Below are 548,051 nucleotides of genomic sequence, written 5' to 3'. Positions count from 1 at the left end.
GTCAAGAGAAGTGGCCATCATTAAGTGTTAATCTTGAGTTCGGTCCAAATCATCTCTACAGAAGTACGGTGGGAAATCAGGTAAGTACTCTTTTGTTAATCTGCTCAAATATGTGATTTTTGGACATATTTGAATCATAAATAAGGCCTAGCTGTTACTTGTGCAGCTGATAGAATTATAGTGAGGATATTGTATGTGCAACAGAGGGCAAATACATGTATCATACTGCTAGAAACCTGTCCCAGATCCCTAGTTTTGGCATAATCTGTAACCTTTATTTCTGTAAGATACTCTTAGATTCATGCCCATTTAGTAATCTTGAGAGTCCTTTGGGGTTTCAGAGCGTGCCTAAACAGCCACGGTTCCACCCTTTGGCAGCAGGAGTTTTACTGTGTATCTGGTTAATTACTTCTGCATCATGGTGCAAGTGTTCACTCTTCTTGTCTAGGAAGCCTGGAGTACTCCTCTACTGCAGTGTTAAATAATCAGATATAATGATTTAACTTGGCAGATGTAATTTAACTCTTAAGGCTTCTGTCTTGAAGTGGTGGAAATAAGCCTGTTACTTGATGATTTATTTGAAATAGTGGAAATAAGCTTGTACTTCCTGCAAAAACTTCTGTGAGCTTGCCTTCTTCCTGCTATTACAAACACTTGGAGTCCCAGTTTTCAGATAAAAAAAATATGAAATCTGATTGGTACTAAGAAGCTTGAAAATAAGAATCTGACAGTTTCCAAACAGATGAAAAACTATAACTGTAAAACAATCTTGTAGTCTGCCTTATTATGAAAGGGTGAGCATTGGAGGGTATTTAAATGTTTGACATGACTAATATTGGTTTTAAAAATGTGGGTTATCTTAGCGTACATACTAGGGGACTCAAGTGGGGAGTCATGATGTATTTCGTCCCAGAGATGCACAAGGAGGACATTTGCTTTCCCCACTGTTGTGTATAGTGAGGCATTCTTTCCCATAGCACAGTCGATCATGTCTGTTAGCTCGGTAGCTGCTGTGAGGGTTTTAATTTTTTTTTTTCTACCCCCAGCCCTCCCTCCCGCTTTCCAACTTGGCCATGTCTGTCCCAGACTGAGGAATTGGACAAGCCACCTTTCTTTTTTTCCCATGTACAGTAAGTGCAATTCTTCCTGGAAGTGTGAGCCATAGGAAGCCTAAGGAACAGCCTGTTCTCCTCCACTGTAGTGTTCTATAAATAATGGGCTGACAAGACTTCTGCCATCTCTGCAGTGAGAGGACCAGCTGACTGACATGCAGCCAAAGCAATAACTGGGAGGTACAGAAGAGGACCCTGCCGTTTTGAAGAGGATGGCAAATGCCGTTGTTTTCCTGATGCTGTCAGACAAGATCTCTGTTTTTGTTAGGGCCTCATCAAATAATAGGTGTGTGGTAATTTATTTGGCAGTCACCAAAGTAAATTCTCTCAGTCTTTCACTTTTTCTTCTGGACATGAGGACATTAAAATCAGAAGAACAAAGGAAAACAGCCAGATCTCAGTAGTTGTCCACTGTCAATCCTTGCTGCTTTTCCACATCATCATGTGGCAAGGGTAGAAAACAAAACTCAGATCTGCACTGAGCTTTGAGGTGGTGGTTTTTTTCTTTTGAGGGAGAAGTTGCTAGTTGTTGAAGGCATAAATGGTTCATGTAGCTGCTGCATCTTAAAAATAAAATTGTTGGCAGGCTTCCCTGCCTGCAACATAGTGTGCTGAATTTCATTGAAAATCACCTAAATGTACAGAGCTCATAGGCAGCTCAAAATGCTGCAATATAAAATGCTGCAGCATACATTTCTAGGCAACTTCCGTGCCATTTGATTTGTTTGTTCATAAATCTTTTCCCAATCAAAATACTATTATTTTTTTTCAGATGAATATCTAGATTCTGAACTGAGCAGCATTAATAATACACTCTTTTTTCTTTGAAAATGTAAAATACATTCTTCTGAAAACAGTCAATTTAAAAGGCAAAAATCAAATCCAAAATATATGGGTTTGAAGGAGTGGAAAAATAGTTTGTCACAATTTATTTTAACAGACAGATATGAAGATTTTGTCTTGCTCAAACTGTTGAGCATTCTCTTTCCCTTTTATCTTTTTTTTTTTGTTGCTTTGCATGTGCTAAAATTATCACAGGTGTGAGATAACAACATTGGATTACTGCTGTTTAACCAGCCTTCTGGCTGGTTAACAACTGCTGTGTGGATGGTGGCATTGTTCCCCATGCTAGTTAGCCATTAATTTGTTTCTGCCATGTTATGCTTCTTCCCTAGTCCTGTGCCAAGTAATGTGTATAAACCTACTTCAGAGTGTGTGTGATCGAGTCTAAATCATCAGCTGGGCAAGGATATGTAGAGTCTCTGTTGGACTCTGCACTGAATGTCCCATTTGCATGAAGCGCAGACTGAACTAAGCAAGCACCAAGTCTTTTTATTTCTGTATTCTTCCCACCAGCCTCATCAGATTTTTTGGCTGTTCTTCATCCATAGACCGATCTTATCTAGATGACCGGCATTACTAATAAATTGTATAACTTGAAGGAATAGAAGAATGATGTGTGGATATGGATGGCAGTGGAGTTTCAGTCTGTGTATCTCATCTGATGGCTAAATGTAAGTGCTGAAAGAGCAGGAAGAGGTTTGATTCTGGTGTGATCAGTAAGTGAATTTCCCAGTGGAGGGTGTGCATCCTTTTCACAGGGAGGAATCTCTCTCTAGAAGGGCTAGAACCATTTTGGTACATTCCCCTAAAGCCCTGCCACTTTTATGTCGGGCAAATACACAGCAAGTTCTCACTTTTCCTGCTGCTGGATAGTGCAGCAGCAGCACAGAAGATGAAGATGAGTGCCTGTCTTCCCTCTTCTGACAACACATACTGCCGGAGTGATATTAGTGTATTTTCAATTCTATGTCTCAGCCTAATTCCAGACAGTGGCAGACCTAAAGTATAAGCTTTAGAGGAACTTGTGGCTGTGTTTGGCAAGATCATTTATGAGGTTTCTCAAGAAGGGAAATCTTGGTAGCGGTGAGCAACTGGGGAGGTCTCTGTGAGTGGTCCATCTACCAAAACTGTCAGTAGAAGGGAAGGAAGGGCTTTTCTCTGAATGCTTAAATCACATGATTTAACTTCACTGATGGTATGGAGTATCTAGCTGCCTTTGCCATTTTATCTAGTCACCACAGACAAATTATTCATCATATATTTTTACATCAGTAAGTGTTTGCTTGTGTGAGGTTTGCCTGTGGTAAACTGGTATTGCTGGACCGTGAGGTCATATTCTCCAAATATATGTGTTTTCATGTGTATTATCTAAAGGGTATGCTGACCACATTTCAATCTAAATTAATCTCATTTATGTTTGTTTTGAAAACATTAGCTATCCTGCCTTTCCTTCTTCCCAGTGGTTGATTTCCTATATTTATTCCTGTCGGCTGATGAATGTCTCTGTGCTGGTTGTTTTAATTGGCAGTTGGGTTCATTTAAGTTGATAGAAGACCTAACTCGGAAGGGGAGCATGTTATCAAAATGCACAGAGTAATCTTATTAGGTGAAAGCATTTTTGTTTAAATAGAAAATTATTAGACTGTATCTTCAGTATCTCTTCAAGAGTGGCTATAGCTGATTGCTGTTCCTGGAGGCTCATATGGTATTTCCTGAGTCATGTAACTGTAAACAGAGAGGCAAAGGAAATTGGTTTCCCCTAATTTTAAGTGGTGAACTGGTTCTTGCTTCCCATGATGAAATCGTTGTATTGTGGTGTTGTCAAATATCACTGGAATAAACAATATGATCTGGTGCACGTTGAGAAGTATATTAAATACCCCCCCTCCTTGTTTTGTTTTTTTTTTAATCCTCCCCCTAACTGAATCCACTCTGTTTTATTCCTGGCTGTGCCTGCAGCTGAAGTCATGTGGTAGGACATCTGCTTTACACCAACAGGACCATTTTACATAATTCATTATGTGCAACCACAATATCAGCTGCTAATCCAGGCTAATCCAGCACTTTCCTGAAGAGCTGCATTAACAAATCTTGCTTCAGTATTTTCAGCTCGGCCCTTAACGGCCAGCAGTCCACTGGATGGCATGTGGTGCACAGAGCTTGGAGGAGGTCAAGCCAGGCTGTGCAGAGCCACCAGTCTCCCCGTTCATCCCTGATGCTGGCAGCCCTCCAGGGCAAGGCTGCAGCAGAAAGCCGTGAGGTGCACTGCTGAACTTGCTCCTCAGCCCTCTGTCTGCAGAGGCTACAGCGACACAAATAGATGTAGTGCCTGGGAGAGCCAGCACTGAAAGCAAAGAGCTGATGTGCCAAGACAGGCAGGATTCCTAGTTTGCATCAGTGACCCTAAAACAAGTCCTGACGAGTGCATCTCTGGGGGAGCGCAGATGGTGCTGTGCAGTATATCCTTGCATCCCTGCCTGGCCAAATCCAATGCTGTTCCAGAGTTTCTATGTTTCCCCTAGCTGAGCAGGGTGTCACAGTAATTTCTGCAAATTGGAAAGCCTTAGTTTGGGGGGGGGGGTGTGAAGGTTGAGAGTGTTTTTGTTTGCTTTTTGGGTTTTTTTTTATACCTGTGCTGTTAGGAGATTCCTCCTGGTATTTGGGGAAAGGGAGCTCTCTTAAATGGCAGTGAACACCTGAACATATGCTCCTCAAGTGGAGCTAGCAAGAGCTAAGAGCTCCAGCTGTATTCCCACAGAAATTGTTGAATTTCAGGCTGCTGCTTCAGAGCCGCTTCTTTCACAATTACAGGTCTTAGGACCTCTTGAAAATGACAGATTTGAAGCTGTTTCTTCTTAATTTACCTTTAAGTCCTTATTTCTGACTGAATTTTTCTTTTCATATTCTTTTCACCACCCTACTTTCCTGGCAGAGGCTTTGTATATTTTGGCCTTGTCTGAAAAGAAAAATGGAGCTTATTACTTTTAATTTTTCTTTTGTTTTTGGCAAATACAGACATTTAGGTCTAATTTTCTCCTGACGCTGCTCTGATGGAGATGATGGCATAATCTTATGTCTCCAGAGTCAAGAGCACACAGCTCAGCATAAAGCTGTGCCACGGGTATGGACGTGCAGAAGCAATCACAACCCTATACTGTCTGCTGTCAGGAGCAACTCCAGGTCAATTTGGTGCATTTGTGAATAGGATTTGGCCCAGAGTTGCAGGGGATGTCCTGAAGGTGTCCCCTGTCCAGGCACCCAATTCCCTTGGAGCAAAACTGGATGGAATATCCCTACATGTTTTCTCAGTGTTGCTCTTAGCTATACTTACATCCATATGGTTGTGATGTGCTGTAGCATGTCAGGGTCAACATCAGAAACCCATTGACAGCCAAAGAGTGTGTGTTCTGTTTAGCACTTAATACGGCTTGTACAGCCATGCCGATTTTAGTGTGGCTGCTTGAGGCTGGGAGAAATGTTCTCTCCTCTTCTGAAGTGTTTGTTCAAAAAACAGCAACAACGAACAACCCCAACCACAAGCTGTGGAAGCATGACTTCATCATCTCAGTTTTCTCCATGCTGTGCTGGGCAGAAGAGCAGCTAAGGCATTTGCAGATGCAAAAATACATTTCTGGGACTTCTCCCTGTGGGAAACCATTGCTTCACAGAGGAATGATTTAAACAGCTGTAGTTTGTCTTGATGGCGTATTTTCTTTACTCTGAGCTGCAAAATAACCTTTTTGCCAAAGTTACTCTCAGCTGTCAAAATCAGATGCTGCAGTATATGCCTTTGCAGGTGTTGCATGTTCCTTGAAAAGAGACAAAGATGGTTGAAAAATGGAGAGATGCTTTGAAAAAAAAGTATTCTTTTCCAGCCCAAAAAAAATAATATTGAATTTAAAAGGAAAAAAAAAAAAAAGTGTAGTTCATCTAGAAACCAAGATACAATTTGAAGGGGAGAAAAAAACCCCAGCAACAGTATAGGAAATTCTGCTGCTTTGTTTCATGGAAGTTGCTGTCCGGGTCTTCTGTGTACTTTTTGGTTTTGGGGTTTTGTTGGGTTTTGTTTTGGAGATTAGTTTGGTGAGTTTGGAGGGATTTGGGTTAGATTTGTTGGTTTTGGGGTTTTTTTTATTCCTCACATCACCACCACTTTCCCACCCACCCACACCCTTTCTCCCCCCTCCCTGGGGATAATCTTACTTGTCCCACAGTACTTCATATTACTTATGATTGCACCAACACTGTGTTATATCCCCTGTCAGCACTGAAATTTAGCCCAGACAAGAACAAGAACCAGTGGTGTTACTTTGAAGTTTTGAAATCACTAGACTTTGGTTTAGGCTTGCCTTTGTTTTTTTAATAGAACAATGATGATTTTTTGTGGGGAAACACTTCTTATAAGAAAAAAAAAAGGGCTAAAAAAACTTTATTTCTTTACTGTAAAAATAAATTTAATGTGGCTGGTCATTTAAGTAAGTAGAAAGAGATGCTATAAAAGGTATCACTCATAGGGGGGGTGGGGAAATATCTGCAAGGATATTCTGTAAGAGATGGGTCAAAACCAAAGGTTATACCAGACCTAAGAGGTGTGGGGTTTTTGTGTTGTCTCTTAAGTGTTCAATTCAGACTGAAGTTCTGCCACCCATTCGTTAGTGAAAGGATAGACAGAGCTTGTTTAGAGCTGTCTGTTCCTCACCTTGCTTTCTGCCTTTTTTTCTTTTTTTTTTTTTTTTTTTTTGCCTTGCCTCAGTTGTTAACATTTTCTGTGTTTGTGTGACTCACTGGCAGAAGTCAGTGTCCTTGTGTATCATGGAACCATTTATTTGCATGCTTCCATCATATTTAATTCATGTAACTTCCATATGTTGATTTTTGGGTGCTCTGTGAATCACTAACTTCATAAAAAGCTGATCATATTGCAGTGTTGTACAATACACAAAGTGGATTCTTAATCCTAGAGAGTTTTTACAGGACAGTGACAGTTCAGAGTATTTTTATTTGAGAGATGCATGTGTTGTTTAGAGCATGCATCTATTTAGTTGGACCTGTGCCTTTTTTGTTTTTCAGATTAATTTTACTATTACCTGTGTCTCTTCATTGACTGAAGTCACATGTCCTAGTTAGTTTCTCTTTAAGTAAAATAGCATTGAGAAATCCAGTTTCAGACTTAATATTGAAACTAGCTAGTTTGCTGTGCTGCCTCAGGATTGAATACTTAACTAGCAGTCACTGTCTGAAGACTTGGGAAATAAAGGAGAACAAATGTTCTGCTTGGCATTTTGTCACTATTTCATAAAAACCATAAAATCTTTAGTCCTGTCACCTTCATCTTACACTTTATCTATATTCAAAAGATTTTCTGTATTTCAAAGGATTTGTGGAAATAACTTCGAATTTATGTTAAAATGTTTCCTATGCCTCACTGTATTCAGAGCTTCAGGAGTTTGTCTTAGGCAAGACCTATTGAACTAAGTATTTCCAGGAAGTACTGTACTGGAGCCAGCAAGAGGTAAAGTACACCTTAGAGATTTCCATGGTGGCTGCAACCCCACTCACCATTTCTTAGGGTTTCCTTAGTATTTTTTGGGGCTGGAGCTCTAAATGACTAATAACGTGATTAGTTGTTCTGGACAGTTAAATGAGGGATGAAAATCAAAGCTGGTACACAGTGATGTATATTTTTTATATGTGTTACTCCTTTAATAATGAGCTCAATTCTTAGCAGCCATTCTCACTTTTAAAACTGCAGAAACATGCTCTATGTGTTGGACCATAAATAGGAGGTGGATTTTGATTAGCGTGGGATGACTTGCATCATTGCAGAGTCTGTAGATAGCCATGAAAAAAAGGAACTGTGTTCACTCAGACTTCTGCACTGTCAACACATTTGCCAGCCAGACTCAACTAAGATGAACCTTTATTGGTAGAGATGACAAAGAAGATAGCACTGTGCCAGTTCAGTTTCTCCCTCAGACGTATGGATGCTGGCTTTGGAGCAAACTGCCTACATACAGTTCCTTTTCTATAACTATACTTTTGCCTGTCTTGTCTGCTTAGGCTGTAAGCTTGTTAGGGCAGTGATGGGCTCTGTGTGCCTGTACCAAAGGGATGCTGACACCTCAGTAAGAGCCTGGAGGTGCTGCTGTGACACAAGTGCTGTTGGTGCAGAGAATTTGATGAGCAGCGAGAACATCCAGCTGGCACCTAACACCTAACAAGTCAGACCCTTTCCTGCAATAAACTGCTGCTGACTAAAGTTGAATTAAGGCTTTTTAGTTCTTCTGAATGCCTCTAAACAGAAATATTTTAAAGGGAATTATCAGTAAATATTTTGAGTAGTTACCAATAGGGTTTGGTCAAGTTTTCTCCCTCCCCCAGATTGCTTTTCTTGGTTTAACCTTCACTATTGAGCATAATCGGAACTATTCTGGATTAATTTCATAATAGAGTAATATGCAATCTGTAGGTTTCCAACTTAGTATCAGCTGAGCCCCTGATCTTACTCAAGTCTTTGCTCATTCATGTAAATGTCTGTTTCCAATGGCCTGTACGTTTCCAGTGGCCTGTACTATCAAGTCCTTACTGTCTGTACTCTTCTTGTGTCTTTAAATGAGGTCGCTGCGGACCAGAACACAATTGCAGGGCTGTGGCTTGAGTTCCAATTCCCACTGTGTCCTCACATCCACTGCAGCAGCTCTGCTTTGCAGCATGTGTTTTATTGTGTCTGTTTTCAGCTTTGATTTCTTGTCTTCCGCACCCTTCTCTGGCCTCAGCCCTTTCCCCTTCTCCAGCTGCCTGACTTACCAGTGCTTCTGGTGTACGTTTAGGGGTTTAAAACCTAATTATACTTTTGTTTAAAGGCACATAGGCTTGCTTTCTTTCTTTTTTTTTTAATTTTTTTTCCACCTCATGGCCCAGCAAGAGTCAGTGAATATGGGTTGACTTCTGGGGGTAAAGCTGTAAGGATCGCCCAAAAGAAGCAGCAGCTCATTAAATTTTATGTTTCTGGTTAGTTTCCCTTCGTATTCTAATTTAATCCAAGAAACAGAAATGTGAAGTGGACACTGAAAATATGTTTTAAGATAAGGGCTTGGGGCTGAATGTCAGAATTATAGCTGTTCTTTCTTTAAAATTAACTTTTCAGCATGTGTTTTCATGGAGTTCATAAATTAACTCTAGAGCCACATAGGCTTTTAGGGGTCCTGCAGAGCATCAAAAGTAGTTAATAAAATACAATCATCAGCTGGGTATATTATTGTTGATACAGTAAAGTCTGGGAGTAATGTACAGTAAAGTCAAGATAGGTAAGGTTTCTGAAATATATTTTGCTCACATTTGCATACTGTTGCATTTGATACCCAAGAATACCCTTAGTGCAGTGGGATTTATGCATATTCATGCTTTGGAGGTCTAATCAACCCCCCATGAATGTGGAATAGAGTCATTTTGTTTCTTTTCATGAACTTTTGATCAGAATTTAGATGGAAAACGTACTGTGCTGTAAGTGGAACTTACAGCTGCTTGTATTTAAGTTAACACTTAGCAAATTAACTTAGGACTGCCTATAGCAAAGTTTACTAAACCATTCCTGATATAATATTTAATTTTGACTTTCTTATGCCAACTTGAGCTGTTACGGATTTTGGATTAAATATCCCAGCACTGGATAGTTATCCTGAGTGGGGTGAGGGAAATCTGCTTCCTCTATCTGCTTTTTAAAAGCTTCAGTAAAAAATAAAAATAAAATAATAATAATAAAAAACCCACCAAAACTCCAAACCCAAAATCTTGGTAGTTTTAATGAATGAAATTTGTGGAAGAAGGGAAGGAGAGTTGTTGTGCCTGTATTAGAAAAGAATCTCCAGCTGTCTCATGGAGAAAGCACTACGAGACACTAGTACTGCAGACCAGAGATGCAACATTTTGCAGGCTGGAGGGTCTTTCAGTTATCACCTTCCTGTGAAATAGCTATCCAGTGCTTGTCTGTCTGTCCTCAGCTGTCCAAACATCTTTGTTTGCATCAACCTACAGAGACATTTTAGATCTGTTTGGCTAGCCTATCCAAAAAATTCCCCTGGCAACATGCATACTGCTTTCTGGGGCTTCAGGGCTGAGCAAGACTTTCTTGCAGGTGTCCTTCCAGGTGACACTGACGTGGTGCTCAGCTGTGGAGTGGAAAGCAGAAGGCTGGCTGTTTCTTAAATGCTTCTCCTGCTGAGGATGAGGAGAGAGCCTGACTGAAAGCCCAGGGGTGAAAAACGTGCAGGTGGAGGGTTGTGAAGCAAGTGAAATGAGGGACAGGACTGAAGGCATGCTAACTCAGCCCAAGAAAAATGGGAAGGGAACAAACAAATTGGGTAGGTGGTGGGGAATGTAGGAGGGAATGTGGAGAGCTGAGAGAAGCTGGGAAGAAGGGGATAGGGGTGCAGGGTGGACTGGAGTAGGAGCTGTGTGGAGGGAGCTGTACTTTTCTAGATGGTGGGGAAGACTGCTCAAGGCTGGGACTCATCCATGAAAGACCGTCCACAGCATTGTGTTTAACCGAGGCAGTAACTGAGCCCTGATACCCTAGTTGTTAGTTTTCACTTTCAGCAAGCAGCTGTGAAGCCTACCAGGCAAATGAGCCCCCTGCCACCTCTTACCCACTGCCTGACCACATTGTTTTCCCCATTACATGTAGTTTTTGCATGGGTAGCGGTGATCTCAGAATAAATGCCAAATGTGGGACCATGCTGATTCCCACACGTGATTTATTTTCATTTCCTTCACCGCCATCTTCTGTGGGTTTTGGGGTGATTTTTTTTGTCACTTGATTGTTCAGTTTTTGCATTTGGTCATGGTTTGGGGTTTTTTTCGGGGCAGGGGTGGTGGTGTTTGTTAATTGCAAAACAACATTCAAAACCGCTTGGTATTTTACAACACATAATCCCTCTGAATGCTATTACAGAGAGGATCCAACATTATGTGGCAAGTGCTTTGCAAAATAAATCAGCTAGAACATGCCCCCCTCACCCCCACCAAACCAGTCCAATGCCCTAACTTCTCAGTAGGGTTTATCTCCCATGTCTGCATTTCTTGTAGTTATTTGCAGGTTTAAAAATACTTTATGTTCTGCTCACTTGCAAACAGTCCTCATCTCTCTCTAGAAAGGCAACAAAATGGCTCAGAAGACAGCAGTCAAATCCTGCACACCTACGCCCACAGGCACACACAGCAGCAGTGCATATACTTAAGCTGTCTCTAACACACATAATTTTCCTTATTACTAAGTACTCTTCCCTTTTCAATGCCTCTAAAATAAAAGATTTATATGTGCATATATACACACAGGAGAAGAAATAGGAAAAAAGTGCAGGAATTGATTTGTCTGCCTCTGGGTCCCTCAAATAAGTCTTCAGTGATCTCTCCAGATTCAGGTCCATATCCAAATTTTGTGGAGGTTATCAGTCACTAGTGTGGTACACAGAATATTTTAGAGAATAATTATCTTATTTCTAGACTTGAAAGTATCTGTAAAAAGTGTGTCATGTGGCACAGACATCTCTCTAAGGGAGTGCTTTGCAGTTTGCCATGTAAACTGGCATACTTAATTTGCTTCAGAAATTTGCTTTGTTATTTAACCCATGTAAGCTAACAAAATTCACATTTCTTAAAAAAAAAATAAACCAGCCAACAGCTCATCAGAGGTTTTTTGAGTTATTTTCTGTTATATACAGTAATACCACCAAGTCTTCAAGGAATATTAATCAATTATTGTTGACTCTGTACCTTTACATCAGGTCGATCTGCTTTTCCTAAGATGTGCTCTATCATACTACAAGATGCTGTTTATTTCCATAGTTTCTTTTCTTGTATTTGTGTCAATCTGGAAAGCTGTGACATTTCTTTTGAGTTTAGAAGCTGTGTGTTTATGCTAAGGTTGGGAATCATTAACATCCTAAAAGTGTAAAGGTTTCTTTGAGGTAAGCCACCCTGATTTTTACTTAGCTTTTCCAGTTTTCTTAGTTTCTTACTGGTGAAATCAGGCCAGGTATTTAATGAAGGTGAATTTTTTTATATTTATTATTTTGTGCAAGAGATATTACACTACTTCTAAATTTTGTTCTGTTGAGAAATAACATTCGAATATCCTTCCTTGGGATTATTTTGATATTTCCATTTCGAGCACAGACTAGGAAAGGAGAATGCATGACATGAAAGAAATCATTAGTTGTGGATTTGTAGAACTCAACAGAAGTTTGTCTTTTAGTTGGACTTCGTTTTTTAAGCAAAATTCAGAATAATCTAGCTAGGTAGTTCATTCAGCTATGGCACTTGAGAATATGAAAAAAACATTTCCCTATGACCACCTCAAAACAACACCAATGTGAGGATCTTGCTATGTTACAAACTTGGTGAAATTGCATTGAAAGTCAAGAAATAAGTGCTATTTCATGAAGCTTTGAGCACTGTCTTTTTTTTTTTATCTCAAACTTGGATTTCCAGATGGCACTGGTACAGAGACAAAAGAAATTACTGATTGGAAAATATGATGTGGTCAAAAGGAAATTTCTTATCAGGAGAAGAAGGCTTTGCCTTCAGAAAAACCTAGATATTTTTTTGTTTCCACAGTCAATGTGACCATTTTATCTTGTAGGAGTTGTAATTCCAGCTCCTTACTGTGTCCCCTTCCTTCTAGTGAGCCTTGCCTCTCAAGCAGGTAACTGTGCTTGTTCAGCCTCAGGGAAAGCCTGCAGCATATCATGGGATAAAACAGTAGACCAGAGGGGGAAAGGGGAAAAAAAAGGAAATCATAGAATCATTTGGGTTGGGAAAGACCTTCAAGATCATCCAGTCCAACCATTAAGCCAGCACTGCCATGTCCACCACTAAACCATGTCCCTAAGCACCACATCTGCACATCTTTAAGATACCTCCAGAGATAACTCTTTCAGTGAAGAATTTTTTCCTAATATCCAATCTAAACCTCCCCTGGTGCAACTTGAGGCCGTTTCCTCTTGTCCTATCACCTGTTACTTGGGAGAAGAGACCAACCCCCACCTTATTAAAACCTCATTTTGGGTAGTTGTAGAAAGCAATAAGGTCTCTCTTGAGCCTTCTTTTCTCCAAGCTAAAATGCCACTTTTAAGGCAATGTTCTGTTCAAAATGTGCCTTTCCTCTCCCCCCCCGCCCGACTCTGTTGTATCAGAGGCTGCATCAGGGATTTGGTTTGCACGAAACTTGAACAGAAATGGATTGTTTTAAAAAGAAAATGCATGAGATCAAGCCTTTCTTTGAATTATTTCAAGAATAATTAATCCTTCAAAAGTCAATTTCCAAAAACATCAGAGAAATGCAATATATTAAACTTATTTACTTGAGTAATTTTCAGCCAGCTCCTAAGAGACCCTGCATACAGTGGAGGAGGATGCAAAGACAAATGCAATGAAACATTTCAATATTTCTATCCTTTAAACTTTCCATTTGGCAAAAAGTTCCAATAATTTGGGTTTTGATCTTTGTTCAAGACAAAAACAGATGTCAAAACATATTGACTTCCTTCACAGCAAGAGCTTATATTTTTTCATCATCTTTAATGGTTTTTGGAAGTATGATCTTCTTCAGATAGGGTGCATTCTTGTCAAACAGATGAATGCTTCCATTAATATCTTCATTATTTGTTTATGTATTTCTTGCCCTTCTCAAATATCCTTGTATATGTTTGGTCCCATACTGATGCATTTTCCAGTACAATTATTGCACTCCTTCAGTAGGCTTTGACACTGCAGAATGATAGTGCTGTCACAAATACTACAATCCCTGAATGAACAGGTTTGGAAATGGTCAGCAGATTAGAAATGTTTGCTTCAAGTTTACTCTTTGGTTTGAAGTAGAGGGGCAAAATATTTGCATAAATGAATTTTTAATAGATACTAAAAATAAAAAGCTGCTAAGGAAAACGTAACTTGTCTACATTATCATGCGATTTTAATTATGCAAGCATTTATGTTCTTTGTGTATTTTGACTTAGAGCCATGTGAGACACATGAGTGAACTGTCACTCATGCAGAGTTAATTATAATTTGTCCATACAGTGGAAAAAACCCCTGGGAAAATATGATAACACTTTTCATTGGCAGTAAAGACTAGTTGTTGTTAGTCACTTGAGAAAATTATTCTTAGCAGATCATACAAACTCTGTAGCTCAAAGTGTGCCCTGAAAAGAGGTGTACTAGCACGTGGCTAGATCCCCTACAGCAATAGATTTTATTGACTAAGGAACTGTATCCTTTTGTACTGTAAGATTTATTTTATTTTTTCTTTCCCTTGAATAAGAGAATATAATTTGATTCAGCGTTTGGCAATCTAAACCAGGTTATTGAAAATAATATTCACTTGGAATGTACTGAGCATAAAATGCTATTTTTAGAGTAGTTACTTTTATACAGTACTGCAAACAGAAATGTTTTAGTTTCTTATGTGTGATACAGAACTAGTGTGTAAGGAGTCTTCAGGCTTTGCACTTCTCCTTTTCCCAGGTTAGAGGCAAATAACTAGTTGTCACTGACACATAGGGCACAAATGGATAAAGCAAGCATGGATTCTGAGATCTAGAATTTTTAATAATTTTTAAACTAGCTACAAAATGTCAATCACTTCACAAACTGACAGGAGACATAAGGAATTTCATATTACATGCTGTAAATGATATTTATCTCACAGTTTATCTAGAGTTCATTCATTTAGGTTTTTTTATTATTTTTTAATTAAGTCAGCTACTAAACATCTCAGCGATTTGGTGTGCATAGCTCTAGGTAAGCAACAGAGAACTGTACTGATAACAAACCACATGGGGATAGCGACTAGTAAGAGAGAGCCTTATAAAAATTACATTTCTTTGCACCATTTCATATGGTAGTCGTTTCCTCCAAAAGATAGTCTTCAAAAGCAGCAGACAAACCCAATATATTACACTTATTTCTTTTTGTCTTTGACATATTTTCAGCCAAGCTTTTATTTTGCTGGCAATGGCTAAATGGTGAGTGCCAAATCCCTCTTTTTTTCATAATTAAAAAAAATTATCATGATTAATAACTATATATATATATATCAACAAGAAAAAAGTGGCACAACTGCGAACTTGCTGGTATAACATATTCCCAAAAGAGTCCGAATACTGAGCATGCTTTTGTTGTCATTGTTGGTGTGCTACTGCCATGGGAAAATTCTTGTTTAAGTAGGAGTCTAAAAGTCTATTTATTCCTCATGCATAAATGCATAAATCACATCACTTTTTAGTGCAATGCTTGTTATAGTAATATAATTCCACATTGTCTAATTATGAAATCATAACAACAGATAATGGCTATGAAGAACTGAAGACAGCAGGTTCAAGTGCTTAAACATCATGATACCCAAAGACAGGAGCATGGCAGTAGCTCTGTGGAATGTCACAGTTTTACAAGAACAATACTGTATATTTAAAGGTTAACAGCACGTTTAGCATTCCAACAGTGTTGTCATTCAGCAAACATGATTAAAAAAAAAAAAGAGAGGAGAGGGAAAAAAGGAAAGGAACCCAAAACAGAAACAAGGAAAGAAAAAATCCCAAAAATCATCATAGTGAGCTATAGCCATCAAATCAGCACTATGTACAACCTTTGGAAAGAAAGATATCTAGAAAAAAATAATTACAAGTATCATTTTTGGAGAGCTGACGAACTACACAGGACAACATTTACAATGGGGCTGATATGTGCATGTGTGCAAACCTAGTAGATAAATACCATGATAAAAGCATGAAGGTACTGCCCTGTCGGACAGTGATAAAAGGAAATGCACTTTGCTGCATTTAACCACTGCCCAGCATCTTTGTTGCACGCTGGTTGGCTTCATCAATCCTGGTTTTGTTGGAATCAGCCTAGGGAAACACAAAGGAAAAAAACAGATGAATACAGGGCAGAAAGAGAACACCTACAGTGCTTTATGGACAATTCTCTAGTTTTGGCTAGGTCAGGGAAAAGAAGCAGCTTGAAAGTTCCGGAGAGCTGTTTTTTGTACTGGCATTAGGGACCCAAAAGGAAATTGCACCTCTGCTGGTTTTGTGACACTTCAGGTAGCCTTTGAGCAGAGCTTTTATGTTTGTATTCAGCTTCACTGAACTCTCGTAAATGCTGTGCCAGATCTGTAGCTGGTGCTATTGATAGTGCTAGCAGTATTGGTGGTAGTGGATGGCAGGATAAGAACGGATGAGGTACGTGTGGATTTCACTGGTGAAAAGCTTCAGTGCTCTGTCAGATTCAGTGGATCTGGGCGTGTTCTAATTTAGATCATGAGGCATGCAGTCAAAATTAAATAGACTTTTGAGAATTGCTGAAGCAGCAAAGCTAGATGATCTGATGTAGGGAATGCTGGCAAAGATAAATTTATTGCAAAATACATCAGTCTGGATTTCTTTGCTCTGCACATGAAAGGAAGGGAATAAGGTAGGAGTGATGCCATTATTCCTTTCTCTCAACAAAGTTCAACAGTGTAGTTAGAAGGGAAGAGTAACCTCTCTTATTGGGCAGCAGCATAAACAGGAATTAAGAAAAAGCAGGGTTTCTACTGTTATTTGAATCAACCAAAATGGAATGTAGTCCAGCATAGGCTCAACTGTTAACTTCACTGTCTTCCATGGGGTAACACTTGCTGTGAATATAAAATTCCATTAATAAAACACCACCACTTGGGAGGTTTAGGAGCTCTCTTTGGGTGGGAAAAAACTTTGACCATGGGTTTCTGTAGCTCTGCAGAAGTTAGTTTTGGAGACTAAAGATGCTGACAAAGAACTGACAAAGCTCCATTCAAGCCTGTGTTGCTATGCCAACTTATGCTAGCAGAGGGACTAGATAGAAAATGGTTTCAATTTTTAAAGTCAGACCTGTGGGAAAGGTGAGAGATGTGTTACTGCTTTAAAAGCATGAACTCAAATAGTAAACTCTTTTCAGTGGTTGATGTCTCTGTTTTGTTATTTTGTTAGCTTCGATGATTGTTCCCACATCTCTGGGGTGTATCCAAATTGTACAGATTTATTTTAAATCTCCAATTTGCAAAGACAGAATGGTGAAGTGACTTTCCCACATACATTTAAAAATCTTTTAAAATTTGTTTTACTGATGTGCAATAAATCATTCTTAAATATCTTGGGCTTTTCTCCATAATTGTTTTGGCAAATGCTATGTAGACATGTATTTTTAGTACAGTAGCATGTGCCAGATCCTCAACAAGCGTGGATCAGTATAACCACTCATTATAAGCCATACGTCTTTGTTTTAGCTATAAGTTTGACTTTGTCTACCACATTATGGTTTCATATGCTTTTACCTAATGAAGACTACCTAAAAGATAAGATCATGGTTTTGGAAGAAGTTACATTTGCCATGAAATACACGAATATTCATTGAATATTGATGAAACATTATGTTCCTAAATAGAAATACTAAGGTCTAATGATGGTGGATGACATTGCATCAAAGTCAAGGGGAGTCTTTGTGCAGATCTTCCCACTTAGATCAAGACAGAACACTTTGAACTACTTTCTTCCCAGCCTCCTATTTATGGCTCATTTTGGGGCCAGGGTCTTCTGGTGGTGATGTCCGGACCATGTAACCCACTCATCCCATCATTATTTTACTTTTTGTTCCTTTCTCTCTGATCTGAGGGAAGGATACAGGCTTTTATTCATTGCTGTCCTGATTACTATGCCTAGATCAGGTTACATCTCTGCACTGTAGAATTGCTCCAGTTTAACATATATGCTTTAGAAGCATTTTGGTTACCTTTGTGATGCACCCCCTCTTTCGCAAAGTGTGCCAGCCAAGGGTCATTCTAATGACCATAATGGAGCAAAAGTACAGTGCTCCAGCTGGTCAGGAAAAGTAAGCAACTCCAGCAATGCTGTGTGCCCACTGCCAGCTAGGGACAATGGTCTGTTGGCATATTTCATTGTAAAATGGATGTGTATGCATTTGTGGTTTCAGTACTATCTGGCTAACCATCATTTCTGTCTTTTATAGACGGTTTTTCTAATATATTGAGTTTTTTTCTAGTATCTCATTACTATGTGCCCTTACTCTGAGAAATTTGGCAGATTTTCACCAAGACTGAAGACTGTCTTTTATGCTGCTTTCATGATGATTCCTCTGACTACACTGCAAGTCCATCTTTCAGGAATGTGTCACTGTTCCTTAGCCAGGAGCTTTGCCTGACAAGGCCTTCCTGTGAGGCTGGATTTAATGAATCACATTAGCTTGCGATGTTGTTTTTCCATTGCTGTATGAAATGCCTAACTCCATAAGAGGACTGCATAGATGTGGAAGGCCAGTCCCTCAGTTAGCCAGCTACTCTCCACATGCACTGCCTAGAGATTTGGCCCACGTGCCTCAAAACCCAGAAGTTTGCAAGCCTGAACAGATAGGAGGACAGTGACTTGTTAGGCTTGCTGTAGTCTGTGATAGTATCCTGCAGGCACAGGTAGGACACAGCTCATTTCCATCCACATCCACAGTGTCTCCTGCCACTGTGTTATGTCATCTGTAGGGTGACTGGTAACATGTAATAGTGCATGTCCTCATACTTTCTCTGAGAAAATAGTGCATGTCCTAGACTTCTTATTTACAAGTAGTTATGATGTAGGCTGTATAATCTCCCAGTCCCTTCTCACGATGTAGATAGATATGCTGCTTTCTAGTGCCTTTCATATAAATAACAGCAGTAACCCCCACCCACCCCACTCCTATTTTTCCCAGAAATATGAAATGCTGCAGAATGGCATCACAGTAATATTGTGCATTTTTCAATACAGTCAAACTAACAGATGCAGCTTTATAAACCAAAACTTTTGACAGATGCAGAGCCATGTGCTCTGCTGTGTTATGTAACTGTCTGTCTGTCAGAGATGAACTTCCCACCTTGAAGACAATGTATACTCTGCTCAGTTCTCTCTGTAATCAAACTCCAATAAGGAAAGCTATCTGAGTGAGTCCCTCAGTGCAGTATTTTCTTTATTTTTTTCACTAGGCTCTGATGTAGTTAATTGACGTGAAAAATAGGCGTGGGCATCGTGCTTGTGTGAGAAGGCTTGCACGTGTAAGAAGGCTCAAGAGTACAAGCTCTACCACTTAAGGTCAGAATTAACTCTAAGTAGCACATGTAAGTCCTTGGGTTAGATCCTCAGGTTGTGTAAATCTCAGCGGAAGTCGAGTGTTGTATTGATTTTACACCAGATGAAGATCTAGCCTCTTATGTCACTTCAGCCTGGCTGTGCCTGTGCCTGGAGCTCTGCCAGTACAAATGCAGATGGCTTGCAGATCTTGGGATCTGAGGATGGCAGTGAGTTCCCAGCCAGGTTTGAAGGATGCTGCTGTCTGCTTGAGAAATCTGCAATGCAGGTCTGGCACTGGAATGGTGCTCTCTTGCCTTTTTAAATGGTGGTTTTGTAGTACTGCTGAGTTTTTGTATTTCACAGGGGCCATGTAGAGCCCAGGATTTTATATAGATATATATGCACATATCTCTCCTTCTCTCTCTCTCCCCCACCTCCCATTCTCCGCACACACACACACACACACACACCCCAAGATTGCTGGCAGATCTCTGTCCTAATGTGATTATAAGCAGGCAGTATGACAAGACTGGCTGAACTGTTACCATATGGCAAAGTCTTGCTTAATAAATCCCCATCCTCTTTTGGGGACTGGTCCTCCAAACAGGTGATCCAATTCTGAATTGCTTATGGAGTTTCCAAGGGAAGGGAAAGTCCAGGAAAGTTTAAAACTTGCCAGGAAGTGTGGGGGTGTTCAGACCCAGGCCCCACAGTTCTGCCTAGCTCAGGGCACTTCTCCTTTCACAAAGCTGTTGCAGAAGGAGCCTCAATTCATGCTAAGAGGTCCCTTTGCCAGCTGTTATCTGGCAAGCACAACATTGTGGTTTCACTGGAGGTTACTGAAGATCCACAGCAGAGAGCTCTGCTTTGGCCCAAGGATTTAGAGGGAGAAGAGAGAAGAGCTCTAGCAGCTATTTCTGTCCCTTGTCCTTCTCCAAACTGAAGACAAACAGCAGCGTGCACAGCCTGTGCCTGCAGAAGAGGAAAAACAGCCCCTTTTTGGTCCTCTTAGAAATGTCAGTTCTTACCTTCTCCATGATCCTGTCAATCTGGCGGTTCTGTGTGTCGATCTCGTTGCCCATGTCCAGGGCCATGTGACGTAAGTTGCCAATGATGCCACTGACCTGCTCGAGGTTCTCATCCATTTCATTTTCCCGGGCATCATTTGTTACCCTGGGAGCAAAAAACCAGTTCTTTGAAGCAGACACAAAGGAGGTTCCCCCTGAAAATCTGATTCACCCAAAACCTCCTCTGCATCCTCCTTCACTTGTCATCTGAGGAGCATGCTGCTGTGCTCGGCTTAGAAGAAAAGGGATTAATAAGTAGCTAGCCTGAAAAACATAGACTTAATTTTTTGATTTGGGGCTTAATTGTCTAGGTTCATCACCACTTCATTTGTACTGCTCATGTCTGCTTCTCCTAGAAGTGTTGCTGTCTGAGCTTGTCTGTACCACATAGTACACCTCTCTGCTAGTGATGGTCCTTCTCAAACAAAGACTGAAAGGGTGCTCCTTTGGGACCTGTGTGTGGTTAGAGTGTGTGGGAAGTGCTGGACGATGGTGGAATTGAAGCTATACCAGCTCCCCTCCTTGAACTGCACATAGCTATGGGTACTGTCCAGTCCTTGTACATTTGGGGCTCACTGAAATATTGGGGAAGAGCTGCTTCAGCTGTAAAAATCCTGACTTAACATCCTACTTAATTAAATGTATTTCTGGTAAATGACAGAAGCAGCTTCTCTCAGATTTACTGGCTTTAGTAAAGAACCTTTGTCTCTCATTCTTAGCACTGTCTTTTTCAGTTGTTTGGTTTTTAGTAGAAAAAAATTGTGCTTAGGCCAAGGCCTAGTTCAACTCTTCAGTGACTAGAGAGGCATGTGATGACTGACACTGGGAAAGGCAAGGTCCATGGGTTCCACTCGGAAGATCGCTACTTGAGCTTTATGCGATTTGTGTTTCTGTAGGTGCCAAAAGAGTGCTACAGGCTATTTGCAGAATGATTATGGTGTAGCATAACTTCCTTTGCTGCTATTCTGTTATCGTGCCCCAGCCTTCATGTTGGTGGGGCTGCCATCCAGAAAGAAAGGAAAAAAGTGAATGGCAGACCCAGCAAACTTAAATGGCAACTCCATCCCACGCTCCAGATTGCATGACAGCATTGTTTCTATCACACTGATTTCCCTTTATCACAGCAGCCAAAAAAATAAGTGGATAATAGTTTTGGGAAAGATAATTACTTATTAATCTGGTGTCCTTAATCTTCAGAGATCAAAGCTTTGCCTACTGGTATGCCTTTATCCATTCAGCTGATAGCATTGTCATCTAAATACATGCTCTATAAGCACTGTAATCAGTATGTACTTATTGCAGGATCCCTATGTATTGCTGAAAGTTTGCAGTTTGGTTGTCATTAATATAGCTGTGTGATTCAAACTGGCTTTCATTTGAGTGCGCAGGGGTTGCCACTAAAGCATCAGTGTTTCTCCGTAATTGTGGCTTTACAGCAGCTAGGGAATGGGGCGTCATTTCTCACTTAGTGAGTTTTTTTTGATAGTCACAAGCAGGGAAGTGGTGCACCCCTAGTTAAAAGTGTGCTTCAAGTTCTGCAGTTGGCTCAGTGCTTTAGCAAGGAGCCTGAGGCTTTTTTTCTTTTTGAAAAGAAAGGAAGGGGTGCTGGATGCTTTGGTACATCTTCTAGCAAGGATGGATAATGAGCACTACATATCTTGAGACATAATAACAATAAACTAGTATTTATCTGACAATTAATTTCTGAAGTATTTGACAACTGTCATTAATAAGGCCCATAATAATGCCCCCAGGAAAAGTGCAGGCAGCTGGAGTGCAGAAGACAGTGCTTACTGGCAGTGACAGTCTGCAACCTCACATTGCTGCTGTGAAGTAAATAAACGGATACTATTTCTATTTTATTATTGCCCAAATCTGGTCAGTCTCAAGGAGGAAGGTTTAGGGCAAGGTTTTCAAGCATCTTCTCGTTCTCAGAGCTAAGACCCTTTCTTCCAGGATTTCCAGCCACGTAACCATCCTTTGCAGTAGCTCAGGGAAGCACCCACAGGGCCCGGGAAGTCAGTGGATGCGGTAAGCCTTTAGTGCCTGTCTTAATCACTGACAACCTGAATCTGAGCACAAACCACTTGGTGAAAAACACTGGCTCCACTGCATTACTCAGCACCACCGAAGGAGTTAATGAGCGTCACAGAACTCATGACCATATGGAAGAAATCTAAATATATCAGTGACCAGGAGAAAGAGAGAAAACAGTAGATAAAAGGCTCACCTGCGGATAAAGCCACCACTGATGGCCATCTGCTCCCGTTCATCTACAACACGTGCAGGCTGGCTGGCTACAACACCGTCCTGATTATTGCCCCAGGCTTTTTTGTAAGCATCACTTGATTTAAGCCTATGCAAAAAAGATGATGAGTAACAGAGCATCAAGTGGACAAGGACAAACACGAAACTTTACTTCTCCAAGCTAAAAGCTGAATCAAGCAAATGAGTTTTCAGATAAGAGGGTCATTGATTGTATACCGATATATCATAACCCTGGATAAAAGGAGGGGTTTGGTTTTTTGTTTTTTTACTTTACTGCCACAACAACTGTGATGGTCAGAGGGTTTGTCTCCAATAGGATGAATTGCAGTTGTCAAGTCTACAACACCGCACACAGGTTTTTGGATGTTGACTTAGTTTCCAGAAAGAAGATTAAAAAAAAATATAATAAAATAAAAAGGAAAAAGAAAAAAGAAGAGAAGAAATACAGATAAGTAGAAAACATTGTTTCATTTCAGTGACACATACATTTTGACATCAAACACAGAGAACGTACTGGCAGACAAACATAAAAACAGAACTGCCAAGTATAGTGTGTACATCACATCACAGCAACACACCCTCCTAGAGAAAAATGGATTTGGCTAGATTTTAACATTTTACCATGCAGAAGATTGGGCTCCTGTTGATATTATTTTAACATGTATGTGGCATAACAGGCATTTAAAGCCACTACCCTTTCCCAAGGTGATTTGGGATGATTTTATCATAAAATTCATAGGGTTCATTAGATTTTTCAAATAATATATCGGTACTTGAAAATAGTAATCATACATCGACAGTTGATGTACAAACCTTTGTCCACAGAGACAAAAAGTAAAATAGGCAGAAGTGAAATGAGTGCAGGAGAAAAGAAAAGATACGAGCAATCTAGCATCAGAAAGGGAAATTTTTCTACATTTTTCTTCATGCACCAGCTACAGGCATGAATAAGAAGTGAAGCATTCTCACTAAGCACAGTTGCCCCAATAGTTCATCATACTCTTAATGCATCAGCGGTAACAGCCTTCACAATAAGCAAGACACAGGCAAAAATGGATCATCACTTCCTTCAGGAGTTTTAAACCACACGACTTTAAAATAGCCTAGCAACTTGTTATAGTTGTTGGTTATGACAGTTACATTAGCTTTCAGAGAGCCATTTTTGACTGAGCTGCCATGGATAGAAAATTAAAATCCAGGCATACCTTCAGTGGCAGATTAGCATGTGCAACATATTTAGGGTTGCTGTCATTTGGGTTGTCAGATGAAATGGAACACTTCAATAGGAGAGTGTGAATGTTTGGGGTCTGTAGGTGTAAGTTCTTGATTTTATTCTGGAAATGGAGCAGTTTCCAACAAACCTGTTGGGAACTGCAAATCTCCATGGTTTCCCTGTTCTTTGGTCAGCTCCAGTCAGTCGTATAAACAGCCCTGTGGCTTGGATTTATGGGGATAAACTGAATGTGCTTCTGGAGGATTTGGGAATGGACACAACAAACCCATAATCCTCTGGTGTTATGTTCTCTCCATGCCCTTTGAAGCAGCTCAGCTTCTGTTGAGCCTGAAGATGTGTTGTATGCTCCAATATACAATTAAAATGTAGGTGAAAAGAGGATCTTTCTTACGTATCTATTTTGTTGCTTATTTCTTTTAAACTTTTTGAAGACTTAAAAAGATGATGGTTGGCTTGTTTGTTCTTAGTTCTCTGAAACTATACATCAGCTTTGGCATTTCTAAAAATGAGTGGAAGTAATTCTCATTGCACATACATTTACAGGTTTCTGTCTGTTCTTTAGGCCTGTGCAACTCTGAGAGAGTCAGTCTCTGTTTTTGAGGTGAATGACTTTACACACCCAGAACTTGATCTCCATTTTTTTGTGGACTTCCCATTAAAGTCAACAGATGGAGTCTGGGTCTCCTCATGGTCAATAGCAATTGTCCTTATGAATGCAGTCTGGTCAAAGTCTCATCCCATGGGCATTTTCAATCTCCTAAGAATGTAGGATCAAGCCTTACATTTTGGTAAGGCTTACAGAGTTCTATTTGCTCTGTAAATCGAAGTATAGTTATGTGTGAAATGGTCAATCTTTTTTTCAATATATGCCATTAATCTACCACCAGCCAGAAGAGCATTAGGGGATCACGGTGATACTGATGCCCAGAACTGTATGGATTTCTCTCCTTTCTTGAGTCCTGGCATAGTGATTCAAGGAACAGTCTCAAAAAGCATTGCTCATTCATTCTCTGTTACTGAACACACTGACTGATTAGCAGTGCTGGTTTATGAAATCTGGCTGCAGACTGCAAAGGTCAAAATACTGCTTCAAAGCAGGAAAGAGACACCTCTAAAAATTAATGTCCCCCACATCAAATGCATGCAGTATCTTTCTGTTCTTGCATCTATTGATTTCATGATACTGCAATCACAGTGAAGTGGTAAATGTTTTAAGGCTACATGTCAGGTGCTAGCCCCATACATGCCACAGGTCTGGCTGTCAGTTCTGAGCAGCCTTTCCTACAGTACGGAATATTAAAGCTGCTCTAAAAAATGACAATTCCTGCAAAATACATTGGAATCTTTTGTATTTTGAGGGTGAACTTTTGATGTAGGCATTATGCCAGATTTCTCCAGGAAGAGCAAGCCAGAACAGTGTTCCTTTTTACCCTGCAACAGCTTCTGGAGTGTGAGAGATGTGAAGTTTCTGCTGCATGCTCTTGTGCCTGCAGCTTTTCTGCACTGGGTTCTCTGGTGCAGGACAGCAGGGCTAAAGCCTGTAGCACAGCTGATATCAGTTGCAGGTAGTCCCACTGACTAAGGCTCTGTGTGTGTGTGTAGCTCTTTCTGTTCCTCCTTGCCTCTCTCCCATTGTGCATACCAAGGCAATAGTACTCATATTCTAGGCAAAATGTTTACCCCAGCAAAGTATTTGTGGCTTGGTACAGGAGCAAAATTAATTTTATTTTTTTTTTAATCTAAGGTTGTATCTGTATTGTGTCCCAAGGGAATTAACTTCAAAATAAATGGTGACTGATAAGGCAGAAACCCAGTCCTACTGTGTTGATTTTTGACAAAAGATCCACTGAGCTCCATGACAGCTGTCTTCCCTTTGGTCTTGATAATCATGGTAGGGTCAGGCCCTGGCAGTGAACTAAATATCTGTGCCACTCACTAAGGGAGCACAATACTACCGAACAACTGCACTCTGCTTTGTTTCCTGCCCAATCTCTGGCCAACCATTTATGAATGTTTTCACTGTAGCCTGGTTGCATGCCTACTCACTGTGTGCTGGATTTGCTATTCCTCAAGGACTTCTGGTTGGTCCACTTTGTCCCCAATTTCCTACACCCACATAACCGCACATCACATTTTCATTTGGCATTTAAAACAAGCTTTGCATTACTGGGAGGACAATTTCGCTCAAGTCTGATGGCATGCAAGCAAATTCGATGCATTTCAACATTTCTGTTTAGTGTACGTGCTACCCAAATGAGAGAAATTTGGCATGTTCAGGATTTCTCAAATTTGTTGCCTATGGCAGGATGAAAACCATTTCAAGTTGTGTTCCAATTGTGAAACATCATGTCTCTTCCAAGAGCTCATCAAGGGCTATTTCAGTTGAACAATGAAAAAACATGCGATTTTCATCCAAAATTTTGAGTAATGTTTATTACGTCCTCTTCTGAATTTTTTCAGCTGGTTTTTTGGTTTTGTTTTGTTTTTTTTTTTCTCATTAAACTTGTATGTAAATATATGTTTCAAAATTTAGGCTCTCCAGGAATAAGGTAGCCCCAGTGTTTTTGTTTGCTGGAAAATGGAACCACTCAGTACACTTTGTGTAAAATGTTGAAACTTTTACCATTAAAAGGTGTCAACAGTGAAGCTTTCACTGCAGTATGCCTGATTTTAATGCAACTACAGTAATTCCCAGTCAGTTGTCTATGCTATGAGATGAATGCATTTGAACCAGAATCGTTCTTTCTGCATGCCACATGCTCATCCTGTCCATGTGCCTAGCAAGGATGAGCTTCACAAGGCCTTTGGGATCAGCCTTAAGTGCTCAAAGAGATGAGGCAGGCAGCACCTACTTGTTACATGGACAGACACAAAGACCACAGAATTTTCCTAGGTCCGTCAAATTCTTTTCTGCTTCTTTCATGTCCTTATTGATTTGGTCCATTCCCTCTTCGATGCGTTCCAGTTGTTCTGATTAAACACAAGTATTTTATCCCCACAGAATGAAGCAGATGGAAAAGGACAAAGAAAAAAAAGACAAAAACTTCAGACATTCACTGTGACAAAAAAAACTGGACACCACATAGCAGAGCCGGTACCCAGTACCTACTTGTTACAAGGACATATGAAAAGGCCACAGCATTTCCCTAAATCTTTTAAATTTTTCTCGGCCTCCTTCATGTCTTGGTTGATATGGTTCATGCCTTCTTCAACACGATCGAGTTGTTCTGGTCAGGACAAAGGGATGACAGTGTGGAATGAATTGTATTTTTGTTTGTTTGCTTTTGTCTTCAACAGAACATGAAAAATGACCATGTAGAACTGAATTAATAATGACATTACAATGCATTAATCTGAGGTGATGCATTGCTGAAAGGATGTATGCTGCAATGGATGCCAAAGATGTTTTTTTACTAATATGGGAAGAGCAAAACAAAGGAGGAGTTTGTTTGAAATATATTAATTAAAACAAGATGTAATGATGTAGAAAGGAAGGGTTATAAAGTTCAAGGTCCAGAAACATAATACAATACATCCACTTACTAAGACACCAATGACATCCAAGAGAAAGAAAGATAGTGTTATTATTTTGCATTTATGTATGTTAATACAAGAGAAAAGGTGTCCTTCCATGGAAAATACTTCAGTTACTTATGCTTACAAATGCCTTGGAATTAGGTGGTTTGGGGCAGCATGATTGCTTTGATTAGTGAGTGAGAGAGCTGGTAGTAACAGTACCAGAGATGGAGCAAGCTGTTAAGATCCGTGTCCAAGTACTTGTTTTTCCAGAGGCTGAGGAAACTGAGACCTGCCACTTTGATTTGCATTGGATATTAATCTCTAATCCGAGTATGGCTTCAGGGCTGCTTTTTTTTCTGGTATGGATGCTGAAGATCAGGAGTAACCCCAGTGAACACAGAGCAATTGCAACCACTCCAGGAGCCTGATGCTCAGTGAAAGAGGACCACTGGCTGTGACGGTTTTTGCCTCTGTCCCCAAGGGATCTTACAAAAACAAGCATTGGGTGAAGACTCAAGTCTTCAGTGGGGTCACTTCTGCTTTGCTCCAGGGCAAGTTATGAAGCACCAAGCCCAGTAACCAGCCATATAGAGACACTGTCTCTCCACTGGCATCAAATAGAATTTGGCTTATTTCCACCTAAGGCTGACAATGATGTAGGGTTTTCTACTGACTTGGTAGTTCAGAATAATTTGATGTGTTAATTTCTTCACTATTAAAGCTGGGGAAAATGGCCTAGAAGAACAAAATGCCACAATGTAAAATTGTAGGAATGGATCCTCCTCTGATGTAAGTTAATATAGATCCAGTGGGGTCAGGAGTCTTATGTGGAGTCAGCGGTAGCAACAGCATTTTACGGGGGTGGAAAGCCTCACCATTTGTTTCAGGAAGGATATACCCAAATAAGTATTACACAGGATGAGAAAATTGCTCCGAGTGTATTTCAGTTCATTAAAATTCATTTAATTTCAATTCAATTCATTCATTTCAATCCATTAAAATTTGCAACTGTTCCTAAAGAGGCAAAGTAAAGCAATCCCAGTAAAAACCAAATACACCCCTATTCCCTGTATTGAATAGAAAATATACAATCACAGAATTAGACCTGACGAAAGGACCTAAGAGAGCACTGGTTATAGGAGGCATTTAATGTCATCTCTGATGTTGACTGAGTCTTATCCAGAAGAAGAAAAAAAAAAAGTGTTTTAGAAAAAAAAATCATGTGCATATTGACGTCAGTATAAAACTCCTCTTGACTAATTTGGAAACATGAATAGGCCTACTTTCTTACTTGGGTTTCTAATAACAATTGAAATTTAGATTTTCAAAGCTTTCTGGGGAATTTGGATACCAAATTCCTATTAAAATTAATTAAACAAAATAATTTTAATGGGAAATGGGCATCTCACCCCTAGAGGGCCGTGAAAATCCTGGCCTAAATTATTCAAGCTGAAATAATTCAAATATTGAACTTGTGCTCTTTGATTAATTCTTGCATGAGGCTGGGCTTTGAGGAGAGCTGCCATGTCAGTATTGCGAGATTCATCTGCTTTTCAGCTGTCAGTTCTCATTCTCCTCAGCTGGATGTGCCTGCCTCCTGATACCACAGGAGTTTTTGATACATTTAGAGGATCAGAGTTACTTGGTACTGTCCTTTACAAGGGGCACATATGATGTGAGCAAAGGATTGAGAAACTAATAAGGAAACCTGAGAGACGCTGCACGAGTTCTGCCAGTTACACTGCTGAGCCAAGAAACTGAAATACAATGTTGGATTGGTTTAATGCACGTTGTGATTTTACATTTCAGTTGGGAGGCTTTAGTAGAAGCTTTGGTTCATGTTTGTAGCCTCAGTTGCCAATATCATCAGAAATGTGAGCATGTGGTAGAAGGTGATACTTCTCTAAATGCTCCTGCTCCTCACTAACTCAGGAGTGCCTGCTCCTGTGTAATTGGGCGCGTGCTCTTGCTCTGGGAAGCAGCTGTGGGAGTGTGAGTTGGTTTTTATGCTGGTTCATGCAGCATGATGGCAACTGCTAAATTTCTGTCATAGATTCCCACCATCTTCTTGTGAGAGCCATGTTGGCAGAGCAGAGCCCAGCTGGTTTTCAGGGCTGTCAGTTAAGGCTATTTCCACATGTATTTTGGCACTGGGAGGGACAAGAGGTACTGACTTTTCTTCCACTGATTTTGCAGCTAGTATTTCTCTATCTTGGCTGGCCAGTAGAAAAAGCCAGGTAAGACTGCAGGGATCAGTCCTAGATCTGATAGCATTGATGGCTTTCAGTCTAAGCATGTTTCCTTGCTTAGATGCACATTCTCTGGAGCCAAGCATGTAGTAGGGCCTTTTGAACTTTCCTTGCCTGTTTCCTATTCTGTCTGAATAGATGAATGCTAATTGAAGAGTATATTTGACATGACTCAAAGAGTTTCATTTAAATTATAGCTCTCTCCAGGAACCTGACTTAATTTATCTGCTTCAGGATTTGTGTGTGATGCCTATGCTATTTCTGAATAGAAAAGCAACCCACAACTAATTTATCTTCCATTAAAGGAAACCTCATCAGTGTAAAAAACCTATGTCATATTTGTAGTCCAGAAGTCTGGACAGCTGGCTGCTGGTCCTGAAACCATTTACTAGTAGTTAATGTCATGGGCTGGATTGTTGACTGGTTTAAATTGGTGTAGTTATGCTGGCTTCATCGGCAACACCAATTTATACCTGTCAAAGATCTGGTCCCACCGGCACGGAAATAGATTTATAAGTCTAACCACAATTATTGAGGCATAAATATTATAGAGGAATTGACTTAATGGGGTCATTCTGGATTTGTTTTGGTATAACTGATATTAAAATCTGGCCCAGAATTAATCACTGCCCGTAAGAAATCAGATGGCTATCAGAAGGTTAATTTAATGTCTGTTTTCATCGATCTTTCCTGTTCCAAATTTTGTATTTTATTAAAAGTTTTAGGGAAGACAGTCTGCGAGCATATACTGCCATGAACCTGTGAAAATTCACACCTAGAAAAGATCATGTTTTTTATGCCCCATTTAGAGAAGCACTTCAAGGTCAGAGTTTAAACATCTTTTGATAGTTTGTTGCAGTATGGTTTGAATATACTACATCTATATATATGTTTATATCTTATATACGATACATAAGAGAATTAGTGTTGTCTGGAAGCAGACAACCACCAGTGGTATGTTTTATTGAGATTTCCTTCTTTTTTTTTTTTTTTTTTTTCCTGGAAGCTCTGCTAATTATTAGGCCTTTTGGCATATTGATACCCTTTTTTGTCTGAGAATGTCACTTTGATTCAAATGTAGTGGCCATATATCTTCTTCCAGATCTTACAGCAAACTAATGGCATGTCTTAGGATACAAACAAGAATTATTTTTTTACCTGTATAGTTATACTTATGAATTACTTCTGTGCTAAAACTGTAGGCAACTGAGGGACCATAAGCTAGTCCTGTTAGTTATACTGTAGCATTGTAGCCCCTTGCCAGTGGGTCTTTGCCAGGATCTTCCGTAACATCCAGCCTGGCAAATCCCCACTCTGTGACTGATCTGAGGAAGTGGCTGGGAGAGGAAAGCTGTAGCAAAGACATCCCTCAGCTGCTCCTGTGGTGTCTCAAGCAAACACAGCTGCAAAAGCATCTTGCACAGCATTGAATGCAGGACCAGGACAGGGCAAGTGTGGTGTTGCTCCACCTTTGCAGCTCCATCTGTAATTTATAACAAAAGTTTCTTGACTAGTGTCTGGGATCTGAGTCCTGTGCTTGAATGTCAGTTAAATGCCTGTGGAGAAGGGAACTGGCTCCTTGGCCTGGAGTATTGTGCAATGAAGCAATTTCCACGAAGGACAATTTTAATTAGAGAAGAAAAAAAAAAAAAAAAGGACACCTAAGAACACATTGTAATCGTAATTGCATACAAGAGGGCTGAATCTGAAAGAGAGTCAAAAGATTAACTATTTGCGATGGTACTCCATGATCACATTTTCCATAAAGGAGAATCATATTGGAGCACAGTACATTTCTAGCACAGCCTTTTCAGAAATCCTGAGTCTTGACCTCGCTTTGCTGTGAAAGGGATTGCTGAGCCCAGGTACAAATGGAAGAAAGCTGGCGGGGAGTGCTTGTGAGCCCACATGTAGCTGGGCTAAAAATAACAGTAGACAAGGCACAACCTCCTTTTGTGGGGGGTTCATTTGTCTTTTGTTCTGCACTACATTTTGAACATAATTAATACTATTTTCCCTGTAGAACCTGGAATAGTTGATAGATACCTTTTTTTCCCCACTAATTAGCAAACCATTTCTGACTGTGATCAGCTCAGCTTATAGGTGTTTTTGGAGCACCTCTAGCAACTCTGCTTTTAGCATCTGGCTGGCTGTCTATCAATTTTCATGGTAGCTGTTGAATAGGAGATAAGCTGGAGAAGGGGCCTGTGCAAGGGGCCATGATTTTGCTCTCTGAGGGAAAGGAATGGTAATTATCTTTGTATTTACTGCAGTTGTTTCTCCAGTGCCATAGAAGCAGATCAGCCATAACTCATACAAAACCGTAAAACTCACAACTCCTGCAAAACAGCAGAAGTCAGCTAGCTTGGGTACCATCACATGGTGACAACACTTTTGCTTGTGGAGTTGCCCAGTTATTCCAAGTTTTATCTCCATACTTCAATTTGATCTAGAGTGCAGATCAACTGGGTAGATTAAACTGCTCCCTATGTTTGCTGGTATTGCGGGTTGTGCATTTGCTGTTGCCATGGTGCAGGGAGAAAAATTCAGTTGCATTGACATTTTCTTTGTGGCTTATCAAAGTTGTGGCTATTCCTGTATCTTGTTTTAGATGAAAAATGGCTGTGCTGCTACTGTTATTATTGGAAAAGTTTCTCTCCTCCACCCTGTTTGGAATACAAACACAACATTCTTTTGTAATAAGCTGCATGAGGACATCATCAGACAAAAAAATGTCCTTCAAGGCCCAAATTTCTCTGCCTGCTAACACTCCCATGTGATGGGAGTTTCCTTTGGAGGAAGAGAACTACCACTCTGAGACCCCTCCTATATCAGCAGTTCAGGTTTATCTTCATGTTCCTACTTGGTACTATCAGTTTAATTTCTGCAGTCTGCTTTTAACCAACATACATCCAAGTATTGGTATTTTTCTAAGTTAGCATGTTTCAAATACCTATTTAATGAAGCAGAGTTATTGCCACTGCTCAATAATCTTTTGTAGCATGACATTTTTAGTGTGAAAAGCAAATATTTTAATTTAAAGTGTTATGTACATATTTATATTTAAATAATTAAGGGAGCTGGACTCAAGGCCAGATTTAAAGAAATGTAAACATTATGGATGCACATAGGGTCTGGCAAAGACTTTTTCACTAATGGAAAAAAATCTCAACAAGGAGAATCTAACCTCTTAGCTCTTTCCTGTGGGCTCCCCAGGGGAAGAACTGTGTTGAACTGGTTTGGGTGACAATATCTGGCTCAAAAATTAGTAACTCTTGGTATTGCAAAGGGCCTACTCCAAAAGCCAATTCAAATTCCCAGTGACTTAAAAGGGCGCTAGAGGAGGTCTCTAGTTTTTATGGCAGTCCTATTCTCTGTGGAACAGGAGTAATGAAAGCTCTTGTGAAGGGTTATAACAGACTCTGTGGTCTGCTATGTGGCCAGCTGCGCTAAACAGTTCAGGCAACAGGAGCTAGCCACATTGGCTTTATCGTATAAATACCTAGTACTGTAAAATTATATTGACTTATTTCCTTTTATGATCCCAAAGACTTCTGCTTATTGATGTCAGAAAATGAGTTCTGCTTTGCATTATTTAGATTGAGATCGGATCAAAGAAGTTTTCCTTGTAAAGTCTATTCGACTTCAAAGCAAGCAATTTTGTAAGGAAACTTAGAAATAGAGCTTCAAGCAACTGCGGAGATTAGATATTCTGCTTGCCTCCCACTGGAAGGATCAATGTCATGTTTTTTGTATATTTTAACACCTAATAATCTTAAGTGACTTGTGCAGTCAGCTGAAAAGAGATCACATGGCAGTGTTAACAAATTATTTGCTTAATCTGATTATCTGCTGAGACACCCATCAGCTGCACACATTGCACTAATTACAGAGGGTTCAAAGTCTTCATTAGCGTATTTTGCCCAATACTATAATTCCTTTATTGCTAAAATTAAAAAAATAATATCAGGAATTATTACAGCTACATATGGCTAAAATGGACAAAACTTAATTAAACATTTAGCGTAGTACAATGGTTACAATATACCCACGGGTTGTAGCATTGTTGTTTCCTTGAGAAACCCATACTGTATAGTCACAGGCTAAATTTGCTGAATCACTTAAAGCATGACCATAACCAATTTAAAGAGGCTCTCTCTGTAATTATTGACTAACTCCATCTCTGGCCATACAATATACATCTCAGGTTTCACTGTCAATAAGAGTTTAATACTGAGTTCCCTGGACTTCAGCAAGGTCAGTGGGTCCAGTCTCAGCTCCTTGGCTCACACAGACGACTGTCCCTCCTAGCACGACTAGAGAGCTGGTTGGACAATTTTTGCATACAGAGGTTTAGCAATAGTAGAACTCCAAAATAAAAAATGAAATTCAGGGCTAAAAACAATATAAAACCCACTAGCAATCTGTGGAAAAAGAGCAGTTAAAGAACAGAAACATATTTTCCCAAGACTAAACACAAGGGAAGTTATCGGAACCACTAAAGTTTCTGCTTATCTACTTGTGAATTACATTGCAAGACGCAACTGGGTATTTATGGACTTTCTTTGACAATATTTGTGATTTATGTTAACAGTATAATTCACTTCTGAAACAAAAAACATTATTTAGACAGGTGCCATATTTGTTTCAACATAAGTAACTTCTGGTTTTCTGTATTCAGTGATAGTTCTTTTACGGTTCAGAAAAAAAATATATTTGAAGACAACCAAATATTCTCTGTAATATTTTTCTTGTCAAGATAAATTGATGTGACAAGATTTGGTTAGATTAAATTCTTTTCCCTAAAGGGGGAGGTGGGGGGGAAGGAATGAGACATACATAGAAAAAGCAAATAGGAGAAAATACTTTCTGTTTAGGTCTTGTTACTACTTTCCATTCATTTCAGCACCAGTGAGGTAGAGACATTACAGATGAAAAGGGCCTGTCAGGTTCTTCAGTCCATTTCCCAACAATGTCATACCATTGCTTATAATAATTGCCTGGGCTTGATGAGTAATACAGCATTACCTCTGTAGAAAACATTTCCTAATGCAGATTTGTATCATGCCACATAGTAGATAATAACAAGGACTTTATGAGGAGTGGTTTGATATAGAGTAGCAAAAATTAAGACTCTGTTGATTTAACTCCTCTTTGGAGACACCATTTTGCTGATGCTGTGGATCTGCAGCAAACAAAGACTTATTAGCTTAGGGGGGGCAGGGAAGAGGGGGAGCTCCATACTTCTTTGTAATATTATGAAGGGCAAAAATGTAATTTCCTGGAACGTATTGGATATATCTAGCTCTGCCTTTGTCACTGTCATCCACAGACAGGAACTTGTCTAGGCTTGAAAGATCCTATATGGTCAATTCTAATGAGCTGATCATGTCATAGCTTTTAATCTTAAATTCCCGTTATCCTTACTGACATTTCTATTCAAAAAGCAACTGAATTTTGCACAGACTAAGCCTGTTTTGCCTTCTCTTGGGATGTATTTCTTGCATGCCTTTCATTTGTGGCTAAAACAAGTGAGAAAATTACATAGCACCTGCGTAAATAATGTTGGATTTTACACTTATGTAGGCAAATCTTCTCATCATGCAGCTGGATCTTGACCCCAAGCTTGCTGAAAAAAATGATGATTTGGATGAGTTCAGCCTGCGGCTCTTTTTGACATTAACGGGAAACAGATCAAAAGTAGTACAGACTCTTACACAGCTATTGTACATTCCTCTGTCAGACAATGAAGCTAAAGGCAAAGAGGTTTTGGGGTTCTCATGCACAACCACACCTCTTTTGTGGCCCTCATTTTCAGGATTGCACACAGTCAGTACAGTACTTTGAGAATGGTTATACTTCCTTACTGAAGCAATCTGAACTTACCTCCTTGCTCATCCAACATAACCAAAGTCCTGATACCAGCATCTTTACTCTACATCCCAATAGTGGTAGCAAGGTAAGGAGGGGGGCGGGGAGAAGAAAGAGAGAGAGAGAGAAAGAGAGATCAGTGAGGGAACACTCAGCCCTAGGTACGGGACATAGGAAGACAAAAGAAAAACAGTGAAAGGAATGGCAAGGTCATAAGGGGCTGGTGGCACAGTCCAAAGACCTTATGTGCCTGGATAATGTATAAGGAGCCAAGTACTCTCAATTGTACCATCAATCCTTCAGGATTCACTGGGATACTGAACTGCCACAGAAAACACGAAGTCCTGGACCTTGAGATTAAAATAATCATTTTACATGAGTAGTTTCTAAAAAGAGTGGGTTCATCTCCAAGTTCTCTGAAGCAGAAGAAGGGAAGAAGGGGGTGTTGACATTGCATGTGTATGTTCATCCCACAGGAGAAGCTCCCAAGGAAAACAGATATGACACAAACATGTTTGGGAAGGAGATATAGTGGTTTGTACATAGCCCTTGCAACACAGAAGTCAGAAAGCTTACCTACTTAGGAAATCCATTTTAAATCGGGCTAAAATTTAATAAGATTAAGCCACACTTTTTGGCTCAGAGATCTAATAGATATGGGTTTGAGCCAAGTTTTACTTCAGCCAACAGACACCTTTAGCAACACTGAACTTTGGATTAAGCTTGAAGGTCAGGTTTTTAAAACACCTACATGCTGAATCTGCCCCTGCTCCCACAGGTTAGTGGGAGTCTTACGATCAGCATTGCTAGATACAGGGTTTGAGCAAAGCCTAGCAATTCTGAGCTCCCACCTGCCTGAACTAGCAGCAGGGCACCTTTCACAAGAACAGTTTTTGCATGCATTATCATCACTCTAGGGTGTGATCAGGTGTCTCAGGTTTCTGGGATGCTGTGATACTAAGCTACATCACAGATCAGATTAGCTCCTTTTTAATTACAAAGGGGAAACTAGTTGCATTCTGCTTGGAGTAGTGATAACATCTGTGAATAATTAATGGCATGAACAATCTCCTGGCTGTTGCATGTCAATAACAGGTGAAGTAAGCACTCTGTAACCTGACAGTTTGCAAACATGGAGTTACCTGGACATGTGCAGCAGTAATTTAGCTTTATTGAACTGTAATGAACACAGAGCCATCCACACCCCTGTGAAGCAGATAAAGTTGGTGGTGTTGATTTTGCAGAGGGCAGGGGAGATGCCCACAGTTGCAAAGGAATGTGAGGAACAGAAACCTGGGGTCCTGACCGTCCCTCTTGCTTTTCAGGCCATCCTCCCTCTCCTTGAGGCAAATTAAGGACTTAATATTATCCTTCCTTCCAACTGCCCTGCAGACTGCCATCACTTGTCTCTTTTTCTGGGAGCAGTGGAGCCTCTGGCCATCAGCTGCCCAGTCCATGCTGGCAGGGTGCTCCCAGGCAGGCTGGCAGCAGGCTGCCCACATTGGCTCAGCTGCAAGCCTGACTCTGCCACACTTGAGGGCTGTCTGGCCAGTGCAGCTGGTGCTTCTCTGCTTTGCTTCAAGAGGATTGTGCTCAATTCAAGACACATATGAGATGCCTCTTGTTGCGCTCTCCTCATCTGCCTCTCTTTGCCTGCACTGCCATTCTTGTCTTTACTGTCTACATCGCTGTAGAAACTGGGAAAAATGTCAGATGTGTGCAGCCAGGTTTTCTCCCTCGTTTTAAAAAAACCCTGTGTGAGTTGCCAGGTGGAGACAAAAAGCCTCCTGCCTCTCCCCATGGTCTGTTGCACCCTACTGCCCTTGGGTCAGCTATCTGCCAGGTACCCAACTGCTGCTCTCTCTCCCTTCAAGCTCATACTGCATTTACTCGAATCCCAGCCAGCTTTGCAACCTTTAGAAACTCAAGGTCTAAGATCTTAGATTTGCCTATTTAAAGTAAGGAAACTGCCTTTAATTATCTTACATTTTCTGTGGGGCAGGTGTCAGATCTGCTAAGCACTGGATGTGCAATAGCTTTTTATTGTGCTCTTTCTATGCTCTTGGTACCCAGGGATGTCTTACCCCCAAAGGTGTGCATGGATTTTAAAAACACATACCTCATGCAAACATAAGAAGGCTTCTTGGGTCCTGAGTCATCTTGTGTTTGACTAAATACAGTGCAGTCTGACACGGGACCCTTCTAAATACTGGAATCAGAAACCTGCAATTGGTGGTGTGATAGTTGTTGGCTCTCAGTGAATCAAACATAGTAGGGTGAAAAATGTTTACTGCTCCTTAACCCTCTGACCTTGTTTTCCTGCAGTTTTTAACATCTGAGCAAACTGCTTTTATGCAGCTAAGATGTCCAGTGACCTGAGTAAGACCTATGCTGAGAGATGAACTCAGCAATCAGACCTTATGGGTTGTATCTTATATTAAATCTTTGCACAGAGGGAAAGAGGTACAGTTTTCTTTTACTTACCTGATTATCGGTGCCATTTACTTTTATCAGCCAATACTCTATCTCTTAAGAGCAGCCTGCCACAGTGTTAATACTAATGTGAAAATACTAAAGGGTGTGCATTGAATATACTTGTGTGCATCTGAGGTCTAATCATATTGAAGCTAATAAAAAGATGCTGACTGACAGAGATGAGAGGTGATTCAGACATCAAGTGACAATCTCCTCCTATTCCAAGCTTCTTTCAAGCATTGATTTTCAGCTTTTTCACAAAAAATTAACCATGTAAAGCCAATTTTAAAAAAATAATCACATTTGTGCATTTGAAACAGGTCTAGACTTTCCTAGAAGTTCAGTATTTCCATTGTGACTGATGTTTTAGATAGCTCAAAACCAAACATGTCTATAAGAACTGTTCTAAAAATGTGCTCACCATCCAGATGTCTGAGTAGGAGAGAAACACTCAGTAACTGACCCTCAGTGACAACAGACTGAGCCATCTCCGGGAGCTACAAACCCTCTTCATTTAAAGGAATAGAGAGGAAGATATGTGCCACACAAGCGGGGCCTGAACACAGACAATGTTGGCATTTTCTGCACTGAAAGTATCACAGGACACTTAATCTCAGTGGGAGCAGACACACTCAAACTGGTTGCTTAGTAAGTGTGTAACAGAAGGTGACGAAGACTGTGTTTGCAAAATGCCAGCCCAGAAGAATATGTTTTACAACTACCAGTCATAAAACCTTGATAACAGGCTCCCAGAAAAGCCATGGTCAGGGCAGGGACCTGATGACCATGCTTTGATTTGCCTTGTCCTGAGGGCCCAGGAAGGCTTCCCACCCACATCCAGTGCTCACCTACATCAGTGAGATCCTACCTGGGAAACCACAAACAGGTAGAACTAAGAAGGTCTGTCTTGTTATGGAAATGTGTGCTGATGGTACACTGTCACCAGGATTAGTCTGTCTTTCCTTCTTTCTTTCTTTCTTTCTTTCTTCCTTTCTTTCTTTCTTTCTTTCTTCCTTTCTTTCTTTCTTTCTTTCTTTCTTTCTTTCTTTCTTTCTTTCTTTCTCTTTCTTTCTTTTTCTTTCTTTCTTCTTGTGCAAGGGAGGAATTTCTTAAGACCTACCAGCCCTTGCACAGGTGATCATCTGTTTAATTTGCAGCAAAATAAGGATTCTTTAAAAATGGGCTGCTTAGGGTAGTTCAGGCCAGAAAGAAGAAAAATGCCTCTTTCATAGGACTCTACAGAGTTCATGCAGTACATGCCATTCTAATCCAGGTCTTAAAACTATAACAGCCTTCTCTCTACAGAATTACTTCTTATTCCCCTTGTCTTCTTGTTGCACTTGAGAGAATTTGGACCACCGGATTTTTCTGTGGTACAGCAAACATCTCACACTCTTGTCCTTTAGAAGAAAATAGCACAGCATGAATTGCTTTTGTTGAGGCATTAAATTGACAGCTCTGGAGTTCCTCTGTTTATCCAGGAAGCAGATACACTGTAGATGGTAAAATATATAATCTTTCCCATGCAGCCCTTGAACATACTCAGCCCTGACTCTAGGAATAAGCAGGTCAGCCAATGTGTCCTCCTAGACTTTGATTTCCATGGAGACTGCTGGGGGTCGCCAACCATTTTTCTGCAAAGATCTGCCCAACTTTGCACACAAGATAACCACTCAGAGCAGGAGACCATCACTTTCAACTTAAAAATGAATCACATTAGATGAAACAGCACCATGAATATAGACCCCCTAAAGTTTATGGAAGCTGATGCCCTTCAACTTTTCAGTAGCATTAAGCTCTAGTGTTTAGGTAAACCAACAAGGCGTACTGGTTTGGGTTCAATGTACTTTCTATGAACCACGTGCCCAGGTTCCCCACTGGATCACTAGCTAAGCTACTGATCAGAAAGACGGAATACATGATTTTAAAACTCTGGGCTTAATTCAGCTCTTGTATAACCTAAGTCTGTCAGTGCTTCAGTGAAACCAGTTTAAGAGCATAACTGGGAACCCGTTTGGAGGCTTTAATTTACCTTATCCTCAATCTTCTGTAACAGCTTTTTAAACCCTTTTTTTTGTGAGGGTTTCACTCAGAGCAAGTCAGCAACGAAACATTCCCAGCGCTTTGGAGGGGAAATGCATTGCTATATCATTTCTTCTTATTGTTGTTATGTCACTTAATTTCCCAAGGTGGGAATAAATCTAGGAAGAAAATTGGAATGACTTCTCAAAGGGCCCATCAGTCCCTCCAGGAACACAGTGTGTTGCATCCTATCCATGCCTGCTACAAAAGCCAGCTACTCCAACTTTAGGTTAGCCCAAGGGGTGATTTTCCTAACAGTATAAGGGAATAATGTATCTGATAGAGAATCCAAATTCTAGAAATTGCTTTTTCTGCATTTCAGAAGATACCCTGAAAAACAGATCTACACTCTCAGTTATGTGAAGAACACATAAACTTCCACTTTGCTAAAAAGTTTTGCTTTAATCGATATGGATTATAGAGTTTGTTCTGAATAAATTAATATGGACAATTATGTACCAGGACAGGCTGACATTGCTAACAGTTCCCAGAGACATTAAAGAGAAGTGTCAACACCCTAAAGACAAACGTGATCAAAGAAACATTTTTTAGTCATCCATAGTAATGCATTTCCTCAGCTCCCACTCCAAATTCACTGTCAACTTGTTAATGCTTCAGTGTCTCTCCGTAGCTGATTTAAAAGCCATGTTACTTCTCAGCCTCTTAATTCACCCTGTGGTTCAGATCCTCAGCTGATACAAATCTGTGACCCTGCCATTGAATCCTGTTTGCCTGGTGGTCATCTACTGCAATGACCCTCCAGTGCTACTCCACTGGTTTACATAGACAAAGGGGTCTAATCCTTGAGACCAAAATTATGAATTGCATCCTCCTGTGCCAGATGTGTATTTCTTTCTGAGCAGAACTGTTCCGATGGCTAATGGTGTCAAAGAGATTTTTCAAATTAGCTTTGACAAGCTTTGGACCAAACTCTAAAGTAATAGAATATTTTTTCTTTTATTCTTCAGACTAAAGGACATTTGACTATGATAATAATGTTGGGATAAACTCACTTCCCAATCACAAATGAAGGAAGTTAGTAAAATGGCATACTGTGTGTTCAGTGTCCTGCGTAGAGCAGCATCATGAGGTTATAAAACATTTTATAGCTTACTATTTCAGCTTTGATATGTTAGTAAATTTGACTGTCACCCCCAGCACATGAGAGGACAAAACAGTCCTGTCTGGATTTAAATGTACAAACCAGACCATTTGTCTGTATGTGTCGCTGAGTGCTTTCTTGCTGGGCTTTCTGCAGTACTGATCTAGTTGTCATTTTTTCCCTTGCTGCCTCATATCTATAAATCATCTATTTTTCCATCCTACAGTGACTGATTTTACTTAAAGACCATGGTGGTTCCACTGGAAGATGGTAGTAGACTCATGTCTTTTCCTTTTCATGTGTTACTCTGCATTTCATGAAGTCAGCTCAGAGGTAAAAAGCTTGAACAAGAAGGTCAGCTGCAAACTGTGTATTTAGTTTCACTTCTCCTGCCTCAGTTCATTTCTATTTTATGTTTTGGCCCAAACATTGCACAGCATCACCATAAAATATAGGTATTTACAGCACTGAGTAACCTGAGTAGCTCAAGTAAGCATTGGTCAGTGTAGATGTAACTGTGTTGCATGGGTATGTTGCACACCACAGAGCAAACTGAGTTTTGTAGTCTACCATCCCAGTATACAGCTGCCTTGGCACAAAGCAGTGGCTACTTTACAACAGCCACTCACTGCTTCTTCTTGCTTCCGCTATTGGTCTAGGACTAACAAAATCAACTTCTTGCAAAGCTGGTTTATAAAAACAAGAAACAGTAACAGATTCGGTTTTCCTTGCCAACGTTCCCTGGGAATAACACCAGGGCTTAGTCTCCAAGCTCAACCTAGTCCTCTCGAGCAAGGAAGCCACAGTCCTTTGGGGACATTGATTTTGTCTCCCAGGCTATGACCTACATTTCAGCATTAAGGATGACTTGTACAGCTATAGGGTTTCCCTGCAGCACTCTTCTGTCTCTAGAGTTGAGCCAAGTCAGTCTGTTTACTCTGTATTTTCCTAATATCTAACAGAGTGGAGCCAACCATGACAGGAATCCATAAATATGTATGTAGTAATAATGCTTAAACATGGAGGCATTCTTTTCCTAAGTAAGGAATAACAGATTTGTGGTATCAAGAGAACAGAATAAAAAACACTCTTTCACTGAGGAAGAATATTTTCTATCTCTACAGACTAGACAGGTTCTGCTAAGCAAGAGAGTCTAATTGGATTTTTGGGGTCTATTAAATCAGAGCAGTGTGAGTTCGATTTCAAAGACACCATTTGTCCTTTCAGTATAACATCTCTCACTCCCTAAATGCTGCATTCTTTTAAAACTAGCTAGGAAATGGGATCGGAGCAATCAACCAGCTGTTTAGACCACAGAAGAATTTTAAAGGTCTTTTGTAGTCACGTTAGGAAAAATAATATTCAGCTCATTTTAGAATTCCCATGACTACTCAGTGCCAGTTTTAGAAACTTCTCTATTTAGACAGGAAGCTATTGTAGCATCTGAATAAAAGCCAGGTCCAGAGAGATGCCGAGCCCTTCCAAGAAGTGCCACAGTCCTACATAAATTAATTGGTAAATTCAGCAGTCCCAGTTCTCTTCCCACTTTGCCATTTGCTGTGATTTAATACTGAAATTCCAGTGGCATTCACAATATGCTGGTTCAATATGTTAGGAGGACTCAAGCAGTACATAGGTCACACAAATACGGCTCAGGAGAGACAGGGCTGATATTTACTGATGGCTTGGCCCTGAGCAAACCACTTCCCTTTCCTGCACCTCTCTTTCTTCCCACTCATCATCTGCCTTGTCTATTTAGATCACAGGCATTTTGGGGCAGCAGGCTTGTGTTTGTGAAGGCACCCGTATGAGACTCTCTTCCATGTCGTTGAATTGATTTCAGCAGGAGCTGCATCACATAAAGTGATGGTCAGAAATGGCATGTCCAGGGAATTGAGCATCAAAAAGGAAACAGATTGTACTCATGAGACAAGAGCAGGTTTCCGTTGCAGGGGGCTCAGATCTGAAGTGTTTGTGGAGGAGAAGTGATGCTGACTATGCTCAATGACCCATCTCTCTGTCTCTCTGTACACAGAAATTTAATTTTGTTTCCACTGGATTCCATTGATCCTCACCATTGTGATTGATTTCAGGACCATGGAGCCTACGGCTCAGCTTGTGCTTGTTCCTGAATGTGGGACCTGATATAATTTTCTTCCCGTTGTCTCTGCTGGAGACTCCTCTGGTTGTCAGGAGTACTGGGACTGTCAGTGCTGATGACCCTGATTAAAAATGTCACCAGCTCCAGAGCCAAGGCTCACATGGTGTTTGAAAATAATGTGTCCTGTCAGGCAGGAGCAAAGTTTTCCACCACCTGATGGCTGAACACTCTGAACTAAACCGAGTTTGGGAATCTCCAACTTTTAAAACCCTTTATTATGAAGAGGGTGAAATGCCACCTGACTGAATTGTTTTTTCCCTTCTGGGAGTGACCCCTCCAGGCAGGTATAAGCTGTATTAATTGTGAGGACCAAGTCCAGGTCCCCTTCCTTGGCACTGTGGAAAATCAGCTAACTTCCTCTTCCAAAGCTGTCAATCTAGGATATCTCATGAGCCTTGAAATACTAATGTTTCAGAGATACATAAAGAAGTGGCATTTAAATGCTATGGTGACCAATAGCTGCAAGTGTTTATAGAGAAGAAAGTATTTAGGGATAACAGGGCAAACAGATCAAGGGCCCTTCTCAGCTTCCCCACTCACAGTGTTATGGGAAGGATGTCAGAGCAGTGCCAGCATGAGGTTTCAGGAGCTCTGCAGCAAACTCAGCTACTTGTCCCTGACTACATGTCACCTTCAGAGGCTGTTCCCTTGGTTTATCTCGAGTAGCCTGTCTCAATGGGTGCTCAGACAGGGGCAAAACAGTGCCTCAGCAGCCCGTCTGCAGTGTGACATTTGCAACTAGGGCACAGTGTCTTGAATGATCCTTGTGAGGGGTGAGGATAAGGGGGGATGGAGCGTCACATAAAGCCATGACCATGCTCTAGCAATGTGAGTTAAAAAAATGCCACTTCCAGTGTCAGTCTCCATCACTTTTGCTCACAACAGATGTGCAAACGAAATGCAAGTCCTTACCTCTTCAACAAGCTGCAGCATTCGACGGGTGCTCTCCAGGGACTGAAAAAAAACAGAGGAAAAAACACTTAGATTTGGCAAGATACACCTTCCAACACTAATGTTCAGGCTCATGCTGGCAGTATTTTTTTCCTGCACTCTTTGCCTTCCCTCAGAATCAGGCCATCAGCAGGGTACTGGTGATCTCTTCATCTTCAGCTCTGCATTACAGCTTGCTAATGCAGCAGTTCCCACCACATCTCGAGGCAGCTGCAGTCTCTAAGGTTTGCACTCCCCTTGCTCACGCGCTGCGGCAGTACTGCTTGGAACAGCTGGTGTTCCACTTTAAAAATAAAGTCTGTGGTTTTCAGCTAAGACGGACTTTTAACATTTAATAGGTTTGGCAAATTGAAGGAATCCTCAGAAAATATTAAATTGATGCTTTTTTTGCTCTGAGGCCAGTCAAATTGATGCAGACTCTAATACCTAAACCAAACTCAAGATCAATAAATGCCTTAATCTAGACTAAACATGACATTAAATTTTACCCTGGCTCATTTAATTTCCAATTCTGCATTCAGTGTAAAGCTGATGGAAAACAGAATCAGCTCTAGAAATCCTTTGCCGGATCAGCTCCTATTTCTGGATGTGCCTCTCACGCCAAACCCAACCCCAAGTTTCCTGTTTAGCTATCGGTCTCACTTCATCAGCAAGCTGGTCGGCACGCCGCTGCATTTCTTCCAACTCATTGCGCATATCAGCGTCTTCCGCCATTTTAGCTGTGGGTGTGTTTGTGGAAGCTGCAGATCAAGGATTTGCGCTCAGCTGCTTGTGAGCCTGGAAGACAGCAAAAAGGAAAAGAAACAGTGTGGTTAGGCTCCCTGACTAAGTGAATTGTGCTTAAATGTCAGTCCCACAAAAGTGCTTTTATTACACTAGTATGCTCACCCAAGTTCTTTTATTCTAGATAGCAATTCCTACATAGTAGAGACCACACAGGATTGTTCAAGGTGGTGCTTTATTCCTGTATTATTAATCACCCTCAAAAAACGTGATGTATCCTTGTCAGGCTCTTTGGGAAAATCCTTCCTTTTTTCTTAATCTTTCAAATGCTATTCATAGCAAAACTGGAGACACAGGAGGTGTTACTTGCTACCAGAAACAGTCTTGAGACCCATTCATTCTTCTCTAGAACTAAAAGCCTTAATGTGAAGGAGGTCAAGGTCAAGGCTACATGTCAACCCCTCGCGTCCTGTTTCAGCTGCATTGCTTGGAGGGCTGGATGCCTAGCTAATACATGTGCAATGAAATTAAAGACAATGAAACTCTGTGGATTTTTGTTGGCTAATGATTTTTCCACCATGCTATAGTTCAAACTCTGTAATAATATTTACAACTAGACTGCAAGAAGTCGTCTACTGGGAGAATCCTTCATTTCAGGGGAAGTGATGGCAGGACCTAACTGGTATTTTCAACTTCTCTCCAAAGCAGGTCAGATTCTGGTCTTTGTTATCCCTCTCAATACAGAACAACGCCACTGAGCTCATCCTAACCAGAGATCAGGATGTAGCCCATTAATCCTCATTTGGGTAGGTTTCTTTTTGTTATAAATTTGAGCTAGCTCTGATTACTAAGCATGACTTGATTAAGAAAGGCGGGTCCTCCTACCATCTGTCAGGTCTTTATAACAACAACACTGGTTTATTTCTTTACTTGATTCAAGCATGGCACATTGCAAATTACTGCACACTGAATGTTAGATCTGTTCATTGCAGGAAAACCTAATCCCAGGTGCAGAGGAGGTGGGGAAGCTGTGGGGGACTGCAAATAAACAGCCATAAAGCACATGCCATCATGCTCAATTACAGAAAGAGGACAAAAGCAGCCCCTTTCACCAAAGCTGCTCTAAGAAGGCAAAATCCCAGGGGCTATTTTCTGTCCTGTCTTTGCGATACATGTAGACTTTATGAAAAAAGATAAGTCAGGGCAGAGCTTGGCTCTAAAATTTTAGCAATAATAGCTCTGTTTAAATGGAAGTTATAATCCTTCAGAGATTAATCTGTTCCTCACTTTGACAATGCTCTCCATCAGAAGTATGGGCTGGACAGGTACAGCTGTGTGGCAGGGATATTTCCTGGATCATGCCCTGTTTGCTTAGAAATGTATAAGGAAAGCAGACAGCTCCTTGCTTTTTCTCTGCAGCTTCAGCAATGGATTTGCTTTTTTTTCTTATCTAAGAGGGAATATGTGACCTTCATGCTTTCACATTAGCTGTGCCCTCACTCATGGTTGCTTTTCCTCTTTGAAGCTACAGCAGAAAGAAATCCATCTCGAAGAGTCAGCCCTGCAGCTACTGGCACAGCATCCTACTTTCATCACTGAGCACATTGCCACATCCTTGTCAAAGGGAAACTGACATTTTGTGATGGGTCATACAATGTTTAGGAACCCAAATGTACACTGGAGAAGCCCACCCAGTTCTGCCAGCTGCATGGTCACAGCGGTGCAAAGGACCAAGCTTAAGAAACTCATCTGCAGCCCCAGCTGGTGCAAACAGAGCTTAATTTCATGGCTAATATTCAGACTGATATCAGACACTTCAAGGATGCTCACAAACAGCAGTAAATAAGCTTTACAAAAAATGGCACACTATGAGGTTTAGAATGAAAAGATGACCCAGGAATTGGTCTCCTCCTGAAGGGCATGTAGAAATGTGGGGATACTCTCAAGGCCACCCCAACCTTCCCACCATGCTGCTGCACTTGTGTTGCCCTTTCACAGCTCCAGGAAGACACTGCTCCTGATCAGTAATGGAGCATGCTCAGCTGGAATAAAAAGAAGTTATTTTGGTAAAGAACTGCTCTCCGAACTCCTGTCCCACTTGGCAGGCTGACAGTAGCACTGGTCACTGCTTCACAAACTGTGGTTTTTAGCAGATCAAGGCAAAACTCAGCATTTAAATATTCCTGGAAGAGCCTCTGTGACAGAATACCAGGATTAAGTCTGTGGACCTAAGAATATCTGGCTAAAATATTCTCCACTGCCTGGATCCCTTGCTACACTTGTGCTGGCAGAAAAGCAGCACTGAGCTTTAGCAAAAATCAGGAAAATTTAGACATGACTTTGGGACTGATCTAATTGGTAAATACATATAGCTGTGAGGGGCAGGAAACCGGTTCGATGTTGTGTCTATCTAGTAGCATTTTACTAGCTGTGAAGTGGGAGGTGATGCATCAGTGAGAGGATGGGATGCTAACAGGGGATTTGGTTCAGTCTCTAGGCATATCCAATGTGAGCTGAAGGATTACAGACCTGAAAGCGAATGAAGGTGAGGTGAGTGCTTCTACTGACAATAATGAATAATAACAGTCTGTTTGTCAGTCACTGCAGATAATAAAAATTGCACAGATCATTCAGTTCTCAAGTAGATTCCAGCCTGACCTTTGATCTTTTACTTATGAATTTACGATCATGAACCAGTGGTGGATTGTGTCATTCGAAAAAGAAACAAAGTGGAGAAACTTCGTTATTTTTCTTTAGCGCTATCCTTCTTGGTTAGTTAGAACCATCAGTTGGCATCCTAGTGACAGATGCATCCTATTTTGCATCAAGCTAAAAAAATGTCAGAGGTTGTAACCAGAAAGATGTTTTGTAGCAAGTGACCAAACTTGACAGGTTTATTGAGATTGTTTGGTATTTGTAAAGTACTTAGAATGAATTGAGAAACAGCAAAAAGCATTCTTCCGTACAAGTCATTTTACATCAAGTTTTAGTCATAAACGAAAGTGCCCTGCAGCAGTGCTGATTCAACCTTATTTAATAGAAAACTGTGCACAAGAATCAATAAAGGTTACTGATTTGCACACAGTATGATAAACATTTTGCAGATGGCTGGGAATGGGTTTATTTTTTTTGCAGATTTTTCAGTTTAAAATGTGGAATAGGGCAGATTAGAGATAGGATTTTCCTTGCAAAGTCCCATTTAGGCTGAAATTCCATTCCAGTGTCATGAATTTTCAACAACAAGCCCTCTTGTCAATAAAATCCTGTAGGAAGCAGATTTGTTTTAAAGGGAATGATTTCTCTGCAGTACCAATTAACAGCTTTCCCCCTATGGTGTTTCTTAGGAACACCTATATATAGTCCTCTTGATGTACTAAAACATTGAAACTGAATGATTACAGGAATGGCCAAGACAAGGTAAACCATAACAGATTTCATCTCACTGATTACTGGACAGACTTTCACAAGCAGAAGGTATTGGTTTGTCATGGACCCACTGAAACCTGTTCTTGTTTTATTAGAATGAGTACAGGCCAAAGATACTATATAAGAACTCTGGATAATAAATTCCTTGTGGAATTTCTATTTTTGATAGTAGCTAATAGTTTTCATTCTGCTCTCATTCAAGCTAATTTGAACCAAGGATCAAAATTCTGTAATTGCCTTAGGAACCTCTAACCTAACTGGAAATAAACTCTCCAAAATGTGCTCTGTACTTTCAACATAAACTACATTTTGTTTTGTCTATAGTCACTGCAGAGATGACAGATCAGAAAACTAAAATTGTGATGTAATATGTTAAGCTCTTTAGAACTAAAACTTTGATTAAAAAAAAAAAGTTGCTACAGAAGCTATAGCCACTAGCACACACTCAGTCAATTTGTGTTTACACTTGCAGTAATTGTATATACAAATGCAGGCTCAAATTTTCACAAGGACCTTGGGTTTTCCATTTCAGAAAAGGGAAAGGAAATCCTCTGCGTTCACACATAAACATACACGGTGCTCTCTTAAAAGGAGACAGAAGCCCAAATGTTGCTACCAAAAACTGTGTACGTCATGTACCAAGATGTGCTCTGCGTCTTCTAGTTTTGCAAGGAACTTCAGGGACTTGGGCAACTTACATCAAATTCCTTTTAAGCCAGTCTTATATGTTATGCCAGCGCTTGTACAAAAGTACAACAGACTAGGAGTTAAAGAAAAATACAAAGAAAGACTGGCTAATGGAAATGCGTAGCCTATTATACTTTGAATTCTACATCTGCTGTTTTAGTAGTGCTCAGATGCAATAAAGAATCTCATAGCAAGAACATTATATATCCTTATGGGGTTATACTGAAGTCTAAGAGAGACTTGCATATCTCCCCAGAGGAAGAGAGATACAATGAGTGACCTTTGAAAGCAAATATTTGCTTCACAGTGATATAAACACTTCAATGAAATAAATACAGGAAAATAAAAATGCTGCAATTTACTGTGGTGAAGGCAACAGTGCAATAAAATGTTCTTTTTTAAGCACTCTCTCTGTTATTAAAGGACACATCTATTCTTCCCATGGATATTTGTAGCCAGAGGATGACTGCATTGGCGTATTCTACTTAAAAAGTCAGAGCTGGTCAATACCACACAATGCTTCTTTCTTGTAGGATAGGAAGAGCACTACCGCAGTGGTGTGGCATTAGTAGAAGTGCAGAAAACCTAGAGAGAAACTTGGATCAAGCATCTCAGGATGGATGTTGAGCCATTTAAAGCTGGAAGTTGCATTGCAGCTCTTTTCCTTTCATTTTTTAGTCTGGTTGTAGGTAGAAAGAAAACATATGCTGTTAAAGGGGGAGGTGAAGTTCAGCTACAGATGAAGGGGTCATCTTTGCTCCCCAGTTTGCCTTGCGGCCATTCAGTTGGCTCCCTGAGTGCTGTGCAAGGCATGTTCAGCCACAATGGGGCCAGGCATGAGGCAGTTCTGGAGCTTCCAACAAGGATCTTTCCGTCAATAAATCCCTTTTTCCTGATGCACAGCCTTTTCCCTGCTGCACCTTTCTGACAGCTATCACTACCCCCTGGAGGTGTTATCAAGAGCTCAGCTGCCCAGCACACTGGCCATGTCTTTCACCACCTTCACCAGCCTTCTCTAAACAAGGTTTTTGCAGCTAGGTTATAAGAACTGCACTGGCATTAACTGCAAAGCTCAGTCTAGACCAGAAACTGCCTACTAACATCAGTAGGGAATGGAATGACATCAGCAGTGAGAACCTGCTGCAAACGGGTGCTTAGATACCAATACCTCTGTGTGTGCTGCTGACACCAGCCGGGTCCCCCTGAAACTGTGTTGAGCATGTAAGTTCAAAGGCAGATCCAAACAGAAAGCCAAGAAAGGCATGTGTGTGCTGCCCACAGTCAGTGTGACAAACAACAGCAGGTGAGAAATTAAAAGGAGTTGGGAGCATAGTTTTTATAGATTGTGGGCTCTCAGCAATGTCCCTCACAAGCTCTTAACTCTTCTGAGTTTCGACTTCTGTCATCTCCATTTCACCCAGAGCTCACCACAATTAATACTGTCTATAACAGAAACAATTCCTGCTTTTGCTCTTATTGTATTTTAATTGATCTGAAAGCACTTGGAGAACAAAACAGCTAATTTTGTAATGAAGAATCCTATTTAAAGATTTTTTGCTATTGCATAAAATGTAACAATGAAAAATTACTCAAAGTTGTTATTTAGATTTAAATTTTAAATAGCTCTGAAATAAAATCTTGAGGAAAGTCTTCTTTTTATATCATTCTGCAGCACAGCCTATTGCTTGGATGTAATTTATTCAGAAGATTTATTTTCAGCAAAGTTCTCATTTCTAATGAAACACCTTTGTTATGTTTGTGTTACTGATTAAGCCAAACAGCTGCCTCTTTGTTTCCGTAGGGTATGTTAGCATTAACCTGTGGCACAGACACCTCAGCTTTCTTCTGTTGCTGTCCTACAGAGTGCTGCTTGCAAGCCTTTGGGCCCAGCTCCAGAGCACAGGCTAGCAGAGTACAGTGATAACTGATTTCACTCTCGTTTTCGCTTGCTATTCAGTAAAGAAAAATGCCTACTGATGAGGGCTTGTCTGGGAGTGGCTTCAGAAAAGACAAGCACTGAGGTCTTGCAAATCTGAATTCAGGAGAAGCAGGTAATTCCTAGTTTGTCACTGTCTTCTTGCATTGCCTTAGACAACTTATTTTACTCTCAGGGGTTGCTTGCGTTGCCTGAAGATAGGTCTCTAGAGCTATGTGAGATGCTGTAGGTATTTGGTATCCTGCTGCTGGCTGTATCTGTCAGCGTCGTGCAGATGTCTTGGATACCCTCTGATGGGACTGCTTGTCCATGTTTAACAACTGAATCTGTCTCCCACCTATGCAATACAGATAAAAATTTTCTTTTCCTTCCTATTTTCTTTTTTTGGGGGTTGGGTTTTTTTTCCCTGCTTAAATTGCAGGTGTTGCAGGGCATGGACTAGCACTTGGTTTGGAGATGTTTGTGGTGCAAGACAACAGGGACTTTTGGATAAACGCTAGTGAGCATGGTGTCATATTCTCACTCTGCATCTCTGTGTCAGAACCCATACCTACCTGGAATGAGAACTCCAGTCAGAGGCCAAAAGGAAGATGTTAGAGTATAATTAAACAAAATTATGACTCCTGACTATTTGCTGAATGTGTCGGAAAAATAATTGGAAAGCAGTTTTCATATGGCTTGTGTTGCTATAATAACAAAAAGTGCAGTAAAATGAATCTTAGTGTGAATGCAATCAGGCAACGTAAATGTGCTGCCAGGGGGAATTACTTCTTTTTGTAGATGTGGGCATCTCTACCCCTGGCGAACCCCTGATCATTAGCGAGTAAACGAGTGTGATCATGCATATACACAGTTGCAGTGCAGCAGACAAGTTGTGTTGATGCAACCGCTCCACGCCTCTGGTTTCTGCAAGTAGTGAGGTTATGAGCAATACATCCCACACATCCCCCCAGGCGCTGCAGCCAGGGGCGATGGCAGGTGGAAAGAGTTGCCGTTGAGATCTCAGAGAATAACAGGCAGTCATAAAAGAAATGCCTGGAGCCACCCCGTCCCAACACAAAGCAAGTCATTGTTGTCCTGTCAGTTGTCAGACAACACTGCTGTTTTATGAGGCTCCAACATGTGCATGTCACTTTATCAGGCTCCTGCACTGGAAAAAATAAAAGCACAGAGGAGCCATTTTGTAACAATTTCACTTCAGAGTAATAACAACTTGGCTTTCTATCCATTTTACTGCTAACAAAACTGCTTTCAAAAATAAACCTTTCAATGTGTTATCTCTTTGCAGTCACTTCTACAGCTATGTACCCACACATTTTTCCTTTTTTTTATTTTATTCCCCAAACAGCAACTGAAAAACATTTCAGGCAAAAATGTTTGTTTTGTCTGTCTGGGAGAGCAACTAGCCAGTGTGGTGGAGGGTGAAGAAAGAAACCCTCTTACCAGGAGCGGGCACCTCATCTGGAGGGACCTGCTGGCAGTGCAGAGAGCACCGAACAGAAACCTGGACCAGTCTAATTCCCTGTTATTACAGGTAGCTGCCTCATACAGCTTCATTTATAATCCAGCAGGCTATGTCCTATGATTCCCCAAGTTCATTGCATTCCCACTAGGTCTGAGTCCAGACCCTTACTTTTTCAGTATGCAGAAAATATTTCACTTCTAGCACAAATTAATTCACAGCTGGAAGATAGCAGCTTGTTCCTGTGCCACTCTTGTCCTGTGACAAAAAATTTCTCTCCTTCCTTACTCTCTCCTTCTCTCTCTCTGAGGTACGTAAACAGCAGTCATAACTTTTCTTAGCACTTCTTATGACATGAAAGATCAGACTCTGTTAGTCCTTTCTTGGTAGATTGACTCTTTACTACCCTCATCATCCTAGCAGCAGTTGGTTATGCCAGTTCCAGTTTGAATTAGTCTTCTCTGGAAAAGAGTGGCTGGCACATCACAAGGTATTTTAAATGAGGATACAGGCTTTGCTCGAAGGGCTTAGTGCTTCCCCATCCCTTCAGGAGATACCTGCTCAAAAATATCCCACAACCTCACTTGCCATTTGCATAGCTGGATCTTGGTGGGTCAGGACAAGAAATCCAGGTATTAGTAGAGAGGATTAAAGAAAATGTCTTGACTCATGACAAAGCTATTTACATTCTATGGCCAGAATCTTGAAGAAAAACAAAAGGTATCTGCTTAGCTGGAGGATGAGATTTCTGACTATGTCATGATTTCCAGTGAAACTCACACCCTGAATTCAATCAGATCTTCCTCAAAATATTCACTCACCGTCACTGCAGCACTGACAAGCAGTCAGCCTCTCTTCTCTTTGATTATATTCCAACCTGAGTTTCTTTATGTTGCTCCTAAGCCACTAAATCTGATTAATGGTCAGTTTTAGAAGCTAGGGGTGAATGTCATGCCCCATTTCCAGTTGGAGGAAGTTTCCCTGCTGCCATTATCAGAGTGAGGCTTGCAGGTGGGGCTACCAGCCAGCAACATCCTAGTAGGTACCAGCAGTGTGCGAAGGGTGAACAGCAGAGCATGTGTGTGTGAATCTGTGAAAAAACATAAACCAGGAGTGCTTGGCATCTTAAATGATTTCATGCCAGATTTTCCTGAGGCTACCTGCCCCCTTCTGTTTCTCTTAGATGAATAGATGGATGGATGGATGGATGCATAGATAGATAGATGGAATATAAATATAAAATGGAATTACTGAAACATTTACGAAAGGATTCAGGAGACAGCAAAGTATAAGAAAACTGTGTGTAAGATTTTCCTGGGGAGCATACAGGGCATTTCCACCAGGCTGCATGAAGCCTGTTGTATTTGTTATTCCTAGGTTAGTAGAAGGAAACTGTTTACTCTGCACAGTCTTCTCAAGACTGCACAGAGCTCCTGGTCCAGCTCCCTGCCTCCATATACATATCCAAGCCTCTTCCACATCTGGTTTAAATTAATTGTCACCTCTTCTGAGTGTCCCAAGCCAAAATGATCTTATGGGGTTAGGGCAGAAGTCAAACCTGGGCAATGTTTGGGAAACCGGTGTGGGGCAAAGGCAAGCACAGATTTCCTGGGAAGCAGAATGGGACCTGCATCCCCTCTTGGCTCATAGAACCAAAGATGTTCAGCACCCATCTGCAGCAAAGAGATATTGCTCCTTTTCCTTACTGTTTAGAGTTGCTCATGGACCACAGCTATGAGGTGCTGAAGTTTTGCAGGTAGTATGAGACATCTACTTTCAGTGGGCTGCAGGAAAGGGGTTGGTTATAGCCTGGGAAGTCAGTGGGCAGTTAGCAACAGCCTGTTTGCTCACGTCTGTCACACAGAGACTGAATCAATCTGATTCAGCTTTATAAAGTCACTGTAATACAGAAGATGAACTGTGTCTGCGCCTATTAACTACCCCCTAGTGCTGCAATTAGTGTCTGTGAGTCAGGAGCGCTTCAGCTACGTAACAGGTAATGCAGCATGAGAAAATTACAGTAAATCAGCACTGTCTGCTCATTCTTTTGCTCTTAGTCCTGCCAGTGCGGATGCCTTATACATCGGTGTGGTGGCAACCAACTGGCTGCTGTTGGTTTGTGTTTGTGGGTGAAGGGTCTCCCCTCTGTACCTGCATAAATCAAGAGGAGCCAACCCGATAGCAACAGAGAAAGCAAACTGAGCTTCTGCAAGAGAGAATTAAACATGAGTAGTTGTTCACTCCACAGTGCCTCAACCCTTTCTAAGTCTTCTCTGCCTTTGCAAAGTCAGTGCAAAATGGCATTGTGTCAGAAGTTACACACACGTGACATGCAGATCAAATCATGGCAGAAAATGCAAGCCAGTAGAGATCACCCTCAAATTTCTTGTAATGATCCAACAAGGCAGACAAGTGAAGACAGATTTTTGTAGGCTAAATGGATGATGAAAAGGAAACCCACAAACTGGAGAAAGACTTTTTTTAGGCTAAATGGATGATAAAAAAGAAACCCACAAGAATTAGAGGAAGAAAAGAGAGCACATTTGCATTGGCATCTGTCACAAAGTGGAGCTAATTTCTGCTGCATTCTGTGGAAGTCTGCAAGTCAGGGGGAAATTTTGTGGTAACTTTTTTTCAATTTGAAAGTTGTTTTTTTTAATTATTATTATTATTAATGGAATGGAACAATGAATAACTCAGTCATTAAAACAGCAGTGAAATTTTTCATTTCTATGTTAAAAATTGGTGCTATTCCTTCTTTACTATTCCTGATGCTCTTAGGACTGGGTGAGACAAGCTGTGAATATAACAAGCACTTTTACAAGTTGAGTATGGAATGGCTGATGATTTTGGCACACAGGAAAATATGGAAGAAGATTTTTGTGGTGAAAGAACAGTAACTCAGTATTTTATTTTAAAAGATTGGCAGTGGCGTAATTAACACCATCAGCATCAATATTGTCATAGCTGTCATTTCAAAGCAATAGGCAGGAATAAGGTGTTCCCCTGATGGTGTTTGTTATGGGCTGCCAGCAGACTCAGGCAGACAATTCACTTCTTTCTGCATGGTTTGTATTTGCAAGATTCCTTTGCAGTCCACTTACACCTACTCCTTCCCTTGAGCTCTATTACTCCAGTAAGGACTTACTTTTCCTATGCTGAACAGGACTTGATAACTGTATTTGTTGAGCTGAGTGCTGCACAAGCCCCACTCCTTCACTTCTTCTCAGCATTCAGTCTTAGTTTTATGCTCTTTTTACCCTCATGGTACCGCTGACACCTTGTAAGTGCTTTGCCAGTGAAGCATGCACATGCTTGGCTGCTGGGCCAAAGGGCTGTGACTTCACTGTGGCTTTTGCGGGCAGGTTTCACTGGCTTTCAGTGCATCTCTGCGGGCACCGAGGCAAATGCATGATGCCAAAGAACAGCTTCTTCTAGCAAGAGTTGGTTAGTGTAGATTCTGGCCTATGCAGCTATGACCTTAATAGAAATGAATGAAAAACAATTAATGTAGGTATTGCTACATGTAAACATATTAATAGGAGAGTAAAATTCTATATGCTGCAATCATGAGGGTATTAGGAATGTAAATAGTAAACTTTGCCCTATTAACACGTATTTGTGGTAAACAAAGCAGTTCATTATGTTTATAATTTTCATCTTTTCCTTTCATTTCTACCTGATGGTAAAAGTGTGGCTATGTTTCAACCAATAGACTGATAGATTTTTAGCAGAAATCTTCTTTAACTTAGTCACCAGAGTCAAATCAGCAGCTGACAAAATATAAGCATTATGAAACTGGGCTGATGGTGTTATTCGTAGAATGGAATTTTAGCTGAAGAAGGGCAATTTTTTCAGCTATGAGGGACAGCAAAAAATTTGTTAAAGGGAAGATGTCATTGTCTTTGAGAGTCCTGGTTATCACTCATTATTTATGTTCTTTTCTTTTTCAAGTAAAGAGCCTTATCTTTAAAGAAACCATTTCGTTATCCATAAATCCATGTATCAGCCTGTCTGTCTGTCCATCCTTCTGTTCATTATATCACACAGCAGGAAGCAAGAAGGAAGGGAGCTTGCCAACTTGAGGTTTTTCCTTTGTGTGTGCAGCCATTTCTGGTGAGGGCACTATCATGTGGAAATGCAACACCATAAGTAAAATAGAAAGGGCACGAGAGATCATAGGCCTGAGTCAAAGCCCCATCAGCTCAAAGAACTGCTATCCAAAATGTGTCTGAAGAGTTCAGGAGACCATCTGCACCTCCCCACTACTACAAATGGATTTTCTCTAGGGCAGAAGAGCTTTAATAATGAGTAAGCAAAGAACAAAAAATAAGGTTGACATTTCTGAGGGTGCTGCGTTACCCCCAAGGACATCTTGTGTTTTGCAGATCAACAGCAACCCTTGTAGCTCGGGGTTTATTTTCTGCTACATCCAGGACAGCCCGGCCCTACCCCTGGCTCCACTCTCCTTTGTGCTGTAGTCTCCACTGGGAACTTAAATTCTGGAAGCAGAAGTTAAAGCTGAAGAAAGTCCATGAGCTTTGAAAATTTTAATTCCCTTCAAGAAAGAAAAAGAAATAGCTACAGCCACATTATAAAAAGAAAGGACCCTACTTAGTTTTTAAGTACCCTCATTCCCTGTTTGTATGTAGGTGATACACAGATAGACACGAGTACGTAAAATGCAGCTGGCACAATATAAAGACACAGCAGAATATATTTTTTAAATGCAGTTTGTATGCTAAAAGGCCTGGGAACCCAATTTTAAATCAATAAACCTTTTACAGATCTAAATTTTATTATTTCAAGGCTCTTCTATAGAGTCAATGACAAAAAATTCTGCTGCTGTTAAACAGCTCATCCCCTTGAAGTGAAGCTGGACCCTTGAGCAGCCCAGACCCACTCCCAAAAAGCTGCAGTATTGCAGATGCCATTCAGATGAGGGAGGGGGTCTGGCTGCTCCCTTCACTGGGCACAACTGGGAGATTAAATGGGAAGATCCTAGTGTCATATCTACTATTTATTACTGGTGAATATTTATACCAAAACCAATAAACTGGGAATGACTGTTTAAGATGTATGCATACAAGTCAAAAACTGAAAACATCTGATGTTTCTAGGCTAAGTAAATTATATTAGCCACAGGAATGCATAATAGCACCCCACAGATATGCAAAACTTATTCACTCATTTTCAAAGGCCACTGCTGCTTTCTGACTCACACCTACAACTAATTCCTGGCTGCTACTCATTTCCCAGGAATCAGTAATATGAATTCGAAGAGGCCAAGGGCACACATGCACACTGGCTTTCCCTGGTGCAGGGTATGAGAACTCCTCATTATTTATTACAGGCTCATGAGGCTGATTTAGAAACCTTTCTTCCTTCTGAAGTCCGTTTCAGCCTTCATAGGCTGATGAAAAAAAAACCCAGCATGCTCCTCCAGTAAAGATTACCCAGACTTGCAGGCGAGGATTTAGCTGTACTAATATAAGAGCACAACTTCTATTTTTTTTCCTCCTTTCTTTTTTTGTTGACCAATCAATTCAACAACAGGCTAGATAGTGCCCCAAGGGCATCACTTTCAACCATGTGATCAGCAGATTAACAGAGAGGCTGCAAAATCCTTTCCGCTCAAACTGTTTTAACAGAGGATCAAAATCTTTCTCTCTGTGTGGGGACTTTTATTTAGCTAGTTCTTTTTATTCAGTTTGCACATGCTTTTGAAGGAATTAAGGCCTGCAAGGGCTCACAAGATGGTCTGGTTTGGCTTCTAACCTTTTCCTTTCAATTTGTGCTTGAGAGTAGCAAGTTTTCCAGTTCCTTGTGGGAATGTTGCCCCTTCCCTGGGTCTTACAGTTGCATCATTACTGGCTGAATCTCATCAACCCACAGGTGATGGCTCTGAAAGGTCAGAACTTAAAACATTTTGCAAAAGCTCTCCCTTTTCCCTGCTGCAGTTCATGTTCTCATTAAGGGAGATGGACATATCGAAATAGGCTGTGATACAATCTGTAGGCGAAAGGTTTGGGAAAGACGAGCTGGGTAAGTCCAGTGGGGTTACATGCAGTTTACAGAGCTCTGCTGTACAATAAAACATGAGATTAAATTTGATCATGTACATAAAATAAATGACAATTGACTATTCTTGGCCTCAGCTACCAGGAAGCTGATGTGCTTTTTGCAACACAGAGGTGCATGGGGGATTCCTGTTGAAACCCTTTATATGTAATGCACAGATCTCTAAGGTATGCAGGTACAACTACTGCTGATGGGAAGAGGGTACATTTACTGTTGTAGCACAGGAGATTTTTTACTGGAGAAAACAGGACTCAAAAAACCAAAAACAAAAGTAGAAAACTAGACTGCCTTATATTCATCTAAAGCACAAAAGCACACCGGGAGCTAAGTAGACTGAGGATCACATGTGAAGGTCTACGTACAGCACGGCCAAGAGGTTTCTTTGGCTACGGAATGTGTTGAAAGAAAACTAACCCACTTGCTCAGCTGCTGGATGATGAGTGAGCTGCAACAAGAGCATTTCATGTACTACCAACAGAAATGGCAAGAATAAACTCAGGAAAAAAAATTAATAGCTGACATTTAAAAGCAATCACAGTTTGGTCATCAGCAAGTCAAAGAATTCAGCAAACAGAGGATTTCCCTGGAATTGTGCTTGGATGTTCCCACAGTCTCCCTGTCAATATCCTACAGCTCCAGATTTCAAGCAGGGAGCAAACCATTACATGGCTGAGGGCAGAAGGATTTTGCCTCACTGCCTAACAATGAAAGCTCCAGTTCTTTTTTTCATTTAAATCCCTAAACCTATTTCTGCCATTGCTGGGACCTACATGGGCTGGCTTTGAGCCTTTCAGACTAGAGGCTTTATAAAGAACCATACCAAAGTGAAGGAATAAAATATTCGTTGCAGTGGATGAATAGTGACAGCCAACCTGATTCTTCTAAACATTAAAATATACATATTTTACATAATAAAAAAACAGCATTTGCCTTCCAACTACCATCATAAGACTCTCATTTCTTTAGGCAGATCTGCATTTATTCACCTGAGCATAAATCCAGAGAAATTCTGGGTTTCAGATGAGACAATCTGCTTTTCCAGTCCTCTATATGAGAGCACAGCTTGTCCCAAGGACAAGCAACTATCAGCAGTGCTGCCTCCAGAGCATCACAGAGATGACTCACTCAGACTCAGCTCTCAGCAGACCAGGAGCAAGAGGCACTGTTGCTTACGAAGCTGCAGCATGACAAGGACCACAGGGCAAAGCCCATGATAAAACTGAGCTGGGGCTGTACAAGTCAAAACGCTGAGCACATCTGGCCCAGCAGGGTTTATAACACAGTGGCAATGCCAGATTAAGAGGGACAGTCCTCCCAAAAGGCATGTTCAGCAGTGGTAGGTGGCTTCTGGTGATGCCTCTGGTGGGGAGTTAGGAGTTGGTGCATTGTGAAGCCTCTGAGATTAGGCATTGTAAAATAAGGAAACTCTACCCACAAGGAACTTTTACACTTTTGTGTAAATGGTATGTCCAAGTGGTCAGTGTTCAAAGCTAGATGTCTCAGGCAGATGGTGTACGCAAGCATTTTGTAGAGCTGTTCAGGAAACAGGCATTGTGTCTGTCCTCTGAGACCCACTAGTAGAGAGCCACCTTTTCAGGTTTTGGTAGACATGCTCTGGTCTTTCAATATCAGCCAAAACCCCTTTATTTTTTCAGCTGGTTTTAGTTCGGAGAGCTCTCCCTCCACTTCTATCCCTCCTGCAAATGTATGCTTGAGGATTTTTAGCAATGGGAATATTTTGAAGACACGAACAATACTTGCTAATGAAGTCATTTGTTAGTAAAATAAGTTCCAATCAAGAATATTGACATGCTTTACTATATATTTATAAATACTATTCCTGTAAGTAAAGACAGCAGGATGGGGCATGAACTTCTCTTGAATGTAATCCAATTTAAATCTAAAGCAATCATTTTTTTCTTGTGTGTTTTACGTAATCTAAATTCCTGTATGAAGAACCAGAGAGTCTTCATTCTTGACCTAAGAATAATGTGGGAACAATTCTATGCTACAAAATTTGTTTTCTGTAAGCAACATTGCCCAGGTCGGTTATTTCAGACTGAACTGCTTTCACAGTGCTGACACTTATTTCTCAGTAAATGAATAAAAAGAGAGAGTTGAATCCTTCCTTCATGAAATCCCAATGACACTTACAGCAGAAAATCCATGTAATGTAAGAGATCTTGTAGTGCAGCTGCTGCCTTCATGCTTAACCCAAGGATAAATTGAAGACCAGAGATTTAAATAAAGTTACCGTCTTAAGCTTTGAAAGTGCATCTAAAGAACATCTCAAGGACATATAGCCTGGACCCATCTGGTAGACTAAAAGCCCCTTGTTCAAGCAAAAAATAATTTAAAAAAAGCCATTGTTGAGAAAAAAAAAAGGGATATTTATGTCACTTAAATCAGTTAATGGCTTAAGAGAGCTTTGGAACTGTATTTCATCCCCTGTAAGCACAGAGCCCTGTGGCTGACAGCCAAACTGTGGTCTGAAATGCCCCAGGCTTAGCCCAGATACAAGATGCGATGGCCAAAGACAGCAAGACAGCAAGCATGTCTGTAGTCACAGCCCTCAGGCTCCCTGGTCTCCTCCCTCATGTGGTGAAATACCGTAGCGCTAGTGAAAAAGCTGCACTTCCAGGTGACCTTGAGCTAAAAAGAATAGGGGCAAGAGATTTATTTAAGGAGCTTGTGGGAGGGGCATGCTCTATTTTTAAAGAAAAATAATCCATTTTGGAGGTTTATTGCACTTTGGATCTGGGTGGCTGCCAGAGGAAAAGGAATGCCCTCCTCAGATGGATGTATTGCAAACCCACCATTAGCCTTCATGTCTTCTGCAGCACCTGCCTGTCCTCACTGGGCTCTTCTGCTCCAGAACAGCCCCATCAGCAGTGGGATGCCTTTTGCCCTCTCCCACCACTCACAGCCAGACCCACAAATCCTTCTTTCCCAGTATGTCACCTCCTTGCCCTCAGCAACATCCCCTGGTTCCCGCAAACCAGAGGGCACTGCAGTCTCTGCAGTGAGTGACTGCTGCAAGTGTTGCTTCCAAGGTTGCAGTGGAGAGGCTGAGAAGGAGGATTCCTAGGTGTTAAGTTCAGGCAGGAATAAAACAGGGAGGGCATGCTGCAATATCCATTTTAATATTTGATGCAATGAAGCTCTTTGCCTCAGGGATTTGCTGTCAGCTGCTGCAGCATGTGTAGTCTGCTTCAGGATCCAGCGCTGGTGCCCTGCAGGAACCAGAGCTGAGCGCATGTGCCCAGGGTGTAGCAAGCGGTGGGTAAACAGAGGAGTCAGGTGGGTAAACAGAGGAGTCAGGTTCGGCAATCTCCTTCCCCTCAGGTGGAGGGAGCTGTGCAGCTGTTAGGAGGCTTTGTGATCTGTCCTGCTTATTTTTTCACGACCCAGGTGAAGGAGGCACGATGACAAGCTGACAAATTATTTATTTTCTTCCCTTTTCCCTACATTCTCTGGTCTTCACCTTGAAACCAGGTTAAGTACTACAGGATAGCACAGTCACAAAAAAGACGAATTACTTCATCAGGTTTCATTAGACTTTAAGGTTAATCACTGTCTGAAACTTCAGACAGGCGCTGGATGAACATGAACCATCATCAATGCTCAGCATACAGATGGCAGCAGTCTCTGAAGCAAACTTAACTACAATCTGAATTTCAGGCAACCCAAAAATACAGGCCATGATTTAAAACTTTGTCCTGGCATATGGAAATAACTGTAGCTGTGGCTGAAACTGGCAAAGGTGGAAAATTAATTTTAGATTAATTCTGTATTTAAGAAAAAAGCACCAGCTTGTGAGGAAGGGCTCTGCACGCCTCTTTTTCTTCACTGCTGGAAAGCAGTGAAGTGCCTTGGGCTGAGTGAACTGAAGTATCGCTGGGTTCATTGGGGGAAGAATTTAAAATCTGTCTCTTCTGAGGACTTGGCCTAAGAGCTTGGAACAGGTCAGTCTCTTTAATGAAACACAATAAAGATCCCTCTCCCTGTCAGACTAAGGCGAGAAAGAAAGGCCTGCATAATTTTTCTCAGTGGAGTTCACCTCACTTCTACTGAAGCAATGAAGTCTTCCTTATGAGCCCAGTGGTAGAAAATTTTAGCTCATAAGGCTAATGTCATAGTAGCTCATATTGACTACCTTGTCTAACTATAGATATTTCTTATTAATGAAAAATCAAAGTTTATTCATATTTAATAACCATTTGTTGAAAGCAGAGATTTCCCCTGCTTATGAATATCAAGTAATGTCCCCCTTTGGTCAAAGAAAGTTCTCTGCTTCTGAAATGTGGCACTTGCTATGCTGCATCGCAGTATGAGTTCACTCAGTCCAGTCACCTGTCTCCATAATAACCTGTGCCATCTTCTTCTGAGAAGCCTATAAAATTCCTTGAGATGGTAAGTACTAGACTAATCCATTATTCCTCAGTTAGAAGTTGATTAATTTCAGGAATGATCATCCACTAGGAAATTTCTCCCAGTTATTTTATGTGTCTGAGCCAGGTTAGTGACACAGTTGACATAGGAATCCTAGTTCTTTGGCAAGACTTGCTGCTTCAAACCTCCTCTGACTTAAAACAGGAACAAGAATTAAAAAATCTACCCCAAAGCTTAATGAGGCTGTTGTATTTCCAGGATATTTCAATAGGTCTTAAACTAAGCACTAATACAAGCTCACAAATAATACAGGCACAGCAGATGCTGTGTTTTATGGCACAGATACGGAGAACAGAATAGAAGCCACATATCTTCACCTCGTTGTGTCTCATTGCAACCATAAAATTCATATGAAAGCTCATTCCCAGAATTAATAAACATATTGAACTGCAGCGCTGGGAGCATTAGGTCAGGAGCAAATTAATGTCATTGAGCCAGTGAAGCTTGACTAGGTAAGGCATGTGCCACATTTGGGTTGCTGGGAAGGCTCCTTTGTTCCACTGCTGGTTAACACTTACCCTTGGTTAGCAGGTGTAGTAATGGTAAAATGTGAAGATGGCCTGTCAAACAGTCTTCCTCCTGAGTTGGCACATGAAATTGTTAAGAGACACTTTAGGGGTCCCTGCCCAAGAAGTTACCAAATCCAAAACAAAATCCAAAATTAGTGTTGTCACATACTCATTTAAGAGGAAAAGCAATGAGTCCTAATGTATACTTACTCCTTCCCCCTACCTTGCAGTAGAGGTTTGACCACTAGGATTTACTGCCTTAGCTCTTCTGGATGTAAAGACCATAACGATGGTATCAGTCACACACTAAAGGCCTGTGGACAAATTACCAGAAGTTCACGGCATGAGCAACTACTCACAGTCACCCAGGAATGAAAGTGGATACCTGTCCTCTGACCCTCAGTAGTTTTCCACTCCCAGGGTAAGGGCAACCTCTAAACACAAACAATTCAAAAGCTAGACAGAAGGAGATCACAAACTATGAGCCTTTCAGCTACCCCCAAAATCACCTCCCAGAAAGTGCCTTGGCAACCTTCCCTGACTGATACATAGCCCCAGACAGTTGCTGGCCCCATCCAGGGCCACTAAAGAATAGCAGTGCCTATCAGCTTGTTTTCTTTTAAGACAGCCCAAGGCCCACAGGCAGAAAAGGAACGGAGTGTGTAGCAAGCCCTGGGAAGGAGAACTGTGTTAAGCTTTTCCAGCTGTTGTGGTGGGTGATTTTGTCCCATGAGAACCTCAGACTTGAGCAGGTGCCCAGAAGGCACCATAAGGGATCAATTTCAAGTGTATGCTGTGATGCAAGTGAAGTACAGAACTCAGTAGGACACCACTATTAAAATATGATTTCTCCAGCTATTTGTTTTTTTAAAAAGATGCTTCTTTCTGAAGCATGGCATAGCATTTACTATTCCAGACAATAAAAGTTTCAATGCCATACATTTGTGCTTAATGCTAGTTCCAGAAGAGACAAGAACCTGCATTAGAGGCTGCCAACCACAGCTTCCATATTATCCCAGACATCTGATGTATCATCTCCAGAAATGGCTCAGCCACGGGAACCCCAGTCAGTCTTTATCTGCTTCATCTCATACAAAAAAGAGATACAAACATTTCCCACTTCCACTACATTTCTGTCGCCAAAGTTATGAGGCTAGAAAAGCTTTTTTGACATCTCCAAAGCACAAACAAAAAAACTTTGTCCCCTTCCCTTTCCAGTTCTGATTGTGTATCAGTATTTCTTGGCTCTGAAGTATATAATCAGTCTAAATGCGTTAGGGGATTTTGGACTAAACAACAGTACAAATGTCATTCATCAGTATAGACTCTGGCAGGAGTTGAACTAGACTCATGCCAGACACAGATAGACACAAGTAAGCAAAGAAACAGAAAAAAGTTTGCCATTTCATTAGAAATGGGCAATATACTGATTTTATAAGCTAATCACACAATGATCAAAAAGCTTACTAAGAAGATTAAAACTCTTCTTACATAAATGGAAGCTTTGCAGCAAATGAAAAATGTGCAAGTATTTCTTTCTAAAAAATACTTTTATGCTTTTCAAAGCTTTGACAAAAATGATTTATTTTCTTTCCACTAGCAAATCAAAATCCATTTTCACTGCCTAGGGATCTGACTACCTTATCACGTGTTCTGTACCCGTACTTAGTTAACCAGCTACTAAAATAAATGCAATAGGTTATGTTATTTCTGGAGGGAAGTACTGTTCTCTTTGGTATTGAAACAGGTAGAAAATGGGTAACCTCTTATTTAAAATACTGAATTTCCCCCAATATTTCACATTCTGAGCTTTCAGATTTTACAACTAAATAGTTTAAGCAGTACTGGAGACATTTATACAGAGCAAGGTGGTTGAATTCTGAAATAAATTAATTCCAACAGCATTGATTAAACAATATTTCTATATTCTTTGATGATCTGATTTATTAAGCAAACAATTTATCTCTCAGTAACCTATAGTTAACACCCACACCAGGATATCATCACGACACAACAACAGCATAGATGAATAAACTTTACTGGCAGTTTACTCAAAAATCTAATTAATCACAAACAATAATAATTGTATCTACTAGAACAAATATTTACACTTTTACATACCCAAAACTGGTAATATTGGTTTTCATAGTGACAGCAAATAGTTGCAATTCTTTTCTTCAGTTTCTCTTTTTAATTGAGTACTAGAGAACCTCATCCTTTAACAACTTCCTTAGTTCGTTAACTTCTATAAAGTTAATTCTTCACGTGGTTTTACAATGTGCTTCCCATAAAAATGGTACTTGTCCTTTGCTTTTTTATGAGTTCTAGACAGAAAACTTCAAGAAAAGTCAGAGATATTTGCAGTAATGGCCAACTAAGCTGTCATCTGACCTAGAAATGGAACTTCGTGAATCGCAAGCACAAGTGAATGGCTTAATTTCCTATGACATCTGCAGTTACATCTGGACATTTCCCTTCGGTCCACCTGTATCTGGCCGTCCTGCAGTGTGTATAATTTGCTCAGAGAATGCCAGATTGCTTCTGACCCTTACAAGTCCACATGCATACGTCTTCTCTGCCTTTGAAGAGAGGTCCTGGCAGTTCTGTTAGAAATTTTAAATAGTGGATCACATGTCTCTGTCTCAGCTCAAAGTAATACACTCCAGGTTTGAGATGGACACGTTTTTGATCTCATGTGTCTTGTTTGCTACATGCCATCTCAGAGCGACCATTCGGCCATGAGTTTGGGAAAATGAGACTGTCACCCAGGCAATAAAAACATTTTACACCTCACTGGTTCAAAGCCAGTTTTGTGGCTCTTCCCCATGTTACAACATATGGCAGCACAGAAAAGGATTTTCTAAAATTCAGATTGAATGTTCTTGTTCCAGCATTCCCAGCAACTTGCCTAGAATTTTTCATGTAACTGTATCATACTGTATTAGCCTTCCTGCAATTGCTATTTATTCCTCTATTTTACTCATGGCAGACCTGAACAAGCTGTTTCCTTCCTTTAGGAGGCAATTGCAAAGCATCTATGAGAAACATTATAATCCAGACAAGCTAAATCGCTGTCCTAGATATTTTTCTTTGCTCAGGGTGATTCTCTGCAGGCTGCATCTCTTGCGACTGTTGCTAGTGACAGTTGCTATTTCTTCAGAGGTGAACATGATAGCCTAGCTGAAGAAATGTGACCAACATATATCCAGCTGCAATTCAGCATTTTTAATAGCATCCTCCTGGTGCCTCAAAACAGTATTATTTCACATGACTCTGTTAAGACTCCTATCAAAAATCTAGTGAACAAAATTACTGGAATAATGCTTGCCAAACCATCCATTTTTGAAATGTTTATTTAAGAATAATCATGGACAGCGAATTCTGGATTTGAAACACAAGCCTTTCACTCTTCCCACATCTGTAGCCCTTGCACACTCAGTAAGGGAGCAGAAAGCCCTCAGTACAAAATGGAAGGAATGCAGCACAGGTGGAGCTTTGAATGTGTGCAATGAGCAGTCTGAAGATCATTATTTTCTGAGAAAAGATTCGACAAATCATTTCAGATGAAGAGGAAGTTAAGAAAAATCAAACTTTGTGGTGAGCATTCTGAAAACAGAAAAAATATGGGGATTTCACTATATGATTGATTTGCTGTGAACTGTTCTTCTTCTACTCAATCACCTGGAGGGTATCTCAGCCAAGTGATTGCTGAGGTGCCGATGAGCCATTTTTCTCAGTCTTGCCCCTGCTTTGGACTTGAGCTGATTCAGATGAGTCAGTGCTGCTCTGCCATGCTGGACACAGGATCTGACCAAGTTCTCCTTTAGATATATGATGATTCATAGCAAAATTCCTATTATGCTCAACTGATTAAGGGTTTTATAGAATAGGCTATGTTCCTGCCTTGTATAAACCACTATATGCTTGTATTTATGTAACTTTCTACCTAGTTTCTCAGTCAATGAATTAAATTGTTAACTCTGAGACTTAGGCAGGGGCTATGTTGTTAGTTCTTTGTAGCGTGCAGAAGACCACAAGTGCAGCCCCTGTTTCCTTAGGGCACATGAGGAATGGTGTTCAATGCTTCCTGAGCCTCCATCCTATACTGTGCACTCCAGTTGCAAGCTGCACTTCCCTTGGAAAGGAGAGGCAGCTCCACAGCTTGTCTTTTGTGTAATGCAGCTATGCATTATTAAGTGTTTGCACTTAAGGCATTTGCTTTTTGAATAGGTTCCTTTGTTACTGTGTCCAGAGAGTTAAAAAGTGCTTAATTACTGCCAAAAAGACCTGTCTCTTCCTCTTAAAGTGTATTTTTAAGTCACTTGTTGTTAGGATCTCCACAAGCTGCCACTCGGGCTTGCTCTTCTGATTGCAGTGGTGCCGTACTGACTTACCCCAGCTAAGCATCTGGGACTAAATACTTAGTTGAACTGGGAAGCATTCTGCCACTGAAACAACTTCCTTTTCTTGTAGCTATTGGTCTGATTATTTCAACACTGTAGGTTGTCTTGTTACTGGCATGATATGTCAGCTGAAGAAGGGCTGTCTCTGGCTGGTAGGACCTACCCATGGCATGTTCTTAGCCATCCTGTTGCTACAAGTCTACACAAGTGTTTTTGGCACATACCTATAGCTCTTTATGCATCAGGACACCCCTAGTCCAAGTGCTGGTCTAAAAGACTTTTCAAAACTGTTCTTACTCAGTTTTTTGAAATGTCCCATTTTTGCTGAAGACTTGACATTTGAACATTTTTCTATAATTCTTCCTCATTTTTTCCTTGCCCTATTCATAATTAGCAAAAAAAGAGTTTTTACTTTCTCTTTACCCACTGGAAGTGGAGATGAGATAGGAAGAAACATTCTTCCTACCCAAGTGAAACATAACTGAAATGTTTTGAGAAATATCTGTATTAAAGAATTGCTTTCTTAATGTAATAACTGTCATTTTTCAGCAACAACACCCTTAAACCTGGAATTTTTCTGACAAAGCTCCCTGTTGCTCCAGAAGCTGACCCAGTTAGCGCTGTCTCAGCTCAACAGCCTGCGGTGGGTTGACCCTGGCTGAATGCCAGGTGCCCACCAAAGCTGCTCTGTCACTTTCCTTCTTAAATGGACAGGAGAGAGAAAATACAACAAAAGCCTTGTGGGTCGAGGTAAGGACAGGGAGAGATCACTCACCAATTGCTGTCGTGGGCAAAACAGACTCGACTTGGGGAAATTAGTTTAATTTATTACCAATAAAATCAGAGTAGAGTAATGAGAAATAAACCCCTAAATCTTACATCATCTTCCCCCAACCCCCCTCCCTTCTTTCCAGGCTCGACTTTACTTCTGATTTTCTCTGCCTCCTCCCCCTGAGATGCACAGGGAGACAGGGAATGGGGCTGAGGTCAGCTGTGCTGTCACACATGTTGCCTCTGCCGCTCCTTCCTCCTCAGGGGGAGGGGTCCTCACACTGTCCCCCTGCTCCAGCATGGGGTCCCTCCCACGGGGCAGAGTCCTCCACAACTTCTCCAACATGAGTCCTTCCCATGGGCTGCAGCTCTTCACAAACTGCTCCCCGTGGGTCCCTCCCACGGAGTGCAGATCCACAGGCACAACCGGCTCCAGCCTGGGTCCCCTGCAGGGTCCCCGCAGGCGGGGTCCCCAGCCCTGTCCCAGCTCGGGCCCCTCTCTCCATGGGGCCACAGGCCCTGCCCGGAGCTGCTCCAGCACAGGCTGACCATGGGTCACAGCCTCCTTTGGGCACCCCCTGCCCTGGTGTGGAGCCCTCCCTGGGCTGCAGGTAGGGTTCTGCTCCTCTGTGGGCTCCATGGGCTGGGGGCACAGCCTGCCTTGCCATGGGCTTCACCATGGGCTGCTGGGGAACCTCTGCTCTGGCACCTGGAGCTCCTCTTCCCACTCATTTTTGAAGGCCCTTGGCATCTGCAGAGTTGTTCCTCTCACATAGTCTCACTTCTCTCTCTGGCTGCAGTTACACAGGGTTTTTTTCCCCCCTTCTTAAGTACATTATCCCAGAGGTGCTGCCACCATCACTGATGGGCTTGGCCTTGACCAGCAGCAGGTCTGTCTTCGAGTCAGTGGGCATTGGCTCCATTAGACACAGGGGAAGCTTCTAGCATCTTCTCACAGAAGTCACCCCTGTAGGCCCCCTGCCACCGAAACCTTGCCACACAAACCCAATACACAGCCACATTTATTTGACTGCTCTGGCAAGCTCCCCTGCTCTGGCAGCTGTGAGCCAGCCCAGGAGGCAAAGCTCTATGGTATTTAATTGTAGCCTGTGCTGCTGGACATCTTGTCCTGAGCAAAGCAGTAAACTATGAGACATGATCTTAAAAATGACTGTGGTTTTTTTCCCTCTCTCTCCCTCGCTCTGGCCCATAAAACCATTCATCTGAGCAACTGCTTATAAGCACAAGCGCAGTGTTCACAAATCCCACCTCGCAGTGGGATCTCATCACTTCTGGTGATACCCTTTTTATAGTCTACCACTTTCATTCTCTCTCATGTCTTCAGCTGTAAGGCAATAATTTAACCCCCTATCTGGCACTATTAATTTGCACTGATAACTTCATGTCTCTTCTAAAATAGGCTTCTATTTCTGACACGCTTGAAAAAAGTGAGTGCCTTTTTTCAGTTTTCCAGCTAAAAGAAAAAAGTCTGAGCTCTACCTTGTGGTATCACAAACACTAGTTTGCTTTTATTTTCAACATAAGTGCTGCAGAGCAAGTGTGTGTCTCAAATACCACAGTGAGCAGATAGCAGCCATTAACATTTTGCTCAGCTTAAACACTAACTACAAGGAAAAAGTTCTCACAAATACTGCCAGCCTGGTGTCTTGGTGTCTGTATATGCATCTATAAGACTTCACTGTGACAAAACTCAGGCTAGTTCTTAATTCTCCCCTTTTCTAGCATGGGCTACTTCATAATTTCCCTCTTTTCTCTTAACTTGCTGCAATCCTTAAGGGTAGCATAGCTTGAATACATGAAGAACATGTATTGCCTGCATAAACAATGTTGTGATATGTCTGTGCTGCTCCTAGATGTCATGCCAAGTTGTAGGCCTGCATGTGAATGTCACCCCTCTGCTTCACTCCCTAGGGTCTGCTCTTCCTCTGTCTGGCAGCAGGGCAGAGGAGACACAGGAGGAAGGGGAGAACATCCCCTCTCCATTTTTGCCCGCAGCTGGCAGTGCAGAGATCTTGAGTCAAGTATCAGACTTGGGGTAATAAGCAGCTAAGGTGGCTTTGATTTGTCATTGGCCTGGCTTTTTTGCTAAGAGATCTGCTGCCAGAAAGATTGGCACTTGAGGAGAGTAGCCAGCAGAAAAGTTTAAGGTGAAGTCAAACACTGGAGTGTGAGCTTGGGTCATGCTGCCTGCTGGTCAGGACTTTTCTTTCTCAGTCTGAAGCAGTGGATTACAAAGCTGTCCTTTAGGGTTTGTGCCCATCAACTGCTATAGGTTTTCTTCTCTTAGTGAAAGAGGTAGAAGTTTCTGCCCTCATGAGATTAGGAGTAAGGGTGCGCCTCTGCACACCCTCTGCATTTTAAACTGCAAAGATTGAACAGAGGGTCGTGTTTGCTAAAGGGATGCAGACTGGACACCAGGACTGAGAAAATTTTATAACCTAACACTTCAGGGCACCTTTTAAGATGCTTTTACCAAACACTCGAGTATTGAAGTTTACTTTTAAAGTCTAGGTAATTGTCACTGGTGTACTGATAGGGAAAGACCAGCAACAAGGAGAATTAATCAAAAAGTCCATCCCGTCCTTTCTGCTATTTCAATTCACCTGGTTTTTGTCTTTTTTTGTGTTTGGGATTTGTTTGTTTTGGCTTTGTTTTTTCATTCTCCTAGTTATTGTCTCCTCTTTTTTATTCTCTGGTCCATTTCTTCAGACTTACTGGTACAGTGGATCACTGTTTGGTTAAGATACAAGTAACTCTTCTAAGCCCAGGATGTGGCCTACCGTGTTCGACAATAGTAGAAAGCCCGGTTAAATTTTGAAGGCTCTCTGACTTCTCTACTATGGAAAGTAGATTGTTTTGAGAAACAGATTCTGGATGCAGGCATGAAAGGAAGAGCTCTTTGTCTGGAGACCAGCTCAGTGTACAACACATTTCTTGGAAATGTCACCACAAAAACAGGCTAGACCGCAAAAAGAAAGTAAAGAAATTGAAATCCGTAAACAGCTCTGGAGTCTCACATTCTGTGTTTAAAAGTCTAATCTCCAGCACCAAAGAGTATGTCCTGGTCATTGGATCAATGTCTTATCTCTTCACCTGCCAGGCTGCAGAATGTTTTAAAAGCTTTGTGACTAACCTCCTAAGTGCAAGGAAATTCTTTCTGGGGACAAGGAAAGAACAGAAATATAAGGGGGTCCTGACTGGGAAAGAATAGAGCTTTCAAGAATATGAATGTTGAAGAGGAAAGCAAGTGTTACTCCATGAAGAAATAGGAGTAACAATGGGAAAATCCACAGTAGGGCAGCAGCAGAGCTGTTCATCAATCTAAATAGCAGTTTAATAGCTTTGCAGATAAATGGTTGCATCCTCAATAAAAAAATTTATTGGATTTCACTGTTCAATTAAAAAACATATATTGTCACATTCTCCACCATGGGCGATATTTGAAATCAAGATTGGATAATTGTACTGCTGGAGAAGCAGTTAATACAGAGAAGCCCTGTAGCCTGTGGGATGTTCTGTTTTATAGGGGGTTCAGCTCACTCATGGGTAACCTCTTCTGGCCTTATACTTAATGAACCAGTCAAAGAAGATGGAAATACTGGGGTCCTTGTAGCTGAGGGTGCTTATGTAGCCAGGACCTAAGAGTAAACACTTCATCACCACCTGCACTGTGTTCCCGTGTTCCTACTCTCTTGTAGGAGTTTGTCCCTTTGTGTTCTGGGTGGCTCATTGCATCTGTCCATACCAGCATACTGAGACTCCTGCCTTTGAAAGGAGTCTTTCCTTGCACCTCCCTCGCTTGGCAGGGTGCTTTCCCTCAGAGCATTTGTGGAATATTAGGAGAACGGAAAGCTGAGGCTGGGTAAGGTGAGGTGGGCCTAGGAAGAGACCCTAGACTCCAAGAAACAAAAAGACAGCATAGTTACTGAGGCCTCCAGAGGACAAGAGGTGCTGCTAGGCTCTTCTGTCACATGGTAACATCTATCATCCTGTTCAATACTGCAACATTAAGTGCCCCGGGCACTAATCCGGGAGTTGGGGTACTACAGCAGCCTAACACCTTTTTTGTGATGTCTGCAGCTCTCTTGCATTCTTATTTGTCAACCTGTTGGAAATGCACAACAGCTCTTGTTTACCAGGGTTAGAAAATAATCTTCAGAACCTAAGAGTTGCTTCAGGAGCAGCTATTTTGTACTATTTAGAACAATTAATTAAGAAAAAGGGAACTAGGCAATGCACAGATTTTAAAATGCCCTGCTAATATTAAAAATTTGAGGCCTGCAGATGGTCCTACTCTTGTGTAACACAAGTGGTCTAGGACATTTTCAATTATACTTAGTGCATTCCTGGCGCCTTGAGGGTTTTTTCTGCTGTCTCTTTCTTGATGTGCTCATCTCTAAAATGAACTGAACTGACAAGCCTTCACCACACCAGAGCCATCCAGGCCTTTTTTCTCTCCTCTCTTTTTTTTTAAATAAGAAAAACCTCTTAGGAAAATCAGACTTTAAGAGACTTGCCATCTTATCTAGTCTCTTGTGACCACCAACAGCTATGTCATATAATGCCCTTCATGAATTCAGGCAGCACCATTTTGAAACCTTTTGCTGCTGTTGGCCTTCCTGTCTCTTGCTCCTCTCTATGAAAAAGACATATATTTTCAGGAATTGCAAAAACAGGTACCATATCCTAAGAACATGTTTTTAATGGCAAAATCCCATAGGAAATCCTTCAAAAGGCTAGGCAACAAATACACATTTCCATACAGCTGAGCAAATAAAAGAAATGCTCCTCTGGGGAGAACAGCTGTTAGAAGTCAGTGGTGAATTTCAATTTAATTGGGTTCACATACCTTAGATTGTTTCTTCAGGGCTTTTCACATACTTAAGTGTCACTTAGGTGAATACTCTCTGGAAAAGCAAATGTTTGGCTGAAATACTCAAATAGTCACAAAACATATCCTGGCTGTATATTCAGCTGTCATGTTACCAGTTTGGAACCAGTGCTGTCGAAGAGAGAGGGCTCAGTCCCACTCTCCCGTTGCAGCTTAATGCAGCCTTGGCAAAATGCATGGCTCTGGCAAACTCATTGTCTTGTGTTATACCAGGCCATGAGAGCACGATCAAATGCATGAATGTTTCATCTGCCTTCTGGTCTGAAATCTCTTTCTTCTTTTGCTATCATGAATGTAATACTAATAATCTGGGTTTATATGGCACCTTCCAGCCAAGCCTTTTACAAACCTGAAGGGGTTTGTAAACATGTGTAACAGCCCCTTGAATGCTAAGCAAATGATAATCACCTATGTTGGGAGGATGTTGCATTTTACAGGTACCAGTTTTTAGGTCAGCATCCCCAGGCAGTGGAGACTGCTATGCCCTAATAAACATACAAATACCTTTCCAAAGATACACGTACTGGTCCTAAGATGAAGCTGAGGAATGCAAGCCAAAAGTTGTTTTAATCTCAAGTCTTTCTTCTGTGGATGGAGGTAATTGAGACACTTGACAGAGGTTACATTAATTTAGTATCTGATACTTGCACCTGACTCCAGATATTCTGGATGCAGCCCCTGTGATTTAATCACTAAACCACAGTATCTGAAGCTAAAGTGACTGTTACTGAATGTCTCTAGTCCAATAAATTGCAATAGCTTTCTTACTGTTTTCTGCGAGAACAAATTATTCCTAAGAGATGTCTGTGCCTAATAAATAGAGAACAGAAATTTCTCTCCTAACAATGTCAGTCACCTACGGGGTCAGTGCTGTTCAGCACAGGCAGCCCTGAGCTCAGAGAGGTGTGTGTCCGTGTCCATACCACGTGGTGCAGAGGCGTACCAGGCAGGAGCAGTGCTGCACTGAATCAAACAGCAGTTCCCTGATGGCTGCAGAAAGGTAAGCTTGTCTAAATCCTTTTGAGGTGTCTAAGGATGTGAATGAGGACCAGACTGAACCAAAAAATACTAACGTAGAAGGGAAAAAGAAAACTTTAATTTGCATCTAAAGCATTGGTGAAGCTAATTTTAGTACCTTTTCTTTTAAAAGATGCTTAAATATGCATGGAAGACTTCTGTTCCTGTTTAAGAAAAAAATCAGTGAATGGTAACAGTATTTTGACAGATCAGCTTTTCTGAAGAAGTATACTTTTGTTTCATGACATTTTTTAGAGTAGCTGGAGGAAATATATTTACCTCTGTAGGGCGGATCAATGAACTGGCATCTGCACAGTTCCACTGTGAGCTATAATTTCCAGGAGAGGGGAAGGAACCAAAGGAGCAGTTGGCACATCTTCCAAATAACTGGTTTATACAAAAGGAAAAATATATTACTTCTTCTGGTACAACTGTATTGCAACCCAGAAACAGAATTCTTCTCCTTCAGGTGGAGAGTAATTACAGCAAATAAATACATCATGACAAACACGATAGCTGTGATGTGATTGGAGCCTTTAGTTTTCAACCCACGCCACACTAGCCTTCCAGTCTCTTTGACAGGCTAGTGACTGTGAAAGCCTTTGGAGATTTGCTGCCTGGGATTTTTAGTAAGGGTATGCTACTGAGAAAATGTGAGAGATGGAAGTGATCTATGTTAAATCACAAACGTGCCCTACCAAGCACTCTGCAATGCCTTTGTATGTGCAGCTCCCTGTTAATTGCTAGGTTTTGAGTAAGAAATAACAAATCTTGCATTCATTTCAAAAATCACCTACATGAAGCATCCTTTTGTAATGTCTAGGATGTACATTTTAGTTGTTAACACTGACACAAGCTATGATAACTATCATTTTGCTCATGGATTCTACCAGTAAACCCTGGCATAATAACTGTGTCATATTAAAAGCACAAGGAAAACCACAATTATAATAAAAATGTATACGAACTGTTCCCCTCTTTTTGTTTTAGAAATGTGTACAGTGACACTTGACTTCATTCTTTCCTACTTCTAATCTACCGATAATATGTCTTAGTAGTCAAACATTAAAAATACTGCCTTAAAGAACATGATGGAAGAAGCATAATTTTCCTGTGCATTTATTGGAATGCAGGAAAACTTCCCAAGACTTTCCAATTTGGAAGAAAAATTAATGGCTACTGCCAGGAAGCGCAGTCTTTTAAATCGAACTGCACCTGGAACTGCAGGCTTCGTTTTGTTCCACATCCAGTGATACAGTTCTGACTTTTTCTGCACACTAATGGCCTCTAGGAAAAATTCAGCTGTGTCCTGGGTTTTACACCATGTAAAAAGTTCTGCTGGTGTTATGTACCAGCAGAGTGCAGCAAAACCCAACCTGAAATACAGCCATAACATGCAGTATTCCTCCTCTGCTGCTTCATCATTGCTTACTGTCACCATTTCTGAGGCAGACTAACTACGTGAACCTTGTCTATGGGAATCTGTGACAATGAAACCGGGCTGGTAGAAAGTAGGGTTTGGGGGGATGGCATTTCCAGTTACTTCTGTTTACAGAAAAACCTGCTCCTTCAGCAAGTATACCCATTTCTGTTTTAAAACTTGAACGATGAGCCCCAGCTTTGGAGCTTATCAGCCTGTAGTATAGCACAGCGCTCAGCTACGCTAATTCACACCAATCGACAATGTGGGCCAATAATAAGTTAAATCCCATTTTAAAAGTGAAATAGAACATTGTTAGCTATAAAAAAAAATAATAATAAAAAAACATTTTCCCTTTTAAATAGCCAGACAGAACACAGGTTGGCCAGTATTAACTTCCAGCTTTCAAAGGCCAGGAATGGCCATGATTAATTACTTAATATTACCTTCTACTTCTCCCTGTGCTTGTATTAGAACTCAGCTTTCTCCAGCAGGTAAGATAAGATACCATATCTCATCTTATTAAAAAGAGAAGAAAAGAAAAAGGTTATAATGCAATGATTGAATTCTCTTTAGAATTACAGCATGTCAGTATATTTCAAGAGGATATGTACATAGCACTTATTTCCCTTTGAAAAACCTAAACTGCCAAAAGTTCTCTTTGTTACAAGCCCCATAAAATCATGTGCAGGGTTTTCTCTTGGACTGCAGGGCTGATCAATATGCACCCATTGCTGGGAATAAAAAGCTTTCCATACCCTGCATTCACCTGTAGCAGCACACGGCCTGACTGGTGAGCTTATTCAGAGCCTCATGCAAAGCCTGCCTCACCAGTGGAAGTATTTTCCCTGATTTCAACTGACTTTGGATTAGACTTCTTGGAATAATCAAAATCAGGAATCTGCTCATCATCCTTTACAGCAGGGTCCTAATGCTTTGCCCAAGTTTGTGTTTCTTTCACCACAGTGCTCTTTAGCAGTAGTCAAAAAAAGGATTGTAGGTGATGGTAGATGAGGTAAGTGATGAGGAAATAACAAATGAACACAATGAAAGATGTAAAGGCAAAGCTAAATTTCCTTTGGAAAAAACAGGCCAAGTGGTTCAAACACTCCCTCCAGGCCATTCAGATCCACTTTTGAGTGTCACAACATCAGCCACAGGGCCATCATAAAGCAGGAAAAATAAATGGAGCCTATGAAGTTGACTTTCTTTATGCTTGGTGGAAAGTCCTAGAAAATTTAGTGGGATATGGGGCAGCATATTGAAAACTAGGATCTGATGAGAGGAAGATTTTGCTGGTGGATATGTGTATCTAAGTATTTCTGGAGGGAGTAACAATAGGGTGATAGACAAGAACTAGGAGTATAACTTGTGCATTTTGGAGAAATGCTTGTTGCAATATAATGCAGCAAGCTAAATCTGCAAGGTCAATAGGGAAGAAAGCCAGAGTTTATTGAAGCTAAGGGCAAAGATATCATTTAAGGTTCAAAAATAATAAGGTAAAAAGAAACTATTTTTGATAACTGCTGGCCTTGGCAAACTATATCGAGCACTCCCAGAAGTAGATATGTAAGCCCTGGTGCCCGCTCCAAAGTCCAGCTTCCTAGAGGTAATTGTGATCTGCCTGAGATCTGCATTCTGCTGCAGCTTTCAAGCAACGCATTATTCTTCTCTCTGTTAGATGCTCTAAAATGCTTGAACAAGTCTATTGTTACAGCTTGCCTGGCACTCACCCAGCCCAAAGGTGACTGCATCGGTAATGGTGGATGAAACTTCATAGATAGAAAAATGCACTCTTTCCAATGAAGGCTGCAAAGTCAGTCTATATTTTTTGTGGTTTTACCTAGCTTATAACCCTAGAAATCTCTGAAATTTGTGTGTGTGTGTGTGTATAAATATGTACAGATGAAAGTACTGTGCTTATATTATAAAGAGTTGTGACACAGATTTAGGAAAAAATACAAGAAAAGGAGTAGTTGTGTGACAGCAAGCCGAGGCAAAGGTAAATCAGTTTCTTTTCCTAGGCTTCCCTACATTCCTGAAAGAAACCATTAACAAAGTGAGCGCTACACTGTGCCACATAGTTTCAATTTTTCCCCAAGGGTTGCTACATATGCAGAAGCTATAGCCTTGTGACACAGAGACATAAAAGTTTCTGAAATTGTTCATACTGACAAGAAAGTATGTTGTTTCATTACCTTGCTCAGTTAAAACAGTGCAAGCATTAGGTAGAGACCGTGCTTTATTTACCTTAGCACTTCAGTCTTGCTGTTTGTTGCCATACCTAAAGCATACAGAGACAAATGAAAAGCTTTCCGTTGACCTGAAAAGCAGCTCCCACCTCCAGTGCAATAAATCTGCAGATTGGAGCTGCGTCTCATTAGATGTATTTTGATGGTTCGGTACTGGCTGGATTCTGCAGTTCTTTCTTTCACTGCCCCCGTGAGTTCAGTGGTCACAGAGCCTGGTCCTGAATGCTCCTGGAAATGCCACGCTAATTTTGTAGTCCGTGGTAGAAAGAAAGTTAAACTATTTATTTGGGGGTTGCTATTTAGCTGCATGTTGTTTCATAACATGCTGAGTTTCTGCAACTCCTCCTGACTTCAGAGGCAGCCTCAAGCTCTTGCTTTTGCAAATCAGGCCTATTTGCACCTTTGGTTTTGTCACCTCTGTTGTCTTTCTGGCGCTGCTCCTAGGTATCAAACTCTTCAGTGGTCACCTCCTGGCTGACCCCTTCTGCACTATGCAGTAGCAATGGAAAACCACTGCTGCTTTTTCCTAGATTCCTGGCATCTTCGCTCATGATGCAGGGACATGCAGGGAGATGGGGACCTAGGGAAGAGTCGCTTCCCCAGCTATACCCACCCCGGGCACTCATCTCCCAGATGGCCCCATCCCTTCCCTTGCCACCCTCAGGGATGGCTGCGCCATGCCGTCCTCATGTTGCCACGGTTGATGGGAGAGCTGCTCCATGACCAGAGCTAGGACAGGGTGGGGGGTATGGGACAAGCATGTCCTTGCGGATGCTGCAGCCAGGACTGGCAGCAGCCAGGTATGGGTTGTGGGGCTGCTCTGCCACCCCCGGGCTGCACTGCAGACCAGCCCCTCTTCCCCCCCCCCCCTTCCCCCCCCTTTCAGCTGGGAATGAAACCAGCAGCAATTATTCAAACACGTAAATCTGGCAGATCCCGAGGCCCTGGTTTGACGCAGCTACGCAGCACAGTGTCTGGACGCACAGCCTGACCCCCCCTTCTCCCCTTGTTTATTTGCCCCGCAGAAAGCAGCGAAGTTCCTAACTTCTCCAGCAATGAGCCGCAGTGAGGGGGCTGGGGACACTGGGGTGCTGGGGAGCAGAAAGGACGGCTGGGGGGAGGACTGCCAGACCAGAGGAGCCGGGGCCCGCAGCGCGGTGCGGCTGGTGCCTGGCCGTGATGGGGCAGCACGTTACATAAGGCGGCGGGCTCTGCACCGCTCTGCAGCGCGGCCGCGGAGGGCGGGGGGGACGGACGGGACAGGGCCCAGCCCCCCCACCCCCCCGCGGCTTGGCAAGCCCCCAGCCCCCGGGCTCGCAGAGGCACCAGAGCCCGCGGCAAGTGCCGTGCGGAGGGGTGGGCGCCGAGGGCCCGGAGCGCGGAGATTCCACAGGCGGGGGAAGCCCCGGGGGGCTGCTGCTGACCCCCGCGGGCAGTGCCCGGCCCCGGAGGGACCCTGCCGGCTGGCTGTTATGTAACCCCCCGTTTCCCATGCAGAAATACCTCTCCACCTGCGAAAGGGCAGGGAGAGAGGCCGATGTGCTGAACGCCGATGAATTTCAGGAACTCAAGCTATTTGCCTTTCTTTCTTTTTTCTCTCCTTTTTTTTTTTTTTTTTTCCTTTTTTTTAAATTTCTCCCTCTTCGCACTCTGAGCTGCCGGGGGACCGCGTACAACCACAACTGTTTCTGCCTGAGGTCCTATCCCGGAACGAGTGAGCACCGCCGCTTTCCCATCGGGGACGGCGCTCCCCGTGTGCCATGGCCGGGTCTCGCCGGGGAGGGCAGCCCGGGGGGAGGCGCGGAGCCGCAGGGCGCTGCAGCACGCCCGCCTCCGCGGCGCGGCCAGCCTTGCGCGCTGCCGGCGGGGGGGCGCCGCGCCAGCCTCCGCGGCCGGTCAGGGGCCACTGCGGCCGGCGCTCTCCGCGGTGCCGACCCGCGGGGCGGAGGGGCCCGGTCGCTGTCCGCGGTGCTGACCCCCGCCTCCTTCCCGCCTCTGTCCGCGGTGCTGAAGCGCCGCCGCAGCCCGGCGCGGTGCGACGCGGGAAGGGCGCTGCAGTGCCCCGGGCGGCAGCAGCCCAGTCCGGCCGAGCCGGGCAGCGCGGTCGCGGGCCCTCCTTCCCGCTCCGGGGGGAATGGCGCTGGTTCCCCTTCTCCTCCGACCTCCCGCGGGCTTCCCTTCTCCTCCGGCCTCCTGCCACCCGCAAGCTAGCCTGGCACGGCGGAGAGGCAGAGCCCGACTCCCTCCCCTGACTCCAGCCGGCGACGAGGCTGGCGGAGAAATTACACCCCTTTTCCCTGTCTTCCTCCATCCCCGTAGCAGCCCAGAGGCTGGAGACAAAAAGCCGAACAGGTCCCTCTTTAAATATATATCCTTTTTTTGATTTCATTTTCGTAAATACCGTCCCCTCCCCCCTGCGCAGCCGGTGCCCTCGGTGGTGTCCCACCCTTACCTCTGCTTATGGAGCGCTACGCCGGGCCGCGGCTGCGGGGTCGGTGGGTCGGTGCCGCAGATGGGAGGCAAGGACAGCCGCTGCTGACCTCCCCGGGTCTCCTTCTTCAATGGATCGGGAGCCGTGCCCTCATCAAAGATGGCCGTCCGCTCCTACGTCAGCAGCTTTTAATAGCCCTCCCCGGCGGGAGGAGGGGGGGGGGGGGGGAGGCGGGAGCGGGAGGGGGGCAGAGCGGGCCGGGCGGGCTTGAGTCATCACCGCCGCCGCTGCACCGCTCCGCGCATCGCGCACCGCCGGCGAGGCGGCCCCACCGCCTCTCCGCAACCGCCCCTCTGCGGCCTCCCTGGGCGCGGAGCGGAGCGGTGCGGTGCGGAGCGCAGCACCCGCGGGCCGGGGCCGGGGCCGGGGGCTGAGCACGGCTGCTGGCGAACAGCCTGGGGAGGGGGGAAGGGGGCCTCCTGCAGCAGTGATTTCCTCCGCCAAAGGGGTGGTCCGAAGAGGGTATCCCTCTGAAGTCCCCGGTACTCCATATATGGCCAACCTACGTGGGCTTCTATTTTTATGTGTGAATTCTTCCTTCTCTCCTTCTTTTTATTTCTCAAAACATGCTGCCAGGGGTCTGGGTGTGTTGATCTGATTATTCCCCCTCTCCTCCCTCCCCTAAGTAAGAGCAGCCAAACACGAGCAAATCCACGGTTAAGGACATGTGTTGTAACTGATCATTTGAGGGACGGGTTCAAAAATGAGAGAGAGAAATTAAAAACAAACAAAAGCCTGGGCACGTACATGCATACACACAGCAGAGTGAGCACATCCCACTGCTGCCGAGGAAGAAAACGGTAACTCTGTTCCAGGAAAGAGCCTGGCTTATTTATAACGGATTAATTAAAATATTCATTCAGAGCGTACCTAATTTAGAGCAAATGGAGCTGTCTCCACTGTGATTTCTAATGGGGAGGAAATCCTTTCATTTCATACAAAATGTTGTATTTTTGTAAAATTTATCTCTTAATGGGAATTTTAATGAAGGATGGGGATTGCATCTGAAGTGCGACGCTCTTTCATAACCTCAGTCATCCCTTCCTTTTCATTCCACAAGCCTTCATGTGTTCATTTATGGAACCATCCAGACCTACAGACAAGTAGCAATGCCTCCCTCTTCGCTGTCTGAGCCTCTCCTGTGAGCAATAACTGAGCACTGGCTATGTTTAACTCTGACACCATGCATACAGGCTTTTCTAAATAGTCTGCGGACTGATGGAGTCAAAACACCAGTCCCATATTAGCAATAATTCTACCCTTATCCTATTTTTCCCCCCTTTTGACATGACAAGGAAAACCGGAAGAGAGGGAAGGCTATGCAGCTGAATTTTGGAGTGCGTTCATCTCGTGTTATGGTTGTATGGGGGTGGGGGAGGGAAGGGGAGGGGAGGGGAGGGAAGGGGGGGGGGGGGAAGGATAGAGAACTGCGGGTGATTCCTCCTCCCCTGCTCTGTAGTTCCCCACAGAAAAACGTGACTGTAGATCGTGCTTTGCAATTCTCACCCTCTCCTACGAAAATATGTCCTTCAGTCTCATTTGGAAGGAAGCAGTCAAAAGTTTGCTAAATATACAACAAAGGAATTCTCAGGCAAGAGGGGCTCCCTGCTGCATTAGAGTATCTAATGAGCTGTGCACATGAAAACCGCAGGGAAAGGGAGAACCTGTCAGGTTTAAGGGCTGTAAATACAGACTAACGGTGTAAGATTAACACTGTGCAGACACACACACACACACACACACACACACACACACAGGTGAGGGGTCTGGAACAGCAGTCTGATAATGAAACAGTTTTAGTGTCATAAATGGCAGTTTGGGAAAGCAAACCTTTTCTGGCCAGCTCATGCATGGGTTAATAGTACCCAGCACTTCAGTTAGGTATGCACTGCAGATGGCGAGAGGAATCCCAGAGTGAGTCTTGGTCTGAAATCCAGGCTGTCCGTGCACACGCATTGTGCTTTGCGAGTTCCTAGTGCACACAGAAAGTTAAAAAGAAATTTTCAGTCAGACAGCTTGTCTGATAGGTGGTTTTGAAATTAAGTATGGTTTTCAAAAGAGCAATACTAGTACTTGTTAATAATTCATATTAACAGTAGATAAGGAAAGGAAAAGAAGAATTATAAACTGTTGTTTTGACTAAGCCACTAGCACTGCAAAATGCTGGCTGGGTTTGGATTCAGCCCAGTAATGCCTTTGAGAAGAATTTCAGTCCATTGGATACCAGCAGGGATGAATTTGGCTCCTCGTATCAAAAGCTAGGGAGGAAAATGCAGTGGAGGCAAAGTAAAATGCAGCATAACTTAGGGAAAGAGGGATAAGGGATGGTAAAAGGGAGGGGGTGGGAGCAGGATAAAAGGTAGATTTCCAGTGAGAAAACTGGGTTCAATTTAAGATTCATTTTCAAGCTCTGCTGCAGCAGAAATCACATATTTTAATAAAACAACATAGGGCAGAATCATTAAATAAATCATGAACATTGCCTGTAAGGTTAGGAGGACCAACTACCTTTCCTACAGTTATTCTTAAAATGAACAACGGAAGGGATATATTCTGCGCTGTTCAGGAACGCGGATGCCTCTATCCCAGGAGTTGCAGAGGGGGGGCAGCCTTTTGCACCGCAGCACTAGGATTTCTGTCGCAATAAGTGCTAAGCAATTGTAGCTGATTCTCTAGCATCCTTTGAGGTGTTTTTTTGTGGGGGATTATTTTTTTTTTTAAAAAAAAAAAAAGCACATGGGGAATTTATTGACTCTATCTGATAGTATTTAAACACTCATTTCACACTGTGTACAGGAGAGCTGTGAGAAGTGAAGCCTAAAAATTAAGCAGGAGGAAAGAGAAAACCAGAATTTGGTCTAAGAATGATTCAGCTCCCTCCTAATCATTCCAGCAAATATTCAGTAAGATGAACAACCAGTACTTATGGACACAGCTCGTGAATTATGAGACAGGGAACATGCTTTCCTGTATGTGAGTGGCATGAGGTGGGTTCCCATGTTACTGGCCAGGAGCCGATGAAGGGCAGAGACTGCAGTATGTTAGTAGGGAGAAAACGACAGCCCTTGTTTTGTCCACAATTTGAGGTCTGATCGCGGGCAGTGGAAGCTTTCTGGCTGCTCACAGAATCACCTTCAGCCTCCAACACGCAAGCCTGTATGCTGCAAAGCTGGGCTGTGAGGCAGCTAAGCAAGCAAAACACCAAAGTGCTGAGCAGTGCCACTGGGTCCTGGATGTAATTCATGGGCTCTCCTGGAGTCAGTGATAACACAAAGACCACCTCAATACCTTCCACCTTCCTCAGACATTTTCTTTTTTCTTTTTCTCAGCAGAGAGGGAAATACCTCATTTATCCAAGTGCTGCTCATCTATGCCTGAAGTATGTGGCTGGGAGATAAATTGAACTAGGGCAGAAAGCAAAAAAGAGAGGAAAAATATACCTGCTTTGGCACTGAACATTTCACAGCCTCTCTGATTTCTGCATTTTCCCAGGCTTAGATGCCAAGGCTTGTCCCAGTCTGTTAAGGGCTCTGCAATCAGAACAATTTGAGGATCAAACCCTCTGTGCCAAACTCCTAATTATTTTGTGTCACTCACTGTTGTTTATGCAACTACTGAATTTTGACCATCAGTGGCACTTGCGTCTATGTGCTCTAGGCTGCTTCTAAGTAAATTTGGGGGAATATCTAGGCCTAAGTTTCATTTTCCCCCTGCATTTTCAGTATCTCTAGATACACAGTTAAGCTGTGGGCTTTTTTAAGGACCTGTCTGTGTTAGGGTGCTCCAATTCAAGCCAAGCCAAGATTCCCCTGAGGCTTACATTTAAAAATAGGGAGATTTAAAATACAATTTTAACATAAACCCTCAGAGATGAGTCGCCACCAATTTCCTGATTTCTCTCTTAGATGTGCAGAGCCAGATCCCCAAAGGTGTTTTGGTACCTGATTCCCAACTAGCTGCTTAAAGAGCAACTAGGACTTAAATACTCAGTGAATCTGGGTCTCCACTGCTGACCCCACCTCCCCCTGCCTTGGCTGGGTGCCCTCCCACAGCTCCACTGTCTGGTTTGACTGAATCATTTCCAGCAATGCCAGACTGTGAATATCTATTAACCGATGTGTAAAGGACAAGTAGTCACAACATAATCAAATCTCAAGGGTCTATTATCTGGCACAGAGGTGTGACTAGTCTGAGGTCTCCAGGAGCCTTGACAATGGGGGTTTTAGGCCAAGCTCAACTGCCATGAGAAGGTGGCTCTGCACAAATCCCACTAGCACAGAGAGAGTCACAAAGGTATTGGACATGGAGGAAGGAGGAAGAGGATCACTTGCTCTATGTTTTATGGAGGAAAGGAGATACAGACACGGGTGTGTCCATGTGCTTGTGTCAGAGACAGCAAGTAAGGGTTAAACTCCATTTTTCATGGAATAAACCATCATCAGATTTGAATTCTCCTCTTGCGCATGTAACCTTAACTAGGGAACCATTCAAACACTTGTCTAAAAGCTGAACGGAAGGACGGAAGACCCACAAAGCAGGATGCAGGCTGAACTGAGAGGTGTGAAAATCAAGCCATGGATAAAACTCCTTCTGGCTGCTGTGTAAACCTAAAGGTATCTAAAGGCATGAGGCATCTCTGATCTGAAAATACCCAGTGCTCCTCCAGCAGCATTTCTGGGCATTGCTGGCACTGGCTGAGTAAGGCCAGTTTCAGTAAAGCTGTTGTCAACTAGGCGTTATGTTCAAGCCTAGGAAAAGGAGGCAGATGCCAAGCCCTCGGAGCCCAGCTCAGACTGCCTCAGGCCATGGGTGCAGAAACAGACTCAAAATTCAGCTAGCTCCACTGCAACCAAGCAAGCAGCTGGAGCAGGGACCCCCAAACTCCTGCCAACCACAGCGAGTCAGTGCCTCGTTCACACACAGTGCTCCGCAAAGGAGCATCACAGGCATTTTTTGCCTGTAGAAACAGCAACAACAAAGATGTGGGATAACAGTTTGAAAAATCCATCTTCACATTTGTCATTTTAAGGCTTTTTTAGTGCCTCATCACTGTTTAATTTTACAGCGTACAGAGTAAAATTGCCCTTTGTTTGGTGCTGCAGTCTCCACTTGTTTCTTTTGCCTAACTTTTCTGTGAGCATGAAAACACAGTAGTGCACACCAATGTATTAGCACACAATGTAATATAATATATTTGTAGTTCCCCACAGAATTTTGGCCATATGCTCTGTTCAATCCCTAAGCTTTAAGTGAGTGCAAACAAACAAGCCAGTTTAATCCATGCTTAGAATGAGGTTATGCTTTTGGGGGATATTGCTAGTTTGCAGGAAACAAAGCTATTTACAACTGTGAGCAGACTTTTGGAACTGAGAAGTGCAATTCTCTCCGTTTGCAGGCTTTGAAACCAATGGAGCTGTGATGAGTTCAACAAGCTGGCTTATGATTTTTAATAACTCACCTGGAGATGAGGGTATGGCTAGTCCTTCCCTTATGGTTATAATTGCCACCCACATAATGCATGTATTTATTACACTGTTTCACCATTTTTAAATGGTGTGAAGTGGTACAGAAGTACTAACTTCATTCAAGTTGTGACTGATTATACCAAGTGAAGTAAATAGGATTTAAGGAAGAAAATAAAACCCTCGTGAATCCTGAAGCAAAAGACAAAAATGTAAAGCAAACTAGAACACCCCTTCTCCTCCCAGATGTTGGTTTCTGTCTAGAAGGTAGATACCTCTTAGGCTTCCCTGCAGAGTTATCAGTTCAGGGCCACCAGTTGTCACAGCAAATGGTGAAAGCCACAGCAGCTGACGATCTCCTGAAGATGCTGGCCCAAACCAGTATGAAGGCTAGAGCTGTCATGTCAGATCATGCCATCAGGTTGAGTGATTTCCTCTGACATTAACGTGTGTTGCCACGTGTGGTGTTGGTTCTTTTACAAGGAGAACGATGTACCATTTTCAGTGGTTCCCGCCCCCACCCGTGAGGGAGCCTCAACTAGCGCACACTGACTGAGCTCGTTTGGCATTGGTTTTTACCACCTGGCCCTGATTTGCTCCATCCCAACCAGGATGCCTTCTGCTGCTCTGTCCCTCCCTCATGCAGGTAAAAGGGCTGATGGGAGAGGTGTCCTCTTTTGCTGTGGAGCTTCCTCTGAACAAATTTTGTCCTGGAGGAATGAGTTTGTAGCACAAAGAAGTGCTGTAAGCACTGAGTTTGTTCTTCTCCCTTGCTGCTTCCTTTCCTAAGAGTGTGTGGGAAGGTGTTGACTGTTAGTAGGTCTAGTTCCTGCTCTTCCTTTAAACTGGGTCATCACAATTTACCCTCCTACCTTCTGTAAGGTTTTTTTTTTTTCCTTCTCTCTCCCCTTTGATATTATCCTTCTACAACTTTCCCTCTCCTCCTCTTCTTTCCCTTCCCCTTGTTTCCTCCTTACGCTAAACAGGGGGAAAGTGGGTCACTTCATAATTGCTCTTCTTTGTTTCAGAGAAACCCAGAGGCATAAAACAGAACAAACAGGTAAGTGTCACCAGTTCAGGGGAGCTTTAAAGATGTTTTCCTCTTGGCTGTCTCCTGGGCTTGCTTCACCTCCTCCTTTTCCTTTGCTTCCAAACCCCTGATGTAACAGCTAGTGCTGCTGTCTGATTGTGTAGTTAAAATTCAAGTTGAGACTAAGTGACTCGAGATGCTGTGAGTAACATTGTTGGATTTTTTTATCTCCTCTTAATATTTTTTAGTTCAATGGAATGCCAAAATTTTGCAAAGGGGATGGGTTGTATTTAGACATGCAAAGGAGGGAGTGAGTCAGTGTTGATGCAATAGTTTGCAATAATCTCAGGCACCCATAGAAATGATCCAAGAAAAGAAGGAAAAACTTCCTCGCTTATTAAGTCTTTATCTGAGCGCTGCTTGCTGCACAACAGGACTTTAGATCATCCTCTGTTAGACTAAACAACAACAAGAGATGTGCAGTCCAGCCAGGCACACAAGTGTGTGTTTTAAAATGGAGCACAGTCCCAGGGATTCTTTTGCCCCTGAGGCCTTGCTGTGTGAGGGCTATCTCAGCCATCATCTCTGCTTTCACTGAAAAACCTGATGTTAAACTGAGTCCCTCTCTGAGGAGAGAGTTGGAGCCTGACTCCAGGTGTAGTGTTAGAGGACCTCCAGGGTTATGCGATTCAAAAGCTGAGGGTGATGGCTTTGACAGATGGGCGTAACCTTGGGAGATGTCCTCGAGATCCAAGGTTTATGGATCTAGGGACTGTACTGCTCATCATAAGCTATTACTCCAGAACAATTAACTCTGTTATATATGTCAGACAGGTTGGTTTACTGTTCCTTATAGAGTCCACAAGTGTTTACTGCCCATCAGAACAAGCTGCTTATTGTACTTGCTCCATTGTGACTTTTGGTTAACTCCTCTTGCTCTAATTTTTACTGTTGTGCAAGAAATGGTTCTTTCGCCTTGGCAAATTCTCTTGCTATTTGCTGTGCAGAATGGTGGAAGAGACCAGGCTCTAGAAGAAGGGCAGGAACCTGGGTTTTGCTCCTAGCCTGGCTATTGAACAGCTGTACTCTTCTGGAAAAAGCTGTTTCCACCTTGAAAATTAGTGCTTTGGGCTGAGGTACACAAGTGAAAACCTCCCTCTGGGCACTGGCTGGCACAGTCCTCAACGGTGTCTTACAGAATATGCTGCATTGAGGTTGCTGCATGTTTCTCTTTCCCTATTTAAACTGCGGCTGAATCTGTCTCTGTCCCTGTTCCTGTTGCTTTCCCCCTGCCATTAAGGTGGTAAACATTTTGATTCTCACTTATTGTTTACTATATATCTGCCCAGTGGGACTTGATGCTGCCTCTGTAATTTACCTCTCCAAGGAGAGCCCGGAAAGCCAACAGGGCAACTGCGTGGAGAGGAGGATTCTGTTTGTTAGGTGAAGATGTAAGCTTGCTAATCCTTTTGGAGAGTCATTTCTGTCACTAAGGGCTCTTGGGCAAGCCTCATGTGTCTGTTTAATCTCTGCCCAAAAGGGGAGTACGTCAGACAGGGAACTCACTCAAGGGGAAATGGCAAGTGCTCTTCTGGGCCATGATGTCAACTTTTTGTCATGTGGATGTGCACCTGGACAGGGTGTCACCTTTCAGATGACTCAAAGGGGACCAGGTTTACTCTATAAAATAGAAGGACTGAGTTTTGAGGCAGACCAGCCAGATACTTAGCCAAAGGTGTTAACCCTTGTGTTCCTCAGCTTCCATATACATAGCAGTATGTTTAAATTACTTCTGGCAGTATTTCTCAGCCTGGTTTGAGGCAAAAAGGACTCTTATGCATCATCAGTCTAACAGGAAGACTATCTCTGTGAATTTATGGGTCAATGTCTTAATATATCTCTTAAATGGGAGTGAAAACTGCCCTGGAAACTTCCTGAGAGTTATTTCAATTTCCCTTCCTCCCTCCTAGTGTTCTGCAAATAATTGATTTTTTTTTTTTTTTTTTAATGGTGAAACTTGTTGAAAATTGCAAGTGAGGGAAGCTAATCTGTCAAGAACTCCCCAGCTTCTGAATATGGAATATTTTTCCTCTCCTCTCCTGAGAAACTAATAAACATTCAAAATATTTTAAGGAACCAGAGCTCAGCTCAGGAAAACCTCTACTTCTGTCAACCTAATTCTTGCCTCTAGTGTTTTAAGGAGTGTTCTTTGACCTGCTTGTTTCTAAAATATGCACAATACGGACTCCTCTTGAGTGATTAGTAAGCTTTGCTCTCACATGAGCTATATGAATAATACAAAGCTGAGTTTGAGGATGTCAGCTTACTCCCTCGCCTACGTTTTTCATGCAAGTACCAAACACTTGAATGTGATAGCACTTGACACCCTGCACTACTGCGAAGCCCAGTCCTGGCTTGGCAGGGGGTGTTAAAGGTCAGGCTTGGGTGTGTTAGCATACTGAGGAGAAAGCTTTCATGTTGCCTGATCGAGGTGTGTTCTTGCAGCGCAAGAAAACAAGAAGAAAGGACTGGAGAAAGAGAAGGCCTGATCCAAAATCCAATGGAGTTTTCCTGTGGACTTCAATGCAGGTCTGTAGACTGCTTTGGAGTGAGGGGTGATATGGGTTGCTATTGGATCACTTAAAAATAGTTCCTTAGAGATTGCTTCCTAAGCAGGAAAAATCCTCATTACTTGAAGACTGTCTGAGCAACCACCCACAAGTCAGACTGCAGTGCTTTCACTTGCCAAAAAAAAGACCCTTTATTAAGAGGAGCCTGCACAGACCACAAATGAACATGCCCAGGTGAACATGGTGCCTATCATGTGACCCCCTATTAAGCCCATTACAGCCCTTACCAGGCTCAGCTGCCTTCCCCAGCTCTTATCAGTGCCCACAGCAGTGCCACCTCTCTTGCTGTTGTCCTTGGAGCAGGCACGTGGCATTTCTGTCTCTGACTTGTGTCAAAAATGCTTGTGAAAGTGTCCAGAGACTTGAGCTTTCTCAGTCATCTCCCAACACCTTTCAAAAACAATGAGGTGGAGATAAAAGCTGACTAGAGAAATGATGTATTTTAATTATGTATTTGCCTTGTACTTTAGGGTTGCTACTACAGCTGAAGCAATGGCTCCTAAGCTATGGCTCATGAGTAATATTTTCCTCATGACCATGATGATCCAGGTAACAGGGAGATCAAAATAGGCCATTGCCCCTGGCACTTTTCTTATGGGCTTGAAAGATGCTGCAGGCTGGGGAATGCTCTGCTAGGAGCTAAGCTGTTACTTTGACTCTGCAGCTGAGTAGAGGAGATGAGGACTTCTCGTGTCCCTTAGGCAATGTGAGTCTTGGTGGAAGAAAAGGCCCAAGGTAAATGGACCTGATATCACCTCTATGGTAGCATGCTTAGCAAAGGGACAGTGGTCTTTTGCTGGTCAGCTAGGAAGTGAGAGGTGTAGTGTGGGCCTTTGGAGCACCTCCAAGGCACAGTGAACTGCAGAGCAGCTTCTTCCCCACACCTGACCTTATCATGATCTAGACTTATGGTTTTCTCTTTGACTTTTCCTGTATCTGAAGGATGTGGTTTAAGTCTTTGTGGTATGTCTGTCAACCAGTTATTTTTCTCCACTCTTAAAGGAAAGCCAGAAATGAAGGGTTTAATGTATAGGCTGACCCTTAGCTGCTGGGTGATAGACTGCCTCTCTGCTGCTGTCTGTGACTTGGCTGCTCAGCATAACAGGCTAAGGGTGCAATTTGGTGTGCAGGGCAGCGTTTCAAAAAGGCAGGAAGAGGCAAAGAATAGAGGATGGAAGAGAGCCCTAAAAAAGCAACTGTGAGCTGAAGCTGTGAGGCCTGTCTGACTCTAAAGAACAGCTAATGAGAGAAAAATTATTTTGGTCTTTGCAATGGCACAGTGGTTGGGGGTGAGGGATGTTGTCTGCTCAGGGGCTTAACCCTGGAGTACTAATGCTGCCTCCACTTCTCAGAACTGACTACATCAAGCCATCATGGGACTGTCACTCAGTACCTGACATGCTTCAGTCTTGTCCTTACTCCAAACTTTGTGAGTGCTTACTCATCAGGGGATCCAAAGTAGACACCAGATTCATTCCTGGGAGTGACTTATTCCTGTGGTATCAGCAGCCATGCAAAAAAGATAAAGATATGGTGAGGTTTATATTTGAATCTTGTTTGTAATAGTTCAAGGAGAACAGGAGACACTTCTGCCTGTCCCCATAGCAGATGAGACATTCAGCTGCGTAATGCCCAAAGTAATTTCTCTGCTTTTCTGCAAGAAGAGTCTGGATATGAAAATAGCATCGTTGCAGCTTGTCTTTCTCCCTTCTTACGCGGGGATGCTCCTCCTGCCTCTCCAGCCATGCCCCAACATGGTGCAGATCTCCTTGGGGCCAGCAGGACTGTGGCTGTTGTGCTGCAGCGGGGAGCTGAGCTGCTCTTGTTCCCAGTGGGCAGGAGCCTTCAAAGGCAGTGAGCCTTTGAGTATGAGAAGTCTGCAGGGAAGGCCCAGACGGAGTAGTTAAGCTCTTTCATTTGGTTTCTGAGTGTCTCCTTGTTCCTGTGAGTCACCTGGCACGTGGCCCTAGTGCCTTGCTATGTACATTGCTTTCTGTCTCAGCACCGGAGTCTCTCTGCAGAATGTACCCTTCAGTTGATCCAAGATCTGCACAAAAAAGGAGCAGGTTTGCAGAATCGATCATGCTAAGGCAGAAATAGCTTTGTGCTACAGCCAAGGTCCTTTCAAGGCAGGAATCATTCATTTGGGAGGTTTTAGCAGCACTGTGCTTGTTAGTAAACTCATCTGTTTGAATTCATTGGGAGTCCAGCCCCAAATACACAGTACTCAAAGAAATTAAAACTGATCCCTTTGGAGCACACTCTATTTGCTTTCTAGCTTTCAGCTATTTAAAAGCTCTGCTTCTAGCACTTACGCCTCCAGCCACAGGGGGTAGAAAATGGACTGAAGATTGCAACGGTACAGAGCTTGCCAGAGTAGGAGCTGCCCTACCAGTGTCAGGGGAGCTGGATCATATGCTAGGCTTTCTGCTTGATTAGCTTTGTGGGCTCCTCCCAGGAATTTTTTGGGCTTCTCAATTTCTTTCCCTATTCCCCACATAATTCTCTTTCCGGTAGGAGCCCGGACAGGACCCTGCATGGACAGGGCATCACTGCGGTGCCCTCTTGTGTTGGCACAGGGGTTACCCAAAAAGTCCCACTCTTAACTACTTTATTGCACAGGTCATCGCACAGCCTTGTTTATATTAAAAGCTGGAGAAACATCTTGGGTGTGAGCAAGGATATTGGAATTTGACTTTTTAAAGTGAGCTGCTTGGTGATATTGGCTGGTATTGTTGCGGGGTGTGGTGTGTGTCAAGGCTCTGTACAATTTGCTGGTTTTTATCTTCCTCAATAACAAACAGAAAACAGCATAGCATAGGCTGAAGGGAGAAGCAGCCTGTGTGTATTAATATCTGGCATGACATTTCCTTATAGAAAAGGAGATGCCTCTAGTTTACCTGTATGAAGAATTAGCACTGGCACTGTTTTCTTCCTGCATAGAGATTGGGACTGCTGCCATCCTATGCACCAGTCCCACTGCTTATTTGGCAGTAAGCTAGTGAAGCCTTGCCTGATACTGGGTATGAATCCACAGTAGGGAGGAATTCTCCCACACGCTGCCAGAGAACAGATTTATTGCCATATATCCACACAAGGTGCTGAATTCACCTAAGTATCTTCTAATGTTCTATTTTAATTGCTTATCTCAGCCAGCTAATAATAAATCACTGCTAAATTTGCAGTGGGGATTTAGGGGGTAGAGATTGAATGAGATTTTATTGATATTATTGCAAAAGGTCTTTTCTATCTTCTGGGTAAATGAATCCTATTCTTTTGGTTGTATTAAAAGATCTTTCAAAATCAATCTGCTATCAACTCTCTCTGCATACCCTGAGCAATCACTGTGCAGACTGCTGCATCCCTAGCCAGCAAAATGCTGCGTGCTGGCTGGAGCCCTCAGCTCCACCTGCCTGCACTAAAAATCAGAATACAGGGAAGAGCGAGAAGCTTCTAGCAGAGTATTCTTTTTGTTGCAAACCATCCCATAGAGCTAAACTGTAGTTTTGCAACAGCGAGTGCTTATGGGACAGCTTCTGAAGAGTAACAGAAAAACTGTATGTGAAGCAGTTATCCCTCTCTTTCAGTGCAGGTGCACTCAGCAGGCCATAATCTGAATCTTAAGAGTTACAGTTCAGCTAATGAGTTTTATAAGTTGATTATTTTTTTTTTTAACACTATAGAAATCCTATATTTTTCTTTTCTGGTATAGAGCACTTTCCAAGGGGGGTAGCACTGGGGCTTTTGGGAGGGTGGGTTGTATCAATTTTAATATAATGCTGCCATTCTAAATAATTAACAGGACGGTAGTGCCTAAAGCAAGATTAACATAGCTTCTCTTGTGCCGTATGCAAATATAATGACTGAGATACCATGTCCCCGTGAGTTTGTAGTCTACAATAGAAGAGACTGGCAAAAGGCAGTAGAATACAGCCATTTCTGATCTATGCTTTTCTGCTTTCAGTAGACATTCCCTGTATGCTGAGAACTCCAAGGCTGTACAAGGTAATGGCTATGATTTTTAACCCAAGAGACCTGGGAGGTACTTAAACTGATGTGCTTCAGGTCATAACCTCTCTCTGAGGAAAAAAATGTTTTCTGATCTTGATTTTTCTTTTTCTAGAGATAGTCTTGTAACTGACTAATTGGGGACATTATGGCAAGATACACCAGTTTACCTTGTCTGCTCATTACAGTTCCTACTTGGCTTATTTGGCTAGACTGCCGTCAGTGTGGTACACTTTCCTGTGCACGTATGCTGCTATATACAGACAGTATTGAGAGCATTCTGTGGTAGGAATGCTGGGTAGAGCAGTGTACTCATTGCATTGCTAAATGGCCATGCAAACATGAACCAGAAACTGGGCAGTCCACTGGGTAAAGATGCTTACCCAGTATTTTGTACGCTCCTAGCATCTCATTGCAAGCTGTATGTTCTATGCAAAATGCAACTGCACATAAGAATAAGATTTCAAATAGAAAAACCTCCTCATGTTAGAAATTAGTTCTAACCACTAGTTCGGACCACATGGTAAACACCCAAGGACTCCTTTGGAAAGTGGTCAGAAACACTGAGGATACTCCCAATGGCCATCGAACCTAAACCATCAGATTGAAGGAAGACTGAGCCAATGGCTGCAGTCCCCAAACCGTAGGAATGCCACTACTTTGCTGTAACAACTCTAAGGCGATCTGCAGGGTTGGTGACTTGGTCCAAGAGTCATTATCAATTTTTCTATTAACTTTGCTGTTACAGAAGACTGCTTACATGGATCATTGGGTTTTGGTACTCTGTAGATATGTATGTCCAAGTGAAGTATCAATATTTTATAATATTTATTTTAGATGAGGGAAAGGTAAGAAAGAATATCCAAACTCAGTGTGGTTTTTTTTATGTGGGAAAAGCCCATAGTCATAAAAGCATGAGCTTCACTCACAGTTCTTAAACTATTTGCAGGAACCTGCTTTGGCAGGACAAAGCATGTGATTCATTAATTAAACATTCTTTTCTAATCTTAAAACATTTTTTATTGTTAGGTCTGGAACTTTTCAAGAAAGACTACTTAGGTATCAGTAGTCAAACAATGTCAATGAAACCCTGAATTCTTAATGCTTATCAAGGCCAACAAAGTGAAAATTCTCTTTCTGATGTCTCCCTTCCTGGAGCAGTACATCGGGTCAAGATTGGGTTCAAAACTACTTTCATTCTCTGTGGAAGCTGTGAGGAGATGGAAGGAAGGAGATCATGATATTCCTGTCTGCTACATTAAGCTTTGCAGGTAAACCTGTCTACCTGTGAATTACCTTTTGTCATCTGAGAAATGGGGATTAGATTTTTCTTAATGGAAAGTCTTTGCTTTTGCCTTGCTGCACATCTTGGCTGGAAGATGAAATACCTGACCATTGTGTGGAAGTGAAATTCAGTGCTGTTTTAGGGAATCCATCTGTGTATGGCAAAGTTCCAAATTTTATTCTTCCAGAACTACTGGTTATGATACAGTAGTCACAACAATTATTTTGCCTATAATTTTTAAAAGGGCTGAGCTAGTTTCTCTGCTGTTCCGTTTCTGTTTTGTGCAGTGAAAAATGAGGGCTCTTCAGGATACCTGAAAATATTAGGCAAGGTAAAGCAAGGTGGAGAACAGAAGTGTGTCATACAAGGTGAAGTGTTAGGTCAAGTTTTGGGTGGGGAGAGCTAGTCATGTTTGTGACAAATATCTTGTTTGTCTGAGTATGAAGTGGCCTACTCAACTCAATAGTTAATTTTGTACAAGAAAATTCTGGGGTGAGGGGGAGAGGGAATAAGTGAAGTGGGAACACAAATTCATGTGCCCAGTCTTCATCAGAAGTCAAGCAAAAAAATGTCATTATATTGTGGAATCATATTCTGATCTAAAGAAAAAACACTGAGGATCCATGCATGGAGGGAAAGATTCTGGGGGATTGGGGAGTCCTCAGATATTACACCTCAAAGGTAGAGGCAGAGATCAGCTAGGGCAAATGGTTGTTAGCTTTGATCGGTGAAACAGTGGTACATTAAAATAAGTAAAACCATTGCTTTGTCCTCTAGGGGAAGGCAGTAACCCATGAAGGGGTGGGGGGTGTGTGTTCGCCATCACTAGCTGCTTATTTCGAGTGCAACCTGGGATTAACTTAAGCCTTCATCTTCCACCAGTTCAATGAACTTTTGAGACAGAGAGGCCAGTAAGAGTGGAGTTGACTGAGCTGTCCTACCACGCCACACAGTGATGGGAACTGTCCTTCTTGAGCAGAGGTTACAATGTACCCCTTGAAAAGGAGAAGTTGTAGGATAATGGTCTTGGATCACCTTGGTGGGAGGGCTGGAAGAATCAGGAGGATGTATTTGTGGTGATTTTACAGCTGCTTCTCTACTGTGAGACACAGTATGGTTAAAGAGCAAAATATTGCATAGCCTGGTACTTGTGGGTACTGCTGCTGTCTTTCCATGCAGAAGGCTTTGATGCATGGTGTTTGATAAGGACTATAGAATATTTCCCACAGTGCTTTAGTCAAGTGTGAGAGACAACAGTGATGGTTAAAGACCAGAGGTTGCTTGGTGGTTGGTTACTTGTTTTCAGGCTTAGTTTGCTCTTCCATGAGTCAAAACCAACTAGGAATATTAGATTGGAAATACCTTGATGAACACGCTGACTTCTTCATAAAATACCAGGGTGGTCTAATGAGAAATTATATCAACAGTAGGTAATAGGATTAAGATCCTAAGTGGAAATGAACCAAACAAAATCTTAACTTGCCCAACTATCCTTTCTTCACTTCCATGGCATAATTTATCTTATGGACAAAGTCCTGATGCATTATGTTTGCCATTTCTGGAGCACATGGTCCAAGAGTGGTTTGTTTGACTTGTGCTGAGGGAAGGGATCGACTTAAGTGCAACTTGTGCTGTAGCAGAATAGACTAACCAGCATCAAAACTCTGGTCAGAAGAAATAGGACTGTGTGTACAATGTGGCCCTGCTGTCGTTGTGACTTTGTTCAGAAGAAAGCACTTTTCAGAAGCCTGGTGAAAATAAATAATAAAAAGGACAATGAGGTCAAGAAAAACAAAATAATCTGTCCTGACATTTTCATCCAAGGATTGAAATATCACAAGAATCTGAAATCCACTGGGGGAAATGGGTCTGAAATGACAGGGGTGTGCAGGAGTTGTTCTGAAAACTGGAGGAAGACATAAAACCAAAAATAAAACAAAGCAAGGGAAGATGCTGCAGTAACTTAGCCCACTCTCTGTATTGCTTTTGTATAGGTGTGGGGGAGATGGCAGGCAGCAGCTGGCTGCTTCAGAAAGCCTATTTTTATTAAGTCTTGCAAGTATTCGGAGGAAAAGACAATAATTTCAAAAAGCTAAACCAGTCAATATTAGGTGAAAAACCTTTAAGATATCTTCTCCTGTTGGTGGAGGATGTATTTTTCCTCTTCCCTTGCACTTCCTACCCCAACAGGAAAGGACCCAAGTGCCTCTTCCTACAGCATCATTTTTCTGGAGTCCCCTTTAGTTCTCAGAGTACACAACAGGTTGCTGAGTCTCTCCCTTTCCCCTGGGAGAAGCCAATTAGAGATCTGACCCCTAATGAATTCTTAATTGCAGATTTCACTCAAGTATGAAGGGGACTGCTGTTGTTTAACCAGGAAAGGAAAAGCGCCAGTACTGGCACCAGCCTGCAATGTCAGTTCTTTGCGATGGTGACAGCTAGCTTTCCCAGGAAGAGTGGGCGACAGCAAGGCTTTTAATGAAGGGCAGGTGGCTGCTTGCTGTGTGCAAACCCAAATGCATTTGTTGGGCTGGCTACAGCAGACTACATGGGATGCTGCATGTCCATTTGTCTTCTGTCCTTTTCTTAAGGGCTCTGCAGCTCTTAGCTGTAATCCCACACCAGCTGTAGGACAGTGATGCAAAAGGAAAAAATGCTTCACGCTCTCCTTGTACTGGCAACAGGTTTGTAATAAAGATCTGCTGAAAATAGACTTTAAATGAGCTTTCAGGAAAACCTATTGACAGTTACTAACTGGTGTTGGGGCAGGATTACTGTTTAGCTTACTTTCTGGGGAAAATCCATCATGATAGCACCTCTTTCTGTGACCCCTATTTTTGGCAGTTTTCTGTTTGCTTATGTTTATCTCTGAACTGCTCTCAGTAGCAACAGAGGTGTCTTTGTGTTCCCTGTGGTTCAGTAGAGCAGATTGCACAGATTACTTCACTTGTAGAGTCTTCAAAAGCAGTATGGATCGAACAAGCCCATTGCTTTGTTCCCTCTTAGAGCAAGAGAAGTCCTTCTTTAATACTTCAGAAGATGTTCCAAAGCACACAGAGTATTGATGAAGGTTGGTATATAGACTGGGGAAAAGTTGCCTAGGAAGGGAGTAATCTGTCTCTTGAGGGAGGGATATGATGTTGGTTCCTTTGTCATTATGCTCTGCCGAGGTATCTTATCCTTGTTCTCAATCCATAAAGTGAGGAGAGTTCACTTCTTGCATCCATTTAGTATTTGGCCTCTCCCATATAGAGACAGGGAGGTGGCTAAGGCTTGTAATGAATGTTAGTGGTGTGAATGTCTTTCCTTTTGAGTATCTCCAGCTAATTTCATCAATTGCTGAATGGATATCAATTATATTAGACAGATTGAAGTGTTGTCACAGCTGAAAGACCCCAGCCCCGTTGCCTACTTCCTTTAACAGTTGTTGCCTTTACAGAACACCTCCCTATTACAACAATATGCAAAGTTAGTGTCCTACTGAACAAGAAGAATGAAGAAGAAGATGGGATAGATTCTCTGCTGGCTTAAAAGGAGCTGCACAGATGGCATTGGAGGTGGGATGTATTGTGCCCTCAGGGGGAAGGGACTTAGTAGATTGGCTCCTCATCTATGTCAGAAGCAATGGCTGAAAGCCCCTGTGCCGTGTAGGGTACTGGGGTTCTGTATTTGCTTACATACAGGTTAGCTGAACTGGCCCAGTTTCCTTTTGCTTAGTCAGATCTTAACTTATAGGACAGATCGTCTGGGAGAACAAAACCAGTCTTGGCTACCAGCAAAGTGATAGTATCAAGGTCTGACATGTCTCCCTCTCAGAGGGCAAGTTTAAAGCTGGAGCTAGCCTGGACCTGATGCAACCCAAATCCCTGGGCACGGCAAACCAGCAAGGCTGAGCTTGCCAAATAGCTTGGAAGTTTAAACTTTCAAGTTGGCTGAAACTGTTCTTGGGTCTAGTTTGGTAGAGGATCTCAAAATGTTGGTATATGTATGTGAAGGTAACTGCTGTCTCCTCTTCTGAAGTTATCCAGCTTCTGAGGGTCTGTGACTCCTATAGAACGCAGAGTACCAAAGGCTACTCTGATAAATTCTTAAGTGGGCTACAAAATGCCTTACTAAAAGCAACCTCATCCTGCTCCAAGTGATGGTTTGAAGGTGACACGTGGTAGTACCCCTCAGTGCTCACCTGGGCACAGGTAAATCATGAGTGTGGCAGGTGAAAACACCAGGCTAAAGTGCGGTTATGTAACAGTCTTTCTAATAGTTGTATTTGCCTTGTAAAAGGGGGTGGGAGCTGCTGATATAGTCTTTCTTCCTTTTGCACCCTTACTCATCTCTTCCCATGTGTTGGAGGAGCTGTCCTGTAGGGTGGTGAGAAAGTATGCAGGTAAATATTGATCATGTATGTCTTTGTAGTAATTCAGCAAAGAGACATTTCTTCACTTCTCACCTGAATTGCATCCCTTCTCTCAAATGAATTAGTTACCGAGGAGTATCCTTAGGAGAGAAATCCTTACATTTGTGAATGAAATGGGCCTTGAAAATAGAATTTCTGATAAGTGATCCCCAGAGTCTTATAACCATTTTGCTGTCTTCATTAGTGCCTAAACAACAGGGGCTGTTGTGTGGGGGAAGGAAAAGGAGGTGGGAGGCAGCTGATGAGAGGAATGATGTACCCTGTTAACAAAATAACTTGTCTGAATCTATACATCCAGGATCTCTGTGTTTCTTTTCAACTGCCTCATTCTGTGCAACCATGTTAAGGAGGAAGAAAAACATTTGAAGCTGTACGAACCAGAGCCCCATAGGAAAACAAGATACATATAGGCAGAGTTGGTGCTGCTATGGATTGGAAACCTGCACGGCACTGGGATCAGCACATTGCTGCCACGTGGCAGCACTGATTTGCTGCAGTCCTGGTTCAGCACATGTGCCAGTGCTCCTTTGCACAGTTTTTCCTTTGCTCCAGCATAGTATTCAGCAGCAGGTGCTTGATTCGTTTTTTTCCTCTAGTGCTGAAGAAAATAAGCACAGCTGGAGGAGGACAGCTGGAGGGGAAGGAAGAGCTTGCCTGAGAGACTAGATATGGGGAGAGGTGTGGCCTTTCTGGGAAAGGCCCCAGAGGATTGCTACCTCTTTTTAGGGCTGCTCTTATTCTCTCCAAAGTGCAGCACTTTGACAGGATTAGTTCCTTCCTGAGAGACATGAAGGGCTACTGAGGCACTAACATGTGTGAGTGTGTTCTGAGGCCAGCACTGAAGCACAGTTCACCAGAGCCTCAGCCCTTTCTCCCTCCTGTTCCACTCTGCCAAAGTCAAGGCTGTTTCTCATGCAGTACTGCCCTGCTGGCAACTGTAAATCTCTACGGCTTGACATAACCCAAGTCTATCATCTGAGGATGTAGTAGTTTAATAACAGTCTGAGTTTCTGCAAAACAACTGTGGTAGTCCCTCAGGTCACCAATGCTGCTTATTCCTCCCCCAGGGTCCAAGGAAGCAGATGCGATGGCTATATAAAGGACTCTGAGGACAGCAGTGTAAAAGCAGCTCATGCAGTGGTTGACAGGCTTCAGTTTTGTTGGAAACTGCCTGGTCCTGCATCAAATGCTAGTGTAGGGGAGATGAACTGTGCAGACCACGGAAGGGCAGGAAGGATAGTAGATGTGAGAAAAAGACCAGGGATCTCCTCCTGACTGCAAATCAGCCAAACTAGGGACACAGTTTTAACCTAGGTGTCTGGCTGTTCCCCATGGCAGTAGTTCTTTCTCACCAGGATTTTTCAATCAATCAGTTCTCTGCTCCAACTTTGTCTTCAGTAAGAAGACGTAATCTTCCTCATGCTTCTGATGGAAGTTTTACTCTTTGCTCTCTGAGGATGGTTTCCCCCCGGGCAGAGTATTGACTTCCCTGCTTCCCCAAGGATGGCCTTTCCCTGCTGCTTGTTCTCTTCCCTGAACGCCTGTTTCCAAGGGCGAAAGCTGTGTTATACTCCACTCTTGCCAAAGCCCTGGTGAGGGCTGTCACAGAGTCCTTCCCAAACTGTCTGCTGATGTGGACCGCAGGCAGTGATTACTACTTACACTGGTGTTTTGTGGGGCTTTCAGGAGCAGAAATACTGTTGTGTAAACTTCAGCAGAACATTGGCTGTATGTTGAAATAATCAGCATCCTTGATCTTCTCCACTGAGACCCAGCAGTTAGCTTATTTAAAACGAGTTGTGGCAAAAACACAAAGCTATGAAGAAAACAAATATGAAATGCTCTTATTTAATGAACTCTGGAAATGAATAATGAATACATCATTTCAAGTGGTTCTTCAGTCTGCCACAGTGTGTGCTATCCTGAGATGTGAGAAAGCACGAATCCTGGGTAATATGAAGGAGGACAGTGATTTGGTCGCTGAATGAACAGATAACAGGATGAATGGAAGAGCTAATTGTTTCTTGAAGTAAACTTTTCAGACCTTTGTGTATGTAAGAAGAAAACTTGGTGGTGTGCTGAACCTTAATTTTTAAACACGGTGTGAAAGATGGGCTTGCATTACAGTTGATTTGAGTTGGTGTGATGCCATTGACTTCAACAGAGAATTTACAACAGTCACACATCACCTCTGTGGCAATTTGTTGGAACTGCAATAAGAAATGAAATACTAAGCAAGGTTTTGCAGCAAGATTCCAATTTTCTGGAAGATCCCTTAAGTGACAGAAAAGTAGAATGTATGACTGACTTAAAATGATTTGTTACATGTCTTGTGTTAAACACATTAAGTATCTTTGCCATGATGTCTGAGTTTAGGCTTTATTTAGAAACAGAGAAAGCTGTTTGGGACCTTCACCTACTGGGAGACTGGCTCACATTTCAAATAGGTCATACAGCATTTCTTCCTAGCCCTGAAAGATTCTTATGGCTTGGTCTTCAATTATTGCTTCTATCTCAAAAGGTTTTTAGGACAGCTATTCATTTGGGTTTGGTCTCCCTTGGAGTTCTCAGTGGATAGACTTATGATAGTGAAAGCACTTTATGGATAGATGACTCAAGTAGTGTTTCCTTTTTAGTATGCCTTTAAAATAACTTTCTCCAAATTATAGAATCCTTCAGACTCTATAAAAATGCGAATTGTATATAAGAATAGTGTGAGTGTGAAAATGTATGACTAAAAAAAGGCTAATTTAAAAATTAACAATCCAGGAAAATTAAACTCAGAGTTCCTATAGTGAAGGTGCAATATTTTCAAGTTATCAGAAAAGAGCAATTGTGCAACCAGCAGCTCAGCCTTATCACGGGGACTGTTTATTGTAAAGGCATCTTTCTCACCTGCAACTTGCAGATTTGCCAGGGTACTGAAGTGAAGGTGATGATGAATGGTGCAGGTCTAGGAGCCTCTGTGGGGATAAGGAAGTACTGCCCATGTTAGTTTGTATAGCCCTTTCTGCCCTATCATCATGGTGCTATGCCTGATCCCTGTGATGTGATGGCTGTTTCTCTGGAGCTCTGACAGTTTCCTACAGGAAAAAAATTCCTTACTGAGGCTGTTTTCCATTCCCACTTAATACAGCAGGCATTGGTTAGATCGTGTGGAATTAGGTACCTCTTGTGGGGCTCCCTGCCAAGCTTCCTGGGAGCCAGATGTTAGTGGCAAGTGAGTTTAGATAAAGCCCTTTACTGAAACACATGTGATGTAAAGAAAGTTTTTTCCCACACTTTACAGCCTATTAAAAATGAGTAAACTCTTTGCAACACGTGGTTTTTATTGTGACACAGATATGATCAATAACCTGCCTTTCACATTAAAGCTTGCATCTTGTTTCAAGGTCAAGTCTGGTTTTCTAAAATTACTCTGATTAATCTTATAATGCTTTCCCCCCAGCCTCCCAGCCTAAAAATCAAGGGTGAAATTTGTGTATTGTTGCATGTAAAGACAGAGGAGTCTAATTTTTAAAACATGTCAGACATCTTGTTGAAATTGGGAGCTAGGTCCCTAAATATCTTTCAAAATCTGGAGCTGTGCACCAGATGGAGAATCAGCATTTAAAGAGTAATTTCACAAAGGAAGCGGAGCATCTTGGTGAAATTATTTCCTTTAGCAAATAGTTGCACAGCATGAAGAAAGCAAGCAGAGCCAGCATCTTGTGCAGGGAAGTCGTGCCTATTCTTTTTCTACTCATGCCTCTTTTCTAGTCCTTTTTTTGCTATAGATGCATCCAGTCCACACCCTGTTGCCTTGCACAAAGCATACCAAACTAGGTATCAGTTGGTCTCTTGTTGGTACCGTGCAGCAGGTCAGAGTGCACACTTTGTCCTATGAAAGGCTGAACACTTCTTACATCCTTAAGTGATTTTAATGTAGATACAAATTATATAAATATACTGAACAAGAATTACTGACTTGCAGAATTAGTCCAAGATAATGTCACTCTTAAAAGCAGACTGTTAACATACTCTGTCAGGCTCACTAACTGGATGCTGAGCCGTGTTATCTACATATGCACCTGAGGTTATGTGCAAACATAGGGGCTGCACCTGGCGTCAATACCCCAGGAAAAGGACAGGAAAATCCCATCAGCTACTGATGTCCATGTATCAAAGATTGGTAATGTGCACAGTAGGGAAAATTCAGTCCCTGATCATCTTTCAATAGTGACACTGCAGATTCTGGGTAATGTGTCAGGAATTATCATAGAATAATTTAGGTTAGAAAAGACCTTTATGATCATCAAGTCCAACTGTTAACCTAGGACCACCAAGTCAATCACTAGAACAGTCTAGAACAAATCTCCAAAGCTTCCTTATCCTGGGTACTGGGAACATGTGTGATGTGCAAACAAGCTTGCAGTGTCTGGGAGGGAAAAGAAACTTTCTAGGCAGGTGGAGCTCATTGGTTTTCAAAAAACTGTAGCTTCTGCTTAGAGATCAAACAACTGCCATATGGTGCTGTTTTTCCTATAGCACCCAACATATTTAGCTCTGCCAGGAGAAGTCTGGGGAACTGATTCTTAGTGGCCGTGTAGGATATGGCTAAAATTGGAGTAAAACACTACCAAAGCACAGGACAGCATTGGAGAAAAGAGGCTGGGCAGCACATGTGGGAGGGAGCAATGCAGTGGGTCACTTAAGGAAGGAGGTACTGCTGAATTTGACCTCTGAGTTCTGTGAAAGCTGCAAAGATATAGGTGTAATATATATATATATTTGTAGAACCCTTTATATAACTAAACTCCTCCACAAAGCTCTGAATCAACATTATTTAAGTTTTAAAAAAATAATTGCATGCTACTGCTCTGATTCTCAGTTATAAGATCAAATCTCATTAGGAGCTGTAGTGACAGCACATCTAACTAAGCAAAATTTGGCTCAGAACCCTTTCACTTCCACAACACCCCCTTTTCATTTGAGTGTTCAAAGTTGCTGCAAAACATGCTTTTGAAAATTAGCTATTAACTACACATATAGTAATTTTTTCTAGTGGCAACTCTTCTATTATACATCTGCACTGTAATAAACTTTTTGTGGTACCTTACGTTTGTCTTGTTATTGTCTATCAAGTCTTGTTAATGCTAATCTTGTTCTAGTGCTGACTCAGTTGATGAGCATAATTTTGTGGTGTAGGCAGCCCTAATTCGTGATCTTCTGGGGTTTCACAGAGTATCTAGAACCTTCCTCAAAAGCCATTTTGCAAATGATTAAAAGGTCATGAAAGGTTTTGGGCTTAAGATTGTTCTATAAATATAAAACAGTATTTATTATTTGGGCATTACAAAGGGAGTTTTAAATTTGACTTTATCAATACTTCATTAACGAAGTGATCCACGCAGGAACTATTTGTTACTTTGAGCTTCTAAGCAGCTTACTGTGTCACATCAGGAAACCAAAAAAGCAAAGCTTATAGCATTAAAGAAAGCCTGAAAAATATTTTTTCCTTTGTCTCCCTTCCCCCTTTCGGGCTTTCTGCTCCAGTAGATTGTATTGTAGTTGTAGTATACTCTGAGTGACTTGAAAGCATCTGTAATGCTGCATCCCTGGCACTGTAGGCAAATAAACTATTTTTGTGCAGCAATCTCTAAGCTGCACTTCAAGAAACATTTCCTCATCTGCTGACAGAGACTCAGGAAGGTTCAGTGAGGACTGAGCAAGAGTGCACTGGTGGAATGAGGAAACTTGCCTCATCTTCCTTGCTGCATTAAATTCAAAGCAACTGGAGGAGGGGGCTACGCTTTCCCCATCTGGCCATTACTGCTTTAAGGGAATGATTCTGCTGTTGTATTGAGCCACTTTTGTCCATGGTTTGTATGCAGTGCGTGAGCCGTAAAGGAGTGCAAGATGAGTGGGGAAAGGCAGTGGCCTCGCAGGATGGCTGGTGCTGATGACAGACATGCCAATGTAACCTGCTGAAGTGTATGAAATGGAGTGTCAGAGGATGACACCAGTGATAAAATGCCCAAACTTCCCTTGGTTTTCAGTGAGTCCTGTTTCAAATTTGCTCATTTTACAAGTTAGGAGATAATTTTCCCTTAACACACCCAAGTTTTGACCTGAAGAATAGGTTGCTTTCTGTCTCTGCCTCTTGTGTCATCTGTGGTGATGAAGGTGGTGAGTGGACATCTTCACATCTGCTGATGAGAATGCAGTCAGCTGAGGGCTGGCAGCAACAGGCTTATCCACCTGGAGTGACTTGGCACCAAAGTTAACTCCACAGAGGATGTTAGGCACCTGCAAGGCGTAACCAACAGCAGAGTGAGCTTCTACATTAAGCTGGTTTGGTTTACCCTTAGATCTGTCACTCCTGGGTAAAATCCTCTCCTTCCTGGAAAATCATGGATTGTCCTGCCCTGAAGTCACAGCTGGCAACTGGGAAAGTTCCTTTTTCTTTGCTTTCATTTCAAAGTGGTTTCCTGTAACTCGCTTGGGATTAAAGCTGGGTTTGTTCAAGACTTATGTTCTTTCCCTTCCTCCCACCCCCCACCCCCCCAGTATTTCATAGAAACCTTCTCTTTTTGTCTTCTGCTAAAGAACAAATCACTTTCCCCTGCACCATTGGAGCTGCAGTTTGCTATGTTCTCTTTGTATAAAACACTTCCAGAGACTGGAGGATTGGATCAGACATTTTGAAGACTGTCCCACACACACCACTTTCAAGGTTTCAAAGTGCACCTGCTTTTCAGCAAGCCAGAGTTGACACCAGCTTACTTCAACACTGATGGAAGCTTTCCCCTTATTTCTTGGTCTTCGTGAATGAGCTGCTGGCAAGGGTTCCTGACTGCAGCTGCTAAAGCCTTAATCACTCTATATGGAGATACAGAAGTTGCCTTTAGCAAGTCCCTGAAGTCTATTGCTGCAGCGTCGAAAGCTGGGTTCATTGTAGGAGCGGAGCAAAGTCTGCAGAAGGCAAGTTCACTGAACTGATGTTAGACCTGGCTTTGCTGGGACCCATGGGGAATCAATACCCAGCAGCATCTTGCAGTGTAATGTGTGGGCTGCAGTCGGAGATCTGGCGTCCCAGTTAGCTCCAGTTAACGTATGAGAATGGTAGTACTATTATCTAGGATAAACCTAGCCTGCAGCCTATAAAAAAAAACCCAGCAACACTCCCTCAGATGAGGAAAAGCCAAACTGTTTAAGCTGAGATCTTTTAAATACTGATGTTACACTGCTGACTGCAGGTTCTTGGAACTGGTTTGAGCTGCAGCCTAGGAAAGAGCCTGGAGGTGGAGGAGAGCTGCTCTCCCTCCCAGAGTCGTCTGACCTGGGGTGAAATTAACCTCTTTGTTCAGTGCGGAGGAAAAAAAATATTCAAAGGAGGCTGGGCTTGACCTACATTTGATCCTTGCAACCTGCAAGTTCTGCTTCCTGCGCTTTTTCTTGTGGTGACCTTTTGTTCCTAGGATGTAGGCAAGAACTACTTTGAGGCATTGCTGTATGCTTTCTACAGCAAAACTTTCCTTCCAACAGAAAAGGATAATTTTAAGATCGTTATTTCAGTTACAGGAAATCCCAAAGTCAAATTTTAAAAAAAGGAAACTTGTTCTTGTGAAGTCTTCAAATACCACAGGATTAAATCTCTCTTTAGGTTCTGACATTATGGATGGGATGATTGCCATTGATATCTCATATGTGCCGTGTGCTTTGGAATAGGATGTTTTGCCAAAGTCTCTCTTACCACCAATCAAATCTTGGTGAGTGGGGAAAGAAATGTGGTCTGCTTTGAAACTGGCAGGGTGAGGGAAGGCCAGGGTGCTGGCGTTTGAAATGTCAGATGTTATGGCTGAGAAAAGTATGGATATTTTCCTCTGGTATTTTGATGGCTGCATGTGAGAGAGCAGAGAACAGAAATTGGTTATTCCGAGGACGAGAGGAGATTCAGAGTAGCATATGGTAGTCCGAGGCAGAGCTGTGCCAATGCGTTTTTCCCCCTCCCTCCCTTCTGTTTTCTGGAGGAATGAAGGCAGGGGTGAGGGAGGACTTGAGGAAAGCTGTTTGGGGTTAACAACACATCTGACCTGAAACAAAATATCTGCTTTTATCAAATGAGGAACTGAGGGTCGAAGAAATTGGGAGAATCATTCAGAAGCCCTAAGTGATGACTGGCTCCCCTGTACCTTCCCCTCCCCCACCCTTAGCTGCGCTTACCCCCAAGCTGCTTTGAGTCTTCAGTTGATGGAAATAAGGGTCTGAAAAAGACCCTTGTTTAGGGGGAGTACAGACAGCTGCCTGAGGCCATGTGTTTCTTCCAGCACCACTGCCGCATGGGTGGTGCTGTTAGATGTACTCCAACAGATGCACAGTACGTCTTGCACAGCTCATACAAGAGGAGTCAGTGGTGTGGCTTACAGGCAGTATTAGAGCTTTCCAGGGATGAGATCCACCAAGCAGTGGCTGGGCCTCTAGGTACTTATCTTCTGAGTCAACATGAGAAGAGCATGTTGTGTTGCTGTGTAATTACATGTCAAAGGATGTGTTTGGTTTTACTTTCCCAGTGAAGAAGTGGGGATGGAGAAGGTGCAAGCGAAGATGGGCAGAAGTGGCTATTCCTGGTAGCTGCAAAATCTCCATGGTGGCACAGTGTATGTGCGCTAGCTGGCGCATCATGGTGAGTGCAAATATTATTCATCACAGCTGAAGCACTGTGGAGGGAAGCAAAAATATTATGTGCAAACCCCAAGATGTCTGCAGGCAGCAACATTTTCCAGAAGGTTCTACCTGTAGCAGGACTCAGCCATAAAGCTGAGCTGACCTATTTTACATTGCTTGCTCTTGACACAGGCAAAATGCTATCCAGTCACAAATTATTTTCATGAGGGCACTCGATGTCTTTTGACTGTGTTTTTTCAGCCAGGCCCTTCTTCCTTCTGCTATGCATTCTACCCAGGTGAACTCATCTGAGCAGCAGTAAATACCTTTGGGGCAGAGAACAGCTTGACCTTATCAGTGGATCTGCCCCTTTTATTTGAAGGATTCGGAGGTTACTAAGTCAAAGGTAGGAGATAGCAAACCGTTTGCTGGAGCAAAACCAGCTCCCACCACGGTGCTCCTCCTGCCCAGTGAAGTGAAGCAGGGAGCTGCAACTAAGACAAGGGTGCAACTGTGGGCAAACTCAAGGTTTATTTATAATATTAAGAGGACTGAGTTAAGGTTACTTGTGCAGCCTTACTTCTGATGCATCCCAGCTTCTGAGAGCTTAACTGCTAGGCTGCCATGCCTTCTCTGTGTGCTGCTTAAAAAAAAAAAGGATGGGAGGGAACTAGAAATCTGTAGGTCGCATTGTGTGGCATTGCATTTAACACTCACGGGGTGGCTGAGACCTTTTGATTAATTTTACTTGCTTTTATGGACTAGCAGAGGAGTAAACTATTCAATACTGGTCTAGGCATGCAAAGGCAGAGACTCTTTGCCAATGTGTTTTGTGGCTACAGGGTAATAAAGGGTCTTTCATAGCTGATCCCTCTAGGACCACTTGTGTCCCTGTCTTTCCAGGACTGCTTCTTTTTCCTTTTTCTTTCCCCTCTTGCTTGTCCCATTCTAGGCTTTCAGTCCTGCTGGTCCCATGAAGGTGGCCCTGAAAAGATTCCCTTCCTTTAGGTGCTGGCTGTGTTTAGGGTGTTTTTTCTCTCCATAATACCTCATGCTTCTGAGCATCTTTGCTGGGATCTTAAACAGTGTCCTTCCCGTGTCCAGCTCCTGCTGGATCATGAGCAGTCAGCACAATTTATTTGCTGTGGAATACAACTTGTCAGCACGTTTTTCTCCTTTGACATGAAAAGGCTGAATCTAGCACAGACAGTACTGCCACTAAACTCATGCGATAAACTCTCCCAAGCAGGGATTTGCACTTGCAAAGTATCTTCCTTTGTCCCTCTCTAGTGGTCGGTACATGAGCATAGACGTATGAACTATTGCCAAAACACCTTGCAGAGTAGCTGGGCTTGCTATCAAACGTTGTGATTGCCCCTTGATGGTAATCATCCAGCGCAGAATATCAAGTTATGGCCGCAAAGGAATAGCGAGTCAGAGTCTCCATTGATATTGGTGTCTGCAATCCCACTGAAGGCAACACAGCTACACCATTTCACACCACACATGGTGTGTGCCAGTCTTTATCCGGCATCTATAGCTCTAATAGGAACATACGCTTTGCTAAATTAAGGAATATTTTTGTGCTTTAGTACAAGCATACTAACAATTCTGGCTTATATTAAGGATGTGTCTTAAAAGCATTAAAAGGGGCATAAAATAATAATATATGTAATTTACCACTGTGGAGACTGTCAAGTGTTGTCATGCTACTGGCATTGTATTTAATACACGAGCTGCCAAGAGGCATCACTAATAGAATTTGCATTAATACACAGAGCTTCTTTAAAAATTAATTAGCCAAAGTAGAGCATCATGTGCCGAGACTCTCAAACAGGAGAGAAACATTGAAGCAATAGTGAAATAAGCAGTCTTGAAGCTGCTTAGGAAGCTGAGGGTGGCCAGCAATATTGCCCCAGCTGTTCTCTCCTGCCCATTGCATCATGATGGGGATGTAAACATGAACCGACAGCATGAAGCATTGCCATGGAAAATTTTGAAGGAAATTGTAGATTTGGACTGGGCCCAGAGGCTGTTGTGTTGCAGCTGTAAGATGGGAAAGCTGCAAAGAAATACAAGGAACCTATTAAGTCACTAAAAGAAAATGTGATCTTTTATAATGTTTTCCTAGAAGCTGGGTGGTGCCAACACTTTGCAACTTACATGACATGTGTCAGTGTGGGTCACACATTTGTGTGCGAGCATGCACCGGAGATAAATATGTTGCAGAAGATTTGCGTAGGTTGAAATGACCACAGCAGCAGTGAGGCACTGTGGAGCTTATCAAGGGAAATGTGTGATAACCCTTATCCCAAAGTCAGTCCCCTTATGTTTGTATTCTTTCATCGGCCTGCAAATGCAATGGCAGATTGACTTGGGATGCTGCTTATTTGACTGATTGAATAAATTAGCAGCAGAAATGCACCTTTGGTCTCCAGCAACTTCAGTTTCTTTGTGTGTTGGAAATGGCTGGAGATGCATTTCGCTACTCTGTATGGAGGAGGAAAAGCAAACCTTTACTGGCTGCATCTCTTGGGTACCTTTTGTCAGAAGCTGAGCGAAGTTAATGATATTTGTGCCAACACCTCGGCAGCTTGTGGCCTGCTCTTCTTTTGTACTTTAGCCCTGTTGGTTGTAAGTCTGAGCTGTGGTGTGGGCATGAGGGATCCAACCTCATTGCCCATAGGCATCCTGATGTAACAGTTGATTAAGGGGAATCAGGCCCAGCAGTCGGGTGCCGTACCTGGGCTAGGCAGAGCACTGCTGGCAATGAATTTCATCGCTGAGACCTTCCCAGCTTTACAACTTCCCTACCAAGAACTTCCCCCCGCTATAGATATTTTCCTCCCTTACTACCTGTAAGCGAATGGCTCTCCAACTGTTGAAATTATAATTCCCAGCCCTCTCATGTACTGTCACCTTGAAGATATTTATAAGCTGTGATCCTGTCCCTTTGGAGCCAAGGCAGTGCCATTGTTTCTATTGCAGTCACATATGTCTCATTGTCCAATTTCAGGGTTCATTACTCAGTAGTGGAAGTTCTGTCTGGGCTGGAATTTAGAAAGTGGAGTTTCAGATTGGAAGTAATTAAAAAAAAATCAAATACAGCCTTTAAGTGTTATACTTATGGAAGAGCAAGGGAGATTAACTTTTTTAGCTGCAGTCTGGCTGATTTTGGTAAGTTGGTTTTTGTAAGTGAAATGAGTTTCAAGCAGTGCAACCTTTCTGCTTTTGCTGCAGCTGTTAGCCCCTCTGCATCTCCAGCTGCATGATGCACACATGTAGCATGGGAAAGGGAGCTCGTGTTCAGGCACTGCTGCAGTCTTGGTGGGCAGTCAGCTCTGGGCCAAAATACTGTATGACTGAAGACCTTAAAAGCTGCCCCCTTTTAGGACAAGTCCTACAGTTTACCTGAATCCAGCCCCAAACAGTACTTGAAGGCTCTTCTCTCCGGGGATGCAGAGGAATGCCAGGCATAGACTCCAAGAGGGGATTTTTTTTTTTTTAATGGAAGTTGTTACCATGAGATTTGATGTATTTAATGAACACATGTTTTTCTGATGTATCATTTTGGATCTCTGTTTATTCATACAGAGGTCTGAGTTACCTACCCGCTCCACTCTCCAGGAAATCATGTTATTAATGATAAATGCTCAGACTGCCAGTAGCATCTGAGGATTCACTGCACAGAGCAAGCTCAGGGGACATAAGTGTCCCCTTGGGAGGGCTGAGGGGGTGTTTGGCAATGAGAAAAACACGTACACTCAGTTCTGCAGCAAAAAGAGACACACATCAAATGCATTCTCGCCAAGTGGGGAAAATCGAAGGGCTCCTTTGATGACCAGATGTGCTGAGTAGCAGAAGGGAAAGGCAGAGTGAGAGAGAGTATGTCAAGGGATCCATTGATTTTCATCCAATGTGGAATGAACTGGTAGCCAGGATATGATCAGAAGCCATTAAAAATGAGGGATATTAGAGACTGGTTGAGGTGGACTCCAGCTCTCAAAGAGACTGAAAGCACTGAAGTGGGTCTGAGTGAAATAAGTAAAAAAGCTCTAAATCTAGGAAGGTTTTGCTTTTACATCAGAATGAAAATAGATACTTTTCCTTTCTTTCTCCACCTACGCTTGTGGGAATACCGCTCTGGTGACTGCTCTGAGGACCTCCTGTAGCTATGCTACTTCATCACCACCCTGCAGCCCTGCTCCCCTAGCCAGCATCATCCAGAGCAAATGGGATGGAGGAAGGCTAGTGCTCTGCTCCAGGCATGGAAACAGGTACTACAACTGGAGTTTGGGGTTTGTTGCTGCTCCCAGTTTTTGGTGGGGGTAATCCACTGTGTTACCACGCAGACTGCCCTGTGTGTCTTCCAAAGCCAAGGTCCAAAACCTGCAGGTATAGTGCTGGCAAGCAGTTGCTGCCTAGAGGATGATGGTCTTGTTGAGATCTGAGGAAGGAGGATTTTGGTGGAATGCAGTGAAACAGGCAATTGAAAATATCCAGGTACATTGTAAGAGGGTGAAAGAGAGGGCTGAGACTGAGATGTTGGGGAGGAGGGCAGGATGCTTTCTCTGTGTGTGAGAGAGATCATACTCTTGGGACAGGGATGCACATCCTCAGTTGCTCAGTGCATTTCATTGAGCATAAGCAGTGTTATGGAAAGGGTGTTGCGTGCAAAGTATCTGCTTTCTGCTAACATTAAGGATATTTATCTTGGTGCCTCGCCATCTTTGATTTCCTCAAGAAACAAAGTGAATCCTGTAAGGTGTTTCTTTTTCTCGCCTTCCTCCTGAAATGTGATTATCTGAAGGGATTCAGGAATTACATAGTATAGGAGAAGATTCCTAGGGAAAGCAGCTTGGGGAGCTGGGCATGCCACCTTCTGTCTGCTATGTGCTGCACCCCAAGAGCGAGTCAGGAGCCCACTGGGAAATACTGGTCTGATGCTGTAGCAAGTGTCTGCAGCTCCATGGTAGTCCACAGGGATTTAAACCATCAGAGGGTCAGAAGCAGTGGCAAACCGTTGTAGCAGGGGGCTGAGGGTGTAGCTTAGTGAGAGGTAAATCCTTGTCTTCCCCTCTGTTTCCAGTAGCGTCAGTTGTTCAGCCACAGATTTTTCTTGCTGCCAGGTCCTACGTTCAGCCAAGCTGTGGGACAGACCTGGCCTCCTGGCAGCAAGGGAAAGTGTGAATCCAAAGAAGACCCTGCCCTACATCTACAGCAAAGCAGCTGGTGTTCCCACGGAAATCCCTGTGTTGGGGCAGCAAAGCCTGGGGCTATCATGGCGTGAGGGATTCAGCAGCGTGTTGAGTGGGAGAGAGATGGGGTCAACGGAGCAGGTGTGTACCCCTGAATAGCCTGGTCCTTAGTTATATGAAAGGCAAAATGGGGGTTGAGTATTTTTATTTTTATCTTTATCTTTTATTCTTTTCCCCAGGTCTTAGTAATGCTCTGCTGCTGTCACACAGGTGGCTGGGGGCTGCGTGACCCTGGCTGTCCCAAGCCCTCCTGTCCTTAGCAGATGGCAGCAGGCTTTGCAGCTGGGACTTAAACTCATGTGCTAGCCGAAACCTCAATAATACTTTTCTGAGTCAGTGTCTCTGTGGGAGCATTCTCCAATATAATTTCAGTACTGTAAATACTAGAGATATTTACCTTCTGTTTCAGGGGAGTGAGGGCTTTGGTATTCCAGCACGGTTTTTATTTCCTTAGCTTGGCTTAGCCTTTATTGGCTCTGGGTTGTTGGACATGGTAAGGGGAGTGGTAGCAGATTTCTGCTCATTTTCTCTGAGGTATGTGAGGTATCACCCACACAAGCAGATGGCTTTGGAGGAGACTGTCTCCAAGGGGCACTGCTGACATTGGATGTGGCAGAAGCCACAATGCAGAAATATTAGCAGCCAAATCACATTGCAGATGTTATCCTCCACTATGTGGGGCTCATAAGCAGAGAATTTATCAAATACAAACACTGCCATTGAGGCATACATTGACCCAGAGGCTTTTGCGGAGTGATGGTCTACAACTCTCATAGGCCAGCATAGGGTTGGAGATGGTTAAAGATGGCCAGGAGGTTGTTCTGGCTGAGGACAGGGCCAGAGGAAGGGCCTGTCTCTAGACTTCTCATGGAATCTTACTTTTTGTTTATTTATTTATTCATTCATTCATTCATTTACTTATTTACAAAATATGGTCATCAAAATGTTTCTGTTTTCTGTAGCAACACATTTTTAGAGTTCACCAAACAATGTATGGATCTCTGAAAACGAAATTCAATTTTTTATCACTCCCCCACCTTCCTAGTTTCCCATTAGAAATGCAGAATACTTGTAACAGAAAGTAAAAATACTACTAGATTTTTAATTTTGGTTGAAAAGGCATTTGCTTGTTTTGAAGGGTTAGTTTTCATTATTAATCAGAAACAGTGGCCCAGAGCCAAGCACAAAGTTTAGGCTTGGCCTGCTCACACAACATATTACCATGCCGATCTATTAGCCCTGACCATCCGTAACCTCTCACATGGCCATCGAAGGTGAGTGCAGACTCAGTGCCACACTGCAGTGTGTGATGGAGATGTGCCTGGATGCCACCAGCTTTCTCATCCTGGCCTGCACCCTGAAAAATTCTGAAACACATGGCTGAAGGGAGAAGGGCTCCTGGGCGAGGCTGAGATGCTGCACAGACACCGGGTGATTTACCCACTCACGCAGTGGCAGTGCCAGAAAGTGAGTCAGGTCTCCTCAGCTCCTTAAATTTAGACTTGTCAGCCTTCATCTCTCTCCACAGCTTTGTGAAGCGTAACAGGATCCAAGGTAGTTACAAAACAATGTCAAAGGTGTTAAAATGATTACCATAAAAATACATCTGTTTTCTGCAGTAATGCCTTGAAATGCTACAGAGCTCTTGGAAACCAGAAGGGTGGCACCCGTCTGCCAGAGCCTGTCTTGTGTGGACTTGGAGAAGTCTGCTGAAATGGTAGAATTTTCTTTCCTTTTAAAATCATTATTGTAGGCAGTTATGAAAAAGCAGTTCTATTTCCCATGTGATGCAGATCTCAATCTAGCTTCTAAATCCCTCTAACATGATTAAGGCCTTAAGAATTTTGACTATTGAAAAATATGAGTTTTTTCATATAAATATCTCAGATTAATGTCCCCAGTGCAGGAAATAAAATTAGGTGCCTAAGTCTTATCTTGAGAAATTTAAATACCTCAGCTTGTAGGGATCATTCAATCCTACCAAAGGCTTTAGCATGTATATGTACATAAATATACTTTCATATATATATATATACATATATATATATAAAGCTTACATACATATATGTAAATGTAGTTTATGTATATAGCAGTTTACATCCAATCTTGAGAAGGGATTTTTCTACCTTTTCATGATGTGTGGTTGGGCAAACAGACTGATCTAACCAGGCCGTTTTGAGATGTCTGTTATCTTTGACATCTTTTGGATCACACCTTCATTAAAGGAAGGTGAAGCTCAGGCAAACAGATGGTGATTACAGAGACGAATCTTCACCTGTGATAACATTTACATTATAATGCGTATTGGAAAGGGTGTTAGTATAGAAGAATACAGAAATGCAGGACCCTGATAAATGCCTGTGTTATATATTGTCCATTGGAAGGGAGTGTTGCAATTTCCAGCTAAAGTTACTCTGCTTTTGTGGCTTTCCAAGTCCTTGTGTGCAGTTTGCCACACTCTGCTTTCTCAGTGCCACATGGCAAAGGAATGTGACCACCCCAGCTTCTCACTTGCACTGTGCCAGCCACAGGGGTGGGGCCGTCACTTGAGCTCCTAGAGTTGTGTGACCTCTCATGGTGGGGACAGAGTGGAGACAGATCTTGGCAGTGCCACCCAGTGAGAGCAGGAGGGGCCAAATCTGGCCAGCTTTGAGTCCTGTGATGGAGGTGGGCTGGCCCTGGGGACCATGGACCTTGGGGAGCCACCGCTCCCACCAAGGAGGGAGTATTGACCTTCCTTGGGAGTAGGAGACCATGATTGTCTCACTCCTGTACTAATTTCTTCACTACCCCTGGGGGTACAGCCCTGGATGTTTGGCCTTGGAGTGTGATGCATCCAGCATGCCTGCAGAGCAGGAGAGAGGAGCTGCCCAGAGCAAAATGGATGTAGCACCAGCACAAGCAGTGACGAGTGGCTTTGTCGCTCTCCATGTTTCCCCTTCCCTGCCTCCCAACACTTTGTGGAGTTGTAAAGGTCAGAGCACTTAAACACACCAAAGGAAATGCAGTATATACTATTTGACTTTTCAGAAATACAGCGTGATGGTGATTGTTAAACCTGCTTCCTTTCATGCACCAGCAGCCCTGCAAAATAAAATGTTAACAGAATATATTTAGGAGCAGATGGTGGAGCAGAAAGCGAGCACCGGAGAGCAGCTGAATGCTGCAATCATAGCGCTGTGGAGGCCTCTGCAAAGCAGGAGGTGATGGCCGGGGCTGTCCTGCAACCTTGGGGCAGGCCTTGTGGACGAGGTACCAGGGTGTCTGCACACAAGGAGGAGAAGGGGGGTGACAACTCTGGTTAGAGATGTGTCCACAGGGTCTCTTGGGCTGTCTGTCCTTCCGCATGCCTGCCCTCACCTCCCTGGCAGAGTGTCGACCAATCCCAGCAGCTCTCCCTGAAACCAGCCCCAGGGGAATTTGGTTGCTTTGGGTTGATTGGTTTTGACACAACCTCCAGGTACATCCTGCTGGTCTGATCTGAAGATGTGAACCCAACAGGCTCCTGTCACAACGTACAAAGTGGGCAACACATCAATCACACATCTGGATTATTTAAAAAGTTGGTTTTACCAGTATGTTTTCAGCTGGCCCATGGTGGCACCTGCATTTTGGCAGCACAAAAGCAAGTTGTAACTTTGCCAATGAGGCACATCTTTGTGTGTGCCCTGGTGCATTCAAAAGTATAAGTTTCCTCGAGATGTTCCTGGTTGCAACTGCGAGGTAATCAATGATCACTTTTTGAAAGTCACAAGATTCTGGCTATTTTGTCTTTTCTCATGGAAAAATACTAGGTTATATGATCTTGGTATGTGGTGGTAGCAATGGAGGAGCTATCGACAGAAATAGAGAATACTCCTGAGGATGCTTGCTAGCTGGCAGCTGAAAACTTGTCTGCTGAGCTCCCTTTTGGGTAACCGAAGGAGACTGGCTGTTAGCAATAGGAATTCAAAACCGTACCTAAGAACTGTGCTGAGCACTCTTCCTCCAGGGTGGGAATACCAACTGGCTGTCTGTTTTAGTGAAATGAGGGCCAAAAAAAGAAGACAACTGTGGGGAGGAAGAGGCAGATGCAAGAGGGAGAAGCATACGGCGCTGGAAGTGATGTAGCAGAAACACTGCTGAGAGTGCAGAAGAAAACCAGAAGAGTGCCTGTCCCGGGAAGGGAATGGGAAGCCAGTGGGAAACCAGCATGTCGGGCAGCCCAGGAGGTAGAGAGAGATGGATGCAGCACAGAGGTGGAACAAGGCAGGCCCAAAGGGTTTCAGCTGTTGTGATGAGGCAGGAGGGCACGAAGAATAAAGCAATGCCAAAGGAAGGATAACTGCAGGTAGAAGAAACTGTGAGTCTGTTCTGCAGCAAAAATTACAGCAGGAGCAGGCCACTGTGCTATTGCCATCCAGCTAAGCTAGGAAATTCAGGAGGAGATCCTTGTGGATGTAATTTAATAGCCTTTTGGTTGACCCAAAATCTCCAGCTTATTCAGAAGCATCTTGAAACACCAGGAATGAGCATGGGATGATGGTTTTGTTAAGACATTCTCACTTCTTGTACTGTCTTCACATCTGTGACATTTATGGGTAAAAATAATTCAGTACAAATATAATTGTGTCTGTCTTTAAGAAATAAAAAAAAAAGTTGTTGTGATGCCTGGGGCTGTGACAGAGAGAGCATTAGAGAAGTGCAGGCAGAAAGCTGCTGCTGTAGGGAGGCAAAGAAATCTGGAGTTAAATAAAGAAACCAGCTCCAGCATCACACTTCCACCCAGCCCGTCTCTGCTGGGCTCACAGTAAATCAGCATGTGCTCCCAACAGCCCCTTCTGATATATTAATTAGCACAGCACCCTAACAAGGAATGCAGAGAATCGTGTTTCAGCAGCGATAAGCCAAGCCATTCTGTTTGTTTCAAGGCAGGCTGCCTTGTACTGAGCTTTCAGCCACTGTCGCAATAAGGGGTGGAAGCAGAGAAGCTCTGATCTTTTGGTGGAGAGACAGGAGGCTGCAAAAGCGCTCTCTGCATGCTGGCAAAGCAGAGCGAGCCAAAACGTGGAGACATCCCCCAGCAGAGCAGCAGCCGCGAGCTCTCCAGAGAATTCCTGCAATAGCCTATACTGCTTTTAAATCTGGTCAATAAGCATTAGATGAAATGGATGTTTCTTTGTCAATGTGTTTATCTGAACTTTAGTTACACTGGGCGCTAGCCGGGAGCCATACAATATTTTGTGCTGGTTTATTAAAGAGGAACTTTAATTACTTTATTAAGAATTGACCATTCTCTCCCAGTACATGAAAATCAAAATCTGTCAGTGCGGTTCAATGAAGATTTCTTGCATCCTGAAGAGCAAAGGGCCCAGCACTGCTGCGGAGCTGTTCCAGCATACACAGGCTCCCATCATGGTGAGGGCTTTTTCACGCCTCCTGCTGTGATGTCTCCTGTCTGCAGACACTGTCTGTCCAGTGTTGCTTTGTGAATGGGATTCAAACAAACGTGTTTGAATGCAAACCCAGCTTTTGGGCCTGGGTTTGCATTCAGCAAAAGCAGAGGGCTGAGTGCTTTTTGGGGTTTGATTTGGGTGTAAAAGCAACTGTAAGGTAGGATGATGTGTTTGGGGGCGGCTTGCTGGCTCTGCTGGGATTAGGAAATGGAGAATCCTGCAGCATTGCCTCCCAGCCTAACCAGCTTAATTCAGACATGGGGGACTAGGGACAGCACAGGCTCTGCTGACCCTGAACTTGCGTTTTTTCATACCAGACTTGGAACTGGCAGCTCGGCTACTTGAAGGGAGACTTGGTTTTGTGACACTGGCCAAATGACAACTGCATAAACAAAGCAGAAGTGCTGCCAAGTGGCTTGATGTTTTTATCTGAGCTTCCTGAGACCTTTCTCTTCAGTGACTCAGGCTCTTGTCCTTCACATGCTCAGAAACACATGTGCACAAGGGATGTTCAGGCAATCTGCTTGTGGTGAATTTGCTTTCTTTTTTTTATTATTTCTTATTAATCCCGCTAAGCCAAATGGTATAGATATTACTGAAGGGGAACAATTGCTTGTTGCTATGCAAGTAATGCAACTTACTAAAGTCTCAGAGGCAGGTGTATTTACCAGTTATTAACCCACCTCCTCACCCAAACCCAAACCCCATACCCTGAACAAGACACCTGTCTTTGCCCCACAGCCCAGATGATTAAAACAACTCCTCCTTAAGGATCAAAAGGTGCATCAGCTTAAAGAAACCCTCCGCTGCACAACCCATAAGCCCTTCCCTGGGGACCGCAAGGCAAAGCACAGGGCAGCAGATCTCAGCAAGGGGTGTTGAACTGGCCACAAGTCATAAAAGCAACAGGACTGATGAGGAATGACCTACTTCAGGGGCCACCACCACCTGTTACTTTTCACAGAGATGATCAGAGAAGGAAATTTCATGCTCTTAAATATTGCATGTGTTAAATACGCCATTGGTGGTTGTGTTTTTCACTTGTTGCAAGCACTGGTCCAACAGTATAGTAAAAAAAAAAACCAACAACAAAAAAAAAAAAGAAACAAGCTTATATTTAAGATCTAATTTAGACTGTAAATCCACAGGTGATCATGGCTGATGCTCCTCTCTCTCTGTAGCTCTGAGTGACAGGGTCCTCCTCCAGAAACACAACGTCCAGAAGCCACTGAAGGGTCAGTGTAATCGGTAATAGCGGCAGGAGCCACAAAGTCTGCGAAGCAAAATCAATGGAGAAGGATCTAAAAGCTGTACTAAATAACTCCTCAATAATCATAAATCTTGTTACCAACAGCTCTCAAGCTGCTTTACAGTGGAAATTATGCCCTCACTTTGCAGAGGCGGAAATTCAAGCATCGAGGAATGAAGCGATCGTTCCTAGAGATGCAGGAGAGAAAAAGGGTCTGGATTCCTGGGTCAGTGTGTTATCTACAGGGCTACGTTGCCTCCCTTCCGTGACCAAGTGAATTGGTGTGGGAATAGCCTGCTGGCAATTTTCAGCACTCTGGCAAGTGCTTTAGGAAGACATTTCCCTCTGGGCCCTGCTGAGCAGCCCTGGGCCACGGAGGCCAGCCAGGATGATGCTGAGCGGCTGTGGAGGAGCAGGTTTGACAGAAGGCTCACGGTCTGCCTTTTCAGCCAGGAGCCTTCATAATGGATTTTGTCTCCTCTAAACTGGTCTCTGCACATGCAGGAGAAGCAGAGCAGTCTATGCATGGTTTAAAGATGTGTTTTGCAGGAGGTGATGGGAATAGCTGAGCCTGGGAACAAACGATGCCCATAATATGCATGCAGCACTCTGACTCCATCCCTGCTCACTTGTCATGGCATTTGTCTCAGTAAAAAAGGTAGCTTTTGTCTTAATTTATTTAAAAAGCACATCAGGCAGGGATTAGAGAATATCCCCACCCCACCCCCCGCCCCCGCCTCAGTTCTTCCCCCAGAGCCCTGCAGAAGGTCTGGCTGAGGCCCTGCAAGAGGCAGTTTCTTCCCTGGGTTACTGACGGGAAACAGATGCCTGATCTAAACGTGGATCTGTAAGCAGCAGTGGATGGGTCAGGGCTAAGTTCCCCAGAATGATTTCTGGTGCAGGGTGAAATTCAAGTGAAAAATCCTTAAGTGCAGGGACCCCGTTTCAAGCCAGAACCTTTAACCCTCATCTTACTGTGTTTTTTTTCTTTTTTTTCTTTTTTTAATATTGAAGTCTGTAAATTCTTTAAAGCAGTACTTACCTGATGTGAGTTAATGAGGACAAATTAACCCCTCCTAAATCATTGTGGTGTGGTTAAACAAGAAATCCTTACCCGAGTGACATGCCTTAAGGCTTCAGAGTTTGTGCTGGCGACAAAGCAGAGGAAAACACAGGCTGTGCCTATGCTGGTGTTTTGATGAAGGTGAGCTTTTCCAGCAAAAACCTGAGGTTTTGGCTCATCGCGAGGGCTCTCCTCTCTGCCGTGGCTTTCCATCAGCAGAGGGCAGCAGAGATTGGAAGAAAACATTGCTATAACGATCCTGCAGCAGTGGCCAGAAAGGGGGAGAAAAATATTCCTCCTGTATACTCACATGAGCAACCTGTGTGTGCTAGGTGGGCACAGAGGTGGGTGTGCATCCCCCTGCTCCCTCACCAACCAAGAAGCACCGGCGAGGCTTCGCTGAGGGCTCGTGCCTGCACTACTGATGCACCTTGAAAGTATGCAAATGTATTTTTGTCCTTTTGGCCTGTGCTCTGCACCAGGATCTCACTCCTGTCAGCTGGCTGGCAGAAGGAAAATATAGTGGTTAAATATTTGCAAGGAAGGCAAAAAACAGTTCAGAAAGACATCTGAGCCCCAGGTCTTGCTCTGGGCTGCAAAGAAAATAGAGCATGCAAAATGCTTGGTCCCTCTTGCCCAGTTGAGGCAAAAGCCTCGTGGAGGGACCTTTCCCCTGACAGTGACTTTTATTCACGGCCTGTCGGCAGGCTGCCGCTTTGCCTCCTTCTGCCACAGCCACCACGGTGCCCCCAGCCCCCAGGAGCAGACCTTCGCTTCCCTTACGCCAGCAGACTTGTCTTTCTGCTTCTCATTACCAGTGGCTTTCTCTCTGCATCCCTTTGCTCTCTTCATGCCTTCCCCTCCATGGCTAAAGCCTGTGGGTTATAAAACCAGCAAAGAGACAGCGTGAGCCCACTCACATGACAGGTTCCTGCCAAACTCCGGCTCTGTGCTCTCCTGCCCACCCAGGGATCAACATCAGCAGCAAACACCTGACTGAGATGGTGCCAAGAAGTTTTATGTTGCCTCCTTAGATTGATCTTGGACAAATTTGCAATTGAAGGCCAAATTTTCACAGCACGATTAACCACATAGCAACAATGAGTGCCAAAGGACATCACCACCATCCCATTTCTCAGGCTGCTCTGGAGAAGCGGATGGAGCATTGCTTTCTGGGGGCCTTGCCCACCAAAACAGTTCAATTTCACCAGAAACCAAAATGAAGGGGCTAGGTAGTGATCGCCCCCAACTCCACTCCACTAGCTGCCTGCTACCACGAACACGGGGGATTTCCTCATAAAATAATTCAGCTTTACGGATGGGGAAAGCTGCTTGCTGGACCATGGCTCCCCAAAACAGGATTATTAGGGATCCAATTATTTGTGTTGCATTGCAATTGCTACTGCTACCTTAAATAATTATAACTTGTTATTATGAGATGCTCCAGTGGAAGGAACGCACCAACATTTGCTTTTCTTTCGAATGAACCTCTCACTGAAGCAAAGCTGAGGACTTGCAGGTATATATTTGGCATATATTGGAAGGATTACACACTCAAATATCCACCGCTCTGCTGACTGCTTTGGCACGATGTCTTGTCTGTTCAGATGTGACTTTCAGTTGTGCCTTTCACTTGTGCTTTATTTTTTTGGCTCAGTTTATTGCTTCCAGGCAAATTTCTGACTGTTGTCAGTACCCTAGGCAGAAAATCCAGTGAAAAAGTATTCATATCTCAGCTGTCGTAGCGTAGGCCTTTTTATATTATAAGGTGGATTTTACTACAAAAAGAAGGAGCAGGGTGTTTCTTGCCTTGCTGCGCTGTGATGGTGTATACCAGGGTAGCATCATAGAATCATTTTGGTCTGAAAAGACCGTTGAGATCAAGTCCAACCATCAACCCAGGACTGCCAAGCCCATCACTAAACCAAGTCCCTAAGCACCACTTCTATGTGTTTTTTAAACACCTCCAGGGATGCTGATTCTACCACCTCCCTGGGCAGTCTGTGTCAATGCTCGACCATCCTTACAGTGAAAATTTTTCTCCTATTATCCAACCTAAATTTCCCCCAGTGCAACTTGAGGCTGTTTCCTCTTGTCCTGTTGCTTGTTATCTGGGAGAATAGGCCAACCCCACCTGCCTACAACCTCCTTTCAGGTGGCTGTAGACAGCAATAAGGTCCTCGCTGAGTCTCCTCCTGACTAGACACCCCCAGTTCCCTCAGCCACTCCTCATAAGCCTTGTGCTCTAGATCCTCCACCAGCTTTGTTGCCCATCTCTGGACACGTTCCAGCATCTCTATGTCCCTCTTGCAGTGAGGGGCTGTCATGGTTTAACCCCAGCCAGCAACCAAGCACCACGAAGCTGCTTGCTCACTCCCCCCCACCCAGAGGGATGAGAAGGAGGATCGGAAAGGACTGGATCCAGCCTCTCCCAAGCACCTGAGACTGCTGCAAACTCTCCCTGTGAGCAGTCAGTAGTTAACATTCAGCCTTGCAACTGAGACGTTAGATCTTGATGGGTCAGACAAGTCATGAGCAATTGTTTTTCTTCCCTGATGGGATAAGCATGCAAATAAAGTCAAGTAAACAGAACTGTCCAAAGCCCACTGGTATTTTGTTATTTATTTTAGTGAAAACTATTAATGGCAATTCTGAAAAGTCTGTTAGAACAGAGACATTAAGGATGGAGTTTTGGTTCTTTTCTTTTTGTTTACAACCCTATCTGGAGTTTGAAGGAAAACGGTCAGTTTTGAAATTTTGATTGTGAGCTTCATCAAAATTTTATTTAAAAGGAAAATATTTCACCATTTTTCAGCGTTCCCCGAGCAGATCTTGCTGTGAAACCTCAAGGTTAATTTTAAAATTGATTTCTGTAAGCAAAGCAACATGAGATTTTCATTTTCACTGAATATGTTTTTATATTCAGGAAAAATTTCCTCCCACAGCTGTTCACTGAAAGCACACAGCACAAGGTTAGAAGCCTGGCCTCAGTAAATCAATTTTTAAAAATATGCAAATCAGCGTTTCTGACGTGGGTGGTGCTTTTCAGTACACAGAGGCTGGACTGTCAGAAGGCAGATAATACTTTTTACTGAGAAATTAAAAGTTGTTCACCCAGGTAGGCTTTAAGAGTCACAGGGCGACTACAAGAAACCATTCAACTGTCCGGCTGGTGAGGGAAAACACAGCTGTTGGAAAATAACAGCCAACTCAAATTAGCTGGGAGAGGGAGGGCACCTTTATAAATGTGATCCCCTCAGCTGGGGCAGGAGAAAATGGTGGGGAAAGTGAAGGGATGGGTGGCTTTAGCAAGCTGAGAGTGGTGTGCTACCAGGAGGAGTAAAGTATGGTGAAACAGGGCTAAAAGGTACAAGGGGATAAAAGTCATGATTAAGTGATTCTTTAGCTATTTAAGTAATGGTTATATTTGATTTCTTCTTTTCCTCTTTAGTAGGAGCTGGGTCACTCTGGCCCATCAGATAATAACTGCTGACAGACAGTCAGAATTAATAGGCAATTTGAAGCTACTTTTGGCTTATGTGGATGTTTCTGGCTGTTCCTCTGTAATGGCTGTATGGCTTAACAGCAATTCCCTGTGATGTGCTAGTCTTCTTTTGTCTTCTTTAGTAACTGGGTAGGAGCTGGATCACACAAAATTAGCAGATACCCATTTGTACAGTCTGCTCTTTGACTTTCTACAGCTCTCCCATCTTCTCCTTTTGGGGTACCGGGGCTCCGTTTCTCCTGTAAGCAGCATGTTATAGGCAGTAGTAATTGGACCGATACAGCAGCTCCATAGTGTCTGACTTCCCTGCAAGCCCTGTGCTACAGGAGAAGAGCTGTTGGGTCGTATAAGCACTGCTGGTAGCAGAAGAGGACTTACTCACCCCACCCTTTCAGTAAGATCACACTCAGCAAGACTCTGTTGTTTTATTTTACCGTTTTGGTTTTGGGGTTTTTTTCCCTTCCTTCCAGGGGTTTTCCAAGGCTTATAATGACAGCAGGCCATGACTGAGCCTTGTCGCAGTAATGCCCATTGCAGAGAGAGAAAGCCCTTTCCTGGGCATAGGGAACCCTCTTTACTCCAGCCCTTTACAGCTAATTCAATTCCTCTCGCTGGAACTCTTCCCTGATTTGTTATTACAAATGAGATGTTTCTTGGAGCTGTGGTAAGGGATTTGTAGTAGTAGTAAGGCTAAATTAAATTTCCTGGTGTTCAATCTCAAACAATTGATAAACTCGGCTGTTCAGGAGCTGTTCAAAGGTTCTAAGCTGTAACCATATTTATTACCCCCACTGCACTTAAAGCAGCTCAAGAATTCCACTTTGTAGTGTCCGTTTTGCATTAGTGTAAAAGCGTAGATTGCTGTGACTAGAGCAATATTTGTGTTGCAGTTTGCCTTGGGGGAAAAAAAAAAAAGTAACTGGGAAGTGCATTAAAAATGGGGAGAAAAAGCATGTTCTACTTCATTAATAAATATGTATTTCATGAAACATAGGGTAAATCGGGGAAAGAATACATGTGCTGGATGTAGGAAGCCTGTAAAATAATCTGAGGACAGAAGTGAGAGGACTTCTTGTCAAATGCGTCTTATTTTGTGGCCTTTCCTGAAGCTGTCATCATATCGAAGTGATGATTTGTTGTACTGTCTGCTGGACTGGATTATGTCTTCCTCCTGGATTGACAGTGATAGCAGAGGCAAGCTGGTGAAACTATGTAGTGGCTTAGGGAACCCTCGGGGACAGAGGGACTGTGCAGAGAGACATATCATGCATGTTTGCATTTTGGGTAGAAATGTGTGAATTGCTGGGGTGGGGGGCATGGATGAAATGGGGAATTAGGTGTGTGTGAATCCAACTGTCCCCATACGTGAGAAGAAAGGAGCACAATGGTGAGGGGTGTGTGGTTGTTTTTTTTTAAAATAGGCTGGAAGCAGTTGATGATTCATTGAGGTCTGGTCCATCCAATCTCTCTCAGTGCACGGTTACTATCATGTCCTGTAGCATCTGATGAATTTGAAATCTGTTATTCAGCACTGGGGCTTCCTACATAACGAGAAGCCTTTGAAAAAAACACTCTGGAGTTAAAAGAACTGAGTTTTGAGCACATAAATGTGTGCTAATGGTATCTACAACGGCAATACCCAGCTCTAACTAATGTGTTTTGCAAGCTAACTTAAAATAGCACATGCTGGAAATCGGGGATGAGAAATTTAATTGCCTGTTTTCCACAATGGAGTGGTAAATGAAGCACTTCTGGGTGCCAACAGCAGCTAGCCTGAGGTACCTCACACTGGTTCGAAACAATACTTGAAGACTATAGAAGTGTCTTGAACTTTAAAGGCAAGTGACAAAGGGTGACTAAGGTTAGAACACAGCTGGACTGTGAACCAAAGCTAGTATACAACTCGTCTAGTCTCAGGTTGTGCAGAGTTCATCTTTCCTTTTCCTCTCAGTGTTGCTGCGTTGGTTTCTCCCTTCAATTTGTTTTTTTTCATTTGTGCTACCTGTCTCAAGAGACTGAGTCACAGTTCGTAATCTGTTTGAACTCCCACCTGCAAATTTCCTTGTTCTCGGTACACTTTCTGACGTACAACTGATTCAGCTTTCCAGAAGGCACTCTTACTTGAGAGAGGGGTGCTTTGCTCTCTGTTACTGAGGTGTCTTTGGCACTTGGTGCCCTTTAATACCGTCCACCAAATCGTCACTCAGCTTTTCCATGACCAGTCCATTAGCACGGCCTCTCCCCCTCCCTCACAGCTTGCTCCTGGCTCTGTACTCGATACCTTTCCTTCCGCTGGTGTCAATTTTAGGGTCTGGAGCTTTATCCCTTAACTCCCCTTGTGACATCCATTTTCACATCCCTAAAAGCCTCCTACACAGCTATTACTGCTCCATGCAACAGTTTCTCCTACTCCACTTCTGGTGTACAAGGGGGGAGTCTCTAGACACCTACTTACCACTACGCTCGAGGAGGACCATCTTGAAAGGTACTTCTTGACCCCAGCCAAGCCCCTCAGTTTGCTCCCATGTCTGCCTGGATGCCCCTGGACCTGAATGAGTTGACTATTCACGCAAAAACTTTTTCAGAGCACTGTTCGTTTTGATTAGGAGTTGGATATCAAAATACCATTTAAGCCAATGTTAGGTGCTTATTATATGCAATTCTCTGAAAATGCCACCAGGTAGTTAATTTTTCAGTATGTAAATGAACACACAAATATCACTGCCTTTCCTCTGTAAAAGCAACTGTAGGGAAGGCTCGGACATACAATAGTGACACTATTGATACCTTCAATGGACAGCACTGAGCCCCCTCAGCTGGTAAGATCCTAATGTTTAGACAGATTTTGACAGCCCTAACCAATACCATAGTCCTGTAGTAGCAGCAAGAAGCACTAACCAAGCTAGCCTAAGAAAATGGTTGGGGTGGGGACAGAAATCCCTGGAACGTGTAGTCATGTATAACATCACTGGTGCATGTTTGGTAACTGTTTCTTCTTTTGCACAAAATGAGCTGTCTTCGCAACTGAGTGGCTAACCTTGTGTTGTGTGTGGTGATGCTTTGCCTTGCTTCTGTCGCTTTGCACTCCCATAGAAAGCCAACCCCGAGCTGATGACTGGGTGAGAGACAGGACCGTAGCCTGCAAGACGAGTCTGCCAACTGTTTGGGCAGCCTGTTACGGAGAAGACCAGGGAGCCAGAGAGAAGCCAGCAGGCCAAAGCAGCACAAATACTTCTTTCTATTCTGCCATCATGTTGTGTACAGCTGATGTGCAACTCTTCCCCCTTACTTTTTGTGGGACTTGTAAAGACTGTGAAGGCCTGTAGCCCATTCGGGCTGAGAAAAGAAAGCATGAGGATGGTGTGCATATGGATTTCCTATGGGAACAGAAAATAGCCCCCTCTCAGTGCTTTCTCTTCCAAACAGCCTTTTCAGAGGCTACTTGCCAACAAGCCTGATTCTACACTGTGTCCCAAACTGATGCAGGAGACAGGCCCTTCTGCTGGCCAGCTTAGCTCATTCCTGTTGCATTCAAGTTCTCTTCCACTTGCTTACAGTAAGCCTAATGAACGCAGCCAGCTGAAAACATCCTGTACCTTAGTGGGGCGGTGGTTACCTAAGTGAGGAGTACTTCTGCAGTACATGCAGAGAGGAGAGCTGAGCAACTGGCTCTAACAGCAGAGAACTCTCCTAGCTAATCTCCATGACATAATCCTGCCAGAAACACAGTTTTACCTTACAGGATGAGTTAGGAGTTTCTGATTGTGCTGCCTGATTTTATTTCAATGGTTACTATTCAGCAAATTGACCCCCCCACCTCTCCTCCTTTTAGAGCCGCAGTTTTCTTTACAATTGTTCATAGGCATTCTCCTCCTTGCCTGCGTACCTTCTACAACTAACTTTAATACTATTATTTTTGTTATTTATAATCATCTGCAACCAGCAGAAGTTTTATGCTGACAGGCAAAGATGATATGCTGATATTAAGTATTCCAAGACAGCTGAAACTTTAAATGGTATCTCACTTGCCTGTAAAGACTTATATACATATAGTTATACTGAACTATAAAAATGCTAGACATATCAGGATATTTTCTTAATGTCAGCAACTTGCCATAAAATACTCATGTACAGCCCTATTCATTCAAACAATATGTTCAGTAGTGGTATTTGAAGATAGTGGCTCACTAGATTAATCTACTTGCTTTGGATTTGTCTTGGTTATCACTAAATATCACATTTACATTTGGATGCGCAGCCAGAGTTAAAAAGGGTTCACTGCACGCTGTGTCATGCAGGCAGTGGTGGTGTCTTTAAGAACATGACTGTGCAGGCTTTGCCCAACAATCTTCCACTCTGCTCTCTTCATACCTAGGCAAATCCAGGCATGGAAATGCTCTATCGCATGCATCAACAAGGGCAAAACTTAATTCTTATTACAAGAAATGATGAACCAGAGGGAAAGAACCCAGACTTGCAGGTAAAAAAAGAAGAAAAGTACGTTTAAAAATGAGCTTTCCAAGTAGCTGTACTCTTGTGCCAGAGAGCTCTTGGAGTCTCACAATATTAAAATAAATTTGAAGAATGCGTACTATCAAGCTGATTTAATTTACCATGTCTGTCTAGTCCAGTGTCATCTTCTCTTCTAAAGGACACATGCATCACCACACTGGGCAATCGGGAAGTGAACTGCAATGCTAGAAAACCTTCTCTATCATATCCCTATAGTAATTTGCTGAGGTCCTGAAACACAAGGGATTTTCATCCCTTATGTATTAACTACCTAGACTCTTCTCACAATCTATGTAAATATTTTCTCAAGTTTCCAAGGATAATTGGGCTAGAGCATTCCACAGGCTATTTATGCATTGTACAGTATTTAATGTGTGCTGCTTTCCTTTCTTTTTTTTTTTTTTTTTTTCTCTGTAGTCTGAATGTTCTTGTATCCCATGAAAGAATAGATAGGAGGCTTCAGTTTACTTCTCCACACTTTATGCTTCTTTAGGTATTTTTTTTTTCATGGCATCCCCTCCCACTTACTTCCTCCCTAAGCTAAACATTCCCAGTACATCCAGCCTCTGCTTACCCCAAATTTATCACCTGTTGCTGCCTTTTCAAAGCTCCAAACTGGGCTTACTTTTGTGCTGCCAACTATTTTGCAGACATACCCATCAGCATTCAACTCATGCTGTTTTGGCCTGGTCCTATCACATGAATCTTAACATCACACAGTTCCTAAAATGAACTTTGAGTACCTATTCTTCATAGTAAATTACCGCAGCCTGGTCAGTTCACATCTAAGACACCAATTCCTTCCCAACCAAAGAACTCATTAAAATGCAGGGACAATAACTGTTGGCTTCACTGTTGGGGGGGGCAAGCACTGACTTGGACTAGCTGTGGATGGAGATGTTAATACAAGAACCCACATTCACAAAAATCTCTAAATGTTTTTCAAGTTTTCCAAAAATATCTAAAGGGCTAGATAACAGCTTTGCAACGCTGCAGCTGGGGAATATGTTCTCACTGAGTGAGAAGAAAGGTTTGTTCGCTCTTGCAAGTGTATGGGAGAATATGATAGTTGTCCTGGTTGTAAATTCTGTCCTTTCTGTTGCCTCTATAGACAACCAAGAACATTGCTGTCTTAATTACTGCATGCCATCTTCGTATTTAATACCCTTTTAGTAGAAAGAGTAGCTTATCTTCCGGGAAGAAGTTTTATGTTGCAATGGAAAATAGCTCACAAAGCCATACCTTTACAAAAGGCATGCATGTGTGATGACAGTGGCCATTCCATGAAGTATGCTGAGCCAGCTCCAAGACAGAATCACATGAGGATAAACCTTTTTCCAGACTAAGCCCTTAGTAAAAGATTGTGTGTAATCAACATAATTTACAGAGGAAAAACTTGTTACAATTTTTTTATTCATAACTGAGATACATTTACTGAGCACTGCATGATTCCTTCCTTACAAAGGGTGCAGCCTTTTAGAACTTTGTCACTGCAGAGTATGTGTTGAAGTAGTTCTTCCAACTGGCATGCTTATTCCATAACTTTCCTATTAAAGGGGGTCATGAGGCTTTCTGAGTGGCCACTGAGAGCAAAGCGTTCATGGAGCAATTCTTGCTTTCTTGCTAGCTCTTCTGTTGCGGCATCAGGGGCCCAAATCTACAAAACAAAGCTATTTGTAGTTAATTTGGACGTGACTTCTGTAACCGAAGCATTAAGAAGATACTGTCAGCAAAACGGAGCCATTTTAGAGCACTCCTTTCCATCCTGAGATGTAGAAGAAAACTAGCGTGGCCTCCCAGCAGAAGATACACAACAATCTGTGTATGTGTAAGCAGGGCACTCTCTTGTTGTCACTTCCAGTCTGTAACGCTGTGGGCTCAGATTAGGGATAATGTGACAAAGATGATCCAAAGCTAATTGTTTAGAAGGACTGACTCAGGCCCAAGATCCTCAGAGTTGAAAATAGTAATTAGCTGTTAGAGTCGCTGACAATGACGCCTTATTCCCCTGAGACCACAAGTCAGGGTTAGGGAAATGGTAAACAAACGCCAAACAAAACTCCTCAGTCAACAATGGTATTCTTTTCCTTTTTAAGGAGAAAAAAATACTCTAAAAATTACTTCTCTGTGATTATCTCTTTCTGTTTCTTGGTTATTTGTGAATGAGTATTAACAAGTCCCTGATGCAGAAATTATATTTCTAGTACTCTAACTTTAGGAAGCAAATATTTAGTGTACTGTGATTCATTTCATTCAGTAACTGTCACCGACATAAGTAATCATGTGATAAATAATTGAGAAGGCAAGTTAGAAGTTGGTGTTGGTCCCATGCACAAGGACTCCTATCATTTAAGTGCAGGAAAATCTGTACCATGAAAGTAGTTGCACTTGTATTTTACTGCAGGTCCACTTTAATACTATTTTAAAACCTGGTAAGACCTTGATTTCCACAATGACTTGTTTTATATAAATATATATGTGTATATATAATACATATACACATATATATGAACTTTTTTAGTGTACTGGTCTTTTGTGGCAATCTCTCTAGCCTGTGCCATATCATCTATAAGCTAGCTGAATTGTGAAGTCATCTCATCGAACTGTTCTGGGTTTTGATTTACAGCAAGGTCTGCCTTTAACGTGCAACTGTGCTCATGTTTTGCTATTGTACGTACTTTTCTGGGTTTGAATGCGATGTAATCTTCCTTGGTAGCACTACTGGTTATCAAAGACTTCGGATACATAACACTGTCCTTAAGGGAATGTGTTGACTTTTCAGGAATGGACTTTTCTACAACTGGCAGAGATACCTGTGAAGGCTGAAAGAGAAGTTATCAGTTACACAAATACAGCATGTTTGGAAGCAGGGCACATATCCTGCATCTTCTGATACTCCTTTTGCTGTCTATCTGCTGTGGGTGTATTTTTCTTAATCCATTCAGAATCTTTTTCTCTTAAAGCTGATTTTTTTTTTTTTTTTAATAACCAAAAATTGTGAGGGGAAGTCTTTTAAAAAGTAGAGGATGACTCTCCTTCTTGGACACTAAAACATTAACTGCTCATTAAGTCTCACAGGACTATCACTAAGTACTGCTGGTGAGCCCATCCTGTGCCGGGTGATGAATAAATAAGCACCTAAGGTTGTCACCCTCCTGCCTATGAAAGTCCTATACTATCCCTGACATTCAAAACATTTTTGAAAGGGGAAAAACCAACACTTGGCTACTGGGATATATTTACTATACCATCCAGGGCAGGACTGCTGAAGGACACTTCTAGCAATGGAGATACAATTGCATTTTCTCTCTAAACAGCATTTTGTGTGTGGCTAAAAAGTACCACTGGTAAATCAGGAGTATCTCACCCATGTTAAGACAACCAGGATGCAGTCACAGAGGCTGATGTCAGCTTGGGAACTGGGGCAATGGTAAGGTATTCAAGGCTCCAGGGGGTGCAGGAAAAGCATTCAGAAGTACAACAGCCAAAGATTAGTGTGGGATTTTAGAAGCAGGACTCGGGTCAACAGTAGGAAAGGAAGGATATGAGACAAGATGGGAAATGAGAAGTCAGCAAGCCTGATAGCACCATCACCTTGGTGAGTCTGATTAGCAGAATAGAAAGATGTTTCTACTAATTTGAAAGGCCTTGGGCTTATCCTGTGAAGAAACAGGTGTTCCCCTTAAGAAATTAGTTACCAGTTGTTCAGTATTTACCACAACAGAGCTGGATAATCATAAACTTTGGGAGGAATAGGAAAAGAAAAGGAAATATTTTTCTCTGTCCTGTCAGTGATATAGGACATAATTCTTAAGTGGGACTGGGGAATCCATGAAATTCATATAATTAACAAGTCAAAATTTCAACCAATGAACAAGTACTAGTACTGGGAAGAACAAGTACTGGCTTCTGAAAATACTCTAACAAAACTGCCTGATTTAGAGCTTTAGAGAGACAGGGATAGCGAATAAATGAAAGGAAGCAGCACTCCACTAACTACTAGCAAGTCACTCCTTCATTATCGTGTCTCATACCTCTTTTTTCACAGCTTGTACCTCTACAGGCATCAGTGCAAAAGGTGACTTTGGCTTCACACTTTTTTCTTTCTCTGCTGCTTTTTTTTCTGGTACTTGCGGCAAATTTTCCAGTTTATTTTGGAGCAGGTCAATTATACTAGAATCTGCAAATACTTTAGCAATATCAAGAGCATTTTTTCCTGTATTTAAAAAAAAATGAATACCTGTATAAGCCATGAAAATGACACGACATTTGACACTTGTTATTGCAACTGGATAATGACATGAATTGAATTAGGCCTCTATTTATTAACCACTCATGTGCCAGCAACATGTTTGACATAGGCGTAGGACTGGTAGTCACCAGCACTGCTTGCAGAACAAGGCCATGCAGAAATGAGCCTTGAAACCAAATATTGCAGGAATTCTTGGAGTGGTTGCTTTGCTCTTAATGCTCTGACATTTGAAGCTTAATATGCTGGTCCTGCAGGTTGTAATTTTGATCTTTGAGGTCTGAGAGAACTTAGCACTAGGAGATGGCTAGCACAGCACAAGGTTAGGAATATAGGCCAAGTTACTGTAGGCATCTACCTCTCCCAATATTTGGTCTGTGGCTGGCAAGGAGTCAAGGGAAAGCCGTTTAAATGGGGCTGAACACCTTCAGTGCTTAATAAAGGAAAAACTCTCCTGGATCTTATGAGATGAGACCCTGTGGCTGTAAAGTAGTTGCAAAACTAAACTGCAGTGTGAACTAGAATTTCACATGCTAACAGAAATAAGGACTACACATCCCTCCTACACACAGGGTTTCACCTACTAGGCATTTGGGTAAGGAAAGTCTCATTGTGTAGCAATGTTGCTTGCTATGTCAGAGCAAGAGCTTAACATGTGATAGATGTTAACTGTTTAAATTACTCTGAAAACAGAGGATATAATACTGAATGAGGGATCTGCTGTGGGGAGGTAACACTTCAGTAACAGTTCAGATTTCATTTTCTGTTCAGTGTTTTTTTTCTTAGGGAGTAATGTTTACACGTGAAGCAGCAAGAATTTTTTCTAACCAGAGCTGCCTATGTATAAAAATAAGTGATGTAAATGGGTGACAGAGTATACACTGGCCACAACAAAAATCTAATTTTTCATCAAATAATATTAATAACTAGATAGTTTTTTCCATTAAAGCCACTTATAACTGTCTATATCTTGTGAGGAGCAACAGTCATCCTACCCACGTAATTAAGCATGTTACTTTATTTTCTAGATGCATAAACCCCAAGAAAGTTGAATACTTACAATAGTGATTCCACATGTAGAAAACTGAATGAACATAACTCTTACCTTCATCCTGATCCTGATAGCAATCACAAATTCAGAACACTTCTCAAAGTGTTCCAAGGTGTTTGTGGGTTTTTAAAAATAAAATATGTATACACATAAGGAAACAGGCCTTTTTGGAGATGCTGATATTTACCATTGCTGTTTGTAGTCTGGATGTTAGCACCTGCACTGATTAAAAAATAGACTATATCCAATCTGCAGATCTCAATGGCTCTCATTAGCGGGGTCGCATTGCCTATTGCAGGCGCATCCACTGCTGCTCCAGCCTTTACTAGCAGTTCAGCAGTATCTAGGTGTCCGTTATAGCAGGCGTGATGGAGGGGAGTCCACATGAAATTGTCTGTTGCATTTATATCAGCCCTACAAGAGTAACAGAAGTTGTGGCAGATGAAGCTAGCTACTAGATACAATAACGTCTGCAGCTCCAAGTACAATCAGTGTTCGCTGCCCACTGCAATGGCATATTCGATATAGATATTTTCATATTGCTACTGCTACTCTGAACCCATTTTAGTGAATGACACATAGCTTATCATGAAATATTGATTGTAAGTGTGCCTGGGTGGTGATCATATCCCTCTTAAGCTAACACAGTGTCCTCTACATGGAGGTTTTCAAAGGTACGTAATAAAACAGGCATTCAAACAGCTTAGTCCTATAAAACACTGCTAACGTTTGTGCTCCAGCTTCACTGAGAATGGCAAAAAGCAGATTAAGGAATTCAAAAAAAGAATGCTTCTGGGCCAAGAACAGGTGCTTAAAAACATGTGGCAGAATTGACTACTGGCCAATTGACAAATGAGTCAGAGCAGCTCTGTCTCAAAAAGCTGAGGATTTAAAACTTTCAGCCACTGTGTCGCTAAACTAGATCTGTTTCTGCTCCCAGGTTAAAAAGTGGCATGCTATGGAGGATGCAAGGGCTAGTTTGGAAGAGATGCTTGCAATATGCTGCCTTTGGACAAAGCTGAGGGGAAAAGCATTATCAGCCCTTTAGCAACTGGTTGCCTTGGGAGCATTTTGGCTGGGGTCATGCAAAAGCAAGGCTTGGGGAACAAGAGCCACTAGAGCCCCTTCACAGTGTTAAAAGGGAAGAAATATGGTTCCCTCGTATCTTTGAAGAAAGCACAGTCCATGCCCAGATCTGTGATCTCCCACCTGTGCCATGCACGGGTTCGGGAGGGGTCAAACCCTCATGAGGGGGTTCCCCAGTACTCAGAGTGAATTATGTCGCATTGTATTAAAGACAGCCTAGAGGTCCTGAACTGAGTTAGGGTCACTGTCTCACATACTTTAGGGACAAAGAGCTCATCTTCCAAAAAGTCAGGGAAGGAAAGAGAGAAGGAAGAAAAATTATGAAGGAAGCTGTTTCCAGGGATAGCTTTTTGCTTTTCAGGTCAGATTGTTAATAATTTAACTCTAGATCAAAAGAACAGATTTATTTGCTCTTTTCCTCTTTTAAATTTTTAATCTTTTTTTTTTCAGAATTCTACCTTTGGTGAGATGTTACTACAGTAAATTCCCCTGACCTACTGGTATTACCTTTGTTATCTTTCAGTTGCTCAGCCATTATGGTTTATTTGTATGCAGTTTTCATTTCCTTTATATTTCTCATTAAAATAAGCAGTTCCAGTTATTCCACTTTCACAACCCAACCTCTGTGCCTGTACTGATACTCTGTCTGTCCCTGAACCCTTTTTGCTAACTTTGTTCTATCAGAAACAAACCAGTTGAAGGGAACAGGGACAACGTAGCACAGACTTAAAAAGTTTTTCAGCATTTTCTCCTGATAAAGCATTGAATTTGCATTTAGCCCAAATTTAATTTACTTCTGAGTCTTTTGGGGACAAGACAGAAAGTAGATACCATCAGTTTATGTTTAAACCTCAGCATTTTCTATAGCTCAGGGTAAATCCAATGTTTTGTTTTCTACTCAATATAGGTTTGTGATACTGTATTGAAAAGGTTGTACTATAAAAAGTATTTGAACTCTCATGCCAAACTGAAAGCATCTGAAAGTCCATGCTGCCAAAAGATGCAAAGCTAAACGCTGTACTGATAACTTTCTATTTTCTGATCTCTGTCAATTTAAAATCTCAATAGGTACTATTTTTTTAAACTAAGTTATTACTTTTCTAGGTCTAAGTGTTAAATATGATGACGTCACTCCAGTGCTGTCTAATGAAGCTTGACAAAAGCAGTGGAGACTAATCTGCTAGATAAATTTGCTAACTCTTGCATATTTATCTCTGGAAGACCTGAATATACACATTTACACAACTTTGTATATGGTCCAGGAACGTCAGCGCAATTAACAGGGTGTGCAAAGATCCATGTACCATTAAGTCTTCGCAGGAACCCGAGCAACAACTACAGCCACTTACCCTGAGTAATGACTTAAAATGAATTCTAGGTATAGGTAGAGAACAAAGCTAATGCAAACATCTTTGAACAATGTTCATTTAAGAGTTGATGTGAATGACTGTACAGGACTGCAGCAGTCTGACAGTAAAAAAGGCAAGATTATGGTATTCCACAAGTATGACTGAATCTTTCTTAAACTGCTTTCATTTTTAAGCTGTCATTGAAATTTTTCACAGGTGTGTCTGTAGGCTACAAAATTGCTGAAACACTTCTAAAGTGAGGAGCAAACTAAATAGCAGCACATGATTCTGGTGTAAGTGCTGCTGCCTCAGCCTGCTGAGGCTGCAGAGGAAAGTGATTATAAGGCTTAACCCCTTAAGATATTTGTGTGCAAAGGCCCTGGTATGTGGAACAGGGAAGTCCAGGATTGCCTTGATGATTTCAGAAAAAGTCACTTAAGCCAGATTTCCCCAAAATCATTCATCAGATTTTGAGGGTTCTGTTTTGAGGATGCACTACGTGAGACATGGGTATGAACTAACTGCATTTCCAACAGGCTGGATTTGTAGACACACTGACTAAAGTGTCAACAGCCCAGACACCACAAATTTCAGACAGGGGAACTTACCTCTTGCATGTTTCTATTTCATTGTTCCTAAAATGTGAAAAATCATAAACTAACCCTCTGCAACTCAGGAAGTAATATTAAAATCTTACGGGGTCTTATTAACTCTTATGGAACTAACCTTAATATTACATGTTATGTAAATAAAAAACCAAACCATAGTCTGTTGCATCCAGCTTTTAACTGGAAATTTATGCTTTTGAAAGCTTTTTCAAAGTAGCAAACTGAAAAAAATCTCTGAAATGATCTTACCCCTTTTCCAGAAGATACTGCACAACATCCATGTTCCCACTTGCACATGCAGTCATCAAAGGTGTTTTGTAATATTTATCTTTTACGTCTACTTCCACACCCTCCTCAAATGCTTTCTGTAGAGACAGAACATCTCCTGCTCTGACAAGGTAGTTAATATTCATGTACATTTTCCTTGGCTCATCCATATACCAGGCACGGTCATCATGCACAGGATGGGCAGATGGGTGGTCTCGGTTAAAATGGTAGCTATCAGCAGTGTACTGAGTAGCCTCAATCATGTACGCAGGGAAGCCATCGTCCCTACGCTGACATGCACTCTTTGGAATAACACAAATTGGCACGGGGATGGAGATTCCTCTTTTTTGTCTTCGTTTTTTCCTTTTCTTCCCCTTCTTCCCTTTGGGTCCAAAGGCTGTTATAAGACAACTTTTCTGCAAGTATTTAGAACCTTTAAAAAATTCTTCGGTGTTAATTCCCTCGGGGTAAGATCCTTCATGCATTTCAGCAATAGTTTGTATTTGTTCAACGTCCACAAAGGCACACTGCTTCTGAATAACTGATACAAAATCATCTTTAGCTACTGTCCCATCTCCTTGGTCAACAGCCTCAAATGCCTTGCGGAGGGCAGCCTGGTGCTCTAAGGACCAGTCATACAGCCTCAGTGCCCAGCGGGGGTTGTCCCCCTCAGCCCCAGGCTTGGACTGTTTTATAAAGGATTTTTCAATTTTACGCAATGCTGCTGCTGCTGCTTTAAAACCACCTTCCTTGGCAATGGCTCTTGGAGTCTTTTTTAACAAGTTTGTCCATGTAGGATCACAGCCTAAAAAGATGGACACAGTTTCTCTGATACTGCAGTGGCATTCCTAATTATGTAATATTAGAGACTTGTAACATACGTGCAACTAACTGCCACAGGTCTACAATTTTACTCTGCCTTAACTATAAACTGTGATAGTAAATGGAATCACATCATCGATCCCCAACTGGAAGGTCAGCCACGCATTCATGTTTGCTCCCCAAAGGGAGATTCATTGGGCAACCCATGCTCTGTTTATCTATCCACTCATGAATATGTATAGAAAGGCAGAAGTTCAGTGGAAACTTAACCTTTCCCACCATTAAGTAAAAATGTAAAGAAGAAACAAGCTAAGATTAAAATACAGCTCAATGTTCTATATCCCAACCTTGCCATTTGGCAATGGATCACTAGTTAAATGTTTCAGTCACAAGAACAAAAGGCTAGATTTTGCATGGTCCCCTTGAATCCAAGCTTGAAGGGCTATGATCATTTGATTAAGTCAGAAAATGATCGCAGCAGCTTTGGAGTATGTTTCAATACCCACGGGCATGAAGTTTTCCCCATGACGACACAGAGATCCTTTTTTTAAGGGATCAGCAAACCAAAAATTAATTTTTTGTTGGAAGCTTCAACGCAATATGTCTAAAACCAATTCAAACCAGAACCACTTAATACAGTCCAATTCCAAATTATACAAACCCATGATGTTTCTGCTGCTTTCTTTGAGAAATATTTTATCTCAGCCACATGAATAGAAATAACTCATAATAGCCTATGTTAGGCACTTCCTAATGAGATTTACGTTTGCCACACGATACCCGTGAGTCAAATCCTTCATAGATACCCAAATAAGATCTTTCCTTTAGCACAGAAATAGAATAGATATGATAGTTGCAAAGTAACTTATTTTTAATGTACCTCTTTGTCCTATAAACTTGCAGCAATTTGCAAATCCTCCCTCTGCAGCATAATGAAGCGGCGTGTTACCATTCATAGCAATCAGGCCCAAGTCTCCGTTATAAGCTGAAATAATTCTAAGAATCTAGAAAAACAAAGACAGTTTGACAGAAAAACAAAAATCTTCTCTGTTTCTTAAGAGGGGCAAGTGTGAGAATGATTTACAAATAAATGTGATATCATATACTCCCAGCTTGTCTTGTGAAGTTCTCTCCCATGCCCAGCTGATGGATGCACACATACCGTTCATGTTTTCTATAGTACTATGCTTACTTAACATAGGACACAGAAACTTTGTTCAGTTGTAGACACCAAGGACAATCTTCATTCCTGCCAGTATGCTGCAGGCCACTGTCGTAAAGAAATTCTGACATTGCATGCACAATCAAAACTGCATAATTTTATGTACTTTAAAGATGATACAGGGGAGCAGGAAGAAAGTGCCTACCTGTAACTGCTTGCATCTGCCCTTGTTATAACGGTAATGTTTCACCCAAGTTACACAGCTGTGACATGCTACACATTGAGAGAAACAAGCTCTCCAATGGAGAGCTCTTCGCACCAGTCACACTAGCACACACACTCAGAGGTACCTTGGCAAAAAAGGCTCTGCAATTATGAGAGAAATTCTATCACTGCTGGATTCCCTTTGATACTTAAAAAGAAGCGGCTCTTAATTGCTGATTATTATGCTGATCAGCTGAGGTACTGCTCTCAAAAAACCACCCAAAACCCACCATCCAACCCCAAAAAAGCAAACAAAAAGCCACCCCAGGTTTAGCTTTGCAGCAATGCTTTAACATCACAAATGAAGATACCTCAAAAAAGCCTCCTTTGGCTGCGAAATGTGCAGCACTGTGTCTTTCGAGGTCAAATAGATTAACATCGACGCCTCTCTCAAGTAGACCACGCACCAGCTCAAGAACACCCTCTCTTGCGGCTTCCATTAAGGCTGTACGACCCGTAGCCTGCAAGGCAGCAAGGAAACAACTCAGAATTCGTTTTGTATGCTAATTCAGGTTGGAACAATATGTTCTGATTGTTGCAAGGTGGCATAAAACTGAAGGTCTTCTTTCAGGTACTACCAAAAAAAAAGGAGGCAAGTCTTAATATTTTCAAAGATACCTGTAGGTAAACTTTAAGAATCTAGTCATAATGCTCCTAAATTATGGGTAGCCAAATCCTAGTGACTCAAGTACATTAGCAGCTTGAGTCCCTTGAACAGTCCCCATGAAAACCAATTCCTTAGTGAAGGAATCCTTTATTCTGTGTGCATGCTCTCATGCATGTTTACAAAATTTAACAAAAAAAACACCTCTATCATGAAACAGCATAAGGAGCTATGGCTGGAGGAGTGCTATGGGGAAAGCAGAGCAGCTGGGGAATTTCACTATTGTTCTGTGAGGAAAAGGTCACATTCTAATACATTAATGCTATGTCTTTTTCTAGATACTACTGATTAGCAGTGCCTATTTTCTTTGTAATGGCTGACTGGTAGATCTGGTGACCTTCCCAAGAACAGAGTGCATCTTGGATCAGGGATTGCCTGCTATTAACAGGTTGGCCCACAGCAACACTTAGAATACCTGTCTTGCCACTCTACAGAGAGGTAAAGACCAATGAGCTATGGATATTGTTCCACCGAACCATACATCCTTCCCCAATATCTTTCTCTGGGCCTAGCAAAACCATTCCTGTTACGTGACCAGAAAAATGCAGTTTTCTCATACTGCAGGTAGACTGAGTGCCTGAAGTGGAGATGTGCATAAGAGGATGGGATAGGGATGTTCAAACACTGGGTTTGCTGTAGCTACAAGCTAGGGAGGATACTGCAAAACTAAGACCAAAGCAAAAGCCAGAGGCAGCTTTAAGGGAAAGCCTGAGCTCCTTGACTTGATCAACAGCATGGAGCTTCAGTCCTCTAAGTCTTTGTTAAATTAAGGAAGTAAAGAAATAAATGGCTAAGACATAGAAAAGAGTTTCTTATGCCTCATCCCTGCCTTGATTCCCCATCAGGTTTTGCATGGTGGACTCACCTTGTAGTGAGTATTATTTCAACTCTGAAAACCTTAGGGCATATGAGGCAAAGTACAAATCAGCACTGCTCCACTGATGTACAGTGCACTGAAACTTCTAAGAGCTGGCCCAGTTAAATTTTGTTTTTGTAAAATATTTGCACTCTAATCTACAAAAATCTAAATCAGGATATGTGATTTAAGCAAAAGACTTAAATTCTTGCCCCTGCAAAAAAGGATGGTACAAAAGAAGGGGATAGGTGTGGCCACAGAGTTAAGCACTTGCAGTGCTTTATTATTTTAACGTGAGGATTTAAGGTCATATACTCTAGCCAGCTGGTAACTCTCCTATACTCCAGTATATACGTTCTTAGTTACAGAAATATCCATACTGGGTTTCTTGCATTGGGATTTGCTCCTCTTTCCAAGAAATTCAGACATATTTCTTTAATATCATCAGCTTGCTCACAGGCTTGTAGAAATACAGGCTTCCCATCAGTAGTACAGTTGTTAACATCTGCGCCATAATCCAGGGCAAGCTGCATGCAGCGGTAGTGCTGTCTTGTAGGTAAAATGCAGTAAAACAAAACACCTGCAAAGAAAACCAGCAGGGATTATGGTGCAATACTAAAATGTTGGAAAGGTTACTTAGCATGTAAGCTTCACAGCTGAACGGACCAACTCCTTCAACAGAGACCCATTCACTTCTCTTAGGGTATAGGGATGCAAAAAACCCCTTCTAGTTTAGTGCCTTTGAACTTGGGGAGTTAACCTGAATTTATAATGTGACAGGTCATGGGAGGAACCTGATTCTCAATCGCAAGTTATCTTTCAACAATGTACTGGATAGACCTTTTATTTAAATGTCTAGACTGTTTAGGGACAATTATTTTCCTTTTCACCCAAGCTCTTGTGGCCAATAGCTTCCATTGAGCTGTAAGGATTGCCCTCCACGACAGTTCCTCTCTACAGCTGGGACGCAACATATGTAGCAAGTGTGTAACACATTAAGGGGTCATTTTATGGTATTTCTGGTCTGATAAAGTTCCTTTTTATTTACCTTTCCCTTCGTTATCCACAGCAGCCATGTCCGCTTTAGCTTTTCCCAATAAATCCAAAACCAATTCATGGCCTAGCTCAGCTGCCTTCATTGCTGGAGTATGTCCCATTTTGTCCTGGACATCTGGATGAGCTCCCTGTTCCAGCAAGAAGCCACACATGTCAGTGTCATTTTTAATGCAGGCCAGATGAAGGGCGCTATATCCTTCCACAGGCTCTGTGAAATTAATGAGATTTGGGAATCCGTTCTGGACCAGCTTTTTTATTTGCTTCTTGTCTTTCTGGTGGATGCACTGAAGAAGTTTGTAGATCTGTAAGTTTAGAAGTCTGTTATCTACCGGCAACATCTTGGAATAAGAAAAAATGGCTTCTTTTGAGGAAGTGATTTCTGCATGGGGAGACAAGAAAACATGTAAACTCAGAGATGAGATTATAATTACATGCCAGTAAGAACAGGAATCAAACTATGTTCAAGGCATGAAAATATCCACTTTAACTTGACAGAGCACTAAGCTTTGAATGAATTTATCTCATTTAGTATATACAGCATACATATAGACTACATAAACACATGCAGCACCTTGAAAAAGTGTTCTAGTCTTCAAACTGTTCTGAAGAAGTTTCATTCTGAGTGAAAATTAACTGAAGAAACTGTACAGTAACTGCTTTCCATTCAAGGAACCTTTATAATCTACAATTACTTGGAAGCCTAGGGGGAGGTTATCATCCGTCACTTTAGTACTTCAAAAGGAAAAGAAGTCACAGTGCCCTCTGCACCTGCTGAAATATAAAACTGATACTAGCATCACCTTATCAGTACCCAAGCACCTTCTTTTCTCTGGTAGCTGTTGCATGAACTTCCTGCTGTGCCATTGTACATAAGAGTCGATTGCATTTCCCTGCAGTAAAACCCTTGGGGAAAAAAAGATGTGGACAGTGGGGCACTGGCCTGGAAAAAGGTTCCCCCAGATGATGCAACACGCGCTTCTTGAGAAAAATGTGGTACAGTAAACCAGCTTTGCATATGCCTCAATTCTGATTTTTTTTTTTAGGCTTTTTTTTAGTTTGGTGGTTATTGCAATTTAACCACCAGCGAGATCCTACCCAGTCTAAAGTCTTTGCTTCAAAGCATTAAAAACCAACAATTTACACGAAAATAACCATAACATTTTAACCGTGACAGTCAATATTTCTTTGCTGTATTTCTTTAAAGTGACTGGATTAAGTTTTAATAGAAGCTTCCACAGAAACAGAATCAAAGACAGGTGGGATAGAAAACCCTACCCCAGAGTCAGGTAAAATTACAAGCAAGCAAAACATGCTTCTGTAGAAAACCTTGCAAATTTTCATTAAGTAAATACTACCAACAGTACATACTTCATGGAGTTTTTATCACTTAACCTCTAACAGTTGAATGGAAAATGAAGGATTGTTAACATGGCTTTGAGACAGTTGTGCTCGGGTGAGGGCTTCATGAAGCTATTCATAAATCCAAAGCTTGTAACATCTGCTGAGCTACAATTTTATCTGTTGACAAACATCAACAGAATCGCTACCTTGACTCTGCCAGCTTGTATCATTGTTTTCATGGAGAGCATGAACTCATTTCAAATTCAGATTAATCCTTTCCCCAGTACACCCAGTATTAAGAAAATAATGTTGATCAGATTCTTCTCTCACAAAGCATTCCAAGCTGTGGTCGAGGTACACTGACAGAGGGGGCAGGTCTGGCGGCCAGTGCTCTCACTTGCTGACTCCGTCGATGCCCTGACTGCTGCTGGAAGCACTTATGACTCCTTTTTTAAAGTTTTCAGCATTTTTCAGTTTCAACATTTCAAGTTGAAAATGCCTCTTTAATTATCACTATTCACAAACCAGTAAACAAATTTTTTATGTGTTTTATCTTTAGCGAAAGAAAATAGCTTAGCACTTTCTAAATTTAATCCATTTGCATGCTGGCCATAGAGATAAGCATGAGCCTATACGCTGGTATAAAAGAAACGAATATGGTAACAGTGCCACGCTATATTTACAGCTTTATACAAATAATTGCACTGGATTTTTGGCTGTGACTGATGTTTAGTAGGAGTGATGCAGCAAAATCCTCCTAAAACTGAAAGGCAGTATAATGAATAGCCTATAATGCTGGGTTTTCTCTTGGAGCCCTCCTTGCTGTCAGCTCTCAATAGATGCTTTGCCTTGGGCTGAGGCATAGCTTATTGCCGAGTGACGGGCGCTCCCCTGGCGCTCCCCGTCTGAAACGAACAGGTTTGGATCCCACGTTGTGATCTCGGCCCAGGTTCAGCCCTCTGGGAACCTGTGCCCGGTCCCGAGGGCTGTAGGCAGTCCTGACGTTACGGCGGGGTTACACGTGCCTTCTTCTGCCTTTGGTTTGCCTGGTGACTTCCAGCGCGTGAGCCCTCACCCAGACCGCTGCGCTCCGTGGCCCGCAGCCTGCAGCCCCGGGGCCAGCCAGCACCGGCACCGGCTGCGGGAGCCACGGTGGGCACGGGCCGAGGGGAGGCTGGGCCGGGGCGTGGAGGGGAGCCCCTGGGCAGCCGGCGGTGGGGTGCTGTGGCACCCAGGGGCATGGCACAGGGCGAGCGGTGGCTCCCGCGAAGCCTGGAGCGCTGCGGGCCCTGGGAAGCCAGGTGAGGGGTAAATCCGGTGCTGGCCGATGTTTGTTGGGTTGCCGCTCGGAGGAGGGGGGCCTGGAGAGCAGGCCGGCTTTAACGGCCGGGAAGCTGCTGCAGCGGGAGCATGGTGCAGCGCTGGCGTCGGCCCCCGGGGCGCTCGGGCCGCCGGGCCTCCCCCGTCTGACCGCGCAGAGCGGCAACCTGAGGTGAATTCCAGCCCGCGCCCCGCCGAGCGGGGAGCCAGGCGGGAGGGGCGCCGATGGCTGCCGTGAAGGAGCTCCGTTCGCGCGGTGAAGCGGGGAGCCCGGCGGCGCCGTGCCCCGCCGTGCCCCGCCGTGCCCCGCCGTGCCCCGCCGTGCCCCGCCGTGCCCCGCCGTGCCCCGCCGTGCCCCGCCGTGCCCCGCCGTGCCCCGCGCCCCTGCCAACCCGGCCGCTCGCCGCCGGCCCGCCCCGCGGCAGCCCCCTCCCGCCGGCCCGCCGCGCCCAGCGCCGGCCGCTCACCTGCCGGGCGGCGGGACCGGGGGAACCCGCCGGCGGCGGCAGGAGCCCCCCGCCCCGGCGCCGCGCCCGCCATTGCCGCCCGCCGCCGCCTTGGCCACGGGGCGCCGCCGGGCGCTGCCCCGGTAACGGCGCGGCGGGCGGGAGCGGGGCGCGCCTGAGGCGGCGGCTCCCCCAGCGCGGCGGGGAGCGGGGCAGGCCGGGCTGGCTGTGGCGGCTGCCCGCCGTGCCTCCGGCCCCGGGAGGGGAGGGTGCTGCGCCGCGGGCAGGCCGCTGCCAGTCGTGGCCTTGTGTATTTCTTGCTGGCCGCTCAGCTTCCCGCCCAAACCTTCTTTTCCTCCCGGGAACGCCATACCACGTCGTTGTTTCACCTCTAAACTTTATTAGAATCGCTGGCCGCAAAAACGGAAGGACAAGGTCTGGGCCTAACCCAACCGCCGAGCCGTCCCCGCAGGGTCTGCGTGGCACAGTGCTATAAATGAGGTGTGTTGGGCTTGGATCGAATCGTAATTGCTCATAGACCTGACTGGAAGGAGAAACCTATTTATTAACAGTGGGAAAATGTCAGTGCCAACACAGGAGGAAAAACACTCCAAACTGTTTCTGTGAGTCGTAGCACGAGTCTTTCTAGAAGGCCAGCACCATGGACACTGGGACTTCCCAAGCTCCCCGTTATTTCTTTTCTGTCCGTTTCCTTTAGTGTCTGCTTTCAGCCCCCGAGCGGCACAGGCCGGCTGGCCCTTCATCCTCCTGCTGGGCTCCCCGGTCCCGTGCAGGGTAATGGCAGAGGGGCCGGCCACTGTGGGGAGGCTGTTTGTCTGGTACCCAGCCAAGGGTGGCTGCTGAGTTATTCACAGAACACCTCTAGCACTAGGAAGTTCAACAACAGAGTTGGTTTTTGATGTGAAACCTCTTCTGCCAGGGAAGCGGCGATGCGTGGCTGGATGCACGTCCAACAGCACAGAAAGGCGAGTGATGCAAGGCTTGGGACTGTGGTGAGTCACAACAATAGATATCATCATTTTAGCAAAAAGTATTTCATTATTTCCTCTGCAAGGAGTGCCATTTGTACAGCAGCTGTTTCATGCTAGCACTTTGTAGTGCGAATTGGCTGGATTATTCATCTTGCACTGTTCTGCCTTCATGGGTTGCTTTCCTCTTTGGAAAATATATCATCCAAGCCCTTCACTTTCCCCTTAGTCACACTAAATAGATGGTGCAGACATGGCACAGCAGAAGATGTTTCCCTGCCCGTTCTGTGTAAGATATTTTGCTTTTGCTGTTGCCACAAACAAGGAGACACATCTCACCTTGGCCTAAGGCCTAGGTGAATTTCCCTTTTCACTTTATAGAGTAGCACCCGCTGAATGCACATTAGAAAAGCTAGCACATGTATTCTGAAATTTATTTCAACATGAAAATAACTGAAGGTCCTGTCTGAAACACTTGCATGAAACACTCTGGAAATTTTGGAAACTCTGGAACTAGATCATAACAAGTGTGAGTACTTGGTATTCCACCCCAAGTGCAGATGTGTATATAAGTGCATGTGTGGGTGGGGTGGGGGGATATTCAGGTATTTATGCTTCATTTATTTTCTCATGGTGATCATCTTTCCATGAGCTTTTTGAGAGTATAATGAGGACTTGTGATTCAAGAAGCAAAACATCCTTTTTTTGACAGCTGAGCATCATACTGGATATTTCAGAGCAATGTGGCTTCAAGAGCAGAGCATCTCTGCCTTGCTGGCTGCTGCTCTGGTATTAGGGTACTGCAGGATCTCCAAAATAAGTAGATCAAAATCCTGTTAGAGAAATTCACAGTATTCCCTGCCTTTAGAGAGAAATAAAGCTCACCAGAGAAAATTATTCCAAGGTCTGAAGCCTCAAGCTGTTGGGCTTTTTTTGGCTGACAGCTCATTTTGGAGGAGTGCCGAGCTAACGCAGGAATACAAGTGGGATGGGTGGTGGTAAAAATGTAACTGACTGCACTAAGGAAAGAAAGGTGTAAACTGCCCAGAGGTTTGAACATAGCCTAGAGAGCTGGAGGTTACAGCTCCCAGAGCCACACCTGGGAAACTGTCACAGCACAAATCCGGACACAGTTCTGGCATGGTTTGGTACAGCGCAAGGTGTCTGCACACACCACCCGAGTCTCCATCTGGGAGCAGTGCTGACCAGAGGCTTGACATGCTATAAACTAAGGGTGGCCTTGAGGTTGCTCTGCCCTGCATGCTCCAAGCATGTGCCCTCCCCTCCCACAAAGGGAGCTCACATCTTTCGCAGCTCACAGTCAGGAAAGCCATGTCTGCTCCTGGGACAATCCCAGAGGTGCTCCACTGGCTTCATGGTTACCTGGATTAATGGAGCCCATAGCAAATAGGTTTTGCCCACCGTGTCAGCATCCAATAATGAGATAGTCAGTAGTAAATAATTTCCTAACCAGGACTGTTCCAAAGAACATTTATTACTGAGAGGCATGTATGTTTTCCCCTTGTTTTGCACACTCTTAAACATTAACCTCAATTGCTCCTACAACATACATGCTTCATCATGATAGGTAAAGCTCCCATTACCGATATGCTCACTTTACAGTTCCAGAATAGTCTAATTACACATGAAAAGACTTCACTGCTGAACAGCTCCTTCAAAGCACTTGAAATACAAAGGCTGTGAAGTTTTGTTTGGTGCTGTCAGAAGGTGCCAGACTGACAGTACTACATAGTCCCTGCATGAAACAAGTGGAATAATATAGCTGTCATCCTCAGTATCGCTTGCGATCTTTGTATTGTGCTGGGTTTTATCTGTAAAAGCACAAGGGTGCTACATATGTCCCACAGCTGACCTCTGGAAGGAGGCTGTGCACTGTAAAGACACTCATGTTGGTTGACACAGTCCTGCTAACATCAGTGGGAACTGGGCTAGATCATAGCTTGACTTCAGCTGCAAGGCGTGCTTGGGGATTGCATGGTTTTTACTTAAGCCTTTCACTTTGCAAGTTATTAATACTGTTGCTCGTCTCTCTGGATTCTGATGCTACTGCAAAAAAATCTGCTGCATGGCGCAATACACCCAAAACCTCCTTGTTCAGATTTGCAAGCTTGGGAGAATGACACAAACTTAAACATTTGGCTAATTCTGAAGGTCATCTGGACTGTTTCAGCTAGCTGTGAGTTACACTAAGCATGAGATCCAACCACGGTGTTAATATTGCTAAGCATCAATAAAACTCTGCCTAGCCCATCCATTGCCCTGCAGTGGGAGCAAAGTGCTGCTGCTGCTGCTGCTGCTGCTGCTGCTGCTGCTCAGGGTGGGTGGGTGTGATGCCCACAGCAATGCTGCCACTGAGTGCAGAGGTGCACCTCTTCTACCCGCTGAAACAGCCTGTGGCCCAGGCTGGGGAGTCACCATGGGGATATTTCTCAAACTGAACCCTCTCAAGTTAGGGGAATAGTCTCCCTCTGGAAGGAACAATAACTTCTGGAGACAATCTTTGTTTTAAACCACAGCACAACCACCTCAAAATTGAGCTGGTAGGTAAATAACCTGCGACTCCTTGTGTTAGATCTGTATTTCCTTGGGTCTGCTTTATTTCTTTTTTGATGACACCGTATGAAGCTGTTAGCATCACTCAGATCAGTGCACAACTTACTAAACTGATTTAGCTTAATTTTTTTTGCTTTTCTTTATACTTTTTGTGTAATTGCTTACTGTCAAAACCAGTGCTCATTCTTTCTGCCAATTAATATGCACTTTTAGGAATGAGCCCTCGCATAGAAGAGAAAATCCATGAAATAACTGATGTAAGTGCATAGTAAGAAAGCCCCGCGATGCCTGGAATTTACCTCCTGACCAAACCATTGTAAATTAAAAAAATATTAAAAATCCACACGCATGCTCAAATATCTAGTAGGGTGCTCCATAACCTATGGCAGTATCATGTCTGCTTACATGCTTTGTTAGGTCCCTGATATTGTGTCCTTGGAGAAGAGACCTGGGAGGAAAGCTGCGTCTCTTTTGTGATGGTTGTTTTCAAGGGAAAAATTAAATTTTTCCCAAACTGTCAGCAGGGCCTATAAAAGATGAGTAGTGATAAAAGCTAATGTCTTCTGCCAAGAAGTTCTTCGTTGAATGCAAGCTGACATGAATGCTATATAGAAAAACAATCCCAGGAAAGCATCTGCAGCAGGTTAGCTGCATATTAGGAGAGAAGCATTTCAGATTTAAGAGTAATGTCAATTATTTTTTTCTCTTTTAGTGTTGTCGCCTGGGTTTTTCCTAGAACACTGTAACTGTTGTTTATTTTGGATGTTGTAAATACAGGCTTCTTGTACGCCTCTGCACTTTAATCTGACTTGAGGTAAAGGTGATTTCATCATTACAGGGTAAGAGGGAGGCACGCCTTGCCCAGCAAGGTGGCAAAGTAACAAAAGGGAAGGTGGGGCAGTCCAGGAATTGTGCACTTCCCAGCATGTTCTCCCAGGTGTCGTGTGGCCCAGGAAGAGGGGTAGGATCGCTAGAGTTGGGTGAACTTTCCAGCAACACGTAGGTGAGCAGGAGTTTGGCTGAGGAGATGACAGCTCTGGGGATCCTCAGGATTTGTCACTGGCTTGGTTACCAGTGTTCACTAAAAGCTTCTGTTACTAATCTCACAATTTCTGTACCCTACGAGACCTGCAGAGGAGGGAGTGCTATACCTCTTTCATCACCGTCTCTTATGAGGGTCTCTTTCCTATGAAGACCAAGGACTCTGAAGTCATTCCCGTTGCATTTTTTTACGTGTACTTGTCTAACGCAGTGCCTTGGAATGCATATAACTCAGTGGGAGGATTCCAGATGACTTTCAGTGGGAGGCATCAGGCCTGTTAATAACTGAAGCTCTGACTCTCTCTTGATTAGTTCTTTATATGCAGATCATAATACTAAAAAGCTGAGGGGGAAGATGAAAGATAATGATTTTGTAGCTGTTTTTCGGTTAGCTTCCACACTGACAGGTTAGGCAGCAATGAAAATACAAACTGCCTTCAATTGTCCCATCTGTTCTCATCCAGCCTGTCACTGTACCCTGTGTGAGATACTATGCATTGCAAGTTCTTAGTTTTCAAGACAAAGGAATAAATGTTCTGTTGTTCATCTGTCACATGAGGCTACTGAAATATTGATCACATGCTTCACCACACACAGAGCAAATAAAGGAGGAATTTTCAGTTGGAAGTTATTTCATGTCATCGGTGCCTGGGAAGCAGGTCTTCCAATGGTACTGGCTCTCAGCAACGACATTGCAGTAGCTTTACAAACACAAATAGAAGGGAGACCATGTAATGGAAAGTGACGTTGTCTTTGAGGCAGAGAGAAGCACATGTAGCCTGGGCCTAGTAGAGAAACATCTGGGTGTCAAAGCTGCTTGTTGAGTTCAGAGCTACTTACTGTAAGGAAGGGTAATCTGCACAAAGAACGGCTAAGAGCATGAAAGCAACTCTTCCAAAGCAATGGAAGGCTGCTGAAATCCCTGAGGTCAAGCAGGGGGAATTCCTATACAAGAAATCAATTGGTTCAGTTGGAATAAGCCTTGTTCCCGTTCCCTTGCTTGGCCTTGCTCTGTTGTGGTTAAATGAGGAGAGTAGATGATAATCATCTGATTATCTTGCTATTGATGGGCTGTGCAGCAGGTGGGAGCCCTGGCTTGTCCTCTTGCCAATGCCAGTTCCAGGGATGGGTCCAGCATTTGGGAAGAGAACTAAGATGTTCCGCAATCTGAAACAGGTGCAGTAAGATGGCTGTTCCACTGCTGAAGTGTATCAGGAGAGGACCTGGAATAGTCTGTGTGCTCATCTTGCCCATGTTCCTGACTCAGACTGCCTAATTAACCACCAAGAGAGAAGGTAACTTTTCTCAGTAATGAATGAAACATATTAGGAAAGGCTTCCCATGAATAGGATGCAATTTCTGGTACAGACCAAAAAGTTAACTAGGTCAACTTACAGCAGTGTCTTTGGTTTGATATGGGAGACCTGGCATGTGCAAGGCTGATGCCCCATGTTGCTGCCCTCTATCTACCAGTGTCACCACAGTTAATCCCAGCTATTCCAGGATCTTTGGGTCCCAGATGTCTTGGATTTTGTGCCATGCCACAACCAAGCCAAATTTAAAGCCGTGTTATGTGTAAACCAGCAACCTTTTCCAAGCAGTTGGTAGGAGGCTCCCAATGAAGCCACTGTGCTCAATTACTCTCATAGATACATGTTACCAAAGTTTTCCTGTTCATGATAATAGGCATGTTTTCGTCAGACCTTACTCCTTGTAATAGTAGCAAAACCAGAGCTCCAGGTGGAATATGTTCTTTCTAAGCTACAGGTTGCTACTGCATAGTAGTATCAGTCACCCTGGTGTTTAGCTCTCTGACTGTGCTTTAGGTTAACACATTGATTAATCCAGACATTAGTTAAAAGATAGATTTTATTTAGGATTGAATATTCATTCATAAATGGAATATGCTACTTCTTTTTCGAAGTCCATGAAATATTGTCTTTGTCACAGATTTATATAGAATACCTGACAAAGTACTGAACTGTAGTTAGTGAAGACACTATTTCCATATTACAACTTTATTATTCGGCACTTCCTACCTTTCCACAGTCACTTAACTTCATTCAAAGTATTTCAAGGTCTGTTGCTCATTCCTAACTTTTCCATTAACCTTTTCCCATCACCCCTAATACATTACTATTCAGGTTCCTACAAATAAGGTATCTTCCTCTGTGCTGTAATGATTTCAGGTGGGCTGTTGCCCTCGAGGATATGCTCCATTTTGTCTCCATCATGCCTGTAACACAGTAACCCAATATCAGGAAAAGCTGCATTAAATTTTCTAGGTGATACCTAAAGCAGCCCAAGTGGCCATATTTTTTTTCCACATGGGAGAAATAAAGTTACCTAGACAAACGTATTCATTTTACATGGAGTCCTGTATGTTTTTCCCTATGAATAACTGACAGTTCTGACAAGGGAGACCCTCCAAAGTTTGTATCAGATAATTGCTGTCATTATACTGATTTCTGGGGGCATTAGATTCAGCCCTGGCTTTCACATTTAAAAAAACCTGCCCCGCCTGAGTCACAGTAGTACCAACATAGGCTATGCGAGTTTTACTTTACTCAGAGCATAAGACAAAACGGAATCCATCACAACGGTCGGGAATAAAGCACACACAAACACCAGTGCTTTTTCCTTCAGCTTCGCTACCATGTAACGTGCCTTGGGTGCAGGAGACATTAAAGCATCTACCATAGCATCTACAACTTCGTTGCCGTTAGTGCTTCCTTCTCGGAGAATGCTGTTGAAAAAGTTTGCTCGTTCTTGAACGTACTCCTTGTTGTAAACTGCCTTTTCCTCTTCGCTGAGTTCATTCCAAATCTCTTCAGCACTGACTGGTGGCTGAATTTTTGTAGAGCGTGCATAATTTCCTGGCTGAATAATACAGACCTAAAAGCAAGATGTAAAACTTATCAAGATACAATCAGTCTTTCTGAATTCAATTAAATACTATAGTCAGTAAAGCAGATCAAAAGATTTCTGCAGACAGATTTCTTCCAGAAAATGCTGCTTTGTGGAAATTTTAACCTTGAAAACCTGACTGAAATAAAATATACTCCCATGAAACCTTTAAGATTGCAGAGGTGCTTTATTCTGACTTCCTCATTTCTCTCTGATGTTAATGTTCTTGTTTTGACTATTCAGCATACCTTCACAGAATGCAATAGTGCATCTTTGATTTTTATAGAATGCTTAATGGTATAAATGTTTTGACAATACTGAGACAAAACATTTCAGTATGACTTTGATGTCTCCAAAGTGGAATACTTTGGATTCTTCAGTCAGTGCCAAATCTTGCAATTGGTAGTTTTTTGCCCCAGTTTGAGACAAAAGGAGATGTCAACGAAAATTAGAAGGTCCTGGGGAAAGAAGTGCTGTTTTCCCCAAGCAGGTGTAACTAAAAGTAGAACAGGTTTTGTCAGCCAAGTTCAGAGTGGACCAAAGGTCCTGGACTAGCTCTCACTGAAGTCATTAGCAAATTTCTGTACATTTCTCTGTATGTAGGCTTATACTGAAAGCACGCAAATCCTTTGCTGCTCTGCCTGTTTTCTTTGCATGTGTTATTGCTGCTGTTCTGCTAGCTTCTGAGCTTCTGGGGGATTTCCAAGCAGGCTGAGCACTCACAGTATGCATGCTTTTCCTCAGTTAGCAGCGGGCTTGTTCAAACGATTTGTAGATACGCAACATTAAAAGCTCCGTGGCATTTAACTGACCAGGTATCTAAAGACTACAACATAAGGTGAGGAAAAAAGGTGCTGAGCTGCGTAAGACACTTGGGGATCTGCCAGATGTTCTCTGGAAAGTCTGTGGTAGTATAAAACCTTCATCTGCCACCCAGCCCACCTACCAGATGCTACCACGTGTATGTCAGTACCTGCACATGCCTGCCTTTTGGCCTGCACAGCAGTCATTACACTGCACACCGGAGGGGTCAAGAGATGTGGGGAGAAGGACGGGATGCAGGCAAGCTCCTGCAGAGAGACGGTGTGCATAGCTGGGGCATCTTATGCTGCCTTCGGTACGTTTGTCACAGGGCATCTTTGGGAGCCCTCCCTTTGGGTGCTATTTTCAAAAGTGTTTAGTATTAGCCAAACCAATGCCCATAGTAAACTTCCCACATTTATTTTAAACAAAAGGGTTTTGAAGACTTTGTGTTTTGGAGATTTTTGGAGCTGGCTAGGAGGGAAGGAGAGATAATACCTTCCACCCCCGCCCCCTTCTTGATTTTCTGTAACCTTTCCAATGGAAGATACATACTTTGTCTCCTGCAGGCAGCCAGCTTGTACAGTGGGAGTACAGAGCCATAGCTCCATCTGTTCCTTGCCACCTCTGGGTTACTTTCTCCTGAAAGGACAAAGGTAACAACAGAGGAGGGGAGGGAAGAACAGGGAAGAGGGACCATCTATTCTGCAAGCTCTTTGCAGGGTAGGTTCTCAGGTAAATGCCAGCCAGTGTCTTGCGTACAGTGAGAAACAGAAAAATAATTCTCGTAGACATTCCAAAAACGTTTGTCAGCCTGGCTTACTGTACTGTGTGCTGGGGCTGCTCCGGGGGTGGGGGAACAGTAAAAAAACCAAAACGACCAGAGTAGCTAACCTGTTAAACTAAGCTCTTCCATGCATTTGAGATTATCCTCAGCTAATCGGTTGAAATCCTCATCATGCTGTGTGGTATTAGGATGTGTAAAATCACTTGCATTTTATAGCATTTTATATTTATCTGGGAGGGGTAGTTAATAGATGCATAGCTGTAACTTCTTCCAACACAAAGCTTATGAACAGTGCTGTAAATCTGTGTAGAGAAAGAGTACACCAATGTAAATCCTCTAGGGAAGACTTCTAGTGTTTGAGAACAGTGTTTCACCAGTGAAGTGACTCCAAGGAAAAAGCCTAGTGAAGCTACTTAGTGATCTAAGCTCCACGTTTGACTATCAGTGTTGCTTAGACAGGACACTAAGAGCACTCTTAGAGCCTCTTAGGTTAAGAGAATGAAAACATAATTACTCTGCACAATACTGTCGCTTGCGGCGTAGCTATTCCCACAAAAAGCAAGCGTTTAAGTACTGATCTTGGGAGAAAAGAGGGAGAAAGAACCCCCCAGGTAGGTGACTAGCCTTCCTTCTCGCTACACAGCACTCAACATCTGGACTCTGCTCCCACAGCCACCTCGGAGAAAGTTTTGGATTCTTGGTACTGTTACAAGCATTTCACAGAGCATGGCACTGCTCAGGCAGGTCTCTCTCAGAAACTCTCTCCACTGTAGAGGATATGGAGAAAGGGTGGAAATGTCAGTGTTGGTACAAAGAGAAGGCATGCTGTCCCACAGCTGCTCAGAACGGCAGGCATCACCCAGGTCCACTGTTCTCAGCAATTCGCAGCTGGCTGATTAGCCACAGAGAAACCACCTCTTTCCAAGGGGAAGCTGCATGCATGGATTCAGCTCTGATCTTGATCTTTGTCATTTGGATCATGGAGCTTACTTTCAGCAAGATTAGATACTATTTTGAATATGCTTGTACTTACTCTCTTGGCCAAAATTTCAATGTTGCGTTGGTTTTGGATGGGGTAGAGTTAATTTTCTTCATAGGAGCTAGCATGGGGACATGTTTTGGATTTGGCTGAAAACCTTGTTGATAGTACATGTTCCCGTCATCGCTGAGCAGGGCTTACATGGAGCCAAAGGCCTTTTCTGCTTCTCACCCCACCGGGGAGCGAGCTGGGGGTGCACAAGAAGTTGGGAGGGGACACAGCTGGGACAGGTGACCCCAGCTGACCAAAGGGATATCCCAGGCCATATGACATCATGCTTAGCTTATAAAGCTGGGGGAAGGAGGAAGAGGCAATGTTGGGAGTGATGGCATTTGTCTTCCCAAGTAACGGTTACACGTGATGGAGCCCTGATTTCTTGGGGATAGCTGAACACCTGCCTGCCGATGGGCAGTACTGAATGAATTCCTTGTTTTGCTTTGCCTGCACATGCAGCTTTTGCTTTACTTATTAAACTGTCTTTATCTCAACCCATCAGTTTTCTCACTTTTACTCTTCCAATTCTCTCCCCCATCCCACTGTGGGGGGAGTGAGCAAGCAGCTGTATGGGGTTTAGTTGCTGGATGGGGTTAAACCATGACACCTCACATTGTTGTCAGGTATTCTTTGTGCAAGTCACTTGCTTCTTCCCCGACAAAAACATGCATTTCAGCTCTGTAGGAAGTTTCAGGAGTGAAACTTCTCTTTTTCTCATAGGAAAATCAATGTTAGAAATAGCAGGGAGTTTCACACAACAGCTACTTGTTACATCACTTACCTGGACGCCGAACTTCTTCATTTCCAGTCTTAGAGCATCACAAAACTTTTCAATAGCTGCCTTAGTCATAGAATAAATGCCATTTCCCAAAGAAAAATAGGCGATAATGCTGGACATGAAAACAATACGGCCTGGAAAGAAAATAGCACAAATAACATAACTTCACTCTCAATCTTCAACATAGAATCGATTTACCTGAGTCTTCTGAACTGCTGCTAACGTGGTATTTAGCATGATGCTGGTTTACTACATAGTATGCCAAAGCTGGGCTGCGTAAGCGTACAGTCGCAGCACAGAAGTGTACTCAGCCCTGTTAAGCAGAGAACTTCACGCAAAAAAATCTTTCTTCCATCTAGTGACAGATGCTGGACTAGACAAAGTATAACACATTCCTAGCATGCTTCTTATTCCTTCTGAGTCTGAGACAGCATGAAAGAGACAGCAATCAAAGCAGTCCCCTAAAAACTTTAAACTGGAAAATAGTAATAAGAGACTATGCTAGTAATAGGAGAAGGACTGCAGACGAGTGGAGCAGGTGATTTTCCCTGTGGTGGATATATGACCACTAACACAGTTTTTTCTGTGCTAATGATGTCTCTGCACCGAGACCTGCCTTGCACCTGTGCATATAAAGTCGAACCCAGACTGTACAGTGATAAGCTTCACCAGAGAACGATGACTTGGCAAAATGTGTGCAGCCTTATGCTGCCTTGCTGTAATCTTCCTGATCTGTGCTGCTTTTTTCCCTTTTATAAGGGAATATATTTTCCTAGTGCAGGCATGCCTTAAATAGCAAGAAATTTCTGATTTGAGGCGCTGGGCTGTGGTTCATTTCCATTGTTTACTTGTAAACTTCCATCACAAAGTCATACCATAGGGTAAGAAATGTTTGAACATGGATACATAAATACGAGAAGTGAGAGAGAAGATGGCCTCGTTGCTAACAATGCAGAGAACACAGAGAACACATGCCTGTTGCTGCCACAGATGCAGATAATGTCTGGGCCCCGGATCTGACCAAATTGTATAGGCTTGTGGCATATCAAAAGGATATCATGGGAATGCGGTGAAATCTGTCATTTGGAATTAGGTTCCCTGTCTTCCTACACAGCGTCTGGAGTAAGTCTTTTATACAATAACAGGGAACAACTACCAGCTTGCTGACCAAGATGCTACATTGGCTAGCCTGGCCAGCTGGAAAAGTTATGAGGAAATGTTGCTCTACTCAGAGTAGGATGTCTAAATTCTAGGCAGGAGGGCAGTACCTCCCTTCACAAGTATTAATAATCTCGAAGTTTTTCTTGGAACAGGTGCTCATCCTAAAATGGCAGTAAGCCCTTTCCTTCAGAACACAGCTACTGGGTAAGTGATGGTAGGATGACCTCTGCTGCCTTTATCCAGTAGCTAAGGGATTTGGGGTGCACACCCAGGATGTGGGATGTCATTTGACTTCTCTCTTTGCCTAAGGTAATTGAAACTCAGCTTTCCTAGGAGAATGCTCTAACATTCACAATTCGAGCTTTTCCTTTGGAGAGGCCACTTGCTGACCCCAAAAACATGAGCTTTAGCTGTCCTGGCTGTTCCTGCAAGGAAGGACAGAAAACCTAGAATTCTTCCTCAAAGTGCCCTGGCCTCCTCTCCTACACAGGCAGGACTTGAAAATATGAGTGCAGGCAGTTAATAAAGACACCACTGACAACCAGGTGTGAGATGAAGCATGCTCTTTTGAGCTAAGGTACTATGTAAGTGCAGCTATCCAGGCCCAAATCTTCTAAAAGTTTATGCATGTGCTTAATATCATACACACAATTAGACCCTTTCACTTCAAAGTAACCCCCTGCAGTTCATGAAGTCAGACAAATGCCTCTGGTGGATAAGCATTACAGAGTTTTAGCAGTAAGTAGGACATCACAGAAACGAAGTGATGTCTCCCCATCGAAGGGCCACATAACACACTCACTGGATATATGCAATAGCACATTCTTTTACAAAAACACATCTGGCTTGCAGTATTTAAAAGTTTTCTTTTTTCTTGCATCAGAATATCATCAACCAAAGGCAACCAAGCAGCAAGAAGCAGAGCAGTCAAAAAGGGGATGCTTGTATCTGGCCAACATGCTACAGTGACTTTGGGGGCTTCCAGATGAAACACAGCCCTTACTGTGCTTGGTGCTGTATGCACACAGAAGAAATCCTCACCTTAATGAACTTAAGTAGACAAGCTAAGCAAAAGGGGGAGAAAGGAAAAGGGGATCTCCCTTTCCAAAATACAGACGGGGACAGGTAGGGAACAAACTACAAAGCAACTGAGGCATGCTGCGATGCCGCAGAGGGCTATTTGAACCATTTCTTCTCAGAAGAAAGGATAAAGCCCACGCGTACGGCTGTCCATGCAAATGTGTTTATCCCATTGGATATTCATGCATCTCTGTACGGCACTGTTTCACATACTTGAAGTTTCCTGCCCAACGTCATAGAGAGGATCTTGCTAGGCCTGGAACTGGAAGCTGGATGTCTCTAGTTCACCTCTGTAGGGTCATCCCTCCTTTCCTAATTGCCAAACAGTAAAATAGTAGAGTCTAAGTAATAAAGGTAAGCAGGAGTTCATTGGATCTTCATGTTTTCTGATTGGCAGTGCTTATAAAGTGCTGCCTGGGCTTAATGATCTGCTGTAAGCATTTTTTTCCTCTTTTTTGAGTCAAACAGTGAGTTAATTCATTATTTGGGAATACTTTTTTCTATGTATTTCTCTGTAAAGACAGAATCTTTAAGGTTATTTTTTCCCATCACGACTTTACCCTCTGTTCAGGATCAAGTTGCTCTTTCAGGCCACACAGAAGGAGGCTGTCATTTCAGTTCAATGAGAGACAATTAAGGCTTCTTTTATAGATGCTACGTTACCCTGATTATAGTAAGCTAATTATTCTACAACTCTAAGTAACAGTGGATTAGCATTACCCTTGTATTTCCTTAGAAGGGGAAGAAATGCCAGGGTTGTCCTGATGCTCCCAAGGAGATTCACATCTGCAAATTTTTCATATTTCTCCATAGACAGCCACCCTGTCTCACCAAATGTTGATATTCCTGCATTGTTGACAAGCCCCCAGAAACCTATGGAAGAGAAATGTCTTAGTAAGCATATTTCACTGCAAAACAACTACCATTAGGCGACACAAAAACCTCTAGGGATTTGGACCCTTGGAAACAATTTTTTAGTTGTGTTACCTTTTTGTCTTTTCTACTTACAAGTGCAGGCATGTTTTGTTTAATGAAGGTATGTAACTGGGGCCATTATCTGGACTATGTAAGTCTCAGTGCTATTTGATAATCACTCACTTTATAGTCGTCTTAAGTTATTTATGAATAATATGATCTGGGAGACTACATCTTACTTGCAATGTCGTGTACCATGATATTTTAATTACTTTAATCCCACTGTGTGCTATGAGCAGCTTTCTGACAATTATATTAAGCAGTCTAAAGGCTAAGGGGGTAATATTTCCAAAGTGCCCAACTAATTTAGGAGCCTAAGTCTTGGATCCTTTTCCAGGATTTGAGCTTTGATTCCTTCTGACATCTGCCAAAATCGGGTACACGGGTGTAGCACTGGGTAAAGTAACCAAGTAAGGTCAGTGGCTACAGTATTTTCTTTGATTTTGTACTCCTGTACAAGTCTATTCCTCACATAACAACAGGTTTTGGGGTTAAGGAGCCCAGCCCCCTGAAATGCAGTAAGATTCCAGTGTTTACAAGCAGAAATTTATCAGCAGCAAAGCTTGTTCTGACACAACTCTCTGCCAGAAAGTGCAAGCCCTTTAGCCCAAAGCCACAGAACGCTTCGTTTGAGCACTGCACAGTGCTAAAAACCTCAGCCGAGGGAAATGCTTTTTTTGTTGAAGTGTAGAGTGCGCGCAGTTTGGAGCTGACATGCTGACTAAATGCTGATTAAGCCATGCTGACTTGTTCTTGCCTTCGTGGCACATATCTGTAGATGTACAGTGAAGCAGTGAGTGACACAGTGCTTTTGAAAACATTTCTGTTTCTGTCCTCAAATCCTGACTGAGATTTATTTCTAGGGTGACCAGCAGTGTAGCGAAGCACATAGGGTAGCCTGCCTTGCATTGAAATAGCTAAGTTTGCAGCCTGGTTCTGCCAGCTTTGACAGTTTTGTTTATGCATTTTTTTAAAAGAATTCTTGTACACGTCTGAAGCAAATGATTGTTTTGTCATGCCTTCTACAGGATCTCCAGGCCTAGGTTTCTGATGAAACACAGCAGGTAACAATGCCTCTCTTCCTTCCTTTGGACACAGAGTCTGGGGCATGGGTGTGATGCTGCCCCAGCTGTAGCCTCCTGTACCCATGGTGGCAAAGACCTACTCAGAGGCCCTGCGGTCACCCTGGTGAAGGCCCTGCAGAAACCCTTGGGCTGAACACTTTTCTTTCTGATCTTCTCTGACAAAGCCACTGTGATGATTTCATGGTATCTTGGTCCTTCCAGAGCCGTACCAAGAACTGCTAATACCAGATTTCATTCATAACAATAGTTAAAGCTGAAACAGACGACTTTTTAAATTATTTTGTAAAACAGATCTCTATATGCTTTCCTAACATATATACACACTACTTGTATTACATAATGAAACTGGTGTTTAAACAGAGAAAGAAATAAAAGTTCTTTCAGTGAATGTCTCATTTGCAGAGCAAAACACTTAAAATCAGGAATTTACTACACTGAACTTGGATAACTCTGTCCTCCAAAGAGGATAAATCATTATTGAGCAGTCTGTCACACAACAATCCTTGACACTGGATGTCTTGTAACTTTGGATGCAGACTGACTGCTGTCCTAGTAATGGAGTAATTCCTGTCTACTTGCCTCTTTTCCACTGCCCTAAATATTAGCAGACAGAGGAGAGGAAACAGCCCAAAAAACTGCCTGCTGGAATTGGCCATCCTAGACTCTCTTTTTCCCCCTGCCACTGCCCTGTTGTTCCAGGGCCTTCTATCATTCTGTGGCTTTATTTCTCCTTCTTAAAATGGAACTGGCCCCATAGGACTGACCTCCCAATAAAATGCTTCAAGATCAATGGATTAGAGAGTCCTTTGTAAAAGCTAATTATCAATACTTTTGTACTTGCACATGATCTGATCTGCAGGTGGGCTGAGTCGCTGCACATCCCATCTGTTTCTGCTTAAGGCTGGAGGTCTCTGAATTCAGGTTTACTTTTACGTAACCCAACTCTTAACACACCACCAACTAAAGACTGGCACCACTGTAAAAAATTTGTTCCCTGATCTTCTCAGTTTCACCTTTTCTAATTAAAAATAATATGTCATTTTGCTTCTGCCACTGCATCCTGCACAGCAAGAACGTTTGCTCCACATATCCCTGAATTCATTAGGGCTTCAAAAATACAGTCATTAGACTTCAGACAATTGATTTTCTTCCTCTTTCTCTAAAATGTGAAACAGAATTTAGCTTGCAAGGCTTAAATTTTGTCTCTAGTCATTTGTCTCATGCACTTCAAAGACTCCAGGTTGTTAGCGGTGAGGCCAGCCTGTGTGTGTAAACAGCCAGAGCTCCCAGAATAATGGCTCCTTCTTTCTGTGCAGTGGCCAAATCAAAGGTCAAGAAAGGGAAAACTGGCTTGAGTTAAACTGAAACAGACTTCTCTGAAGAGAAGATTAAGTAAAACATAGAAAGAGATTTTGCTCAGTGTCAGCTCAAAGTATTTTGTTTGCCCTCAAGCAAAACATAACTGTTTCTTAGAACATTTTAGCATTCTCAAATGGGAAACATTCTGATATTTTCCAAAAATTTTCCTGCCGCTTTGGCTGAATCAATTCACAAAGTTCTCCCAAATAACAAACAGTTCATTATTCCCTTATGTCACTTTTTCAGAAAACTTCTTACCCCCTGAGAAACAACCTGCCCAGCTATGTACTCGGGGACCTCAAATCTGCTTTGATCTTGCTTTCCTGAAATTTTTGTGGCAAAAACTAATGTCATAAATGTGCATACAAAATCTATTGTATATTTGCTTAGAGAAATGCAGCTCAGGTAACGTGAGAAATACAGTCCTTACATGGAAATCTAGAAGGACAAGGCACCCGTAAGAATCGAAGAGCTGAAGTGGAGAGACACTGCATTTCCTTGGACTGTCTGTGCACAGACACATTAAGAAAAAGCAGCTGATGTTGGATCTGGAAGGGAAAAATTACTCAGACTGCCCAAACAGAACCGAGCCCAAGCACGTTTTAGGAAAAAGGGTGTTAGAACTATGCTACAGTGGGCAAGAATAAATAAACTGGAAAGCAGAACTGGGAATCAGAGAGATTTTCACTGATCTCTGTGTTGGGAAAACGGATCCTGAGGACAAAGATTAAAAACCATAAATAAATATAAATAAATTATAAAATATATAAAATATAAATATATAAATAAAAGATACAGCCAGGGATCTACAAAGTCACTTTAGGAAGCCTAACAAGATTAGTGAGGCTTTCAGGAGAACACTAGCTCTCACATAACTTCCCAGATAATTTCTGCTTCAAGACATGTTGACTGAAAGGCACATATCCACAGTCCCTATTAGCCCCAAAAGATGCCTGGTGTTTTTCCAGAAACTCTTAAGAAGTCCTCTTCCTATTCAAGTCAATCAAGATGTGTGCTTGCAAAACCTTTTGAAAATCAGGCCGTTTCTGTGTAGGTACCTAGACACAGATAATATCTGAATTCCGCCAGATTTTCTGAACTCAAACGTGTACTCTTGGTATCAGTGATCTGTGGAGTTTCTCATATAAACCTGAGCCCATGCAAAAATGTCAGGCTCTTTCCTGAAAGATTCCAATTCAATACCAAAGGAAACTAGCCAAAGGAAGGAGTGTGATTCGCCATATTTCTATTGAAAAATGAAGAAGGGAACAAACCAATCTGTCTGTGGCAATGCAGGGTGTCCGTGGTAGCAGGCCAGATGGGACTCCTGAGTTTTAGGTACGCACATTCATGAGTCACCATCCTTTGCTTGGAATATTATGCTGTGGCTGTCTTCATTGCAAGGATGACTCCATTTGTATAGGAAGTCTGGGCTAAAATATGGTACCATGGGCCTATGGGTGGATTACGTGAATAGGAAATCTTAAGTGGAGGAGAGTACTCAATGGCGTAGGAGGCAGGACTAAAACTAATATCCCTCCCTTCCAGCTAGTTCCATGTCACCCACTCACAAGAGGCAAGAAAAAGAAGAGAAATTCCTGTTTTAAGCAGAAGAAAATCAGAAAAATACTGAGGTTTGCTGTAGAGCCTAAAAAGAGTTGCAAATTTACATGCTACAAAGTCCCAGTCTACTTCATATTGGCTTTAATGCGCAAGTGCAAGACATTTCTTCTTTCTAAGCAAGAAAGGACTCTAAATAAAGTCACCTTAATGGGTGTACAAGCCACAAAACAAAGAAAAAGAAAGGCATCAGAGCCATCAGATTTTCATGGAGGGAAGTTAGTTAGCTCTAGAGAATGAGCCAGGTACCATGGGAAATTGATTTGCCATCCTTTTCAGATTGGTGTAATTTCACAGTCTAGCACTGAGCAAGTATTTACATGGGAATAAACGATGAAGTGGCAGAATATCCAGGCAGGTGTGTTACCAGTACTTTGGATTTTCTACTCTTGCGTTAACAGAGAGAGACAAGACAAGGCGGAGCTGTGGCTAGTTATCTCATGGTTACGGCATAACTAGAAGGTGTAGGAAGAGCTGTGTTTTATTCCTGAGATTTTACGCATTTTTTCTACATTTTATACTGAATAGTCTACTTAAAGCAGAAGGTCTTTTATCTTTCAGTCTTCTGTAAGTCTGCTTATCCCGGAAATGCCAGAGCACCATATTCCTCCATGATTCCCCTTGCCACCAGCAATCACTGAGTGAGACTCCTTGGACTCATTCTCCCCAGAACCAGGAATTTCTTACGCCTTTCCATGCAGTGAACTGGGTCAGTGGGAGAGTGTGACTCCTGCCACCAGTGGAGTCTGCAATTAGGTGGTTAAGTTTTCATTGGGACTCTAGGCAAAAAATACAGGCTTTGCAGTGTAGAACTGCAGCCTCTTTCCTAATAGAAAAAAAATTCATTAAAAACAACCTTTGACTCAAATTAAAAAAAATACAATTCCTATCTAACCTTCAACTGAATCATTAAATTTAAACTGTTTTTATAAAGTTAAAATACCAAAGAAAACAACACATCTATTTTCAGAGGTGCCAAGAAGGAACACTCCTACTGAAGTCTTTTGCTTAAAGACTCTACGTAAGTAGAGTATCCTCACAGTTTCTTTACATTTGAGATAAAAATATTTATGCCCCTGTATAGTATAAATTATGAAGACGACTTGTGGCATTTACTCCATTAACATCAGACATTAAAATAACTCCTGTGGTCCTTTTTATTTAATAAACTTAGGAGAAAGATTACTTGATAATTGCCGTTTTCCCAAATGGCGTGAGTGCTATCTGGACCTATAAAATTTCTTTTCTGCCTTTGCCGAGTACCCTCAAAATGCTGCAGCAGCAGAGCTGACCAATGGAAAAAGGTTTCATAAAATGCGTGCTCTGTCAGTGCATGCCCAGCCGTGATACAGGTGTAACGGCCTGACTGACAACCCAGGAAATCCACCGTGCACAGGCTGTGTGCGTGCTCCATTTCAACACCAGCTGTGCTCAAGTGTTTTCCCTGGCCTCTCCAGCAAGCCCCGATGTCTCCAGCGTGATTTGCCTTGATCTAAAGGCATGTCCACACATCTGTGAGCAGCGAGGACGGCCAGCCACCTCGTGCTGAATTGTAGACTCGAGTCTACATGACAGCATGAACACAACCATTGCGTAAACTGCCAGAATTACGGGATAAATTATCAGTAACACAGAGTTTCAGGGGATCCCGTCCCCATCGAGCCTATAAGGGTTCTTGTAAGTCACCTGCATTGTCTCTGCAGCTTGGGAAGGAGCCTGAGAGGGGAAGGCTCTGCCTCCTAATCAGATAACATCAAGATCAACCATAAATACACATACTTAATGAGCGGTGCCTAGGCTTTTTCTTCCTTTGCTTCTTGTTTCGCCCCCTTCCCAATGTGCTAATGAACCAGGCAGGCAGAGGCCATACACTGCATGTTCCGCCTGCTTTATCCTCCGCTTACATTCCCCGTGCGAGCATGAAGCGTTTCTTTGTAATTCTGAGGGGATCTCACTTCTGAGCCTAGGCAAGCGTGCTCTGCGCCAGGTGCATCCCCCTGTGTCACCGGGTGGCTCCTGCCCTGCAGCCGACGTGGGAAAGGAGGTCACCGTGGCCCCATTACCTGCCCTGTGTCACGTGCTCTGAGGGGATAACCCAGGATTTACCTTGTCTGCAGTTATTCATTGCAACCTGAAGTCTGCCTGTTCCCCTAGGTGTATGCTCTCTGTAGGGCGTGTAAATGACGGGTTTCCTTTTAACCCCTCTTGGGATTAGCTGGACAAACCTCAAGCTGTACGGAGAAGTAGCTGGTCTGGTACAGCGTGGCCGCTGCCCTCACTGCGTTTCCTTTATTTATTCCCTTGTTCACAAATCGTGCCCAGAAATACATCACTTTCCCGCCGCCTCCACGGCGTGCACAGTTGTTCCCTGCTTTCCCTGCTACTCCTCCAGCCGGACGGGCTTCTAGGGACCCCCCAGGCACATGGGGATTCCCTCTTCTCTTAGCCAGGTGCTAAAGGTGCTCACCTGTGGTGCAGGGATGTGCACCCACTTCCCCCGTCAGCATCTTTGGATAGGCCCCGCTTTGGTACCGCTCAACCAAGCACCGGAGCATTTATTTAATATAAAATACCGGTGATACTACCACTAGCGGTCCTGGATTAGCACAGCCAGTGCCAGTGCTCCCCCGCCACACGCCGTGCCCGTCCAGCCGCCCCTCTGGGGCGAGCAGCCCCTCGCCTCGCCTCGCCTCGCCTCGCCTCACCTCGCTCGGGCAGGTGGCTGAGCACCAGCTCCTTGGCGGCCAGCACGTCGCGGGCGCGGGTGACATCGAGCCGCAGGACGCGCAGGCGACCGGGGCCGGCCTCCCGCTGCAGGCGCCGCGCCCCCTCGCCGCCGGGGCACAGGCAGCCGGCGAAGACCGTGAAGCCGAGGCGGTGCAGGCGGAGCGCCAGCAGGTGCCCGAAGCCGCTGTCGCAGCCGGTGATGAGCACGGCCCGGCCGGCCGGCTCCAGCGGCGCCGCTCCGCGCCGCCACAGCCGCGGCAGGAGCAGGAGCAGCAGCAGCAGCAGCAGCAGCAGGAGAGGGGCCGCGGCCCACATGCCGCCCGCGCCGCCGCCGCGCCGTGTGGGCGGGAGGGAGAGCAGCGCCCCGCCATCCCCTCCCCGGGCGGCGGCGGCCCGCACGCACCGCCCTCGCCCCGCACCGGCCGCGGGGAGGAGGGGCGGCCCCCGGGGCGGCGGGGCTCGGCAGTGGGCTGTGTCCGGCGGGGGGGCACCGAGCCCCGGGGGGGCGGGCTGTGCCCGGCGGGGCTCTGGTGCCTGCGGCCGGCGCTGCAGCGGAGCCGTCGATGCGAGAGCATCCCGCGTGTGGCCGCGGCCGTGCCGTGAGCACTCCGCAGCCCGCTGCAGTGTTGCGTTATGGTTGTTCTGTATGTGTTATAGTATTGAATTTACACAGGTGTTCGTATTGCCCGGGTCTGTTTCTGCTTTGCTGTATCTGGGGCGCCTGTTAGACGCTCCATGATGGAGAATGCCTGCTTCTTGTCGGCTAACATGACAGTTATGCATTGCTGAACAACCATCCCCGGGAGCTGCGGTTGGAGGAGAAATTTGATTAGGTGGTGTTTTCGCTGCCCTTTCTTTCATCTGAGAAACTCTCCAAGCAGCTGTTGGAAGGGATAGCATGTCATATCTGCCTCTTTGGGTAAAATGAAGTGGTTGAAAGGACCAGATGCCTTTATTAATTGCGATTTAAAGTTGGCTTGTGAAAATACAATGGGGCCAGAGTCATTCGTTGACATATGCACAGCAGCAGAGGAAGCAGCAGGACTTCTGCATGGCACAGGTCTCCTGTAGGCATCGTGTAATAGGACTAAAGCCTCAAGTGGCTTGGAAAAGGGGGTTATGCATTGCTGCTGGGAGACAAAGTAGGAAGCAGGATGGTTAAACCTAAACAAAGATACCCAGATACTTGTCCTCAGTAGGATTTATCTGGTTGTGCTCCATCACACTGGGAGATGCTGCCCTTTTTTAGCCTTCAAAAGATCACTTGGTCTCCTGCAACTACATGAGTCACAAAGCTTTGTCTTTACATTTAAAAAATATTACACAACCCTTAAAATCATGAGAGTTGATAACAGCCTGTCCTCCACTCAGTTTCCCTGTCTGCTTCCCTCCAGCATAAAAAGATAGGGAGGGATTCCAGATTCACCTCCCCCCTGCCTCCTACCCACCTCTTCCTCTGCGTCTGCCAGTCTCTACTCTCTCAGCTTTTGAGTCCCGTTAATGACATGAAGATCACAGACAGTGACAAAACCATTCTCCCAAAGAATAAAAGGTGACCCAACTAACCTCTGAAATCTTATGCTGTCTCTATTCCAAATAAACTTCAAACGATATTAAAAATGTGGCATGCTGCCATCTGAGAACAGAGGCAGTATGTTGTCAGAGCAACAGAATAATTTAGGCTGAAAGTTCTGGATTAGAACTGCATCCTTCACAGAAACAACTTCATGACTACCTAGGCCAGTAAATGAGGCCACTTAGGTCCACAGTGCAGTATTTGCAGTGGCATTTCTCTATTTGTTGGAATTATTTTCCTCTGGTTTATATTATTCTGTTCCTAACTCCAGTATACACACACACACACACATACACATGCATACGTGTTAACATTGGTATTGAATTTATGACTCATGTTTTGTCTAGTTTCTGAAATCCCTTTTTCATCTTTAGAACTCACTTTCATGAAAAGCTCTTTAAGTTTTTATCTCTATCTTAATCTGTTCTACCTCTTAAGTAATTCAAGTCAGTTGTGGTTTACCTGTAGCAAGTTGAAGCAGAAGTCTGGATTTTGAGGAAGTAGATGAGGAAATGGAAGATGCTTAGAGGCTGGTACTGATGAGGATTTGGACAAGTCTGCAGTTAGAATACGCCCAGGGATCTTCCACTCCTCCTGAGAGCTTTTCTGAGAACAGCAACCTGAACCTGTGAAGCTTATGCTTAAAGCTTTCCTCTAGGTCAGCCACTACCTTTCACGGTGTGAAATAACAAGTTGCTGCAGTTAAAAAAGTGGAGAACAAGCTTCCCAGAGGCATCGTAACCTCTTCCTGAGTGATTAGACAAGCAGATATTCAGAAGTGCTGCTTTCCTGAGGACCAAAGTGGCTGCAGTTCTTCCACACCTTGGAAAATCGAGCCATTTCCAGAAGTGCCAAACTATAGATTTAAGGCATTTAAGATTAGGTTCCTCTTGGGAAAAATACTACTTGGATCTTACTAGCTCTATTAGTTCTTGGTCCAAAGCAAAGTAGATGGAAAAAACAATGCTATAACTTTTTTGTTGAGCAGGCAACTTGCCATGTAATCCCTACCCTCAAAGCACAGAGTGCATTTTTGAAGGACTGTCAGTCTGTTCTCAGGCAATGGCTGGGAAAAGACTACAACAAAGGAGAGCTGAGATGGCCTTTGCTCCTCCTGTGCACCCCAGGACTTCCCGCTTGACTTCAGGGAAGAAATATCTGCTTTTTACCTAGTTCTTGAGCAAAGGGACGCTGGTTGTGAGGAGCAGAGCTTACTATGGGACATTTAAATAATACCACAGATCTTTGTCCAGCATATCTCCAGCAGAAATCAAGATACAAGGGAGGGGAGGAGGCAGTGTAGCTTTCCTCTGCCCTTAATCTTTTCCTTTTGACTCTTCTCATGTCTACTCACCTGTGTTTATTTTACCCATTCTCTGGTTCCTGTTCCCTCAGCCGCCCATCCCTCTACCCCTCCTGGCAGTCTTACCACGAATTGGAGCTGTCTCAAAATTTGCCATCTGTCATGCTCAGTGGTACCCACTCTCAGTAGTGGGTAGGAGGAGTAATGATATTTGATGTCTTCCTTACAGCTTGAACTCTCCAGCATCACATGGAAGTCATTATTATTTTTATTTTCTGAAGCAAAGATGGAACCCTGATGTCTTTTCAGGTAACTGCAGAGCCATCCTTGGTTTCACAAGAGTCACTTGCTGCAAAGTGTCTCTTTGTCAGAGCTTCAAAAAAATGCTGAGGGTGTGACAGAATGCCTCCTAAAAGCTCCAAATAACCAAGCAAATCTAGGAAACAGTAAACACAGAGTCCTTTTTTGCTTAGCATTCTCGTGCTTTTGAAACCAGTTTCATGATTTCTGGGGTGCAGGCTCAGGATTTCTGACCCTTAGGAGCTGGCTGTGTTACACACAGCCACGGAGAGTGCGGCTCTTCTCTTTGCCATCCATGGTGTCTTGATGGCTCGGGCCCAAGACCATTCAGCTTCACTGTTGCTATTGTACAGTGAATAGCATAGCATGCTGCTCACCTTAGCTGGGACTTTTTGATACTGGTACAGTGAAAGTGATGCTGATCTAACAGAAAGAAACGTGAAATTCATCTTGACCAGCCCATCTGGATAGAAGTTTAGCAAAATCCATTCCTGCCTTCTAATGCTAACATGCAAATGACACACTGCTTGCTGCAACTATCCAAAAGCTGAAATCAAATCTGCTTCTGCAGGCAAGCATTTCAGGATTGAGAAAACTAGCTTTCCAGGAAGAAAATTAAAGTAGTGTATTTTTGGTGCAGTTAGACAGCCAAAGACATTCTGAACATAAATGCTTGCAGTTTTTAGAGCTGGCAAGCTGTGCGTCCTAGTTCAGGACTCAGCCAGTGAATGCTCTGCTGTGGTGTCAAAGGAAGGGAGCCAAGTGAAGGTTGTCATTGCATGTAATTAGATAGGAGCAGTTGCATGTGGGCTGTGCATGGGGAATATCAAGTCTTTGAAGACTAAGCAGGATGTCTGGTTCTGTATAATGTGATGAGCTGTATTAAAATCTTATTGCATATTTTTAAAAACCCTGGACTCAGTTGACAAAACAGATTTAGGATGCCACATGTATTGCTTAGTGTGTCATAAAAGGGAGATGGCTTCCTTTTAAAGGGCAAGGCAGAAATATCTCTACCCATGAAATATTTTCAACTCCTTGTCACTGCATACAATGTCTGGTCTATTCCAGAGATGACGTCTTCCATTTGTCAGAAGTTAGGTTTTTAAGTCCCTAGGATTAAGTCCTTTCTGGCAATATTGGAGTAGTAGCAAACAAAGAAAGGGAAACGGGAGGGAAATTCTCTTAGAAGCATGAAAATCCACCTTCTTCTTTAACCTGAAGTGAGTGATCCTCTTTAAACTGGAACTTCCTTGGCTTGGGGACAGATATGTCAAGGTTCAGCTGGTGTGTCCTTGTGCATGGGCAGTGTGGAAAGTGAAAAGACACCGTATGCATTCCAATTATTACATTCCAGAAACAAGCAAAAAATTAAACACTGTTTTGTCTCATTTCTAACTTGAAAGATGAATGTTGGATGAATCTGACTTGGAAATGTTACCACAAAATGACCCTAAGGGAGTAAAAATGCTTAGACTGCTTCTCCACACAAACTAATGCCCATTTCTATCATGGAAGGATTACTGCAGCATAGCGAACTGAGAGCTTCAAGTGGAGGTGGAGGATAAGGGTGAGGGGAGATAAGTCTCCTCCTCCTGGTGACCAGAGCTAGAAAGTGCTGAAATCAAAGCAGTTTCCTCCAGCACATATTTTCACCTCAGCCACGCAGTGCAGACATAGTTAGATTCATCAGGTAAACTGTTTTGAACCTGAGGGTTGCTGGAAAACAGGCACAACATTATGAGTTTAGGATTTACCTCTGGTTAAAAGTTAACACAGTTTGAGAAAGAGTGTATGTTGGAACACAGTGGCTCTTCCCGAGCATCTCCATATGATGAAAAGCCCTAACTGTTGGGTTGTTGGGAAATTCCAGTGGTGTCAGAGTAGATACAAGATCAGTTCAATGGTAATAAACTGATCCAGCGTAAGCATTAGCAAATTTTAAAAGAATTTTACCCAAGCCCTAAATATCCCACTCCAAATCTGCCCAGAATTATCTTTTTTGATTAATATTGTATGATAAGTGCCTGAAAAAGCAGATGACACATTTACATTGATTTGACTGCAAATTTGACTGCAAATTCTCACAGTGCAAGAGGTAGGAACATGAAATACGACTCAAGTTGCCGTACCCTAAAAGACTGGCAAGAAAAAACAAGTGCCTTCCCTCCTGTCCAAGGGCATAGCTCGCCCCTGTAAGGACAGAGCGCTCATGAAAGCACCGAGGTCCATTAGCAATTTTGCACCTAGCTCTGATTGCCTCTCATCTGAACCAGAGCCAAAATTAGCGAAGTCAATACAAATTTTGGATGTCTGACTGCACCGTATCGAAGCAGTGCCAGAACAGCAGTAGCACGGAGCTCGTATGGGGACATAGGCAGCCCGGTTTTAGCTTTTATGTAAGTATGCTGATCTTGCTGTTTCTGACCTTAGTATTCCACATGACGCCTATAGATTTGCCTGTTAAAGCTCTTGGTTTTGTGGAAAATCTATCCCACCGACCACATTACAAGCTGAACAACTCCATCATCTCTGCCCCTCCATAATCTTCCAAAGCCAGGGATTTGAAAGTTTGCGGTTTGCTTAGATCAGCTGAGCCGAGTATCGACAGTGCCGCGTTCCTTGCACTTGGGAGTTGCTGTTTCCAGGAAAATGCATATGCCAGACCGTGCCCACGAGATGGCAGCCTGTGCAGCAGAAAAATGGGCCTTGTTTATACCTGCAGGAAAAGAGGATTGCCCTCTACAAGTGCCGTGTTCCTTCTGCAGGCAAAAGTGGCCCCTGCTCTGTAGCCCTGGCCAGCACACTGTGCAAGGTTTAAGCCCTGCAGATGTGCCAGCTCCCACCCGCGCTGCAGGATCTGATGGGTGGGAAGCAGGTGAGATGTGCTGAGAAGCATGGAAATGCCACAGAAAAACCAGACAAGCTGGGATGTTTTGGAGGGATAGCAGGGGAGTTACATTCCTAAAAAAAGAGTCTGGAGTGGGGATGCAATGAAAGAGACCTAGGAGGCAGATGGCCAAAAAATACTTCGTGCTGATTAGTGGCAGAAGAGCTCTTGAGTTTGCAGTGCAATAAATATGCATGAGCACAGGAGGGTGCTGCTCTTTCCCTGACTTAGCGTAAAGCCGTATCTTTCTTCTCTGCTCCTTGGTGCCATCAGCTTACAGGCTTCAGCAGGACACGTGTTCGGTCATCCTGGACAAAGGCCTAGGTGAGGCTAGCAACTGAATAACCCCGGACGGCTACATCTTCCTGGACTAAAGCAACATTCACCTGAAGGGCAGGTTGAGCTTTTAGGCAATGACCAGCCACAGCCATTGGTCTGCTGGATAAGCATCTAGGTCTGTCAGCCTGCAAAATGCTGTCCTAAGGACTCAGTGCTGGTACAGGTGAGGGTGTGGATAATTTTACTGTCATCTCTCACTAGCTAAGGGCGTAAGAAAGAGTGATGGTGGTTTAAGGTCCTATGGCCCTTGTGCTCAATTGTTCAAGGACAACCCGGAACGTGACACATCATTTGCCAGTTGGTCTGGACTGGAGGAGTCTAGACACTGATTTCTACTAGAAATAGCTCTATGGAAATTATTCTGCAATTTTTTATTGAGTATCATTTGCCTCTTCTTAGCAGTGTGCCAGCTGGTAGTGAGGGCACAGGGATGGGTAAGTGGAGGAGAAGTGGCCTAAGGGCGTAGAGCAAATCAGAGACGGAGCAGGACAGAGGAGCCTGCTTTCCTTAATTACAAGTCTGAGTTGCTCCATGTGCCGGACAAGCTTAATACCTTCCCCCCACCAAAAAAAGAGGAAAAGCCCAGAGAATGGGAATATGGGAAGGTTTGCATTTTGTAAAATAGATGTCAAAAGTCAACTCCATGGTAGAGTTGGAGGGGTGCCAGAGAAGGAGAGGCATTGTAAATGGTGGAAGGGCTTTTAATAGAAGAAATAGAGACACTGAAATTTGCTGCTAACCCCACTGATGCAATTTGAGCCCCACAGAGAACGATTCAAGAGGCAGCAACTACTGCTCACCCACCTGCACTTGGTCCCGAACCTCACTTACACAATGCAGAAGGAACTAATCAATAGGTCTGGGCTCCTGGAATGTAAAAGCCCACAAAAAGAGGGCTTGGCTTCTCTGATACAGTTCAGTCTCCAGCTGCCAGAAGTGCTGTCATGAATGCCATCTCTGAGCAGCCGCATGGGGTTACCTTCTTGGCCCTTCAGTAAGCGGGACAGTATGTAGGGCCAGCTTCTGGGCTCGGGGGGAGTACAGGGTTGGCAGGAGCAGGTCTTTGTAGATAATAGGATGTAAAAGTTATTCTTCAGCGCAGTTTCTGACCCCTTTTCCCTGCCTCCTCATATAGTCTTGCTTTTACAAGGAAATACGGGAGCCATTTTTCAGAAGCTGTGTGTTTACCTATAGCCCTCAGCTGAGCGGTTTCCCTGACTCAGGATCTTTGCCTCCTCTAACGGTTGCATCACTGGTAAGAAACTGTAACTGCATTATTAGAGAAATATGGGGGCTCATTTTTCCAGCCTAGGCAGTGCGTAGGAGATCATTTGGACTGGCACCCTCCCAAGCGTAATGCACTGAAATGTCATTCTGCTCCCAGGTGAAGCCTAGATTCTTCCCAGCTTATCTTTTCCTTTGGCTTGCAGCATCTGTGTGTCTTGCCCTCGTCTCTTGGCACACAGATGCCCAAAGGTGTAGAAGACAGTGCTCTTGTTAATGCTAGGGAAGTGAAAATAGATGTATTTTAAATTCTGAAAGGGCTGGTTTTGCTTAGGTCCTTTTGCTTCATACTTGCCATCGTGCAAGTGCCCACTTTTTGAATGGGCCCTCAAATGAAAAGGAGATGCTCTGGAGCTGCGCGGTGGATGTTCAAGGTCTGCTGACACGACTCCAGCTGCTCAGTCACTCTAAACCAGGTCATTTTTAATGCTCCTCACAGGGGGCTCAAGGCATAGCTTTAAGCACTTGGATTTGGAAGTTCGGATTTAAGGTTTTAATGATAAACTTTGCATGTGGATTTGGCCGTTCCCTTCCTCTGGTGTTTGGGTGATTTATTATTTTTGGCAGATTTCCAAGAGTACCAGACGAACAGGGAACAGGAATTTGACTCAAATTCAGACAACGTGCCGCAGAGCAGCTCAGTTCTGTGATGATGTTTCTGCCTCTGAAACCAGCGTCCTCTCCAGCAGAGCCCGCTGGCACTGCCCTGACAGCGCACAGGGATGGCCACACAGTCCTGTTTCAGATCAGTGAGGATCGAAGCCATTGCTTAGTTAGCAATGGGAACATTTCAAAGCCGAGTTCTTATCTGGGTTGCTAAAGCATATCGTGTTTCTGAAAGCTCTATGTCACATGGAGGCTGTTAAATAATGAATGCCAGGCTGCATAGCTAAGTGTTGACATACAAAAGAAGCTGTCTTCTGAGCACCAGCTTCTCTGCCTCACAGCAGCAGTGGAACACAGTTTACTTAAATTTGCTCAGCCACATTTTTCAAGTTGATAATAGCTTTTTCTTGTCTTTCATTAAATAGCTTCTCTTTACGAATTTATTTTCCCTTAGGAAGGACTTGAAAATTTCTGAAGAAAATGAGAAAAAAAACCCTACCAGGAACTGTAATTGTGTGTTCTACTTTCCAGAACATTTAATTTCCCCTCCTGAACTGTCATTTGACATCTAAAGGAAAGGGGCTGGCAAAATCTGATTAAACCAGGCTCGAGTTTGGGCAGTAAAGCCTGAGAACCAGCATTCATCCCTAGTCCTGCAGGGTTTTAATCCTAGACATGGAAGAAATAAAAATCAGTTCTTTACCCTGTTGTGCCCATACTTCCAAGGGAAGAGCAGAGACTTGGCAGAGGTCAAGCAGAGACCCAGATGCAGCTTCTTGAACTGGCTTGGTGCAGCCCTCTCCTGATTAAAAACACTCAGGGAGCGGCTTTAAGTTACATCAGAGTTTTGTCAGCACAGAAGTGAGCAAAGCGGTATCACTCTGTGCCCAACCTGCTCTCCTTGTTCTCTCCTAACAAGCCCTTATCTTCCTTACTGTGTCTTGTGATTATAATAAAAGTGGTTCTGGCCCCTCTAGAGGCTTCATGTCCCTCACCAGGCAAATTCACTAGGCAGAGATGAAGAATTATTCAACAGTGTCTTTAAGCAGGCTGGATTGTAGAGCAAACACAGAGGAATCAAGCACCAGCACAGAAGTCAGCATCTGCTTAAATACTCAGTGTTCAGAATGCAGGTAAATTTAAATGTGCTAGCTTTTTGAAGTCAAAAGGCGTTCTTAATGTTCGTGAAGTTAATCACGCGTCAGGCACTTTGTTGTGCAGGGAGCCAAAGAAAAAAACTCCAGCTTAATGTTGCACAAAAAACCAGGGGCTTTAGATTTGCTGGTCTCAATTCCAATTTTATTTTGTTCTTCCATAAAATCACATGTTAGCCTTAAGATTTATACTAGGCCAGTTCCTTGGAGTCTGTCATTGCCAACTCCTTTTCACTTTTTTTTTTTTTAAAGAGGTGGATTTATATACACATGTAGCCATTTGTAAGCAACAAATGTATTCAATAACATTTCCCTCTGTGGTACTTCTATGCTAGAAATCCAGAAATGAGAAGCTCTGAAATGCCAGAGTCCATAGCATGCTGTCTCTATTTGATCTCTTCCTAGCCTGAATTTTCATAACAGTTACATTTGAGTTTCAGTTATACAGTACCCTGGCTGATGAATATTAAACAAGGTCTACATACATTTCTTGGGTTTGCTTTTACAGACTCTGCTTGTATAGAGAGTTGGTTGGGGGTTTTTTGACAGTGCTCTTTGTGGTGCCCTGTATTCCATTCTTTTATTGTTCCCAGGTTGTTCTGGGAGAAAGTGACAGTGCAAGATGGGAGGAGAATGATTAAATTTTTCAGGGAAATTATAAAGAGTAGAAAATCAGTAGTTAGATGTTTCCTGGGACTGCCTAGAACTTCTCTGAAGAATAATTAGCTTGCAAGAGAGCTGTGGTAGCTGGAATTCCTCCCCAGTTCTGTATGCATAAGATAAATTTGGTCTGGGGTAAGCAGTGTGCTTTGAGGTCTCTTCGCTGATCTGGGGAAGTGATTTATGTGGAGAGAACGAAGAAATTAGCTAGAAGAGGTGTGGAAGAAAGTCTGAGTAGCCATGTCCATCCTGGGCTCAGAAGCAAGCAACAAGCAGGAACAGAACCAGGGGAAACCTAGCAGAGCGAAGCATAGACGGGGGTTGGGTGCTGGGGCTCAGCCCCTGCTTATCCAGGTGACTGTTCAAACGGCAATTAGCTCTAGGACTGGTGCTCCCGGGGAGCAGAGCTGAGTGACCAGCAGTGCGGAGAGTCAAGCCCACAGGCAACACAGCAGGTGTAGGTGCTTCATTTGCTAAAGCAGCCTCAATCAGATCCAGGGCTGTGTTTACGCTAAATGCCTGATATGGGCAGCAGGAAAGGCTTCCTGAAGTTGGAGGAGAGGCTGCAGAGCAGCAGAGGATTCCTGTTGAGCTCCACTGTTGTGTGCTGACTCCATTGTGTGTTTCACCTTTTTTGATATGCTGCATCCTGCTGGGATATTGCTACAGGTAATCCTAAAGTTGGGGGGTGAAGCGTGGAGTTTATTAGCTTTGTTGGTTTGAACTGGTCTGGGCAGACTTGATCTAAGAGTGGTATTAGTCTTTCTCTCCAGAGCTGTCAGTACCTTGTCTTTCAAAAGCATAAAAATACAGTTGAAATGCACAGAAAGCTGCTATGAGAGGTGTCAATAGCAGTTCATGACAGATGAAGTGACATCTAATCAATTCATTAACTCTCTAGAAGAAAGGACTAATGAGCTGAAAAACTTGCTGGAGGCATAATGTAACAGGTATTAAGGGACACTTGAGAAAGATCTAATGAAATTAAATAATAAAGCAGCACAGTAGCAAAAGAAGTCATCACAGCAGAGATGATCACAGGGTAACAGAGAATGATTCCTACTTTCCATTCATCCATGCAGATCGATGTTTAACATTTGTTGGCATTTGCATTCTTAAAGACATAAGAATTGTATGAAAACACATCTCTGTTCTCCTTAGGTTTGGTGTGCGTTTTGTCTGGTATTTTGTTTAATGGATCCATTCTTAGGAACTAGATAAACCAATGCATAAGCACATGTGTAACATTAAGCATGTGACTCATCCCCTCTACAGCCACAGATGTATCTCGCTCCTGCAATTAAATATGTGCTAAAGTGGTCTGTTGGAGCAGAGCCCAGCAGTACTGTGTGCAGGTTTGAGCTCATCAGTACAAAAGTGGCGCTAACAAGCGGGTCTAGAATTATAGACCTGTCAGCTTAGCTTCGGTTCCTGGAAAAACACTGGAACAAATAACCAAACAAACAATTTGTGAGCACCTAGAAGAAAATGAGGGGGAGATGCAAGAGATCCAAACCAATCTAATTTCCCACTAAAACAGGGCAACGCTCCGAGATTGGTTTGAATTTTGGAGCTGTTTGACGTGCACTCTTTAAGGATGGCATGGATGAAAATATCCGAGTCTAAAATTCATTGGAAAACTGATAGAAGAATGTTCCTGAGGGAGATTCTGAGGGGGCTGTTTTGTGTGCATGTCTTTTTTTCCATGTGTAATCTGGCTGATGGAACAGAGAGTACAAAGTTTAAATTTGCAGCTGATGCGGTGTTGGAAAAGGCCATGAGCATGCTGGGCAGGATTAGAATTCAGTATGATCTCCGCAAACTAGAGATGCAGTTAAAAAAAACAAAAGCAGCTTGCCATTCAGCTGGGACAGTATATTGTCTCTCCACTGAATATAGATTTATGTATTGCAATGAACTCTTAATATGTTATTATATAGTTACAACAGGTTGGGGAACAACAACTAGTGTGTAGTTGATTTATCAATAAGGATGAAAGATTTTGATGGCTCACAAGCTGATTGTCAGTAAACAATGCCTTGCTGTGGCAGCAAAGGCACATCAAATGTATGTTGCCACTATGGTGAGTGCTATAATCCTCAGAGCCAGCTCTGTGCCAGCAAGCAGGAGCAGAGTTCGCTTTTGGCCAGCATACTTCAAAACTGAGCTGGTCCAATAGCCGAGTATGAAAAGGAAAGCAGTAGGACCGATCAAAGGTCTAGAAAACTTGATCTACCAGGGGAGATCTGAGGGGGTTTCATCCTTCAGGAGAGGGAGACTGAGGGGGGAGACTAAATTTCTTTCAAAACATTGTTAGCTGGCAATTAAGACAAGAAGCTGTGGGCTAAACTGCTTCAAGGGAAAATCAGGGCACTTTATTTTTAGTAATTAATCTGATACTAAGGGAGTGTGAAGGACTGGAGCAGACTCCCTGGGAGAGGTGAGCCTGTGACACCTTGAAAATAAGCTAGACCCCTGTCTGTCAGGAATGACCTATGCAAGTCCTGCCTTACACAGGTGGATGGAGTAAATGACCTCTGATTCTACCAGGGTTACCTTACGCTAATCTACCAATATAAACTGAGGTGAATTTAACTAAGTCAGTGCCAATAATCTCATATTGATGGAAATGAAATCTTGACTTCTCAGCAATAGATATCCAGAGGTTTTCTACTTTGGGACTGAGAAGTATTATATGTGTAAGCACAGGGAGGAACAGGGTACGAGAGTTTACGAAGCAACTAGTAAATCACAGGATCTAACTTGAAACTCACTTGTTAATTACTGTGTTAACTAAAAATTGTTGATTTCATCCCACTTTGCCTCAGACCCTGAATGCTGGTGGTTTCAGAGACTAATGCAGAGCAGGCTGCTTACAGCTCTCTAAACATCAGAAGATGACAACCTTCTATACTACAGACAAGTTGACTGTACAGTTATTTTCAGCATTTAATGGTCCACCAGATGCTATTAGTATTGCCAGCACTTCAGCTTTTCTTCCTTTCATCTACACTTCTTCATAGAGTCTGCTTAATATTTTGCATCTTTTTTTTTTTTTTTAATTTTTGTTCTCGTCCTGTAGTTAATTTCTGGATTCTCAAACTCCCTTTTTATTTTTACTCAATGGCAATTTCTTTCTTACAGCTGTCTGCACATAACAGCTCCATTAAATGTGCAAGTAGGAAACCGGTAGCTGCTTCACTTCACACATGATACTGTAATCGTTGTGATTGTGTTCTCTTTGAAAGCTCCATTCCTGTTACCTGCAGGTATCAGGAATTCTCTTCATCTAGTCACTTGATTATTTTTAAGAAAAGAGATTTTAAAATCTACCAGGACCTTTTAAGTCGGCTACTTCTTGCTTCATTCCTTTATTTATCTGTCATAAGAGCACTTACTAGTCTTTCAACTAAGAAAATGCATTTATGCATTCAAGAAGAGTAGTACAAGTACAGAAGAACACACTGGCTTTTTGCTCAGCTTCTAAACTCACTTTATGGGCAAGTTCCCAAGAAAGCAGTTCTATTGAATCCTGCTCATTAGGAGAACTGACTAATTGGTGGAAGAACCCACATCTCATTGGCTTGGCCTCAGTTTCCTGAATCCAGACTCTTGAAAAGGTTCAGGTTTGCATGTGAGCCTTGACAGAGAATTTGAGTTCAAATACTGTGAGATGATGGGTCAGCAGAGTCACACACAGCCTGTCTGGCACGTAAATGGCTCCCAGAACACTAGATTAGGACTTCAGACCCCTCAGTTTTCTCTTTTCCCTGTGTCACACTCTGTAATGCTCCTATCAGTCTAACTGTGCTGTCTGTACAGGGGGGCAGGTTCTTGCATCAACTGGAAAAGAGGCAAAGGAGTTGGAGACCTCTGCTCCCAAAGCAAAGGCTCAGCCATAGCAGTGGGCATTTAAGGTTTTCATCAGTGTTTGAGGCTTGTTGCTCTGGTATGGCCCTAGGCAGGATAGGATTATTCTAATTCACATCCTAGTTAGAAGCATATAACTTTCTGTATTGCTCAGTTATCAGTATTTGCGGCTGTTGGAATATGTTTGTGGGATGACGGGCTTGACATTCCAATGGGAAACAGTATTTCAGGCTTTGCCTTGGGCGTGAGTTGACCTGTGATACCACACAAGTGCAAAGTGCATCCAAGTGGCACAATGGAAAGTTGTGGGTTGTTTCTTATTTAAAAAAAAAAAAAAAAAAAAAAGAAAAAAGGCAAAAATAAACCCACCCACCCAAAAGGCATGTTTCTTGCAGTGATATGTTTTTATGCTTCTCAGAGCTGATACAACAGCATTGCCCATACTTGGTTTTTACTTTTTCCACCCCCACCCCCCCCAAGGAAATGCCGAAATAAATTAGATGCATTATAGCAACCAATCTTGTGACTACGCGTTTCAGGGTTCCAGTGTTCTGGAACATGGTATCTGGGCTCCTTGGACAGCTGCTGCCTGTGGCATTTGCTGTTACAGCGATGCGTGTCTGCTCACAGACTAGCATCTATAAATGGCATAACTTGCCCTGTTGCGAGATCGTGGGGACAGGATGGGGGAAAGTGCCCCCCCTCCCTTCGAGCTCTGCAGCTGGGGGGGGTGCATTCTGCAGGGAGATCTGCCTTTGCAGTTGTTAATTTGGAGATTCTCTCAGCTTATTTCAAAGCCAGTTATAAGCCCTTTAAATTAGCTTTATGCTGATACACCAATAGGATGTTTTTACATGCTTTTAGCGCTATCTATTTAGACAGATTAAACCGAAACTTTAGGCAATATTTCTCTCCTTCTGTCTAAAATCAAGCTAAAGAATAAAGTTTGTGAGAAAGGCCTGTGGCTCCTTAGAACATATGCTAAGTCCTGTGGTGTGATGCCAATAACGTATCATAATGCCGTGGTATGGAATAACAAATACAACTGCTCTAAGGCAAAGCCACTGCAGCACTCTGTGTCACCTCTGTGGGACTAGTGCTGTCCCACCCTGCCACCAGTTATGCCTTGTCCCTCTGTATATGTATGCTTTTATATCTTTTACATATCTTCAGTATCTAATTGATGAATTCTCAAAACAGAGGCTGCTAATAAATCATTCCTTCAAGGAAAAATTGTGTGAGAAGTGCGGGATCCAACTGTGTGTGAACTGCAAAGCTTTGGAAGTGCTGGGCTGTTTCCAGGGGAGGTGAGAAGCACCTGTGGCTCCATTTGAGTGTGATACAAGTGGTGCCTTGGAGCACGGCACCTATGCAATTAACTTGCTCATACAGAGCAAGTCTCATGTATCCTGGGACCCGTCATCTCCATAGCACGTGTCTGGTGTCTCCAGCACAACCAGAACACACGCCACGGCACGTGGCTGAGGAGGTCACTTGTAGATGGCTGGGGTTTTAGGTGTGGAAAATCCCAGTCCTGGCTTGCTTTGGTGCAGAAATAAGCAGGTGGTAGAGATGCAGACAATGCTAACCATGGCTTATGAGCGCAAAGCTAAATATAAAGCAACTTGATTGAGACAAGTGCATAAGAGGGTTCAGTGAATGTTTATATTGATTAAACTATTAACAAGAATAGCAAATCCTATTACACTAATCATTATTATATTGCTTTCCTGCCCTCTCTTCCCTCTTTCTCTTCGCCTGAATGTTTCTCCTAGAACACAATAAACACATACAGGGAAATTTTGCACCTCAGGGGCCCTGGCTGTCTGAAACACTTCCCAGTGTTCGCTGTGGAGGTGGATAGTACCTGCACACTGGGCTCTGGCTTCAGCGGAGCTGCCTGTGTAGCTAACCTCTGCTCCGGAGAGGGACGTCTGGAGAAAAGTGCCCCCGAAATGGGGAGAGACTGCTAGTAAGAGAATGACAATGCGGAAAAGTATTTAACCCAGGGGGATGCTCTTAGTGTCTTTTGACAGGCATGCAGACACCGAGGAAGGAATAGTATGGGCTTGTAGATTCATTATTAACGTATTTTCAAATGGTGAAAAGATGTGTTTGTGTAACCAGCTTATCTGTTTTTTCCATAGCCACTAACGTTTTGGTTCTGTTGGGAAATAATTTCACAGTTTTGCCTGGGCAAAATAATTTTATGGGTTTGCCTGTTATATTTGAAGTCCAATTCTGTGCTTTCTTAAAAAAAGTTAAATAATGAAGTATTGCAGCTGGAGTCAGGGAGGAGGAACAGGTCTTGGGTGATCAGTTGTTTCTAAGTTGGAGGACAGAGGGTTTGGTGCTAAAGTTTGTTTTCTTTAAGTAGACTTGTAGCCCAATTACATTTTTATTATTCAAGTTATCTATTGAAAAACATTTGTTGGGATTGTTTTTTTCTGAAAACATCAAGTTTTTCATCAAAACTTGGAATATTTTCAGGGATTTCTGAAAATTTCTAATTTTAATGGAAGTATAGTTGGGGGAATGTGTTCCAAAAGATGTTGGCAAAATCTTTTGGCTAGGTTTGTCGGCTTTAAGAGCAAGTTACTTTAAAAAAAATATGGTTTTTTGGTTATACACTAGTGATGAAACATTCAAGACTATTTAAAGAATTCAAATCCCTCATTCCTACTCAAATTAAAAGCAACTGGGCATTCAGATCCCTTAGTCAGCTTCAGCAGTCTATAACTTCAGTGCTAGTTTGATATAGCTAATTTATGTTAAGCACACTTTTAAGTACAGATATAATTTATCTCATGGTGGTGTTGCCTCACAGCCATAATTTTATGCTTGTACACAGTAGTTCTGTGTATCCCCATGGACTGGAAAGCTTTATAAACAAATGTAGGCCATCCCCAAGTCCTCGGGCAAGGAAAACTTCCACTGAAGTCTTCAGAAGCTTTGCTCACATGATGTCTCTAATTTCAGACCATGAGTACAACTGTGTGTTCAAGCAGGCGTCATCCTTTGAGTGAAGGTCACTTTGAGGGAAAGGCAGTAGGCATGTAGCAGCCCATACACATCCTCTGCAATAGTTTGAAGGAGAAAACAATGGTTATCAGCTGAAATTGCACAAGGTTATGTGCACAGAATAGGATTATGCACTGAGGGAGTTGCCAACTTTGGCTCAAAATGGGGTTCTGGCTACAGGAAACCTTTCCCGGGACATTCTGCAGAATATATGGGTTTAGCATTATTCATATAACTGGTTACTTGCCAAATATGTAAAAACTAAACCCCCAAGCTTTTAATGAATTTTCTGCTTTAGCATGTTCTCTCCCAATGCTTTGATGTTCTGGAATTAAAATGTTTGTTTTCAGTCTGGGTTGATATTAAGCTGTTTTAATGTCTTTATAGAAGCTGTTTTGAAAGCTTTCCTTTTCCTCTCTGGATCCAGCTGCCTGGGTGGGTGACATCTCTTATCATCAATTGGGCAGTTCTGAGTTGTGGCTTTAGATAATGAAAACCAAGCCCTAGCATTTTTCTTCCCAGCAGAGTTCTTCCTTCACTTCCTTTCACCTCAGATGTTTTTCTTCTCTGTGCGTATCCCAGTGTGTACAGCACAGCATTGTACTGTACAACCCACAGTTTCAATGTCTCTGTGTTCTCTTCCTTACAGATTAGGCTTACAAGGGAGTGGAGACCTGTCTCATGGTTCAGCAGGTGCTTTCTGTCTTCATCCACAGTTTTCCATTGTCTTGCAATTGAAGTCACTGCTCGTAATCCTCCCCTGCCAGGAGCTTGTCACTTCTGATCCCAGCTATGCTCCTTCTCGTAGCGTTTTTCCATTGTGGCATGACAGCATTAACGTGTAGCGCTCTATGGGTTTCCTTCCCGGCTGAAAGACATTGGGAGAGGTTTAGCTTTTCAGTGCTGATCGATCATTTCATCTGACCTCATTCCTACTGCCATTTTACTGCATTCCTCTACTCATCACACCCGCCCTGTATCACTGCTGCTACAGCAGCCGCTGGTGCGCACGTTGCAGTGGGGGGAACAGGCTGAACTGGGCCTGTTGAGCCTGGAGAAGGGAAGACTGAAAGGGGATCTTATCGGTGTCTACGTATAGATTAAGGGCAAGTGTCAAGTGGATGGGGCCAGGCTTTTCTCAGTGGTGCCCAGTGACAGGATGAGGGGCAACGGGCACAAACTGCAGCACAGGAGGTTCCACCTGAATAAGAGGAAGAACTTCTCTACCTTGAGGATGATGGAGCACTGGCACAGAGAGGCTGTGGGGTCTCCTTCCCTGGGGACATTCAAAACCCGCCTGGACCTGACTGTGCAACCTGCTCTGGGAGAACCTGCTCTAGCAGCGGGTTGGACCGGGTGATCTCCAGAGCTCCCTTCCAACCCTGGCCATGCTGTGACTATATGTTCAGCATAGCATCTACAGCATGCTATATGGCCCTGATGCAAAACTCCAAGAGGTCAAAGCAAAGCTGCTACTGAGAACTAGACACCTGAAGGTAGTGTTAGATGGAGAGCCAGGGACCCTCTCCCCTTTAGCAAGAAAAGATTAGACCAGGCAGTGGGGATACCTTGAGATCCATCTCATTTGCCATCTTACCTCCTCCCCCACCTCCCCAAGCCTGGATCAAAGAATCATAAAGGCTCTGGATTCTTTGTCTCAAGCAAGGATGCTGAGGAATACACTGTTTTGGTTTTTCTCCTAGTATGGGCTGGAGTAAACATAATTCAAGAGCCATCACAGCCTGAAGCAGTGAGAATACAGGAATGGGGGAGAGATGATCCAGCCATGAACAAGCTACAGGATATATTTGGTTTTGCCCTTTAAAAGCAACTACCGTGCATCTTAAATTCCGGAGAGCAGTTAACGCTCTGCCTCAGCGCCGGAGGCTGAGCTGGCTGGTCTTCTGTTTGCTGCCAATCTAAACCTACTGCAGCTCTGGCCGCAGAGCTCAGCGGAAGATTTGCTCGCGTAGCAGCAGGCTCTAAAGCACTGCCTGTGCCCCCTTGCTGGGAGCGCGCGTCCTTTTGCTCTCCAGGGATTTTGGTGGCCGTGCTTACAGGGCAGAAGTGAGCTTTGGGTAAACACCCACCACTGAAGCCAATGATGGACCCTGCAAAAGGTTTTGTGTTGGTATTTGTTAGTTATTTAATGCACATTTGGGTCACATCACCTGATATAAGATTTCTATGTACTTGAACACACCAATGCTAACAGCTGTGGTTTTACAGCTGTTTAGGATAGCATAGGGCAGCATTTACCAGTAAAGGGACCACAAGCCAAACGTGGCTGCCTTTGCCCCTCAGGCAGCTGGTTGCATGTGTCTGTGCCCCGGGCTGGACTCCTCGGGGCCAGACTGGTGCAGGATGGCAGTGTCCTTCAGGTGTCAGTGCTGCAGGGGGCACGGGGCTGCGCCCCCAGCCCTCCTCCTACTGGCTGGGTCACCCTTCCGTGTCCCAGCAGAAGAAAAGCTGCCGTTGCAGGAGATGCTGGTTAGCTCTGTCAGGTGCGTGTCACTGAGCTGTGAGCGTGCTATCTCACCTCTCAGTTTTTGGACTTCAGCAGAGGCACAAGGAGCTGCAGGCTTCTCTTCAGGGAAGTCAGGGCACAGTTCAGTGGGCTAAAGAGGACTGTGACACAGAGGGCTGCAAACAGAAAAGTGCAGCTGTTTCAACGACTAACCCGATAGCAGAAGAGAGCTTTAATGTGTAAAAAAACCCCCAAACAAACAAAAAAAACCCAACAACAAAAAAGCAAAACAAAAAAAAACCAAACCAAAAAACCCCAGAAACATCTTTAGCATAATTTATGGGCTTTGGATTCCCACAGTGAACAACCCAGAGGCACTGCTCCCCTGTCCCACCCCTACCAGTGCCCTTGGTGCAGGGGCTGTAGGAACAGGAGGAGGGCCTGGGTGGGGAAGGGACAGCTCACAAGCTGAGCTCCCTCTGCACTGTGTGAGTGAGCACTGAACCCCTCAAACGTAAACAGAGGAATGGTAGCCAGCAGCAGGCGGTTGGCAGGTGGCCATGAATGCTGGACCCCCGGTGCTGGCTGCCTGGGGTCTGGAGCAGGGGGCTTGTGGAGGGTAATGGTAGAGGTGGTGATCTGGGGAGGTGGGTGGCAGATGTCTGTTATTTACCCTCTCTGTTTCTATGATATACTCCACACCTGATACATGTCACTTGGAAAAGGAGGAGAACATGTCCACTTTTTCAGTTCTTATGGCTTTTTTTTTTTTTTTTTTTTTGTCGTTGCTCTAGTTACTAAGAAAGTGCAGTGCACTGGGACTCTGCAGCCAGAGCCATCCCCCCCTGGGGCCAGCGCCTGCCTCCAGTGCCGAGGCTCTTGCACGCCTGAAGAACACCTTCAGATAGTGACAAGCCTTGCAGAGGAGATTTAGCATGCGTCTAAATTGAAATAACATTGTTTGTAATGCCAACACATTTATAATGCAAATAAGTAATTATAAATGAATGTGGCATGTAAATAAAGTCATGCTTTAATTAGCAGGTTATTTCTAATCAGGAAGTCTTCCTTCCTATAAACAGCTAGCCCTGACAACAAACCTCTTTGAGCGAACGCTGAGGCAGCAGTATCTTCTGTGTGAAGAGCTAACCAGGAGGAGAAATTCTGCTGTCTGATAAAGGCCCAGTGCTGGCAGCTACTGAACTGTATTTTATTGACAGGGCCTGTGGCGTTTTAATTTTTCCATGCCAGGAGGAGGGAGCTCAGGTAGTCCCTGGGGCAGTGGTGGCTTTGCAGAGCTGGTTCTGCACGTGTTGGCTCAGTCCTACCCAGGTGGTTGTAATTACAAGCCCAGCCCTGGAGAGTAAGAGTTTTTCAGAATATGAGCTAACACTTTGAACACGCATTTTAAGCTGTTGGTGACTAATCTCAGTGAGGAGTGGCAATGAACAAGGACTTTGTTTTTGAAGTTTTGAAAACTTATGTTGAAGAAAAAAAACTTATTGGCTACAACATTTTAAAGACATTTTCCCCCTCATCTAGACATTGTCAGAGAAATGCAATACATGCAATTGTATCTGACTGCAGTAAGCGGTTCCTACCTGGAGCCTTGAAAACCTTCTTCCATTTATGAGAGGTTTTTCGCTTGGGTAACCTGTCTATGTCTGATTCCTCTTCTTCCCATATCAGGATTGATGGCTTCTTCATTGGTCCATACATGCCTGCCAAATTAACAAGGTATGAGCTAAGTTAACTTGTTCAGCTCATTCTTGAATTACATCATGATGTTTCTCCAAAGACATAATGGGTACAGATGAAATATTGCCACTTGCAACTCATTCTAATGAAAAACCCGAATGTAATGTGCTCTATAGTAGCCATCCACGCTGCGGGGGAAGGAGGCCATAGTTTGCAAGACTTACAGTATTGGAAGTATTGTCAGAAGACAGTTATTCCTCCCCAGGTCCATTGAAATATGTTATTACCAATTCCATGGGAATTTTTTTATCAACTGCGTGAAGTTATTTTTAGGAGAACTTTGGAAACATCTCCATCGGTTATGTGAAGAAGCCATCCAGAATAAATAGGAGAAAGCCTTGTTACATGAACAACCTAATGCACTTCAAAAGGCTCAGCAACATGCTGTGATGTCAGATTATTTGCAGAAGGTCAAATCAATTTGATGATCAGGCAAACATTAGCTAATTACTTTCTTAGAAGCAAAGCAAGTAAAGTATTTTCCAAGAAATATTCTTGAGGAAGAATCAAATGACATTTATTAGAAACCCTCGCTCTCTCAGACTTATTCTCTTTAAGGCATTTATTCCCTCCGTAATAGCAAGACATTGCATCTGAACTTCATACAGGGACGAATTCAAGTTTAAAAGTTTTCTGCTCTGTAGGGCAAATGAATCAGAACTGGAGCCTGTTTGTCTGTGGTGTAGTGAATAATCTTTGTGAGAGGGTTTTTGTCTATTTGCTTACCTAGCCTCAAAATAAAGTGCTAAAGGATTCTGACCCATAAAATATGCAGGACCATATTTCCTTTAAACCTGGTGGCTGCTCCGAGTAGTCTCCAGACAGCATATGCGAGGGAGAGGGGAAAGGGTGGCTGCTGTTGAGATGATGATGTCCTGCTCAAGGAAAGAAGAGACCTGCATTGCTTTTGGGAAGGAGAGCTGGAATAAGGTATTAAGGAAAATCTCTCCTTAGTGCGGTAGCAAGAGCTCAAGGAAAGCTCTGGGTGGATTCTTATGGCTAAGAGTTGTCCTTCTCTGTGCCATGTTTGCTGAAAGCATCTGAACGTTGTAATAAAACAAAAGCCCCTGTGGATGGTGCTTGGCTCCTGTTATCTCTCCGTTCATACCTGTAATGCTGGCCCAGAGAAAAGTGACTTGAACCTCTGATTTGCATCTATCCTGGACCCAGCTGTTGACACGGTTTAGCTCGTTATGTCATTCTCATATATCAGATATTTATCTTATACTTCATTTGTCACATCTGATTAATAAAGTGCAGTGCCAGATGCATTGTAACTGTGCTTAGGCTAAGCGTGGAGTGGGCAGAAAGACTCACCTTGACCACAGGCCTCTCTACTTCAGCACTTTGCCTCTCTGCTTCTCAGAAAACAGCAATAAAACTTCAAGTTTTCTTTCACCTGCTCCCATGTTGTAGCTGCAGAGTCAATGCATTGCCCTGTTTTGCATCAGACAGCGTGAATCCACATGATTGATGCAGACAGACATGACCTGTGCCCTGGAGCTGGTGACATGAATAAAAAAATCTGCTAGAGAGGTCTAGAGAGAGATGCAGAGAGCAAATGGATGGCGGTAGCATTCCTCATGCCACCTCTCTTTCTGGCATCCAGACATTTGGGGACTTTGCTTCTGCTGTATTCTATACTTTGTTTTCTAAAGGCTGTAATTTATTCTCTTATTTCTGCCTGTATTTTTATTTTCTGAACCTTATGTAAACAACACTGAAGTCTGCTGTTCTTGAATGGATGGATAAGAAGGGCATGGTCCCTCCCTTTACAGTTTGCTACCTGGTAAATTTGTCAGCGTTGTAGGTATGGCTATTGGAACTGCTCTGGAATCTTCCATCAGTGTGTTTACTCATTGGAAAGTGGGGTCTCGGTAAATGGAAAGCAGGATGGAGACTCGAATCTCTGATGAGGACTAAAAGCTTTCATGATTCTGTGTGAGTCTCAGGTAGCAAGAAAAGAGAGAACATGCAGTTTTAATATATGTAAATATGAAACTGCAAAGGTGGGCAGAGGGAAGGAGAAGACAAGTAACCTAGATGGAGTTTTAGATTTATATTGATGGCATCACTATTGATTTCATGATGACCACTTAAAATGGGAGTGGGGAAAACAAGGCTGTAACGGAGGACAGGCACTTGGGCTTTTACAGTGAAAGGGCAGTTCAAATACGAACACGGATTTGCAGGACTAGAAAAACCAGAACTTTCTGCACTATTATATTTTGGCAGCTCTAAGGCTTAAATGGACTTGTGCAGTGCATATGTTGTGATCCCACCTTTAGAACAAGGCAGAATAGAACTTAAACAACAACTGTGAGACCTGTCGGGAAATGGGGAAGGCAGTTGGGTGTAGTGCCAGTTAGACATGCAGGCATAAATGTACAGTTTAACCACTGGGAACAGTTCTCTGCTGACAAACTTCTTATAGGAGGAAATACAAGTACTCTTCGTTATTGATAAGAAGTAGTTGTTATTGTTATATTTTATTATTCATCAGTCTGTTGTTTTAAGAAGTTAATGCCACCTAGTCTGGGGTTAGAAATGAATGCTACCCGGCGGAAGGATAATTTTGTATCAGACAGCTCAACAGTTTTGAAATATTTGACCAAACCAGAGCAGTGAATACTTAAGAATAATAAATGAGGCCCTAGAAACTAGGGAAAGCCACCCAAGAACAGAAGGAAGGCTCTGGTTTTTGGACAGTATCTTCATAACAAATTGTTTGACTAGCTACAACAAAGCATCAGGTCAAAGAGGTTTTCACCACATGCATTTATAAATCAAAAACCACGAAAACCAGGTTGATTTTAAACCTCTGGTGGCAGATGGTTGCCTGGTCTAAACCGGTGCAATTTCTTTTTAAGACTAACTCACCTACCGTGTGCTGGCATTTTTAAGAGCTTTAGTACCACAGGCTGTACCTGCCAAACATCTCCCAGAGCCTCCCCAGGGAACCAGAGGAACAATTTAGTGCCAAAGCAAAGCTCCTGGGCTGAGCTGAGCACAGGCCTGGCCAAGTCCCCTGTCCTGCAGCAAGAACTCTGTAGAAGAGCTTGTTCCTGCCCATCTTTTCCTATGGAAAATGCCACAGAATTCTGTGTTACCTGGGAGTTCGCACCATAGTGTTGGGAAAACAGTTTGCCCGTTGGATGGGAAATTTCAAGAGAGTAGATCTAAAATAAATAATCTACTCGGAAGTTCTTTAATAAAATAGATTATTTGTATGTATCAAGGAAGTATTTATTTATCATATACAGAAGTATTCTATTTTTATGCATGTTCGGTCCTGCTACATAATTTACATCAAGTCTCTAAGCATATGTCTTAGAACTGTTCAGAAGATTTCTGTGTCCAAACACTGTAACGTGGGAAGCCGGAGTTGAAAAAACCTTTCCTTTCACTTGGTTCCCTTTCCCTGTCAAAACTGTCTTCTGGAAACTTTTCCTGAAGGCTTGAGATGAGGGGTGGAGTGAAAAAATACAGGGGCACACATGCTCCAGATACTCTTGCCGACAAACTGCATTAATTCCAAGGGAGAAATAGATCTGTAGAGCTCTTTGAGCTCTAATCCTGGTATTTCTTGAAAATATTTGTCTGGTTGGAAGGTGTCCAACTCTGGTTAATGAAAGACAATGTTTCTAAATTGGTACAAAGTTAAGCTCTTGTTTGGGACATTTTAAATTAGCTTAAAGGTTATGTTACATCTGTGAATATTTCCAATTACTTACATCAGAGATTAATTTATCATCATGCATGAGTGGTAAATAAATAGTTTCCCAGATACTTTTTGTTTTATTTTACCTCTCATCTCTAATCCTACCACTGCAATTGCCTGAAAATGTGTTGATCATTGGTTTCAAGAACGACATGTCACAAATATAGATACCTTTCCAGTGATGTCTAAAACTATTCTTTGGTCTTGTGTGGTTTAACAATTGATGAAGCTTGGAAATAAAACTCGTGTCTGGGGTTTGTTTGTTGTAAGATAAACTTACACCGTGGGAGTAAAGTGTGAGGAGGGTATTCCTTTTGGATGCTAAAGAAGGCTTCTGGCAGAATTTAGGAGCCAGTATAGCATAAGTATCTGACTAGCTGAGCTTTGTTTGGCTTCTTTTTGAGAAATGAACCATTTCTGTTCAGGTTGCCTGCAAACGTAAGATTTGGAAGAAAGCTAAAAAAGGTCACAGCAGCGTATGGCCCTTCCACCTCCTCCTCTTTCCATAATACTATATGCATGGCTGGTTTTAGCAGTGAGCACGGCAACATGTTCTGAATGCATGCAAATAAAATAGCCCACTTTTTTAGTAGACAGTAGACCAATTTGCATTTTTAATTAGTGCCTAAATATCTCGGGTTTCAAACAGAAATTCTCCCGCCAGCAACCAACAGATAAAGCGGTGATTTGCGCAGCAGGGCTCACAGGTACCTGCTGGATTTTACAACACACCGAACTCGCTGTTCACAGCTCAGCTCCCGCTTCCCCTGCCCATGTATTTCCGCACGGCTGGCTGCCTGAGTTGTTCTTTTGAAATCTTGATGAAGTTCTCTGACCTATGAAATACAGGTCAGGCTAGCTGCCTGGACTGATCCCTACCAGGATTAAACACCACGATCACGCAGAATCCTGAGGACTCTGTGCAGGATGTGGAGCGCCAGCCCCTTCCAGCATGCACCTTCCCGCTCGCTCCGGCAGCACAATGTGATGAGGGGGATGGAGGTTTTCTAACCTGAACAGGCTCTGCCCACTGGTGATGAGCGAGGGATGGGGATGGAGGAGGAGAAGTGTTGCTGCAGCTTTTCTGGATTGTGTAACTCATACTAATCATGTGGGTTTATGTGTACGTCTCTTGGCAGAGAAGTTGTCTGTTGAAATGAGAGAATTACAAAAGCACTTCAGGGAAGTGAAAACTGGCCTCCCATAAACCATCCAGAGGTGTTGATGCATAGCTTCTTTTGGAAAAAGAAAAAAGCACATCAACTACAGATGATGCACAGATTCTTATTTTAAAATAGAAGCTTTGGATGGGAAGCTCCCCTTCATCCTAAAATAACTAACTCCTCCCAAACTATAGTTTCAGGATGAGATCTGTTTTCTGTGTCTAGGTTGTTTTGTAGCCCTGATGGCTGTTGTATTAAAGTGCTTCTCTAATTTTGATAAATCCCCAAGAGATAGGAAAGCAATATAGTTGCAAGCCAGTTTTTCAAAGACTTCTGAATAACCTGTGTTAGAGGCACAAAAGCATAGCTACAAAAATTAATCATTTGACTCATAACTCCGAGCATGGTCATTTGCAGCCTGGAAAATGGCCTGATTTATCCAAGGTGGCCTGCAGCTGTTGTAGCTGAGTGAAGTTAAATAATGCAGTACTCTTTAAAATTGCATGAGTGTATGATTTCGTTTGCTTTATTCATTCATAATCCCTACTCCCTTGTAGTTTATTGCAGTCAATGATTATCGCATCTGTTCAATCCACCTCTGGAGTGGGAATGGCAGGTTGTTGTGACTTCTCCTTGCTCATGCCAGCCACTAAACTATACTGTTGCAAAAGAAAGCTGAACTTCCCCTCTGTTCTGAATGTCTGTATGGCCTAGCCTTTTATCTTAAGGTAAGTGTAGCACGGAAGAGTGAGTGAGGAAGGGTAACCTTCTAATAAGATATTTTGATTGACTGCCTTGGCATCCGTAGGAAGCAAAGGATTTTCTGCATTGTGTCCACCACATAAGGGAGTGTTCAAATGTCTCTGTCTCCTGTTCAGGCCCACCGTAGGGTCTCACTTTCTGGATCTCCATCAAAAGAGTGCCTCTGTGGACTAACCAAAGTATGTGGATGCTAAAGGAGAGGTATGTGAGAAGTGAAAGCACTGGGGGAGTATCTACCACTGCTACCTACTGCAGAACAGAACTGCAAAAACTACTTGACCTTTAGAAGAGGTGGAGACTGTCCAGGAAGCCATGAGGCTGCTGGAAGCCTTGATACTTCAGCATTCTGTATAGTTCTGCCAGCATCTCTGTATGCAGTCTTGAGCCAGCGACTGCAGCTGTGGGCACCCTTCCTTGCCCAGCATTAGCTAGCTATACTTGCCACCACTGGTGTTACTGCCCTCCCAGCTCTGCTCAAAGAACAGATTACTTGAGTGTCCCATAATGCACAGAAGAAAGTGATCCGCTGGATTAACTAAACCTACCTATTTAAATTGATCAAGTGATGCAGGTGATCTTAACTGGACTAACTTAGGAAGAGGTTATGAGGGCCACTCTGCCAGCAGCGTCCTGGGGATGAGAACAGATGGCCAAGGATGACAGTCCATTATCTGACACTGATCTAGCTGTCTGCATGGGGAGCTTTCTCCAGGCCCTTTGGAGTCCTCGGAAAAGGGTTCAGAAACAAGCACTTCCCACTGGTCTGAAACGCCATAGTGAAGAGTGGGGTAAGAAAGAGTCTTTCGGATACAGGGCCTAAGATTATTTAGGAAATAACATTATTCGTTTGTGTCAGTTATTTCTCTGCTTGTGAAAAAGGTTTTCTCCTTCCTATTTAATGGATAGGGACAGAGGGAAGCTCATGAAGTACCAAAGAGTCCAGCAGTGATCATGTCTTAGCTGAGATTCAGGTACAAGAAATGGAATCCTGATCCTATGAAATCCAGCAGGACTCTTGGAAGCCCCTTCAGCATAGCAGATATCTGTATGAACAGAGGGAGGCTGCGCTGTGCAGCCAGAGTCATTGCTCTCATCGAGTGTCATCTCCCCTGCAGGAGCCTGAGGCATTATGGAGGAATGGAAGAAAACCAAGGGAAGTAGGTGGAAACAACTGGGATGAGTGATTGTTGGATAGTACAGTATGAAATACTGTGAGGAGCAGGAGAGAAAGAGTGGAGAAAAGTGACATGGTAGTGGGAGATCTACTTTGGTCCCTGGAGTCAGGGTAAGAAGGAAGGGTGGCAGGTCCCACAAGTGCCCTGCCATCAAGGCTGCACTGTGCACTTCAGTGCTGATTTAGAGACCCACGGGTGTTACAGAGTTTGGCAGAGCTCGGCCTGGAATGCAGAAAGACCTGAGAGACATTGAAGACAGGATCTCTGAAGACACTGGCAGTGTTTTGGGTGCAGGTAAAGAAAAAGCACAGATCGAACAATCTCTAAACCACGAGAAAGTTGGACACTATATGTGAAACAGTAGTTTCTCCATGCTGTCTTCTCCTGGCAGTTTAGTTCAGGGGGTTGAACTCGGTGGAGGCTGGCAGGGCAGGGTCACTTGACAGCTTTTTGGGGCTTGCTTTTCTTGGCAAAGCCAGCAGCAGCTGGTCTTCGGGCATGGCACACGAAACAGTGATTTCACTCAGCGCAGTGTCTGTTGTGCTTGTGTGTGTGATGAGGTGAACCCCAAGCTACTGTAGCAGTGGAGGCTACACCAATTAGTCAGATCAGCGCCCTGGCTGTCTGAACTCTTCTTGAATAGGGTCAGGTTGCTGTCTGTTGGGTCTTGCCCACCTCCATATTTTTTAGTCCTTGCCCTGCGCCCCCCTCCTGCAGTTAATCCTGAAAAATCATGAAGCAATACCCAGCATTTCCAGGCAACGTGCCCGAAGAGCAACATGGCACAGCAATTTCTCAAGCAGCTTGATCCCAGAGCACTTGGACACAATGCCAAGAGCTCTTGCAATATTTGATCGTACAAGCTCAGCTACTGGAGGTGAGCAATTAAGGCTCTTTCTCTTGTCTTCCCCCCCCTATCTCTGACCTCCTGGTCACAGAGAAAGCTTAAATGTCTGATCTAAAGGCACCAAAAGGTAAAAGCCAGAACAATCCAAGACTTCTTATGAAGGAAATTAAGCTATCACAAAACACGTTATGAATTTGGAAGGGGGCTGACTTGCATTTCTCTGTATCTTATTGTTACAATCTCTTTAGACCTAACCTTATTTTGTGGTGGCAGTACAAATGTGTCGCAGCACTCTCCAAACTAGCCGGCTGCAACAAGGTCTTTTACCATCTCATACCAACATACTCTTCATGCCAGTCCCTCTGCTGCCTTATCCTAGTCTCCCCTCACCCAGGGCACGCTCTCTCTGCTTCTTCCTCCTCTCTTCCTTGGCTGCCCAACCGCTTCACAGAACCAGCCACAGCTGCACGTTATCTACATCAGCCAACCCACACCCCTGAAGCCAGCCCACAGCTGTATATTATCAATGTTAATTAACCCAGCTTCATTCCTCTACACAAAATGAATAAAGGTATTAGCCTACAAATTTTGGTCTCTGGACCTGTACTAGAATAAAAAAATAGATTATTTTAGTTGGCATAAGTCTTTTAATTTTAGAAGAAGCCTTGACTAGGGGGTTCTGTCTCTGTTGTGTTACTCTGGAAGGTATTTAGGTTGCATTTGTATCAAATGTCTTTATATCAAACAAGTGTCTTTTTACTTACACTAGCAAAGATACAATGGCAAAAATTTCCTATGGGGACAAGTTATTAAAGAAAAAATCATGAAAACTAGCACAGAAGTTCCTTTCCTTGGAAATGAAAAATTGCATACATACAAAGTGCAGAAGAAAAATTTTTAAATGGAGAAAGCTTGTGTAAGGGTTCTTCCATGTCTTGTCCCTATAGCACAAACTCTCCTCTCCTCGTCCAGATCCTGCTGACCAAAACTGCACGTAGCCTGTGGGGACCTACCAATGTCGTCTTTTGATTTGGTTTAAATTGGTTTATTATCAGTCAGCTGGTGGCAGGTGTTAATGTTCACACAACCCATGCCAAAAATATTACATCTTGCAGAGTAAATACCAGCACTCACTTGAAATTGTTAAGAAAGAAATCCAAGAAAACTTTGAGGTTTCTTTTGTTTCTTTTTCTTTTTTCCCCACCACCACCTCCTCTGACACAGTGCTTTGATCTGCCATGCAATTGGGTCAGCACTTGGGAAATACATTTTAACGTCCCCATCTGTGATGTGAATACTATATAGGATCCTACAATAGAGTACCCAGTCAAAAAAAAATAATATCTGCAAAAGCCCTTAACTAGCACAGTGATCAAACTATTCAAAAGCAAAACAGACAGATATAACTGGGCCAGCAAGCAGCACAGGCCCACAGAAATCACCAGCTCCCACAGAGTATTAATGGTTAAGAAAGTCTCTGTTGCTCATTTCCAGAGCAGAAGTATGCTGATACTCAGCTTTATGAGCTCTTATGCCTTGTCCACGCAAGCAAGTTTTACTAGAATAATTTTACTAGTGTAAATTAGCCTAAATGCAGGCAGGTGAGCATTTGGTCTGAAACCCTCTGGTGTGCAGGGCACCCGTTCCTGGAGCCTGCAGGCTGCTGCTAGTGAACAGGGGGGATGTATTCTGGGCCATGCAGAGTTGCACAGGACCTGACCGCAGGCACTTCTGGTCTGATGGATGCTTCTGAGGAGAAAAGCAATGTGAGAGAACCTGTGCCATTGGGTTCTGAGTAGCTGGAGCTAGCAGCGGGTATCAGCTAGGGTTCCCTACCGCCTCTCTGAAGGGTGTCTGCAGTAAGGCAGGCTTCGTGGTGTGGGTGCTGACTTCCAGAATGTCCTTCCTTTGCAGAGCCTGGGAGCACAAAGAAAACTTTCAGTGCTGGGCAGCGATGTGAAGGGTGAGATCTGGCTGCTCTCAGGCAGCTCAGCTCAGCGTGAGCAAGGAGAGAGGCTGCCCTGGGAAGACCTCAAAGGGAGCCTCGGACAAACCACAAAGAGAAGAGCAAGGAGAAGAGGGATGGAGAAGCTGGGGAAGGAAAGAGGCAGTATGGGGAAGCAGCGAGAGCTTCGCTGCTCGTACATGCCTTAGGTAGGTTCACAGAAAGAGGAGAGAGTTGGCCTCTTCTCTTGCAAGCCCATAGCTCTGTGGGCAGTGGGGTTTCAGCCCTGGTGGATGCGGCTGAATTTTCTGTCACTCCCGAGAGGTGTAAAATTATGGCCACAAGGACAGAGGCTCCTGGATCGTAGAGCTAATTCAGCCAGGGCATAAGCCAGCCTGCCCATTTGCACCCTTCATCTCACACCTAGAAAGAACTGGGGAGATTCCCCAGAAGAGGTGCTTATAGCCATCCTCACAGGAGGACACTGGCCTAGCGCTGCCCCAGGTGAGCTCTACACATTGCTTTCAGTCCTGTATCCCCACAGAAATGACAGGAGTGTGGTTCAGAGAGACAGTCCCAACCTGCCAGTCGAAGCTCTGACCTGACAGTTTCTCACGAATCCCACAGCACGCAAGAAGCCAAGAGGGACCTCAGGGGTTTTTAATCCAGAAGAGGTTAAACATCAGACATGTTCCTTCATCTCAGGTCACTGTCCAAGTCTCTGCTCTCCCTCATTCATTCCTGTGTTTTCTCCCCAGGGTGATTCCAGCCCTGTGTGCCTCGGTGGGACCTTCTTCCCCTCATTCCTTGGCCTACCTTGCCTTCCTCCAGGGACTGGGGTCTACTGGGGCCTTTCACAGCCACCAGAGCAGGCTCTTTCCCCTGGAAAAGCAAAATTTTTGTTTTGCACAACAAAATGCAATGCAGTTAGTGTTATAACCCATTGTCTAGAGCATTCTTGCCTCCCTCATTTGCTGATGAACAATGATCTCAAAATCTTGATTCCTACTGTAGGCACAATTCACAAGTTTGCCCTAAAAATTACCTTTCAGGGATAAGTGGCTTTCTATGAAGGTTTTAATCGTCTTCTGATATTCATCTTCAGTCATGTGAAGCTGAGCTACCTCCATGCCTGAAGAGCACTCCTCTTCTTTAGCTGTCCCCTCCTCTTGGGGAGGCCAGCGTGCAGCAGACACCCTGAAACCTGCTTTATCCAGGTTCCTTGCAAACATCCTTCCAATGGAGCTGTTGGACATGAGAATTACAATTGCTCTCCCTTTCACATCAATATTTCTCTCCACCATGCCGAAGGAGAAGATGATAATGAAGCAGGTCAAAAATGCGATGGAAATGCATACAAAGGCGTAAAAAAGCCAGGAAAGGATCATCGCGAGTAATAAGTCTACGGCCAGCAAGAACAAATGCTGCAAGAGGAAAATCATCGTTAGAAGGATTAGCCGCTGCCTCCTTGCCTGCAAGCAAGCCAAGAAATCTGCTAGGAGTCACTGCACACAGTCATGCTGTTATAAAGCCAGGCAGCGTTGCAAAACGTGCGGAGGCAAGTCAAAACCCACAGGGAGGATGAATCATTTTCTGGGATAGAGTAACAACAGGGATTTTCAATGTAAGTTTTTGGGAGAGAGCAGCACTGCGTTTGTCTTGGCTTTGCTGTGCACTTGGATGCTCTGCTAGGCTGAAATGTAAGGATTTGTTTTGTAAGGGCATTTCATCATGTGTTGTCTTTAGGGCCAGTGATGTATCTAGGTTATTTTGAGGCAGCCGTTTTTAAGGGATTTTTTGAGTAACGTGTGCATGGCATTGGGAAGCCACAGAGTAGAAATAATCCCTGTATCTGCTTAGCATGCTGCAACTCTTAAATATACCACTTTCACTGCTGCTTTAAAGCAGGCAGTTTCAGTACATCTGGGAAAGGACCCAAGTGGGCACTGGGCTGGGAACCCTGGCCCAGGCGGCCAGCTCTTGTTCCGCTGTAAAACATGCGTGCCGGGAGCATCGGGGCTGCCTGGCCGTGGGGACTGCATCAGTCTAGGAGTTCAGTCATGTCAGAGGCAAAAGAAATGAGCTGGGTGCTGGCAAGAGACTGAGGACAGAGATTTTTAGGGAGGGTCCTGCTATTCCTCAGGCCAGCAGAGTGGCAGGCGAAGTGCCACAGCAAGGGGCGTATTTATCCCTGGCCACAGCAATGCTCTTCGCAGGCGGAGCGCAGCAGGGCTCCATGCTGCAGCTGTGCACTCTGCAGAGTTGGGAAGAGATGAGTAGACTTAGGAATGAGACTGGCAAAGGTAAATGCTGCAGCATCAAGGCTCAGCTAACCTCAGCCGTGGGCCAGGAGGGAAGCGCCCATGGAAGCTTGCACCTTCCTAGCTGCCAGCTCTTTTGCTGCTTTCTCTGAAGCAGCCACCGAGGTTGAAAGCAAGACCTTTCCCTTCTTGGTCAGGCTGGAGGTGCTGCTGATCACCACTAAAACCTCAGTGTCAGAACCTGCTTTTTAAATAGTATCGTCCTTTTTTGTTTTGTTTTGTTTTTATTTTTAACGTGGCTCAATGTAAAGGGTCCCCCCTGAGAGGGTGTGTACTGCTGGGTGTGTTGTGTTTATTCCCCACTCTTAACTGGAAAGGTACTGGGAGCGTGGGACAGGCTGTCAGCATGACCCACACACGTTTTACTGGTCCTTCTTGTTCATCCTCTGTGTGAACATGCAGGTCCCATCTCATGGATCGATAGCACTGTGCTATCACAGCAATCCAGCTCCGGGCGCTTTTGGGATGGAGTTGCTGTAGCTGATCCCCAAAACCACCCTGCGCACCCCACCCGTCATGTGTACAAACACGCAGAGCTTTATTTTAACTGGACAAAGGGACGCAAGCATCCAGTTTGCACTGAAGCTGTTCATAAGCAGTGAGAGGCAGCAGGGCTGTGTGTATTGAGGGGCTCATCTTACTCACAAAATGCTTTTAAAAATCTTCAAGCCCTTCATACCAGAAGACCGGGCCAGGACATGGCCAGCAAACAGGCTGCGGGGGAAGAGGACTACCTGCACAGCTTGTGTAGCAGAAAGAAGGTGCCACCGCTATTCCTGGCGCAGAGGCCGTGACTGCAAATGTCTGTGCTTGGTGCTGACTGGGTAGGAGACATGCGCTGAGCTGGGACAGCACAGGAGGTGCCACCCATCGGTGGGACAGCGCAGCCCTGGCCCTGCTGTGGGCTTGGAGCACAGTGGGCACGTGTGGGCACCGCAGCCTGGGTGCCGTGCCAGTGTGGGCACCTGCACTCGCCGTCAGTGGGACCAGTGGGCCAGCAGGAGTGGGTGGCACTGGCCAGGCTAGCAGGTGTCACCAGCTCGAGGTGCGAGCAGGGCAAGCTGCTGTCTGCAACTCGGTGGGGCAATACCTGCCAGGTTGGCAGCCTGAGCCTCCGGATCCTGGCGTTCTTGGCCAGGAAAGGTTTATGGTCCTTTTTGGCTGCTGAAAAAAAGAGAAAACCCCGAAACACTGCCTCTGCAAGAGATGGGTTTGAGCCCCCTCCTTGCTGGGTGTAGTGACTGAGCGTGAAAAGCCTCCGCAATCCTGTAAATATGGGAACCTTAAGGTCAGCCTGGAGGGCAGGGCCGGGGAGCCCGGTGCTGCGGGGGGCGCTGCCCGCGGAGGGCGGCCGGCGGGACGGGCCCAGGCGGAGCCGGCAGCCCCGGCCGCCGCGGAGGGCCGAGCCAGCGACACAACGGCGCCACCTGTCGGCCGCGCGGCGGAGACGGAGCGGTGGGAGCCGCTGCCCGCAGCACCGGGTGGCCCCGCGGGAGCCGGCCGGGAGCCTCCGGGAGCCAGCCGGGAGCCAGCCGGGGCCGCGGCACGGCGGTAGCTGGGTGGCTGCTCCCACAGCCCGGCCGGGGCCGCGCCCCTTCAGATGGGACCGGCAGCGGCTCCATCTTCGGGGCTGACCCTCCGCATCCTCCCCAGGCTCGGTCCCTGGGTTCAGATGAGGCAAACCACCAGCCACCCAGAACCACTGCAAAAAAATTTTCTTTTCATTTTTCTTTATTTCTTTTTTTCCCTTTTGTTTTTATCATTATTATTTTTTCCTTTTTCTCTTTTTCCCCTTCTCTCTCTTCTCTTTTCCCCTTCTCTCTCTTCTCTTTTCCCCTTCTCTCTCTTCTCTTTTCCCCTTCTCTCTCTTCTCTTTTCCCCTTCTCTCTCTTCTCTTTTCCCCTTCTCTCTCTTCTCTTTTCCCCTTCTCTCTCTTCTTTTTTTTTCCCAAGGAATGATTTCTCTGCTCAGTGGTTCTTGAATAAACAGCAGTCAATGAATAAACATTAAAATGAGAGGCTCTAGCGTGGGTCAAGAAAACACTTCAAAAGTAGTGATTTAAAAAAAAATATTTTTTTTTGCCCCCACTACTGTAGTGTCTGGGAACAGTCAAGACCTCAGGCCTGCCCTGGGTTTTATCTGACTGTATTTATAAGCATGAAGATATTTTGCCAGCAGGTGACCCGTGGGGCAGCAGTGACATGTCTGCTAGCTCCACCGCTGGCTGTCACCCAACTGGTGTTTTGCACTGTAATTATTAAGCTAACCCCTTCAAGGGTTTCCACCTCATCCTTTCCTAAATGGCATTAACCCATGGGATGCTACATCATTTTACTCAGCAGATTGTTGTTTTCAGGACTGTTTAAGAAATTACTGTTTAATGCTGTACTTCTGCATGGGTTTTCTGTCGTTTAAGCAAGAGGATTAAATTAATACATCTGCAATGTGAGCTAAGCTATTGAGTCATTCCCTCAGGTTTGCTGTGCCTCTTGGAGAAGGAGTCTGGTTGTTTTCAGCAGCACGCTTTGGGATTTTCACTGGGGCAGAGCAGGTTGTGTGCTGGAGATCTTATGGTGGGCTTGGGTCCAGCTGATTACAGCTTCCATTGCAAAGTGGTGTGTTAGAAGAGGCAGAAAGTAAGTCAACCAAACAGGCTGTCTTGGGCTCTAGCAGCTGCTTGAGAGGGAAGGGGAGACCCACGCAGAGGAGCAGTGATTTTGGCCACCATCAGTGCTGTAACACTCCACCGTGCCACAAGCTTGGCCTTTCTGCTGGTGCTGGACAAGGGGTTCCTGCCAGTGTCGGGGCAGCTGTGGCACTGGGAGAGCTGCAGGGAGAGACAGGCTCTGATTCAAGGTAGGCTTTTCGCTTTGCGAAAGGTTTCCAGACAAAATTCAACTTCTGCTCATCATTACTGCAGGATGATTGGAAACTGTTGTTGTGGGTGAACAGGCATCTGCTTTTGCTGCTGGGCTTGATGCTTTCTTAAGAATATAAACAGTAATGTTTCAGAAAGGTTAGATTAGCCTTTAGTTGGGGCTTGCCAAAGTTGTTAGCACCAAAAAAGGGGACAACACCTTTGTGGAGGTTCAGTGTCTGTCAACGGCTTGATTTGACCATGAGGTTAAAAATGTCTGTTATAGGGAGCTATATACTTTTTAAAAAACCTTGAAAGCGCAGTTAAAATCTGTAAAATTAGAAATACTTATCTTAAACTTCTTTTAAGCAGATCCTAAATCTCTGCTTATCTTTTGATCAATGCCACCGTTGCATTCCTGATGGTGCTAACCGAGCAATGAAAGGTGATGTTTTTCCTAAAAACTGCGTTCTTAAGTTGGATCTCTAGGAGGCTTGGAAGCTTTACGGGGGCACCCACAGGGCTTGGCCTATTCTCTCTTTGCAAAGGGAATCCCCAGGTAGAAAGTATACATTTTAATTTTATTAATTAAATAATTCCAACAATGTTAGATTTTATGTTAGCTTTACAATGTTTTCCCTACATTTGGGGTCTATTCCGCTGAGGTGGCGGAAGCACAAATTTAGGTTTTATAATTTGGACTGTGCGTGGGCAAGTTTCGGAGATGTGAGAGCTAAATGCAAGTGCACGGAGAGCCGTCAGGGGCACTTTGGAGAGCCGTCTGGGGCACTGTGGTGGTCAGCAGCTTTTTGCAGGCACTCCAGTGGCCTCTGGGAGCTATTGAGAAACAACTCTTATTGAAGATGTTTCTATTTTTTTTTCTCCTGTTTGACTGAAATCCTTACTGCAAAGCATTCACTGCTTGAAAGATAACCAGGCAACTCAGTTTTCACCAGATTAAAAGTGAATTCAGTTCTGTACTGAATGAAAATTGTTGTTCAAAACCACAAAGCATTGGGTTGCTCTCAAGTGCAGGAATAGAGTTTAATTTTTGTTTTATTCCTTTCAAGTTTGCTTTTCCTTTTGTCTCTTTTTCATGGCAACATAACAAAAAGAAAAATCAGACTTAAAAAAAGAAAAATGATGGAAAGACTGAGCAGAGGGGGGAGAACAAAAGTTGCTGTTTCGTTCTGTCCCTTTCTTGAAAATTATTATTGCTTGAAAAGTCAAGATGCTGTTTTGGTCCCAGTGCAGTTAGTCTGGAGAACTTGTATGTTAAGTAATGAACCTCTATGCAAATACTTGTATCTTCTGTGGTGTTCTGATGTGGTTTTTACCCCACCCTTCAGACTTCCTAAAGTGAAGTGAAAATGGTGACTAGCTAATGCATTTTCTTTTCCAGTTTGCTGCTGGTAGCAATAGTTGATGGTAATGAAGTAATTTCTCCATTTCTTACTTGGCAGCTCAGTCTTACCCGAGTCCTGAAAAAGGTCCCGGTTGCTTATTAATGGAGACATCCAAATGTCCCGTCATGTTTGACACCACTTTGCTATTCTGGTCATGAATCTAAAGAAGAAAACTATCAGCTTCGGCAGATACTAATTTCCTAGATGTACCATTGCGATTCAATAAAATACTGACCTATTTATTTATATATCTCATTAGATGCTCTGGTACTCTCACCATTTTTCTTTTCTAAAGGCAAATTTCCTGTCTTTTACTTGAGGCTTCTTGCTCCCTGTTAGATATTGTTCAGTCATAGCCTGCTAATTGAATTGGGTGGGAGCAGGGAGGAAAAAATGAAAAAGGCAACTAATAATGAGTGGTGCAATAGCAAACTATAACGTATGGGCAGCATGTCTGTGTCACACAGCTGCACTAAGAGAAGTTTAAGGACACGTAGCCCTCAAAGTCTGAAAACCAGTGTGTGAGCACATAATTACAGGGTATGCATACCACGGGGTCAAACATACTCCACAGACAACATTAAATTATTCATTTGTTAACTTGTAAGCATCGACCTTTTCTATTAGAATACTCTTTTATGTCTTAAATGCATAGGATTTCCTAAGTTTAAAAGTACAATCTACAGAAATTTTTGAAACCTTCACAAACTTTATCTGCCAGTTTGGGGTCCTTAAGTTAAAACAAAGTCCTGTGTTAATTAACACACAACTAATAGATTACCAGCAATAGAAAACTTCTGAATTCTCTCAGATTTTGACAGTGGGTTTCCTAACCACTGAGGACTTGTAGTGAAGTTTTAATGGTAGATCTTGCGCATTGGTGCCTTCCCTTAAACACTTCTCTGAACTGGATCTCCAACACATTCAAAGGTCAGCTACTCCTGAAGCACTGCTGCTCGCAGAAACAGTCTCTGATTCCTGACATTCTCACAACTGGGCTGTAGCTCTGGCCTTCCTTACCATCCCAGCCCTGAGCCATTCCCTGAGATGAATGCCCAGCCTAGGTTTGCACTGGCCTTCAAGGCTCTCTGTAGGTGAAGAACTCCCTGGGACAGAGCCATAGGCTGATCCATACTCCAGGGAATTCCATCCAGAGACTCAATAGGCTTCAGATGCTCTGGCATCCACGCCTAACTTCCTCTGGAGCCCTCTAAGGACTTGCAGATCTGCATTTTTCCCTTTCTCCAAACTCCAGCTCTCGGTTGATCCATGGGCCAAGGAGCCAGTGTTTCAAGTGTTTCCTTATAGCTGTGAAAGCTCTTCTAAAACAGAAGATGTCTTGCCAGAATTATGATCCCATCTGTCTTGGTCTTGTGAAATAATTTGAGTTGAAAGGAACCTTTGGTGGACATTGAGTCCAATCTCCTGCTCAGAGCTTGTCCAGTTATCTGGAGTTCTGCAGTGAACTTACTACAGTGGCAGTGCTATGGGCCCCAGAAGCCCTCCATCTGTAGAGACATTCAAACCCAACTTGACACAGACCTGCGCAACCTACTTTTGCTGACTGTGCTTGGCCAGGCAGGTTGGACCAGATAATCTCAAGACATCCTTTCCACCCACAGCCATTCTATGGTTCTTTTAAGGATCATGTTCATGGCTATCAAGTATTCTCTGCATGTGAGTGAAAGAGCTCCTTTTTGGCTGCTGGAAATAATCCAACGGGGGATTATTTGGGGAAATTAAATAGTGCTGGAAAATATGCTTTCCAGTGCTCTCTGTAAACCACCTGACTTGGATGGCTGGTCAGGACCTCCCTTTGGGTAGTCTGCACAGGTTTTATCTACAACCCTTCTGCACTTCATGGAGGCTATCGGGGCTCCTTCCTGTTAAGGGACCTCCAGTCTGTCTCAAGGCATTGAGTTGGCATTAAAAACTGAAAACTCTGAAGAACAGAGACCCCCAGTGGAGATTTATCAAGTTTCACTTGACATGGAAACGTTGATGACTTTCTGTAGAAAACCAGAAGACTCAGCACAGGTCTTGAAAGCAGCTGGAACACCACAGGCAAAAGTTTTCCAGAGTTTTAAGGTGACCTTACATAGTTGGAATATCTGTCTTGTTTGGGTAAGCTGAGCAGGAGAGTAAGTCCCTGTTATAAACACGTTCAAAGTTTTATGTAACCCTGTCAGAAATTGCCAGTTTACAGAGTGGAACAAAATGGGTAGGTTTATAAGGAAAAAAGGGACAGAATTCTTCATATGAATTGTTTATTTAACAGATTTACAAATTATTCAACGGGGTTTAAGTTGGATGAATGGAAAAATAAAATTAATCATATAGATAAAGTATAAATAGACAAAGTGCAGAATAATTCATCAGAACCAGTATTCACCATTCAGAAATGCAAGCACTGCTTTCCCTCACTTGGGCAGCCCCAGCTGATCAAACAGCAGGCTCCAAACGCGAGAGACCCTGTCTGTGCTGCTGCGCACACCGGGCCCTTCGCTACAACCGGCATCTCTAAGTCATGTTTTAGGAGATAAAATAAATCCTTCTCTCATCATAAATCCTATATGAGTCAGTATTATCCCACTTCTGCAGCTGAGAAAATTAGGTCAGACAGAAGTGGCTTGATGGAGGCCACCAGGGAACTCTGTGTCGGAGCGACAATTAGGGTGGAGGAGCCCCGGGATAATCAGGCAGTTCCCAAGATCTGCTGCTTCCTTCCTACACTGGAAAAAGCCAGTAGAATCACTTCTTTTTGTCCTTTGAAACTGCTGGATGATGACAGTAATGGGTTATCTCTTGGGTTAAGCCCACCTTTAAATACATTTCTTAAAACTGCCAAATAGTCCAACTCCCAAATTCCTTTCCTGTTCAACATTAATATTAATGCAGATTTTCGGACTTAAACACATGGGCTTTTCTTGACTGTTCAGATACCAAGTCGACTTAAGATGGAAAAGAAACTGTATTTGGGAAACCCTGAAAATCTTTTTTAATCAGAAGCTTATTAAATGCAGAGCAAGAAATACGAACAGCTTATTTTCAAAATGGACATGCTCTGGGTTTTGGCTTCCCATTTTTTTTCCCCAGCACAGTGACAGATGTGCTTTCTGCGCTCACCATAGCCAAGCTTTTCTCAAAGGTCAGAAGCTGATGATTTAAAAGTGAAACCTGACTGAAATTAAATTGCTTCTACCTGTCAACACATTTTCTAGTTGTATGTACCAGTATATATCAGAAATATTGAGTGGTCTCTGTTACAGAGGCTTGTCTGTGCAGGAGAGCAAAGGACGTACCCTGCAGTGAACTGGGCAGGTGAAATAAACGCTCTGCTGTGGATCAGCTGTTGCAGGGGATTCTTCCATACAAAATCCCTTTTTAATAATAACAGCCAAGCGTGTGTGTGTGTTAGGTGTCCTTTTCACTTGCGATGATCCAATGTTTTACCCGAATTAATTTCTTGTCTCTCCTCCCAAAGCATTCCAGGCAAGTTACCAAAGGTGTCGTTTTTGGTGACCAGTCTGGAAGCACCAGGTCAGGGTTTGGTGAAGATGGTGCTTGCAGGGACTTGGCTGTGGTTTATATCCTCTTCCTTCATATCCCAAGGATAGAGATTCCCCCATCTCTGTGGGCTGCTGCCCCAGTGTGGCAGGTCAGTGTCCCCAGCCATGCTGGTGGCCCTCGGCTGGCATCATTCCAGCCTGTCAGTGTCCTCTTCCTCCCCCCAAAAGCATTGGAGCGCTGTGTGTTTTCCATATATACTTGCCTGGACTTAATTATTTCACTTGGAAAATCCTAATTGCTCCTGTATGGATGAGTTGTGATCTTCCAGCTTCCTGAGTGCTGAGTTTTCTGGCCCAGGTCCCAGCCAGGGTTTGGTGCCTCCAGAGGGACTCAGCCAAGCTGCCTTCCTGAGTCTGCAAGATACAGCTTGTAGCCTCAGATAAGTTACAAATGATTCTGTATTTTCATTTTGTTTTTATACTTTCTGTCTGAAAACATATTGCTCCATTGCCCCCTTCTTGCAGGGAGCACAAATCCCGCTCCTGCCTGGCATGCATCTCCTGAGCTGCCGCAAAGCCAGGCTTTCAGGAGCCGTTGTCAGAAATAAGGCCTCTTTATCTGCCTTCCTCTGTTGCTGGTATCCATTTGAGAGAAGGGGTGAAGTACAAAGCAGAACACACTGAGAAGCCTTTAATCACACTGACGCTGCCATCCTTCGCTCCTCTGTGGGGCTGCTCCCAGGCAAAGCGCTGCTGAAGCCGTCTCGAGCTGTCCTTCATGTTTTTATAAGGATGCAGCTCTCGTCAGCATTTTATCTGCTTCATTCCTCCTCTCAAAGTGTTTTCAGAGTTCACATTACTGCCTGGGAAGGCGCAGCGTTCAGCACGCTCCCGGAGGCCAATCTGCTCCCCAAAGCGTAACGGGCAGCGGGCTTCGCTCAGCTGCTGCCTCCGCCTAATGCCATCGTTGGCTGCAGGCTGGGGCCGTTGGGCTGCTGCTCCTCCAGCTCTGCAGCACCCCGAGCAAATCCACCCAGCTCTGCCGCTGCTCCTTATCACCCGCACTGCTTCACTTGATTAACCTCTCTAGTGCACAGTGTGCGAAGGCTGATAGCATTTTCAAGAAATAAAAGTCTTGGTAGCAGTAGGAACAGCAAACATTCTGTTCTCTTCTCTTCAAAGGGGAGACAGGGATGGAAGACTCCTTCCATCTGGGCTGCAAGGCTCTGCCGTACTTTCAGTCGCAGTGCATCAGGTTTGGACTTCGGCACCTTATGCCCAAGGGAGACTGACTTGGGTGGTTCCCAGAATGTCGTTCATTACACTGCAGCAAAAATGAGGAGCTCAACTTCTGTTACCTGACTTCCCTTCAAAGCAAACCTTCCCTGCCTGTTCACATGGAGCACGATGCGATGCCACAATCGTCTGCCATTAGCTGTAAACCACGGTAGCTGTCGCTGTGCTTCAGGACTCAGGTGTTAACTGCTGCGAACGCACAGCTGTGGTGCAATCTCTGTGGGCATTTTCAGTGCCCCCAGAATCTATCACAAGCTTTGCTTTTCATGTGAAAGTGTGCCATTCACAGGAGAATGATACCAAAATATGTCCTTGTGTCCATTTTTCTTCCCAGATTACCAGAGCTAACCCAGCGCTACCTTTAGATAGGAGAGCTTGGGCCCTGGTGTCTTAGCTGCCTTGCAGCCCAAATTGGAGGGCACCTTGTGCGACATCACATGAAATAGTAGACAGGATTATGGCATGTGTATCCCTGTTTCTGGATCCCTTTAGTGCTGCATATTTAAGCTAGGTCAGTTATAATACAGCTTGAAGCAGAAAGATGAAAGAGCTGCAATTAACATGATCAAGCCCATATTTTCTTATGAACAGCAAATGCAAATGTTAATATAGACAAGCAGACAAAGACCTCTCCCAACCTCTGTATGAACTGAAAATTTAGCAAGCACATCAATAAACTGTGCGTGGAGATACTCTTGAATATTTTTGTATTTTAGCCTTGTCATCAGCAACTTTTCAAGATAATTGTGTTGTGTGAAATGATTACTATGGAATGAAAGTGCAAGCTCCAGGGTAGTTTGTCTCTATGGCAGTTCATTTTTCAGTGATATGAATGATGGTTTTAATCAACAGGTCTATGTGATAGAATAAATTCCACTGTCTGTCTCACGATTGCTTTGGGGTGCGGGCTGTTTTCACCGATAACTGTGTTTTATAATCAGAAATAGCTCCGGCTACATCCCAGCAAAGAAAAGGACGTGTATGCTGTACATGAGTATATTAAGCTTTATGGCTGACATTTCCAAAGCTACCCAGACTACCTGGATGCCCAAATCCCATCCGTGTTAACGAGCACAGAATACCCAAGCCCTTAGTTGCCCTAACCTGAAAATCTGTATACTTGGCGCTTAATTTGAAGAATACAGAAGTCAGCAGGTAGGCTGCTATTGATAGAAAAAGGTATTGCACCTGGCTTACATCAAAGATTTCAGAAAAAACACCAGCCACTTCATGGCCCCAGCAAAGGGTGTTCGAGGTAACCCCAGTGGCTTAGTGCTATGGAAACACTGAGAGGACTAGTAGAGCTGGGCTGGGAGCAGGCAACCTCTAGTGCAGAGGGTCCCAAAGTGCTGCAGCCCATACAGCCTCCACCGGCAGCCCGCAATGGGATGGTTAGTTGCAGCAATTTCAGGAGGAAGCTTGGGGTTATGGTAGCAGAAACTGCAGCAGTTGTGTCGGGGCAGGGATGGGCATGAGGGCATCAAGAGAGCCAGAGCTGTCGGCATGTCGGAGCCAGGAAAACCTGGGTCCTTCCCCCATCTTCCTATTTACCCCCCTTGGCAGCCAGGCTCTGCTTTAGCAAGGTGTTGTGGCCCAGACCAGGCTGTGTCCGTGCTTTGTAACACTGCGGAGGTGACAGCAATGTAGGCTTCTCCGTGAGTCAGTGTATCTCAGTCCTGCCTGGCCTTGGTGTGGAAAGGCAATCTGGATTCAGAGGCTGTCCCCTGTTAATTATTGGTTGCTCTTCTGGAGGCGCACCTCGAAGCCCTTGTTTTAATCGGCACTGCGCTGTTAACTTGGGCCTTTCCTATTTACCTCAGCTAGTACTGAGGTAAATCTAGCTAGTACATCAGCAAAAGTAGGTAATTACAGTCGCTCGCAGAGGAACCTTTACGTAAGCCCACACTTGTTAAGGCCGGTCTTGGTAACGTGTACGAAGTGTGAGCAGAGCCAAGGAAGTGACAAGGCTCTCTTGGCCCTTCTTCTAGTACTTCTCATGTTCCCTAAAGATTGTTTTGGTAGGATCCAAAGTTTCTTGATACAGCTTAAGCCGGAAAACCAGGCAAAATCACTACACTGCATTCTCCAGCCTCTTCCAGGCTGTAACCAGTGGATGTGTTCCACTGTGTAAGAATCTGTTCTTTTTTGAACACCACTCTCCAGCAGCCTTAGTGCGTTTCGCAAAGTGATGTAGATGCAAGAGGCTCGGTTTCATCGATGGATTTGTAAGCGAGTGGACTTCGTGGTGGGGGTTACGAAGTTGTGGGTGAAATTAAACCAAGATTCTTTGGCTGAATTTGCTATTCATCTAATGAAAAAGCTGGTTTGCTAACCTTGCAAACGTGTCCATCTAATTAAATATAGTCCCTCCACTAAATATTAAGACATACCACATATATGTAAGCAATTAGAGATGAGTATGTATTTATTCAAGTTGACTTTTCATTTTCTGATGCTCTAACTCTAAGATTTACTTGGATTGGGTGTTTTGTTTTTATTTTGTTTTCCTGGCAACTTGAGTCAAATAGCTCTCGGGTAGAAACAAGGATGCAATTAAACATGCAAAGAAGTGGACTTGAGTTGAATTAAATAATACTAAGTGTGTTGGATACATAAGCAAAAACCAGGCTTATCAGAGCATGTTTTGCATTCAGTGGTGGTTTATCAAGTAAAGGAAATGTTACCTGAAGCCAGCAAAATGAACTGTTTTATCATCTCCACATTCTTCTGATTTTATAAACAGCAGCTCTCTGCCTTGTCTCTCATTTTATTTACTAGAAATAAATGTCCTGTTTTTCCAACTCCAGATTTACTTGTTCATTCAAAGCTAAACCAGCAAATTAAGATGACGCTATATCTGCTGCAAGTTCCTTGTACTTCAGCAAGCTCCGGTGCTAGAGGCTTATCAGACGCCCCTTTATTTTTTCCTCCTTGAGGCAGGGTTCATAAAGGCTGGCTTTACAAAGGCAGAAATCAGATGCATTCAGTAAAGGTTAACCATTCATGGTGACACTGTATTTAATAGCCTTGGAATGGAGACCCAGGAAATTAATGTTGACTTTCTGTGATGCTTTAAGTGTTCTTGAAAACTTTCTCTTTGGTCTTTCTGAAAGCTTTCCCCCTTGCTTATGGCATCTTAATGACTTTTCAAAGGATGAATAAAAATTCTTAAGTGAAGTGAATCTGAGGAGCCATATGAAAAAAAAAACCCTGGTCTAAAACAAAACCGTTCACCTGGGAAACAGAAAAAAAGAATTGTACGTCAGCATGCAATGCATACCTCGCTGGATTTTACTAAATTGCCATTGCATTAGCACTGAATCACAGGACAAATACAGCATTTCACAAAGCAGGTAAAACTAGAACGACTTGAAATTATTTCTGGGATATTAAATTCATAGAGACTAGGACATCTTGTGCCAGACTAATTATTTTGTAGTGTTGTGGGTAAACCAATGGATGTGCACTTAATTTTTAATTGTAGGGACCATCTATTACTTCTACTGTGTGGGCCAAATGCCTCTCTCATTTGCAGTTACTGAAATCTTACTACAGGCAATTATTCTGTGTGAAGTAGGCAGCATTTCAGCACTTGTTTGATGATACATATTTTGATAGAAAAAAAGCCAAGAACAGAATATGTGGCTCTTCCTTTCCCACTGTTGGCATAGAAGTGGCACTGCAAGAACCTCCACAATAAAGAGCAGACAATCCACTAAGGAAAAGGACATGTTAATTGTGTTTTTTCCAGAAGAAAAGGACTCCTTGGGTGTATATTAGGTCAGCTGAGCTTCTGCCATCCCAAATCAATGCAGCACCTATGGCAAATGACGGCTCTTCTCTAATTCATCGAGGATTTGTCACCTTGGTTCTTACCTGCTGACTGCTGGGCTTGAGCAACGCTGGGAATACAGGATCCTGATCCAGCTGAGAGCCAGTGCCCAGGAAAAATTGACTGTCATTGCCAAGAATACTAAATGGGGGAAGTAGACGCCTCTTGCTTTTATGTTCTCCATGGGGCTTATTTGTAGACTAAATTGTGATTGATTCCCTTTAACGTTTGGTATTGCCAGAGGTATTTGTGTGTTTTCCAGTATTAACAGTGTTTTCCAGGCAGAATATTGCCGTAGCATTTGCTCCCGACTTGCTTCTAGGTCCTTGTCTAGCTTCCTCATGAAAATGACCCAGATTTTGAGCTGGAAGCTCCCAAGAGCAAGGATTGCTGCCTGTGCATTCTCTGTATGATGGCTTTCCTTTGCGTGAGCTTCTCAAGGACACCTACATGCCACTACAAATCAGCAAAACTGTACTCTTGTCACTCTGTGCTCTGGAGACACAAGTCCTCCAGGTACTGAAGCACTAGTAAGTAATACCACCTGTATCCTTAAAAGATGCACTTCAGGGTTCTTTTAAGCGTTGCCTGGGGCAGCGGGTGGCATTTGTGGTGGGAGCCACAGTGCTCAAACTCTTGTGTAAATGCTTTTCACACTCCCACCTCATGACTAGTGAGGTCCAGGTTGCTCTGATGAACGCGTCAGTGTGTGCCAGAGGGGAGAAGCACTTGCTGTAGAAGGTGATAATCATGTTTGGGGGAAAAAATCCTAGCAAATAGCCCCTTAGTCTTAGTAATCAGTAATGTTTGAGTCCTCTGAAATGATAACTTTGTAAAATTGTACCTTTGCAGCCTGCAACCTCTACAAGGCTCCAGAGAATTTCTGTGCAAGCTAAATAACCAAACCAGCCCTGCCTTGGTTCTCCACTGTTCACTGGAAGAGAAAATGTGTTAATTTTATGGTGCTGCTAAAATGCCCTAGCACAGAGTTTACCCTATGCCAGAGTGTGCAAGTGATGCACTGTCTCTGTGCCTGGGTGGTGTGGGCTGGATGAAAATGTAATTCAGAGAAAAATATTATCAATCCAAGTAACTCTTTAAAGTCAGAAGATATTACCTAGGGTTATCCAAAGGTGTTACTGCTGTCATCCATCCCCCTTTTGCTATGTACCCATGTCAGAGCTAGCAAAACTTCAGCCATCCTCATCTTTCCTTTGGGTCTGGAGACGTCTTGCCCTAGAGATGCTCCCTGGGGAATGTGCCTCTCCTGTTGCCTCCATCTGCCTCCCACCGCAGGCTGCCAGCATAGCTGCCCTCTGTGGGGCTAAATCCCCTGGGACAAGCCACATCGCGCATTGCCTCTCCAGCAGTGGTACCCTTATAAAAGGGGGATCTCTCGTTGCCATGGCAATGAGCCTGTCGGGATGAACATTTCTTTTTGTGAACAGCAATTCAAAGCTTAAAGCAATGCTGTTGCCTCCCAATGCTTATTAGTGCCACGTGCAAACAGAGCTGGGCAAAGCCTTGGGAAAAATAGAGGGGCAGGGGGGGAAAGCCGGCTGGTTCTGCAGTCCCTTCCCCGCTTGGGCTTTGAGCAGTGGGGAGAGCAATTGCTTTCTGCCTCTTTGTTCCCAGCTCTGGCACAAATCAAATCAAGCCTCCCTTCCCCCAGCAAAGCTCAAGCTAAGCTGGAGCACGCCAGAGCAAAAACGGATTAAAAAGAAAAATCATCCTTGCGGCAGCAGATGAAGAGGGTATAAATCAGTGAGATGGAGGGTGCTCTGCCCCTGGGCCGGTGCTCACCACTGCTAACGAGGGGCTTAAATCAATATGGTCAGGGAGACCTGGGGTATCCACCGAGCCCTATTCTGCCTTCTGCATCTGTGACACCAGTGGGCTGAGAAGGGCAGCAGCCAAATCTGCTACGGCGGTGTGAGTCCAGGAGCGTGGAACAAGCCGGAGCTGCCTCTCGCCACGCTGGAGGGAGCTCCTGAGACAGCAAAAGCGTGGCATCGTGGTCCAGCCCTCACAAGTCAGACCCCGAAACCGTGAAAGTGGGTTATATTCCAGGATGCTTTTAATAGCTGATGCTGGAAGTCAGGTTGTTTCTTTTTAGAGTTTAGAACTACAAAGAGTTAGGGGGGTTTCCCGTGTAAGTCAATCTTATGTAGGTTATAAAGTCTTTCGTAGGACTTGATTATTTTTTCTTTTTTTAACTTTTTACATACAGAATCTGACTTTATTGGAGCTACATGACCCTGGGAGCTGGGGAGTCAATTCCCAAGCTGAGAGTGACATAGCTTTACACTGTCGATTATCCTTTCCCCCATCACCTGTCCCATGGCACAAGCACAGTGGGAAAGCCCTTTCAACTAGCCCTGTCAACCCAAAAATACAGTGAAAAGTTGGGATGAGTGAGCGAGGGCTGGAGGGTGAGCCAGGGTGGGGACTGGGACATGCTCCTTGCTGTGGGTGATGCTCAGAGTGTGGCTGGTCACCCGGCAAAAGCATCCACAGAAAGAAGGGGGTTCTTGCAAGCTGGGGTGGAAAAGCAGCAGGGCACTGGAGGACTTGGCGGCGGGGGAGCTTACAAATACTGAAACAAACATCCTTGCTTTGTGAGGGGTTTAGCAGCCCCTCACATTTAGCATTGAAATGTGGGTTTAAACTGGTGCAAACCTCCAAAAGGTGAATACAGAAGACAAGTAAGACTATCTTTCTTGTCCTGGTTAAAGATTAAGTGTGTTTTGGCACTTTTCCTCAGTTCTCATTTCTATTTGCTTCAGCCATTGGGCGCTGAGTGGTGATGATAAACCCAAAAGGCTCCATCCCTTGTGGAGGGGATGTCCCCAGAGCACCCGGGGCGGTGAGGCTGGGAAGGCTTTACAGTGCCTGTACCTGAGGTGGGACACCCAAAATAATGCCGTGACAGCGCTGAGTGGAGGATAAAATGGGTTTTGGCTGAAAGGTGTGATCTGTAACCAGAGTCTGATGTGATGCCGGACGACTCTCAAGCCACAGACAGTTGGACATGGTGTTCCCAAAAGGCCTTGAAATACAAAGGGCCAGGACCACACTCCCCAGAAAGCGTTGTTTTTTCCCTGGTGTTGTGCCAGAAGGCATGGATTAAGGAAGGATTCCTTCCTTTGGGAAGGGGGGACTCTTTAATCCCCAAAGCCTGGATTTAAAGGTCCTGGAGAGAGTAATCACAGCCAGATGGATTAGCACCTACTGGGGAGCCCAGCAGGAGAGGGCAGTGTGGCACTGCCGACCCCAAGGCTGGTCCTCACCCTTGTTTGCAGAAACTTTTCCCAGACCTGTGTCTTAGACTTGAAAACACAAAATCCACAGAAAGGAAGACAAAAAGAGCATTTCCTTACTCAAGTTATGGGTGGTTTCTCACAAGTGAGAAACATGTAAAACACAGCTGGGGCAGGTGAGAAATGATGAGGGGTTTTTTTGGTTCTTTACAAGTGCCTTCAATATTGGTCTTGCAAGGCTCCTGCCTTAATGAACGGAGTCATCCTTTAGCCAGAAGAAGAAAAGGAGATGTTCCTCAGTCAACAGAAACCAGCTGGTGCTGGGCCATCCCCATGCTGACCAGAGGCATGTTGGCCTTCAGCCATGCAAGGAAGCCTTGTGCCCTGGCTTTGGCTGGGATAGAGTTAATTTTCTTCCTAGTAGCTAGTACAATGCAGTGTTTTGGGTTTAATATGAGAATGTTGATAACGGGCTGATATTTTCAGTTGTTTCTAAGTAATGTTTATACTCAGTCAAGGACTTTTCTTCTTCTCACGCCCTGCCGGTGAGAAGGCTGGAGAGGCACAAGAAGCTGGAGGGCACATAGCCAGGAGAGCGGACCCAAACTGGCCAAAGGGATATTCCATACCACGTGACATCATGCTCAGCATATAAACAGGAGGGGAAAGCTGGCCAGGGGCTGCTGCTTGGTAATTGGCTGGACATTGGTCAGTGAGTCATGGCAATTGCATTGTGCATCACTTGTTTTGTGTGTTATAGTTCTATTATTATTATTATCATCATTATTATCATTATCATTATTATTATTTGCTTCCTTTTCTGTCCCATTAAATGGTCTTTATCTCAGCCCACAAGTTTTCTTTCTTTTACTCTTCTGAGTCTTTCCCCATTCCTGCTTGGGGGGAGTGAGTGAACAGCTCCGTGGGGCTTAGTAGCCAGCTGGAATTAAACCACACCACCTTGAAACCAGAGTTTGTGGCAGTGTAGCCCTCATTTTTCACTTACAGTGGCTCATGCTGCCAGGGAGCAGGACCATGCTTTGCTTTTCCCTGAGTATGCCAAACCCAGCCTTTTCAGCAAGGTGTGACTACTTTCTTGGTTATTTGAAACCCAATCCCTAAACCATGGGATTTCTGCACAGATATAGTACAAGTGAAGCATTTATCCTTGCCAAGGCATATTCCCCATGGGAGATCCTGCAGGAGAAATGGACCATGTTGGCTTTTCCAACTGCCCTCAGGTATTGCTGCAGTGGCACGTGGACTCAGTGATGTGTGCGTTTACCCGGTGGGAGACAGTTGCCTCAAACCAAGTGAGGATCAGCTCCCCGACAGGTTCACCATTTCAAATTTAAAAGTGCATTATTTATTCAGACAGGATTTTCTGGCAGCAAACCTTGCACCTTTTGCACATCTTCCATAGTCAAAAGAAAGGATGGTGGCATGCCCGATGCATGCCAGAGCATGCCCTGCGCCCCATGGTGACGGCCAGGCCCAGCCGAGCTGGGTGGTGAGGTCAGCAGAGACGGGCAGGCGGGTTTGGGAACTGGAGCTTTGGGCCCTGCTGCACATTGCCTTCTTGGTTGCATTCTTTAAAAGTTCCCTTTGGGCAATATTGAATCACTTCTTTGCATACTGCCCTGTGATGGGGCTGGTGCTGCACTACCCCAGCCATGCAAGTGTGGCTCATCAGTCACCTGGGCTTTCAAGTCTGATGTGATCATCTCCTACAGTCAAATCAGTCCCCTTTGCTCTCAGTTTCAGACCCTCTGGATCCTCTTCTTGCACGTCTTTGTCATCCCCCCGGTGCTCTCCTGGCTGGGGAAAGGTCAGTTTAAAGCCCTCTCCTACTTCTGTATGAATCCATCTTTTGAGAGAGACGTGACTGATGAAGTACTAGGGCAGTGGAAAGTGTAATGCCAGAGCTACCAAGAGCCTGATGCCCTGTTGCTTAAGTCAGCAGAACAGATTGCAGAAGGGTAGGGAGTTATCCTGATTTTCTAATAAATTCCTGTGTGACTTCACACTGGACAAACTGTTTCAGCTCAGATCCTCTTTAAGGTATTAAATAAATATCTCAAAAGATCTGATCCCTGAATTCTCCCTTTGCCATTCCTTGCTGAACTGAGAGTTTGTGTTTCCTCCTCTCCCTCCTCTGCACCTGCTCAGCCAAGCCAATGCAGAGGGTGATTTCTGTTAGCATGCCGTCAATGCCCAGTCTCAGGGGACTCTGCTCTGCTGAAACTGTATGGGCACATCCACCCATGGAGCATGGCAGAGGAACACCCCAGGTACTTTCTGGCAGAGGATGCTCCATCAGCAGGACACCCGTTCCCGTGCTTGGATGCTGCTGGGCCGAGGTACCACAAGCTCCTCACTGGCAAACCTGCACAACTGTGGGGTTACTGGCCTTTTTCCCCCTCCCTCCTGTGCTGTGTCATATTGCATTGGATTTGGATAGTGGCTATTTTGCTAGAGACTGTGCCACTGCTCTGGAATGCCTGCTCCTAAAATTTATCCTTTCAATTTGAACGTTGCCAAGAAGCCATGTTAATCCAAGCCTCTTAAAAGCTGAAAAATCCTTTCTGTTGTTGAAAATTGACTGTGTGTAAGTCTCTGAGGACCAGCACCGGTTTGTAACATACACCAAACATGAGTAGTGGTCTCAGTCTGGTTTCTAAATCAGGTCGGCTGACGTTAGCGAGGCAAGAACGGCAACAACCTGGTGCTATTCTCCATCTGTGCTCAGAGGAGACCCGGAGTGGTATCAGCAGAAGGGCTGCAGGGAGAGGACAAGGTGTCTTGGCAAACCTGTGTGTGTGTGTACGTAATAGCTAAGAGAAATCTCTGTTTGCAGCAGGTTGTTTTCCATCTCTTGCATGTGGCCATCAACATAATTGTACAGAGCGCTCAGAGGAGATAATGCCCAAGAATAACAGCTAATGGGGAAGAGTGGGAGAGAGAAGATAAACAACTTTCTATTGCTGCCATATGCTTTAAATCTCTCCATCTATCTTGCTATAGTCATAGTGAGGAATTTTTATACATTGGGAATTTCAGTGCTGCTTTAAAAAAGCCAGATTAGCAATGCCAAGGAAATAGCCACCTGCCTGTCCCTGCGATGTCTTCCTGCTCCTGCCTGCACTCAGGATCTCATCAACGCATCCTGCCAACTGTGGGTACCTTCCTGGGTTTTCCATCTTGATCAAATCAGTGTCTTTTCCCAGAGAGTGGACAATCCTTTGCTTTGAAAACAGACCACCAAGCCCAAGAGTTGTTCTTCAGGTCCCAATGCTTCAGGTCTGCTGGAGAGCATCCCACTGAGAGGGAGGAGATGGATCACAGCCTGCGTGTGGGGTCTCTGCGACCCTGCCGCACTGGTTTGAGCACGCTGCAACCCCCCCGCCCTGGTCAGCACAGGCTGAAGCTGATTTTTAAGTCAGCATGCTGTTGGGGAAGGAGGGGAGGGCAGTCTTGGCAAAGCCGCTGTCCTGTTTGCTCTGATCACTAAAGGTCACGAGGTGGCCCCGTCTGTCAGAAGAAGGAAATAAATGCTGGTATCTTCAGCAAACTAATTTCGGGTTTGTACAAATTCCCTTTTCAGTTTAATTTAATCATCTTCGGTGTCTGATTCTGCAAACACGGCTTTGTACTGCTAAACCTTTGCTGCATATTAGCAGAGAGGCAGCTGGAATTTGAATTTGATTTTGACTACAGTGAGAAACCTTATACTTAGCACTTGGCAAATCTCTTGAATGCAGGAGCACATCAGTATATAAATGCAGGTTGCTTTGATCAGTATAATTTTGGAGGCTTAAGTATGAGAGAGAGAATATAGGTCGGGTACTGATACTTGTAAAGGAGCTATAGAAAAATATTCTGCCAGGTGATTGCAATACATTACAGTATCAGCCTACCTGGAATTTGCTGCAAAAAACCCTGTTTGTAATTCAAAAAATGCTTTGGGTTACAAAGTACTTTTAATGCCGTCTTTCGCAGCCTGCAATATAAGGGTCAGGTGCAGAAACACATTCTCTCAGATGAAGGGACTGGTGACAGCAGAGCACGGCAAGAGCTGGACTAATCCAGGGACACGGCGGTGGCCAGGAAACGTAGAACAAACTGAAATGGCAGTGCTTCCACCCCTCTTCTCCATTGGGCAAAACTCCTGCTGGCTTCTTTGCCACATAGGATGCCAAACTAATAGTCACTCTTGGCATTAAAACACATGTGGGACTCAGGATTTGGCCATATGCTCTAACAAAAGCAAGTAATTTAGTTTGCAGCTTGGGGCTGGAGCTGGAGGCATTCCCAGTGATTGCCTCTTCTGACAGCTCACGTCTCTTTGAAACATGACCAGTTTCGAACGGAGCCACCGCTGACCCTGCTGACTTCACGGCAGCTCGCACAGGTGTGTGAGCCCGAGGGCGCTGCTGGAATTCTGGATGGCTCCCTGGACATCCCTGGGGCCTGCTTTTCTTTTGGAGTTGCTGTTAGAGGGAGGAGCACTTGGTACCTGCTGGGTGGGGAGGAAGGGCTTCTGGCAGCTGGGAGGCTCATCTGTGGGCTCATCAGTTTGTAAGCAAGACTTTGGTTTTTAGAGAGAGGGTTCCCTTTACACAGCAAAAGCGATCGGTGCCAGAACTTAGGAGTGTGTGGTTTGGAGAAGGAGCTCAGGTTCTGCTGTCAGCAGAAAGAGAGAAAAACTAAGACGACAGCAGTGACTTTGCTCTTCAAATTCATATGGGCAGAATAGAAAATGGAGCTTGGATGAAAACATTATCATCAGTGTGTGGGCATGATAACTGAGCATTCACTGCCTTTGGAAAAGCAGTAGGATGAAGAGGTGACTATTCCTTCTCATCGCCTCTGCTGGCTTCTGGCTTCCAAGAAATACCTCAAGCACTTTGATTTATTGACATGCTGGGAAAAGGCATGGGAAAAGTTTTACAGTCAGCCAACTCCATGAGTACAGATCTTCTGAAACAGAAATGAAAAGGGGCCTCCCCATCTCATGCGTCTGAGGAAGGACCAATATTTTCAAAGTGCTGTTGAGTGATGGTGCTCCGGGACTTCAGATCTGATGGTTGGTCATCCTCCGCTTTGGGGTTGTGGCTGCCTCTACCCAAAGTGCTGGAGCAGATGTAACTCCTTGGGGAGCTTCACCATGAGATCTCCACAGAAACAGGGTCCGTTCTGTGTTAGTGCCAAACCCACCATCCCCAGGCATAGCCCAGAGGACCCAACTTGGAAGGCTTGAGCACACAGCCCTCTTCCACAGCCACTGCATCCAGAGGTGATCGCCCTCTATCAGAGCCTGCAGTTTCTTCCAGCCTGTGATGCCTTCTGCTCTCTCACCCACCACTGTCAGTGGGCGACCAAATAAGCATCAGCGATGCTACAGAGATTGTTTTTGTACCATGGCTACAGAGCAAGAGCACGTGAGATTTGACGCCTTGCAGCTTTTTGCTCTTCGGGCCCGTAGGTTGGTGTAGCAGGAGAGGGTCTGTCTCACGGTGAATAGCTGAGTGAGGGCCAGTTGGCAGCCCCGACGCAGGGAGGCCTGCCTTAATAGCAGAGCTGGGGTTGATGCATGGCGTCACTAAAATGGATTGACAGATTTGCAGAGAGCAACTTTCATGCATCCCATATGTTGCTTGGCTTCCTCTGGGTAATGTAAAAAGCGCTCAAAACTTTTGCTGGAAGACAGTATTTGTAATTTTGGCTATTTTCAAGCGTCCCCTTTTCCCTCTCTAGCTTGACCTGATGTGTTCCAAAAAGGGGATCAATTCATCATTTGAGAAGTGTGCACAGATGTATTAAGTAAATATAGTTTCCTGTGGCCCTAATAGCAGGCCCAGGAAAGTTTCCATAAAAATCTAGAAGTTCTGCTCTCTAAGATTCGCAGCCCTGACTTAGATTGTCAAAGATACAACACTGCTAAACAGCATGGTAACTGCTGGAGCGTTCTGATTTATGCCTGAATGATTTAGATCATTATCTGTAGCAGAACTTCCCAGGAAGTGTGAAATTTAACCTTGAGGTCAAACGAGAACTTTTCAGAGCAATGTTATTTTTACTTCTCTCTGTTTCATTTAGGCAAACACGTGCAGTACAGACCATCGGTCCTGATGAAGTGCCATTGTTTAATACTGAAAAAATGCACATTCGATCTAGTTTGCATTTCCTAAAAACTGTGTTATTGATTTGACAATATATTTTTCCTCGGAAAAAAAATAAACTGCAGTTATTTACTCATTCTTGCCCCATGGAGAGCTTGCTACCATCTGTTTTTCTTGGCTTTGCATCACCTTTTTTTTTTTTTTTTTCACTTGCTCTTCTCCCACTGTGCACCACTGAAGGACTATACTATACATTATCTCATAGCCAAATTATGCAGAGTATTGTAAACATGTTGTAAACTTTGCCAGCTGCAAAGTCAAGGGCTGTGAGAGATCTTGCTAAGCACTGGAAACACTCTTTGAAGAAACAAGGCAGCCTTTTGGAAGCAAATTTACAGGGCAGCGTGACACAAAGGTGTAATACAGCTTTTGCAAAATGCTGAGGGGAAGGAGCAAATAAATGTGTCCTTGGATCCCTGTAGCTTTATCATAGAGGCCAAGAAGTCCCTGAAACGGTATCTGCTCAGCACCCACTGGTAAGACACGGCAGGGCTCCTGTGTCAGATGCTGGGACCTGCGGGCTCTGTGCCCTGGCAGGTGGCAACAGGGATCAGAGCCTGATACAGCCTCGACACTGTCGTCATTTCGGTCAAGACAGGACCATGCTCAGGGCACACTGCAGAACTGAAGCCCCTGCAAGTCCCATGGTTATCCCTGGAGTTGGGGCAGTGATGTCCTGCAACCAGCATCCTGGGCGGATGCAAGCCGCAGGGCATCTCGTGCTCTGCGTTGCAGGATTCGGCCCATCGCTGCCTTCGGAATTAGGAGTTGAAGGGAAAGAATCAGGTGTGTGAGGACAGGTCTGTGCAAATCAACAGGAAATATCCCCAGTTATAGATCTTTGTGTGTCTTTTGTTCATTGAACAATATACTGGCAGCAGCAATACCAGGCGTTCCAGAAATCACACCTCAGAAATACACAACAATGTTAAAACTACCTTGATGAGGTTGGGTATCTGTTTTCTTTGTCTCCTGGTGACTGATCCTGGTGCAGTGAAGGTTGTGCCTTCAAGCTTTCATCCCACGGTACACTTCCAGGAAGGGCAGAGCTCTCTGTCTGGGAGACCCCCAGCTTGAGCCGGGGAGCTGGGAGTGCGGCAGGAGCACTCGCACGTGGGGACGGAGAGTGGGTGCTGTGGGGTGTATGGCAAATGGAGAGAGGGACCGTGGGGGTGTACTGATGCGCTCTGCAGGGAGCGATCCCGAATTCCTTGGAGTCAAGAGGACTAGGAAGTGATGTGGATTATAGGAGCAGAGGGAAGAGCCCGCTCCAGTGGCCAGCAGACGTCTAAATACCTGTACAGGCTGCTGAAATGTGTACAGCCCTCAGTGAAATGCGGTTTTCTACATTTGCTATAAATTCATTACAAATGCTTTCGTGCTCAGGTTTTGATGGATAAGGAAAACAAAGACATCTTAAGTTTAGAGGAGATCTGAGGTGTAGTTACAAGAGTAACTGCTCTGGTACCAGAGATGTGGCCCTTAAACAGCATTTTGGAAAACGTCCAGGGGCTACATGGGAGCAGCGTGGTGCTTGGGGTGGCACGGTCCTGCTCCACGCAGCGCCCTTCAGCCCTCCTCCCTGTGCAACCACTCGCGGCCCCCGAAAGGCTGCTGGCCGCCGAGATGAATAGCTGGCCAGGATGTTTGTCTGCAATATTTCGGGAATTCAGACCTGTCTTTTAAATTATTCCAGCAATACTTCATCTTCCGCTCCAACAGTTAGCGAAAAGGATCACAAGTTCAGTCGTACTTACGTAACGTGGCTGTGAATATCTGATGACTTATGGCCCTATTCCTGCTATTTTTATGGGGTTAAGAGCTTAGGGGAGAAAAATTGCTTAGCTTGGCGAGGTGTATTTCTTTCTGCAGAGGAAGGATGATGTTCTTCCAGGCCTGGCAGCATTCTTGTGAAAGCTATTTCTTCTCTGAAGAGTCTTTTATTACTATTACGGGCTTTTGTTCATAGGCTTACACTCTCATTAAGGGGCACTGATTTAAATGAGGGACTTTAATCAACAATTTTCATCATGATTTAAATGAGCTAGCAGGAAACACAGAATTTATTATTTAAATTAACCTTGTTCTTCATTTGTACTTTTTAATTACTTTCCTAACGAACAACCGATTCTTCCTCATTGAAGCCTAGTGTGCTTTTTGCACTTATGATCAGGGTACGCTATTAACATATTTATTTAAGAATCTGTATGTTAAGTCTAACTTAGTTAACATTTTTCATTTTATGCGCCGAACTGCCGATGGGTGCCTCTACTACATTACTAATTTTAATGTTAATTTCTGTCAAGGTGCTCTGCAGAGCAGAGTGAGGAACATACATTAGTTACTGTGCTCTAATCTAAATCACATGATAATCCTTAAATATGATGGATAGATGGGGTAAGGGGAAGAATACAGTTACCAAAACTTGTGTTGCATATGGAATGGACGTTTTGAACATGGGAAATACTACCTCATGACAGCAAGCAGGGCTATTTCTAATCACCAAATCATTATAAAGACTCACACGGGGGAAAGTGCAATTGCCCATTCTCGCATTGGTTTCAGTCCCTGATAGTTTTCTCAGATTTAAGCTTTTGGGAAGAACATCTTTCTGTGCATCCCAAGGAGAAACAGGATTGTATATAATGGACTTAGAGTCTCAAGAACCTCCTGATCCAGCTGGTGCAGCAAATAGTTCAGTCACTGCAGTGGCTTGACTTCATCTAAAATTTGTAGGGGTTTATTTCTATTTATTATAATATTACAATGTAAGCCATAATGTTCAGTGCCATTGATTCAGTTTACACTTAAAATTATTGAATTTTAAACAAATAATGTAGGTAAATAAATAAAAAAAATAACCCTATGCTTGGTTTTCTGGGAAAAGGACATTCTGCATCTTCATCCTCCTTTCATTTGCATCAAGTCCAGCCCAGCGCTATGATGAGCGGAGGGGCCATGATTCTGATTCATAGCATTGTGTGTAAGAATAAGCCAAAAGCAAAACAAACCTTTTTGGAAAACCTTTGGGCTATACATCTGCATATATACATCTATTTTTCATCTTGAAGGGATTAAATAGTCAAGTTCCTCCTTCAGGTAGTTCCGTTGACCTTACTGGAGAACAACATCCCAGTCAGATACCTGGTTTCTTGTTGGCTTCAACCATCACGACAGAGTCTGGAGCTCTCTGGGATGAGATGGGTTTTCCCAGGATGGGGTTTTCCAACGCTGATGGATGTGCCCTTCAGCACGAGGCTCAGCTGATTCATGTTACTGAACCCCTCTGCCACCCCTTCTCCCAGCACCCCGCGGGATGCGGGGGGATTATCGCTACCTCTCCCCCTCGACGCCCTTGCAGGGGTGCGGTGCCTCTCTCCCAACGCTGCAGCTCGGTGCTTGTCAGCCCCTTCTGCCAATTCACCAAGGCAATTTCCTCCAAGTCACGTCTGAGCCTAAAGACAAAACGGCAAAGGCTTGATTGCTTTTCTTTCCCCTGCCGGAAGCCATATGCACCATGCCAAGATGTGACATGCAACACCTTGTGTTACAGACACATGTCACTCATGCTGACACAGAGCGGGGGAACCTCCACCGCCTCGTCCCACGGTATTTCTAGCCTGATGCACCAGGGAAAGGCTTCAGCTTTGCTGTGAGGTCTAAGCCCAAGTTGTGGGTTTTTTTTCTTGAAGTTAAAGTTTTTGCCTGGCTTAGGGGGTTTGGTTTTGAGGGGGCTGAAAGTCCTTCAGCGGCTGCTGATTTCAAATGATGCTTCCGGCCACAAAACCCACTGCAAACCGATGGAAACCAGGTTCAACAGCAGCACCCACTCAGGGTGGCCCGCACCAGCCTGCCTCTGAATTTCACATTTAGGGGATCAAAATTATGCTCCAGGGCTTCTGAAGAGCTTTATGCTGTATTTTTGACTGCATTTGGTCATGCCCGGTCTCCTTCCTAGCAAGGAGAGTGCCCCTTCCCGTGGCAGTGCTGCCCACTGCCACCGTGTGCGGGTTTTGAGGCCGGAGCAGGCGCTTTGCTGTCCTGGCAAACACCCAGCACCGCGTGCTGCTGGGGCCAAAGGGAGCTCCACTCATCGTTCCGTCTCGCAGCAGCAGGAAGAGCAGTGGCTGAGTGGAGAGTAAAGAAAAGAAGGTAGAAGCAAACATTCTGGGCAATGGAAGGGCACATTTCTGATGGACTTTTTTTGTTGTCGTTGATGTAGGGGTTGTCGTCCATGCAGAAGCCTGAGAGCTCAGGTGAGCAGGTGGGCACCGGGAGAGCTGCAGCCTTTGCACCACCCTCTGCCCATGCCAGCACGGCTGCCCCACGCAGCTCCAGTGCAGACCCTTATCTTCAAGCCACCCCCGTGGTATCCTCTCTGCTCCCGCCATAGGGGGCACGTTTTAATGCAAACGTGCATCAAAGAGACTAGAAAGTACCTTTAGGTTTTTTCTTCTCGGGGATCTTCTGCAGCAGGTGCCTCCGAGAAGCACTTTGTGCTGGTGCTCGGTATTCCCTGGTGGGGATGGTTTATGGTCACCCACGAGCACACACCATCGTCTCCCTCCTGATTTCGCACGTGGGAGGAGCAATACGGACCTTTATTAAAGGCAGTCTTAATCTTTCTGATGGAACGTTCTGTAAAAATGCAGGCTCAGAGCAGCTTTTGGAGGCAGGCACAAACTGCGGGCGGTCAGACACCTGAATTACACGGGATATAGGGGGTTCAGCTGTTGTACTCCCCTGGTTGCTTCCTTCCACTGCTCGCCTTAGCCGGGTTGTTCCCAGTGCCTGGGCACCGCTCGGGGAGGGCTTGTAGGTAACAAAGCCTGTTGGCACAGTTTGTATAAAACATATATATATGTGTCTGTATACGTGTCCAAATGAGTGAGGTCCAAGTGCAGGAGGAAGTGCGTGGGTGGGTGACTGGGAGCATGGGTTGGTGTATGCATGGGTGGGTGCGCAAGTTGGGGCATGCATGGGTGGGTGGGTGCATTGGTTGGTGTATACATGGGTGGGTGCATGCATGGGTGTGTGGGTCGGTGCATGCACAGGCAGTTGCATCGGTGGTCGAATGGCCGGGTGGGTTGGTGGGCTGGTGCACGCATGGGCGGGTGGGCGCAGGGGCGCATTGTGGCATGGCTGGACGGGCGAGTGCACGCGTGGGCGGGTGTGCGGGGTGGCGCACGCACGGCCGGGCGCACAAGTTGGCGCGTCGGTGCACCGGCTGCTGCAGGAGCGGGCGGGCGGGTGCAGGCTCGGCGCGGGCTGGCGGGCGCGCGGCGCCGGGGCGGCCGTTGAGGGCCGGGGCGCAGCTGCTGCTCCTCGCGCCGGAGCGGGCCCGCGCAGCCCGCGCTACCGCGGCACGCACGCGCCGGGCGGGGCGGGGCGGGGCGGGCGCTGCTGGCGGCCCAGCCCGCGCGGGGGCGGAGCCGTGCCCCGCCCTGGCTCGGCGCGCGGGCGGCGGCACCTGCGGGCCGCGCCGTGAGGGGCCGTGCGGGGCGGCCGGCGCGGAGGGGAGCGGGGCCGCGGCCCGGATGTAGCCGGCGCGGGAACATGGCGCTGGGGGCGGCGTGACGGCGGCAGCCGAGGTAGGGGCGGCGGAGCGGGGCGCGGGGGGCGCGGCAGCGGCGCGGAGGCTCGACCTTGCGGGGCCGCGGGCGGGCGCGGCGCTCCCGGGGACCCAGGTGCCGCCCGCCCGTGCTGGCGGCCGGTGCCCGGCGCGGCGGGGCCGGAGCTGGCCGGCAGCGGCCGGGAGACAAAGGCGGGGGCCGGGCATCCCCCCGCCACCTGTGCCGGGCGGGCAGAGCCGCTGCGGGAGGCTGGCGCCGGGGGAGCCGGCGGTTCCCGGGCTCCTCGCCGGCAGGTCTTCCGAGGGGGCGGCGTGGGCTGCTTTCCTTTAAATACCTTGCTGGGGGTGCCTACAACAATGGCTTTTATTTTTTTTTTAAAGGCATTTTGATGTTTTGTCGGGTTTTTTTCCACGAGAAGTTGCTCCCAACTTTCAGGGAATATCGTGTGCTCTGAGGGCTTCGCCCAGCAAGCAGGTGCCCAGCGGGTTGTACAGCCGCTGCTGGCAACGCTCATGCATGTGCCTATACACCTCTGCTCGTGCTGCCTTTTTTTTTTTTTTTTTTTTTTTTTTTACATCTCAAGGGTCAGAAATGCCTGCGGTCGACTCCCTTCTTTTGGCGTTCATTAGCCTCCGATCTTCGTGGCTAAAGAAAAGGAGCTGCGCAGTGACTGCCGCGCTCGGGTAGCACTCGAGCCTCACAGCAGAGCTGAGGGTTTTCTTCTTCTTGGTATCGATCAGACCCTGAGATTTCTTACCAGCCCGCCAGCAGCGTGCAGGCAGCCTTTCTTCCTCTTTGTTACACGCCAACCCTCTGTTAATGTAAAGAAACAATGGAAATATTTTTTCTTCCCAAACGTTCCGTGTTAGACCAAATAGGTTGTCGTTGCCATTTAGAATAGAATTCCCACAAACTCCAGAAGGGCCAGCCCTGAGACCACCCTGCTGGTAGCCTTTCCCTTCATTTTACAATTTTTTTTAGATGCTTTAGCATTTGCAAAATGAATGTAGAGAGTTGGTACCTGTGTTTAGAGAGATCGCTGTGGTTCGTGCTGCCTAGACAGCATTTAGGGGATCATCGCTCCTAATTTATTGCTTTTATTGTACCGTGAAACTTTAAATAACACTGCTTAGAGCTAAAGTAGGGAGCCGCGCTCCCTTGCCTTGTGCAAAAGCCGCTGTTGATGGCTGTGAGCATCACTGCTGCTGGTGGGGATGGACCTCTTGTTGCGTGGAGGATGCGTCTGGAAGTGCTGGGGAATTGCTCTGGCTGTCTGCTCAGGATGGTGTTTCTGATGCTGAAGGTGGGTTTAGTGCTGCTTGTGGGGCTCCTTGGCCATCTGCCCCCCCACCGGGAGCGAGGTTAAGCAGAAGCTCTAGAAGCTTTTCTGTTCCAGTTTGAGGTTTGCAAAATGGCCCTTTGCGTAGCTCCTTTCTTCGTGCCGAAGTGTTGCTGTTTGTGCTGCCTGGCAGTTGCTAACGAATTGATCACCTCATGATGAGCAGCTGCTCTCCCTGTTTGCAGGTGTGGATGAGGGACCTGGGCAGTGTGGGGCAGGGCACTGGTTTTGGAGCTGCTGCTGGGCTGGGTAAAGCCTTGGGAGTTACTCATTGCAGTTTGCTTTCCTGGCTGTTTCTGTCATTTATTTATGGTTTTTCAGTTACAGCTTGTTTCACGTTGATGGAAGGTCTTTGTTCAGTGTGGATTTTTTTCTTCTGTGCCATCAAATGTATTAGTTGGAGATAAACTGAATAAAACAATGATTTGAACTGAGATGAAGACTCGCTGTTATGTTGGGAGTATTGAAGCTAAACTTCCTTCTTTCTCCTACTTAAAACACTTCTCCAGATGGTTTTGATCCAGGTGAAACTGCACTTTCTAGTAGAGATTAATTTTCATCAGAAGATTTTTAGACCCATCTGCCATAGTCCTGCCTCCCCTTTGTGCAGAAGCTTTTTAGCCTTATTCTGAGAAAGTGAGTCTTTACTGGTCACTGCGTGCATGTGTGTCATTCAGCTGTAGTGACTGTTAAACCGTACTTAGCAGAGGGCTTCAGAGGAGTCCTGTCTGCGCAGAGAAGCGATGGCATGTATAGGAGACTGTGGCAGTCCTGTTGTGGAGAAGCCTGTTGTAAGCCATCAGCAAATCCCCTTGGCAACCCCCTGCAGACCTAGACCTAATAAATCCCATTGCTCATTCGATTCCCTTGTTACTTTGGCACCCGTATTTGCTTCCCCGTGGCTTTTATTTCCCTCCCCCCCCCAGACATCTTCATCAATCATGAATACTCACAGTAGGTGAATGTGTGGATTTCAGTGAAATCTCAGCATCCCGGTGGCTGATTCTGAAATGGAAATGTGTAGCAAGCAAAGTTCTTGCTAAACATTTTATGTCCCAATTATTATTTGCCAAAGGAATTTATTTTGGCAACTACTACCTCAAAAACTAATATTTTGAAAGTAAAATGCTTTGCAAGAAATTTGCTTGTTAGTGTCAACACCTGCTGTCAATCAGAACAAATGCCCCATGGTGCTAGTTAACAACAGTTAGGAGTTTTGCCTTACCTCATTGGCATCACCTGTGACCCCAGATTTGCTACTGAAATACAGGAGGCAAACTGTTCTGTTTGACATCAGTTGGGGCACATAATTGGGGTTTAAAGCTGAGTTCAAGGAGGATGCCAGCTCACGTGGCTGAAGCCCAAGAAGTGGCACTGGCACAGACCTGTCAGGGGTACTATGCTGTTTCAGGAAGGTGTAGAAAAAAGAAGAAGAAAACCAGAGCTGAAGAGTGCCTGCATCTCTGCTCTTCCTTTCGGATCACACATTTGACACTTAAATCCAATTACTCCTTTGAAGCTGCTCCAATTAAGAATCTAAAGTGTTTGGCATCTGCTTGTTCAAATACATAAATTCACTCCGGTTTTACCGGTTTACTTTACAAAAGCTACAAACAGAAGCCTGCCACTTGGCATGTGTTGAAACTGCTAACAGGTGTTTGTGGGTACCAGCAGTTGAAGAGTTTCTGAAATATGCATAAAGCTGAACCCCCCCCACAAACTCTTGCTTAAATACCTCTTGGGGTTATCCTGTTCCTGGTGTTCGCGTCTCTGAATTGTGATGCTGTTTGGCCATCCTGGAGGTGTTTCTGGGTCTGTCTCTGCTTTGCTTCTCGCTGAAGTGAGTGGAGTTGGTCTGTGGGGTCTGCTGCCGGGTTTGGCCAGGCTTCCTCAGGTTTTGGTGAACCCTCTGCCATGAAGGTGGGATGGTCGGTGACTGCAGGCAGGTAAAACCAGAAACACCATGGCGGAAACTTCATGTGGTTGATGTCCCTCACACCTGGAGGGCAAATGCTTCAGACCATCTTTCGACTATTTTTCCCCGTTAATTCTAACCTATTAAACATTTCCATATGATCTTACTGCTCCCAATAGCAATTTGAAGCATGAATGGTGTTTTATACAACTATTTGCTCAGAAAATGGGTGACACAACCAATAGAGCCTCAGTTCTTACGGTGTCCTCCTTTGTAGCTTCTCGGGTGTCTGACAAGGGTTTGTCTCTCTCTCAGTAGGAACTTCATAGGGTATCTTCCTTCTTTCTAGACACAAAGCTTGATATTTTTAAGACTTCCCCCCATTAAATTCAGCTTTGGCTGGCGATGAGGTGTGTCAGAGTGCTGCCTGATGCGCAGCACAACTGCGTTGGCTTCATTATCAAAGGAAGAAAGCTGAAAACTGGAATGTTTCAAAAATATTAATGACTGTGCACAAAACCCAGTTAGTTATGAGGCCATTTAAAAGGTAACCAACCCCCCTTAGAGCAAACTTCACTGCACTCTAATGATATTTAATGTTCAGGTAACTCCAATTAAGCCTTTAATCACTTAGGCCACAGGGACTCACTGGGCACTTGCTCTAAGTGCTGGTGTTCCAGCCTGTCTGTCACCAAGCCCAGCAGGGCTCGGTATTGCCTTTGGAGGGCTGTCCCCACAACCAAGAAAACAAAATATTTTCTATCAAAATAAATGTTTAGCCTTTTTTCTTTTTTTCTTCTTTTTTTTTCTTCTTTTTTCCTCCTTTTTTCTTTTTCCTCCTTTTTTCTTTTTTCTCCTTTTTTCTCTTTTTCCTCCTTCCTTTTTTCTCTTTTTCCTCCTTCCTTTTTTCTCTTTTTCCTCCTTCCTTTTTTCTCTTTTTCCTCCTTCCTTTTTTCTCTTTTTCCTCCTTCCTTTTTCCCCTTTTTCCTCCTTCCTTTTTTCTCTTTTTCCTCCTTCCTTTTTCCCCTTTTTCCTCCTTCCTTTTTCCCCTTTTTCCTCCTTCCCTTTTCCCCTTTTCCCTCCTTCCTTTTCCCCCTTTTTCCTCCTTCCTTTTTCCCCTTTTCCCTCCTTCCTTTTTCCCCTTTTCCCTCCTTCCTTTTTCCCCTTTTCCCTCCTTCCTTTTTCCCCTTTTCCCTCCTTCCTTTTTCCCCTTTTCCCTCCTTCCTTTTTCCCCTTTTCCCTCCTTCCTTTTTCCCCTTTTCCCTCCTTCCTTTTTTCCCCTTTTCCCTCCTTCCTTTTTCCCCTTTTCCCTCCTTCCTTTTTCCCCTTTTCCCTCCTTCCTTTTTCCCCTTTTCCCTCCTTCCTTTTTCCCCTTTTCCCTCCTTCCTTTTTCCCCTTTTCCCTCCTTCCTTTTTCCCCTTTTCCCTCCTTCCTTTTTCCCCTTTTCCCTCCTTCCTTTTTCCCCTTTTCCCTCCTTCCTTTTTCCCCTTTTCCCTCCTTCCTTTTTCCCCTTTTCCCTCCTTCCTTTTTCCCCTTTTCCCTCCTTCCTTTTTCCCCTTTTCCCTCCTTCCTTTTTCCCCTTTCCCTCCTTCCTTTTTCCCCTTTTCCCTCCTTCCCTTTTCCCCTTTTTCCCCCTTTTCCCTCCTTCCCTTTTCCCCTTTTTCCCCTTTTCCCTCCTTCCCTTTTCCCCTTTTTCCCCTTTTCCCTCCTTCCCTTTTCCCCTTTTTCCCCTTTTCCCCTCCTTCCCTTTTCCCCTTTTTCCCCCTTTTCCCTCCTTCCCTTTTCCCCTTTTTCCCCTTTTCCCTCCTTCCCTTTTCCCCTTTTTCCCCTTTTCCCTCCTTCCCTTTTCCCCTTTTTCCCCCTTTTCCCTCCTTCCCTTTTCCCCCTTTTTCCCCTTTTCCCTCCTTCCCTTTTCCCCTTTTTCCCCTTTTCCCTCCTTCCCTTTTCCCCTTTTTCCCCTTTTTCCCTCCTTCCCTTTTCCCCTTTTTTCCCCTTTTCCCTCCTTCCCTTTTCCCCTTTTTCCCCTTTTCCCTCCTTCCCTTTTCCCCTTTTTTCCCCTTTTCCCTCCTTCCCTTTTCCCCTTTTTCCCCTTTTCCCTCCTTCCCTTTCCCCTTTTTCCCCCTTTTCCCTCCTTCCCTTTTCCCCTTTTCCCTCCTTCCCTTTTCCCCCTTTTCCCTCCTTCCCTTTTCCCCTTTTCCCTCCTTCCCTTTTCCCCTTTTCCCTCCTTCCCTTTTCCCCTTTTCCCTCCTTCCCTTTTCCCCTTTTCCCTCCTTCCCTTTTCCCCTTTTCCCTCCTTCCCTTTTCCCCCTTTTCCCCTCCTTCCCCTTTCCCCTTTTCCCTCCTTCCCTTTTCCCCCTTTTCCCTCCTTCCCTTTTCCCCTTTTCCCTCCTTCCCTTTTCCCCTTTTCCCTCCTTCCCTTTTCCCCTTTTCCCTCCTTCCCTTTTCCCCCTTTTCCCTCCTTCCCTTTTCCCCTTTTCCCTCCTTCCCTTTTCCCCTTTTCCCTCCTTCCCTTTTCCCCTTTTCCCTCCTTCCCTTTTCCCCTTTTCCCTCCTTCCCTTTTCCCCTTTTCCCTCCTTCCCCTTTTCCCCTTTTTTTTTTCCCCTTCTACCCTGGAGAGAAACAACTCGAAGGCAGGGCTCTGGCTGGGGCTTTCTGGCTAAGACCTGTCGCGGCAGTTGGCTTTTGTGTGGTTTAGCCATGCCTCTTAGAAGCAGCCGTCTTGCAGTCCTGGCACAAAATGTCGGCTTTGAGCCAAGTTTTGTGCCTTAAAGGTTCTAGGATTATCCCTTTCCGAGTAGTGCCTGTGAGTGCAAGTGACATGAGAAGTGCGTGCTGCTGTTGTGTCGTGCAGAGCCAGCCACGACATATGAAGTCAGCTATTTTGCATCTTTTCCAACTTTTTTTTTTTTTCTGGGCTGTGTATGAGTGCTATCACTTTTGGAAGGTGCATCTGGTGGAAGTACAAAGATATAATTACATTTCAGAGCAGACAGCTTGAGTATCTTTTAAAACCAAACCAGCAAAACAAAAATGTGTACATCAAGTTTAGCGTTTCTTCTTTTACAGGCTGGGCTGCTGTTTCCTATTTCTGACCTTTCTTATCCCCTAAGCACAGCTGTTATTAAAACATGAGCTGTATATACCAATTAATACTTTTATCTTACAAACCACCAAAATTTGGGTTCTAGTAGGGCTGGAGGCTGTAAGGACATGTAGTAAGATGTGTTTTCACCTTAGGGAGCTTATGGCGAAAGGTGCATCCATCCTGTTTGTGCATATGCCGTGTGCCAGTGCGAAGCTGGCTAAAGTGTGTGGGAGAGGAGTGGCTTGACTTGCTCTGGGGCACGCCGTGATGGAGAGCAAAAGTGAAATCCCAGCTCCCATCATTTTTCTTCTGGGCTATCCTGGCTTTGCTCTGTGTGCTAGTTCTGCAGTTAAGAGTTTGCCGCTAGCGAACAGCTCTGCCTGCAGCAGGACATGCTGCTCCAGTGTCTCAGGGGTGGGAGTTTTGATTTTGCTAAACAAAGATGCTATTCCAAAAATAGGTTTAAGGCAAAGAACTTGGATGCAAAAAATAGCAATAGAGATTTTATTTTTTTCTGTGTTTTATATTTTTGGTCCCTGCTGGAGGCAGCTGAGAAAGTGGAGAGATGCTGCAGCTGTAGGTAAGGGAATAGTGGAAGTAGACATACAGTCACCTCTGGTGGAGGAAACCCACATGTGTCAGATCTGACCATAGAAATACATAGTAATTCAAAATAACAATATAAATAAAAATGTGCAATATCACTTAAGTCCCTCCCTTAGCAAAAGTTTAGTCATTTTCCTAGCAGTTACGGTACTCCAGAAAGGGAAGCATGGAGAGAGCCCTGGTGACAAAGGAGAGAACCAAAGAAATGCCAGCACACAAAAACCGGAACGAATAAATGCCACAAGGAGGATCCTGGTGATAGCCCCTCTAAACCTTTTATTGCAACGTGCTCTGCTGTGTGTGAATAATTCACTCTTCCCGAACTGCTGGCAGTTAACGTCTGCGCAGCAGCTTTCCCCTCTGCCTTCAGAAAGGTTCTTTAGGTGATAATTGTTAAAATGTAAGATTTCTTTTCTGGGTTTCTCAGTAGAAACTTTTGTATCGTTAAGTTAAACTCCAGCTTTCCCATTTCCCAAGTTAGACACATGCATAGAGGGCACAGCTCGTTACTTGCACTGCAGCTATTTAAGGCACTGGTCTGAACATGGGGCTGGAAATCAGGCGGCACAGTGGCTCTAATCCGGGCTCTGCTGCTCACTGAGCCATCTCCAAGAAGTTATTTAACCGCTGTGTGCCACTGCTTCCCTCTGGGTAACAGGAGGGATTATGATAATTGCTTCTGAAAAGCACTTTCAGGTGTTTAGTTTTATTTTTTCTCCCTGAAGGTACAGAACTATCTGGTCCTGAGCTGAAGAGGCTTGATGTGTCCCAGGAGGCTTTTGGTGCTTTACAGGATTATGAAAACAACGTTTAATGCCTCATTGAGCTGTTTGGGCCACATAAATAAATACATTTAGAAGATTTTTCATTAATCTTCTACACACTAATCACAGAAGAACTCTTAAGATACAACTGAAGGACGTAGAAATGAGGTACGGTTCAAAAGGATTCCTACTGAACTCTTCATGAAATGTAAGAAAGATGTCAGAATAGTTGGGGAAAAAAAATGTTTAAGCAAATTGTGCCTTTGCAACAGAAACCTGGGTTTAAATCTCTTAAACTTGTCTCTGCCTTGAACGTGAAGACACCAAAGGCAACGCATTTGCTGCATTTCTCCTAGGCTTTGGAGGATATTTGGTTTTGTATTTTGTAGAAAGGGGTGATTTTCTAGGCTGAAGAGGTAAAGTTTTTCTGAGAGCAATATGAGCACAAAGTAAATGTGCCCTGAGCTGTGCCTCTATCCCAGATTTTGAAGCATGCAGGAAAGAATAATCTACATTACGTTGTGTCTCTGTTGCTCGTGCTGAACTCCTTTTCCAAATAGTAAAACTTCTTTGTATTTGCTTTGTGTCACAGGGAAAGAATAATCAAAGGGTGAGCTGCAGCTGAGACTGAAGTGTTAACGGAAGAGTTGCTTGTGGAGCGTGGTGCTGTTAGTGGGGTGGCTGGTAGGGAGGCATCATCTGCACCATAGGGTGTGCCAGCAAGGTTTGGGGAAGCAATGTTGCGGGGATTTTATGCTGGGAACATAAAGTTTAGTGTGTTACTGGAAAGTGGTCCAGTGGCAAGGTGATGGCTGCAATCGAAGCCATCAGCTGCTCTAGGAAATCTCTGGGTGTTCCCATGTTTTATGCAGGAGCTTGAAGTGATGCAGTCTAAAGCCAGGGAATATATTCCATCTTCCCAGCATGAAAGATATAGGCCCCATAAGCATGTGTTGAGAGAGGCCTGGCTGCCAAAATAGTTTAATGTTGCTATGATGGTTGCAGGTGGTGATTGCCTTTTAAGTTCTTGCTGTCTGTTCTGACATTTTTAGGACAGTAAATGAAGGATGAGAAGTAGAAAAGCAAACAAATTAGAAAAATTCTGTGTGTGGATGTCTGTAACCACACTTGTGTGGCTCAGTGGAAAGAGCCCAGTCCCACTGCAAGTCAGGGAGGGCTTGGCAATGAATAAAAGTAGTTATTGCCAGTAGCTCTCGTGCCAAAATTGGGTATTGATGACAGGGCTCAGCTTAAAGCAGATGGCATAATATGTACCCTAAAGACTGCTCAGGGGAAACACGTGCAAGACCACGTTTCTGGGATGCCATGGAGAATTTATTCCTATGGGTGAGACAGAAGAAACCTTCACTTGAATAAGGTGAGAGTCAAGTCCTTGTCCTGGGAAGCAAGAGAAATGCTTTACGGAGGCAAGGCTTTTATTGTGGACACAGGAGTGTCCCTCCTTTTTCATTGTATTGGAGATAAAATACCAAAATTACCAAAAATGCCACATCTATCCCACATCTGTGCTTTCTCTACACAGCCTCTTTGAGGACCAGCTCTTGGCTCTGTCAGGATTCACGGGGAGGGGCAGTAGGGCTTTTTCAAGTATTTGAGAAATACAAGGCTTGAGGTAAATAATTTAAACACTGATTCAGAGCTTTGCCAGCTGAACGGTGACTTACAATCGCTTAACAGACTAAAGATAAATGGATTTTTCCCCTCTTTTGGGGGAGAGGAGGATGGACTATGCCACCAGCCAGCAGGGCTGCTTCCTTCTGAGAGAAAGGTTTGCTATAATGAGCTCAAGTTAAAGCCAGGGCTGCTGCTTGGGCAATCCTGTCTGAATTTGGACATGACCAGTGCAACAGACGCCTGGGACTCTGTCTAACATGAGAAACCCAGTCCCTCTGTTGCTCACACTTATAATAAAACTTCTGCTTAAACAAGTGTTTTGACTTTTGCCTCAGCATCTGGTAGGGCTTGGTCCCCACAGTATTTTGTTGCTGCATTTTTTTTGTGCAACAGCCTGATGTTGCTACTTGTGAGGGACCTTTAACTGAGGGTTAAAGGGCTTCTGGGTGTTCTCATTCCATTGCTTTTGCCATTTTGATTCCAAGACAGTGTCTCTTCCTGTTTACTTTGCTCTTTGGTATCTTTCACTGATGTAACAGCATCTTGCTATTTCTTTTTGGTTTCCACCTCTTGTGTAAGAAAGAAAAATAGTCAACTGTCCTGATTTAGCTAGTAATTAAACTGCAGCTTTTTTTTTATGGACTTAATGGGAAAATTGATGATAATTGCTAAGTAATGCTTTTTAAGGGCTTTTTTTTAAATGGGTGAAAGACTGTCAAGCTGTCAGTCAAGACAAAGGTTGGATAATGCACCATTCTCCTGACAAGTTCCCTCTATTATATTAGATACCTGCTTCACTCTGTAAATTTGAGCTACTGAAAATTTGCCCTTTAATGTTTACTTTTGCCATCCTTTTTCTGTATTACTTAAGTAGTATTGTTACACCTGTACAGCATAGTCAAAGAGATGTAATAATCTTTGAAGAAGGTAACTTTAAGGTGCGATTAGCTGTAATATCATGGTAGTGTTTAACACTTTCCCAGTCTCTCGCTCTGCCGCTCCGTGGTGTTCCTGCCTGCCCTTGCTGAAGCCCGTAACCAGCCTTAGGTCAGGCTCTAAAATGTGCAGAGTCTGGCTTTATGATGAGTGTGTTAAAGCCAGGCAAGTGTGAAACTGAGTTACGTGAACATTTGTGGTCCTTATGGGCCATTTCTCAAGACTTTTGCCTATAATACAGGTCACTTAATTTTCTCTTTATTTCCTTTTAAAGTAAGTTTGGAGAGTGAATTGGAGCATTTCTTACAATCCCCTGATTCCAGATGCACAGGATTTTCAGAACTGTTAAAACAGTGAGATTTATAATAAAAACAGGTACTGGGCCATGCTGAGTAGTGTCTCTCCGCAGTACCGGCTGCTTTTTTCATAGTTCTGGATTTAAAGAACCATGAAACAGGATTTAACTCCAGTCCAGGTGCTGTGGGCATTGCATGTAAAGCACCACAATTGCACAAAACTGGTGCAAAGCAGAGCAGGGTTCCTTCCCAGGCCATTCCCCCACCTCCAACTGTATTTGCAGGTTGAAAACCATTGCCTTCCATACTGTCAAGAAGATCTGGAGTTAGCATGTCTGTAGCAGGATCTGCTGCTCAGGCTGGGCACAGGATGGAAAACCACTCCGGCAGTGTTCCCATCCTGCTGGGAGAGGAAATACCAGTGCCAGCACTGTGAAGGGACCAAGTGTAGTATTGATTTTGATGTAAATAACACTAAAAATTGCCATGATGACACAGCAAAGCATTGCAATCATCACAGCAAATGATGAGAAAAGTAAGACTGTAGTAATAACAATCTCCCTTGGCCCACAGATAAATCATTGATCTGCCATTGCTCACTAGCCCGGAACATAAATCCAAGGGTTTATGATTAAGCTTAATGGGTCACAAAATCTGGGCTATTTTGGAGGTAGTTGCAGAGATTTGCAGCCCAGGCAGAGAGCGGGCTCTAAGCTGCCGGGTCTTGTGTAACTGGGTAAATAGCATGCTTCAAATAATACTATAAAGCTATCAAATGTAATAACTAATGCGGTCAGGCAAGTGTTCGGGGAGGGAGTTGTCTTGATGAAGCTGAGCTTGCTGAGAATGACCGTAAGAGGCCCCAGTTTAGAAAGACCTTTTAATAACAAAGTTAAGTCCCTTTTGCTTTACTAGAAGTCAGGTATGTGTGTCCAGTCTGGTTCACGCATAGTGCTTTTATTTTTTGCACAGCAATACTTTCTTCACCATGGGCCCAAGAGAGCAAGTAGCAAACCCCAGAAACACAGAAGCAACTGACAACTCACTCACTTTGTCACTGCAGTTTAAATATTTATGGCAGCACTTCACAGTGTGCTAGTAAATGCATGATAGCGTATTATGTAATAGTAATAAAATTTTAGAAGTAGGAGACTTCACTAGTAAATCTTTGCTAGTAAATCTTTGCTGCCATCCACAGCGGGGCCATGTAAAGGCCATGCCTCTTTTTCCCAGTTATTCTGTGTGAAATGGGAATTAGCTGATTACTGGCATTTGCAATCACATATTTTTTAATGCTCTGCATTTCTTACGCAGGCAACACTTTGGTTCAAGTCACATTCCTGTAGAAGTTGATGGCTCGGAATTTGCGAGTGAGCAGCACGTCTGTGGTGGTGTGTGCAGGGGGGTGGATGGGGAGCCTGGGAGGAGGGGATTTGGACTGTGAGTCTTTTCAGTTAATTAACTGTTTAAAGTAGCTTTTTTTTAAAAAAAGTTGTAGAGTGCTGATTACTATTTGTACTGAACTGCTCCAGCGAAAGGGATTCTCAGGAATTTACGTGCAAAGTCAGTTGTGCCTAGACTGGGGAAATCTGAGTGGCACTGACGTTTGGGATGGGTAGCATAGCTTCTGGGAGTACTTACTGCGAAATGCTGATGATGAAAACAGAAAGCTAATGCAGAGTTGACTTTGGGGCAGGTAAAAAAGTAGACTATGAATGGAGGAGCCTGTCGAGCAGTCCTTATATGTTTGATGGCTGCCAGGGCCCCTGCTGCTGTGAGTTGGTCGTCATGCCATGGCAGGACAGGGCAGAGCTCTCCCCTGACCTGGACAGCCAGTAGTGATTGGTGCTGCCCATGGCTAACACTGGCCAAGAGAGTTCTGTGGCTTGGTCAACAGGGGAATATGCAGGTTTTCCAATTGTGTGGTCCTGGATTTCAGTCCAGGGACTAACCAGGTCATCAGTTCCTTGAGTTTAGCATAAATAGTCAAATTGGATTAAATTGGACTTCTGCACTTAAACAGAGGTATGTATGTCAGCACCTCGATCAAGGAGAGATTCCTCCTACTTCTGCACCCCTTAAAGGCAGACCTTGAGAACCTGTGGTCAGTTATATTTCAAAAATTGCAGAAAAAAACTTGGAGTTCAAGAAAAAGTAAGTTAAAGATGATCTGTACTTGGCAGAAGGGTGCTATTATCTGTCATGATGGCTTCCCTAGTAGTACTGTATGTGCTCGGGAAGGCACATTGGGGATCTGTGCCAATGAAACCCAGCCTTGGAAGCACACTGTGTGAATGGATGAGAAAAGAAGCCACTGGCGGGAACGATGCGCCAAAGCGTAGCAGGCTCTGTGGGTGGGTGGGATGCAGGTCAAAGTGCAGGGGTTGAGGGACGTACAGGATTTCGGTAGATTCTTTGCACAGTCACAGAGAGATTAAAAGCACAGCAGGCACGAGATTATTTATCTGATGTACAGACATGCTTGTTTACAAAAACCACAATTGCTCAATGATAAAGGCTATTATCTTGGTCTTTACCAAAGACATCGTAAGGATGCCAAGTGGGAAAAGTGAGACCTGCCAAAATCAAGAAGTAACAGTAGAAGTTGCTGACTTTTAATTTTGAGCCTTTGCATATACAGACAGCTCTAATTATGTATGCTGTTTCATACACAAGGTTGAGCACGGTGCAGCAGTTGTTTTTTCATTTATTATCTCTCAGTACCCACTGGTGGGAACTTCCAGCTCCTTGACTGAGTGATACAGGAGTCTTGAGACCCACAGAGCAGCGTGGCTTCTTACAGCATGAGACGTACAGCCAGGTGGGCTCCTGGGTCTCTCAGCTCCCACAGTTCAGTCTTTCCCTAATTCCGCATTTCTGGAGGCTGTGCTGGAAGATCTGGTGATGCTTTAGTTGATTTGGTGCAGTGTGAAAAGCAGAAGCTGTAGTGGGGCTTGTTGCTTTTCTGGGGATGCCTGGTGCATTACCTTGCTTTATTGATCCCGGTGCCTCTGCCCAGTAAAGCTTCAGTCTTGGTGCAGTAATTCTGCAAATGCCTTTCTTCTATTTCAAAGCTCAGGAGGCCACTGGACTCCCACGTTTTGTGCTGATGTGGGATTGGGGCCTAAAAACTCCCTTGTACTTTTGGGAAAGGTGGTGGGATGGGTGTACCTTGGTTTTGAGTTTGATCTATGGGATGAGTGTTGTTGCAGGGTGTGGCTGGGTCTGAGTTTGCTTTTATAATGTAACTGGCAGTTCCAAATTCCCCCAACTTTGCTCTCTCCTCCTTACATTTCTCTTTTCTGAGAAAGCATTGACTGTTTCTGAATTTTGCTGCTTTATATAGGCTCCTTTTCCTCCCCCTCTCACCACTTGCTGCCTCTTCTCCTCCGCTCCAGTTACTAAAATCTCCTTTCCCCGATGCGTCATCTTTGTCAGCAGCGCGCTCATCATCCGCAGGCTGAAAGCAGAGCAGAGCACGCTCGAGGAAGAAGAAACGACCCTGAATCCCCCTTAAGTTTTAGTGGCTGGAAGTTGTTTGTTGATCAAAGGCGGCACGCGGGTGTATCTTCTGCTCTTTCCTTCCTCCATCCTTTATCTGGCAGGGCGCTCTCCCCACTCCCAGCTGGCAGGGCTCACCCCACGGGCTCTGCAGGGGCTCTGTGTTGAAATGAGAGTGGCTTTGCATTTTCAGATAAAAGGCATCACTGAGTACCCTGGTCTATAAATACCAACTGCAAAATTCTTGCTGTGAGGGTGGTAGGTGCCTTCAGGAATATGGGAAGCCCTTTGCTAGAGAGAAAAGAAATAGAAGAGCAAGGAATTTTGGAAAGAGAGGTAAAACGGAGAGGAAGAATGCACAGTGACAAAGCCTGGCCCAGTCAGCTGGTGAGAAATAGTCATTTTGATTGCCACAGTAGCAAAATCATGATTTTCAGGAGTATTATGAATAGCAGTTCCGTGTAGAAGTTTGCAGGTGGGGATTCACCTGATTCCATTTTTCCCCTTGGAGGTTTTCAGGCTGTGGCCGGACAAAGCCCCAAGCAATCTGCTGCAGATGGCAGGCGTGATGGGGGGTCCTCCAGCCAGGGTAGGTCTGTGGCATTGGTTGGTGTCTGGAGAGAGGGTAAAAACAAACAAAAAAATTTGGGACAAGGCCAAATAGAACTATTAGGAGTGACATGGCAAATTTGTTTTAATGTAATCTGGGCTTAATCACTGGTGTTGACTCTGCTGAAGGTTTCCAGGTCCAGCAAGGGGGTTGATCTTGGTAAATGTATTTATTTTTTCTGTTTTTCGTTTCCTGTGGATGTTCATACTGGTGTAGCTTAAAAACATGTAGCAAGGAAGAAACAAAAGAAGGGGGACGAATTAATTGACTGCTGCCAGATTAATTATTCCATGGTATTTCAACTTGTATTTTTAAACTTACAACTTTGGGAATGTTCAAGATTATCTTTGCAATGACTGTCTTTCCATCAATTTAAAGTCATTCAGCTTTACAAGAAGCAATTATGCTCCACACTAACAAATGAAAAGACATGGCAACATCAGAAAAACTGATTATTCAAGCAATCTAGCAATCTTTCTTATATAAAATAGCTACCTAATCTCTCAGCTTCAGTCCTTGAATGCTATTCCAAATATCATCCTGAAAGACAACTTCATTCTCGGTATACTGGCAGCCTGCTTCTCATCCCTGATTGCGTGCTCTGTTTTTGCACTAATGGTTTTGGGGTTAAGAAATTATTTTGACTTTTATCTCTTAGCTCTTTTTGCACTCACTGCTGTTTCTATCTTCTTCTTCTGTGACCAGTGAAAGCAAGACTCAGGGAACTGGGGTTTGTGTCCTGTTTGGAAAAATAAGGAAATTTCTGGACTTGCTGCTCTGACCATCATCCTTGACACCATCAAGTCTGAGGTTCTGGAGGAATCGGAATGTTTATGGGCTCTGTTGCCAGAGGTGGGGGGTGGTGTGGTGGTGTGTGTGTGTGTGAGTCCATTTGCAGGTATCTTGGTTTGTTGGCATGGAGGTGCTTAATGTATCCTGGTCCCAAAACTGAGAAAGGAGATGAGGGAATTTGCTAAAATATAGGAAGTTTCTTAAAAAAATAAACAAACAAAGCCAAAACTCGAAACAAAAACAAACAAAACCTCTGAAAAAAAACCCCAAGCATGACAACACCACCAATTCTCAGTTTAAATTTTCATTGTTTTGCAAGTCACTAACTAGTACAGCGTTACACTTGAAATCTTACGAGCAAAAGGAAATGCATCTTATTTGCAAAGCTAAGAGTGTATGGTTAGTATAATTGAAATCTTAACTCTAATTAAATGGTTATTATTAGTCCAGCTCTACTTATTACAGAAAAATCCCACTACAGAAGAAGTTTCATCAGTAAGTTAAATGGTGCTAAACACGTATTCCCTAACCTGTGTGCGCCTTTCTCTGCTCACCTTCGCCTGCTCCCTGGGAAAAAGTGGGGTGGTACAGGGGTAAATTTTTTTGGCTTTCTTTTCTTCTTCATTCTTGGCTTCCCTGCAGGTGGCGACTGGCTTTCTGTACTGTACATCAAAGTCTGCCCAGAAATTGAGATGTGACCAGAAGAAGCAGAGGTTCAATTCAAATTCAACCAAACAGACCAATTTTGCAGGTGGAAATTGCTGTCTTGTAGGGGCTTTTAGCTCCATTTAGCCATACCAACCCTTCTGTAAATTCCAAATACCTCTTCTCTGAGAAAATATTTCTGCTTCTACTTCTGACTGCTCTTAATATTAAAAACAACAACAACAAGAAAGCAGTGAATCATTAGTGTCCTGTGCTGCCTTCAGGAGGAGCACGGTGCTGCTGGTGGCATTTATTCTTTCTTGCTGGGGGAAGCAGGAGGTGGAGGTTGGTGGTTTCTTCCACTGGGCTCTAGGACCGACTTGGGATAATAAATCTATTTCTGTTTTCTAGCATGCTTTCTACATGCTTTTTCTTAGATTTGGCATTTTTGGCATTCTTGGCATTCTGTATCCATACTTACTGTGTGTAGAGCATCTTAAGCATATTAGGTACTTGTTCCTTATTCTCCCTGCTACCATTAAAACTAATTTTATTGAGGTCTGCATTTATTTGGCTGTTAGTGAGATATTTATGGGGTTTATGCGGTGTTCCCTGTGGGGTGTCCAGTACCATCCTGTGCCCCCTCTCCTAGCTTCCCATTCCCGTGCCTCTGCTTGGAAGTCTGCTGCTGTATCACACCGTGTCACTATTCCTCTGCACCACCTGATCGCACGGGGATCATCAATATTTCATTCTCTGCAGAATACCTGTCTGTTACTAACTCTCTGTACAAGCATTACAGTTGTGTACAAAGATAAGCCTCCTGGTCGATAGAAAAATTGCTGGTTCAGCTAAACAAGCTGCAGCAAAGCCCCAGGCAGGTGCAGCCAGAGCCTGGCCCTCAGCAGAGTTGGTGCTTCAACGCGTACCAACTCATCAGGTTATTTGTTGGTTTTGTTCCCCCTCTCTGTCCCATAACAGTTTATGACTTCATATTTTCATCTTAATTATTGCAGAAAATTAGGTTGATGTTTATAGGGAACTTATGAAAAAGGCTTTTAAGATATTTTTTCCTGATGTTCAAGTTAATGGAGAGACTGTTGCTGTGCCTGCGAAGTGAAGGTTGCTGTCTCTGCCCTGTCAGTTGCTTTGTGTTTCCCAGCGTTGAATTTACACTGACATCTTAAAAGTATTTTTCTCTGAGAATCAGTCACTTCTGATGTCAGAAGGTTCAGTCTCTACAGCCACAAGCCATCAAGGTGATTGCCCAATCAACATGGAACTAATTGGGATTTTCCATTCTTTCTGCCTGTGAAGGAACAGCAGAAGAGCCAAAGGATCAGATCACAGCCACTGCTCAGGCAGCCGTGCTGACATCTCTGCCATGCTGCCTGGAATTGGGCATGGCGTTGAACTCACTGGGGTTGTGCTGATACCATTAGCTCACTTTCCTCTGTAGCTTTGAGATTTCTTTGACATCCAGCACTGTCCCTGCTCTGTCATTCCTTTATAATCAGCACCGTATCGTTAAACTTTTCCCTAGAAAGTTGTGCAGTACCTCTTTATCTGTAGCCTGTTGTAGCAGTAAGCTGCTTTTCAAAATTCCTGATCATAATTTGGATTTTGGGTGATTTACCATTTGTCTAAAAATATGCCTCTATTTGACCTTTGTCTGCTTTACTGTTTTTATATGCCCCTTCAGTGGGATTTGTAAGGGACTGTTTATCTCTCTTTACAAACATTACCAAATTCAGACCTCTTCTGAAATAAGAAAATTTTATGGCATTCGCTCCTAGAGGAAACATTACCCTGAAATGTGCTTTTTAGTGTTCTTTCGTTCCTGCTCTTAACACTTCCCTGTGATCATTTGAATTTTCCGAACCAGAAGCTTGGCTCTGGTTTGCTTCAGGGATGCTGCCTTGCCTCAGCAAGTCTTGACCTGCTCCAGGAGTGTGCTCGGGTCCTCTTTGCTCTGAATCACTTCCAGAACTCTTTGCTTATCCATGTTTTGAGCATTTCAGAGGATTTTACTGTGGTGCTTCAGCCAGAAACACAGAAAACAGCCCAAATCACACATCAGCCCTAAATTCTGCCTGCAGGCTCCTCTCCCTCCTTATGCTGTTGATACCTGGGTGGACTGCAGCGACAAATGCAGCATTTCCCGAGTGTGATGTATCCTGAAGGATGCAGAAGATTGTCCTAGTTTAAGGTGGTGGTTTTCTGAGCCTCATCTGTTCAGGATATGTTAAAGGAAATTCATAATTCTAGATAAAATTAAGGGGGAGGAGGGAGTGGTTACACATTTTGTAATGTAAACATTTTAAACAGATGCAGCCTGCTGGGTAGCATTGCATTAAATTGCATGACTTCGTAAAAGAAAAGCACATCCGTTTTACTCAAGTCCACAGTATGAAAGATTAGGAGTTAAGAGACGTTTTTCACCCACTTTGAAAGTAAATGTATTTTAAATTTAATTCTTCAGTGCAGCTGTTGCTTTCTGTCTCTGGAAAGCCTTTCTCATGCTTTGAGTGATGTAAAGATGTGGGCTGGGTGCTAATCCAGTTTAAGATGCCAAACTTCCTTTCTGCTCATGGGAGGTTTTCCCGCCACCAACTTCTAGATAAATGTAGGGCTGTCTTCTAACACACCACTGGTTTAGGGAGAGCTGTTTGCGATTCATAATCTCAGAATTACTTGTGCAGTGAAAAGTATGAATGTGAAGATTTCATATTATTTTAAGATATATCAATGTAAGAATGCATGGAATTGGCTGGTTTCTTTTTCTCCTCTCTTATAAATATCTAGTAGTGCCTACATTTAAAACAAACAAACAAACAACAAAAAAACCCCCACCAACAAACAGAAGCCCCGAAACAAACTAGGACCTGTGGAAGAGGCTTATGGGCACTGATGGTGCTGCTGGAGCATCCGGGGGGCGGGGGGGGGGGGGACATGGCAGCCAGGAGCCGTGGCAAGATGCTCTTGTTAGCTGCTTGTCACGGATGGGTATTTGTTGGAGTTACTGCTTTAGCTACCACTTACTTGGGGCCGGAAAATCATCCTGCAAAAGAGATTAATCTGAAGGTGCTGCTGAGTTAAGTATGGCCAAATTCTGGGGAGTCTGGCATTTCCTGAGTTTTGTTAACCATGCATTGACCACAGGAGGAATTGCCCAGGGCGTGCAACACCAAGTATCAGCACTGGGAGAGTTTAGATGGAATAGCTGCAGGATTTTGCTGTCTCATCGCCCCTGTTGTCCTGATCCGATCTGCCCCAGGGATTTCCCTCTCACAGTTCTTGCTGCTCTTCTTTGAGGAAAATGTCTTTTTGAGGAAAGCCCTTGGTAGAACCTCCTCCTTTCCTAGTCCTCTTTCCTCATGAGAGCATATTTTGCAGATTGAGCTTGCTGATCTTGAGCTCATTAATGCTGTCGTACCATTCTGAATACATCAGCTGTGCCCATAATAGGCAGTCTGAAGCCATCCTCTATTCTCTAGAAGTTATCTTCCTTTTTTTAACTATTATTTTCATACAGCCAGCACTGCAGTTTGAGCTACTTTTCCAATAGTAGCTTGTATTTTGTGACTTATTAAGGTTTATCCAAGTCATAGATTCCCAGCGGATATTCTGAGCTTGTTTCTTATTCAAAAACATCATCTAAATTCAAATCAGGAATTAGCACAGTTCTGCAAATGACATTCACCCCTCTGCAGAAGGACCAGCATTAATCCTATGCACTGCAGCAATGGTATTTCAGGCCTTGTTTGGGGGCTTTAGTGGGGCTTAAATGAGCCTTAGGCAAAGCACAGACCTCTGCAATAGTTAGGTGGGACTAACACTGCCTACTTTGTGCACAGGGTTTGAACATATGTCAGAGGGGCTGTATTAGGACGTGGGTTCCTGTTATAGCCAGGGGAGAAGACAAGGTGCTCCACAAAACCTTCCTGCATCACTTGGTACTGGAGTTAGTAGCTGCAGACAAAATCTTTGTGTGATGCTATTTCTGCAGCCCTACTGCTGGAATCCCTGCCTTTGCTGGGAGAAGGATCAGGTCCCTGTTTCACAGCTCCAAGGGAACTGACATGGTGCTGGCAGAGACGGGAGGATATTTAGGTTGGGTCTTTCGGTTTTGTACTGAAATTCAGTTTAAGTTGATCTGGTTCCTGTAGGGCTTTCTGGAAACCCCTTCTACAATATATTAAGTTGTGAGGGTTTTTTTGCCTCCTTGTTGGTTGTCATCAGCAGTATGTTTTGTTTGTGTTGCTTAGAGTTCCCACAAAACCTGTTGGCGCTGAGCACAGTTGAGTGGGTTGGAGAGCATCTATCCATCCCTGCCATTCCTCTGTAGGGTAGAGTGTGCCCTTGGCATAGACATTGTGAAGTAGAGGAGGGGCTCAGTAGAAGAGGAAGTTGATATACTTGCTTCTCCAACATCCCACTGCTCAGAAAAATATAAACCCAAACCAGATGTGTCATTAAATCATTTTGGATCATTGCAAACACAGCAGGAGTTCAGTACCAGCATCCATAGCTTCAAGCCACCTACGCAAAGTGCTCTGTATCTCTGTCATAAAATTTGGATGAACTACACTGGGTAAACTGTTTTAGTGTTACCTGATAGCCACCTACCTTTTAAAGTTGAGATTTACTGGGGAGAGATGGAAATGCATTTCACTGCATTGTGAGAGCTCACCAGAAGACTGATGTGATTTCTTGGTCCTTGTAAAGCTCCTGCCCAACGTGGGCAAATTTCTCCCTTTATTGCAGAGACCAGGCAAAGGAAGCTGTCTAGTATCTGAGATTAAAGTATGTGATAATTTAATCACTGCTTAGTTAGTGATAACGAGCAAGTGTTTTGCAAAATGAGCTCTTAAAATTAATCTCTAAACACAGATCTGGGTGCCGCACTGCTGAAGTAGTGTGCAAGGTCTAGCCCTGCTGTTCTCAAGAAAGGCTCACCGGCTCGGTGGTCGATCACGGCCAGGTGTTGGTGGCAAACCTGCTGGCCAAATTACCAAGCAACGTGTACCAAGGTCGGGGGAGGATGTAGTTCCAAGGTTTTCTTAACTGTTGTTTCTGGTGTGTCACTGAGCTTTTCCGGTATGGATACTGTTCCCTTTAATTGTTGGACTTCTGAGAACGGCTAGACAGAAGAGCAGCCAAACAATCTTGTTTTCCTTTGTTAGCTATTTTTATTTTACCTGGATCGTTACATATCAAAGATCACTGCTATCACTTGAAATAAACAAGTTTAAACATTAATAAGTAGTGTAAGAGATGCTCTTTTTGATGCTGTGTGGGGAAAACATTGACTGATTCTTGGAGAAGAAAAAAGGTAGCGCAAATGTTTTTTACGTCGTGTGTTTTGATATCCCTCAATAATAACTTTGTGAGTGGGAAAGCAAAGAAGGGAAATTGCTGCAATCAACTGCCCATAACATTGCCTTGACAAAAGCCCAACTGAGCCAACAAAACGTGAGCTGATTCCCAACAGCAGCAAAGAAAAGTCTGCAAGGTTGCACCTGGGTCTGCCTCGTGTCTGCCCAAAGGTATGTCGAAGGCTGCCGGGAGTCTGGGGACACTGAAGGAATGCCCTGGACAGCGGTGGTGGTTAGCACTGTGTTAGGACAATTAAGGGCACATACTTCTTCGTCTATTACAGTTTCAACTATGTTGAAACCCTCGGAATCAGAACCTAACAATGCTATTCAACATAACAATTTGCAAATCATCCAAATTTCTTAGAAACTGACTTTTGAAAGGAAGACATTCCATTTTTATTTGTCTGAGCAGGTCACAGTACGTATCATGCTGCTCCCTATTCATGTGAGATGCTGCGTTCGTCACTTCACGTAGATTCAGAAAGTCAGTCCAGAAGGGACTGTTGAATCATCTTTGTCCTTGGTCCAGCGTTTTGTGAGCTGCTAAGCTTTCACCGGCTCATCTCAGCACGGAGCACGCTGCGTCTGACTTCACTTCCCTGTGCAGGAAGATGTCCAGGCTTCACGTGGCATCTCCAAGAAATTAAATGGTTGCTGCTCTATTTGATAGCCTGTTCAAGAGTTTAATGAGTCATAGTATAAAAATACTTCCCTAGTTGGCTCTTCCTTGCCTTGAGCTTCCAGCTAGTGATTACTTTTACTTCTTATTGCAGAGATAACAAAGCCCTTTTTTTGCACTGTGTTTTCTTTTGTGAAGGGGGTTTTATGCTATAATCAAGTTACCTCTCAGTCTTCTTTAGACAAGCTGAACAGATTGAGCTCCACGTTTCTCATTACAAGACATTTTTCTCACATCCAGTAATTTTTACGGCTGTCTCCTGTATCCTTTCCAGTTTTTCAACATCATCTTGCCAAGGTTGACCCCAAAGCTGTTCCAGGATCAGTTTCATCAACTGCAATGTATGGTGTGAAATTGCCTCCCGGCTTGCATGCGTTGCATTTCCATTTTACATGGCTATGGGTTAATTGGAATATCCCGTGACGTGGGGAAGGTATTCTCTGGTCTCCTGAAAATTTTTACAGAGGCATTTTGTTACCAGCTGCTGCAGCCAGTTCTGTAGGTACCTCTGCGGTCCTTGTGGTGCCCAATAGTTTTCTCTTTTCATTGGTATTAAGAGTTTTACAGTGCAGAGCTGTTTCTGGAGAAGGATGAGTTACTAATTTAATAAACGCAGGTATTCCCAATGCTTTCTTATTTGCTGGTTTTCTGGTTTGGCAGCTAAACTAAAGTTCAGTTAAGTGTCTCTAACCTTGCTGCAGGGAAAGCTGGGGAACTGTTTTTTATTTTAAATCTCTTTTCAATTGTCAAATTCAATTAAGGTAGAGATTGTTCTTTCATTGGAAAAGGGCAGCAGCTGTAGGAAACCCAACAACCTGAGCTGTTCCAGGACCTGATGAGGGATTTCATGCTTTCATCACAGGCTCATCTTCAGAGGTTTTGGCAGTAACTACAAGTAGGTATTTGCTTATCTTAACATATGAGGAGTTACACATGCATGTTTTCGTGCTTTGCAGCCAAGCTGCAACCCCAGAGGACAGAGCTCAGCAACATCCACTTGAGCAGTGCTGGAAACTTGCTTTTAGCCAGGTTGCAGAAACTTTAGTTTGCACAGACTGTACCTTGCCACAAAGCAATTGAAAGCAAAAGTGACATTTCCAAGGAACCCAAACATGTACGTGGGGTTTCTGGGGTTGTTTTTGTTGGTGTTAATTTCACTACATCCCAGAAACAATACTTCTTGCCTTCCAGATCTCATTTGTGGTTATTTTCCTGTCTGTGGGAAGGGGAAAAATAGGCTGCTTGTGCATTTGTACATCAGAGGACCTAATGCGTAAAGACTGGGGTGCTTTAGTCTCATGGATCCTGTAGAAAGTACAAGACAGGTGTCGTCATGGGCTTTGTCAGTCATTGGTGTGAAACCAAGTAAAAAATGTTGCTTGAATTCATCTGTAGCCACTTCCTAAGCAGGGACTCTGGCATTTGTGATGATCTGCTGCACATCCTGTACCTGGCTTCACAGGAGGAGACTTTTTGCATAAAATACTGTTCTCAGGCTGTCATGATTTTCTGCTATATAACCTGGTTAGGCTTCCTCACAGCCCTTTGGAGTAAAGTCTGATCTTTTTGGTAGTCTCAGAGCAGATGCTCTTTTCATCTCTTGCTGTCTTGTCCCCTTTCCCCCTCCAGCTAATGGTAAGAGGCATTTTTAGGTACCATTTCACATAAATCTGGGAGGCTGAGTGACTTACAAGCCAGCTGGGAGGATGAATGTGTCATCACTGGAGTAAAATATAATTTGGGGAATTTTCGTGGGTATTTTTCAATGCTGCCATTTCTGGTGGGCCAGCAGATGGAACTACCCACGAGGCCGTATTTATCCTTGAAAAACCAGCTGCTGCAAAATGCTGGGGCGAGGGTTGCGTGGTCTCCTGTGCTTTGGATAAGTTGTTATAATAATGCCCCTCTGTTTGGCTTAGCAAATTGATAGTTGTTCTTGAACTTGTATATAATTCTCTTCTGGTTTATTTAGGCCAAAATGTGTAAGGTCCAGCTGCAAGTTTGTATTTGTTCCTCTGAAGAAGATAAAAAAAAGGATCAGAGCAGTTTTTGGGTAAAACATGATTTCTAAGATAACATCTCAATATAGGACACCTGGTGGCATCCACTGGCATTCCAGGAATTAAAGAATGTTCCCCACTGGTGTGGATGTGATGCCATACCCTGGATTCCCCATAAAAGCACAACGTGGTCATTTAAGTGAGTAGTAATAGTCCTTTAGGCATCTGTCATTGGTCCTAAGAGGTCTTGGAAAGGCAACAGCCAAAATACATGGGCATGAGAGAAGGACAAGCTGAGAAACAGCCAGAATAACTCTAAAACTTTTTGATATTTAAGATAGATAAATGCACAATAGTGACACCAATGGTTATACTGTGCAGGTAGATGAAGAAAAATTGGATAATAATAATAATTATTTTTTGAAGCTAAACAAGACAGCAGCAGATGGAGTATGAAGTGCTGGGTGAAGCCAAATGTTTGCAAGCAGCCTGCTCTGCAGACATCACAGCAATCGGGAACACCCGAGCCAGTGGCAAAGTGGTTGCGGGGCAGTGGTTGCTGCACAGTGATTCTGTAAATCCTCTGTGTGCTGGGAAACCCTTTGGAAATGAATATTTAATACAGAAATAAAGTGATTATATGTACGTGTAAATGCTGTATTTATCTCCCTGCAGCCCTATAAATGGCTGGTAGCTAACAGCCCAGGAGGGCTATAACAATTACAGCTCTACTGTCTTGACTAATAAAAAATCAATTCCATTGAGATGATCTTACGCTTTTCTTAATGGGAGGTGCTGGAAGCATTACCCCCATTTTAACTATGCATCTGCAAGGAAAAGGGGCTATCTTGGAGTCCAGCTTTCCCCAAAACTGTAAACTTTTGAAAAATGCTATTTTCCTAAGCCATCTTTTCCTTGGCAGCCTGTGGATACACAGTGCTCATGGTCAGCAGCCTCTTCCCTGGCACCTACCAGACTTTTTCCCGACTGAACATCTTTGGTTTGGTTTTAGTTTTCTTTTTTGGTTTTTGGTTTTTGTGGGTGGTTTTTTTTTTCCCCAAGAGGAAAACTCCAAAACAGAAACTTTTTGCAGACTTTATATTGGTTCTGTCAATATTTCACAAGAAAAAGTTTCTCTTTCTGTGGCACTGCAAGAGAGATGGGTAGAACCCAAAACTTAAGAGTGAGCTGGAGTACATTATTTGTGGGTGTATAGATCCATACCCAGTTTTGTGTGTGGGAGCTGGTACTGGGGCTGGTAATGACTGAAGTCTTCAGTAAATGTTTTTATATAGACTTTCTCTATTACGCGGAGTTGTATAGTCTTGTTTCCTAGGGGCAAGATATAATTTGTACACTAATAGACTGTCCTATTTAGACAAAGCAGACCTTTTTAACACCATTCCTATTAATTGGTTTTCACTGCGTTAACTACAGCAGGGATAGGGACATTGTAATTGTAGAGAATTGTTCTCTAATTTGGGGAAACCAGACAACACTCAGTGCTCAGCTTCCAGTGTGAGTTTGTTATCTCTGTATTTAAAGATGGTATTTACAACCATTAATGTAATCTTGGGGTGGCTGTAATTATGTGAATAACCATGTGGGAAGGAGTCATAACACAGTACAAAATAAAGCACCAGAGAGTGCAAATATGTTTTTATAGAAAAAATGAGAGCAGAAGGGAGATGGAGATGGGATGCCAGTGCTGCTGCATCCCAAGGCTGGCATGGATGGGTGTTACAGTTTATATTGAGCACAGGGATGGGGTCTGGGTGTTGGCATTGCCAAGCTTACTGCAGCAGTCCCCATCCTCCAGTGGAAATACAAGGTTTATTGCCTGTTTAAAGTGGTTGGGAAATCATTGAAGGCTTTGAGCAAGACCCACCACAGTTCATTGGGCACTGCCTCTGGGATACATCTCCCAGGTTGCAGCTTTGGTCCCTAGCAGGAGCAGTCTTCCTGCCTAGCGAGATCCTCTTTTTTACCTTCATTTAATTTCATTGTGGTCATTTCCTTCCCTCCGTGCTGGGTAGGAGAGTGGAGAGCCTTCTCCCAGTCCCCTGCTGAAACCAAGAAGACCCAGACCCATGGGGGCGAGAGTGAACCCTCATAGTACGTTAGATACTGAGCCTGATGGAAGGGACTCTGCCACCCATCTCTCTACTCTGTGCACGTGGACTGGGGTAGATGATGCACATCAGCGCATTGGTTTCCCAGAGCTTGTGTGTATTACTCTGTTTTAAAATATCTCTGGTGCTACTAAATTGATACGTCTACAATGCTGCAAGGATACATAATGCTGGCAGGGTAACAGAGGACCTTTTTCTTTCAGACAGAAATATGGGGTCTCAGCTAGCATCTTCACGTTCAGGGTGTTTGAGCTTTCTCTCAATCCATAGGACCTTCTTGGCTATGGAGTCACCTTCCGAATTTTTTTTAAAAAGATGCTTTCCACCATCAGCTTGATTTGATGCAGGTGAGTTAGTGAGAACCCTCCAGCCTAGCCTGACCTCTTTCTCGCAGCTTAAAATGTAGAATATTTGTGTTCCCGTGAAAGCTATCTGCAAGGTATATAGTACTAAGGGCTTATTTGCTGCTGCGCAAATGGAGGCAGTGATCCCCTCACCGCTCTGCACCCGTGTCTTGAAATCATCTTAATATACTGTATCATGGCGCTTTAGAAACTCAAATCTCTTTTTAGCCTGACTTCCTAAGGAGACTTAATGTGCTCATGCTCTGTTTATATCTTTATCCCTCCCTTCGAGAACTTTTGAACTCGTGGGCCCAGATCAGCCAAATTTATCAGCTGAAGGTGTTGAAGGTAGTAAGGCTGCAGGGTTTTTTTTGGAGCTAGATAAAGCAGTGACACTGAAGAAGAGTGCTTCTGTGTCAGCTCACAGCTGCTGATCAGACTTGAAGTCTGCAAGAGAGGCTTACAGACACCCAACCACACACCAGCCGTGGGAACTGCTTTTTTTGCAGAGCCCCAGCAAGGCCAGCCCCAAGGCAGGTGCCGTGCCTTGGCAGCACTGGGGCTCGCAGGACTCCCCTGTTCCTGCTTTAGTGGAGCTTGGCCACGTGAGAGGCCATTTGGCTGTAAACAGCAAGCTGCAAGTAGTGGAGGAGACATCCCAACGGCAAACACGTTTTCTGCAATGTTACAAAAATTGGCAAGCTTTGGAAGAAACAGAGCAAAACTTGCGTTCTGATTTTTTGCTTTGGAAGCGTACAGGGAGATCATGAGGGTCACAGTAGTGATGTGGGTTGGTTTTGGTTGTCTGTTTTTGGGGTTTTTTTTCAAAGCTCTGTCCTTAAACAGAGTGATGGAGAATCTCAGATTTTGGCCTTTCACAATGACTTGCCTGCACATCTGACACCAGAAAAAATGTTGAATGAAGCCAAGCCCACAGGTTCAGGCACAGGGAAACTGATTAAAGCTGCATCTAGTCATGCATGTGTATGTATGTATACTTACATACATGTGCATTTACATGCATGTATGTGTTATAGGCACATGTTTTGCAGTACTTTGTATTTCAAGCCATTCTAATGGCAGAGTGAGATTAATTGTTTTTAATCTCAAATTTGAGAATAAGTGATAGGAGAAAACTCCTGTGGAGTTTTATCCTGGGGGGCAGGCAGGTACATTTAAGATACTCTTAACAGCTAAACTAGACCTTGCTGGGATGCAAAACCTGTGAGCTTGTTCAGGCTTTGCATCTTTTTCCTGCAGATACATGAGTGGTTCCCTGTGGTCTCACCTGACCAGAGTAAAACAAACACACCCACTGGGTTATATCTCATGAACTGAAAGCTTGTGTAAACTGAAGTCTCTCAGCAGCATCAATGAATTAAATCCTTTTCGGGGAGCAAAAGATAATCATGCGAAGAGGCTCAGTTTCCCTCCGCTGTGCATCTGTCAGCTGCCCACAGGGAGGGTGGAAAGCAGCTCTGCTGCTCTAGCCCTGTGGGGAGAGATGGGGGACCAGATGGGTGGGGGATTACATCTGTGACGGCAAGAAGGGAATTGGGAACGGCTGTGCCAGCAGCTCTGTCACTGCTGGCGCACGTGCAGGTACGTGTTGCAGCACTCTCCAAACTAGCCGGCTGCAACAAGGTCTCTTACCACCTCATACCAGCATACTCTTCATGCCAGTCCCTCTGCTGCCTTCTCCTTGTCTCGCCTCATCCAGCGCTCACTCTCCTTTTTTTTTTTTTTTTTTTTTTAAGTTTTTAACAAACATCACAACTTTTTTACAAATAAGTTTTTCATACAGTCCTCTATAACTCCTCTACAGGTACAGGGAGGTATACCCTGCTGCAGCTGCTTTGCTCGGTCTTGGGGCCCCATCCAGCCCTCCTGCACAGAGGTTTGAGGCATACACAATTACTTAGATGAGGAGGAGGTGGTTGCGCTGCAGGCTGCTGAGGATGCTAAATCCATTTCTACTCAGAAACTCATTGTATTTGAAACTGGAAGGTGGAATTGAAAAGGATGATCTGCTAATCTCAAATAGCTCTTTTCTTTTAAGTTTTAATCTTAAATTTATACTTGTGTCTTAGGTTTTAAAAGGAATAAGCTCTGTTTCAAATCAGTGTTTGACATGACAAAGATTGTCTGGTGTTAGTGTATAATTGTAAAGGTAGTAACAAGAAAATGCTGATTAACCTTTAAGCAGGGCTAAAACTTTTTGTTCCTAATTGCTAGGACACTTTTGACAACCTCTTTATGATAACTTCTCATTGCAATAGTCATCCAGGGGTATGTTTCATGACTAGTCAGAATGCCATTTAGGAGGAAGGCTGCAGAAAAGGTTTGTCACCAATGACTTTATAATTTTATTTTTTTTTTTGCCTTTTGTTATGTGCACATCATATTGTGCTCTTGGCTTCCTAAGTCTTTTCTTCCTTGCTGCATGAATCTCATTTTCAGCTTTTGCTCTTCAATCTTCATGAAACTAATTAAAAAATAAAAATTTCCAAAGTTAATTTTTTTTTTCCAGAGCTTTCTGCGTGGAAAATGTTTGAAGCTAGAATTTCTGGTGCCTTGATTTACCTGCTGGTTTCCTGGTAGCCTTTTGCTTGAATGGATGTGGGTCTTCAAATGTTCCCTTTTTCCCTACCAGCACATATGCCAGACTTTGGTACTTTAATAATTGTGTTATTGACTCTAGGACCTTTTGGACTGGCTTTCTCATTTTTCTCATGTGGTTTATTATTTTTGGCCTATTCACTCTGGTTAATAGCTGGTTAAATTGAATTATATGCAGTTGAGCTTGATTATTTAACATTAATTAAACTATTCTGGGTCTCCATTCTTTAGATCTCTTGAGAAAGAATTACAGTATTCCCCTTCCGCTATAACCTACATTAGGAGCATCAGCTGAACTTTTTTAAACTAAGTAAAGCTCATTGCTTTCTTGAGGTGAATGTTGTTAAGGACTGATGTTCATCATCTCTGATGAGAGACATGCCCCATCTTAAACACTGGGCAGTGCTTTCCCATAATAAAAGCTTGTAAATGGGATTTATTTATTTCCTTTCTTTTTCTTCTGTGGTTTTTTTTGTGTTTTGTTTTTTTTTTTTTTTTAAGAATAGCCTTCCCAGCTAGGAATTCAGGAGTCTGCATATATTGTGTTCAAATAATCTCACAGGTGCATGAGACCTTTTCCACAAGCGTGATATAAATCACAGGTTAGGTAGTATGAGCTGCCTAAACCGATATTTTAAAATTATAGTCAGTCTTATTTTAACCAGGGGCTTCAGAGCTGACTGCTAATAAATATTGACTCGGACATACTTAATTAAGTATAAAATATAATGGTGTCCTGGATTTATTTTGAAAGGATTGAATAGTTATCATACTTAGATTTTTATCTGTTCTGTATTTAGTTTATGTACCGTCCTATGTGGCGTATTGTAGGCAGTTCTTACGACATACTTCAACTCTAGAGCTATGACTTAATTACTTTAAGTGAAAGGTCCATTTGTATTGGGTGGGGCGCGCAGCTATATAATTACCTTGATGAAAGAATTAAACTATGAATAAAACTACATGATGTGGGTAGTTGGGGCCCTTTGGTTCAGGAGGGCTGTGGGTTTGCTCTTAGCAGAAAAAAAGCTTTGAAGGTCATTGTGGTGCGGGCCCAGTTTTGCGCGGTGCTTGCAAATCTGTGGTTCTGAAAGAAAATTGCAATGGTGAGTGCCTGCACTAACTAGGTGTGCCCCAAGTCTTTCTGGTGGGCATAACACCGCCCTTCTGGTGCTGTTTCAAAGAAGAAAGTGTATTCAAACCACCACACATCCACAGCCCCCAGACCTGATCTGGGAAAGCTTTCTGTTGCACTGGTGGGGGTTCTTGTGCTGCCAGCCCCAGCCGGTGAGGTCAGCCACCCTCCCACCTGCAGCCCTGCAAAATACGGCTTATCTGGAGAAAGAGCTGGGCACCACGTGACTGAATTTCCAGGGTGCGTTGACGCAGATTTATCCATAGCTGTGTATAGCATGAGCTTTCTCAGTTATGTTTCTAGTACCAGTTCTTGTGCCTATTGTGCTGATGTTTCCCAAGTGTTTTCCCTAGTACTTGTGTAAAATTCACTGCTTTTCAAACATTGCTGCCATAAATTCTCAGGTTAATGTATCCGAAGGAAACAAATACAAAGATTAAGTAAAGCATTTTGTACCCAGACAGATATTACAGAGATTCTCCCCTGATCTGATTCAGCCCAATTGTAAATCCGTTGTAACTCTCAATTTCCCTCCTCTGTAAGATAGCAAACAGCTGTGTCCCATCCCAGGTGATCACCCTGGATTTATGCGAGCATAGGGGGAAGGCTGTGTGTTTTCTGACTTAACATGTGCAGCACAGATACATTGTTCCTAAAGTAGCACATCACTTCTAAGAAAATGGGAAAGCAATTTAAATGCATGACCAGTTGGTTTGCCAGTCGAATAAGAAATGGTTTCCAGAGGCCATGAATTATGCGCCAAGTCATTTTTAATATTAATTTTATTGGTGCTTTTTAAAGTGGCTCTAGCAGTAGAATTTTGAAAAGATTCAAAATAGTTGGAACCCATGGCAATAAGCAGCTCCAAAGACTGTTACCTTCTTGAGAAAACCAATGGCAAATTAAGCTGCTACTTGCCTCAGAAGAAAATCAGACCTTGGTCCTGTGAGCTTTGGTACTTGTTTCGCTTTGAGCACAGGAATATTCTCGTTAACCCTTATAAGACCAAACAGCAGGAATAAAGTTACGCCTATGTGTGGGTAAGATAAGGGCTTAAACCCCCCTCAGCATCAGACACGATCTGTGCCTCGAGCTTGTGATTTCCCAGGGAAACACTCACATGGTAAGAGGTAGACTCAAAGGTCTGAAATCAAACACAGGCTTCTGGGGTAATGCAGACAAATCACTTCACAGTGCAGTTGAATGGGGCTTGTCCCACTTGTTTTTTCTTTGCTCTGCCTTTTCCGTGTAGGCAGCAAGCCCTCCGGGGTAGGGACTGCATCATATGTGCAGCAGATGTGGCTCTTGTCTGGTAGGTGGTACCTGCGGTCTTTATAGAGATGAGTTTGGCTCTTTGACATCAATTAAGCGAAGTTCAGACAAAGCCCCTCAGAAGAGTTAAATCAGCATAATTTGTTGGCAGAACCGGGGACGTTGGTGCTAAGATGTCTGCTTTAGAAATGTATTTTTAACAATTCCCCTGCGATGCAAGCACGTAATGAAGTAAAAAGGTATTCTGAGCCAGATTTTGCCGTTACTTGAGTGTCAGTGATGTGCAGAGCCTCATGTCAACTCAAGATCTTTTCCCTGTCTACACAGGCGGTGTTTTTACCAAGCATTCAGAGTTTTTCCCTGTGTGTGGAAATACCATTGCTCATGGAATTTATTGTTGCTTTTCAGGGGCTGAGTCATCTCTGTAACTCTCCAAAGTGGGATGCTAAGGTGCAATCTGCACCCTTATCCTGGAGGGTGCAGAGGGCTTCTGGTAACCCAGCGCAGTGGCGGCAGGTGCTGACGTGTATGGGCCGTGGATGTTGTGTTGGCCAGCAGTGTAGGGCTTGTTGGGTTTGATCCTGCCAGATACCTCTCCTGTCTGTCTGGCTTTGGCAGTGGTGAAGCATGCTTCGCTAGTCCTGCGTCTGGGATCCTGAGCAGTAAATCTGGGAAGGATGGACAGCTTCCTTGGCAGAGAAGGAAGTTGTACTGCTGGTGGGTGGCTAACCCGGTCCCACTTCAGTCTGTGTGCACACCTGAGAGTTTTGAGGAGGCACTGAGACATCAATACACTAGAGCATTTAGAGATGATGGTGAGGAGACTCCTCCTGAAGATCCTCTGTTAAATCCCTGCTTTGAATAAGACCTTGAAGAGATCTCGAACTGCTTCTCCCACCCCAGCTGAGCTGTGTTACTGCATAGTCTTTCGGCATAGGAGCAGTGTTGTCACTTTTTCCTCCTCCACTGCTGTTTCATGAGCAGTGCTGCATTTCTGAGGAAGAAAGCCGTAGTCCGTAAGTAACTTCAGATCCTCCAAAGCAGTATTTTTTACAAATAAGCCACATCAGTTGTGTTTTTTTTTTTTTTTAAAAAAAAGACCTATTTTAGTTTGTCTGACACATGGCTGGTGTTTCTATTGATCTCTCTTGACATCTTTTCTGTAACTATTTTTAATCGTTACTAACAGGATGAGTGCTTTCCCTTCCCAGCTGTGTTGAGCACTTGCCCTTGTAGGAGATGTTTCTTTAGCCTGCAGTAGCCATGAGCCCTGGGCACACGTGGGTCCAGCAAGTCCTAGTACCGTGGGATGAGACCTCGGAGTCCGCTCAGCCCTGAGGTGTGTCTACACTCAGCCTTGCCTTCGTGAGCTGTCCGGGGTATTTGCCATGTGTTTCTCTTCCTTCGCCAGCTCAGTCCTTGCTTGCAGGGCACCCTCACCCTCCTGCAAATCCCAGAGCAGCTCCTGATTGCTGGGTATCTACTGCCATAGGTGGCATTCCTCTATTGGAAGGGAAAATATTCAGCAGCAAAGTAAAAGATTTGCTGGTAGAAAGCTGTAGCATCTGCAATCCTTGGTTGTGTTTGTTAGCAATTTCGATATCTTTGCCATAATAACAGTAATTTAAACAGGTGTACTGTTGAATGGAGGACAGCTAGGGGTTGTGGAATTTTACATTTCCCTCGTGTTCACTGCAAGCTGCCACGGAGCCCCGCTTTGCTGGTAATTGTAGTACTACAAGTGAGTGGCTCCTTTGAAGTCAGTGGCAGTAAATCAATGTGAAACCAGAGGAGCACTGGGACTGGCACCCAGCACGGCTCCCCAACGGTGTGCCGTCATGCTGTAGGTGGTCACAGCATTTTCTTCTCCTTCTGCAGAGATTCCTACACAGCTGCTTTCCCTGACAGCCTGATGTATGCCCAGGAATTTATGGAGCTGAACAAATGATTACGGAAGAACTGTGTGCTTTATTACACTTGGACTAATTTTCCCAAGCCAGAGGGTAGATCCCCTCTTCTATACCTGTGCTCTGGTTGTGCAGCTGCTCTTCATCCTCTTTGATAGTCTGAAACGTGCAGATTAGGGGACTCAGGGGGCCAAAGGAGTCATTCATCCTACTTTGGAAGTTGGGCCCAGGAGCAGAGTAGGTGTTGCTGCGGTTTGCCACCAGCCGTGACCTTGCAGGGGGATGCAGCAGGATATAACGGTCCAAATCGAGCAAAGCACAAGAGGAAGAAAGCTTTTCAAAATGAAAATTGGCGGAAGTTTTTTAAAATTTCATTTAAGTTTACTGGATGTTTGGTCTCAAAGCTCATTACAGGAGGAAAACTGAACACTTACCTTCATCTCCATTAGCTACTTTGGTAGTCCAGGAACTGCATTAGCGCTGCCAGAGTTAATGAAGTGTGTGAGTTAAAAGCTTTGTGCAGTCCCTCCGCTTTCTCAAGCGTCACTGAGGCCTGACTTGGCCCATTCCTCAGCAGTAGGCTTGTACAGATGTTGCCAAGTGTGAGATGTGACCCACAGGAACCTCACTGGTGGTGCTGAACAAGCCAGAGGAGACCTGGCCGGGCTCTGGGATCCCGGCTTGAGGTTTCAGCACCCTGCAATCAAGAAATGCAGATTTCCATGTTTGAACGGAGCCCATTAAGCCTGGAGCATCGCCAGCACCGCAGAGTTGCTGTTTCCATGGAGGCAGCTGTGAAAGCAGATTTTTCCTTTTAAAGAAAGGCAGAGCATGGGACAGAACACATGTACTCCAAATGGGTGGAAGTTCTTTAACAAACTCTGGCAGAAATGCACTGGTACTGATAAATCTATGCAGAAAGCGAGTCCCCTTTAGTCACACAAACATAAATGAATTTCCTAGAAACCAATTGCAAGCACGTTTTTGTAGAAAGCCAAGGATTACTCACGTGTGCTGGGTGGCTTCTGACTTTCCTGGGGTGTTGGTATCTGGAGATGGGGTGTCACTGATCTCAGAAAGTCCTGCTTCCAGGGTGAAGAGTTGAGCCCAAAGAATTTTTATGGATTTGTGAAGCTCTCCTGTTGGGGGAAGGGAACTGCTGAGGCTGGGTTTGTGTCTAATTAACTTGGTTGTGGGTGATCAGGGTGCTGGGAGAAATAAGCAGGGTGGACCCAGCAGAGGGGACCTGCAGCAGCTGCCACGTGGCACCAAGCAAGTTGTGCTGCTGTCATTTCGCCCCATGTAAAGCACAGCCGATCAGATCTTCCTCCCTGCCTTTTAAAAGCCACTCGGCTGGCTTTCCCCTTCAGTACTGGATCAAGTCAAAGCTACTTCATTGATGCAGCTCCTTGCCTGGCATATCCTCCCTTACTCAGTTTTCTATTGCATCTGTGCCCTCTGGCTCAGCCTCCCCCTTCTTTACCAGCCGCTTGTGTCGATACCTCTGCGCAGCTCCCGCCTTCCTGGAGAAACCCAGTGTCATTTCTACATTCATGCCTACCACCCTGCCCTCATTGCTTCTGCATTTCCCATTGCAGGCCCTTCTCTTCCTTGCCATCCAGTTGACCAGTACAGCCTTCCTATAGGGATTGTCTGTCCCTTGCGTTCATGCACCAGGGTTTTTACTTAAGTGCTGGGAGCATCCTTCAATGCAGTTGATGTCATGGCAAATAAATATAAACTATGCAGTGGTGGGGAGCCCAGTGAACAGTTGCATGCTGAAAATCTGCAGTTTTTTCCAGTGTTTTGTGTTGGGGGAAAAGAGCTTGGTGCCGGTTAGCACTGAAGAAAACTGATGGCTCTGGTAAGGGATAATGCTATTCCTCCTGTTTTCTGATTCAGCAGGGTAGGTAGCCTTTAACATAAAGAAAACCTTGCCACAGAGGTCACGTACGCTGCCAAGTGGATGCAACACGGGGCGAAGAGGAAGGCACTAGCGGGAAGCAGATGGGCAGCACAGTATGTGGTTTGCCTGACATTTGCTGCTTGGCTATAGGCAGCTCAGAAATGAGTTACAGTGGGACTAAAGAAAGAGGAAAAAACACCGAAAACAATAAATATTCAGAAGAGCAGAAGAAACAAATATATTCACCTAAATGTCCGTTGGTGACTCAGGCTTAAGGGCAATATGTGGGAACAGTAATGGTGCCATTACCAGCATGAAGGTGTGCAGGGAAGAGGGGCTGTGAAGGTGGAGATGGGCAGCTGCCGACTTCTGGAGGAAAATGCAAACTAATGGAAATAGTTTCTTTGAGGGTCTGTTCTTTTCTTCATGGACCACAGAGACTCTTTCCAAACCAGACTTGTGAGTTAAACACTTATGCCAAAACGGATCCAAGTACTGCTACCTTCCTCGGAGGAGAGTGTTTCATTAGGCTAATTTGGAGAATAATTTGGTCTGAATCATCTCCACATGATTCATCCATATGAATTGCAGGCTGATTGCGATTTCTGCCTCTGTACCTCCCAGCTGAAAGCAAGCTGACCTGCAGGTTTTTGCTTTGGTGTATCCATAGGAAAATTTTGCTTTGCTGGCCTATCATAATTTTTTCCTCATTCCAGATATTTTTAAACAAACAGAAGAGATTAACTTGAGTGGAAGGCTTAATTGACCTCTGCCAAACAAATCTCTTTCTTAGAGAAGCGTGAATTAACCCCCCATTTTTATTCTTGCGATTTTAACTGGCTGGTGGTATCTCGTCTGTAAAACAATGTACTCTGATTCATTAAGCCTTAATATCTTAGACTTTTGAAAGCTGATTTTGTAGATACAGAATGTATAACACCTGTCCTGAAACCTTCCATGTTAATAACTTATTAATATTCTGTTCTGATTTTAGGCATCTGGTAGTGTCTATTTTTTACTCTGTGTCCTTGTAACCATAACTTGTATATATTTCCTACCTAGTTCCTGCAGTGCCTGAGTTTACTCCTGTATTGCCCTATTATGTATTTATTAGTTTCAGTGTGTGGTGGTGATCAGGAAAATCTCCTTTCTCTGTTACAGTGAGAACCCTTGATCTGCTACCTGTTCTGCTGAGGGCAGTTCTTCAGGTCTGCTGTTATTTTGCAGCAAACATCGGGACTCAAAAAGTGAGAGGGGAGTAACTTTGCTCCTGATAACCCAAGATGACAGTGAGGGTAGGGATAGACTAACAGCTGGTGATGAAGTTGTTTGTGATGAAGTTTAGAGAGATTGGAAGATTATTTTGCATAAGTAGGTAATATAGGAGTGGTGTGGGGAAAGGTAGGAGCTAATAGAGGTCGTCCTTCGGGAGGCAGCTGTGGCTCAGCATGGGGAGCAGGAGCATGGTAAAACTGGGAGTCCAGGAAAAATGGGTGATGTGGAGGAGCTACAGGGAGTCCTGGCTCTGCTTGGAAAGTGGAAATGGAGGAAGAAGGTACTACTGAGTTCTCTTCATGCACTCTTCAGATTTAAGTATGGCTTTAGCCAAGAGAAAAAAAAACAACCCGTAGTTCCTCCTCCCCCCGATCTGTAATTTCCTTGCTCTGATTATTACCAAGTGTGGAAGCATTTGCCCCTGCACATGTGATGAATGCCAGCGGCACTGGAAAGCTGTCATCGGAAGTGGGGGAAAGAGAAAAAGCTCTTCTTATGTTTCCTGGAGCACGTTTGCATTATCGCTCTTCTGCTTTGCCTGTAACTCGTCTTTTCCTCTGAATTAGAAAACTACTTACAAGCTGGTAGGCAAGCAGTGATTTTGCATGTTAAATAGTGTGATTGCTTCATCCCAGTGAGGTTGTACTCTTTCGGGGTGGACAGCTGAAAAATACATATATTAGTAATTAAAATAGATTTTATTTAAAATAATGGATCAGAGATTTTCCAAGTTGGGCATTTCTGTCTCTTTTTCTGATGAACATAAAATTTTGCTGGGTTCAGAGCAGATAATGTGCAGGTCAGCCTTTGTCCAGCTTTACAAAACATTGGCTCAGAAAACACTGATAAAGGGGCATGGTTTATGTTTCTGAGGCTTTGGTTTCCACTGAGACCTGGGAGATAGTGGCAGCAAAAGGGAGGGAAGCAATGTCTCCTCTAGCCTGTGTTACAAAGAAAGGGAATAGGAAATATGCTTTCTCAAATAAGTCAGCCATGCTCCCCCTCTCCCCTGCTTTTGCTTGTACTCTCACCATATAGGGTTATTTTTCCCATCCTGCTATCGATAGAGGGAAATAGAGAAGAGAGTGACTATTTCTAGGGCCAGAGTCCTCCCACTGAAGCCAACAACCTTGAATATGGGCCCAAATGATGCTCTAGAAAGCCCGACTGTGATGACACAGCTGTACACCAGGGAAAAGATAAATGGCATTTGAAGATGACTTTCAGGGAGGTACAAAACACACAGCTGCAGATACCTAACTCTGCTCTCAGCAGGTACGCAGGAACAAAATTTGCCCTGATGAGTCTGATAGTGATGCTTCGGATGAAGTCTGAAGCTCTTTGAATTTTGGAGTTTCCTTTGAGTTTTGAAGCTCCTCACCCATAAGTCAACTCTGTAAAAGAAACAGTCATGCCACCCTAGTAAATATACATATTTTTTTTTCCTTTCTCCAGAAATACCCAGCTGCATATTTGCATTTAAAAAAAGGGATCTGTATGCTGAATGAACTGCGGTTTTTAAGTGGCACCATGGGTAGTTAAAGGCTGCATGGCAGCTCCACTGCAGGATACAGCTTTTCTAGCCTGAGCCCCCACTAGCAGGAGAGGAGCAGCTCACATGGACTTTGCGCTGATTTATTCATATCACAGCTCGTATGTGGGCGATCTGAGCCTTCAGCTTGTGGCGTCCTGAGCATTGGTTACTTTCAAGGACACGCCACAAGTAAGAAACACGGGAGGACAGGATGATGTTATTTCCATTTAAAACACTCAGCCTGTATGTAATAAGAAAGGATAGTTATAATAACATGGTTGATTACCATCAGAGTACTAAAATGGAATTTTACTGGAAAAGGTATAACACAGCCCACTGCTTTGCATAATAATTTTAAAAGCTGTTCAGGACATCTTCCTGCCTTTATCCTGAATAAGCTGAAACTAATTTAGAAAACCAAGGTTGTCCATACAGCTGAACTCAAGGCTGGGCACTGCACACGATTACACACGCTAGGGTGGGTGCACAGGGTGCAGCCAAAGGCTGAGTCAGTGGTGTGCATAAGGTGTGCAGACTGACTTATGGGGCTATATTGTAAAGATGTTATCATCATTCATTTGTGATGTTTCAAATAATTTGAGTATCATGGCTGTCATGAAATCATGTTTCTAAAACCTTTGTATTGCCCCACGAAGCACACAGTAAGTAATCTCTGATGCCCACTCAGAGCACAGATGCTTTTCAGATCAGCTGAAACAAAAAAATACCAAGGAATCTATTGCATCATATGTCAAAAAATGGAGGAAAACCCAAAGTTTACATCTGGGAGTGTTAATTTTATCTTAAATAGCTTTTGAGTTTTATGTGATTCTGTATTTAAGAATAAAAGTAAAATGGTGGAAATGAAATGCAAGGTATTCTAGGACAACATATTTAATTTGTCCAGAAACAGTAATTTTGTTCAGATAAAAAATAGTATTTCCCTTAGTGTGTGAACTCCTGCACACTTAATTCTGTCTCAGCCAGGAAACTTTGCCTCTGGCCTCCGCCACCCGCCATAGCTGCACATGTTTCCTTAATGCTTTTTTTTGCAGTCACTTTCCCAGCTCATCCTTTGATTTCCCAGTTGTATCAGCAGCTTTGTTGGAGTCGTTCCGTAACGAAGTGAGGAATGAATGAATTAATGAATCTCCCTGCCTCTGGAAACAGCGGTGAATGCAATCACAGTCAGTGTGCAGAGATGTCAGTCCTCTTTTTTTAATTATTGTTTTCTAATTGATGATGTATTTCTGCTGCTGAGACTCTGAGAAGGACCTGCAATCCCAGATGCAAATACGCTATATTTCTGTTTTTCTGGGATATAAACAGAGGGTTCAGGACCTGGTGGGCTGCTGGCACCATTTCACTGAGCAGGATGGGAGCCATGAGCAGTTGATTCCTGAGAGGTGATGGCCAAGTTCTTCACCTCTGTGTAGGCTCAGCATCCCCCTCTGGTAAATAACATTTCTCAGAAAACACTTGGAGAAGGTCTTGCTTTCTCTCACAGACTCCTTGTTACAATGGCATTTTCTCAACAAGAAGCGGCCTCCTTCGGAGCTGCGTGTAGAATCGGTCTGTCTGGGCTGCAGAGGGACGATGCTGCGTTGTTTAAGCAGGAACATTTCTTCTGGGGGAGGGGTGGCATTTTGATGTAACTGTCTGAAAGTTTGGAATCTGAACCAGGATATATGCAGTTTCTCTTGGCGTTTCCAAACCAAAATGATCCAAAACCATTTCTATCTTTGTCATTTAAGATGGAAAACAATGAAAAATTCACAGTAGTGTTCATCTTTCTGGATTTGCACTCATTGCCTGGAGATAAAAATGTGTGGGTTTTTCATTCAGTTTACATTATATTATGGATTTTCTCTGGGTGGTCTCAAAACTTTCACATCTGTTTCAGAGATACAGCATAAAGGGTCTCTGTTTCTCCATACAACCTTTCTCTTCCAGTTAAACAGCGAACAGGTAAGACCATCGCTTCCAAACTGATGTCTGGAGATGGCAAAATACAAAGTCTGCAGGGCAAGGTCACTTAGCTCTGAGAAAAATCAGTGTTGAGGAATTACTTAGTTGCAGTTACTTGGATCATCTCCAACAATCAAAAGAAAGCAGGACTGAGCAGGTGCCCCTTGATAAACATTCAATGTTCTTTATAAAGAGCTTATGGTAAACTTTCTGAAGGAGGCAATAAATAGTAAGCTCTAGCAAAGCCTTCAAGGGACCAGTTCCTGTTTTTAATATGGAAACAGCATTGCATGACGGCAACTCAATAGATAATAGGATAAGAATTGACTTTCAAACTAGTTTTTCAGCAGCACAAGGCAGAGTGAGAAAAGGACAAGAAAATGTGTAAGGAATAATAATTTAAAGTAGAATCTATACATTTGCAATTTACTGCAGAATACAGAAATATTTTTCCTTCAGTTATGTAAGAGTGATACAGAGCAAAACTTGATGCAAAGGTAGGATATGGATAGCGATAACAGTAGGTGTGGTTTTCATCTTCCAGGCACGTGCTGTAGATATGTTAATCTATAGACATGTTACTTTGCATTTTAAAGATATTTTGACATATCAAATATGATTTTTTTTTTCTTGGTAAACACTTACAGGTCAGAAGATGCGTTTCATCCATTCTTATCAGAGGCTTGGCATTAATAATGCATTAGGAAGCATTTGTTTCTGTTGATCATTCGTTGGAAAGCAATCTTTATTACAAATGTTATGGTAACACAGCAATTCCTGAGAGCTAGCACAGCCTGTACAGTTTTAGAAGTCAAATAAGAAATGAATTAATATTACTTTAGAAAAAAATCAGCATGTGGAATGCAAACATACCAGTGAGGATTTATGGCAGGAGACTGGCTCCAAAGCCCTGTTCTTGTGAATGTGTCTCAGTGGCACATGATGCTGTTGCAGGCATGTGGCCCCCTCTGGTCCTGCTTGTGCTTGTCACTGCTTGCCCTGTGGCATTCACTGGGTGCTGTAAAATAACCTGTGCTGGGGCAGGCATCCCCCTAAAGCCCATCCTTGATGCAGTTTTGGTATGTTCGTGGATGACACCAGCACAAGATGTATTGTTTTGAGACCTAGAAAGCATTTTGCATCCTTTTTGTTAAAGCTGGTTGTTTGGGGGTTTTTTTTCTACAAATTATCAGGATGTATCAATAACAAATATGGGGCACTTATGAGGAACAGCATGGTCTTGTGATTGTTCTTTCCTGGGAACTGTAAAAAAGCTGTACCACTGCCTACCGCAGTTTGGTCATTGGTATGTTCGTAATGCCAGCTTTGCAACTACCATCAAGTGTTGAGGAGGAAGCTCTGGTTTTGAAAGGGTTAAAACTAATGCTTTACATGCAAAACAAAACCAAGGCATTTTAATGTCCCCTTTGTTGTGCTACAAGTAGGTGCCAATCTGTTTATTTTGCAGAGACTTTGCCAGCACTGAGAGTGTGGCCCAAAATGCAAAGGTGTAACTTGGTCCACAGGATTGATCAGAGCAATTTTCTAGGTGCGTTTCAAGCACTTAGCTCAGTCCTTTCTCTTGACAGATGTAGGATTTCATATCCTTGCAGTTCTTGTCCTACAGTCACCCCAACCTGTAAGAACATTGATATTTACTATTACTAATATTAATAATTAAGTAATATTGTTTCACAACTCTAGTTTTGATACTTCCTGCAGGCTCTCCTGATCTCTGCTCACTCTTGTCTTTTCTACTGATACAGCATCAGTTTCATCTTGATAGTATTTCCTTTTACTGATTGTTTTTCCTAATTCAAAACATAGAGTAGCTGTTTCAGTCATAGAGTACCTACTTCCTTTATGATAGAACTCTATTTAAAAATACTACTAATAATATCAATTCAGAAAAAATATTACAGCTGCTTTGAAGTTTCAGAAATAGCTTGAGATCTGGGGTGTCTCATTTAATACATACTTTATTTAGTACCCCCTCCCTCTAGGTGTCCAGCATTTCCTACAAGGTTAATATCATTAATTATCTCAAGCTGAGCACCCAGAGGACTATTTGCTTCTGCTAATCTGGAATGTTTTCATTTGCTAGGGATAGAAATTATTAGAGTCACCTCCAGGGTTGGTGGGGTTTGGGTTTTTTTTTCCCCCCCCTCTTTAATCTGCCCAGAGCGGTTGCAGACTAATTCACTGTAGAAACCTCTGTCTGTACATAGCTATATATGTGTGCATGTGTGTAAGATAATGGAGAGTGACTGGCTACAATACATGCGTTTAAAACACTCAACTGAAAATTACTAAGCATTAAAATCCACTGGGAATCACAAGACTTCTAAATTAGGCAAGCACATGTCAGTCAGTGTGTGGAAATGAGCCCTTGTACAAGAGTGGCTTTCAATAAGAAGAAAGAGTATTGTTCCCTGGAGTACATCAATCCTAGTTTGGCCACTCTGTACCAGCTTTTACTATTTCTCTGGAAGCATGCATTGCCTTTTGTTATTATTTTTTTTTTCCTGTCTTTTGTTCCATTGTGCATTTCTATTAGACATGTCTCATGGGCCAGCTATCAAGAGACACCCTGCTGCGCTGTGACGAATGAAGGCGTTTTCAACCATAAACAAGGTATTGTGGGATTGAAAAGAAATGTGGACAATGACAAGTCCTGGACAGCTTGTAATTGTTTAAATGTATTTTTATTATATTGTGCAGTGACACAGGAACTCTGAAAAATTGGCTGATTTGACCTAAAGTTGAAATGGGTAGAATGCCATAGGGTAAATGAGGGGCCTTGGGAAAGATGGCATTTTTGTACTTGTCACATGTGGTCTACTCCATCAGTATATATTTTTCCATGATTAAAGCATGTATTTTAATAGTGTTGAAATGACTTATGAGTCCCATCTCAAAAAATACAAGGCACCTTGAAAATCTACCTAATAAGTTAAGTCCTATTGACAGTCAAGCTTTTTTGTTCCTAAAACTCTTGTGGGCATGCATGGGAAATGGTATTTCTGTACTTTCTTTGAATTAAAAAGAGAGAGTTGGTCTGGAAAAACACTGTGGTCACAGGTGATTAATTTTTCAGCAGTGACACAATTTACATGCGGAAGAGCTTAGCAGGATGGTAGAGGTAAAAGACTCTCAAAATTTGGGCTGTGTGGGCTGATTTAGCTCATTTGGGATTTCTAGATCCTTTTTGTGGCTGCCAGAGAGTCAGTGTTTACAGTCATCATCTTGATTCATTAGTAGGGATCTCAGAACATTTTCCGAGAGTTTATTTTATTGTTCCCAAATTGAAATGCTCAAATCATAATTGAGGTGAGCAGGAGGTTAAGAAGGGACCTCAGGAAACAGGGTCTTTAATTAGACAGATAAACCGACCTGGTATTATCCTGCATGGGGTGTTGTCCATCCAACGTGACAAAACAGTATCTGTTCACAAGGTCTGAAACTACCTTGTATCTAAACTGGTGATGAGATCTGCCGCTAGGTAAGACCAGTAAGTAAATGAAGAAATCGGGAACCCACCTACCTGTGGTTTGAGCGTGTGTTGCAGGCAGTTGCCTGCTGGCTTCTAGGTGCCCCCTATTCATCTCAATCCTGTACATCCAGAAAGATCCTCTGGGAGTTAGGGAAGCATTTAGGAGTATCTTATCTGGGCAGTCAAATAGGGTTTCTCCTCTGTCCCAGAGTCACAGTGGTGTGTCAGGCCTGACCTGAAACCAGTGTGGTTTTTTAAGAGCCTTTCCATTAACTTTACTGGTTTCTCATTCAGTCCACTTTGCCTTTCCAGGTATTGCCTCTTGTTTCATCTCCTGAAAAACAGGGTAGCATTCACTGTATTCGGTTAAAAATTAAAAAAAAAGAGGTAAAAATCTCTAAAGAAATAAAGTATGCCTGCAATCAAGGCACACTTTTCACACTTTTTCTTTTTTCCTTCCCCCCCCCCCCCCCCCCCAAAGGAAACTTATGCTCTGATTGCAGCCAGCAGCAGAAGGTCCCCACCGAGAAGGTTAGTACTATCCTTAAAGCAAACAAAAAGGAAATGCAAAACTATTCATTGCTATTCCTTATTTTAAAAAAATAAGGATTTTCCTCATTTTTAGCTGTATAGATACACAGATATGTGTTGGTCTCCTTCTGTTCACCTCAGTGGCAGGGAATTGCACCAGTGTGAGCTGAAGTAGAACCAACATAATTTTTACTTCTCACTTATGGAGTATTTCTTAGCGATTTATGCTGCCATCAGTCTGTACCAGACATCTGCTTTCTCCTTGAGATTGAGTATCAGCCCAGCTCACATTTATCTGGAGTACTGGCTATGCAAGCTGGCTTGACACATTAATTTAATTTGTGCTTCTCAATTCATACTCTTTCATTTACGATCAAATATTGGGAAAGGTTACAATTAATCAGAGTGCCAGAACAGAAGCTGGCAAAACTAATGATGTATTACTGTATTTTGGTTGCTCTGGAGGGGAATAATTGAGGTCCTTGTGCTACAGAAAACTATTATTAGTAAGTAAAAATTATCAAAGGAAAGAGGACCATACCCATCTCCCGTTTCCCAAGCTGTTTCTAACAGTTTTCTTAAGTGTTAAGTTCTTAAAAATGAAGCATTTGATTAACTTTCCTGGCTTTAGTCAGTTTTTTTTTGGCTGTGTGGCTGTGTTGGGGGAAAATATGCCTTTTCATGGGGCATTGTGGGGTTTGAGCCCTCACTGCTGCCCCCCACTCTGGGCTTTCAGATGATACTACTCGGTGTGCATGAAGGCAATTTTCAGATGTTAATAGCATGCTCATCCCTGAGGGAAAAGGGCTCTGCAGCTGCTTGCTCAGCAGAGGAACCACAGGGATTCCCTGCAGAAAAAATACAGGTTGACTGTCTTAACATGGTGTGCACTGCCTAATTGAAAATGAACTAATTGCTGGTTGTTTAAAAAGCAAATGTGTTGCTGGGCTGAAGCAGACAGTAAACACAGAGCCCCTCCTGAGGCAGTATATACAGCACTGTCATGTGCTTGAGCAGCAGCAAGGTGGGCATAAGAAATCCTTGTGTGATTCCCAGGGTGGCTCAGGTTATTCTGCTGCTGGACACAGATGATTTCCTTGAGTTAGTGGGACACAGCACCTGGCTGCTGAAATACTGTAAATACTGTAATTAAAAAAAAAAAAAAAAAAAAAAAAAGGGGTTATGTAGCTATTGTGCACAATCTTAAAAATTGAGATTTTAATGTAAAAATATCCATCTCACTTTGTTACTCTAGTTACTAACTTTATAAGGTTATTTTATATTTTTATGTATGGCAGAATTGCAGACCTTTGCTCTGTCTCAGTCTGTGGGGTCATCGGGGATGGCAAGTGCCGTTGTCAGTGCGGAGTGAATGCACTGGGGACTCTGGTAGTTCTCAAGATACAAGGCAATAAAAATCAGGGAAGTTGGGAAGACTTAATCTAAAAGAATAGCTACTGAGAGGGGAAGAAGAAAGTAGCTCTGACATTGGGAACAGAGTCTGGTATTCTTAAGTGAGGCAGAGTTGAGGAGACTTCTCAGTTGGTGGGATGACTGGATTCCTCTTACTTAGGATATGATAAAAGATCCAGAATATAACCTTAGGATTTTCTCCTTTTACTTCCAACTGCCTCAGGTTTCACATGCTGTTAAATGCAAAAAGTTGTTATTGTGGCTGTTTACATAAATCTGGACTTGCAGCTTCTCAGTTTGTAAACAGGAGAGGCACAACCCACCAAAACCCCAGAATGGGCCAAGTGTATGAGACTGAACCAACGGAGCAACCTGCCACCTCTGAACATGACCTCAGGGGTGTGAGCTGGGCAAGGCTCACTTCTTTTTTTAACTTTTTGTGAGAAGGCTAGTGCTGGAAATCCTGCCCTAAGCACAGACATCTTCATATGAGGACCTGAATGGACTCCCCTGGCATCCAAAATGCTGCCACCCTCTTTCTCCAGGGTAGGGCTATAGGATACTTCTTGATGGAAAAATACCTTCATTTGTGGCTGGAAGGCAGCACGATGACGGTGCAGTAGCTGACAGAGTGATTTGCTTTACTGGTCCATGTGGCGGACCTTGCACAGGCAGTGTCTCAGACATGGGGAATTTTCTCCGCATGCGGAGACCTGATCTGTCACTGAAGGTCACGCGTGAAGTTCGGATCAGTCCAGGAGTCCATGGCACTGTGATGCTCAGTGAATTATTTCTGAGCATAGAAAGGAGTGAAGTGAAAAGAAGCCAAGTCTGGCATAGATTTAACAGGCAGGGTGTGCTGATTAGCGTGTAATTCGATTTGTTAGGCACTACAGTAAACAGCATTAAGTGCAGAATGCAGTGATTGCTCCTGATAGCACCCCTTCAGCATTACCTCGGTTCCTGCAGCACTTGGATGGAGCTGTGTTACGACTGTTCAGCAGGCACCAGCAGAGCTGGCAGTACTCCTATCCTGGGCAGAAGCCTGGGTAACAAATACTGCCATTAGAAATGGGTTTGGATAGCTGTGTCTACAGAGCACAGCTCACACATTTCTCCTGCGATCCCTTACTCCTTCCCCATTCCCCAGTGGTGCAGCTGGGACCAGCGCTGCTGTGGGTTACTTGGCCATTGTCAGCAGGAGAGGTGGTGCAATAGGCTGATTTTCCCCACCAGTATTGTGTTTTCCTCCAGTAAGTGCCCTGTCCATAGGTTTTTTCCATCGTGGCTTTTGGTAAAGGGAAGTCCCTTGTTTTTATCCTTGTGCCACAGTTGGAGCATGGGTTGGAGCATCTCAGCTCTGAGCTGAATGCAGACTTACCTCCTGGCTGCCCTGCTTAAGAACAGACTTACGTTTGGTGTCATGCTTATAAATTTTGTTAGCTGTAACTGAAAGACTGCCTCCTTCAAACCTCCCATTTACAAACACGGAATTAATATACTGCATTGTTTCAGCATAAGGGTAAATGTGTCGAAATACTCCATCAAAGCCATGTAATGATGAGTCCTGTTTTTTCTTACACACACACACCCACCCCCCCCCCCCCACCCCCCCCCCCCCCGAAGATAGCTCAAGCCCACTACCATCAATAGTAGCTGCTGTTAGGACAGGCTCCCCAGCCCCCTTGTGTCGTACCACCTTGCAGCACGTATGTGATGTTGAAATCAGCCAGACTACTCTTTGGCAAAGCACATACAAGTAGAGGACAGACATCCTGGCTGTGCTCATCCCCACAAAAATAGCAACAAATATTAGTATGATACCTCTCATTTCCTCTTGTTCTGTGGGGGTAAGCGCAGGAGGAGCTGGACAGAGAGGTGGCATTTGCTGAGAGACCTGGCACAACCAGGAGTACGTTGGAGGCTGTCAGGAGGAATTAAGTTCAGGATGAGTGCTCCGGCATGGGGAGGATTGGGTGAGGGTGCCACACAGGCAGCTCTGCAGAGCTGCCTTGCAGCCACTTTGCTCCCTAAATGCAGGTGATGGTCCTGTTGTCTGTGGTTTTTCCAAACTAATCCCGTTAGGAAAATAGGGTTTCTTAACAACAGAGAGGATTGCTGTTTTGCACGCCAGAGAATGGATAGGTGCCTGAATGAACCTTGACTTCCTATGGTTTGTGCTCGTTAGAAATTCTGTAACATTTGTGTTGTACACACGTTATCCAGCATCCTCAAAAGGTCCACCTCTTACTCCTAATTCAATAAACCTTGGAGAGCTTTCTCATTTATTCACTTGTCCAGGATGTTTTCTGCTTCCACACCTGATTAAATGAGTAAATGCTTTATTTCTTGTGTCATAGCAATAAAGCTATGGCAAAAATTAAATAAGCTTTCCTTTCTGAGGCCTGATCACCAAGCACATTAGTGGGGACTGAATTAGGGCTTTTGCAGGCCAGGAACAAGAGGTCTCAGGCTTGGCTGCCCCAAACTGACATCCTCAGAGAGCCAAGGAAAACAAGTAGCATCATTCTTACTCTTTGGGAGAACTCGGAGCAACAAAATTTCTTTGTGACTACTGTGCATGTTACTTACTTAGAGGGACCGCAGTAGAGGTTGACTTTGCTTTGCAGCAGGATGAACAAACCTTGCTGGCTGATGAAGCAAAGCAACAGCGCACTGCGTTTATTATTGATACCCTTCAGAGCTGGTTGATGCTCCACTCCTTTTCGTAGCACCAGGCAGCTGTTAGCAGAGCTGGTGGAGAGGCAACGTGGCCCAGGAGGGCTCCTGCCCTGCTCCCACAGGGACGGGGCTGCTGTCTGCCAGGTTTCCTGGTGACCTTTCACAGGCACAGCCCCATGGGAGATGTTCTCTGGCCACCGAGATGCATAGCATTTCTGCGTTTGCCTGCGTGACTGAATCCATCCCTTGTTGTGTGAGGTGCCAGTATCCTTGTCTCTCCTGTTAGAGCTTCATGGTCAATTTCATCTGATCTAAGCCTGAGCTGCAGACAAAACGGGGCTAAGTCTGATGCACAGACCTCAAGACGCCATCCCTGTGCAAAAATGTGGCCCTGGCATCAGTTTTTAGACTAAAATATTCTCTTGAGAAAGTAAAGGTCCTGCTGCTCCAATTTCACATTTGCTTCTAGCTGCAATGGTACTGAAACAAGAGAGAGCAATGTATCAAAGAGCAATTTAAAAACAAGAAGAGTGGCGTCTTGTTGAATGACTGCTGTATACTTTAAAAAGGCAATATGCAGTATGCCAGCTGATGTGCTTTTATTTATCTGATGTTGTTTGGAGCTCTGGAGGACTTCAAGCATCTGACAGCTGCTTTAGGATGCAAGTCCAGTGGGAAACTGTGCAAGTACTGGCATTGATCAGATGAAGAAGTACATGTCTAGAGCTGATGGTTTAAAATGTGACTCCAATAGGTCTCATAGATTCACACCCTAGAGGGTGAATGAAATCAATCCAGTGCCATTGATCTGCAGCCGGCTCTGATTTGTGAGCCCCACGGATGAGCAGTGAATACAAGCTGCTACTACTTGAACTGCCAGCTGCTTCTGTTTGAGCCTTGAAAACAGTCTGTGAAGAGAGACCAACCATGATGGCTTTGGGTTAGGCTGGAAAAAATAAAAAGATTGTGATGCTGGAGGTGGGAAAAGGGCCAGATACTATGGTGATCATAAGAGGTTTCAGGAGAGGAAGGTGGGGAAAATACCCACATTAACAGAGATGGAGGGAGACTGTCAAAAGGGCAGGAGATCTGGAGGGAGTTCAGAGAAGGGGAGAAAGCCAGATGGGGGCTGGAAGATGAGACCTGTGAAGAAAGGCCAACAGGGGTAAATCCACTCAATTTAAAGAAAATATGCACAAAGGAGACAATCACCTGCAAATACACGGGAGGGACTTACAAGGCAGCCAGCAATCAATTTTCAAATAATGGACCTGATCTTTAAGTAAACTCGTAAAAGGGAATGAGGGTGGAATAAATACCTGATTTATCATCCCATCTTTTTTGCAACAGCAGCAACACAACTGTATTTATTTTTTTTTTTCCCTGAGCTTCTCCTCTCCACGTCCTCAATCATGAAGTCAGGGCAGCACCTTTACAGCTGCTGTGATACAAGAGGTTTTATAGAGCTGGCAGCCTCCTTGCCCAGCTGCTGTTTTAGACAGATGCTGCTCAAGGGCTTACCAAGCCGTGCTTGAAATGGTCGTGAGATCAAGGTGGAGGACTATTTTGAGACAGCAGAAAGCAGACAGAGGACTTTTCTAGGACAGGACAGTATTTTGTGGAAAAACAACAGGACCTCTGTCTGTTTCGCTGGGACCAGGAATTTGTCCTTGCCTTACACGGCAGGTTTCTGGAGTCCTTCAGAAAGCCAGTTCTGAACTTGCGTCAGTATAACCATTAGGGCCACTTTGATGTAAGGTGTGAGCCGCCAAACACAAGGGTTAATCCAGGTGTGAGTATAGTGGCTATTTCTGGTGCCAATGAGTAGAGCAAATATCTTTATCCCTTTTCAGCTTGCAGTTCACGCCTCCTTCCGCTTTGCCTCTGAAACCTCCATTGTCCCAGCTGCCTGCCCGTGCTCCCTGTGCGCCCTGCAGATCCTCCCGCAGCCTTCCCCAGGCTTCTTAGGAGGGGCCAAACAGAGAGGAGGGTGTCAAACCAACACTCTCTTGTCAGGAAATAACAAAACTGAATAGTTGACAAAAAATACTTGTTGTAGAGTAAGTGCTGTAACAATTAGCTTTATCTGGCAGCCGGATCAACCCAGGTCTCTCTAGCAATGCACCAGCTGGGAAGGTCACAGTTCCTCCAGCAGCCTCCAGGTCCTTTCTTGCACGGTGTTGGAGGGACTCGTCTCTTCTCCCCACCACCTGCACAAAGACCGAAGGAACTAATCCTTTCTTCTGGACCTTAAAAGGAGTAGGACCCTTGCTGTAATGAATACCAACAAGTCTGCTGAGCGAGGTGCACACACACACCCCAAGCGTAAACCCAGGTGCTTCAGGCATGTGGCTCTCACAGCAACTCATTTCTCTCCTGAAGGGGAAGTCATGCCATGTAAATGTGATGACTGCAGCAGCTAATATGATACTGGTTTTGAGCAGGACCCTTTATGAATGCAGATGAAGGCCCTTAGATCAGGTTGGAATTAGATCTGCGCTCACTGTCTTATTTGCGTTGTTGAAATGGCGTAGGAGTAAAACCCCCGTTGTCTGCTACTAGGTGAGATGTAGATATGAATGTAATGGGGCCAGGCACTCATCTGGGGTGGACTGTCTTTTCTCAGAGATCTGGCATATAGATTTAAGACGCAGAGCTGTGTGTGCGTTTTTTCTCATGGTGTGTCGGGGTATGGCTTGCCACTTCCACTGCGTGCTGTCCTCGGAGCAAAGCCATGCTCTGCTGGCTGGTGTTCCTCAGGGCTGTGAGCTTTCACAGGACACAGCTTGGAGCATGAGCAGATAGCAGAGCGAGGAGCAGGAAGTAGGGCCTGGGGCTTTGTCTCCTGGGAGTAGAAGCATTTCCTTCTTCCATAGGGTGTTATGAGCATCTATAGACTTGAGACTGGGTTCATTTCTTCAAATTTCAGTCCCTGTGAGAGGAGGTCAGATAAGTGCTTTCCTTGCAAAGATCTCAAAGGCAGTATGTGTGGAGTGAAGTTCTTATAGCTATTTGGCTAATAACATCTACTAAAATGATCTATGCAGCAGAGGGAATGGCTGCAGCTTGCAACAAAGCATAAAGATGTTTTTTAAATTATTGTTTTTCTTTCCTGTTTCCCTACGATGTCTCCAGATTTTTCCACCATGTTCGGAAAGAAGAAGAAAAGGCTTGAAATTTCTGGGCCCTCTAACTTTGAGCATCGAGTTCACACTGGCTTTGACCACCGGGAGCAGAAGTTCACGGGACTGCCTCAGCAGTGGCATAGCTTGCTGGCGGACACGGCCAACAGGCCGAAGCCTATGGTGGATCCCTCATGCATCACTCCTATCCAGCTCGCGCCTATGAAGGTATCGTGCAAAGTCACTTTTGAATTTCCTAACCTACCTTTAATTGCATGTAACCTCAATGAAGGAATACCAGTAGTGGCTGTCGTGGGAGGCAGGCACAGCTGGGGAGTGTGCGACTACAGAGAGAGTGTTGGAAATCCAAATATTTAATAGTAGAGCTGCAAGGAAAAGGAGTTACATGTTTAAAACTTGTACGAATGTCCCAGAAGAGTGTGAGTCATGAGTCTTGCAGGGGCTGTGCCTTCACATTCTTGGGCTGCAGGAGAAAAAGCCACAAGTCCCGGTGGAGGCCCAAAACGATGCTCTTCTGCAGCATAAAGCTCCTTGATAATTAATTTAAGAACAGTGCTTTAGGCAAAGGCAGTTACTTTGGAGCAAGGGAGAGAGGGAAAAGTACACCAAAGGAAAAAAATTAAATTGCTTGTTCAGCCAGGCAAGGAGCTCAGGGAGGGATCTCATTGCCACCTGCTACTGCCTGGAGGGGATAACACAGGTAAAGGAGCTGAGCTTCTCGCCGGGTGGTAAAATGAGGGGAAACAGCCCCAGGTTGTGGCTTGGGAGGTTCAGGCTGAACAGTTGGGGAGAAAACTTGGCTTGGAGGGTAGAGCAGCGCTGGACAGGGCACCAGTGTAGCTCTGGGATCCCCATTCTCAGGGGCTCAGGATTCTGGTAGACAGATTTGCCGTGATTTAGCAGCGTTTCTGGGATTGCACATCCCAACGCCCCAGTAAATCATACCTGTGTGCTGGTGATAGCCTATACCCCACCAGCTGTGTACTTCTTGCCGTCACGCAGCTGCAAAATAAATTCAAGATTTCATTTTCATGTGAATTTTTCTGCAGCAAGGGAAAAATCAGATAATCCCAGGAACACAGGCCCTGCATTTATATTTGATAAGTGCTCTTTGCTAAATTTATATTTACTGCCTGCTCCTAAAGGGCACTCATCACTTGCCGATCAGGACTGCTGGGTGTTGCTACAGGACAAGGAGGATAAAACCAAAGTCTTGATTTTTTGCTGTAATAAAATATCTTACTGTATAATAGAGGCCCAGAATAATGAGGAGAAAAAAGTAAGCAAACCTTTTCCTGCGAGGGGAGGAGAGCAACTTCGTTCTGCAGCCTTTCTTAACACCAAAAATATCCCTGGGTGTTTTGACATGAATGCATAAAGATGTTTTAAAAAGGAAAAAAAAATCACTTTACTATCTTGCAGCAGTACCATCTCTTTTCTGCAGTTTCAGAGCCTTAAATCCGTAAACTTAAAAAGTTTTAAAACATACTACCTTTCTCAGCACCATATAGGCAATACAACTGTGATTGTTGCCTGCAAATGGACATATTCGTAGCTTGGTTCAAGGGTCAAGCCTTACGTGAGTAATTGCTGCATTTTGAAGTGGAGAAAATCACTGTCAGTTGTCGATTGCTTTTCTGTCTGTATATCAAAGGTCTACACGTGTCTGCGTATCAGAGGTCTGTATATCTGTGTATACCAGGGATGTGCTTCTGACCTAAACCCTGCTGTGCCAGGAAAGGGCTGGGACCAGGAGCCAAAATGCAGCTCCCAAGCCAAGCTCAGTGTAGCCTTGGGGCCATGGTGGTCCTCAGTGCAGCCATGCATCCCGTGACATCTTTCCAGGATGCGTGTCTTGGGGACAGGATGCCTGCAACCTGGTACCCATCTCAGCAGCAGCTGTGGGGCTGAGCACAAACAAGCCCATCTGTGGAGGCACCAGCAGGAAGGGGTTTCTGCATAGACGGAAGATGTGAATTTGGAAGCAGATTACCCACGTTGCAGTTAATTCCATGTCACTGCTCCGAAGGTACAGTTAAATGAGGAAATGGGGTTAAGACTGAAGGATTCAGGAAATTGTGCCTTCATCCTCCACTTACTTTCCGGATTCAGGACTCAGTTACAGCCTATTGAAGTGGGTCTCCATAACAGTGCTAGCAAAAACAGGTTAGTTTTAACAGCAACTGAGAGGCTTTGATGGTCATCTGAGAATTTGCTTTTACCTCTATTGCAAGATACCGTTTTACTGTGTATTTATTAAGAATTAACATGCCTTGTTTCAATGTAACTCAACTTACAGAGAGAAACTGAGTTGTGGCCACATTAAAACTAAGAATATTTAATGATGCTAAAGTAGTTCAGCATAATAATTTAATTTAGATTCAACTTTTCTCTTTTCCATCCAGCAGTTGATAGTTTAATTAACGCACTTGTGAGCGCACTGAGGTGTAGCAGAAGAAGATTCTCAGTTGTGCCCTGAGTCACGGTATTAAGTCAGACCGAGGCATTTGGCCAGAGTTGGTTCGTGCTGTGGTTTCAGGTCACACTGCAGCTCTGTAACTCCGCTGTTCTGCAGTCCTGGATTTATTCTCTGCTTAATTACTTCAGTATTGACTACCTGTATGGTGTGAGGCAGAAGTGTTCCTTTGTGACTGAAGAGTAGCAGAGCTTGTAGAGGTAGACTTTGGGGGCACAATTTCTTGGTTTTGAGACACAACTGGTATCTGCTTCTTTTGGACTTCACCCAGAACTGAAGCAGAGGAAGGGACTTCGGTAGGTTTTGCAGCTTCCCTGGTTAGCAGTGCTTGCTTGTTTCTCAGTCTGCAAAGTAGATAGGGTCTGATGGTACATAGTGTATTCCTTTGGGTAAAAAAAAAAAAAAAAAAAAAAAAAAAAAAAGATAAATATTCTCACTGCTCCATCTGTACTCAAAGGCTGCAGCAGCAGCGATGAAGAGGCAGCACCCTGGGCTCCCAAATATCCTGGGGGATGTCATTGCCTTGCCTCTGCGTTGGCTGGGATGAAAGGCTTGTAATGCTTTTGCATACGGGTGGTGGTGGCTTGTCGTGGTAATATCAGTGTTACAATCCAAGCCTGAGCTGACTGTACAAATTCATTCATTTCAAGCACAAGGAGGGACAATAATGGGATTCCCCTTTGTGGTGTGGATGACCCAGATACCAGCAGAGTATTGTGTATTTCAGATGCTAAAACGAGGTAGAAAATTTCATGAAAAGTAGAAAGCGGTAGTGATCTTGATAGGTTTGGTGTGTGGAGGCAAGGCTTTTGAAAAAAGGCTGAGTTTTCACTGAAAACATCTCTGTGTGAGGAGTGTGAACAGTCTGTGTCTTCTTTTATTTAAAATAGGCTTCGTGAAGTCTGAGATCCTGATGCCAGGCCTCTCAGACCTCTTGGTTCAGTACTTTGTGGTTTTCCCACGTGTACCTGGAGCCTCATGGTTTGCATATTTGCCCTCAGCACACAGTATGTCTGGTTTGCCATCACTGTTATGCTGCACAGGAGCTTCAGTTTGTTGCCACCCTTTGATTTTTGGAAAGCCTCAGAATTGGTAACTAAGTAAATGCGTTGTCTTCAGATAGCAAAACTCATTCTTCATGGTTTCTGCACTCTGCTCAAAATATTAGGTAAACAAACACCAGAACCCATATTTGGGGAATTTTTGCCAGAAGAGGTTAGCGTTGGCTTTATAAAGATGCTCCGTTAAGATGCTTGAATGTCTGATGCTGTCAGTGGGAGTGGGACAGCACTGAAGCCTTGTTAAAATCCCTTCCCAATGCAGTGAACAGCTGAGTGTTCTCACTTCTGTCAAGTTGTTGGAGGAAAAAATGCCGTTTGTTTCTGAAAAACACCATTCTGGGGTTATTCTTCAGTTGTTTGTGCAGGTACATACATGAAGCCTCCATGGCTTTGGTTTTGTTGATGCTTTGGGTAGCCTCACCCATCCACATCATCAACAAGATTAAGGTGCCCAACCCGAAGATGACATGGTGGTAGGATTGTCCTTGAGTAAGGAGGGAGGTGGCTGTGAGTATTTGAGTGGCCAAATAGATAAGAGGCATCAAGAGGACTGCATCCTTCCTGCTGGGACCTCTGCATGTCCTTCTCCCCTGAGCACGTTGCAGTAAATCTAACTGTGCTCATGTGTTGGAATTTTCATGTTTCCTGAACTTTCTCCCCCATTTTCTTCCTTTGAAAACACAAGGTGTAAGGGGACAAGGGCTTTCACTGCCCTGTGGTATCTGGCATACACTGAGATGAGCGTTAGTACAGCTTGGCGATGCAGAGGGGTCAGTGTTCAGCCAGCAAAGGAGAGTGAGATCCTCAGCTTGACATTGATGCTGTATTGTCAGCAAAATGGGAGGAGCCTTTTCTGTGCCGTGTGGGTTGAGCTGCCTTCAAAGTAGATGAAACATCATCCTTTCCGTCGCTTCACCAAAACGCCCTCGAATGCCCCACAACTGGGCTGAGATGCACATTAATTTGAGGTGCACATCAGTTGTGCCATTAACCTGTGGCAGTTCATTTACCTAGTGTGTGTCGCAGGGCAGAGAATTTCTGTAGGGGACAGACCACAGGGTCACTGGCTTTTCTCTCTTTCATGCTAATTTTTCAATGGCCAATGTTTTGTCTTACTAGTTTTAGTTTTTCTAACTTCTACCTCTCAAACCTTGACCCTGATCCTGGCAAGTTAACTGTAATTTTTAAAACTTCTCTAAGCTTCTACTGCTATAATTCAGCCTCTGTACCACACAGGGTAAAAATAATCAGAAAACGAGGTATTGGTAGTGGCCCTTTTAATAGCTCTGACATGAAAATCAAAGCTTCTGTTTACTGTGCATGTTGACAGAAGGAAAAGAAGACATTTCTATTCCCCATCGTATATGGCCTCTTGAAGTATTTCCAACAATTGAAGCCTCGTTTAAGGTGTCATTTTTTCCCTACATTTACATGCTCTCCTTGCTTAGATGAAGAACACCGAGCATTTGCACAGAGCTGTGCACAGCGGTGCTGTGGCCAGAGACCTCAAAGAGAGGAGATGAGCAAGGGTCCTTGTCTGGGCTTGAGCAGTCAGAAGTGTCCAGCGCTCAGTAGGTAACCCCAGCCCTCTCCTGCCGTGTGGAGTTGCCCAGGGGAAATGCCTGGCCAGGTAAAGGGGGACTTAGAAATAAGAGCTGTTCAAAGGCTTTGCCCACTGCTTGGGGGCAGATGGATAAAGCGGTGGTTGTCCTGACCTCTCTTCCTTGCCCTCCTGAATTTTTACCTCTCCCTCCTTGTCGATAGCTCCTTCTTTTTGCTTATTTCTCCCATGGTACCTCTGCAGATGGGACAGGCTGAAGTTCTTGCTTGAAGGAGGTTTGCTCCCACCCCACCAGGGTGCTGTGGACCCACGGCACTGCTCTTGCCAGGACAGGACCTGGAAGGCTGCTGACATCTCGTGGGCCTTCCTTGTAACCACATCATGAAAATTCATGCCTAATAACCCACGTCCCCTAATTACACACGTTGCAGTCGCACATTGGGCATGATGCATGCTCAGCCAGGAGAAGGTGGATGGGGTGTCCCCAAAAAGGGCAAGAGCCGACACCTTGCAGCATAGGAAATTTTGGTGGAAGGAAAATATTTTGCCAGCACGTGTGGTTAGGCAGTGGGACAGCAGCCTGGGGGGCCTGTGGAATCTCAGCCTTTGGAGAGGGCAAAATGTGATGGCCAGTGCCCTTAGCAGCCTGACTGGGCTTTGATGTTAGCCCTGCTCTGAGCGGGAGGTTGGACTGGGTGACCTGCAGAGGTCCCTTCCCTAAGTTCTTCTGTGATTATCTTCATCTACAAGTGATTACAGTCAGATTTGCAGTTGTCCTGTAATACAGCCCTGCTTTCAGTTTATTTTGATCACTAAACAGGAACGTGTTTGATGCTACGTGGTGCCAGAAGAAACTATGGCAACATATCTTAAGTCCAAGCCTTTTTTTCAAAGGGGTTAATGCTTCACTCTTGAGGGCTATGTGGTTTGCCACGTTTTTAAGCGTAGTACTACTGCAGTTCACCCCCAGAGCCTGCTGTGCAGCTGTAATACGAACGTGCCACCTAGTGTCCGTTACCGTCACATTTACTTGGTGTGAGAAGAGCCAAGTTGCCAATTTCGTGTAATCTCACTGGAAACCTATCACTGTACAAATGAAAAATCAGCCACAGTATGAATAAATGCAGGAAGTACACAGCTCAGATTTTTTATAATTTTTTTTATAATTTACATCACTAGGCTAATACATTCTTATATGTACTACATTGTACAGAGGAGGGGTTTGGTTTTATTTCTGATCGTCTGATTTCAGGAAATTATAGGTTTTTACATAAGTCCTTTAGAAGAATATTGCTGCTGCCTGTGAAGTCGAGTTCGACAAAAGAGAAAATGCCTAAATAAAGGAATAGCCAGAATTTTTTCAGATGAATAGTTCATTTTATGGAAAATGCAGTTTCACTGTAAAGACTGTCAGCTGGAAGGGGATACATTTTGGAGATTAGAAATTGTTTGTTTCAGGCTTTTCTGTCAAAATATTTAAATATTTTGCTTTTAAAGATCAAAGCAGACTTGGATGTGAGGTACTCCAGGAAGCAGCCCAGAGCAGGGCTGTTAGAGCAATTTGTCTTCTGGCATTACCGTAGCAGGAGCTGCCTGTCCCTCTCCATCCATGGACCCTGGGCAGGGAGGTCAGGTGAAAACTGCCTGAGGACAAGAGGTAAGGGAGAGGAATGCTATTGCTCCAGCAATACTAGTTTCTCCTTTCCTTGCACCCTCCTTGGGTCTTCTCCATACCCATATCCACACATATTCAGTGACATTAATACATTTTCATGTCTGTCAAAAGTATGTTAACTGGTGCGTGTGGATTTTTTTACTACAGTGTCACTTGCAACCTGGAGTCATCATGAAATGAAGCCAAGCCTGTCAGAGTTTAAGAGGCATTTGGACAATGCCCTTAATTAACATGCTTTAACTTGGTCAGCCCTGAATTCTTCAGGCAGTTGGACTAGATGATCGGTGCAAGTCCCTTCCAACTGAAATAGCCTGTTCTATTTTAAGGAAGCACTTCTTCCCATGGTGCTTTTAACTGATGCATTCTCAGTTCTTTATAATTTTGAGTTTCTGGCTTTCTGAACAGCAAAGTTCCTGATCAGCTTTTTAGCAGCAGTTCTTTCATTTTCATACCATTGCCTTTCACAATATTGAAGCATTTCATCCAGCCTGACTTGAAATTGTTTTTTTAGAGCCTTATTTTGAGAAGAAAAAACAGCGCTATTATAATTTCAGATTGCCTGAAAACACAAAACATTCCTCAGTTTTTCAATTCAACTAATGAACCAGAAAAATCAATTATTCACATAATTCTTCTGACCAAGATACTTGTCCTTCATAACAAAGCTCTCAGGTTCAGCCAGGTATGTTTAAAGGGTCTGACTGCAGCTGAACTGTGAACACCAGCATCAGGGTTTACGAGCACGACCTGGCCATCCTAGAGAAACGCTAAGGTTGCCAGTAAAAAAACCTCTGCTAGCACACAGAATAAATACTGTAAGTGACAAAACAAGTTTTTCACATTCTGCCTTACTCTTATCCTTCAAATGTGCTCAGATGACCCAGGAGTGGTGCCTGCAGAAATGTGGTTTTCAGAGGTGGTCCTAGCTAACACAGATAGCGCTGGGCAGGGAATGATGCTTTGGTCCACATTGGACCATGTAGACAAGTTCAGCATTGCGCTAAGGCTTTAAGTGCATAATTTTACCCCTCTCTCTTGGAGGGGTGATAACGGGTTTGCTGTCTGCAGGGTGGAGATCTAAGGAAGCTGTTGCAGAAATCCTTCGTCATCTGGGTAAGCTGTGTTCGCGCAGTAGTTGGCATAGATGTGAATTGGTCTGCTCACATGAGAAAGGAGTTAGTTTACCTGGGCCTGCAGCAATAGACAATAATATAGGTCACAGGCTTCTGGGGTAACAGTAATTTTTAGATGTTTTTTAACATGTTTTTAGATGCTGTTTGCATCAGCATTGTGAATTTAAGTAATATTAGCACTGGAGGCATCTTGCAAGGGCAAGATTTAGTTCTGTTAATGAGCGCTTATGTGGGTGAGTAGAACGTCACAATATTAAGTAAAGTAAATACTATGCTAAGTAAAGATGGAAAGTAAATTTAGAGTTCACAGTCTGCATCTGCTGAGGCAGACTAGCCTGCTTTAGAGGTCAGAACCACGTTAACCTGGAGGTCTACACATAAAAGGGGCAAACTCTTGGGTGTTAGCGTTTCAGAAATTGGATCTGGTCTCCTCTGGGAATACCAGACTGGGAATACTCTCCAGGTAGCTTTGTATGAAACAACCTGACCAAGGACACTTGTAATCAGGATCTTTTTTTAACATGGAAGTTAGTCCCTGAAGACAAATCTATAGGAAACTGTTCAGTAGCTCCTCTGGCTGGCTTGTCTGCCCTGATAGATGAGCCATGCTCCCAGCTTGTGCCTGGAGGTGGAGGGCTCTGGCTCCATCACTGCTAACATGGCTGTTGTTTCCTTTTCATTCATTTAACCAGGCTTTTTGCCTCCAAAACTTTCCCTGCACCGACCTATAAGATTTCTGGGGCCAGATCGGGCTGTAAAGGAGTAGGCAGGTGGAGGGGATGCCTTGAGGCAGCTGCTGCAGCCGTAGGGGTCCTTCTGTTTTCTGTACCATGGTAGTGATCCTCCAGGGTAAAGCCTGGAAAATAAATGGTGAAGTGTAAGCTGGAAATGCTTTCCCCAGTGAACATGTGGAAAGGCTGAATGTGTTTTACCTAGCTTCAGTCAAATAGTTCAGTGAGCTCTTGTTGGCTCAGCTGAGAAAGCTGATGGAGTAAAACATGCCGGCAGATTTCTTGCTTCCACGGACTGGCTGAACTTCCAATAGTGCTGCAGAAGTGACTCAGGTATGAAGCTGTGTTGATGTTAGAAAAACTGCTCATTTTGTCAGTGGCCTGCAGTGGGAAGCACTAGGTGGCAGCAAGAAATCTCTGGAAGCTCATCTCCCTGCACGTCAAAAGCCGACCCAGACAGCAGAAGTAATGAGAAATCTGCTTGGGCATCCTGATGGCATTTGTTCGAGGTAGGCGTTTTAGCCTGCTTCATAACAGGTCGGTGGAGGGGATTTCCATATAAAATCTGTCACGCAGCACTTGCACTCCATGTTGGTGCTGGGGCGGTGTTTGCTACTTCCATTTCCAGTTAACCCTGCAATGCCAATAATCATTCAGTAACTACACGTTCTGCATGTTACCATGATATATTTGTTCTAGGTCTACTAATGAATTTCTTTTGGTCCATTGTAGTCCAGAACAGAAACCGTACTGGTTATAGTACCATTAAATTATATTGCATGTTATTACCAAACAGCCAAGTTTATTCAACCCTAGCAGAGTTTAGCTCAAAAAGAGTAATAGTATCGGGGGGGAAATAGTGTTGTCAAGCAGCGTGCTTACCTGTAGAGGCAAAAGCTCCAGGTGTAAATGTGGGGTTTTTTTTTCTGTCTCCTGCTTTGACATGATTATATTTGGGCTTTGGTGGCTCTCTAGGAATTTGGAAGTGCTCTGCTGATCTTTCTTTCTTGTCTTCTCCTTCGCACAGGATCCAATTACACTAGCCAAGTGCTGTGTATTACAGGGCAACAACACTGACTTGCCCACAGGGACTTTTGAATGCCTTTTCTGTTGTCTGTGGGATGAACTGTGAGGGCTGGGGAAAAAAAGGGCGTTTCTGATATAGGTCTTTGGAGAGAGAAAAGTGAACAAAAGAGAAGCATTTAGGATGAGCATTTCTGCTTTTTAATTGCCAAGATCAGATCCAACAGGCTTTAGCTATAAGGATCACACAGTTAAAAAAATAGCAAGAGATTGTGAGTTTTACTGAATTTCACATTTTTGTAGTCTAAACAAAACAGTATTTACTATCTGTGTCCTAGTTTGCATTTAATAATCCACACTGAGCACAGCACAAGTGAAGATCCTTACTGCTAAGGCTTACGCTTCCATGTGTGAAGTAGCACTTTCTGGGAGTGTTGGGATATATAGGTATAGAAAACTGGTTTCAGCACACTGGCTTTTATGAACAGCCCTGGGAAAATGCGGTGGGGCGGGAGACTGGGTCTGACTCGGATCTCACACTCCGTGGGAGGGAGCAGCCCCGTTTCTCTCTTAGCAGCAGCAGCTCCATGGCCCTTACCCTTCTTCCTGATTTTCTGTGTTGTCAGGGGAGGGTTGGAGGAAGGGGAGGGAGCAGCACTTTGTCAGGCAGATTAATTTATTAAATTTGTCAGGGCCAATCTGCTGCTGGGGACAGAGTGCGCTTGGTGGCGACGTAGCCCAGCAAATCGAATCAAATCGAGATTACCCTAGAAATGTTTCAGCAGTTTCTTGTAAATGACATACTGCGGTGCTGTGCTGGGCATTGCCCCCTGCAAGTTACTCTGTTGTGGAGCATCCTCTGAAATCTTTTGCCTCGGTTTGTTGCTGTCAAGAAGGTGTTTGACTTGCACTTCTCATTTATGAGAGTAATTAAAGCATCAGCTCAGGCAGCTCCTCATGTCTTTCTGTAAATTTGACCTAACCATTAGATGTCTGCACAGGGACACTGCTCTGTTGTCCGTGTTTGCAGGTGAAAATCGCTCAGCGGGAGTTAGCACCACTGAGGGCATTCCTGTTGCCGCACTTCCCATTTAATAGCTGTGCTTGAAAAGGAGAACTAAAATGCTTCCTTGGATGAAAGAATACTGCAATTTACAATACGCATGAAATTATTTTGTTTTTTTGAATTTGCTAATACAAATTCCTGAATTCCCTGAAATCAAAGAAGGAGTTTTCACAAGAAGGTGGAGCCCATAGTACTTAGACGTAAATCATATTAAAAAAGCACACCTTACATGTGTGTGGGTGGTCAGGAGCACACAGTTTTAGTGAAGTACCTTGACACTTCCTCACTGTTTTCAAGGCCATGGGACTGAGACATTTTTCAGCATGGTGCTGGCTGCAGGGTGGTTTCGTTTGCTGTGCCTTGCCAGTCCCTTCCCTGCCAGCACGGCCAGCTCGCTGCACACATCATCCACATCACCCTGCCCTTTCCTGGTGTGCTAATCCCAAATACACAGGGCTGTGATTGCAGTAACTGCCTCCACCCTGAGCAGCGCTTTGCTGGACTCGTGGGAGGCGAAGCCCATCGATCTGCAAAACACCAGCTGCGTGCCGCTTGGGACTGAGGCACTCATCAGCATCTTCTGCTCGCTGCCTTTGCCTGGTGATTTGTGAAGTGGGAAGGTAATTCACAACCCTGTGCCATGGCTTGCAGAGCTGAAGGAGCTTCTGAAGCTGGCCTCCGTACACGCTGAAACAGAAATGTTGACTTTGTCTTCAAGCATCTGCCATATTTGCTCTGGTAAATCACAGCAAAAAATAATAGTTTAAATTGTTCCTTCTGAATTGTCACTGTCAAAATCCTCATTTTAATTAAAAGCAGGGAGATGACTGTGACCACTGTGGAGTGACCCAAGAGCCTCTGCCCTCCTAAGCAAGTGCCCCACTGCCAGAGCTGTCAGATGAAGGCAATTATTTCCCTAGTGTAAAATTTTATCGCACTGGAATTGACTTAAGTATTTCAGAAGGCTCAATCAAACCACAGCCAGAAATCTTGCACTGAGAGAAAAGTGCAGGGATCATTAATTGGGTTAATGCACCGTCAACCTTGCATTTGTTAATGGGCATGTTTAGGGCATGAAGGAAACCTCATTGTGGGAAGTGTCATCGGAGTACAAAGACGTACAGGGTGGTGAGCGCGACTGAAACGACAGGGCACTGTCTTTTACATCACCCACCCAGCTGCAGGGCTCCTCTCCCCATGAAAATCCGACACCGATTCCTTTCTGGCCCCTAGAATAAAACCTGTGACGTTGTCATGCGCCGTGGTTGTAGAAGGACATTTTTTTTTTTTTTTTTTTTTTTTTTTTAATGCATGTCAGCCCTGGGAAGACTCGCATGGTGTTGTGCCCCACCAGTTCCCAGCGCTGATCACGCGTAGCTGTAAAATACTGACTCTGTGCCACAGAAGCAGTGTTGTTGGGTGCCTTGGTGTCAGCACCACGTGGGAGACCCTCAGCCCCCGTGAAGTGTAGCAGTAGGTTATGAAAGCTGAAGTATTCAGGGAGGTGGTGGCTGAGCATTTAATTGTTGCCATTTCTTGTGCCTTTGTTGAGAAAAGTGGGTTTTTGTTTTCCTCACACCTCCCCCACACAAAACCCCAGAAAAAATAACAGTCTAGGCTGCAAATATCAGATGTAAGGACAACTGGCTGATACAATGTTGAAGTTGGTGATGATTGTCTTGTGGTGCAGAGAGGCCTTCAGAAAATCTACAGCCATTTGGGCTAGCCCCGAGCTGCTGTAGGGTTCTCTGGTTATCTCACGTCCCTGGCAGGGTCAGTTCACGCCTGTTTAGGAAGCATTTTTGCAATGCATTTTGCTTGGAAAGTGATGATGCCAGAACTGAAAGAGGCAGCAGGATTGTCACCACCCCTTGTTTCATCTCCTGTTCCCTGCACCTACCTTGTGGCTGAGGATGGAGATCTGTAGTGCAGAAGGAGTCGTTCCTAAGCCTCTCCCATAGCACAGCGGTAATCCAGGCACATATCAGTTCCCAAGCCCAGATTTCTGAGGTACCGGTTAGAGACTCTGGATCTTCATTGCTTTGTATTAACTGCCCTTAATTATGTCATTTATATTTGGACGTAAACCTGTTCAAGTCACATGCAGCCCTGCCTATGGCAAGCTTGGTACTGGAGCTGTGACATGTCACACGTTTCCAGTCTGCTCCTGTCCTGGGGTTACAAGACTGAAAAACGGAGTTGTGTTTCTTGGAGGGAAAGATTTCTGTCACCTAGCCCACGTGGCCCTAACTTCACTTGGTGTTTCTCAGCTGCCTCTGAAGTCGGCCCAGCTGGAAAGCTCTGGGGTGCTGCTGCTGCAGGGTTCCCCTGTAATGGCCATGGGGCGTTGCATGGTGTAGAAGCCACACCAGCTGTCGCTGGGCCACAGCTACACCTCAGTAAAACTTCCTGAATTTGCTTTGCAACTTCCTTGAGGGAATAAAAGAAAACTCCACTACCACAGGGGCACTGGCAGGTGATGTGGCTTTGAAAGGGGGAGGATAAGATACCTGGTCCTGTTGGTATTCATCAGCAGGGCTGGCTGCAGTCTTTCTGAGGCAGTGATCTTTTTCTTTCTCCACAGATTTGACAAAGTAGGAAAGTCTGATGGACAGATTTTATCCAGAATGTGGCCAAAAAACCTGCAGTCTTTGGTGTGGCTTGATAGAGCTTTTTGGTTTAGCAGGCCCACTCTGCGCACAGTTGTGCTGAAACGACTGCCATCAACCTTAGGAAAATGTAGCGACTATTAAGAGGGCAGTTAAAATTCCTGCAGTTATGTTTTTGAGGGATTTCATCTTGTGGAACATTTTGCTTTTACACTCCGTCTTGGGATAAAAGAAAATTTTGAAGTGTCTTAAGTCCTATGAAATAGAAATTCTGTGGGTTTGAGATTTCTCCATTCCTCTCCCTGTGAAGTGCTTGTATAACTCGTCAGTAATAAGTACACTAACTTGCTCACTGAAACTAAAACTTTGAAGTCATTCATTTGTTGTGTGTCTGAGAGAACTGTGTATACATATTACATATAAAATTGCACATACCTGATGCATTTTAAGTAGAGCCAGAATAATTACTTTTGACATTTAATATTGTCTAACAGTGTTTCAAATGATATATAACAACCATGTTTATGTATTTAAAAAAAAAAAAAAAAATAATTACCAGAATGTAGATATTTCAGTGGAATTTTAAAACTAAATGTTTTGCTAAAGTTACTATATTTCAAAATGTCAAAAGAATTAGTGAATATGATCATAATGAAATGTTGCTCTTGTTGTTATGGCAACTAACTTTTAAAACTGCTGTGAAGGGTGACAAATTACACAGTACCATTTTGGTTAGCCTTTTTTTATAGTTTTCCGTCATTTTTACTTCTGAAGAATTTTAAACAGCTGGCATCAGTGTTGTTGTTAAGCACTTCTCTCAAACCTTTAGCTATACCTTTATTTCGATCTATTGAGTAATATGTATTTTTCAGGCTGAGTAAATTTCATTTCTAGATCATCACCATCATCACCTACATCTTTCAATAATTAATGTGTGTGTGCCAGTGTTTTCCCAGCTTCTCTCTTACCCTGTGCTGTTGCCAGTATCAGGTTAATTAATGTGATAGCATTGGATGTGTGCACCTGAAGGCTGCATATTACCAAGCTCAACTCTCTGCTCTGTAGTGGCTTTGCTGTGTGGCAGCAAAAAAAAAATTCAGCGGTGCCAGTGTGTGCTCAGAAACGTGGCTGCAGCATAGACAGCTGTATTTCACGGGTTTCTGCCTAGCTGTTTTGCAGCAGCAGGAACCTGCTGAGTACAGCTCATCTGGCCTGTTCAGCCCAGCCCCTGTGGACAAGCCCCACCAAAAGACGCTGCAGAGCTCAGCCCAGGGCAGCCACAGCGTTCTCTCAGGTAGTGTTTGCAGAAGCAAGCAGGAGATATTTTTTTGTACAGGTGAATGCTGGGAAGGAGTCTCTGGGACCCGTCCCTCCTCCAAAAGAGAAATTGTGAGAATAATTTGGTTTTTTACTCCTTTGAATTCAGGAGAGAGACAAGGGTGCAGTCCTGGGGTAACACGGCTGTTGGATAGCCCAGCATTATGCTTGCCCAAGCTCAGCATCTCTAGTCTGATGTTAAGGAAACCAGAATGGTGGGGGGGGACTTCATACAGAAGAGGTAAATCGGCCTCTGAGGAAAGTGTTTCCGACCTGATGTTACCCACAGTGACCTTCTCCTCTTGGAAAGTGCGGTGTTACCTGCGGTGAGGTGTTGGTACAGGTATCAGTTGCCTCTTCTGTCATAACACGAAAAAGTGACTGTACGCCCTGCTGCTGTTGGCATCTGTCAGGAGATGAAACACTTGTCAAATGATTGTGGGTGGACAGAGTAAAACTTGGTTTTCGTATCTAGTGATGTTGAGTCAGCTCTGGTGATGAGCGCATCCCAGAAATGGTACATCCTGCAACAGCCCTGGGCTCATGGCTGGGGCTCCTGCCCTCCCAACTAGTAAAGCCCCAGAGATGTGGACCTGGCTGAGTTTTACTTTGGAGGTTTTAATTTGTATTTAATTTCTCCTGTGCATGGGAAAGGTTCTGTCTTAAGAACTATCCCAAACGGGAATTTCTGAAAGGGATTAGAAAAATTAATGAGATAGAAAAATTAATGAGATGGAATCATGTCTCATGTGCTTAGACACTTCATACAAGGGGCAGCTGACACGATCTTGTGCGTCTGGTTTTGCCAGGTGACTCTGTGGTGTGAAGTGTATTGGTTTGGTCCCAAACATACAAAACCAAAAAAAGTCTTTGGTCCAGGAAGCAGAGACCCATACCTCCTCACCAGCTGAGGCATCTGATATTATTGCAGAAATATGCAGAATTTCTTCCCCTAGGAGGGAAGTGTGGGATACTAGAAGCAATTAATATTTTTTTATTACTATTTTTATGGGGAGTATGAGAATATATAGCATTGGGAAGGAATTAATAACAGAAATTATATAAACTCTGCAGCTTTCAGTTGTAAACCAAGCTCTAAATTACAGGCTTCAGGAAGAAATGTTCTGACATACTTTCCTGTCTGTTGTGTATTCCTTGTGACTAACTCTGAGTAATAGCCATTTTGTAGACAGGCTGTAGATCAAAACTGGAGCAGATCCCGTAGGACACTACTGGAGGGTGCAGAGTGATAAATGACGTCTCTTCTCACCCAGCACTATTTCTCTCTGTGTATCTGCTGAGTTCCTGTTGCAAAAGGCACGTTTCCAGGGTAATGTTGTATGGCCCGAGCACCGTGAACTTCCCACTTAGGTTGATGTTTTGTATTACCACGGAGAAATGAGGTGTTTGGTAGGTGCAAGCCGCTGGTGCTGGCCCATCTGTCTGTATCTGCTCGTTCCCTGCCGAGGTCAGGAGACAGCTGCCCAGATGCAGCACTTCTAACTTGCACAATCTGTATCATCTCCAGTTCTGCCTGAGGATGTGGTCCCACGGCCAGAAAGCTGCAAATATACCCATTACCTCCCTTGCGGCACAACCGTACAGGCGTAGCGTAGATGTGGTTATGAAGAGGACCATGCACCAGTGGTGGGAGCAGATGGCATCGAAAAGGAGAGAGCCCTGGGGTGGCTGCTGGTGAGGAGCAGGTCTGCTGCCTGCATGGAGAGGTCACCCAACACTAAGGCCACTGTGCCAAAACCTAGGGGACAAGTCACCAGCTTCCTAACCCTGGGACTTCTGGGAAGTGCAATCTATGAACGAGTTCTCCAAGACACTTGCACCCACATTAGGTGGGAAGAAATGCAGAGAGAGATGGGACTTCAGCACAGACCCAGCCCTTAATTCTGTCTCCACACTCCTCGTGTCCAAAAAATGGACGGGACTCATGTGCTTTCTTTTAAATATGATCTTTAATGTCCAAGGCTGATGCACAAGCTTGTCTCCTGCAGATGGCAATGCAGCATTGCTTGGGCACTTCTGCCATGAGCGTGGGAAGCCACCCTGCCATGATGCCGTCATCAGGTAGGAGAAAGAGAGGATGGAGGTAGAGAGATGTTTTTCAGTCTTTCCTTATGAAGCTTCACTGTTCAGGTGTAATTAAGCCCTCAGCGGAGCGCAGTGGGGTTGCGATGATGGCTCTGACACCGTCCTTTGGAAAGGCAACTCAGAGGTCAGAAGCTGTCTTCAAGTGAATACTCAATGGAGAAAACCCTTAAACAAAACAATGGGCCCACTTACTTGAAAACAGCTGCCCAGGATCCCAGCTGAGCTCCCCAGTCACTGGGCTTTCAGCCACTTGCTTTTTCTCCCTGGCAGCATATTTACTTGTCCAAGTAAAGTCTGCCATTGGAGACCACAGATGGGTCTTTCTCTGTCATCTCCCGTTTTCCCCTTTGAGCCTGGTCCTTGTGTCAGCCCTCAAGATGGTAACTCAGACTTAAAATTTAGCCTCAAAAACAAGGGAAGGGAGTCCACCTCATGCTGGCCCTGGGCTGCTGGATTTGCTGCATGCTTGAACCCATCTCCAGAAGTTTTGTGTTTCCAGCTATTTTGAGGTCTTCCAAGGACTGTGCTTGGTCTGAGATCTTACAGAGTCTTCTCCTGGTGAGAATGCATATAAAATGCAGACATCTGACTTGCCTTACACCCTTGGCTGCAGCTACAGAACTCTGTTACTTATGGGGAAGGCCAGAGTTTTCCTTCTGACATGATGACAAGGATCATTTTTTCTCCTCAAGGTAGTGCTGTTCACATTTGCTTATGCTGAGGAGTAAAATGTGGTGTCGTGAGCACAAGCTTCACATACTTCGAGTGTCTTGCAACAGCAGATACATTACTGACGTGTCCATCACTTACATTTAGATTACTTTGACCAGCTGTGCTTCATGCACTTTTTCTTAAGAAAAAAATTGATTTTTAGATATGCATAGGCTGTGCTTTTAGTTTAAGTATAATGCAAATGAGGGGAGAAGCTAGCTAGAGGCAAAATCAGAGTTTAGATAGGCTGTTTATAAAGGTGACATTTCCTTAAAAGACCTTTTCTTTTATTTCACCCTGCACATCACAGAGACTTTAAATCCTCATCAACTTCTGAAAACACAACTCCGGGAGGACAAAGGATGATATATTCTTAACGAGTGTGTAGAGTATAGCAGTTTTAAAGACAATAAATGCAAGGTCGTATTAGGGCAAAACAGTTAATTACCCACTTCATTATTGTCAAGGTTAATACAGTATTTGAGCGCGGAAGCTGTTTTTCATCTCCTTTTGGAAACAAGGCAAGACAGCACTTCTCACAGACAGATCCATTATAGCTTATCACCGGAGGACAGACTGCTACAGAAACACCATGAAGGATGTCTACTGTCACCAGGCTCCAGAGCAAACGCCAAACCTGTCCAGAGAGCAATGGAAATGAAATGAGAGCTACAGCTTCAAAGTGCTGTGCTTTAATTCACGGAGATTGCGCCCCATTGATTTTAATGTATGACGGTAATGGTAGCATAAAATTCACCGGCACTCCTTCATCAATTGTAACATTGATCCCTCCTAAACTGCACAGTGTGCTGAAAAGCGTCCTTTAATAAACGTGGGGTATCAACTACAGCAAATGGCAGCTTTCTGTGGTGAACCCAGTGAAAGCTGCACCCGCCATGGGGCTTGATCTCTGTTTTTCATGCATGCCAGGGTGTTGTACAGGTTTCCATTACCTGATCGCAACGATCAGAAACCAAGCCCTCATAAATCTTCGCCCACCAACCTTTGCGAATAACGCTTTGTTTTTAGCTATCTACCTGCAGTAACTTTGAAAATTCCTTAAGCTTAAAAATTCAGAGACCAGTAAGTGGTTGAAAAAATACTGTGAAAAAAACTATGTAGAGAGAATATGCATAAAAATAGAATTCTCTCATTATATGGAAACATAATTATTTTTTTTAATTTTTTTTTAAGTTTATAAAGGCTTTAAAATTACAAAAAACAGTCTAGTTCCTATGAAACTAATTACCAGGATAACCGTGTTTATATCACTTTTGATATTGCCTTTTTCTGTTAGATTTTCTTTCAAGGTTTTTTTTTTTTGCTTTTGAAGTTAGAGCTAGAATTTCCCATCTTTTGTGATTCCTGCCATTGTATTTCAGTCCCAGGAGGTCTTCCCTCTGCTCGCAGATGCAGCACACAGCCTGGTGAATGCAGTAACCGGAGTTTGCATTTCCAAACTGAGACATCAGCAGTTCGGTCTTTCCACTGAAGTCGTACCGTTGAACCTGGGTAATTCTGGCTGTGGCACTAACATTAGGCTTTCAGGTTTGGGAATTTGGGTGACGGTTATGGCATTTCTCAATCTCTGGCTACTTTCTGCAAAAACTTCGCGGGAAAGCTGCAGGTGCTGGTGAGCCCCCAGCACACGCTTTCTCTGTAGTATGATTTCAGGGCAGGTTAACATGGCACAACATATGTTTTATTCTTTATAGCATCATCTTTGATTTTTGTTTTTTAATTTTTGATACTCTTGTGGAATGATACCTGGTTTGGGATATTAATTTGTTTTTTAAGCCTAGTAAATTGTTTTGCCCACTACAGAGGCACCCATTGTGTTTCAGATTTGCGTATAAACATCTTAAGTTCTATCCAAATAGCAAAACACTTGGCAATATAGCATATTTCACAGGGTCTCAGTGAAACACTTCCTAAATTATCCCTTCTAGGGACACTGCTGTTCTTTTACTAGAAATGATACTAGATGTTTCCCTGGAAAAAATCAAGCTTGTATAGGCTGTCTGATTTAGCCAAAGGGGCATCTCACCAAGATGTATGTCCTTTCACGTAAGGGAAGTGCTAAATTTAAAAACAAGTCAAAGGAAATAGAAATGTTGTTGTTGTTGTTAGTAATAATTATCATAATTGATAATTTGATGAATTGATAAAGCACTGACTATTCTGTAGAAAACGTGCCTCTGGAATAGCTAAGTTTTATCCTTCCTTTGCGCTGGCCCTTTTAATTTACTCACAGAGTGGAGCCTGAAGCGAATAGGAATTTCTGCCATCAGTCCTGCAAGTCAGTGTTTGCCAGTGGTTGTCCTCAAAGTGCTGGGAGAAAAGGTTTTTAGTTCTTAATCCCCTGAACTTCATCAGTCGGGATGAGACAAGACTGAGGTCCCAGAGCTAAACAAGGCTGCTTCATCAGACTGGGGCTTTGGTGGCAAATGTTTTTTTTTGGAAAATCGGTTTCCTACAAGATCATTTTACTATTAGTGCTTCTTTTTAAATCCTCACAATGGAAAAGGTGGCTCCCGAGCATGCACCTGTCTGCAGAAAATCCCTACATTCTGCAGGGTTTTGTCACCAGTGAATTCCCTAGCGCACAAAGCCTCAGCAGCATTCTTCTAAGTCTGTTTTCTGAAGCTATCTAAAAATCCTGCTTCCAGAGAGCATCTGCTTGGAGGAGCAGAAGGGAAACTCTCTGTAGCTGAAGAGGCTGCTCGGCTCCCAGGAGCTCCCTCTGGCTTCGAGGTGCTTTTGCAGAGACACAACGCAGGTTGCTCCAGGAAACCTCTCCTTGGTGAAGGCCAGTCCCGTGCAGAGCGTCACGTTGGCGTTTTACTCCTCGGCGCGCATTTGCACAGGGGAAGTGAGGTGCCAGTTGGGTATTTCAATCTTGTTTTCAATTACAAACATTTCATTGTCGAGTGTTGCTGGTTTATTATGTGATAATTAAATATGAATGATCATGCAGTCATCCTGCCAAAGAGGCTGTAGCTGAGTGAAACCAATTTCTCTCATCTTGCTGAATGGCTTCAGAGGCGGAAGGAGCGATCCATTTGCTGTGCCTTATTTTTGCTGTCCTATTGTTTCAGTATCACCAGCTTCAAAATAGCAAACTAGGCAAGTAATTACAGACATAAATCAGAGCAGGGATCAGCGTGAGGTCAGGACTGCTTTGCTTATAACCCAGCTTTTCTCAGCTGCCTTTTGTTGAATATCAGAGAAGTATGTTGCTGTTAATGTGAAAAAAAAAAAAAAAGTTATTTTATTAGTGATGAAATGCATGTTTTGGCAAAGTTTGAGCTGTGGCGTGCTTTCAAGCAGGGGTTGAGCAGCCTCACCAGGCGTGGAGCAGAGCCCCCTCTGTCAGCAGAGGGACGTCTCCTTGAGGTGACCACGGGGACTCTGTTTAAAAATTCATCAAGTCAAATAAGATACAGCCGTAGATACTCAGCCAAAGTGAATCAGCAAAGCAAATGTTTTTTGAGTAGAGCTGCGCTGATTTATGGCCCTGGCCCTTAATCTGTGCATCTTATTCTTGCGGGGTGTTTATAAACGTGAAGCGGCGCTCAACGGGAGCCAACTGCTGACAAATGGATGTGACCGTGTGTTACAGTCTTCAGATGGTACTAGCTAAAAATAATCGAATCTTTCTTGAAGGAGAGCTGTAACCAAGCGCAGTTCACCTCCCAAGCTACAGGAGCACCACAGAAAGGAGTAGGAGTGGGCAGGGGGTTGTGGGCAGTCTGGGAGAAAGTTCATGGCTGTGGTGCTCCTGCACACTTACCCTCCATGGCTGGGGGATCTGTAGAGGACTTTGCAATATTAGGACACAGACAGGGCCACCACTGCTACCACCACATGGCATCCACGATGCGGGTGTCCCAAAGCCATGGTTGTGCACAGGGGTTTGCTGGATGCCATGTGTTGTGAGAAAAAGGTGTAGTTAAGTATTTTTCCCTCTTTCCCAAGTGTCTCTTATCCTAAGTTAACCAAGAGGCAATCCCTGGTGGTAATTTTGCTTCCCAGGAACATACAGCTTTGTAGAAAAACCAGAACCCGGCGCATATTAACCTATACGTGACTTTCCATTCCAACAGTTTGTTAAAATAACATGTAGATGTGACCACTGAATGATTTTCGTTTGGCTTATCCATACCCTGCAAATCAGATTCAGCCCACAAGTTTTGCTTGGTGTGGGCAGCTGAATAGTATCAAATAAAAACTAAGTAGTGGCTTTAAACATCTCTGCCTTTGGCTTCTGAACACCCACCTCTTAAACCGGGCTTTTTAACAGTGTCTTTACATGCCACACGTCAGCTTACGATGTACGCCAAATTTAACCCCTCTTTCTTCATTCATTTCTGCATGTCCTATTGTAAGTAGTTACGGAGGTATTTTTTTTTTAGCAATGGATTATTCTGAGGTAAATGACTGAAGAACATAACATATCACCACAGGTATTTCTGGGTGAATCGGTATTTCGTTTCAGTGGGGTTTCTTTGTCAGATATTAAATGAAAACCAGTATTTAATCAAAACAATTTTTTATTCCTAGACTATTGTTAGAGGAAATAAGCCTCGAAAGGATACTTCGATCAATGGCCTGCTGGAAGAGTTTGACAATATCTCAGTGACACGATCCAATTCCCTGCGGAAGGAAAGTCCTCCCACCCACCACCAAGGAAACGCAAACCATGTGCCGAGACACCAGGAGGAAAATGGTTATATCACGTATTCCCAGTACTCCAGCGAGTCAGACACTACAACGGACTATGTCGTGGAAAAATACCGAGACAAGACTCTTTACGGGGAAGAGCTGGACAGGTACTACAAAGGGAGTTACGCTGCCAAGCAGAACGGGCACATGATGAAGGTGGCTTCGCGGGATGTGTATTATTCTGAAGTGACGCCCCTGCAGTCAGACCTTTCCAGGTTCCTCCCAGATTATCACGCACACCTGGAAACAAAGCCCAAACCGCTGGAATATGGTGGCCTAAAGCTGGAGTATCAGCGGATCCCCAGCGGATCCTCCCTGGACTATAGAGATCCCTTTCCTTACACCCCGTCCCGAGCATCGGTGCAGAGCGAATGCCCCAAGGAGAGGCTGGAGTACAGCGACTGGGGACACGGCCTGGGCAGGGATGACTACGACAAGCGGCCGAAGTCATCCTACGTGGACCCAGCGAGCCCTCAGCCAGCGATGAGGCAGAGGTCCAGGTCAGGCTCCGGTCTGCAGGAGCCGGCCATGCCCTACGGAGCAAGCGCGTTTAAAGCACACCAGCAAGGACATTCCTACAGCTCTTACACCTACCCCCGCTTGTCTGAAACTGCAGCAGGCATCCCCAAGGTAACGTGACATCCCTGGTGACAGTGACCTCTCCAGAAGGGGGTTGCAAAATATTAAGCATGTGCAAAAAATTAAGGGCAAGGAGCCATGCTTGGGTATGCAGTGCCGAACGCGGCTAGTAATGACCCCAGGAGCTGCACGGCTGCTGTTGGAGGGCGTGAAAACTCACCTGCTTTACCTGGGTATCTGAAAATGGATGTCAGGCATCAGTGGGTTTAAGATATTTATTGAAAGACAGGTTTGGAGATGCCCAGCGTCCAGGAGTTTTGCTTGGGCTTCCCAGTAACCTTAAGACCTTTGGCAGCTTTTGTAGCATTAGGAGTTCATACGCCTGTGCAGATCTCAGCAGGAGGTGGGATGCTGGTCTGGTTTGTATATCAGATGCTTTCATATTTGAGCTGTTACTGTGCAAGGCTGAAACCTCTGTGTTTTAGTATTTATGTTGTATTTATTTATATTAGGAGATTCATTAACCCTTTGCTGCTAATGAGAGTAAGGGTTTACCCCACTCTGTTTTTAAGCAATGAAGTTAAATCAAAGCAGCTTATCTCACCCAAGAAATTTTAAATGTAGGTTTTTTTAAAAAAAAAGTTATGGTGCAAAAAAGCATTTCAAACATGTCATCTACAGGCATCTCCTCTGCACAAATTTGTGTCCTGCTCTGCCTTTTCTAAGTCACGTGAGGAATACTGTCCATATAAGCTGTCCTTTCTTGCAGTAGTTTGCTGTAACTGTTTGTTCAGTTAAGAGAACAGTGCTTTTCTCACGTGTCTAGGCACATAGCTATAATGATGATCTGCTTAAACAGCTAATATTCTGCAAGAGATGGTTTTTTCTTTGGTGTAGCTTGCATTGAACATTACTGAGCTCCCCTAGCAACGGGCACCAGGCTGGTAGCTCATTTTTCCAGGGCTGAAGCAGTCTTGGGTTGCTGTGACTTACCAAATCTGCTGAGGTAGGTAGCTTGTTAGGTGGTGAGATCCACTCTGCTGTTTAATGATGATCTGAACGGTGCGTTTTCTTCACTGACTCTGTGCACTAAGAACATGGTCCTGTCCAGTTGCAGACCCAGAAGTCCAGCTCTCTGCAAGTCCGTGATATCCCTATGCCGGAGGCACACTTCTGTCTTGCTTGCTCAGGTTGTGGCTGCTTTGCTGGTCCTGGGGTGCAGAATGAATAATCAGTGTCCTGCGGTAAAGGCAGAGCAATGCATTTTTATTCCATATTGCGATAAAGCACGGAGCTGGGCTTTGGAAGTTGAGGATAAGCTGCAGGGGGGATAGAAAAGTTACCAGGTCTCTTTGTGTGCCTTTCCTGAGCTCAGGGTGTGGCGGGAGGGATGTGTTGGGGTAGTCAACTCTGTGCCAGAGTGTGGCATTAAATAGGGATTCTGGAAGTTTTGAGGAAAGTGTGGGATGGGCTATCTGCCATTTCCTTCATTGAAAACAATCACAGAGTTTAGAAAGGAGAAGGACAAATCCAGTAATTAATAGACCTCTTGTGCCTGGTCTTGCCAGTTGTACAGCATTCAATAGGGTAGAAGACAGAGGTTTACAGGACTTGACGCACTCCAGACACTTTGAAAAATATCCCATTAAAATGCAGTAACAACTTTTATTAAAAAAAAATATCTGTTTCCATGCAAGACTCATTGTGAACTGTTCATCTCCTGAGTGCATCAAAACACTCCTACAGCCTTGGTGTATTGAAACTTGATGATTCACTGTTAAGTGCAGCAGTTTCAATTCCCAAACTGGTCCACAGCTTCTAGAAGTGAATAGCAGCTTCTTGTCTTGGATGATTGCTGAAGAGTCTTCTTTTCAAGGAGGCATTAGTAAGATAATGGTTCATCAAATGGGCTTACTAAATGAGAATCAGGTCTCAAATCAGATATTTTACAAATGAGATTGGCTTTAAAGTATAGTTAAAAGGGGGGGAAAGCAAGCAGTGAGAAAGTCTGCAGGCACAAATGTGTAGCTTCAAAATGCGCTTAACAAAGATGTTCATTTTGGCTTGTAAATGGGAAGAGCAGACTTCAGTGTTATTTGCAGGTGATAGATGCCAGGTAAATCAAATGCCTGCCCTGTTCCGTCATCAGTGATTTCAGAGGCATTACATCAGAAGACTTCCACGGTGCTGGGCTTGGGCACTGCACGCGGTGGGACCGTGGAGGTGTAGGGAGCCAGAGGCTCAGATCTGGTTCTCTCCAGTCCCACCCCCACGTTACCCACCTGGTCTCCTACTCCTGCAGACTAACTCCAGTAACGCTTGCATGGGGTCACACGTCTGCCGTGTTACCCTCATGACACAGAGATTATGTCCCACTTTGTTCAATGGGGTCTTCTCAGTGCTGTCACACAACATCAGACTCGTCCTGCCAGGTCTGCTTATCTTTGGACACTCTGTACTGCATGTTTTGGTTCTGCCCTCCTCTTCGTGGCAGGCAGCCCTCTCAGCTTTTTGCACCAGATCCTGTTATTTCAAAGCTCCTTTTCCTGTCATCTATTGGTAGCAGCTCTCCGTGACCCACTCCTGTCCCTCCTCCAAGGGTCCGTGATTGCTGCTCTCTGCTTTGCTGCCCTGTACTGCTGTAACGTAGCAGAGGTCTCTCTCTAATCGGGCCGCTGCTCAGCACCACCATTTTCCTGCTGCCTGTTTTGCAGACATTCTGCGCCAGGAGGACTTTTCCAGCCCAGTGAAGACAGACCCCCAAGCCTTTACTGTCACAAACCTTCTCCTTTTTCCCCTGTTTTCTCATTCACGTGCCAGTAGCTTTCTGCGAGTGCTGCCTCTCAACTCTGCGCGTGGATCAGGGAGTCTCGGAGATTTCCACAGCAAAGCACCGGAGGGTGACCTTTCCCCTTGCAGTCTCTGTGATGTACGGACCGTCCCTTCCACACCTTTGACTTCAGCAAACGGAAACCCAATTGAACAGAAGTCCATTTCATGTTTCCTGAAAGGTGACGCCGTCTCACCAAGGGCCTGCGGCTCCTCTGGGAGGGTATGGGCTCCGGCTGCAGGCTGTGGCTGCCACCTCTGCCGCAGTCCCGCTGCGCTGTGTGTGGGGCCACCCGCTCGGCTGCAAGGCTGGCCAAGCAGCCTGCCCTGCGGGGAGTGCACCCCTTACAAACAGGCAGGCGTTTCCTCCGCGTGCGCTACACGACTGGCATTGCTGTCGTCACAGAGGAAACTGAAATGAGTTTAAACAGTGCTACATCCACCTTTTAACAACCAAAAGACCCGGCTGTCGATGTGGCCGCGTGTGGATGCTAGTAATGCTGTGAACGGGTGAAGCAGCCCAGCCAGCAGCAGCAGGGTATCGCCTTGCACTGCAGCGCTGTGATGGATGTCGTGTCAGAGCTTCAGCTGCTCCTTTGACCTGATCTTGAATGAGCGCAGGGCTGGTTTCTTCTTCCCTTTGTAGTAGTTAAAGAATTTCCTTTCAGTAGGTAACTGCGTTCAGTAGCAGAAACAGAATTACTGGCGGAATAAAGCGTGTTCGATTTTACCGTGATGTGAAGCACTGCGTCAGGACACAGCCTTGGAGAAGAGGCTTAGCTGATTTACTCACTATAGCTCCCGATTCTTTGCAAGGTTTCGTGGGGTTCAGGATGTGAATGGGTTTACGTTGTACTGCAATGCTAACCTCAAAGAGGTTTCAAACATTCTTAGCAAGCACACTGAATCCCTGAGCTTTCATTTTAAAATTTCTCTGCGGAATTTACTTTTGCCAATGTGTTAAGCTTAGGACATGCTCAGAAATGCCAGGCATGGGTGAAGGCTCAAATAACGCATTAGTGTGGATTTGTCCAGCTTGAATTTGTAGACAAGCCTTTCCCCATCTCAATACTTAAAAGAAAACGGTGGATTTGCGGCCAAAGCGATAATTTATCTGTCCCTGCATACATAGGACAAGGCTAGACTGAGTTTTCCCTCCACCAAACCATCTGAGCAGTTTTCCATGTTAATTATTTTGGCAGATGTCATGTCCTTTATGAAGTTCATGATATCTCTGACCCTCTTCTATTTTATGGCTAGCGCTGTCTGATAGAGTAAATGAGATCATGGCTGTAGTCATGCAGATGTTTTGCTTAAACAAAACCAGCATCCTAGGAGGTGGCTGTACAACACCGGTACATGCTCGCTGGATGCTCCATGTGGCTGGTAGCTGTCAGCGTGAGAGTCTCAGACGGCAGCAGACTCCAGCTTCACGTTTCTGAAGGAAATCTGAGCAGCCCCTCTGGAGGGGCATTCCCTCTTCCCTGCTAAACCTCACGCGGAATAAAAACACAGGCATGCCCAGCTCACACATGAGGTAGGAAAGCGCTGATACAGTATTGCACTCGCAGGCTTTTCTCCCCACACCGAGGCGACTCCAGCTAGAAACTCCTCCTCGCTGTGCAGCAGCCTACAGTGATAAATTGATGCTGCGGCAGATTTTTTTTTTTTTTTTTTTTTTGCAGTCAGCATAAAATGGTCAAATGATGTTCCACCGCAGAATTCAATTTCACAGTTCAGTTGGGTCCTTGATTACACTGCCAAATTCAGATTAATGTGCATTTAACTAACATGGATCAGGGACTCCTGGCTGGCAGCCAGCAGTAATAGTAGCAACTCTGAGCTGTGTAGAGTTTGCTGCTCTGTCCACCCCTGTGCACTGCCACAGAAATTGATTGATTAAATGAACTCGTTGCCATAATTATTTGTAATTGTGCTACATCATGAGCCTGTGTTGAACCACCCCCCTGCCCTGAGAAGCTCCACACGTCGTCAGGAGTCACGTATGTTGTAATCATAAATGTGGAGATGCTCCTTTCCAGGGGAAAAAAGTATTTTTGTTTTGGGTGGGTTTTGTGTCTTACATATTTATTATTTTTTATAATAGAAGCAAACTGTTATGTTTGCAAATGTGAAATATTCATTTGCTTTCAGTGTAAGAAGCTTAGAACAGCTTGGAAAATAAAGAAAGGAACCTGCAAATGAACAAGGCTTCCCATTGGGATAATTTCCTCTGCGATTGTCTCTGATTTCAGATGAAAATTAGCAGTTTTGTGACACTGCAGTTAAGTAGTGTGTCATTCTGGAAAATGATTTAAGAATTGGTAAATTGAATTAGGCTCCTCGTCATACTCAAGTATGCAGTCACTCAAACAGCAGCTGGTAGCAGGGCAAGGCAGGAGATGACTGGGATTTCAGGGTACCACCACCATGAAGATGCTGGGTCATCCCTGAACTGCTGGAGAAAAGCATAAGAAAAGAGTAAGGGCTGAGAGTCAAAACCCAGGAACTGGGATTTGAAAAGAAAGACTCAAATTGGATTTTTCCAAAGGGCTGTTGGTTGTAAAAGGGATGAATTCTTGGAGGAAGTGGCCCAGAGAGCCTGCAGGGCACTGCAAATAACACATTTTGGAGCATACGCTTTCATTAAACAGTGATTATTGTATCTGCAAACAGGTACCTGTACAGAGAAACGGACCTGAGATGTGCAAAAGACGTCACGGTCTTTCCTGGCCTCATTTTAGTGTTGATCAGGCCACAGCAACCAAATGCTCAAAAAAATCTCTTTTCAGATACAGGGCAGCAGCGCCATGTTCAGAAGAATGGGTACGTGCAGGCCCAGGGACCTCCGAGGGTGCTGAAAACAAACCGGGTGGACGGGCAGCGAGAAAGCTGTCTGTGCACCCCTGTTCACTCGTCTGTTTTTTGGGTTGCAGGTGGATTATGATCGAGCACAGCTGGTTGTCAGCCCACCGCTCTCTGGATCAGACACCTACCCCAGGGGCCCTGTGAAGCTACCTCAAAGTCAGAGCAAAGTCAGCTATTCAAGCAGCAGCTACCAGTACCCTCTGGTCTACCACAAAGCGTCCCACTATCACCAGCCGTCTCTCCAGCCCAGCTCTCCCTACATTTCCACCGCCTCCTACCCCAGCTCTCCAAGTATCACGTCAAGTGCTTATCCTCCACCCAGCTGGGGATCCTCCTCGGACCAGCAGCCCTCCAGGGTGTCCCATGAACAGTTCAGAGCTGCCCTGCAGCTTGTGGTCAGCCCTGGTGACCCCCGGGAGTACTTGGACAACTTCATCAAGATCGGGGAGGGCTCTACGGGGATTGTCTGCATCGCCACCGAGAAGCACACAGGGAAGCAAGTCGCCGTGAAGAAGATGGATCTCAGGAAACAGCAGAGAAGGGAGCTGCTTTTTAATGAGGTACGTTGTTTTGGGTGGTAGCTTCAGCAGGAGACGTGGGCCAAATGGCAACCTAAAGAGCCAAATTAATATTTTTCTAAAAGAGGCGGTGAGTCCCACACACATCTACGCTGCGTAGGTATTACGTAACAAGAGCAGTTTCGAATGAGGTACGTCTCCCGGCTTCAAACCTGTAAGGCACTGGGAAGTCACAATAAGCAGCTAAGAAATCGTATCAGCTGGTCCCTGCGGCTGTCAGGTTGTAAAGCCCAGCTGCCTTTATCTGACCATTTGCTGGTATAGTTCTTTCTTCTGAGATGAAGGGTCAAAAATAACCAGACTATTCAAGAAACTTGAATATGAAACTACATGAATCATCATATTCTATATATATGCTTGTATATATATGTCTATAAATGTATATACATATATACACGTGTATATATGTCTATACATGCTTTCTGTTCCTCCCTTCTTCCTCTCCTAAACATGAGCGGTCCCTTTGCTTTCTTGTCTTGATGGTCACTAATCAAGGAGCTGACAGTCCCTTTTTCATGGAACCATCTGTGTTAATTCCCGCATCTCCTTTCCTGAGTGGCAGCAGCCAGCTGCTTATGGTAGATTGTTTTCCTCATGTATATTATTTTAAATTTAAGAAGACTGGTTTTCATTTGCCGGTTTTTCACCCAGTTTGGTGCTGAGACTTCCTTCTGCAACTCAAAGAGTTTCACCTTTTTTACTCCTTACTCGCTTAAATAAGTTAGTGGTACGTGTTTGGGACCACTTGTGAATATGCTAACCAGCACCAAAACCACTGCAGGTTCCGAGCGAAACCTTTTGGGAGAACTAACCTTTTGATTCTGTCATTTGCTTCCTGTGTTTTAACTATAAGAGGATCTTTCCTCAGCACATGACAGACTAGTTTCTTTAGAACCTTTAAAAACTTTGCATTTTTTAGTTTAAATATTAGCTTCTAACAAACTTGGCACACAATTCTCCTTTGCACAGTCTGTACTGTATTGGGTATTTTGGCTTTGTTTTGCCCGTGCCGGATTACTGCACTGGATTGGGTTGTGGTGGCTCTAACTGGGCATCTCTTGAGTGGTAGCATCTTGAAGCAGGTCCTGCGTGCTGTGCAGAACCAAGCTGCTTCCCTGCCACGCTCCGGTCACTCGTGTCTGAAAATTTGTTTTCAGCAATGCTGAAGTTCCTCTGTCCGTAGTGCCGCCTTCACTGGCTGGTGCTTTCTCTCCTGATTGCCTTTCTGACACCCCTCAGTACCATGCTGTCATGTAGCCTTGGCTGGGCTGCTGTTACTGCGGTCCCAATTCTGCACAGTCTCTTTTAGATGTGGGATTTGAGTTGTCACGAATAACCCCTGTATTACCAGCATTCACTTGAAATTCTGTGCAAAGTACTGTTTGGTATGTGATGAAGATGGCTTTGATGGGTTGAGCGATGGATCAGGTCAAAAGAAAAAAAAATCTCTGTTGCACTGAAAGCAACTGGCAATAAAAAGCAATGAAATAAACGGTCCTGTTCCTGCAGTCTGAAAAGAACCCAATTATCTACCACTTACACTTCAGCAACTGAAGATTCTTCCTTCTTCCTAATGTATTTACAATGACTGTTATTTTTATGTAAATATATTGATTTTGTTTATGTGTTGGCGTAAGGATTAGGGAGGATGTGATTCATAGCAGAACCTTTACTAAGCACAAAGAGAAATGTACAATGAAAAAGAAGGTCAGAACAAGTGTCAGATAATGCTTGTAGCAATTCACGTATCATCTTTTTCTTCCTCACAGGTTGTAATCATGAGAGATTACCATCATGAAAACGTGGTTGACATGTACAACAGTTACCTTGTTGGTGACGAGCTGTGGGTTGTGATGGAGTTTCTGGAGGGCGGCGCTTTGACAGATATCGTGACTCACACAAGGTGGGTTGGCTGTGCCGCGCTGGCCACCAGCTGCGTGAAGCCCTCAGCGGGAGGGAGGTGCCGCGGCTGTCCTTTGTGGGTGCCTCCGCACCTCACCTCCTGCTGAGGGAAGCTGGGTACCGCCTGGCTCTGTATGTGAGTGTGTATCTGTATATTTATTGCGTAATGCAAATATTATTTGTATATACATACACAATACATATATACAAACATAAAGGTACATACATACATGGAAATATATATATACACATAAATACTTGTGTGTGCATAGCTATATATGCCTCTGTGTGTGTATGTATATCTATTTACACACATACTGTAGCACGCTCACTTTACCAGCATAAATAAGTGGCTCATGCAGATGAATTCCTGTTGGTACCAATATTATTTAAATGGACAGGAAAGAAGGATCTGAAACAGCTTGCTGGTAGATGGGGATTTGCTAGCACTTTAGGAGGTAATTTAGCAGCCACACGACTTTTATGCATTACTTCCTAGCACGGCAAAAAAAAATATCTTTTCCCTATTTGATGATCTGTATTGGTTTTGCTGTCATAATTACATCAGTTCTGAGGGTGATTTCTCTCCATACTCATAACCCATGTAACCACACTGTCGGAAGCGTTAACTGCAAACCAAGCCTAAAACATAATGGGAAAGCATTTTTCTATCAGAATATTTGTGCTTACGGTAGAGCTTGTTCGCATATTTCGGGTAACGTTGTACCTTTAAAGAAGGCAATTTGCCAGCACAAAAGCTGTAGTGTATAGAACTGGTCATCCTTGTCTGAGTGGACACATTAGGTTTTACAGCCCTCTTTACATCTGCCTTTCACTCACCTTTTCCTCATAAAGGCACGATAAAATGAGATAGGAAAGAGGGATCCTTTATTTCATTTTTTCCCTTTGAAAAAAAAAAATCAAAATTTCCACACCAAACCAGTGGGAGAGTATTTAGGTGAGCAATAAGAAAAGCAAGGAATAATCAGTTAGAAAATTTGTCTTCTCTCATGGTTTAACGATGCTCTTAGCTCCTATCAAAAGCAGAGTTGTAACACAGGTATTTTATTTTTTAGTGTTGCCTTAGCTGATGTGCTGAAATAAATCACTGTATTGCAAGTCATTTATTAACTACTGCTCCCCAAAACATTAAGAGCTCTATCTTAGATATTTCTGACAGGAGTTTAATGGCAAACAGATGTTCCCAGTACACCACTTCTTGAGAGCTGTCATCTATTTTTTAACTCAAAATAGTCTTTCCTTAATCTTCTGAGTTTTTGTGGGTTTTGGTTTGGGGTTTTTTTATATTGCATGACCTTCTCTCAAAGATTTTGCTAGAATACTGCAAATGGTACACAAAGTTAAAGCAGAAATCTTCACGGGTCTTTTTCTGGCCATGTAGTAGAGACGCTGGAGACACCCAGTGATGGGGCAGCAGTACCAGGGTGCACAACCCATCCCGGCCGTCGCTGTTGTGCTGTGGCTGGTGGCTTCTTCCAGAGGGGTTTTGCAAGTGTGCGCAGAAATGAGGACTCCTGCTGGTTTGGTTTTTTGGTTTTGTTTTTTTTTTTTTTTCTACTGAAGTACCCTGAATATTTTTATAGAAGGCATAAAAGCAGATAAACACTCTGGAAGAGCTACACCCAGGGCCTGATGTTTTGTCTGCACAGTTAAGGGTGTGTTTTCTCATATTTATTCCATGCTTGTTTCCATCCCAGTAGTGATTTGCCCTCCTTGGCAGGCAGTGAGTTTACTGTAAATAAGGCATTTCTGTTATTTCCCAGAGGGAAGCAGTCTCTGTACATCACGTAGTGCACTCTGCTTTTTCAGTGCTGCAGGGACACTTACCCAGACCTCGTTGCAGAGTTGTTCCTTATCCCTCATTTCCCCTTTTTTGACAGAAATAGGACCAGAGTTGCCCCACAGAGTTCCTGCCTGGCTGTATACTGGTGTGAAGGGGGACTGGTGCCTCTTCGCTCCAGCTCCCCTTTCCCACAGTCTTTGTTAATGCTCAACTGTTTTTCCACCTTGTTGTTTCAGGATGAACGAGGAGCAGATAGCGACCGTCTGCCTGTCCGTCCTGAGAGCCCTGTCCTACCTGCACAACCAAGGCGTCATCCACCGCGACATCAAAAGCGACTCCATCCTTCTCACGAGCGACGGGAGGGTGAGCACCCACTGTTTTGCCTGTTGTCTCTTGGGGTGGCGTGAAAATAGTTGTACACATTCATAGTGATACTAACTTAAAAAAAATAAGCCAGGCATGTGAAACCAAGGGCTGTGACCTGTGAATAACTTGTTAGAGAGCTGAATCAGAAAAACACAGGCCTGGCCTGCCTGGTAATTGACATCTGCGCTGCATGCAGAGTCCCTGGGGGGGATCGGAGCCATCAGAAGGCAGTGGCAGGAGAAACTGTGCCACGCGGGTGATGTTTAGGTGACAGGAGACCTTCCTTTACGCTGCGCCACTCCTGCTCCCATGCGCCTCAGAAAAAAACTTTCTTTTTACTATATTTAATACATCCTTTAGTTAGCAAGTTAGCAAGCTTCTATACACTTGCTCTGTTTTCTCAAGCTAGTTAGGAGGCTAACATCAATCTATGTGAACAGGAATACTCAGCATTACTGCTGAAACACTTCCTTGATGGTGAGAGTAGCTTTTACCATAGGCACACTTACAAGATGCTTGATAATGCCTGCCCCGCACTTCCATTTACTTGGATGGGATGCTGCTGTCAATGAGTTGGTCTCGTTTTGTGTTGTTAGTGAGTGGGAAGAGAAGGAGACAAAATGCTGCAGATGACGTGCTTAAAGTCTGCACGCAAAAAAATACTACTTCAGCAGTGTTTGGTCCCTAAGAAATTACTTCCTTACAAGGAGAAAAGTGGTTTGGGCATACAGAGCTGTACAACTTGAGGCACCTAAAACCTGGGCACCCAAGGGCTTAGGTGGAGGGAGGCAAATCATTCTTAAATAGAAGATCCTAACTTCTGCTTGAATTAGGCACTACGTTGCATCTCACCTTGTGGCCCCCTTGGGACAGTTTAACAGTAACTAATGTGCTTCTGGCCAGTGAGTCCCGTAAGCAGGGCGATAAGGATTGCTCCACCAGCGTTACACACCTGTCTAAAGCACGACTTAGCAGGCTAGACAGAGCCAGGAGCACCCAGTCGGTCTGGAACCAAACCCAGATCTTCAGCAGGTAAAACTCTTGGCTTCCCAGGCCCGGTCCGATTCCCTAATCAAAGGCTCGCCTTCATGACTTGATTCCCGCTTCAGCAAGGGAGAGGGATTTTCTTCCTGCAGCAGTCACAGGCTGCTCCTGTTAGTCCTGCTGGGGGGAGAAAATACCACACGTGTAGGAGTTTTTCAGTTGCGATTTCAATCCATGTTGCTGAAATAGCATCTGATCTGCTCCCGGGATCTGCATACAGTGCCTCATTATACTCATTACTCCAGTACTTATTATCTGCATTGCAGATTTCTTCATGGCTGTGTTGTGCAATTATCTTTTTTTGAGAAAAATTGTCTTCTTTTATGTACTTGAATGAGCAATAGATATGCAAAACCTCTTGTGCTCCTACAAAAGAAAATTGGGCTCTGCTTCCAAAATACGTATTATTTCTTTGATTCTTCATCCTGTAAACTGAAAAATAGATTTATCATGGAGAACTGGGCTATTATTGCTTTGTTTTAGAAATACCAACAATCACTTTGTAATTCTGTTAAAAATAATACCATTAGTTTTAAAAAAAGTGATGTCTGTACTGAATCCAAAAGAAAAATCAGTGTCGATAATTAAATGGTGGTCTGCACAACCCGGGGATTTATGCAGTTTCCCGCTTCGGTTGTCCTGGGACTGTTTGGGCTCCCTTCCTATCCCCAGGGGCCGAGTACGTCAGTGGATACGTGGCACATGGACCTTGGCCATGGGTCATGGCTGCACCGTGTGGTGTATAGCTGGGGGTGATGGGGGTTAGGCTGATGTCCTGGAAAACCCTTATAATAGCTTCTCGGCCTCCAAATAAATACTTGGGGGAGGGAGAAAAAACAGACTTTAGGTTTAAGGAACAAACTGTTTGTGGAAGGGGGTGATGCCACCAGCACTCAGCCCAGCCTGTTTTGATTGGGAGTTCGCGGAGTTTTCACCTTGGCATTGTACAGCAACGGGGAGGGGGAGGTGATAATTTTCCATAATTTTCGTTGTAAAAAAACCCCTGGCATAGAAGTATGAGCAGGCACATGATGCAGCAAGAGCTGCTCTCTGGAGTGCTTGTGTATCCCATTATTTCTATTTCAGGTCACTGCCACAGCTACTCAAGGACAGTACCGCTTTAATTCCCGAGTTCCCAAGCAAAGGGAGCAGGTCTCCTTATCTCTTACAGCCATTTTGGAAGAGCCTTTGGAAGTACCCTTGCCTGCCTTCCCCAAATTAGCTCCCCTGCTACATAAAGACGGCAGTTCCTTTAGTGACTGTCAGCAGTGTGAGGTCCTAGTCTTGAAAAACCATTGGCAGGGGGCTCGCTTTCTATGAGTGTTAGATCACGCTCGCTGTGGTAAAAGAAAACGACATGAATGCAACTTGGTTTATCTGTTTTCTGGCGAACTCACAGATCATGTACCTGATAGAAATAATAGGAGTGGTGTATCACTTGAAGTACGTATATTACTGGATATCACTGTACATACATAGACTGTAAATGTGGGGTGTGTATATATATATATATGCAATAATAGATTCATTATAAAACGCTGTTACTTCAGAATGTTTTGCTTTCCTTCTATTTTTTTAACTATTATAAGCTATTTATCACCTCTGCATCTTCTGCTGCTGGAGAGGCAATGAGCTATGACAGGAGATCTTAATAACGGGCACCGCTGCTGCTCTTCCCTGCTCCTTTCCCTCGCCTTCATTTCAGCGAGCTGCACCTTCCCCAGGCTGCGGTGCTGTCTCCAGCCGCGCTTCCAGAGCTGTGCTGCTGTCCTGTCCCAGGCCAACGCTGCCACTCAGCCCTGTCCCCCCCCGCTGCAGCTGCAGACCGGTGTCCCAGAGGAGTTTGCTTTGTTAGTCAAGAGGGGCTTTCTCTTTTTTTTTTTTTTTTTTTTTTTTTACTTTTTATTCCCCCCCCCCCCCCCAGATAAAATTGTCCGACTTTGGGTTCTGTGCCCAAGTGTCCAAGGAGGTCCCCAGGAGGAAGTCGCTCGTTGGGACACCGTACTGGATGGCACCAGAGGTGATATCCCGCCTGCCCTACGGCACCGAGGTGAGTCCGGCGCAGCTCCGCACGTCTGTGTGGGCCCCGAGCGGCTGTTTTCCCTCCGTGTGCTGCCTTGGTTGGCCCCACTAAGCCCTGTCAGACCCGTGCAGTTCAAACGCGTTTACGCAGATACGCTGAATAGCAGCGGTCGTGTTTGCCCCAGAGTGCCACATCTGCCTTGTTTTAAAGCATTTCTCCGAGATGAAGTCATTAAATAATAGCGCACTAAATGTAACGTCTTTACATATTTTAGTTTAGGGTGCCTGTATGAAAGGAAACGGCATCATTTCACATCGTGAAAGACCATTTGATGATCTTTAATATCAAACCTGCAAGCTGGAGCCACAGTTACAGGTGCCTACACCTGCATATGCCAAACCAGCAGCTCAGTCGCGTGCCCGTACGGCACAGCCAGGTCCCGCTGGTATTTGCACAGACCTGCAGGCAGAGATCCGCTCTGCTTCCATCCCCTTCCTCCAGAGGCTGCCAGCAAAGGCACAAGGGTCCCAAACACAGGAGCTGGCTGGGTGGGTTGGGTTGCCACCCTCTGTTGTAGCGTTTGTCTCCACATCAGCTCATTCCTTGCAGTCATTGCTCTCATTAGTTGAGACACGGGGGGGAAGCCTGTCTGCGAGAACTATTTTAAGCACTGCCAAATGGTCTGAAAAAAGCAATTTGCATGTTTTTATTGGAACCCTTCAGATGAGACCAGCAAGGAGGGGACCTGGCTACTCTGCCGTGCCGTACCCCGTCCGTTAGGAAGCCCTGAGTCACGGCACTTCACCGCTGCCAGCCTGGGAAGAGCGATCCCCTCTCCCGCGCTCAGCTGTGACAGTGACTCATGCCTCCCCTGCCAGAGACACGGCTGCATTTTCTCCGCTGCGTGGTGAGGGGACTCAGCTGCTGCTTGGTAGTGCCTGTAGTAACAGCTGCAGAGCGCGAACCTCCAAGACAAATATATATAGATATATATTTACACGCAGATATACATAGATATATATATATATATGCACACATACATATATATACCACACACGCAGAGAAGGGGGAATGAGATGGGAGACGCTGAGTCTTCAGACGGCGCTGCAGGGACCGATCTGGTGCAAGCAGGGGAGCGTGGGCCCGAGGGTGAGAGCACCCTGCAGGCACTGATGCTCACCCGGGACATGTGGCATTGTACAAGGCTGTTCAGGGATAATAACATCAGCTATTATTAGCCCATTAATTACACTGAAGGGATTATAAAGTAGCTGAACTTAACGACTAATTTAGGCTTCCCTACCAGAAGGGAAAGAAGAAAAAAAGAGCTTTAAGCTGAAGGATAGCGTTGGCAAAAGAGCAAAAGCCGCCTGAACAGGCCTTGGCTGTATTTGGGCTGGCAAATGACAGGAATTACAGTTGTCAGAGGCTGGGGATTCTGGAGCAGCTCTGCAGCAGGCCGGGACTGAGTGGGGGGGGGGGGAAAAAGGTGTGGGTTTTTTTTTTTTCAGTTGTAGCTGAATCACTTTCCAAAGGAATTACATTGAGGTGTTACCTGTGCTCCCTGGAAATGGGCCTGGGTGTAGTAAGTGCTTGTGTGTTTGCCTTGGGGTCTCAAAAGGAGTTCCTGCAGTCTTTAAGGTTGGCACAGCAGCTGCATCATACTCTCCTCTCCCGTGAGCTGCACCTTTCTGCAGCATCGCAGAGCCATCCTGGGGTAAATAGCCAGTGGGTGCAAATCAGTGCAGCACAGGAGGGTGCAGCCAGCCTCTCAAAGGAGCATGCCTTAGCAGTGCTTCCATGGGCATCACCTAAACCAGTTGCAGACCTGCGTTTGTAAGTTGTTGCTAGTTTATTTCGTCAGTGCACTTACTGCTCAGAAGGAAATAATTGTTGTTGGCTGGTTAAAAAAAGGAAGATTTACAGAGATGTCTCACCAGACCGTTGGCTTAGACTGGCCGCAGACAGCAGGTACAACAGCGTGAGCCAGCTCAGCGGTTTGCCTGAAGCCCCGTGTTGAGCCCGTTTGCCCCTCGCGGCGCTGCCGGTGGTGTTTCTGCACAGGCTGTGTTTTGCAGGTGGATATCTGGTCCCTGGGCATCATGGTGATAGAGATGATAGACGGGGAGCCTCCCTACTTCAACGAGCCGCCGCTGCAGGCCATGCGCCGAATCCGGGACAACTTGCCACCCCGCGTGAAGGACATGCACAAGGTCAGACTTTCCATAGTTGATGAGGGTCTTGCACGTGCAAATGTTTAGTAACAACCCCATAGCCACACGCATCCATGCCCCACAGATAAATGCATTTTTAAGGTACCACCTGTGGGTCCCACATAGGTGTGGGGAGGATCCAAGGCCAAAGCCACCAGCGAGCCGCAGCCTTTTTGTGCCCAGCCCTGGCTTTGCTCCTGAAGGGAGCTGGGCAGAGCCTCGTGCTCCCTCCGCTTCCCACCCTGCCCGAGGGCCCGAGCAAACTGGCACACGGGCCCTGCTGCCAGTGGGCTGGTTCACCCACGCCCAGTGCCAGAGTGTTTGGGTGACCCCCGTTTTGGGTGAGCCTCTGCACGCCGGACCCGAGCCCTCAGCATCTGATAGTGCTTTTCTCACCCGCCGCATGCAGAGCTGGGGAGCGTGTGCTATTCTGCACCCCGCCGATGCCCAAATGGCACATAGAAGACACGCAGCCCTTCAGCTCAGTACCTCCGTTGCCGTAGGAAAGCTCGGTGTGTCCCTTGTCTTCCCAAGAAAAGCAGCGTGCACAGACCCAGCGTAGGCTGGAAAAGGGTGTCTTTGTCCGCCCCTAATGCCAGTGCGATGTTGCAGGTCTCCTCGGTCCTCCGGGGCTTCTTGGACTCGATGCTGGTGCGGGAGCCCTCACAAAGAGCCACAGCACCAGAACTGTTGAGACACCCGTTTCTTAAACTGGCTGGGCCCCCTTCTTGCATCGTGCCCCTCATGAGGCAGCACAGGCATCGCTGAAGCCGGTGACTTCTCGGAGGATGTCAGTGCAGAGTCTGGATAACGGCCACGCAGGAATCCCAGCAGCTGCGTGGGAACCGCAGGCAGAGTTGCAGAGGAAACCCAGCCCTGCGGGAATAATGCGGTGTATAAAAACCCACGGAGGTGCCCTTGGGGGCTGCGAGGGACCGGGGAGCGATCCTGGCCACAGCTCGGTGGCCATGCTCCGCCGTGGGCCGTCGCTCCCCAGTGCTGTTGTCTTCTCAGCCATCTAGGCAGAAGGCGCCAAATGCAAACAAGGTTGGAAAGATAATTAGTAGAGGATAGCACAACCAGAGTGAAACACCAGAATTTTATTGCAGGCTACAGCACTTCTGTTTCAGAACACTTTTCTGACAAAAAAAAAGCACTTTTTATCTCAGTCATAGCAGCGCAATGTATTTTGCAACAAATTTGTAATTTTCTGTACAGTACATTTTGATAATTTGCAGTACTTTGTCATGTAACTGTTGTGTTAGTTGAAGTAATAAGTGTAACTTAGCAAGAATTTGAGAAGCTAAATTTTCCTACTTTTTTAACCCTTTTGAAAAGAGAAAAAAAAAAACCAACACACCTTGAGTGAGTTAGAAGGTGTTGCAGATTTTCCATCGGGGGTGAGGAGAGCACTCATCCCACCGTCACAGCAGCCCGAGGAGCCATCGCTGCCTGTCTGTGGGAGCACGGGCCCTCTGGCCGTGGGCACTCGCCCTCTCGCCGCTACCGGTGGCAATCAGAGCTGCTGCTGAATGGTGGCGGTCATCAGGGTCTCCCTGCCCGTCGCTCCAGCGGTGGGAGCTAACGCACCTGGCGTACCTTTGCGCAAGGGTCACCCTCTCGTGCCATGGTGGTCCCATCGCTTTATGACACCACCAGGCCCGTTTGTTATCACAGAAACCTCCGTTATTTCTGTCACGCTCTGGAAGTGGAAAGGAAGGGCAGGAGTCCGTCTGCCCGCCCGCCCGCCCGCCCGGCGGGTTCCTCCAGGGCTCAGACAGACCGTTGTGACGCGTTACGAGATGTTTGCCATAGAGAAGAAGTCGTGCTGCTGTCTAGACCTTTTTGAATGTTGATGCAACAGTTGACTACTACGGTGCAATTTTGTGTTCTTTGTTGGATGACTCTGCATGTTAACTGTAGGCCTAAATAGATTTGCCTTTAAAATTTTTAGAAGTGCTTCATAATTATTTCAATTATAAATGGGTATTATTTATTAATGATTAGTTCTTTTTAATTATGTATAATACAAAAGCCATGTTTTTCAAGGGTTTGGTTTTTTTCTTACTGACCTCATTTTACAATATTATTAAGAAATGCAAAGCCAATTTTGTGAAAACACAGTTTCTTTCTTACTATGGAATTTCATAGTGAATAAATTAATTTTTATTTATTGTAGTAAATTATAAACAAACATCTAAATCTGGCAGGAGCTGTTTCTTGTAGATCTTCCTCCAGGACAAAAAGAGTTGCCAATAGGAAAGAAGCTCCTTTAGTACTGCCCTTAAAAAAAGTTAAAGAATATTTGAAGGGAGGGAAACTCACAGAAAGGAAAGAGGAGATAAATACAAAGTCAGAATAGAATAAATGTTCTTACATCTGTGTGTCTTACTCCCCACTGCTTTCTCTTCTTAACTCTGTTTGCACATACTGAGAAGACACTAAAGCAAATACGTTTGCTCCCGCCGCCCCACCACGAACACTCTCCCGGTACCCACCCGCTGAAACCTGGCAGCACCCACCGTGTCCTAAGGTGTTTCTATTTTGTAGTCTTGACAACTCAGGAAAACAGGCTGCACCAGTAAAGGCAATGACACACAGGCAAAGCTGTAATACTAGCCACTAAATAAAGGAAACTTTTTTAACCATCTTTGAATAAAAAAGGGGTTGGGGTTGGTGGGGTTTTTTCTTCAAGATTCAGCACATTTTAGGCTGTACAAGTGAAGAATTTTCTGCAACTTTCTTATCATTAGATACTTTAAACTGTATTCATCAAGTTTACTGAAAGTTTTGTCAATTTCAAAGGGTTTTTTTGTGAACACCAACTACTGGTGAGACAAATGCACATGCAAGTTAAATAAATTAATTAATAAACTCTTTAATTCTCAGTGTGTTTTTTTCCCCCATGCCTTGCTTTTATTTTCTATTTGATTGAGTCGTACAGTATTGGACCAAGCAAATAAAAAGAAAAAAAGGGTCTTTGTCTAGAATGTGCGCTATAAACACACATACAAAAACATATATATATATACACACATATATATATTGATTTAAAAGTCAGTGGCCATGTCTGCGTTGAAAGGCAGCGGCTCAGCCCTGGTTCCTTCCTGCTCATCACAGCCGTGCCCTGACTCTGGGTGGGGAGCGGCTGGGAAAGCCCAGCCCCAGCGGAGGTCGCAGGGGATGAGCACCAGCCCCCTGAGGGCTTGGGGTTAGGAAAGCCACTGGATCAAAAATAAAACCTGTGCCAGCCCACCAGCCATGGGAAGCTGATTTCAGGTGTCATGCCTGTATGGGCAGGAAAAAGCAGGTTGTTCTGTACTTTTTGATTGTATTTATTAGTTTAAGATACTGGAAGATAGAGCTGTCCAGCTATCATTTCCCAAATTACAAAAGTAGGAATAAGACCTCAAAAAAGAGCGTCTCAGTGTCAATAGTATTTTCTCCTGGTTGACAGCACAATCACTGCATAAACACCTATGATGAGCTATGGGAGTGTGGCAAAACCAGGCAGCCTGTGAGCTAAAACCCCTAAACACAGCGCACACAAAAATAAATCCCAAAGTGAGGGGAAAACAGAGGGAAATAATCATTCAAATCTATATCATCAGCCTTTGTGAACACCTTGACACTGGACACTAATTTTGTTCCTCCCTGTGACCTTCCCACCTCCAGATGAGACCAGTCCTGGAGCACCCGTTTGTCATTCACCAGCCGTTTCCTCCATCACTATCACTTTGTGGGTTGCACAGACTTGCCCTTGTTGGGCATCTCAGCAAAAACATACACTCTTTTTAGGTTTTTTTTAGATACCAGATGTTGGGAGCATCCATTCACCCAGAAAAGGTCTTAAGCTGCTGCACCAGCTGAGGCTGACCCCGCGTACGGCCAGTTACTCCAATGCATCTGTTCTGCCTGTCGCTAAGGAACGATGGCTTCCGAGGTCACCGGCTCTAAAAGTATTCACAAATACTTGTAATTTTAGTACCAGAGGCCAGGGCATTTACTGGCTATGTAACTCCCCTCCTCAGCAATACATTGATAATTTCTAATTAAAGTTCTAATCGTAAGTACTGTGTAAGTCATTAAGAGCTGCTTTAGTAAGTGCTTAATTATTACAGGTCCTTACAGAGCTCAGTAGGGTGATAAGTTTCTTATATTTACACTCCTTCTACTAGTGTTCATAAACATCTAAAAAGCAAAGCATTCCAGGTTTGCAGCTATCTCATAATAAGCCGTCAATGAATGAAAGCTAAATATAAAATTAAATCACAATAAAAGTGCTGCCATCCTCAAGATGCCACTGTAGTTTGATGGGCAGGAGCAAAGCTGGATGGCTTTTTTAACCTCTCATAAATAAATTTTCAAAAATGGAAAATTCAGACCAAATTCAGTTAATAGTGTTAACAAAAGGATGGAAAGAATTAAAAGATTCAAAGGGGTTTCTTTCAAAATCTTAACTTTAAACAAGATACATCAGTCTGGAGCACAATGCAAACTGTCACGGAGCTAAAATTGTTTCTATTTTCTTTCTTCCCAAAGAGAAAAAAACCATTTCAGTCCATCAAAAAAAATCATTTTCTATCTTAATTTAGAAAAATCAAGAAACTCCTATATTCACGCACCTCTGTTCCTGATAGCTCACAGACACTTTCACCCTGAAGGTGCTGCTGAGCGCTGCCGACAGGAAACCTCCACCATCTGGCATGAAAAGCTGAAAAAGTTCTTACAGTCCATGGGCACAGGGCTGTGAGGGCTGCACCAGCCTTGGGGGCTGTCCTCTCGTCAGATGGCCAGTGCCACCACCTCAGCGCATTGGCTAGTGCTCATGCATTGGGATCCGTCAAGGACAGTCTCCTGCGAGCGGTGAAGACGAGGTTTTCCTTGGGCATCTCTGCTATGACAGCCCTTAAAAGGTCACTGCAGGTTTAATTAAAATTAGTTTGCCGAATCAACCATAAATGAGCATTTTTTTCATCTGAAATACATGTAGATGTTCGAGCGCGTCTCCTTGTTAGACCAGGCAGATCCTGCTCACTTTCTGCAGCTGGGGAAGCAACACCACGAAGCTACCAACAGCTTTCCTTGAACAAGATACACCAAATTCCCAACTGCTCCAAAAACAGCCTGGAGATAACATTCGGCCAGTAGCTCCAGCCCCTGGCCACTGCCTCTCCTGAGAGTGACACAGCCAAGTCCCACATTTTATTGCCTTTAAACAGCCCCAAGCAAACCCCGAACTGTAGCTTCCAAGGGAGGCTAAGAAAGTAAACACAGCCCATGAAATGCTGCAAGGGTGCAGAGCGGTGGGTTTGCCACCTTCTGCTCTGGTTTTGAGAAGTATCTGTCAATCCTCACCGGCCGTGGACAATCCTTCCTGCCTCCAAAGCCACTCTGCAAAATAAGTATGATTTCTGTGGGATACAAGGACCTATAACGCAAATGGGACTGCCAGCAATGGCTTGTGTGAGGAGCCATCACACCAGGTAAAAGCAGGAGGTGGAGAGGAAGCAGCATAAAGGCTTTGCACGGTTGTGTATTTTTAAATGCTTTGCACCTACCCTGCCCCTGCCAGCGGCCATGCACTGGCCTTAGTACGAGGCTGGACGCACCCAGGGCTCATGGCAAGCAGCTGAGCCATGCAAGTCCACTACTGGTCCGGCCATCCCTTCAGGGAGTTAAAAACCAGAGAGGGGAGAGGCATCAGAAATCAAAAACTTATAAAAACACTGCAATGTGCATTTCCTTACCTCGGTAAAGCTACTACTAAAGGCAAGTGAAAGGGAAGAATCTCTTATATGTCACCCATTTAAAATTTCCATATCTAAGTGGACACACGACTAATTCAGGTTTCTCAAGGGAAAAGAAAAAAGGGATAGGTGCTGATGAATGTGAAAAGGAGGAGGGAAAAAGCCCTAATGGGCTCTCCTAGAGAAACAGATGGCACAGGGGAAAACCAGGACCCTCTTCCTTGTTTCCAGCCACAAAGTTCTTCTCTCCCCCCATTTTTCAGAGACAATGCCCCAACTCTTTTGTATCTTAATTATAGTCAACTGAACCAGCAGAAATTGCTCCTATTGACACCAAAGACTTGCAGCTCCCTGGGAGGGAATCGGTCAGGTGGGGAGTGAGTCTGAGGTGTCTCCAGTGGGGTGCAATTTCCATCCCCATCCTGCCACCGTGTCCTGCCCCAGTGCTGCTCACCCGCACCACCGTGCCATCCCAATGGCTCCTGCAGCTGCCATGCCAAAATGTGCTATTCAGAAGATAAATGACAACAGAGGGGCTCCTGTGGCATCTGCAGTTCCGCTGTTTCCTTCCTTTTTTTTTTTTTTTGTGATGTCAAATGCAGGAGCAGATGTTGCAGGCTGATGGGAGCTGGCTGGGAGAGCCTTTCTGGCTGGAGGGCAGACAAGAGCAAGGCAGGACAAAGCTGATAACTACGGCCCCTCTCTATTAAGGATGAACCTTTAATCCTTTTATTCACCCTCCTGCTACCTATAGTTTTTTCTGGCTGCCTCTAAAAGAACCTTTTTTTTAAAAAAATAATCAGCTCATTGTAGGCAGTGGCACTTGGGTCAGCCTGAAGCCCGCCCAGAACACTTTTCACTGGAGTTGTAAAAGAAAAGGGCAAAGCCACAAGCATCATTAGTGCCATAATTTTGCTTCTTACATCCAAATGAGAAAACAAAAAGCCAAGCATGACACAGAAACGAGACCAGGAATAAGACAGGACTGAAGGAAGACTTGCTTGCATCCACCTTCATTTAAAAAAAAACACATGAATTTTGGAGGAGGCTGCAGTGTTAAAAAGCAGTTAAGTTTCTCCTCTTGCACTTCTCAACATTGAAATTACTGTCTTACTACGCTTATTACCCTGTTTTAAGCTGAAAGAGGAGAGTCTGTACGAGGCCCTGTTTGGATCAAATCAGTTCAAGCACAAAGTATTTCCCATACCCTAAACGAACACGAGCTCTGGACCAACCCTTGCTGCAGGAACACTGGAGCCAAGGAACGGCAAAGGTTTCAGTGGGAACCAGACAAAGCCAGAGCCAAACGCACCACTGCCCACCAAACATGTAAGAAAGCACCAGCCAAGAGATTAGAACGATATTAGAAATAACCAATAAATCACAGAATACCAAGCCACCACCATGTTTTCACCAAACCATGTGCATGCTAGAATAAATCCTACATTTAACATCCATCCAGATTATGTATTTTTGCACCAATTCCATTAGATACCATGGAGTTTAAAAAAGCATTACATCATTTCAAAATAAGAAGGCAAATCAAGTATTATATATGTACATGTTTTAATTAATTTTAAAAATTGTCTACATTTAAGGATAGATTTCAAGGGTTCCCTTATATTTTTTTCTGTTACATTAGATTATACCTGAATAATCTGCATAGTAACTTTAACATTTCTGCTTTCTTTTTTATTTTTTTTTCACTGTGAAAATATCAGTTGCAGGTAGCAATGTAACATCTCAACCACAATCACAATACGTGCAGGATGTCCAGCCAGAAGCATTTCTCAGTTGACTTGCAGTAGCATGGCACTTTATAATTTGTTTATCAATACTTTTTTTTTTTTTTAATTTTACTTCAGATGTGCCTCAAGAAGCAAAAACAAACTTTCTTCAGTCAGTCTCAAGTGTGGGGTCAGCTCCTCAGCTGGCTGCAATCTGCTCTAATTTATACCAGCTTGAGGTTCTGGCCTTTAATTATTAATCTAATTTTTTTTTCAAAACACACCTGTATTGCCTTCATGCTGTCCTTAACATAAGTGCAAGCTTCAGGAATGTGCTTTGAGTCCCTTCACTAGAGGACCTTAATGAAGTCTGTGCAATGGCTCCATCCCCCAGCCCTGCTCCCTGCACGGACATGAACGGAGAGGGCTGAACGCTGCAAGAGCGGCACATTGGGGAGGTTAGAGTCTCTTGAGATGGAAAAAAAGAAAAAAAGCTCCCCCCCCCCCCAAAAAAAAAAAGCCAATTTTGCCCCAATGTTAAACTTTGACATGTGAAGCATTTCTGTTTCCAGATGATCAGCCCAGCTGCTTAAGAAGGTATTCATACCACCTACTGCCACAGACACACTCCTAGAATCGGATGCTCCCACTCTTACAGAAAGACAGCTATGGCTCTGCACTAGCTGTATTAAAGCCTAACCTTAACTTGTGTGTCTCCACAAAACACCCACCATTAGGTGTTGTGAATACCATCTCTTGCCCCCCCACAACTTTTCCTCACCCATAGAAAAAAGTGCTTTTGCTTTTCTTCTACCTGATAAATATTTGGGCTTCTTGATCCTGTCCCCTATCCCATGTGTTTGTACTGAGATCTGTCGCGAGGAATCTGCACTTGGTTGGCTGTCAGCTTGTGGTGGATATGGTAAACACAGAGGGTTATCACGATAACCAGCCCCAGTATCAGGCCCAAAATCAGTGGCAGGGTTTCTTCTAACTGCTCCCTCTGGTCCACCGGACACTTGTGTTCTGCAGGGACACAAAAACAAAGGACAGAGGGAGAGAGACAAGAATAAGCCATTGCAAATCTGAACTCTCGCTGCAGTAGTGAACTGACCTCCCCAGAGTCACAGCTCCGTGCTGGGGGTCCCTGCGCAGCAAAAGCAGCTGCAGCAGCAAGGACAGGCTGCAACCACCATCGGAGCCCCAGGGAGAAAATCACCTGCTTTGGATGGAAGTGAAATCACAGTCACCACACCGGGTTTGGAGGGAGAGGTAACATCTATCACACCAGCTGATGCAGTGGGAAAAAATGCTTCTGTTGCCCTCAGCTCCTCCTCAGGCCTCTCGGCCACAACAGCACAGCAATGGCCTTGTTAGGAGCAGGAGAGCGTAAGCCTAAGTCCACCGACTGGCTGAAGATCTGCTTTGTCTATTTAGTTAGAAAGTCTGTAAATACTGTATCACAAACCCACAACATCAGTAAGTCTTCAATCCTTCCATCACTTACCCTGCTCAGCATTAAAAGATTCTTCCCCTCTACATGCAGCACCTCTCCCCTCTCTGTGAGCTCCCCATGGAGAGCTGACCAGCACTGGCAGAGCATCTCTGTGTGTTGGTGGTCAAACAGCACCCTGGCACCCCACAGTTTTTGTCAAATATAGCAAAGGATGAGCAGAAGCAACATGAGCCTCCCCAGTGTTTTTCTCTATGGCCTATGAGTCCCTGTCATAGCCTAATAAACCACAGAAAATAATAAGAACTGCAGCTACAATGGTAAAACACTTCTCTATTTAGCTTGCAAAGGCCACCAAGGTTAGGAAACACGTTACACTGGTAATCCTGATTCAGCTCCCTCACACTTCCAGAGTCTACTGCAGGCCTGTATGACAGGATCACAATTTACGTTTTCCCCCCTGGGACTGTTGATTATCCGTACTGATGGACAGGCAGAGCAGATGCTGCTGGATGGGGCTGCCACACCAAAAAGAAGAAAAATGTCAACTCTAGGGGGAAAAAAAAAAAAAAAAGGTTACGAAGTACAGAAGGAACAGTGTTCTGGCCTCTGGATCATCTTCTTGATGGTACTAGAGTTGTAATGAAAACAGCAATTACTTAAAAATAAATAAATAAATAGATATAAGAAATAGATAAATGGATAGAAATAAAGGCTGTATGTTAGATGGGCAGATACAAAGGGCACCCACTAATTCCTCCCATCGGTAAAGACCATCCAGATGGGTTCCCCAGACAGCTGATTGCAAGACGCAGAGACCTGCAATACTATCAACAGCAAATGCTCTGCAAATCTAATGGCATGTGGCAAAGAGCAGGAAAACCCCAGAGACCCCCAGGCCCAGGCAGGAGGTGACAGCACCGATGCATCTCCAGCAGTGCCAACACCTCCAGGAGCTCTGTCGCCTCCCAGAGCCAGCCCTCCTCCCAGCACCAGGCTTGCAGTGATGCCATCAGGAAACCTTTCAAGCTGTAAATGAAGTGAAACAAAAAAGCAAAAGTGAAATGTAGTCTAACAAAAAAATGCCCTTCTCGGTTCTAGTTGCTCACTGTTTCACCAGAGGAGTGATTAATCACCAGGAGTGTTACAGGCGATTCAGCAGTAGCTGCAATGCAGGGGTTTTGTTTGTTTCTATTAAGGAGAAAGAGAAAAAAAAAAATCCTGATTATTATTTAGCTCCCACAATTGTGTTTCTACAGCTTTATGAAATCCTTCCCGGCTAAGGATGCTAAGGCCTGGCAAGACTTGCAGCGCCAAAGCAGAGACACAGTGGCAGGGTGGCAGCCCCGGACCTGACAGAGCAAAGCCACATACGGGGGTAGTGCCATGGGGCCAGGGGTGCTCCGACCCCCCCGACCCACACTGCGGTACAAAGCAGCACCCCTCCTACAGCAAAGCTCCGTGCCGGGGGAGCTCCTGCGCACTCACCACACGGCTGCAGACAGCCCGACGGGCCCGGGTGTGCCGACGTGCCAGCCAGCAGCGCTTTAGCCCAGCTGCCGCAATCTCTTCCTACGGGCACTAATATTTGCTTTGAAAGTGGTTTAGCTTAAACCCCACAGAAAATTGAAACAAGCCTGCTGTAAACCCAACCCAGGCCATTCACCTGTGCTCAAACATGGCAGGCTCGCCTGCGTGCCTTTCCTTAAACAAGAACGATGCCGCATTTGCAGGAGCATGGGGTGAATGTGAGGGTCTGCAGCCAGCGAAGAAGGTAGAGCTAAAAGCACCACCGTTGTGATGCAGAGGGCTGACCCAACTCTAAAGCACCTGCTTGCAAGATATGAATTCCCAGCTTTTGCCAAAGCAAACTGGCTGCAGAGCACAAAGCACGCCAGAGGACAGGGCTGAGGCTCTGGTGCCCACAGAAAGCCATTAGCTGTAATTGAGTGTCTGAGTCACAACTCAAAAAGGTGTCAACTCCTGCAATCGGCCAAAGATGACAGTTCTTTATCCTGACATTTTTAAAAATGGATTAAAAAAAAAATCCCACACCAAAAAACCAAGGGGGGGGGGGGGCGCGGTTGGGAACAACACGGGGGACAACCAACCAAGTAAAGCAAAGCTCGCAGTCTCCAGCAGCACCCCCCAGCCACACTGCTCTCCCCAGTCAGACACTACTGCACCTCCCCGGGCAGAAAGCACTCTGTCCCAGTAGTAAAGGCAGAGCAGCCACCTCCCGCCTTACCAACACCTTCTCCTCAACAGACACATTCATTTTCTCCTTTTGGAGCAGATCACCAAAGTCTGGGCTCTTAGGAGAGTGTAGGAGGAACGGGAATGGGGCTGTGGGGGACGGAGCACGGGAGCACAGGCAAGTGCTAAGCACAAACACATCTGCAGCAGAACTAAGGCTGTCCAGATTCTGACTACTAAGAGGATGAATTTTGTATTTTAACATTAATGTTTAAACACATCATTTTACAATATAAAACTATTTTCACATTTATAACAACGTACTTTAACATTAACACAGCATTTTTCACCCCAAGAGTTGAAAGCATTGCATAGGCACCAATGTCCACAACACCACAGGGAGGTAGGTAACAGGCATCATTCCTGGTCTATCAGCAAAGGGAAAGGCAAAGGGGGAGCAGGAGGGGAGAAGGGCTTGCATGAAGTCCGCAGCAGACACAAATTCAGACACTCAGCCAGTCAAGCACAGTGCGGGCAGGCGGGCTGGCTGATGCATGGACAAAGGAAACACCATCCCATTGGGAGCTGCTATCTATTTTAAATCAATGCCTTCTGCAGGAAAACAGCCCTTTCCGTCAAATTTTCCACAGGGAGCTCAGCATTTCCCAGATTGCTGGGTATTACCCCTTAGTCGAGGAAAGCAAAAAGATCCCCGGCAAATTTTAACTACATGAAAAGTTCAGGTGATGCCGGGAGTTCTGCTGCATCCCAAACCTGGCAGGATCACCCCTGTGCTGGAGAGGTGCTACCCTGCAGCCCCGCTCCCTGCCCCGCCAAACAAAGACTGCGGGCGGATACAACGGAGGCATTTAGGTACGTTCCTCATTGTTCTTTGTGCTGCACTTCCTCCAACACCCTGCTCACCCAGGCTCACGTACTGCCACGGTTTCTATGGTGAGCACTCGTCCAATTTCAGCACTAGGCTATAAAACCACCCAACAGGCCCATTTTCTTGTTTCAGCATCCTTCTGCAGAACAAATAGCAGCGCGGTAAAGGGGGCAGTTGCTTCCCACAGTCACGACCATAAGCCTGAGGACCAGCGCAGGGGCTGTTCGAAGGGATGGGAAAACAGCCCAGTTGTGTCTGGCATGGTATGATGGAGTTCTTCAGATTTTGAGATGGGCATTTTTAAGTGATTCGCTTAAAAAAACCGAACAAACAAAACCCAAAAAACAGTCCAGGTGCTTTTTTAAATGTGGCCAAATACCTTGCAAAAGGAGCTACTGGGTGCCAAGGACCCTTGAGAAAATGTGGCCCTTGTCTGGGGTGGCTCAGAGGGAGACGAGACTTCCCAGATCCTGGTCCCTAATTCTCAGCCTTTGTATCCCTTTGTATTAGTATTTTGCATTATTTTGATTAAAATCAAGAGCTGACAATTGCTGTGGGGTTCTTTTGTCAGTTTAAAGGTCTTCCTCACACCCTCTCAATCCAGCTCTTTTTACTGATCTTTTAAGCTGAAAAATGTACACACATTTTCCCCATTAAAAAAAATAATTTACAAAATCCCAAGCTCTGAATGAAAAAAATGTTCTGCTGCTTCTGCAATGAAATAGGTAAATATATGTACTTACATATATTTATGTATATGTGATAGTTGGAAGCAGCATCTTAAAAAAATGAAAAAAATATATTCTAGTGCATGAGTTTAAGCATTCCAAAATAAATAAATAAATAAATAAATAAATTAAATAAATCAATCCCATTACTCCCTAAAATATTTTTAATCCATCCCAGACAGGACAGTGTCAGGACTAATGACAAAACCTTTCCCTCAGTTTCTTTGCAGCAAAAGGGCCCTGACCCTCCTGCATCTCAGCGATTCTTCTGCTCTAGCAGGTCTCTTTCTCTATTCTATAATATTTTTAAATGTTCTGTAGCTTGTTCATAATTAATAGGAATTTTACGTAATGGGAAATTAATGAACCAAAAAGGAGAAGGCTAATTGCTTTAATTTAAGATTGGCAGTGATTCTCAAACCCCACAAAGGATCATGTTTTGCCATGTATGTGCTGAGGACACGCCACAGGGAGAAGCAGCAGAGCCCTGGGAAGCGTCACTGATAAATGACTCTTGGGCATTCCTGACCATCCTCTCCAGGTGCTCTTTGCTATTTAACGTCATTCAACAAAATTGTGGAATTCAACAACAAAAAAAAAAAGTGTCCTTGAATAAAGAAAGCAACAACAAAAAAAACCCAGAAAGCTTGACAAAGAGAGAAACCGTGCTTTCCGCAGGAGGAGAAATTCCCTGCACGGGTTTAAAATTGCTAAACCAACCAGGGTTTCTTTGTGTCCTGGAGAAAAAACCAACCCAAATTACAAAAACAAAGGGGGAAAAAAAAACAAAACCAAAAAAAAACCAGAAACAAATCTATTGCCTGATATGAAAGAGCGTATCATGAAAAAGGCAGGTAGTTCCCTTTGGCAACGAACCTCAAGTTTGGTCGTTTTAACTGTCAGCTCTCGGACTTGACGAGTTTGGTATCACAGAGACATAACAGCTAAAACTGACTCCAGAGTTGCGTATTTTAAATATGTTTCTCTCAGCCTCTAAGGTCTGCCCAGCCAAATCCCGAGTGCAGGAAGCCTGGATCCACAGGAGGAGGAGAGGATGAAGATGTGCCAACAAACAATTATAGGAAACTATTAAATTCTACCTTTTTCTCCCTGTAACATAACCTATGCAAAATGTGGTTATACTTTAAAGGAGGGGGATGGGCGGAATGGGAGTGAAAAAAGATTTATTTGGGCCCATGAATAAAACCTCCATACTACACTGGCCTTGCCATGAGTAATTCAGCCACGCAGAGCTTTGCCAGAGCCAGTGTACATAATAGCATGTATTTACTACATCAGTTAGAGGAACACAAGTCGTGAGCTTAAATGCTTGGCTCTATAGTCAGTGGTGGCTTTTTATTGCGTTCTAAAATATTTCTCATGTGCAAAATAATAAAACCCCAGGTTTTTAATGCCAGGCTTGAAAATAACACCATTATTTTCTAGCTCCTTATTAAAAGATTTGGCTATTACAAATCTTATTTGCATCTTACTACAATAATGGAGTTAATTTGCTAAGATAGCAATATAAAAAGGGGACTAATCTCAAGGCCCGAATTCAGGTGAGCACGTTTACACTCCCTCATTCAACCTGATGGGAAAGGCAGGGGGAAGTCGGGGAGGAGGAGCACCATGGCTTCTTCAGGCTAAAGGAAGGCAAAATCTGCAGGAATTCTGCCCCACGACAGCATTGCTGCTGACTTCAGTACAACCTTTTGATACAAACAGCACACGTTAATTACCATTTTCTTTTATCCACAATTAATGTTAAAGAAACCTAAGGAGAGGAACAGCGTCCCATGTGTTTGGCACACGAGGTGCCTCGCTGAAGTCCCTGTTACTCTTCCTTCACCCTTGCAACAAGCATTAATCAAACTGAAGCCAGCAACGCGCACCGCAATTATCTCCTGCCACCGCAGCCCCAAGCTTCCCTCGGCGTGCAGTGGCCCTAAAAAGCCCCTGGAGCTGTCCCAAGGCACCTTGCATGTGCAGGGGCTGCTGAAGCCCTGCAGGGCTCCCCAGGGACTGGGCAGTTCTGGCACTTGCTGAAAACCTAGCCAGGTAAGTCCTTACAGAAGCCAAGGTACATGCAACAATAGCCCACGTTTTGACCAAAGAGCAGCTGGGCTGAATCTGTAAAGGTTTTTTTGGGACCACAGAGGCAGGGAATGGGTTTGAGGGACTGCAGGGAGCACTGACGACCTGCTGGAGGGAAGGGCAGGTGCTCTGATAAAGGTGGGACCCAGATTCCTTCAGAACATTGTGATACCCCCAAAGGTCACAGCAGCGTCAACATCTCAGGGATACAGGACATGCCTTCGCCCTGCACCTTACCTTCACTGAAGACAAAATCCGCAGTGATATCAAAGGGCTGGAGGCGCACTTCCGACAGCAGGAGCTGCACAGACTTCTGGTGGTCGCTGGAGACAAGGGAGATGGTCTGCTGTGCCTGGCACTCATAGGACTTCCCAGCCGGGGTGACCAGGGCAGAGAGCCGGTGCGAGCTGGCCGTGTGCTTCCCAGCTGGCCAAGGGGCAGAAACAGCAGAGGTCAGGTCCCGTCTCTGGGGGACCAACGTGACTTTATTGACAAAGCTAATGAACGGAACACAAGGATACGCAGGCGGTGTACGATGCGGTGGCCACATGCTCCACTGCTCTTAAAGCAGCATATTCTCCTGGGGAGGGATGATGCTTTCAGCATGACACCCTCCCATAACCAGGGCAGTTCCTGTACTCGGGTTGGCTGTCTGCAAGCAGGAACGGACAGCTGGAGCGCTTGGTCCTTCCAGCACAAAGGGGAGAGCTGGTTCTGCTTCTGCCAGCTATGCTTATCTCGCAGGACTTGAAGTCCATGCAGTCGGAGGACTGGTTTCTATTGGTGTGTATGCAGGTTTCATCCTTGGACTGTGCTCATAATCCCTACACTTGAGAAACAGCAATTCCTGTGGCTGCACTTAGACTCTGAATTCAGGTGGGAAGGAGCAATGCAATTTGGGGACCTCACTACAAAGCAACACAGGCCGTATCACCTTTCCTGAAAATACAACATGATCATTTCACCCAACTATAGGTTCAAAGAAAATATTTTCCCATCGTGTCAAGCTTGCTTTACAAATAAAAGCTGAATACGGCTCATTGAGGTGGACTGGGGGGTGCCTTCCACCTCCCACTCTTCTGCAGCCTTTTGTTCCCCCTCCAGCAGCACAGAAAGGCAATCAGCATTTTGCATTTGCAGGGGATGCTGAGGCATTGCCACTATCGTGTTTTGGGAACCCAAACAGTAGAAATAGCAGCGGGAAAAATAGCTCCATGTCCAGCGTGCCTTATGCCATAAACTCTTAACGCCCCATTTGCTGGAGTCTGAAAATCTTGAGGAAGAACAATTTGCAAATGACAGCGTTTCAATGTTCAACGCAAGGCAACTCATTTCTGAGCAAAACTGAGATAAAATGAAAGCCAAAAGAAAGGAAACCCAGTGAGAAAAGAGAAGGATCTGAGGTGCAGTGGCATGCAGGGGTACAGCTATTGATGTCCGCCTCATCTTTATCTTGGGAAACAGCTCCTTTCCCCACCTATTCAACCACCATTGGAAGCAAGAAGAAAATTAACCTTAGAAAACATCTCCTGCGGGAAATGAGACTTTTTTTTTCCAGACCAGGTAGACCCCTGCCCCACTGCCCTGTCGGGGGGACCTGCAGCCCTGCAAGTGGCCAGAGGTTGGGCTCTGGGCTCTCCCTCCCATGGCAGCGGCGGTGATTAAGATAATATGTAGTTTAAAACTGGCACCTGGCCCCCCCAATAAACTGCATTTAAGTGAGTAAGTAGCCCGGGGGTGCTGGTCTCTGCCCGCCCGCCCCCCCCTGCCCCCAGTTCCCCGCTGGCCAGACCCCAGGGATCCCCTTTAAACCGCGTCCCCCCAGGGTGCTTACGACTGACAGCATCCTTGAAGTAGGTGCGCTCGCCAGTGTCATAGGTGAACTGGATGCGGCTGAGCCTCCAGAAAGCCTCGGGCCCCCGGGACGTGTTGTGCCCCTCCTGCCGAGACAGAGCCGGTCAGGGCCCCGGCAGCCCCGCCGTGCCCCCCAGCCCCCGGGGGCGCGGGGGGGAGCCCCATACCTTCAGGAAGAAGAGTTTGAGGGTGTACGCTTGCTCCAGCCAGGAGATCTCCAGCTCCGACTCGTTAGTGCCACACTTGCCCTTCATCTCGGCACCCCGCGACAGCGGGATATCGGCTTGCTCCGTGATCAGCTGCAAACGGGAAGCGGGGCTCAGACGGGCGGCCCCGGCTCCCGCCCCCAGCCCCAGCCCCGGGTGAATACCCTCGGAGGGCACACAGGGCTTCCCAAAGCACCGGCGGAGCCCCCCGCCCCAGTCCTGCCGCGGCCCCGCGGCTGCGGCGCTGCAGCCCCGAGCCCCCCGCCGCTCCCCCGGCCCCACTCACATCCACGTAGTTGCTGGCCCACACGTCGTAGGGAACGATGAACTTGGCGGCGAATTCCGCCATGAGACACGTCGTGCGGTTTTCCCGCACCACGAAAATGTCCTTTTCGGGGTTTGGGGAGAGCCCGGAGAGATTTTCAACTTCTTGCTCGGCAGCCAGGCGAGCCGCGGCGTCTGCGGGCAGAGATGCGCTGAGCGGCGGCCGAGACTCTGCCAGCTCACCTGAACACCCCCTGCCCGCCCCCAGCCCGCTGGAATAAGCTCCCCTGTCGCGACGGGGCGTCCCTGTCGCGACAGAGCGGGCAGCGGAGACGGGGCAGCCGGTGGCGACGAAGCAGGACCGGTGCTCTAGCAGCGCCGGGTCTGTCTCGGAGCCAGGGGCTGCCTCATCGCGATAGGGCTCCATGTCGCGACTCGCCGCCGCGATACTCACGCAAAAGGAAGAGCAGCCCCGGGAGGCGCCCCCCAGCCATCCTCCCTGCTCGGCCCCGGCGTGTCCGCGGCTGCTGCTGCTCCTCCGAATAGGTCCGCTCCGGAGAAAAGAAAGGGGGAGAATAAAAAAAGAAGAAGAACAAAAAAAGATGAAGAAATTTAAAAAAAATCGGGAAAACGGAGGAAAAAAAACCCTGAAACACCTCCTGTCTCAGGAGCTGCACAGGCTGCAAAAGCACTGTGCTGCGGAGCGGCGGGGAGGAGGGACGGGGAAGTGTGGGTGTGGGGGGGGAGGGGGGAGCCGGCAGAGCCGGTGGGGGCGCCCCCGCGGAGGGACGGGGCGTACGCGCAGGCAGGGCGGGGAGAAGGGATTCCCCTCCTCCCCCCGGAGGGGCTCTCGGGGATCCCCGCGGGGATGCCGGCGGAGAGCGGGGACCTCGCAGGGGGGAGCCGGGGGACCCCGGGCCAGCTGCGCCCCCCCGCCGTGCTTCGCGGGGCAGGGCCGGGTCCCCCTCCCCGGGGCGCTGCCCCCCTTCCCGCTCGGTGCCGCGCCCGGCGGCACAGCCGTGCCCGTGCGGAGCGTTCCCGGGTGCCGGGGGGGCTGCGCAGGGCTCGTCTCTGCCAGGCTCAAGGGTGCGGGGCGCCCCGGGGTGACGGGGCTGCAAGGCGGGGCGAGTAACGCAGCGCCACCCCCTCCCCGCCGGCCCCGGGGGCTGCCTGCCGCCCGCCTCCCCCGCGGGGCAATCAGTCCCCTTCGCTCCCTGCAGAACCGCGGCCGGCCGTTCCCCCCTCACCCCGGGCGGAGGGGTGCCGGCCCCGTTCCCCCCGCCCCGGGAGCAGGGGTGCCGGCAGAGGGCTCTGCGGGGGGAGGCGGCGCGGTGCCACCCGGTGCGCTGCGGGCTGCCCCGGGGGTCGGCGCGGCCGGGGGCAGGCAGCACTGGCGCGGGGCACGGCCCGGCAGCGCTGGCCCCAGCGCCCCCCCGCGCCCCTGGGGGCTCGGCTCGCCTTGCCTTTCCCTTGCGCCCGGCGATGATGCCACGTTAAAATATTTTTTCTGCCCCTCAGCGGGAGCTTGTGTGGCTCTTCAAGGCGCTGCCGCCCGCGGCCCCCTACAACGAGCACGTCCGAACAGCGACAACGTACAGACACTAGTCCCAGGGGCAGCAGGAGCCCTACACCACAGGTATTTTTCGTAAAAAGTCAAAGGGACAGCAGCTATTAGGAGCGTGCACCGTTACGGGGATTCACTAGCAATTCGCTTCTCTAGTTCAGGAAAAGGAGCCTGGAGGAAACGGTCCAGGGTTTTGCAGAGCAAGGTACTACAAGGTGAGTTCTGATTGTGGGCAGCTACCTCGGGGAAGCTGCCCCTGCTCTGCCAGGGCACACCTGCAGAGAGGGGTTTTCTTGCTGGGAAACAGCTCTTTAAAAATAAAGAGCACATACTGAAGGAACAAACTGATTTTTGTAACTATTCTGTTGAAATTCCTTTCTGCTTGCCGTACATATTCTAGCCATTTCCTCCCTCCTGTTTCAGGATAGTCATTCCTGCCCCTCAAAACAGAGCCAGACCTGTGTCAGTCACAACACAGGAATAACCTATGGATAATAGTTTCACGGGACTATATAAAGGGGAAAAAATAATTTTACCTGAGGCTCTTTGACTGCAACAGACTATTCCTGTGGTGATCTTTGTGCCTGGCTTCCTCAGGTCTCTTTCGCTGATGAGCTCAGTATTTAACTGGCTTCCATTTCCTCCTCTAGTCCCCTATTTAATTTCCAGGTTTGTTGAGGTTTCTAGGTAGCTTCTAAATCTTCAGACAAATCTATGATTCTGTGCAGCTGCCCCTGCATCGAGCCTGCGTAGGAGGGTACCTCTGGGAGCAGCTGGGAGAGAGCAGCTGTGTTAGAGCCACGGGCCAGCCTGACCCCCAGCTCCCCGAGCCCCGCAGCACAGAACCGTGCTCTCCCGGCACCTGCCAGCTGCACATCACAACAAAAAAGCCTTCAGCTTCAGTGACAGTCCCCACTTCCAGCCTACAGAGCCGTGTTTATCCTGCTCTCCATGGCAAAAAACAGGAAAGGCCCAGGATTTCCTAATACCAAAAAAAGCCCCCAAACTTGGATAGAGCAGAAGGGTCTCACCTGAGGGAGCTGACTTGAAATGCTGTGACCAGGGTCAGTTTACGGTCACAGATTGGATCACCTGTAACCTGCCCTTACTCCCAGCTGTGGACACTGCCCGTGTATCTCTGAAGGCTGAATTCTCCATGCTACCCACCAGCTACCAGACAGCAATAACTCTTACCAGCCTCCTCGCAGAGAGCACTCAGCGCGGCGGCAGCAGGGCTGCAATGCTGGGACCAGCGCTAGCACATCCCTGGGAGCCGGGTTTTCCCAACCAGCGGCTCTGGGGTGTCTCTGCCACTGGCCACTGGTTTCACAGGCAGCCCGTGGGCGACAGCATGTGGAGTCTGGCAAAGAAATCATCCCCGGAGGGTATCTGGCAATGCAGTCTGACTGCACTCAGCTGGGGCAGGGGTTTAACAGACACCCACCTGGAAACAGTTAAGTTAATGACCAATCCCCAAATTACTGGAAGCGAAAGGTTAGCCAGCTGCCTGGAGGGCAGGGTGTCACGGCTTCCCTGAATTTATCTGAAGAGATTCAGAGAGGGAAAGTCTGCCACTTCCATCGATGAAATTTCACTGAAGTGGAATCCATCACCCCGGCAGGGAATGACATTTTAAACTGCTTTAACTCAATATCAATGTTCAAATTGATTAGCCGATTTCATCTCAATGGAAATTCTCACCTCATTACATTAGCGGCCCAACTTCAAATAATTTTTGAGTCAAATACTACTTAAACAGCATTTCAAAATACTTTGCTAACAAAAGTAATCACTTAATTTCAAACAACTGTCTGCGTTTTATGCTAAATCATCAATGGATTAAGTACACAACAGTTCTGGGAGCTGAGCCTACCCACTCTGTGGTTTCACAGAAGCACATTTTCTCTCTGACTTGATAAATGTCTTGCTCCTGGCTGAGCAGTGAACACAGACCAAAAAGGAGGCTGTGGACAGTATTTTCTAGCCTTCCAAACCCAGCATATTCCCTTATGCATAGGCTACTCACCTGGGTATTAAGACAGGCAGGTTTGATTTTTCTCAGAGAGGGACATGAGCTGAACCCAGGTCCTCCATTTCCAGTTATTCCTTGAACAGGTAGGGCAGTGGTTTCCAGCCAGGCTGTAAGCAAGCTTAAGAAAACTAGTAATGTTCAATGCTTCACCATCCAGTTCCCTCTGTATCTCTACTGGCTAGAAACCACTGTGGTAGGCAACAGCATAAAATTCCAGCTCACAGCACTGTCTCCACCAGCGGTGTTTTAGATGTTTTTAATTTAATTAAAAAAAAAAAAAAAAGTCACTGCCTTGTCTGAGGTGCCGGATCCTGTCCGGCACGCTCTGAAAACACTGCTGCTCCCAGCTCCTTCCAGCACTCAAACCATGCTTAGAGAGCAGGGAGAGCTGTTCCCAGTACACAACCTGTCTTTAAAACATTATGATCGAAAGGAGCAGAAGATGCCTCCAGGGGTTAAGTGGCATCAGAATGGGTATTCTGAATAGGTATCACCAGTTTGTCTAAATCCTGCCTTAAACACCTAAAGACTTCACTGACCTCTGTCCTGGTTGCATTCTCAGGGTAGTGCTGCTATATTGTACTCTGGTTGCTGCATCTCAGCGTAGTGCTGCTACACTGTACTCTGGTAGTTCTGTAGTGCTGTGAGGACCGATGCTGCACAATTCTTCTATCACTTAAAAGAAATAAGACTCCTTTGACTAAACAAGCTGTGATAGCAATATATTAACACTATGCACATTTTTACAGGAAATACAACTTACTAAAAATCTGCAAGTAATGCAAGTTATAATACCACCGCACTACCATTCACTATAGTCAAAACTAAAGGCTTTGAATTTTTAAGGTTTTTATTAGAGAAGTTGAAAGTTTCATCTCAGGACTGACAAGAACATAATTATCTCTTTTCATTTATTTTGTTTATAGGAATATGTAGAATTTGTTTGTACAAGCATATACAACAAAGTAATTGGTGCTTAGTACATTAAAATCAGGAATCTGATTTGTTCTAAACTACCAGTTTTCCATGCAGTCATCTTTGATTTGGCAGCATGGACAAATTCCAAGCGGAATGCTTACATGCATTGTTTTGCAATATAACTACAGCAAGCTCTCAAAACATGCAAATTATCACATTAGCAAATTGTTCTTATATCTAATGGACATAAAAAGGTTATTCCTGATATGAAATTCTGAAAATCTGCATAAATACTTCTGTGTAAAATTAAATTAGTTATGTACTTTTCTTTTACTACAAGTATCAAGAATGCCCATGTAATTAATATACACACATATATATAGAGACCTTGTTATGCTAAAAGTCTTTGTAATTAATCAAACAATATTCTGTGCCATACATTTATTCAGTATTTACCAGCTAGGAGAATGACTGTGGTCATATAGTAGGCATTACAGTCTTAGTAGCATTTGTATCACATGCAAACATACTCTTAGCATTTCTGTTTACTAATTTTATCACGTGGCGACAAGTATGTGATTTTCTACAATGTTGTGATTCTGAAGTGTATAAATACTTTTTACATTTTCACAGTTACAAACTTTTTGCCAAAAGCCATTTAAACAATCTTTAAGTTACAATGAACTGTTGTATCTGGGTTCTGCAGCAATAGGATCAAAATGCAATTTCTATACAAGCAATGTAGGATGTAAACTTTTCTTAAAGTGCCTAATATGTAAATCCTTAGAGCACTGATCAGTTTTGGCACAGATACACTGTATTTCCCTCACGCTAACCATTGCAGTAACTTTTACAGGATATCGGCTTCTTTCAGACATGATAGAGTTGATATGGCACTTGTGAATGACATCATTGGACTGCAGAAATACCCTGTCAAGTTACTGCTACAGCTGATGAAGTTGGCTGATGACTTTGTACATATTGTACTTCTGAATATACACAGTTAACTTTCAACTGCCTACTGCCTGAAAAATACTTTGATATATCATTTTAAATTGCCCCAACTCAACTCCTTACTATACTGATTATTACGGTGACTTAGCAGAAGATCCAGTTCACTGGGCTCAATGACATCAGGTACTGAGCATCGGATGAGTTGTTGCTTGTCAGCATCTGGCAGCATGAGGTTTCTACACAACATATCACACATGAGAACACAAATGGTAAATAACATGACTACAGTTTTGTTGCCATTTGAGATGATGTTAAAAATATCTGTTGTGTTTCAAGGCTCTGATTGTGTAATTCTGATGCAGGCAAGCTGCCTGTTGAGATACAGAAAGGAATACAGGACTGGGTTTAAAAAACTGTCTTCATCTTCTCATTAGTGTTTTTCTGAACAAAGGGGACTCTTAGGGAAATCCAACAAAAGAAATTCAGTGCCCAGTGTTAAAAAAGAAATAATGCAAATCTTAAGACTTGGTGGTCCGTAGCTACACTTCTTATATTAAAAAAAAAAACAACAAACACCCCCTGGCAAAACAAAACAGAAGAAGCCCACACTTCAACCTCAGCAATGTTATTTTGAAATTTGTCTCATTTTAAGGATGCTGTGTTCTCCAACTTCAATTTGCTTGTTGAGGCTTTAGACCACTGTTGCTGGCCTGCGATCCATCTCTGCTTCCAGCTTCACCATCTGCTGCATCTCCTTTGCCTGCAATCCAAAATAACCGCATGAAGCATTGCATTAGACCTTTTGTTCAAAATAAAGCACGTTTTATATGACAGTGTCTGAGTGAAACACAGGCAAAACACACTGAAGGTATATGTAATAACATTATGTTTACCCCCCAAGTGTCATTCTGTTTTCAAAATCCGATGTAATTCTTATGTCTAAAAATTCTTGGGCAATATTTTTTGATCCTATTCCAAGACTCATGGGTTAACTTTCTGAAGAAGTATATGGTAAAATGCAGAAGCTCCTATTTTGGGGAAGAAAACTAGGCAGATACCAATCCGAGACTTTCTCCTGACACAAAATGTCTTTGGGAATGTATGCTTCACTGCTGTTGTGTGAGTACTGGAATGTGTTACTTCCTGAAACGTTTAGAGAGCTCATCTATGATCTGGACTAGTTTTATCATGAAGACAACGAATGACAAAAAATCATCAGTGTAGTATCTTCCTTGCAGTAAGCAAGATTTTTAAGTAATAATTTTTTAAAGAATATTTTTTTAAAAATAATCTCCATCAGGCCTGGAGATCTTTATGATTACAGATGTGGTGTTTTTCACCTCAGGCTTAGACTACTGCTATATGCTCCATGGGATTACACACACTGAAATCCACCTGAAGCTGTATCCAAATGCATTGTGCAAAATACAGCAATGAACGTAAGCCTGACCTCGCTATGAACTCTGCTTGCCTCAGGCTCTGCAAGCAGAGTTAAAGTGATGTATATAAATGGTAACTGGCCTGGGAATCCCCTGCTTAGAGAACACTTCAAATTCCCTTCCTCTCCCTCTCTCTCACAGGTGCGCGCACACACACACACACACACACACACTTACTCCTCCTGTGGCTCAGTCACAGATGAGAAGTTGCACTTTGGTTTTGAACTCTGCAGTTTAAAGGAACTGGGAGTCAGCATCTCTTTATTTTCTCTGAGGTCTCTAAATCTGGGAAGGTATTTAAATCCATAACCCAAACGACTCAGTTGACCCAGACGGGAAGCTAACCCATCTATCTTTACAATCAAGCTCCCGAGGATTAGGACAGGTTTAGGAACAGGCAAACCAGGATAGTACTGCCTTTGGTGTAACCGCTCTGTATCTGTTGTGCAGGGAAGAATGGTTACTGGACTTCATTTAACATGTTCCCCCCAAAGCTGTAAATGTTACTTAGACAAGGAACTTTGCTATGCAAACTCCTACTTAAGGAGTCACCTATGTGCATATGCAAAAATAGGCAGATGTAGGTCTAAAGTAATGAGATGCACAGCTATTCATTTTGCAAGGTAAACGTGGGTTTGTGCAGATGTGATATACATGCCTTCTTGAAAAATCTAGCAGCCCTGTACTTTCATAATCATCATCATCATCTTGGGGAAAAAAGTAATTATGATAATAGCAAAGCAACTGTCATAAATATGATTAAAAATTAATCAACGCTCTTCATTTAAATGAGTTAAAAGCTTGAAAGTAATGAAGAAATAATTTTAACATGAAAATATGGAAACATAATAAATAAATCAATATGTACAACCTCTTCTGAAATGTTGGCTGGATTTTGCCTGTGTGTGAAATGAAATTCCAGATAAAACAAAACCCTGTGGTTGTTTCTTAGTGACTCACACATTTCATGTTTTAGGCTTGCAACTTAACTACTGGCACAGCGTCCTACAAATATTCTGCATGCCAATGTACGGTGTACAGAATTATTTCAGCAAGAACTTGGCTTCAAAGAACACATTAGCATAGGACTAGGATACCCGTTTTTGCTCATCTGAGACTGGTTCAGACAGTGGATTCTGACGTGGACACACAAGCACAACACTCAAAGACAAGCCTCCTGGAAGGCAGTGTTGAAGCTAAAGTGAATTCATGAAGTGAGTGGCAGCTAATGGACTCTTGCTTTCAAGATGCTTGTTCTCTAGTGAGATCTAAGAACCACAGACAGTAAAAGAAGAATACAAATATTTTTTCCTAGCTTAATTAATGCTTCCCTCCCCCCCATTATATGTCTATAAATAAATATTGAAGCGGGTGCTGTCAGCCCCAGGGGTGCAAGATGTTATCAATTCAAGAAAGTCATTCAGATCAGGCAATACTGTACAACTGGATGTTCAAGCCTAATGCAACTATTTCCCTTGGTAAGACAGGGGTTAACAGAGATTTCTGGCGAGTGACGATTATTTAGGAAGCCACAGCAGCACAGCCACACAGTAAATGTAATTGCCGTACCTTGTAATGTGTTGGATTTTGAAGTGTATTTTAAAGTGCTGGAAGCCTCCCTTCTTTAGACACTAAAAAGCTGTTTCTAGCTATCTACTCTGTATTTCGCTATTCTTAGCATGGAATTACTTATTTTGTTACCATACTAATATATGTGGATACCCTTTGTCTGACTATCAGCATTAGCAGTTAATCGTATGTATGCTAACACTAAAATAGTTTTCTTAGATCAATAGACACTTCTCACAGACAGTTAAGAACTCTAAGCATGTCTTTCAGTAACGACAGCTAATGTACAATACAAGTTAATCTCTAAATATTTCCTCTGCACATCACTGTTCATATGCATCTGAATTTGAGATGCTGAAGCACAAAATACTGTTAATATTGTGTCAGGCTCAAATATCTGTGTGCAAACAAGTTTAACATTGTGTTCACTATGTCAATGGTACTTCCCAATGGTTGCATTTACGAGGAGGGCTCCAATGGTAATGATTTAATTTAGAAGGAAAGCACACTGAAATAATAGCTCACTTATTATACATCCATCCTACCTTGTGTTTGAGACACTGCATGACAGGATTTCAAAAGCTGTTTGTACAAAAATAATAATGTCAAAATTGAGTAATACAACAAGAAGCAAATTAAATGAATGAAAACTGAAGTGAGATTGAAAAATTAATGCAAGAAAAACATACATAAACAAAAACAAATTTAAATTCATAACAGTTTGTACTGAAGGCAGTTTCCACCCAGAATTCTACTTTTCTAGATTGTATATTTGTATGAAAAAATTTCTTCTCTTGCTTAATCACATTTTGAAATTCTCATCAAATGAATACCACCTTTATCTTGATCCAACTAACTTTCATACATCAATGTATACAACAATGAAACCAGACCCAGCTGGGGGTTTGCACTGGTGCACTTTTGGGGCTAAAACAAAGCAGTCAAAACAGCAGGTATGACAATACATGTTCTGATGGATCAAATTAGAGTGAATTAAATAGCTGTTAAGGGCTACCCCTGTGGTGGAGGCCACCACATGCCCACTCAAAAGTGATAACCAGCATGTGAATGATCCTACTCCATTAAACCGATGGTTTAAGCTGATTTCATCTTTGCACTGAAGTGGGAGCACGAGCAACCTCGTGTAGACTGCTACCATCTCTCGGCAGTGGAAAACGTAACCCCAGGTGAAGGAAGTATCCAATTGCTGAAAGAGGTGCCTCCTTTAAATTTGCACGTATTTCCCAGCAACCTCCATCCCCTATACATAACATGTTTATCACATAGTGGTCAAAAGCACAACTATAATAATTTCCTCTTGTCCTTATGTTTTTAAAAAATGGATTCAAAGCCCTCTAAAGCCAACGGAAAGAAACCACTAATGACATCTATCTCTAGATCAAGCCCATCATTTTTTGTCAGCTAGCACAGTTACAGTGAGTTCTCCATCACACTCTCTACAGTGGCACTACAGATCTGCCGCAACCCAGCTGCCTCCCCCGGGGTACCCGCCTCCCTCGCCTTTTGTTTATGTGCAGATACTGCTCAGAAGTAGGCTGACTGACAGGTCCATTCATGCTGGCATCTACAGAAACCCAGTGAGGAAACAGAACAGGAATTTTGGTTGTGGTCCAGAAGGGAGGTGGAGCAATAGGAACATAGAGCCATGGTGGCTGGGGCTTGGTGGTAGCCACTGCCTGTGACCCTACAAGCTGTCACCTCCCTAGAGGTTAACCAGGCTGCAGCTTTTGGGGCTGTAGGACTCTCTCCTGACAGTGGAAATGCTCGATCTGCACGTACTCTTTTCTTCCCTCCCCTTCTGCAAGATGGCTTTAGTTCACACTGTAATGCCTGCCAAGAGTGTTCAAGTTCTGAACATTTAATAAACAAAGTAGTAAGTACATAGCTCTTGAAAGTAATGGGTATTAAATGCACCCCTTTGCTCTCCACTCATTGAACTGCTGGGTATATTCCCCTTGCAGTTTACATTTGTGCAAGTGCACTACTGCAAGTCCATGCAATTATTACAGCTCTGCTGGCTCAACTCTTCGGCAAGGGAACTGCTCAGAACATACTGTTGCTTCTACCAGAAATAAGATTAGAATTTTCCTTTCCTTGCCAAGTAGTTTTTCAATTAAAAGAAAAAAAAAGCTTATAAACTAACAGAAAATAATAAGGTATTTTAATTAGGAAAGGGTGTACTAATACAGATAAAACTCCCCATGCTACTATAAATCTCTAGAATTCAGTTCAAACTTTCTCTTAAGAGTTCAGAGATGCTCTGTATATGTTCCACTTCCATTTTTCAATCAGCACTAGAAATTAAGTTCCAAAATAAAGGACATATTTGCTTGAGATACTTTTTGGAAATCATTAAAATGGATAGGCTGGGCCTTTTATGACTGTCATATCTAGCTAACAAGTATCAATGTGGCTGAACAGCTGAAAGGACAGACTCTGGCTACTCAGTCTAGCTTTCACATGTTTATCTGAAAAAAATCTGGTTCTGTATTGTTACTTAAGTCTCCTCACCTCTTCATTTTAACTCCCTGAGTAGGTGAGTGTCGACAAACAAGGTCATTTTCCCAAGTTTGGTAATGACTTACATTCAGAAGCGCACTACTCAGCCTGATTCTGGTTACTGTTTTCACTAGCTTGCTTTTCTTTTAAGCCTTTAAAATAAGATACCTGCTCATTCTGCTTCTCCAAGACTTCTAAATGCTCAAGTTGAACTTTTTTCAACTGATCCATTTCCTTTGACTGCTTCATTGCCAGCTGTAAGCAAGGGGAAATAATAGGGGGAAATTAACACATTATTAACAAGCAAATTAAAAACTTACTTGAAACACACATATATGCACTGTCTTGCCCCATTTGGATGGCAAAAACTTCACAAGGCCTATTAAATCACCCAATCTTAAGAAAAGCTATTAATATAATATACGTATAGCACACATTAGATATATTACAGAAAAGTAGCAAATACAGAACAATTAATAGGAATTTTGTTAATTTAAAATATCTTCCTCTTACATAGATGTTAGATCTTTTACACTACAAGTATGTGGAACAAAAAACAAACATCTGTTTGTTTACTACAGCTGGATTCTCAACACAGATAAATAAAAATGAATATCCAGAAATAGTGTCCAGTGACTTTGTCAAGGTTATAGTTACCCTTTTTCTCTCTTCCAGGAACTTTTTTGTGTTGCTGCTGTTCAGTTCTCTGACTCGCCTAAAAAAATGCAAAATGTTGTCCATGAACACTCAATGAAAAAAAGAAACCCAAAAGCTGCAAGAGAGAGGATTACAAACTCATAAGGTATATTTAGGTTTCTGATTATCTGTACCACGTGGGACTAATGGCAAATTGTACTCTCCTCGCTATGCACCTTTATATTTAAAGGTTTCCAAATACATTGACAGTCTGGTTAAAGACTTGGGAAAAAAAAAAAAAAAGACAAGACTGTTGTGAATGAAGTTTGCTTTTTCCATTACTTAAGAGTAGTGGACAGAACTTAAAAAAAAATTAATCTTTGCATCCTTTACTGCACTCTGCTGTTAATTCATTTTGATACATAAAAATGCTAAATCTCTAAACAGTGGTGACAGAAATATCATCTGATGATCTTAAGTAAAGTTACAGCTTACCAATGCTGTAAGGCTCTTAAAGCTGTTATTTAAGCAAAAAGTATACAATTAATATCTACATAAAATACCTAACTGCAAAGTGTCTCTTCCTAAGATTTCTGTCATGAAACATACCAAAAATAGTTCAAAGAGCCAAATCAGACTAATTGCAAAGCCTGAAAACCAGAACTACATTCAGCCTGCTTTCCAATCTGGGAATAGATTTATCTCAGTCATTAGTGGAGGTCTTACATTAACTAAGCACGCCATTACTAAGGGCTCTGACAACTCATCTCCCTGATGAGCCAGCAGTGTGTGACATTCAAGGGACTTAGATCAGTGGGTATGAGTTCAAGCCTTTTAACCAAAATAGCCTGGTGCCAAGGAGGGAATGTAAAAGAGGGAAGAAGGAGCCAGATAGCAGGCCCAAAGTGAAGAGCAAACCCTGAAGGTTTATGAGATGCCATCACATAGACTACTTTTACCTATTTCTTTGGAAACTTTTAGGATAAATAGAAGAAGCTCAATATAGCTATAATGTAGATCAGTCCTCCAAAAAGTGCCAGTAGCTAGTACTGGCAAGTGTCTCTCCAAGTCTCTCAAGTCAGTTAAGACTGTCACCCGCAAATGTGCTGTGAATAACCCACTTTTGCAAGTGCAGCAGCTCCATTTTGCTGAGCCTGGATGCTGGCCAGGTCTCCAATGCCAGCAGATAACAAGGAAGAGAGACGCAGGAGTGGAGTAGCAACACCGGTCCTGTTGTGGAGTAACATCTCCTGCTTCTTCATTCCTATCTTCCATCACCCTCTCTGCTGACTATCATCGGTTTTAGCACTCCTTTCTTCTGTTCCACCTCTCCTCTGTGTTACCAGTAGATGAGGGAGAAAGCCTTTCACTGGCACCACCTCCTGTGTTTTTTAGTGATGCTGCTTCTCCAGTTATTATAACTCTAACTAGAATCAAACCTCAGGTTCCCTTTTCAGCATAGCCCTCATTTAATTTAAAAATCAACAGCAAAAACAATATTATGCACTTTTAAGTAAAATCATTAAAACCCTTACAGATGTGTTTTGATTTAATAGTGTCATTAGACCTACACCAGTCAGTCACAGCTGATGAGTATAAAGAACTTTTTTATATCCCCGATTAAGGCATTACATTTATTAAAAAAATAAATACGATAAAAGCAACATTTTCCCCAAAATGGTAATCTAAAAATATATTCAGCACAATCATTAGACATTCTTTCCACGCATACAAGCATGGTTTTAATAGAATTAATCCATGAGTTCACCTGTCAGCCTTTGACAGCATTCTTCCCTTCTCAGGAAGCGAGATCTGATACTTACCTCTCTCTCTCAGCTTTATTCTTGATAGATTTGTCTTGGCTTATGGCTTTGCTGTTCTCCATAGATATTTTAGCCTGGTTGGCACGCATTTCCTTGCTTTCCCTAGGCAAAGCCAAACAAAGTCATTAATGCTTAAGATGCAATTGTTGTTGAGGTTGGTTTCTTGACACTACTCTACACTGTGGTTAATTTTGTCCTTGCATTGACAGAGAAGAACAAAACATACAAAAATTGTCTTCCTTTGGGTAGACTTTACGCGATTTTAGCAAACATTCAGAAATCTCCATTTGTTCAAGAGAATATAACCAGAAAGATCAGTTTAAAGCATTTTTATATTTCGAATGTTACGGAAGTGTGTAACTCTCCTTTCTCCTTAGTATATTAGAGTTGTCTGAGTATAAGCTACTATTAGCCATTTAGAAAACGCAATTTGTCTTTCAAAGCTGCCAAAAAATTTACAAAACCTGCACCGCACTCAGGACATGACTGCAATATGAACAGTAATAATATTTGCTAGCTGTGGTATGAGCTGACAGATTTCCTTTCAAGACCTCTACTTTGGGACTGGAGAGAGCCCTTTAGTTCAGACCATGGTCAAACTTGTGTTCGGTTTCTCCTTCTGGCTCAGTGAACCTTGTAGCCTTTTCTGTGAAACCAGATAGCTTTAACAGGAGGGTGGCAATCACCTTCCAGGGGTGATCTCCTGAGTCGTGTGGTTTGCCTTTGGAGATAGAAAACCTCTGCAGTGTTTCAGCCAGTATAGTAGAAAACCAGAAAAATAAGTAAATAAATATCCTGCTGTTTTAAAAAGAAAAAAAAAAAGATCATGATTCTTTGTTGGGAGTAACAGCACAGATGCTGACCTTCAGAAACAGCTTATGAACTGTGAGTGAGCAGGCAGCTTTTCATCACTCTGAGTAAGCCAGCCAGGCTCTAAAAGGCTGTCCCTGAAGGCTAGCTCTTGCTTTCTGCCTGCTTGGCATTCCAGCACTTGCAGCTCTTGATCTTAAGTGCTTATTTAAGCAGGAATTATATACGGAAATTAGACAGCAAATAACGGATTGTAAAATCCCCAGTAGTGCATAAGCGTCTAAAAGTTACCCATCGCAAGCCAGGGCAGTGCCTTAGTCTCTTTTTCTGGACAGCAACTAGACTGCTAAACAATTATTGTACTAATTAACCCCAAATTCTAAGTATTTTGTATGCACAGGAGTGTGGCACAGAACAGAGCGCTTAATGAAATGTTGTCATTGAATCTTTTTTAGCTTGCTTTCATCTCTAAAAGACATTAATCATTAAGTAGCATGAGGACTTACAATTTTCCATAGTTTAAAATTTTTACAAAAGAAATGCAGTGCTTTTTTTTTTTCCTCCAAGAGTTCATAAGGTGAATCATTTCCTGAATACAGATTCAGAAGTGGTGGTGTCACAGCAAAAATTAGATTGGGTTCTAAAAAAATCTTGCATTGGGAGTACATTTCATTCCATCAGTCCTGCCTCCAAATAAAAGCTTTTGTTTTCTATACTGAATTTGAAGTAATTTTCAAGCACACTAAGTTAAGAGCAGTACTGAAATAATTTTTTTTTATTACTGTGCTCAAGTATATGAAAAAAGTGTAGGTGTTCAAAATGATTTAGCATATTTGCATCAGATATAATTTTAGAGTGAAAGAAGTTAAGCGGATTACAGGACTCCTGTGCATCACCGATGATTTCAGAATGAGGCGCTGGCCATGGATACGGCTGAAAGAGCCAACACATCGAGATGCACCAGTTTCCCTATTTTGCCAGCTATAACCTAGCTCTGAGGTGCACTGCTGAGGGGTCCTGCTGGGTGTGTTGGGTTTTCACTGCTTCCAAGGGTAAAAGGTATTATTAACAGAAGAAATGAAAAATATTATCTTCCTTTTAAAATTGTCCAGAAACAACTGTAGGGATTGCTCCTTGTTTCTAAAACAGCACTTCTTACAGACAAGGCCAAAGTTCTAAGGTCAGTCCACTGCCCAACTGCCTGGCCCCTGCAGAACACCCCCCGGCTCACCGAGTGGTGCTGATGCCTGTAGCCACAGTTAACTGGAAGTAGTAGATAAGCCAGGATGGTAAAGAAAAAAAAAAAAAAGGATTCTGAAAAACTTGGCACATGAACTGCAAGATTTAACTGCTGACCACCTACTGTGTCACATTGACTGCGACTCCGACATTTATACAAACATGCCTTTTAAAGGGATACTTATCTTTAAGCATCTCAGTCTATCTTTGGAATTTATACATATATTTAGATTCCATTAAAGTGCATTAACATGTTATGTCACCAGTATTGTTTGAATGACTAGAAATCTCTTCTTCTATTTAAAAAAAAAAAAACCGACCACCACAAATGATTTTTCTTTCTCTTTCATGTTATTTTATCTGGAGTACATAATGCTTGCAAAGAACAGCTTCATGTCCCCAGTTTCTGAAATGCTTCAAGCTTACTACATCCCAGTCAGTAAAGCTAACCCAGTCTGGGGAAGCAGGGGGCACAGCACCCTCAGACTTCAATAAAGCTTCAGATTTTTAATAGTATCTATCTGCTGTCTTTTGCTTTGTTTTTAAATGAGCTCAAAGCACAAACTGTAATTGCTTTTTGTACTGCACATGGAGGGAAATGTCTACCCTACAGCAGATAACTATATCATTTTAACTTACTGATCTTTCCCACTAGCTCCGTGTCCTCTGTTGTGATAGCTAACTCATTACCTCAGCCCGCAGACAGGGAAGCGGTGAGAACAGCATGATGAGAGCATGGTCCACCTCCCATGCTGCTCTCAGACAGATCCTTTTTGCCCTATGGTTACCCGAGTCGTCTCTTGGCTGTTACATACATCTATACAGATAAATGCATATCTATACCTACACACAATATATTCTATTAAAAAAAAAGTTTATCAATTATTAAGTGTAAAGTCTCTTTGGGGAATTATTATTCACATTTCAATATTTCACATTCCAAATTCTTCTGAAATATTCACAGATTCAGACACAGTCTTAAATTGTTTTAAACAGGAAAGTCCCCATTTTGCACATTTAGGGGTTACACAAAAATTCCCAAATAAGAAGAAACACACTGAATCACAATGAATAAAGCAGAAAGAATTTTGAAGGTTATAACTACTGCGATAGCTGAGAAGAAAAAAGTTCTCAGTATTTATCAGGATGTAGATTTTTAGGTCTGGTTCTCAGTAGCTCTGAAAATAGAACAATACATGGACTAAACACAAATCATTTCTAGTAAGAGAACAAGATCCATTACTAAGAATACAAGAACTAGTTACAAGAAACTATATATGACTCTTTAAACAGATACACAGAAATTCTAAACCAAAGACAAAAACGATGAGAGAAAAAGCTTTTAAAAAAATTTAAACTTTGCCCTACTGTAGATATAATAGCTGCCTACAGTGGCAGCCTTTCACAAGTTAAGAGAATAAGGCAATATGTATGGAAAAGAAAAAAAACACCTTACTTTCCAGGCTATATATTAGTAGATTATCTTCTAAGCATTGTAGTGAATTTCAAATAGGATAGAAAACGGGACACACTCAAAAAAAAAAGAAGTGATGTGATTTCTCTTGGCTGATGCAGCCAGGTATGATTTACAGATACATTACCAAGTATTGCACCTTCCTCTGGCTACTATCTTTTGCATGATGCATTTGTATTATAATTTAACAATTTCTGGACTTCAGTTTTGACTGGGTATGTATTGCAGGACAGCTTGAATAGATGGGTTAACACAGAGATTAACATAAAGATGAGCTCACTAAAAGCCTTTTGCTGGGACAATTCTCTGTTGGATGGAAAGCTTGCAGGTCCCAGCATGTGTTCTCTCTGATGCAAAGATAAGCTCGATTTTTTTACTCAGGAATTTCAAAAATCATTTCAATTCCCTCTTCAAATGTGATTTATTTATTCATTTTCCCACATACTTTTTATGTGAAAGATGCTGAAGACAATTACTTATGAATATATATATGTATGAATATATATGTATGTATGTACACACACATTTTGCATTCATATGCTTTTAGGCTGCTTTGCATAATAGATCACAGCATTAAAAAATTATTCCTCTACTTACTATCATTTTTAACACTGAGAGTATGATGTGTATTTAATTTCATTTAATTTCAAATGGGCAGGATGGTTAATTAAAAAAGCAACAATAGTGTCATGCAGTATCTTCTGTATTGCCAGTGATTAGGACAGGATATTGCATGAAGATAATGTACCAGTCTAATGTAGTTTATCCTGCTACCCATTGTTTTTATGATCTCACTTTTCATGGATCTTTCTTATAATTACTAGTGCAATAAATATGAGTCCGCAACTGCTAGCGGCTCCAAAGGGTATTTCCATATCTGATACTTCCATTTCCAGCCTTTGAATGGCAGCTCCTGGGTAAAGTCTAAGCATACCCACAGCTGATGCAAACTACCACTGCTTCACCGCATCTGCTGCCTCTAATGAAGTTCCAATTATCTAAGCCAGCTAAGCAGCCTGTTCCTGCATCCATCTAAATCTTGTATGATCACTTCTTTCACTGCTATCATGCATACAGCCCAGTATCTTTGACAGCAGTACAGGAGCTATCAACACAAGAAACTAAAACATAGAAAGCAGACATAAACCAAGTCCTCATCGTCAGGCAGCGCTGCCCTGCTCACCTGTCATGTGAAAATTTTAGCTGCTGAGTTTGTTGTTCATGCACGTTAATCAGCAGCTTCTTCAGTAGTTCACACTGTTGGTTCAAGTGTAAATCACGGATTTCTTGCTCTTCGGCACTGTGTGTATTGATCATCTCAGACCACTCTTTCGTGTGCTGTGCCACAATCTCTTTGACCTGTAGAGAGGTAACAGCAGCTTTGCTAGAGGTTCTCAGATAGGCTAGGAAATCAACTATTACTGCTGCTGAAGATGTTGCAAAGACAATCATAAAAAAGGTTACAACGAATGCAGCTAAACTGTGAAAAATGAAATTACACAAATGAATTTGCTTTATAGAGTAACAAAGCCACTGAGGACACTACCATGGATTGCAAAAACAGATGTAAACCAACCCCTACTATTAGGACTGTATTATCTAAAGTGCCCTGAATAAATTAGCTGCATTTATGCTCTTGACTGTACTACTGTTATTTTAAAACCTTCTCTAACACTGAGTTCATAATAAAACGGTTTCATATTTTTGGTTGCCAAGAAAAAAATAAATGTATTAAAAACACTGAAATTAACAATCGAAAAAACCTAGCGAGTGGGATTTCTCTGAGGGCTTAAATACAGTCTTCGATTTTGTGGAGACAGTTTTATAAACACAGTCAGTTTACAGAGAAATCCTGTATTCAATACAACCTGAATCTGAGGATGGGTTCTGTATCTTTGTTTTATATTCATTAAGTCAGCAGGCAATCTGACAAGTATTCTTCTCTTGCTTATCTCCTAAGACTCACAAGAATAATGAGATTTAAGTTTTGGAACGTTCCCAAGAGACAATATGAGGAAGTCTAAATCACCAGAGTTGTTATTGTAATAATATATTGCACTTAATGATTTTGAAAATAAGCTAATAGAAAAATATATTTTATTATCCTTTAATAATTATCTTTGGGTATTTTGACAAGCTATTCTACTTTTCCATAAATGGTACACAAAACACGCCTCACAATAAACCTATTTTCAGGTGGTAATTTCAACTGCTACTATGGTAACTAATAGCATCTGGGTCATCCTCTATGAAAGCTAAACCTTAATTCCTCAAATCAAAAATTGCCCCCACATTGCTCAGTAAATGACTGACGCCAGTATTTTAGGTGTGGGCCCATATGTGGCTCTGCACAACATGGAACAGACCCTCCCGCACATACTGATGGTGGCAAGAGAAGAGGGGACCTTAACAGCCCCGGTCTCCGTTCTGCCCTGGAGTGGCTCCTGAAGGCCCTCCTACACAAAGCTCATGTTGTGCAATAAAGCTGGGCTCCTAACAGAACAAGAAAAAAAGGAGTAATTTTGTAACAGATCAGGGTGACCATCAGTATCCGAAAGCCAGACTCGCATTTAACTATAGCTACATTGTGATCCCATATCTAAACAGATCCCATAGGAGGCAGAAGCAGCTGACAGAGCTACCTGGAGTTTCCTGCAGCTGTCAGAAAACAACCGAGGCATTTTGAGGCAGGAGATCGCTACGACTAATATAGGCCTAATTCATCAGGGTGTTTAAGAGTGAGTGTATGCCCAGCAACATGAGCCATGCTCATTTCTGTGCGTGTGGGCAAGTGCACTACCAACCCAGAGCCTATCAGCTATGAAGTGATAATACACTGAAGCATGCAGAGCAGTTAGCGGGAGTACTATTTTAGTAAGATGTTCCTAAGGCAGCACTGCCTTCGAGGCCAGAAAACCAGGAGGATTCAGTTTTAAAATGGGTCAAAATAAATGCCTGGTGTTGGTAAGAAGACAGACTTATTTTTCAGATGAAGTTTTTGAAAGGTTGAGGGGCAGACACTCCAGTTCACCTCTGGCACCCACCTAAGGCACTTAAGTTAGGACCAAGTTTAGTCCAAGCTCCTTGTGTTGCCGATGCGAGAAGTTGGGCAGTTTCAAGGCAGGATTTATCACACCTAAATGGAGATGTCTCTGATGTCTACTGGGCCTCAAGAACCTAGACACTTCAGTTAGGCTGTATGAATCTCCTCTCAACAGTGACCTCACTTAGCTTACCAGCCCCAAGGGAGACCTAGAGTGGACTTCAGGGGAGATAAAAGTCATAGCTGAAGTTCGTGGGAAAACCCACTCCTTATTTATTTATTTTCAATGCAGAGCTTCCTGATGGAGTCAGCTTCATCCATGATTTGGGGTACAGGTAGATCTAAAGTCCTGAGTAACTGGGTGTAATTGGGATCACAGCAGCAGAAGGACCACAAACTCAGACAACATCTATGGTCAGAATGTCAGAAAGTATTCCTATTTTAAAAAGACAAGTACTATTATGTGACCCAGGAAGCAGGCAGAGCCAGCAGCACATCACACCTGTGTACCACACATCTTGGCACAGAGACCAACCCTTACACGGACTGGAGATTCAAATTGCCTTCCTGCAGAGAATGCTCTGACTGGGCTCTGCCACCCTTCCGACACCATAAAATTGTAGTGGGAACTGTGACAGAGCTGGCCAAGTATCCTCCTCCACCGCTTGCTGCTGTGCAGCTCTTCCATACATTCTTCCAGTTACGACTGGGTTTCAGACTAATTTGAAGTATTAAAAAGTGCAGGGGATATTACCATTAGATCCGATTCCTAGTCACAATAAGAGCATTTTACATTGCCGTAAAAGGACAGGCAGGCATTCTAGTAAACAAAAAGAAGAGTTTGATTTTATTTAAATCCTCCTTACGCTGTACAGGAAATGCAAACCAACCTTTGTGTAAAAAGAATTGTGACCTCACCAACCAGTGAAACAAATAAATGTATAAATAGTGGCAGCCATGGTGAAAGTATTTTGTGACTTAACTGCAAAAAGCATTTACAAAGCCCAAACAAATGCAGACTCAAGGGCCTGCTGCAAATTAATAATGTGATCATTGTTTTTAAAAGTTAACGTTATACACTACAGAGGAACACAAAAGCAAGAATCCTGAGTCTCAGGTACGCTCATACCAAAGAATCATAGAATATCTCGAGTTGGAAGGGACCCATAAGGATCACTGATTCCAACTCCCAAAGAAGAAATCTACAAGGAGACTTAAGCACAGCAGTACTTTTAAGTATTTAATCTGAGAAGATAGGGAGTAACAATGATAAAAAAACCTGCCCATGTTCATCGACAGATGTGCTAGTGGTGTGCTACTAATTTCAAAATCAGCATGCAGTCTAAGAAGCAGGTACAGCTCCTTGTAAAACATGTTTTTCTCTAGGGGTGGGAAAGAAAGGGATGATTTCTTAAACATCCTGCAGGCTGAAAGTCTCATTTCAGATAGAGCAAGTTATAACCTGATGAGAAGGATGTAAGGGATTTGCCAAACACCAGTTAGAAGACTTGAAACATGCAATTTGGCTCAGATTCAGCAGACCTTAGAAGTCATGACCATCAAAACAACTGAAATCAAATTTTGCTGCAGATCTGTGATACACTTCAAAGTTCCGATGTAGTAAATTCAGTGTACATCCCTGCTTTTCTCCCGTTTATTAGCATCATAGTTAAAATGACTATTTCATTTGCACTGGGCTGTGCTCTTGTCCTACTTTTCACTAGTAAGGTAGATTTGCCTATCCAAAAGGATAAGAAAAATAACCATTAGCTATCTTCTCTCTTTCCTGTTCTACAGACCGTGTTTGCAATCCTGTCCTTTCATCTGTTTCTACACTGGGCCTAAGAGACTAATTAAAATCTTGATAAGGAACTTTCTTTCACGCAGCATATATTCAAGATGTTTGTTTAGTCATCAAATTCAAGCAGGAATAATCTTTGAAGTACTCTTTCCTTTTTTCTTTTCATCCTCTGCCTGCTTGATAGAGGGACCTACTTTTTTAATGCAGGGGAGTAATTTGCATCTGCTAGGTTAATTGTGTGTGATGTACACATTGGGACATTCAGATCTAATTTAAGTATCTTATGCCAAACTTGGGCTGGATGTTTCCTCATGACAGGAAGACTTCCGTAGATGAAAAGGTCTCTTTGGTACTGAAGATATACATGCACATTGCGACACACAGTTGCACTGGAGGACATGAGCTGTAATTAAAACTGAATTATGGTACAATCTGATTTCAAAATTAGTGGGCCAAATACTGAGAAATGCTCAACAACTGTTAATTAATCAAACTCCCACTATATCAGTGTAATGCATTCATGTCTCAGAATGTAATCTAATTTAATTGCACATAGCTTCATCTAGGACAAAAGTTAATTTCCCTATAGGTCTAAAGCACTGTTTTCCAACCTGTTACTTGCAAACCGTTGAACAGTCTCCAGGAATAATTCAAGGGCCCACACGTGGCAATTGAAAAGGAAGTCAGTCTGTGAAAGTGCTAAAATCAGCACATGATCTGGACAATGCTGGTGGAACCACGGTGAGCAAGACATTGAAAATCACTGACCTAGAGAAAAGCACCAAAGCAGAAGACTTGCAGAGGAGTTCTTTGTGAATTATGCAATACACAGAGGCCTGGCATTTCAAAGGAGCTTACATTTAAGGCTCCTTGGAAAATGTCATCCTAAAACCAGACATGGGAGTGGACAAAAATCAACCATTATTGCAGGTATGGATTAAACTGAAGGGAACCAGTTTGCAAGCAGGATTTTAAAAGGAGCAGAACTCAGAAATGTATTTGTGGAAAGGGAAAACATGAGTCACATTTATTGGATTTGGAAGATTAATGAATGCTTCGATGTCTCTTGTGTACAAATCACAACTCTTAACTCCAGACTGTAAGTGACACAGGTGAGAAGCAGGGATCACAGTGAAAATTTTTCTACACCATGTAACTTCAAATGCGTTTGGAGCTTATGTTTGGATGACTGGGAGCTAACGCTCCTCAGAGTTTATTTCACTAATGAATAAATTTTCTTTCTTTCTTTTTTTTTTTTAAGTTGTCAATAAATTTGGTTTTATTTAAGGAAACTGTTCTGGACTTTTATATAATACTTAATTTAATACTTATAATAGTTATAATTTATTTATATTTATAATGTATTAATATATATTAGTAGGGCCCGAAGTAACAGGACAAGGGGTAATGGTTTTAAACTAAAAGAGCATAGATTTAGGCTAGATATTAGGCAGAACTTCCTTACTGTGAGGGTGGCGAGGCACTGGCACAGGCTGCCCAGAGAAGCTGTGGCTGCCCCATCCCTGGCAGCGTTCAAGGCCAGGCTGGATGGGGCTGGGAGCAGCCTGGTCCAGTCGAAGTGGCAGGGGAGCGCACACTAGATGATCTTTAAGGTCCCTTCCAACCCAAACCATTCTAAGATTCTCATAGGCAAAGGAGATGGGGAGATGAGAGACTACACTAGGCTTGATTGCTGGGGTTTGTCCTACATCTTTGGCTGAGTAAGCAGCAACAAGGAAGAAACCTTGCTTAGAAAACCAAGATCTTCTCCACATAAAATAATAAAAACAAAGTATACAATTAGGAGAAGAAAAAAATAAAATTAACTTATTCTAGGCTCAAAGATGTGGCTGCTTTTGTGTGTATTTTCTCTACTTGTCTGATTCTTTTCACAGGTTTCAGCTTTTACAGTAACTGCTGTACCGTGGTCAGTCTCCTGTACTCTTCTCCCTCCAGATCATTTTGTACATGAATGAGCCTTCTAGTATACCTGCCACCCTCTAGTCTAGATCTTTCAGAAACCTGAAAGCATGTTAACGGGTGGTAGATAAAACTTGCAAAGGGAATAGGAAGTCAGTGAGCATAGTAGTGGTATAGAAGTACAGAGGAAGCAGCTCGAAAAGCAACTCAGTGTGAGCCATGAATTGCAGGCGGTGAACAGCTTTTTCAAATGAACTGAGGTTGAGTCTCAGAAGACTTTTCTTCTCCAGCACCTTGGAGAAAACAATGCAAATAAGTAACGGACTGAAAAATATTAGAAACAAGAGTCACTCGATTCAAGAGCAACTTGGACGACTCCTCCCCTAAGAGACATACTAGCAAGTGTTGTCCATGGTGACAATGATGGAAAATGAAAAAGAAACTTCTTTATGTATCTATTTTGGGAAATTACTTAGCATCCAAATTTCATATATCACATATTCTCTTTGCTTAGCTAGAACCAACACAAATGACCAGTTTTCATGAGGCATGTGAATATTGCACTTTCTTCAAAAATTCTAAAAGGGCAGGAAATTGACGTTGCTTTTAAGATTTTTTTAAGAAACACTTTTAGACACTCAATTACTCCCATTCTTTTCAACATGTTATTATTGCTGAAAATCATTCATGTGTTTCCAAAAAAATTAACTACCACTTGAGTCTCAAAATCTTTCAGATGTCGCATGTGTTAAAATTGGCTGTTTGCTTACCTTAGATTTGTGATCTGATGTTAGTGTCTGAATTTTAATTTCCGTTTCTTTCTTCAATTCAAGACAATTACTTCCTCTAAAAAAAGGAAAATTGCAGATGTGTGCCACAAGTTAAACATCTTCCCATTCAGTCAGCTTTTACTAATTAAAATGTTAATCAAAATTGAAGTGCTGCAGCATATTGGAACGAAATTATTTCTTCTGGCAATTTATTCACAACTTACAAAATATTGTTGGATTAATGATCATTCAATTCAAACACCACACAATTAATTCTAGATTGGCCCAGCAATTATTCTGTTGCTGAGGATATGTCAGGCATCTCCATTTATGGCACTTGATTCCTTTTCCAGGCTTAAAATACCTAGCCAAGAGAAACCAGTTTCTGCCCGAAAACTTCCATGCACATTCACTGCCTTGCTGTGATTTTACACTCCGTTTTAAAAGTAATTTTTTGCCCTCTTTTTTTTTTTTTTTTTTTTTTAGTTTGAGGCAAGGAAACCTAAGACGTTTGAATAACCACCTCATAGAGCAATTTGGGCATACTACATTTGAATGGCTATTGAAAGTGCCCCTCTGTGAGAAAACAGAAGTGAACAGGTTGCGAAGAAGGGGCCTCATTCCCCTTGCAGACCACACCAACCCATGTGGATGAATCCAAGCCATTAGATGCCTCCTATGACTTGGGAAGAAACAAATCTTGACAACAGCCCTCAGTCCTGCAACAAGCTGAATACAGCACAGCCTTTGCATCTGAGAAGTTAATGGTGTTGAATGCAAGTTGCAAAGCTTGTTTAGTGCTGGAGGAGCGGATGATTTGAAGGATCATGCTGGCAAAACGCCTGCAGAGGGCCCATGCTTAAGCTCCTCTGATGTGCCTTGGGGGTTAGCAGATGGATGACATCTACCACTCGCCCACAGACTTTCCTTCACTAAGCCGTTACCTGGGCTGCGCACTAGGTGGGACGGATGTACAGAAAAAGTGTTCCATTGCAGCTACAACAGGAATTTCAATTACTGTCTCGCCAAAGTCAATACATTTTTGAAGGCTGACAGGCTCAGCCTTTACCAATGTTCTTGTTCCCTTTTTTGCAGTGAAGGGTTTTTTTACAACAGAATACAAATTCACACATTTCAAGTTTCTGGGGTTTTTTTGTCTGGAATAATACAATATATTGCAAGGAGTCTATTTTAACATTACTGTAATATTTTTGTGACAGATCATCTGCTGATGTAGAATGTCGTAATGCCACTGAGTGGATGGAGCCACATTCATTTTGTCATCTGGAGCTTGCACTAATCAGAATGGTTATTGCTTGACTGCAGTAAAATTAATCCATGTTTGCTCTAGAAAAGGAGATTTATGAAACTCTTAGCAAATTTAAATCCTATTTTAATATCAAACTACTGCTAAACTTATGGAAATTAGCAGCAAATTTTATCATCAAACAGAACCAGGAAAGCCCTTACTGAAAACAGTAGTGTGATGTGTCTTGTGTTCTCAAGGGCCACCAGAAGATCTAGTCATCTATTTTCTAGTATTAGCAAGGACATTTTTGTAGAGATTTCTAGCACTCATTTGACACTTTGGAAGTAATATAAAGGCACAGAGAGAGGTTCTGACCACTATTACCTCTGCCATCAGAGTCTGGCTATAATTCGTATACGATATGTCATACACTACGAAAGAGACTGCTTCTTAAATGAATCAAACATGTTTTATCCCAAATTAGTTTAACTGGTTCAATCACTGGACTTTCCAGAATCCCACATATCAAAATCACCAGCTGATTACTCCTCTGGAAATGCAGCCTTCATTGTATCTCAAGGCAACTTCCAGACAGGTTGGACAGAACGAGAATTGTCCCCAACTGCAGTGGCATAGTCTATGGTTAAAACCATCGAGTCACAGCTGGGAACAAATACCCCATGCCACATGTCCATGCTCACACACATACACACATGTATTTATGGACAGTCCTGATAAAGCAGAAGGTTCTTTACATGCCCTCAACTCCTTTTCAGAGTGAGAACATGAGCATATATATCCCCATAAGCCTCTCTGAAATTTGTAAACATTTGAAGTGTACAACAGAAATAGCACAGGGAGCAAAATCCTGTCCATCTGTCAGTGAATTAGCATGTGATTAAAAAAAATTTTCTACTTTGCTGAACAATATGCAGTTGACAAATGTCACACCATGTGGCAGAAATGGACCACAAAAAACTGCACAACAACATCAGAAGAGAAAGTCTTCTATACACCTATCAAATAATTTTTTCAAGAAGCATCTGACAATTTCAATATGAATGTCTTTAGAACACATTTTATATGTTCTTTTACAAATGTTATTGCTTGTAAAAGTTCAAAAATGATAGCCAAGCAAACGCAGCATGTCCTGTACTCACTGAACGCAGGACTCTGGATTCATCAGGTCGCTGCAGTTCAATGAAGTCTTCAAGTCTCAACCAATGTGTTCACTTTATTTAAGCATGTCCTTAAATACACTGCACACTCGGGGTGAAGAGAAGCATGTGCCAAGTACCTTGCTGAATGGGCTTTCCGGGCTGCACACACAATGACCCTGAAGGAAGCCCTTAAAACACTTTGATACAGAATTTAAAAGTGTTTTCACAAAAAGTCTGTGCTGATACTGGATTTGATTTGGCTGTTAATTAGATACCAATAGTTATTCTTGTAACAGGGAAGAGCTATCAGATGACTGAACTCTGGAGTCCAGGCAAAGTATGGAGTCATGGTGAGGAACCATATTTGGCTGTGTATTGGATCAGCTTCTGGAGTAGTCATTTCCCACTTTTTTTTTTTTAATGATAATTTAAAACTGCTACAAAGGCTTTGACATCCATGTGAGAAGTGTTATAAAAAAAATAAGAAAAGACACTGCAAGTAGCCAGTGAAGTGATCTCAAACTGAGAATCAAATTATCAACTGCTTTTATACTTGGTTACTCTGGAAAGCATTGCTACCCAGTGCTTTCCACTATTTACTGCACAGAGACAGCCATTACCACCTTTACCTTTCCGACAGACCTTCACTGGCTGTTTTGTCCAGACAGGCAGAGGCACTGGCTTCTTCTCAGGCCAACAGGAATACTGGTTTGTTACTTTTCTGATATGAAATTCTTAAATACCAGAGAACGGGGAAGCCTTTCTCCCCCTACAATAATTACGGTGCAATGTCCAGGGCTTAGTTCACTGCCACTGTAGTAAACACCCTGGCTGTAATTATAAATCCAGCTATACCAATAACCTTCTGCTGTGTTATATTCAATGGAAATTGAATCAAACCCACATTAATTAGTTCTGTAGTTGTTGCCTCGCCGTTTGGGGTAGTATTTATCTGGAAGGAACTACTTGGATTAGAAGTATGTGGGTGCTTACGGTTCTCCTTTCTCGGACAAAAAAACCCAATGTGAGCTTTATAAAGAGTTTGTGAGCTTTTCATAATTTAGTGAGGAGAAGTCTCCTTACCTTGTTTACTGCTGAGAGTCCTATTTCTGTTCCATTGCAAGTTTATAATATGGACACTCAAAAGCCACTGCCATTCCAAGTAATTTATAAACCAAAAAGTATTTGTGGAAGAATCCAATGCCAAAAGGCTTCTATGTTCAGTATGCAGTAAGTTGGCTGCCAATTGTTGTTGCCAGATGACAACAATATGAAATTAAGGCTAACTATTAGCGTAGCTTGATACAGAGCTAAATAAAGTAATTCCTGCTTTAAGTCACAGTATTATAGTATGAACTGCTGTCTCAATAAAATGCCAGTCATAGGGTGAAAAGTGGAGAGGAGAAACTGCTGCCAGGTTACACAATAGCAGCAAGGCAACAACAGGTCCTGCTACGTAACTCCAAATAGGACTGAGAAGGACATTTTATTATTCACCAGTATCTTCCAGGAACTTTTCTGGGACAATTGAGAGATTCACACAGATAATGTCCCAGGCCATCAGCAAGTGAAAACCAAACCAGCTTTACTCAAGTCAAAGGAGTAATACTGATTTATTCCAGCTGAGGATCTGAAGGGTTTTTTTGTTAAGAAGAAATTTCAACTTGACAGCACAGCAAAACTGTATTATTCTAAAATGTTCAGAATTTAGAAGCCAGCTTCTTCTTCAAAATCAAATGGATGCTACTTTCTGGTCATTAGAGAGAGCTATTGAGGACTTCAGTTTGCTCTCACTGAGCACAACAGTGACATTCCCTGGGGAACACGGTGAGAGCAGGTCAGACCACAGAAATAAAAGTCTGAGGCAACTTCCATTTTACTTTTAAAACCCTGATAGTAGAAGACTAGAGAAAGGCAAAGTCAGTACAACATTTGTGGCCCATTGCTAGAGCCTTCAGGCAGCTCACACACAGTTTGAGGTAGGATGCTGGTTCAAGCTGCAATTCATTCATGTGAATGACATTTTAATTAATGTTTTATTCCAGACCAGAAAAGCATAAAATCTATTTTAAGTCTAAAAAAAAAAAATATTTTAAAATAGTATCTTACCCCTTCTTCTTGATTGCCTTCTCTAACATTTTCTCGTATGATACCTTTTCTTTATCATATTGTGCCACTATTTTGTCAATTTGTGTGCAGTGCAACTTCTGCATAGCGCTGTGCTCCTGGAAAACAGTAGGACCTTACAATTAGGTTGCTGGATTTTTAATGTTTAGGTTTTTTACAGTGTAAAAATATCAGTGTACGAACAGATAACTTTGACAATGGAATTTGATCTGGTTAGTCATCTGGTATTAAAGGTTCCAGATATTCCACCATAAGCCCTAATACATTTCTTCTTTGTTTGAAAAGTGAAAATCTGTAGTGGACCTTAAAAGATATCACATGCCTTAAAACAAAAGAATGATGGGGAAAAAAATCTTTTTGAATAAATGTCCATTTAAGTCCAATGTAAAAAATCAGTTTTACAAGCTCAGATCATATTGTTCAAAGTTTCTGAACGCAGAGGAGAACAAAACTCAACCCAGCCCCCCCTTTCCTCTATGTTTCTCGTACAGAATACAGTGCTAGCCCCTTGGCCACTGCAAATCAAATAGCTCCAAGTCCAAACATTAGCTAAACCCCAAATTATCAAAAACTGATATTCTGAAGATCTGGCCTGTGACCCCTAATGACAGCAGCAATCTTATCACCAAGAAACTCCACCTTGACGCACAGCACCTCCCTTTGCAAGTGACAGCAAGCTGTGCAATACAACTTTCAACTACACATGTAATCTGCACATAACCATTGCCCCCTGTTTTCCCCCCGCCCCCACCCCATCAAACAGTACAGCATATGGTCATAAACTGGACATACAGGGCTACCTGTGGTGTATTACACATCAATGCTAACCTGCTATTACTACTATAGTTATGTGACTTACATCGGTGGAGTGGCAGAGATGGTTATCTATGGAAGGGGAGGAAAAAACTGTTCCTATGTGAAAAGATGAATTACCAATGCATCTTACACATTTGGGTCTAGCATACAGACAGCTCCTCTCCATTACAAGACTGTACCAGAAACAACACACTTAGTGCCTACACGTAGACTTCATTACTGAACTTGTCTTCACATTCTCTTTTACCAGAACAGCTGCTCATAACGATGCAAATATTTAACTACCACAGAGAGCACTAAATATTGAATTTACATTACAATAGGAAACATTGTTTGTTAATTTACGTTATTTTATTAATATTCAATTGTTCCACATTTTATCTAATTGTGGCAAAAAGCCTTGCATTAATTAATATGGCCTCTTCCAGAACTTTATCACTATTTTGTTTCATAGCACATTCTGCATTTATTCTACCCTTGCTATTCTACTGCTCTTTGTTGTTATTTCCTATACACCTGTGTTTGCCTTATCACTGTTTCTTTCTCTAAAAATAGTAATTAAAAGACTTTTACGTTCAATTTTACCAAAACATTAATACAAATGCTGTCATGCTCTTAAAAATCTAGCCCTGAGCTGTACCCAAGCACTCCAACATCTGCCAAGCACTTCCCTGGGGAACACGTAGCGTACAGCTTCCAAATTTTGTATTTAGAGAAGGGAACTGAATTTTCTGTTTTACAGAGGATTTAAGGGGAAACAAATAGACTCCATCAATACTAAAACATGCCGGCTTCACCAGGGAGTATTTACACTGACTAACCAGGTAGGAAAAAATATGGACTGTGAAAAGAATGATGTAAGTTTGACAGTACCAGCCAGCCCCAGGTGAAGTGACTGAGAACATGTCTCAAATCACCCACTCTCCTCTAGATGAACAGAACAATACAGTTCTTGCTATAAAAGACTAAGCGCAAACATTGCAAAGCATGAGACATCTGCCCACTCGTGTGGCACTCGTCTATAATCTGGGAAGGCACAACATGTAGAGCCAGAATCCCTGCTTTTCCCTCAGGACAGCCATGATTTAAGCCTTCTCTCTGTCACACACACACTGTTATCTTTTGCAGACTCCCCTCTACTACTACTTAGTGCTCATGCACAACCCTGTCTTGTATCCAGAACAGATATATTGTGGATGACATCCCCCTCATTTCCTTCCCTGGTCCTCCTCCCCACCCAGTTCATGGAACATGCATTTGTCTGTGCACATTATCACCACAGCTGGAAGAAGAAGATGGGCTACTAAAAACCTCCACATGCAAGGCACAAAGAGTACCAGGAGCCAGCTCCCTGCCAGAGGTCCCTTCAATTAAATACCCCTGAGCCCCTGGAACACTGTCTAAAATGGGTTAGCTGATGTGAGTTTGATTTTCTGTCTATGCTCAAAGGAAAATTCATCGCAGCTAGATGCTGCAGCCCAAACTTCTGTCAAGATTCTAAGAAATACGAGTAGCTTTGTAGCATCTTAAAACACCCTCTGTACATTTTGTTTTCAGATGCAAAGTTTCAGGTGTTAACGTGTTCTAGACTGATTCAGAATGTTTGCAGATAAAAGCCTCCTCAGCTAGGTCTCTCAGGATTTCCTCAAGTCCATTGAATTTGCAGTTTGAATTCACATGCCTTTTGCATGAGCATATTCACAAATTACATTTAATGATTATATCAGAAACTGAAGCCACAGTTCAGCCAGGGTTCTGAAAGGCCACCTAACTGTCAGAAAAAGACTAATCACAGCAAGACTATCCATGGGAAAAAAAGAAGAGTGTCATATGCAGTTCCGGGGGTGCAGGAATCACAACTCAGTCTATTGAAGAGAAGAGGAAGGGAGTTCCTATGATAGAAACTGTTATTCCTGCTAGGTATCTCCTGAAAGCAACACAAATACTCCTGTGTACAACTGAAAACTGAACTCTGGAGGAGTCTCATTACAGAATACAAAAATGAGGAAATCCAGAAAAAGAAACTATCAGTTCCAAATCAACAATCCATCTTGCAGAACTTAATGTCGCTTTTGCATTGTGAAATGGAGATTTTTTTTTTTAATGTTCTTTTTTTACTAGGCTTTATTTAAAACTATACATATATTCTGTGCCGATATAAATTCTGGGATTTCTATTTCTGAGTGGTAATTATGCAGTTCTGGTTACTGTCTATGGCTGTATTACATTCCTTAAGGGGTCACTTGTGACTATCACTGCCTTGTCTGAAACTGCTAGAACCATATACCTCTGTCACCTCTTGTACTGCTGACTGTTAGAGAATATATCAAGATAATCTCTCACTATCCTTCCTCTTCTGTCTAACCAAAGAAGCACAAAACCTACGTGACATCCCTGCAAAGTACTAAAATTCAGTAACAGCCCACAGAAGCAGGCTGCTAACAGATGAAATCAGTGTCTGAGACTCTTATATATGCAACCTCTCCTTGCCTTTATAGCCCATCTACCTGAGATCCCACCCCAGATCATTTACCTAAATGGTACTCAGCTACCTTGATAAAAAAAAGATAAATACCAATGGACACCACTCAGATATATCAGCCATTTTGCAGTTGCACAGTAATATTCACAGTGGGAGATTAAAGTTACTTCAGGGAATGTAGGCAGGAAATACTTTACTTCGAAAGCTGCCCAGTGTAGGTTTTTTTATACATGCATTGTTTAAAGAAAAATATTCCTGCAATATGCAGAAGTGGCTGGACATACTATTTTAAAATCATCAAAAGCACAAGTTACCAGACTGATTCAAAAGAATGTTATTGGTAATATGGAATTTTTTAAAAATGTGACTACTATATTAATTTCCCACTGTTTTTCAAAAGTCTAACAAAAGGAATACTACAGTGTCCGAGGTTGATAGCTTGCAAAATAAGCACCACTACAAAAATACTGTTTTGTTTGTTGGCAGTCCTGTCTACTAGTGTCAAAAAGGTAATTTCATATGTTTGGATTTTAAACAGACCTATGAAGCATAGAATATATTTGTTGCTTGTTTACTTTGAAGATCTTGCTGCTACTGCCTTACTGTCCCTTAAATAATGGCAGTATTTTAGATGAAATAAAAGAACACAATCCATACATGGGCTAGCAGTTTCAAACTCCTTGCAGCAGCTGCTAATTTACTTTAAAGTGACAGAACATGACCATGATGAAATCTGTCATGCAGACAGAATCCCTGGGGCCCAGTCTTTCTGGTACCAGCTTCTCAGATCCCACTGATTCTTGTGGCACCTCAATAATCATAGGTAATAAGATAATGCTGATAGTCATTTCTTTGTAAGTAGCTTTTTTTTTTTTTTTTTTTTTTTCTAAATTCCCTTTGTGGATGTGAGGATTCTTGAGAAAGCTCATTCATTTCTTGACAAGGACACTTATTTTATTCCTCTTTCTGTCCTAGCCTAAAGAACCAGCTTTGCTCACTGTCCAACAGATGACAAAGAATTTGCCCTAGGAGTTAACTAAGATTTACATACAAACCTTGCAACATATTTCCCCCCTAAAAATACTGTATTTCTCACAGTACCATCAAAGAAACCTGTGTTAACTTCCCACTCCTTGGCTTCCCCACCCCTCCACCTTTTTTTTTTTAAAAAAAAAAAAAAAAAAAAGTCCCAGATTCTTTGCATCTCTGGCAAACCTACACTGTTTTCTCCCAGTGATCTGTCTCATTGCATATTCAGAATGCCCTGTTAGGTGAAACTAGTTCACAACACAAGTAATTTGGCTTAGGTTTGGATCATGTTCCTTCCTCACAAGAGCCATCACCTGTTCTTCAGCAATCCCAACAGCAGCACAATGCTACCCTCAGCCATACTCATGCAGACATGCCTTTTCAGACTCAACCAGCCTGGAGAATATTCACTCTCCCCACTCCAACTCTCTCTTGCTTCACAGCCAGGCCACAAACTAAGCAGAAAATTTCATTCAAAAACTAGAGGCAACAGCTCTGTTGCAGAACTTAACTGGTTCTTCTGACCAGATCTAAGGAAGAAATTTTATATGATGAGGTGGTGGAAACACTGGCACATGTTTCCCAGAGAGGTGGTAGATGTCCCATTCAAAGTCCAATTGGACAGGGCTCTGAGCAACCTGACTGAGTTGCAGATGTCCCTGCTCATTGCAAGGGGGTTGGACTAGATGATCTTTAAAGGTCCCATCCAACCCAAACTATTCTATGAAGTGAGAAGCTATACTTGCACACTGACTCTGAAACTAAACTTGCTGTGAAATACTGACACTCTCCAGTATTCACTACCATTTGCCCTGCCTTTAATTTCTATTTGCTCTATTATTCCCTTAAAATCCTTCAGGATTTCCTTAAAAGTATTGTCCTGCCTTTGCAGAGCATTATGTAAATACCATTTATATGATTCTCAATCCTGAGTGAAATCTCAACTATTCATAGACTTTGTGAATTCCAAAATTCTGCATTTTTTTGCAAGTCGCAAATCTCATCAGGGAATGGGCAAATTTAATTCCATCAGTCACAGACTGGCTGCCTAGTAATGATGACACTAAGAACACTGACCTTTCTGCCAATCTAATGATCTCTACCCTACTTAGACTAGTATTTTTCCTACACAAAAGTGAAAAAAGGTACAGTGAAGATTGTACCTCCAACTGCCCAAACATCCTTCTCTTGAAAAAACAGGTTAATAACAAAAACGTGTGATGTGTCTCTGTATGTGTGTGTATACTTGGTATTACAGTTGTAAGGAGCTACATCATGTAGGAGAAACAAATTAGTGATAACATGCAGAGGGATGTTAGGAGAGTGTTATCACGGCTGCTGTCCAAATGGCTGAAACACTGAACAGAAGGAAATAAAAAGAAAGATACCATCAAAAAAATACACCGCGTGTTGTATTCTAAAAAGCCTGGCACCAGGTAATTTTGGTATTAATCTGGAAACATGGTACATGTAACAGTCCTATGCCCTGACAAAACAGACCGATGTGTTTTCATACAGAGCAACCAACCTCCGCCAGCCAGCATTCCAGTGGAACTGCTAGTACTTCTCTACACCGAGTGGATGCTGTCAGTAAAAGGGACCCTGCTGTTGTCTTCCTTAGCTAGCTCTGCCTAGGGCTGCCAGATTAGCTCCTACACCACTTTTATCAGAGCTCCTTCCTCTCAGCCGGCTCTCTCTCCCACACTTGCATGCATTAATTTTCCATAATGCATCTTCCAAGGCCAACTTTAGATGGAAAAGTATTGGACTTTTCTTTCCTCAAACATGAACAATTCCCTCCTGTTTACTTATTCCTCCAGATTGCTGGAGTGCCTATGGCTAAAGGAGAGCAAATTATTTCTGAAACTTTTAAGTTCAGTCTGCTTAATACACAGGCTTCCTCACGCTGACCATGGATAACTAACTGCACAGCCCTCCTGCTCAGCCCCAGCTGATAATGCATTAGAAACAGAGACAAGTACACCAAGTACTTCCCTGAGATCACCTGTGAGCTACTACGGCCACACTTTTCTGCTCAGACTCTCCTCTCTGATTTCAAGAAGCTGCCCTTACTGGAGCCCTTAGCAAGGCATGCTCTAGACAGGCACCTTCTTGTTAGGACAGACTTAAGCTCTGTATTTAAGACCAGCAGGAACACAGGCTTGCTCAGACCTAAAATAGCTGTGCTGGAGCTAATGCTGAAAACCCTTCTGAGTGCATAGCATTTCCAGATTGTGGCTGGCAATTTTTGCCTCAGATTAGGGGAAGCAAGTGCAAGCCTGAACAGAGGGATCATTTTTTTTTAACATTAGCAAGCGTAGTCTTTGCTAACATATCCTTACACTACTGTGGGTCACATATATCAGGGACATAGATCATTGAGTATGAGTGTTGTCTACGTAACCATGGTACCATTTTCATTTGCAAAAAGCTGCTAGAGCAAACTGCTGAATGTTGTCCAATGAATGAGAAAGGAGTCTTTAAAAATAAGAAGCCCCCTTAAAAGACCAACCCTGTGAAGGTCTAGAAACTGTCCATGTCCAGATGTGTGGATGACAGACACTTTTTCTTTAGCATAGGCTTTGCACACAACACTAAAATGGAATCACTCATTTCCCTTTTGCATTGAGTCAGTAAAGAGTCTGAAATGTAACTTCAAAATGCCCAGGCAACTGCATTACATCAGATCTGCAATAAAATCTGCAATCAAAGAGAGCAAAGGAGTAACTGCCCCAAAAGCCCAGAACGGATTTGTATGTATTGCCAAAATTCAGAACTTAAGATACTTTCTTCAGTTCTTATGCCTCTTTCTGTAACAAGAGTAACGGTTTCCTAATGATAAAGGGCAGGAGAAAACTGGCTGTGATTTTCTAATGTAAAGTATATTTGTGATAGCGTTGCATGCATTTGGGATATCACTGCCAACAGTACCAAGCAAAAAGCTGACTATAAAGTGGTTAACATACACATAAGTGAGGAGGAATAGGACATTTCATTTTTCAGTAACACATTCCAGTTCTCTTGGGCAATTTTACAGTTTCTCCAGTGCCTGTCTTCAAAGCAGCACCATTTCACATCATTATGATACTGCCTTTTTTTTCCCCAAACTGCTGTCAATATCTCATGCAAGAGGGAGCTAGATGAAATCATTACCTGAAAAAGGTGAGCTTTGGGTGCTTATATGGGTCAAACAAATGCGCACCGATACTCAGGGAGACATACAAAGGGTTGCGAAAGGGAGAATTTTTCTCACTGGAGCGTATTTCAGTACATTTAAAACACACATGCCTGCCTTAGTGGTCCAACTACTCCTTTGTCTTCCCCTACCATTTAATTAGGAATTGTCTGTGCTAGTGAGCACTGCAACTTCTTTCAATTAGTGTGTTGCTCAGAGAGCTCTTAATGATCATACCTTTGCATGTTTCTTCTTTAAGGCATTCAGCTCTTTCTGCTGTTTCTTTAAATGCTTTATATAAGCCTACAAAAAGAGAAGCTGCATCAATTTTTCTGTGGTTGTATTGACTTTAACCAGGTAAAATCCTGGCTACGTAAAACAAATAATTAGGAACACATCTTGAAAAGCTTGTGTCAGTCCTTACCTTCATTTGCTTTAAATCTTCTATCTTCACTTGAGGAATAAGGTCTATACCTAGGAAGGTATTTATACAGTTAATCTAAAACTTCGTACATACTAGAAACCTACATTGAAGTTAGCAGTTAAATATTTTCCCCACATAAAAAATAATCACATGTTAATGAGAAAATTGTTCATCAAGATACAGCTAAGATACAGTTAATTTCTTTTTCAAATGCACCACTCAATCAATTGCCTTGTGAAAAAAGAAAAGAATCAATGAGTGTATTTTAATCTCTTACAGTTCTGGTCTGAAGTGTCAAAACACAGCAATCTAAGAATTGAAAAAGCTCCATTTCTGAAAACATTGCAAGCCATTTATGTACATTAAAAGTGAAGCACACGAACTTCAGATTTTTGCTTCGTAGCTGGAGCCTGCTCTGGCACCACTCATTTCAAGGGGGAGGCTTCCTGGGTAAAGTTCTATATGACTACATAAAAGGTTAACTAAGTTTAGGTATGTTACTTCTCCTCCATTTAAAACGCAAAAATCGTAGAAGTGAAAATTTACCTGCAGCCTGTATGTTAGGGGAGGTAAAATTTGCATGTTGGTTAATACCAGGCTACAAGAAAAGGAGCAACAGTACACTACAAGACTAAAGGAGAGTTAAAAATGGAAGAGAAACACAAAATCCTAAGTAGTGGGTATTCTAATGAAAATTCAATGCAACAAGCAAATCTATCATACAAGACTAACAGTACTATTTAAATGATGAAAATGTATTTTGATCATCTTAATTACAGTGCAAACAAAACCCAATCGCATTTCATGTTTATGCTTTAATAAATGTTTTGTGACATACTATGATTTTTTTGAAACTACTTGAGCACATCCTATATGTAATTAATAAAAATGTGAATATAATGCCATGAAAGCTGCAATGCATCTTTTTGTCTGAGCTTTTACACAAAACTGTTTGTCTGTACAAAAATACACTGCAAATGTATTTACTTAACTGCTCTTAACAGTGTCTGTGGACTGTAAGAATTTCCCTGCCTTGAAAAGGGCTTTCTAACTTTTAAAGTTAAATTTAACTGGAAAATACTCACATGCTGGAAAAAAAAATGGAGGGAGGGGGGATGCAGAGGGAGGGGGGATGCAGAGGGAGGGGGGATGCAGAGGGAGGGAAGGCAGGCATCTCTTTAGGGAACACAATTTTTTTATCTTCGAAGCATAAGATTCTGCTAAATTACATGGCATTAACATTAGCCTAGTAAATGAGACTGGAACAGATTTAGGCACAGATAAGAGGCTGAAGTTTTCAAACACACAAATCACTTAACTCTTACTGAAAGTCAGAGAAAAAAAACGCAAACCCTGACATTCTCATGCATTTGAAAGCCCTCCACAGACACCCTATCTTGCTGGATATGTAATTTCTAGTAGCGAGGCAAGCTGTGCATTTTAACAAAGGTAGAATTATTCAGATCTTAAAAGATCATGAAGAAAAGTAATACAAAGTAAAGATATTTACATGACATCTAAAAATTAACAGCTCTATTTTAACATGCTAGAATGTGGATAAAAATAGTTGCAGACAAGAGTGCATAACATCTGAAATCTCAGTTTAAGACCAGGGCTACATCAGGCGCACTGTGTTCTAAACGAACTTTTTCAGGGTTTTATTTTAAAACACAGACTCATTTACTTTGTTCACTGGGTCTGACTCCATGGCAACCAGGAAGTAGTTGCCAACTCCAGCAAATTTTATGCTTAATTAGTGCACAATAAAACTAACACTTGTGCATATTGGTGATGTTACATGAAATATGAGAACACCTCCCTGCATAAAAATAATCTGGGTTTTATACCAGGGAAGAACTTTGAAAGAATTCAGGTGCCAGAGACAACCTGTTTTATTGCCAAAAGTGACTCCAGAGAAACATCTTGTTTCTTAAGAGATCCCTTCACATGTGTGTATTCAGCCATGTCTGCTTAAGTTTAAAAACAAGAGAAGTCAGTGCTCCTTCTCACTCCTATCAATACCTTTGGGCCAAGGTGGATGAGAGAGAGTGAACCAGATTCTAATTCTTGTGGCCTGTTAACAGAAATATTTATTGTGTTTCATTCAGCTGTAGAAATTTGTTCTTTCACTTAATCTTCATTTCCTGTGATGATATATGAGAAACAAATAATCCCATTTGACTCTGGAAGATGATTTTGTAGACTGAACAGTGAATAGCGAGGAAAAAATACTTATTCACTTATAAATGAGCACATTTAATATGGGTATTTTTCACAATAAACATGCCATTTCCCATAATCACTATTCAGAGTAAAACCACACATTGAAAACCTTTCTAATTGTTGGGAAATCTCTACGGAATCCAATGAATTCTAAATACCTTTAATTACTTAAATCTGCAATTCTGCCAAGGGATTTGTGGAGGGAGAAAAAAAGCAGAGGAGTTTCTGTGGAGTGTACGAGAAAATAGTCATTCCTATTGTCATTCCTCCAGTAAGTCTTTAGTAAAATACTCCAAGTCTTGGGGGTCACTACTATTGGCAGTAGGTATACAGCTACACAAAGAGGTCACTTAGTAAAATACAGCTGTATTGGCTTTATACAGCCATTCTAGTAATATAAAAGATATATTTGCAATTAGACAAGGACCACTCTCAGTGGCAAAAGAAGTTACCTTCTAAAAGGGTAAGAATGAATCGAACTGCCAAACTATAATTGAGTAATGAGTACTTCTCCGTGATTCCCAAATCACTTCAGACCTGAGGGAGTGGCACATGACTGGTATACCTTTCTTAGCATCGGTCCCAGAGCCAAAGCCTGCAGTGGTACTTGGCCGAAGTTCAGAGCTACTCTGAGGCGTTACGTTGGCTTTGGCATTATTTGCTTTTCCTTTTCTGTCATTCTTTGAAGTGTCATTTGGTACATCAACTATATCACTCTGAAAGAAACAGTCACATCTTAATAAATTAATTGCTGTTTTACCTGTAGTATAAAAGTTGGGGTATGGGAAATTGCTGAACTTCCTTACTTTAAACATAATTATGAAAATTGCAACATACTTTCAAACAACAATATACTCAGTACAGTATTTGTAACCTATTCTAAATGGCTACTTACAAAAATACGGCTCCTTTCTCATTTCTTAAAATTTCTCCTTCTAAGGGACATGTTAACACAATCCATAAAAAGTCAGTTAGCGAATGGTATTTTACTAAATGTTAACTAACATAAGTCAATGTATTTCAGAGCAGGACAAAGAGGCTTATATTTGAAAATGAGAAATGAGAAGGTAACATACATTGCTTGGAGAAGGACCAGTTTACTTTTAAAAAAAGAACATAGCATGCACATAAATGGGCTGTATTTGTCATTAAGTTCTACTTACAGTTTCGATACCCATAGCTCTCATTTGGTCTGCTCTTTTTTCTGTGATAGACAAAAATTTCTTTGGATCTGATAAAGCATCCACAATATCTGTAAGAAAAAAAATAATCAACTTATGATCTTCAAAGGCATTTGGAAATCAATCTTTTACAAGAGCTTTATTCTACCCCGGTTGTCAGGAGCCTTGGCTTGCAATAATAGTCCAACTTTCCATAATGAGCTTGGCAGGACTGAAAGTGCTCATTACCACAGCACTTCAACACATTAGGAACATGAATCAGTTCATCATGCATCAAGGGAGTGGTATTAATCCAGGTATCTTATTTAGGAAAAAACCCAATCATGCCATCAGACAAAAGTTACTCTAACTTACTCCCAGCTGAAGACACTAGAATTTGAGATGAGAATGGGATCTCCTGATCTAACAACTTTGTCTCTTGGTTGTTTGAGGGGGTGTCGACTGACTTGGGACTGCAGAGAACTGTAGAAAATGCTCTTATATTTCCTAGCTAAATAGCAGTTTCAGCTGGGTGGTTAAAGCAATTGGGGAAATCTATTCTCACTCGCCTTGTGATGCTCCATGTTTGGAACATGATAGGCTGTGAAATGGCTTTTCTCTGAACCATAATGACCAGTATTTGAATCTTACATGTGAACACAGCACCACTAGTGGTATTATAGCACCACCCAGTACCAGACACCATATAGATCATTGAATCTGTTTTCCATATGCAGTTATGAATGTGCAAGCATCAGTGTACAGGAAGACAAAGACAATCCCTTACCATGCTTTATTTCAACAGTCAAAGAATTAAAAAATGGCAAAGGAGGCCCTCTACAGCAAGAAATTATTTTACAAATTAAACTAAATTCAGTACCTACAATAACAATGCATGCAGAGACCACAGCAGTGACCTGTTTTGGTGATCCCTCCGAAACTTTGAGTGCTATGGAGAAAAGGGTCACTGGTCTCAGTTAATAAGTCTTCCTTGTCAGAGCACTAACTTAAGAAAGGAAGTTTGATTGCTGCAGACTGACTGACTCATCATTCACTACAAAGTCAGTCATTTAATTAACCTGTTTTTTTGCCCTGACCATTAGGAGGACCCTGGACAGTGCTTCACTTGCTAGGAGGCTGTTTCTCTGCAGAATGCTGCACAGCCCTATTTTTGGCTGCTTATGAGTAAAAGATAAATGCTTTTGTACCCTTATATTCTAGATGGTCTCACTAGCATAATAGACCATTATTTCTGCAATGACAGTTACGACACTCACAGTTTTCATCATCATTTGAGTTTTGCCCATGTTTCATGTCATCTCTTCAGCCATTTTCCAAGTGAGCTTACAATGACGCAACACAGAGGAGCTGGTCCACTGACCAGGTCTGTAAAAATATTCATCCCATCAAAAGCTTTTGGAAAAAACTTGCTACCCTTCTTGTTCAAATCAGGGGCTGGACGATATAATCTCCCTTCCAACCTAAGTTGTTCTATGAAATGTCCCTCTGAAGTTACTGGATGCATTTCTCAAGAAAAAAACCAAAAAGCACAGGCAGGGCTCCCATTCTGACAGCAACTGTATAAAATGCACAGCATTATCCCCAACAGCTCTGTTTATCTACACAAACAGGTTGTCTCCAATAACTGTTGTGACCCAACGATGTCTTCTGAAACTTACTTCATATACACAAGAACCAAGCAGAATTTATTTTCAGCCTTAACAATGGCCCTGTAGCTCAGCACCGTCTGTTTCCCCTTTGCCTAATTTAGTAAGCATGGTTTTTTGTCCTTGGCCTGCATGCACTCCTCAGTGAAAATCCAGGACTACCCTGCTAACATGATGTGTCTTTTGAAAATGGAACCTGATTATCACAAGCTTCAAAGTAAAAATGACTAACGTGTTTGGGAGAGCGAGACCTTTGTGAATTGTATTACTAACCATACAAGCACATCACCAAAGGCTCAGCATTTCTACAAGTGGGACGTGACTCATCACTGTTTCTCACATTGTCATTTGTCCTCTGCTTACGTTTTTCTTTCTCCCTAGTGAGGTAAGGTGGGGGTGGGGAAAAGCATTTTGTAGAGGAATCACAATTAAATATAAAACTAGGAAAAATCACTGCAAGAATACATTACAGAGGACTCTAACCATTAACCTAAGTAGCCATGCTTACTTACGCACAGACTTCTATTATAGAAGCTTCTCTTTGGAGAATGCTGCTTCATTTACATTAATTTGCACCAGTATTGTGTTTTATTGGGAACAGAGTAGCTGATGCAAATAAACCACAATAAATTACTAAGCTATATGAAAAATAAAATTATGCATCTTTTAAAGCCTACAATGCATTACCCATTCCAGTTATTATGTGATGCAAGTTTTTAAATCTTACTCATACAGGAAAAAAAAAAGAGAAATAAAAAAGGAAGTTAGGCATTGAATTGAGCCATACCTTTCTACAGGTTTGCTAAAACAGCCATGAAGGTCCTAATGATAGCTCATAAAACAATGAAAGGTTCACTGCAGATGATAAGTAATTAAAAAACACATGCCAACAGAATACTAATGATTCCACCCGAGTGTCTAAAGTTGTTTCCCAGTTGTTCATCATGCTGCTGTTCTGTATTAATCAGAAAAATACATGAGATACATCAAAACTATCTGGGAAGGGAGAGGAGAACTAATAATTGAACTCATTTAGTTCATATTAATACGATGACAATTCTCTCATTCTAGTAGCATTCTACTGTAATGACACTGTTACTTTATGAGTAGTAATGTACTATGTCCTCACCTCTACCAGATAAGCAGTGTGTAGAAATGTTGGCTACGTAGTAGATCTACCAGTATTGAACTGCACACAAATTGCAAATTCTAAACTAGCATTCAAATTCTCTTTGAAATCAAGTCTTTCACATCTGAATTTGTAAAACGCAGTTTAAAAAAGGAAATAAAAAGGTATTTTCTCCACACTCAGCAGCTTCAGCCACATCAAACTCTGCTAAGTTTAAATTCTACTCTCAGAAAAAGTGTGGTATCATTCAGAAAAACATCGATCCCATGTTTAGAAAATATTTTAACTGAAAATATTTACTGTCAAAAGCTTAAGTTCAGGAAAGAATTAAAGTACATGCTTAAATGTGTCCCTTAGATACATGGTTCAATTACTGCCTCGAGAATCTTGAGCTAAAGCAGAAGCTTACATTTATCTTGAGACAAAGTCCCTGAAGTTAAATACTGTAGACGAAACACACTGCACAAAGGCAAAGTAGTACTCCAAAACCTGTGGGAGAACTGCAGCCAACTGGCCAGCAACCAGGATTTTGTGCATAAACAACATATGTTTCTGTAAATGCTAAACTTTTCCAGTCAAATATTGCTACTGAATTCTATGCCTGTTCATTTTTTTAAAAGCCTGGATAAATACCAGCAAACACCAACTTGAAGATAAACTCTCTAACATGTTAGGTAAGCCTTCTTCTTCTCCAGTTCATACTACGGAAATGACACTCAGAGAAGTGACAGTAATTCTTTGCATAGACAGCAGGTTTGAAATCACTTTTGCAAAGAGCAACACATTGTTTTATCAATAATGTTTCACCAATCTGCTTTGAGGTGAACTTCATTTTGCTGCAGTCAGAGCATTAACATTTAGCACAATTCCTATTGTAGAGTTTTAAATGATTTAAATATTTAACGTACAAGTGAATTTCATCTGCAGTGAAGAAAACTTTTCCCAGAGGTACACCCTCAGGGTGAACTTACCCATATAAACTGAATTAAGTGCTGTAATGGTTATTCTCAGCTGTTTGCTCCTATACACATTGTGGATTTATACGCTCAGTATAAATGACCACAGCTCTACCAACCTGATCATGGAAATGGCTCACATGAAAAATGACTTTCCTGAAAACCCCAAAATAATTAAAACGCTCTAAACACATGTAAAACTGGGAGAGAAAAATGCAGAAAGGTTTTGGGTGGTAAATTATTTCACTGTCCATTTTTAACAATATGCCAATATTCCCAAGAATACAGAAGTGGTGTGTTTGAAAAAACACATGTAGATTCTGCATCAATTGTTGCCACCTATATGCCAAGCAATATAGCTGAAGTATGTTAACCTTGCAAATATGTCAGAAAACACTTACTTCAAAAAAATAAATCAAAAGCAAAATCTTCCTAAAGTGTCAACAGAGAAAAATTAAATTGAGCTAAGTAGTATTAGCTTATTTTCCATATTATTTTGTCATTTAAGAGATATGTATCATTATCATGAACATGGAGGCAGGCATTTGGTCCGAAAGCTGATTTCTTAATTGAATATTCAGGGCTTCTAAGGAGTTAAAATACTAAATCCTTCCCATCTTCCAGCATTGCATGTCTGCTTCTGGCTGTCTACTCTGCAATACTTCAGTACTTCCATACCAGCACTCAAGAACTACAGCACACTGAGACACAGGTTTTTCTCACCTCCAAAACCATCAGGCACGTATGTTTTAAGCACAATGTTGCAGAAAACCGTTGGAAGAGAGAGTGGTTTGTTGCCCTCGTTCCGAAGGGAAATGTGCCTGTAACCTGCTTGCAGACCATCCAGAGGCAGGATCCTCTGACCAATCAACTTATTATTGTCATCATACACTGCTATTCTCAGGACAGCAAGATCAGGGAGAATAACCTGGAAAGCCAGAAAATGAGAAATTCAATGACTCTAATACAGTAGCACCCTCCTTGCCTCCCATGTTTGAACCATTTACTTTGTATGCCAGAAACAGACTATCATCACTGTAAGATAACGTCATTCCCTGCAAACTGCACACTTCAAGATGACTCTTTCCTAGAAAAGCTTCTTTTTGCCCTAAATACTGGGTCATTTCAGAATATGCAAATCTTGCAGCTTACAGTTACACTAGCTAAATATTTTGCATATCTATTTTTCATTACCAAAGACTGGTGACATTGATAAGAAGGCAGGAAAATACTACATGGGAAATGACAGATACAGCAGCAATCGAAGGGTAGTTAGTGCTGAATCAGGAGGAATTATGACAGAGAGATGGGATTTGGCATGCATCCAAGAGGGCCATAAAGAATGGAAAGAGCGCAAGCACAAGCGGATGGGGATGCATGCTGAACTATGGGTTCTGCAAAGGGGAGAAGCAGACGGAGATCAGGGCAGGGCGACAGACCGGCTGGAATGGCATGCTGCCAGCAGAGGTGGGCGTGCTGGACTCACGACATGAAGGGTACATGGTATGTATGCATGGTGGGCAGGGATGCTGCCAGCTATCTGCATCTGTCAGCCCCCATCTGGACCGACCAAAAGAGTAACAAAAAAAATCTGCTGCCTTCCCTGGAACAAAGGTGCTGCCTCTGCGCGTGGAGCAGTGAGAAGACAGCCTAACAGAGAGGTGCAGCTTCCCTGCCAGCCTGCCTCAGTTGTCTGCTGGGAAAGGTCTTCCCACTCCTTGCCTACCTGGCTCTATTCATCAACACTTCTGGGACAAAAGGGAAGATGTAAGGAAACTGCATCTACTATCTCCCTTTAAGACTTTCTCCATGCGCTTTCATCTTCAGTCTTAGAGGGCACAAAATAATGTACACTTTTCGTCTCCATACCCATCTGAGCTATTCACAGATATCCCACTCTACCTGGTTATAATTTAGCACTCCCAGCACAGGTTACCACCAGCACTCATACCCATCCCCTCCTTACACAACAGAGTGACAACACAGAACTAAGATTAGAACGACTGAAACTTTAACTAAAATAAAAACAAGAAAACATGACAGAAAAACAATCAAACACATTACCTGAAAGCAACCGTGTAGGATTAAACATCAGCTTGAGGAGAACAGTGTAAGCCAAACAGGGCAGGTAAGAGCTCTCCTCTACAGGCCATAGATCAGTACATCTTTCATTACATGATGGCCTCATATAGATTTGCTAGGGAGCAGAACTGGGGACTAAGTTTATCATTCCCTCTCCATTAATTTGTTCTATAGTATCCTAGCAGACATTTTCACCCTAGTGACATTTTAGCACTGTGCACCTCACACCTCCAACTAGAGGAATTCTTCCTGCTGTGTCTCTGCCACTCATCTACCTGGTCATCAGTGTACATTTTGATTACAGTGGCTAAGCCTGATATGATAAGGGCCTGAGATGAATAAAAATAATCTCTTGGCTGACTTGCAGTATAAGTTATTCAAGAGAATGTGCGACCATGTAATTGTTCATTGCAGAGTAGAGCAGAAAGTCTCAAGAGTACTGGCATCAGCCACTGCACCCACGCCACCCCCCTTTTAGGTTGAAGCTGTGTGCACCCTGTAGTTTATGGGCCTTTTGATTTAAGAAATCAGAAAGCAGCAGATGGGCAGCATGATTGCCTGTCATTGTACATCTAAGCATCTTCCCTGTGCCTCCTCATATACAGAGGAAAGCACTTAAAATCACATTCGTTTGAGAATATATTTGAGTCCAGAAAAACCTCTTGCATTAACTACATTTCTAATAAAAACTGGTTATATTGTTAAGAAAACAGATTATGTCTGTAATATACCCAAGTGTGAAGTGTTATCACTTCTTGGAAAAGTCTTGTCACTTTGGAATAAAAGCAACAATTCTGCATGACAACAAAACAGGTGTAAGCAAAACAGACGTTATCAAACAGCACTGCTAACACATGTAGTCTGGATGGAACTCCAGCCAACAGAAAAAAATAAATATATATATGTGTATCATATATATAAAGACTGAGAGATAAAAACTGAACACAGACGACTGATCTCTCTTTAAATCCCCCATACCAAGAAAAAAAGGTTTGTTTTACTTTTGTTAATTGAAAAAAAATAATAAAGAAAAAGGTACATGAGGCACATGGACTACTGAAGGAGGGAGCTGGCAACACATCTGAGGAACACAGCACCCTTCCAACTTTTCCATGTAATAACATTGACCTTAGCTTTGGATGCAGCATCTCACCTGCCCTCTGGGCTGAAGGAACAGTGCAAGATAGCAGCCACTGCCAGGGCAGGGAAGAAGAAATCTCCAAGGAATGATGGTGTCCACCAGCGGGGGCTCATTCTGAGCGGACTGCATACCTTGAACACAGGCATGGCCACGGAGGAGGTGGCTACCTCCAAGTGGGAGGAGGAAGCAAAGGGGAGGGAAAAGCCAAACAAACAACAACAACAAAAAAAATATCATGTGACAGCTACAGAGATTATCCATTAGAAAAATAAAACAATTGAAAATTAAAAAAAAACCAAAACCAAAAACCAAACAGCCTCCTGAAAGCTTATTTCAGCTTTAGATTGTTTACTTTAGTAAACAGGAACCCTACAAACCCTTTTTCATGGGAGCAGTTCTTATTCATGTGAGCAGTCAGACTGAAGCTGGGAGAGGTGGCTCAAGTGAGCAAGGATACTCATGTGCAAAAGCGCTGGCAACCACGGACTGTGCTTTCCGAATATCCTACCTTTCGAAATACAAATGACTCTTCATTGTAAACAGGGTTCAGACCATTGTTCATCACCATGCGTGTTCGAAATTCTTTACGTATCGTGTCCGTGGGTAAACCATACATATCCACTTCTACATACGTACCGATTTTTTTGTCTGATAAGAACTGACCAGATATTACCTGCAACATAAAAACAGAGCAGTAAGGAAAAGCAATACAAAGTACACAGCATTTTTTGAATACTGGAAACATTCATATTTTTTTATTCACAGCAGTCTGAAAAATGCTTTATACAGAACAGATCTATTTATTTCATCATATGAAAAAAGTATATTTACTGCTAAAATCACACTTCTTCAGAAAAGCTTTTATGATAAGACCTTAAATATATCCTTAATTTCAAATGATTGCACTCATTGCGCTATGATATTAACAGTTGTAATTGCTGATTGCAGCCCAATTAGCCAATGTCTCACAGATGCGTTCACTGTATTACTGAAAGACACTGAATGACACAATCAGATTGGGCACTGCTGCTCTGCAACTTTAAACCTTCTGTCTGGAAGCACTGTCGTATATGATGTCTTGACTACAAAGAGGTGAAAGGAAGCTATTGCTCTTTCACTTAGGTAAAGGTTTTAAACTAATCATATGTCAGTCTAACTCCATATTATGTGTCTGGGAAGTGCAGGACGCTTAAAAACCAACCAAACAAAACCCCCACACAGCTTCTCCATATTGTTATGTATATGAGACTTGTTGCAATTTTACTCTAAATCAAGATTAATCTCGCCACAGCAGATGATTACTCCAGGGAAAAATTTATTCCATCAAGATGATATACTACTTTAAAATACAGCTAATGTTTTCATTACTATGACCAAGGAGGGAAGAAAAAATGGAAACATGACTTCACAGACCTAAGCTCATTTCAAGTCCTTTTTTTTCATGATCTAACATTCTTCCAGGGAACAGTCCGAATAACAAATCTGAAAAGTTATGTGGCTGAGGGGTACCGTCATTGGTTTGGTCCACTCAACTCCTTTGTAACAAAATTTATAGGGAATTTTATACTAGTTTTAGTCACACAAGAAGAACGAGTGGCAAAATATATGCTCAAAGAACTATCTCTAGTGATACTTAAAAATTCTATGTTCTCAGCACTAGATCCCCCTTCCTTCTTGGAGGGATTGTGCTGTCATTAAAGAAAAACAATATTTTAAAAAGTTTTTGTTCTTCTGGAGGTGCAAATGAAACTTAGGTAAATGTCTAGAATGCCCAATGAAACCTTAGTCAGAGAGAGTTTGCAATTTCCGTGCTGCACAATAGAAAGTGGTAACTGATAGCTTAAGTCTTTGGTTAAGCTGCACATGGCGTATTTAAGCAAAAAGAGTAGAGTGTCAAGTCACAAAACAGGTTTTACAATTGCCAGCCTCCTTCCAAAACATGATTACCCAACCACGCGTTAGAACTACAACAGACATTTTCTGGACTTTATTACTCATAAATAACTCCAAAGTAATGATCTCCCATCACATGAACCAGTTGTCTCTACTTATTTTGAAAATATCCTGTCCGCATGTGCCCATATTCCTCCCTCACTCTGCGGTGACGAGTGATGTTTGTATGATTTCATACTGTTCACAGAAATGAACTTCACTCATTTGTTCATTTGTGTAGGCTGATGCAATTCAAAAAGAGCATGAGGTGGGTTAAAATTCAGTGATAATGTGTAATAACAAACCATTTCTAATTCTATCATGTTCCACTCAGATGAAGTAAACAGGTGTCTAAACTAGCAAAAAAAACCCCGAAAAACAAACCCAACCCTAAAAAACCCACAATGAAAATATTTTGATGAAATCCACACAATCCAAACACATTTTCTGTAGATACCCTATTTCTTTTGAGATTTAAATGTAATTTTTGGAGGCGATAAGAGGACAGAAGTTTGTCTGTTGCTGTTTTACCTGTACAGAACATGTTGCAGCAATTACACCATCTACAGGAGTTTCAGAGAAAGGGTCAAATGTTCGATCTGGTCGTCGCATGAAATCTGGTTTAAGTAGATACCTTATTTCAAGAAAGAAAAGAAAAAAAAGAGTATTATTCTTATGTGCAAATTAAAATTGTATTAAATACAAATAAAATGGATGTTCCAGCTTTAAACAGTGAATTCTCCTACAGCACTGTAAAATACAAACTATTATTCTAGCTGCAAATGTGAGGAAGTAAAAGGAAATATTACAGTTGTCTGGAATACAGATAAATGTTAATCTTCATTTTGAATTACCAGCTACTGAGAGATTAAATCAACCCCGGATTTCAAGATGAAAATACATGTAATATAATCAAGGACATTTCAAAATAATTGAATAATACATTTTAAATATACAGTGAGTTATATCATGAAAATTAGATGCTCTCACATTTGTGTTAATTCTTTAACATTTTGGAAAAATATAGAGGGCTTATTCGATTTTATTTTTTTAAAATGAAGCAGTTTATACATAGAGTCAAGATTCATACAATAAATTTCAGCTTGAAGCTAATTTTCTCATCTCAGTTATAAAACCTTGGGGGAAACAGCTGATAATGTCAGTGCTGACAGACTGTTAATTATAGTAGCATGAAAGGTACTACCATAACAACACTTACAATACATCCCTGAGGACTATACACTGGATCAACATATCAATGAAGCAGATACGTGCTCTGATGAATCAAAACCCAAAGATTCTGCCATCAAAATCAAATAGCAGTTGATCACTGCTGTGCTACACATGACAGAGGTTCTCTTCCACTGGTGGAAGAAAACATGTAACTGGAGTCATCTTGCTAATTCTGCAGCCCTGACAGACAACAGCTGCTAGAAGATTATTTTTTATCCATCATAAGTCTCTTTAGTGAATCACTGGTACACAATGTTATAAAGGCCTAGACAGACTTCAGAAATAATTAAAAAATGCTGGAAAAATTCCAACGGAAAGAATGTCAATGTTTACTCCCATTTTTTCGTAACATGCCTTCTGTTTAGGAAAATAATATTCCTCATTTTTCCTACATTATAAATGTGTGCGATTTTATAATGTTTTATTAATTTAAAGTAGGTTATGGGCAGAAGGGAACTATCAGAAACAACCTTTAGTTTCTGCTTCCAGCCTGCTGGAATAGAAAATGCTAGAGTCACTTGATCTTGTTTCACCAGCATGAAAACTGTAAATCGGAGGGGGGACGGGGACGGGAAAGCAGTACAGATAGAAGGAAACTTAATTTTTTCTTTTCATTGCTCTGCGTGTTTTCTGTGACTGAAACAGCACCATATTTATAATGTCTAACAAAATATTACCACTATATTACCATGCATTACTGTAACACCAGAAAACTGACATAAGAATCAAAAGAATTTAATTGATAATGATTGACTGTCAGAGAATTTGGCAAGAGTAAGTAGGTGCTGTTTTACTGGGCTTTTTGGTCAAACAAGAAAGGAACCACGCTTTGCCATAAAAAGGCTTTGTTTTTCTTCTATTGTTATTCTGATTGAAATGACAAGAGACTGCACCTTTATCCAAGCTAAGAGCCTCTATCTGTTGAGTTCACAACTGAAATAAAAGCATGGAGTGGCAAAGCACTATGTTGCCCATACCACAGATGAGCAATTTTACCAAGCTTTATCAAACTCAAGATTTTCTTTCTCAGTAAGATTTGCATTAATAAACAGTTGTTTCTTCCCAGGATGAGTCTACAGATTTTAATGTGTTTCTCGACTGTCATTTCCTGTAATTCATCAAACTTCTTTCTCTTGATGTTAATGATCAGCCTATCCTATTAAAGTATAAATTCAACATTGGAGAGGAAAAAAAAGTCTATCACTTGAGCATCCTTTTCCATGCAAAAGTCATGAGCAAGAACTTAAGAGAGATGAAACACTTTCGTATGTTCTGTGAAAACTGCTCTCCAACTAAAGTACACTGATTAAAAAACCATTCCCCATGTATTAAGGCTCAACCTGTCCAAGTAAATTTGGCAATTCTGTGAACTGTGCAATGAAAACGCATTCTAAGGCATATCTTCAAAGAAAGATTAAGAACAGAAGCTGAAGATTTATTTGAGTAACTGTGTATGGTATTCACAAACTTCATAATTAGCACAAAAAGCCTCTTCTATCTCATCTTTAAAAACTGGGTACAATTAAAAACGATGTTCATCAGAATACCTTCTTGCAGAGGATAATTTTCCCAGAGTTCTGCTAATTTCTACTCTTCACCTAGCATCCTATTTTGTTTTGTAACACATAATCAATAGTGACAAAATTTTATTAAAACCATAGTAAAGGATTCTGATACACTGTGATACCAGTTTAAATCATGTCACTCACCCGCATGATCCATTATATTCAAATTTTCCTTGATTCAACTGCATTGCTAAATCTGTCAAGAGAGAAAAAAAATTACTGTTTCCTTCTAAATAATGCAGAACGTGAAAAATCCTTTTTAGAAAAGAAAATAAGGCTGTTTTTCCAGGGTAATCAGTTTAAATAAAAATTAAATTTAATGCAGATAAACCACACGCATCTAAGAAATAAAAGGAAGCAGTAAGAAAACCTCAGATTTCTTCACAGTATTAACAGCTTATCAACCAAGCTGAATTTTAAGCTGTGATGAGAAAACAGTCTCTCCCTGAATTCAAACACAGCCGGCAGGCAGAGAACATCAGACTGTGGTCATGTCAAGTGCCTGGGATAGGATTGCCATCATCCAACTTTTGGTATCTACAGTACGGATGTCTCCATTTCTGCTAGCGATCTAGAATCACTTTGCATAACAGAGGAATACAGGCACTTTAATTGCAATTAATGTCAGTCTAAGGCAGACATAAAACATACTAGGTGAGACAACCTAGAAGTATGTATTTGTTTACAATGACCATAGACCACTACTCCAATGAAGCTGTCTGTATTCTGATGTTTTAAAGATGGTGAGATGAGTATTGCACTAGTTTTCTACAGGCTTAATTGAATAAAATATCACAAAAAGAAACCACAAAGATCACAGCAGCATTGCTTAGTTTCAACATTTAAAGCATGCAAGTTTTACTCAGTGCATTATTACAGCACTTGTATATAAATACAGATAGTAAAACACATGACCCCCTCTCCCATCCAACCCTCTCCCAAACTTTGTAAAAACTAAAATGTTTTCCTGGAGGTTTCTAATTACACTACAACATCCTTGTTTAGCGATAACATGGGTATTTTCTTGCCCAACAGACTCTACCTTCAAAAGGGAACAAAAACTTTTCTGTATGTTCTCTGCTACGCAAAATACAAGATTCTCATATACTCGTATCAGTTATTATTTGCTTTACTGGGCAGCCTTAACTTGTATTTCCTCAATTATGCTTCAGTCTGACAGCACAGTGGGATCACAGAAGACTAAATACAGGAAAGCTTCTCACTTCCAATTATACAATTACCACTCTTATTTTGCAATAAAAAAGGGGTTGAGACTGACATGCAGTGGGCAGAGGCAGTCGGAGCAGGGTGAAGCCTGCATATCTGCTGCCAGTCTCCATATTGGATTTAGTGGAGTGCTTTACAAGCAGTGTATTCCATGGAGTACAGCCTTCTCTTGCTCCCTCAGCTAGTGAAGTCTGTGCAAAGCTTTGCAGGACAGAACTCAGGGTATGATCATTAGGAGCGTCTGCAGTACCAAAGACACCGCTTGGGGAGTGGGGGTTAGGGAAGCAAGCACAAAAGCACTAATACAGCTGAAGGAAAGAAAATGGAAAAACTGGTCTGGTACATATATGACTGAAGACATTCCTAAATTAATTAAAACAAAACAAATCCTGCTCTGTGAGTTATACACATACTTTCACTGAACAGGAACGGTACATCTCCTCTCAGTTTACACGGTGGAGAGGCATTTACATTCCCTTGCATTATTCTCTCAGCTGGTATGTCAGACCCCATTCTCTGATGCTGAACACATGACTCCAACACTTCACAATAACTGGTCTAGAAATTAACCTGGCACACAGTCATTACTTCTTATCATTTTAATTTGCATACTCCTCCATCTTTACTTTGCAGACGTGCATTCAACTGTACCAAAGCTGTGTTTTGTGAAAACAGTGATTTCCCTGTAATTACACACTTTTTGTTACTAAACATTTATGTGAAAGGTTACATACCCTTATTATTTTTCCATGAAAGTGGACTGAATTCTCCTTCTATGTGAGGTTTTTTATTGGTCCTTGTCTTACGCTTCTGTAATTCCACCCCACTGTATAATTTAGCCATATGCCTGTTTCCTCAAAAAATGCCAGAAGCAAATCCATGGCATCTGTTTGAGAATTATTACCCAAGCCATTCTTTAGAATTGAGGTTCACTGGTCGTTGCTGCCTACCTGGGGTCTGATAGTTCAGTGAGACCATCTGGCAGCCAGCGTTCCAGAAAATTTGAGGCATGTAATTACTGGAATCCACTCGGCCTCCCTTTGGGTATATCCGACTCATTTGTCGTTTATTATAACTGTATAATTCATCAAGGAAAATGAAATAAAAACATCATAGAAACGTATGGTCATATCCTGGTATCTTCAATTTTCTTACGTTAATCTTACTATTTCTCATCCTGTGAGCTACCTTCGCTTTTCCTTTATAGATGTGGAACACTGTAAATCTAGAAAGGTACACTTGTTTATTTGTGGCAGTAGCAGAGAAGCGGTATGAGGAGGTAAAAGGATACTTCACAAACTCAATGGCATGGGTCTTCAGATACCCTAGACCAACCGACTCATTGAAGGAGGACATGTTATGATGAATATTACGTTCTAGAAAGAACAGACAAGACATTTAAAAACATTTCTGCAATGATGAATCAAATTTCAAAATCATGCGCTATACGTAACAACAGGATATAGCAAATCCTGGTCTGTTTCCCCATTACCTGTCAATCATAGAATCAAATTATACTGAAGAGAAATTTCATAAGGTTTCTGACTTGGCTTTTTTTTTTCACTTCCTGGGAAATCAACAAAACTTTCATTTTTTTGTTTAGGACAAAGCTGTTATTGAGAGTCTGTGTTGTGTGGCTAGATAATGCAAAACAACATGATAAATGGTCTAGTGTGCAATATGAAAGCTGAGCTAACTGCTGACCATTGACAATCACGTTCACCTTACTGTACAGAAAGGTGAACTAAACCCAGCAGTTTAGTTGGAAAGGCCTATGGAATATAAGCAACCTCAACAGCTTCACGTTCTCCCAGTAATTTAGTGACTCCATGTGGATGACCAATGGAATAACATGCTAACTTTACATTCAAGGAAACTGAGATCTAAAATATGCTGATGATGGTCATGGAACTATAAAAGTCTTAAACCATTTCTAAACTCAGGAAATGTAGAGATTAAAAAACTACCTAGAATAAGCAGACAAATACTTTTATTTCATTCAACCTTTTATGTTACCTTCTGCTACATCGAAACCTTGAAATTTTACAGGTTGAGCATAGTTGACCATTGTTGATAAATATGGATGTATATTGGTTGTGGCACCTACATATTTGTAAGATGCCATCCATGCTTGTTCATCTTCAACAGTTACTAAACCCTGAAAACACATTAAAAAGAATAATCACTATTTGTGTGTGCAAACACCGTTGTTGGAATTTTCAAATGTGATACAAAATAATACCCAAATCTGCAGGAAGTTAAATATAAGTGCAAATTAATATAATAAAAGTGGAAATTTAATGTCACAAATTAACATTTATTTTCTTACTGATAGATGCACCAAACACTATCAATGTTACAGGATGCATGCAAGAGGACTGATGACAGAAAAGCTCCTAAGTAGTGGCTAAATATTACATGATGTTAGTAGGGTAACTTTGGGATAGAAGATAAATACTACAACAGCTCGAACAATGGTGGCAGATAATGATCTATCTTTGTCAAACACATACCTAAGAACTGTGATTTAATACACATTTTCTGATAGCAACTGTTGTGGGGTAATGCATAGCTGGTACTGAGTATAACTTTCTCAACATCAAAACACGAATAGGTTCAATTGCTAATTTTTGCTCATAAAAGCAGACTGAAATATCAGGATTACAGCCTTCACTGGACAAAGAGATGTCACATGACCAACAAGAGACACAGTACCAAGCTCATATTCCTAGCCACTTGAACTGATAAAAATCTGAATCCATCATTCACATAAAGATGCATTACATTTATAACAGAACTTCTGAAGTTTTCTACAAGTATCTCATCTGCTAGAAACCCACAATAGGAAGCGCTTCTTATGTGGATCTACCCGTCCAACTTTCTCCCTTCCCTAAAACACTTTGAAACACATTCTTTTCATGGAAAGAAAGGAAAGGAAAAGAAAAGATCTCTGTCAATCTAAGCAAACTCAGCAAGGCTTACTGTCATGGCATTTTCCCACAAACATTTTTGCTTGTTCTCCTACCAGTGAACCAGGTACCAAAAAATCTAACCTACTGTAGGCTAACAGTGAACTTCTGCAAGGAAACATTAAGTATATTCAAAAATTCTTACAGTACAGCTTTTTATTTTCAGAATGCAACTAATATTTGTCAGAAAGCTCTCCTTCATTACTGTATCAGGAAACAGTCAATAACAGGAAGCACCACAAAGCCCTTTCTCACAGAAGAAGAATGCAGTTCACAGAACCTATACTACTGCAACTCATTTACTCAGGAGATGGGAGAGTAAAAGAAACGTGAAACTACTTGCCACCATTATGGGCATGTAGACAAAGAATGTGTGTGGACATGTTTCAAAGAAGTAATACTATGTGAAGTAAACAATATATGGGATACGATAAGACAATTATAGCCACAAGGCACATCATTTCCTGACCACATAGAATAGCCAGGTTATCAGAACGAGTCCAGGTACACATTGTTTTATGTACATTTTAGACAGAATTCGACTTCCAGTGGCCCATGAAATCAAACTGATACCATATTTTAATGCTCAATACCAGGGCTCAATCCAACTGCCTTCAGAATCCTCCAATTGAGGGTTCACAGATCTGTTCCTTAAATATGCCAAACGGTACATCCTTTTATTAGGTGAACGCAAGCCTTTATTTTGTCACTATGTCAGTATTTGTTAATAGAGTTTAGATCAAATTCAGGCCAAATTTCTTGAAAGGAACTAGTCCTTTCCAGTGTCTTCATTTTTGGAAGGCCAATAATTCAGAAAGAACTGACCACCCACCTTCTAAAAAACAATGCCTTTTGCTGACTGCTTAGAATTGCTAATCATATTTTACTATCTTGATACATAAACGTCTAAGTAATGAATCACAGTGAAAAGGAAGTCAAGGCAGATTATGCATGCCTTAGTGCCAAGGCAGTAGTACCCTGCAGACTACAGACCATATTACTGACACACTAGCTCTAAGAAAATGTTCTAAGACAACCTACTTGGTCATTGATTCTACCTTAATTACTTGCAGACCCATAATTTTTTAGCGTAAATGGGCTATACTTTTTGCAGTGTCCACAACTTTAAAACTATTAATTAAAAAGGGGTAAGGATGGAATGTTTCTTAAAGCCTACAGAAGCCTACAGAAAGAAAGGAATGGTTACAACAGCACACGATCCTTTCAGGGGTACAGAAAACAGTGGGGGAAAGTTGGTCTCTCTCTGTTATTTACACCTCCCCACCCCTCAAGAAAAGAAGCAGAACTCATGGAAAAAAACAACATAGACTGAAACAAAGTGTGGTTAGGAATAGGAGCAGCTTTAATGAGAGAAGAGGAGGAGGAGGAGAGTGGGAGGTAGGAAGAGTCTTACAGAAGGGATTCCTGGGAGAAGATAAATGCAGAAGTCCAAGGGAAAGCAAAAGGAAGAAAAAGAGAGAGGAAAACAAAGTGCAGTCAAGGTAAGGGAAGAGGGAAAAAAAAAAAAAAAGAAGCAGGGATGATACATTTCAACACCATTCAAAGAACTGCTGTTTCCCAGTGCATGACATTTGAGATAAAGAGCAGGCACTTCTAAGCTGGCAAAAGTCATACACTGTCTGTCCCCACTTTTTCTGACAGCCCTATCCCAAATATAAAAGTACAGCAGAAGAAACCCCAAAAGGACAAAAGGAGGTAGACACACTTTCAAAAATATTCTATAGGTGCAGTGAAACTGAGCATAAATTTGTTAAATCACTAAGAATGCATGGCAAGTAATATGTATGTTATATATAAAGCAATAAACTACATAACATCCTATGTGTCACCTTTTTATTGTTTTCTTGCTCAGAATCTTCAACAGCCTAAGGGAAAAAAATATATATACATTACCCAAAGAAAAAGCAATAGGAAACACTCACAGTAAGGAAAAAAAAAAAAAAAGAATCCTCAAAACGTTAATGCATTTAGCAAAAAGTATACCCTCTTCCACCTTCCTGTGTAGCTCATTTGTCCCATACACTTGCAAAAATTTGCAGTTTCTTCCAAATTTGGGTACACAAGATAGGAAATTCAAAAGATAGCTAGCAATGGGAATAGGAGGGAGGATGCCAGACAGTTAAGCCCAAACCAGTGCTATCACTAGAAGCTGGGGTCAGGAAGTTTCAGCAAAGAATGAAAGAATGACACACCCAGGCAACACAAAAGATCATCAGATCCATATATGCAAACTGCCCAGGCTCTGAAAGCTTAAGGTTGACTGTGGTAAACTGTGCTTTACATGTCCACATTTGGAAAAGGCCTGTCTCAAGATGTTATTTGGAATGGGACAGTCTGCTGTCTGTCTTCAATTACAAGCTACCACTACTGAGAATCTTAGACCGATAAATGTTGACTTGGCACTGAATATACATTCCTAAAGAATAAAGATCAAGCCACTGATCAGCAAAGAAGCAGAGAAGTTACCCAAGGACATATGCTGAGGATGAGTGACTACTTTGAAAAAAAATCATCAAAAACCTAAATCCCAAAACACTCAGGTAGTTAAGGACCAGCTGACTTAGTAAGTGAAACCAGCCCTAGAGCAAAGAACTTAAAATGCTACTTCAGTGGGAGGATTCATCAAAGTTCTGAAGAAGCAAAGATGTTGACTTGAAGAGATACCAAGAAGGTCGGTCTGATGTCTCAGTGACACTCCTAGAGATATACTGCGAAGGGCCATCTGTGCTGTGAAAGATTTTCATACCTATACTTCTATCTGGAGTAAGATCCAAAGGTAGCCAAGACAGGAGAGAAGTGGCCAAAACAATTGAGTGACAGAGGAGCATGATCTGATAAGGTACCTTCGCACTCACATGTGGATTTTTTTCTGTAGCAAGCAGCAATAATGCCTTCAGTGTCCGAGCAGGCTTAATTTTTGAATTCCAATAACCTGTATCTAATTACTGCCAAGTAATATTCAAGTTACTGAGCACAGACTGATACACTGTACTATATCAGATATAAGTGGAATAAAGGGGACTTCTACCCTGTCTGCCAGCTGGCGCTCTGGTACAGCCTCACTGCCATACCACCCCACTGGAGAAGGATTGTCCTACTTGGCCTTCATTGCTGTCGGTGGAAAGGAGATTCTACCCTAAGTGTTAACGACCCAGTGAATCCCTGTAACAAAGACACAGGATGCAGCCTTGCCAAAAACCACTGTTGAGCGAGGAAGCCAGTATTCCACCTCATATTAGGGCTCCACAACTGAGACTCAAAGATCAGAGGTAGGAACTGAAAACTGCTTGCTGCCTTTAATTAGCATTTTTGCTCAAATCCTCCACTTGTTTACTCCAATTCTGTTTCCTCAATAAATGTTCTACCTGAACAAGCAGAGAACATTTTTGACTACAAAATTTTGTCTTCTCGTGAACCTAGAGCTTAGGAATCTGGTGAAGATCTTGGGTTTGACTCTTCTGACAACATGTGCTGCAATGCTTCCACAAAACAAATGTCTTTTACACCCATCACCACAGAAAGCTGCCAAAGAAATGTATGTAAGAAGAAATCCCACCTTTTTGACACTGATGGCAACAGCTTCTTTTTGACTGTAATCATCAACAGTAAGGTCACTTCCAAATTTGTACTCTGGATGAGCTTCTTCTTCCTGGTCAGCTGCACAGAAAAGAAAAAAAGATCAGTGCAAAAAACACAGCAACTGCTGGTTCTCTGTGAGAGGTGAAACAAATGACAGTTGAATACACAGGTTTGGGTTTGGCATTTTTTAAAAACAAGAAATAAAATCCAGGGTAGTAGATTTCCAAGCATCAGTAGTAAATTACAGCTAAGGCCTGAGATTCTTACAGCTCTGATGTGGTTAGTACGAGAAATTTTTACTGTATTTTTGAAGGAATCCGTAATTTGCTTAGCGGAAGTGTAAAAGAAACCAATAACCTACCAACCCAACAGGCTTGGGGAAATAACAAGAAATAAAGACAGGGTTCTTTGAAAAAAGATGTAAAAAGTTGCTGGTGTTCAGGCTTCTCATGTGTATTGTTAGAGCCTCCTTATGTGCCCCTATTACAGGGAATCATTTTCATTTGTGTTTAAGGTGATTTTCCATTAGAATTTAGTGTACTCAAAGCTGAAAAGTCCTTTTACAAACACAAAACCATTAATCACATTATTCATATGGATTTAAACAATTTTAGAAAACATTTATTTGAGCCTCCTGGTAGTCTAGCACATAATTAATAACACAGCACAATAACAACACTATTAGAAATAAGTATCCCAATGGAAATCAGCCTGGAAAACAACAGAATCTCCTCCATGCTCCTTGATCACCGAAAGAAATATACCAAGAAGCTTCTCCAAAAAATAACTGTACTTCAGCCTTTTTTAGCATTGCAAGGAGAGATACTAAGATTTGCATCACAAAGAATATCTTTTCATGAGGACCTCTACTGACTGCAACAGCAGTGGCTTTGTACTGGTTGGGGGTGTGTGTGTGGGGGAACTCAAGGAGAGGACCAAGAGGCATGACATGGGTCACAGGACAGTACCATGGTTCAGTCACTTGCAGGTAATGCATGATTCACCTCTTCTGAAGGTGGACATTTAAAACAGACAAGGTGAATCGTACCCTAGATATGTCTATTTTTCTCTGTTGGCCATAAACACATTCCACATCACTGGCTCTGAGCTAGAAGTTTACACTGAAGATACCCAAAGTTTGGCAAGAAAAATCCTATCCCTCATTTTATCCTTATAAAGTATAATGCAATAATCCAATCTGATGTTGACACAAGTAGTAAAAATACTGACAAAATCTGTTTACAAAGCAAAGATCATAGCTTCCCAGTCTGTCTCTCTCACACACACACAATGAAAATCTGATTTGGTTGCTGCTCCAACATGACTTTTGAACTTTAAGTGGAAGTTACCACCCAAGCTCACGTTCCTACCACCGCCTGCCACAGAGCCAGGAGCAGCTGCGTTATGTATCTGAGATGAGATGGTAAGGCTGGAGATCAGTGGTCCTGCACTGAGCCCAGACTTACTGCTGCTGCCACAGACCGTGGGCATATGGGTAACGGGCATACTAGCTGCTCATGCCAGCCTACTGATTTACCACAGACAATGTTTGAGAGCCCTTCTCTATAAAATCCTTACCACTTTCTATTTCTTCTTCATTATCATCCTCAAGGATATTTACAGGAGCAGTAGTTTCCCCAGCCTCCATCATCTTTTTCAGAGCATCAAGCTGTTCTGTTAATAAGAAAAATAAAAATAAATTAGCCATGACATGAAACAGTTTGTAGCACAAAGAAATACATGAGAACAATCATAAATGGTTCTCTGATCCCAAGACGTACTTTTATTTAATGGGTTCTCTAAGTTTCCATTTAGCAATAAAATTTTACAGAATAGGAGCATCATTAGACATACGCTGTTGTTAGAACTGATAAGCAGTCAGTAAGGACTGTATCCAAAGCTCACTGAAGTTAACAAAAAAGCCTTTGAAGCAAGCATATTCCTTCTTCAAAGAATAAATAGACCCCTATCTCTTTGGTGCTTGATCTATGCAAATGGAGGCAAAGTGCTTGGATTTTATGTTCCCATGTGCATTTCAGTTAGATAGTATGAACATAGTCATGTATGACTGAAGTCAGTGGAAGGTCTGCATGCTTATCTTTGAATTGAGAAGGACCAGGGTTTATCACTACAGCCATACTGGAAACTAACACAGCAACATTATTATTGAAAGAAGATAAATATCAAAACTGGCAACAACAGCAAAAGCAGCAATTTGAAATTCCATTTCATTTTATGCTTATCCTGGAAAACCCCAGCAATGCAAACATACCAGTGTAGGCAGAATTTACAAGAGATTCTATCTGCGTTATATTTTAGCTCAACCAGCAATCTGATAAAAGTCCCGGGATTACATTTCTAGGCCTATCTATGTCTATGTTACACGCTGATATCAATGCCCAGAGTCTGGCACTCATTCGAAACACAAGGGCAAACAAAATGTTATTTACATAGAATTCATATTCTTCCAACACTAAAGTACAAGCAATTTAGAAACTTCAGTAACAAAGTATCTTTGTATCTATCTAGACTTTCATTTAATTTAATACTTGACAAGCTTACTTACTTTTTTCTACTTCAGGTTTGAGCCTTTTATTCTTTATGAGAATCTTTCTTTTGAGGTCATTAGGAGAAGGTAAGGCTTTACCTGGATCAAGCTGTAAAATAATTTAAAGAAAAGGCTTAATAAGAGCTATTTGGCCTCTGTGTCCCTGTCTGGGATCTTGACTTCAGGACAGCAATAGTAAAGGGCAGTGAAGAAGCAGTGCCGCCTCAGGCCAAACCCTGGGAGACAGTGTGACTGCCGTTTTATTGTTGCTTCTGCTTCTTCACCATCCCAGAGGAAGGCTGTGCTCAGGTAAATGTTGCTGGCTGAATCCAGCATGTTGGTCTCCAGCCTATGCCATCCTCAGCTGCACTGCTCAAAACGTCTCCCTCCCTCTCCTGCCTGCACAGAAGCAATCTGCAACTCCTCATTAGAGGACTTTCTACTTTCCCTCTCTCCCTGTGGTTCACACAGAGTCCAAGTCACAGTTTAGCCCATTATCATTTGATCTCTAAATAAGTCACCTTTTATGGTCCCTTCAAGCTGCAATAACGCAAGTGCGGCAGCCCACACATAGTTGCAGAGTAGAAATGGGCTGGCACTGGTGAATGGAAAACTACCCAGTTTTTAGCTAGGTAATGAGGACTATTTCTGCCACTAGGGCTACAGGGTCACATCTTCAGTATTTGTGAAAGGCAAATGGCAAGTTTCACATACACCAGGAAGTACTACTTTAAGATTTGTTCCAGTTTGGGGAAGGAGATAAAATATTACTGAGAAAAAAGAAAAAGTACAAACTCCTCTGATTTAAGTCCCATCACATCACTGAGGTTAAAAACCAGAGATTTGGGCATGGTAATTAGCACCCTCTCTACCTCAGGCTGGTAAGACTATTAAGCGGGGAGTCGCTGGTACTACGGACTGTAGTTTCCTGTGAACTAATGATACAGGAGTAGAAGATATTTCCAGGACTAGTAAAAATTATTAGAAGACATAATCAGATATTCTTAAGATATTCTTATTCTTAAATCCAACTCTGAGCTGTGCAGAAGCAGCATGTTATATGAAGAAACAAAACAACAAAGCACCATGACTTGAAACCAAATAAAAGCAGCAGAGGTGACAAACAGCCCAGAAAGAAAAAAAAAAACCAACCACAAACAACCCCACCCAAAAACCAAAACCAACAAAAAATAAACCCAAACCCACAAATCAACCCAGTCCCACAGGAATGGGTGCAAACCTCCACAACCACCAGGCTAGCTCAGTCATGGGAGTTCCAGTGTGCCGGATGAAGAAAGAACAGCTGTTCCCGAGAGCACCTGGGTTGTGATTCCACTAGATGTCAGTGCCGCAGAGCTCATTTATCCCCAGGCTTCCAAGATGACAGTCTGCATCCCCAAGCAAGGGCACAGTTGGATGCTCATTTGGACAAATAATTGCTTTTGCTTAAAACCAAATCTGCTTCAGCCACTACAACGTCTCTTTTAAGTCCACCCTCCTCCATCGACTAGTTGAGGTACCAGAAAGCAAGGACTCATAAAATACAAGTTTCAAGCTCCTCCTGCCATCTCAGCAACATTTGCTTTGTGAGCAGCTAGGGACTGGATTTACCCATGAGGAGGGATGGACACAAAATGCAGAAGGCTCAGTCTCATGCTACAGAGCAGAGGCAGCTGAGGCTAAACACTGGGCCTTGAGGTAGCAGCATGGCAGCCTTTGGCCAGCCGTATTTTAGGCTTCCCTGAAAGCCACTGGAAACTGTCATTTGTGAGGAATGTGGCAAGGTGCTACATACATTACAGGGGAACACTACAGATTTACTTCTCTGGGATGCACTTTTCAGGGCAGCAACCTGATATTCACAAAACCTTGTGCACTGCCATCCCTACAACACGCAAGGAAAGCCAAGAAAAGCACAGCTCTAGGGATGATAATGCCGGGAGCCCCTCTGCCAGGGTCACATGGACAGGAGGTGAAAGGTAAGGCAGAGTCCTCTCTGCTGTGGTCCCCCTCAGCACTAAAAAGCATCTGCAGGTTTTGGGTGGCTGCTGGCAGACGGTAAGCACGTTCCTCACGAGAGTAAGGAAAGCCTGGAGGAGTAGCTGCAAGCACTGGGTAACAAGCTATTAAAGTCTCAAATATTGTGTTTGCGAATGAGTGTCTTTTATTATCTCCTGCCATGCAGGAGAGAGAAATGTGTGCAGATTACAGTGCACTTGATAGTCCAAATGAGACTGCAGGGAACTCTTTGTGCTTAATTTAATTCTTCATGCAGTAGTGGGGGCCACCTAGACTGTAGGACCTGATCTGGAGCATGAAACATGCCAAGTGAGGCTGGGAAGAGGTTTCCTCAGCTGAGGCCATGCAATTTATAATTAACTGGTTTTCAACAGTGACTGACAATTTCAGAGTTACGTATGACCTGCAAATACAATATATGTGGTGTATTTTATGTACGTGCTGATATTACATCACACATCAAGGGGATGGATTTCCCCAGGCTGCTCATCAGAGCCCTGTACAAAACAGATTAAACAAATCAGATAAGGACAAGTTTGTAGCAAAAAGCATAGACACCCAAAAGCCCTAGTCATTTTTGAAAGAACAAGACTGGCAGCACACAGCACTACAGGTGATACGATCCCAGTTTAGCATCTCTTATAAATACAGCTAATATAAAAAACAACTGGTAGAATATAACATACTGGATGCGTTTCTAGAGGCTGCTTCAACAGGAGATCTCCAAAAAGATCTTCACAGTACTTTGACATCTTGTACTGTTGATATTTGCTAGAAAAGATCACGTTAATTTTTAAATATAAAAAAGAAACCACTATTACTGAACAAAACAGAATACTAAGTAATGTAGACATCCCAAATTATATACGGCCCACTTTCTCTCAAATGAGAAGTATTAACTTTACTGTAATTATTTTGTCAATAAAAGTCTATTATCTGACATAGATGAATTAATAAGAGCAAAAAAGCAGATTAACTGAATCCCACACAGCTAATGGAACATCCAAATATATTTCACAGCTTTAATGCAGATAAAAATACTGCCATTATTAAGCTAGACAAAGATTGACTAGTATAAACTATAGTCTCTTCCAAGTGATATTCAATATACTTGCATATCCCTACACAGTTTTCAAGTACACTCAATTTTTAATATTTTTGAGCTATATCATCTCTGCCATATATTGCACTATAAAAAAAAAGAAAAAAAAAAAGTGCACTGTATACCTGCAGTGATTTTCAAATGAAAGAATGACAGGATACTCTGATGTAACAAATGCTGTTTCCTTAATGGCTTGAATTACATCCTATAAAATACAATAATAGACTGGATATTAGGAAAATTTCTTCACCGAAATGGTTGTCAAGCATTGGAACAGGCTGCCCAGAAAAATGGTTGAGTCACCGTCCTTGGCAGTATTTAAAAGATGCCTAGATGTCACGCTTAGGGTTGTGGCTTACTGGCAGACCTGGCAGTGCTGGGCTAACGGTTGGACTTGGTGATCTTAAAGGTCTTTTCCAACCTAAACGATCCTATGATTCTAATAGGATTCAAATTAGAACAGATCAAATTACAATCATACTGAAAAGATTTTTTTATTCTCCACCCCACCTTGAGAAACAGAGACCCCAGTCTCAAATGCACCAAGTGAAGCCATGCTCATTCTTCTCCGTTCCCCTAAAACAACCTGGACTGAGCACCCAACAGATGCGTCACTGTGCCTGCAGCATGATGGCAGCTTCACCCAGAACCCATCAACACTACCACTGAATCTGCTGCCATCTTCTCTTGCCTGGAAGAATTTCTATTCCCAAAGTAAATCCTGCATCTTCAGGCTTTTTCCACAGTAAGGAACTTCTCAGACAGTGGAGAAGATATTCATTCTGTGGTGCAAAGAGCCACAAGATGTGAAAATATGGGGTAAAAGAAGGAAGCCTGCTTCCTGCAGTTTCTGTGGAAAGGCAGACCTAACACAGGGGTATATGACGTCAGTCAAAAATGAGCCCTAAGATCTAGGGGCAAGAAACTGCACCTATGGAATCTGTCAGTTTGTAGCAAGGGAGCAGTGTCTGGGTGCTAAGGAGGGAAAGGTATCCTGCACGGATTCTTCTCCGGGGGTTCTACTGGGGCTTACTGCCAGGTGTAGAGGTCAGGCACCTACCTTGAAAAGAATATCTGTACACATTGCTTTTCCATGCGTTATTATTGGTTCCTGGTCTTCACCTTTGCCATCCCAACAGTCCAGCTCAACACACCTAAAGACCCATGAAAAACGATGTCAGCTTCCTTAGTGTTTCCGTACAGGCAAGCTATCTGGGATGTGTTCTGAGCAGTGATGTTCAGAGCAGTAAGTTACAAAGCAATTTTGGGCATTACACAATTCCTTTTAAGCTGCACATCTGTAATTTCAGACTGCTTTTATAACTTCGGTTATACTACCCTAAATATAGTACGTGTGAGTCAATACATTTACCCCTGAATAATAATGTTTTTAGCACTGTAACACTCTAACTTCTTCTCTTACTCAGTTAACTATGACACATTCCAGTATGTCAAGAAATGAAGCAGGAAATCATAATCTGATTCTCATTTACATATAAACTTGTTAATTACAAAGCAGAAAGCCCTCTGAAGTTCTTCAGTTGTCATTCTGAGATCAAACTTCTGTTCTGTTTCTCACAAACTCTCTCCTGACATCAATTGCTACATTCTGCTGCCTTTCAACATTTTTTTTGAGAGAAAAATGGCATCTTAAACATGTGTATTTTCATTTACCACATTCATAAATTTATACATTCAATTATGCAATGTATCAACACCAAGGTATATTGTGTAGGTTTAAACTATTAGATTCACAAATATTGAAGGCTGTTATCTTCTGCTTCCAACCTGCATCCAGCCAAAAGCACTTGTCTGTACATCTCCACTGAAGACTTGCCACCAAACTGCCTGCCTGTTAAATACGTATTGTGAGAGGAACTGATGAAATAATGAGCCAAAGGATGGTCCATCTCTTGATATAATTCCAAACGGTCCAGGAAAACTGGGGCATTTTCATCTGACATCAAATATCTGCAAAACCCATCACTTGATATGACTCCTAGAAGGAAGAAGAAAGCATGGGGAATTACTACTAGAAATTTATAGCGGGCAGGAATCAAACTGCCTCACAGAGCAGGAATCCTAGAACAAAAGCTATATTTACATAGGCTTTTGCAAGCAAAAGAAACTTTCCCCTTCCAGTGCTCCAAGCTGACCAGCAACTGTGTCTCTGGTGCAAAATCTGCCACTGTGTTCCCAGATAACAAAAGAAGAAAAATCAGGTGCCCTCCTAGCTCACTATCCTATGTCCAGCACTCGCCACTAGTAGACCTAAGGCATCAACAGGATGTGAAGGCGGCAAGTAAGTAGTGACATCTCCTCAGAATACTCCCAACAATTTGGGGCTCTGGAACTTTGTAAGCCAGAAATTGTGGGTTTGCATGTACCAGTCTTCTACGGTACTTTTCTCCACTCTCTTATATTTAGTCCTGCCCTGACTGCCACATTGCTGTTAATCAGCTTGCAGCATGTGCAGTGACTGTTCTCCACTGACAAAAACAAGTGGAGGTATACCTGAAAACGATTGTATTTTTTCATTTGCAAAGCATTAGGAAAACCTAAAGTATCTTCAAGTTTACTGTTTGAAATGCAGGTTGATTCCTTTATAATGAACGGCAAGTAATTTTCTACAATGAACACAGGACATACAGTAATTCAGAGGACAGAACGCATAACACTTGTCTCATTTCTCTGCTATTATATGCTTCATAAAGTATAAAAAAATGATATATCAAGGAACAAATTCTAATGAAAAGAAAGTAAGAATAAGCAGTACTACAATATCAGTTTTAAGGTGGCCAAGAGAATGAAAAATTATCTGGGGTTGGAGAGAAGAGATTACTCACAAAGAGTCACTGCAGAAGATGGTTATCTGGCACTAATTTGGAGATTGCTCTTCCTAAAGTCATGTATTAACACTCTGCTATTGTTAAAGCACAGGTTGCAGCATTCTTATTTTCATTTTCTTTAAGACTGCATTTTCTCTTATACAAGTTAACTCCAGTAATCTTGCTTTTTTTGTTCTGCTCCTAACTTTGAAAAAATCCTCTACTGGAGCTTAAATTTTCTGTGCTCAGTGTCAGCCAGAGGTGAAATGTTGTGGAATGTCTTATTCTTATCTTCTCAGCTGATACTGAGTTTTGGAAGAAGGGGGGAAAAGGGAGGCAAAATGGAAGTTTCAGCTTTAAGAATGCTTTTATTTTATTAATCACCGTGCATCTAATGCATCATGCAGTAGAAAAGTCACAGCTGGGCAGGTGTTCTAGACAAATAATGGCTGAGACTTAAGCAACTTAACAGAGCTCTGTGCTGAACAGACTGGTCTTCATATGTTTGACATGAACTGACCAGGTGGAAGAATTTGCTTTTGTAGTGTTCTTGAGCAGACTCTGGTTACTAAACCGCAGCATTAACTTGTGCAGCTTTATGTCTTCTGTTACTGAAGTAGCTTATTGCTACTGCCTTGTGCATCAGCCTTGTTTCTTAATCTACATAATTTAGCAAAAAAGGGTGCCGAGTTTAATTATTTTACTCAGCAGCAAAGTTATATGTAAGAAGAGGAAAGAGACTGCAGAGAATAGCCACTGGTGAGATAATTTCTTGCCATCTTTACATACTAAGGTTCAACACATTGTATGAAATCATTTTTCTGATTGCACTGTGAATACAACCAATGGACTAACACTGTAAGAGGACACTGCTGTTTTTCTGTTGTTACTCTCCATAACCCTATCCCTGCAGCAGCTTTACCAAATTTACTTAGAACCTGTTAGAAATATAAATCAAAAAAACCCTAAATAATTAGCCAAGATTCAATTATTGACTAAAATAATAAGCCAATGTAATTCCCTTGCTACAGCCTGGTGCCTGCAAAATCCTCTTCTTTGCAAATTACTGAACATTGTTTTCCAGTTCTATATTAATTTCCACCTTCATAAAACATGTTTTTACATTTTCCACCCCTAAGGAGGTGGCCGCTACATTAGTATGCCTTCCTTATTTTGGCAGATATGTGAAATACACTGGCATCAAGAAGAATCACAGATGAGTGCTTTTTTAAGAAAAAAAAAAAAAAAAAAAAAAGGGAAGAGTTTACTAAAATCAAGTAATTATTAATACCTGGAGAATTCTACTTCATGTAGAGAGGAAGAGAAGTAAGTTACACTGCTTGTGAGTGGAAAATCCTCATAACATGTACAAAATACTTCTAGATAAGAGAAATACCTCCTCCTCTCCCAGGTGATGCCTGGAAAGTCCATGTTTTCACACTAATAAAAAAGCAATCTATTAACCCAGCATACAATGCAGCATCTGGAGTAGCATATACAGTACAAGCTCTTCCCCTAGCGGTCTGGTCAAAATGACTGAAGTACTATAAGGAATGGTGAAAGCTATACATCCACCTACAGAAGGATTCCTTAAGTTTGTAGTCTGAGGAACACACCCGTAAACTCTTCCCAACCATTGGCCTAAAGAAAGTGAAAGGTGTTGCTGCGGAACGCATTGCTGGTGTCAACTCCTGTGATCATAAAGCAACATAAAGACACACAGGGAACCCAACAAGGCCGCAGCACCAAGTGAGAGCTGCCTCGGATTTACTGAAGCAATTTAAGATACTGCTTCCTCCTGTTGTCTGCCTCTGATGTTGCACATCCTTCAGGAGCAGGGGAAGCACTAGCAGATGTGTAAAAGCTATTCTGCCTCTCAAGTGCTAGCTTGATACATTAGCCTAAATGTCTAGAAGAAGTGCATTCCTGTTAGGAGCTGAAGGCCTATGGGCTTTGCAAAGCGCAGTCTCCTCCTCTTCATGCTATGATGAAAGTGACTTCCAGCAAAAGGGCATGGAGGACAGGCGGGGATAGCAATATTTTTAATTTCTGTAGTTGATCCCAAGCTATTTCAACAGAACGGCTAAGAACTGGGAGCTAAGTTCAACTACTGACACCTCCAACACCCACAGCAGCTTAGGACACAAACAGCCCAAGAATGGCTTGGAGACACTGCCTGCAATCTTCTTGCTCAGAGAAAACATTTTTCAACGCACCACTATTCTAAGCTAGGCTGCTGCCCTCAAGCACTATACAGATGATATTGTAAGAAGGTGGATGTATACCCCCCATGGCACACCTGGTAATTTTTTTAATTTTTATTTTTACACAGTATCTCTTTGCAGCCTCTCTGAGACCTCACCCACAGCCACATGCATGTTACCTTGTGGCTAGGGGTCTCTGTGTTGTTCCCTATTTACTCAATCCTAGCCTCTCCTATTTTAGTATCAAGGTGGCCGTCTTTGTAGCCACAATCCTTTTAAAGAAAAGCTGATTTTGAGGGGGAGGTATTTTTCATCAGATCCGTTTCCTGGTATAGTTTACTGGGTGGCAACACAAGTGCTTGCCCGCTGATCACAAGGACTATAAGCTCCCTTTTAAAAGTCTGGATGCTTTGGAACAAATTCCCCAAATATCTAAAAAAACAGTGAACACTGAATTCCCTCCCACATTTACCTTTACTCTTCAAGTCTTCATCTGGCTCATATGTCTCAATTATCTGCATGGCTCTTTTTGTGTCATAAAAGGGAAATAAAATTTCATTGAGGCGAGGATCTCGTTGATGCTAAGGTTAGAAAACAATGGAATTCAGCAAAACAATATAGTGCATGGCTATCATCCAAGAGCATTTCATTACTGCAGATGAGAAAGAAAGAAGTGGACATTTAAAAAAAAAAAGCGCCCTAAAATTTACAGACTATTCAACAGTAACTTTAGCTTTAGACAGAAAACGAATCTTAACTTTCATAAGAAACCTAGGCAGTTTGACTATAAAAAGATCTCAAAAAACCACAGTCCAGTGCATTCATATAACTGGTCCTGCTCTTGCCTGTTCATGAAAGTAATGATTGCACGTCATATAAGTGCAAATGAAATGTTGAAAATAAATAGCTAAATTTCTCCTTTGCAATTTCTCTCTCTTCCTAATCTTTTTTGCAGGTCATGTAAACTGACAGACTTGACTGATGGCACTTTAATCACCTCTGCAAAAATGCATGTCTTCAGCAATATCTACAGATAAAGTAAAAATTAAAAGTAAAATAAAGCTATACTATAAACACAGAATTTGAAACCCAAGTTTAGAAATATGCATCTACTGATGATTATTGATGAATCATGGAAACATTGCATTATTAACTATTCAAAAAACAGTGCAGGTTTTTAGAAGAAATATGTACAACTTAAAAGAGCTTCACAGTATCATCTCTTCAATTCACAGTAATTTACAATATGAGGATTTCATAATATATCTAATATTTAGATACAATTTAGCAGTGATTTCTAATACACTACTAAAACTTGAAGTTTTTAAGTTTTCACTTAATAGTGTGCTATGTAACTTTTTTTTTTCCTCCATGCTGGATTAGAGCTGCACACTGTGTGCCTGATTCTCCATTAAAAGAAAATTAAAAACAGAATTGAACGGAGTAGTGGCATGTAAGCAGATGCAATAAAACAAAGAAATAAATGTGACTGAAAACACTTTTACCCCAGTAGGTGCAGTTTTCAAGCTTTAGTTTAAGCAGAATCCAGAAATGTAACAGGCCACCCCCATATTGGCGATCAATAATTTGGAGTGGACAGGACGGTGTTGATATGGCTTGGCACAGCACTATCAGCATTTGCTGTAATTCCTTATGTGTAAACTTTTCAACATTTTTTTCATGAAAAAAACCCAATATCCAATCAAAAACAAGCACTTGGTCTCTTCTCTTACAATCAATACATTGGTATATGTGCTTAATTAATTCCAAGAAATTACAACCAATGCCAATTTAATCATGCATTTAAGGAGGGATCTTTCAAGTAATGCTACTGACAGTCTGCAGCATCTAAAATACAGCAGTTTCATTCACTACAGATCAGCTATCTGGATATCTAAGTAAAACTCAGATGAAATATGATATGAGAGCAGATGGATGCAGGACATAACTTGCTAAGCAGCGCACAACACAACACTGGCATGCAACACTACAGTCTACCATGACAAATGACAAGCTTTATACCATTAGTGACAATACACCACTTCAAAAAATTGTAAGAAATAGTAGGGAAGCTTTTAACTCAAGAAAAGTGCTCTTCCCCACTCTCTTTCTTCTACAGTTAGTCACAAGCAAACAGAAGAAAATAAATGGGATAAAGCAAAAAGTCTCCTCTTTAGAACAGTCCCAGACTTATCAGAAGGAGCTAAGAGTAAAACATTACTCTTAAAGTATTAATCTTGTAGCAGTGACTATCACTCATTTTTCCATTTGAACAAAAGCGTGTCTTCATTTTTACTTAGTTTAAAAAAATAAAGTAAAACTGACAACTGATGAAGTTTTACTTAAAAAAAAAAAAAAGGAAGATTGCTTACTAGTATCTCATGAGGCAACATTCTGCACTACTGAGCTTGTTGGCACAGGAAAGTTGTAACACCAAAGCTGATGAAACTAAAAAGCATGAAGTTTCGCCTATAAAGACAACAGGCCCTAGGACTAATTGTGTATGTCCACCAAAATTGCATTTGGTTGTTCTAGTTACTTATACAGGATGCCCTTATGCTGTAATAGACATTCTTAACCATACGAGGGTGACCCATCTAAAAGCATGGGGAGGACGAATGCCTGTATGGTTCTGCAAAGAGAGAAAGATCATTTAGCCTTCCCAGCCTGGCCTCTAGTCTCCTCTTTGAGTGGATACAGAGATGCACAGCAGTTCTTAATGTGCCAGGGCCAAATGCGCCTCTTGAAATTGTTCTGTGCAGTAGTAAGAAGGGTGTCCTTTCATGGAGATGAAAACCAAAGAACAAGGGAAGGAGGGAAAGCAAGGAAGTGGGTAAGAGGAGGGGAAGTGCGAGAGAGGGGGATGGAAAAGGATCTCCTCATACCTCCTTCCCAGAAGAAAGGATGAATCCTGGTCAGACTACTGTATTTCCATTTTGAGTTACTTGGCTTATTAATTTATTACAGCAAATGAATGGCAAGAGCAAGTCTTAACAGTAATGATTTTGGTTCCTTTTCTACATTTTTTTTTCAAATTGGATGTTAAAAAGAAGACGACCTAGACAAAATACTTGGTGCCTGAAAATAATTACATTTCTAAAAACTTCCCAGAAGCTTTAATACTGATGCACAGTTAAATCAGCTGTCAGCCAGCAGCATTTAAAAGTCAAATTGGAAAAACTCCAGGAAAGTGGCTCACCCTCCCCTCATACCCAGTAACATATCCTCATGCTCCCTTACAAACCCATAATACTTAGAGCTTCTGCAGCATGCTTAGGAAGTTGCTGAATTCAAAATAATTCAAGTTAAAGACTCTCATGAATATAACTGCTTTGCCAAGTAACTCCCCTCTCCTATATAATGATAATAATCCTTTGAAGTTTTCCAGCATTAACCACCACTGCTAATTGCAGTGTTGGCAAGCTGTCAAAGGGACAGCAATGATCACTTCAGGAGGGAAATTCTGGGTCATTTAGCGTCCTTCAAATCATTACCAAAACTTTAAACTATTTGGAGACCAAAAGACCTCCAGCAAAGAACCAAAGGCATTAGTTTCAGTCATCAGAATTAATGCCTACTCTATAAAACCACTTGACTAATTTTTCCCAGCACTGGCCACCAACTGAAGGGCCAACTACAAGATTTTGAATCACAAAATGTGTTGTCAGTAGCAATGTAGTCAACAAGATGCATCTTTCTCCAATACTGTCCCTAACACCGATTGTGTAAAAAGAACGGCTAAAACAATAGAGACCAATTTTCAAATAATGATAATAGTAATCTACTGAAAAATGAGGATTGGCACTAAGAAAAATATTCAGAAGCTAATATGGTTCAAGGTGGGGGACAGGGCTGGGTGCTTCAAACAATGAAGTGTATCTATCACTACAGGTGAATTAGGGGGCTGAGGTATTTTAAGGGGATAGTTTATAATTTAAATCCCATTATCCTTTCTCCTTCAATGCAGAAGCAAAAATTACATGCTTTAGCTATGACTCCAGTTCTGCAAGCATTTAGACATTGAACTTTGTAAATAGCTGTGAAAAAAGAACATTTCACGGTAGTAAGATTAAGCATGTACTCCAATTTGCTAATAGAGAGTGCTGTGTGGATACAAACTAAGGGCCCAAGTATGTAACCATTAGTCCTGAAGCTATTAATCTTCTCACTATCTTTTCTTTTTGATTACTCTTTCTACATGTAATTCAGGTTTGGTGAAAAGCAAGGCATACATTCCCTACTGAAAAAAGAAAATTGTATTCTAAATTTGATATATAGGGAACTTACTGCTTGAATCTTCATACAGCAGTATCAAATAAATATAACAATACGTAAAATGGATTTATAAGTAGTAAGATAATTTTAGATGGAGAGATTTTTGGTAACGCACCTGGTCCCTAAAAGATCATGCAGAGTGATAAAGCAGCTATCCATGTTATATTTCCATTTTTTTTCCAAGTTATTGTCAAATCTACATAGTGCATTTATTGTTGCAATTCCAAATGAGTCAGTCTTCTATACCTTACTGTGCTTTAGGAATAGAAAAAAACCCAACCCTGCACTGTTTATTGAACTACTTCGCACAGTCATGATGTTTTTAAGAAACACTAAAGCCTCTTGCCAACAACTGTATACAGCAATATTTCCTCTTATTCTACACACATAGGATTTTAAAAATCATACACAAACTCTTAAAATACCCTCTTAGCTCTTATATTTGTAATAGATTGAAATAATACTGTTGAAAAGAATCAAACTACTGTTTATAAAATCCGACTTCATTTTTTCTATTATTCAAACAGATTAGCAGGTGTTGTTTAGCTGTGGCCTACAGGTAAAGTAATTGCTTATAATAAAATACTGGGTGTATTTTAGTTGAAACTGCACTGAATGTAACAGTATAAAAATGTATAAAACACACATAACACACAACATAACACAACAGCAAGTAATCAACAGATGCAATCTGCAAAGCCAACATGTAGAAAGCACAACATACAAGGTTGGAGCTGATTTTTGCACCTGGATGTTACCATAATGGAAAGATCAGCAGATCAATAGCATAGCAAATAATGGCATGATTCATGCAATGGAAAGATTGGAAGAAGCAAGCCACTGCAGACAGACTTGTATGGTAGTTAATGTATGAAAAAGCTTACTTCATTTAGAAAGCTCACTAATTGGTCTACCGTTAAATAATCAGTTTTGTCTCCATTGCTGAAAAGAAATTTATTAGAGAATGTAAGTTTTCATATACGATGCTACAGTAGGTATGATTTACATGTTGACATTGTTGATACTTTTAAAACCACCTACTTTTCTACCTGAAGTAGCTCTATAATCTCAAAATGAACAGTCACAGAAAGCATACTAACTGTCTATGCTTAGCACAGTATATCTCCCATACTTCCTACAATTTAACAAACTTTACTTCATAAAACAACATGTAAGTCCTCCAGCTGAGAATAAATTGAGTGAAGAAACTTTTAAAATTTCAATTTTCTTATTTCATTAGTTCCCATACTATGTTAATCACCTAAAGGAGCAAGTTAAAATTACAGTAGTTAGTAAAGCCAATGCAAATAAAAAGTTCCAGGTGCTTCATCTAACCCATGTAAAAGTTGCTTTAAAATACAGAATGAACTTTTACATTAACAATCTGATAGGAAAGGAAGGGGAAAAACATAGACTTGAATCTACTAGGAATCAAGGTTAGATAATCTTTACAATTTTCTGAAACTATTAGATATGGACTAAAAATAAAGCAAAATGAGTTTAAAGCAAGATTATATTACATTCGAACTTACATCTTCTTAAAGAGGTCCTCTATGTCAGTTCGGGGACATATCTTTTGGGTGAGCTCATAAAATTTCTCGTAAGTAAATGCTGCAGGCTCAATTTCATCATTCTGCAACAAAATGCAAAGGTACATTTATCCAGCAAAGGAGAGCTTACGTGCTTTCTTCCCAAGAGCATCAGAAAAAACAACCGAGAACTGTTTTAGCTCTTTACCTAGTATACGTTTATCTAGTTTCTTTTTTATTTTCTGAAAAAAAGTTCTTATTCATCTTTATCATAGATCTGTTCAACATGCTTATATTCTGACCCTAGAGTAACATTCATTCTACAGAACTGGAAAAGAGTCTTTATTTTAGTTCTGAAGCTTAAAAGAAACCACAAAAGTCCAAAATCCTGTACAAACTTCAGGATATTTATATTGAAGCCAAGGAACATGGAGAAAAAGTCCCAGGCTTGGTGCAATGGTTTTAAAAAGCAAAGCAGTTTTCATACAGGGGCATGTAGAACTTCCGTGAGGGAGGGAACACAGGGCTAACACATTCAGTATCAGGTCCTCCTCTGAACAAAATGGGAAGTGCAACACTGAAGAAAAATTTCATCTCAGGTGCCAGGTACTGCTCCAGCTGAGAATTTGTCTCTTTCTACAGCCCCCTCTCCCTGGCTGGAGAAAGCAAGCTGCTGAGCCTGCAGGGCTACCCCTCACCAAGGGCCAAGCACCAAGGCCTGGAGCCTCCAAAATCGAGAAGGGAGACTGCACAGGGAGTAAAGCTGAAAAAAGCAGCTGCGACTGTAACCAGCTGTCACCTCTCCGGGGCTGCTGGCAGTGGCTCCCACTGTGAATGGGGCAGTGGTTCTCCAATGGAAGGGAGCAAAGACCGGGAGGAGTCCAAAAACGGCAACTGAGAGGACAGCATGCAACAAAAAAAAGTGTTACGTGCATGTTCTGTGCTCATGTACTTCATATAAATGAACAAAAGGTAGCCTAATACAGAGAAGAAGGGAAGTCTCATTTAAGAGGTTTCAGGACCACTGTCATAGAGATTTAATTACATTTTGGTTTTAGTAAACAACCTTCAGTGATTAATAAGTTATTCATGAACAATAGGCATGTTTTTATGTGATGCAAATGACTTAGATCACAGCTACAAATGTGAATGATTCATCAATTCATTAGTATACATAGAAGTTGTTCAAAACCACTAAATACCTTTCCACTGGGAAGACCTAATTCCTTAAGTGCCTGAAAGATCACTTTTTCTGTTTTACCTGATGCAAAGGTTCTGGTAATGCTAAAACAAAAAAAGTGGAGAAAAAAAAAAAAGAAATGTTAGTCACTTTTTAAACAATCGTTTCTCTCTCTTGCTTTTACTGTCAACATTTTCCTCTGGCTTCAACTGATGAATGTAAGCAGCCTCCAAGTAACTGCAGTTGAAAAAGTGCTCTAAGCTTCACAGAGCAGCACTGCTCTGCCTGCAAGCTATGTATTAGGAAATACATCAAAATAATGAACTGCAAAAAGAACAAAAAGAGGTTTTTTTTTCCCCAATATACTGGAATACACAGCCATGCAAAGCATTATTCTGTTGGCTCTTTTAAACTCTCTGCATAGATAAATGACTGTATTTAAAAAGCAGCAGATTCTACAAGTGAGGAGACTCGTGTCTCCAGCCATTCCTGGTGGTGGGGACGTCCCTTCCCTTCCAAGCATTAACCTGTCTCCTAGGTCACCCATAAGACAGGCATGAACCATTCCCAATGGCAGCTTCCTTCTTTCCTTTTCAAGCAGCCACTGCTAGCAGGAGCCCCCCCAGATGCATGCCAAATCTCATTCCCTGCCCCATCACCAGCTGCAGTGTTCATTCTCCACCTTGAATGCTCTCTCATTCAAGCCATTATAAATATCCCTGTTCTAGATAGATAGACATGCTATGCACAACTTGTTTAGGTAGGTCTCAGTTGCAACCAAAATATTTCCACCAAACTGATTAACATCCTCTTTCTTCCACAAAACAGGGGTGATTTTCACCATGCATATGACTGACAAACTGGTTTTACTTGAAATTAAATAAATCCAATTATAGCTTATCTATTTGGTGTGATTAACATGAAAGCATTTGGTCTATTTCCATTTCCATTTGAGAGGAGTTTGGATGATTTCTAACTCTGGAGAAATGGATCCAAACTTAACAACTCTCCTCCTTTCTGCTTAAACTAAAATAACGTGTCCCACAACCCCTCTTGATTTGGGTGTCTCAATCTGGAGAGACAAATTGCAGTCTGTATCCAGTACCTATTACTAATGCTAACAAAAGCTGGACATCTGGAAAGACTCTATAGTGGCCCAGTAAGAATATGTTGCTCTTTACCATCAAGTGAGACAACCATTTGCTGAGACTTTTTGTTAATCTCATGCATACTAAATAATTTCACATGGTCAAAGATGTGAAACAAACTGTTGCTGTTATTTGTTGCCATAGCAATTCACAGCTGGTTTTCTCTCCAAAACACTCTAAACCATCTATGTAAATATTTTCATATTAGTAAAATCAAGATCAGGAAGTGAAATATCTAAATGATAAAATAAAATTTTAACAAATCTTGGCTTCACCTCCTCCCCCCCCCTTTTTTTTTACTGGGTTCTTACAACAGTTAGATTTCTATATCCCTATTTAGGCACTAAATAAATTATTTGATTTTCCAAAGCTGATAAGTACTGAGATGTTTTCACTAAAATACAGACTGAGTTTAACTTTAGGCACTTGTTTCTTAAAAAAATTTCAGACGTCTATTTTTCTACTAATTCTAGAACACAGAGTAATGTTAGCTCTACAATTTACAACCTGTAATGTTAGCTCTACTATTTACAACCTATCTCCAGCTCTGTAAAAAAATTCCACATCAATTCTAATGAACGGGTCCCCAGTAATAAGTGTCATATAAAATGTGTAATACTGGCATAAGTAATTAATCAGAAACTGTGAGCCAAGACTCTGTCACTGCAGGGAACTCATTTTTGATGCCAAACTATTTTTTATTTCACCAAAGATGACGGCAAACATAGGAGTAATTTGTAATGAGAGCAGCAGTCTAGAAAAGATAGCATGAATCAAAAAAGATTGTAAAAATACTGCATAACACTTTCAATTTGCTAAGGACATTGTAAATAAAGTGACTTTTCCCTTTATCAGAAAAGACTTAATTCTAGCAGATTTACATTCACCTTGCATGCCTTGGAAGAAAATTGGCTGCTTCAGATGCAGGCAAGTTACTGGCTGACAAACACCTACAGGTGTTTACTCCTTATGCTCTACAGTGGTTTGGGGCTTTTTATGGTGACATGTGAATGTACTTCCTCATAAATATTTAAAATATTTCCCAAATCTGGGACTGAAGGGTATGAATCTATTGTACTTATTGAGGGATTAAATTACTTGGTTACTTCAGACCTTCACCGCTTTCCAACCATTACGTCAAAAATCAAGCCAACACAAACTGTTCAAATCAATCTTTTATCATGACTCCACTAAATGTATCTGTTTCACTAGAACTGGAAGTACCACTGCCTAAACTGCACAAGAAATAACCTAAAACCATGATTTCCAACCATCATCTAAGTATCAAAAAAGATTTCTTCCAGACACTCTGCAGTAATCAATATAAAATATATTTAATAAAAATTGAAATTTCAAATTAAACTACTGTAAAACAGATTTAAGCCTCATTTTTCATAGTTCAGCTTTTTCTTTTTTTATATATTTTCATGGTTAGAAGCCAAATCAACTTAAATCCTTTGAAATTTAGTTATACAAGGGATAAGCATAGATTGAGCAAAGCTAATTTCTAAGCAGGCTCTAGCTGAACAGGTGCAATGCATATGTAGAAAATCCATTTTCTGCCAACAGAAAGCTGCAGAAATCAAGTAGGGGTTTTTTTGTGGGTTTTTTTTGGGGGGGTTGTTTGTTTGTTTGTTTTTAAACAAACACTGACGTTTTCATTCATCATTTACAGAAGTGTTAAAATCTGAAAATAAAAGATATCTCACCAAATGCCCTGTCGATGTACTTCTAGACTCAGACTGCTAAAATTTATGAAAGCCCAAAGGTAAAACTGGTTGCTCTCCTACGGTTTTCACACTACTGCCAGAATTTCTTCTCTCCCAAACATAGTAGGTTAATAGTAATAGATATATGCCCTAGAGTACATTAAAATCCAAAAGTAGTTGAGAAGAATCTTCATGACTGTGCAACCCCCAACTGTACTAAGCAAGGAGTCAGGACTATTTATGCCATTTACCACCGACAGCATAAGGAGTTTCACCTTCTCAAGGCTCATCATTCTCTATGGCCATGTGCTAGCTGTAAAAACCTGTCTTAAATCTAAAAAGAAATGCAAGGAGCTCTGATTTCCCAGGTGAGATGTTTTTTTCCTCAGTGTTTTACTGCACTTTTGTGTAAGAATGAAATACAGGTGATCCTGTGATACACATTCCTGCAACTTAACAGATCTGCTGGGTATTCTGAGAGAATTACCTTCCAATCTGCATCCCCAGAGCTACAGCTATTGCTACAGGAATCCCTGAGCAGCAGGAGGAGGTGGAGGTTTCACAATGTAGGGCTGACTAGGTAACACTGTGTTTGAAAACCAGGTATATGAGAAAGGCTGACCACAGCAATCTGGAGGTCAGCTGACGGGGAAACAACAGCACGTGGTTTAAACCAGTGCTAAGAGTTCCTGGGAGGAGGCTTGGGCAAACAATGTGAAACGTGCTGTACCTTGCATAGCACAGCCGTTCTGCCCATATTGGCCAGTGCTTCCTGGCTTGCCTTCCTCACCCACATAGCCTTCTCCTTACGCATCTACCTTGTTTCCTCTTTTGTCTCTCCACAGTCCTTCTCTATGCTATGGGTTCATGGGAGGAGGAGGAAAGCAATGAAGTCCCCCACATCCCAGGCTGCCCAGTGCTGAGACACCTGAAGGCCATTTCCCACTTCATGGTAAGTAGCTGTTGCTAGGTCAGGCTAATCTCATGATCTTGCCATCCTCCTTCAGGGCTCTGATTCACCCTCTTTTCCAATGCAGATCTACAGAGCAGACTGATTTCCCCCCCCCCCCCCCCCCCCTTCATTCACCTTCCTCCTCTACAACTTTCCTCCAGCCTGTCACTGACATCTCTCCTACCACGTGATACATCCTTTCAGCTTCCCAAATGACCCCCAAAAAGTTGCTACATTTCACCCACACCAACACAGCATTCCTTTGAGCATTCAGATGTAAAGAAGATTCAGCACAGCATGGAAGATTAGATCCCTTACAATTTAGTAAGCAAACCACTTTTGCAATAAATTTAGCTGCTAGAGACCAATTTATGTCAACCTGGAAATAGCGCAAATCTGAATTTGAAGATTTAATACACTGGAAGCAGTGGAATGGACTCTCTTCAGCAATATGCGGGCTTATCTGCATACGCAAATGAGTGTGCTGTAGCACAACGGACAGAATTTATGCCTCACTAAATGCGAGATAAAATACTTCAAGGCAGAAGCAGTTTCAGACAAGCTAGCACGCTATAAATTCATACTGAGGAATAAAGCTCTATGTTCAAGCACGGGCATAAAGCTCTAGAGTCTTGAAAATTAATTTGCCCCTGTAGTATTGTGCCCTCATCATTACCCTTGGGATTTGGGCACAGAAGGTGCCTTATGGCAGTTTAGTTCAAGTTTGAGAAATAAGCAGGGGCTTGGCCATGTGAAAGCTGAAAGATTAATACACTGAAACAGCCTTAACACTGTTGAGGTGTCACTCGAGTCATGAAACTAAGGAAACCTGGGAGGCAGCATGGCAGGCCCTTTGTCTTTTTGCAGATTCTATAGATGCAAAATCCTCCCTTTCACCATCGGAAAAAAAATATGTTCTCTGAGACTTATCTTACAAAGTCCTTCTTCTTGCTACCTTCTATTTATGAAAAAACAGCATGCCCCAAAAGTGTGGTTTTCAAATACTGCATAAAAAGGAAAGAGGCTCAATGTATTACCAAAAATTAATTTCTAGAGCAGGAGCGGGGGAGATTTACTGCCTAGCCAGACAGGACTGAAAATCAGTTAACCTGTAATAGTTAACAGCTGTGCAGAAAAAAACCACACCAATCTAGCTTTTCTGTTACTGACAATAACACACACAATGATTCATTTACTGTGTGGAAAAAGCCAAATATTATTCTGGGGATTCCTATAAAAGCAGAAGTATTTTTGGCAGAGCTGTATCTGTCTCTTTTACAAAGAACTACATTTTAAAATGTACCTTTTTGTCCTCTACTTAGCTGGCCTGCAAGCTCTTATGGTTCTTTTGGTAAGTATTTTATGAAGTTTTACAACTGAAAAACCCATCCCAGAGTTTGAGGAGTTTTAAGCTGAGAAAACTGATGCTTTTAGCTCTAAGTGAGTTTGAAAACAATTACAAGCACTCCTATCTTCATTACAATGGACTAAGGAAAAACTTACTAGGCTGATTAAGAAGTCCTGCCTAGTTTACCAAGGAGGTAAGGAACTCAGCTATGTCTAGTTCTGTACTTATTTTTTTATGTATGTATTGGTAATAAAATTTATATTACATTTTATTATTAATCCACATAATTTTATTAATATTATACAACCAGTACCTGATAAAAATTGGAACTCCCAATTGTGCTTACCTCCGAACTGGAATTTTCCCATTTGTGTTTGTTAGAAAGGCCAGCTTCATCCAGCTGAAATTAAGAATGAAATATTTTTAAAATACTATTTATTAAAATTGGGATCTAGACACTTCTATTTAGCTTAAGATTATTGCCATGTCTGTGAAATGAGTACAAATAATTGTTCTGTAATAAAAACATTTTTCTGGAACCTTTTAGACAGAGCACTTGAACTGTAAAAGCAAAAAGCAGCCCAAAAGAATCAGTGTATCAATTAACGCAAGTGTGCAGACAAGACAGACTCATGGGGTTTTGTCTGCATATGCAACAATGAAAGAACAAACCAGATGATAATTAAAACATACAATATCAATAAAGCAAATGAAGAGTTATAAATTCTCGTGTAATTTCTCCTGGGCAGGTGCCAGATACAAACCCGAGTCCTCTTCTGGTCAAAAGGAAAGAAAAACTCTAAACTAATTTAACACCATTTTCTTTATTACACTGTTTCATGATTGCAAATGTTGAACTATGAAAAACAATTTTTTTTTTAATTCCAAGAAGGAAAAATAGGACAGTAAAATAAAGGAAAAAAAGAGGAAAAAGTAACTTACTGTTTCTTGAGACATGTCATTGGACTGACATTGTTAGCTCTAAAGTTATGTATGATAGATCCAAGCCCTTCTACCCATCGCTGAAAAACATGAAAATACAGAAACACCAAATTAGGAAAAACTAAGGAGGGAAAAATAGAAAAGTTTGTCTTGGGGGAAGGCTCTTCTTCCTTGCAGCTGTGGATAACATTAATAACCTGAGTTGAGGAAAAAACCTGCTGACTTCACAGCCTGTAAGACCACAGAAAAGTCCAGCCACATTTTTCCCATTACTATTTCATCCTCCACTAAACAAAGTGATTGTTTTCCATTCTTCCAAGTACTACCTGTAGCATCAGCGGTGATATTAAAAGTTTATTGCCAGCAAAGGCAAGTGGTCCATTGGTTGATTTAGTAAGCCTTCTATTTATAGTCTGTATAAACATATGCCTCCCTTTCAGCTGCAGCTGGCAATATTAGCTATTACTAAGCAACATTATACAATGTGATGACATCTTTAACTGGTCCAGTTTTTTAAAAGGAATGAAACAAAATAATAAGGTTGAGCAAACCACAGGGAGGCACAACTGTTCTGTGACACCAACCTCATCTAACATCCCGTTACATATTCAAGTCCTTCTTGCTTTCGTCCTTAAAAAGCAAAACATCCCAGTAATCATTGGGAAGATTTTCAGCCAAAAGCACCATTACAGAACTGAAGTAATTCCTTTTTATGGATCTATTTTTCTATTATAGTTTGCACCTAGACTTTGCAGTAACATATAGAAGAAGCTTAAGGATTAGGCCCTAACATGAACACTCACTGATTTCAGCAAGAATCCTGGCAGGATAAAGCTATAGGAAGAGAAAAAAATGACAGCACTACAAGCCAAGTTCAATCTCAAATACGCCATTGTAATGCTAGGATTACTTAACAGATACACTGGTGGAACTGAGACAGCATTTGGTCCGCTGCTTAACATTAACCTTATGAATAAAGAAGCTTCTTGCTTCTGGCCAGATTTGTGTGTGTAGCTTGAACTGACTTGCGCAGGATCCAGAATTTGACACTTATAAATAGATGCAGATGAGTATATTTTTCTTTTCATGAATGAGTGTTGTACATCTGCAAAACAGATTTAAAAAAATCATCATTTATATAGGAGGAATATTAACATCTTTGGAAAATGGCATGTTGTAAACTTCAGGTAGAAAATCCCTTTGGGCTAAAGCAAGGTCTAAGGTGTCAATTCAGCAGACAAACACACTTCAGCAGACCCTTGTACTCATGACTCATTACAAGCATGTCACAAACTTTTTAAAACAAGAAATTGTTAATCAGGCAGTCTTAAAAATGGACCTCAAATGTATTTTGCTTTAGGAAAAGTAACCATTTATTAAGACATTTATTAATAATCAAATCATAGAATGGTTTGGGTTGGAAGGGACCTTAAAGATCACCTAGTTAGAGTCCCCCTGCCACAGGCAGCGACAGCTTCTCTGGGCAACCTGTGCCAGTGCCTCGCCACCCTCACAGTAAAGAATTTCTTCCTAATATCTAATATAAATCTACACTTGTTCAGCTTAAAGCCGTTACCACTTGTCCTATCGCTACATGCCCCTTGTCAAAAGTCCCTCTCCAGCTTTCCTGAGGGTCCCTTCAGGTACTGGAAGCTGCTGTAAGGTCTCCCCGGACCCTTCTCCAGGCTGAAACACCCCAGCTCTCTCAACCTGTCTTCATAGGGGAGAAGCTCCAGCTCTGATCATCTTTGTGGCCATCCTCTGGACTCCTGATATTTAACTATTTTTAAAAAAATATAAATCTGTAATTCTTCTATATATGTATTTTTAATTATTTTGTGCTTGAGAATAAACCAGTAACAGTCTGCCCTCCTACTTCTGTTTTTCCAGCTGCATGAATAAGATGACTCAGTCACAGTATGGATGTACTGCCTAGGAACTTTAAGAAAGCAAGGTTCATGGGGAGAGATAATGTTATTTATTAGAACCGATACACCTGGAAGCCACTGACAGACTCAGGGAACACTTACCTTTTCCTACAAATGTTCCCTCACTCAAGATGACATTGCAATACTGCTTATGATAATCTCAGGATAAATGCCTGAACAAGCCTTACATGTATTTCAACCTCCTAGAACTGTCAAAATTCAGCTCTCATCAACTATCTACTTTTTTTGTGTGGCTTGTTTCCGTTTGTTGGTTGGGTGTTTTTTTAAACAGTAAAATGTAACATTACTGCTGTATTTACACTGTCATAGCTATTAAAAAATTTATCCTCGTATGACCTGGATTAGCCTGTGGTCCCTTAACAGCTCCTCAGCCTTTCACCTTTCAACACTGACCCACACAGCATAATGGCATATGCACTGCAAACAAAAGAACTTGCAAAACTAAATTATGAAAAATGCATGCTGTGATTAAACTTCAGTCCTTCAAAACTCCCATTTTTTTTCCACTAAGAAATGGCATTGGTGCAGTACTGGCAACATCACCATTTCAACAGGAAAAAAAACCAGAGATACATTCTGATTTGAAAGCAATGGATTACATCTACACCAGATATAACAAAATCTAACATTTAGAAGGTTACCCAGCACTTGGTTCTGAAGTTACTTCTGTACATCAAGAACAGCTGCCAAAAAGGAATACTACTAGGAGAAAAACAAATATAGAGATATTCAATAGACTAACCACCTATCGAATAATTTCTTTGCAGGAGTTATCCTGATGACTCCCACTTTAGAGGATTCTCTAATCTTTTTTCAATGATAATGCCCTTTCCTGATAGAGATGTCAAACCAGGAACTGCATTCTCTTACATGAACAGAGCACAGAACCACTGCCAAACACTGATAAGCCACAAAAGCATCATATCTCTGCTGGCATCAAGCAAGGGAGTAACCTAAGAGTCTCTGTCCACCTATGTCCACCATCTTTACTTTGGCATGATGTCCCCTGTTCCACACCACACAGCTGCACTACAGTGCAGCATCTGGCCGCCTGTACTTCAGTTTGGGGCTAAAGTAGTTTCTGAAGCTTTTCATCAGATATTCCCCATGATTACCAGCTGGCCCAAACTAACTACAAATAAGAGGGTTGAGGGAAAAAAATTATGGTTTTGGACTGTGAACACACTATATAGAAGCAAAATGTCATAAAATGAAAAAAATTCCTTACCCACAGTTAAATATACAGGATCAATGCAATACATTCAATCTCTTTGTCCTTCTGAGCCAGAATAATCTCCAAATTATTTTTTTATGACAACTATCTTCATAATCACTGTCAAGGCACTGCGATCCAGTGCATTGATACTCACAAAATATCCAGAGCATGAACACTCTGACAAGTGTCAAGCTGGCAATATATGCTTTCCTGACAACAAACCATTCCCAGATTTCATGTACACTTGTCTGATGACCTTGTGGAAGGGATGTAAGAACAGCTCAGAATTTTCTCAGCTACATGCTATGAAGAATACAGCAGCAGCCTTGCTTGTATGCTATGACAGTACTTATTTTACAGACGAAGCTGAAAGGCCTGGAAACCAATGTAAGTAAACAGGGATAAAGATCCTCAATTCTCTCCTTTTGTGCTCAGCATATCCAAATCACTGCCTCTCCAAAGAATAAATATCCTGTAACAAAATGACATTCTGAAATGACGTAGATAGGAAACACTTCATTTGGGTCTTACAGAAACTAGAGCTACAAAATATTTTTGATAGAAATACAGGATAGATTTGATTCTTAATGATGCTAGTGCTAAATAGTTTCTGATTTTCAAAATAGGGTTCAGTGCCTTTAAATCTGTCAATATAACTCCTGAATGGCTCTCCATATACCAAGAATTATTCCAGATTCATATAAAAAAGGTATCTGGGCCCTGCTATCTTATCATAGAGAAACAATAATAAAGAGTAGTACACCTTAAACACAGACCATTAGACTGACACAAGAGGCCAAAATCTAAGTACACTGCAGGCTGGAATAAGCTGATTGTGTTGTTTTTCCTCTAACAAGACCCAACATTGTCAAATATCTCTATAAGGAGAAGGTACAAGAAAAACTGATGGAAGAAGTACTCTTAGCTTTTGCTGTAGTACTGAAATGCTTCTGAGGCATTCAGAGACCTTGTTTTAGCTAGGGTTCATCAATGAAACACATGCAGCAGTGGCAGGACACACCGGTAAGTTTGGTCTCTCAGCTCTCTTTTAGCCATCACTGTTTCATTTATGAGGGTTAAAAAGGGTACAGATCATGAAAGGCTAAAAATCACTGTAACCTACAGCTCATGAAATTCTGGACAAGTTCATCCATGGCTTATTTACAGATAAGGTCACTATCATCCAGACCTCTTGAGATTTTACCTTCGCTATTTCAGTGCAGTCTCTCCACAGTTGCACACTACTTAATCCAAGCACTGGGCAGCTGTCAGAGTCAAGGGCTTGGTAGCTTGAAGGTTCAGGACATATGCGGAGAACAGAACTACATTTCTCAGCTCTTACCAAGACAAACATGCCCTGGCAGGGTTCCCTGGTACTCTGCCCTGACCCAGCGGTGCTGTGACCAGCAGATGTCCCCCTTAACGCACATGTCGCAGAAGCCATTTCTGTTGTATGAAAATTACCTCTAACGAAAGACAGCAAGAGCAAGGAGACCAGACTAGTGACAGCATAAAACCTATCCCCTACTGACCAACTGCAGCACAAGTTTACAGGATATTGCTGTGAAAATTCTGTTACAAAGATAAAAGGGAATCCCAACGTTCAAGTATTTTATCAGGAAAGCTGAGGCTCACATAAACACTCTGTAGTGGGAGTTGCCTGATGTGTGCAGACAGCTATCACTCTTCAGCAAAGCTTTCCATGCCAGAATAACTTTTCCACCATTACAGGGTTCTACTCGGAAAGTGGCTGGAAAACTCACTTTGGCTGCTTTTGTATACAAACCGAGACAAACATAGTGGAGCTTTACACAGTGAAATTGACCTCCTGGCTATGGAGAACTGAAGGGATTAAGTTTTCAATTTACTGATAATTCCACAGTGGCATAGTGAAAAAAAACATGAAAAAGCAGAAAAGCAAGCACACTGAAATCACATACACTTAACTGCAAGCTGGGTAGGATATGAAGATTTCTGTAGAGAACATGGTATTACATACTTGGCATAGGGCTACCTGAACATGAAAGCAGTGGTCATATATTTAAGACAAGTCATAGTTTAGAAATGTTTATCACGTAGACTATGAGACATAAGCCATATATTAACATAACAGGACAGAGAACAGCAGCAGACTTCTAGAGTTCTAGCATGTTCTGCAGGTTTCTTAAAAAGTTTTGCTTTGGATGACCAAAACAAACCAAATCTATGGGAAAACAGAACTTTTCTGTAATGTGACTATAGGATATTCCTGCAGGAATCTTCTGCTACCTCCTAGTTGCCCTCCTAGCAATGTGATTTGTGCAAATATTTAATATCTTGTTTCATGGTAAAAAAATTAGGGTCATCTGAAACAGAACTTTTTTGTAAGTCAAAAAGAGCCATATTGTAGAAACAGCAACAAACTGCTCCATCAGTGGTGTATTTTAACCAAATTGAAATTTTGAAATGAAAAACACTATTGCAACTGAAAAACTGAGTTTAATAATGTCAAAATGAAATGCTTTCTACTGCAGTCTTCTTCAACACCATAACATTACTAGCTGTGTGATACAGCTTGCATTTCACCTTCATGCTGTTTGTCAGCATATGAGTAATACAACGTTTTGGCACATGCGATTCATTCTGGTGCCTCACAGGTTATCCATCAAGATGTGATTCATTGTCTCAGTAACACAGCTGTAGAAAATACCTTATTTCAAATCCAGCTATGGCAGTGTAAAAGGTCACTCCACTCTCCTCCTCATCCTGTCTCCCATCTCGCCTGTGGCTGCTCCCATCCCTACCTACTGCCAGAGGAATGGTGTGCATCAGCACTTCCTGGACCCAGGTTATCCTAAACACTGCTGTGAGCCTTGCCACTAAACAGCCAACATGAGCTTAATGCTATAGCCCTTCCTTGAAGTGAGTTAGGAGTGTTCACATGAAGTCCTCTGCCAGCAGGGCAGTTGGAACAGTACTTTCTGGCAGAAAGGCAAAAACTATCAGGTGGAGAGATGGTCCTTCCCAAGAGCACAACTGGATTTGGGAAAGAACAACTGTCAGGACAAATTTAACCCTGATAGGCAGTAATATTAAAGAATGTAAAAAGAGCTGACTTGATTTACATTCATCTTTTAAGTTAAATTCCTTAATGCATTGCCAAAGTGGATGAGCAAAGCAGACAAGTCCAGATTTTGGGCTGCTGAACTACAACAGCTTTATTGGACTTATACCAGCTTTGGGTAGGCAGCCTACATACCACGAGCTAAGGCCTTACATCAGTGCTACACCACTTCTGCACTAAGAAAATTCACTCCCAAATACTCACTGGCTTTTCAAATATCCTAGATTGAAGAAAGCAGATTATCAGATTACTAGGTTACAGAATGTCCATCTGGGAAGTAAAAAAGAAAAATATACACATAGGATCACACATCTAATGTGTGTGTGTGTGTGTGTGCACGCGCATGTTTTAATTTTAGCTCACAGTAATTTATATAACCTGACTTAATCAGGATTCCAAACATGAAATTTAAAATTCCACCTTTTACAGTCACTCTCTACTACCACAGTGGAGTTGCTTTAGGAGAGGACCATGACAGCTGCTTGCAATCAGAGACAGTACACCCTATTTTGTGGTTGTTTTGTTTTAAGAGTGGAAACAAAACCCAATTACCTAGCTGAAAACACCAATAAAATTTAAGTAGATAGAATGTAAATACCAGAGTTGGCGCTTGGAGACAAGTGGAGCGATAATAAACATACTCTTGTTGTTGGAACAGTTATACTTGGAGCTCAGCGATGACTTGGCTGGACCTGCTGAGCACATCACCACAAGAGGCAGAGGAATATGGAGCTGCCCAAGTGCAGAGATGATGACAGATCACAGCAGACAGCCTGCGATGAGCCCTGCCTGGAGGGGAGGGTTCATCACTGCCCACGGCAGGCAGTAGCTCTGCACATGCCCACCTGCCACAGCTGTGGCACCCCTGAGGGACTGCGCCCACACTCTGCCACCCTGTCCTAGAGGGGGCCTGGCATAATCTACTTCCCACTGATACCCCTCCTTACATGGGTAGCCTGGAGAAGTCAGGAAATTGCATTCATCTTCTTTGGCATGGTTACTCAGTTCCATTATAACCCAGCCTTCAGTGAGTAGCAATTACTTCTTTTCCAATTGTAAATTGTTACCTATGGAAGCAGAATACCTTTTTGCTCTCTTTATGGGTAGAAAGGTTCTGGGCTTTTGTATTTGGGTCTGTCACTAAATTCTGTTGTTTGAAAGTACCCCAACCAGGTGCCAACCAATCCTGACCTTGGTTTATCTGAGGAAGGGACAAAAGTTCTACAGCAAGTAATGCTTGCCTTCCTCAGGGCAAACGGGGGTGGGGAGGGGAGGGGTGGATAGCAGAAATCAATACAGATAAATCCCTTGCACTTACATGGGCTGCTTCAGCTACAATCATTGCCTCTTTTTCTCCAAGCTCTCACCTTTGCCATTTCACAAGGGGGGCTTACTTTTGGACATGTATTAAATCAAGGCCTATTTTAAACTGCAGTTAGTAGATGTATGGCTACTTAATGCCATGCAAAGACTCACTTCTTCAAGAGGAGATTTAAAGGAGGGGATTTAGCAGGTGTTTGTAATCGATCACTATTCCATGTTTATCACACAGGCAAAACAGATTACAATACACTGCAAGTACATACAATCAGAAAAGCAAAACGTGTAGAATCTCTGGATCTAAGCTAATAGCATACTATCAGTACTTGGGATCAAGTTTCTCAAACAGTTTACAGCAGATAGATTGAGTACCAGGCCTTGGTGGAGCCACAGAATTTACATTGTGAACTGCAATCTTAAGCTCTCAGGAAAGGTGACGTGTTAAAAAGCACCATTGTTTTCTTAAGAATGTTCCATGTCAACAGGAAACAGCAAAGAACCTGGGCACGCTGAAATTCCCTTAACTGTAGCAATTTTCTTTCCTGCTTTTGTCTTTTCAAATAATATTAACCACACAATACTATTAGGTTATCAACAAACAAAATTTTGGAGGGCTGAGCTCCACTCACAAGGAAAATGAAAGTAATTGCACTTCCCTTCAGCATCCCTGTGTGTTACAGATCCACTGCATAATCATCACATGGTCTGCTGTGCAAGCCCCACACAGAGACACTGAACAGCTGAGGGAATGCTCTGTGCTATATTTAATGGTCTCGGTGTCTACTTTTGATAAATCACCATGCACACAGAGACTGATAAAGTCACTATTTCCTTTCACCATGGCACACAGACACATTACACAATGCTTCAAATGGATGTCTGCTGCCCTTTTGTAAAGTGTGGCAGCAGATATAAGGAGGTATTTGAGTCAGCCAAGCAGGCTGACTTACTAAGGAAAAACAATCGAGTACTGCTGAGAAGCTTTTTTTTTTAACTCCCACGCACTGTTTAATTGTGAAATACCTTGGCTATTTCTGTGTTTTCCGCTACCATGAAAGTGAAGCTGATGTTCACCAGATCTGTGCCACTGCAAACACAAACTATTCGTCCTTCCAACTCATTTTCTGATTTTCCAACAGCCTCAAGTGCAGTTAGTATTTTGGGATCCTGTTGAACAGAATAAATAACTCATTACATTTGCAATACTTCTGTTATGCAATGCACTATGGTAAAGATGTGTTTCCATCTCCATATACATTAGCACCTTTAAACCTTTGCCAATCGTCTTAAATGATGCTTTCACTTAGATTTATTGTGTGTAAACCCTAAATACACTATGTAGCAACAAGTAGGAACACAATTGTGAGAACTCAGGAATAAATGAAGTATTCTAAATACATTTTAGGAAGTTAAATTAAAAATTTAGACTGGAAATAGAGAAACAGTATTAACCTCTACATAAATTATTCCAATCTAGCTAGGCCCATAGTTACTGAGAGTTATGATCTGTGTGACTTTTTGGCTGTTTCCCAGACATGACGTACAAGCTGGTATCTCTGCTGAAGGTCAAGGGCTATATATTTAATGGGCATAAAGAGTAAATTACCTATGTAAAGACAGAGGTGAAGTCTGACACACATTGGTATATTTGTCAGCACAAGAAGCATGGGGTTGTCTGTACCACTACTTCTCACGCCCCTTCTCTAATAGGGAAACATTTTAGTCTATGAATTCCCAAGAGAGTTATCTACAGTCAACACAGAAACACTTAACACATGAAAGTGGAAATGCAGACATGTCAAAAGATATCTTGCTTCACAACAAATCTTCTAAAGTAAAGGCCAAGGCCTGGAGGAGGGAGGCCCACAACTCATTTCAGCAAATTCTACATATTCCTTCTGAAGAATACCACTGACAATATTTCCGTAATTTTGGGTTTATCCAGAACTCCTAGCTAGTACTACTGATATTCTTCAAAATGGCAGATAGTGACCAGCTGCCCTCTCTGACCATCTAACTGTATAAAGAGGGATGCAAACAAAACTATGTTTTATGATAATGGAAAATGGACTAAACTAAGCATAACAACCCACTGCTACAAAATAAGTGAAAACTGATACATGTTCTCAATGTCTATTGTTCATCTTTCACTGCATCCTGACAGCTGAGCACTGTACTACATCAGAAAGACCAGATAACAGAACCTTCCCACTGCAATCACACCAAATTACTTGACTTTAGACCTTACAGTTTTAGACTGTGATTGCAAAATAAAAGCTGTGTTGCTGGTATGTTTTAAACAAATGAACTTCATCCTGCATTTCACCTTCAGTTTAAATATTCTTTGTTTAAATAAAGAGTGTAAACTATAGAGTACCTTTGGTACAGCTCCAAAACGAACACTGTTGATCAGGGAGCATTCTAATACCTGTCCTTCCTGAAACGGCAAAAAAAAGTGTAAGTTCAAAGGTCTGTTGATACATGGCTCCATTAGGTACTGCAGCAAAACAAACAATTAATCTTATTTGCAAACACTTACATTAACGTTAAACAGTATATTTCCCTTTTATATCAGTTAATTCCCTCTTAAATACTTCACTTCTGTCAGTTCTAAAATAATAGGACTAAGGCTATCTTTGTAAATAAATTAACACAGTATTTTAGATTTTTAAAAACTAGCCAGAATATAAACCAAGTGCAAGAATATCTAATATATACTACTGACATAACTGTACTATACCTTTCCTTCACTTTTCCAGCTCAGAAAAAAGCCAAATTCATCCACTTGGAAGAGACAGTTGCTTTCAAAGACAGAAGATTCCTATATAAAAGAAAATACAGACCATTATTTTAGTCGGTTTGACAAATGTCATAAATTTATTTATTGTTCAGAAATAAAAGACTGCTACCTTTCTCCCCAAATACCTTCTCCTGGAGAATTTGTTATTCCCAAAGCAATCAGAAATGAGGGAGGCAGGCTTTTAAAAAATGATCATTTTTAACAATTGTCTTTTTGCTGCCACTTGAGACACTGGGAGGCACTTAATTAATATTTTCCTACTTCTTTGCAAGTATGAAGATTTGTTGTGTTTAATAAAAGCAGTGATTCTTACCTAACAAAAACCCTAATGAAATGGAACTTAAAAAAACACACCAACAAAACAAAACAAAAAAACACACTGAAAATGAAATGCTTCCAAACTACATAAAGGCTAAAAATACACGATTTGCCAATACTACCTTCAGGATCAAATGAGACCACAGTTCATTTTAACATTCAGAATTTTGGAAGCATATTTCTGTTAGACTGTGACAGTATGCATGCTGCAAGCATTTTGTAGCAAGAGTATCTGGCAAGTAGAGATTGACAGATATTGATTTGTAGAGAAATTAAGAAAGAATTGCATACCTAAGAGACTAGACAAGGCAAAAAATCAGATTAGCTGAATTAAAAAAGAAATTTCCTCCACACACCTCCAGCCTCAATTAACACACCATAAATTAAGCTAAAATGCAAGATAACGCTGTGCAGAATCAATCAATTCTTAAAGAAAAAAATGAACCCAGGACTTCCTGACTTCCTTAATTGAAAACCAAAAAGCACATGTGCAGGCTACAGCACTGCTTACTGTTTCAGACATCAGGACTTTGCTCTATATTAAAGACTGAGGTACCTTTCTGAAATGCCATCTCATCTCCTGTACATACAGCAAGGGCAGCAAGCACATGAATATACACAGCTGTTTTCAGAGTCTTGCATACAGAATAGTTTGAATTTAGGTAGCAAACCCAGGCACAAACTCCATTGCTTTCAATCTCTGGGGCACACCTAAGTCAGTAGAGTCTATCCAGGACAGTTCGTTCTCACTGGGTTACTCTGAGGCAGCCCCCCAGCCTGACCTGGGATGCAGGACATCTGGAGGCAGCCACAGGTGCCTTTCTGGCCTCTGCCATGGATCAAGGGTATCAGGTGAGCTAAGGAATGGTCACATTCCAGTCAGGTCTTATCCTGACTTGACACTGGGCGTGAAGGCAAGCAAGTTCCTGCAACCACAGCAGGGTAACGTCCTTGAACCCTCCTAGATGGGCACAGCCAAGAGGGATATGCTGTGTTTGGGATAATTGCTCCTTTTCCCTGGTTGCATTAATTATCGAATGGTGTCTACCACTTCTGGACTCCATTTTACAACCTCTAACAAGATTTACAGGTTTTAAGGACTGACAAACTGCAGTTTTCCATCCAAGTAGCAAACAAGTATGTTTATGTTACAGGCACGGGAACTCAGACAGAAAGCATATAGTTGCTATAGCTAAGTCTAAGCTGATACCACTACATATGAGTTTTCAGCATGCACTGCTCTACCTAGCCTTTTTCACCATAACTTCTGTTTTCCTGCCTTCACCCTAGCAGTCGTCCCTCATGAAACCTACTTCTTGCCAGACACATCACATTTACTGGTTTTACAGCCCGTGGAGTCCTGTTTCATATAAAAATGCAGCTAGATATCAATCCAAACGAGTGTCTCTTGCATTTCACAGAAAGATTACTCACACAATAAAAGGCAGGCAATATTTTGTCATTTATTTTGTCCCCATGTATCAAAAAGTTCTTGATATACCAAAGAAGTTGTTTTCACAAAGGTGTTTATGTAAACTGTACCTTTTCATCACCTGCATCAAATCAAGTTGATATTCCACCCCAGCCCTGACTCTACTCATCAAATTACCATTTCTGCAATTTGTCATCTTGTACGGTAAAAACCCCCACACCTACCATCAGACCACGTAGATGCAACATGACCAGGAAGATTCCTCATCATGTCCGACTTTTATTTCCCGTATTATTGAGATAACCCTGTTCTAGACTTTTTCAGCAGTCAAAACATGCATAATGCTTGGCCTAAAATATATTTCCGTAATTTTGTAATCCTTCTGGTTAAGATATTCCTGTATAAGCAAAAGATTAATCAAGACAATGCTCCACATAACGACGACCCAGATTTTTCTAGCAACTCAGTGAAATGTGGGCACATAAAAGACCTCTCATGCTACATGACAGCTGTTCAGTCACCCAGACCCTGTACCAGGATTTCTGAGCCCCAGTCCTGCATTGACCTGCTGCATAACCATAGTTCACTTACCATTTCTCTTTTCCCAAGATGACCTTTCTGTCAGGGTAGAGAATTAAGTACAGCATTTCCATGAAAACTGATGCCTAGATCTGAAACATTTTTCTTGAAAATTGCAAGCCCTATAGTATAGGGATTGGATCTTGCTATGTTTGCATAGCATGTCTAAAAAAAATGGTCTCTCTCTAGGGTAGGCTATCTAGTTACTACCACAACACAAATAATAGCTTATGCATATCATACATCTGGTATCAAACAGCCACACCATCAAGTGCTGTTTATAGGCTACAGATCTTAACTTCTGAGTCACTGGGTTTTTTTCACAGCCCTTGAAGATTCCTGTAAAATTGCAGATAAAATGTACAGTTAGCTACATAAGTGAAAGCCCTTTAATGTTTCAGAACAGTTGCCTTCAAGAAGACAAACCAGGATTCCAACTGGACCATATCAAATCTGGACTGAACGGTAGCAAAACTCACAGAAAGCTATGCAGCTAGAGAATGTGACATAGATGGACAAACATTTTGCTCCACAGGTGGCAAGTAGGACCCCCTTTCTACAGGGTTTTGGAAGGCAGCAAATGCAGCCGTAAGGAGCAAGACTACAGTGCTACCATCTCACCCCACGTCTGCCCAGCATTACCTAGTCTCGCACAGGTGCCTGCTGGGTACACCAACCCACCGTGCAGAAGTATTACTTTTTGAGATGTCTCATTCTCCCTATCACTACACCAAGGACCCAGGTGCCTCACTGAGCATTCTTGATCTCACACCAAAATGTAAAGCACTTAAACTCTTTTCTGTATCTGCACATTCTCTGTTGCTCATCTAAGGTGCAAGAGAGTAACCATGGGGCCATACCCTCTTCACTTGGATCCTTACACGCTGAGTTTCTGGATCAATCTTTGCTGAAAAAAAAGAGTTTTATGAACCTCCTTTCTAAGGAATTCAGTGTCCACTAGTATCATCTTAGTTTATCTGTCCCCAAAACTAAAAATACAGTGTAAAACAACTACCCCTATCTTGGCAGGCCTCATGAAAACAAATACCTTTTACTCATATTTCAAAAGATAAGAGGAAATACTAATATCCCTGAAGGTATTTACTGAGATACCTTCAAATTTAAGAGATTTCCTGTCCTAACAAGATTAAAAATACACCTTTATAACATTATTCTCATTGGTATATCAACGCTGAGTGTAAGGTAAAGGTCTCAGCACTTCATTTTGGCTGTTTAAAATGTCCTGGTTTCCATTCCTTTAATAAATCTGGATTAAAGCACAGCTGGACATGGGATCATAGTAATCATATTTCAGATAGAGTACAGGTTGATTTTCTAAAGCAGATAAAACCACTCCAAATCTCAAATTATGTATTTGAATCAAAATATAAATATGTTTTCTTACTTTCCCTTGTGCATGCATGCCCTCAGTTTATACATTTTTAAAAAAAAAAAAGGTATATTCCCCTACCTCCTTTTGATAGATGTACAAAAATTAAAAAGATTAACTTCATTCAGTAACATGCTTTCTGAATTTGCAAAGAAGAGAGCTTTATGCACATTACAGATATTTTGATCCAAAGCTCCCTTTCTCTTCCTCAGGGCTTATTTCAGTTCAGAGGGATTAAATATATTTTAAAGTTGTTTCTTTCAAAACAAAAATCTGTATAGCAATGAAGCATGTTGGTATTTCCCCCCCCCCACCACCACATTTCTGGAGTTATTTGAAAGTTTATTTGTGTACAACAAAAGCAAAACATGAAACAGTCTGTGACATCTACATATTTAGACAAGAATAGCAAATGAAATGCAACTGGCCTCTTACCTCTTCATATCTATCAAACACAGCTCCATCTTGCATAAAAGAGGGAACTGGCTTCTGCCAGTTAAATTCATAAGGCTTTGCCATTATTATAGAAGAAAAACCTGCAATGGAATAAAAAAAGCAGAGTTCAATTACTGTCTTTTAAAAGTATTTCAAAGTCTAAGCAGGAGAATAGGTGACTTCTAGCTTTTCCTTTCACACAGAGGTAGTAAGAAGTCACAGTGTGTTTCCAAATTAAGAGTTTTCCTCATAAGAGTATTTTTATTTCATAACTTGAAAATGAAAAATACTTGTAAAATATGTGCTGCTCTTAATTATTTGGAAAAAAACCCACCACTTGCACTGTAACATTGCTTTAGCTTAAGTATGTGCCACATCACTTCTAGAGTATAATGAGGCTGGGATTTAACACAGCCCTAGATGACACACAATAGCACAACCTTTAATATACAAGAATGCAGTTTTTTCGCAGGAAAACATCAGATCCTAACAGCAAGTTTTGGGTTTGTTAACATTCTAAATTATAAACTACACAGGCAAAACACATTTTTCCTCTATGTTTTTTATTTCAAAATCCATTTATATTAAATAAAGTCCCAGGTATTTTCAGTGGTATTTTATGGATAACATATAGGTCAAAAATTCATAGGGAAAAAATTGTTTAGGGATATAGAGCATTAAATAAAATTTGCTAGTAGTATTGTGCATTTCTGCAAGTTTAATAATGTGAACAAAACTATTAATTTAGAATCTAATCCAGAAGTCATAACACAAACCTTACAATAAAGACTATCAAATTATTCAGTTTCCTTTCCAACACCTTGGTGCCTTCTAGGTTATAATGCTTTACAACAGAAAATTTGCCAACTACATACTCTGAAATACTGAAGTTCATTTTATCTGAAGTAAAGTGCATCTGCATTCTTCCAGCTTACTAATGACATCTAGGAGACATAGCATCTTGGCTACTCCTTTATGCACTGAACCAGAAAGTCTTGCATGAGAGGGAATAATACACTTGGCAGCAGCAAGGAAAGACTGACTTAAAGATGTGAAACGGTATTTGAGGATGAATATAGCACATGGTCACAAGAATATGACCTCGCACACTACCTAACCCTGTTTTTGTCTACATGCCCTAGCCCTTCTCTGACAACATTCACCTACTGTTGACTGTCTCTAGCAGCACAATACAGGGCTAAGTGTAACCAGTACAGTTTTTACTCCATTGCAATGCAAGCACCCAGCCAAAGCAAAGTTTTTCTAAGTGAGAAGAATAAAAATTCAAGGGGGAGCATTACAGTGTAATCTGTGCTATACAAACCATCTAGTGTTTGTGTATGTCAAAACTATGAATTGCAGACTAAAATATTAAAAATTAGGTAACAATGCTTCCACAATGTTCTTAGAAACATCTACTTTGACTGAATTTTCAACTCAGAACAGATGCAAGTGTTTAAAAAAAAATAATCAAGAATTTTGTAGTATCTTCCTGTCTTGTTTTCATTCATATCAAAAATGTTCTAACAAGAAAAAGAACAAGAGCAAAATAACTCAGCAGATACCATTAAAGGACTCTGTCCAACACTGGCTTTCAGAACAGTTACTTTTGAGATTTCTACCAAAATATATCCTTACTACTAAAAAAAAAAAAAAAAAAAAAAAAGAGAGGAAAAAAAAAGGCAAAACACATGTTAATGCTACCTATCTCTATCTCCTGCCCTTTTTTGGTCATTGATACAGGGATATCAAAAATACGTATCATATTTCCAAAGCCTTAGGAATAAGATAAAAGAATTCATTCTCCATAACTATTAGGAATAAGATAAAAGAATTCATTCTCCATAACTATCAAAAGCACAATTCGGCAGTTTTATACCCACGTGTGTCCCCCCACCCCACACCCCCAACAAAGACATGCTTTGAACAAAATAGGCAACAAGAAACTAAGGCCAAGAAGTGATCAGCTACGTTTAGAATCTTCCCAAAAGCCCCTTGTGCAGCCCTGTGCTGCCAAATTATTGAATTTGTATTATTTTTTTAAATACATGCATTATTTCAGGGTCTCTTCCAGTTCAGATCAGCACAGAGCTGCTTTTTCCTCATCCCACGGTGGAAGCTCATAATAGGACAGTCATCCCATTGCAGTAGCACGATGGCCTCTTGTATATACACTCACAGACTCCATACAGTACCTCAGTATAGTCACACCACCTTGAAAACTTAATGCCTGTTCTTAGGGCAAAGCTACATTTAGAGAAATACAGCTTCAGAAAGCTGTTTCCTGACTTTGCAGGCTTTGTTAACAGCAAAGTTGAAACCAGAACCAACAAAACCCCATACTACACAACAAATCCTCAAAGGTCTTGGAAAGACAGCCCTTGGATTTAAAGGCACTTAAAACATACACACCTGCAGTGATAAACACTCCATTCTTATGGCATATTGACCATTCCTTTATCTGTTTAAATTACTTTTACTATCAGAATGTTCCCAAGAAGAAAAGTTATTTCAAATACAACAGGTAGTTCATGCAGCAAATAAGCTGCCAGCATGTGAAGTCCTTCTGGGAAAAGCAGATGCACTTTCTGCTAAGACATAAGAAATGTGATGACACTTTTAAGACTGTGAAGAACTCTTCCACAGTTCCCAGCCTGTATACTTGGCCTTTACCCTTTTTCATTGACACTGAACCCCACCACCCACCCCCCCGCCCCGAGATTTTAAAACCTACAAGCTCTGCAACTACTCTGAGCTCCTGTATAAGACACTTCATAACATTCTGTCCAGCATCCGGCACTCTGAGTCTTGGATGTGAAGAGTGCTTGAACAGACCCCGTACGTTTCAGAAAGACTAACTAATTACCTTAGCACTACAAACACGCACTTTTGTTACCAATTTGAACTTATCCTGAGTTCATCAACCAGTCACAGAAATAGAGCTCTATAAAAATCCCTCCTATGCAGATACTTTCCCCTTGTCTGGGTACTCACACAGTACAATCAAGTTGTCTCCTTACTTCATTGTTGATAAAATGCATTGATTAAACTCTTCAGTTTCTGCTGCAATGCGCATTTGTGTAAGCCCCCTCCACTTTTCCAGCTACCTTTCTCAAGTCAGGGGTCTTGGACTAGGATGCAGTAGCCAGCACAGCTTTGTACTGCAAACCAGAACTACAGCCTTTCTTCTTATTTGCATAACCTTGCATTTAACTGCAAGAAAACACGCCTGATTGCTCATAATTTATCAAGCAATCAAGCCCCGTCTCAGGGATGCAAGCTCATTGTTATTTACCATCTTACCAATATCTAGCTCTGCTCGCTCACAGGTCAATACTGTTTACAGATGAACTGACACAGATGAAGTGTGAGGGAAAGATGGCTTGAGTACACGTAGCAAGGAACCAGAGGAATTGTAACAAGTAATATTTTTAAGCCATATGTTTTAGCAGCTCTGCAAAAGGTGAAGAAATTTCCCTCTGCCTTTAGAAAAGCTCTTTTCAGTCTCTCACATTTCTTACACTCCTCTCAAAAATCCATTCTTCCATAACCTGTTAACTTTTAAGATCACCAAAATAAAATACAAAATATTCCCCTGTCACTCCATGTACCTCTGTTAATCTTCATCAATTTTTAAGCAGTTCAAAGAAAGTAAAAAAGAAAACCAACCTCCACCCACCAAACCAGAACAAACGTAATGTTCTAACAACGGTATGGTTCCAAAGATATACACGCATATACCCTCACTATGATAAGAATCAAGAACAAGCCTCTAAATAAATTTAGTAACAATGAAATATGTGAAGATTCAACTGGGAGAGATATAAGATTTAGGACCTAAATTTAAAGACAATAAAATTTTGATTTTGAAACTTTTAAGCAGCCTTTAAAAATTAGAATGAAAATCTCCTCACTGATTTAGGGTTCTTAAAGCATAAAAAATGCCTCCAAAAACATACCGTTCACAAAAGCAGAAAGAACACATATAAAATACACATCAGGACTTAATTAATAACCACACAGAAGTAGGTGAAGTCTTTCAGCTATAGTGGTTGAATGCATTTTGAGCTATCTCCCTTTCTTTCAACACTGATTTATTACTGAAGACATGATTTAGATCACGCACAAAAAAAAAAAAAAGAAAAAAAAAAAAAAAAGAAAAAAAAAAAAAAAGGCACTTTTTGATTCACCTGGAGTACCCAAAGAGTGAGGACATAAAATTAACCATATCCAGAATAGCGTTACTTAACACAGAAGTCTTCCTCTTTTATAAGCTTAGCTGTACTAAGCTAAACCTGGGGCACGGGGGGTGGATGGACTATAAATACCGGGGTTTTTTGATTCTTTGACCAGAAGGACAAGGTGTGGCTGAACAGGAGGAGGAAAGGATTCTGTTAATACAAAGCAGACAAATGTTTGGGAAAAGAGGTGATATTCTAAACTAACCCACAGGGCTGGCTAGCGTGATGGATAGGATACTCCTTGGATCCCACAAACATCCTGTCAACGTTGAGACACTGTTGGAAAGGACAGCAGTATTCCTTAGAGCTAATCCCCCCCATCTAAAACACAGTAACTCACAGTTTCCGCAGTCTACTTAGGCCTGAATATTACTAACAATACTTGTAATTTTTTAAATTATTTTTTTTTTAGTAATTATTATTTTTGCCTCTGGAATGAATTGCTATTTGCTGAGTGAAAAGCAAGGAGGCTTCACACTGTGTTTGCCATTTCATCACTTACCTCTTCAAACCTAAAACTGAACCAGTTACTGTCTGCATGGGTTTCAAGGGTGAAGTATGAAGTACCCACAGAACGCTATGCTGAGTTCAGCATCTTGCCTAGGCATATAATTTTTTCTTACAGATACAAGGAAGCAATCTAAAAAAGAAATAATAACACATGTATTTCCCACTCTTTCCCCCCTTTAAGTACTTATATCCTTTAGCATCACTCCTCATTAGTAAACAAGATTCTTCAAAACAAAAGACAACCAGACCTACATCAGACTTCTGGGGTTTTATGGAGTTCACTGCAGTACAGAACATCCACCTCCAGTGTTGTGGATTACAGTGAGAAACTAGTGGTCCAAGGCTAAATAGGCAGCGCAACACTGAAATTCTTATAAAAATGCTCCCTTCATTATTCTAACAAAGCTCTGAAGTACCTTCATATTCAAATACTACAATTGTTTCTAGAGATTTACATGAAGAAAATACAGATCTTCATCTGTTTAGTCCTCAGCATCAAATTTATTTTGTTGTAAATGCGTATGCATATGCATTTACCATATGCAAAATGCAGAGACAGGGTGTTTTTTAAACACAAAACTTTGGTTTCTACACTATAACTTAAAATTCTGGGTAAGTTTTAAGAAAATTCACAAAACAAAAGCCACTACAGTGTAAGTCCTATGTAAAAAGTAAGGGTGAGAGCTACACTGCTGGATTTCTGCAGTATCCACACTATACTGTGAAACAACTCCAGGATTTCACAGCTCTCCAGGCTCTTCCATGGTCAAATTTTGTTGTGCCTTTTTTTTTTTCTTTTTTCTTTTTGCTTTTCTTTCTTAAAATGAGTGGTTTTTCACCAGGTTATTTTAAAACACGTTATTCTCACAGCTAGCACAAGCAACTTAAAACAGTTGTCCCAAAAAGGTCCAGAAGCAACAAAAGACATACAACAGAGCTCAGGCGCCTGAACATGTATTGTCTAGTAATGGTCTCAATTTCCATTCTGTCTAATTTTCCATTTTGTTTGAATTGTTGGAATGCATTGGCATGCAGGGGCAGCTAAGAGGTTAGACCAAAACAAGCAGCAGCCTGTAGTTAACTAACTAACTTCTTCAGCATTTCACACAAGTTCAGTGAGGCTGCCCACTGCAGAGCTCTGCTTCAGGCTACGAAATGAGCGTCTCTGCAGCTGACAGCAGAAAACAATAGCTTACGCCATAGCTCTGAAAACGAGACAGTCCTACCTTAAGATCCAAACTGTGGTTCAGTCATCACCTCTGATGACAAGCAGAATTCCTAGGACAGACCATAGGACTCAAACATGACCTCCCAGGTTCCTTAGATGTTTTTCTTTTTGTCCTAAGCCCTTCCTAGTTTGTCAGTACCTACAGTGTTTCCCAGACTTCTCACTCATTCTAAAACTCTCATCATCTGCCAGAAGTGATTACTGCCCATCCTTCTTTGCTGGGGGTGGAGGATGGGGGGGTGGGGGCATTCCTTTTTCTGACAAGTGATAGTTAACAAGACATGCTGGGTAGGTAAACAAACTTATTCTGGTACATTGACAATAGTATAAGACTATGTTCTGACAATTAAAAATATATTTTAATCAAGCCATTAGGGAAAGCTTCTCAGTCAGGTGATTCACTCAGGTCTAAACCCTCACAAACTCCTAAATTAATTGACCTTGTGGGAGCCTGCCTAACAGGGACCAAGGCAAAAAAATGGAGTACACATCAGTTTGGCTTACACAGCGCAGACCAACAACTTAACTCTGCGTATACACGCAAACCTCAGAAAAAAAATATCTTAAAACAACTTTTACAGTAGCATCAGGAGTATTTCAGAAAAAAGATTTCCAAATTCTCCAAGAGAACGGACTTCCATGGAAATCACTATAATTTCAAAGTTCATTAATTCTCAGAAATAGATATGATACAACAGATATTAAACATTCAATAAATTTGATGCAAGAAAATACTATTTCTTGTATAATTTCTTACATTGTACAGAAAAAATAAAAAGTCTTGATTATGGTCATAATGTTAAAAGACAACTTGAATAGATTAATACTAACACAGAATCAGCAGAAAAATCCAACACAAGAAATGCTAATATCTAATGGAGAAACAACCAAATTCCCCTCAAAAAATAGAAAACAAACCAGTATCAGTAACAACAAAATAATCTTTGTCACCTGCTCAAATGCTAATCCTACTGGTTGCCTCTTTCATCAACGAAGCAGAATCTGAACATAAATTAAGGACCTTTCTTTCCACTCTATTAAGAAGCTTAAATTCGATGTCATGAATAGCACTCCACTGAAAAGCAGAAAGATAATTAACCCGCCTTACCCTCAGAACAAATACTTGTAGTCCCCAAAAGGCTAATTATTTCTACGCTCAGCAGCAACACAAAATCACTGAAGCAGATTTTCCCTTTTGAATTGATCACCGAAGTCATCTGGACTCACCACATAGTTTCTCATAGAACAGGGATCAGTCCTTGTGTGTCACCATCATAAACTAATGCTATTAACTTCACCTGCTGATCAAAATGAGCCTTTAGATAGGTGCCACTTGAAATGCCTGGAAAACCAAAAGCAACTTGGCAATTTCAACAGCAAAGTATTAAAATCAAAAGGTACATTTTTACTCATAGGCCACAAGGAAACTCCTACAGGAATCGCAGAAGCTCACCTATACGCACTCCTAGAAGTATGATTTGAACAGTAAAGCAAAGTGCAGAGCTATCGTAACTGGAAGTTAGTAAAAACTTCAGTATTAAAAAAAGTAATGAACCATACACACAAAACTATAAACTTTACCGAATAGGTTATTTTTATTATTGTTCTTCTGTTCTGGTGTTCACATTTTCAATTTGGTAACAGTAAAGGCAAAAGACAGGCAAGGGGAAAGGAACAAATCTTCCCAAGGGATGATTTCAGGAGGGGATGTGCTCATAACTGTCAATTGTAGAGAGAATTTAGCAATCTTACTCATTAAAAGAGACAATAAATGAGAATTTTATTTTACTTGTATTATTCAATATCCATGTAATGGTAACTTCTTGCTTTTGACCTGTCAAGTGACCTTCATTTCATAACATGAACATATGATGAAAATGCTTTACTTAGAACTTTCCCTGTTTTGTCGCATTCCAATAATACACAATAACCATATATAAAGTGGTCTAAAATGTGGAAGGCACTACAGTTTCACCTTTAGTTAAGCAGAAGTGTTAGACATGTTCAAGACTTATTTTTAGTATAAAGTCAAGCACCCTATTTCCTGGAAGCCATCTCCTCCCAGGTAGTAATACAGAACAAACTGGACTTTGATGAAAGCAATGGTTTGTGTAATAGTTGTGTAAGATCTTTTCTGAATTGCTATAGCATGTGATGTATGTATACAATGTATCCTGATTTAACCAGCAGTGACTTTTGTTAAGTTTAATTACTTCACTCTACAGCTTTCGATTAAAGAAAATTGTTAAAACAAAGGCTGCTTCATGTAATGATAACAATAAAAAAACCACTCACAAATACATAGCATTTTAAAAATACCTCAAGTATTTTCTGAATTACTGAAGCTCAAATTCTCCTTTGCAGTCTTGTAAAGTCTGACACCTTGTATAATTATAGCAATGAGCCCTAAAGGAAAGGGACATGTCAGATTTGCTAAAAAACCCCATTCTTCAATATGCTCTTTGAGCAATAAATTCTGTACTTGATTTCTACTGTTGTTTAATCTGTAGCTGACAGATAACACATCTTTTAAGTCAGTGAGTAGTGTGTCTCCCTTTTAGGAACACATGTGCAAAGTGTTTGTATTAATTATTTAATTAAAATCAGGAGCGAGTTTGACATTTAGAACTCTTTTTAAGGCTTAGTACTCTAAAAGACCTCAAGCAGAAGTGATTCCTGTACTTCAATGTGATAGGAAGGCAAAAATAGATGTTTGGAATTAAAATCCTAAGAATTCTGGTGGAGTACAGATAAACACCAAATAACCTTAAGTGAGCATCGTTCCTGTTACAAATGCAAGAGTTAGGGCATCCTAGGACACACAACTGCAAAATTCTAAGACCAAATTATTAACTACAAATATCATAGAAAAGGCAACACAAACTACCAAACCAGATAAATATCAGCAGTCTTTCATTTTAAAGTGCAAGTAAAAGTTTTGGAAATAACACAAGCTAGTACCTCAAACAAAAATAAAACAAACTACAAATGTCAGCTGCTCCTTAACCAGGTCCTGAGAACACAGTTGTCTTTTTCCAAACAATGACACAGACTCAGACCTTGTATTAATAAAAGGTAATGAAAGGTCAAGATCATATTTTAGTAATAACTTCTAAATCTCTGTGTGTTCAAAATAATCCCTTCTATGGTCACATACTTTAGTTCAAACTTTAATAAAATTTTGACATGACTTAATACGAGTTTGCTCAAAATACACAGATATTTTAGAAACTAATAAGCTGTAAGGAACATAGATGTTACTTCAAAATCTAGAATTAGGAAAGTGACATTATAAATTGTAGTGTTCCACTCTAACTGGTTTTCTAGATGATTTCTGAAAAAACAGGAGTGAGCCACACTGCTGGCTTAAAATTTCAGACGAAGCTAAGGTGATCTTTGGCAATTGTTCCAGTGGTCTAAACAGCATTATCATCAAAAAGCTGCGTTTGGTATTTTGAAGTTGGGAGTATGTTAAAAGTAGGTATTTGCTGAAAGTTTAAATTCATTGCAAATTTCTTGATACCCTGGATACAGCCTACAACTACAGTCACCATAAAAACACACAGGGTTTTCATACTTTTACGTGAGATTGTCATTGTGCAATTTAACCCATGGCACTGGTCAGAAAATTTTTCTATCCTAAAAGTCATAATGCCATTCAGATTTCATCTCAGCACCCACTTTACACCCTAGAGATTGCAGGTTTTTCATCCCCTGCTTTAAACAAGAGACGATAATATGGAATGAAAATCAAGAAACATAGACCTAGTATCTGTAGTTGATCAGTACACTCCTTCTTTGCACCAGATAACCTTTTTTTCTTGTTTCCATCAGCCTTTACTTCCTCTGTTATCCTGCTTACTCGCATGTTGGCTCATGCCCTGAATCAAGTCTCAGCTAGGAAGTAGGGGAATGCAGGCACGGCATTATCAGCTGTTTGGAATGGAAATTATCCACCACCCTTCTGATCACACAGCCCCAGCAGCTGCAGTAAATCCAAGTCCTGGGTAGCAGAGATTTGTAGATGCAGCTTTTCTTCCTTCCTCAGTTCTGTGATACAACTTGAGTTCAAGTATGAGCAGCAGCAAAGCAGCCATACCCTGCCCTAGCTAATGCATGGCTGGAGCAGACAGCAGCTCCCTCAGGGCTTTATGTTGGTTGGTTTCATTTTATTTTTCTGCCAAGACTTCATGTTCAAATCACAGAAAAAAATATAAAGAAACAGAACATACTGATTGTCTTTAATGAAGGCTCTTTCTCTGATTCCTCCCAGACAGTATCAGGCAAAGAAACACGTGTGGTGCTCATGGTGTGCACTTCAACATCACTGAGCAAAAAGCAGATCTATGAATCAGGATGACATTTAACAAATGGGGGCAAAGTAATTATAAACTGCCTGGACTAAACGTTGTCGTATAGGCTCAACTTATTTCCCTCACTCCCAAATGTTCTACCTGTTGTATGCAGAAACAACATTCATCACCAATTGTTCAGGGAAAACACAGCCCCTTTGGACAAACTGGAAGTCAAGGGATCTGGGTTAAAGCTGATGTTTAGCCAGGCTGCTCTGGAGTCCTGAATGGACACTTTGCCATTTCCCATTTTCCTTTTTTCTCCCCTCTAAAGAATGAGGCTAGCAAGACTTGTCTTAATTACACACTTAGTGATGCTAATTATTTACCTACATGGAGAGTTTGAAAACACTGATAGCAAGACATCCCAAAGCTAAAAGTTATGTTATACACATTATATAATCACCAATAACATCCAGTATTAAACTTGCTAATAAACAACTATGTATTTTGCTGAAGATGAAATCACCACAGTTCTAAGCACAATATATGACAAGGCTAAAAATAAAATGCTGCCTATCATTTGGAAATCTAAAAGTCCCCTTTCCAGCAGCACAGTTGTCCAAACATGGACAGCCATGTTTAAGATATACCAGGTTATCAACTATTTATAGCTTTAACTTCCTAGAGTTTCAAGAGGAAAAGCAACCGGTTCTGAACTCAAATTACTATTATTACTTCCTTATCATAGGTAGGTGGCAGGGTAAGCATTTCTCGTAAATTTGTTTCAGCCAGATTTCTTTTTAAATGGCTGTTGTACCACTGCTCAGAAGCCCTAAAAGCAATGGAGACAGAGCAAGAAACACTGTGCAGGTGATGGAACCACAGATATTTTTTTTTTTTTAAAAAGGTACCAATTCTTTAGCTGAGAAGTTCATAGTTAACCATAAACAGAAGATGGGGGTGCATAAAATACAGCATCACAGTCTCTTTCACGAATCCCTGTCTCAGAGAAACCATGCAGTCTGCATATACATTTCTACCGATCAAATATTAAAACAACTCTCTTGACATTGTGCTATGGCTCCTGTCACATCAGTCGTGATTGAATTGATGACTGTCTCTTTGGGGTAAAATGAGACTGTGTGAGACATCTGATGTAAGTTTATCTGATAAAACAGTTTAAAGTGCTAAAATACTCATTACTGAGGTATTCAGTTATTTACATTACTTGAGAAAGATGTCACTAATTTTTTTTCTGAATATTAACGTATGGCCTGTCTAAAAAATAGGACAAACCCAGGCATGTCGGCTACTGAAGAGAGGGTGGAAGAGTGTTGCAAGCCAGCAGCCTCTCCAAATCGTTGTGCTGTATCCATTTTGGCTTGTTCAGCTATTCACAATATATATAAGAAAATTTCTGGAAGAAAGGCATCTCAATTTTTTTATTGCTGCAAATGGATGATTTGACACAGTGTTCCAAAAGGGATAAAAATAAAAGTGTTGGTATGTAACCTATTTGTCCAGGATGAAGACAAAAAAGGAGAGCCAGTCTGCCAATCAGGACTGCTGGTATGGCATGCTGGCATACACAACGCATTTTGAACACTTATTTGACATCTCATAATAAACAACAGGCTTTACAGCATGCTGAGATGTTCACTTTATTCAGATTTTTCTGGACCAGCTGGAGATACCAGAGTCAGAGGACTTACTTTCTCTAAATTCCTAACATTAAGATGCAATTCAATGTTGAACAGCAGGAAAGAAAAGGGGGAGCTGTTACTTCTCCAAGTCTCTTCATCACTGTTCTTTACCGTCACCTGCTGCTTGGACCTCCACTTCTACCGGGGTGAACTGGGACACTCATACTGAGACAGGTACAGAAGGGAACACGCTCACACAGAAGATAAGCACTGCTTTCTCTTCTCTCCCTAGAAAGGTGAGAGTATGCACATCATCATGCTGGAATATGAAGACATTCTTGACTCTGGACAACCATTAGGGGAGAAAAATATTAAACAGGTGTGTGCAGAAGACACAAGAATTGAAATGAGGAGGAGGGAACTAAGAACAGAAAAAATACAGAAAGCAGATATGGGGTGTCTGACACTGATGCAGCTTCAACAGAATAATGGAGTGTCCGAGCAGGCCATATAGCTAAAATGAAAAGGGAAGGCGGCAGCATTTTCACAATGCTAGAACAGTAGGCTGTTTGGATACCATTTGGATGAAATGGAAGCAGTTTGGGATAGCACAAGCAAAGATATTTTTAGAGATTATTCCAAGTATGAAGCTGGGTTTCTGCAGTAAGGCTGGAAAGGAAGGAACAGGGTGCAATATACATTAAGACTGACCAACAAAACAAAACACTGGTGTCTATGTGTGTGGGGTAAAGAAGTGGCAAGAACAGTGCCAGCATTCCAGGCAACAGGAGCATGGGATTATTTATTGTGACAGCTCCAGAGTGGGAATGGCAGGGCTCCCAGAGACAAGAGTTCAGCATTCTCCTGTACTGCAGACTATCCAAGGGCTGTGTGGGCAAAATGCGTGGGAAGGTGAAAGAACTGATTCTAGACAAGAGTGTGGAGGTCAAAGGCAGAGGAGTCTGTTTGGAAGCCATCAGATGCAGTAGAAATCAGCAGATGCAACTTGTTAGACAAAAAAATTGATAAAAGGACCCTAGCAGACAGAAAGAAAATGTTTTGCCATTTGCACTGGCTGCATGCACTGAAGTGTTCTGTGGTACTTATACCAATGCTACCACTATCCACTCTGGCCTCCTACAACTTAGGAACAAGTGGCACATGCATTTATCAAGTATGGTGCCGGTCAAAATCAATAGCAGTGTCACACACGAAGCACAGCAGACCCCACAGAAAGTGAGGATAACATTTTCACTTGTCTAAAGCCAGCTTTGCTTCATATTCCACCATTAAGCATTTCCAGCATAATAACTACCATTACAAAGAATAAAAACTTGGGCCCAGAAGGCTTTTCCCATAAGAAAACTGGTCAGCTAGTTCAGACTGCTTTTCTTCCTGTCACATACCTATTAAATGCTCCAGACTGTTTAATGTGATAAAAATGTCTAGACTGTTCTTTGACTGAAAGCTTAAAGAAGAAAGCTCTTTGCCCTTGGCTAGCAAACCTCTTTGCTCCTTCCTTGCTAAGCACAATGATGTGCGTGCTATACTGCTGCAAATCACACTTTCTGCATACATACAACGAATGCATTCCTGGTATCTTTATAAAACTTCTGGGATTTTAGAGACAAGCCCAGGGAAAAGGTGAAGAATATACATATTATGTGTGTGTGTATATATATACACAGTATCTTATATATACCTAATATGACAAATATATATTTTAAAACAAATATATGTATTTCTATAAAATATAACATATACTTAATTTATATGCAACGTGAAGAATTTAGATATACTGTGTATATATACAGTATATACGTACAATACTGTGTAGTGTTGCTTTGTAATGAAAAGTCTGGAGCTTATAATCAAATTGCAGATGTTATTGAGAAGATGATGACAGAACACCTCTCACAGTCCAGTGCATAAGAAAAGCAGAAATACAACTGAAGAAGCTCTGTTAAGATTGATAGAGCAAGATGCTTTGCTGAAGCAGGCAGTAAAGGTAAAGTTTAGGCAAGAAATCCCAATGGGCACATTAGAAAAAGCGTTACCACATGTGAATCAGTGCATTCAACGCTTTGTGGTTCCTAGCTGCCTTAGTCTTTAGCAGCTGCTTATTTTTATATAACAAAACTTCTGACATAATTATAATCACTCTAAACATAGATGCAAGCATATAATTTATAGTAAAAATATCTCCTGACAGTGAAATTACCCAGCTTAACTGGTACACACCCTTCAGTCCTGATTTTTAGGCTCTATAAATCTGCATCTGTGCAGTGGGTCATGGTCAAGGAACAGGTGCATCTGATTCTTGTCAGCATGTGCAACTTGTATGTTGGAAACTAAGCTGCATACCATGGAAAAAGCTTAAGAAGAAACACTATCTTTGGACACCATTCATTGTAGCTGACTCCCATAGGAAATACAACTTGCCAAAAGAATTAACGGACAATGTGATGTGACAGAAACCGCTCTGGCATGCTCACCAGTGGATTGTCAAATTATGTATCAAAGTTCCACTTCCCATCTTCCTGCACCCCATTTATTCCCAGAGCAGTCCTAACATCCTGAGGATAATTTTTGAAAAATTATCTTCATCCTCATCCAAGACCCTAACTAACTCTTCTCTGTCATCGAACCACAAAGTGCACTGCCAGTCAGAGGATCTGAAGAAGAGAGAACTGACCACTCCACAAGAAAACAATCAAGGACTTGGGAATACCTACAGGAAGGTTGTTACAAGGGAAGAAAATGGCAGCTTTTCCACATTAAAAATCTTACTGTACAGATCTTTCTGCTCACAAAGTACTGCCCCACCACTGAGCACTTCTGGTTTCCAGTCTCCTTAAATTACTGTTTTTCCAAGTCAGAATGCTCCCCTCTGTTAAAAACAAGAATGGGGTTTTTCAGCATCACAAGGGAAGGTGATTCTATTGTATAACTACACATTATAGGTGAGTTACACTTTACAAATTGAAAGCTTGCATCAGGAAGGTTGTACTTGGGGGTTTGTTTCTTTTTTTCTTTGCTTGTTTTCTTAAAATAAATATTAATATAGGTTTTAGATCAATAAATACTTCTTTTTGTCAGCACACTCTTGCAATCTTTGTTTCTGCACAGTTCCCATGCATGTTAGAGGGTGCTCTGCAGAATCCTGGCACTGCTGAATTAAACTCCTTCTTTGCTCCATACATGCAGTTCTATTGGGCATCTGAGTGAAATGGCATATGTATGGAAAAGGGAATAGGCCCAGCTGGTGTTTCTCTGGAAAGCCCCATGCCTTCCCAAGTCATACTGACAGTGGTCAGCAAGTTGTTTTCTGGGTAGTGGTTTGGTTTGCTTTGCTTTCAGGTGGGATTTTGGTTGTTGTTTTGGGGGGTGGGGTTTTTTTCCTGTTTGTTTGGTTTTTGGGGTTTTTTTATGATGAGCAGCTGGCAGAAGCCTCCTGAAGGCAGGCACCCAGGCTGTGCTTACTGAGGTACCAGTTTGTTGGCAAGGTTTTTTGGATAGGAGACAAAAGCAGCACAGAGAATAGGCTACTGCTTCTCCTGAAACAGAAGTGGCTGGCACAGAAGCAGAAAGAACAGATTTTATAGTTGTAGCTTTCCCTTCCAAAGTTGCATTTCTACGGTATTCTCAAAAATTCTCGATAGCATGGGCTAGGTAAGTGTTAATAATATTGTTCACTGCAGTATACAACCTGACACACAAAGATCTGTGTGTAAGAAAGCATGAACTGTGCCTGCCTCAGAGTATCCTTGGTTAACCACATTAAGACACACAACCTATTAGGATTTGTAAAAGGGCAGAGCAGTGGACACCACCGTTTTCAAGTTAACTGTTACCAGTGTGTGCTGGAGACACTTATCAGAGGTAACCAGAGTAACCTAACTGCAGACAAAATGGGAAAATTCAACAGACAGCTGCTTGTTCAGAAAGCCAGCAAAAAACCATGAGCCCTTTTGGAGTAGTCAGGGACAATAAAAGGAGTCAATCCAACTCCCTCTCACTGAAAAGAGCAGTCCTAACCCCTCGCGTCTTCCTTTTGGATGGATCCATTTCCTGCTAGCCCAAGTGATCCCAGCTTAGCCAGTTCATCTGTGTATGGTGGTGGAAAGCTATTCACTTCTTAATTTCTGCTAGCTTTGTGCGCTGTATCCTTGGTCACACAGGCATCAGGTCATGACCAGAACCAGCATAAAGGAAAGACTGGTAGCATGTGGCTGAGAGAAGATGAGAGAAGCGAGAGCACCAACAATTTTGGTGGCAGCAAACTGTGATAACTGGGCCAGCCAAGCTGGTATCACACACACCACTGGGAAAGACTATTGTGATTTTGAAAACTGGTTGGCTGTGAGTATGCTTTCTCTCAGCATTGATTCTCTGCAATACCTTTTGTCAGAACTACTGGTCTGATCTACCAATTTTCAAACAAGTTTGCTCTTTCTGTAAATTTTACAACAGACCGCAAACTCTGCTCTAAGTAGAAACTTAACCTGTTTACAAAGGCATATAAGAACTAGCTCACTGTAACATGAAAAAGCAAAACCACAGCTACAGCTACCATAGCTAGTAAATTGAAATGTTTTCAGGAGCTGTTTTTTTTCTTTTTAATAAATCCTGTGTGAACAAAAAAAGATAGCAGAACTATTAAGCAGAACAAAGATGGGCAAAATTTATTCTTAGTTCGTTTTTGAAGCTATAGTTAAAGAACCACTTGATTGTAAAGTTCAAGACAGTAATATTGAAAATCAGGTTGAATATAAGGTCATGCAGGTACTGGATGTGATAACCAGAGAAACCGCACTTTCTATTGGAAATCCAAACTCACACAAAGATAAGAAGGAATAAGTTACTCAGGCAAACACATCACTGTGGCAGAACTATCAGATCTAGGCAACAAAGGCTGCTCTTTTCAAGCTTCTGTAAGGGACAGTAATGTTATAATTAAAGAAATAAGACCTCCTTTTGCCTTTTGACTGGGTCCTGATAGGCACAAAGTAATATCATTTCTATCCAAACCTACCTTTCTTAAAAGTTTTGGCTTTGTTTTGGAGGAGAAGTATGAAACCAGGATATAAACCAGGTTGATATATGCCAGGACAAAAACTGCCACAAGATCCAAAGCTAACAAAAAGGTACAACTATAAATAAAAGTTCTAGACATGCTACCTGAACCACTACTACTGTAGTCTCTGGCATGTGCCACAAATTTAACTTGAGGAACACAAAGTCTAACAGCAATACTACACTGCAAAGCAAAGCCACCCACTCTGTAATCCTATCTGTGGCTGAAATTAAGACATGTCCCCACAGACCTGCTTTAGAGGTAAAATGCCATAAGACCAGTTTACGCATTTATAAAAATATTCTTGAAAATTTTGTGCTATATGTTTAAAATTTCAGTCAATGTTAAACAAGATTTTTTTTTTTTAAATGAAGGGTTTTTTCCTTGTTTTCACACATGGGCTTTAAGACACATCCCTTTCTTCCTACATCAAGAGTACAGAGGATTCTTGGAGAATGTGATGCCTCAATCCACCATTCTCTTCACACACAAAAATCTTCCGGCATCAATTAAGTGATGTTTCCAACTGGAACTAGGTGGTCTCTGAGCAGTAACCTTGGTCAAAGATCAGATGTACCTGATACACAAGCTGGTAACAGCGAAAAAGTAGCTCAGACTACAACAGCACAGAATTTTTTATTCAAGTCTTCAATGGGTACATTTCTGCTGTGCAGCATAACACGTAGATGTGCAAGCCAGCTCTGAGCTGGCAGTGTTGTGCCATGTTTTCTGGGGTCTAGAAGCAACTTCACTGTGCAGGTTAATTTAGTCCGCTTCTCAGCCACACAGAGCTCCACATTACTACAACTAGGCTGCTTCCACCTCATTCAGTGCTTGCCCAGGGATCTTAAGTATTTCTACCCGTTATGGTATGTATGTAGGGCAAACACACCTTCTGCTGCAACACTAGCGTGCATGCTGCTTTGCAGTACATTTACAGTCACTCAAAACAGGCTGGCTGAAACCCTTAAAATATCACAAAGCAATCTTTGAAGCAATCAGAGATTGTTTTAGACTATAGTAATATTCTCGCTCTTCAGTAACACTTGCCTTTGTTCAGAATAACAGCCCGCAGTTGCTGAATCCTCCATACATTATTCCATACTAGCAGTATTGATGTAATACTCATTTTCACAACACAGAAACAGCACCTGTCCCCCTAAATAACAAACCAAGATGGTGAAAATGCAGGTCTTCAATAGCTTTCGGTCTTCCAACTATGAGCCTCTCCAGGCAGGTGCGCTACAAGGTAGGATTACTTCAGCAAAGCATAGGTTAAACCCAAACCCCAGGTTTGAACTCTAGCCTCTGAAACTGAAAGTTTACTTCAATAAAACCATTGTTGAAAGATTAAGTTTCAACTGCAACTCTGGAAAATAAAGCAAATTCAGCCGTGAGAAAGCACGCATTTTTCTGCACTGACTCTGACCCGTGTTAGCTTACAAATCACCTCTTAGGAAGGACCCAAGAGAACCAACCCCATAAGGCATTTGCCCTGTTCCCATGTAAGCAACCCACTTGCTAGATGCAAGTGACCCATCTCAAAAACATCTTGAATGGCATGTCAAACCTATTTTTTTTCATATTCTGTAAAAGACATAAGTAAACGATTACAAGTGCTAACAGTCAACATACAGAGAAGAAATAAAACTGTTCGGTCAACTTCAGAGAAAAGGCCAGTGTCCCTATTACAAACAACGGGACAGAGAAGTGCGATAGTGGGACACCTGAGAAGTGCAAGGGATCCAAGTCCTGCTCATTCTGCTGGCAGAAGATCAGCCAGTATAACCCGTGTGAGAGACTCCATTTTCACATTCACAATTTTCACATTTTCTGCTTCACCCAAAGCCCTTGACAGCCCATAATTAAGCAAGAATCACTGCATGCATCTTCCACATGGTTGCAAATAAAACTTGGAAATCTGACCTGATTGTCTCCAAAATATTCAGATTAGAGACAAATAAATGAATGCAAACACACACACATAAATTTTAGTTATTCCTTTTGGATACTTTCCGAGAATTTAGTTTGCATGGTTTCATACAGTTCTGGCTGCATCAAGAGTTTGAAGCTCTAGCAGTAACAGATATTTCTCATGAGTATAATGTACTCTGAGGCACTTGCATGTCACAAGTGATACAAGCCATCTGAAGCATCAGTGGCATTATATTTTGTTCATCTGATAGAGGAGGAAGAAAAAAAAGTTGCTTGCTAAACATTTGAGATAGGTGTAAAATGAATCTCACAGAAGAGAGCTTATAGGTTAAAAAAAAAAAAAAAAAAAAAAAAAAAAGGAAAACCAACTAAAAACCCAACAATATAGATCTAGCAGAACGAAAGAGGGATGCTGGATCCAGAATCACTAACCTGGGAAATTTCCAGATAAAGATTAGCCAGTATCATTTGGTTTCACTGTGAAAATTTTGCTCAGCTCTTAATTATAAGCCATTTATAAAGGTCTTTGCATGGTTTCAATGTAAATACAGTCAAATATTTTTTTAACATAGAGTTCTGATGCTGAATGGAAGTATGACAAGAAAATACAGCTGTAGAATGTCACAGAGACTGAAAACCCAGTGGATATATACCTTGATGAAGAACCAGAGGATCTGGTTTAACTTTTGATTTTCCTCCCAGGGCAGTCCCACCTGCTTAATGAAATTTATGCCTTACTAGCAAGTCTCACTGAACTGCATTGCCTGTTTTGTGTATTGAATTCATTTACAATAGAATGTTACCTCAAAGCATACAGAACCTAGAGATCCAGAGATACAGCAGAAGGAATCAATGGTCTTAAATTAAGAACCATTTGATGTTTTTAGCTTAATTTCAGCATATTGCATATGCATTCAAATATTCCTTTAAAAAAAACAATAAACAACAAAAAGATTAAGAGGTAGAAGGAAATTTTCCTTTTTACATTCCTTCAGGATTTAAAAATAAAATTCTAGTACAGTAATAAACTTGACTATATATAGCATTGTTCGTTAGATGGTCAGATAGCTTCCCTCAAAAACAGACCCCTCTCAGCGAAGAAAAAGGCTATGAACGGCAGAAAACAGAGATTACCTAAGAGAATAATCTTAGTTATCATCCACCACGCACAATGTTATTAATTTATATAGCACAGGGTTTATTTTCATCAGAACACCTAATCTGACACTGCACAACCACTACACTTCTGCTTCCAGTTAAGTACATATATATACCCAAGTAGCCAGCTGGGAGAAGTTTGCTCATTTAAATGTATTCAGCTACTTGACCTACAGGTTTGCAAACCACGGGCTACACTTCCACAGGAGCATGGGGATATAATAATGATGATGAAGTTTAGTGAAACGGCCAGAATCACCTCAGACTCAGCTAACTCACATTCTTCTTTAAACTACAGTGAATTGTTACTTGTACTACTACTACATGTTTAAATACAATTGCAAATCTGGTCCAAGTAATGCGTGAAATCCAAACCACATGAAAGCACAGCCAGGTCTCTGAAAGTCTGGTTCCACCAAAGGTACACTGAGGACACTGCCATTTTCTTCCTGGCATCAAAATTCTACCTGGATCACCCAGTCCACTGCTCTGAACGTCACAAATGCTTACTAACAATTTTTCTTGACTTGTTCATAAGGTCAACTTTCTGAATGTCACGCACTGCCACAGTACCTACCATATTCTTCCAGGACAGCCTGGAAGATCTTTCCAAGTATAAAGCATATGTTTTTGGCTCTTGTCATCATGGGATTTACCCCATTCTATTTTGAGAATTATGCCCACAGAAATGTCTAACAGATTTCCACTATTATACAAGTTAAAGATTAAATAAGCACCCCACTTCTACTTCATTTTGGCACTCTTCAATTATAGCTAGCAATACTGTCATTTCTAATAGCTGAGCCAAGTAAAATTCATAATGTCATCGTGTTGGATCTGCAATATTTTCATGTTAACTTGCAGGTTTCTCATTCATTCTTATTCCACGCTTCGAATATGCTTCAATCCAGAACCGGTTTCCTGAGATACATTCCACATATTCATAATCTAAATGCCACAGAGGAATCTGTAATTTATAGCAAGACTTAAACTTTTGGCCTAGTTCTGTAATTCCCTCTATATTAAATCATCGTTATTAGATACTCTTACTGTGAGTGGTTTACCAGAATGGTCATTGCCTGAAAATACAGCTTCAGTCATATTAAAGGTAGCAAGTTTTATTCCTATTTGCAGTGAACTCTTAACAGTGGGGAATACAAATAGATTGGACAGATTAAAATCAATATGAAGATGTCATCAAGTATAGTAGCATATCAAAGTGTCACTGTAAAAAGATGTGACTAGTGGTGAGCTACAGTTATGAAGCATGAACACTAGCTTCACTTTAATCTGGTTTTTTTTTCAGCATAAACCCTTGCTGTCGTCTACATGCTTGGAAAAATTAACAAGTACAGCTTCTGCTACTAGGTAAGAACTTAGCTTTTGGGTAGGTTTACTTCAAATTCTTTCTCTCTACAAAATTAGTAAACTTTTCTAAAATCAACATTTAGTAACTAAAGGGTCCAAAGTAATCAGAAAGTTTTATCTTCTGATGTGCTGCCAACCACATTCAAAATGGCCTGTGCCTTAACAGCCTATTTTATTATTTTATATATAAACGTGTATACATATATATAAAGATTATATTTATATAAAATATGCATTATTCAATGCATAGAGACTGTTTTGAAAGGCCTCATTTTATTGGTTAACCGTTTAAAATTTTTTCTACACAATTTAATTGTTTTTAAAGGATTTAGAAGATTGCAAGTCTTGGGCAAAGGGACACAGCTGTTAGTTGTAACAAATGATTGACAATATATCTCAGTAAGTCAGTAAATATCTGATTTCAGGCAGTTTTGCAGATCTCTGAATGTTAACGTATAACAATTTCAACATATCTTTGTTAAATTAATGACATGAACTTAATGAAAGATGTGTTTAAAAGGTGTGTGCATTTTTCAGATAGAAAGCCACCAAATTCTACAGTACTAAATCAACAGAAATGTGCATCTTTTGGATGTTTATTTAGAAAGAAGTTTTCATCAGAATACCTCTTCCTTCCAAAAAACCAAACCCAAACCCAAATAAAACCCCAAAAAGACATTAAGCCCTTGTATGGAAGGAGACTCAGAAGAGTCATCTACTCTATTAACAAGCCCCTGAAAAGGCCATTTTGATTGATATGACTAAGTGTTGCACAAACACCTTTAGTGCTCCAAAGGCAACAAACTCTGCAAGCAACCTATTCACGTGCTTCACTGTCCTTTACCCTGAAAAAGTTTTTCCTTGTTTAAGTAATCCCCACTTCAAGAGATTTCCATATATTTTACCTTAGACACCATGGTACATGGATTTTTTCCTTCTCTTTTTGCAGAAACCTCTCAAGTAATTAAAACACATTGATAACGAATGATCAATCTTCCCATGATCTGTAATCTATCTAAAATCTGTAATCTATCTAAAAGTTATTCAACTGATCAAATGATCTAATGTTAGGGATGACTAATGAGAGAGACAGATGACAACATGCTTACTCCACGCAGTGTTTAGGACAGGCAGTTCATCTGCTTCATTGCCTGGTTGTCACTTTATGGAAAAAAATAATGTCACAACTTACAAAGACAATAACAACAGTAATAACAGTAAAAATAATAACAATAATAATAAATCAATTGGAAACTTGGAAGCATCCAGCAGAAAGCAGAGAAACACAGCAGACAAAGCCTCATAATGCTTTTAAGTACTCAGGGCAAGATACTGGAGTGAATTTTCACATCTGTGCTTTTGTTGTAGAGTGCTGGCATGTTAGCAGACACTTGGCATCCAAAAACGAATGATTCTTTGGAACCCCAGACACAGCCTAGACCTCTGCTGGGATACAAGCAGGCAGGTAATTGGAAGGTGACATGCTGAAAATACACTTCCATACTGCTCATGAAGCACAGGTATTTTTGCTTGTCTGATGCAATTCACCAAGTCTGCCTACAAGAACTCCAGATGGTTGATGGAAGAAAAAAACAAAACACTCCCATAGGAGATCTGTCCATGCATGTGCAGAAAAGAACTGCAGATCCCACCGGCACTGTCCTGAAGTACAACAGATATCTGGACAAGTCCAGCAACCTGTAACCTACCCCACAGCACAGAGGGAGGCACCAAAACTGGCCACTGCACGAGCCTCCAACGATACGTCAAATGTTTGCTGCACAATTGTAACAAACAGGATGTCTCGGAGAGGCCTCAGGTAGGGGCAAATACCAAGAACATTAATTTTGGGAGAGAGTGAGCAGTCATCGCTTGCTCTCCATGCACTACATTTGCAACAAGGGACAGCAACGGACATCAGTACAGTCAGTGTAAAACTGACACCCAATGGTGTCCAGTTATGAGGCAAGGCTTAAGGAAGGGAAACTTCAACAAAAAAACCAAGATGCTACTGTATTTACAAAATAGTATCCTGTGGATAATGACTACTACCACCTCCCTTTGTGAATGGCTGGGTTTTTTTGTTTTCAACTACACACATTTTTGAGTGACAGATTTGAAACAAACTCTTGAAGCAATGAAGTTTTTCAGTTTCCATCTAAAGCTGTTTCTGAATAGTTGCATTGCTGTTTGGTGCTGCTCGTCACGAGTCACGCTGTAGATGTATAAGACTGAAAAGAGGCAATGAACATGGCTGCTTAGCAAATGTTTAGTGCTACTCTGTAGGTATTGTCCCTTAGCAATCTCAGAGCACACAGAAATATTGTTAATGTCAAAAGACAAAAAATAGCACTGGACACAGGTAAGTTATCAGTTTTTCTAACTGATGACTGAATGCAATCAAAAATCCAACTAGCAATCTGAATAAAAAGACTATTGTTTCTAGGCTAAACAATCCTAGTTCACTCAGTCTTTCCTCTTTTCTCATACTCTAATTATACTGTCTCTCTCCTTTAAACTCCCTGTCCAGGGATCACACTTCTTCTGAGGTACTGTGCCCAACATTGGGTAGTCCAACAAATTTTTCCTAGAATTTTGTTACCCTAAACTTAGGAAGCACAAAAACTCCAGTAATTTCTATTCATAAATCATGTGGAAGACTAGTAATAAAAAACCCAATCCAAAACAAAACCAGAAAACCCAATACCAAGACAGGCATGATAGTTAGCTTTACTACTGGACTTGCATTAACCTGTCTCAATTTCTTAAGACACCTAGTAGTACCTACCTTCCCTTCAGGCTCTTTGAAAACTCAGCAGTAGATATTAATTTAAGAACTCGGGAAAGTTCACAGTACTTTAAATGATTTTTTTTTTTCCCACCCAAACACAAATGGTAATTAAAAATACTGATTTCCAGTATGGCCTATCATCAGGAACTGAGATGCGCAGGCTGTCAGAAATGACAAAACACACGTGCTGTGACAGCTAAGATATCAGCATGTGCTGCGCCAGTGGACAGAAGTGATTTTGAAAGGCCAGCATCCCATTTTATGCAACTTGGCTGGGAATACTTTGCTTAAAGAATCAACCATTACAAGTTTGAAAGAAAACTGGTACATGTTTTTGCTACATAAGTTTCCAGTTTACACAATTATGACATACTTTTCTTTTTTAAATTTAGTCTAACTGGTTTGAAATTAATTATTATAAGGATGCAAAAAAAAAAAAAAAAAAAAAAAAAGGAACACAATCCTTTACAGGCTACAACAAAATAGCATAGTTCCAGACTGGAGCTTTTAGTGGTTTAAAACAAAAAACAAATTGGGGACCAAAGCACTTTTCCACACAATATTTACTATCATGTTTAGGTCACTGAAATAAATTATTGTATTTGCATGAGATTTACTACCTAAAATTTTCAATAATGAAAAAGAAGTCAGTTTTCTCAATTTGAAATTGCAATATCTCTGGTCATTCAAGCGCTATAGTAAGATGACAGACAGGCAACCAACAACGTATAATTAGTTGACCTACACATTCCTCTCGATTCTCAAAGCTTATTATAAATAACATGTAGACATTAATCCTTCCGGACTGTGGCTTAAGGCATGTTTTGGTTTGGGGGGGGGGGGGGGGTTTCGTTGTTTTTTTTTTTTAATGGCATCTAGACAGCTAAAGCATGCAGCTGAAGAAGGAATCTTCAATGACATCAGCATGTTTCAATTAATAGAACTGGCTGGCTAATAGTTGCCAGTGCTTATGCCTGTATTTAGATTTATTTGATAGTTGCAGTAAAATTAACGAGTTAACACATATTGAGAGTGTTCCTAGGATTTGGACCAAGCTACTGAGGAGAAATAGAACTTCTTGACCACACTCCTTTTGCTGTTAGCTTAAGTATGGCCACATCCCAGAACTTTGAGATTTAAATAATTTACACGCAGCCAAAATGTTCCTGTACCCTACATACAAACTCTCACAAGAATTTCAATGGGAAATTAAAGTGCACTACTACTGTCTCTAACAGCAGCGCGCAGTTTAGAATAAGCACAATGCAAAACTGATAATCATAATGGAAGATAATCACACTCATTTACTAATGTAACTGAGAACTCTATATAGTCTTCTCTTTTTTTAAGCATAATGAATTTGCATAAATTAATATTCCTATGATCACTTCACCTCAGTTTAATTACTCTCCCAAGAGAATATCACATGCATAACCAGTGCCAGCTATACTCCCTGATTCATAGTTTAAACACGTAAAATCATCTCTTTACTTCTGAGAAAGAAGAGGAAAGCCCGCATTACAGATGGCAAAATTACATGACGCAGGGAAGGTGACAAATCTAGGTTTACCAACCCTTGAATTACACTGAATGGTTTTTAACTTGAACACCTTTTGGAATGCTGCCAAGGATCTAGTATCAAGGGATACTTTAGAGCAACATATTCTGCATGCAAAAGTGCCAAGAGAGTATGTTTGAGAAATTAAATCATTCTGTTCCACTATTCAGCACTCACGGAAGCCTGAGAGTCTGGAAGGCTGGTAATTAGCTAATTTGCATGGACTCTGTGTAGAACAGTATTTAAAAGAATTCCAGCAGTACAATCTTTAAGGGGCAAGACAGCCTAGCCCAACTGGCTAGCTAGCTTGCATATTTTGTCAACCCTCTGTCTGAGGCAAGACAAGCCATTTTTAGCTGTACAAGGATGGGTGGGTAGATTTCTCAAAATAGCTACATCTGCAGTTTTACAGCTAAATATCTAATTTCCTCACAAAGAGTCTAATCACTCTCCCATTTAAATGGGCTGCAAAAGCTAGATCAAGAAAAGGAATGAATCCAACTCTCTCATTCCAATATCCCTGTAGGAAAATAGGCATTGTTCTTTGGTTTCTCCAGTACAGGAAAAGTACTAGGGCAGTCAAAGTTGAAGTCAGGAGGACAACTGCTTCAGGTGCTATAGTGCAGCACACAGGCTCTATGGATGCTGTGGTAGCCCTTGGAAATACCACAGACTTCTCTATTTATCTATTAAATAACATTAAGCCCTAGCCCAATAATTCAGAATTATCAGGTACTAAGTACTGCTTGACCATGACAACCTCATTTTCAGGGACAATTTACATTCCAACACCAACCAGCAGAGCTGGAAGAAAGTGATCACCAGTGTGTACAGGCACCTGTCTGTGCCTAGGCCTCAGCAGCACAGCTGCTAGCTTGCACTGCTGGAGACCAAATTAGAAGCCTGGTAAAATCTGATCCTCACTTCTCCATCACTCCTCAACACAGTGTAAGTCTCCCACACAGTCTTTTAACTACAAAGTCCTAGGTACCTGTTGAGAGTTTGCTAGGCTGTGCTGACCCACCTCAGAACAGATCTGCCCCCCAAAAGTTTTGCATTGAAAAGGATAGTGCATTTTCACACCCTACCTTCCCTGTCCCACCACCACTTCGATTGACTTTGCTAACAACCACCAACTGGAAAAGAAAGTAACCCTGCAATCCAAGGGGCCTCTTACAGTTTATTTGTTGCTTTGATATTTTCTTTCAAAAGAAATGGAAGGTTGAAGTTAAAGCATTTCTTCAGTCAATTTTCTTTGAGAAGGAGTATTTTGGAGTAATTTCCTACAGGTGATAATAAGTTACATCTCTACAGATTTTCAGATAGTGCAGGTGAGGGTTTTATTTCGAAATACAAAAATTACTTTTCCTGTATATGATGTTTTATCTTCCCAAGCTCTAGTTCTCCAGCTTTAGGCCATCTCTTTCTGAGGTTTGCAATGGTAAAATCATAGTAAGTTAAGCATGAGACTTTAGCTGCCACAAACTATTATTTTACACAGAAAAGGAGAACAGTTGTAACTGCACGCACCTCTGTTTTCACACTACTAATGATCTGCACATGGCCTTCAAGACTGTGGTATACTATCTGTCTATAAGGCGATCAATTCTGTATATGCAACATGCATTTGAGAAGTAATACTCTTTCTGATGATACGGCTTCATATCCTGCTTATGAAACACCAGCCCGAAAACTGTTTTCAAAGTTACACAAATACTACATCAAATCTACTACACAAACATCTATTTTGGAATCCTGACAAGGAACTAACTTTTAATGCTTCCATAACATTTGCAAGTTGGAAAAAAAAAAAAAAAAAAAAAAGAAAGAAGTGTTCTGCGTCAACAGGATCCTCCTCCTTCATGGAAATTAAGTGCCAAAAATAAATATGGAATTCCCTCATGTGGCCCTGCTGTTTTCCCATAGACTTAAAAAAAAAAAAAAAAAGAGAAGTCTATGCATGAATTTTAAAGCAATAAAAAACTTACATTGCAGAAGGAAAAAAAAAATGCTACCTATTTCTACCAGTTTTTAAGGTTTCAAATTATCTGCATGAGGTAACCTGATAAAGTACAGCACTTTAGGTGAAATGAAGGTTACAGATATTACCCCGTAGCTTTAACTGAGAATAGCTGAACAGAAAACAGACAAGCTTTGGACACTGAAGCCATATTTTTAGGACTGAAACACAAATAGCAAAGTTGAACCTAAATGCAGGTTATATTTGAGCTTTTTTTGCCCTTGATCTTCTGCTAATCTTTCTGACAACATTTGCAGCAACATCTCATAGTCCCTAGGGTGAAGATGGCAATTCTCTAGAGGACCAATAACACAGGCACAGAAGAATGTACTGGCTTAACTGCTGGTATTCTTCTATGATAAAACACAATTGCAACTTGATGGAAACTAATTTTCACCCATTATTACCAAACATCACTAGGTAAGGCAGCTCTCCTCTCCTGTTTCCAGGGTCTGTATGTATAAACGCCTGGTGCCCTCTCTGCACCTTCCACACACACCTCGAAACATCTCCCTCTTCTGATTGTTCACTCCTCTGTTCAGACATCCTCCATCTCTCCACAGACTCGCTGAGTTGGTGAGTTCCTCTGCTGTTATTTGAGCCACTTGGCCTCCATTCCAGACTCTCACATCTACCTCATTTTTCCTCCTTTATCACCCTGTTTTCTTCATCCCTTTGTCTCCTTTCTCCAAATACAAATTGATTGTGTCCTTCAAATTGTGACTCCACTATTTATTCCAGTTTCTGCCCACCCCCACCTCCCCTCTCATCTTTTAAATAGCTCAGGAACACTCAAACTTGTGTAATCGAGCATTAGAGGCTCCTCTCGTAAGGAATGCCTACCAAGATTCAGTTCAAACCCCGGTTCAATCTCCAGTTTGATTGCAGGTCCTATGCCACCTCAGAACCTGCAGTTCTGCAGCAGAAATACAGAGTTAACATTTTCCTACTTCAATATTAGCACTACAAGGATAAAGAAAGAAGGGAGAGGCCATAGCATGTTCACTGCTCACTCATTCAAAATCTCTGAAGAATTTAGGTGTAAAGCTGAGTATAAAAGGAACACTCTTACGAAAGCCTAAAACTTTGTCAAACTTGGATGGTTTTCTGTGTAGAATGTATTTTGTAGAATCATAGAACGGTTTGGATTGGAAGGGACCTTAAAGATCACCTAGTTCCAGCCCCCTGCCACAGGCAGGGACACCTTCCACCAGCCCCAGCTGCTCCCAGCCCCATCCAACCCGTCCCTGAACACTTCTCCAGGGATGGGGCAGCCACAGCTTCTCTGGGAAGCCTGTGCCAGTGCCTCGCCACTCTCACAGTAAAGAGTTTCTTCCTAATATCTAATCTAAATCTACACTTGTTCAGCTTAAAGCCATCACCCCTTGTCCTATCGCTACATGCCCCTTGTCAAAAGTCCCTCTCCAGCTTTCCTGAGGGTCCCTTCAGGTACTGGAAGCTGCCAGAGGGTCTGCCCGGAGCCTTCGCTTCTCCAGTTGAACCACCCCAACTCTCTCAGCCATCACTGACTCAGTATCACTTTGACCACAACCTGCAAGAGCCAGAGACCGTTTAATTCTGCATAAGTTAGAGCACCTTCAAGGCTCTTAATATAGAACAAATTGTAAAAGTGAACTTTTTTACTAACTTCAGGGTTTTTCCCATGCAGAAGCAAAACACTAATTTTTATAAACTTAAGAACATACAGACACATCAGGGTTCTTCACGCTAATACATCAGAACATAAATCAAAAAATACTTAAATAAAAATGTTTCTTTGTTAAGAGTATGTCAGGAACTGATAACTTCTTAGGTGTTGGTATGTTTTGCGATGTAGGCAATATACAAATCTTGGACTAACTGAATTACTTGATCCTAAAAGTGAAAACTCCTGCAGCAAACAAACAGTATTATGTTGGCATAGTAAAGTTGATTAAAAAAACTTCAGAGTATCAGATGTCAACTTACAAGACCCTGTTCTAAAATGATGAGATGGCTGAAGAGCGTGGGAAAAATGTGTTAGCTGCACCTGCAAAACTCTGCATGCAGACATTCATGCTGAGGGTAAACAAGTAGTCAGCCATGCAGCTATTTGCAGACTGTCCACTTACAAATGGCCACTTCCATGTATAAATGCTGGACCTGAAGGCACAACATTCATGCCTCTAAACTGAAAAACTGAAATAAGCCTAATATCACAGACTGTCCACATGAGACATCAAGCACTAGAAGTCCTAGGTCTCATTCCTGTAGAATCAGAGCCCCTCCTTATTCCTGCCAACCAAGGTCTAACACTGCTACAGTTCAAGGCAGGTGGTCTGAAATTCCTTTTTAGTACTTTATGTATCTGCCTTTCCAGTACCAGTTTTGTGAGGCTACTATACAAAATAAACTTGCTTCTTGGGGAAAGGAAAAACAGTTTTTTAAAACAACAACAAGCATTAATGATTTGCTAAATGGGTTGCCCCTCTTTTCTACTTTTTCTGTCCAAAATCAGTTGTTCCCAACAGGTTTGGTGCCTCCCACTAGCAGTCAGTCTCCAAGCAGAGGTATGAAAGTCAGTGCCTGCCAAAGGCTCTGTCATTGCCAAAACTGCTGGCACAATGGGCAAACTGAAGAAAAGGGTGAGGCCAGAAGATAAGGAGGTAGAAAGAGACATCTGGCTGTTCTTTTTTTACAGCAAAATATCATAAAAAGCAATATTAAAAAAAGATGCTACGCTCTGCTGCAAGCTTAGTGATTCCTATCTCTGTGTGTCAGGCCATTAATTTATATTTGGTTAAGTAAACTTTGTATTTGGTCAAGTAAACTCAGCATACCAAAACACTGACAAACATGGTACGTTAGTAACAGAACAGAGTCAAAAAGCATTGTTTGAAGGGAGAAATTTAGAAGGATGGGAGGATACTTGCATATAAAGTGTCAATCAATTACATAACTATTTACATGACGCAGTAGATGTGAAAAATTACTCTCATGAAGGAATGTGCTTAAAAACATACGGAATAATATTCTTTCTCCATAACTCCTCTACTCTGCACTTTCTCTGTCCACTTAAACACAGTGGTGCTTGAACACTGTTATGGATTACAGAACATTTAATTAAACCTGAATCTCTCGCAGGAAATAACAAGACTGCAGCCTGTAGCTGTTTCATGCAGGCTTCACTTCCCACACTGAGATAACCCCTGCTATCCAAGCACAAAACTTGGTAACCCACTAAGCCCAGACCTGCAAATAGACTGTATTGCTTCATAGGACATAATCCCATAACAGAATTTCCCCCTTTTTAAGTCAAGTAATACACAAAAGCTTCAGCCCTCCAGGTAATGGTCGGACACTTAAAACTGCATTACTGTAAAATAGTCATATAGCCTATGTTCCTACAGGGACAGATTTTCAAAATGGCTCAGTATTTAAGGCTTCAAAAGAATTTCACTCCTTTTTAGGCTCATGAGTGAAGAGTGTGAATTTTCAAGTGCTCAGCACCCAGTGAGAACAAACAGTCCTGTTTGGATCACTTGTATAGCAATTGGCCATTTCTCAGAGGACATTATCAAAAGCTGTTCCAGCTTTGTTCTTTTCAACAGCACTGCTGCCTAATGGCACCAAACATTTCCTGCAAAATAAAGATAGGCTTACTTAGCTTTTCAAAATAATCAATTTGAAAAACTGGGGCATAGAACATGTGGAATGTATCAACTTATCCTGATTTTCAGGAGGAATCAGTTGGTTTGTACAAGAGTAGGCCATTCCCTTGCTGTGTAAGCTGTGCATTTCAGGAATTTAGAAACTGGCCTGGGGGAAAAAATAATTCGTTTTCTGCTGATCTAACACATAAAAGGATCTGAGCTCAGAGGTGCTTCACCACTTTGCTTTCTAAAAAATAAATTCTCTAAAATATGAGTACATTTTGATAATTTGTGCAATTTATTAAAGCAAGTTTACATAGTCTGGTGCTTCCCTCTACATAAAAGATGTTTGTTACTATTATAGTTAAGAAACAAGAACCAAGTATGGAGACTGAAGCATAGTAGGTACTCCAGAAAAGACTGTTCTCTACTTAAGAATCTTCTGAGAAAAAACAGGCAGAGAGTTGACATTGTTTACCATCATTACTGTTCCTCAGACTGTTCTTCAGTATGTATGTATGCATAAGCACTTTTCAATAGGCAGTGTTACAGAAGCAACAAGTGGCTTAGTAATAAAACTTAATTCAACTTAAGCATAAAATCTTAAGACCTTTTCTCCCCCATTCTTCTTATTTTGAACAAGTCTTTGCCCCCCATTTTCTGCTCCAACCTGAATAATAGCCCAAATTTAAGTACTGCTGCTTGACTTTCATTTTGATAAACTTAACTTTACAAGAATCTCTCAAATAATGCATAGCAAATCTGCAGCTGTGGAACTAGGAAAAAACCCTAGCTAGTAATAGGGAACCAGCAATGCTTGCAGAGCCTGCTTCTCATTCAGGAATTGCTGAAAAGCTACAAAATTTCAGTGGGATTGAGGCACCTTCAGATCTCCTAATCCCTCCCTTTGCAAAAACAGTACACCGGCAATACTGCTTCTAACAAATTTATTTCCTTGGTCAGTAACCTCTCCACAGTGGAGCGGTATTTTAATCTTTGTAAAACTGGAAGTAATGGTAACGGTTTTCAAATCCTTAAAGGTCAAATTTTAAGGTTTAAATTATGCCTCTCTAACTTTCACATTTTCTCACTTAGCCACTTCTCCACTCTTATGTCTACTGTCCTTCATGGCAGCTCCTAAACTTCAGAGAACTGAGCAGAGCTATAACTTACTCTAATTTTGACGCTCACACATTGCAGAGAGACTCTCAGGGAAACCTGGGCATCACCCTTAAGGCAATTCAGCGCAAACAGAAGATATCAGATATTTCAATAAGATAATATAAGCATACACAAAATATGCAAGTAAAGAGAACAGCAATCAAAGCTGAAACAGATGGTATATGAGATGGTACTGAAATCCTCACTTACAGCAGCACTGAGGTAAGCTGCAGGAAAACCAGCACACTGCAAAAGCATTACTTCAGCTCATGTTCAGCACGAATCAAAAGCAAACTGCAATCCACTGAGAAAGTGTACTTCACTATTCTACAAGTTTACAAAAATGCAAAGACTTCACTATAACATTATAGCCTTGTTTTCCAGAAAACTGCACTCAGATGTTGTTCCTCTGACATCATTAATCTCCATGGAAACCATAGAATAACTGTTGGCCTGAAATAGGTTCTGTCATCCCAGATCAACTCAAAAGTAGTCCAGCAAAAGATCTTATACATCATATTTTTGGGCTGTACATTTTTACCAGTGAGCACAGCTTAAGAGTTACAATTCCTGCGGCTGCTAGGGTACAGCTTTCATTCCTAATAATCAGAACATATGTAAGGTGAACTGTTTTTCCAGGTGAGGCTAAGATACAGAGATTCAAAGATTACCTACTTCTAGAGTAAAATGGAGACTTGAAAAAAGCCCCCAAAGACATGTCTGTATTGAATGTTAGAAGATGATTAAAGCTAGGAGACTAAACTCCTAAAAAAACACTGTATGCCCTTACAAGGGAGCAGGGCAAAGCCAACAGACATTTCTAAAAATATTGATTAAAATTTACTTTTGGGGGTCATCAGGGAAATGATCATTTTAAGTGGACTGCAACCAGATCAGTCACGTAGGGTGGTGGTTCTTCCTTGTCCTCTCAGCCACTCTGTGACTAACATCCCCCTCACCGGTTCAAAGCAGTTACTCAAAAGATCTTTTACTTAGCAAACAGGTCCTCTACAAATGAGCTTTGTGCTGTGTTAGACTGACAGATTGAGACATATAGGTAGGCTAAATGTCAGGAAAGCTGTTTTCTTGGCAAGAAGCTATGTATCCAAATGGTTTTGGTAAGGAAAATATACTGTCTGCACATATACAAATGCATAATATGTTATAAATATAAACAAGTAGACTTCTTACAGATCAAAATTGAGAAAGTGATCTGTAAAACTGAGATTTGCATAGTTACAAGTGTCACACTGCACTAAAACTTGCTGTCTTGAATGTAACTCAGCCATTGTTATAAATTTCCAGGGATAATTAACATAAAATGTCATATACATTTTTCTGAGACGCAACAAAAAAGCAAAGACAGGCAAAAGACAGCAAGAGAAAAAAAAACTAAAATAAATAGAGCCTTATATTTGATTTCATTCATGTTCAACAGTCCTAAAAGGAGTTACCTCCAGCTACAGCTGCAAGCACTCAAGATGTTTCCAGAAAAAAACCCAACTACCTGACTTCCTGAGGTCTGACCTTTGCAACTTTGACTCCTACAAGCCATTCCCTGATCATAGCTTACTTCTGTTCTGGGCAGAAAACTTCTTTTGTAGTGTATTTGTCCAGTTTCAAACCCAGTGAAATCCTGGGGGCCTCTGTATGTTGGGGTTTTTAAAATAATATACTAATATGGTAAAACAGAAATGCCTTAATACCGGGTTGTTAACAGGCTCACTAACTTGAGTAACACTGCTGATTGCTAGAAACATCCAAGGTACACTATCACGTCTGGGGTTTTTTGTTTGATTGCTTGTTTTACCTCAGCAGCATGCAGATGTGCACAAGCAATACTGGCTGAACTTGGTAGATGACTTGGTATCTTTAACAGCTATGTTGAATTTACAAGTTCATTTGTTAATAAGTTGTTAAGTGAAACACTAGAGACCCACAGTGCCTGTGTAGAGAAGTCCACTTAAATTCTTAAGGGGATACAAACACGTCCCTAAATGGGAGCTTTGCTGTGTTTTGTAGGCAGCCAATCTGAGATCACAGGCCTTGATTCCATGTCTCTGAACAGTAGGATATAGTCTTTGCTAGCACTGGTCTCCAGTCAAGCCTCAGTTAATAATCAGCAAGCCCTCTGCATGCCTCCTAAGTGTCAGGCCCTTTGCATACCTACTCTTTTATGAGGGGAAGGGAAAAGAGAACTGAAGATGTACATTTGAGTAAGATGCTGGACTGGGTGGGACCCTCAGCCAGTAATGGAGGTGTTCAAAGCCACCCACTCTCTAATTCTGTCCCTTCTCCAGCTAATAAGCAGAAATAACAAGGCAGCTGCATGGTGGCATCCGCAGTACTGAAGTGCTGGGGAAAGAAGAGTGCATTCGTCAAAACCTAAAGACCGAATGATGCCAGTTTTACAAGTACGCATCTTTAGGGCGCACAGTAGGCTCTCGCTTTTTCTCACTGTGGAGGAACCAAATACACTCCCCTGTCTTTGTGCTCACTACTGATTACAGGGATACAGTCAACAGGATGGCAACAAACAGAGCTTGTCTAACATGTGAAGAGAGGAAAGCAAGTGCTAGACAGCAATGTCTCTTGCTCCCTCTGGGAGTTCCTTGTAGTTTGGCATACGCTGTGCCTTATGCTTGCTAACAATGTAATGTCATCCGTGCAGTTTTGATTTTTGCCTGGAAAAGAAGCAGCCAAACACTGGGGTTTAACTCTTAAGGAAGTATCCATCCAATAACACAACCACCATACAAAGCCTGATCAAAGGTTCTACCACCAATGGTGGCCACGAGGCGATACCTAGGGGACCATACCTGATTAGACCAAGCATGTAACTATGCTTTTCTCAGAATATTCTTCTGCAGTTTGGTGCTTATAAACTTTAAGCCATTAGCAGCATTTTTGTGTTAAATTGTTTTCTTGGTTTATAACAAATTTTCGTAAGTTTGTATAATCAACTTAAGTGCATAAGAACAAGCTCTAAATAACACAAAACCAAGCTAGCAGTTATATAATCTAACCTGCTAAATCTGACTAAAATTCCATCCTTGGAACCCAGGCACAGACGTCCAAGGAGAGACAGCAGTGGGATTGCTGCCTATGCCTGCCTATCTCTGAATTTTTCCTCCAGGCCTGCCTTCATTTTTACAATGGCCTCAAAACTATGAAACCACTGTGCAACATGAGAATACAAAACCTTTCAACCAGAAGAATGACTCAGTAAATTAGATTAGAACTAGAGCAATAAATTGCTGCTTGTGGTTTTTTTTTTTCCCCTAATTCTGCAAGTCTGGGCCACCTTCCTTTTCTCTGGCTCCTACCTCTGAGAGTAAGAAGTTATGAAGCCTTAATAACCCTGCTACTAGCATGAAGGAAAAATTGCTTGGTTCCTCCTCCCAATGAGGCTTTTATGAAACATTCAGAATTCACCAGCTCAGCAAACAGAATACAAAACACTGCCTGTAGCAGACAGCATCAAGGTATGACATACTTGAAAAACAGCAAGAAAATACAAGTAATTTCTTCCGGAGCAACTATTGTTAAATTTCACAAAGGGGCTACTCAAGTTTTTGTAACAAACAACATGTCCTGGTTGCTTTTGTTACTCATCCTCACCACCATAAAACATCTCATGCTGGTCTTACAACAATTTAACTGTAACAAACAGAAGCAGCAGGGAGGGGGGGGGGGGAAATTACAAAGACAACTGAAGTTCCGAGTGTTTCTGAAAGATTGAGGACCAAAAGAGTTAAAATTGGACAGAAAGGTGACATAGGTATCCCTGTGAGACAAAAGCTCTGGCTGTATCAGCAGCCTGACATTGCTAGGCAACTCACACTGAAGTGCCAAGGGTATATCAAAAGAAGGTGTTTGTTAATTGCTGTAAAGTCACTATGTCATTTTATTATACAAGCAGCACTGGACACAACAACAACTGAAATGTTTTAAACACACACTGTATTTTTAAAAAACTGCTTATTTAATATGAGCTGTCATTCCCACTATTTCCAGCAAAGCTACTGTGCTAAACAGATCTAACCCACTGTGCACAGTACTCTAATACTTGCTATTTCAAGGACATCATGTGCAGGTTTTTACTTTCAGGATTACTGCAAAAAACCTATTTGACTGCAAGAAAGGTTCAAACAAGTTTCAAGCTACCCAATAAAATATTCAAAGCCACCAAGGCCATCATAAGGCTTAATTACAGAATGCAAACACAGTTGATTAAGAGGAGCCTTCACGGCTCACAGAATCTTAGCGGTTTAGCACCGGACTCTGATGCTGAAGTTTTGTTTTAAACATTTATACTTCATCAAGAGCACTTTAAATTAAAAGTAAGTTCAAATGTAACCTAATCACTTTTGGTATTTTGAAGTTTAAATAATTGGAGACACATTTTAATTTAGGATACACACACACACACATGCATTGATCTGCACCAAACCACCACTGCAGCTCAGGAACAATACAAACACTTTCAGAACTCCAGGACAGCCTGGATATTGTTGCTCTACCACAGCCAACTACTTCACTATCCCCTTGATTTCTGAACATCATGTATTCTCTTTGGCCCCATATGAGTACCAAGAAAGACTTCTGTTGCTGTCAGTTGCCATGCTATTGTCAACTATTTCACCCCTTGGGAATATAATATCCACCCACAATTTCTCAAGTTTGTATTAGTAAGCTCTGCCCAGTGCTAGCTGTATTTCCAGGAAAATGGTAACATTTTTTAACTGTTCTAATCACCGATTTAAGCTTTCATTGTAACAAACATTCAGTTTACGCATTACCAGTAACACTGAAATCACGTACAATGGCAAATGGAAAAGCTAAAACAGAGCAATACTCTGGTATATCCACGGAGAATATGGAGCTGGAAACATGAGATAAGAGAATGCAGTTGTCTGGCCTGGAACCAAACCTATTTTGTGGGTGAAAAAGGCAATTCCAGGTAATGCCAGTACCAGGTAGCACTCCCTTTTCCCTCACTGCTGCATATGTGTAGACATTTCTGCAAAGTACTGATTGCAGAGAAAATGATTGAAACATTTTCCATTTCCCACTATGAGATTCACTTGGGTGACCGAGAGTTGCTTGTGACCCTGGTCCAGCCCATGAGATAACTGAAGCAAACTGGCCACTCCATAGTGACTGTTACACAGTTTAACACTAGAGCTTTGTCCTTATTTCTCCAGAAGGATTTAATTGATTAATTAGAGACCATAGCAACGGGCTCCCATAACACACAGATATGCATTAAGGAGCAAGACATTGAGGTACACCACAAGGAATTGCCTGGATGAATAGTTACTTTCCCTTGGACTTGAAATCTTGGATTTTTTACATGGAAAAAAAAAGCACTAAGTGTAGGACAGCAATCCAGTCTTTCTTACTAGTCTGCAGGCTTTGCACCTCAACAGTTGCATCTGTTGCCAGTGTTGTATGACACTCATCCATGGCAACACAGTTCATAATGAAATCATGAAGATGTCTCCCATTTAGAAAGAGCAAGGACTAGATGGAACATTCGGCTGATCTTTTTGTTGGCTTGGTTTTGTCATGACAATTACTGAGGTTAGTATGAACCAAGAGCTAGGCAAGTGCACAAGCTACATCACAGTTTTGTTAAGCTGCAGTTTGGGAGTGCTTCTGGAACCCTAACAGCAGCCTAAGTAGCCCTGCTGTACAGAACTGTGTTTCTACCTGCCACTTCATGAAGTTCCTTTTTACAAGCTGATCATATACATGTCATGACCGCCGACTATTCCCTCACAAACTAAGCAGGCTCTTGTTGTGGAAATAACTACTACTAACAGTCACTCCCCACTGCTCCCCAAACTGCCTCCTCAATTAATAAAGCTGTCTCGTTTGGGTCTTGGCTATCTTAGGCTACTGGATCAGGTTACAAGGACTTCAGTGACACCACCAGCTCCCTGACCTTCCGTCCAATGTCAGCAAGTTGTTCAAGTCTCTGTAATATATGTGCTACTGCAGCAGCAGCGATTACACTACAATACAAAAGTGTGTGTGTTTTCCTTTGTTCTTCAAAAATAAAATTGCCTCCTGATGAGGTTCACAGTCTGACATCTCCACAAAAACCAGTGAAAGATGGCAGCATGCTGAGATTTTAAAATATTATACACTGATACTGCTGTGAAACACGTAAGACTAGAAATTACGTGCCAAAGTAACAGCCTCTTTGTTCTCTGATACTCTTGATCAGTTTCATTTTACTAACTACAGGATAATAAATGTGAAGCCAAGACACATACCTATATATATATATATATACGTACACACACACACACGCTTGATTGAGTCATATAATAGTGGATCGAAAGTTTAAACTGACATATTGAGAGAGGGAGAGAATCCATTAACAATGCATTTGCAAATTCTACTCAACTCTGATTTCTAGTTTATGAGCAAGCAACTTACAAAGCAGTTCTGGACTGGATGGATAAACAGTGGTCTAATTAGACTGATGTGCTGAGAAACTCTTCCTTCTGTGAAGCAATAAAATGACATGATTAGGATAAAACCTGGTGTTATCTGCTAGATCTCACTGTTGGCAAAAACACCCCTCCCACAGTCCCCAAAAGTACAGTATCAAGACAAACATTCAGAACAGGATTTGGTTATGTCACCGTTAAATCTTCCATGGGAGAGATTTTGCTATATAACTTTGCATAGAAAAAGGTAAGTTGTGGCCAGTAGTGTTGGAAGCTCTGGAGGAAGCAAGCCATTCCCCACTGCACCATGCCAGAACAGTTTTTAACATTCAGAAAGCATCCTGAATGATTAATAATCATCACAAAGGAGCAGCTGAACAGTGCTGCCACATTTATATCTTCCCAGAATAAATGCTAGCTGATTTTAATTGTTTGTGTTTCATGTCTTCCTTAGATGAGCAACATAAGTTGGGAAGATTTCACTTCAGAATGCATAACAGAAGAGCTCCAGTAACACAGGAGCAGAGCATGAGCTTTACAAAATATGAGAATGATACTCCTGCACAGCTATTCCTAAGGTTTCTAAGTATCCTGCCTGCCACGTGGCCAGGTTTCACCCACAGGTTATTGCAACTAAAATGTTTAGCAAGGGCATGCTATCATCATCTGTATTTCTACATAACACCTCAGAACTGCAGTCAGGCCACATGCTGTTTTGTCTGGCATAGTACCAAAACCGAACCAAAGTTATTCTGTGTCCCAAACAGCTCATGGGAAAAGTTGCCAGAGATACACATAGCTAAACTGGAGAGGTATGAGAGGCCTTGGAAATAATGAGATAATACTTTCTACACAAGAGTCAAAAAGTGAGTTTAGAGTAAAGAGAGGAACTCCCTCTGTATGAGGACCTGAGGAAGGATAACAAGGCAGCTTGTCACATTTTATGGTGGCATTTTTCGCTGCAAAAGGCCACAAAAATTAGACTATAAAGGACTTGAGTTTAGAGTAGAAAAAATGAATGACAAATGCTTAGGTCCTGGAATGATCAGGAGTGACAGTACCTTTCTTACTACTGAGAGAAACAAAGCACAGGTGACAGCCACTGGGAATCATGATGAAGAGCCCTGAAACTACAAAAGGGCAGTTGATGTTTGATGTACAATGCAGCAGGGAGAGGAAGAAGCAATCAGGGCCATGACACCTTCAAAAGAGCATGCTAAAAGCTGTGGAATCATTTCAAATTGGTGAAAGAAGACTGCATTTATCAAGGCAAGTTTGTTACAGTAACAGGAATGTGACATTGTAAGAATTTAGGGAAACAATTAGATGCGTGCACGGATAAGAAGCTTTTCCCAATAAATGTTAAGCATCTGGCATGCAACCCCCTCATGCAAGTCTCCAATCTGTGACCCAAAGAGATCAGAGGAACACTTAAAACCATCAGTCACAATGTCATGATGGTGCTCACAGCACTTAAATCAGGGGCAAGAAGGAAGTAGAAGAGAAATTTGGGGGAGACTAAGGAGGACAAAGGAAGAACTGAACAGCAAGAGCACACAAAAAGTGTAAACAGCTTTTAGCTCTGTGTATGCGTTTAAGAGAAAACTGAAGATGGAGATTGAATATAACCAAGTGCACCAACAGCAGATGGAGCTGTGAGATAAGAGGAAAAAATAAGCTTTAAAGGGACTAGTTAAAATAGCAATTCTGAAAATGAAGACATAAAACCCTACCCTCACATTAAGTCATGAAACACAATCCACAAGAGCCGAGTTTGATATGACAGCCATACCATGTTAGCAGAAGGAGCTGAAATGACATGTCACTTCTTTTTCCTGCCCTTCGATAAGCAAACATCGCCCATGCCTAATGCAGGTTAAATCCCTGCCAGCTTGCTGTCAACCAAGTGCCAATATCAGCCAAGCACTAGGTAAACACAAACACAAACGTGACCTGATTTAACAACCATATTGAGGGGTTGTTCACATTCTTCATGCTCTGCAGTCTACACTACATGCTAATACCATTAAAAATTGTTTCACTGAAGCACACATGAGAATTTTGTACTATTTTCCGAGTTCTCTTAAAAGTAAAAGAATTATTTATGAGAAGTCTGTTGATCTTTGGAAAGGAATAAGTAATACACTGTGGTAAGGGCTAATGAATGCTAATGATATATGAAAAGATCTGCGGAGACAACTGGTACCACTATTACCATAACAAAGTCTATAAATGGACTTCAACACAGGCTTTACTTCATATCCAGATTCAGTGACAAAGCTGGGCAACTCTAATAATTCCAGATAGAGCTATGAATTTTACTTGAAACTTTTCTGTAAAGCAGGAAAAAAAAAACCCAAACCCCGGTTCTGCATTAAATGGATTCCTGTATTAGGTAACACACAGTGAGCCTATCAAGCATAAAAACAGATTTATTTGTCAGGGAACTAACAACAGCTCCTAGGACAGAGGCTGACATCTGATTCTTCTGTGAATGTTCTCTGAAAGAAGCAAGTTTATGCTTATATGAAACTGAGGCACAAAACCAGGAATTGCTTCTACCTTTGTTCACTTGTTCCTGTGAGAAGCAGCACCAAATAGGGAAGTTTCAAGTCTTCTTTAATCCCTATTTCCATGAGGAAACCCCACCCTGCAACTTCGCAAGTAATCTCCAGCCAACCTTTTTCAAGGAAAAAAGAATTGCAAACACCATTGCCACAAATCTTTTTGGAGGACAGGACACACAAATAGTTAATTGGCATGATCAGAGCTATTTTTTAGAGACCTGGAAAAGGGTCTGTGTCCAAAAGCTTGTTTGCTGGTCTCATCAGTTAGCCTGCTAAAAGTTACCATCTGCCTCTTCAAATCTTGCTTCTCTCAAGGTAATGAAAAAACAAATATTTTATATATAAAGCACTTGATTGGCAATATTTACTAGCAGTTCACAAGACGTGGCACTGAAGCCTGGCTGTTATCACATGGTGCCAAATGCAGTCTGGGACCTACTTAAAAAGAGCTATCTAATGGACTGTCAAATGGGAATTATGTGCATAGCTGCAGGATAATACATTAGATGATTAATTTTATCAACAATATCAGACTTGAAGTACAGGGTAAGTTTCAGTTTGTGTTTACATAAATGGGTCCACAATCACACTGCTGGCCTGCTGTACATCAAGCAATCAATTTCTCTTATTTTTGTGAAGCTGAACTTTAAATCAGGTCATATAATTTTTAAGTCACTATACTGAAACCTGCTGATTATACTATATATGCCAGTATTCAACTAAGTAATTTCCAGACCCAGTGGAAACCACAGAACTTGGGCCCTTCAGATTACTGACTTTGATACTAATTATTTGCTACTTAATAGTAACGTATAGCTAGATGTAAATTACAACATGGTAGGGTTGGTTAAGCCCTTTGTTATTTACATGCACACTTTTACATGCTATTTTTCTTCAAATCAGCACAACGGCAAAGACACAAATGGCACTAACAATCTAGTTCAACACACAAAAGAACTGTCAGACCCTGCTCCTCCAGCATAGAGGCTGAATAATAGAGGGAATCAGACAGTACAGAATTCGTCTCCACTTCAACCTGAGAGCATGTATTGCCACCCCAGCTACCAACCACACCAACAGACTGTTAATAAATCCCTTTTCACCACTGCTATAATAGGGACAACAGATATATACAGACCCTTGCTTCACTTCTGCTTGTCTACCTCTAACCTAAAGCTGAAGCCATGAAAAAAATCCACGATGAGCAAATGCACAGCTGCTGCTGGGATGTCCTGCTTCCCACTGCAGAGCCTCTCCACCTCTCTCTGTACTCAGTGGACCTTGCTCCTGAAGACTTGATCAATACACAACAACAAAGGGGCTAGAAACACACCTAAACCTACTCAAACATGAATGGCGCTGCTAGAATATGACCAGGAAAAATAACCCAAAAGGGAGGGAATAGCAAACATTTTCTATTTGTTTCTAAAAACTCAAACATTCACTTGCTGTAAGAGAACACAGTAACAAATAATGGAGCAATGTTTAGATCTAACAACTACCAAAGCCAACAAGACAAAATCTTTCTGGTCCCCAGTGTAGCTAGTCAGCTGTACAATATGCTAAAAGTTGAAATATTTAATTGTTGCTGTAGCAAAAAAACTGTGACTGGAAACACTGCAGTAGAATTCCAGGCAGAGCAGTAATTTCTGCCATAATACAAGGACTTCTAGACCATTTGGAAGATTAAAAGGCGGCCAGCATTCACAACAACACTGCTGGATGGAGATACAGGAAGGAGAGTGAACAGTAGTACTGTTTACTTTTCCCAAAGAAGAGTGGTCTTGATAGGTTTTTATGACCACAAAGTATTTCTGGCCAAATCAAGTTGATCAAATCTGCCTGACTTTGGCACCTAGTAGAAGCCATGGTTTTAGAGTCGTTCCTAAAAACCCCGTAGCAAGCAAGAGGAAAGGGGGTGTGGGGGGGGGGGTGTGTGTGGGGGTGTTCCATCCAAGTTCAAACACCTGCATTGGGCAGATATGAGCTTCCTCTGAAGACTGTCCAAACGACATACATGAGTTACACAAGGAACAGGAACACTGGTACTTATTTTAAGGAGATTGCTTCATCAGGTGCCATCTTAAGCTGACCGCTACCATTCCCCAGTGGCAAAGACATTTCACAAGGTTCCTACCACCTTTGTGCATAACTAAGTTAATCAGCAGTTTGCTGCTATCCTATTCCCACAGCTGCATTTGTGCAGCTGTTTGTGAGACTAAAATGATTTCAGGAGGAAAAAACCCCCCAAGCAAACCTTACCTCTTCTTTTTTCTTATTTTCTATACTCAGTTCACTGATACAGGTTAAGGTTTGGATTGACAGATACATGAGCACAGCTGAGGGAATAATAAATTATAGTTGAGTAATCAGTAAAAGCAAATTGAGTTGGGACAAGGCAAGGCAACATGTACCTGCATTCTCACATTTCTATTTCATGCAGGCCAGATATTAATTCCCCCCCTTCGGCACTGCCTTATGTGTGCTTTAATTGCAGCACACTACCAGCAGTTGGCATTTCACAAAATGCTGGAAACTAGGGATTAACGTTTTAAAGGATTTAAAGGCTGTGATTTCAAGCTGCTTTACCACTGTAAGGAACATTGACTTCTGCAGAGGATTGTAACAGGAGCAGTAAAAATCACACCCAAAATGATGTGAGGAAAAGTATTCAAAATGACAAAATTTTAAGAATCAGCATGCAGTTATATGCCACATCTAGAGCAATACATGGAAAACTGAAAACTAAAAACTTTTAACTATTTGCTAGACTTTGCACTTGCTGCTCCTCTTTTGACTCTGGCATCTTTATGTTAATTCTGGTGTACACATGTATTGCGATCAATGACCTGTCCACCATTGCTTAGGGACATAGTTTAGTGGGGGACCTGGCAGTCCTAGGGGGTTAATGTTTGGACTTTAAAGGTGTTCCCCAACCTAAATGACTCTGCGATTACAACGCTTGTGTAAAATCCTGGATTCACATTTGTCAGTGGGGATCCTTGTACTGATGTCAGTAACTGTAGCAGAGGTTCTACAAGCAGGGTAAAAGAAATTAATTTAAAGGGTACAGAGAGATGGTTCTTCCTGAATAAAGAAAAGCTCTCCTTTTAGTTTGGTGTCATCACACTGATTTTAGCTGTAGCCTCAGGGTACCTGCCTGTATGCAGCCTTCTCACCTGAACACAGTAAGCACCTGTATGTACACAGTTGTTCCTGTGAGTTCCAAAGCCCAACCATCTGCTACTGGTATTATTTGAGCAAACTCAGTCTGAAGATGACTGCTTCACTAAAGAAATTTAAATTGCATAAGCCTGCAGCAGTTAAGAGATGCTTACAGCTTTCTCCTACAGCTACTTTCTGCAGAGACAGGCACAACACTAATCCTGTGGGCCCAAGGCCACACCCCTGTTACACAGATCCTTGGATTCTAGGGATGTTCCAGTATATGTTTTTGGCATCAAAATCCCTTACATCCCTCTTTGAAATGACTCAAGTTTTAAATCTATATGCTTACTCAAAGTAACAAAGCAACAATTTCGTTCTGTAGCCTCAAGTCTTTAGAGCTCGTGGGAACTCATTCTATCTTGAAGTGATAGTTACACATCACTCCTCTTTCCTGCAGCACTGTAGGTGCTCTTTTACATTATTTCTTCTGTTCACATTAGAACATTTAAAATGTAAAATAAGGAACATACCCAAAACCACAAGGCCATTTTAAGAAAAATATCAGCATATACCCCAATTACAAAGATCTGCAGAATGGTCAAACAGAAGAACACAGTTGCCGCAGAAAATAAACCAGAACCTTCTGTAGAACAGGTTGTGTCAGCAACAGGGAGAAATAGCAAAAAAAAATAATACCAAAAACTTTGAACTTCGATCACAGCAGTAACTGCCTCATTTGGCTTGATAAAACCCACTGTTTGTTACTAGATGCATCACCGATTCCTTCACCAACGACTCCAGAGCAATACAAAGCTGCCACTGCATAGCAGCCACACTAAAATCATTGTGCCAAAATGATCTGCCAACGCTGGGGGGAGTACAACAGGACTGGGCACTCCCTTCTCCACACTCAGAAGGTGCCAGTAGTAAGGTCCTTAGACCTTTTCCATGCTTCCCAAGTCCAGCAGAGTTCAAGGGACATCCTTTCCAAAGTGCCAGGCAAACAGAAGTGGTGAAGCAGCAAAACAAACAGGTATTTCTTACAAATGAACACAAATTTTGTGCTCAAAGGTAAAAAATGTACACATGGAATAGAAATTAAGTGCTAAACCCTAACTAGCATGCAACCAGTGAAAATACAAAGAATAATTTTTTACAATTGTTATTGCTGATGAACTGTGTGCTCTGAGTAGCACAATTCTGTGAAGGATTGAAAAGAAAAAAATTAAGCAGAAATACAAAGTGATGATTCCCAAAACTTTTACTTTGTGTTCTTAAGGATTAAAACTGAAAACAGAAAATGATGGGTAAAGTGTGGCTGCGAAATAATTCATGAGGTCAGAGTTTGACAGTATGAAAAGGTTGTGACAATATTAAGTCACAGCAAAATTATATAATATCAGTAACATAAGCAGCATATTTTTCATTGAGTGTTTCTATTTTATTTCCTTTTTCTTCGTACTCAGAATAAAATGTTTTCTCCAACGTATCCTTCTTTCATTGCTAATTTGAATGAAAAAAGAATACAACGGCTCTCATAAGTTGTTTGGAGTATAATAAAGTATTTTGGAGAGTTGTAAGCATCCATTTTCAGCTCATGATGATTGAAATAAAGAATTTATCACGACTTCTATATATATACTACTTAGTGTTATTTCTTGTTTTGCTAAGGAAATAAAGCAAGAATTTCTTATAGAAGAAACCCTGAAAGAAATGCTATTCCTTCTTATGTGAATAATAAAGAAGTGACAGTAACTATTTGTATTTTTCCAGTGGAATACTATCTTCAATTTTTCTATTCACTCCTTGCTTTTGGTTTGTCTCCAAGTGACTAAATTGAATTACTAATTTAATTTCCCACATATTATTTACACAGGCCAGATTTGAGTTATTTTTTACCAGAAACATTTCAAAAATGGTGTGTTGTTGTGGTGGTTCAATTCTGCATGTCACATGCACTATGGCTTAAACTGGTATATCACCTGGACACACACCGAGGTTACGTACACGAGTAGGATCACTGATTTCAACTGTGTATACTCAGTTCTTGAAAATTCTTGAAATAGAATCTGTAGTAAAGACATACTCATTTCTATTTCAACCAGAAATATCAGGGGAGGTATTATTTTAATTAGGAACAGCAAGATGAAGCATGAGAGAATCATATGTTATTTACTTGCCAACATTATTCCTTTTGACACAAGGCTGAGGCATTGATGCTGCCTGGACAGTCAGTCTATAGGAGTCACTCAGAAGTGGACCTCAAATGTCACCCCTTGTGCTCTGTGGCAGGACCTCTTTTCCCCCAGAAGATCTTGCTATGTCTGTTAACGGTAGTTGCCACCACTGCCATCCCCCATGGATGAACAAACATGTATTACAGGTCACCTCTGGCAAAACAGCACAACGTATTATGAGAGGGCTCCTGGAAAAAACCCTCACAACAAGTATGAACTATGACAAAGTCTGTTTTCAATTCCTATGCCTTGGTTGGGAATAGGGAAAATCTGCACACCTGACAATGTCGCCAAGCCTCAACCAGCAGAGTTTTTTGAAAAGAGCAGTCTTTCTGCTGATAACCTTCACCACTGGAAGGTGACAAGACCTTTCTAATGAAGCAACATGTTGATTTCTTAAAAAAAGTTGAAGATTCTAACAAAGTTGTCTATTCTGAACTGCAGAATGGAGAGTCTGGGTATTTACACTTCTAGATGTATGCACATGAAGAAGGCTCTGAAAGACTGGAAACCACTGTGGCGGTGATTTATTCATAACAGTATGTCTTCTACTTAAGTCAGTCAGCTCAAGTTTGCTACTGGCCCAATGGCTGATGGGTCATCGGTCCCAATAGTATTCACAACTGTGCACATAATGCTGTCCTATTTATATTTTCAAGTCAGCTAGTACAAGATTCAACTGTAACAACACAGTACTCATGGATCTCATTGAACTTTCTGCGAAGTTTCCCATTTTAAAATATGTTCCCCTTGGAACTTATACACGATAAATGAGCTTTGAATATTTTCATATCGTTTGATTGGTAATTGTTTCAGCACTGGAGGCCTCTTATTAGAGTAAGAGTTCATGAACACACACAAATATACATGATCTAAGATCCAATGGTCCTGTTTAGAACTGAATAAAAACATACAGACATTTAATATACAACTGGAGTAAAAAAGTTCCATTCTTAAGAACATTAAGTTAAACATTTCCAGTATCAATAATAAAAACTAAACTATGATGATGTTTTCATTTTGATGTAGAGATATGAATAGTTTATAACACTAAAGAAACAAAAAGTGTAATTTATAAAGGAAATATGCAAACTTACAGAACCAAACATGTACCTTTATCCAAGTGGTTGGACTGTATGATGTAAACAGTTGAAATTTGCATTTCATTTAATAACAGTTTTGGCTCAGATTTTATTTCTAAGCTCACTATAAAAGTGATGAATTATTATTCATCACCTAAATGCTCCCATCAATTTCAATGGATAAATTAAGTCTTACTCAGACTTTATGTTAACCCTGTTTCATTTTGTAATTGTTACCAGTAAAATGCCACAAAACCCACCATGGATGATTGCTGTTTACTATGGTATTCCATGAAGTTTTATATAGAAGAAAACATCATAAAAACACTACTGCAGTTGACATGTAAGATGATACAACAATTTAAAAAAAAATTTGGAAGAAAAATAATAGACTGGCAAGTACTTCTGTCACCTTACAAAAAAAACAGTCCAAAGTATCTTGTATTGAAATGATGAGAACACACTGAACAGACAATACAAAAGCCTTATACAATAATTTCACTTAAGACTTCTAGAATACTGCTTGGAAGTTGTATAAAGTTGCACTGCAACACAGAAAGGCCTTGATCTTTTAATCTTGCATACATTTAAGCACGTGATTGTACTCACTTCAACGATGCTTGTCATGGAAAAATATTAAGGCTAAAAAATAACTATTTGCAAAAAGGAGAACAAAATCAGTCAATTCATTCTATGTGAAAACTGAATAAAAGCAAGATCTAGAAATAGAGGAGCATTCAGAGGAGCTCTTGTATGCAACAAGATTCAAGATCTTTTGCAGAGCTCCAGAAAAGGGAACAATAAGCAAAACAAATAGTGATAAAAGACAAAAAGTACAAGGAGACAGAAGTAAAAGACAAGGACAAAACTTTATATTTTACCCTTATATGATTTTTTTAGTATTTCTGTCTATATACCTTTCAAAGAAAATTTGCTATAATTTCAATGAGATATATTCTTCACTTGAAACAGCTTGACAGTAATATTTTTAGGTTTTAATTTACTTACAGAAATACAGTCAATAGTTTGCGTAGTCACTATAGAACTTCCTTGCAACTTAAGTCTCCTAAAGCTACAAATAAATTCCTTCCATAAGAAAGATGCTTTTCTTTCGGCATTCTTAAAATTCCCCATGATCATTACTCAACAGAGGGACTATTCATTGTGATCTTATCACTTACTCCCACATATTATGTATAGTCCAAAGTCTGCTTCAGTGCAGGCAGGTGGAATGCAAGTGATTTCATCTGGACTGCATTTGGCCCTTACAGACCTAATTACAAAGCTGCATGGAATGAGCTTAGAGCAAAGGCATGAAATAATTTACAATACAGTCACTTTGTGGTTTGAGGATCACAAATGAAACTGCATCACATTATTTTTTAAGTCAACCAAATCTCTCTCCTATCTCTTAGATTTGCTATACATTAAGAATACAGAAAGAAACCAATGAATTCGTATCTGTTACTGTTTTAAAAAGTTGTATTATGAGAGCTGTAAAACCACAGCTGAGCTGTGGAACTACAATGATCTTTTCAGAGCTGTTCTGGGAGCTTTTACCAAGCCATGCTAAAACTGCCCAGTATAACACAGTTTACAGCACTTGTGGCATCTAGAGGAAAGCAGAGAGTGAACAAGACTAGAACAGTAACAAATTGCATTCCTGGCTTTTGCAGGCTACAATTTCTTCCAAAAATACCATTTTTTGAAAAATTTTGATTATGAATCAGACAGTATGATTTTGAAATCAATGTGAATTCTGTCACTGACTTAAGAAGAGCTAGAATTTCATCCAAAGAATGTTACCATATGCTACTTAACATAATCTGTAATGTAAACTGCGATGTGAAATACACTGTCTGCCTGTGTAAAGAAGCAGAACACTGTCTAGCAACTCCCTGGTTCATCATATTGCCAAAATTCATCTGCTATAAGCTCAAGCTCCTTAGTTTTCCAGTCATTACTAAAGAACTTTTTTATTTAAAAAAATATTAAAAGGCATAAAAGGCTAAATAATTGTTTCATCATGCAAAAACAGGAATATCAAGTATAAGTTTTCACCAGTATTGTAGCTGACTTGATGAAGACTGGAAATAGGACTGACAGGAAATTATACAAAAAATGGAATTCTTGACACACTAAAGACAGATTTTCTTGGCTTAAAGCATGCTTTCATGAATAAATTGACCAACATTCACAGAGGGAGTCAGCATGACTCTTCTAGCTACATGGCTGGTGAGATGAAATATGCATTTAAAGTATTTTAAAATAGATGAAAAGGGAATTACCTGCAGAACTAGATTAGTGTTTTTAATCAATACAAGTTTGTTGTTGAAAAGAAACAGGGCATGACAAACACTATGCATCAAAAAAAAAGACAACTGTGCTTTTCAGCTGGCAACATCCCTGATCAAATGCCATACTACAAAAACACCAGAGTAATAGCAACTGGCCTGCAGAGATACTGCACCCACGCTGTACACAGGGCAAGGTGTGAACCTCAGCAATACCTGAGCATCGCCCACCTGATATCCAGGGCTTCATTGCCTGGAAAGTCAGCTAGCTCACTGCAGGCTTCAACTACAGCACAAGACCTCACACAGGTAGCTTAAATCACTAACATGTTTAGGTTCAGCTGCAGATCTCAGCCTAGAGCCATTGCCAGCCGTACAGATGTAGCCTATCTGAATTCACAGGTTACATGGGATGGCCTTCACTACACCTGTCAAAAATGGCAATGTACAATGCAAGTTCTTCACATACAGAACTCCACATTATGTACAACTAGGATATCTGTTCCCATTCACACAGCCAGACGAACAGTGAATTTTGATGTGGGGATGCTTTACCAGGTTCTGTTCCCAACACTGCTTCATAGTTTTCATGTAAAGTTTCTGTTCTTAACATTTATGTAATGATTTTTCCAGTGTTTCTTAACTTTTCAATAGGTATTTGAACAATTCTGATTATTTTAGGAAGACTACATTACTCACCTAGTTCTGTAGGTTAAGTTAAAATACATAAAAGCTATTTCATTACATTTTACAGGATTTGCATTAACTGCTGTCAAGGTAAAAATTTTCTGTATTTTAGTAGTTCTCTCTTCTGCTTTCAATTACAGCATATTAATACTAGTGCAGAAGTGCTCAAAAGAGATTTGTAACCTTTAAGATACCTCAAGATATACTGAAGAATGTAAAAAGCACCTGACAAGAAAAACATTAGAAAGAAAGAGTCTACACAGAAGTTAAAATATTTATTGGGAAGAGATAAATATTCCTTTGCTGGTTTTATTTCTCAAATACTATAGCTCTTTCCAATCAGTGAGACCTAACCTACACTGGAAGGTTGATTTATCTTAGTTCTATCAGTTTTACATCATTAAAATACAAAGTACATACCCTGTTGTAGGGTGGATAAATCAGTTTTTACTTAACATGACTGCTTTCACCTTTGGGCTTATACTCATTCAATTATATTAGCCACTAAAATAAATAAAAGCATTACAATATTAACTGGCAAAATCATAATAAATACAATTTAAATTCAGGTGACAGTTGATTACAGTAATCAAAGCCCACCAGAAACTAAATTTTTATTTTTTTTCTTATTCAAACAAGTCTAAATTGCACAAATAAGCTCTATAGAACCATTATACAAATTTATTCTTAAAGGCTGCTTTGTTTGTTTACAAACAATATTCTCAATCTAACTATCCCTTTATATACCACCTCTCTGTGAAAAACAAATAGCACAAGAACAACCCTGAAAACACGTCAGTGTTAAATCTGCCAACCTCTAACACTGGGTACAGCTGGCACTACTGCTGGAGGTGGGATTGCCGCACATGCAGACATGCTTGGCGAGTGTTCAGCCTGCCAACATTAGTGAGGCCCATCAGCACGATGCTGCAGTGGACTGCCTCTCGGCACGAGCACCCAGATACAGCCACTTCGCCAGCGATACTGGCATCTCTCTTAGCATTGCTGCATCTCTACTAGCACACACCCAAGCAAGGCAGACAGAAGCTACTTCAAATTTAACTCCTGATGCTGTGCTCATGCAGCTAGCTGCAGGACAGACACAGCATAACCACAGCAAGGACTTAACTTTGACAGTGCTATTTTATCAGTCTTTCTCCCTGTGAGAAACCAATGCCTTCTCCTAAGGACTGAATTGTCTCACCCTGTACTGCAGGGCACAATAAAATCGCTATGCCAGAATGACTTGAGCGGAACACAAAGGTAAGTAGAAAAAGAGGGGAAATTAGTCTTTGCCTCCCCAAAGTCAGGTACTTCCACCCGTGCACACAACCGCAACCCATGTGCTTTTGTACCTTTATCCTCTCTTACTCAGAAACTCTACCAGTTGATCCAGTGCTTTGGCTGAGGCTGACCCTCAGCAGCAGAGGGTATTCATTATCCATCATATTTGCCACCCTGGCACACAGCTAGCCCTTACTGCAAAGCTGTGAAATTATTTGTTAGCACATGCCATTTTATCACACTAGTCCTCTTCCTTCCACATCTCTCTATTGATTTTTAAGCAAGCCAATAGTGCTTTAACAAGGCACAGCTTCTGCATACAAGACAAACTAAGCAGTATCTGAAGTCTGCAAGAAAAGTGCTAAATTCAGGACTGAGATCCTGTATTTCATGTGATAATTACTGTGATAAATCACAGCATAATGCAAATAAATAACTGTGTCTGCACCATCACATCATCATACAACACTAGATCATCACTGCCTGTTGCTTCATAACACCACCTAACCCAGAAACCCAATTATCCATGCTGTCTCTGCAATTATTTCCCATTGCACTGATCAACCAACACCAAAACAAAACAAACCAAAAAAAAAAAATCAAAACCAACCCAACCAAAACATGGCAAAAATAAGTCACTTCCCTTTTGATTTTGCCAAAATCTTCTTCTAGGAAATAAGAATTCCCTTGTGCTGTATTCCAAACGGAAATGACACGCTATGAGAGCACTAAATGAATGCTGTACTGCAGCTGAACAAGACAGTAAAAGCATCGTAACAAATGGTTTCAGTGCCTTACCATATATACTGTTTTCCAGTCGTGATTAAAAGCAGAGACAAGCCAAAAGGAATGATAATATTGATTCTGCTTGACATACATTTCCTACCAGACAGCAAACTACTGTGAAAGAATGCCTGGTGACAAGTTTTACAGGCAAATACAGAACAGCCCCACCCAGCAGGCCACCCAGATCATTAAACACAATTCTATTACAGGTTTCCGGAATATATTTGCAGATCAGATCCATTTTGTAAGTAATATTTTTATAATTGAAATTCCAGAAAATAATCAGTCGTCAAGTATTTGCCCCAATCTATAAAACTCTATGCTCATCTACAGCAGCAGCTGGGCCTTGTGCTGTTACTAAATAAGTGCATGTATATAAGTGCTCACCTTCTCTTTCACAAACATTTGGTATTCATTAGCGTGTGCTGTGGGGTGTGTATATAGTGTGTACCACACCCACTACTTGTGTTACTTGTCTTTTTTTTTTTTTTCTTCTTCTTCTTCTAACTGTAACTACCATGCACTGGCAATAGCCTCTTTGTACAACACAAGCTAGCCACAACTTCCTTCCAGTACAGGTCATACAGCCCTTCTGACCCTACCGTAGGTCCAGTCACTCCTGTGTGTGCCATAGGAACAGAATAAGCAGAACGGCTCTAAAAGTCATCAGCAGTCCAATCACTCCTTCCGGTAGTAACAATACTTAAATATGCCAAATGTAGAAAAAAGGTACAAGAAAAGGTAGCCAAGTCAATTTTTAAATAGGTTGGGGTTGTTTTTTTTTTAATCTTTGGAAAACAGAAAATAATTAACACACACATATGTTTATAGGAGAAATGGGAAACTATCTGCAGTCTAATCATTTTTTTCCCTTATGTGGGTATATCCTACAGCGATGCACACCCTCCCAAACCTCCAGATCCCTAACACAATAAGGCATGTGAGTTGATACACACAGAGAAGAATATCCCAGTACAAGAAAATAAACACTTCTTTTTACTAGTCTTAAAATATTGTATCTACAAACTAGGCTTTTTAGGGATGGGATTTAGTGAAAAGCTTCTAAAAAAGCATTTGGTTTTATATTTATAAGAATCTATTAATGCTGTAAAGCTTAGCTGGTAAGCTCCTGTTAATTATAATGCTTTCTGTGCGTGCCTTTCATCTGAGGTTCTGGATTGCTTGGAAAAATCTTAATTAGGTCTCAAAACACTGCAAAGGAGGCATATTCTCTTTACACGGAAGACAAGGTGCAGACAGCTTATGTGATTTGCCAAAGGTCACAAAAAGGCTGTGGTCCTAAATGGCACTCGGCAGACAGCAGCAGAGCTGTTCTCTCCCACAGCCTCATCCCTAGTCACACCTCAAACACCACATCACATACTGCTGTCCCTCACAAAAATACCTTATTCCTTCTTTGATTTTCAGTCACAGATTGAGCTGGAGCCCACGGAGACTGAAAAGTTTTTCCATGGAAAGTACCCTTCCAGTTTCAGGCAGCTGTGTGAATATCTCTTCTTTAATGTGGTCTACACAGACAACTGTTCATTAACGTGAAAGCAAACTCTGTCTGGTATAATTAAATGTTGTGCCTGGAAGGCTGGAATATCTTACAGTATCAAAGGTTTAAAATCTCATTTTCAGCCCTGCCTGATTACTTAAACCACTACTATAAAACTACAATGGATAAAAACCTCATTTGAAGCTGATTTAATCTTTACTGATGTAATGGAAGAGTAGCAAACAAACAATTTACATTTTTCTATGGATTTTTACCTCTACTGCAGCTTTTGGTTCTTCAATGGAGCCCTATCGTCTGCCAGCTTCCTCTAACTTATGTTCAAAACTTCCACTTCTTGCTGCCAATCTGTCTGCTTCAACAAATCATACTCAAACACTAAAACATGCTTTCGTTTGTTTAAAATCACAATAATTCATTTTGAAGGCATTTACGATAGCTGTAATACAGGATGAGGTGAGGCGATGAGATGACAAAGTTGTAAAATAAAAGCTCTATTCCATAAAAAAAACCAGAAATATGGCCAAAGATGACAGATTCTTTTCATTGCTACCTAAAATGTATTTAACTTCCTGCACAGACTTGTATCAAAGTGTTTAACAGGATATTTGATGAATACATACTATATACCAATAACTAGAACCAGATCCACTCAGACACCTCAAAAATGCTCACCTTTCAGGGGCTATCAACATACACAGCACCTAACCTTCGTGCTCACCAACAGGTTTTCAGAAGAGCAGGTTCTGGTGACAGCAAATCTGAGAAGAAAGTTTACTACTTTCCTGAAAAGATGATGCTCACCACAGAAATTGACTGCCAGCTCAGCTTTGGGGGATGAGAGTGGATGTGAAAACCAATTTCACACTGTCATTATATATTCAACCATCTTTAAACATTCCTAAAACAAAGCAAATCATGAGTAATCCATGCTTATCAGCGAGGTAAAGCTAGCAAAGCTAGCTATTGCTAGATAGTAATATGCAAGATATTCGTCATTTGTTAGGCTCAGGTAAGTTTCATTTTTGAACAGGGAACAGACCATTAACAAACTATTTCGCTTTCTTTCACATTTGGTCACATTTTAGGCTACTTATTTAATCACTCCTTGACAATACAAGATACACTTTCATTCATATTAGAAATCATTCTGCTGCTTCACACTATTCATTAATTTGAAAAGTCTTACACTTGGAACCATCATTTACCATTCAAAGAGCACTTGGTGACGTGCAGAGACTGAAGAGTTGTCAAACAGAATGACACATAGCTCTTAAATGTGAACAAAGCAATAAACGCTTCGGGGGGGGGGGAGAAATACCAAACAGCCTTGCAAATAGTATTTGGAAGTTGTAACTGTGGGTACAGCCAGCAACAGCAGGAAAAAAAAAAAAAAAAAAAAGAACAGAACACTCCCTGAATGAAAATAAACTTGAGGGCATTGCTAGTCCTGCAAGAAGCATGATGTGCAGTGTTTCTACTAATAAAAGGCTGGAAGTAGCCCCCTCAGTACATAATAAAACTGAGTTAAAACATTTCTCACACAGGTCCCATCAATGAAAACCCTGACAGGGAAAGCAAAGACCTGGTCCTAAACTAAAAAAAAATAAAATTGTGGTCACTCCAGTGTTTTCACATACCAATGGAAAGAAAACTGGAGCTGGGACACCAACACCCCACCCCGATATCAAGAAGGGCCAGTGTCAGCCCCCCAAAATGATACTCATTTCAAGACAGTATACTTCCCTTGTAAATAGTTGAGATGATTCAATTTATGCTGCACTTAAGAGATAAGCCCAATTTGAAGAAAAACACCTCACAATGCTACAAATATGAGTGTGTGTTTGGCCCCAAAGAGCACTGCAAGTTGAAAAAAAATAAAGTAATCCCATCTTATAGTTCTCAGGCATGGGAACAAGATCCTGTGAGAAGTGTATGGACACATAATCCAAACCAAATCAGTCGATACTTGGGAAACACACAGAACACACTAATTCCCTGAATCCACTTGCACAACCAGCCAGACCCCCTTGTTTATAGCTATTCAGATTGCAAGGAAGCTGAAGATAGGCTGTGTTAATTTTATATCATGTTTTTTAATTAAATCTTGCTGACTACTCAGAACCCAATTTTCTCTTCATAACATAAATCTTTATTGGATGTCTGTAAATAGAGCAAGGATTCATTTCCATATAAAGAGATCTAAATACACTACCCTTCACTAACGGAAAAAACCAGAAAACTTCACATTAACTAACAACCCATCTAGTCTTCCACAAACTTTACACACACACATCCATAGAAATTAATACAGCTCATGCTGCTACCAGTCCCTCTGAACAACATACTGGCACTAGTAATGGATATCACTGACATTTCAGTCCAACTCTCCACGGCTAAAGAAACACTTCATTAAACAGAAAAAAAAGGAGTATCAGGCTGGAAAACAATGGCTTTTGAATTCCTGGTTTTATTTAAACTAGATTGGCATTTTGCTACAGATTTTAGCAGAGGCTAAAATCACAAGTAATTCTGGAGACTGACAGGGAAAGAAGAAGAATTTCTCACTGTGCCTACAAGAAGCACAAATGCATGTTTCTGCAAACAGGGTGTCAGCAGCAGCTATAGTAGCAACACCTTGAGAGGAACCTCTCCTCCTGTTTTCTAAGCATGAAAGAGTCCAGGGGGAAACAGAAGGAACTTACTGGTAAAACAGGACCTGAAATAGGTGAATAGTTTTGGGGTTTGGGGTTTTCGTTGTTGTTGTTACAGGGGATTTCAACCATCATGGTAGCTTCGTGGTTTCTCTTTAGTCATAATTACTGCATTAACAGGGTTTTTCCTCAAGTCTTCATAACTAATTCAAATTGTACATTGCATTTTACAGACATATCTTAATAGACAGAGTTATGCCTACCCCTGGGTCATATGAATTAGGCAGACAATCCAGTGGACTGTCTGCACTCAGGTTACTTATCTTGCATGCAAGTTATCACAATTTCTATTATACTGATCACACGGCAAAAAACAAAGCACTTAAGCTGTAGTTTAATAAGCCTGAAAAAAAAGTGTGATTTTATAAACTGCATATTTTGAACATATAATAAGGCATTACTCTTTCTGCATATTGTCTAATGCACACATATCTTAAAGGAAAAAATCTGTTTTCTTCAGATATATAAAAAACTTTTATTAAACTGCTTGTTTTGTTTAACAAAAAATATATTTTAGCAATAGTGTACAAATGAAGAAACCATTGGCTTTAGAAGGTAAAATAAGAGATAATTCTATATGATATATTATGATAACATTTTAATATTATAACTTTATGATAATTATAATGTAACAGATAATATCTTTCATAACATAAAATTAAATTTTAACATAAAAAGCATAAAGTTTTGCAAAAAAAATATTTTCAATAAGTATTCTAAGCCACAAAAAAGGGAAGGCTGGTTTCATTTCCTGGCATTGCTTGTTAATAGCTTGAGAACTAAATACCTATTGTGGAATTCTAGGAACTACAGGACTCAATTGTTGAAATGACAGCAACACCATTCAATAGTTTGGTTGTCTGAACCAGGAGATGTTGGATACTGAATTATGGGAATGGCAATTTCTCAAAATCTCACCAATATTTATGAGGGAAGAATGAAGTTTTAAGAGCTTTTGACAAATCTAACTCTTCTAAAGGCTGAGTCATACAATAATTAGCTTATGATTCTGATGATACTTCATCTTAGAAGGAATACAAGAACGATAATGCTTGGATTTAGTTATTGTATAGTATCACAGAAGAAAAAATAATAATTAATTTCAAAAAGTTTTAATTTTTTGAAAAAAATTCTAAAAGCTATTCAACAGGCAGTCAATCAAAAGCCAGAGTCTCGGGTAACTTTTCTTATGTGGGGAATCACTGCAAGCAGTTAACTTTTACAGGGCATGAATTGCATGTGTAACACTACAAGACTCCTAGTGTGTCCTTGGGCATTCATTAGCAGCTTTGGAGGGTGAACTATTGCCTATGCCCTGTGTCAGGTCAATATGATAGTTCTTGCATCAATGATTTGAAACACATCTCAATAATTTTACCCATTCATTAAAACCAAACCCACTGAAAAAAAAATGAGGAGGAGTGGGGAGAGAGGGAGGATTAACATCAGGTTGAAATCTGATAGTTCTGCTAATCACTTAAAACAAGTTTAGGGAAAAAGTTATTTTTTAAGATTATCAAACTATGCTTTGGTAAAGGCTGTAGGTAAACCCTGTAGTTATATGTTGATAACATGCAATGGAGGCTGTTCCTGACTATTCCATACACAAAATTTTATAGGGAGTTGCAAAGCGCCTCTTGCCACCTGCTAGTTCCTGCACATAAGCAAAAATCTAGAGTCGCTGCTGGTCTTGCTATAACCTCATGCAAATACGGAAGTTGGCAGCTGCAACCCGGTAACACCAGTTGGTTTACCTCTGCTCCAGGCACTGTGCCAGCCTGGAACCAGGAACCATACTCTCCGGTCAAGGCTGTGGGAATGTGCAGCCACAGCAGCAAAAATTGAGATTAAGGGTGTAAGATTCTAGGCTACACACAGAACAGTGTTGCATGAGGGTGAAGGAGGTAGAGAGCACAAAAAGAAGGATATATCTCAAGCTGGAGCAGAAGGATCTCAGAGTAGGATGGGGAAGATAAAGAATATGAAGATATGGAAACAGTGGGAAAATTAGAGAACGTACGGGAGACTTGACTAATTTCAGACGTCAGATGACGTATGTACATGTAACCTGTGAAGCTGAAGCTGCTGCTGACATGAACAGTACTTCCTGAGCAAGTTACAGCAGGGAACTCCAGGAACTCCTACCAACAAGGTTATATATAAGCAAGTACAGATTTTGCTAGCTTCTCCCTGAGCTCCACTGTTTCCAGCAGAAGTACTCATTCTGTACTACCAAGACTCCCTAAACATAGATCAGCTCATGGAACATAAGGAGGGAGAACCCAGCTTTGAAATAGAAGGAAGGATACCACATCTAGCTTCTAAGATGAGCAAGGATAGGTGCCAAGCAGTTAGGACCATTAGGTTCCCCAAGCAGCCAGCAACAGAGGTTCTCACTCCCTCCCCACCTCCATTAACTTCTGCTCTGCAAAAGGAAATGCTGCCTCCCACCTTCTCTGGAAAGCAAGCTGTGACCTAAAACCTGAGGAAGGTAATTCACTGAAGCATGGAAGTCTGCAGCTGAGCAAAGAGAGTGATTCCAGAGGAAGGGGTTCAGATGGAAGAACTCCTACTGTTCCCAGCTTTTTAACCTGTGTCAGTATAAGGAGAGATTTACCTGATGATAGGAGTATTACAAATAAAGATAGAGAGCAGGGACTAAACCTACTAAGGCAAAGGTGAACACAGGCCATTTACCTTACTCTTCCAGACACATGGAAAATGCTCTGCCAAACTCTCCCTGCCTTAATTTTGCACAGGAGAGCAGGCAATCTGAGTTACATCCCAGTTTCTACCGGCAAACTGTCATACCTTTCAGGAAAAATCCTTCTTCCCTCATTATCTGTCCCTGTTGTCCCATTAGTATTTTACTATTGTACACACTGAATTTCTCTCTTTATCATACACGCTTTTCTTTCTCTGCCACTCTCTTTTTTTTTTTTTACTTCTTCACTCCTCAAAACAGCAATATGACAGTACTACCTCAAAATGGTAATAAATTGATGAAAGCCAGCAGCCAGCACTAAGCCTCAACCAAATTAATTTCCTCTTCGAACAGCTTCTTCCTCACTTCATCTTGTCTTACTTGACCCAGATTATTAATAGAGCTATTTTAAAGTTTTCCACTCAAAACTGAGATTTTTACAGAAAACATGCATTTGGTTACATGAAATTTTGCCTGACCCCGATTCCCCTCAGCGATTTGGGTTTTGGGTGTTCATCATCATACTGATACTAATCACCCAATCTTTTTTTTTCTGAAGAGAAAACAAGTTGTGATCAGCTGTAGTTCCACATATTTCTGGGTGAAGACTCTGCATCTGGTGTGGAATTTCAGACACTGCATACAGCCATATGAAAGCTTTTGTCAAGTCTGTCACCACAGCTGTTTTCCAGTCCACCTCATTGACAGACTCTGCAAAACACTGATGTGCCTGAAAGTAACATAAAATGTAATAAATTACACTAAAAAAGAAAATATCAGCTTCTCTTGTCCTCAGGTTATTTCTTAACAGGCAAAGCCAAATGCTTAAGGAAATTTGTCAAATCTATTTCCAAATGAAATCAAAACACAGATGACCTCTTTGACATCACACCCAGTGGAATTCTCAAAAGTGCTATTATTTAGATTTTGTAGATGCACTGAACTAAAAGCTGTCAGCAAACTCAGTTACGTTAGAAGAGTTTTACACTGGAAGTGTATTTTAACCTATCACAGCCTAATTCATAGACAAAGTTTTTAGAAACGCTTCTAAAACAAGCACCAAACCAAAAAAGGATTTTGTCAATGAGTTTACTACACAGCACTTTGTTACTCAAAAATCGTTCTTCCTTCCCCTAAGATCTTTTGACAGAAAGCAGATTATTTTATTCACTGTGACTTGCAAAGAAACTCAATGAAGGCAACATTCCAGGTTGCCTTCCGGACACAACATGACATCCCCATCACCCTCAGAGGATACACACGCCAATGTTGAAATTCCTACTGGAACATGTGCTCCCTCTTGGAAAAAATCCACAAGCCAAAGGGCCTCAGCTGCTGTGTGATAACACATGCCAAAACTGAGATAAAATCTTTGACATCATTCAGCCTCAAACAGGAGAAACTCTTTATATAACAATGGGTAGTAGTTTTAAGTAGCAAAGTTTCTTAAAACACCACTTACGTGAACAGCTCTTGAACTATCCCAAACTCTTTCTCTTCCTTTCTTCCCACATTAATGCTGTCTTTATATTAATATCAGCAACACCCACTCCCACCCACGCCCATACTGGTTACGCCAAGAAAAAGCCATGGAACTATAATTTTATTCTTAGTATCCACAGCCAATGCAAAAGCATAAAATATTGTCTTCTGAAAGAAAAGTATGTGCTTACATCTTGAGTTAGCCTGGACAGTACTAAAGGGACAGAATTTATTATTTACTCCTTTTTGGAGACTTACAATACAAGCAGATTGGTGGAATGCCCTGTTTTTCCCAAGGATCATCTCATACAGCAAAGATCAAATGAAATTAAAAAGTTGCCTTACAGAGTAAGTATCAGCAAATTTCAAAGCCCTAGAAACACAAAGTGGATCAGAACATGACCCTTTAAAAAGGAGGTCTGGGTTTTAATCTCTGACCTGACAATGCCTGGCTACCTATCCTTGAACAATACACTTAGCCTTTGTGTTCTCCCGCCTGCAAAAGAAGGGATAATGCCATCTCGTGGGACTATTTGGAGGTTTAATTAATTATTGCTCGCAAAGGACTTCAACTTCCTCAGCTGTAAGGCACTATTTTAAGTATTAGTATCATCCATAACAGATACTTGTAACTTATTGGCCCTTTGCAGTCAATCCTAGTAAATAAAACCAGACTATGTTACATATGTAAAACCAGCGGTGCTATTGCATACAAACGATTGTATGAATTATTTAAATTAAACTTCAGGCTCTGTCTGTGACAAAGGAACCTATTTGACTTTTCCACACAGGTAAAGTCTCCTTATCTAAATGCTGCCATAGATCCAACAGGAATATTCTTGTATTAAGCACTGGACAAAATTTTAAGAGCTTTTAATAATCCTGAGAAAGCCCTTGCCTAAAAATTAAGAGTTCGTAAAGATCTGTAAATACAAGTAGAGAACCCAAAATGCTTTAGTCTCTAGCAAAAAGGGGCTAACAGCTCTAAACGTAACAGGAAAGTCAATTCTGTGCTGAAGGCACAAATGGCTGTCTAATAAGCTTTTTTCTTTTGGGGCTATCTTTCCCCTCCAAAAAAAAAGGGCTTCTGGTAACAGATGAGAAAGAGGTGGGGCTGCTCCCACAGTCCCTCTCATCAACGTTAGGGACTGTATTTTTCACATGAAAATGATACAGGCCTTCCTTACTCTGATTCCACAAAACAATGGCTTTGTTCTGAGCTACGATGTCATCTGACAATCTCATCTAGATATTTCCTTCTACTTTATGCCAGTATGGATGTTCAAGGTATCAAGGCAATCTCCACCAGAAGAGGCCCTGCTCCCCTTTGAGGCAGGACTGCAGCAGAACATCATCATCATTCAATCCAGACACCCACAGCTGCACTACACCTCTGCACTGCACACTTGCACTTCTTCATTCAACTCTCTTTGCAACTTGAACATTTAAAGTACTGTTTCTCCACAGCAAAAAATGTGGGGCCAGCAGAAGGAATCCTGCCTAAAGCTGTTAGAGTGAATCCCTCATGTGATTCAGGTACCACTCTGCTTATTTACATGATGAGTATGATATATAGTGTGGATTAGAAAGTTAATATTCACCCCAAGCTCACTGCAGCTAAAAACCTCAGTACAGAATGCTCTGTTTATGAAACTACCCCATTTCTGATAGTGTCTCTTAAGTTTCATAAAAAACAAATGAGAATGTTAGACAAAAAAATAAGCTGATCTTATGATTCAGTATTATATTTCAGGAGAGAGTGAACTACTTTCAGTTCAACCTTCTGGTTATGAGCACAGTGCCTTCAACACAAAAATACAACTAAAAATGCTAGCTGTGACCATCAGCAATTCATTTCTCGCCATGTGCATGTATAGTTAAATACCTCACTATCAATATGCAAACTGCTTTTCCACTTCTCAGGTACAAAAGAATGAAAGACTAATTTTAAAATTGCTTTTCAGAAACCTGTGAGAATCTTCAAAACTGATAAGGATTCTTAGTGATTTCACTTTGCTCTTGCAGACAAGTATGACAATCTGCATACACTGAGACTAAGCTGCTTGCTGAGAAGCAAGGCTTTTGAATTGTTCTTGGCAGAGAGGCTCTGCAATATCCAGATCCTGGCTTTGCAGCACGCTGTGGATATAGGCACGGAAAGGACATACACACAGGTATCATATTCTCATAGTAATCAGGAGGCTATATGAATATCAGCAAATCCCCTGTAACTTGGGTTTACATCAATCATTTATAACATAGCAACGGATAACCAAGAATGAGGTTGCACTGTAAGACAAGGCAGACTGCTTGTCTTAATTTAATGCTAGTATGAGAAAACAAAGGAAAATTTATTAGCTAACGAACAGGTTGGCCTACTCCTTGTATCCCAGCTGGGATGTTATAGTCCCAAGAAGTGGACAACCAGGTGGGTAAACAATGAGGTGAGTGGGCTCAGCAGCTCTGCAGAAAAGATCTGGGGGTCCTGTCAGCAAACAGCAAGCAGAGCAGGAGTCAGCAACATGCTCTGGCAGGAGAAAGCATCAATAGCATCCCAGGCACAGCGAAGAGGTCAAGGAAGGTGATTATCTCCTTCTACTCAGCACTTGTTAGACCACATCTGTAATAGCATCCAGTTTTGAGATCCCTAATCTAGGAAAGATATTGAGAAACTGCAGCAAGTCCAGTAGAGGCCATGAGACTGCCAGGGACTGCAGCACCGCCCTGTGGGAAGAGACTACAGGAGCACAGCTTCTTTGCCCTGGAGAAAGAACGGTTTTAGGAGACACCCAACAGCTGCTCCGTTAGTACCTATAACGGTGTTATCGAGGAGATGGGCCAGGCTCTTTACAGTGGCGCAGGGTGGGACGAAAAGAAACAGTATGACCTGAAACAAGAGTCTTCCCTTTTCTGTTTCCAGTTCTGTTGTGGCACCCTAAACGGGACAGATAAAGCAGGGCAAGCCACAGGAGAGTGAGGAAGATGGGATGGAAATGAGGGTGCTGTGTAGTCTAAACACAGCCTAGCACTCACAGTGGAGCAGAACCGAGCCCTCCATGCCCAGCGCCTACAGCAGCCTGAGGCTGAAAGAAAGGCTTTGGCACACTCACCACAATAAACTGACAGCAACCTGGAGACTAGCAGGATGGACTGAAAAGAAACCTTCCTTCAGTGGAAGCAAAGTGTTTGACAGCCATAACATGTGCTGCCTTCCATTTATATAAGTTTTATATAATAAAAAGGTATTAATGTTTGAGGTTTAAAAAAAATTTCATCTGCAAAGGTCAATAAGCAATGCACAATTACAAATTTATATAAAGGCCAAAGAGACTCTTGTGTCATTGCTGGAAGTTGGTTGTTGTTCTGTAACCTTTAGAATGACTTTCTGTTTAACAGTGAGTAATCGCGACCTTTCTCATCAAAGAAGTAACATCAAATTCTTAATCCATTATGAAGAACATGACTGAGAGATCTCTTCCCCCTTCATTGTTACAATATTTATGCAGGCCACAGGCAAGTGAATAGTTTCAGATTATTTTTTATGTGTGAGGATAGAGACTAAATGGACACTTGTGCAGACACTGTCATTAGGGAACAAAGCTGTGTTGACTACGTACCTTCAGTTTAGTTTTCAGTTAAGGTTTTATCTGCTTGTTTGGAGAAAAAATACAGCCTTTTTCAGCTATTCTAAAATTAAAACAAATGCCTACTATTTCCCTTTGTTAATTATATAAACCACAATGTGTTAATTTACATGATAATATAACGTTGAACAAAATTCAGTAACAGATTATACACTGCATCAGTTCAAAATGAGTAATTTTTTTTAGCACACATGATAATCACAAAAGCAACTACTTGAACTAAAACAATAACACAATGAAAAAAATTATTCTGGGTAAGCCTTGGACAACAAATAGTACATCTGGTAACTAAAAATAAAGAACTACAATTCACCTTAACTGCAGAGTTAACTTTACACAGAAAATGAAAGGCTGGAATGGGACTTTAACATAGCTGGACTCTCTCTCCAATACCTCAGGAACCTAAGAGCTGTGTGCCCAAGCCAAGTTATCTGTCTACCTCTCTCTATAATCAATGCAAAATGTTACGCATCTCCAGCAGACAAGTCACATCATCCTCAGATATTTGTCTAAAACAAGACAGATGAATCATTTCCCCAAAGGTGCCTTATTCTCTCCGGCAACTTTAGAAAGAGCCAAAACAATAGCTTAGTTGCCTAGCTTTAGGCAGCTGAAGCTTGGCAAGATAAATCCTACTCAGAGCTAGACAACTTATCTCCTAACATTATATCTACACATCTCTGTGCATGTAAAAATTGTCATTTATGCAGCTTTTCTTCTGTACAGCAATGTAACACTTACTTTCCATTTAACTCATCCCCCATCTAATTTTATACCTTCTCCTGCAAACATTTTCCCTCCCATTTCTCTCCCATAGCTCCTGTTGCTTTGTGTTTTAAAATTGCAGAAATCTCAGTTTAGACTGCACTACTTCAAATTTCTTTTGCAGTTAAACATCTGGAAACATCCCCTGCATTCTAAGTTTACTTTATGTAACGAAATAACTTCTGAACTTCCTCTGCATCCAAAAAATTGTTATGAAGTTTTTCTTTATGCATGTTAATTAACCTATTCTATCGAAAATTCACTCCATTTCCCCAATGTAATAAGTCACAAAATCATCAGAAATATGCATGCTACTGGTAGGCAAATCCACTATGAAGTTTCATCAGTGTAGCAAAAAATACTTGAGAATGTTATATAAAACATTATCAGTCACAGCTCTTCTCTAAATACTCAGTATGAAGATGTGGGCAGAGAAACACAGCAGGCTCAGGAGAGTACAGGAATAGGGCTTTTTTTAAGCGCTTACAATCATATTCGCTACTGGCTTGATGCACTGTTCTTAAACTCAACACAAGTAGAGGTGAAAAGACAATTTCTGAAGTCAAATGAAAACAAAGCCAGCAAACAGTATAAGGCCTTACAACTACTTCAAAATCACCACGTAAGTTAACTACAGATATTAACTCATGTGGAACATTTTATGATTGTAACTGATCAGAACATTGGCAGCTGTTGTTAGGCTGTGAATACAAGGAAAAAGTAATTATATGAGAGCACAGATAGAATAAATAACTTCCCTGCTAAGCATTAGAAAGGGAAGGAACAGATGCAAGTCTGATGAAAACTAGAAATTTTATTGAAGTTACTGTCATCTGAAGCTGTACGCTAACATTTTTTTAAGGGGGGGAAAGAGTACAGATATTAAAGAACATATTGTTTACTATGCACATATTTATTATTATTATTCATTTAAATCAAGAAGGCTGTAATTTTGCATTACATCAAGGTATGGGTATGTGATTTGACCCTAAAAAAGCTGTTAAGCAGTTTAGGTTTAAGAAGTGAGCTACTTTAGTATGACATCAGACCAGTGTGAGCACCCATGGACTTGCAACTGTATTAGAAATAAATAAGAGAACAATACACTGTTCTCATAATGCTACTTCCTGGTCACACAGTATTTCCTCAAGTATTCCTGCCATTAAACATGCACAAAACAGCTGAAGTAACCTTCCTTTTCACAGTACTGAGATTCTCAAAGTATTTCAAAAATGCCTTCTGATACTGTCTTCACAGCTGCTGTCCTGACACCAAGGACAGTGTGATTAACTAAAAGCAAATTTGCCTGGGCATTGCACAGAGCTTCCTCCTCACAAGCAAACACAAATACATCCCATATATAAGAGCACATAAGCAAAACCTGGCAAAGGCTGAACTTCATAATTGTGTTGGTAGTCAGCCATGCCATAAGAGCACCTTTCTTAAAAAAAAAATAAAAATACTCTTAAGTTCAGAATAGGATGACAAATACAGTATCTGTTTTTTCCTCACTATTTTGGGGAAGGTAGCAGAAAGTAATGATTTAAGCACATCTTCTGATTTGCAGCAGAGATTCTAGTCTATACTTTAGATTTATCTGATTTATTTATTTTTTTTAAAAGTACTATTCTAAGTGAAGGTACAGAACAAGACTGCTTTGTTTACTATGTTGTCTAAAAATTCAGTTGTGTAGCTTGCTCTCCTAATACCTCACTTTTGTACACAGGAAAACAAAGGTGAAACAAGATATTTTTCTCAGTTCTCAACTTCCTCAACAGTGACCAAACTGCACTAATCACTGGAATGAAATAGCTGAATGACCCAAACCACAGAAAACACACTCTGCCTCTGGAAAAGCCTATTGTCGGAAGTTGCATGAGCTTCTCAGCAAAGATTGTGCCAGTTCTTCAGTCACTACTGCCATTACAGAGAAAGCTGACTGCATTCAGTTTCAGCAACATTTTTTTTTCTATTTCTTACGGATATAAACTATGTTATCAGATTATCATTACATTTCCATCTTAAACTAAGCTAATTTTTAAAATATAAAGGTGGGATTTAAATTGTAAAAATCACCTAGGTTTAAAAAAAAAAGCAACAAACAACAAAAAAAACAACCCCAAACCATCTCTTCACTCCAGGAAGATGGAGAGGTAAAAAACACAATCCACCACATACCACATTTTACATTAAAGAACAGCAGCAAAATACACTCAGCCAGCGGAGTAAAGGCAGGGGAAGGCTGACAATCTTCAGATGCTCATGTCCCAGGGAGCTCAGATGCGCAAACGCTATCCCTGAGTTATGTTCCTATCACCAAGGGCATTCCAAAGATGACAAACGGATAGCCTGTCCTATGGACAAGGGCAGGGAAGTCAAGCCTACAATAAAGGACAAAGTGGGATAGGACCTGAATCACACCTGCAAAAGAAAATGAAAGGTATCTGCAACACATCCTCTGCAGTAGTCCTTTCCTAAAGCTCTTAACACGTACCTTTTAAAAGCTATTCTACTTCTTTCTCATCTGTTCTTTTAACTGTGAGTTGAATTGCTACACATTACTCCTTCTCCCAAATGCTCTTCGTTGACTAACAGAAGACTTATGTCTGTTTTCATAAGCACGGGCTCCTTAAAGCCTATGGAAGCCACAAAAATGAGACTGACTACAATTTTCCACACATTGAGATTCTGATTCAGCAAAAGCAAGCAGAAATAAATTCAGGAAAGGAGTTATTCACACTGCCATTAATGAAAACAGTCCCACAAATAACATGTTATAACAGTCACCAAATCAAATTCTCTCCCTGTAAAATCATCAATTGCATAAAACGCATTTAAAGGCCTATTCTAAAACTGCTGTATAAAATAAAATACCTTGGGTTTTGCTGTTAGTGAGGTTAATTATTTATTACATTAAAAAAACACAACCTACTGTGAACACATCTAGGACGAACAACCCTGCTCTCAGAAAAGCTGAACACTAAAATTTCATCAACTTGAGTAGAGGTAACACCACTAATAACAGAGATGTACTGAGAAAGATCTTTCTGTATTCTTACCCTACAGTCTACAAATAAACATGTAGGAATATGGCTGGGCAAGCTTGAACAATGCCCTAATGAATATTCATAAAGCATTTGCACTGCAATACATTCAGAGTTTAGAAGCAAAACTATACAGCTACATATACCTGTCAAACTTTGATATCTGTTCTCTTTCAAACCCTAAATTGATAGAGATAGCAATGTACATGTTAAACACATTTAACAGACCAAAAGGATAATCACTTAGCATGCCATCAGAAAGGTAGTATTTTTTACTCCAGAAGGGTGAAAAGAGCTGATACATCTAAGAGAAAACTTAGTACAAAGGAATCTTACGCAAATCTAGAATTATAATTCAAGCAAACAAATAAATATAATGCTAAATTTGATCTGGTTGTCTAACACATATTAAGCATGTTTCAGAGACTTATGTTTTCATTTTTCATACAATTTCATGCTTTTACAAGTAGCATTTTTCCTCCACAAATCTACTGATATTTTTATTATTTGAGAACTCACTTGAGCTGCAGAGTATGAAACAGTATCTAAATAATGCAGAACTGCCATTATTCATACTTACAAAACAATTTTTTTCCATCGATTGCTAAGTTTCCAAACTAAAACAGAACACTATCTCATTAACACTGGCAAAGTTCCATGCTGTCCCACCTTCCAAAACTTAAGCTACTAATATGGAAATAAAAAACATAATAAAACAAGATTAATCTTTAGTTTTATAGCAAAATATGTTGCAGGTCACCAAAAAGAAAAATACAATAATCCTCCAAAGCCTGAACTATATCTCACTTGAACAATGAAAAATCAAAATAAGCTATTCCTTACAGATGTCAGTATGGTAGCACCAGGACCAAGCCATTTTGTAGCTGCTAATACCTCAAAAACATCTTCCTGTGCTGGAATACGTCCCTCCCTTCCATACCTGCTTTCTCTTCTGTACACAGCCTTAAGCTATGCTTACAAAAGAGAAAAATGAAATCAGTACTTAGGGCACATGTAAGTGTATCTGACTTTGTCTTAAGCTAAGACAGATCATATCACCTACCTGTAACACAGGCAGAAGTCTGAAATTTTAGGTTGAGACCAAGAGGTGGAACGTGTTTGAGCCACGCAGAAAATGCAGCATTACCCACTCCTTGCACTAAGCCATTTCAGACACCTACTCAAGCAATCTTCCAGCATCAGGGAAACCCACCCTTGTAAGTGAACATTCTTGCATTTCCGCCAGCCAACACACCTCCATTCTGGGCTTTTGGTTTCAATTAGCTACCAAAAACGTATCCACAGACAAACCTAGTTCACTTCAACTGCTTTCCCATTTTCATACCCCAACAGAATAGGGAGGAAAAGAACAGGAAGAAATAAAAGCTGCAAGCTCTTAAAATAGGACACAAAAAAGGCACCACACTAAGATTGCAGTACATTGTGTTTCTAGTAGCCGATTTAATTAACCTCACACACACACCCACCCCCCATTAAGTCTTCAACTTACAATCAAACTGCTATTCCAGTAAGGAGTAGTTGTCTTACATTTACACACAGCATAAAAGTTTTCATTACTGCTTTAAATGAAGCTGTGAGTGACATGGGCAAAACATCAGAAACAAGAACATTACCAATCTGAAAGCAGGTATGTTAACAAAACAAACCCAAGAAACTTCATTCTGTTGTGCTCTCCCTAGTTTCCCTCCAACAATTTCCTTCATTTTACTATTTTCCTATTTTTTTTAAACATCTCTATCCTAGCATTGAGTAACCTTTCAATGGATCTCCAGCACAAGTGAAATGGGAACACACCTGACTATTCAAGAGAAAAAGTGGAACTGTAATTAACACAGCACTGTCTAGCACACAAAGTAAACAAACTGGGGAAAGAATTAAAAAAATACCACTATTTATTTTTTGGTCACCTGATAAACGCCAAGGGGAAAGCTGAAATTTACCAGTTGGAAAGTGACTTACAACTGGACTAATATTCCTGAGGATAAATAAAATGTTTCAACAGTTTGGTCTGAAACATTACTGGCTTGGTTTTACAGTGTTCCAGACCTGAGGAAAACCCTCACCAGGTCACATCTCGTTTAGCCCAATGAGCCAGTGAGACTCCAAATGGAAACCACACAACGTTCTGACCATGCCACTTTTCCAGTGACGTGTGACAATTCCTGAAAAATCCAAGTGTTACATAGAAATAAGTCAATGTCAGCAAGTCTTCCTTTATGCACAGTTTTCATGTGCCTTACAACTTTCCATGGAAGCAAACCTTCTCAGTGTCCTCCAGCACCCACAGAGCGCTTCCAGTAGCCCCCATTCAGGCTAGGACAGGCAGATCTTTCAAGTCCCAGAGGGGCAGGATTCAGAAGAAACCACAGCTGAGATCTCATCTCAGCCCTTGAGCATCTATGGAGAACCTCATCTTGAAACTACCAAAAATAAACGTTGGAATTATTTTCATGAAATTTTCCTCAAACTAGTTTTGTTCTAAAATAGAACCACCACTTATTTTCTGTTTGGTGGGGTTTCTTTGTTTGCTTGTTTTTTGGTTTGTTTTTTTTTTCAATTTTGGGTGTGTGGTTTTTTTTGTTGTGGGGTTTTTGGTTTTTGTTGGGGTTTTTTGGGTGTGTGTGTGTGTGGTTTTTTTGTTGTTGTGAGACACACACACACCCTCTCCGGATTGCGTTTTCTTGTATTCTAGAAGGGTACCTCTACATACGCATGCATGTAACTATATATAACACACCCTCCATCAATAATATATATTTTAAATATCTCTTTGCACATAGTATAGAGGTGGTTTATATTTCTATTTTAGAAATATTTTGAATGAAGTGTTATTTATAGTTACATGTATTTTATATATCCATATGGATAGACACTACTTACAGATAAGTATTTTTAGTTCTCCCTCGTAGAAGTAAGCATTTGTAGTACAGCAGGAAAACACACTATGTGTCTTACGTAGGGGGGTGGGGCAGGTTATCTAACCAAGATTATTTATTTATTTGACCCTTTCTTTTTTTCCTATGTATAGCATGGGCTTTGATGTTAAAGAGTTTTTATGAGAGAGTGACATTAAGATTGAAAAAATTGCATCAACATATGGAGTCTTTTTTGGTTCAAGTACTACAGACACCTGTGTCATGTAAGAGTTGGCATTTTTGATTGTACACACATAGCACAGAAGTCAATGTCAGTCAAATAGATGCATTTACTTAAAAATAAGTAAACATCAACAATGTAAGACTTCTATCTCACCAACTAGCCTTTACTATGCACACAGTATTAATCTGAAGCACATTTGTATCGTTAGAGATTTTACTTTCCTTAAGGCCTAAGCAAAGAAATAGCCTAAAAAAGGATATTCAGAAAAAGCCTTAGTGCCTGCAGAACACTAGTCATGTAGGAAGCGACAAGGAGAGCTGAACTGTGGTCCAAACTTTTAACGCATCTCCACCCATCTGCCCTTGTATAGGCGACTATGCAGAGCTGTGACACATTGTAAGAAGAGTTAGCAATTCACTGAAAAAATACTTGCATTTACCTCTTAATATTTTTTTTCTCTTTCCCTTTTTTCAAATTGAGTCATAAAATGATTCAGTTTTATTTCCACAGCCAGTATTATGTTCCTTTTCATTACCACCTGATTGTCTTTTTACCCCTTCACAAAATAACGCCAGGTCTACATGGGAGCTATTAAGGCACAGCTGTGAGAAGTATTCCACTGTCACTGAACTAAACAGCCTCCCTGACTTCATTCTGCAAGTTTGCCTCTGGGTATATTGCATGGTTGGGCTGAATGGCTGTCAACCTACGAGTCGTCCATTAGAGGCACATTCTCTCTTTGGAGAGAATATTTTACTCTCTTTAGAGACAATAATGTACCATTGCACTGTACTTTTGTCTCCCTTTGAACCAGAGATACAGCATTTGTGCATATCTGCCTTTGACAATAAGGCCTGCATAATAAATTCCTGAAAATTATGTTCAAATTAGTGGCTTATCTGCAGTCCAAGGCACACAGCTCCTTATTGCTATTTCAGGGTACATGATCCCCAGTCTTCTTGCTATCCAAATATACAGCTTGCATTTTGGTTCTGTCAATTAAATTGGTTCAGCAATTAAATTGCTGTCAACTGACCATCTAAAATTTCAATAGATAATTTTATTTTTCTTATGCATCACAAGATGTACTATATATACAACATACAACCAGGATACACAAACTAATTAGAGACATACAGTCTGCCGAATTTTCAGACGTTCAGTGCAATATTTGATGAGCATCTGTGCAAGTGCTTTTATAATAGTCAGTTCTGGGGAGGAAGGGTGTGTTTTATTAATGGAACTATTAAATCTTGCCCTTGCACTTATGATTGTTTTAAAAATTTACTCCCTCACTAATCCAGGTATTTCACACAGTTGCCATCCTTGTCTCTGCACTACAGCTCTACCAAACTCTTTCATTTCTTCCCTGCCTTCCCTCATACGCACCTTCTCTTTGCCTTTGTTGCTGCTCCTGACTCCCAGGTTGCCGTTTCCAAGTGACCCTTTAGCACTAACTTGCCTTTTCTTCAAAAGGGAGCCTGGAAGTTAAATGCATCAGAGATCTACTGATTTTCAGCATTCAAGTTATTCACGTCTCAGTTCTTCTGTCACAGAAGTGCAAGGGAGGTTCTCTTTGGCATTAAAAGAAACTATCAGCTATATCACAACCTATGGAAATCCAAGTAATTTCATCTTTGCTGGCAGGAATACAACTGTAGAGATATGAAAGGGAAAGAACTCTTTTCCAGAGCAAAGTGACTTTTCTGTACCACAATACTAATGCTGTTTACCTCAGGATAAAGAATGAAGTACAAACTATGCATTACACCATAAAACTAAATATTGCTCTTCCAGCCATAGAAAGCTGCTTCTTGCCCCAAGTGACTGCAGCCTCAGACCAGCAGTCAGCTTGCGGTCCAAAGTGTGAATAGTGCCCTTCCCGTGCATGACAGTGTAAGCACAGCAGCATCACAGAAGACTGTCACTCTGCATGTCACTAGTAAGTATGACAAACAGCAATATCTATTTTTATAAAATAATTATAAAATAAATTTATCAGTCTCAAATACAATCTAAGCTCCCACCATTTTATTTACATATTTCTTCAATAAAATTATTGTAAAAAATGCTTTTGTGGGGAAGTCAATACCTTGAGTGGTCCTGCAAATATTCACAAATTCAGGCAAGTACAGTTTCACTCTCTCCTACAATGTACTAAAACATCCTTGGATAACAGAACACCACCAAGATGAGAAAAAGCCCATCTGACACTTGGCTATCCAGACTAAAACTGCCCTAAAATATCTCGTATTAATACAATTATTTAAGTCATTCAACAGCCCCACTCAATGTTAGGTTCTGACATATCACAGCTCTCAATCTACAGCAAATCAAATGCAAACTACTGCTTTTCCCTGCAGATGTCTTGCTCAAGAGGGGATTTTATTCTGTAGTCTGTAAGTGCCCTAGAATTGATATGTATATGTTAATGGAACAGTATATAAAGTCACCTCAAAGGCAATTGGTTTGAAATTGTAAACCCCTACAGATGGGATGTAGGGTGACAAGTTAATTTAAAATTAGATTCCTAGATATAGTGCACACCGGGTAATTGAGAGAAGCGGGAGGAGGGAGAAGAAGGTTACTGCTCTATATTTGAAAAGGTGAATCCCTCCTTCATTAGAGGAGGAGGGGAAGGAAATCCAGAACCATACTGCACTAGAGACTGAGCTGCCCATTGCAAGGTTTTCGAAACAGCTGCAGGGATTGGGGATGGATGTTATCAGTGCTTATGCCTTTTCACTATGGGCAAAATCCATCCAAATTTAGGGAAGCCGTTGGGCAGCTGTTGGGGGAATACAGCAGGACCACTGAACACCCAGTCTCAAACAGGCAGGCTTGTGCCCTTCCACTGTCTTCTCCCTCTCCCATGGAGAGACAGCAGCAGAAATCCAGAACAGCAGTATTGCTTTAATCCCTGTCACTGCTCAGAACTGCCCAAGAACTTCCCTGGCAGAATGGTCCCTCTATGCCTTCCCACAGCACCAAGGCACTGCACCAAATCTGGTGCCCAGTTCCTTGCCACTCTCAGCTCAAAGACTGAATCTCCCACCCAGAGCCCATGCAGCAACCCCAGCCCCTTCCCAGTGCTGTACAACAGCAGCACCTACTACAACAGCTGTGCATGCTGGGGAAGAACAATCACCCTGTGGAGCATTTCTCCACTGCACCCAATGAATACCAGTATTTTGCCATTCCTAATTCTGCAAGGCCAGAGGGTGTGGTGGTTTTGCTGCAGACTATACTTCTACCTATGGTAATTATCATTTCTGGAATGCAACTACCATGTGAGACAAAAGGTAAGACCAAAGGGAAGCAAGAAGTAGTTAGCTTTAAGTTGTCAGCCAAGCATATCACTTACAGGAGGAGCAGACAGAACAAAGACAACAAGCAGAAAATACAGTAGTTTCCTATTTTAATAATGATTCTAATTGCTGACATTCAATTATTCATACACAGCTACATGTCCCTATTGTGCCAGAAGTACCATAGGGGATTTGAAGATAGAGTTGGTATCCTGAACTTAGAAATACTTTGTCTTAAAAATTACTTCAAACACTTGTGTATGAAACATACGCAGCAATGTGAGCATTATGCATACTAGGAAATACGCCAAACACTGTAGGTTAAAGTAACTTGCACAAGAGTGCCCCGTTTTTAGCTCCTGAGGCTCCAGCATTTTGCCTAGTAATTTACACGAGTCCCAAAGTCTGTATTCTCGATTGACATTAGAACTGCAGTTGCAGGTAAGCACATACACACATTCAGAGAGCCACCAAGAAAGTAAATATACAAGCTGGACATAACATCTCTAGAGATGTTTCATGACAAAGAAAGCAGAAGCAGCAGTTAAATTATTTTTTTAATGAAAAGATTAAAAAATAAAAATAGAATAAAAACTATACATGGAGCTCACAGAAAATAACAAGCAGTTCTGAATCAGCACAGCTGAAAAAATCCAATCAAATTTTTGTATCACCCTTTTTCAACTTTTCCAAGAGGAGTCAACCTAAAAGCACAAGGATGTAAAAACGTTTTAGTCTGGCAAAGTAAGAGAAGTTGCATTCCACAAAAGACCTAGTATTAGTTTTGTCACTGTTCCATTTGTCTTCAATGTCTTTTCTAATAAAACCTAGAAGAATGAAGGGTAATATAATTATTTATAAATCTCTATGTAAACAAAAAAGGATTGTCCCTGATTATTGTTTAGTACAGAATTAAACACGATATCAATATTAAATTATTAGGGACTGAGCTGTGTTTATGTTGACCTTACCTTCCAGCGATCGAGAATTTTCCATATACACTAAGTAGGAAATAGCTTACAGGACACAAAGTTGATTTTTATAACGTCAGACAAATTTGCTTTTCTGTCTAAACTAGATTTGTACAAGCAGCCTTACAGCCAGCGTCCAAGAGGCTTTTGTCTTCACCTGCATTATGAGGGTTTTTTTTAATTGATGCCAGATTAAGCTTTTTAGAATACATACCTTGAAACTACTGAAACACTAGGTAACAGTTGCTTATTCAAGCTCCCTTTATGCTAACAATTGACCGCCCACAGCTCCTTCTGTTAGCTAATCGCGCACTACTCTTTCTTGCATATTAGCCAAGGATTATTTGGAATAACTTTTCAGCTTTTTCTCTGATTACTAACTACCCTTCAGCCCCACAGGATCTGAGGAGACTCCGTGAAAAAAGCACATCTTATTCTTTGCTGCTGCTGTAAAAGAAGATGAAACTGAGGAAAGAAGAAACAGCTGACATTCTCCACCTGGCATTTGCATCTGTCAGCAAAGAGAAAGGAAGGGCAAACGAGATAGTAAGAGCATCACAATAATCCCCAGGGCCCTTATGCACACACAAAAGCACACGGTGCACATCTGTGATCCTGTAGACTTGAGAAAAGGAGATCACTGGTCACAAGCACAGAGTGCAGCACAGAACACACCTGGGGAATGAAGAACAGACACTCACATTTTTAAGACAATTCCTGCTCCTGCTAAATCACCTGGCCTTCACTTCCAGTGAAGTAAAAGATTCATGTATCACACACAGCCCTCTTCTACCTTTCTACCTTCACCACCTGTCTCACACTTGCCCTAACCTTTTCACTCAGCAAGTTACAAACACCACTGGTCTTACTTTCCCTGCGTAATAGTCTTTAACACTGCTTTTCTGAAAAAAGTCCTCTTGTCCAACAGGGCACCACTGTTGCTCTTCTCAGATATCTTTATTTACAATTCCCACATACTTTTGCTTTCAGGTATTCAGGACTATGCCTTCTTGTTTCCAAAGTTCTCAATTATTGCCTCCAAAAGCCTGCAGAAGCTGTGCACAAAAGAGAACTAATATACAGTGTATACATATATAGTGTTTTCCTCATCTAACAGCCTTCTTCATATGATATAAATAAAGACTGTCTTTGCAGACAAGCATTTATTCCTCCTGTCAATGAGGATGCTTGAGTTTCATTTTTAGCCCTTACTCGTCATAATCAGATATATATGGTTTCACCTGGGGGACTGAAACTGGACTTCAGACTACTCAGAAATTACGAAGTTCTCAATTTTAGGTTTGATGTGTTCTGGTTTGAGTTGTTCTTAAGAGATTAATCACTAGAATAAAGAAAGAAAAATAATTAAAGCAGTGATACAAGATGGTATATGCCACTGTTGACACTGTTGTTAAAACCATTTGTGTGTTTAATATTAGCACAAAAATAAAACAAGCGTCATGAGATCCATGGGTTTCAAAGAGTGAAAACCATGAACGCAAGGAAGATGTTGCAAGTACCTTAGATACTTAGTTGAACAGAAGAGGTTCTGGATACTTGTAAAATAAGGGATGAGTGTAAACTATGGAGGCACTCCCATAAATTCATGGTAAACAACTCAATCTTGAGAAGGGATACACAGGACCACAGGGATAAGAAAGTTACTAGAGAATGGCAACAATAACCTCCACGGATATGGTCTATTGATCTCAGAACTGAGGTTGCTCAAAAGTAAAGGTCAATCAGTAGGCATAGTGAGGAAGACTACAACCCTTCATCTGAAGAACCTGACAACCACCCAAAGGCCACCAGGAAAAATGACTGTGCATGTGGACCAGACAATTGCATATGTTGAGTTCCAGTAAATCTCATGTACATGTAAATGAGTTCTTGGAAGTCTTGTGAATACGTATAACTTTATGGTATATACTTTCCAAAAATTTGCCAGATTCTGGGAGCTTTTATGGTGGAGCTATCCCCAGTGCTACCACAGCACTGCAATAAAGAATACCTTACTTAATAACAGTCTGCTGTTAATGAGTTTTATTATATCGGACTCCTTACCCAGCTGCACCTAGCTTCCCACTTCAGTGAGGTTAGAAAGCGAGGGGGTTTGGATGTTGCAGATCTTTGTATCGGGTTTCCCTTACACACCATTTAGCTGGCACAGGCAAACAGACCCTGTTTCATTGTTATTTTTCTGGGTGTGGGACAGTTTTTTATTTCTTCAGAAACAAAACCAGAATCAAACATGATGCTTTGTACTTCAGAAGAAATTTTGTGTTTTGCTGTCCTTTAATTTAGCTCCAACCAGTGACTACTGCGGTCCAACGTATCTGCTCCATCAACTCCAACCAATGCTACATGCTCCTCTACTCCGTCATTCCGCAGTTCCGCTACAATACTTTAATTCACTGAAGCCCTGGAAGCTGTTCTTAACATTTCCCGTAATTCTGCAGACAGAATGCAAATTCATACACTTCAAATACGCTATAGGAAAGCAATGTACTGAGAAAGAACCATTTGTGTAGCACCAGTAGATTCCACATGGTCAGTAAAAAAAAAAAAGACAAAAGAATCCATTTGTGATGAAAAACACATTATCCATGACAAGGCCAAGAACTAGTTCCCCAAGAACTAGTTCCAGCAGCACTAGCCGAATGATAACCTAGATTTTGCTTTTAATTAGTTTTAATTTCTGCAGCCAGTATGTCTAAGAAAGGCACAGCTGGTGAAATCCTGGCACCCCAAACTAGGAGAGCAATATTTCTGTTCGTCTTAAGAAGATCAGGATTTTCATCTGTTGCTACAGTAGCAAATAAATATGGTATTCACTTCTTCGCACTGGATATGATCTCAGAAACAGCTAAATAGGGGCGGAGGGGGGGTAAGTGGCCACATCATTTGCTTAGTTCAACAGCATGCAGACACTTCTAACTTGCTTGGCTTTTGTATTCAAGCTCATTACAGAACTCAGAGGAAAGGAACTTAACTTTATCCTTCACATGCATGGAAAGCAACAAAATCTCATTCTCCACAAGCTTCAAACCTGTTACAGGGCAGATCCAGGGTTCTGTTAAACAAAAGCTGACTACAAATATTTCTTGCCATACAAACCATGTGGAGAAAAGAACAGCAAGATCAGCTGCAGCCATACTAAATTCAGAGTAAGATCCAAAGTATATTTCTTCATATCTTCTAAGAGATGGAAATACAAATTTGGCATTTTAAATTCACCCAAACAGCTGACCCTTTTTTTTTTGCCAGAAACAGTGTTCTATTGTACTGTATTTTTTCTTTTAATAACAGGTTGCTGATCAAAAAATAAAAACTCTGCACTTTTTTAAATTGCTCAGTACAATTACAGTGAGAACACCAGCTCTTGCCTGCCTAAAAAAAATAAGAATCATCACTGTGACTGACACATCATTGCATCAGAATACTCTTCTGATGCTGTTTTCCTAGCTTCCTTTATACCTTAATGCAACTGGGATGCAAATGGAAAAGCTGAAAGCAAGAATACTTAAAACAGGATGGTTCCTGCAACAAGAAATACCAGAAATGCAAAAATACTTCATGGTATCAGCAGAGATCCTAACGTGACTGTGCTAACTGCTCTCTGACAGATAGAAGGGCACATTTTTTGAAGACTTCTTAAGCAGTGGAAAAATGGCATAAAAAAGCGATACAAGAATCCAAAAATTAGTCAACACAAAGGACCTATTCCTGCACCTCAGATCCATGATGTCTCCGCTGAAGCTATCAGCTGACAGATTTATAGGGGAGTACAAGATGAGAGTAAAAGCACATCAGTACACCATGAGATACTTTTAGCACCAAAGTATTGTAGAACAACCACCAAAACACTGACACTGTCAAAAACTGTGCAGGCTACACAATCTACCACAGGAGCTGCAACACTTTGTGAAAATACCCCATCATATCAACAGTTTTGCCAACCAAATTAAATAAACTGAAGTGAAAGATGAGAGAGAAGGGTCAAAAAAAACCCAAACAAAACCTAAAAAATACCACCAAGACCACCACAACAAAAATCTATACTATTTCTCTTTTAAAGCCCATTAATGCAACTAGAATATCTGATCCCACTGATTTTAGCAGGCTATATAGCAAAACAATGAATAACAAGTCTTCTTTGTATTTACACATCAGGGGTGATTCAACCGATACAAAATGCTATATTTCCTATGAAGCGTACTGGCTGGAAAGCTGTCCAGGGATTAGAACAAATAAAGACTATTCAAGGCTCTTTCCCTTAAATTTGATTCTACTCCAGTAAAACCATTGGATTTTTCCTTTCAACTCCGAGAAGGATTCAGCCTTAAATTACAATAGTCTGATAGCTAAATTTACAGAAGTGGCAATAGCCTGAAAATACAGAACCTCAGAGAGAAAAGAGAACTCATGAAAAAATAAACCTTATGGGATTATCAATTAAGATATTTTAGCTTCCAAACTTAAAATAAATGGAAAATATGCCATATGAACCTCTGTAGATATTAAATTATTTTATTTTTATTATATTGAGACCCATAATTGCACCTGGAAGGAAGGAAAAACTGGATCACTTTGTCCCCATTGGTCTAAAAGCACAAGTACCATCAAGAGACATACCTGACTCACTGGCAGAATGAGCAGCGATGAGACCTGCATTAGCAAGCTTCACATGAAAAAAAATAATTAGGACAGTCAGAAAATTTCAGAGAATTTAATTGTTCACATAGCTAAGAAATAAAATCCCCACTATTTTGGAATTTCAATGAAACAATACCCGAGTAAGGAGTGCCACATCTCTCCCTTTGTAAATACTGCCACGTATTTCATTACATATGCTAAATAAACCCACTTTTGGACCCTAACTTTATCCTCCATTGTGTGCCTGATATTCAAAACTTAGGATTTGTTTTAGAAAATTTGTTTTTGACTGTACAACCCAGTTGGTAGGTAGGCTACAGAAAACAGAATCCTTTACTGAATCACATGTGTATGCATTTCACCAGCTAAGTTTGAGAAATTTGCCTTTATTCCTTCTGTACAGTATTATGTGTATTTGCATAGAAATCTTCTAAGTAAAAACAGGACTGGCTTGACTGGAGTTCATAATGTCGCCTCAGAGAACCAAGGTGTTTATGCTGAAGAGTAATTTGCCTATGGAGAGAACTTACGCATAAAAAGCAAGCAGAGACTAAGGGTCTCTGCACTTAGTATTAAGCATGACAATGAGAAAATTAAGAAATACTAAAACAGAAATGTATTTACAGCAAGACATAATCAAGACTCAAGTTTAAGCCCACTAGCTTGCTCCCATCCTGCTCTTTATTTAGAAGTGGTTCAATTGCACCAGAATGCAAGTAAAACAGAAATGTTTGCATAAGAAGGGCCTTGATAGTACTGCTTTTTGAAAAATTGTTATAAAGGAATGTTCTTGTAACAGACTTATGAAAGTAGTCTTTCTTATAAGCCTAATGGCTGCATGAAGCTAAACAATACCTTCAGTGAAGCAGAAGCCAGCAGCTTTCCTAATGCAGCTCATAAAATCAGTGTATGCAAATTTCTAACCACCACCTATTTCAATTTCCACACGTCAATATCCCTCATTTACAGTTCATCTAAAAAGACTAACAAACCATCTGTACCTCTGTTGAAGTAAAACTTACACAAATCACTTCACTGAAAAAAGGAGAATATTTTAGACTAAAACATGTAGAACAAAATGTTTGTTTCTACTCTTAAAAAAAGGGAGGTGAGTAAATCTGAACTATTTATTTCATTACCTTTTCTATCTTTTCAAAGGATGTTACGAAACAGACACACCTGATACAAACAAACATCTAAGTGGAACTGACACACTACAGCAAACATTTTGCTTACCAGAAACATTTATAATTCAATTTGGAGACATTAGCAAATGTTAGCTTTCTGACTGTCCTCTTAATGGGTTCTTTAACAACTCAGTAGATGCACAGTAACTGTGGGTATATTAGGATAATCAGTCCCAGGAGTAAATTATTCCATCTAACCTTTTACTAATGTTTAAAACCCAAAAATTACTAAGAGAAAGATCTATTTCAAGCAACAGAGACCTTCTGGTTCAAAGGAAATCTGTCTGGTGGACATGATACTGGATTTTCTCGCTTATGTAACAAATAAATTCGAAGTAATTATATCCTGAAAATTTGTTTTGATGTTTGGGAAACTTCTGGATGATTTAGTTACTCCAGTCTTTGAAGCGTGGTGCAGATGTGCAAAATCCCACAAAGGAAACAAGAGAAATTTTATTTGACAATTAAAAAGCACAAATAAAATTTAGTCTGCTTCAGAATTCTAGTTTCTGGGCTTTTAAAATAATTTTTAATACTTTGTTGAACAGGTTGTTATTTTAAATGACCATCACTAAGGTCTTTTAGCAAAAGGATCAAAGTCTATTAGACTATACCATCAAAGTCCAAATAAAACACATACATTTCCAAGTGTCAAAACATGGTGTCTTTTGCAACCCTGGGCTCCTAAAAAAAAAAAAAAAAAAAAAAGGTACTGACTTACTGGCTTCACTGTGAAATGGAACAACATGCTTTTTAAAATGCTTTTTAAAAGCATTATTAAAAAAACCCACCACCACCACACACACAAGAAAAACCCACCAAAACAAAAAAACTGCCCAACATTTCAGGATCCTCCAGTCACCAAGAGAATTCAGGTACAAATTTCAGTAACTAAAGAGAAGGAAGATTTCTTTTTTCACCTTTCTGTAAAGTGTCAAGATGTAATATTAATTCTTCCTGTTCTAAGAAAATGTAAAGAGGACTACCAAGCTATTAAACCTTTCAGTGGATCATTTATGGTATGAGTTATTAGCATAATTGGGGGCACACTTTATTCTGACCTTTGCAAAACTTTCATTTCCCAAATGTGATAGATACAAAGTGCTTTTATAATACCAATAATGATTATTTCCTATGGGAAGCTACCAATTATAAGTTGGTGAAAAACGCTATACCGGATGTACATTGAGAAAATGAACACACCTACCAACCATCAGACTAATTAAAGCCATTCTTCAAATATTAATAAAGCTTTTCACTTCCATGAAATATAACCTGTACATTTTAGTTCAACTGCATCCTTGTCAGGTCATTCATTCAACAATAATAAATGTCTGATTAGTGTTTAAATACAGCACTTATGCTGAACATTCACCTTTCCCTGGCAGTAAACCAACACATGTGGGAAGCTGTTTTAATGTTTAACCACTTGAGTCACATTCATGTTGTTTATATCAAGTCACATCAAATGCCAGCAAAAATACTCAAATACAGTAACAAACCCCTCGTGATCTGGACACAATTCTTAAAAATGATGTATATAAAAAAGTAAGCGCAGAAAAGATCACATATAAGGATAAGCAATAAACTGTCAAACAGCATGTGTTTTGGTTTTATAATACTGACTCCAGTACATTCTGGCAAGGTCACAAGTACAACAGCTAGCTGATTCAATAGCATAATTTCCTGATCTTCTGTCACCTGCTGTCTTGTATAACATGCTGCCAAAGGTTGGGAGCTAATGCGCACCAAGAAAAGAAGGGACAGAGAGGGTGAGTGTAGCCTGCCAAAATTCACAACTGCACTAACTTGACAGTTAAAGACAACCGCTTTCCCACCAATACACCCTCAACTACCCGGCGTGCCCAGGTCTGTATGTGGGCATGAGGCATGCCAGAGTAGGAGCGTGTTTTAGCAATACCAGCCTCAGGCACCTAGTTTGCAAAGCATCTGTTAACAGCAGTGAAACCACAGCACACAGAAACAGGGAAGCCTTCCAGAAAACGCAGGAGGTATGGCAAATTCAATCCCTTCACAGGTAGCCCTCCCTGGCTTTTTAAAGCTCTCCCTGGATCCCACTGGATGAATAGGTAAGAGTTGGTAGGCTGCAGAATCGTACTAGAAAGTAAAAGAATCCCTATTAAGGAATACTCAGGGGACAATCATGTACTCCCACACCACAGAGTAAGCTCCAGCTCTTACAGATTAGCCATTCTGTACAGTGTTGCTTTGGCTATATTACCTTATATTTAAAAGGCATTTGCATGATTTCCCATTTATGCTCTTGCCAATTTGCAAACCTTCACAAATATTTATGATTCCAGATGAGATGGACGTTAAAGTGAACATACTTTTACTACATTGTCACAGCACCTGTAGATTAACACGGAAGAGTATTAATAATGACAAATCTTATTCCAAGTTTTTTGACAATAGAAAACACTCCATGCTGATCTATCAATGATGAAGAAAGGAAAGCTTTTGATTTCCTTTAAAATATTCACCTGGAAACTGGCTCAAGTGTTTAGCATTTTAAAAGGGTAAAATGCCCGCTTCACAAATTGTGTATATATACAATTTATAAAGAAAAAAAAAGTTCTAGAGTCCAGGCAACAAACTGCTCAATTAAGACACGTAAAGGAAAAAGCCCAGTTAAACCAAAACAAATCATTTAAAACACACTTAGAGAAGTTTATCTTTTAGGTTTTTCAGAAAAATCTTGGTAGTCGCTTACCTACATCCTTAAAAACAAATGCATTTACACAAAAGCAGCACACACAAAAGCCAAATGGTTTTCAGGCAGACCTAGATTACTTGTAGACAGGCTTGTAAATCCAAACATTTTTCTATATCTTGGGGCTGGGGGAAAAACTACTTTATTGGGTCTAAAGACTTCACTTTGCTCAGTTCCAACACAGCCACAGACAAATACTGTGCCAATATCCGATATGGACCCTTCAGAGTTAAGGCAGACAGAACTGCTTTTTTACAGGAAAAATGGGTACCAACTTCAAATTCAGCAAACTCAAGTTCCAATTAATCTGAACCAAAAACTTCCCTCATTATAAGTCCAGTATTAAAGAATATTTGATCTGCCTTTCAGAGAGGGAATTAAATTCCTTAGTGGACTACATGTAAGACTCAACATGTGTAAAAGCACACCTTATTAGGCAAAATTTTAAACCTCCTTTATTTAGTTTTCAAAGTGAAAGTTTCAGAAATAACTTGGACAGAGTTACTAAATACTAATGTGAACCAGGCATGCCTGACCATCTTGCTGGAAAGGACCTACTGAATTCATAGAGCCAGATGCTCAGCTTAGGTGAATTCAAACCAAATACAAGCCACAAATATTTTAATAGCTAGGTTAACTGGCTTTTCTCCTCCCATAAGCTCTCACAAGAAGCAAAGATGGGGTTGCTTTCTCAAGGCTAAAACAGAGCTCAGCATGAAGAAAATGACTGAACGATTTTTTTGTCAGACTGAGCAACCCTCTTGCTCACAACCAGGAACCGGATATATACACCTGACCATCTAGACCTGATTTAATGAGGGAAGTGAAGGACTGCTTCCTTTGTATGAGAAGAGTCTGATCATCAGACCATTTATGAAAACATCCACTGCAAAACAAGTATAGTCAAAGTCTTCCACATGCACAAGTGTCTGAGAAAAGGACTCTGCAGATCTTGAAAAAACAGTCTATATATCACCATAAGAATTACAAGTAATATCTACAGCAGCTCCAAAGATACGCTCCCAACTGCTAACCCAGACTGCAAAAGATCTCATAATGCTCTTGTTTACGATTTGTATTTTCAGTCTGGTACAGATCAAACAGCAAAAAGTGCAGCTATGAAATCTAAGTAGATTTACTCACTACTTTTCATTGTAATGTTTAACAAGTCTTACCAATTTAGAAAAGAAACAACAGTTAAATATAAACAATTGAAGAGTAGAATGTATGTCATTAAGCAATTAACAACATTCCATATTTCTCTTTCCCCTTTGTTTTACAGAAAAAAAAAAAAACAAACTAGACAGCAGTTTCATCACTCCACATACTGTAAACTTTCAAAACTTGGCAAAGCAACTTTTACACATTGTGTTCCAGATCAAATAATATGTGATTCAAAGATCTGGCAGCAGCTCTTTTGGGAGCTATTTCTTACTTTTCTGGCATATACAACCTGTCGAGTTTAGAAAATTTACTCTTAGTAGATTAAGAGGATGTACACAGAGAAAGGGGAAATCAACGTAACCACACTAATTATAAATGAAGTTTTGAATGCAAATTTGATTTGCCACAGAGACTTCCATTGCCTGCAAGAGATCATTCTGATGCAGAACAGCACATGCCATCTTCCCAAATTCCAGTTTTCGCAGGTACTGCGATCAAGAAGGATTTGTTTAGGTAAACAGCTGCCAGTAGAGCAGACTCCATAACTATGTTGCATACACACACACACTCTCTGTCCTCTAATGCAATACTCATTAAGAGCAGCAAAATTACAACAGATAAGATATGAACACTAGAACAAAAGCGGGTTCTGGGAAAGCCACAGGATGGTATGGAGTTTTGCCTTTGATTAGAATCTGTTTACTTAAATACTCAACCAAGCATTGCTTCTCTAAACTAGACCACAAAATAATTAGAGAAAACATCCCCAAACTATGGAAAATTTCAGAGGGTTTAGAGAAGTTGAAAACACAAAAAGAAAAAAAATCCTTTCCAAATACAATGCATTTTCTGGCAGTAATTCAGTAATTTTCTTTTTGGCTTCACCAGAAAACAGTAGGAGCTAAAGATGAATGCACTGTTCATGTGGCCTAAGATGACCATCAGTTTAAAAGCAAAGACATATTAGGCAAATAATCTTGGTGTACCAATACTAGGTCTCAGCAGAGAGTTTCAACAGGAGAGTCAGAAATGAAAAAAACATTTTGTCCAAACTCAGCTGTGCACATGACCTTGCTTTCTTCCCCACCACATATCTATTTCCTATACCTGATAGTTTTATTACTAGATTTCCCACTTTTTCTATCTTGCTTCATTTATTTTGAAGTTCTCCTGATACCATCCAGATTGTTCTGATTACTTGTTCACCTCCCTTTCTCTCTTTTTCATATGCTTGGCCTCAGTTAAGTCAGTAACAAAAATCCCACTGACCTGTCTGCAAAGGAATCGCTTTGGGAACACTGGGAATGTCACTCACTGTATCTGCCTCTGCCACCATTGCCCTTCAGCTCTCACACCGAGTCATGCCACGTGAGTTTACGTTGAGAAACCAGTAAGGGAATACTTTCCTCCACTCCTTGCTACCCTAATCCCTCCATTTTGAGACACGTACTCCTGCTAGTTAGTCAGCGCAGACTCTTGTGGTCTGGTTTCCTCCTGAAGCCAATTTAATTAACTACTAAGGAAGAGAGCAACCCAGAAGAAAAAAAAGGAGGAGGGAGAAGGGAAGCCACAAAAAACCCAATACGTTTTAGTGACTTGAGCCTACACAGAATTAAATGGTTTGCAATAACTCCCACCTTCTTCACACTTTCCCAAGACCTAACAATATAAACTGCCATCCCATGTCTCACATTTTCTGACCAGTTCTTCTGACATTGTCCACCTTTGCATACAAGGCCAGGTCTTTGCACATTTTAAAAGAACAAGATTCTAACTTTGTGTACTTAGGAAATATAAATTTTGCATGTAATAACACCATAGCTTAGTTCCTTATATAACATTCCCATACGTTTCCAAAATACAGCAAATAGTCTTTCCTTCCTGAAGAGTGGCAGATAAATCTTAAAGGGAACATTTTACAAGGCACTCACTTAAAGAGATACCCAGGCAAAACAAATCAATCTCTCTCAGCCCAAGAGAACTCATACCATGAACAACGAAAACATACAGGAGCCAAGATTTGTTTCCTCTCTTTTTCTGCATTAGAATTTCTGAAGATTCAGGCACGGTTTAAGACAGACCTACCATGGGACAGTCTGAGGCAGCAGTTAGGTAAAACTTCAAGAGTCACCTCCAAAACTCCACTAGTCACACATTCTTTCCTCACTAACCTCTGCTCTGCTAGCACAAATGAAAAACAATTCAGCTGAAGAAAAATCATAAAATCATAGTACAGTTGGGTTAGAAAGAACCTTTAAAGGTCCTCTAGTCCGATTCCCCTGCAATGAACAGGCACATCTCAACTATATCAGGTTTCTCAGGGCCCTGCCCAGCCTGACCTTGAATATTTCCAAGGATGGGGCATCTACCACCTCTTTGGGCAACCTGTACCAGTGTTTCACCACCTCCATCATGAAAAATTTCTTCCTTATGTCTAGTCTAAATCTACCCTCTTTCAGTTAACCCTGTCCTATCACAACAAACCCTACTAAAAAGTGTATCCCCATCTTTAAGTCCACTTCAAGTATTGAAGGGCCACAATAAGGTCCCCCAGAGAATTCTCTTCTGCAGGTTAAAAATAACCTTATAATAATTTGTTTAGCAGGTCTACTTTTCAGCCAGATTACTGATTCGCTACTTACACAGCCTTTCAGTGTGAACAAGCATCCAGGGACAAGAAATTAGAGGTTTGGAGTGAGACTGGGGACTACTTTATCAGAAGTGTCAGTTTTAACGTACATGAAACTATAGGGAACCTGACAACTGAAACAGTAACTACTGCCATAAGCTAGGCTTTTGCTGTCACTAGCTTTTTAGCTTCCAGAGCTCTGCCTCTGCTCTGAACCACCACCGTGTCTCAGTCTGAGACCTTCACCAGTATATACTTTCTGCTCCTTCCATGCTCACCCTTCTCACCAAGCTCTACCCATCACTGGATTTTGCTGTAATTTAACAGAATAGTCTTTCAAAGGAAAATACAAAGACTACAGGATCACAAACAGCAGAGAATGTTTGAAAACAATGCTTCATCTGGATGCAATAAGCTTCGTTTATTTTTCTTTTGCCTCTCTATTTTTGTTTTATACTGTTGACTCTTAAGTTTTAATGATGGAAGATATTTTAAGCATTCCTGACCTAGAAATGTGCTAAGAATAAGAGAACTTTTATAAGGAAAATATTGTCCATCTGAAGGGACACTCAGTGCATACTCCACCTAAGTAAGCTATGCATGTTGCTTACAAACAGCAGATAACTTTTCAGTTAGAATTTTTTTCAGTTTTCAGAAATAACTCAATTTCCAGAAACCAGAGATAACATGTATAAAGAATCTGACAGGCTGTAGTATTCAATGGACCTGATTAAGAACATAGTAGTAAGATTGATGGCCAAAATAGATGATATGGAGCAAAATTTAGATCAGGTGGAAAATACCCACCACCACCACCCCCCCCAAAAAAAAAAAAATCTTAGTTGCTGTACTTATCATGGACAGTAAACAGATATCCAGTGGAGACACAGTCTAAAGCTAGGACTAAAAACCTCTTTGGTCAGTTTGCTATTGTCAAAATAAACTGCACTGGTCTAACAAGAAGGCAGCTTCTCTTTATTCTCCCATATGAAGTGTCACTTCTATTTTGGGAGCAGCTACCATGCCCCATATCACAACCAGGAAGCAAATACTTGAGGACTAAAACCCATCCTCACTTATGTCAGTGCTTATATGAATATGCCCACCAGCTGTGACAACGGAGTTAGTGCAGATCCACACTGGCATAAGGAAAACAAGCACAAAATTTTTGTGCTTGTAGCACATAGATTACATAGAGACAAGTTCATCAAGGTTTGGTCTTTTCAAGTAAAGCAAGCAGTGTAACATTAGAAATTACAGTAGATAATTCTTACAAGTATGTTGGTGTGAGCAGCACCATATTAACAGTGCTTGTGTATGCACCTGCAGTACTTTCACAGCACAAGATGTCATCTGTGGCTTTATGGCACTATCTTGGAGGACCCAGAAATGTGAAAAAAATAGTCATGCAAATCTACGAAGCACTTCCTCAACTGTTAAAGCAAAACCAGTAGTCCCTTCAGATATAATTATCATAGCAGACACAATCTGTAAGCTTCAACACTCTTAAGAACCTAGGTTTTAGAAGAGTCAATAGCCAGTCTTTTATTTTGTGATTAAAAAAGGAAGGGAAAACTTCCACAATGGTATGATTAAGTGATCTGTTAATGACCTTCCTGAATACAAGACGAAGCTGCATCATTTCACCCCCACTCTGTATCAGACTTGAGGCACAGGTGCTCTGCCTTTTGCCCCCACCCTGCCAGGGTCCATCAGAGCACACAGACCCCTTGATGAACAGGTTTCCATCTGGAACATACAGCAGGGTGGACAAACACAATTTACATGCTTTGAAAGGATGACGCAGTTAAGAGTATCTCTCCCAACTCTGTTTCACTATCTATGCCATAAGAACGGCTACCCTGAAGCAATCTGCCAGTACTCTGATATTATCCTTAACGTAACTATAGAAGATAAGTGTTTTGTTTTGTTTTTATGAAGGCTGCAGAACACACAGAAATAGGAAAAGAAAGAAAGAAAAAAAAAAGTATGCCATACACACAGATTAATATACCTAACACATTAGCTACTAATATTCCTGCCCTCCTTTAGTGATTCTAGCCAGTAGTCCATTAGGTGCTCATAAACTCCACGCTGAGGATCCCGTTATTCAATAACACCTTCAAGCCACATTAATGGATAGCATTTTAGTAGCGGGAACCCGTACACTCTTTCACAGTTCAGCTTATCTTTGGTGATGGCTCTAATTTGCATTTCTCCCTTCCTTCACCTTTGTTCAGTCAGGAAGGTATTTCAGCTTTTTCAGAGTAGGGGGGGTGGGGGGAGTCAAACAGCAGTTTGAGAAAAATATCAGTGTTCCTTCACCACAGTCTGATTCAAATATAGCCTGCCTACAGGATAAACAGAGTCAATCAATGAATGCTCCAGTGTGCTGCTAAATACTAGACAGAATTAGTAGACTTTTCCACAAGGCTGGGCTGTACCCAAACTAGAGACTGAGGCCTTTCCCCGTATTGCCCATGTAAAAATACTTCCTTTTTAACAATAAGGTACACAATCACATAAATAGAATTAACACAGGCAGCACATAATTGGTTCTTATTGAGTGCAAGGTACAGCGATAATGAAGAATCCCCTTGGGGCTAATAATGTGGCTGGCGTGAATACTGCTCTTAGTTCCCCATCTAAGAGAGAGAGGGGCACAGGAGCACAGGTAATTTCATCAAAAATACACATGCCAGGTGATCTGACACTGTACAAAAGTTTTGCAATTCTAACCTGTAAAAATACCACAGGTATCTTATTTCACCTCCATAAAAAACAGCTAAAAAGTGGTGATGAATAAAATCAATGAGGTAACCGTGATGGTCAGTAAGTTGTTTTAATTATTATTCCAGTCAGGAATGCCCAGTGAACATTATGCCCAGCCAGCTTAACATTATAAACTTCGACAGGGATTCAACAATCCGTCTTTCCAAAAGTGTTGGAAAACACAATTTATTAAAAAAAAAATATTCTTTGGCTAGTTCTCTCTTCAGCTCAGTCTCTTTAGAAGCAGGAAAGGGGTCAAAGTTCCTGAAGCTCCTGAGTATTCAATAACATGAACAATGCTTTCCTAAAAGGCGCATCACTATAGGTAATGATGTGTTATGATAAAGGCAACAGCTCTGTTGCACACTCCTGTCCTCCCACCACTAGGTGAACAGAATAAACCTGTAAGGACACACCACCTGACCTCATCTCCTGAAGAAATACTGTCTAGAATCACACTGTAATTAAACAGACAATAATGCATGATGGTCTCACTTATCTTTAATAATATGATTGTTTAGTATGCTTGCTACCCAAAAAACCTCTCCCAGGCATTCTCAATATAACTATTACATACTAATATGTATTAATGTATTAACTACAGTATGCTGCTCACAGACCCTAAAACTGACTGTACAAATTGTGACTGCCTGGGGCTCTTTTTGTTTTAGATTTGTCTTGTTGTTGAACAAACTATCTTCATATTTACCTGATGTAAATTCAGAAGTTCTGGAATTTTCTTCTCCTTTGTTCCGGAAGATTTTGAAGTCTCTGACTTTCAAGACTGTGTGTAAAACCTATGGCTATCCTTATGCATGCTATGTTTAAATGGTTAAAATTGAGTGAAAGGGAAAATGAAAAGTAAGAACTCTAACCTCCTTTACCTAACTCCATATATAGCGTTTTTTCCCCTGTTATGCAGAGTTTTATTTTGAAAGCGTGCATGATGCTCAAATACAATAGCTACTCAAAGTAAACTGATCTATCCCTTACTTTATCAATGTTAAAAAACAGTATTAATTACCCCAGCAGTTCTGTCCCTGCTGTGACTTCATTCTAAATCTAGTAAGAGTTCTCTTGCTTACATCTGGGTAAGGAGTTAGCACTACCTGTATTTTCATACTTTTGCTCTAAGAAAATATTTACACAAGTCTACTTTCCAAGAAAGCTATTTCTGGCCAACATAGGTTTAATTTTTTTCTTTTTAAATTATTTTAGAAACATGTACTTGTGCCCACACAAGAATTATTTTTATCAGATACAAATAAACAAACCAATTGTGAGAGAACACCAGGTCACAGTGCAACAAATTCCCAAATCCTCGTGGTGTACGCCATAGGAATAAACCAACAATCAAGAAGTGAAAACCAAGGAAAACAGAAGTACGCTTTAATGACTAATAACACAAAGGTTATACATACATAAAAGTACTGCTACAACCACTGTACCATTACTTCTAATTCTAAAATTCTAGAAGACCAACACAAGCATACCCTTTGGTAGCAATGACTTTCTACACTGAAATTTTCCTGCAGAAGATCCCTTGAGCAGATCTATCTGCAATTGGAATCCTCATCTGAGAAATCTGATTATACGAGAATTCTGATGTGAACTTCAACACTTTTGTTGCTGATCATATACAAATGTAAATATACCATCTTGTCATGGTCACTTACAAAAAATTCAGTAGAAAGAACAGTGCATGAAATTCTAGACTCCACTTGCACGCGCAGTACTCTGCTGTTACACAGTAAAGATGGGCAAATAACTCCAGCTCAACTGAATGGTTTGACCAACAGGGCAAGACTGAGGTCTCACTCAGGATTAGTGAGAAACAAGCATTTGCCTCTATAACCCTTTTTAGCCTGCTCAAGTCCTGGATGCTAAAGCAAATGGAATTTTGTGCCACTTTGGTGCTTTTGGAGGAAAAGTAGCTTTCAGACAGCAGAAACAAATAGGGTAAGAATCTGTGATACCAGTGGGATACACAAAACTACACTCACACTAGGAGTATGTATGAAGGGAATGTAAATTGGTGTGCAAGTGACCCAAGCCTGAGTATTAAAAAAAAAAAACACCATAATAAAATTGTTTTCCAGAAATGTGAGGTGAGAAGAATCTGCCAGAATCACATAAAGACTAGAGCACTTAAATTGCCTTTGCAGCTGTTTTAAGAATGGCTCCACATTACCACTGCAGTTTTAGTCAGGCCTGAAAGGGGGGTGGGTGGGGGCAGGAAACAGGCAAAAAGATCAGTTTATTTCTCACCCATACTTCCCAGAATGTTAGGCTACTACAAAAAGATGAGGCCACTGGAAACCTAGAATACATGCATCTGCGTGTCACTCATCATACTCACACAGACACTTTCTTAAGAGCCAGGGTACCTGTTTTTCAGGAGAGCACAGCATACTTTGATTTTGCAGAGTTATAACCTAGATTTCTAATAACTTTTCTCCTTTCATGAAACCAAAGCATTGTTTTTTTCAGAATACATTTCTCATTCTTCTAATGTTGACAGCACAGCATTGAAACATTACACCATATTTTAAACCCGGCGTAAATAATCTAGTAAATGAAAACCAAATTAAAATGCTCAAAGAGCAAACACATACCTTTTGTAAATCAGAAATTACTCTGTAGAAATTTCCATTGTAGACAATGCCTTCCTAAGAGAAGAAGAAGAAAAAAAAAGCCTTAATTGTGCATACTAATATTTAATTACCTAATAAAACCATGGTGAACTACTTCAAGACCCTTTTTCCCCCAGAAATTATTTCTCATTATGGATCAGAATATATACATTACTGCAAGCATAAATATTGCAGAATCAGTGAGGTTTTGCTTGAAGTTCACTTTATTTTGAAATTCCTTTCTGTGTTCATTATCAAGTAAAATCATCATAGCTACAGGTGAAACTAACATGTGGTATCTGGTCTCCTAAGCATTTAAACCTAGAAAGTAACCCTATAGAACAGAGACCGAAAGTAGAGCAACGTATCAGGTGTAGAGGGGGAACAAAAAAACCCCACACCAACAAAAAACCAACCACAAACACTAAAGTATTTTATACTGAAGTATATAATCTGGTCTCTCTCTCATTCCACCTTTGGGTAAGAAGTAAATTATGTCATCATTACCAGTGCTAAAACATACTTCCCCCATTGCTTCTGTCAACCTTTTAGAAGGATTAAAGCATCAACTAATTCACTGATGTCTACTTCTGTCTTTCCCGCTTCTACTTGGGTGGGGAAGAGGTTGGCAGCACAGGGGTATGTGACACTTCTGTGCTTCTGGGCAGCACAGATGGGTAAAGGGATTCACACCGTTCCCTCAGGTCCAGACATCAGGGCAGAGTCACAGCAGCATCCTTGTGACATTCTGGTATTTTATGTTCTGTGATATACTCTGTGCAGCCAAGTTGAGTGCTTCAGGAAAAAACTGACCTCTTCCCAAGCTTCCTCTGAGGAAGCACTTGGTACAGATCCTGTGGCTGTCACATCTGTATCAATAATACCAACTGCTTTGCTGTTCTGACTTTTTCCCCCCCCTCTTTTTAAAAATGCACAAAACCAACCGATTTCTACATCTAAGTCATCTGTAGAAGAGCTTAATTTGAACACGAGCACAGCAACCACGCAACAAGCAAAGCAGCAGAGTTAAAGAAACTGGAAATAAAAGGGCAAAAGTGTTCAAAAATGAAGTCAAATCCAAATTTAGATTAGAAATTGATTAATATAAGAGAATGTTTTAAAAGAAAAAACAAGCGTTCAGCATTGAAAATAATATGGAATTAACTGCAGCACTTTCAAATGAATCTCCATCAAGAGGTCCTACACATTAGGACAGAAGCTATGTTTTTCTCTTTCATTAAGCTTCATCTTTACTTTTAAAGTAAAATAAATTGAAGCATAAAATTGAGAACATCCACTAGGCACATACTGAGGATTAAATCTGACTTGATACCGTTTTGAGTTTTGAGGTACAGAAGAAGAGAAACACACACACACAAAAAAAAAACCAAAAAAAAAAAAACCCCCCCCACACACACACCTTAAGATTAGAAATAGAGAGGTTCTAGAAAACAAGTGTCTCAGCCAAGAGAGGCCAGAGTGTGTTGTAGGTCTAGTGTTTGCCTTGAAAACGCATGGTGCATAAAACACCTCAAGTAGTATGCTACAGGGACTGAGAACCACAGCAATCACAATTACAGCAATGAGAGCATTTAAAGAAAATAGTTTCCTGTTCTGTTGAATTCTCCCAAAGTTGCCAAGAACTTCCATTAAAGCAGAAGTTTTCCAAAACAGAAATAGCAGCCCTAAGAGGATGGTGGCTAGTACTTTGTTCTCATTAAGTATTGACAGCACAGTCTTCCAAGAAAAGACTACACAGTGCCTTTGATTATTTTTTTTTTTTAATGCCTCATATTGTCTCATTTCCCTAGTGCAGTTTCAGGCTGGCCTCAGTAGCTCATAATTACATTACAAGGTATCCCTGAGTCTCCATCACCTCACAGCTGCACACACAAGTGTCCTTACACTTATTTCTAGGGTCAACTAAAGCCATCTTAATGCTAAAATAAATTCACAATTCAAAACATGCTTCTGATGGAAAAACAAATACATTACAAGAATATTTTCAAGCATACAAGCTATTCTATTAGTCTGAAATGAGAGATACACCTTAGATATTTTTGTTCGCTTGCAGATTGTGGTCAAATTTCAACACGGTTACATCAGCATAAAATGTAGCACCGCTCCACTGAAATCAGTAGCATCATACCACACCTAATGCACATAACAGAAAGAGAATGTTTCTTAACTGGTTTTAATCATTTACAGCTTTCTGGGTAAAACTGCCATTGGACTCTGAAATTTCTCATGTTCCATGTAAATAGATAAGTACAATATCATAAATTTAACAAAATAAATCAGTTTCTTTTTAGTTATGCAAATACCAAAAATGTTTTTCTTTTCACCAGTGAAGTATTTCTTCAGAACCTTGTTTGCATTCAAAATCTCCAATGGCCCTTTTAGTAAGGCTATAAATTCTTTGAGGGAAACAACTGGAGCCAGAGTCAAGGCTCAGTTACACAGGCAGAAACACTGAGCAATCCGCAATACACAGTAAGTAACTACTGATGGGGTAATGGACAGCAGCTGCAGCCTCAGGTTTATCTTTTGTTCTACATCTGGGTGTAAAGGCTAGAACAGAAAAACTCTACAATTTTTATTTCTCTCTTGTTCCAAAGAAAATAAACAAATTAGTATTTTTTTTTTAAGAAGAGGTGAATAAGCTGGTCTTACGTACCTTGATACCTGTTGGGGGGGGGTTCAGAGGATCATTATTTTCATGTTCCTCACATCCTGAACGCCTAACCGGATGGATACCACAGGATCTCAATTGCAACTCAACACTTAACCAGGTGCAGAGGCATCAAATTCTGAAGTGTCCAATGTTCATCACTGGCCACAACACAGATTTCTTAGCTACTGTTCAGTAAGCCAAGACTTGATTCCTGACTAGTCACCTGAACTTTCCAATTACATTAAATGTACCATACGGGTTGCCTCTCCCTCTCTCCATGTGCCTTAACCCCCTATTAACCTACTGGGAAAGGACTGAAGTTTTCAAAACCCCCAGGCTGTCATGATAATCCTTCAAACGGATGGACAGCCTTCATCAAGATTCCGGGCTTGTCAAGAGATTTATTTATTTATTTATGTTTTAAAGCAGAAAACAAGTCTGCATCAACAGGGATCTAACATACAAGTTTCTCTTTCACCTGTCATTCTCTGAAATGATCAGGGGGAACGACCTGACAGGAACACACTTCTAGAAGTCTGTAACTTTCCCATCTATGGACACTTGGCTATGGATGAAGAGTACCTCCTCAAGTTACCCACTGGGAGACTGAAACATTAGAATTCCAACAAAGACCTTTTGCCTGATTCTAGTTAAAAATGAAGTACAAGTACCCAACTTAAAAAAGACCATTAGAATCTTAATTTAAACACGACAGTTAATTTAGTCTGTCAATATATCCTGAATCAGTCATTACCTACCAAACTTTCACTCCCTTTGTGCCAAAAAGGAACACCAACCATAGCTTATTTGTTTATTAGTTACTTTTAGATACAAAGTTGTTAACATTTTTCAGACCTATATTTCCTATACAGCAATCTGGACATATAGTTTCTAAAAACATCATTCTTCGTTTGCAAATTTTTTTCAGTATCTGGGGGAAAAAAATCCCAAAGCAAAAAAAACAACCAACCAACACACAAAACCAAAAATCCTGGGGGGGGGGGGGGGGGGGGGGGGGACGACGGGGGGGGGACACCACTCTCACTCTAACACTAAGTCTTTGATAAGATGATGCCAGCTGGTACACTCTTGTAGACAGGAAACCACTTTTACCAAAACGTTATGTCAGCACCCTGCCTTCTAACAGCAAGCAGCGAGGCTGTGCACTGCCAGCTCCTGCCTTCAGTGGGGCAAGCTGTTCTAGCAAGGGCACGCCGTCAGATCATTCATTCTCATCTGAAGCCCTTGAGAAACCTCAGCTCCTTCCTGGAGTGGAGCCTTGCCAGGGACATCAGTCTGTTGCCGGTGACACACTATGTACAATTTGGTAGCTTCCTGCTTAAAGCATTACATAATTTGAACCTCTGGCATATCTTTCTGGAACATTGCACATACTAATCCACAAGATCAGTGACCTCTTCAGTTACCAGATAGCTCTGCACCTTTTCTTCACTGATACTGACCTGGATGGCAGTGATTTACGGGGGTATATAGCTGTCTATCCCAAGTAAATAAAAACTTGACAGTATGATTCATGGACACAGACAAAGGAAGCAGCTAAATACACAGTTAAACACAACTATTAGTCAGTAATTTCAAAAACAGGAAGAAAAACCCAAATAACATTTTATCCATTTCTGCCAAAAGAATACCACAGTGGAAATCACATTCATAAACCACATACGGTTTTATTAAGGATTGTTGCATTTAGCTTCACTGAATTAAGTCAGAAATTCACTAAACAAAAAGTATACAAGCTGATGCTAATGCCACACAACATACACTTGAGTACTAGCCCTACATTCCAGGCATGCAGTCATGAGTCAAGAGAGTTCTCAACTCAGGATCAGGGCGCGTATAGCTAAACTGAAAAGTAAAAGTACTTTTTGGCGTTTGCTGTGCAAGATTCAGCACACTGAATTGCTGAAACCACCAGACTACATCCACAGAGACTCCAAATAATTTGGAGCCCAGAAATTCTACTTTATGAAAAGCATATTGATCAACAAGTACACAGTCCAAAAATCTGTAAATAATAAAGTCTTCCAGACTTTTTTCTACAGTGAACAAATTATATTTCTATGATAAAACCACATAATTTAAGCCAAGCAATAAATAGCAGCATTTGTGCAATATAAAGCAGTTACCACAAATGCTCATCACTGTAATAGGTCTAAGAAACACAATCTGCAATTTGAATCAGAGAATTTCAGGGTATCTTGAATGTAGCAACTATATACTATCCTAAAGTTTCTGCAGGTAGTTTCACCTGTGTTTTAGGACTGTCGTATGTTTGGGGATTTTTAGAAGGAGGAAAAAAAAAAAAGTATTTTTACAGTCACCTACAGTAATTCTCTGGAACCAAAATTATCATGCTGCAGTTTAAGAGGTTTTCAATCTATGAAATTACTCACTGCTGATGAAAAACATTAACAATCCAAGACTTCATTTACAGCACTACAAAGAATCCAGGTCATTATGGTTAAATGCTTTTACTCTTGCTTGGGCCAATGAGATGAATTATTTTCATGAAAACCTGCACTCCAACTAAGAGTAAAGTTTAGGGGTGTCCTACCCTAATCCAAAGAAATCAGAAATGAAGGGACAATCCTAGACTCAAACATGCAGCCAGTGTGGGCGCTGGGGAACATGCAGCAGGTGAGACAGGAAGAGAATGCATACTCCTTTGAGGCCAGCAAGCCACCAGCACTTTAAATCACCAAGATAAGATGCAATCATCTAAGGTCTCCAGGGAAAGCTCAGCATCAACACAGAAATCCTACTGCAGCTCAGTCATTCTTTTTGGGATATACCCCATGTTCCAGAAACTGGTGGCTTGCTTCCTGTCATTCATGTTTTGAAATGTAGGCCAGAGACCCCAACATAGCATGTCCTGATCTACACTTTTTATTATCCCAATCCTCCTTAATAGCAAGAGAAAGGGATTAAGCAGCATTACTTTTCCCCTTGAAAATTTACTGAGATAATTACATACTGGTTATAATACAAGATACAGTGCAAAACAACACAGAATGGGCATGCCATTTTATCCAAGCCTCTTTGTCCCATAACATATGGGAGGGGAGAGTACACAGCTGATCATATTAGGTATGTACCGAATAGATTCACTCATCTTTTTCATACAGTCCTTTTCTGGCAATCATATTAAGCTGGGGGTGGGGGATGGGGCAGTGGGGTGTAAGCTATTTTACAAAATGTTATTAATTGCTCAAGCCATCTGTGCTTCTAGAGAACACTCTTTTCCATCCCTTCTTTCCTTCCTACTGGGCTCCACAGTGAAGATGCAGCAGTATATTTACAACCATTTTTACACTAGTAGATGTTACACCACACAACTGCTTTTCTGCAAGTTCAAGATGAAAGTAGTGGAAAGAAGTTTACATAACCAGACACTGTCAATGAAAAAGCAACAGAGGATGGCACACCACAGGCCACGGACATTTAATTCATGCAAATCTCTTCCTCTTTCTCACTTTGCTTTCCGATTTGTTTTAATTTCATAGGAGAATTTGACTGGTAATCACTTCTTAATGCATGGCAAGGCCTAAACGCCAGCAGCTTTTCTTGTCTCAACAAAATATACAGAGAAATTAAATTACAATTGGCTTAAACGCACTTTATCTTGTTTCTACCCACCTCGAACACATACCCAGTTCAACATAAACATGTAGTCACTGAATAATACGAGTATAAAAGAATAATCTACACTCTGATAAAGAGAGATATGTTTCAAAACAATTATGATCACTATCTCTGAATCTGGCTGCAACCAGCTAGCTGAAAGTGGCGTTATTGTGACAGAAATAGCATGATGTTTCCATGCAAGAAAGTAAATATATTTTACCAGATACTAGCACAGGAGTTGAAATCCACCCAAGAAAATCATTTGCATTACTGGTTTGCATTATTCTGACATAACGTTTTGACACTGAGTTGAAACATTAAGCTGCAAGTACAATGCCTCTTTTTTAGAACTGATGCAATTTCTTAGGGCAAAATCTGATATGGCGAGCCAGACTTCCTGTCCACTAGTTTCTCCCCAAGAAAAAATGGGAGACATTGGTTTAGTTTTTTTATTTGTCCAGTAAACAGATCAAAGCATTACACATCTGCACTGAGGTTTACAGAGCCATGCTGTGCAAACATCCTGGGCCTGATGCTGCAGGCTTTATTAGAGCAAATCTCTTCTGATGGTAGCCAGTACTAGTCTGTGCTAGGTTGTGAAAATGCACGCTTCCAAGGGAAGTCAGTAACTTTGAAGTCCCACCTGACTGAAAACTATTCAAAGATGCAGCTTGTATTTTTAGGCTGATCTTTTATCACATTAATTAGAACTGTTTCACACTTACATTCTGTTGCCTATAGACTAAAAATTGTGTTCAGCTCTAGGCTCCTCCTTTGCTGGTGTTACAAATTCTTTGGGGGAAGGAGCAGTTTTAACAAGTATGTACAACACCTAAAAAAACGATTCCAGAACAACTATTAGATCACTGAGTGTTGTAAGATTGCAAAGTGTCAAATAATTTTTAGCATAGCTGAAGCATCTTTCTAGATCTATGCTTATTAGACTGCAGTTTCTACCCAGTCTCTTCTATTTCCTTTCTCATCAAACTGTGCAGTCGAGCTTATTCAGGGTTTCTTCTTTGTTCCCTTTATATAAGGCAATATATATAAATATACAAAAATATAAGAAAGGTGGAAACAAACAGCACAACACACAAATTTGTTTTAAAACTGACAGGGATGTTCAGCAGTAGGCCTGATGTCTGCAGCTACTTCAGTTCAGTACAGGTTTTGACTGAGAGTGTCCCTTTAAGCAAGCTTTGCTGATTCAGACTATCTCCATACAGTTGCCAAAAAAAAAAAAAAAAACCAAAAAAATGGAGGAGACACTCCTGAGTTATGCTCCGACTTAAAGGTTTACACAGGGAATCCTCATACCTAGAAATAACACTACGAAGCGCATTTACATTTTTGCTGGAAGACTGGTGTCAAAAGATTATATGCAAAAACACTGTTTGGTAAATATCCTGTGTCATACTGTACTTTTAAACCTGAAAAGAATGAACCTTTGCTACTGCTGGACTATAAATCAAAACTGGATCTGTTCCTTAACAAAGGTATTAAAGACAATAGCCTCTAATACTGCATGACACATCAATCTAAGCAGTATGAGCAATGCCTTGCTCCATACATTAAGCTGCACTCCTGGGAGTTCGTTCTAGTATGGTATGTCCGTGCCCCTGATTTGCTACGTTTTGATTCACAAGTCAAGGGCGAGAAGTAATTTACCAGAATTCCATTACTAAGATATACGCTGCAAGCTTCGGTAAAGTCTTCTTACCACACTAAGAAAGGTCTCAACTACTGCAATATAAAAAAAAAATAAATCTGAAAGCTGCTTTATATCTTCAGACACTGCAGCATGTTGAATGAACAACATAGATGTCATTTCTTTTTAACTTGCATAAAAGCACTGTATATCTATATTCTAATTAAAACCGCTGTGTTGCAGTGTATTCTCTCATCTGAAGTTCCAGCAAATGGGCAGCAATCAGATAAAAAAAAACAAACAACAAAACAGGCTGCATTGTAATAAATGCCATAAAATAAATAATGCAAGGATAGTTCCTGCCCCAGAAACCTTGCAATTTAGGACATGAAGAAAGAATCCTTAAGGGATCATACCAAACCTACCTAACATTCCTGAATTGACATTTACATTGTGCTGTACTTCAGCGCATACTTTAAAGGCTAAGCTAGAAGTATGCACATTGTTCTGATGTGCACTGCTGAAGGCTGTTGTGTATCTCACTGTTCACAAGACAACGAGCCTTCATGTCAGGCATTATTTAAGATGGGTATTGAAAGACAGGTATCTGACATTCAAGGTAAGTATCAAAAAAAATCCCATAATCAGAACAGGGAGGTAGGGGGGCGGTGTCTTGCTGTATTTAACTCGTCAGGGTTTAGAACAAAGAAATCTCATTTTAAAAGTCTACTACAGCCAGATATGCCTATGCCCAAAACATACGCGGAGGGGGGAACGGGGCTAGAAGGTGGAATTGCCAAATTGATACCAAAAAGCAAAGAAAGCTTTCAGGCTGGGCACCCATCCCTCCTGCATTGTAAAAGGTTACATGCTCTTAACCCAGTACTACCACACCTAACTACAGGATCAAATGGGTCCCAACAGCCACTCCCTGCACTGCTGAAACTTGAGATAAAAATTAATTTTGAAGAAATTATATCAGCCTCAATAGTCATCTACAATTCCAGCAATTTCTCTCCATCCCACAAAAGTGCAGTCTAACATCTGATCTCACAAACCAGGGGGCTGGTTTTTTTCTGAAAAAGAACATTTTTAGCAAGTACATGTCAGCCTAGTGCTACAGTCAGAAGCATTTGCATCTTGAGACAGCTTGTGGATATATACTTCACTTTGGAAGGAATAACCGGAGCTCCATTGAATGCATAGCCAACAGGATACTGCCAAATATTTCATATGGCTTCAAAACTGTATTTCACCTGCAAAACCTACAGATCTATTTAATCATGTCTCAAGCTCTGAAAGGCATGGTTTGCACAGTGGCAGCGTGCTGTACTCACGTCAGTTTTATTTCTCATAGATGGCATACCCTCCACCAAGTAACTCCTGACACTATTTAGATTCTCATTACCTTTCCTTTGTCAGGTCAAATTTCAAAACTTAAAAAAACAAAAAAACAAAAAAACCCCAACAAATAAAAAACAACCACAAAAAATAAAACCAGAACAAACAATAACAAAGAAGCTATTCAGTTATCTATCAGAATAACTGCCCCCTCCAATCCCTGTCTCTTCCTGAAGGAAAATAGTAAGTAACTTGCTCTAACTTTTCCAAGGCCAAAACATGGCCCAAATAGGAAACCCACACTAGCAGCACAGAGCTACTCATAAGCTATTTATCATATCAAGCACAAACAAGAATGAATGATGCAAGAGGGAAGTAAACAGTAAAGTTTATTATACCTTGCTTCTCACCAGTTCTTCAAAAAACACCATCTCACAGGCTTTGCTCAGAATGAGCTGCACTGAGAGCAGAACAAGTCACATCTCCAGTAATGTACTGCTCACACATTAATTTTTTCTATTATTATTTTCCCTTTTGACAATGAAAGGAATAGACCAGTAAGCAGACACAAACAATTTTGGCCTATGAATCTTCCTTGAAAAAACTGCAGATGCATAAACCCAGTCACAATAGTATTACATTAAGAGAGAACAGATAAATTGCAACTACCTTCCAAAAGGCACCATAGATGAGGCACAAAGCAATTCCAAGTTGAATACAAAGCTCAAATTGACTATTACATGCTTGTAACACCCATACCTTGTCAATAGACATTCTTGTAGATGAAGAGCCAACTTTTGTTGAAATTGTTACATTTATGAAGAGATGTGCTAATTACCAGCTGAAGACCACTCAGCTAAGTAAACTATGCCCTACCAAAGCCTTTAAGACAATATTATTCAGTTTCTAAAACTGATGTGATGATAGCATGAAGAGGTGCCAGGAAAAAAAAATCACCCACTTTCAGTCATCTTTAAGTAAGAATTTCTTTACATGAATTAAAACAGAAGTTTTATCTTATCTCCAACTTCTGAGGGAGAAAAAAAAAGGACAGCTAGAAATTTATTTGTACTTCATGTATACAGAAGCACCTGCTTTTTAAATTGAAGTGATGAGTAGGCTTCTTAGTAACTCAGGGATTCCATGTAATGGTTTATGAAATTAAGCAGTATTACCAGAAAAACAATTATCATTTAAATTACTTTTGCAATTACTTATTAAGGAAGAGATGTACCTCACCTAACAAATACTACAGGTCTACAATTTCACAACTGTTAGGTATACAGATTTATATCTCTTAACAGAACTGACACCTTACTCTGATAATTACTACCTCCAATGCTTTGAAAAAACACTTCTATAGATCTTTTAGATGAACCAGGCGAAGCAACACCTTCATGATCCAAGTTTTGGTTAAAATTTCAAATCACTCATGAAGGTCTTCAAGAGTATTTAAATGCTGATAAAAGTAGGGGTTAATCGGTAAGACATCATCAGCTTTTATTAAGGGAACAGAAAAAAATTAATCAAAAACTAAGCCCACAAAAAGTCTAATGTAATTTTACATGACTTGAAAAATCTCTCATATTTTGTTATACTAAGATTGTTTTCTTTACAGAAAACAATTCCATTAAAAAAAAAAAAGAGAGAATGAAAATTACAAGAAAATACACATCAAACATCCTGACACTAAATTACGGTTGGATGCCGCCAACTTCTTAAAACTGTAACGGTTAACCCAGCAATGTAATTCCCTCTGCCATTTCTACCTCTGATTTCAAAATCTGTTCTCCAGTTTTCAAAAGCCTTAAATTGCCACATTGCTCAGCACCTGAATCATGGAAAACATGTTATCAATCATTTGACGATTCGAAATTACCTATATATCTTTCCACATAATTTCAGATCAATTCAACGAATGTTTTTAACATATCTAACATCCAAGAGCTACAATTATATCTTTGTTTTCACGATATTCATCTTCAGTCCCCTTCTACTGTGGGGAGGGGAGGTGGTTATACTAAATTAGGGTGAGCAGTGTCTTTTCAAGGATAAATTAGAAATGAAACCAGGATGAGATCAGTGAAGATTACAGGGAACTGTTTATTTAACTGAGCATAACTAAGTCAAAGATATATAATCAGAGCATGTATTTCTTGACAGATTGATTCAGTTGGTTTAATTTTGAAAACTGAAATATCACAAAGATCATTATATTAAAAAAAAATATCTCCAGCAATAAAGCTCACTTTTTATTTTGAAGTAGCCTACTTCATACCAATTCAGAGTTACTCATGTATTGCTTTCACCTCATGTTTTAAAATATAAGAAGCATTTACAAAATAGATATATGTGTTTTTATAGAAAAGAATTACTGCAAACATATACTTTTCATTTCCCCACATCTGGAAATGCATTTAGGCTACACAAGGCTTTTTAGTTTACCACGGGAAAGCTTTTAGAAACTAACATGCCGGGATCTGCACAAAACTTGGAGAGTACCATTTATTTACCTTTAAAAACAACTCCATCCCCAAACTAAGAAACCAAGCCTGAATAAAACAACTGGTAGACTCTCACCATAGCCAAAAAACAACTTTTTTTTTTTTCTTTTTTGAGGCTGCAATTCCATGACAGAATCAGCACTGAAAATGAAGATGCAACATAGAAATGGTGATTTAAGTTTTTATGCCATCTGGACAACCAGATAAAGGTTTAAGTGAGCTGTGAATCCTCTGTCCACACACGGACCACAATTCTGCAGTTCCAACTTCATTAGTAAGAACTCTTCTAAATGAACTCAACCAGACTAGCAAAAATTAAGATTTATACCTTTGATACCCATCAACCAAAAACATGCAATAGGAAAAACCATCAACATTTCTCCACAGTAATGATAACACAGCTCTCCAGAGATAAATGCAAAATGCAGAAGACTGATACTGCTGTTTCCTTTTCCTGTCCACCTAAGCATGTGTACATCCTTACTACCAGTTCAATCCAGAAAACTAAATGACCATCAGCTGTCTTTTGCAGTGCAAAGGTGATTAACAGCTAAGGCTGAAAGAGACACATTTAGGGTACTCTCTCCCATGCATGTGAACCATACCTTGATTCACAAAAGTACCAACAGAGGTTACCAAGTTCACCAGTACTACACCAACTTTAACTTTCCTTGGGGGAAGTCCAGTTAAGTACCATATGCTCCTTCCAAGGTGTCAGTCTTCACTAATTCAACACAGGCAGACATGGCAACCACTCTTATAAAAGCAGTGCAAGCACCTCCATTACCTGATGCAAAGACTAATTTAACTATAACACATTTTCTTGTACCAAGACACACACGAAACGGCACACAGCTACAAACTATTATTATATGACTTTTCCTAGTTAACCTTATGCTCTCATTAGGATATCTCAAAGGAGACTATTTTATCAATACCTGTTGGCCAGGCTAGGCATATATGCCAATTCCAGTACTTTCTCAGTTTGGGAAGGGGCGGGGAGGGGAAGCATGCAGGGCCAAGCCTACATAATGCTCTAGGATGCATCCAAGTAGACAAGGGTCTGCCTGTTTCGTTCGGACCTGGGCCAAGGTCTTCCCAGAAGTTATTTCTCTTCCTAGACATCTGCTACAGTCACAGGTTAACAAAACCCACTATGTATGTCATAGCCAAAAACCAAAGTCTCAGCAAAAAAACCCAGCCAGACTCTGCTAGATATTACCAGATTTGAAGGATTTGGGTAGGGGGGTGTGGCTGGGCATGTGTGTTAAAAAAAATATAATCACTGTATCCATTCAGCTGCAGCAGGTAGATTACAGGACCAACAGTCCTTCCCCAGGGTAAATATAAATGTATTATTTAGGGGCTACGTCTCCTAGCCTTACAGAAGAGCCTACCAGGGTCTCACAGACCCAGCTTCTATGCCTGGTAGAATATGGTATCTGCCCCCCGCCCCCCCCCCCCCCCCCCCCCCCCCCCAGGACAACAAGCAGCAGTTGAATCTTCTCCCCACTCAGGCTGCCCTATTTGAGCCCTCAATTATTCTCCCACGTCACATCTCTCCCCTCCTCTTCCCACTGCCCCCAGAAACCCCCACCTTCTGCTTCAGCATGGGAATTCACCAATCAAAGCAGATAAGCATATCATGTGAGGGATGGCAGACACACTGAGGGGAATTTCCAAGAGCTCCCCTGCACCTGCAGCATACAAGAATACAGGAGATTTCCAATGTGAAAATCACAAGCTCAGCAGTGATGCCAAAGTATTCACATAACCTGCAACTAACAGCTCTTATGTCAGACTGCAGCACCTAATTTGCAATCTGCTCTGATATACCTGCAATCACATTCCATCTTCCCTTGTCATTTAATGTATGACAATTATTCCTAAGCATATTTTGCTAGGGAACCGGTACACAAATAACACAGACTGAAAGACCAGAAAGCAATAATTACTCAGTCTATTCTTTCCTGATGTCAGACATGCAGTACAGCTCTCCAAATCCACCAGAGCACCCACTTAATCTGCACTAATCCCCAAGAACTAGGAGGAGGCAAAAAAAAAAAAAAAAAAAAAATCATCCAACAGCTGCCTTGCAGTCAAGGTTTAGGAGCAATAGAGTACATCTCATCACCACACCATGCCAACCAGCCTCTCCTTTAACGGTTATGCTTCACTGTCATCTTTGCAAACTAACCTACCAGAAATTCATCAGCCTCTCACCCCATCTCTCCCCTTCCTTCTTCAAAAATGCTTTTCCTTCCCTGATCAGGGTCCTGCATAGAAAAAATTACACCAATTCTGTTTGGTTCAATAGACTATGTTAGCCTAGCCAGAGTAACCACTCCCTGTCCTTATTTCCTACTTCCCAATGAGGCATTCATCCTCCATTTCCACCCACTCTCGAGAGGAATTCTGTAATAATTAATGCATCCTTATCATGTGTACATAAGAAAATGCAACTTACAAGAAAGTATCAATATTCACAATTTTTTGGGTGGTTTTGTTTTTTTTTAAAGAACTTTTATCCTAATTTGTGTATCTCAAAACAAACAGGCCCTCACTACAGCTGTCAGTTCCTTTCCTCCCTATGTTTCCTTTTAGCAGCTGCAGCAGAAGTACAGATGTCTAGAGATAAAGGCAAGCATCCTAGATCCAGAACACAGCCTCAGCTAAGAAGAGCCGAGAGAAGATCCATATATGCAACAAGTATAGCACATACAACATCAATAACGAACCTCCACAAGCTTAGGAAGGAAAGCCAGAAAGAAAACGTGAGAGACATAGCAATTTCAGGCATGAGAAAAATATTTTCAAGGAGGAAAATGGGAACAGAAAACCCCATAGTGTTTTGGAACATCCTAAAAGATCAAGTAGGAAAGATTACCATTTTGTTATGAGAAGCTCTTTCATCCAACCTATCTTGTTCAAAACCACAGCTTACATCTCATAGAACTTCCTTACTACTTGTTATTTTCCACAGCATCACACCGTTCACAGGATCATGGAGACTCTACATCACTGGAATCCAAGAGACGCTTATTAACCTTTCAAGTCTTTACTCTTTTTGCCCCCTTTATTAGTCACTAACCTCCTGACTGATTGCTTCCAGTCTGCAGGAGCGTGTGTGCTCAAGTTGAATATAGACATTGTTATAAAAGGAATTCTATCCATAACTTCAAGAATAAATAGCCTGCTCTTCAATACCTTTTTCATACCCATTTCCTCCTTACCAAAGTGCACCCAAACATTTCTGAAGTTGAGTATATTAGTATCTCTCAGGTGGCATACTGCTAGACCAACTGCAGATACAAAATGCTTTCATGTAACTATCTGATACATGGATGATATCTCTAGATTTTTTTCTCTCTTCATATTTTCAGATGGTATTCCACATAAAAACAACAGAATACAAACATCAAGCCTAGATGAACAGTTTTCAAGTAAACGATCAATCTGAACAATCACTCTTGAATCTAGCATTCAGATTAATCTATAGTTACACATAGTCTCACGGTCTTCTGAAATTACCAACTGCAAGGTTAGCTCACAGTTACAATTTGAGAGCCTCAAAGTCAACTGAATAGAGCTAGCTTCTTCAGAAAGAAGAGAGCAGAGGTGTGACGTTACTTCAGTGATACCAATTTCAAGAACTCCACAGACCTTATAACAGACCACATTCCAAACAGACTATCTCACCTCATTTGCCTAAAGCTCCCAGTTATTGCTAATAGTTAAAGAAATAAGCTATGATTTTGAGAAAAGGTCAAGCAAGTGACCCTTAACTGCCCAAGTGTAGGGCTTCATGGTGGTATGATAATAGCTTCTACATGAAATGGAAAGCAGGGCCCTAACTTCAGATGTATGACAGTTGTCAATCACCTACTTCAGTTTTGATCACTTGCTATTGTAAAAAGAAAGATGAGACACACAACATCAGGAACTAGGAGCACTTACTAGTTATGGCATAGCATTAAATAGCATGCTTCAATTGCAGAAAGTCAGGTTACAGATTGACCTACCCATTAAACAAGTTGGTCATTATACAGGGGATGACAAGCGGGATTTCTCCATGCTTTATCTATGGTCTTCACGATCTATGCCATCTGTCCCACAGCCATTGGTGGGAAAGGATCAAGACTGAGCTCAACGCCAGTAACTGGCAACAGAAAAGAATGGGAAGCCACAGAGATCAAAGTAATAGTCCCATCTGCCAGAGAAATCTGAACCATGAAAAAGGCAAGTGTCCTTAGAAGCTGGAGACCTTGTAGTTCTCCCTTTTCACAAGCATACACTACATCAAGGCACTCTAACCTTTCAGTGGCACCTGCACTGCTTCCCAGGAACAGGTTCCCTCCCACAGAAAGAGTAACTGGTGCTTCTTAGAACTCCAAAGGTAAAATAAAACATTACAACCATTCCCAAATACGATTTATCCATGCCAAGGCAAACAGGACAGTATGACTTTGTAGCAGTCTGCCCAAGGGCTGGGCTCTTCAGTAGAAAGGAGGAGTGTGTTTTGTTTCACTCTTCTCCAAAAATCCAGAATCTTTTGCTGTTGCACAGCTACAGCTTTAATGAGTTCTTCATTCAGTGAATGATACTTAGAATGACTTGTGCAGCCAAACCGACAAAAGAAACCATAGCACTTCACTACCTGATACAAGCCAATGTAGGTCTTCAAAAGGAGGGGATGTAAGCATTGTTTTTCTTCCAAGACCCCAACAGTGACAACCAGGGAAAAATCAACAACTCATCATCCAGAAGTCTGCTGGAGAGGAACCTCTAGAGCCACAATTGTGCTGTACCATCTATTTCTGTGCCTCACATAAGCCGCTCGGGGGCATCCTGCCCTGAAAACTACAGAGTCCCAGCATTAGCTCTATGAAGACAGCTGCAAAAGGGCTGTTCTGATACTCTTTTCCATATTGTGGCACCCTATTTCAGGCACTTGGATATATCAACATGTCTTCCTATAATACAGAAGTTACTACTAGGCATAATTAATTAATTAATTCCAGAATGGCTGGGAATCTGTCTTCCGCAGTTTCACAAGCTTCTTTATGCGTATTTACAAAACTTCCAGAAACCACCACCATAAGAAAATGGGTGAGGACTAACAAGACAGATTTTCATAGCTTAGTGGTCACAAGGCGAGAAAATAAGACAAGGCGGCTGGTTAATGTCAAAGCACAGTATTTTTAGTATTTACACCATTGCCACCCCATATATTCAAACACTCTACAGGTCAGATCTTTGGAAACACAAGTCCAAAAATCACACAACAAAGTCAAGCCAGCACACACTTTTCCTGCAGGAGCCAGAGAACCGTAAAGCCTGCTCTCAGAATCCCACCAAATAAAATATCTGCGCCTTTGGTGCATGCACTTAGATAATTTTGATGTCTTAAGTGTTATGCATGCATCTTTGATAAGATTAAGATGTCCTCAACAGTATAATCAAAAACTTCTGAAGCATTAACAGTGTGGGTCATAAACATCTCCAGTATGTGCAAGTTCTGCAGACACCAAAGACTCTTCCCAAAACTGGATATATTACATATCTTGCAAAATTGGTAACTGAACTCAAGCCATCCGTTTTGCAATTTCTGCAGTAGCACAATGCATCTATTTATTAGAGAATGGAACTAAGCCCATGCTACTGATTAGCCATCCTGCAAATAATGCTTATGCAACCTTTAATAATGATTTCCAGTAACAGCCAACCAGAGATTTTATGATTTGGAAAATTTCACTTCTAAACTAATTTACAACAATTCCCCAAATCTAATGGGACAGATGGTTGAAACCACACAGGAAACCAGCCTTCTCCAAAATCGATGAGGTATCGATTTTCATAACTCGCCTCTCTTAGGTAAGATGCCTGCTTTAAGTTTTTGTTCTCATTTTTAAAATTCTGGTAAGTATTCTTCTGTCCCTTTCTCCCTTTCCCCTGGAAGAGGGATTAATTCAATTTTAAGGAAAATATTAAAACAACAGTTTCAGGCTTCAGTCTTCAGCAAGTTATGAACAGGAAGGAATAGCAATTGAGCTGTTAAAACCACAAAGGAATGCAAACGACTGAACACCACAAGCAGAACACAAAAAATGACAAGCTAAAAAAAATGAAAAAGAAATACAAAGTCAGTCATCTTATTAAGCAAGGAAATTACACCCCTGCAAGTTTTCAATACAGTATACGTAAACCTGGTGAAAATAAAGCCATCAGTTCTACAAAGCTGTAACTAACACTTGAAGACTCACAGCATAGCCCCAAGTTCATCATCACAGTCAGGTATTACTGCAACAAATGGCCAAAGTCTGCAACAGAAGTCAGCAACATATATCAAGCCCAAACAACTCTCCATTATTTTAGAAACTGTGAAAGCAGAACACAACCAGTGATTTTGGGGTGATATATAACAAAGAGCTATTTCCTCTGCCAGTAAGGGAAATTCATATGAATTCCCTCTCCTCCCCCTTTTCAGTCTTTCTCTCTTTCCCCTTAAGGTTCTTTCTTCCCTGCATGCTGAGGAAAAGCAGAGAGTGTAGGTTATGCATAAATTCATGACAGAAAAATACTGTTTTAGAACAAAGCTCCAGTGCGTGGGTGCATGCCTATAAAATAAAAGACATTGTTACTCTACCAAGTACGTATCCACATGCAGCAATCAAATCAGATCTTAAAATTTTATTTTGACAGCTACATGCAGTTACATTTTCACCAGAGGTTTGACTTTCATATTACTACCTGTTTTTTAGTGATATCATCAAGAGATGAATCAAAACCAAAATTTGAAGGTACAGCGGTATTAACATTGTGGAAGATAATTCTCATCCCTGAAATCTGTAATTTATTTTTAATTACTCTACAAAGTTATCAGTAGCAGAAGGAATAAATCTGTTCTCAACTCCCATTTAGAAACTGTCTCTGTATAATACAGAATTGCTCAGCTCTATACAACAATAATTATTTTGTGTTACATAACAATATTACGTACCCTTGCAAATACTGTTGACATTACACTTTCACAAGTTAGAGAAAATAATCTTAAGCAAGCAATATGACTAGCTTGCTATAACTGCTCAAGTAAACTACAGAATCCAACCATCAAGACAAACGTGTTATGAAAGAATCTGCTCCATCCTCTCGCGGAATCAGAAATGCGACATTTTTCTCTAGGAACCTCATTAACTCCAATTATTAAACTAAAAATTCCATGGTGCAACATCAAGTGAAGTTTGGAAAACCTGAATAGTATTTACATATTAAGAGAACACAATGCACGCTTTACTGAAGGTTTATACTGTGCAAAACTTGGATTTCATATAGCCCCTACTGCCTGCCTTTCTTACAGATGCACCCCCATGGACACTTTAACATCATATAAACTCCCCCGGAGATAAAGATTATTCTGTAACTTTCCAAAATCATCTCCAGTTGAGAAAACATTACTTAACAGACACACATTATGTACCTCAAAGATGCATTAGATTCCTGGGTTTCTACTAGATATCAGCATGAAACAATATTTGTAGTTTATTTTCAGATATATAAAAAAAAAAAAAAAAAAAAAAAAGACAACGACCCAGGCTGGATAACTAACTGGAAAGGATAAACAGGATTAAGTAACAGGTGTCTGACTGCAAATAATTCAAAGTCATGCATCGAATACTGTGCACAGCTTTTCTGGCAACATGGAAAATGGTTTTTCACACCTTGCTTCGAAAATTACCAGTAAGTGATTTAAAAACATTTGCAGAAGTTAACCACACACAAAGACAACACAAGCACTTTTAGCCAGAAAGACCTTTCAATACATCTGAAAGCAAACAAGAAATAATAATTAAAAAAATCTTCAAAAAGGTGAGATTTCCTTTCTCCAAGAAAAAAAAATGTTAAAAAAAACCGAAAAAAACCCCCACCAGAGAAAAGTTATACTTAACTACACAGAAACATTTGTCACACCGCCCAGCACTGACAAAATCCGGATACATTCACTAACTACAGCGAGCCGCGCAGCTGGCAGTGAGAATGAGAGGAGTAATTCCACGGGCAGTCACTCACACACTCACACGCACACCGATATACATACACGAAATGCCACACACGTATCCACAGCCACAGGCGCCCGCCCGGCGCCCCCTCTCCCCTCAGGCTGCGGGCCGGTGCGCCGAGGCCAGAGCCGCCGGGCGGCTGCCCCGGGCGGCGCGGGGAGCCCAAGGTTACGGCCCGGAGCGGAGAGACGGGCAGAGCCGCTAGCCGTGAAGGACGCGATGCTGCCGACAGGCTCGGCGGCCCCCGGCCAACGGTCGCCCCCAACGGCCGCCGCGCGCGCCGCCGCCGCCCCACGCGCGCAGCCCCTCACCGCCGCCTTACCTCAGCCGCCGGGGCGGGAGGCAGGGCGGGCGCCGCCGCCGGCCCCGCCGCGCTGCGCAGGGTGCCGGGGCTCCGCCGAGGCGGCGACCTCCTCCTTCCTCCTCCTCCGCTCACTATGCCTCTGTGTGTGTGCGTGTGTATGTGTGCAACCCGCCCGCCTCACAGCGGCGACGGCTCCTCCTATCCCTCCTCCCTTCTCTTCTCTTCTCTTCCCTTCCCTCCTCCTCCTCCTCGTCCTGCTCCCCCGCCCCGGCAGCGCCGCCGCCGCGCCCGCCTCAGCCCCCGCAGCGCAGCGAAAGGCGGCAGGGAAAGGGGAACCCCGCCGCCGCCTGGGCCGGGCTGGCCGCGGCGCGCGCGCCGCACCCGCTTCCCGCCGCCGGACGCGGGCACCCGCTTCCCGCCGGCGCGCAGGGCCGCGGGCAGCGCATGGCAAGTGGGCGGCGGGGCCGCGGGCGCGGAGCTCCGCCTGCACCGCCCCGCCGCACCCCGCTCCCTGCAACACGCAGCATGCACACATACACTCAGGCGCACCGCGGGGGTGCGCGAGCGGCGCTCCTGTGGGGATGCCCGCACCGGCGTCCTTGTGTTTGCTACACCTCCTGAAAGGGCGGCTGAAGGGGCGGGAAGGAGATCCCCCGCGTGCGCCCGACTCCCGCCAGGCCTGCTCGCTCCAACGCGGAAACACCGTGCTGAAGAGAAAAAGGG

General features: G+C 42.1%; 7 protein-coding genes across 18 annotated transcripts; 2 read left to right on the top strand and 5 right to left on the bottom strand.

Annotated features, from left to right (window-relative positions):
- Positions 1 to 14,540: 14,540 nt before the first annotated feature.
- Positions 14,541 to 80,711, bottom strand: SNAP25 (synaptosome associated protein 25). 3 transcript variants are annotated; one of them, XM_027788424.2, is made up of 9 exons: positions 80,567 to 80,710; positions 74,722 to 74,829; positions 44,706 to 44,840; positions 44,025 to 44,066; positions 35,308 to 35,356; positions 26,506 to 26,623; positions 22,382 to 22,507; positions 20,113 to 20,257; positions 14,541 to 15,859 (listed from the first exon to the last, which is right to left on the bottom strand). In XM_027788424.2, the coding sequence occupies exons 3-9, from the start codon at positions 44,775 to 44,777 to the stop codon at positions 15,791 to 15,793; spliced, it is 621 nt and encodes a 206-aa protein (XP_027644225.1). In that variant the 5' UTR covers positions 44,778 to 44,840; positions 74,722 to 74,829; positions 80,567 to 80,710; the 3' UTR covers positions 14,541 to 15,790. The 3 variants fall into 3 exon arrangements, with proteins under 3 accessions (XP_027644225.1, XP_005238655.1, XP_005238654.1); XM_005238598.4 differs by lacking the exons at positions 26,506 to 26,623; positions 74,722 to 74,829 and adding an exon at positions 26,763 to 26,880 and having other exon boundaries at positions 80,567 to 80,711; XM_005238597.4 differs by lacking the exon at positions 74,722 to 74,829 and having other exon boundaries at positions 80,567 to 80,709.
- Positions 80,712 to 130,633: 49,922 nt separating this feature from the next.
- Positions 130,634 to 142,903, bottom strand: ANKEF1 (ankyrin repeat and EF-hand domain containing 1). The gene is made up of 9 exons (XM_005238627.3): positions 142,529 to 142,903; positions 141,861 to 142,060; positions 140,272 to 140,421; positions 139,415 to 139,538; positions 137,695 to 138,517; positions 134,590 to 134,816; positions 133,137 to 133,318; positions 131,781 to 131,924; positions 130,634 to 130,759 (listed from the first exon to the last, which is right to left on the bottom strand). Exons 1-9 carry the CDS (start codon positions 142,872 to 142,874, stop codon positions 130,634 to 130,636), a joined length of 2,322 nt encoding a protein of 773 aa, XP_005238684.2. The 5' UTR covers positions 142,875 to 142,903.
- A 9,207-nt stretch (positions 142,904 to 152,110) lies between these two features.
- On the bottom strand, positions 152,111 to 166,967 carry LOC101922546 (D-beta-hydroxybutyrate dehydrogenase, mitochondrial-like). Of its 2 annotated transcripts, XM_055816720.1 has the most exons (4): positions 166,539 to 166,965; positions 159,515 to 159,667; positions 156,557 to 156,687; positions 152,111 to 153,142 (listed from the first exon to the last, which is right to left on the bottom strand). In XM_055816720.1, exons 1-4 carry the CDS (start codon positions 166,873 to 166,875, stop codon positions 152,795 to 152,797), a joined length of 969 nt encoding a protein of 322 aa, XP_055672695.1. In that variant the 5' UTR covers positions 166,876 to 166,965; the 3' UTR covers positions 152,111 to 152,794. The 2 variants fall into 2 exon arrangements, with proteins under 2 accessions (XP_055672695.1, XP_055672696.1); XM_055816721.1 differs by lacking the exon at positions 159,515 to 159,667 and having other exon boundaries at positions 166,539 to 166,967.
- A 60,543-nt stretch (positions 166,968 to 227,510) lies between these two features.
- Positions 227,511 to 325,554, top strand: PAK5 (p21 (RAC1) activated kinase 5). 3 transcript variants are annotated; one of them, XM_055816521.1, is made up of 11 exons: positions 227,511 to 227,655; positions 270,471 to 270,547; positions 271,888 to 271,937; positions 279,168 to 279,382; positions 301,208 to 301,999; positions 307,714 to 308,205; positions 309,993 to 310,126; positions 312,166 to 312,292; positions 315,264 to 315,389; positions 317,441 to 317,575; positions 318,188 to 325,554. In XM_055816521.1, exons 4-11 carry the CDS (start codon positions 279,179 to 279,181, stop codon positions 318,341 to 318,343), a joined length of 2,166 nt encoding a protein of 721 aa, XP_055672496.1. In that variant the 5' UTR covers positions 227,511 to 227,655; positions 270,471 to 270,547; positions 271,888 to 271,937; positions 279,168 to 279,178; the 3' UTR covers positions 318,344 to 325,554. The 3 variants fall into 3 exon arrangements, with proteins under 3 accessions (XP_055672496.1, XP_055672497.1, XP_055672498.1); XM_055816522.1 differs by lacking the exon at positions 271,888 to 271,937; XM_055816523.1 differs by lacking the exons at positions 270,471 to 270,547; positions 271,888 to 271,937.
- LAMP5 (lysosomal associated membrane protein family member 5) lies at positions 324,900 to 336,961 on the bottom strand. Its single transcript, XM_027788435.2, has 7 exons — positions 336,840 to 336,961; positions 335,194 to 335,290; positions 334,762 to 334,934; positions 334,437 to 334,568; positions 334,250 to 334,355; positions 332,653 to 332,841; positions 324,900 to 326,078 (listed from the first exon to the last, which is right to left on the bottom strand). The coding sequence occupies exons 2-7, from the start codon at positions 335,231 to 335,233 to the stop codon at positions 325,900 to 325,902; spliced, it is 819 nt and encodes a 272-aa protein (XP_027644236.1). The 5' UTR covers positions 335,234 to 335,290; positions 336,840 to 336,961; the 3' UTR covers positions 324,900 to 325,899.
- LOC129785338 (collagen alpha-1(I) chain-like) lies at positions 335,200 to 336,833 on the top strand. The gene has a single exon (XM_055816524.1). It carries the CDS (start codon positions 335,342 to 335,344, stop codon positions 336,386 to 336,388), a length of 1,047 nt encoding a protein of 348 aa, XP_055672499.1. The 5' UTR covers positions 335,200 to 335,341; the 3' UTR covers positions 336,389 to 336,833.
- Positions 336,962 to 339,167: 2,206 nt separating the features above from the next.
- PLCB4 (phospholipase C beta 4) lies at positions 339,168 to 547,764 on the bottom strand. 7 transcript variants are annotated; one of them, XM_055816320.1, is made up of 42 exons: positions 547,347 to 547,764; positions 527,138 to 527,191; positions 471,991 to 472,058; positions 444,910 to 445,128; positions 440,130 to 440,244; positions 432,924 to 433,024; positions 428,710 to 428,790; positions 428,347 to 428,406; positions 426,993 to 427,136; positions 418,382 to 418,461; positions 417,786 to 417,839; positions 412,305 to 412,386; positions 411,106 to 411,206; positions 410,458 to 410,515; positions 405,771 to 405,879; positions 402,055 to 402,265; positions 401,327 to 401,420; positions 400,392 to 400,471; positions 399,851 to 399,935; positions 397,164 to 397,254; positions 396,176 to 396,271; positions 394,575 to 394,675; positions 392,848 to 392,883; positions 390,045 to 390,186; positions 389,320 to 389,404; positions 388,979 to 389,103; positions 386,946 to 386,997; positions 384,535 to 384,637; positions 382,580 to 382,744; positions 379,572 to 379,776; positions 375,100 to 375,188; positions 374,502 to 374,652; positions 371,714 to 371,763; positions 371,527 to 371,592; positions 363,770 to 363,885; positions 359,252 to 359,327; positions 352,901 to 353,076; positions 348,195 to 348,296; positions 346,393 to 346,450; positions 345,904 to 345,990; positions 343,761 to 343,797; positions 339,168 to 340,967 (listed from the first exon to the last, which is right to left on the bottom strand). In XM_055816320.1, the coding sequence occupies exons 6-42, from the start codon at positions 433,005 to 433,007 to the stop codon at positions 340,879 to 340,881; spliced, it is 3,621 nt and encodes a 1,206-aa protein (XP_055672295.1). In that variant the 5' UTR covers positions 433,008 to 433,024; positions 440,130 to 440,244; positions 444,910 to 445,128; positions 471,991 to 472,058; positions 527,138 to 527,191; positions 547,347 to 547,764; the 3' UTR covers positions 339,168 to 340,878. The 7 variants fall into 7 exon arrangements, with proteins under 7 accessions (XP_055672295.1, XP_055672296.1, XP_055672298.1 ...); XM_055816321.1 differs by lacking the exon at positions 440,130 to 440,244; XM_055816323.1 differs by lacking the exon at positions 471,991 to 472,058.
- Positions 547,765 to 548,051: the final 287 nt, after the last annotated feature.

The sequence above is a fragment of the Falco peregrinus genome, chromosome 11 (assembly GCF_023634155.1).
Source record: "Falco peregrinus isolate bFalPer1 chromosome 11, bFalPer1.pri, whole genome shotgun sequence".
Classification (NCBI taxonomy): domain Eukaryota; kingdom Metazoa; phylum Chordata; class Aves; order Falconiformes; family Falconidae; genus Falco; species Falco peregrinus.
Note: the sequence above shows the minus strand (reverse complement) of the source record. Positions and strands in the feature narration are given on the sequence as shown.

Coding starts and splice junctions, on each gene's coding strand:
- SNAP25 (XM_005238598.4), bottom strand. CDS start 44,777: ATGGCGGAAGACGCTGATATGCGCAATGAGTTGGAAGAAATGCAGCGG. Junction 44,067..44,705: donor CCGACCAGCTTGCTGATGAA/GTGAGACCGATA, acceptor GTTTTTTTTCAG/TCCCTGGAGAGCACCCGTCG. Junction 22,508..26,762: donor TTCATATGTCCTTGTAACAA/GTAGGTACTGGG, acceptor TTTTTTGCATAG/GCTTAAATCAAGTGATGCTT.
- ANKEF1 (XM_005238627.3), bottom strand. CDS start 142,874: ATGTTGCCGGTAGATAACAGACTTCTAAACTTACAGATCTACAAACTT. Junction 142,061..142,528: donor TGTGGATAACGAAGGGAAAG/GTAAATAAAAAG, acceptor TTTTCTTTGCAG/GTGTTTTGTTTTACTGCATT. Junction 140,422..141,860: donor ATCCCAATGCAAGAAACCCA/GTATGGATATTT, acceptor GCTGCCTTGCAG/GCTACGGGTCGTACAGCCTT.
- LOC101922546 (XM_055816720.1), bottom strand. CDS start 166,875: ATGTGGGCCGCGGCCCCTCTCCTGCTGCTGCTGCTGCTGCTGCTGCTC. Junction 156,688..159,514: donor CCTTCTAAGGAAATACAAGG/GTAATGCTAATC, acceptor TTTTCTTTCCAG/GCCGTATTGTTTTCATGTCC. Junction 153,143..156,556: donor TGAAGAAGTTCGGCGTCCAG/GTAAGTGATGTA, acceptor TCTTGCTTTTAG/GTCTGTATTATTCAGCCAGG.
- PAK5 (XM_055816523.1), top strand. CDS start 279,179: ATGTTCGGAAAGAAGAAGAAAAGGCTTGAAATTTCTGGGCCCTCTAAC. Junction 279,383..301,207: donor TCCAGCTCGCGCCTATGAAG/GTATCGTGCAAA, acceptor TTTTATTCCTAG/ACTATTGTTAGAGGAAATAA. Junction 312,293..315,263: donor TTCTCACGAGCGACGGGAGG/GTGAGCACCCAC, acceptor CCCCCCCCCCAG/ATAAAATTGTCCGACTTTGG.
- LAMP5 (XM_027788435.2), bottom strand. CDS start 335,233: ATGGCTGGGGGGCGCCTCCCGGGGCTGCTCTTCCTTTTGC. Junction 334,935..335,193: donor GGGGCTGCTCTTCCTTTTGC/GTGAGTATCGCG, acceptor CTCTGCCCGCAG/ACGCCGCGGCTCGCCTGGCT. Junction 334,569..334,761: donor GGGCCAGCAACTACGTGGAT/GTGAGTGGGGCC, acceptor TCCCGTTTGCAG/CTGATCACGGAGCAAGCCGA.
- LOC129785338 (XM_055816524.1), top strand. CDS start 335,342: ATGAAGAAATTTAAAAAAAATCGGGAAAACGGAGGAAAAAAAACCCTG.
- PLCB4 (XM_055816320.1), bottom strand. CDS start 433,007: ATGGCAAAGCCTTATGAATTTAACTGGCAGAAGCCAGTTCCCTCTTTT. Junction 405,880..410,457: donor TAGTGAGCTTTCTAAATGAA/GTAAGCTTTTTC, acceptor TTCTAACCTTAG/CATCAACGAGATCCTCGCCT. Junction 399,936..400,391: donor TCATTTGAAAATCACTGCAG/GTATACAGTGCA, acceptor GATCTTTTCTAG/CAAATATCAACAGTACAAGA.